This window comes from Rhinatrema bivittatum, chromosome 13 (genome assembly GCF_901001135.1).
Source record: "Rhinatrema bivittatum chromosome 13, aRhiBiv1.1, whole genome shotgun sequence".
Taxonomy (NCBI): domain Eukaryota; kingdom Metazoa; phylum Chordata; class Amphibia; order Gymnophiona; family Rhinatrematidae; genus Rhinatrema; species Rhinatrema bivittatum.
Window position 1 is genome coordinate 57,319,800 of NC_042627.1, and position 576,716 is coordinate 57,896,515.

The window sequence follows — 576,716 nt, forward strand, 5'->3', positions numbered from 1 at the left end:
GTGACTGGAAATCAAAAGTTCCCCGGTATGTGTAATCACAAGAGAGGCTCAGATGCTAACCTGCAGTTCGAGGGCTAAAATCAGAACATTTCTGAACATTTTAGCCTTTTTTTCAATACAGTTTCTCATAGTCCAGAAAAAAATCAAGACAGTTAGGAACCCCTACCGGCACTTCAAATTATTCATATGGTCAGACTCCAAGGTGTCCCCCACGCTTTGACCTGCGCCTTATCTTGGGTCGGGGTGGAAGAGGATGACCATCTCATCCCTGGCCTCAGGCAACAGATTGCCTTGAGCCGTCCTAATTACTCCCCTCCTGCTGAGATGTAATTTTGTTTTTCAGCTGTTATCCTTTTTAAATATGTTTATAAAATAAAGTGGTTGTCAAAATAATAAACATGTAATATTTTGGCCTGTTTAAAAAAAAAAATGTACTGTAGCTTTAAATGCAGCCATTTATATTCTGATGAAAGCAAACGAAACGAGAAGAAAATGGCCAAGTCATTTTTTCGCCTTCCGGTTTCTGCCTTTAAGAAACAGGTAAGCTCCGGGCCTCCGGCAAAGAAACGAGTTTTGTAAGAATCCGGAGCGCTAGAAAAGCGATGCACTCCGTTCGCGCAGAGAACCGAGCTCAGCGGAGTAGTCGCAAGTTTGCAAGGCCCGCGGCGTTTCTGTAACAGTAAAAGGACACTTAGGGCGCGCAAGTGAATGGTACTACCCAAGGTTTAAAATCCAGAGGATCCTTCCCGCTCAAATGCACTCTCGGGCCAAACAATTCCCCGGCAGAGCAGAAAAGCGGGACGCCTGGCAGGAGCCCTCCCCCGCGATGAGCGGGAATTAGAGGGGTGGAGTGGTAACGACCGTGGTGGATTCTGGGCCTACGCAGCGAGGGTTTCGGCGGCTATCGAGCTTGCGGCAAGTTGCCTAAAGGAGGAGAACATTTTTATTCGCTATTAAAAGCCATCCCCACAACATTATCGTTCTCCTCATAAGATACCTCTACCCGCTTTCTAGGGCGGGAAATAATAAGAGCGCTGAGCAAGGGGAGGCGGAGCGTGAAAGTTAATTCATATTCCAGAGGGCAGGGTTTGGGAGAAATTAATCGTCTTCTGTCTGAATTATTCTATTTGCTTTTAAAAGCAATTTAAAAAAATAAAAGGTGGCCTGTTCTCTCTCTTTTTTATATATATATAATTCGTTTAGCTTGTGCACATATATGCAACCGAAACGAAAAGCACCGGTTCCTCCGTTATTCTCCCCTCCCCCTTTCGCGCGTCGTTGGGAAGTGTAGTTCAGTTCAAATAATTTGGCGCCAAAGATATTGCTGCCGTTCTCGGTTTTTTTTCTGTGAAGCCATGCCGTCCTCTGAAGTGACCTTCTCTCCCACCAAGCGGCCTAAGGAGAGCCCGAAGAAGGAGCTTGGATCTGTGCTGAAGTTCGTCAAGCTCTCGAAAAATGCTTCCACCCCGACCAGAGGCTCGGCGAAGGCGGCGGGCTATGACCTGTACAGGTAAATCGGGACCGATTCAGCCCACATCTTGCAGACACCCAGGGCGCCGAAACTGCAGCGAGGAGCGATTTAAGGGGAATGTTTCGGGTTTTATCGAGTTGCCCGTTTATTTAAATTTGGGGGGGGGGGGAGGCAAAGGACTCCCACATCTTCCCTTTATAAACAGCCTGCTTCTTATCCCATGGTACTTCCCCTCTTAATTTCTGCCAAGTGTCTTTTATGAAGTGCCTGTAAACTCGACAAAACTAATTTTCGTGTAAATATTGTATATCATGTTCGTGCTTCTTATGTGCTGTATTGCATGTTATTTGTAAACCGATGTGATGTTCCTAACGAATGTGGGTCTAGAAAAACTTTAAATAAATAAAATCCGCTTTGATTTGGCTTTGTTTAAAAAAAAAAAGCAAAATATATTTCTTACATAAAACGAATACTAATTTATTTAACTGTAAAGCTTCTTGGACCTTTTTGGAATAACTGTGAATAAACTAAATCCGCAAAACACATTTTTTTACCGCCTCTTCATAGAAACCGGACGGTAGAAGAGCGGCTAAAGAAACCTCATTAAGATGAAGTGCTGCTATAAATAAATAGGTCATGCATGGGGAAAAATTGTGCATCCCTAGCACTCAAATGTGCCCAGGCTTGAGATGGGCACACGTTTATTTTATCCTTGTTCAGGCCAATGTCGCCCATATTTTGAGTGTAAAGTGTGTGTCCAGAAATGTATTTATTTATTTTTTACATTAAGCCATTCCATTATACCTTTATTTTTAAACACCAAGCAGTAGTTTTAAGTGTTGCAGTGATCCTGAAGTAGCAGGACCCACAGAGAACAGTAATTCTTAATTTCTTATGAGCCCTTGACTGGTAGATTGACTTAACTCCAGCACTGGGACTGGAATTAAATTTCCTGCTTTAAAAAATGTGCTTTGGGTACCCCCTTGATTTTCTGCATGGGGGGTGGAATAGCTAATAGCCTCATCTACATGGAATTTACATGTAACAAGCACTATCGGCTACACATTTGTTTAGGAGCACATTTTGAACATGCTGATCTCCTTATTGCATCAGGTGCTACCGGTAGTCTAGTGCAGGGGTCCCCAACCACCGGTCCGTGGGGTTTTTTTGCTGGTCTACGGCACCGCCAAGCACAGGCAGTTGTGATGCGCGCTCCCGGTCTCTCCCGCTGCCGTTGCCGCTGGGCTATCAGCACGTTCAAGCCCAGTGGGAATGGCAGCGGTGCTAAAAGAAGCTGTGGCACCCGTGGCTGGCCTTTTCTTTTTCCCGCGATCCGGAATAGGAAGTGGTGCGCGGGAAGGAGAAAGAGCCGTGCTGCGTGGAAAAGTAGTAGTGGCGGCTGCAGCAGCGGCCCCCGAGCAATTGAAGCAGCTGGTAATCGAGAAAGGAGTCAGCAGCATGAGCCTCCCGCGGCCGATGGGATTCTTCTTTCTTGGCCTGCGGGGGCTGCTGCAGCTCCCATTTGTGCTCGGGGGGGGAAAGAGGAAGTGAGTGAGAGAGAGAAGCAGCCAGCCAGCCTGTGTGTGATTGACTGGTCAGAGAGCTGATGTGTGTGTATATGAGAGACAATGAAAGTGATTGCTCAGGGAGATGACTGTGTATGTGAGAGTGTGAGACATTAGTCAGGGAGGTGACTGATGTGTGTGTGTGTGAGAGAGAAAAAGCATGGAAGTGAGAAGTCTGGGTATGTGAGAAAGCATGGGCGTAAGAAGCCTGGTGTTGGGGGGGGGGGGGGGTGAAAGAAAGCATGGGAGTGAGAAACCTGGGTGAGTGTGCATGCATGAGAGAGAGAGAGACTGGTTGGTAAAGTGACGGTGTGTGTGAGAGAAAAAGACTGGTGTGTGTGAATGTGAGAGAATGTGATTCAGGGAATAAGAAGCCTGTGCACGTGGAGAGTGAGCATGGAAATGAGAGACTGGTGTGTGTGTAACAGAGAGAAAGTGATTATGGGAATGAGAAGCCTGTACATGTAAGAGAGTGAGCATGGGAGTAAGAAACCTGGGTGTGTGTGAGACAGCATGGGAGGGAGAAGCCTGTATATCTGAAAGAGAACATGGGAGTGGGAAGCTTGTGTGTGTGTATGCATGAGCGAGATCAGGTGACTGGTGTGTGTGTGAGAGAGAAAGAAAGTGATTATGGGAATGAGAAGCCTGTGCATGTGGAGAGAACAAGCATGGGAGTGAGAGACTGGTGAGTGTGTGTGTGTGTGAGAGAGAGGCAGAGAAAGTTATTATGAGAGTGAGAAGCCCATATATGTAAGTAGAACACGGGAGTGGGAAGCCTGTGTGTGTGTGTATGGCATGAGAGAAACTGTTCAGGAAGGTGTGTGTGTGCCAAAGACTGTTTGGGAGATGACTGGTGTGTGAGAGACAGAAACTGGTCATGGGGGCATGACTGGTATGGTGTGTGTGTGTGAGACACATGGGCACTAAGGAAGAGGACCATAAGTATAAAGCTTAGCTTCTGCTGCTTCTGGTGTGTGCCACGGCCTGCAGGGAAGGGGAGTAGGAGAGCTGCTGGAAGGGGTAAGTAAAGGTGGCTTTTTATTATTTATTTATTTATTTATTTATTAATTATTTTTGTTATACGTTACGTTATAGCGTAACGTAATAAATATTTCCAATAAAACTGTGAACTTTAAATACAGTGAATCAATTAAAGGGTGTGAGAAAGTTACAATAAAACAGGGAAAATTAACTTGGAGCTGGAAGAGGGGAGAGGTTAAACAAAGCAATATTTACATTTCATCCGATTAATGTGATAGTATGGCAGAGTAAATAAATAAGCCTATTTGAATGGATGTGACGGTACATAAATATGAAACGGTAGAATAAGTAACCAAGAGAATAAATATGACATAGTAGTGCGTGGTGATGATATGATAAAAACTCAGCAGGTAATATTGAGTGTAAGTTTGTGATAGGTGGATTCTTAATTAGATTTAAGTTTATTTTTCTTGACTGCCATTTTAATTGTGTGATGTCTGCTTTTTTGAAATATTTTATTGGTGTTTGGAGAATGTTTAATAGTTTTTATGAGTTTTTAATTGTTGGATGTTGTTCTGTTCATAGCTGTTTTGAAACATTTATTCTGCTTATTAGTATAGTTTTACAATTATTTCTGTGTGGGGATCTATAGCTGCTTGCTAGTTCTGTTTTCCTAATAAGAGGTGTATTGGTTTTTAGGACCTGATTTAATATTTGTAGTGTTGCCTTTTCATAGATAGGGTTGCTCCTGTTTGAGTGTATTCCATAATACAGGTGTAACTGTGTGCGGATTAGTTTATGTGCATTACTACTGATCCTGGGAGTATGTTAGGTCTGTTCTGTGTCTGTTACCTAGATGAGATATTTTACTAGCATGTAAGCGTTTGTATCGGTCTTATTTGTTGTGTTTTCTCAAGAGGACATGCATTGGTGATAAACTCTTTTCATAAATAGGGCTATTGAGCCTGGAAGTAAAAGGAGTTTGAGTTGCTGTTACTGAGATGACACCAGAACCAGAATATCTTTTTTGTAGGGTGAGTTGTATGGGGAATGTCATAATTCTGCGTTACATCCATTATTGTGGGTCAGAGGGGTTCCCATGGATGCAAACTGTACTTTTACATCTAGCCCTGTGACGATCATGGGTCAATGTGTCATGCATGTGAGAACCTATGGTGAGTTGAGTCACATTCACATTATAAATGTCATAATTAAATGATAAGTGTGCACTAAAATCCAACCCCCACCCTGCCCTGCCGGGCCATGGAAAAATGGTCTTGCTTGAAGCCGGTCCCTGGTGCAAAAAAGGTTGGGGACCACTGGTCTAGTGTGTCCAAAGCGCGTAAATGTCTGCACAAGTCTGGGTGCACTATTGCATAAGCCTCTCAGTTTTTAATTTTCAAAAGCCATGCCTTGCAGATCTGAGCAGCATGGGAACTGCTAGTCCACAATCTTGAAACTGAAGCTATGAGTTGGTGTGCTGAGCCTTCTGCTTTATTCTTCCTCTTTCCTGACTAATAATGTCTAGTATAGTATAAATTATGGGAGATTATGCCAGACATATTAGAATAAGACAAACAAGTTTTCTATTTTCAATCATCTAATTTTTGTTTCACTCTTTCATTTCATCTATGCTCAAGTTGATTTAACAAACTTACATTTTCTGGAATGGTCTAGTGTGCAGGAAAAATTAAACATTTTATGCTTATTCCTGATGTGCATTATAATTCACTTTTATTGCTACTAAACAAGGTACATTCTTTATAGAGATCATGCCATTCATGTAGATCTCATTAAAAAAAAAAAGAATCAGAGCAATTTCTGTATTGTAACTCTGCAAAGGATGAAGCAAGATGTTTTTATGGAACCCCTAAATATACTCTCAAAGGGGCCGATGCAATAATTGTATGCAGAAAGCGGGCACTTGGTGTTGAGCCCCCGTTTTCCTAACGCACGTCCAGCCACTTCTTCTGGGTGCTCGATTCAATATTTAAATGAGGGGTCGCGTTAAAAAGAAGGCGCTAGGGAAAAATGTGCTTCCCTGAATGTACCCAGATCAGTCCAGACTGCTGGGTTTTGCCTCCCTTCTAGCAGATGGAGACAGAAAATCTTAAAAAGCACCCCTTGTAGTGTGGTGTGCTACCTGCGTCCCTTCAGTATTTCTCTGTCTCCAGCAGATGAAGGTGGCAGAACCTGCGGTCCTGGTCTAAAACTCCTATTTCTACCAAATAAAAAAAAAAAAGGAAGGCATTTCTTTCTCCCTTAGCTAATGTTTGATCAAGCAGGACTTTAAAAAAAAAAAAAAAAAGAAGGCAAGGAGTACCGTTTTCCTCCCAGAGGGTAGGCAGGTCCTGGTGGAGAAAAATGTGCATCCCTAGGGCCTCTTCAGCACTGGCCTCCAGGGGGCTGTCAAGCATCGGGTTTTCTCTTGCTACTGGCATAGACACGCACAAGATACATGGTCCAGGCAGTGTATCTTGTTTGTGTGTATTGGTTGTCCAGAATTTTTTTTTTCAGAAGCTGTTTTATTTATTTTTAAACTAAATACTGCTTTAATTGGTTCTTCCTACTTAGTATTGCGATGATACTATTAGAAGGAATCGCAGAAATCCAGGATTTTTTTCTTTTTTTTTCAATGTGCCAAGTGTGGCATACCTTTATGCCAGTCCCGGGCTAGCATAAAATTTGCCGCATTGCAAGGGCGCATTGGCTGTGCAGAAAATTTATTGGATCGCAGGGATTAGCTAATAGTCTCATCTACATTAATTTACATATGAGCGCTCTTAGCTATGTGCTGATTTCGATGCATGTTTTGGACCCTCTAATCCCCATATTGGTTGGGGGTTATGGCCACATGTCCAATTGCATGTTAAGCCATGCGCAGCAGCTAGCGCATGGTATTGCATCAGCCATAAAGATGGAGTGGCTGATCTATTCTTCTGGGCCCATTTGAAGATTCCAGGACTCAAATTTGTTAGTAACACTCCTTTTTATCCAGTTTTGTTCGTCTGAACAGATTCACAATGTAGGGACCAAAATGGCATGTTTGTTTGATTTTACACATCTTCAAAAGATAACTTTAAAAAATGTATTTTTTGAAGGTTTTGAATAAAAACAAATTTGATTTGGTATTTCTGCTTACATATTCAAAGCATTTTGTTGGCAAAGAGTGAATTTTGTCTAATCCCTAATTTCTTATTTTTTATTTTAGTGCATATGATTATGAGATTCGTGCAATGGATAAAGTTGTGGTGAACACTGACATTCAAATTGCTCTTCCCTCCGGGTGCTATGGCCGAGTAGGTAAGATAGCTTGACCAGAGCTTTTCAGCCTCTTTGATTAAGATCATAGGTAGGTCTAGGCTATTCTTTCTTGGCATTTGGCTGTGACTAGTAACCTGTACAATATGAGGGGAGGGTTAGTACCTTGCTAATTAATCTGTTGGGAACATGCTTACATTAACTCTCATGCTTTGGCAATGGTCTTAAACAGTCTATGGAAAAAACAGCTGCAATTGCTTCTTGGCCTTGGCAAATATTAAAAGTACCGTATTTTTCGCTCCATAAGACGCACCTGACCATAAGACGCACCTAGGATTCAGAGGGGGAAAATTTAAAAAAAAAAAAATTGTGCTAAACCGGCTCTGCATCTGGGCGTCTTATGGAGCAAATTAGGGGAGTGCATAGCTTTTTTTTTTCTCCCCATTTTGTTTTCAGGTCTGGGGAGGGCCATTTCGGTCCACTCCCCAGATCAGAAAACTTTTCTTTCTCTGGGAACCCCCAAAACCCCCCCCCCATCCCAACCCTTTAAATTAACAACCTCCACCCCCCTGACCCCCCAAGACCTGCCAAACGTCCCTGGTGGTCCAGCGGGGGTCCAGGAGCGGTCCGGGAACGATCTCCTGGGCGTGAGCCGTCGGCTGCCAGTAAACAAAATGGCGCCGACGGCCCTATGCCCTCACTATGTCACTGAGACCGACCAATAGCAGCGGTCGGTCTCAGTGACATAGTGAGGGCATAGGGCCGTCGGCGCCATTTTGTTTACTGGCAGCCGACGGCCCACACCCAGGAGATCATTCCCGGACCCCCGCTGGACCACCAGGGACGTTTGGCAGGTCTTGGGGGGGTCAGGAGGGTGGGGGGTTGCAGGAAATTAATTTGGCAGGTCTTGGGGGGGGTCGGGGGGGGGGTTTGTTAGATTTTTGTTTGGGTTTTTTTTTTTATATTCGCTCCATAAGACGCACATACATTTTCCCCCCACCTTTGGGGGAAAAAAAGTGCGTCTTATCGAGCGAAAAATACGGTAACTCATCAGATGAAGATGATACCATCCTGGACTTTTGACTGCATGACAAGGTGAAGGAGTGCTTTTGCCAAACCATTTGATCCCACTGGGTAGTTGATTATAATATAACTCTGGCTAAAGCAGAAGATTTAAATATTATTTAAAATCTAGCATGATTAGTCAGTTTTAGTTATAGTTGTACAAACAGTTTGGTTTGCCTATAGTAGAACAAGTTCATTTTTGTTAGTTACCTTTCTAAATTAAAACAGAGGTAGGCAAACTATGGCGCACAGGAGGCTTCCATCCAGTCTGCAGCAATGAAATGGGCCCTGATCTGTGGTGGCTAGAACATAAGAACATAAGAAATTGCCATGCTGGGTCAGACCAAGGGTCCATCAAGCCCAGCATCCTGTTTCCAACAGAGGCCAAACCAGGCCACAAGAACCTGGCAATTACCCAAACACCTAGAAGATCCCATGCTACTGATGCAATTAATAGCAGTGACTATTCCCTAAGTAAACTTGATTAATAGCAGTTAATGGACTTCTCTTCCAAGAACTTATCCAAACCTTTTTTGAACCCAGCTACACTAACTGCACTAACCACATCCTCTGGCAACAAATTCCAGAGATTTATTGTGCGTTGAGTGAAAAAGAATTTTCTCCGATTAGTCTTAAATGTGCTACTTGCTAACTTCATGGAATGCCCCCTAGTCCTTCTATTATTCGAAAGTGTAAATGACCGAGTCACATCTACTCGTTCAAGACCTCTCATGATCTTAAAGACCTCTATGATATCCCCCCTCAGCCGTCTCTTCTCCAAGCTGAACAGCCCTAACCTCTTCAGTCTTTCCTCATAGGGGAGCTGTTCCATCCCCTTTATCATTTTGGTTGCCCTTCTCTGTACCTTCTCCATTGCAACTATATCTTTTTTGAGATACGGCGACCAGAATTGTACACAGTATTCAAGGTGTGGTCTCACCATGGAGCGATATAGAGGCATTATGACATTTTCCGTTTTATTAACCATTCCCTTCCTAATAATTCCTAACATTTTATTTGCTTTTTTGACTGCTGCAGCACACTGAGCTGACGATTTCAATGTATTATCTACTATGACGCCTAGATCTCTTTCTTGGGTGGTAGCTCCTAATATGGAACCTAACATCGTGTAACTACAGCTAGGGTTATTTTTCCCTATATGCAACACCTTGCACTTGTCCACATTAAATTTCATCTGCCATTTGGATGCCCAATCTTCCAGTCTTGCAAGGTCCTCCTGTAATGTATCACAGTCTGCTTGTGATTTAACTACTCTGAATAATTTTGTATCATCTGCAAATTTGATAACGTCACTCATCGTATTCCTTTCCAGATCATTGATATATATATTGAAAAGCACCGGTCCAAGTACAGATCCCTGAGGCACTCCACTGTTTACCCTTTTCCACTGAGAAAATTGACCATTTAGTCCTACTCTCTGTTTCCTGTCTTTTAACCAGTTTGTAATCCACGAAAGGACATCGCCTCCTATCCCATGACTTTTTAGTTTTCGTAGAAGCCTCTCATGAGGGACTTTGTCAAACGCCTTCTGAAAATCCAAATACACTACATCTACCGGTTCACCTTTATCCACATGTTTATTAACCCCTTCAAAAAAATGAAGCAGGTTTGTTAGGCAAGACTTCCCTTGGGTAAATCCATGTTGACTGTGTCCCATTAAATCATGTCTTTCTATATGCTCTACAATTTTGATCTTGAGGATAGTTTCCACTGTTTTTCCCGGCACTGAAGTTAGGCTCACTGGTCTATAGTTACCCGGATCACCCCTGGAGCCTTTTTTAAATATTGGGGTTACATTGGCCACCCTCCAGTCTTCAGGTACAATGGATGATTTTAATGATAGGTTACTAATAGATCAGAAATTTCATTTTTTAGTTCCTTCAGTACCCTAGGATGTATACCATCCGGTCCAGGTGATTTGCTACTCTTTAGTTTGTCAATCTGGCCTACTACATCTTCCAGGTTCACAGTGATTTCGTTCAGTTTGTCTGACTCATCATCCCTGAAAACCATCTCCAGAACTTGTATCTCCCTAACATCCTCATTAGTAAACACGGAAGCAAAGAATTCATTTAGTCTTTCTGCAATGGCCTTATCTTCCCTAAGAGCCCCTTTAACCCCTCGGTCATCTAATGGTCCAACCGACTCCCTCACAGGTTTCTTGTGCCCAGAAGTGACATCCATGGGACAGAAGCCTCTCATTTCACTCCTTGGCTGGAACTCTCTGAAAATCCCTTCCCCACCTCCTCAACCTTGGGCAAGTCACTTCACCCTCCATTGCCTCATGTACAAATTTAGGTTATGAGCTCTTTGAAGGCAGGGAAAAACCTACAGTACCTGAATATAATCCGCTTTGAAGTGCTTGATTTATATTGTGCCTTTCAATCAGCAAGAGCTTCTAATGAGGCTCTTGGGCTCAAATGTTTACTCTCCCCTTTACTAAATAAAATTAAGAGTTTTATAGCTTGAATTAGCATTTCATGGAAATCAGGATTGTAAATTTCCCAATTGCACAGGTACCTAAAATATGGACACAGGTGCCCAGAACCTAAAGTGAGAGGATGTGGTATTTTGTATTGCCTTTTCTCTGCCCAACATCCTCCAGGTAAAGGAGGTGATGAAGCATGTCTGAGCAGCAGTATCCCTCTTGGCGACTGCTGAAGAGACGTACCAAAGCCGAACGAGGTTTGCTCACCTCCCCCCCCCCCCCCCCCCCCCCCCCCCCCCCCCCCCCCCCCCCTCAAGATTGGTGTCAGGAGGCTGGCAGCAGTACAGGGTCGTGCTGAAAACTCCCTTCTGAGCCCTTAAAATGACTTCTCTTTTGTGAATAGGAAGGAATGGACTGCATGTGAGCACACAGTATGCCCTTGTGCTGCCAATGGAAGATTAGAGGATCGCAGAGGGATAGCTGACGTTTTTATGTTTAAATATGTTAATTTCAGAACAGAAGTACATGGGACAAGTGAATATAAACAGCCATATTACAATAGATATGGGGTACAAGGGTTGACTCTTCCACTGTACACAGAAATAACCTTGCACTGCAACAACAATTTCTCCTCCCCCCCCCCCCCTTCAGTATCACAATCAAATAACTATACAACAAAAACGACTTGAAGCTTAGCAATCATTCACAATCAGGCTCTTAGCCTGAGGGGATAGAGATTGTAAGTATACATTCCAAATAAGCAGAAAAGTATTTCTTTTCCTAGTCAAATCAGTTTTTTTTCAACATATTTCTTATTAATACACATTAAATGGATTTGATTTTTCCAGTATGTCAAATTCTGTGGATCTTTCCCCACCCAATACTGCAGGATAGATTTTTTTTTTTTTTTTTGCAAGCAGTAATACCTTCCATAACCAAAGTTGGATGAATCTTTGTCCCAGGGCTATCCCTCGCATATCAAATGACAGTACACTCACATCTAGCGGCAACTGTATGCCTGTAATTTGACCAATATGGTGGACTACAGATTCCCAAAAAGAAACAATTTCTGGACACCCCCAAAACTGGTGTCCCGTAGTGCCAGGCATTTGGTTACAGTTTTCACAAACTGCAGATGTAGCAATGTTGATATGGAAGGCTAGTGTTTGAGAATATTAGTACCTCCTATAAAATTTGTACTGAACCTCCTTAGCAGCATTATAAGTTAGATTTTAAACATTTGAAACAGAGCATATTGAGACTCGCTAAAATCTAAAACCATCTCATTCTTCCAATTGGACAGAATGGGTCCAAAATCAATCGGAGGCTTCAAATAATGGAATGAAGCGATGGGTCTTCTATGTCGAAGATATCTGATAATGTTCTATTTTCCACCACCTGATCATGCACCTTAAGGGATCTAATATAGCTGATAACTTGCAAGTGAGCAAAATATTGATTATTTTCTAGCCCAAATTCGTCAACTAGGGTCTGAAATATTTTAATGCCCCCTTCATCTAAGAACTGTGCAATCGCGCACAGTCCTTTAGTGTCGCATATAGACATCCGGTAGGAATTTTGCATTGCCAAGCAACGATAAAAATTGGGAAATATTACTTTTGAGCTTTGAGGTACAAAAATAGCACCAAGATAGAATCAAAGGAGTGCCCAAAAAGCCCTGTTGCAAATGTTTCGGTATCACCACCAAAGAGTCGTGTAAAAGGTAACCCAAATTCCTGCTCAAACTCGAGGGGAGTATAAAAATTAGTCTCCAGTAACCAGTCCACCACATGGTATAGATTGCATGCCACACTATATAATTTTAAATCCGCCAAACAAAGTCCCCCTTGATCCCACTTACTCATCAGTTTGACCTATGCTACCCGTGGCTTTTTATTTTTTCAGCAATAGCGTCGCATTAACCATTTCAATTGAGACACCTCCTGCTTGAACAGATAACAGGGAATAGTTTGGAACAAGTACAGCCACTTTGGGAAAAGAATAATTTGGAATAAATTAATCTTACCTGTCAGGGAAAGCGGGAAATCCCTCCAGGTCTGCAATAAAGTACTAGTGGAAAGGAGCAACTTCTAAAGTTGACCATGTAGAAGTTTGGTAAATCAGTCGTTAAGGTAATGCCCAGGTAAGAAAAGGAGTCATTAACATATCTCATTGGAAAGTGCCCTCTTCAATCCTGACTGGACTGATCTGCTGGGAGGGCCTCACATTTGTTTTAAATTCAATTTAAACCCCCCTAACATCCCATTGGCCTCTACCTTGCTGAGAGAGGCTGTCAGAGCTACCTGCGGGTCAGTAATGTGGAGAAGAATAGCACCTGCGAAAACGGACAACTTAAACCATACTCTTGAATAGTCTCCAGTAGGAATTCCAGCGATGGCACTATTATTCTGAGCCTTGCACAAAAAAGGTTCCAAAGAGAGAATGAATAGCAGCAGAGAGAATGGGCATCCTTGCCTCGTTCCCCTCCCTAAGCAGAGTTCCTCTGAATTGTAACCATTAACGGACATATAGGGTTCATGGTACATATCATCCGCAAGAAATACCTCAAATCCAAAGGACTCCAAAGCCCTGAACACAAAATTCCAATCTAACCTGTCAAATGCCTTTTCAGCATTTTTAGCCTTGTTAACCTTCATACAGAACCCCACCATGTACCCTTTGCTACGTTAAGAATATCACTCTCAATCTTAATAATGCTATAAACGAACGCTGTATATCAATGCATCTACTAACCTTCTAACACTTTAGCCATCGAATACTTGTTAACCATTATGAAAACAATGTTAATGCCCCTCCTAACCTCTTAACACCTTACCTGTCGAAACTTGTAAACCGTTGTGATGGCGAAACCGAATGACTGTATATAAAACGCGATAAATAAAGAGTATGGAGGGAAGACATTTGTTTGCTGCTAATTATAGAAGCAATAATCTTATGAATATTCACTGTAATGTAACGGCTAGGTAAAAAGCCAACCTGCTCTAACCCAACAAGTTCTGGGAGAAGTTTCGCTAGCCTGTTAGCCATAATGTTTGCTAGTAGTTTAATATCTGTTAATAAGAGAAATAGGATGATAAGTGGGAGAAGGCAAGTCTCGCCTCACCTTTGGTATCACTGTTGTCAAGGTGCTATTTGCTGCAAAAGGAAACCTCTAGTTCAATAAAATGTGACAGCATATTTTCCAAAGGAGCAACCAGTTGGGACCTCAGCACTTTGTAAAATTCAGCTGGAAATCCATCTGGTCCCAGCACTTTGAAGAGCTTAGCCTCCTTAATCTCCCTGGCAATCTCTTGTAACTGAAGGGGTTGGTTCAGCCGCTGCCCCTTTGTCAAACAAGGCAGGCCCGCAGACTGAAGATAGTCCAAGACCTCTGGTTCAGCACCCAGGGATGCTGCATAAAGTTCCTGATAAAACGCCTTAAAAATATTGCTAATATCCTTTTCCAAGTTTACCAGCCATCTGGATTTATCATGCAGCCAATGTTTGCCAATGTTACCAATTTTATTACCATGCCAAAAGAATTTCCCTTTATAATATATCAGTCATTTTTCGCCCTTTGGTGGAGGAGCATATTTAAAGCAACTTGTATTTCAAAAAACCGTCACTTTGTTACTGTACTTGGGCTAAGATCATACTTTTTTTCTTGTTGGTGTAAAAGTTCTTTTCCATGGAGAGAGTTTCCATTGTCAAAGCTTTCCTTCTAGTGGCTACATAGGAAATAATATCCCCTCATAGCACTACCTTAGCCATTTCCCAGAACATTACAGAATATTACAATGTAATGGTAATATGATGCTGTCACATTATCAAAGTAATAATGTAAACCGATGTGATACCCATGGGTGACCGTCTGTATATAAAAATAAATAAATAAAATCTCCTCAGGTCGAAACCCCTCCAAGTCAATTCAGACAGGTGCATGATCCAAGATTATCAAAGGCCCAATATGTGCGACAGCTACTCTGGGAAAACGTATCCCCATCTACCAGAAGATAGTCTAGTCTAAATTGTGTACCATATGTTCTAGAAATATGAGTGAATTCCCTATCCAACAGGTGGAGTATCCGTCAGGCATCCACCAGATACATTGCCTGGCATAAGTATGGGATCTGCTTGTGCAAACCTTGCGAAGGATGGGGGCTATCTAAACTATTATCTAGTACACAATTGAAATTTCCCCCCCCCCCCCCCCCCCCCCAAAAAAAAAAAACTAGTGGAAAGCCAGAAAATGGTAACAAGAGGCACACAAAGTCTACAAAGAAGGTATGATCATAAATGTTGGGTGCATATACATTGCCTGTGACAAACCAGTTTTCCAAATAAGACCCCTTCCACAATTACATAACTACCCTCAGTGTTAGAAATAACCTTAGTTTCTTGGAAAGGGACAGATTTACCAATTAAAATTGCAACTTCCGCTTTCCTCAGGGTTGCTTGTGCACAATATACCTTGCTAACCCATTGTCTACATAGTTTGCTGTGCTCAGCATCAAGGTGGGTCTCCTGTAGCAATGCTTTGTGAGGCGCCCCTCCCTAATCTTTGTAATGCTTGCAGTACTTTAAAACGTTTAACCACAGAGCCTAAACCATACACACATTCCATTTAACACATCTGGTGGAAGTGGTCATTTATCTATCATCACAAATATACAGAGAAAATTGAGAAAAAACATTCCCTTCACACCAGTCTAGGGCTCTCTTGAGCAGTTCATGTCACTTGCCAAAATAACCATCTGGCTAAGCATTGCATATTGCACTAATAGGACAACCAACATAGCATGGGAAGCTAATCCCCACAGTCTACCATATGGCATTTCTTCTCCCCCCCCCCCCCCCCCCCCCCAAAAGAAACATCCGATAGCTTCCGTTCAACCATGAGCTGTAGAGAATTCCTGAGTTATATGCTAGGGCCCTGCTCCCCCAACAAAAGGAAAAAAAAATCAGGTTCAGCAAAGATCACAATAACAAACTCCCATCAGCGTCCCCACCATCTGAGTCTCGGATGCATCATGAAGCAGACCCACAGCCAACTGTGGTCGTTTGCTGGGTCACCAGTTCACCAGAAGCTCAAAGAGAGAACAATCAGTGAAGGCTAGAAAAATCAAAAAGAGACAAATTGCTGCATTCTGTAAGTCATGTTAAGTTCCACCCACCTTCAGCTCTTCCATTCCTTTCAGCTTGGCGTGAAAGAAAGCTTGTGCCTACGCAGCCGAATCAGAGATGCACCTTGTTTTCAAACTGCTTGCAGTCTCGCAGGCTACTGCAGGGTGAATTTTAACTGGTGGAGCACAAGAAAGGAACAGATAGGAACAAAAGTCCACCTTCGTGCCGAGATTTTCAGAGCAGTCCGGAAAAATTAAAATAGTTTTCCCCTCATAGTCCAGAGCCCGCTGTAATCTGCATGCCCACAGGATCTCTTCTTTATACCAGAAATTTAAAATCTTTGCGAGCACTGGCCTAGGGCTTCCCAGTTCAGTAGGCCGTGGGCCCATGCAGTGAGTGCGCTCGATTTGAATTTCTGCTAAGGCGGCCAGGAAATCCAGCACTTGTGGCAACCACTGCTCCAAAATGTTCTTAAGTCTCACTCCGGGTTAGCCTCAGGGAACCTGGTAAAGCGCAAATTGCTGCTATGGGAGTGATTCTCTAAATCTTCTAATTTCGCTTCATGTTTCGCTACTGTTGCACTGGCCGCTGCCAAGTCCCGTTCCAGGGCCTGTATCTTCCATCCTGTCGATGTGCGATTCTGCCTCTGTAAGCCGTTGGATATGGTCTGTCAGCAGCAACTGGAGCTCATCAAAACGGGAATGCAGCTTACCTAATTTGTCATCCACGGCAGCCAGAATTACTGCTGCAAGATCACCAGACACACCCAAGCTCCTCTGCGGTGACAGAGGAGTACTCGCGGTGTTGACCATCATGTTTGGCACCACTGACTTTTTTGCTTGACTCTGCGGAATGATTTTGTTGCCATACACTGGTTTTTGTACACGAAAAAATCACCAACACACACTGCCAACTGCAGGAAGAAGAAAGATCAGAAGAGCAGTGGTCGCTGTCACTGTGAGGGCGATGGGTGAGGATTAGGAGAGCAGGGCCCTAGAGCAGTACAGAATCATGTCTACACTCTCTCACCACATCACGTGACCTTCCCACCTGATGCTTTTACCTAAAATTGTAAGTTTTCCATATTAAGCCATTGTTCTTCCCGAAACCTCGCATGTATGAAGATGAGAAAGCTCTTAATAATTTAAATTGTAAATAGGCCTTGGCTTACTTCAAGAGAAGAACTCGTCTTCAGTCAGTCTTCTGTTTGTCTCTTAAGATCCCAATAGATTAGGTATAACAGTGGCCAAACGTGCATTATCCAACTGACTAGCAGACTGCGTCGCACACTGCTATAAGTTAGCAGGCCTACAAATTAGATATTATCAAGTTAGAACCAGTGGCTCATCTGCGAGCCATTCCTCTTGAACATCTGCAAAGCTACAACTTGGTTGTTAGTACGCACCTTTTCGTCCCATTGCTATCTGGACATACTTTCAAAGAGCCACAGTAAATTTGGACAAGTAGTTTTTGTGTAGCCTGTTCACCCAGCAGTCTGCTCTCTACAGTGGGGGTCCAGATTTTGTTCAGTAAATGCTTCACTTCAACCCTTAGCTTGGGACTCCCCACATGTTATGGTTAAGTCAACCATAGTTATCTTAAATAGTGTAACTAGCCAGGATGAAATAGCCATAGAAATAACCACCAACCTCCCTGGGGAGTTGACTAGCTAGATTTAGCTCTAAAATCGACAAAGGGGGCTTATGAGGCAACATCTGAGTGGGAATTCCTGCACATGCTCAGTAAAGCAAAAGCTCTAGTAGTTATGAGAGAGACAGGTGGATATCACCCACCTTAAGGCTAATTCATCCTGCTATCTACAAGAAAACACCTGTTTATGGTAAGCAAATGTGCTTTATTTGTACAAGGTCTGGAGGAGGGAGAGGACTTTTTTAGGTAATTGTTAGCTTGTTGACCAGAGATATAAGCTTATTCAGTCTTTTCAATAATTATAATTAAAGCACCACATGATTTAAGTACAGTTTATTATGATATTTTATTCATGATGGTTTGACAGATGATATTGTAGAGCTGAGGTTGGATGACCTTGGAGAATTCTCAGTATGAAGTTACATTAAGTATACATCTATTGTGGTGCTCATGATGTGTTTTGAAAACAAAATAAATGTATTTGTTCTGCATTATTGAAATACACAGTGAATATTTGTTTCATTGAAAAGTACTGTGTTTTTTTTTTTTTTTCTCCCTATGTTCTAGCCCCAAGATCTGGTCTGGCTGCTAAACATTTTATAGATGTTGGAGGTACTGTTTCCTTCCTTTTACCTTATTTTTGCTAAGTTAACTAAAGCATACCGTGTTTCCCTATTTCAGTATATTTGCCTAATGATGGTATGATTGGAGTACATCTTTGGGAACAGATTTCATTTAGTACATTTTGGGGACATAAGTTTTAGGTTATACTGTCAACTTGAAAGTAGAAGGGGAACAGTGGTAAACTCCCAAGAAATACAAAGTATTTGACCCCCTAAAAAGTCAGCATATTTGTGTGGATTATAAATGACACACAGATTTTTTTCAGCCAGTATGTTTATGGCAAACCAATATGCTCTTAAAGTACATTTTCAAAGTCATGATTCATTATTTTTTTGTATTTTTTATAAATTAAAAGCTGAAAAATGCTGCTTGCATAAGTATTCAACCCTTCAGACTAGTAGACTTGGTAGAGTTTCCCCCCCCCCCATCAGCTAGAACACTTCGTTGTACCATTCCCTTTCTCCTGGATTCAGACTGTCTGCTGAGAAAGTCTGCTCTTATATTGTCTTTTTCTGCAATATGTGAGTCTGAGATCTGAAGATGTACTTTTGCTCATTCCATGAGTTGAGCTAGTTCCTGTGATACTTGCTGGCTCTTGGTTCCTCCCTGTTGATTGATATAAGCCACTGTTGTCGCATTGTCTGACTTTATTTACATATTTATTTACATAAGTGAGTGTTCCATCACTCACGTATGTAAACAAATAATCCACATTTCATGCATAGTAACTATTAAGAGGTCGGCTCCTTGCCCCTCTCTTGTATATAGTATTTATTTATTTTCGTTCACCCTCTCTTTATTTCCAACTCCCAGTTAAGGCATCCTTGTTATAATGTAACTTTTTACGCTCCTTGAATTAATTATCTCTTGTTGTTTGGTTAAATTGTATTTGCTGCTTAGTTCGATGTAAACCGAGTTGATTTGATTTCTATCAAGAAAGTCTGTATATAAAAGCCTTTAATAAATAAATAAATTATTTGGACCACTCAACCCTGCAAGTGACTGCTGAATGACCAGCTTCCAGTTAGTTGATGTTCCAGAGATACTCCTCTGTACTGCAGCTCCCCTGTGCTTTTAACTCCAGACAGTGAGCTTCCCAACCTTGGAGGCTTGTATTCGTTGTGCATAGTAGCCAGTCCAGTGTTCATAGGAGAACGCCTCTCAGATGATCCACTTGCAACCACTACTGCAGTTGGATGTTGATCTCCACCGGTAACTGAAATAGTATCAAGGAGTTTTGAGATTGTGGACTCTAATGCATAAGCAGTGTGTGCCGAAGAGGGGTCTGTCGTTTCGGACAGTCCATCCTCCGTGACTTCTTCCAGCCATGAAAACCCAACTCTCTCTCCTTGGGCGCAGGCCTGCTCATCTGGTTGCTGCAGTTCCAGTTGTGCACATTGGCTGTTCTTGTTTGAAGAGACTTGGAGCTCTTAATCACCCATGTGTGAGGACTACTATCCTGCTTGTCTTTGGAGAAAGCAGAGTTGCTTACTTGTAACAGGTGTTCTCAAAGGACAGCAAGTTTCTAGAAACTTTGACAAAAGATTTCCATGTCGGGCTCCATCCAATGATGTTACCCATGTGTGAGGACTAACATCCTGCTGTCCTTGGAGACCACCTGTTACAGGTAAGCAACTCTGCTTTCCATGTGGATAGGGAACACTAGTGGTCTCACCTGGGAAGTGCTGCCTGAGAGTAGGAATGGCCATGGTATCTCCATAGGTTCCCTCCATTGCACTAGATGTGTCTGTGTGTGTGTGTGGGGGGGGGGGTCCTTCCAGTGTTGCAGAGTCTGAGGCAGATCTCTCCAAGAAGGAAAAGGGGTGAAGCTTGCTATATCAACAACCATGGCCGTCTTATCTGTATACAGTCTTTGAGATCCATTGCAGTGACTTTCCAGCCTTTTTTCTAGTCGAGCTGCATAAGTAAAGTTGTGGGGGTTTTTTTCTTTTTTTGAAACTTATCTGGGTAAGTTAATTCTATATTTGCATGTATCTATACATACGCACAAACATTGCAGAGTAGATTTACACATTTTATAATCCGTACCTGTGTGATGGGCGCATTTTATAAAATACTAGGATAGAGCTGCGCATGGCTATATACGCACATATGTGGGCTCGTGCACAGCTTTTTAAAAGTTATCCTCCCTAGTTATATCGAACGATGCTTTTTTTTTTTTTTTTTTTTTTTTACTAAAAATTGACCAAATAGAATCTTCAGACTAGTGATTTTGATTTAAATCCTTTCCATCCCGGTTTCAAGTTTATGAAACCTATTTTTTGCTATATTCTATATTTGATTTTATGTACGTACTTTGGCTATCAAAGTGGGTCTTTCCTTGCACTAACTCTTAATCTCGGTTTTAGCTTAATCTAGCATTCTTACAAATCTGATATTGGAAAACAGAAGGAAAATAATTTCTGCATCTGTTTTTTGTTTTGTTTTTTTTTGAGAGAGAGAGCCCGTGACACTTTGTTCTATGTATTTTCTTTTATCCCAGGACAAGCAGGATGCTAGTCCTCCCATATGGGTGACGTCACTGACTGAGCCCTATTGCAGGAAAACTTCTGTCAAAGTTTCTAGAAACTTTTGACTGGCACTGTGAGGGCACTGAGCATGCCCAGTATGCCATGATATTCTCTGCCACAGGGGTCTCACTCTAGTCTTCGTTTTTCTGCGCTGCTGTAAGCATCGCGGAGATAGGAGCCCTGTGAGTTTACTCACAATTCTGACTAAAAGTCAATTATTTTTCACATATTTTCCCCATTTGGGATCTCACTCCCTTTTTGTCACCGGACGGTGACAAATTGATAGCTTTTTCACGTTATAAAACGAGATTTTTCTCACAAAAGTTTTCATTGGCTGTCGATACTGACATGGCTTCGGGTTTCAAAAAATGCCCGATTTGTACTCTGACCATGTCAGTCACAGACCCACATCTAGAATGTGTAGTCTGGTGAGAAGCTTGATATTTCATCATGCCAGCAATGTCAGGTGATGACCCTGAAGGGTAGGAAACTTCGGCAAGAAAAGATGGCACATCTTTTCCAACTTCAACTGCTTTCATCGCCTTCCATCTCAACTAAATCTCCAACAGGAGTTACAAAGAAACTCCTCCTCAAAAAACGTCGACTGGAAGGATCCGGAGATGCAGCATCACCAACCCCGTCGACGTCATTGGGCAAGGTCAGTCACTGATCCGCGGGCCTAAACATAAACATCGACATCGTCGAGCCTCGGCGTCACCATTGCTCCCCCCCCCCCCCCCCCCCCCCCGGGGAACCGAGCGCAAAGCAGCATAAAGATACGGATCTACCCTTTACCGTCTGCACCTACTCCGGTACTGCCTTCACAGTCACCGCTATTTATTTATTTATTTATTTATTTTTGGTTTTTATATACCGGAAGTTCCTGTATAATATACATATCACTCCGGTTCACAGATAACAGAGATAACTATCGAAGCCTTTGTCTGACCCATCACCACCACATGTCAGAAAACAATCTCCTCCAGAGGATTTCACTTTTGCAACATTTCTACAAGAGATGGCAGACTCCATCCCCTTTAAATTGCAAGCAGAGCAGGACACCAGACAGCAGACTTTGGAGGTACTCCAGTTTGTCGACCCTCCAAAGCAAATGGTTGCAATTCCTATCCATGATGTTCTTTTGCAACTGCAACACCGTCTCTGGGAACATCCCTGCTCTGTCCCAGCAGTAAATAAGCGCATGGATAGTACTTACCTTGTACAATCCACGCCTGGATATCAGAAGCCACAACTTCCCCACCACTCGGTAGTTGTGGAATCGGCACAAAAGCGCTCAAAAAGAATACGAACACATTCCTCTAAACCCCCGGGAAAAGAACATAGATTTCTCAATTCCCTGGGACAAAAAGTCTTCCAAGGAGCTATGTTGAACTCCAGGATTTCTGCATATCATCTATACATGACACGGTCTCAGAGGAACCTATGGAAACAAATTCAAGAATTTGTCCCATCTCTTCCTACTGAATACCAAGAACTGCCCAAGCCATCATTCATAAGGCTATGGAAGCCGGAAAGCATGAAGTCTGGGCAGCCTACGACGGATTCGAGACTGCTTCAAGAGTGGCTGCATCTGGCATCAGTGCCAGAAGATGGGCATGGCTCAAGGCCTCAGATCTGAGACCCGAGGTGCAAGACAAGTTGGTGGATCTTCCCTGTCAGGGGGACAACCTCTTCGGCTCTAAAGTCCAAGATGCTGTGTGTCTGTTAAAAGAGCATACAGAAACACTCAGACAGTTGTCTTCTCTTCCGCAGGATCCCCACTACGCACAGTCGGTGTAGGCCTCAAAGAAGGGATGCCACAAGACCTTTTTACAGGCAGCGGAAATATTACCCTCCTTCTCGACCTCGCCCTGCCAGGACACAACACAGACCACAGCCACGACAGCAGAGACAGTCTAGGCCTCAGCCTGCTCCACAAACAAGTACTACCACTGGCTTTTGAAATTTTATCCAGAGAACTCAGCCTTCTCTCAAATCCTCACCCACTCCTCCCAGTGGGAGGCCAGATATCTCAATTCTACAACAATTGGCTAACATTAACAAACGACCAATGGGTCCTCTCCATAATATATCGAGGATACCAGCTAAATTTCCTCTCACTTCCCAAAGATTTTCCACCCACACAATTACATCTAAGCGAAAATCATATCCTTCAGTTACAAGTAGAATTTTCCACCCTTCTGAAAACCAGGGCTGTAGAGCCAGTACCCCGGTCTCAGAGAGGCAGAGGATTCTAGTCCCATTATTTCCTCATTCCAAAGAAAACCGGAGGAATATGTCCCATCTTAGATCTCAGAAATCTCAACAAATTTCTGAAAAAAGAAAAATTCAGAATGGTCTCTCTAGGAACCATGCTCTCACTTCTTCAAGCAGGAGATTGGCTTTGTTCTCTGTATCTACAGGACGCTTACACTCACATCCCCAATCTTTCCTCCTCATCGCAAGTATCTGCGCTTCATGGTGGGCCATTAACATTTCCAATACAGGGTACTGCCATTCGGACTTGCCTCTACTCCCAGAGTATTCACCAAATGTCTGGCAGTAATAGCAGCACACTTAAGCAAGGAAAGTGTCCATGTTTTTCCGTATCTAGACAACTGGCTCATCAAAGTCATTCTCAACAAGGAGCAATAGCTTCCCTCAACAGAACAATTGCTCTACTTCATTCCATGGGCTTTCTCATCAATTATCAAAAGTCCCATCTCACACAGTCACACCTACTTCAATTCATAGCAGCAGAATTGAACACCATGCTCTCAAAGGCCTTTCTACCCGAAGATCGAGCAGAAACGCTGGTCTTATTGGCAAAATCAATTCACTGAAAGACACAAGCAACAGCTCATCAGTTTCTAACCTTACTAGGCCACATGGCCTCCACAGTTCATGTCACTCCTATGGCAAGGCTCGCCAAGAGAGTTACCCAATGGACTCTAAGATCACAATGGATTCAAGCCATTCAACCACTGCATTATCCAATTCAAGTAACCCACCAACTACGGTCCTCTCTACTTTGGGTGAACAAGGACAATTTGCGCAAGGGCCTACCCTTCCAACAACCAGTCCCACAGATAACGTTAACTACAGATGCATCCACCTTGGGTTGGGGAGCACACATAGATACTCTCAAAACCCAGGGTATTTGGACGAAACTCGCAGCAACCTTTCAAATCAATTTTCTGGACCTTCAAGCTATACGTTATGCTCTGCATGCGTTCAAGGACTGCCTTTCACACAAGACTGTTCTGATCCAAACAGACAACACAGTAGCCATGTGGTATATCAACAAACAGGGAGGTACAGGCTCGTATCTCCTTTGTCAAGAAGCTGCACAGATTTGGGGCTGGGCCCTGAACCACTCAATGTTCCTCCGGGCCACTTATCTGGCAGGCATTCACAATGTGGTGGCAGATCGACTCAGTCGTCAATTTCAACCACACAAATGGTCCTTGGATCCCTCAGTAGCGACCAGGATATTTCAGAGTTGGGGACAACTGACAATAGACCTCTTTGCGTCACATCTGAATCACAAAGTGGAAAAATTCTGTTCTCTACACAAACAGAAAAACCAGCCAGCCAAGGACGCCTTTGCTTGCCCTTGGAACTCAGGCCTTCTATATGCGTATCCTCCGATACCGCTCATCACCAAAACTCTAGTGAAGCTACAACAGGGCAAGGGGTCCATGATACTCATAGCCCCGTATTGGCCTCGACAAGTATGGTTTCCCACACTTCTAGACCCCTCAGTCAGGGATCCAATTCGTCTGGGAGTAGCTCCCACTCTCATAACTCAGGATCAGGGCAGGTTGCGCCATCCCAACCTTCAATCCCTATCCCTGACAGCATGGATGTTGAAAGCTTGATTTTACAACCACTCAATCTTTCAACCCATGTATCAAGTGCTTATAGCTTCACGTAAACCTTCCACACAAAAAAATTATTCTTCCAAATGGAAGAGATTCACTTTGTGGTGCAGACAAAAGAATATTGATCCTTTCACTTGCTCCACTACTTCTCTACTAGACTACTTATACCATCTTTCAGAATCTGGTCTCCAAACTTCATCGGTAAGAGTACATTTAAGTGCAATCTCAGCTTATCATAACAAGATGGGAGATGCACCTATATCCTCACAACAGATTGTCAGTAGGTTTATGAGAGGTTTAACTCAAATTAGACCACCAATTCGGCCTCCAGTCACAGAATGGGACCTGAATCTGGTTTTAGCAAGACTAATGCGTTCTCCTTTCGAACCCATAGATTCCTGTGATCTTAAATTTCTCACATGAAAGACTATCTTCCTCATAGCCATTACATCAGCTAGAAGGGTTAGTGAGTTACAAGCACTTGTCACGTACTCACCTTATACAAAATTCCTACATGACAGAGTGGTTCTCCGTACACATCCAAAATTCCTCCCCAAGGTAGTTATGGAATTCCACTTGAACCAATCCATAGTTTTACCCACATTCTTTCCAAGGCCTCATTCTCACCAAGGAGAACGGGCCTTGCATACTTTGGACTGTAAATGTGCACTATCTTTCTACTTAAACCGCACTGCAGTTCACAGGAAATCCAATCAGCTTTTTTGTTTCCTATGATCCAAACAAACCGGGTAAAGCAGTGGGTAAACATACTCTATCCAATTGGCTAGCAGATTGCATACAGTTTTGCTATGAAAAAGCAGGCCTTCCTCTCCAAGGGCGAGTAAAAGCGCATTCAGTAAGAGCAATGTCAACCTCAGTAGCACACTATCGTTCAGTGCCAATCCTTGACATATGTAAAGCAGCAACATGGAGTTCTCTCCATACCTTTGCAGCTCATTACTGTTTGAACAAAGAAGGATGACAAGATTCAGCCTATGGACAATCTGTCTTACAGAACTTGTTTCCAGTTTAATCCCAACTCCTACTACATCCAACCTGCTGTAATCTTCGGCTGATTCATTTTCTACAACAATACATCACTGTTGCTTCACAACAAAATGACTCAGCCTCTAGCTTGCTATTCACCCAAATGTGAGGACTAGCATCCTGCTTGTCCTGGGATAAAGCAAAATTGCTTACCTTGTAATAGGTGTTATCCCAGGACAGCAGGATGTAGTTCTCACGAAACCCACCCCGCGGAGTTGGGTCCCATACCTTTTATTTTATTTTTGCTAAAACTTATTGCTACATACGAGACTAGAGTGAGAACCCTGTGGCAGAGAATATCATAGCATGCTGGGCATGCTCAGTGCCCTCACAGTGCCAGTCAAGTTTCTAGAAACTTTGACAGAAGTTTTCCCGCAATAGGGCTCCGTCAGTGACGTCACCCATATGTGAGGACTACATCCTGCCGTCCTGGGATAACACCTATTACAAGGTTAACAATTTTGCTTTCTGGAGAAGGATTACTAAAAAAAAATTTGTAATCCTTGAAATTAAAAATAGTTCTGAAACTTAGTGCTGTGGAGCTGAATATTTTCAAATGTTAGACATTCAAATGATTTCTGTTTTGTTATATTCAACAGCTGGCGTTATTGATGAAGACTATAGAGGAAATGTTGGAGTTGTACTTTTTAATTTTGGAAAGGAAAATTTTAATGGTAAGAACCTTTTTTGGGGGGGAAGGCAAAAATTGGTTGGCTTCAAATTATGGACCTTGGTTTATGAGCAACTGTATTCGTATCTTGCTTTCAATGAAGTATCAATAGAACTACAGTTTATTTCTTATAATTATATCAATGAATACTGATCAGTTAATGTCTATTAATACTGATCAGGTTGCTATTCATGCTTAATTTCTCTTCAGTAAGAGCAGAACATAAGAGTAGATTTCAACATGCAAAAAGTAATTCCCAAAATTCTGGACATTAAATTCAAAAAGCTGCTGTAGAATGGAGGAATTGCCCTTTTTCATCAAGGGGACCAAAACATAAGTTGTTAGTACCGTGCTGAGTTTTAAAGTGTAGCATAACTAAATTCCAAGATATTTATCTGCTTGTTTTACAAAGAAACTTTTGTTTCCATTGTTTTGATTTTAAAACCATTTTATTTTTAAAGTTAAAAGAGGTGACAGAGTTGCACAACTGATTTGTGAGCGCATCTGTTATCCTGAACTTGAAGAGCTCAAAGTAAGTGAGAGGAACGAAAACATTTTGTAACTTAATAATTATGAAATAAGCAAACAAAATATGACCAGATTTAAGTTTGATCAACATTTGTTTTGAAATATAAATACGCTGTTTACAAATATGCTCTTTTTGGGTTAGATCAGCATTAGTGGACTCACTATTTATATTATATCTTTGCTATGTGAAAATCTTTCTTAATAGGTGGCAATTGACAGGGGTGTGCAAAATGTAGTTTCATTATACTTGTAGTTCTTAATGGCACTGTTTGGAACTTCTAGTTGACTTTTATATTCTATAAATATAAAATTTAACAAAAAACCTTCTTTTAAAATGTTATAATTTTATAATCTTAGGCATTTTAAGTCCCATATGGGAAAGATAAGAGCAAATTTGTTATTGCTGTTAACTAACTCTTGTAATCCTGTTTCTTCAGGATTTGGATGATACTGACCGTGGTGCAGGAGGCTTTGGATCTACAGGTCACAGCTGAAATCTTATGTTAAAATTTAGCAGATTTGTAATAAAAGCTTCATTTTGTTTGTTTTTTTCTGTAAATGAATGAATTAAAATATTTTACTAGATTTGTGTTAAAACGACTTGAACTACAAATTTTTATGGCTGCTGAGGAGGTAACTAATTCAGGGCCTCATTTTCCAAGTGGCTCGCACACGGTAAGGGACGTTTCGCACGCGAAAAGTCCCTTATCGTGTGCAATACCAAAATGGGGGCGGAGTTGGCCCCGGAAGAGGAGGAGTCAGGGCGTCACAGGGGCCGGCTCTGCGAAGACGCTGTGGACGACGAAAAGGTAAGGCCCTTTTTGTGTCAGAGTTCGCGCCCAATAGCTACACCTTCTATGGTGGCGCTATTGGGTGCGAAACCAGCAGCGATCGCACTGCGACGGTACGATCGCTGCCGGCTAGCGCAAGCCCGCCCCCTCAATACCTAAAGTATCACAGGCCTGCGATACTTTAGAAAATGAGGTCCTCAGTTACTTTTCTGTATGCTGAATAGACAAACTACTGGTACTGAATTTATTGGGTATTTACTGTAGTTTTTTTTTATTGCAATACATGGCTATAGGTTATGAGCCAAGCTACCTAATTTTGCACCCTTCATAACTTTACAAAGCTTTCAGCGCAAAACCATACATAATTTAAAAAATAAAAAATTGTTTTTTGTTAAATTTTCTTTTGCCTTTTTTTTTTATTGATTAGGTCAACAAAACAAAAATACCAATTGGAAAGCCATTTTCAAAATAAAGGATTGCTATGGGCTTTCTTTTTGTTATGCGTACTTGCGTACTTATCTCTCTATTAAAATGTTGCATTTTTAAAACTTTATTAGTGGAACAGCAACTGTACAAAATGGATATTTTAAGCTGGATCAGAATCATGTTATGGAGATGAATTTTCTGAAATAGCCATCCCCAGAGTCCTTCTTCTTTCAAAACAGCAATACAGAATAATAATTTATTTAAAAACTTTTCTATACCGCCTATACATTATTTAGGTCTAGGTGGTTTACACAAGTTAACATACATAATAAAGCACTGACATTGAACTGAAAAATATAAAAATAATAAATAGAAGTTAAAAAATGATTAAAAGAAAGACATGCCTAAAATATAACTGAAAGTAAGAAGCCAAAAAGAGCATAATTAAGGTTGAGGTTCAATGAAAATTAACGAAAATCAGATTTAACAGACTTTTTGAATTCCTTTGCATTTGTGAGAAGTCTGATGTAATCGGGTAATGAATTCTACAGGATAGGTAGGGCCTGTCATGGAAAAAGCGCGTTTGCGGGTAAGGTCTAGCCTTACCCGCAAAACGCGGGTACTTAGAATACATTTTTATCAAGGGAACGCAAGTATCGTGGAGGGTTGGTAAAGACGCAACAAAGAACAAAGTCACACTGTTGATGCTCAGAAATGCCCCCCATATTGATTTAAACCTAGAGATTTTGCTTTTAAGTGACTGTTTCTCAACATGTACTGTACCAATTAACTGATTATGCCAGTGGTTAGCTGTGCACAGACTTTCATAAAGTGGCAATAGTGACATTTGCTAAAATACTTTTAAGGGGGGGGTGTGAAAAAAAAATGCTAGAATTGCTATCACCTGATAAGTTTTTACAAACGAGAATTGGATGTTTAAGGGCCTAAAACAGCACTTATAAACAGGGGTGGCCAACCTTTCATGCACCCAATAGCCAAGTGATCAGAATCTACAATATCTCTTGTTTTCAAGAGATGGCAGGGTCCCTTTTGAGGACCAGGGCTGTTGCAAGGGATGGTGAGCAAGATGACTGCCAGGACACCAAGCTGGGGGGTGTCATCTCTTTTGACTTGCTCTGTGAGCCCTCAAGCCCAAAGGGGAAGGGAATGCTAAAAGCAGCCTTTGCCTGGAACACCATTTTATCCAACAACTGCTCTTTTATGGGGGAGGGGAGTTCCCATTGCTGATTTCTCATCCCTGACACACACCACCCTGTTCTAAACCTTGCTTAATCCCATCCTGTCCCTATCAGTCTCTTCCCTCCCCAGCATAACATCCCTCACAACAATTGTGATGGGGGACTTGGCAGCTGCAACATACACCTACTATTACTGCTTAACATTTCTTTAGTTTTACATGACAATAAGCACTGCTGTACAAACATACAAAAAAACAATCCCTGCTCAATAGAGTTTACAATCAACTAATACAAACATACAGGACAAAAGACTTGGCGTATTTCATAAAACAAGACAATAGTTTAAAAAACGAAAAGAAAGTTAATGAGGCTAAGAGCAGACAATCACAATACAATGAGAAGCTTGGGAGGGAGCGCCAACTTGATGGCGTGGATTATAAACTGGTTGACGGATAGACAGCATGTAATGGTAAATGGAACCTACTCTGAAGAGAGAACAGTGTTAAGTGGGGTGCCGTAAAGGTTGGTGTTGGGACCAGTTCTGTTCAGTATCTTTGAGTGACATTGCGAAGGGATAGAGGTAAAGTTTGTCTGTTTGCAGATGATGCTAAGATCTCGAACAGAGTGGACACACTGGAAGGAGTAGAGAGAATGAAATGTAATTTAAGGAAGCTTGAACAGTGGTTGAAGATATGGCAGCTGGGATTCAATACCAAGAAGTGCAAAGTCATGCATCTGGGGTGTAGTAATCCAAAAGAGCTGTATATGATTTGGGGGGGGGAGGGTGTGAAGGCTGTTGTGCACAGAGCAAGCGAGAGACTTGTGGTGATAGTCTAGCGATCTAAAAACAGCGAAGCAATTTGACAAGGTGATACCGAAAGGCAGAAAAATGCTAGGCTGCATAGAGAGGAATAATCAGTAAGAAAAAGAAGGTGATAATCCCTTGTACAGGTCCTTGGTGAGGCCTCACCTGGAGTACTGTGTTCAGTTCTGGAGACCATCTCTCAAAAGGGGCAGACACAGGATAGAGGGAGCCCAGAGAAGGGTGACCAAAATGACTTATGAGGAGAGGTTGCAGGACCTAAATATATATACCCTGGAGGAGAGGAGGTGCAGGGGAGATATGAATCAGACCTTCAGATACCTAAAAGGTTTTAATGATGCACAATCAACAAACCTTTGCCATGGGAAAGAAATCAGAACTAGGGGTCATGAAATAAAACTCCAGGCAGGATGACTCAGCACTAACATCAGGAAATATTTCTTCACAGAGGTTGGTGGATGCCTAGCATGCCCTTGTAGAGGAGGTTGTGAAGACAAAAACAGCGAAAGATTTCAAAGGTGCATGAGATAAACACTGATCATCCCTTAAGGCTAGAGGATGGAAATGAAGAGTGCATGGGGTAACTTGCTGGTGTGGCAGTTACTACTCAACCCATAAGCCTTCATATTGTTAATGCAACTCCATCATTGCTCTCTGCTTCAACAGCAGGAGGGAAAGGGGAATTAGATTCAGACAGCAACCAACAAGGACATTGAATTTTACGGTCTGAGAAAACAAGCATGGAGGTAATATGCTGATGCAGCTGTTCTCACAGGACAAGCAGGATGGTAGTCCTCACATATGGGTGACATCATCAGGATGGAGCCCAATCACAGAAAACTTCTGTCAAAGTTTCCAGAACTTTGACTGGCCCCTACTGGGCACGCCCAGCATGGCACTAACCCTGCAGCCAGCAGGGGTCCCCGTTCAGTCGTCTTTTTTTCCGCGCAGCAGTAGCCTCGCGGTTTAGGAGCTCTGAAGAGATTCCTGACAGGAATTTTCCTCACGGAGTTAATTATTTATTTAACTTTTTTTTGTATACCGAGGTTCTAGTAACATTGTTACTAATCACTTTGGTTTACATATAACATTGAAATGACTTAACACGTGTGTCTTACAGAGAACAGGGAAATGAGGAACTTGGGTATAAATTAAATTAACTAACATTATGAAATACAAAATATTTTTTTTAAATAACAGAAATTTAACAAACTAGAGATTAGGAACAAACATGTAACAAGTGGACGATTGTTGGCATGAGGAGATTATGAATGTTAAGCAGTGGGAGACATAAAAGAAAATTGTCCATGGAGGGAGAGTAATTAATAAAGTCCAACTCAGTCAAAGGCTTGGGTGAAAAGCCAGGTCTTGAGTCTTTTTTTTATTTATTTATTTATTTTTTATTTATTTAACAGTTTTTTATACCGACCTTCATAGTAGATAACCATATCGGATCGGTTTACATTTTAACAAGGGTAAACTAAGGTAACAATTCTGGTTAATAATAGATAACAAAGGAAAAAGGAATAAGTCAAAGTTACAATCAACAAGGAATGTAAAAAACTTGGAGGCTTGAAGGCAAGCTGGAAGGAAGATAAAGGCAGGTAGAATAATGTTATTGGGCATTGTTCGAGCCTAAGGTCTGAAGGGAGAGAGTTCCATTGGTTAGGGCCCGCTGTGGAGAAGGCTCTTTTGTTTGAAGATATTTTGATTGGAGGGGTTTTTAGAGATCCTTTTTGAGCAGATCTCAACGGACGGGAGGATGAGTGCAGCTGCAATGGAATCCTGAGGTCGAGGGGTGAGGTTTTGTAGATAGATTTGTGGATGGTTGAGTTTTATAGATAATTCTATGTTTTATAGGGAGCCAATGGAGATTCTTTAAAGTTGGAGTAATGTGGTCCCTTTTTTTTATCTTTAGTTAGAATCTTAGCAGAGGCGTTTTGTAGCATTTGTAGAGGTTTTAGGGAGATAGCTGGGAGACCAAGTAAGAGAGAATTGCAGTAATCAATTTTAGAGAATATGATTGCTTGCAAGACTGATCTGAAATCATGGGGGTGAAGTAAGGGTCTGTATCTTTTTAAAACTTGGAGTTTGAAGAAGCATTCTTTCACGGTGTTACTGATGAAGCTTTTAAAATTCAGTTTGTTATCCATGATGACTCCTAAGTTTCTGACCCGGAGAGATAGAGAAGGTGGTGCCACTGGATGGATGTTAGAGAGCTGGTAGTTGCCGTCTTGGGTGAAGAGGAGGAATTCAGTTTTGTTGGCATTGAGAATTAGGCAGAGATCAGCAAGAAGATTGGATATGGAAATGAAGCATGTATTCCAGAAATGAAGGCTTTCTTGCAGAGATTTGGTAATTGGAATGAGGATTTGGACATCGTCTGCATATAGGTAATGGGTTAGATTCAGCTTAGATAGTAGATTACAGAGAGGGAGCAGGTAAATGTTGAATAAGGTCGGAGATAAGGAGGATCCTTGAGGGACGCCAAGATTTGAACTGATAGGCTGGGACTCGTTGATCTTAACTTTGTAAAACCTGTCTTGTAGGAAGGATTTAAACCAATTGAAAGCGGTGTTTTTAATTCCAATCTCTGCTAGTCGGTCCAGGAGGATCTTATGGTTTACAGTGTCAAATGCCGCTGAAAGATCGAGGAGGATAAGAAGGCACGGTTGTTTTTTCTCAAGGTTGAAGAGAATGTTGTCGGTTAGAGAAATTAGAAGGGATTCAGTGCTTTGGGATTTGCGGAATCCAAATTGCGTTGTGGCGAGAATGTTGTCGTCTCAGAATTCTTAGAGTTGATGATTTACTATTCTTTCAAGGATTTTAGCTATAAAAGAGAGATTTGCTATTGGCCGAAAGTTAGATAGATTATCCAGAGAGAGATTAGGCTTTTTTAGAAGAGGTTTCAAGATGGCGAGTTTGAGAGGGGTTGGCACAAAGCCCTGAATTAGGGAAGTGTTGATGATTTCAGCGATTGGCTTAGCAATAGCTTTGGCGCTTGCTATGAGCAGATTAGCAGGAATTGAATCAAGAGGGTGGGAAGCAGGTTTAAGTTTCTTCAGTATGTTTTCAATCTCTAGTGAGGATGCTAGTTCGAAGGCTTCCAGGCTTGAGGCATGTGGTGGAGTTGATGCTGGGAGAAGATGTTGGGGGGAAGGATTTTTATGATCCCGAAGAGGATTAAGGAGGTTGGATGTTTTTTCCTTGAAGAAGATTGCAAGTTCCTCGGCTTTGTTTGCAGCTTTTTCATCCGGAATGACGGTTGTGGGCGGTTTGGTGAGGGATGAGACCAGGGAGAGAAGGGCTTTTGGGTCATAAATGAAGTGGTGGATTTTTTGAGAGTAGAAATTTCTTTTTGGCTGGAGTATGGAGATCCTGTATTGGTGCATGCTGGTTTTGAAGGCTGAGATGTTTGCAGTAGTAGGGTTTTTTCGCCAGAAGAGTTCTTTGTTTCTGAGTTCCCGCTTTAAATATCTAAGTTCTGGGGTGTACCATGGCTTTTTCTTCTCTTTATTAGAGTTGATGGTTTTAGAGACTAGAGGGCATGTCAGATCTGCAACTTTATTAGTTATATTGGACCAGGATGCGATGGCTGAGTCAGTGTCCATTGTGTTTATGTGTTTTAGTTCCTCAGATAGATGTGTGATGAGGGTTTCTTGGTTGCATAATTTTCTGAAATGAACTGATGTTTTCTGTGAGGTTATAGGGTTTGGATGGTGGATGGCTAAAGAGGTGTTAATTAACTTGTGATCAGACCAAGGGATTGGCAAGCAGACTGCGGGAGCAGAGAGAGTGAGACCTTGATTGATAAAGATTAGGTCTAGGGTGTGTCCTGCTTTGTGGGTGGGTTCATTTATTAGCTGATGAAAGCCCATGAGGTTGAGAGTGTTGATGAAAATATCACAGTTTGAGGAACAGGGATTAGCATCCATGTGAAGATTGAAATCTCCAAGCAGTATGGCTGGCGTGTCCGTGTTGATGTGTCTAGCGATACATTCTATTAAAGGAGAAGGGTCTGAATCAAGACTGCCTGGAGGAGCGTAGATGAGGCCTAATTGCAGGTGAGGAGATTTGAAGACAGCAAATTCAAGAGAGGGGGAAGAGTTAGTTGTAAGAAGGGATAATCCAAGAATTTTTTTAGATGCTAGTAGCAGACCTCCTCCTCGTTTTTTTGGACTAGGGATGGAAAAGATATCAAATGTTTGGAGAGGAAGTTGGTTGAGCAGGACTGTGTCTTCTGGTTTTAGCCAAGATTCGGTGATGGCACAGAAATCTGGTTGCACTTCGTCAAGATAGTCATAGAGTAGGTGGGGTTTTTTTCGTTAGGGATTGAGTGTTCAATAGGGTTACTGAGAATAAGGTAAGACCAAGGAGTTGGTTTAGAGGAGAGAGCATGATTGGTAAGAGCCTTTTTTGTCGTGATTGTAGATCAAAAGGTGCGACTTGTTTATTTGGTGAGTATCTCCTGCTTTTATATATGATTGGAATAGCATTGAGACTCATGTTTGTTGAAAGAATATGAAGGAAGGGCTAGTTTGGTAGGGGTGCCGAAGCAAGCTATCAGGCAGTTAGATAGGTGGCTCAACAGTAAGACTACTGTTTAGCTTTTATTGGGGCTGTACGGTGGGGAGTACACAGGGCAGGTTCCTTTGTTGCGGGAGAGTCCTGATTTTTTAAGGGCTCTTACCTGGTTAGTTGATAGCGGGAGGCAATACGGTCCGCGAACTGGTCGGCGGGGCTAGGATTCCCTCTTGGGGTGGCGCCGACTAGGAGGTCTCCGTGTGCATCGAGGTAAGTGGATCTGAGGTGGGGAATTAGGAGTTAGCAGAGGAGGCGAAAACTGTTTTACAGGTCTGTAGGCAGTAGGCTCTGCTCGGGGTTTCGTCGGTGCCCAGACTGTACTCGTACCATGTCTATCACAGACCCTCATGGGGTCTGTGTAATGTGTTTAGGGCATGAGCATGATGTCCTGACTTGCACCAAATGTGCCCTCATGACGCCAAAAGGTTGCAAAGCCAGAATGGAGAAGATGGGACGACTCTTCCGTGCTCACACCCCGACGCCGTCCATCGCATCGACGTCAATGGAACCAGTACCATCGAAGTCGCAACAGCATCGACCACCGTCCGGTGACCGTCCGCCATCGATGTCTTCACGGCCATCGACTCCAGTTTCTCCCCCTCAAAATCGAGGGGATCGTAGGGAGAAACATCGGCATTGTAAGTCTCAGACAGTCGAGGGAGCAAAATCATCGCCCGAGCCACCCTCAAAGAAGCCCCGTCCAGAAATGGCACCAACCATTCCTGCGACCGGGACATCGAGGCCACCCTCACCTGATCGGGGTTTGGGAGTCGCGATTCTGCCTGTAAAGGTGGTCCCTCTGACTGTGCCTCCGCCTCCCTCTTCCGTCACGGAGCCGGGGCTGCTTGCTCCAGGTCTCCGGGAAGAACTGGACCAGCTGGTCCAGGAGGCCATCGACAAGGCAATGCAACGGCTCCAGGTTCCTCCGGCACAGACACCGGCCCCGAGAGTGGAACCGGTCACCGACCCAATGACAGCAGCGCTGGCACTGCTGCTATCCCGGATGGAGGCACTCATAACCGCCCTTCCACCGGTGATTCCCGGGGCTCCGGTGCGCTCCCCGTTGACAGCTTCATCGGGAGGAGAAACACCATTCCGCATTCCTCCGTCGGGAGTACTGCCTCAGCCATCGATGCCAAGTCGTCCCTCACCACAGATTCATTCATCAGGGGTGATAACGCACATTGGCGCCATCGATGTCTTCGATACCGGCACCGATGCCTTCCAGGCCATCCACGGTGCCCCTGGCGATTCCTTCGATTTTCTCGGAGCCTCAGCCGGGGCCTTCGGGTATCCAACCCCCTTCTCGTCCTACAGGTCAGTCTGCTGATCCTTATGACACCTGGGGTGATGATACTTCCACAGACACCGATGACTTACCTTTACCTCCCTCTCCTACTGAAAGTAGAAAGCGTTCTCCTCCAGAGGACCTTTCTTTCATTAATTTTCTGAAGGAAATGTCAGTTGGTCCCTTTTCAGCTTCAGACGGAGCAGGATGATAGGCACCAGATGATGGAGCTCCTCCAATTCCTGGATGCCCCTAAAGTGATCACTTCTATTCCCATTCATCAAGTTCTTCTTGACCTCAAAAAGAACTGGGAAAACCCTGGTTCCGTTGCCCCAGTCCATAGAAAAGCTGACACTACCTATATAGTACAATCAGCACTCGGCTTTCAAAAATCTCAGCTCGACCACCACTCAGTGGTGGTGGAATTGGCTCAAAAGAAAGCAAAAAGGACAAAGCCTCACTCATCTACCCCTCCTGTTAAGGAACACAAGTTCCTAGACAAGATTGGTCGACAAGTGTTTCAAGGGGCCATGCTCATCTCCAGATTTGCTGCTTACCAGCTGTATATGACCCAATACAATAGGGTCATTTTCAAGCAGATACAGGACTTCTCTGAAACCCTGCCTGACCAATTCCAATAACAGCTTCAAATCCTTGTCAACAAGGGGTTTGAGGCAGGAAAGCATGAGATAAGAACAACTTATGATATCTTCGACACCTCTACTAGAGTGTCTGCAGCTGCCATTTCGGCAAGACGATGGGCCTGGCTCAAATATTCTGACTTTTGTCCAGAAGTACAAGACAGGCTGTCTGACCTGCCATGTGTAGGAGACAATCTGTTCCGTGAACAGATCCAGCAAATAGTGGCTGAATTAAAGGACCATCATGAAATTCTTAAACAGCTCTCATCGATACCTTCTGACTTCCCCTTAAGACAGACCTTTTAGGAAGGACTCTTAAGAAGTCATTCTTCCGTCCAAGGAAGTACTATCCTCCACCAGCAAGGTCCCGAACTACGAGGCCTTCTCAAAAACCTCAGCCTCGCCAGGCCCGAAGGTAAAAGCCGCAAGCAGACTGCCTGCTTAATTCCTGTGAGGGTCTACAGCTTCGTGGCCCGCTTTTTCTTCCTTTGCCTACCCCGTTGGGAGAAAGACCAGCAGATTGCGACTGCTTCCTGCATCCGGGGCTTGCCGGTGACGTCGGGAGGAGGAGCCGGGTAGGCTTAAAACTCAGCCTATGCCGGCACGGCTTGTCCCAGCTTGGCCCGGATTAGAATGGATTCGAAAGGGGACTATCGATTCCAGCGGCCTTAGAGAACAACTAAAGCTAAGTGACATATTGTTTTGCCTATCTGTTACATCCCTGGCTGGATTCTCTTTGCTATGCCTCATACCAAGAGGAAAGCAAAGATAAGAGAAGTTTCCTCTTACATCTACTCCGAATAAATTAGCACAGCCCAGTATAGTGGAGTGTTTTCAGAGAATATCCACATCCACTCCGGAGGGGGCCGCTAATGGCTCAGGTCAGGAGCGGGACCTGAACCATTTGGCCATTGAAACATCTTTAACCCCCGGGGCCCCAGAGAAGCCAGTCCCTCCTCCAGCGATGTTAGCTGGAACTTCGCCTGTGAAAGATCTTACTGCTAATTTGGGAAGGGCAGTGAATGAGTAAATCTTTAAGTGCAGAAGTATTAAGTTTTGAAAATCAAAAACTGCATACCCCTGTATTGGCAACAGGTGATGATGGGCCCTTTAACCAACATAAGGTGTTGGATCAAGCATTTGGATATGGAGACATTTCGGTTATTGTCCCTCAAAAATTTACCATGGAAGAACTGGGTTTAATGATGTTAAAGATGCAAAAATCTATCAATAATCTTATGGCATCAGTACAAGATGCTTTGAAAAATGATATAAATACACAGGAAAAAATTGTAAACTTGGAGAAAAATGTAAATGTGTTTGAGAAAAAATTGGGGGATGTACAGGAAGTACAAGTAAATCTAATAAAGTCTGTAGAAGAATATCAAGGGAAGATTGAAGCCCTCAAAAATCAAAATAGGAGGATGAACCTCAGGTTTTTTAATTTTCCGAAAACTCATCTTATAACACCTCTTGATTTATTGAATAGTTATTTAAAAAATGTTTTAAAGTATTCGGAAAACTCTCTGCCTACCATCTCAAAAAGTTATTACCTTCAACAAATACAAGAAGGGGAGAAATTGGAAAGTAAAGAAAATCTAAATTTGACAGATTTTATTGAAAGATCTTTTGAGTCAAAAATTAATACTAGAGCTACATTACTAGTTCAATTTTTATCTCCTGTTGAGAGAGAGATGATATTAAGATTACATTTTAAACATCAAAATGAAGATTTTTATGGTTTCCCCATAAGAATCTTCCCTGACGTTGTGCATACAACTCAAATACGAAGGAAAAGGTTTATAGAGATGCGAAGTGAAGTGTTAGAGAGAGGTGCTCAATTTACTGTAAAGTACCCTTGCAGGTGCCATATTAAGCATAGAGAGGCTAGATATGTCTTCAATGATCCAAATCAGCTTAGAGTATATTTGAATACTCATCCTTGATTGCTTATGTATATGTTAAAGGGGGGGAGAAAGTTTGTAATGTGGATTGGCAACAATTGACGATTGTAATTTTTCTTCTGATTCGCTCCTAAATTTTTCTCTTAGCGGTAAATTGTTCTCTAGTTTTACCTATAGATTTCCTGTTTATAGGATAATGATATTATAGATAATATCGAATTGAATATTTTCTTTGTGAAAAGATATGTGGTTAACATTATCCTATGTCTCTTTTGAGTTTATACATTGAAATGTAGTTTAATAATAAAATTAAAAAAAAAAAAAAAAAAAAAGCCGCAAGCAGCTCCCCAGCCGGGGCCTGCTTCAGGTTTTTGACTTTCAATTGGAAAGCAGCAGCCTGATTCCTCTGCCAAGCATACCAGTGGGAGGTTGATTGCCACATGCTGTGAAAGTGGCACAATCGATCACAACCGACCAATGGGTGCTAGCAATCATTGCTCAGGGTTACCACCTAAACTTTCTTGCTCTTCTACCGGACTCACCACCTCTGCAAGCATGGAGAGTATCCGACCATTCTGTCCTTCTGGAGCAAGAGGTTTCCCTTCTTCTCCAGTTAAGAGCAATAGAACCCATCCCTCTCTCGCAGCAAGGCCTAGGGTTCTATTCCCGATACTTTTTGATCCCCAAAAAATCCGGGGGAGTTCATCCAATTCTGGACCTACGTGCTCTCAACAAGTACCTACAGCGAGAAAAGTTCAAGATGGTAACCTTGGGCTCGCTTCTACCTCTTCTGCAAAGAGGAGGCTGGCTCTGCTCTCTGGACCTTCAGGACGCATACACACACATTGCGATAACTCCAGCTCATCGCAAGTACCCCAGGTTTTTAGTAAGCCCAAAGCACTATCAATACCACATGCTTCCATTTGGCCTAGCATCGGCACCATGAGTCTTTACCAAATGTCTTGTGTTTGTCACAGCTTTTCTCAGGAAGGAAGGTGTTCATGTCTACCCCTATCTCGATGACTGGTTAATCGGCTCCAACCCAGCAAGCCGCTCGGTTGTCCCTCATTTTGACCCTACACACTAATTTCTCGTCAATTACGAAAAATCCTGTTTAGTCCCATCTCAAAACTTGTCGTTCATTGGGGCAGACTTGGACACCTTGCAGGCAAAAGCCTTTCTACCTCAACGAGCACTAACTCTTGTGTCTCTCGCTCACCAGTTGCAGTCTCAGCATATAGCAACTGCATGCCAATTCCTTGTCCTTTTAGGACACTGGTGTGCTCAGTCCATGTCACACCAATGGCCTGCCTGGCCATGAGGCTCATGCATTGGACTCTGAGGTCACAATGGATTCAAGCTGTTCAGCCTCTGTCCACATCACCAACTCACTCTGTCTGTCTCTCGCCTGGTGGAAAAATCACAACCACCTCCTCCTGGGACTGCCCTTTCAAGTGCCAGATCCTCAACTCATCCTCACCACCGACGCTTCCAATCTCGGGTGGGGAGCCCACGTGGACAATCTACAGACACAAGGGTCTTGATCTCCAGGGGAAGCCAAACATCAAATAAACTTCCTAGAACTTTGAGCAATGCGATATGCTCTCAGGGCTTTTCAGGAACACCTGTCAAATCACGTCATCCTGATTCAGATGGAAACCAGGTGGCCATGTGGTACATCAACAAGCAGGGAGGCACAGGCTCCTTCCTTCTCTGTCAGGAAGCTGCGCAGATTTGGGTGGAAGCGCTCTCCCACTCGTACCTCAGGGCCACCTACTTGCCGGGAGTGGACAATGTCTTGGCAGACAAACTGAGTCGCGTCTTCCAACCGCACGAGTGGTCTCTCAGCCCCTCGGTAGCGGACTTCATCTTCCAACAATGGGGTTATCCCCAGACAGACCTCTTTGTGTCCCCTCAGAACCACAAAGTTGACAATTTCTGCTCCCTCATTCGGAGCGAGCGCTCTCGGCCCAGAGATGCATTCTCCCTCTCGTGGGCAACCGGTCTGCTCTATGCATTCCCTCCACTTCCTCATCTTTCGAAGACTCTCGTGAAGTTACGTCAGGACAAGGGAACCATGATCCTGATAGCACCTCACTGGCCACGCCAAGTGTGGTTTCCAATACTTCAGGATCTCTCCATCCGCAGGCACATTCCCTTGGGAGCGGACCCGCATCTGATCACTCAAAACAACGGATGCCTACACCATCCCAATCTTCAGGCCTTGTCTCTGATCACTTGGATGTTGAAAGGTTAATCCTTCAACCACTTAACCTTTCAGATTCGGTTTCTCGTGTCCTGATTGCTTCACGGAAGCCTTCCACAAGAAAATCTTATTCCTATAAATGGAAAAGGTACGTATCATGGTGCACCTCGCAGTCCCTTGATCCCTTTTCCTGTCCAATCCCAAGACTTTTGGACTATCTCTGGCATTTGTCAGAGACAGGTTTAAAGACCTCTTCAATCAGAATGCATGTCAGTGCGGTAGCCGCCTTCCATAAAGGTGTCGGGGATGTTCCTATATCAGTACAACCCCTTGTAACATGCTTTTTAAAGGGCTTGTCCCATATCAAGCCACCTTTATGTCCTCCGGCCCCTTCTTGGGACCTTAATCTGGTTCTTGGTCGGCTCATGAAACCACCATTCGAGTCTCTTCACTCCTGTGACCTAAAATATCTCACATGGAAAGTGATTTTCCTTTTAGCTATCACTTCAGCTCGTAGAGTTAGTGAGTTACAGGCCCTAGTTACCTATCTGCCTTACACTAAACTCCTGCAGGACCGGGCAGTACTCCGCACTCACCCTAAGTTTTTACCCAAGGTAGTTTCGGAGTTTCACATTAATCAATCCATCATACTACCTACCTTCTTTCCCAGGCCCCATTCCAATCCAGGGGAACAGGCTCTGCATACCCTTGACTGTAAACGGGCTCTAGCGTTCTACTTAGACCGTACTGTTGCCCACAGGAAGAGCACTCAGTTATTCGTCTCTTTCCATCCCAACAAATTAGGGCAACTGTGGGTAAGCAGACTCTCTCCTCCTGGTTGGCGGAATGCATATCTTTTTGCTACCAGCAAGAAGGCATTGCTTTTCAAGACCATGTTAAAGCACACTCTGTGAGAGCCATGGCGACTTCAGTAGCACACCTACGATCGGTGCCGCTTCTGACATTTGCAGGGCTGCCACCTGGAGTTCTCTCCACACTTTCGCAGCCCACTATTGCTTGGACAAAGCTGGAAGACAAGATTCCATCTTCGGCCAATCTGTCCTACGTAACCTATTTCCAACGTGACGTGCCAACACCCTTCCGCCTGCCCGGTGGGGTTCAGGATGCCCTCTACCAAATTCCACCCCAGTTGTTGTGCCTGTTGCACGCCGGTGGGTACATTTGGTGCATGTTCGGACATCCTCAGCTCGGTACTCACCCATATGTGAGGACTACCATCCTGCTTGTCCTGTGAGAAAGCAAATGTTGCTTACCTGTAACAGGTGTTCTCACAGGACAGCAGGATGTTAGTCTTCACGAAACCCGCCCACCACCCCGCGGTATTGGGTTCATAACGTTTTGTTATTTTCTTTTCAGCACTGCCTGTAGCTTTCAAATAAGACTGTAGGGAAACCCCTGCTGGCTGCAGGGTTAGTGCCATGCTGGGCATGCCCAGTAAGGGCCAGTCAAAGTTCTGGAAACTTTGACAGAAGTTTTCTGTGATTGGGCTCCATCCTGATGATGTCACCCATATGTGAGGACTAACATCCTGCTGTCCTGTGAGAACACCTGTTACAGGTAAGCAACATTTGCTTTACAACCCTTAAGCCTGATACTTTTGATGCAAACAACATTGTTCTCTTCTTCAACGGCAAGAGGTAATAGGGAATTAGACTCAAACAGCAACCAACAAGAACCCTGACTTTGACAGTCTGGGAAACTGATAAGTATAGGGTTGACTTGTACGGTGCCTCCTTTGTGAGACCATATCAAAAGCTTAGCTGAAATCCAAGTAGCTCACATTCGGGTCTATCCAGTAAAGTGCGGCCGCGTTTACCCCGCTCCTAACCCGCATTCTACTCACTTTCTGGCCGCGTTAGCCCTTCCTGCGATCCCGAATCCCCTTTAACCTACTCCTACTGCATCCTAAAATCCCCGGGCAACCCCTTCCGCACGCGGCATGTATATTGCATGCAAACGAGCGAATTAGCTATTCCCTAGCATCCCGTAACCCGCGCCCCGACTATCGCTATCTTTCCCTGCCGTTTTGTCGCGCGTTTAACCTGCTAACTTACCGCCTACCCTTACCCCTGCGGTAGAGGCAGGGGTAAGGGTAGGCGACAAGCTTTCCCCCAGCCCCCGCTCACCTGCCCCGGCCGCGATCATGGGTGCCAGTTTCCGGGGCAGCCCCAGTCCTCACCCCTCCTCCCGAAGCAAAAAAAAAAAGCGGAAAAAAAACGTTGCAGCCCCCTCCGATGTCCGGAGGGGGCTGCAAAAAGTAAGTCGCTTCGCCGCTTTGTACTGCCAGCCCCTTCTTCCCTCCTCCTGGAGCAAGGCTGCTTTTCGCGCCCTGCTTCGGGAGGAGGGAAGAAGAGACACTGACAGTCTGAAGCGGCGAAGCGACTTACTTTTTGCAGGCGTCCATCTTCGCGAGCAGCTGGAGGCAGGGGATGTCGTCCGATGTCCGGAGGGGGCTGCAAAACGTAAGTCGCTTCGTACTGCCAGCCCCTTCTTCCCTCCTCCCGGAGCAAGGCTGCTTTTCGCGCCCTGCTTCGGGAGGAGGGGAGGGGGGACTGGCAGTCCCGACTTCCTGGTATCTGTCATTTCAAATGACATTTGAAATGACAGATACCAGCGTGGCGTGAAGCGTTAGGCCCGCGCACCCAGGATACTGTATAGGCGCTCTATCCAGTAAAATGAGTTGCGCAGGCCTAACGCTTCAAGGACCCTTCTTGGACGCGGTTTACATTTGCATGAAATTATAGTTCAGGATCGAGCGGTAGGTGAGCTGCACTGTGCATGCGGCAACCGCGGGTGCGCCGGGCACTAACGCAGCTCTTCCTACCACTCGGTACTGGATAGACCTGATAGAGTGCTGTTCCTCAATCCAATTCTGTAATCACCCAATCAAAAAAAATCAATCAGATTTGTTTGACAGAACCTTCCCCTAGTGAATCCATGCTGCCTCAGGTCTAGCAGTCCTCCTGACTGTAGATGGTTCACTATCATTTCGTTCTCTAGAGCCTCCAATAATTTTTTCACCACTGAGGAGAGGCTTACTGGCCTGTGGTTTCCAGCTCCCTCTCTGCTACTCTTGTGAAGAGGGACCACCACCATTCTTCAATCGCTAGACACCACTCCTGTTTCCAGCGATCTATTGAACAGGTCATGCAGTGGACCCATCAGTATCTCTCTGAGCTCTCTCCGTATCCTGGGATGAACCTCATCTGTCCCCATGGCCTTGTCCAATTTCAGTTTTCCTAGCTTTTCCCATACATTCTCTTCTGTAAACAGTTTCATCTACCCCATCTCCCATCTACGATCTTGTCAACCAGCAATGGTCCTTCTCCAGGGTCGTCTTTAGTGAACACCAATCTGAAGTACTTGTTTAATATTTCCTCCATTTCTTCATCAATCTCCACACAGTGCTCCTTGTCACCTTTCAATTTTGCTATACCAATTCGGACTTCCTGTCTTCTGAAAAATGTTTATATGGTATAATCTTTCCTTTCCCATTCTATAAACTAGTAGTATTTCTAAAAAGGTAATAGTCTTAGGCAAGTGTCAAATTTTCTCCCCTAGATTTTGGAAGTCAAACCACTCCTGCAGATAGCAGCCCTTTTATTCTATAAATTACAGACACATTTATTTCAATACACTAGTGAGGAGTTTAGAACACTAGCTAGATTAAATATAGATTTCAAAACATGCAACAACAGGAAATATAGAAGAAAATAGAACAATGTCTGGTTGACTGTTAATAATCATGTTCTCGTATATCCAATTTGTCCACAGTTTGGCTTTTCCAGAGAATACTAGTGGGCTGATGTCGAGGTGGGGCTATATGTCCATGACGTCCGCTTTTACTCTGTCTCCATCTGCTGATAGAGGTGCATAACCCACTTGTATGGCTTGACCTGCCTGTCTTAGAGGAAGGAAATTATCAGGTAAATAATAATTTCTGCTTGTAAGTCCTTTGGGGATAGGGAAATACCTACAGTATCTGAATATAATCCATTTTCAAGTGTTGACAAATGGAATATAAATAAAATAGATATATAACACATAAGCAGCTGTTTATATCAAATAAATACAATTACAGAAATGTTAATGTATTTAAGAGCTATATAGTTTTGTATGACATAAATATTTTAGGTCCCTAGATGAATGCAAATAGAATCTACTGTGAATTCAAACGTTTCAAGAATGCTTTTATTGCAATTGCAAGGAGCTATAAACCTATTTTAAACCTTTAATAACCCGAGTAAGAAAATGTTTCCAGTAAAATATCCACTAGATGGCATTAAAAGTTTGCTTTTTTTTCTTAGTGAGTATTTTACTGAATTTCATTCTTCTGTAATTAAAAGTTAATGATTCTTAAAAGGTCTGCTTTGACAGATAGCACGCTTCAGCAGTATTTGAGTGGAAGCATGCAAAAATAACCATTACAATGAAACATTGATGACAACTTAAACAGCATTTGGGTGATTGCACTGTTTTCATGATCTGTTTTGGCATACAAAAGCCTGTAACTTTACTTTGCAACTATGATTGGGGAGTGGAAGCAGAAAATTGTGATGGACTACAACCTTTTTCCTACTCTTAATGAAAGTTTTATAGTTTTTTTTTATTTAGTGGAATGCAGTTACTTACTGTCTGAATTTAATAATGTTTATATGTGTTAACATATCGTTAAGAAACTTCTTGTTTGGCACTGTAAATGTGTAACAGAAATGAAAAATAGTTCATACACATTTAGACAGTAGGCTAGATGAGTGGGACTCTGAAAAAATGACATTGGTAGCATATAATTTCAAGTTTTTTGACCTAACAACCATAGAAATGGGATTATAACTTCTTTAAGAGCCTAGGTAGGTAGTCACTGTACTTTCATTTTGAATTATCATTGTATTTTGGCTTCAAGATGGTTAAATAACTTTTAGTATTAAATAAACTACTTTTGACCCTGCCTATTTCCTGTCCAGTCAACCCTTTCCTTGTAAGAATAACAGTCTCCCTTTATTTGGTGGATTACTCCATGATGTTTTTGGCAGGCCTAATACTTTTGACTTGCATAAATTTGTGACCCAGAGTGCAAGAAAAATGAATGCTGCCTTTAGTACTTATGTAGTTTAAACCTAAAATAAGATAGCTCTTCTCATTATGGCATCATACTTTTTGAATAATCCTTGTTTTAATTCTGCATATTTTCACGTATAGTCCACAACAAAGCCATTGTGTTTTCTATAAATAGCAATGGGAAGATGGCAATTAATGAATACATAGCTTGCTTTGTTGGATTCTAAGACTGGTATATACCGCACTTGTTTTAGATTTCAGAAACGTCCCAAGTTCTTTAGTTCTGGAAATTTTCAGCAGGATAATTTTCTGCGCATATGTATAACAAAGTGGGATTTTAAAACTTCAAATAGAAAGCTGGTTTCTTTTCTATACAGATGATACATGTAATTTATTTTTTTTTTAAAGTGCACAGGTGGAAGACTTTTCTGATGAAATTTTGTATTTTATGGGCTCAGCAGTTTCTTCCTGCTTAATCTTATTGGGCTATAAAGTTATCAGCTTTTATTCTTAACTGCCTGGTGGTTTGTTTGGGGGCAGAGGCAGCATTCCCAGCGTTGCTGCTGCAGTGTGGCACCAGCTGCCCTGAGGCATTTATTTATTTAAAAAAAAAAAAATCACAGCAGTTCTGGGTTCTCTCTGGCTCCAGGAGCACCCAGGCTCCCTTGGCCTTAGCAACAATCAGGCAAGTATTTATTTTAATTTTATTTACCCCATTTACAAATGCACAATTGACAAACCTGTTCCGATGGAAAGAAATCAGTAGAACTAGGGATCACGAAACGAAACTCCAGGGAGGACAACTCAAAACCAATGTCAGGAAATATTCATGAAGAGGATGGTGGATGCCTGGAATGCCTTCCCAGAGGAGGTGGTGAAGATGAAAATAGTGAAAGAATTCAAAGGGGCATGGGATAAACACTGTGAGGTAGATTTTAAAAGAAGTGCGCGCGGCCTACATGTGCGCATACTACCCTGCGCATGCATGTTATAAAATCCGGGGTTGGCGCGCGCAAGGGGGTGCACAATTGTGCACCTAGTGAGCGCTGAGCTGCGCTGCCTTCCATTCCCTCCCCCCCCGACTCTTGTCTTACCCTTTGCGCGTGCCGCCAGCCTGCCGGAATGTGATCATCCAACAGAGCAGCAATGGCCCTGCCCCTTTTGTAAAGCCCCAGGACTTACACGTGTCCCAGGGCTTTACGTGTGTCGCTGGGCCTTTTTAAAATAGGCCCGGCGCGCGCAGGACCAGTTACATGTGTAACCTTTTTAAAATCCGGCCCTGTGGATCCCTTGACTATAGTATAGAAATGAAGAAATGAGTGCATGGGGCTAACTTGCTGGTGTGGTGGTTACTACTCTTAACCAATAAGCCTTCATACTGTTGATGCAACTCCATCATCGTTCTCTGCTTCAACAGCATGAGAAAAATTGGATTCAGACAGCAACTAACGAGGGCCCTGACTTCTATGGTCTTGAGAAAAAAGCATGGGGGTAACTTGGTGATGTGGTGGTTACTACCTTTAAAGCTAATAAGGAGTGGAGACGAGCGGTATACAGTAATAGGTATGAGCCACAATAGTAGATAGTATAGCGCTGGTTACGTTCATGGAACCTTGTCTTCCAGGACTCAGTCGAAAAGACAGCAAAGAATCAGTTTCAACATATTCATTGTTTATTCACAGGTGCTTGAAGAGAACAGTTTTTTGGTCCCAATAAGCCTGATACTTTTGATGCAACGCAACATTGCTCTCTGCTTTAACGGCAAGAGGTAATGGGTAACTGGATTCAAACAGCAACCAACAAGGGCCACACATTTATGGACTGCGAATCTGTTCAGCATGGGGGAAATCTGCACGGTGTGGGAGATGTTACTGTGGACTTGCTGGGCAGACTGGATGGACCATTTGGTCCTTTTTTGCCATCATTTTTAGGAAATGAATCCAGGTCTTCTGTGCACTACCACTGGACCAAGTCCTGTTGGAGTTTTAAAGTTATTTTCCTGGCTTCCTTTATTTATTACAACAGTGACAAAACATTTGACTAGAACTTTCTAGAGATGTGAATTGAAACCGGAATCTGTTCGGATTCCGGTTCCGATTCACATCGTGGGTTGTTTTTTATCGTCCAGCCGAATCGCGGTTTTGTTTATCGGCTGCGCCCGAGCCGATAAACAAAAAACCCACCCTGACCCATTTTACAGGTACCTGGTGGTCCAGTGGGGGTCCCGGGAGCAATCTCCCGCTCCCGGGCTGTCGGCTGCCACTAATAAAAATGGCGCCGATGGCCCTTTGCCCTTACCATGTGACAGGGTATCCATGCCATTGGCCGGCCCCTGTCACATAGAGGGAACACTGGATGGCCGGCGCCATCTTTAAAAATGGCGTGGGCCATCCAGTGCTCCTACCATGTGACAGGGGCCGGCCAATGGCACGGACACCCTGTCACATGGTAAGGACAAAGGGCCATCGGCGCCATTTTGATTAGTGGCAGCTGACAGTCTGAGAGCGGGAGATCGCTCCCGGGACCCCCACTGGACCACCAGGTACCTGTAAAATGTTTTGGGGGGCTCGGGAGGATGGGGGAAGCTAAGGGATTAGTTATAAAGGGTCGGGGTGGGTTTAGGGGTTATTTTTGTGTGCCTTTTTTCAAGAGAACCCCCACGTACAATATCGTGGGGTTTTCCTATCATTTTGGGGGAGCCCCCGATTTCTGACAATTTTGAAAATATCGTACGATATTTTCAATCGTCCGAAGCCCGATTCACATCCCTAGAACTTTCATGCCTCCTGGATTAGAAAGGATGCCAAATTATCTCAGCAGAGTATAAAACTACAAATAGCATTCAAAACTACTAGATCAACTACAGCAAATAAATAGGTATACAAGTTTCTAGGGGGAGAAGGGTTTGAATTATTTTTATAATGTTTTAACTATGTGTAATCCATGTCCGGTGGAAGCACTAGGTGATCGCCTCGGGTGCACAGGTTTGGGGACAACCCAGCAGCCACCTACTGCTTCCATCGAACCTGCTCAGAATTGTGGCAGCTGCAGGACCTAGACAATTGGACCACCTCCTTCCAGCCCTCGAGGACCAGAAGAGAAAATGTGTTGTGGGCCCGCGTGGGCAGGAAGAAGGATGACCAATCATTGTAGCTGGAAGGAGAAGCTGGAAGAAAAGACTGAAAGGGACAATTGCGGCATTGGCTGGGCTGCATGGCAGGAGAGAGAGAGGATTGTCTGCGCCGCACAACTGAAGAGAGAAAGTGATCGGCCGGGCTGCACAGCAGGAGAAAGGCAGGATCGGCCAGGCAGAGGCAGCATCTCTGCTGAATGCGGAAGAGAGTGGAGGCCTCCTGATGCCATGAAAGTCCAAGAAGAAAGCTGCTGGTGCTGCTACTGCCTTGCACCTAGGAGGGAGAGTTAAAAAAAAAAAAAAAAGTATATATGTGTGAGTGCATATGTATATGAGAGCATATGGAGAGATGCCAGTGTGCAGCTGCGGCTGCAGTCTCATTTCCCGTTTCCCTCCTGGCCTGCAAGATACCCTCCTATCAACAGTGGAGCGTGGAAGAGCAGCACTTATTGGCAGCTGCTCCTGCTTTCCCCTCTGCTGGCTCTTCCCTACAACAGAAACTGCACTGGGCTCTGTAGGCTTGTGAGACTTGCTGCCCCCCATGCAGTTCAGTTTACAGAGGGAAGCTGGCAAAGGAGGAAGCAGCACTTGTTAAGCCTGCTTCCAGATTTTTGCTGTTCAAGGATTGGGAGTGGAGTGGAGAAAGGGACAGATTAATGTGCCACTGTGTGGGTGAAGAGAGAGAAGAGAAGGTGATATTGCCAGGGGTTGGGGGAGAAGGGTGGACGGAGAGGGAAAATGATGATGATTCAGGGATGTGGGGAAGAAAGAGGGAAGGTGATAATGTCAGTGAGGTTGTAGGAAGGTGATGCCAGGGGGTGGGAAGAAGGAAGATCGATGATGTCAGTGGGGTGGAGGAATGGAGGGAGAAGGAAGGTGATGATGAGAAGGTGTGAGGGAGAGAAGATGATGATGCCTGCAAGTGAGGGAGCAGGCAAGTGATGCCAGAGGTTGAAGAGAGAGGTGATTGGCCTGGGGAGTAGAGGGAGAGGAAAATTTATTGCCTAGGAGTGAGGGAGAGGGATGGAGGAAGAGGGAAGGAGAAGATGCCAGGGGACAGAGGGTGGAGGCACAGGGAAGATGATGATGCTGCCGAGGCAGAGGGAAGGAGATGTCAGGGGAGAGGGAAGGTGATAATGAAGGGAGGGGGAAGGTGGTGGGAGAGGGGAAGTAGATGATGCCAGGGAGTGGGGGCGAGAGGTAGAAGGAAAGGTGGTGGTGATGATGATTCCAGGGGGTGAGGAGGTGGAGAGAGAAGGTGGTGTTGATGCCGGGGAGTGACAGAGAAGGAAGATGATAATAATATGAGGGAGGGGGAAGAGATGGTGGGGGAGGGAAGATGATGCCAGCAGCAAGGCATGATCATTATCCTGGGGGAAGAGGGAAGGGAGAAAGTGATGATGGGAAAGTGGATGGTGTGCCCCAGTGAATTGACCCCCGTCCCAGGTATGCCCCAAAAGAACCACTTTCCTAAAGGCACACCTAACTAGTCTGGGTTTCAGGATAGTGACTATAAACAGGAGAGATTTTCAAACACTGGGTCTCCCGTGAATACAAAACTAACATGCATATTCATTATGGCTGTTCCTGAAAATCAGCCACCAGGACAGAGTTGAGAACAGGAACTCCATGGCTCAAGTTTGTAAAGGATTTTATAACCTGGGACTCGCATATAATTTCATAGATAGCAAATACATTATTAATATGAAGAGCAGAGATAATAGCCAAAGAATTTTCTTACAATTAGAGCTGTTTCTACTGATCACATAAGTACAAGCTAGATCCCTGCTAATTACTGCAGTTTCAGAAACCAGAACAGTAAGAGAAACAATTTTGTTCCAGATTCTTTTAACATGAGTATTGTGTGGTTACAAAGTCTCAGCCAGGCAGAACATTTGCCTCCCATTGTCCAAGGCTGGGTATCCAAGCAATTTTTTGTTTAACAAACGACTCATTTTCCATCAGGAAAAAAAAATCTGCTTTTGTATACACAAATCAATATACACATTATTAAACAATACTGAAGATCATGTCTAAAGTCCCTCAAAAACATGAAGCACTGAAACACTTTGGAAAGGTGTTTTGTTTTTGTATAGACTCCAGCAATCATTGTGGCTTTCTTAGGGAAACGAGAAGTTGGACTATGCAAGCCAGCAGGATAGTTTTTTTGCTGCCATGCCAAAGCCTCTCTTGAGGCTAGTCATGAAATCTTGCTCTGAGGGAGGAAGTAAGGGGGGGGGAGGTGATTATCTTGATCTACAGAGAAGGGTGGTTCTACTAATGTTACACACATGCTATGTCCTATAAAATATAATGCCAAAAATATGCAGGAAAAAAAGATACTAGGAATACTTATTCCCTATGTATGTAACTATTAATTTTATGCTTTTGTTATTTATTTATTTTTTTCCAAACTTTTCCCATGGACCTAGCAATACAAGATCACTCCTTGCGTGTACCGTGAGGGTTATTGCACAATGTCCTATTGCATAGTTTTCTATTATGATTATTTTTAATTCAATTGCAGTTTTACTAAAGGCCCGTGTGGTGATTTATATTCAAGGAACCCGGGTTTGATTCCTGTACCTGGTTATAGAAGAGGGCTAACAACGGGGAAAATTAAAAGAATAGTTAAAAAAAAAAAAAAAAAACGACTGGAAAAATGAGCTTTGTAGAGGGAATGGACAGATTAGGGCTCGTTAGCTTAGAAAAGTGATGAGTGAGAAGGATATGATTAAGATTTATAAAATCATGAGTGGAGTGGAATGGGTAAATAGATAACTGTTATTTACCCTTTCAAACAGTAGGACTAGGAGACACTCCATAGAAGTAGAAGGTGTCAGACTTAAAACAAATTAGAAGCGTTTTTTCACTCTGCACACAATCAAGCTATGAAATCTGTTGCCAGAGAACATGGTCAGGGCAACTAATATAGTGGGGCTTAAAAGAAGTCTGGACTAGTTCCTGAAGGAAAAGTCTATAAAGCCAGGTAGGCTTGGGGAAAGCTTATCCGTGGGAGTGAGATACAAGAGTTAAAGATCAGCTATTTGGGATCTGACTGGAACTTGTGACCCGGACTGGCCACTGTAGGAAATAGGATGCTGAGCTTGATGGATCTTGGTCTAACCCAGACTACAATGAATGTATAATAAAGGAAAGCAGCTAGATAATGAGTAGCAATAATTTAAAGATAAGAGCCAACGATTACTTAAATAGTGGTGTAAATAATGTTACAGAATGAAAACAAATTCAAAATAATCAGGGAATAAACATTTAGCTACAGAAAGCTGTCAACCTCAAGTGAGAATTTGGGAAGAAATTTAATATGCCAAATGGAAAATGACAAAAAGATGAGAAAGCTAAATCTTGTCAATTTTGTCTATGTAATCATAAGAACTATTTGATTTGCATAACTAATATGCCTGTAAAGTTGGAAGCTGGCACTCAATAGACATAGTTGAGGTGGCTTAAAAACATGCATGATTTAGTTTTAGAATAATTAGACATTTTTTTGCAAATGTGTGTATGTCTGTATGAATTAGACTGTAACAAATTTCCCCCTCAACCAAAAATTGCATAAGGTGTCTTCTGTCAGTTATTTGAATCCAACTACTGAGTTTACTCCATGGATGTCCTGAATGAGAGATGAAAGATTAAGCTCTCCATGCTGTTTCCTTTTTTCAGGGTATGTTAATCCAGTCCTGCTTTTGCCAAGGAAATTAGAACTACAAGCCTATGTATGCCTCTGGGGTAAAACCAGGGCTGATTTGTCCATGGAAAAAACTGAACCAATTATTGGCTTTATCAGTGGTAAGTGATTGGTAGTTTTCAGTTTTCTCAGAGGTTTAACTCCGGGGCCTGATCTATTCAAGCTTTTTGTCAATGGGGAAAAAACTATCTAATCAGGAGCTTACAAGAAATTCTAGCAAAAATGTAGGCATTCACATGGCCGGTCTGTTTCACAAGCTACTCAAGGGATCCAGCTGGCCAGATGTTTGAGCAATGACCACATTGATTCTGAAAACTAGATTATTACAAAGCATTGTGGTTTGTGTCAAATGAATCTGCTTATTTGTTTGGATTTGGGTGACAAGAGAATTAGATCAAGGCCGCACACTTGGCATGATTTATCTGGATTTCAGTGAACCTTCTGCTATGGTCCCACATAGGAGGCTCATGAATAAAATGAACAGCCTGGAAGTGGATTCCAGGGTGATAGAATGGGTTACAAATGGTTGACTGACAGGACGGCAAGTAGTGGTAAATAGAATCTACTCTGAGAGGAGAAGAGTGATAAGTAGTGTGCCTTAAGGATTGGTTCTTGGGCCGGTTCTGCTCAATATATTTGTGAGTGATATTGTGGAGGAGTTAGAAGGAAAACGTTGCCTTTTTGCAAGTTTGCTACTAAGATCTGCAACAGAGTGGACATACCTGGAGGAATAGAGAATGAGAAGCAATCTATGAAAGCTCAAAAAGTGGTTGAAGATTTGGCAGCTCTGATTCAATGGCAAGAAGGGCCGAGTCCTCCATTTGGGATGCGGCAAGCCAAAGAAGCTGTGTGTGATGGGATGAGGTGGGGCTGATGTGCACAGATCCAGAGAGAGAGCAGGGGGGTGATCGTGTCTGATAATCTGAAATGCAAAGCAATGTGATAAGGCAGTGAATAAGGCCAGAGGGATGCTGGACTGAGGAACCCATAGCTAACAGGAAAAAGGAAGTGAAAATGCCCGTTTCAAATCATAGGTGAGGCTTCACCTAGCGTACTGTGTTTATTTGTGGAGACCATATCTCAAAAAGGACAGACCGGATGGAAGCAGTCCAAAGAAACACAACCAAAATGGTATGATCTGCACCAAAAGCTATGACTGAAAAACCTAAATATGTATTGTCTGGAAGAGAAGAAACAGGCAAGATATGATACAGCCTTTTAAATACCTGAAAGGTATTAATGATACACATGAATTTAAACTTTTTCTGATGGGGGGAAAGAAGCTATAGAACTAGGTTTCATGATATGAAACTCCAAGGGGGGGAGAAACTCAAGAACAATATCAGGTGGTGGATGCAGGGAATGCCCTCTCAGAAGAGGTGGTGAAGATGAGAATGGTAACTAGGAGTGTGCAGAGCAAAACTTTCCATTTCGTTTGAATTTTTTTTTTTGTTTCAGAAAATTTCCTGATACCAGCAAAATAAAGAAAATACCTAAGTAAGACAGGGGTCTCTGGAAGCCACTCTGACCCACCTACCACCCTGCTGCCCAGGCTGGCAGACGAAGTTCCCCCAGAAAGGTACTATCTGTAAAAAAAAAAAAAAAAAAAAAAAAATTAAAAAATTCACATCCTGCCCCAACCCATTCCTTTTATTTAAAAATTGCTTCCCTGGCTGTCAGTCCCTCAGACCACCCTCCCCCAGACTTACCAAATTCGCCCTGGTAGTCTAGTGGGGGCCTGGAGTGACTCCTCTTCTCCTGGACCCGGCAGCCATTGTTTTCCAAAATGGTGCTGGCCTGTTGCCCCATCATGTGACAGGTGAGGAGGAGGAATAGCCTAGTCGAGGAGGAGGAATAGCCTAGTGGTTAGAGCACTGGACTATGAACCAGGAGACCAAGGTTCAAGTCCCGCTGTCACTCCTTGTGACCTTGGGCAAGTCACTTTACCCTACATTGCCTCAGGTACAAAAAACTTAGATTGTAAGCCCTCTGGGGATAGAGAAATACCTACAGTACCTGAATGTAAACCGGTGTGATATCTCAATTGAGATGAATGTCGGTATATAAAAATAATAAATAAAAAAATAAAAAAGGTGTTACCCCTGTCACATGATAGGGGTAAATGTTGCTGACATTGTTTGTCGTTTCAAATGAAAGCATATCCCTAACAGTAACAATTCAAAAGGGAGTGGGATAGACATGGAGAATTCCTAATAATTAAAGGATAGAAATCAAGAAACCTGGTAACCTGTGGTAACGTTTCTGGTAGCCTTTCTGAATGGGGGTAACCTGTACAGAGTGGCAGTTAAACCCTAAACAGAAGGCATGAGGTAACTTCATGGAGAGGCAGTTACATCCCTAAACAACTTGCCGGGCAGACTGGCTGGTCCAAATGAGTCTTTATCTGCCATCATTTACTATGTAAATAGGAAAGTACTATGCTGGATGTGAACTAAGGGCCGGATTTTAAAAGCCCTGCGCGCGTAAATCCGGCTGGATTTACGCGCGCAGGGCACTCGCGCGGCGGTGCGCCTATTTTGCATAGGCCGCCGGCGCGCGCACAGCCCCAGGACGCGCGTAAGTCCCGGGGCTTCGTAAAAGGGGTGGGGAGGGGGCGTGTCTGGGGTGTGTCCGGGTCAGGGGGTGGGGCGGGACCGGGGGGGGGGGGCATGGTGCCGCCCCGGGGGCGTGGTCGAGGCCTTCGGACCAGCCCCTGGGTCGGGTGATGGTGCGCCAGCAGCCTGCTGGCGCGCGCAGATTTACGCCTGCTTTCAGCAGGCGTAAATCTGCCAACAAAGGTATGGGGGGTTTAGATAGGGCCGGGGGGGTGGGTTAGGTAAGGGAGGGGAAGGTGAGGGGAGGCGGAAGGAAAGTTCCCTCCGAGGCCGCTCCGATTTCGGAGCGGCCTTGGAGGGAACAGGCAGCGCGTGCCGGGCTCCACGCGCACAGGTTGCACAAATGTGCACCCCCTTGCATGCGCCGACCCCAGATTTTATAAGATACGCGCGGCTACACACGTATCTTATAAAATCCAGCGTACTTTTGTTCGCGCTCGCGTAAATTTATAAAATCTACCCCCAAATGTGTGTAGATGGGTGGGTGTGTGTGGGTGGGGGGGGGGGGGGGGGATACTATATGCTGATATTCCTAAAATAGTAGAATGCAAATGAAGAAGATGACAAAGATTTTACAAGTGGACAGGAATAACTAGATAGAGTGGATGGGTCAGATGATCTTTTCTGCTGTCATCTACTGTGTTACTGTATCAGTGTTATGTCAATTTGTGTGATCTACCATCTACATTTTTCTGCTTAGTACTAAAACAGATTTAAGGTGCGAATTGATATAAGTAAAATGACTATGCTATTGCTATACTGCTACCTACCACTTCTGCAGACAAAAGTGTAAAGCTTCTTTAGCTTTTCAGATTGGAATCCTTGTGAGACGCAGTTTCTGTAAAGAATCCAATTGTCTCTAGAACCAGCTCTTCACTAGAAAATTGTGTAAAATTGTACTCTAGGTATAAAAAGTTAATGATAAACTTCAAATATCTTTTCCTAATTGCCATTTTAAAAAGCAAGTAATTTCAAGTGATCTAAAAAACTACCTATAGAAAGTCCTTTTTTCAGCTGGCTTTAATTAAAGTTTCAGCATAAACAATAGCTTGTTTGTTAGTCCTATGTGGATATGATTATAACAAAAAAATATGTCTATACTATTTGAAGTTTGACTAAATGATTCCATTATTCTAAATAATGCATGAAATAGTACCCATGCAAATGAAATAAACATAGGAACAATAGACCACTATGTTTTCAAAAGGTTTTTCCCATTATGCCATAGTAAAAGCCTTTTGAAAGTAGAACCCACAATCTTTAGCTTTCTTCACTCATCTAGAACATTCCGTTTTTCAGGCTGCCTTGTGGATGGCTTCAACATAATATACAGTAAATACCAATAAAAAGTCAGATTGCTCACTTTACTGGTTCAAAAGTCTAATTTTTAGAGATTCAGCTCAGTACAAATGCATTTGGACTTCCACTAATTCTGTCAAGAACTGACATCTCCAGGTAACTTACATACTATTATCTGGTGATATCTGGAAGGTCAACCATGTTACTCAGAATGTGAACCTGAGCACATGACATAGAAGCCTCAGTGGGGTTCTTTCCATTTTAGCCCTTCTTGGATCATCTTGTTGGCAATTCACAGTGCCACTACAACTGGAAGGTCATGGTTCCCATGTACCATACTCTTTGTACTGGGGTAGTTCCATCTATGCTGAGATCTACCTTTAACAGTTAAGAACATAAGAATTGCCATACTGGGTCAGAGCAAGGGTCCATCAAGCCCAGTATCCTGTTTCCAACAGTGGCTAATCCAAGTCACAACTACCTGGCAAGTACTCAAACATTAAATAGATCCCAAGCTACTATTCCTTACTGATTAATAAAAGTTTATGGACTTCTCCTCTAGGAACTTATCCAAACCTTTTTTAAACCCAGTTTCACTAACTTCCATAACCACATCCTTTGGCAATGAATTCCAGAACTTAACTGTGCATTGAGAGAAAAAGAATTTTCTTCGATTTGTTTTAAATGAGCTACTTGCTATCTTCATGGAGTGTCCCCTAGTCCTCTGAGAGAGTAAATAACTGATTCACATTTATCCGTTCTAGACCTCTAATGATTTTAAAGACCTCTGCTTATCTCACTCGGCCTTTGTATGAATGTGTTTCAGGAAAGATACATCACAATTGTCAACTGTGCTCCTAAATTATAATAATATTAAAGTTGTCATATTTTTCACATCCTTTCCCTCTCGCTGCTGTTGGTTAGCAACCTCAAGCATCCAATGTGCCCAAACTACTCTAAACTAGCCAAATATTTTGTCAAGAGAAGTGTGGCTAGATAGGTAAGGGCTTGTTTTTCTTTTATAAAAATAGTTTCTGAGCTAGGTAAGCATGTCTAGGAAAGTTGGAAAAAATAATATGCAAAATTGGCCATTTTTGTGCGATATTTAGGGCCAAATCCCCCAAAACTATAACTTCAGAGGTATAGCAATTTTTTTTCTAATTTCAAGCAAAATTTCAGTTAATAATGCAGCCCTTGTTTGCATGATTTGCTTAAAATTTCCTAATTACCAAAAAATTTAGCAAAAAATATATTATTGCAGGGAATTGCAAATACAGGCCTAGATGCATTAAGCCATGATATTTTTTTCATGGGAAGGGCACCACTATTGGAAACGGGGGGAAAAGTGCCATGATAGTGGGCCCCTCCCCTGAAAAAAAAAATCACAGCTGTATGGCACTTTGTTTTGTCTCTTGGCCAAACACCATGGGACAAAAGAACATGGCGAGCGGCCCTTTATGGCAGCCCCAACCTCAAAGGAACAGCATCACCTTAAAGGTCCGAGTGCATTAAAAAATTGCCTCCAAAAACAGCAAAGTGGAGCAGAAGTCAGGGCTGAACACCCAGCTTAACCTGGGGCCACCACTTGAGGTGGCTCCAACACCAAAAAGTATTAAAAAAAAATAAATTAAAATTAATAAATTCCTCGCGTGGTGACGGTCAAACCCCCCCCCCCCCCCCAAATCTCCAACCTGTTATTCAAAAATAAACTGTGGCACCCTAGCCCCTTTCCAAGGAATTCACAACTATCACTGGCCTCCCACCCTAGTAGGGACCCCAAAACATTAAAGACCAAATTTTCAAAGATCTATACACGCAGAATCTGGGAGTTACATGCGTGGATTTTTGGAGGTCTGCAGCCACTCGCGTATCTCCCGGTACGCGAATTGGAAGGGCTAAAAAAAAAAAAAGGGTGGGCCAGAGGCGAGGAATGGGCAGGCTGGGACAGCGCCATTAAGGCCCAGTCCTGCTGAAGCGTGCGCTGAATGCAGACCTGCATAACCTGCTGCTGCTACGGACCGCGGGTAAGTATTAAAATAAAAAATCTAGGGTAGACAGCGGGATTTTAGGGGTCGGGGCTTGCTGGGTAAAAGGGAGGCAGGTTAGGTAGGAGGTTTAGGAAGGTCGCTCCTTTACAGGGGCGAATTGGGAGGGAACTGAGAGGGCATTTGCGCGCACATGCATGCACCAATATAAAGTCATGCACACGGGTAACCGATTTTATAGCATGCGTGCGTTGGAGGGGACTGGGAGGGATCTCGGGGAGGCCCAATTGCATCGCTGAGCATAATCTTACAAAATTGGGCCCCCCTGCGCACGCCGCCCTCACATGCGTGCACAGATTTTAAAATCCGGCGCACATGTGCGCGGCCATGGGATTTTATAACATGCGTGTGCCCGCGCGCACGCATGTTATAAAATAGGTGCGTCCATGTGTGCGCGCACCTTTGAAAATCTACCCCTGTGCTATTTCATTACTGCAGCTTAGTAAATGACCCCCTTACTTTATGCCTGAGGCAATGGACAATGTTATAACTTGTCCAACGTCCCAAAGAGTGGTAGCAGGATATGAATACTGGGGCCCTGGTTCACAGTCACCATCTACACCATTAGGCTACTCTTACAGTCCAGTTATTAAGCAGCAAAGACTTTTGTTTAAGGATCTTATGTGTTATACATGTGGATGACAGAAAATGTTATGAAATGTAAATATTACTGATCATGTGTTGGTAACTCAAAAGGAATAAATCTGTTTTCCATCTTACTGTAATAGATTTTTGATTGCCTTTTACCATATTCCTGAATCTACTGTCACCTCCAATTTAGTTGCATGTTACCTCTATAACAGTGCACTTACTTTTTAAATTGCAACTGGATTCTCTGGAGTTCATACAGCTGAATAGGTCTACTAATTTGTTTTAATCCATTTAATTATCTAGCCATAAGGAACTGCCTCAGTAAGATAAAATAAAATATAGAGATGCAAATAATTGATTAGACAAAATGATAGTTTATATGACTTTTTCATTTTAAATAGCAGCCTTATAAAGGTGAATTACAGTGCTTTAATAGCATTAATAATATTCATTATTTAAGCAGTGCATACAAATTTGTATAACGCACATGATTACTACATCTCTACCTCAGAAGAGCGTTCAGTCTGTTTGAACGGAAAGATATTGAATGAGTTGATCATATTTGTACAAAGATGAATGGATTTGGTAATTGAACGTCAGTTTCTGTGTGTGTGCTGCTCTGTCATCTAAGCCCTGTGCTATATTAGTAGTCAAAGTTTATTCATTTTGAGCATGAGTCAAAGCTTAAGAAATTTTCTGGTAGAAAGTTTGTATATTGGCTTTAATGAATACAATGAATTTCATATGTTAAAAATCCATGACTCAGATGCCTTGTGTACTTCAGGAAAAGCAAATAAACCTGCTGTATGCTAGCCTTTAGGCTAGCCTTTGCTTGGAATGACATAAAGAGCACACAGATATGAATCTCTCTAAACTGCCTAATGAGCAGGTTATGAATACAAATACAGTTAGAAACACAAATAAGAAGACCTGCTTTAAAATGTCTGTATGTGAATGCCAGAATTGTGAAAAATGGGATTGGAAAGTTAGCATGTATGTCATTATATGAAAACACAGACATTCTAGGCATTTCAGAGGTTTGATGGAAGAAGTATAACCAGTGGGACACTGTGATACCAGTGTATAAGTGATACACTGCCACTACAGAGCAGATCAAATTGGGAGGAGGGGGAGGGGAGGGAAGAAGGAGATTGGAGCTATATGTAAAGGAAGGCATAATCAAACAGGTTAAAAGTTCTTCAGGAAACAAAATGCATAATGACAGAAATTTGATATGCAATGGGTAAAAGTATAACTGACTTGTGTTTTTTTCTGTCAGTAAGCAGGCTGAATTAGCCATGATATGTGGGGTGATATTATCCAGCAACACCAGGGATGTGCAGAGGGACCGCATACATTACATTCGGTATTCGTATTCGTCGGGGGGGGGGGGGGCAGATACGTAGCATTCGGCAAGGGGAGCCCCCGATTCATTCATGATTTCCATTCTTATTCATTTCCCGGCTAAAATTTAATTAACTATAACTCCCCACCCTCCTGACATCCCCCCCCCCCCCCCAAGACTTGCCAAAACTCCCTGGTGGTCCAGTGGGGGTCCAGGAGCCATCTCCTGCACTCACGCCGTCGGCTGCCGGTATTCAAAATGGCGCCAATAGCCTTTGCCCTTACTATGTCACAGGGGCTACCGGTGCCATTTTGAATACCGGCGCTATCTTGTGCCGGCCATCCATTGCTCCTACCATGTGTCAGGGGCCGACCAATGGGACCCATAGCCCCTGTGACATAGTAAGGGCAAAGGCTATCGGCGCCATTTTGAATACCAGCAGCTGATGGTGTGAGTGCAGTAGATGGCTCCCGGACCCCCGCTGGACCACCAGGGAGTTTTGGCAAGTCTGGGGGGGGGGGCAGGAGGGTGGGGGTTTTGTTTAAATTCACTCTTTTAGACGGTCGAATAATTCGGTGAAGATTCGTTGTATTTGTGGGAATTGCAATACGTTTCGCGACGCAACGAATACAACGAATATGGCCCTATATGTTGCAGATTGCCAATATGTTGCAAACGAATGCACACCCCTAAGCAACACTAAACAGACTCATCTCTCCAAGCTAGTAGAGGTTTAAGCTCTACTGAGCATGTGTGGGAGTTCCCATGTGGGTGTTACCTTGTGAGTCTCCTCAGGCATTTTTTGTCTGAGCTGAAGCACAAACATATACTCTGTCCTTCAAATATTTTTCTCAAACCTCATTTAAAATAGTTTCATTCCTCATTTTCCGTTGCTTTGCTTTTTCAGCAGCACTCAAAACAGCACTTTTCAGTGCTACAAAAAAAAAAAAAAAAAAAAGAAGAATTTAGGTAGTGGATAGATTCTTCTGAAACCCTCCCCTCTGGCCTTCTCAGTTATGTTGGGGAAGAAGAAAAGCACAGTCTGGTTTTAAAAGTTGTACTTGTGGCCAAATTATGTCTATCACTGATGAGCACCAACTATGCTACCAGTGCTTAGGGCCCGACCACGATCAAGCAAACTGCCAGGCCTGCACTCATATGTCCCTGCAATTGCAGCGCTCCAGAGCAGCCAATATTGAAGGGTTGCATCCATTTTTTCGGAACCGCATCAAGTCTTCCTCCCGGAACGTGAATTCCACCACCTCTCAAGATAGACTGGAGCATAGCTCTTCAAACTGCCCATCAGTACATACCAAAGCCTTGGGGTTGAGTACAATGACTGGCCTGTATCAAACTTGAAATGGTCCCACTCAGAAGAGCTGCTGCAAACACGGAAAAAATACAAGAGATGCAATGTGTTGGCACATTGATGCAGGGAGCATCGGCAGGCTCCTTGACACATGGTGCATCTATGCATGAAGTTCTAATGCACCAAACACATGGTGCACTGCCACTAGAGTTGCCAACTGGCTCCAGATTTTCAGGACAGGTTGATCCAGTCCTGGTTTTACCCCATTGCATGCTGGGACTTATTCTGATTTACCTATTGCATTCCCTAATAAAATAAAAACTATAAGTAAAACCAGGACTGGATCAACCCTTCCTGAAAATCTGAAGCCAGTTGACAACCCTAACCACCATGCATGTTGCACTGATGTACCCAACACACTCCAATGCGCTCGATGCTTGGAGTCTCAGTGCACGCGACGCACAATGCTTTGATGCTGCAATACCATTCAATGATACATTCCAGTCCGATGAACTCGATGCAGCCTGGATTCCAATATTCATCCCAGGCTCTATGGGACCTGTTGACACACTCAGGAGCATCCTCTCATCATAGCTCCAAGCATGCTGCAAATGATGTTGAGACATTTCAAGATTAAGAAACAGTCCTCTTCTGCTTCCAAGGGGCATTTTGTAACCTTCTCCAGCTAACTACTCCACCTTTTGGGTACCTTGAGCCTCAAACTCTGCAGGAGGCCTTGCCCACTCAATGCTGTAAGGCATGGGCACAACTAAGACCATCTGGAGATTTTCTTCTTCTGCCTCCGCCAATTATGATGATTCTTTCTGTGGCACAATTGTTGGTCTAAAATCTGCTCCTGGAAATACCAGACTTTGTCTGTTCCATTATGGCTACCTCATACATGAACTTACTCTGGTCTTAGAAGAGGGTGTTCCCCTTCTCATGCCAGCACAAAGGACTCGACAATCTATCAAGCAAGTGATGGAGATAGTGTGTTGTTTTTTCTCTTTGCTGTCCAGAAAGCTTGGGGGATCTCACCAACATTTGCTCACCATTTTTGGTACAGTGCTTTTCCAAGCTACAGCTGCTGCATCCCCACTTCCAGTTGCCAGAGTTTCAGATCCTGAGCTTCAAAGATCCACATCTTTGGTTACAGTGGAGTCTTCTTGCTCAGAACTTGCTGGTCAGTCTTTCTCCTCCAGGATACCCAGAGCTGATGCCTCTGTGCCCAGATTCATCAGTACACTTCTGGCTTAGCATGTCATCATCCAGGCATTCAGATGATCATGAATCCCTTCTGATCCACTTCCAGAACCCCCAGATCATACTTCCTTTCTGGAGGACCTTTCCTATTAAAGATTGATAGAGAAGGGAGGCACACACCAACATTAATGAATGCAAAGACAAACAGGTTATGGGACTGCTACAGATTCTGGACATATCATTGGAGCTAGTAGCCCTTCTGACTCTCATGCCATTTTAGATACCGTAGAAATAAAAGTGTTGGAAATACCCATTTCTGGCATAACAGCAGCCAATAAACTGGAGCTCAAGTACATAATGCAAGTAGTTCAGCTTCCATACCATTTAGTGGAGGTAGAATCAGCCCTTAAAAAGGGAAAGAAGATGAGTCTCATCCTCTCCTCCAGGAAAGGAACACAGACTCCTAGATAATTTCAGAGAAAAGCTGTTTCATGGCTCCATACTAGCAGCCCATATTACTCATCACCAGTATATTCCTGCTTGCACCCAGAAACTGAAGCCATTCGTTCGTACAGAATCTAGCAAACCATGCTCTCCTCAGCATCCAATAGATGCTGAAGAAGCTTTATGACATTTGTTGACCTTAATTTATGAATCCTATGATTCTGTTGCATGGACGTTGGCAGCCTTGATAGGTGCATGTGCTCGCTCTGCACCTCCAGTCTAACTCAAGACTCACCTTGTCTTTGGTACAAGTTCAGCTCAGCTCCTTAGTGGCTTATCATGTGTTTGTGGATAACAAGCCAATCGCAACACATCCTTTCATCGCAAAATTTATGAAAGGCTTATGGCACATGAAGCCTCCAGTACCTTGGGATTTTAATGTAGTCATTATGCATCTTATGAACCTGCCATTTGAACCTTTGGAGTTGGCCTCATTAAAATACCTAACATGGAAAGTGTTGGTTGCAGTCACTATGACAAGAAGAGTTAAAAATAGAAATGAAATATAGAAATGACGGCAGAAAAAGACCAAACGGCCCATCCAGTCTGCCCAGCAAGCTTTCACTCTATTTTTTTTTTCTCATACTTATCTGTTACTCTTGGCCCTTATTAGTAACTTTTTGGTTCTAGTTACCTTCCACCCCCGCCATTGAGTAAAGAGCAGTGCTGGAGCTGCATTTAAGTGAAGTATCTAGCTTAATTGGTTAGGGGTAGTAACTGCTGCAATAAGCAAGCTACTCCCACACTTATTTGTTTACCAGCCTGTGCCATTCAGTCCTTGTTGGTTGTTGTCTGAATATAATTCCTCTTTTCTTTATTCCCCCCTGCCATTGAAGCAGTGAGTTGCGCTAGATATGTATTCCAAGTGAAGTATCAGGCTTAATTGATTCAGGGTAGTAACTGCCGTAACAAGCAAGCTACACCCATAATTATTTGTTTACCCAGACTATGTAATTCAGTCCTTGTTGGTTGTTGCCTGAATATAAATCCTCTTTCCTCCCTGCCATTGAAGCAGAGAGCTATGCTGGATATGCATTGAAAGTGAAGTATCAGACTTATTTGGTTTGGGGTAGTAACTGCCGCAACAAGCAAGCTACTCCCTTTTTTTTTTTTTGTGAATGCATATCCTTTTTACCACATTTCCTCTTGCCGTTGAAGCATAGAGCAATGCTGAAGTCGCAGTGACAGTGAATATGTTTATTGAATAAGGGTATTAATCTCCAGTTAGTAGCTGTCTTTCCCACAAGCTACCCCCATGCCTCTTCTCTTCATTCACATCCTCTAGACTTTATGGATCCACAGTATTTATCCCATGCCCCTTTGAAGTCCTTCACAGTTTTGGTCTTCACCACTTCCTCTGGAAGTGGTGAAGACCAAAACTGTGTACTAGAGCTTCAAGCTCTAGTACACTATCCACCTTACATGCAGTTCTTCAAACTTACCCAAAGTTCCTTCCAAAGGTGGTCTCAGCCTTCTACATTAAACAGTCTACGGTTTGCCAATCTTCCTTCCTCGATTACATGCCCATGTAGTCAAGGAAAGAAGCTTCACACTTTGGACTACAAGAGGGCTCTAGCATATTACAAAAGGAGAACTCTGTCACATCGACAAGCCTCTCAGCTTTTTGTGTCATATGACCTGAACAGGCTGGGGACAGCAGTCTCCAACCATACTTTGTCCAATTGGATAGCAGCGTGCATTGAACATTATTACACTGTAGCTGGACTTAATCCAGTCAAAACTCATCAAGAGAGAGTTATGGCTTCTTCCATAGTCCAAGGTTCCTTTGGAAGATTTCTGCAAGGCTGCCACATGGTCCTCTGTGCACGTTTATGTCCTGCCACTGTCTGAACAATCTTTCAAGAGCTGACAGGAACTATGGGCAGGCAGTGTTGCATAACCTAGTCTCGTAATCGTCTACTCTCCACGGTGGAGTCTAGATTATTTTTCCAGTAATACTCCACTACAACCCTCGGCTAGGGATTACCCTATATATATATTCAGCCAGTATATTGATAGAAAAAACAAGTTTGCTTACCGTATATAATGTTTGCATACCTGCTATTTTATAAACATCAAAAGTACTTGTATTTTTTCAGTTTTGCGTGCTCCTTTACCTGTGCAAAAAAGGGGCATTCTGGGATGGGGTCAAGATATATGCACAGAAGTTGCTAGATTACAAGACATTTTCACAAATACATTAAGCAACTTATTTGTGGAATTTTACGCCTGCTAATCTAAGCGTAATTGATGTTGGGTGGGAGGACTTGGTGAACTGGTGGGCAGTTCAAGGTGAAGGATAGGAGAGTCTTGATGAACTGGAAATGAAATGGGTGAACTGGTGAAGATATTGGTAAACTGATGATTTCAAGTATTTTAAAATATACCGACTTCTGTGTATATTATCTTTTTGCATGTAAAACATACGTGTGTATGTTTATAAAATGAAGTACATACTTTGGGTTAGATTTTAAAATATGCGCACGCGCATCCACATGTGCATGGTTCCCAGAGCACGCACACGGATGTGCCAATTTTATAATAAATGTTTGTGCCAGTGCGCGATTGTTATAAAATTGGGTGGCCGTGCACACGCACGCCAGATTTTACAATTTGCACGCACATGTGCGGGTGGTGCGCACGAGGGGGGGGGTGAATTTTTGCAAAGTATGTGCGGCGATGTAATCAGGCCTTCCCCAGTTCCCTCCCAGTTCTTACGCGTGTGGCTGGGCCCTTTTGAAAATGCACAGGGCCCGGTCATGCGCATAAGTACCGATTTTTTTTTTTTTTTTTTTTAATGTGCACCAGGCTTTTAAAATTCGACTGTTTGATTGCATTGCAAAATATTTGCGCATACTGAAACCTGCATGCATATGTTTGGTGGCGGCTATACACATATTTTCAGAGCTTAATTTGTGGGGGAACAGCCTGGAACTGAGTTCTACCACTTCTTTCAGATCCTAACAAACAGGGAAGCAGGGGTGTTGTATTCCAGATCTTCCCCTCCAGGCAGCCTGCAGGGAAGAGGAGAAGAGGGTGTGAAACTGGAGCACTCAGAGCAGAGAACAGCCATTCTGCTCTCTGCTCCTGTTGCTGGGAAGGGGTTGAACCTGACACAGACCTTGCAGAACAAAGAACAGAAAAAGAGGTTGATTTAGTACAAGTATGAAACTTGTGAGCAATAGTGCCAAGGCTTCAACCCTGGCCCTTATGAAAGGCACTACTGCTCTCAAGTTTCAAATGTGTGCTAAATGAATCCAGACCCTTTTTGTGTCTCTTACCTAGGGCTTCATTTCTGGTAGAATGACCTGGCACACAGGCCGATACAGTAAGACGCGCGGGAGAGCCAGCCAGCGCCCGCTCTCCTGGGCGCGCGATTCAGTAAAGAAACAAATGCAAATTAGGGCCCGCGGTAAAAGGAGGCGCTAGGGACACTAGCGCGTCCCTAGCGCCTCATTTTTGACAGAAGCAACGGCTGTCAGCGGGTTTGACAGCCGACGCTTAATTTTACCGGCATCGGTTGTCGAACCCGCTGACAGCCACGGGTTTGGAAAAGAGACGCCGGCAAAATTGAACATCCATCTTCCAATCTGCGAGCCGTGGACTGATTTTTAATTTTTATTTTTTTATTTTTGGGGGCCACCTTTTTTCCGGGACCCAAGAAAACAGAGTAGAGTTGACAACAATATAAATCCGTTCTAGCTGCCCTGCAGAAACTGCACAGCACGGCTCATTTCTGCCTTCCCAGCCCCTGGAGCGAGCAGAGCAGAGAATGTCGGAGCTGCTTATCCTGAGATGAGAGCATTTTATTTTGTCAGGTGAGAGGGGGGGTCAGAGCCCCCCTAAGCTTTTTTGCGTCAGAAGTTTTGGGATGGCTTTCATGCCAATCACTTTGGGCCTGTTAGAACAAGGGGTTTTCACAGGCACAGAATCCACATTGTAAAAGGCCCATGCTCCCTTTACTGCAGGCTCTTTCTATAAGAAGGTGCTGCGTCTCATTGGTGAAGTGGTCACTAATCACAATTATAGCATGCACGCTAAAGATTTTTAGTGCGCCATTTAGTTATTCAGCTCCTAGGTGATTGTTTTGTTTTCAGCATATTTTCTTTGGATGAATGCACTAAACTTCACCATCAAAATAAACAGTGTTTGATGTGAAATAACAATTGTATATCTATTCTGGGGATGAGTCACTACTTTCAGTTTGGACATTCCTGTCAGAGTCAGTGCACGTTGTTACTATCAATTCGTTGTTTTCTAATTCTTGTCAGGAAAACTACACAATTTCAGTGACAAATTAATGCACTATATAAAAAGGCCCCTGACATTAAAAAAAACCCCAAAAAAACCATTGTTCAGCGACTATCCAGCGCATAGGGAGGGTAATTTTATAATCGCCCACTTAAGGCTGAAGGCTGTATGTAGAAAGAACATGCACACGTCAGCCTGAATTTTGAAAGTGGACTTGCGCCTGTAAATCTGCTTTGAAAGTTAGTGGGTATATGCAGAGCCCAGGGCAGCGTAAGTGCCTACATTTATGCCTGTTAGGGAGCAGGCGTAAATTGGAATGCCTCTTTCAAATATGCCTAAAAGTATGTGTGAAATCACTACTGTGAATACTTTTATGCACATAACCGCTGGGATAATTTGCAAAAAAACCTATTTGCATGCATAAAACCATGTTTTACAAGTGTAAATGCTTTAGAAACTCAGGCCCCACATATAACTTACTGGCAGATGCTAAACAGACACATAGCATGTTACGGACCTCATAAGTCAATAGCCTGCTATGTACTAAAGGCCCTGAGCAAACATTAAATTTAAAGCATGTGGGTTTTGTACATTGGCCCTAAAGTGTGTTGCATAATTCCTTAAATTAGTATTTCATATCACAACACATTAATAGCTAAACTCTTCACAAATATAATGGAGAGTTTTTAAAAGCCATTTGCCCAGGAAAAAGTGCTGTCTGAAAACTTCCTTCCCGCTATGTGGGTGAAAAGTATGTGCATTATTCCACAATGTTCCTACTTCTACCTGCACAGAGGAGGAGGCGATGCTGGGGGCAGGTTTAGGTCAGAAAGGAAAGTAACGTGCGTAAAATTGTATTTGCAAATCTACATGCACGATTTTTCTAAGAAACAAGTACCCACAGAAAACGTAGGCGCAAGTGAATACACGTCCTTTTCCCTAGGCCATGTACTCTGCCTTTGAGAACTGGTGCAAAGCCCGTGACAAAAGTACTCACGCACTTCATATCAATGTAGGCAGTTTGAAAACCGCCCCCATAAATCACTGTTTAACTGCTACTGTAAGAGCCATTCTAATTTGTTCAGATTAGATGCAGATATTTAATGTAACCAAAACCATTTTCTTTATATCATCATGTAAAAGGATCCAGCACAGATATTCTATGTATTTAAAAAATATATTTCCCATACTCTTCAAAGTATTTAATATTTGACTGGATATTTGTTCCATAGGGAAGCAGCACTTACAGGGTAATTTTCAATAGTGTGCATAAGCCAGGCCCCATAAGTGGGTGTGGCTGAAGTTATGCCTGTATTTTGTGAAGCATGCGCAAGAACCACACGGTTTATAAAACACCAAATATGTCTGTCCTAAAAGTACACGTGTATATATCTGTACTCGCACATATTTTTCAGACAGGGATCTGCATAGTTTATAAACTTACTAGCCGTTAAGCCCGTAACAACGGGCTACATTTAAAAAAATATTTTCGGTCCATTTCCTTCTCTCTCCCCCCCCTCCCACATCTCCCCTCTATTCTCCCTCCCGCTCACCTTCCTCCCTCCCTCCCCCTCACTCTCTCCTCCCCTCCCCTCAGCTCACTCTCTCCTCCCTCCCCTCACTCACTCACTCCCCCTCTCTCATTCCCCTCCCCTTTCAGCTCATCCACAACCGATAACGGGGGCTGTCCCTCGCGCGCACCGCTGCTACTGCTCCTCCCGCTCCTGCTTGTCGTCGCGGCCGCTGCTGCTCCTGCTCCTAGCGACCCAGCGCCATTTTTTTTTGGGCACTCTGGCCGACGCGCTCGCCCGCGCATGCGCGGTACAGCTGCTCTCTACTGCGCATTTGCGGCACGTTGGTCAGGGCTCCCTTATCTAGTAGATTTTATAAAAGTATGCATGTCCATATTTCACACATTAAATAATTGTAACATGTGCATGTAATTATCCTCACTTTATGCATGGAGGCAGGTACTGTGCACACCTCGCCTATGAAAAGACCTGTGTGCGTACTTCCAAGCAGCAGTTTGACGAAACTGTCGCCAGTTGATCCAGACCTTAGTCAGATCACCCATACCCTCCACCACTTGTTCCAGACCCCCACCCAACAACTGCAGCTGAGAGAGAAATTGGATTTAATTGCTATGACCTGATTAGCATACATTTGATAATGTATGCATGTACTCAGTTTATAAAATACGCACATGTGCAGGTGCTTCCAAACCCTGGCCCAGACTACCCTCCTTCTCCTACAGGCCTCATGTTCCAGGTGCTAGCACCAGGATGCACCTTCTCCCCACGTTCCTGAAAATTCACTTTCCATGCACAGAGGCTGCTTTTGTGGACATAGGATCGTTTTACATGCACAACCCGTATGGAAATCTCTGAAAATTCATCCCTTTTCTAGTTACATCCTCACCCAGTGATGGGCAATCAGTTTCTTATTACAGGGCTCTTGCCAGCTCAGCTTTGCTCAGTGGAATGCTCTCTGTTTTCATAAAATAGACCCTTGGAGTTTTTTCCAATTTCGCCTGCTTCTGTCATCCAGATAATTGATTTAGAAGGTGATAAGCAATAAAAAAAAAAAGAGTGCCTAAATGGAGGTGCTTAGTTTCAGTGGAACTTAAGATCCCAAGATTTCAGCTGAAAATTCACTTAAATTTAGGAGCCAAAATTTAGACCTGCTCTTCATTTCCCTAGATTTAGGTGCCTTTATAACCATCCACATTTTAGGGTCCTAGTGAAAGTAGGATCCTAAGTTTAGGCACTCAACCCCAGTAACTATTCAAAAGAGCCTATTTAGAAGCCTAACTCTTAAACTTAGGCACCCAGAGCCTCTGAAAATGGACCTTTTAGCATCTAATATATACCAAGTACCAGAATGCCTCTTTGCGCCTTTGTCAATATTAGAAAAAAAGTGCTGTCACAAAGGAACACACTGGATAAGAAGAAGGCATGCAATGAGAAAACAAGTGAAAGAAAACAGTATCTGTAGTTTTAACCTGAAAGGGGCCAAACTCTGAAAGTTCTGAAGCTCCCCAGTGAGAGTATCACAGAGATGAGAGCCCTCTACGGCGAGGGCCTTGCCAAATTAAAGTGAGTGTGAACAGAAGATCCTCCTCTACTGATCCCGAATGCAGTAGGGGGTATGGAGCACCAGATGTTTCATTACAAAGCATTTCATTTTAATGAATGGTTTTAAATATGCGACATATGACCTTGAAATGGATACTCTGAATGAATGAGCAGGGATCAATGTGGGATATGGAGTATGGATATAATTGAAACATTTAGCTCGTTCTCTCTGTAGAAGCTACAGTAACATGGGATACCAATGAACTGCACTTATTTCTGGGGAGGACCAGCCATTATGGCTCCACCATCAGTTCAGTCTTGAGAGATCTTACCAAGTAGAATATCTAATTCGTCACATTTATACGAGCAGTTAACTTATTTGACAGAACTGAGACCCTCCTAGCTCAGCTGCCATGATGGCTTATTTTGATTCTGTCTTATCCAGTAAACGTATGGGTGATGCAAGTTTAGTAGGCATTAGAACTGTTCCAGAATAATAGAAATGAGATAAACTGCACAGTCAAATATATTCTCTTAAACAAACAGAAAGGCCACAGATAGTCTGGAAAAAAAAACCATTCACAACCTGAATGAGAAGATTTAGCTGTTATCTGGGGATGAGAGTAATCATTTTCAGGGGCTTACTGGGCTTTTATTATTTTTTTTTACATACAGACCATAACACACTCAGTACTATGTCTGGAAATCTGTAGGCAAAAAATGGCAGTTCATATTGAAAAGCGAGATTCCCAATATCAATAAAATGTGTCCAAACATCATGCAAAAGACAGCAGGCAATAAAACATGTAAGAAGCTCAGCAATCAGCGGCAGAGACTGCATGACCAACCTGGCCGTTCAGCACTAGCATTGGCACAAGAAGTAACTAAAAATTCTCTCTTCTGTGGCAATGTTTTATGACTTCTCTTTTACCAACATTTCATCACCTTCTCCACAAACTCTGGGTCAAGTTCTTGTGGTGTGTTTTCAGTGGATATCACTTCTTTCTCTTCAAATAGCAATAAAAATACAGTCATCAATCAATATACACATAATACTCTATCCCATAAACTTCAGGGGTTCTTCCCACTCTATCTCCAGGTCCAGTTGAAAACCTTAGGCTTGACCTACTGGAGCTTTGAAGACTCTTCCCCCTTTACTTCCAGTCCCTGATCTCTCTCTGCTGTCCTACCAGCAATTGCCAATTCTTTTCCCTCCTGACCCCTCTCCAGTAGAACAATCTCTCTTTGTCGAGCAATCACTGCCCTCTCTTACTTTCTGTCTTCAAACTAATATCTCCTCCAAAATTTAGCCTCTGTCTGTCTTTCTCCCTGTCATGACAGAATGCAACTATTAGTGCAATTGTTTTTAGGTATCTAGGATAAAGGTGCCATGAAAAAGAGGGTGGTGATGATCCATTTAGCACTGCTATATAAAACCAGTACCAAGTCTAATCTTAAACTAATTTATGGTAGAAATGAATCATCTACATCTGACTCACAGCACTATAAATAAAAGGTGCAAATGGTACTTCAGACATTTTGTTTTTGTAACAGCTCTGTAATACACTGTATGCTCACAGACCATAGAATTGAACAAAAGGTCAATCCCAAGTGTCTGAATTCAACCCGGGAATATGGTGTGGAGTCCTTTAAAGTATATGTTTGCAGTTCTGTTAATGAACACACATTAGCTTGTGTTAGGATTTATGCATAATCTATGCTGCAGCAATGAGATGAGATGCAATGCAGGGAGCCCCCCCCCCCCCCCCCCCCCAGTTATGGGGCACTCTTTTTGAGCTTGGTACCTGTACAGGAGGTTCTTGGGTGGGGAGACCCCCCCTTAAGTCCATGTTTAACCATGTTTGAAAAATAAATGTTTTGCGCATGCAGTTACAACAAATGTCCACTGGATGGAGTTTTGTATGAGTGAGTATTGTTTTAAATGTGATGATGAAGTTTGGGAGAATGGGATGTGCCGCCTTAAATAACTGGGCTCTGTGATTGGCTACTAAAGGGAAACAAGAGCTATAAAAGTGTGTAATTTTGGCAGGAGTTTGCCATTTCTAGAAATGGGTGGGGGTATTGGGACCTCCAGGAATGTGATATTTAGAAGTAGCCAGCCTGTGGGCTGGTGGGCAGAGGGCCTCGCCCCTGGGGAGTAAAACCTTGTTAGGGGTTCTTCCCCTCACGGGGAGAAGGTCCAAGGCCAGAGGCCATTGACTGGAGTGGGGTTTCTTCTCCCCCTGAGGAACTTCCCAACATGTGCTGAGCAGGAGAGGGGTGAATCCAGCGGAGTCCTTGGAGTGCAGTGGTCTGGGGAGCCTGCCCTGGGAGGAAGGTAGTGTGCAAGCAGAAGGGGAAAGGGCGAAGGTCAGAGGAGGCCTAGGTAAAGCTATGAGAATGGGAGAGAGCATGTGGTCCCCTTTGCACGTAAAGTTTGGTAGTGGGTATACATCTGGGCACCCATAGCTCTACCTTTTATTTGTTTATAATATTGGTCATCATACATGAAAAAATTCTCTTTTAATGTAATCGTGGCTAATTTTACCACCAAATCACTAATGGTGTCTGAAAATTCATTAGCCATCAATTTTTGTTTAACAATGGACAAAGTTGCAGCCAGTGCTATGAAAATCAATACAACTGACCAATGAGTATTACATTTCATGATTTTTTTTTATTATTATAAAAGTAAAATAAGCATTTATAAAGCAATGTTTCTTTCTTAAGCAGTTCACGATAAAATATATTTACAAACAGTAAAATGAGGACACAATGAAAAATAAAGGCTGCCAGTTACATGACTTCCGCACTGTTATGCAGACCACCGTACTATCAAAACTCGACTACTGCAACTCCCTCCTCATAGGCCTCCCGGCCTCCACTATCAAACCCCTTCAAATCCTACAAAATACGATGGCTAGAATCCTAACAAACACTAGAAAAACTGATCATATCACTCCCATACTACAAGATCTCCACTGGCTCCCCATTACCTTCCGTTCCCAATACAAAACACTCACCATCCTTCATAACATGTTACACAAAAACAACTTTCCCTGGCTTGAAGATATGCCACACTTCCGTCAAGCCAACCGCCCCACCAGAAACTCCCTTTCAGGCACCCTCCACACCCCCTCACTCAAAATTGCTCACCTCACGACCACCAGAGAAAGAGCCTTCTCCATTGCTGGCCCCACCCTCTGGAACTCCCCGCCGAACTCCGTTTAGAACCATCCCTGAGCCAATTCAAAAAGGGAATCAAAACTTGGCTTTTTAAACAGGCCTACCCCAACTCCTCTCAATCCTAATCAGTGGCCTCTTCCGAACCACTTCAGCTCCCTTCCCTGCCCCATCCCCAGCGCCCCACTACCTCCCCTCCTACCCTGCCCCTTCCCCCCCCCTGGTAACGTTTTCCTCTGAATCACCCCAGCTCTCATTGCCCCCACATCCATCCCCACACCCCCTCCCCCCCCCCCACCTCAGCTCTATCTCCTTCCCCGCTCCCTCCCTCCCAGCTCCCTTTACCCCCTGCCATCATTTGTACATAAGTTCATATATCTACCTAATATTGATTATAAGTTCATATGTTTATTTAATTTTAATATGGATAACCTAAAATCCATTTAGTTCAACCAAATTTTATTTTGCTCGTTGACCTTCTATAAAAATGTACTTTCATTTATCTATCTATCCTATCATCGTTCATTGTAATTTCCTTTCACCGTTACCTGTAAACCGACATGATGTGTCCTACAAATGCCGGTATATAAAAAGCTATAAATAAACAAACAAACAAACAAACAAACTAAAATATACATTCTTATATTTCAGCATGATTACTATTCCTTTGCCCATTCTGAAAGTTTCTCGTTGCACTGTACCTAAAGAGGATTCTACTTTATTTGTGTGTACCTGGGTTGGTACAGAGAAGGGCTACCAAAATGATAATTTTTTTTTTTTATTTTTTTTTTTTTTAATTTAACTTTTTTATATACCAACATTCAAGACGGTGGTCCCATCATGCTGGTTCACAAGAAACAGGGGTGTAATTATAATAAACTTTACCATTTAAACAATAGTGCAGAAGAGCAGTTACAAATAACAAGGAAAACAATAACTTGGAATGAGAAGGGAAATGAAGATCAGATAGTTATATATAAGCATAAATAACATTGTAAGAGGTGGCTATTAATGCTAATGCTAGCGGAGCGTGTTGAAAGAAGGAAGTTAGATGGAATTGGAGTTAGGAAAGGCCTGATAAGGGGAATGGAACAGGTCCCCTATGAGGAAAGACTAAAGAGGTTAGGACTTTTCAGCTTGGAGAAGAGACGGCTAAGGGGGGATATGATAGAGATGTTTAAAATTATGAGAGGTCTAGAATGGGTAGATGTGAATCGGTTATTTACTCTTTCGGATAGTAGAAAGACTAGGGGGCACTCCATGAAGTTAGCATGGGGCACATTTAAAACTAATCGGAGAAAGTTCTTTTTTACTCAACGCACAATTAAACTCTGGAATTTGTTGCCAGAGGATGTGATTAGTGCAGTTAGTATAGCGGTGTTTAAAAAAGGATTGGATAAGTTCTTGGAGGAGAAGTCCATTACCTGCTATTAAGTTCACTTAGAGAATAGCCACTGCCATTAGCAATGGTTACATGGAATAGACTTAGTTTTTGGGTACTTGCCAGGTTCTTATGGCCTGGATTGGCCACTGTTGGAAACAGGATGCTGGGCTTGATGGACCCTTGGTCTGACTCAGTATGGCATTTTCTTATGTTCTTATGTAGGATTTAAGGCTCATGGTCGCATGGCCTCCATGTTGCTATTATGACTAGACTAAAGTAAGTGGGTCTGGGAGATAAAATAGGAGAAATGTCCACTGGCAGTTAGTAATGAAGTCTTATGGTGCCAGATCCCAGACGGAGTTAGAAGCTCAAAGCAGCAGGAGAAAATTGTCAGGTAAAAAAAGAAAGAAGATATTATGGGAAGGAAAAGTTCAATCTTTAGAACCCTGTTAGACAAAGAGACTACAGTTCTAGCAATGCAGATAGATATGGAATTCTCTCCCAGTTGACATCTGTTTACAAGAGGTACTATATGGCTTTTAGGAAAGATATTATGGTTATTCCAGTAATATTATTCTGAATAATTGATCTATTAGTTGTAAAGTTTTTAATTGTAGGGTTGTAGGGGATAATTATATTCTTTTATTTCCTATTTGATCCCATGTTTTTGGCGAGGTTTTGGTTGTATTCTATATTTACGTAAAAATTATGTTTTTTTTATAATTGTTGTAAAATGCCTCAGGCTGGGTTTTTTTTAGTATTAGAGGTGATACATAAGGATAAATAAATAAGTAATAAGTACGAAATAAAAGTACACTAGCGATAAAGGAAATGTTTAAAATTATTAAGGCTAAAAGAACATCTTTAACAGACAGGAAAGTCCAAGAGACCAAACTTTTTTTAAATATCTAAGGAAAAAATGCTGCTCACCAATCCAAAACTCCTGCTATCCAGTGCTTCTTGTGACATCCTTCCCAATCTCATTCCATTCTTCATAAGGTTTCAATTTTCCTACAGCTCTCATTAGAGGCTGGAAAGCCTGTAATTATTCCATTCACAGGGGAACCCTTCTTTACCCTACACATACTCACTTTCATTATTTTCCCTCTGCTGTGAGACAGACACATGGAATGAGATCAAGATCAGTGTTCCCTTTGACACCACACTCTTCAGATGGGAATGACAGACATCCAGTACCCCGGGACTCAGCCTGTGTGCTTAACTTACAGTGTTTTATAAAAGGACTTCTTTATGTTAGCGTCTCCATTTCTGGTCTCGTGGTATCCCAAATAACGTTCTGGGGGTTCATACCTAGTCATCACTGCATTTCTTCATAACCGTTTCTGTTTCTATCAAGGAAGAAAAAGCTTTTTTTCTAGGCTATTCTCTAGCAAAGACATTTCCTGCTGCTCAGTAAGGCAGAAGCAGCTCTGGTCTTGTTTCATTTCCATGCGATAAAAAATGTATTTATTTATTGGTTTTCTATACTGACGTTCAAAATTAAATATCACATCAGTGTACAAATTAATTATAAGTACCCTGTTAAAAAGCATTTTAAAAACATTCAATTAAAGGAAATACTGTTCAATTATAAATGCCATAAAAGCATTTAAAAACAGCAATAAAAGAGTACAATATTTGTTAATAATAAAAGATCAACATTTCTTAAATATTAAAATCTAAAAGAAACTAAAATTAGCTGTAAAACTAAGAATTTTAAAAATAAATTTAAAAGACTATGCTTAAGGAAAAGCTTGTTGAAATAGCCAAGTTTTAAATTCTTTTTTAAAGGCTTTCATGTTCGGCTCAAGTCGCAGATCTTGTGGAAGGGAATTCCATAATAGTGGTCCAGCAATGGAAAGTGCTCTCTCACGAACTGGGGTAGAAAAAAAACAAAACACATAACACACAGATTTCACTCTAAACAAAATACACTGAAAGAACCCTCTTTTATTTAATAATGACCATCATACAAAAGATGCAAAAGCAAACCGCATTCAAGCTTGTAAACTGCTTAAAGCATCTATGTTATATTTGTCAAAAGAAACAATTTTGTAAATAAGCAAATAGAATGTCCAAAAATCCTTTAACACAGGCGACATCAGCAAATGTCCATCAATTTATTATATTGAAAAAAAAAAAGTATTCTGAAATATGAAAATATCACAAGAACTTATCTTAATCGTTAATAATGCCTGAAGATGTTCTCCGAAGTAGCAAAACGTCCCCACACTGGCCAAGTGTTTTGAAGTTCAAGCCTCCGTGTCAGGATAAATAATGGATCTCCAGCTCAGCTTTGCTTACAGCGCTGTTTCATTTCCCTCACCTTCCATGAGCGAAGCATTCTTGTAGCCATATTGATCTTGGACAGAGCTGCAAAGGCCCTAGGGCACCAGGTCACCCAGATGCTTAGATGTGAGTACCTGGTGCCTACCTGGGAGGACAACCTACTGCTGGTATGTCAAGGCCAGAAGGGGCACAGCTACTGCAGCCACCGCAACTAGGCCGATGGCAGTAGTACCCTACCGTAACTCAGGCCAAGGGGAGCCATGGGCTGGAGGGGGGGGGGGCATGTAAACTGAAATGAAGGGTGAGATGAACTAGGTTGAGATAGGCAGAAAGAAGGGGGGATCAGATGGGAAGCTTGGAGGAGATAAGCAGCTGGGTGGATGACACTGGAAGAAGAGAGAAAACTTGAGTGGGGAATAAGTTGAGGAAGGGAGAGCAAATGGAGGAGGGAAGAAATGGAGAGGGGAAGGGGAGGGGAAGAGCAGCTGAAGGGAGGAGATCTAGATGGAGGGAAGAAGTGGAAAAGTTGGAAGATTGAGAGAATCAGAAGCAGGAAAAATAAAAAGCAAAATATGCAACAATAAAAGAGAGCATAAAAGGCAGAGAGAAAGAGACCTATAAAAAAATTGAGGAAAAAGATTTCCTTGGCTCTGTTTTTGTTTTTTTGTCCAGTTCTCATGTTAACCTTTTTCTTTCAGCTTAATCAGAACCATTGCTGGAATCCTGGTGACATGAGCCTTCATTCTCAACTACCTGAGAATTTCCCCCCTGGTTTAATATACAATTGTTCCTAATCTGTTCATTGCCATGATGGTCCTGAGGCTGGGTGCTACGCACCAGAGCTCCTTCCAGAACCTTGCAGCATGGGTTCTAAGTCTTGCCAACAAATGTTGCCCTTATTGATGACTATGACTCCCCTCCCCCCAGCCATCTCAGGGTAAAAATGACCCACTCCAGGAATCAAACCAGGGACCTTCCACATAGAAGTTCACAGCACTTACAACTGAGCCATCAGAGGGCCCAACTATTCTAAATATTTTTCCTCCTCTGGTCCTGGAGATATCTGTAATTTTTCAGACTTGCATATCATTTACTGGACTGGCATAAGAATTATCCACTGTTGCTGTACATGAACTCTCTTCTTCAGATTTAATAGCTGAAAGGCTGGTCTGGTGGCCCACGGTCAGCTCTGCACACAGTCATGCAGAGAATCAGAATTCGACACCTGGGTTAACTTCTGCTCCTTGGACAGCGTTCACAGAACCTAGGGATTGGGAGTCTGTCATTGCACAAAGGCACCAACTTGTGTCCAGACTTAGGGTCCATGTTAACCAAATTTTAGAAGGAGACATGAATTGTGTTCTTTGACTGAAAACTGTCTCACCAATGGATGGGCTGAGTTGTGATTGGGGTATAGGTGTAAAACAGAGGGGGGAAAAAATCCCCAGCAGTTGCGAATGAAAACTCATAGTGCCATAGCCAACTGAGGCTGGTTTCAATTGACCTGGAAGCCCAAAAGACTGGAAAGAAACTGCCCACCAAAAGACAATACATATGTAGCCTGGAAAGCTTAGGTACAGAAACCTCACTGAATAAGAACATAAGAAATTGCCATGCTGGGTCAGACCAAGGGTCCATCAAGCCCAGCATCCTGTTTCCAACAGAGGCCAAAACCAGATCAAAAGAACCTGGCAATTACCCAAACACTAAGAAGAACCCATGCTACTGATGCAATTAATAGCAGTGGCTATTCCCTAAGTATAATTGCTTAATAGTCATTAATGGACTTCTCCTCCAAGAACTTATCCAAACCTTTTTTGAACCCAGCTACACTAACTGCACTAACCACCTCCTCTGGCAACAAATTCAAGAGCTTTATTGTGCGTTGAGTGAAAAAGAATTTTCTCCGATTAGTCTTAAATGTGTTACTTGCAAACTTCATGGAATGCCCCCTAGTCCTTCTATTATTTGAAAGTGTAAATAACCGAGTCACATCTACTCGTTCAAGACCTCTCATGATCTTAAAGACCTCTATCATATCCCCCCTCAGCCGTCTCTTCTCCAAGCTGAACAGCCCTAACCTCTTCAGCCTTTCCTCATAGGGGAGCTGTTCCATCCCCTTTATCATTTTGGTTGCCCTTCTCTGTACCTTCTCCATCGCAACTATATCTTTTTTGAGATGCGGCGACCAGAATTGTACACAGTATTCAAGGTGCGGTCTCACCATGGTGCGATACAGATGCATTATGACATTTTCCGTTCTATTAACCATTCCCTTCCTAATAATTCCTAACATTCTATTTGTTTTTTTTGACAGCTGCAGCACACTGAGCCGACGATTTTAAAGTATTATCCACTATGATGCCTAGATCTTTTTCTTGGGTGGTAGCTCCTAATATGGAACCTAACATCATGTAACTACAGCAAGGGTTATTTTTCCCTATATGCAACACCTTGCACTTGTCCACATTAAATTTCATCTGCCATTTGGATGCCCAATCTTCCAGTCTTGCAAGGTCCTCCTGTAATGTATCACAATCCGCTTGTGATTTAACTACTCTGAATAATTTTGTATCATCCGCAAATTTGATAACCTCACTCGTCGTATTCCTTTCCAGATCATTTATATATATATTGAAAAGCACCAGTCCAAGTACAGATCCCTGAGGCACTCCACTGTTTACCCTTTTCCACTGAGAAAATTGACCATTTAATCCTACTCTCTGTTTCCTGTCTTTTAACCAGTTTGTAATCCACGAAAGGATATCACCTCCTATCCCATGACTTTTTAGTTTTCGTAGAAGCCTCTCATGAGGGACTTTGTCAAACGCCTTCTGAAAATCCAAATATACTACATCTACCGGTTCACCTTTATCCACATGTTTATTAACCCCTTCAAAAAAATGAAGCAGATTTGTTAGGCAAGACTTCCCTTGAGTAAATCCATGTTGACTGTGTCCCATTAAATCATGCCTTTCTATATGCTCTACGATTTTGATCTTGAGAATAGTTTCCACTATTTTTCCCGGCACTGAAGTCAGGCTCACTGGTCTATAGTTACCCAGATCGCCCCTGGAGCCTTTTTTAAATATTGGGGTTACATTGGCCACCCTCCAGTCTTCAGGTTCAATGGATGATTTTTAATTAAAAGTATCCCAACCTGCACTGCCACATATTCAACAGCTAATACAATTGTAAACTCTTCAATCAAAGGTAGGTGAAGATGGTTGTGGACTGATTGAGAGGCTGAGAAACTTCATCATAGCAATAAGTCACAGGGAGTGTTTGTTTTTTGGGTTAAAACTTCACCTTACCTACAGGTAGGTGCTGTAAGGTTCCTATTTCTCAGGCTATATAGTCCTTTCCCCAAAATATGTTTCAAAATGTATGAACTCATAAATAAATATATAAAAATTAGTATCCCACAATGCATTTATATAGAAAAAGGATCTTAATGTGAGTTGCAATCATTGCACACCAGAAGCATATATGCAGCCATCTTTGAGGTAGACATAGTCAAGTCTTGGAAATGATTTCCGTACACATTACATAACTCTTCAAAGGGGAAAAAGGAGCAGGCAATACCATTGCTACTACTCCAGAAATGGGAAAACTGAAAGGCGACACAAGTGGAAAATAACTTGAGTAAGGTTACATAAAAAGACTGCTAGGTTTAGACCTGAACACAGGATTTTTGCATTGCACCAAACCACTTTGCCTCTATTGATACATACTGTATACATAATGTATGCCAGTAAAATGGTTAGATCATATCTGTACATGAACACAGAGGTAATCCTTACTACAATGTATAGATAGCTGTGTATGTAAGCTGTATATATGGTACATAAGATAATGCAATACATCGGACAATATTTAAAAGAGTGAAAATACAATAAACCAAATCCATTCATGTTTTTACTGCACATATACAAGACTTAGGCAAATACAATTTTTATTGTTACATTTACAATGAAAGTTGTACTTCAAACTAGCTGTCAATAAAGAGATATCCGTCTATTAACACAGTCTGCCAGATGTACCAGATTATTTGCTTACATACAGTAAGGATATGTGTTATTGGTCATTTTGTCACAACAAAATCAGGTTTTTTACAGAAAAAATGATTACAGTCCACTGAAAATAAATATTCTGTTGCAATATCCAAAATGAAATGGATACCATTGATTACACAATACATTGATTATACACTGTCTTTGTCAAGTTATTGTAAAACTGTTCATGAAAATCAGAAATACTGTAGACAATGAATTGATCTTTGATTTGCCAATGTAGCCAGCACAAGCTGAATCTACTATTCTGCTGGCAATATAAAATATATTGTTTGTTTTTAAACTATGGAGCAAATTTCAAAGTTGCAGACTCCACAAGTGCTCTAAAACAGGTACATTATGCAAATTTTCAAAGAGAAACCATATGTGCAGTTGAAAATTGGCATGTGCAAAGTGCATGTTTTAAAATCAGCCACTTACTTTGCAACTGTGGAGGTGGTGGAGGTGAGGAGAGAGCAAAATAACATGCATATTGTTGAAAATCAAATGCAAGTGCTCTCTTTTCCTCCCCCTGATCTAAGCACACCCTGAAGAAGGCCTCTTCCTCCCCTGCTAAACGTGTGCACACTATGGAAGCCATGTATACGTTTGGACCCAATGGAGGAGAACTGTTTTTGGTCAGGCCATTTTACCAAGGTAAATGCCTTTGAAAAGTATCCTCTATATGATCTAGACACTTTTTTTCTGTCTCTTCAGATATAAAATGAAGTCAGAAACTTCTCCAAGAGTGATACATTTCTCTGCACTGTTTTAAGTTGATGAAGACTGTCGGGACAATTCTCAGATCAATCACCAAGTTAAAAAGTTAAAGTGCTATATAAATATATGGAGACAAACTACGTTTCATCTGAATTTATATGCAAGTTAATATTTTCTTGTTCTTATGCAAATAAGACGACAGTACCATGCAAACTGAAAAATAAATGTCTTTGCATAAATAGGGATGTCCAGTTTACAACATGGAAAACAATGACGTTTGTTTATTTCATTGTGTTTCTCATCTGAAAAGACAGGAAAAACCCCCAACAAATTTGTATTTTGCTTTGGATTTGCATTTTAGTATGCTATAAAGATTTACCACATGCTTGTTCAATTTAGCATGCCCTGAAATATAGCAACAAGATAGAAAACAAATTATGGGAATGAATCAAAAAATAAAATAAAAGGTTTTCCCATGCACACCCCTGCACATAAAATACGTCAAAGAAAAATCCCAATACTAGTTGGAAAAAAAGAAAAAGCAAAGTAGTGTTTCCCATTGCACAGATATGGCAAGACCACCTGTAGTGGTACATGAAAATATGTAGTGCAACATTTAGGCTGTGCGATTAAGTCCCAGATTTAATACATGAGAAATACGAAGTGGAAAGATGCATGCCACCTTCATTTTCTTCCTTTTTATACAGCACAGGATATTAGTTAACTTAGATGTGATCAACTAAAGTAAGGCCTTTCCTAATGGAGCCAAATGCTCTCTGTATACCACAGGTAGGCTTGTCAGAGTTATTCTTTTCTTCTAACATTTATGCTCTTCTATTTACCAAATGCTATTTTTCTCAGTTTGAAGAGAGTGGCATATTTTATTACACTGGCATGTTCACATTCTGCATTCCAGTAACAGAATGGAAAGCACCAACTTTAATATTGGATTATGCGCTTCAAATCAGCCTTTAATTACCTCACAATGCATGTTTAGAGAGACAAAAAAGAATGGAATATTTATAGCATGCCAAGGGGTTTTCACAGAGGTTTCTGATTAAGCACACATTTTCAGAACAATGATTTCACTTCAGATAAAGCAGCTTTTGGGTTTTAAGGCTGCTGATTGGCTAAGTTATGTAGGTCAGGGTCACTTGCTGGATCAAAACCAAATTAGTCTGACATGCATCTACTGCTTTTGAGTTTAGACACGAATTCTAGAGCAGTCACATATCATGCATGTACTATAATAATTTTAGACTCTGTCCTGAGCCACTGAAAAAAGAAATTCTGAAAATAGTTTTTGATGTTATAGTTATAATTATTTTCTCTCCATGTCAAGTTTCCCTTTTCCTTTAATAATAAATATGCCATGGAAGATGTTCAGCAATTCATTGTTGGAGGCACATATATTTTAATTTACACTTTGAGCCAAAAAATTAAGAGAAAGGCACATAGTAAACTGAAACACTGTTTTATTGTGACATTTATGACACTGAACCCTTGATATGAACAATTCTGGGTACTCTTGATACTTGATACATAATGTCATGGCATATGGTGGCACTGATTATGATCTGACTTTTGACAACATTTAATGGTCTTTATTGACCTCAGTGCAATTTAAGTCACAGAAATTTCATCATTGGGTTTGTGGATACAGTTATGAAGTAGTTGGTCTTTATAAGCACCATTACAAACCCTCAAATTAGGGTTTTCATTTAGTTTACAAATGCTTCAATGATAAAAAAAATAGCATGATTACAGTATACACACACTTAATTTACATGTATTATAGGCATAACTGAGATAAGCTACTGAGCTAACTTTGGTTGGTTGAAAATTAATGAAATATTTAGACTGAGTAATTGCAACTTGGCTTCTAAATTGTGTAAATATCACAGTGCATTCATAAAACTAGGTTGAACGAGTTACTAGCACCAAAAAGATATTATAAATGGCTGACCTAGTATGTTTTAGTTGGCAAAGCAAAGTTTAAGGATTGAAAAAAAAAAAAGAGACGAGTCCATCTAGTGAGAGCGCATTCCTGAACCTCTGCTGAAATGAAGAATGTCTCAGCATCAATGGCCAACTTCCAATGGAAAAAAGTCCTGGGTTCCAAGATTCAACATGTCAAGGTAGCTCAGCTACATGTATTCGAAGCCTGAGAAAGTGGTTATTGAGCTGGGGGTTTCTTCCGGTACCTTGCTTATGTAATAATAGAAAGTGCTTATTCATGAGAGCCTGTACCTATGATATGGAGAATCTGAGTGGGGGGAAACATTCAGTCCTACCTAGCTATCTTTGGTTTGAAATATTTGTTTCTCCGCTGGTGGATTAATGAAGTGAAATCTGGATTCTCATTTTCAGGATATCGCCCAGCTCTGCACTGAGGTAGTCTTTGTCGTGCTTATCTTCCAGCTGGCTAAGTTCCTTCTGTTTATAGAGTGGGATGCTGCTGATTTGTAAAGAGTAGGTCCCAGGCACTATTGGTTTCTTCTTTGTCAGGTGCAGGTAACTAATTCCTTCCTTCTGGTTAATTCTGAAGAAACCATCTTCATTTCCAGAGTCAATTAAATATCGGTTATGGTTTGTTAGTGCAGTAAGAGCTGGAGTGAGTTCCAGAATGCGATCTTTGTTGTTTAAGCTGGAAATGTTGAACATGAAGACAACAGTTTTTTCAATATCCCAGCTATCGAGACTGACCTCATGTTCCATTTCAGGCTGCTCCTAAAATACATAAATAAATAACATAGGTATTATAAATGAAAATACATTCTAAATCAAAAGAAATTAAGAAATAATACCATTAGAACATGCAAAAGCTCATCTTAACCAAAATTTAATCCAACAAAAGCAGAATACTGCTCTAATGTTTATGGATGTTTTAATTAATGATCACAAAAAGTACAGGAATCAATGTTTCATGTTTTCTCTGTCTCCATTTACTGTTCTTCCAATCTGTTACTCAAATTTTACCTGTCTGTCAATCACAGAATACCTGTTGCAGGAGCAGTTTTCTGATTGAATCCCCATGAGAAAAAGAATAGATAAGCTGAAGGAGTAACCAGAATGGAAGAATGAGGCAATTTCTTAAAGAAAATAAATTGCAGTAATAGGCTTATTCTTGGAGCTCATCGGTCTATACTTTAGCTTGGCACAGATATAACATATAAATAACGGCAGTGAAAAGGTGAAGCATAATTACAGGTACGGGACAATATTCCACTTAACTATAAATGAAAGAGAAATGGGGATTTCTCTCCCCTTCCCCCCCGACTACACATAGATGTCTTGGCTTTAAAAGCAATTTAATTCCTCAATGATCCACCCTCATGTTTTTCTCTACAATGCAAAGCCTTCAATCCTCACTCAGTATCTAAGAAGCAGGATGACTATTGTAGGTTTCTTACAAGGAAGAATTAATGAGATAACTCGTAAATCTTCAGAAGCTGAATGCTTCTACCAGACACAAAAGCCAGATGTATTAAAGGCTTTTCCCCATTATTGTCTCTTTCTGAATGTATTGTTCAGTTTTGAACTCAAGCAAAGCTCCAGAACAAGTCTTCTATTCATCTTGTCTTCCTTGTTCTAATAGTTACCTCAGCATCATTTAAAGCTGTGTCATTTGTGCTACGGCGCTTCCGTCCTCTCTTGGGATAACCATTGATTTTACATTCATAGCAACCTTCTGGTGAGAGCGCATTGTCATCATCCTCTCCACTGACTGGCAGTTGATCCTCTCTGCTTAGCCCTGTTCCTGACACACAATGCCTATTCAGAGAATTAAGAAATTAAAATAGTCACCTGATTAAAACAACCATAGCCAATGACAAAAAAAAACTACAATCTTTTTTCATCTCTTTCAAGTTGTGAAATTTGCAACTGGGGACCGTTCTTCAAAAACCCAGAACCAGAGCATACATTCAGGATGGGTGATTTGGGTTTGGATTAGACAGGGAAGGTGGGGTGTTTGACTCAACTCAGATTACTTCAGCACCCTGCTCTGATGCATCCCAAACTGAATTTTAATCTGCATAACTCAGCTTGCCAACATTCAAAGCAGTGGCAGTTCAATCCATCTCACAGTTTTTGATGGAAATTGCAGAGTTCAGATATAGATATTTTTTTATTTGGATACTCACTTGATATCTTACTGCTAGCAACTGGGTGAATTTGAGTCAGGTCAAACTTTGTGATTGGGTATACTTAAGAAAACATGTACATTAAATCAGATATGTGAAACCTGTCCAATTCAACCTCAGTTTTAAAAATTCAGAATCACAATACCACCAACTTGGAATTCTGAACAGAAATCTGAGCCAGAGTAAAACCCATTTGAGATACAATTAAACCTGGACACAGCTATCCCAATCCTCCCTAATAATAATATTATGGCACATATACCCTACAGGAAGTGTTCCTTTACTGTACATTGCTTGAACATATGAAGTTCTGAAGCAGATTGATATCTTTATACAATTAGAAAATATGCATTTGTTTTGAACGTAGACATTCTTACCCTTGTCCTATTCTGAGATAACCAGGTGGGCATCCACATGCATAGCCACCTTCAGTATTTGAACAACCATAGCTGCACGAGTGCTGAGAGGAACCGCATTCATTGACATCTTGGCAAGATCCAGAAAACTGTTCATACTGAAATCCTGTAGGACATGAGCACTTGAAACTTCCTAGAGTATTGTGACAGGAAGCTCCTCCACAAACATGGGCGTTAAGACATTCATTTTCATCTGCAGACAAATGCATGAATATATTAATAGGATTTCTTTCCTTTCTCTCTTAGTCAATATCACTTTTGTATGGTTTTTCTTGCGTAAAACCTTGATAAATTTCGCCTTATACTGTTTTGTAACACAGTATGATAAGGGTCCATTTTCAAAGCATCTAACTAGCTACATAAGAACTTGGCCAGTCACATTAAAATTTACCCTAATGAGACTAAATTTACCCCACTTAAGTTTCACTAGGTGCTTAACTTTAGCCGCTTAAGTTCTGGATGGTTCAGGTAGTGGGGTTAGGTCGGGGGCAGCTACGATTTTCAGAGCTTAGCTTCTTAACCTGGTTGGCCAAATCTAGGCACTGTAATAGCAAGCTTAAATCTGGCTGGGCAATGCTCACCAACCCTTTTCCCTCCACTAACACCCCTCCCATCCACTCAAATTTGAAGTTAAGAAATGGGGTGAAGAGTCCTCCCATCTCCCACTATCTTCTCAAAGTTGAAAATAAGTGCAAGGCTGAGCGTCCTTCCAATTCTCCCTTTCCACCTGCCTGAAGATGAAAATATGTGCAGGACTGAGATTCTCTGTGATCCCCCCTCCATTTTACCCAAAATTTAAAATGTGTGTGGTTAAGAGCCCTTACAATATTGCACGGAGTTGAAAATAAGTGCGGGGGGGGGGGGGGGGGGGGAGTCAATAGTCCTTCCGATTTCCAGCCATCCCCCCAACTAAACTCACCTGAAGTTAAAAATAAGTGCTGGCTAACATCTCCTCCTTCTCCATCCATCAGTTCCTTAAAAAAATAATCCCCCACCTGATCCCCTTCTTCCACCCACTAAAAGCTCCCCAAAAGCTCCCCAAGTCATGCGCTGACAAACAAGGCACCGGCTGATGGAAGTGGGCAGAGTACTTGGAATGATTCTACTCAGTGGCATTGAAGATGAACTGGAGTGCCTAGAAAGCTTTAAATAAATTCATGGATTTGAATTTTGGATTTAATAAGTCACCTTTCCAAATGAAAGCTCAAGGGAAGTTGCAAATTCATGGACTAACCCACTCTACCCCGAAATCACTCCTGGAGAGTGGGTGAATGGCAGAATCTGTTGCTGGCAGAGCTTAAACTAGGGAAAGCTCATAGCGGAAGACCAGCAACACGGGGGCAGGTTCCAGGTCCAGGAAAATGTATCTCAGCTGCAGATCCTGAAATCACAACACCTGAGAACAAGGAAGTGTTCCCGGCAATAAGGTGGCTACCCAAACCCACTTTGTCTTCAAACCTGAACTTCTTGTTCCTCTATCAAAAGACCTTGTGTCCTTGGCCTGCAGATTTCCCCCCTGCCTTGAGGATCCTGTGAACATAATATTGAACTCCCAGACCAGGCCTCGGCTTGCTCGGTGTTGCAATGCCTCCAACTTGAACCGTTACTATACAGCTTTGAATTTTGTGTGAATCTGAGCCCAGTGACTGCATATTCAGGACCCAGGAATGCAACCCTGTGAGTAAATCCAGGTGGGAACCTGGCAATTATCAGCATACTAAGAAAGTTCATACAGAGAGACAAGACTATCTGAATGCAATACAAGCCAGTCAAACTGCAATCCCTATTTACCTTTAATCAAAGTGAACACATTTTATCCAGCCAATCGCTCTCTCTTTTTTTTTTTTTATCAACAGCTCTTAAATAATCTTCAAGTTCTCATGCAAGTAAAATGAGTAAGTGAAAAAAAAATGTCTAGACTGCCAGAACACTTGGTATGCATAATTAAAAGCAGAAACGTCCTAAAGCTATGCAATGATAACAAGAACAGACATTTTTATATGCTCGTTAAAACTAGCAGGGCCAGACAGAGTTAAGAGACCTTACAACATGTTCTTGAAGGCTGGGGGTCAAGACAGATTTCTCTGTACCCATCCTTCCAAAACCAGTCAACCAAATAATCAAACCAGGAATCCAAACAGCCCTGACCCGTGTCAGGATCTATCATGGGTTTTTTAAAAAAATGTTTTCACTAGAACACAATAACGTTGACAGGCATTGCTAGAATGGGAAACCCTTACCAGACTTTAGAAAGTAACCATTTCACACAAAATTAGAAAGTACCTGCATTATTTCCCTAAACCATGGCGTTTTATGCAGGAAAGGATTCTTTTTAGGATCACAGCTACAGCTAGAATTTTTATTTTGTTTTCCCATGCATCTAACAACAGGTGTTAATGCGCCTCCAGAAATCAACAGTTTTCCCGAACTCTTCCAAAACTCTTGGGTGTTATACGAACTCAGGGATAAGGTATCATCCCTCCAAGGATTTTCTCCTAGCCTATGTCCATGGGAAGACTCATATCAAACAGACTGAACCATGTCTCAAAATATGTTTCATGAATTAATTTAATTTCCTCTGAGTTTTTGGCTAAAAACCGGCAAATACCGATTTTGCAGATCTCTTTTTACTGTGTTTTAAATGAGGTTTATCGAAGTGCCGCATGGTAGTCTGGACCCTAACAGATATTATTCAGGCTCTTTGAATAGGCTGTGAGCACATTTTCCTAAATGTATGCTTCGCTTTTTTTTTTTTTTTTTTAATATTACATCTTTTTGTGAATACACTTATTTTGCCTTAAACTCCAGTAATTAAAACATTTTCCTTTAGACAGAGAAATAAAAATCACTTGCCGACACACTGGTTCCACTGGTAGTGCTGCAGATATCCTTGTGGGCAGCCACATCTGTATCCTCCCATTATGTTCTGGCAGCCGTGCTGGCAGCGATGGTTCCCATCACATTCATCCACATCTGTAAACAAGGCACAGTGCAGGCTTTAGCAGCAATTTCATCTCAGCAGTGCTATTAGGATAAGCAGTATTAAGCTTGTCGGGGCAATATTTCTGTTTCTAATCCCAATAGCAAGTAGAGTTGATGTCAAAACCTAAACTGGATATAAAGTCAATGCGGGGATCAAAACTGGGGCTTTAGCCAAAGCTACTGAAACATTTTAAAAAGTAAAAAATTTAAAATGTGAAAGTATAAGATTGGATATTTAGCAACAATTTACGTAACAAAAGAATGGTTGCTTACTGGCCTCATTATATTCAGCAATAGACGTTAAATGGTTATAAAATCAAAATATATTGAAAAGGGATCAGAGACTGTAGTTAAAAATGTTTAGCATTAGGGCTGTCCCAGTGGTTTATTAGCAGTGCTGCATAACTGCCATACAGAAACCATAGGATTGGCTCCCAGGCCAGGTCGACTTTGCTCTTCCTCTGCTGCCTGGGGCCAGAGTTTTGCACTTTATACCAAGTGTTTCAAAATATGGCACGAAGGAGATGTGCTACTACTGTTTTTTCTGACCAACAAGCCCAGATGGGCAGCATGGATAGGAAGGGGCAAGCTGTCAGACCATTGCCACAGCTGCTTCTAACTTGACTTGGCCCTTGGTCTCAGGCCTGGCGCTACCAGGTGAGCAAACTGTATAATTGCACAGAGCGGCACATCCGGGAGGGAGGTGGTTGCGGTGAAAGAGGCCCACCAAAAGAGGCAGTGAGTGGCCCGTGTGGCTGCCAGTGGAAGAAGAAAGAGGCCCGCACTCCAGCTGTAGAAGAGGGAGTTCATTCTGCAGCTCCTCCTCATGTGCCATCTGGCCCGAGGTACTCAACACTCATGGTGCTAGCACTTCCTGTATGCTCATCTCGTGTGTTGTGAGATGAACATACAGGAAGTGTTAACACCGCAAGTGTCAAATACAGCAGGGTTATCCGGCACAGGAGGAGGAGCCGCAGAAAGGTCTTCTACAGCTCTGAAATGAATCTTGCCTCCTCCAAGGAACAAGGGACCAGGTGGCAGCAGCAGAGGAATAAGAGACCCTGTGGACCCTGCCTTATTGCTTGCATAGGTTGTGTTTGTGTGTGTGTGTGAATAACAGCCTGCTTGGGGTGAGTGGATGTGAATGGGAGCTTGCCTGGGGGGATGGGTATGATAGGTGGGAATGGAAAGTTGCTTGGGGGGATGGGTGTGTGTGTGTGAGAATGGGAACCTGCCTAGAAGGGATGTGTGTATGTTTGAATGGGAGCCTGCCTGGAGGGGATGGGTGTATGTGTGAATGGGAACCTGTGTGGGATGCTTAGGTGCATGGGCGGAATCGGGCATCCCCCGGTGGGCCGGTCGCTCTAGTCATGTGGTCTGCCAAGCACGGCTATGACAGAGCCACGCTCAGCAGACCACGTGGTATCTCCGGGGCCGGCTGGGGCGGCGAATCTCCGGGCCGGTCGTCAGCGGGAATCCGCCCCTGCTTAGCTGTGAATGAGACCCTGCCTAGGGGTGATGTGAGTGTAAATGGGAGCTTGCTTAGGGGGATGGGTGAGTATGTGTGGAGGTGTGTGTGAATGGGAGCCTGTCTGAGGGATGTGTGTGTGTGTGAATGAGAGCTTGCCTGGGGGAATGAGTGTACATGTGTATGTATGAATGAGAGGTTGCTTGAGGGGAAATGTGTGTGTGTGTGTGAGAATTGGAGCCTGCCTAGAAGGGATTGGTCTATGGGTGAATGGAAGCTTGCCTGGAGGGGATGGATATATGTGTGAATACAGTCTGATGAGGGGGGGGGGAGAATGGGAGCCTACCTGGGGGCATGGGATATGTGTGTTAATGGGAGCCTGCCTATAAGGGATGGGTCTGTGTATGTGTGAATGGAAACCTGCCTTGGGAGTGTGTGTGAAAAAAAGGTTTGTGCCCCCCCCACTAATCCACGACAAGCTCAGAGTGACTGAAAATCAAAAGTTTTCAGGTATGGGAATTTTGCCCTTCTTGTTTTAATTATTGGGTGTTTGATTTGTCTGCTATTTTGAAATATTTTATTGCTGTCTAGAAATTTTAAAACTTTATGAGTTCTTAATTATTAGATGCTATTCTAATTATCATCTGTTTGGAAGCATTCTTTTTTATTCGTATCATTTACCATGATTGATTAATCTTTCTTGATTTTATTGTCTGGTTTATGAGGAATGGTGATGTTTCTGTTTCTCCACTGCATGCAGAGACTGACTTGTTGCAGTTTCCAGTTCAGTTTCTGTCTACTTATTTCTTTGGTGTCTTTATTCTGTATTAGGTGAGGGTCTGTCTGTGTTCTGCATGTGTAAGCGAGGTGAGGTACTCTGCTAGCAGGTAGTTGTTATGTAGGAATTTAGAGCAGACTGGTTTGTTCTGCTTTCCTAGTAGGAGGTGTTTTCGGGCCTGGTGTGATATTTGCCTTTTCATAGATAGGGTTGTTCCTGTTTGCATGCTTGCAGTTAGTACTGTTTTTGGTATGGGAGTTTTACTATATTGTCATTCAGTTTACTCAAGGCTGTCTATGGGCCAAACTCACACTTAACATGCGTTCCAATAGGCTTAATGCTATATGGGTTCCACACAGGTTTTTTTTTCCAGTGTTTTCTGGTGGCATCCAGCTACAGGGCCCAGCCGGCACCAATTTTATGTACTGGTATGTGAGAAAGGAGCACCTCGGGATCATTCCTGCACAATTTAGAAATTTTGGACCTGTGGATGTGGTAAAATAGGTTCAGGGGTGTGCATCAATTTTGGCAGTTTGGATTGCTGGAAGGAGCAGGGCTTTTTTTTCCCAGCAGTGAAAGGGGGCCTGGGGACAGAGCACGAGGCTGACAGTTTCTATTGTGTGTTGGTTACTGAGAATAACAACAAAAATGTAACAGAAAAAAAAAACCAAAACAGGACGGGGAGGGAGCGGCGGGCAGCACAGCAATCTTTTTTGCACAGGGCTGCAAAAATGCTAGCAAGAGCCCTACGTGGTCTCCTGCAACGATTCTGTAGGAACAGGGAATTCCATGGCAGGAGCTGGATTGTGCAGCTGCAGAATCACGGGGCACTTTAGGGAGGGAGGGAGGTGTTGCAGGTTTTAATAAAAAGATAAATGTGTTCCGCAGCATTTGCAGGAGAGAACAACGGTGACTTTGATTATCAGGTCACAGCTTTCAGGCAAGGAGCTTGTGACAGCAGATTTAGGAATGATCTTTTTTTAAGGCATTTCTCCTCGGTGCAGAGTGAGGAGCCTCGTTCTTTTTAACTATCTGTATAGGAATTATTAGGATCCGGGACGGTTTTCTCCAATTTTGTACACAGTGACAGGGAGAATCTCCCCTTTCCCTCTTCCTCTCACTGTAGTTACGTGTGCCCAATGGCCCCTCTATCCTTAGAGTGAAATTTGAGCATATATTTTGTAGTATACTAAAAAGATAATTAACGGAGTAAGGTGTTGGAGGTTGGGGGACTGCAAAAGTGAATAGAACAAGGATTTAGTTTTCTTTTAAAAAATCGACCTCTGTGTTTACAGCCATAACAGAAATAATGCATGAGATCTAAAAATCAGTGGTTAGAGAAATGGTTTTACAGAAACATTTCCTTTGAGGCACTTGAAAAAGAAAAACATATTTGCTGCATTTACTTTTTATGAGTTTAAAGACTTCAGGTAAAGAAGTCAGTAAAGGTAAGACATCAGAAATTGCTGGGGGATGCAGTCTAATCTATTTCAGGCTAATTTTAAAATGAGCGCACATGCTCGCTGCAATTTTAAACCGCGCAAGTAAGTATGTGCCTAAGCTTAAGAGACCGCGCGAGAAAACGTACTTCGCATATCTTTCCTAGCACTTTTCCAGCTTTTACGAGAGTGCGTAGGCGGATTTTAAAAACCTGCTCGCGTGAGGGACAACCCAGTTTTTCCAATTAGCTCACCAGTTTGCCCAGTTAATATTGAGGTCTTTAAGACCCCTCTTGTTCCTCATCCTACACTCCCCCCCAGTTGTCCCAAACCTCTCGCCTTGTCCTAAAACTTGAGATCTCCAGACGTGCTTCTCATCTGGAGCAGCAGTAGAGTTACATGGCTAACAAGCCGACGCGTGCTGCGGTCTCTGGGTTTTAAAATAGGGGGTTACACACGTAACTGTTGGCTCTGCCCAAGAACACCCATGCACCACCCATTCCCCGCCCCTTTTCCGCCCTCTTATTGTTGACGTGTGCACAGATATATACGCGTGTAATTCGTGGCTTTTCAAACTCCGAGTTGTGCGCGTATGTGGGGCAGGAGCAATGCTCTTAAAATCGATTTCTTTCATTTCAGCCCAGCAAATTCCACTGCATAGAAACTATGTGTAAGGCTTAAAGGAATCCATATTTTTATCAAGCACTGCAGCAACACTTCAGCAAAACAAACCACTGTACCTTCACAGCTAGCTCCAGCCTGATCAAGAGCAAAGCCACGCTGGCATTCGCAGTTAAAGCTCCCTGGTGTGTTCTGACAGATGCCTCTGGCACCGCACAGATTGCCCTCAGCAGAACATTCATTGTTATCTAAAAGAAAAAGTTAATTGCATTTGTTTTATTTTGATGGGTAACTGTTAATGAATCACGATGGGCTATACTGAGCAAGACAAGAGCATGACAATTATTACAAGAACTTGAAATGAAATCCTCTCTCAGATGGAAAAGTGAGCATGGTACAAGCCGAACCCCTTAGCACATGGTTGGCTGAAACAGCTACTTTTGTGATGTTGTGAAGGTGCAAGACCTTTTGTAAACCATCTATACATCAGCATCATTTTACCACTAATTGTACCACCACAGTAGTCTATGGGTACACTGTCACGCAAAACTGACGTCAGCCAATCAGCCCCAACCACGCCCATAGAAGTGAATGGGTGTAGCTATGCCTTCTCCACCCCTAACTCCACCCATTCTGCTACCACCCTATAGAAGTGAATGGAGTGGTCCTTCCCATGCCCTGTCCCAAACCAAATCCCTATGATGTCACTAGTATGACATCACCAGAAGTCCAACCCTCACCACACCCCCAAAAAATACGCCCCCCTAGAATGTCATCAGAAAAGGCCCTGTCACCTTTTAATGATGGCAGAATTAATAGACTCTGGCCATTTTTGAAGATCTCACCAGAAGTACAGCATAAACACAACCCATACCCAAAAATGCACCCCCCTAGAACATCATCAGAAATGTCCCTGCAACTTTTAATGATGAAGAGCCGGAAGAAGGTTTTTTTTTCTAGCCCCTCTATTTTAAAAGTTACTAGCTGTGATGTGGCAGGAAGTTTTCTCTAATTTTGTACACAGTGACAGGGACAATCTCCCCCTTCCCTCTTCCCCTCACTGTAGTTACGTGTACCCAATGGCCCCTATCCTTAGAGTGAAGTTTGAGCATATATTTTGTAGTATACTAAAAGGATAATTAACGGAGTAAGGTGTTGGAGGATGGGGGACTACAAAAGTGAATAAAACAAGGATTTAGTTTTCTTTTAAAAAACAGACCTCTGTGTTTACAGCCATACACAACAACCATGCACAAGCAGCCCTTAAATACATTTATTATGAACCAGGCGCTGTAGGAAGTTTTGGTGGAATAAATCCTCTTTTTCAGGCTGCTAAAGCATGTAATGAAACAGTGACCAGAAAACAAGTAACTGAATGGGTTATAGATCAAGATGCTTATTCGTTACACAGACCTGCTGGGCTACACCCATTCACTTCTATGGAAGTGGGCAGGGCTTATACTGGAAGTGAACACTGATTGGCTGACATCAGGTTTTTTTTTTGTAATTAAAGATTTTTATTAAGCAAACAGTGAATCAAGGCTGACATCAGTTTTGAGTGACAGTGTACCCATAGACTACTCACCACTGAACTCTGATAGCAGAGTTTCAGGTCAGCACGAAAGCACAATTCATATTCCATTTTAAAAAATGTTCCTCTTTGCTCACCAATGCATGCTGAATGATGCTGTGTAAAACCAGGCGGGCATTTGCATGTGAAGCTTCCAATGGTGTTGACGCAGATGAATTGGCAGTTGTGTTGTTTTGTTGAACATTCATCTATGTCTAAAACAAAAACAAAACACAGAATTTTAATTTCTCCTAGAAATTCACATTTAACAGCCAGTTATTTCAAATTGATTAGGGAGAAAATGTAGATTCGGCAGATAGATCTCTAATAATCAGTTTCTCTTCAAGCAAGTTTGCTAGTATTCCTGCAGTTTATTCTCATTTCTCATTTGCACATGAAATACATGAGATAGAATCTTTTCCTAATGGCAAATAGAATCCAAGATCAAGGATGATGATTAAGCAAAAAAGGAAATCCCTGCTGACAGTTACAACATCAACAAGTGAGTTGTTATCAGTAACTCATGACAGCATTATTTATTGCTTTTGGTGGCTAAAAAAATATGTTACCCAGGGCTTTAAAAGTTGCCCAACCGGTCTGAGGGTAAAAGTATGTGTATGGCTTGACAATGAGCATACTTTTACCCCAGACTGCAGATGCAGTCCCCAGAACGGGGAACTGAACCATATGTGCAGTCTTTGAATATCCACATTAAAATCTGGTTAACTTAACCCATCATGTCACAGCTTCACATGGACCTCAACCTTTTTTAAGCTTCAAAAGTGATTTTGTTTGCTGGTGTTGGCTGCCTTATTGGTTCTGTAACAAATGTGCAATGAAGTTCTGTTGATCAAAATATATATCGGAACAGAAATGAGGAAGATTCTGTGGTATCTTGAAAAATAAACTTTCCCATTACGAGAACAAATCCCGCAGAAGAAAAGAGAAAAACTGAACAAATCAGATGGCCATATTGACCTATTTGCTCTAAACTGAGAAGTGTTTCAAAACTTCCCATAGGCCTTTATTTTACAAAATTAGGAAGTGTGAAGAAAAAAAGATTCAGAAGACCGAGACCTCCAAGGGAGAGTGGAGGAATTTTGCAGACTACATGTCAAAAGGATTAGTAAAACTGAAAACTGTTTTCCTACTTTAACTATCAATCTGTTAAATAATTTTAGTAGCATCTCATGACTATAATCCTTATGACCCCCAAGAAGCTGCTTTTTTTCCTTAAATGATCATTGTATATAATGAGCCCAATGGCTCCATCTGGTAAACTTGTTACAAATGACATTATAGCCACCATATAGCTACATATGGCTATTTATATAATCCAATATTTGTGCAGTTTTAAGGCTTGGTAAACATCTGAAGAACTGCCTAGTGCATAGAATTTGGAATTCAGGAAGACAAGGAAAAACCCCAAAAGATCCTTAGCTGCAGGAAAGCAAAGGCAATACCTGAGATCGCTTAGGAATAGCAGGACTGCAAGAGGAAGGGAATATGGGCAGATTACATCGGCCTTGTAGTCTTCACCTGCAGCTGTCATATTTTAAAGCATTGTTTACTTGCCTCAAGGTTCTTTGAATGGTCAAGTGAGACATCAAATATGAGTAAATAAATAAGTCACTCAACTCAATAGGCTGCCTTTTTACTTTTTAAAAAACCATATTCAGTGCTCGCTCTTTACCTTTGAAGTCACGTTTTTTGCATTTTACCTTTGCAGCTTCTTCTGTCTTCCTGCAAAATGTATCCTTTTGGACATGAACACAAGTAACTGCCCTCTGTATTTTTGCAGATGAAATTGCAAGGCTTGGGAGACTCGCTGCACTCATCAAGATCTATAATTAAAGAACAGCCTGATGAGATCGTTCCTTTTTCTACTGTTTGGCAATTTACAAATGATACTTCAAAAGAAAGTCCTTGGCAAGTTGCTTCACCAACATTCAAAAGGAATTGCCTAATGTCAAAAAAAGAAAATGATGTTTTCCAACAAATAGATTTCAGGTGCTAACTTCGTGATTACCTTCAATACCTGTTTTAATAAGATACTTACAAGGTAAGAGGAATAGACAACCTACCCACACAAGACGTGCCCATTATATCTGGAGTATAGCCAGGATTGCATCTGCACCGATATGATCCCCTCTCATTGATGCATTCTCCATTACGGCAAATGCCATGCAAAACCTCACATTCGTTGATATCTGCCAATACATAAACATGAATAAATAGAAAGAACATTCTGAATTAACCACATAACCAGTCCTTTTTTTTTTTTTTTATTAACAGACATAATAAAAATGCCACTCATAGATAACAGAACTCACAGACCCAGAATGGTTTCATTTTTGGCACTCAACCCACACTTCTTTGCATTCCCAAAAGCAGATTTGTTTACATTTTGCCGGCAAGAGAAATGGATTCTGAAGCAGAATCTGCTGGATGGCTTTTTAAGCTGCAAATCGTTCTCAAATGCTTTTAGGCAAACTCTTTCTGAGCCACAGTGCTCCTGCCAGAAGAAAGCAAACAAATCCTCTGCCATGAAAGCACAAGGAGAGGGTGGAAAGAGAAAATGATGATTCAGTATCCTTGAGGCACAACCAATGTCTTCCTTCAGAAAAAAGGAGTCACAACATGGAACGGGAAATGCCTGCACAAGCCAAATCTAAATGGACTTTGATAGGCTGCTTAGCATTAAACTCTAGAGGCTCGGGTTACGCTTTTTGGGGTAGATTTTAAAAGGTGCGAACAAATCTACTCCCGATTTTATAACATGCGCGAGCTGCCACGCGCATGTTATAAAATAAAGGGTCAGCGTGCGCAAAGCTGCGCAAAATCGGCAGCCTGCGCGCACAGAGCCACGCAGCCATCCTCCGTTTCCTCCGAGGCTGCTCCGAAATCAGAGCGGCCTCGGAGGGAACTTTCCTTCTGACCCCCCCCCCCCACCTTCCCCCCTTCCCCTATCTAACCCACCCCCCCCCCCAGACCTAACTAATTCCACCCCCTACCTTTATTTTACAAATTACACCTGCCCGAGGCAGGCGTAATTTGTAAAATAAGAGAGAGGGCCCCCTATGAGGGGATGTGTGTGTGCGAGAGAGTGAGGGAGCCTGTATGAGGGTGTGTGTATGTGGAAGGGACACTCTTACAGTGAATTTCTAGTGAAATTCTGCTCAAAATATTTAAAATTCTGCAACTTTAAGTAATAACTTAAAGACTGTCATGTAAATTGTGTTATTTTGACCAATATAAAGTTTGCAGAATTTTCAGTTTTTGTGTGCAGAATTTTAAATTTTTTTGCGCAGAATTCCCCCCAGAAGTAAAATATATTGATTATTGCACAATATATTTTTCTTTTCACAGACGATTTTTACAAGTTATCAAAACTGTCTTTTGTGTGAGCTCTTTTTTACTTTTTCTTCTATGCACTCTGTTTTTTTCCCCTTCCCTTTCTTCCTATCAGCTGTACCAGCTCTGGGTTTATTCACTGTTTTTTTTTTTTATTTTTTATGTTATCTTTATTTAGGGCGTGTTTATCAAAAAGCAATAATATGCCATTTTGTGTTAATGCTCGTTGTTAGCCGGTAGGAACCATTGAGATGAATGGGGCCTAGCAACTAACATCGTGCATTAATGCACGTTAGCATATTTTGATAAATAAGCTCCTTAGTAAGCTCCATTTTCTTCTTAGAAACCTTTTGTCAAATGCATTACCTTCTCCACCAGTTGTGAATCCTTGTCCATGAGGGCACAATTTTTTAAATGGCACAGTGCCTGGGAGTGGGCAGATCTCACAGTTTGCGCCCCAGCCTCTTCCACTATCACAGCAACATTCGGATTTGGTGACGGGATTAGTATTGCTGGATCCAATCTGGCACATTGTTTGTAATACTTCAGCAAAGCAGTATCCCTGTCTATTATCTGAAAGAGACATATTATGGAAGAAATACATTTGGAGTTGTACTGACTTCAAAAAACACAGACTTTTCTTCCCATTCTTTGTGCATGGGAAAAAGCTTAATTTACCAGGCCCTGAATAACAAAAAGGCAAACAAGTGGATACTAGAAACCAAGAACAGTATGAAAGAGTGGCAACAGACGAGAGGATAAAATGATCACTAAAGGGAATTTACAGTTAGATATAAAGGGGGAAAAAGCCCTAGATAAAACTTGGGAACAAATCTTTTGTTTCAAGAAGTACAATCCACTTTCTGAAAATAACAGAAATAACAAATAGCTCTACTTTGTTTTGGGAACCAGAGAGCATAGATAAGTAGTGATCACAGCGGACAAGGTATAATTATGTTTGCTGATAGACATTTGCAAAGTTGTATCAGAAAAATGAGATTTTTTTTTGTGTTCAAGTTGTTTGCCTAGCGCAGCCATAGAATTGATACTACTAACATAATAGCTGGGACTCCATTAATTACAAGAGACTCTCCAGAAGTCACAGACTCAGGTACAAAATTAGATTGTAAGCCCTGTGGGGATAGGGAAATACCTACAGTACCTGAATGTAATCTGCTTTGATGTACACTCTGAAGTGCCGAAAAGCAGAATATATTAAAAAAAAAATCTAAATCTAATGATAAAGTTATAAATATAAAGACACTTTTAGCAAGGTCTAATCCCTATCTACCGCTGCTGGCAGTCAGCTGCGTGCTGCTATATATACCAATGCAATGATAGAGATAATGCAGCAGTAACAAGGATCTAAATTAGCAAATTTTACTTAAGGTGTACTGCATTTTGAAGTCCAGGATTATTTTCTATAGGAACTCAATCCTCTCAGGGCCAGCAATTTTGCCTATCATGATCCTTTATGCCAATTCAATCACCTTATCATGTAAGCCTGGCCATTAAGCAGGATGTAATTATGCTCTCAGGTGCCACTGTTTGCAGCAAGCTTTCCATGGGTTGCTGCACACATTCCATGAGCCGTTACTTGCTCTTTTGATCACACACTCCTCCTCCTTTCCTGTCATTTTCACTTTCATGGTACCTTCTTCAAGCCCTGACTAGAATAGCACTATAATGCAATACATACACAGGCTGATGCAATATCAGTTCACATAAAATGGCCGCTCATGACCGAGTACCCGCTCTCTTAATGCGTGCTCAGCCACCTCTCCTGGGCATGCGATGCATTATTTAAATGAGGGGGTTATGCTAAAAAGGATGTGCTAGGGATCAATTGTGCATCCTTAGCGCGTCCATGGCATTGGGCGCCCAGGAGGAGTGGCTGTGTGCAGGTTAGGAAAACAGATGCTCAATTAATGGGCGTCCGTTCTCCCGACCTGACAGCCGGCAAGACTTTTTTTTTCCATGCTGCTTCCTGTGGTTCCCCCTACTTAGCTATTTTTTGGAAACACATTTTGGATGCGCTAATCCCCTTATTGCATCAGGTGTTAGCCTAGCACATCTAAAACGCATGTCCTAGAGCTCATTAGCCTTAGCGCACAATATAGCATCAGCCTGAGAGCGATGATCGTTTTTCTAAATAAAACAGGTAGGGGTTGGATCCAGGGGCAGCCTCCACCTTCCACTTTTTGCCAATGGGGAAGATGAAGCAAGTTAAAAAAGGTATCAGGTTGGCGAGCTGGCATGATTTCACCACTGAATACTTACCAAGGCATTCATTCTGAGTAGGACTAGCCGTAAATCCCTCATTGCATTCACATTTGTAGCTTCCTTTTGTGTTGATACAACGTCCATTTTCACAGATACCAGGTTTCTTTTGACATTCATTTACATCTGTTTCACACAAATAACAGAGCATGCAGGTGAGAGTTGGTGCAATTATTTAAAACTGACATTTATATGGATAAGAGGTTATCCTCAATATAGTATATGGCAAAATTTGCATTGTCTATATATTTACTTTGTTTTTTTAAAGACATATGGGGCTTGATTTTCAAAGACATTTTATCAGGGCTTAATTTCCATGTAGACAAAAAGGAAGTGAAACTATGGAATGGGGGTGGGAGGGGCAGGGGTCAAGGCTAAGTGTGAAGAGTGTGTCTCTCTCACACTCTGTTGTTGTGGGGGAGCCACAACTTATTTACAGTCAGCTCTGCTCTATCAGGTCAGGATAAAGGTGGAAGAGCAGCCATTCAATCTGCCTGAAACTGAGCCCCGTGTAACCAACTTTTCCACAGACCTGGACTGGACACTTGAGGGGGGAGGGGAGGGAACCCCTCCTCCTCATTTGCATAAATGTGCTCCCAATGCCTTTGAACCTGCTAGGTTCTCTCCTAGGTTCAAACCTGCTAGGTTCTCTCCAGTTCCTGCTCTGTTACATACACACATTATCTCTCCTTTTCTCTCTCACACACAAATATACAAGTACATGCTCTCTCTCTCCTTTAGACCAGGCCTCCTCATATAAAATCCACTTGCACTCGGCGATAAGTCAGAGACGGAGTACAAGTTCGATGCAGCATTGCCCTATGTCTTCACTGCCTGCCTTAGTGTTTCCTCCCCTTCCCGCCATGCAAATGTTCCTCCATGGGATTCCCCGCTCCATTAATCTCACTGAAAGTCAGGCACATGAACTCTCAGTCTGAGCCTCCTGCCATTGGCTGCATGGCACCGAGCCTGATTGGCTGAAGCATCTGCCCCAGGGGAGTGAAATGATTGGCAGGAATGCTGAGTGACTGGTGTCTTCCTCCTACAGGCAATTTGTCAGGGTGGGCTGGAGTGTGCCGATCATCCCCTCTCCTTCTGAGCTGGACACGGAGCCGTGTAGCAGATCAAAAATCACAGCGGCCGGTTACAAAAGCAACCGGACACTGTACATTGAATCTAAAAACTGGTCTGTCCGGTCAAGAACTGGGCATTTAGTTACCCTAGTAGCAGAGATTAAAAAAAAGGCTGAATTAACAAAAGTTCAAACTTGTAAGCAGCTGTGTCCCAGTGCTGAAGCCGTAATTATCGGCACTGCCTCTCACAAGTTTCAGACTTGTGCTAATACAACTTCTTTTTGTGCCTGTTCTTTGCTCTGCTATGTCTGCATCAGGATCCTTACCCTCCCCTCCCCTTTCCTGCAGGAGGGGGACTGGATTAGGGAGCAGAGTGGCTGTTCTCTGCTCTGTCTCCTCCAGGCTTACCCCCATCCCTCTCTCCTTCTCTTCCCTGCAGGCTGGAGCAGGACACCCCCCCTGGCTGAGAAGAAGTGGTGGAACTCCGTCTCAGGCTCTTCCCCCACCAATTAAGCCTTTGCCATTTATGTACATAAAACCTGATTTAATGCTCATAAATGGCTGCACTACAATAGTCTAGGGCTCAGTTCACGTAAAATTATGAATGTAACCTGGTTTTGCCCATATTTTTATGCAAACTGGCAAGAAGCACTTCAGGGGGCAGAGTCAAGGTGGGGACAGGCGTGACAGCACATAAATGTGAATTTTGATAGGCGCACAAGCTGGGCCGGCGCGCGCCGAATGGATTTTAAAAGCCGCCCACGTATGCGCCTGCTTGCTGCTATGCGCACAAATGAAAATTCAAAAAAAGGGGCAGGGAGTTGGGCGTAATCTGGGCAGGGCATGGGTGTTCCTGAATTTCAAATAGAAATTTGCATGAAAATATTTAGACGCAGTGGTGCGTCCCGGGTTCCCCTGCCGTGTAACTTTATTTCTGCTATGGATGACGTGTAACTTATAAAACAAAAAAATCTAGGTAGGTCAGCAGGATTTAAAGGTCAGGGCTAACAGGGGAGAAGGAAAGCTATTAAAGTGGGAGTGTTTGGAAGTCCTGCCCCTTACCTGTGTGAACTGGGAATGAACTGGGAAAACTGGTAATGGCATTGGTGCATGTGTCTATTAAAATCCCCTCACTTACATGGTAGAAGTGGAATTTGTGTGCATAGGCATGCGTCCACTTAAAATTGTGCGTACATGTCCGCGCGGTCAGGCTATTTCATAACATGCACACATATATACGCGTATGTTATAAAATGGCTGCCTTCCCGGGTGCGGGCTGACAAATGTGCACACGTGCGCCTGCCTGCTTGTTTAAAAGTTACCATCATGCTGTTTTATTTTGAAAAGTATCTGCATAAGTTCACCCACACAAGTTACACCCTCAGTATAGCAGGCGTAACTTTGTGCAGGTGGGTTTCTGCATGTACTCAGGTATTTACATGCAAATGTTCATATGCACATAAATTGGCTTAAAAAATTCAGGGTAAAGACTGCAGGGAACAATGTTTGCAGACCATGCAGAGTTATAAAATTGCCCTTATTTTGTGCAGCTTGATCACTTCAGTGCGGTGATTTGTGATAGTGGCAGATGGTATGGGAAGGGTTTAAGAGAGTGTGTGAAATGGTAAGAACCACCTTCTTGAAGAGATGTTATAATTAGGGATTTGCTGTTTGAAATGAAATAGGAAATGTTAACATTTCCTGTTTTGTTTCATTTTGAAAACAAAGATGCGGCCACCGCCCATGTTAAAAAAAAAAAACAACCCACCGGGTCTAAGTCCTTCCATCTGCCTACTAAACATGTTTATATAAAGGCTTTCCTCTAGCTCCCAGGACCCCTCTGAACTCCTCCCACTTCTCCAACCCAGTCCTTACCTTATCAGGGTCTTCTAGGGTGGGAGTGATCCCCAGTTGCTCCTGCTTCACAACACTATTTTCAAATGGCCATTGGTCAACCCAATGAGGGCACTATTCTGTTGTACCCATAGACCTTAGTCTATGAGGGCTGTTTGATAATTACCCTTCCTTATTGTATCAACTATGTTACATAGTATGACTCAGAGTGTGTGAGAACCCCTGTATTTGGAGTCCTAATGGTAGTGTCCTACAAAATATTGTGACCATGCTCTAGAGGAGGTATGCCAATCTAGATTTGGATTTTGTATGTACAGCTGCAGTCAAGGGAGCTGAGAGACATTCTGCAGGAGGTTCTTGGGAGGGGTCCACCTAGGAGATGTTTCCAGTCAGAGAGGATAATGGAGCAGTGAGTACCAAGGGGCTCCTTCTAACATACTTTAAGGGAATTTGATTCCTACTACAAAATAGTCCATAAGTGGGAAGAACCCTAAAGGGAAGATGTCGAATCTCAAGGGAAGCCAAGATTCGGCAGCATGCCTTCAACTTCTTGTGCCTTTCCAAAAGAGGACAATTTGAGAAGAATCCCATGGATTTCTCATTAGCACTTGTGAACATTATGTCCCAATGCTCAGCACAGCTGTCTGAAAACTGTGTATACTTAAACGCGGAACAGCTTGTAAATATGTTCACCTGTAAATTATAATTAGACCAGTTTTGGACATAGCTTTTAGAGTTGTCTGCAGTCATTTGCAGTAAGTTCCTCACTAATAAACCTAGTGCTGCCACAGACATAATTTGAGCAACCTTAACTTTGAGTACCTTTTACCTTTGGTCTACTATACCAATTGATTAACCACTACAAAAGAACCTTTTGATCAAGCAGAATATCCCCCCTGAGTACTGGCTACATATTTATTTATTTTGATAATAGTGATTTGCATTTACTTACAGTTCTGTACTTTAATAAGTGTAAATGGTTCAAAGGATCTCGTCTTGTACTTTTGAGTGGTGCCTTCTGAGCATCCTCTTGGACACAGGATGGCTCAGTTGCACATCACAGCGTTAAATGTTTTAAAATCTTCATGAGGCAGCAATCAATTAAAAAATCATTATATCTGCCTGGGCAAATAAACCACTGGATACATGAAAACATTCAAGAAGATGATACCAATGGTGGTAGTGGTAATCAATTGTGCTTCTGTGTTAAAATGTTTTACAGCCTTAAATTTGGTTGAAAGAGTCTTTCAGTCTGAAGTATCAAGTAACTATCCTTGAAAGCAAAAAGGTCACTAGCCATCATGTTAGCATCTTAAGCCTTCCATCGAATGAACATAATCAAGCTTTATAAAAGGTGTAGGAACCAGTACAACCACAGAGATTAACCTGACAACAGTGATTAAAGATCACACAATTCAATAGGAATGTGCATTTGTGTGGAATGAAGCAGGATATTTTTTTAACTTTTTAAAATGAAACGAAAGAGAGAAACAAAATTTTGTTGATTTCTGTTCAGGTCATTAAAAAAAAAAAAAAAATAGGCAGCCAGTCTGCCATAAAAAACTTTTAAACAAGCATTCTATGGCACACCTCCAGATCTTCTCATCAAATTTTCCTTATGAGGAAGAAGCAGTCTATGATCGCTCCTGTCCTTTAGTACTGGAACTGGAGCCGGTAGACCGAAGCAGAGCCACTACTAGTTTTTGCCATACAAAATAGTGCAGGCCTGGACATGAGCCTGGCCAGCACAGTTTTGTACAGTAAAAATTAACAAATGGTGCCGGCCTCAGTTTGCTGGCGCCATTTTTAGTTGTAGCAGTGGTGAGGCAGAAGTGATCGGGGATCATTTCTGCCCTATGAAGCAATTTTCGGTAAGAGGGTCAGCAGGTATAGAGGATAAATGGGAGCAGTTTTGCTTTTTGTTGTACTTTAAATTTTTTTTTTTCATTTTTTAACTTTGATTTGTTGCTTTTTCATTTGAAAGAAACTAAAAGAGATGGAATAAACAAGTGAAATGGACCCCCCCCCCCAACAAAATAAAACAAAAGAATGTCTGTGCACACCCCTACAATTCAGCCTTTTCAGCAAAGCATATTACAATATTCACTCACCTGTGCATCCTTCACCATCTGGTGTACGCTGGTATCCTGGTTCACATATGCACATATAAGTCCCAATAAGATTTTTGCAGACCATCTGCTTGGAGGCGCAGTCATCTATTCCCTCCTCACACTCATCCTGATCTGAAATGACAATCCAAATAAGCTAATTAGCAATGAAAAATTGCACTGCTGTTAGCAAATGCCTTTTTACAAAAGAATAAATATATTTGCATGGATATATGTGAGCATACTATTTTCAGATGTGTTTACTAGCAAAAGCAGTGACTGTTTCTAATCAAATAGTTAATTTACCTTTTAACTATCTATCCTTCCTCCACCTATCATTGTAACTTATCTAACAACTTTCTCGCCCTCAACACTACTAAAACAGAACTTATCCTAATATCACCCCCCAACATATCCCCCACCCTCCTTATGACCCCCACACAAACACACAACAATGGCCCTGCCACTGACCACACCTTCCCCACCCATGTACGAAGCCTCGGCATACTCATTGACTGTCATCTTAACTACAAGAAATTCATTAATAACACCCTTAAAGACTGCTTCTACAAACTGCACACCCTAAAAAGACTCAAACCTCTCTTACATTTCAGCGACTTCCGCACCATATTACAAGCCCTCATATTATCGAAAATAGATTACTGCAACTCCTTGCTACTAGGTTTGCCTAAAAACACCATCCAACCTTTACAACTACTCCAAAATGCAGCTGCCAGGATTCTCACCAACACTCACAAATATGATCACATAACCCCTGTACTCAAACATCTACATTGGTTACCGTCGCATCTAGAATTACCTTCAAAGCCCTCACCCTAATACACAAATCCCTTCATAACAACAACATGCACTGGTTCAAAGAACACTTCTCCTTTCACAACAGTAGTAGACCCACCAGAAAACAATATCTAGCCACACTACACACCCCCTCACCTAAGCTTACTAAACTCCGCACCACTAACGAAAGAGCCCTCTCCCTAGCAGGACCGATAATTTGGAATAAACTACCCACTTCCCTCCGCCAAGAAACCTGCCCAAAAATATTCAGGCAAAACCTGAAGACTTGGTTCTTTAGACACTCATACACCTAACATTCACACATTCACTAGCCCCCCCCCCCTCCCTAACTCCTAACCTCCCTCCTCCCTTCTCCCTTCTCCCCCCCCCACCCCTTTTTCCTTCCCACCCCCTAACCACCCCTTTCCACCTTGCCTAACAATTAGCTTTCTACTATGCTTCCCGGAAAGCAAATTTATCAAGACAGCTTACTGTAAATAAGAACATTTTTACTCACAAACGTGTATATATTCCTCGACAACCATTGTATATACAAATTTATACCTCCTACAAATGTTGATATCAATCATATCTAGCAGAATCTCCCTGCCCCCCTTCTGACTAACCACTATCATGTATCCCACTTAGTTAATTATTACTTGTATAACTTCCATATTACTCGTATGTTATTGTTTTTGTTATTATTGTTATTTCTACTATTCCTATTATAATCATGTGGCAAATGTAAAGCCTGTTGCTAAGTTCTGTTCTCTGTAAACCGATGAGATGTTCCCAACGTTCGTCGGTATATAAAAGATATTAAATAAATAAATAAATAAATAAATAACTTCCTTTCTCAGTTGTCTGTAAACCGACATGATTTTTTTACAAATGCCGGTATATAAAAAGTTATAAATAAATAAATTAACTTCACTTAAGCAAATGTCAGGTTTTGAGTGAAATACATTTCTACACTTGAAAATCCACCAACCTGCAAGTACATTGGCAATCTTACCTTTGCACATCCTTTGGTCTTCTCTAAGAACATAGCCAGCAGGACACTTGCATTCATAGGATCCGTAAGTGTTTACACATCGGAACGCGCAAAGCAGAGGATTCTGAGCACATTCATTTACATCTGTATTTTAAAAAAATGGTTATAAATACTCATAAAGAAAAGTTGGAAAAATGGTTATAAATACTCATAAAGAAAAGTTGGAAACTACTAATTTTCTTTAGTTCACCAGCACCATTTTCTTGTACGGCAGATTTTTACAATGGTGTTGGCCTCAGGTCAGCTGGTGCCAATGTCTATACCTACACCGATAGGCAGAAGTGACTAGGGATCACTCTTGCCCTGAGAAAACTGAAGAATAGGGTAAAAGCCTGGGGAAGAGGTTTTAGGACTGGAAGAGTGCCAGATCACATTTTGGTTTTGTTGTGGGGCAAGATTTGTTTTTAAGACGAAACAAAATTTCATTCATTTTTGTATTGTTTCATTTTAAAAACGAAATGAAACAGGTTATGTCACTGAAATTTCCGGTTTCATTTCTAATGAAAGCACATCTTTACTGGATCATTTTGAAAACTGCCATATGAAAAAAAACCAAACCCTAATACTCCTGAATTATACTGGGTTCTATGCCATAAATGGAGAAATGGAGGCAGACTTTACAAATTTGCACATCATGTTTGGGATGTTCTGTGAAGGATAATCTTTAGTTAGTAATCCCATGAAACTCTAATAAAACTCCATTCTACTTCCAGCCCTAGATGGACTAAGCTTGTGGCAACTACCAAATTGAAGGAGAGCCCAAGAACGGTCAGGGGAGAACTGTTGCCCTCATCTGAAAATTAGGAAAATGTCTGCCAGCTTGAAAAGCAATTAGGAAGCGGTCTTCCTAATGATAGGCTGGAAAAATTCCTAGACTTTCAGTAGGTTTATTTTGATCTATTGCACAAATCAGATGAAAATGAAAAGTTACCACATTCTGGACTCTCACCTTCACATGTCATCATTGGTCCTGGCTCAAAGCCCTCCTCACAGGTGCATTCAAAACTTCCAACAACATTTTTGCATGTTCCGTTTCCACAAGGGTTCCCTACAGCACATTCATCAGTATCTGTAAAGAAAGATAACTCAGTTTAGTACAGACAGGTTGCATTGGGTGTACTTTTTGAATAAAATCTTATGAGGAGATCATGAGACTGAAAAGAGAGTCCTTATAGGCTCCTATGGCTTCCTAATGCTAAATGCCTTTAACCACTTTTAAGGATGGGTTATTCTCTTTCACTAATGCATCAGCTGCCTTCCTATGCAGTGCCCCTAAATGGTGTCCAGAAACAGATTCCTCAACTTCCATGGGACTTCAGTCACATCTGTGTACACAAATATAAATAACAGACAAGTTACAGTCCTATGAATGTGCTCTTTTTTCAGGTGTGCAAACTATACTGCTTTTAGTATAATTAATTTTAAGTTCTAAATGAGCTATGAACCTAGACCAGGCCTAACTCAAGCCACTTAGATTGCTCCAGAAGATTCTCACCATCTGTGTAACTCCTAATTATTCTGAATGTCTTAATGGGTTTCCAGAATTGGAGTCCACCCCACAGATGAACTGCTGCTGGTGCACATAACACAGGAACCAGCTCTGAATATACCCAAGTGAAAGATTTGTTAACATATCTCCCTGTGCCAACATTTTAAAGAGGAAGCCTGTAATTTCTATCTAGCCTAGATATATACCAGCACAATCTTTGCTTTTAAACCTACTTCTCAATCTTTGACTAGATTATGGAGCTAGGTAACGTATGAAATGGCACTAAATAATACACAGACTTGCACTAGTAGGCAGGTTGAATGGACCAAGTGGTCTTTATCTGATGATATCTACTGTATTTCTATAATCACCATCTCTGACTTGAACAAATCTTTCTTCGTTTATACAGATCTTTGATCAATCTCAGTATGCATGACCAACCTCCCAGAAATAGCAAACTTCTGTGGACTCTGCTTACATTTAAAATGTTAATTTCATGAGCCTTTGAAAAGAAAGCAGTTCTTTATCACGACGTACCTATACATTCGACTCCATAAAGAATGTAACCAAAGGGACATTCACATCGATATGAACCATCTGTGTTGATACACTGTCCATTTTTACACTTTTCTTTGTCATCGCATTCATTCACATCTTGTAGAAAGAAAGAAAAAAAATGTGATGAAAAGCACAAAATATTTTTATTATAGCTACAGTATCTGGGAAGACAAATGCAAACCTAGCATATAAATGAGATGAATATTCAGCATTTCATCTGTTTCCATTTAATTAAAATAATTGAATATGGACTTTCAGCAAGTAATGTGAAATTCTAAATTGCTTACCAATTCGTTCATCACCAGTGCCAATAAGAATACCGATTCCAAATGGACAAATCTGCCGGAATGCCTCTGCAAATAAAACATGAGTATGTGAAATCATGCTACATTTTGCAAAATGTCAGCCATAGTTCAAGGTACACCAGGCTTGCATTATTCTTTTCAGCTGAGTAGGTTAGCAGTGGAACAGGAGTTAACTATTTATTTAGGTCATCTATTAACCATCTCCCTGACCTTTTAGTAAAAGCTGCTCAAAGCAATAATGAAAAAGCACTTTAAATTACTTTTCATCTTCTTTCTCTAGTCTTTAATAGCTGATATTATTCTATTCTGTCGGGCTCTCAAGATACAAATTCAATATTTGTGGCTAATGCAGGATCTGACGTGCTAAACATTTTTCCCATAGGCACAAAATGGGGCAACTCTCTAGTACATAAGGTCTCAAGTGATTTAATGCTTGATTTCTGCAAACTGAAGCAGCACATTGTGCAAACCACAAAAAAATTTCTAAGACATTTTTAAAAGCACACCACAATAAAATACAAATTTGACACCAAAAATAGTCATATTTGAGAATGATCTTTCTGGGACAAAGTTATGTATTAATGGTCTTGGAATCTACTTTGGGACCTGCTGAAGTTAATATTCAAAGCTGGCCATTTAAGTAATTTGGTCGCATATAACTTATCCAGCAACGATACAAGGTATATTCAAATGCACAGCTATGTCGCTGAATATAAGCATATAAGTTATAACCGGCTAAGGTTAGACCTGCTCTATGGCAAGTCTAGCTTAACTGGTTAACTTATGCAGTTAAGACTGAATATCAGTAGTTAGCTACATAACTTATACGGTTAACTCATTCTCCCCTGATCTGCCCACTCCACGACCATGAGTTAGGAGGCTAACATTTTAGCCACATAAGTTGCAGTCGCTGAACATAGGTGCATATTCAGCAGCCACCACTTAATTTACACTTATCCGGCTAAATAGCGCTGAATGCAGTTTGAATATTGACCTCGCTATGTATGAACATAGTATGAGTTTTTTCATTGTACATATATAAAGGTAACTTAGCCTCTTCTGGTTTAGAGATAAGATTTCAAGTGATCACAGAATCTGTAGTTTGCTGTGGGGGATTTTCTCCCTTTTATTTAGAATAAGCAATAAAATATTGTCATTTTCTGAACTGAATGAATGAACAAGCCGATCGTGCATTGATAAAATTGTTTTAGCAATTAACCAGGTAACTATATTTTTGCACTCTTGCATTTGTTCATGTTCAGCATGTTAGTTGTGCCTTCTGTTGATAAAACAGGGCATATCTGTTCCTCATGAATTAATCTGGTACTATCTGTAACTGCTTTGTCCACAGTGAATTCTACGTACTTATTTGATTTATTTTACGTATATTCCGCTTTTTCAGGCACTTCAAAGCAACTTGATTTTTTTTGTTGTTGTTTTCATTTGGATCTCACATCATGCGCATTTATAAAATACTCGACTGAAGTTCATAAATAATGAATGTAGACTGGAAAACAAAGTGTTCGGCAGTGTTTGCTTTTGTTTAAACAGAAAACATTTTTTTTATGCTGGGCCCTTTTTCTTCCTGTGAGGTGTCCTTGTTAATGACTTCCATGTGTCACTTACCATGCATACGCGTCTAGCGTACAGTGAGTTCTTTCAGAGCAATACAGAATTACCACAATTACAATTTTATAACACGTGATGAGCAGGGCTTTTCTTTCCCCTCTTTTGTTAGTGGCACAAGTGTCTCATTTTCGGTTTAACTCATCAGAAAAATGCCATGCGAAAGTTTAATTTTTCAGGGCGATGCTATTAAACAGTTGATATATACATGAACACGATAATACTTAGAGAGCTGGAGCGTGGATTGTAAAGTGTGACGTACCCTCTCCTTCCACGGGACAGGGCGTACAGGGTTCACCCCAGGCCTGTCCTTGTAAAGCACAGCAACACTCCTGTTTTGAATGGTTTCTGGCTTTGGGGGTTGAGCACTGTCCATCTTCAAACTTTGAAAAGCAGAAACTTACCCTTAAATCTACAGAAATAAAAGCAGTACATTTATGCATTCGTCACCAGACAGTATAAAAATATGATTTTAGCAACTATTTGCTTCACCTAAAATGCATTTTTATAACAAATCATCAAAACTGGATTCATGTATTTCAGTCCCAAAATATTCATCAAGGGGCCAATGGTCTGAAATGCATTAATTAACATTGGCTATTAATACACATAAACAGGGTCTTTTACAATTTACATGTGTATTTATGGCTGATGTAAATGACATGCAAATTATGCATGTGTTACCACAATCGGTAAAGTATAGGCATGAATGTATATATGTTAATACAGTTATATAATAACTTAACTACACCTCCCCAAAGTATAATTACATTTTTGCCATTAATGTATCTGTATTACATTTTGTATGTTTAGATATGAGTACATTTTTGCTATTCTAATAAGTAAATAGCTATTTTGCATACATTTGCATGATTCTCATTTCCTCATTGGATATTGCATTAACACTAATGCAAGCTGTTAACAATGCTGAGAACATGCATTAACCACTTGCAATAGATAATGTAGGTATTTAACATATGTTAACGCTTGTGTTAACTTTCATGTGCTTTATTACATTGGTCCCTTAATTATCAGTAAACAACTGAACATAATTAACATACTCTAGATAATGTTTTATTTTGTATCTGAGCATAAATGTAATTTAGCAATTGACATAGAAATTGTAAAATGCGTTTCATCTAATGAGTATGCAAGTTACTCAGCGACAGAAGCTCAGCCTCAGGAAGTATATGGCAGGACTATTCCTTGCTAAACTGAAAGTCAGGGGACTGAGGCAGACTTCAGATCTCTGGGAGTGAGTGATTCTGAGAAATGAAGAATAGAGGAGAAATTAGATCTAACAATATTAAAGGCCACACTATGACGGAATAGTGGTATTGCTTCCAGGGTAGTTAGTTTTTAAATTAAGCATCAGAAATCAATATAAGATTTTTCTACACTACAAACGTTCTAAAGCACCAAGTCATACAAGGATAGATATTCAACGATAAACAGCTAAGTAACCCCTAGATCCCTGAGCCGCAATGTCTTATCGCAGGAGGGGGTTATCGCCTCAATAGTAGAGCCCCTCTCCTGAAAAAGCACGCCAACATGACCGTACCCCAGTGACTGAGGCAAGGTCTGTGAGTCTTTTGGATGGGGGGGAGTTTCGATGTTGGAATTGGGGGGTGGAGGATTTTGATGATGGTCTGGGGTAAGGGGTCTTGACAATGGTCTTGGTGGGTGGGAGGAGGGGGCCATTGCCATGTGCCTAAATTGTTCTATTTTTTTACTTTTTCAGGGAATTGGGGATACCTCGACTGTGGCCCCGGTTTGAGATGGAGTCAGCACTGACCCTGCTCAACCTCCCCCCTTTTTCCGCATCTTTTTTTTTCTGTCACTTTAAATATGCAGGTCCTGGGCCTCCCACCGCATATCTAATGAATTTCAATGAGGTGTTATTCTATTGCGGTTGACCACCTTCTTGGTCTACCTCGATAAAATATTAACATCAAACTGACTATGCAAGATCTCCTTTGCATGGATTTGCATTATTCATGTATGCAAATCACATGAAAAGAAGGTCGCTGTAATAGGAGAGGGTATCTGGGCAGAGAGATGCAAAATATTGCGTATATCTTGCAATGTACGTGATATAACACACCTTAGAGCCCTAACATGGCTTGAATTACCCTGTAGGTTAGCCGGATAAAGCTAATTAGTTGGTTAAGTAATTAGCCAGCTAAGTGGTGGCCACTGAATGAAACTGGATATTCAGCCACTGCCATTTAGCCGGAAAAGTCCCTATTTATCCAGCTAAGTAGTGCTGAATATCAGCCTCACAGCTAAAAGAACATAAGCCTCAGAGATGGTGCACCCAAGCCCAGGAAAGAAGAAAGCTGTTGCTACTAAGGTGGTGCCTGCCAGTCAATGAGCAGCATGAAGGTAAGTCTCAAAGAAGACAGCCTTCCAGCCCTTGGGCCAGTGAAGATTCCTTCAGCCACTTGGGCTTGCCATTTGGCGTGATAGTGAGAGGCATGGGGAGTTCGGGATATCAAGCTTTGTCAAGGGAGAAAATGGGGAAAGGTCAAATGAGAAAAAAAAAAGATAAACCTGAATCTGATGCCTTTGGGACTCAGTTTGATGCTAAACTGGCTTCATGAGTGAAGACTGTATACCACTGTTTCCAGGTTTGGACTACAGCAGTGTAGTTAGTACTGTAGAAGGTGGTACTGTAGAAGGTTAGTACTGTAGAAGGTGGATGTGCAAAGCCTGAACCTTTTGGTTCAGGCTTCGTTTTCGGCCCACCGTGGGAAGTAGCGTATTTCCTGCTGTTTGGGCCTTTGAAATTCGGGTTAGTGCGTACTAACTCCCGTTTGTGCGTCCTAACATTTTAATGTTAGTGCACACTAACGGGAGTTAGCACGCACTAACCCGAAAACAAATTTTTCCCGAAATTTCGGGAAAAATTCGTTTGGGATTCGTTGTCCAAGAAACAGGATGAATTAGGCAATTTTGTTGAAATTGCCTAATTCATCCTGAACGAATGCACATCCCTAGTATATAACAGGATGAAGAACCTAGGTGCTCTTAAATGATGATACTTTGTAAACCACAGACCATATAATGTATTCAGGCTTTTTTACTGAGCCATTTGATACATAAGCAAAATCTAAATTAATGTGATGTAAAATAAACTTAAGTTTCAGGAAGGAATTATCTCTCTTCTGCCTTAAGTAGTGCATATGATGCTTTTACAGTGCATTGTCTTCTAATGTAAGACTGTATTCACTCACCAGTGAACAGAAAAAACAATTATTGAGATAAAATCTTGCTATTATTCAGTACCAAGCTGGGACTTTAGTTTTGTGATAGCTCTGAGAGTAGAATATCTCTTCTTCAGTCTCTTACTGTACCACCTTCTACAGTACTAACCAGATCTAATGTTATTTATCTTTTTGAAATCTCATAAATTAAAAAGTTCAAGGTGGTACGGTTACAATTATTCTAGTAAATAGAGTTTAAAAAATTTAAACCAAAGGGATCTGGCCTAGTAGCAACATTGCATGCTGCCATCCAGGAAACCTGGGCAAAATTCCAGGCCTAACTCATGTTCCATGGGCTGAGAGGAACTCAGAATGTTGCAGGTGTAGTAATCACACTCTTCAGAAGGGAAGGCATCCTAGCTATTACACAATAGTCACTTTTATTGGTCAGGCTCACGGACCATGTACGTAATACCACGTTCTGAAAGAAGTTGTGATCTGTATGATCTGTGACCCCCCTGCCCAAAGAACTGTCAGTGTGACTATGCAAGAAAAGGGGGGCAAAACCAGATATAAAAATAGTTAAAAAAAAAAGAAATTATCTAAATGCATAAATGTGATAGCCCAAAGTAAAAAATAAAGCTACTTGCCTTGGCACCGCCTGCCAGTAGAGGACAGCACAAACCCTTCTGGGCAAAGGCATATGAAGCTTCCTGGAGTATTACTGCATGTACCCAAAGCACAAATTTCTGGATCACCTACACATTCATCAATATCTGTAAGAAGTAAATAAAGATAGATTGATTGATAAATTAATCATTCTTTCATTGCAACTAGGTAATAGCAGGATGCAAGTTAATGCAAGTACATTTTAAAAACGGTATACTTTGCAACTGACACCACTAAAATAGAACTCAGAGTCTTGAGGATAGAATGTGCAGTACAGAACCTACATGAGATCTCTATCACTGGGAAAGATAATGCAATAATATGTGATTATAAAAGCACAAGGCAGGCAGTGACACTCATGCATATGCAGGAGCTAGCCAGTATTTTTTGAGGTGACCCTATGTAGGGTCAATTTCAAGCCTATGGTTGAGCCTTCACTCCAAATTTGACCCTAATCAGTCTACTAAGAGGAAAATTACTTTGCTTTTAAAAAAAACCGGATGGACTGAATCATCACATAAGTGCTTTTCCAATGTGTATTAAAAAAAACCAAAACATTAAAGCAAAAAAAAAAAAAGTCTAATGAAATTTGCATTAAACAAAACCTAAAAATGTAAAATAAGACGGCTGTACTGCTCCGCTCTGAAAGACTTCTGCTACAGAGTTACCTTGTTTTTTGCAACACTGCATGAAGCCCTGCAATTTTAACACAATTATTGCATTTCCCTTCTGACATATAAAAGTATGTTTATAATGTTAACATCTAAAGAAAAAAAAAGATAAACTATGCCATCATGTCCCAGCATTAAACTCTGGCAGCTGAATGTTTCCAAGTCATGTTCTCTCCATGGGCAAGTAAAGCTTCCTCGCATCTTGAATCTGATCTCACACTTACTCTCTTCTGTGGTCTGCTTTGTGATCCTGACCTATCTTTTTATTGTTATTATTCCTATGTCACCTAACTGGGGAACTGCCCACCACTTCTGCAGTATTGCCTGTCTCCCCGGCATCCTTGACCCTCGACAGCAAATCTTCAGAATCCGCTATAGGGTCTTTCCTGGCCATACCTCATAACTCTCTGCCTCCTCTCTATGCCCCAACTTTGCCATTATCAGTAGAAGAAACTTTACTGGAGCACCCTCTCCCTATGGGTGAATAATTCTCTTTCTCTCTTTAGTTCCCAACTGAAAACTCTTTTTCTTTGTTTCCGTAATCTACGTACAAACTGGCATTCAAGATCTTACTTAACCCTTTTATGCCAATTCTCTCCATTCTATCTTTTTCCTGACATTTATTATTTCCTATAGCTGCAGCTTATACAGCAAATGTAAAGTGTTTTTACTTTTTAATTAATTTCTATAACATAACACAATATTAGAACTTGTAAACCTGGTTTATCGCTCAATGGGTTTCATTCAGAAAAGGACCTTTTCCCATTCTGAGCTAATGGAAAAAATCTTTATTGACTATGGTTCTGTGTCCCCTGAGTAAAAAGTCCATTTGGTTTCTTTAACTTATAAATATGATAGCTAATAAGCATGAATGTGTAAAATATGTTTTGTAAAGAAAGTAAAATAGATTTGTGAATCTAATGAAGTGATGTAGACTACAAGACAGCAATCATGGGAACACAATTGCGACTGCAAAAAAACCCACTTTCAAAGCGTTGCTGCAGAATGCAATCTAAGGTAAGAGACTAATGTATCTATATCTTGTACTGCACCACATATTTACATTTATTTATGCACATTGTGTACCTTCACATTTATCATTAATCAGACTGTATCCAGGAGGACAGATACATCTGAACGAACCATCCAGATTCTGACATGTTCCTGGAGCACATTTACCAGGCTCCACTATACATTCGTTGATATCTAAAAGGAAAAGCAACAGTAGCAGCACATTAATAATTCATTTTTTCCCCCAATCTAGGGCTGAATTTAATGACAAAAACATCCCCTCATTGTCAATGAGGAAAAAACACTGTTTTTTTCTCACCCTAGCATGATATTACCCTATTATAGAGTATATCAAGCTAGGGTGAGAAAACATAGTACAAAATTTCATCTCTGTGAGACTTTCCTCACTCCAAATGATGTCAAATCTTCACCAAGGTGTACTGTGCTGTTCGTACGTCTCACTCTACATGAGAAACTGGCCCCTAAAACGGAAACCACCACTAACACCTCACCTCGATCTATTAGGCGGCCCTCCTATAGAGATTGAAATACTTAATTACTATGAGGGCCTTGTATATAGTACTTTTGTAACACATTAGCATACATTTTACATTAAAACCATCTCAAGTTAATTTATAGATAACGGTAATGCTAATGCAAGCTATGATCAATAATGCAGGTGTTTAACATGAATTAATGCTTACCATAGCTAAAAAGATAATGGGCCAATGCTAACAGCTCTGTTTCCACTTACCAGCACAACTCCTCCCATCAGGAGCAACCTCATAGCCCTCATTGCACAGACACTGAAAAGATCCATCTGTGTTTATACAACGGCCATTCCTGCAAAGTAGCCCATTGCCAGTGGCACATTCATCCACATCTGAAAACAAAGAACCTCAATTAGCTATTTGGCAGGTGTCAATTGGGTAGAAAATAGTGTTTCAGTAATTTAAGAATATACAATAGCATAGTTACTATTTATTTATTTATTACATTTATTGACTGTCTTACCAATGTTAGCACAAACCATTCACCATCATTCTGCAAAATTCATAAGGACAGGGATATATTTGACTGAATTAGTTTGGATTTAATCTGGATGTAACCATCCATCAAGGGAATTGCTTCTGACCTTGAACAATGGAGCCCTTTTCGGGAAAAGAATCAAAATTTAATCTACATCATAATTCAAAATATTTCAATGTCTGCAATAGAATATTTTTACAATGGATTATTTTTCAATAGATTTTACAGTGAAGTAGGTCAATGTTTCTTGAATCTTCTGGAACAGAAATCACAACTTGACCTTTTACTTCATTAACATAAGAAAATTATTGGGCCAAACTATTTTAAGATGGGTTTCCCATCTGAACTCAAACTTTTAAGAGTCTCAGGGCCTCATTTTCTAAAGTTTCACAGGCCTGCGATACTTTAGAAGATGAGGGGAGGGGGGCCGAAACGGGGGGGCGGGCCTGTGCTAGCCGGCAGCGATCGCACCGTCACGATGCGATTGCTGCCGGTTTCGCACCCAATAGCGCCACCATAGGAGGTGTAGCTATTGGGAGCGAAATAGGCAGCGAAAAGGCACTTACCTTTTCGCTGTGTGCGCCGTCGTCACAGAGTCGGCCCCGGTGATACCCCGACTCCTCCTCTTCCGGGGCCGACTCCGCCCCCATTTTGGTATCGCACGCGAAACGTCCCTTACCGTGTGCGATACATTTGGAAAATATGGCCCTCAGTGAGCCCACACCTATTCAATTGTGAATACTAAGCTAGGTCAGGCCTGGTTAGTACCTAGATGGGAAATTACCTGGGAAAACCAATTGCTGTGGGCTGCAGAAGGCAACAGTAAACCATTGTGGCTTACTACCCAGAATGCTATGGTTACATAATGCAATGATCATCAAAGTCTGTGAGAAAAGAAGACAAGATGATCAGCCTAGTTGGTAGTTTTACTGTGCTTTATAATGTAGTCTCAGCAGCAGCTCAGTTTTGTTTTTGGTTTTTTTTTTCATTGTAATTACTTATTTTTATGTATTTATTTTTATTGCTATTTTAATTATTTCTTTTCATTTTATTTTTACTATTTGGATTTTTTTCTTTACATTTATAGAAATTTAAATTTACATACTTCAAGATAATCTTGAGAGGAAAAACAGAAGTTACATTGTGAAAATGAACAAAATACCATAACCTTTCTTTAGCAATAAACAATGTAGCTACAGTCCAACATATAGGGAATGACATCACAATTCCAAGAAGATAAAATTAACAAAAAGGAAATCCCAACTGGGCATTATAGTCAACAATTTTGGATTATTTATGTTAATTTATAAACCGCTTTTATTGATTTATATTCTGTTTACTGATTATATGGCATATAGGTTTGTTAAATAAATAAAAATAAACAAAAGGTACCTAGCACAACTATGAGGGAAGATGATTTAATTTATGGCTTCATGCAGAAGACTATAGAAAAAATCAATAGATAAAATATTACAATAATTCAAACTACATTTCATACATTCATTTTCAAAGGCTTGGACACTTTAATCTGGATACACATGGAATTACCACTCCTCTATCAGCCATATCTGGCTAAGTGGATTTTCAGCCAACAGAAAGTATGTGCACATTTTCAAAATGCACAGCCCTTTGACTGCATAGAAAAGAAGCCTTCCAGGGGGCTCTTTGCAGGCCTGCATGGAAACTACCTTTGCACACTTTATTTTCAAAAACGTACACAAGCAGTGGGCATGCAACTGTAGTGTACCTAGGTACTTTTAGCCACATAAGTCAACATTCAAATAGAATGACAAGGGTGTCTTGTGTCTGAAAATCAGCTGGATCAGCGAGCTAAAAGTTTATGCACTACATTTCCAATTCAGCTCCCTATTCAGTATTTATCTGTAGTATTATTATGTATTTATATTTCACCTTTTGGTACTTAAAAGTAGATTACATTCCGGTAATGTAGGTATTGATTTATGTTTGGGATTTGCTACTTATGTAAAAAAAAATAAAAATAATAATCTCTTTATGCATGTTCCCTGTATGAAGTATTACAAGAGGGTTTGGCTCTTTTAAAGGTAAAGATCAAGCTCGTAAAATATAATTTAAAATTCTGAGCTGCCTTCAAACTAAAGGGCCTGTCTGGTGTCCAGAAACTACTAGTCACAGCCATTACCCAGCTGGATGGCTGTGGTCTCTCTTTCTGGTTCTTGCTGTACTCACGTGCTCAGTGCTAGCAGAAGCAGGAAGACCTGAGCTGGCTACACTAGTGAGCAACACTGGCTAGAGTCCAGCAGAACCCCTTTAGCTTTTGCAAATAATATTTTATAACCCAGGCCTCAATTCTGAGAAACTCAGAAGTGTGGAAACAGTTATGCACGGAAGTAAATCTCCATGGGATGGAGCCAGATATGCGCCCCCACCCCACGCTGGCCTGAATACAGATTTACAGCTTTTATAGCAAGAGAAAAAAAATGCCATGGGCTGAATAGCTTTAGATGTTCGCCATTTACACAGTGCAGGAACTTGGTTGAACACATGCTGTAGTTTGAAAATTTAAGGGGAGCAACTTGTGGTAGAAAATCTTTAAATACATGATGGACCATCCCTAAGATGAGATGAAAAGAAATGTGAGCTCAGATGTAGTCATTAGCTGAATGATATGTCATTTTCCTACAGAATATTATACATCCAGAAGATAACACCAAACCTCAAAGATACAGTACAAAAGGATTTTGCCATTTTGGATATTTTTCTAGGATCATTAAAGGCTTCTTCTTATGTTAACCTAGCATTTCCAAGGGGGAATGACGGAATTTAAAAAAAAAGAAAAGAAAATTGATTAGTAGGAATAGGTAAGCAAAGCACCATAAGAAAAGGGAAGAAAATAAAATAATTTTGGTCTCAGGATTAGCTCATGATATACTAGGAACTCTTGTTGTTCTTCATTAGTCATTCTGAGTCTAAGCATTTATCATCAACCAACTGAGAGGATTTCACTTTAATTACAGCAATTATTCTTAAATGTATGTAAACTCAAAATAAAACTTTTATCTTCTTAATAAGCTTAAATTATTTTAAGGAAAAAGTCTTTTTATAAAACATAAAAGCAGGTTTACAAACATAAAAAATACCTCTCTGTATATCTGATATTAGTTTATGAAGAACTTCTTTTCTCTCATCTCAGGCACTGCATTTATGAGAAGGTTTCTTTAGCTAAAAAAGCTAAACCGAGGTACCCAGGCTTTACAGATTTATTTGGGTTCAAAATAGGGATGTACAGAAGAAAAAAAAAAGTTTTTTGTTCAGTTCATTCATTTTGTCAGGACCTCAATTCATTTTGTTACAAAACAAACAAAAAAAAAATGGCGCTGTCCCGTCCAGGCAAGCTCCGCCCAGATCTTGCCCCTGCCTCCCCCAGCCCGCCCATTTTTGCAAACCTGGCTCTTCCGTGCATACTGGGAGATACGTGTGTGGGCGCGGCGCTTTGGAAATGTGCGCGACGCGTGTGCAGCCCGGCCACACACGTGTCTCCCAACATCGGCACGTACCAGCTTTTGGAAATTCAGCTGTTAATTTGAGGGTTTTTTTTTTTTAATGTTTACCATTAAAGTCAAAGGGGGAAACACTGCAGCCTGTTTTGAGCCCCAGAATTGGGGTTTTCTCATCAATTCTCATGAAACTCGTGGGAAGAAACCATAAGAAGGGAGAAAGAACTATGCCTGATGGGCAGAAAGTTGTCAGCAGTCCGCCACACACCTTAGTGGAACCATTGCTTTCCAGAACTATTTTATTTAGTCATTCATTCAATTTGATATACCACCTGATACAAAAAAAATCTTTAAGCCATTTACAGTAATAAAAGCAACATACATACATCTTAATTTAGAGTTTTTGGCTCTTTCTGCTTAATTAAAGTTAACATCCTAAAATAGGAGTTCAACATTGCATTTATTCTTTGCTTCAGCATTGCTGAAAAAAGTTTTAGTAGTTGGAAAGATATTTTGTCACGAAGCTTGTACAACAGCACTAGCTCTCCAGCCCTGACTATACTGGATGACTCATTTACAAACTGCCATCTTATGGTCAAAATTAACTATTAGAAAAAAACTATAAAATAAGGAAGGGTCACCTCTAACTGGATAAGCTATTAACAAGTCTTGCCTGATTGAAAATTGTCCTAAATGTAGCAATCCCATTTATTCAATTAACTCATAAATATCATCATGACCTTCCTAAACCCTGCCTCCTGTGCAGCTATCTGAGCTATTTCTTTATAATGTTTCATATGATAATCACTCACCGATGCAGTCATTGTTATGGGAAAGGATGAATCCATTAAAGCATCGGCAGTTATATGACCCAATGGTATTCCTACAGGTCCCATTTCCACATGGATCTCGTTCACATTCGTTAATGTCTGAAATGAGAAAAACGAGGAATTAATTTCAATTACAAACAAACAGAGAAGAAGAAGACTGGAGAAAATGAGGATCTAAACTTCAACACTTGTTCAAAAATATATATGATATGATATGATAGATAAAAATATTTATTTACAAGTTTCTCTATAAAAAGATATATTCTATCTTTTTCTATTCTAAAATATAATATTGCATGTATACATAAAACAGATAAAGCTTTGATTTCAAACAAATGCATATTAATGTTCCATGCATGCAACCTATTCATGGTATATAAAAGAGCAAATGGGTTCATTCTGCTTGTTAGATCAGAGATTTGCTCATTGTAGGGAATGGGATGCTTCTTCTGAAAGGCTAATGATATGAATGCTCCTTAATGGATAAAGGGAGTGAGGATGCAATTGTAAAAAGCAGGGCTTAGCAAAAGCTTAATTATTCTCTGAACTAGGCTGGTATTGTAGATATAGCTTTAGGAATTTGCAAGTATTTGCTGGCATGCCTTTGTCCAACATCTTGCATCAAAGACAGCTAGACATCAACCTTACTTACAGAGAAGGGCAACCAAAATGATAAGGGGAATGGAACAACTCCCCTATGAGGAAAGACTAAAGAGGTTAGGACTTTTCAGCTTGGAGAAGAGACGACTGAGGGGGGATATGATAGAGGTGTTTAAAATCATGAGAGGTCTAGAACGGGTAGATGTGAATCGGTTATTTACTCTTTCGGATAGTAGAAAGACTAGGGGGCACTCCATGAAGTTAGCATGGGGCACATTTAAAACTAATCGGAGAAAGTTCTTTTTTACTCAATGCACAATTAAACTCTGGAATTTGTTGCCAGAGGATGTGGTTCGTGCAGTTAGTATAGCTGTGTTTAAAAAAGGATTGGATAAGTTCTTGGAGGAGAAGTCCATTACCTGCTATTAAGTTCACTTAGAGAATAGCCACTGCCATTAGCAATGGTTACATGGAATGGACTTGGTTTTTGGGTACTTGCCAGGTTCTTGTGGCCTGGATTGGCCACTGTTGGAAACAGGATGCTGGGCTTGATGGACCCTTGGTCTGACCCAGTATGGCATTTTCTTCTGTTCTGTTCTTACTGTATTGTTGATCTATTTGACTGTATTGATTTTTCTTATGCTTTGATTACCTTACTGTGTCTTAATTATGAAGTGATTTATAAATTTGGGATCAGATTACTATTTGCTCTTGGCTTTTTTTTGATTGGCTTATTGCTTACTAGGGATGTGAATCGTGTCCTCGATCGTCTTAACGATCGATTTCGGCTGGGAGGGGGAGGGAATCGTATTGTTGCCGTTTGGGGGGGTAAAATATCGTGAAAAATCGTGAAAAATCTAAAAATCTAAAAATCGCAAAACCGGCACATTAAAACCCCCTAAAACCCACCCCCGACCCTTTAAATTAAATCCCCCACCCTCCCGAACCCCCCCAAATGACTTAAATAACCTGCGGGTCCAGCGGCGGTCCAGAACGGCAGCGGTCCGGAACGGGCTCCTGCTCCTGAATCTTGTTGTGTTCAGCCGGCGCCATTTTCCAAAATGGCGCCGAAAAATGGCGGCGGCCATAGACGAACACGATTGGACGGCAGGAGGTCCTTCCGGACCCCCGCTGGACTTTTGGCAAGTCTCGTGGGGGTCAGGAGGCCCCCCACAAGCTGGCCAAAAGTTCCTGGAGGTCCAGCGAGGGTCAGGGAGCGATTTCCCGCCGCGAATCGTTTTCGTACGGAAAATGGCGCCGGCAGGAGATCGACTGCAGGAGGTCGTTCAGCGAGGGTTCCGGCGCCTCGCTGAACAACCTCCTGCAGTCGATCTCCTGCCGGCGCCATTTTCCGTACGAAAACGATTCGCGGCGGGAAATCGCTCCCTGACCCCCGCTGGACCTCCAGGAACTTTTGGCCAGCTTGTGGGGGGCCTCCTGACCCCCACGAGACTTGCCAAAAGTCCAGCGGGGGTCCGGAAGGACCTCCTGCCGTCCAATCGTGTTCGTCTATGGCCGCCGCCATTTTCGGCGCCATTTTGGAAAATGGCGCCGGCTGAAGACAACAAGATTCAGGAGCAGGAGCCCGTTCCGGACCGCTGCCGTTCCGGACCGCCGCTGGACCCGCAGGTTATTTAAGTCATTTGGGGGGGGGGTTCGGGAGGGTGGGGGATTTAATTTAAAGGGTCGGGGGTGGGTTTTAGGGGGTTTTAGTGTGCCGGCTCACGATTCTAACGATTTATAACAATAAATAGTTAGAATCTCTATTGTATTGTGTTCCATAACGGTTTAAGACGATATTAAAATTATCGGACGATAATTTTAATCGTCCTAAAACGATTCACATCCCTATTGCTTACTACTTTACACATATTATAATGTTATTTTTTCTGCATTTTATACATTTTGTGGGGTATTTTAGGATTGCCCGATTTGCTTACTGTATAACTATGTTGCTTATTATTGTGTTATGCCTTACATGTTCTTGCTGTGATTTTATATTTAGTGTTTTATATTAAGTATTTATTTTATGCTTGGTTATACGTATTGATTTATAGTGTGCATACTGTGTTTATTTATTTATTTATTTTTTTGTCTTGTGGTCTCTAGGTCTATGTCTCTTCTCCCTGTTCCATGTATTTCCGCGTTTCGCTCTATGTAAACCGATATGATGTATCTATGAATACCGGTATGTAAAAGCTGTTAAATAAAAATAAATAAATGTCAATGGTGTATCTCCATGCAACTGTACTCTTCCTTGGGCAGTTTTCTGGAAAGGCAGACTATAACTTTTCAAATTAAATTAAACCACAAATACTGGCTAACAAAACAAGTCATTCATTCAATTTGTAATGGAAGTCCATAAACTTGGCTAAAACTATCTGCAATTGCATACAAACCTGCTATTATTAATCTGAATTGCACACAGTCACATACACCACACGCATATGTATACAATCAACTTAAAACCTGTATTAAAAAATGGAATCAAATTATATTTTCTTATAATGACAGCTTTTAGGATTTGCTACTGATGGTATCTTAAACAAAAAATATCCTAATTCACACTAGTTTGCAAGACTTGTGTTGGTAGTTGAATAGGGAATGATACTTGCCCATGCACATAGTCTGGTCAGCACTGGCCTTGAAGCCATTGTGGCAAATGCAGTAGAATCCACCAACTGTGTCAACACACTGCCCATGGCTACATAAATTGGGAGATTCTTGGCATTCATTCCGATCTGTATGTGAAAAAATAAGCATATTATTATATAAATTAGATAGTGGAAAGCTTCGAATCTTAATAGTGCAGTTAGCAAAGATAAATACATAAGCTTCCGATCAAGGTAACATTAGTGCTGCCGAATAAAAGGCCTCGTTTACTAGGCCTTCTTCCCCATCAACAGAGAATGGGAAAAAGGCCTTAGTAAATCAGGCCCAAAGTTATGTAAATTCTGCAATGCTGAATAAGCCAAGAATTAATTTTATAATAGTGTCGTTTAAGCAATAATATCAGGTAGTAAAGACAAGAACTAGAAAAACAGTCCATGGCAAAGACTCTTTCAGGAATTTAGCTCAATATAAGGGATAAATTATTTGATTTTTGGTGCTATAATGAGGCATAAGACAGTAGATTTTAACTGTGGCACATATAACACCTTGACACCACTTTGATGTTTGAATTTACTCCTTTAAGTAGCCGGTTTCTTTTTGTATAGCAGGCATTAGGCAATCCCAGCCCCACCACGGAGTCTGAGGACTGTTTTCTGGCAGCACTGCCTTCGGCCATCCCTGATGGTCACCTCCCCCCTCCCCCCATTCCAGGGTCTCTAGCTGCTTAAGATTCCAAGCAAGGTCAGGTTCTCTCAGGCCAGTATCACCAGGAAAAAAAAAAAAAGCTTGCTAAAGAGAGAAAACTGCAGAAAGACAAAAATGTAAAAAGCCAGAAAACTGCAGGGCAGGGTTACCAGATGGCTCCAGGTTGCTCGGGAGCGCAGTGAGAGAAAGCAGCCAATCACTGCCTGTCGGGCCGGCCTGTTCTGCCTCCACCCCACCCCCGCCACATATCCGTCTTGCAGGAGGCGTGGCCAAACTGGAAACTGACGCGCTATTAAGCGCAGCGCCTCCTGCCAATGATGGGGGCCCATGGAAGAGCTGGGAACACGGCTGTCAGGAGGGGGAGGAGAAGTTTGGAAACACCGGGAATCTGGGAAGCGGCGGCAAGATTCACATTTTATTGGACTTTTTTTTTTTTTTTTTAAACATTTTGGTGGGGTAGGGGGTAGGGAGAGGGAAACTGTACATGGGGTAGTGGGGGAGGGAGAGAAAGAGAGAGACCAATACAGAATGGTGGTGAAAGGGCAGGGAGACCTGCATGTTATGGGATGGTGGGCGGCAGGCGGAGGCAGACTGTACATGTGGTGGGGGGCAGGGAGTGGGAGGGGGAGAAAGGAAGGAAACCTACATGGGGTAGTATGTGTGTGTATATGTGTATGTGAAGGGGCAATCAACTTTACATGGAGTAGGGGCTAAGGAGAGGGATACGAGATGGGGATATGAAGCAGGTGAGAGGGACAGAGGAATACGACCCTGCATGGGGAGAAGGGGGAAGCCAGCCCTGGTTACCCCCCCATTGCATGCACTGAGGAGGAAACCCGGGCTGGTTCAGCCTGCCCCCGATGACTCACATCTACCTGGTGACCCCACACTAGAGATTCCTGGCAACTGCAAAAACAGTTTTCTAGCATCCTTGGCTTCAGCTCAGATGGAAAAAATGAACTGCCCTACAAACGTTTTTCATTAGATATGGATCGTTACAGGGTTTTGTTTTGTTTTTTAATAGGTCAATTTACAAACATGCGCTAGTCAAAAAATTCAGTTTGATGTTGTTTAGTTCCCTCAATAAACAAAACTGAATGTGCCCGCCTGAAAGATGTCTTATTAGTAATTATTTTATCATAAATTTGTTTGCTTGGAGATCTCTTTCTTGCACACAGAAAGGAAACAAACACTGTTTGTTTCTGTGCATTTCCCAGCCAGAGTTGCTTTCTTTAGGATGCAAAGTACATAATATGCCTACCAGCTATTTTTATTTCCACTAGAGTTATTTGACTTTTTTTTTTTTTTTATTATTCATTTTATCAAATCAGGAAAAAAACAGAGGGAAGTAAACTGTGTGCCAGTTTGTACTAGGCTATTGTGGCCCATATCTGATATATTCCTAGGTTTTCCTGTTCTGTTTGAATTCATGGGTTACAATAACAATTCTATTAAGAACACGTTAAACATTTGTAAACACATCTTGCCTCCCCCTCTATTGATTTTTCTCTTCCAGTCCAACTTTCTTTTTCTCACTAGAACACAGAACAATGACAAATTGTGTGCGCGGAAAACAGCATTTAGAGCGCTCGTGAAGTTTAGAAGGTAGGAAGTTGAGTAGAACTTTGCACCTTCTTCAGAAAAGTGTGGAATTGCTATGAAATATATGATACATACGAACGTTTAAAACAGCATAATTCTACGAATAGTTAGCCTAATGTACAAGTCGATAGCCTGATAAAAATAGCATTGGGAGCTGGAGTGAACGTAATCATGAATTTCTCCTCAATTTGTACCTCTGGCAATACTCTTCAGACAGTAACTTTAATACTGCGTGTTTGCTGGCTCGCGTCCAAAGACGCATCCATTTTATAACATACACGCATATATGTGCTCGTTATAAAATAGCCTGGGTGCGTGTATATTTGCGCACAATTTTAAATGGACAAATCCCGCGTCTACTGCAAAAGTAGGGGATGGGCACCAAAGCCATAGGTAGCTTTCCTAAATCATTCCCAGTTCACCCAGTTTAGGGATAGGTCTTATGAACCCCTCTAATTTTATAGCCATCCTTTCACCCTGTTATAACCCTGACCCTTAAAACTCTGCTGCCTGGCCTACATTTTTTTTATTTTTCTACTTGCACGCCATCCATAGCAGAAGTAAGTTTACCCGGCAGGGGACCCTGGTGCGCACCTGTGTGCGTAAGTATTTCCGTGCACACCTCTTGGCCTTCCCCTGCCCCGCCCCTGTTTGCAAACCCTTTCCTTGTGCGTGCAGCGGGATATACACGTGTCCTTGGGCGGCTTATAAAATCTGCTTGGTGCGCTGGCCCAACTTGTGTGTGTGTGTGTGTGTATCTCCCGGCTCTGGCGCACGCAGGCCTTTTAAAATTTGCCTGTTAGGGTTTCTATTGGCCGTGAATGAGGCATCACGATCTCCCTCGCCCCCCCCCTCCCCTCCCCCAGCTGTCAAAATTAGCACAGAGTAGAAGGGATATTCAAACAAATTCTCTTTTATTTTTGGGGGGTTTTATTTTGCTTTTTGTTTCATTTTATGTTAGTTTAATTTAGTTTCACTTAGTTTCAAGGAAATAAACATGAAGGGGGTCAGTTTTCAGAGGGTTTAGAATCTTAATGTTGGGAATTAGGCCCCTAAATTGGCCCTTTTGAAAATGCAGTAGGGCCGAGTGCCTGGGAATAGCGCTTCCAGCGCGGCTGACTGAGAAGCGCCGGGCTGGGAGCGCAGCAGCAGCTTCTCGCGGTCCTGGCTGAAGACTGACGTTTCCCGGGTACTGGGAAGGCGGGAGGGGGAGGGAGGCAGGCAGTGGAGGGCTCATTCTACAACATTTCTGGTTTACCGGGAGCTGGTCAAGGACCCCTTCCACGTTAGGAATTTGGACGGGAAGGGATGTCCAGCCCATCAGGGCCCATGATTTAGAGCTTGGGTTGGTTGGGGGGGGAGATTGGCAGTAATTGGGGCACTGGGCCCGTTAGATTCTTTCTTTTTTTGGTTACGCAGCAGTGCCACTTAACAGGCTTCATATTCTTTGCAGGTCAGGTAACTTTACACCTCGCCAGTGATATTTACAAGATAGTGGTTTATCCAGCTAAAGGAAGCAGGGTCAGATTTCAGATTATGAAGCCTACGGGCAAATGACTGGGGCTGGTTGGTTTCACCCTCGGAAATCAGAGAGAGCGGGGGGGGGGGGGGGTTACCAGTTTTCCTGCATCTTCAGAATTTGGTGCCCTAGGCACTCGTGTATGTGGCCTGACCCTAAATCCGGCCCTGAAAGGTAGCCAGATAACGTTAATCAGGGACATTCAGCAGGGCATTAATCCCTCTGAGTATCCAGGATTTCTTATCCAGCTAAATTTAGCCAGATAAGTTATCAGTTCTACTTTTTTTTAAATCTTGGCCTCTTGTGCTCCTAAATTCAGCTGAAAATAGGCTCCTAAAACTTAGGTCCCTAAATTTAGGGGGTTCAACTATTTCTGAGCATCGGTCTCAAAGTGGATTTGAAAAAAACCCAAAACAAAACAGAACCCCCACCCCCATCCCCTCACATCTAGCTGTGATGCAGTTTTAAAAAAAATAACCCCCAGGCCTTCCCCATTCTCCCCAAGCCTCTTCCCTTCCCCATCCTTGGGGATCATAGGAAGGGGCAGGAGTGATCGCTGGTCATTCCTGCTTTGCCAGGTCCGGGTTTCCAAATGGCACTGGCTGATCCCGAGGCTGGCGCCATTCTGTTGCATGACTGTATAATGTACAGCTGGACAATCAAATGGTGCGGCTTTTCCAACTGGAATCCAGCAGGGCAGGAGCAACTGGGGATCGGCTTCTGGCTCATTTGGTTTGGTACAACCTTATGACTTCACAGATGGGGTAAGTTACTGCCTTAGCTGGATGAGTAGTTGGGCAGGGCTTGAGGTGGGGGAGGGGACTTATAAAAAAAAAAAGCCAGGAGAGGGGCATGAGGCAGCTCTTATATTTGCTTTCAAAATGAAGGTCAACAAAACACCCCACAAATTTTGGCAGTGAATGGTTTTGGTTCATTTTCAAATGAAATGAATCAAAACGCAAGGTTTTTTTTGTCAAGTTTTCTCATTTCATTCGAAAACAAATATGCACACACCCCTACTGTGTGTTGCTGGAGACAGGTTCTGAATGAGCAGGAAATTCAAGTGTGGAACACAGCTAGCCCGGAAAAAAACAAAAAAGATAATAAAAGTCTGCTTACCAACGCACTGGCCTGTGGATGTGAACCTATAGCCAGGCTTACAGTCACAGCGATAGCTGCCAGCCGTGTTGATACAGTCTGCATTCCTCTGGCACACCAGGCCATTCTGACACTCATCGATATCTGCAAAGCAATTAAAAAAAAAAAATCATAAACCCAAACTAAATTTAAAATCCGTTTTTATTTTCGGAAAGTAAACTGTTTCTACACCATCTTGATACTTCAGGCGCCATGAGGAGGAAGTGTCCGGCGCTGTGAAGAGGTGAATGCTGTTGGGACACAGTGGCTTGATGAAATGTCCTTTGTGGTGCTAAAAAATTTTTGGATGTGTTATTATTTGAGAGCAAAGAGACAGACCACTCCCTGAAGTAGGAAGCTTGGTGACTTCCAAAACGTAGACTACGCTGGAGATGGTCTTCATCTTTTGGAAATTCGTCACAACATTTGGAGGGGTGTCCATGACAGTCATTTGAGACAAGTTTTCATGTTTTCTCACTTATTTCACAAAAATATAAAATTAAGGTGGTAGGAGGCACAGACTGATGATTAAATTATAAAACAGGCAATGAAAAAACATTGCAGTAAATACTGCAGCATCAAGCCTGGAAATATGATGGTCATGCCTTTGCCACTCTTTAATATATATATATATATATATATATATATATATATATATATATATATATACCAACAAATTTCCCAACAAATTCTTGTCAGGGTATAAAGCACTGTTGTAACATATAATAAAATATTTCAAAGAATATGGCTATTTTTAATACTATAAAAATTTATTTATGATTTCGACCAAATCACCAATAATATGCAAATGTATGTTTTACAAACTATGAGATACAATTTACTAAAAACCTCACCACAAACCTTAATATTTATTGACCCTCCATCCTGTTCTAGTATCACCCTCAAGCTGACCCTAATCAATTAAATAATCCCCCCTCTCTCATTGACGTTAAAGCAGATCAATGGAAAAGATACACCACTTAGTACTCCAACTATCTTCAATGTTGTATCTTCAATCACATTCCTTAATAAACAGTTTAATCGACTACTAGTGGTGTATGTCCTTTAGATGTCTTTACATCCCATCCCGACAAGGTCCTCGTTTCGCCAAGGTTGGCTTCTTCAGGGGAATACTTTAATTATGGCCAAAACGTCAATGGAAACACATGACTTTCATCATTTATATCTGCACTCTAAGCGGAGTGGATACAGGAAAATACACATCCCATTCACTCTGGCTCAATGGCTCCTATGTTTTATGTGTGAATTCTCCCGAATGTGAATGTGAACCTCTATATCGCCTCTTCGTTCCCTCCACACATGCTTCTAATCATGAACGCTCCGTTCCCGGTTTCAAATGTATCACCACATCTTATGTGAGGATAAAGCCGCTGTCTTCAAAATGGAGTCACCACTCCCTCAGTCTTAACAAACTTTCAACCAGTGCAGCGTTCAACCACACCGGAATCTGTTTCTTATCCTCTCAAGCTAGTTCAAACGGCTACTCCTCGGTCACTTTACCACTCTTCAATGACCATGCATACCCTCCAGGAACTCTATAGAGTTCCTGGAGGGTATGCATGGTCATTGAAGAGTGAGGAAAACATATGTGAGGTAAAGTGACCGAGGAGTAGCCGTTTGAACTAGCTTGAGAGGATAAGAAACAGATTCCGGTGTGGTTGAACGCTGCACTGGTTGAAAGTTTGTTAAGACTGAGGGAGTGGTGACTCCATTTTGAAGACAGCGGCTTTATCCTCACATAAGATGTGGTGATACATTTGAAACCGGGAACGGAGCGTTCATGATTAGAAGCATGTGTGGAGGGAACGAAGAGGCGATATAGAGGTTCACATTCACATTCGGGAGAATTCACACATAAAACATAGGAGCCATTGAGCCAGAGTGAATGGGATGTGTATTTTCCTGTATCCACTCCGCTTAGAGTGCAGATATAAATGATGAAAGTCATGTGTTTCCATTGACGTTTTGGCCATAATTAAAGTATTCCCCTGAAGAAGCCAACCTTGGCGAAACGAGGACCTTGTCGGGATGGGATGTAAAGACATCTAAAGGACATACACCACTAGTAGTCGATTAAACTGTTTATTAAGGAATGTGATTGAAGATACAACATTGAAGATAGTTGGAGTACTAAGTGGTGTATCTTTTCCATTGATCTGCTTTAACGTCAATGAGAGAGGGGGGATTATTTAATTGATTAGGGTCAGCTTGAGGGTGATACTAGAACAGGATGGAGGGTCAATAAATATTAAGGTTTGTGGTGAGGTTTTTAGTAAATTGTATCTCATAGTTTGTAAAACATACATTTGCATATTATTGGTGATTTGGTCGAAATCATAAATAAATTTTTATAGTATTAAAAATAGCCATATTCTTTGAAATATTTTATTATATGTTACAACAGTGCTTTATACCCTGACAAGAATTTGTTGGGAAATTTGTTGGTATATAAGCCTTAGCACTAGGGGAGACATTATTGCCAAATAATTTTTTGGTTATATATATATATATATATATATATATATATATATATATATATATTATTTTCCTAATGGCATTCCTGCCAGAAAGTGACTGTGAATGGTTCCTTTTCCTTCTGCAACTTTATCTTGTATTTACAGCTTGGAAAAATAGCCCCAGCTTATTTAGAACACAAAATGTTCAAGCTTTGGATTTCTGGTTTGCACAAGCATTCAGCTGTTAAATATAACTGCAGCATTTAGTAATCCTGACTGGGGAAACACTGTGGGTGCTTTCATCAGCAGTTTCATGGTCCAGCTCCTCATTTAAACACAAAAATTAAGTTATTAGTGCATGACCTTTATCTTTTTTTTGTAGATAGCATTACTTAACTCATTCTGTGTATGTGCAGAAATACCTTGAGCCTTCTTAATTCTGTTCCTGCTACAGATACTCAGCTGCAGTGCCAACCAGTGGGCATGTAAAAGCAGGCCTTCCCATGCAGTGCTTGCACAGCTGCCGCTTGGCTGTCTAAGCAAATCGATGGAAGAGGCACGTTTCCAATGAGCAGTTTTTTAGTAGTCAAATGAGGTTCATGTTTAATGTTATGAAAAGAAAGAGCATTCATCTAAATTTGGGAAAGCACCTCAGTTTCATGAGAAAATGTCAATTTTAGAAAGCCTTAGCCTTCTTTCCTTCTTATCTATTTTTTAGAGGTCTTGGTATGCCTTTTCGAGCTAAAATAGCTCAAGAAACCATACCAAGGTGAATGGCACTTTTCACCTCAGCATATTCTACCAACGGCAGTCCAAGGCAAATCAGGATTAAGACGCACCAAACCCGGTGCTGAGACCTTTTTGGATGAAGGTGATTGCAGTAATTGCTCAATGTACTGGCTCTTCCATTGTCTGGATGGGCAAGCTGCTTCTATCTGGTTTAAGAGGAGCCCTTCCTTCTTACAAGTTGTCCTTGGATAAATTTGGCCACACTGCCGTATTACTGGCATGCCGCACTATTTTAGCTGACTGGATAACACCAGATACGCCTCCCAACTTGCAGGCCTGGTATGGGAGGCTTGCATTTTCAATGCAAATGGAACGGATGGTTGCCCTAAGCAGTGAAAAGGAAAGGGATTTGATATACCAGTCTTGTTGGTCAACTTGCTATGACCTATTACCTTCGGATCTTCAATCTACTTTAAATGCTGCTGGATATCATTCCTTTTGGAAGTGACTGGAATTCTGACCCAACTGGTTTGTTATGTGACTACCCTCCCCCACTGTGGGGGAGGGTAGTCGATGTCTTTTAGCTTTAAATGGTGAGCAATACTAGTCATGAAAGGGGTTGTGTGTAGTGTGTACAACGTGTGTGGTTGTCTGGGTTGTGATTGGGTGGTGGGCTATAATTGGAGTTTTCTTTGTTTCTTTTGGTCTCATGGACTTAAAAAAAAAAAAGGTACAAGGGGAGCTGTTCAATTTTACCTTGTTTTAGTAATGTATATAACTGCTATTATCTGATTAGTTTTATAATGTGCTTCTTTATCCCATAGTTTAGTTCTTTAATGTACTTTTACCTGTACCTGAGGTGTTCTTTAATAAAAATGATTTTGACAAAAAAAAAAATAAATCTGTCATTTAAACCATGTTTTTCAGCTTCATTTAAGTGAAATTCATCATTTATGTTAACTTGTTTTTTGCCATATGCCTTTTGTGGATAACTTGGTCCAGATTCCATGAGAAAGGTTTACACAGAAATAATACCATCAGAATTGATTCTAATTAACACAATAGGGGCAGCTTCGGCAGAGAAAGCAAAGGCTATAAATGAGATTGAAAAGCGAACAAACCCCTTCCCAGATTCTAAAGTCTGGGGATGAGAACGTCACTGCTAATGTCGCAAATTTCTTTGGATTACTAGAGTATTGTAGTTTCCAGAGCTGCCCATCTGTCAGACTTTACTGTTCAAAGGCACTAACTTCACTAACAAAAAGAACAATGTTTTGGTTTTTTTATACCAGATTGGACAATAAATGTAAATAATTAATATTCCCAGCTTCTGACTAGTACTACTATGGATTCTCAAAAATTTGTTTCCACCTTGCAATAATTTTCAGAAAATATGTATAATTTTAACTATGTACTGTAACCTTTTCTAACAAAGACAGACAACTGAGACAAAAATCTAGTCCGTAGGTTTGTCATCTTTAATTCCAGTGATCCAGATTTACAAATGACTTACTCCAAAATACAATATCTTTACTGCATCATTCATCTGGCATGCTTACACTACTCGTGTTTGCCTTACCAAAAACATGTTTTATTTCGAGTCAGTTGAGATGCTAGTCCCAAATGTTCCATCGTCCAATTTTATTTACCCTCCATCTAAACCCACTACCCTTATAGAACAATGCACTGTCTTTATATATGGGGTGTGTACCGTTAAAACCTGGCTGATGTCACGCAGTGACATCTGGTGCTAAAAAGGGTAAAACATGCAGAGGTTGCATGACTTGTCTTCCTGGCTTTTGCTTCCAGGTTTTGTCTATGGCTGTTCTTATGTCTTTTTGTGGTCTTTTTTGTGCTCCCTGATGCAAAAACCAGTGGAAACGATATGTTTTTCTATGGAAGGAGCAAATCGTGTACTCTACTCCTAGGCTTAAGGCCTATCTTCTTCAGGAACAGTCCTTAGGAGGAATCATGGCGACCACACCAAAATCTCATTATTTATCTCAGCCTCATAATTGAGTAAATGACTGTCACTGATGAAGCGTTTGTTGAGAAGTTTGTTGTACTGGCAAGGATATTTTGGTTTTGCTATTGATTTGTTTTTTATTTTTTTACTGTGGAAGCCTGTGGAAACAGCTGAACCCATTGAAGACACCATATTTTTGTGTTTCAATACATTTGACATTATTGAATCCAACAATCAAGCTGTGGACTGAACTGCGTTTCAGGGTTTGGGTTCACCTGAATTGGAGATTACCAGTGAACAGTTAGAAGAAGCCAATTACTTGGGAGGGGGGAGGAGAGGGGGAGAAGGGGGTGCTTGTCTATTCATCTAGGGAGGAAAAACCTTTCCTCGTCCAATAAAGAAAAATCAATGAGCTCAGTACACTGTATCATCTGCTCGACCATTTTCAAAATATCCAAGTCACCAGTGAAAAGTTTAGACTCCTCAGGAACTGATTTTATTGTGGGATTTCACAATATTTTCTTATTATGGAAGACCACTTAACCCTTGTAGTTCCCAGACCAGCTAAAAATTGTGAAAGCTAAAATCCATGTGTCACAAATGCTGTATTCTCACTAACGCAGATCTTTATACTACTTTCTACATGAGCTGGCAATGACCAATCCAAATAACAAAAGGTGGGTACATTGCCTACATTTTCTGGACAGACTTAGTTTCTTCTATCTGATCAACTAGCATAAAGGTATCCCTAAGGAAGCATCTTTGATACCAATATATTTGGATTCTTTGCAGTTTATGTTACCCTTTACTGAACCAACATAAGAGTTAAAGATGTTCAAGATTATGTAGGTCCCTTGATTAGATGCAACAGGAGTTATGTGATCTTGAAAGATCCTGTATAATAAGATCTCAGGATCATTTTCTGTTCATCTACAAAAAACTATCATATCCTGCAAAGAATCCAGGTTTTTCCCAAGACCAATACAGCTATTAGAACTACCCACTTCCCAATATATTTGGAGCTATGGTAGAGATCTGCTAGAAGTTTGAATTATCATTCAATTCATATTTCTTTATAAAGGGGGAGGGGGATTCAGAAAAGAAATGCCTTACCTTCACAGATCAATAACTTCTCATTATAGACAAAACCCATTGGACATTCACATCTGAAGCTGCCCACCATATTAATGCAGATTCCATTCTCACATATTCCTGGGATTTCCCGGCATTCATCAATATCTAAAACAATTTAAGCACATTTGTGTAAGTATATTGATGGGCTATGGCCCTGAAGCCCGCTGTCAGTGGGCATTATACTCTGTGAAGTGCCATTTTGAAAGCAGTAAAGGTGCCAGCAGGAGGGCATCTCGATTCCTTTCTTCTGGTACAGACTGGGGTTCCTGTGCAAAAAAATAGAAGCAAATCCCCCACATATATATACAGTCAAAAAGTGGAGGTGTCATGTCTCGATTATTATCGGGTTGGTTTGAAGCTGCATTATCTAAACTGTGGGCTCTTATATTGCTATAATCATCTACCTACATATCCATCATTTAGTAATATTTCATAAAACATCTAAAAAAAAAAAATATAAGGATTTAAAAGTGGACGTCATCCAGAGGGGGGATTGCTCATTCTGGAGAGGTAGGAGAGGAGCCAGGAGACCATTTTGTCGTCATCATGGATGGGGGACTGGCGAGAGCCTTGAATGTCTTGGAGGGAGGGGAGGACGTCTAGACATTAGAAGGTCAATGTTTTCAGTGTTGGGGGTGGGAGGAGGCATGGATCCCCTATACTAAATGGCCCTTGCACTTTGGAGTGGTTGCAAAAGAAATCCAAGGATGCAAAGTGTGCCCACCTTTAAAGGGCCAATCTCTGTGTTGTGTCCGTCGGTCTCAGACGGCTTCGACCTTTGTGCCTCACCTTTCTCTCTGCTCTCCCCGCTAGCCTTGGGAAGATGTCTACCACTGTGTCTGCAAGCTGCGTTCTCTGGTGTCCCTGGAACAGCTAAGGCAAAGCCTCACGCCATGTTTCTCCTAAGGGCCTCCCAGGGTGCGCGTGCGCGCACGCCACCCACGTCTTTATTCAGGTCATGGCGGGAACCTTCGTTTGCTAGCTAATCGAGTTAGCAAGGATCGTGAATGGATGGAAAGCCTCCGGTCTGAGCTACTCTGCCGCTTCCTTGCTGCCGCGGGAAGCTCTCTCTGCCCTTCAGGGTATTTCTCTAACCTGGGTACCCGCTCCTCGGGGGCCCTTTGCTTTCTTTCAGGTGCCTATCTGGGATCAGGTACCCGCTCCTCGAGGGCCTGCTCTCCCTGACTTGGTGCCTGTATTCAACTACTTCTGCCTGCTGGGATCTCCACCTATACAGCTACCATCTTAGTGAGTAATCTAACGTTGTCAGTCTGTCTCATCTACAGCTCTACTGCACTGAGAACCTGCATCCAGATCTCTCTATACCATCTCTGTGAGACGGGTCTCCTCTGCCGAGGGTCCCTGGACTGCTACCTCTGGATCACCTCACTACTGCCACCTCTGGTGGTATACCTCAGCTGTATAATAAAAGACGAATCTCTGTGGTTTGCATGTCTCGAGTCTAGCCTAGTACTGTGGTTCCTCACGGGGCTCCTCCCCATGGGTGTGGTCATCTCCACAGTACCCAAGAATCCACTCAAACACCTCAAAACCATAACACTCTTGTTTAGTGTGACCCAGTTAATGTGTGCGCTCTCTTCAGATCATTATCTTTATGGTTACCATTAAGGGCGATTTTAGAGCGCGCACTAAAAAAAAAACTTTAAGCAGACTCCTTAGCGATGCTATAGTAAGAAAAATATTTTTTTCCTACAGTAGACTTGCTTGTGTCCTTCAGTTTCCTATCATACCTCTCAGTGATCATCACCTTAAACAGTGACAGTAAATTACTTCTGTTTCAAATCTTTTTACCTCGTGTACATTTATTGGATATAGGACAAGGGTTCAAATACTTGTGATGCAAATATTTCCCCATTTGTAGTATTAACTTAACAGAGAAATAATTTTTCTTTGTTTGCATGATAGCGCCATACACTGAGAGGCTACTATGAAAAGCCAAATCAATTCAAAATTCATGTTTAATTAGACAATTAAAAATTCTCATCTAATCAAACTTGGACACAACTTGGTCCCAGATTATCTTCATTACTATAATATCTGTAAGCAAAACTTGTACTCCCTTGATATCAAGGCCCTGTCCATATTTTACAGCTAGGAGGAATTAAAACATTTGCACAAGAGAGATTTACAACTGATTCATGCAAAAGGAAAGAAATCAGCTACATTAAACTCTTTGTGAAACATTAAACCTGAAAAAAATAAGATCTTTCCCTCAATCTTAAATCAAGGAGCAATGCAAGACTTACACAACACAGTTGTAATTACTCACCAGTTGGAAGTCCTGTATAAATGTCAATGACAAAACCAGGCCTTGAATATCCACAAAGAGTTGAAAATTCATCTATGATTAAATTAAAATAAGTTAAATAAGTAATATTATAATATTCATAATATACATGTTCAGGAACCTGTTACACATGTTGCCTGTCAAATTTGTCTTTAGGTTTTGGAAATCTTTTTATTCGTTCTGCAGGAGTTGGCTATACATCAGTTTCTTTGACTGCATGATCAGAGAATTGGGATCAGGGAAGAATGCTAGATGTAGTGTACTTGGATTAGAATCTGTTGTATGAGAAGCAACAAAATGTAAATGGGAAATGGAGTTCACTCTGAGGAGAGGGATGTTATTAGCGATGTGCTGCTGTGATCGGTCTTTGGACTAGTTCTTTTGAACATTTTTATAAGCAATGTTGCAGAAGGACTATTGGGAGAGGTTTGTCCTTTCATGGATGATACCAAAATCTGCAACAGGGTAGACACTCAAGAAGGTGTGGTAAACATGAGGAAGGATCTTGCCAAGCTTGAAGAATGGTCTAGAGTCTGGCAGTTTAAAAAATGCATAGTTATGCATTTGGGGGCGGATTTTAAAAAGCATTTACATGCGTAAATCTGGGTTTTACGCATGTAAATGCACTTTACTCGAGTAAGTGGGCTTTTGAAAATTGCTACAATATATGCCATTGAATCATCCATAGGATTTATTCGCATAAGTGCACTTTACGTGAGTAAATGGCTTTTGAAAATTGCTACAATAGTAGTTACATTTATGCGCGTAACTCCTTTGAAAATTACCCCCTTGGGCTGCAAAACTCCAGGGGAGTGGTACAGTATGAGGATGAAATTATTTGTAAAAAACAAGAATGAGATCTGGGAGGTGATCATATCTGATGACCTTAAGGTGGCCAAACAGGTAGATAAGGTGATGGCAAAAGCCAGAAAAATGCTTGTGTATACAGGGAGAGAAATAATCTGTAGATAAAAGGAGGTGATATTGCCCCTGTATAAGTTTCTGGTGAGATCTCATTTGGAATACTGTGTACAATTCTGTAGACCGCACCTTCAAAAGAATATAAACCGGTTGACGTCAGTCCAGAGGATGGCTATTAAAATGGTCAGTGGTCTTAGTTATCAAGCATATGGGGACAGACAGACATCTAAACATGTATACCCTAGAGGAAAAGAGGAAGATAAGATACAGACATTTAAATACTTCCAAGGTATCACAGGAAATGGACCATTTTCACTTGAAAGAAGGCTCTGGAACAATGGGTCATGGGATGAGGGTAATAGAAGGTAGACTCAGGAATAATCTAAGGAAATATTTATTAATAGAAAGGATGGTGTATGCATGGAATAGTTTCCCACTGGAGGTGGTGGACACAAAGACAGAATCTGAATTCAAGAAAGCATGGGACAAGAATAGGGATCTCTGATGGAGTAGTAAGGATTTTAGAGCTTAGTAGTTGGTGTGGATGGGCAGACTAGAGAGGCCATATGGTCATTTTCTGCAGTCATGTTTCTATGTTTCCAATATTTTATGATTAGTTAAATTTACAGGTCAGACCAAGGAAGGGACCTTAGATGTCCCCAAAGCTTGCATCTTAAAACAGCCTTTAGCTTAATGAAGACACATATGTTGAAAGATCAGATGGAATTGTATGATAAAATATGGGGGGCATTTTGGAAGATATTCAATGAGTGCAGGGGTCTCCCTTGTAGGGGTATATTAATGTACTTACGTGTTTGTTCTCACATGCATTTTTTCTTATGTTTATGGCTGCATGGTCTATTTGGCAAGATTAAATAAAAAGTTTTTAAAAATGTCATCTCTACTGAACTATTTAGTGACTTTTCTTTTAACAAATGTTATTTCTGGCAGATTAACATGTACTTCTTTTTATTAAGTTCTATGAGTCATCTGCACTTTCTGTGATAATGCTAAGAATGCCTCAGTCCAACAGTTTCATATTTCTAACAAGATATAGGGGATCAATTTTCAAAGTCATCTAGTTTCCTAACCTCATAGTAAGGCATCCAGTTCATAGGCTTTGGAAATTTACTGGGGCTGAGCAGCAAAATGTAGTTACTTCATTTCAATAATTGGCTAAATATAGTCACTCAAATTCTGAGCAGTCCTAGAGATGGTGTTAGGTCAAGGGAAGAAATTTAGCTGATTACTGATTATTTTCAGCAATTGCTGGTTAACTTGACCAAACCTAGGTGCAGGGTCAGCTGACTAAAAGTATAGCCAGCTAGGGATAAGTTTGCACTCGCTTTCTACTTTGACTGCCTTGGATGCATGTTAGAGCTTGGATAGCAGGATCAAACCTCTGGAATGCCCTGCTGGTAGGGCTCTGCCAGGAAAAAGATTACCTGCAATTCCGTAAAAGGTTTAAAGCGCACCTTTTCCAGGCAGGCATATGAACCTTACCTCTTGCTTACCCACTTCACAGTATGGGGTCTGCAGCGGCGGCTGATAATCACCTTTAAGGTGAATTTTAAAAGAGATGTGAACGCGCATATAGCACATGCGCGTGTCCATCCTATTTTATAAACCTCACACATACGCACTCAAGTACTGGACTGAGAATAAATTGTCGCACGCATAAAAGGGGCAGGATGAGGTGGGAACAGCAGCTATGTAAATAGGTTGCTATTTTATAAGCTGTGCAAGCAGCATGCGCACGGCTGTTAACTGCACCCATTTACTTCTGCTCTTTATCAGGGGTAAGTCCAAGTAGCACTCTTTATAGCCAAATACTGACTGGTTGAAGGGTTTGAATAATCTGGGGAGGGGGAGTGCAGGCTGAATAACCAGGGGGGGCCTACATCACCCAGAGATAAACAGGGCAAACTGGTGCCCGAATTGGTTAAACTGGTTATTTCCTGCATGTGCACGTTATAAAATTACCTCACTTGCACATGCAAAAGCCGATATTTCCTAAGGAAAATCTTCGATTAGCAGATACTCGTGCAAGTACTTAAAATTAGGAGCACACGTACACGCAAAGAGTCACATTTTGTATCATGTGCGCGCTCTTGTGCGAATGATATAAAATACTAGCGCGTGTGCACTCACGTCCACATATGGGTGCATATGGGTCCTCGCATGCTGGTTTTAAAGTTATCCCCCCTGGTTATAGCTTAATTGGAAAGAGGTATTCCTCACTAGGCTGTTCGCTTTTTTGTCTGCTATAAAGTCCGTGTTTTGTTTATCTGTTAACTCTGCTGTAACTCCAGGTTTTATGAATTATGATCTATTTTATTTATTTTTATTTAACATTTTTCTATACCGGCATTCGTAGGACACATCATGTCGGTTTAAAAGTAACTAAGAAAGGAAATTACAATGAACGGGGAAGGGGGCTAACTGGATAATATATAAAAGTACAGGTGAAGAGAGTCAACGAGCAGAGTCTGCCAAGAGTTTGGTTTCTTGTACTGGCAGAATATACATGCCAACAAATAAATAAAATAAATGACTGGATTAGGCACAAAGGGGCCTATTTTCAGCCACTGTCTGACTAGCAAAGCTAGCTGGGTAAACTGATCCATCTAAATTTGCTGGGATGTTCAGCAGTGCATGGGCCTGATTGTCTTAAAAGGCAGCCAGATAAGTTTATCTACTGCATGAACAGAGTTAGCCAGGTAACTCATCCAGCTAACTGAACTCTGCCCCGAAATGCCCTTGGAACACCTCCAAGTGATTCAGTTGGATAACTTGGAGGCGGTCAGCTATGTCCGGCTAAGTCTGAACTTAAGCCGGACAAATGGCTCTGAATGTGGACTTTGTACTTTTATGAGCATAATCCCTGCTCAGTTTTACAATAAGTCACTGAAGTGCATAAATTCATGTTTTATGGGTGGAAATGGCTCTGAAAATTACCCCCCTTAAGAAGGACAAGTTAAATAAAGATAAACAGAAAGGGAAATAATGATGTAAGTAATGGTCAAGCACATAAAAAACCCCTGAGGCTTACAGTAGGCAAGAAACAGAATATGAGCAGCAATGTGGTCTTGCTATAAAAAGACAGCACTATACTGAGGAATATTAAATGGATTATTGCAGGTCAGGCAGGTGAAGTAAATCGTCTCCCACTCTACTCAACATTGCTAAAATCTTTGTTGGAGAGTAAATGAAAGAAACAGAGAGAGACCTAGATAATAGGATCTGCAAGGACAGATGGAAAAAGAAGGGCTTGTCTAACCTGGAAAAGGGATGACTTGATAGCAGCCTTCCATTACATAAAAGGGGGATAACAATGAGAAAAAAAAAATAAAGAGTTCTCCCTCTCCATGAAAGGGAGACCAAGAAGCGATGGGCTTCAGTTACATCAAGATAGCTGTAGGTTAGGCAGAAGGAAAAAACATGTAAATGTGGGGATGGTCATCACTGAAACCTGTTACCTAAGCAGGGAAGTGGGGTGGACTCTAGGTCATTAGAGCTTTTTGAGAATAGGTTACACAACCATTTGTCTGATCCAATATAAATATTGTGCATCCTGCCTTGGATGCAGGGAAATGGACCAGTCATCCTCTTCAGGTCCCCCTCCAGTCATATGATTCTCAGGGCCAATCGTACTAATCAGTTTTCCCCGTTTTTATGTCTATGGGAAAACTGTTTCGTACATCTGACCCTATCTTTCTATGATACACCTGAGCCCTACCCTTCCAATGAAAGGATAAAGGCATCTAAAATGGTGTGGGGTCTGTATCGGAAGACGCATGAGGAGAGGCGGAAGGACCTGCATATGTACACCCTGGAGGAGGGGAGGTGCAGGGGAGATAGGATACAGACCTTCAGATACCTGAAAGGCTTTAATGATGCACAAACATCAAATCTTTTTCATTGGAAAGACAACTGTAGAACTAGGGGTCATGATATGAAACTCCTAGGAGGTCAACTGAGAACCAACCAAAGAAAATGTTTCTTCACAGAGAGGGTGGTGGATGCTTGGAATGCCCTCCGGTAAGAGGTGGTGAAGATGAGATTGTTAATGCAGTTCAAAAGGGCATGGGATAAGCACCGCGGATCCCTAGAGGCCAGAGGATGGAAATAAAAAATAGGGTAACCCGTGTTTACTTTGGATGCAGTGTTTCTGCTTGGGGATGGCTTGCACGGAGTGGCAGTTACTACCCTTAATAAAAGGCATGGGGGTAACCTGCACGGAGCAGGTGGAGGGCTTAGGGGTGGCCTGCATGGCACGGCAGTTGCTGCTCTTTATGGATGGCATGGGGGTAACCTGCACGGAGCAGCAGTTACTAGCACAAGCAGCTGGCTGGGCAGACTGAATGGTCCATCGGTCTTTTTCTGCCAACGTCTACTATGCTACTATGAGGCAGTGTACAATTCTTATTCTAAGCCAGGGGACCAGCTGTTCTCTACTGACTTCATAAACTCAAGTCATTTTAAGCCCCTTGGGGAAGTAAAGAGTTTGTGAAGAACAGGTTTTCCTGCCAGTTGAAGGAGGCAGCTTGGGTGGCAGAGTTTCTACCTTCTGGCGGGAGAGTTTAAAAAATAAAAGATCAAAAGACCCTTTGGAGGGAGTGGAGGGGGAATATGGTATAATAGAGAATTTGGTCCATTGGTGGTTGTATATTGATTATTTGATGGTTATACTTTTTGGACTAACTCTTAATACAAATTTTCGATTAAAAAAAAAAAATTTCAGTAAATCGTAAGAAAGCTGGGACTCTGGGAGGAAGGGCAGTAAGAGAGCAGCCATTTTTAAGAAGGCACATTTGCCCTGTGCCCCATCTGCGAATGTGTCCAACAAAACAGAACACATAACCAGAGGCTTGCAACTTGCTTGGGGGGGGGGGGGGGGGTCTGGAAGCCCTTTCTTAAACCGTTGCATAAAAGGGAAAAAGAGCGTGCTACTGAGTGGGAAACTGATAACAGCGAAAGCCCCTTGAGCGGAAACATGCAGTGGATGATTTCAGAATCTGAAGAGTCTGTTTAAACATACGCACCAGTGCTGGGTACGGGGCACTGCTCACAAGGTTTATTCCAGGCTCGCCCAATGTTGTAGGAACAGCAGCACATTTTCTTCGTCATATTGAAGAGCAGTTCTCCATCACAAGTTTGGTTGTCTGCATAATAATTTCTGTAGCACAAACTCCTTCTCATATCTGTAGTGACAAAGACAAATAAATGCGGTGCCTGTGAAACAGATGCACATACATTATCATATTTGATTTATTTGCCCCTTGTTACTGGGATACAAAGTTGCAGCGCTGCAAGACCTAGCATGGGAAAGGAATAAAAGCGCTCGCTCCATTTTTGTGCCTCTTGGCGTCGCACAGCCCCGTGCACGAGCACTGCCGGTAATGGGGTTGGCAGGCTGGCTCCTTTCCTTCCCCCTTTTACCCCCACCCCCCTCACCGGTGCCATAGGGAAGGAGGGGGTGAAGGTTCCTACCGACTGCCCCTTGTCCGTGAGTTTGGTCTTGCGGGTTAGGTTAGCCACTCCCTATAACCCTCCTTTCTGCAATATTCACTTCTGAGTTTGTCCCTGCAGGCCAGGTGGGCTCCCATGAGGGGTGGTACTCACAGCTGCCTTGATCACCCCTCAGGATTGACCAGCCATGGGGTGACATCAAGGGAGATATGAAAGTGAGGGGAAGCCTCCTGCTGTTCCCTTTTGCCCCTCTTCCTACCCATTGCACCCTCCTATTTGACCACGTACATTATAGTTCCATGTGTGTTGAGTACAGCAGATTGCAGTAGCATGATGTCATTATAAATCTGATTGCGTGTAATACTTTAATAATTAAATGATGTCATAATAACGAGGAATATGGGTCGCAATATGTATTGAATGTCATGGCAGGGTGCTGATGCTTGAGGGTAAAGCAAGGCCAGATTAAGGCCAACTGATGCCCCAAGCACAGCCCAACAATGGTGCCCCCCCCCCACTCGGCCCTTCCATTGCTTAACTGACAAAATATTAAGACTCAATAAGTGCTGAAGGTGAAATTAGAGATTAAAAATTCACCAGACCCCACAACTATATTAAATATAAACATTTTTAATATGTGATATTTAACACCTAATAGCAGCAAGCAATATAAGCAAATTATTTGCTTATAATTAGGGGGGGCGCAACAGAAAAAAATGCAAATTTTCAACACTCTGAGGTGCCCCCCGTTTCCTTGGTGCCTTATGCACGTGCTTATTTTGCTTAATGGTTAATCTAGGGCTGGAGTTATGGGATGGTGGATCGTGTTACCGTGCAACGATTGGTGCCTCGCCTGTATTGTTGCTCGGGTAGCCCCAAGTGAGGACCAGGTCTGGTGGTCTGGGTCTTTGCTAGGATGGAGCCTCTGGTTATGGGACTGGTAGCCTCACATTTGGCAGCCAGTGGTCCCCGAGTGTCTGTTGATTGGGGCCTTGCTATTCATGGCAGATCCTGGCAGGCTTCATGCGATAAACGAAACGTCAATGCCTGCTGGCATTCTCACCCTCCCAATTGTAAAGAAAGTTGCCGGGAGAGAAGGGAGTTGAGGCAAAGTAGAATAGCAAGTCTCGAGCACCCAGTTACATTCCTCTGTCACAGGATATCTAATAAAGTCGTGGCCAGATTATCCAGTTTTCAAAGACTGTTGACCTACATAGGAGTGAGACAGGGCTCAGTCTCCAGCAACTATGGCAAGTGGTTCATGATTCACTAAAGCCTAATAAAGCTGAAATAGTACATGCCCTAAGGAGTGGTAGTAAACCAAGGATACTGTATTGCCTAGTACTGTGGCTGGGATTTCCCTGCCTGCCCACTCTCACGTGTGCGGCATTTGTGTGCCACAGACAAAATGGGGGGAGGATGGTGAAAAAAAAAGCATTCAAGACAGCATTTAGATACTTACCCATACAATTGTTTCCACCGTTGATCTGCATGTAGTCAGGAGGACAGATGCAGGTATAATTTCCAACTGTGTTATAACAAGTGCCGGGACCACAGATGCCGGGCGTTTCACATTCATTAACATCTATTTAAAACAAAAAAAAGGGAAGCATTTAGAACACTGGGTCATTGGTGACTGGACATTTTACTTTGTAAAGCATTTAATCGAAATCTGAAATAACCAAGGCCCTTTATAAACATGAGATCTGTTTCATCATTTATCAAGGGGTTTTCTTCCGTTCTCTGTTGATAGGAGCTTTGACTATCACATACCATCGCATACTCGGGTGTCTTCGTTCAGATAGTAACCAGTTGGACACCGACACTGGAAGCTGCCAAAGGTATTAATGCATTTTCCTCCTTGGCAAAGTCCTGGTAGCTCCTGACATTCATCAATATCTATTAAAAGGTAAGATTGACAATTATGTAAGTGCACCAGGGCAAAATTTGCAAGCATATGCCAAATGTAAATATAATAAAGCTAAGGATTACCTTCCAAAATGACTGTAATAGGATTTGGACGGAAGCCTTCTCCTCCAGGACACAGAATCTTATATTCAGCTTAAAAGATAAAACAGGTATATATAAGGTATATATATTATATATATTATATATATATAAAATTCCCATATTCATAACATAGTAAATAACTAAACATTTAAGACATCTGTTTATGATCCTTAAAATAGATATCTCTGTAAAAATGTAAATTAAACTCAGATGTATAAGCACTTTAGTATTTAAATTAAGGAGATTATGTACAAATGGTTAGCATGCACCTGGAATATCAGGCAATATACCAAGGTCTTAGCACGCATCAGAAGACGTTAGCACATAAAGGGGCAGATTTTAGAAACAGCGCGCATGGGGTACATTTGTGCACGCTACCTGGCGCCCACAAATGTACACCTGATTTTATAACATGCGCGGTATAAGAACATGCCGCGCGCATGTTATAAAAATCCGGGGTCGGCGCGCGCAAGGGGGTGCACACTTGTACAACTTGCGCGCGCCAAGCCCTAGGGGAGCCCCGATGGCTTTCCCCGTTCCCTCCGCTCCCCCCACCTTCCCCCTCCCTTCCCCTATCTAACCCACCCCCCAGCCCTACCTAAATCCCCCCCTACCTTTTTTTTAGCGATTTATGCCTGCCTCTGGCAGGCGTAACTTGCGCGCGCCGACCAGTTGCCGGCGCATCATCCCTGGCACAGCCACTGTGCCAGAGGCCTCGGTCCCGCCCCGGACCGGCACCACGCCCCCGCCCCCCTTCCCACCCCCTTTTCAAAGCCCCGGGACATATGCGCGTCCCGGGGCTTGCGTGCGCCGCCGAGCCTATGCAAAATAGGCTCGGCGCATGCAGGAGGGGTTTTAAAGGGTTACGCGCGTAACCCTTTAAAAATCCGCCCCCAAAATACTAACATTTGTACATACCTGCTTATAAATGAAGGAATGATGCAAGCAAACTAGGCTTTTGAGAGTGTGCATGTGTGCCCACTAAAGCCTAAAATTTAACGCATACCTTGGACCAGGTGTTAAATATTAGTACACCTGCACGGATGGTATAAGAACATGCAACCCTGGGAGATGCCAAGCCCTCAGGGCCTCCCCCTAAAACACAGCCACCTTCCCACCTTCCCACCCCCTTCCTGCTAAAATGATCAAGGGAATTTGGGCCCTGAGCCTTCCTCCCACCTCACTCCTCTAGAAGTGTGAGGTGGCCAAAGTGTCTGATTAACCCCAACACAAAGTACAAGGGCCAAGTGGCTTGATCACTTCCTCAACCTCCTATTCCTCCAAGATCGAGGGGCTTCTGTGCCCTGATTACCCAGGCTACCTCCTTCCCCCTGCCAGATGACCCCCCCCCCCCTTTACCTACCTCTTCAGACAAGGCTAAAAGGTGGATGCTCCGTGCTGCTGATTTACAAAATGGTGCCAGTTGATGTTCATGCAGCAAAATAGCAGAAGATGTTAGCTGGTACCATTTTGGAAGTCTGCGGATGCAGGCAGGAATAAATTGTGCTTTCTCCTGGCCCCTTCTACCATTTGGCCCTCATCAGAAGGGATAGGTAGAGGGAGCACCTGCAGAGAAGGGAGGGGAGCCAGAGGAATCAAAGCAGAGAGAACTCCTGATCTTGGAAGTGATGAGTGGGGGATTTATCAAGCCACTTGACCCCTCATACTTTGTGTTGGGGGAGTTGGGATGGGCGGGTGATTAGGCCACTTAGCCACCTCCTCATATGTGTGTTGGGGGGTGAAGGAGGTGGTTTAGTGGGCCATTCAGCCATCTCAATCTTTGTGTAGGAGGGAGAAGTGAGTGAGTCACTCAGGCAACGTGTGTTGTGTGTCAGGTAGTGGGGGGTTGATCAGGCAACTCGGTCATTTCATACTTTGTGTCAGGGGGAGGACGATTAGGTCACTCAAACACCTCATACTTTCTGTTGGGGGTGGACAGGCCACTCAGCCATCTCTGTCATGTGCATAAAGGTGCACAGCAAAGGAGCCGGAAGTTTTGTGCAAAATTTGATTTGATTTAATTTATCTACACTTGGACAAGGACTATTTTGTGCACTGGCTTCATTTTTTTTTTTTAATTGTACGCCAGTAGATTTTTTTTTCCCTTTTGAGAAAGTTTTCTAAAAGTTGTATTGAACTCTCTGGAGCTACTATTCCATGTATTTCTAAAATTGGTCAATACAGTGATGTAACTCAGAGGAAATTTTGGAAGTAGAAGTGCTCTACTTTATGGCTTTCAATGTCCTCAAGTCAGCTTCCCTGACAACCCCCTCTGAAGTAACATTGTCAGTATGCTATATTAATGCCAGGTATATTCAGAAGAAAACTGCTGTTGTTGCAGATCTTGTACTTGATGAACAGCTGGATTTATTCTGCAGCACTGAAACTTGGCTGTTTGATTCCGAAAGAGTGCTAATTAATCAACTTTGTCTTGGTGCTGATGCACTAGTTTCAAAACACCGTACTGATAAGTGAGGTGGTAGTTTATTCATGGCTTTTAAGACTGAATTGGCACTGGTTCAGCTTGCCATTGATATTAACTATTGTTACGAGTTATTGTACTTATCCGCATCTACTTGGGCATATGTTTGCTGTACGCCCCTCCTAGGCTTCTGCTTTCTGATTATTCTCCTCTCATTGATGCCATTTTTCAGTTATATTCTAGTGGGAAAAATGTTGTTTTATTAGGTGATTTTCATTTGCATGTGGAAACCTTCTGCTCAGTGTGCAGCAGCAGCCAAGAAAACAAATAAAATGCTAGGGTTTATTAGGAAAGGAACTGAGAATAAAACAGAGAATATCATAATGCCTCTGTATTGCTTCATGGTGTGAAAATTGAAAATTGTGTTCAGTTCTGGTCACCACATCTCAAGAAAGATATAGCAGAATTAGAAAAGGTACAGGAAGGGCAACCAAAATGATAAAGAGGGTGGAATAATTCCCCTATGAGGAAAGACTAAAGAGATTAGAACTCTTCAGCTTGGAGAAGAGACGGCTAGGGGAGATAGAGGTCTATAAAATAATGAGTGGCGTGGAATGAGTAAACGTTAATCAGTTGTTTACTCTTTCAAAAAGTACAAAGACCAGGGGACACACAATGAAGTTACTGTGTGATACATTTAAAACTAATAACAGAAAATATTTTTTTACTCAACATATAATTAAGCTCTGGAAATCTTTACCAGAGGATGTGGTGAAAGCTATTAGTGTAGCTGTGTTTTAAAAAGGTTTGGACAAGTTCCTGGAGGAAAAGTCCATTAACAATTATTAAGGTAGAGTTGCAGAAATCCACTGCTTATTCTTGGGATAAGCAGCTGGGAATCTATCTACCCCTTGGGACCCTGCAGGTACCAGTGACCTGGATTGGCCATTGAGCTTGATGGACCTTTGGTCTGACCTGGTATGGCATGTTCTTATAGGTTTTTTTTCTTTTACAATGATGTCTTCACTGAAGTGGTAACAAGTGAGTCACCAGCCTACACAGGAAGGTGGCCAAATCTTTGATTTGGTTTTCTTTAGAGATGACGACATCTTCCCTGGCATCTTCAGTCTTTCTGTACTTCAGGTCCTTTGGATAGATCACTTAATGAGGTTTAAATCCAAAACCTCAACTGTTAAATCTGATTCTGCCTGCAGTGGAGCCGCTATAAGGAAATGAGGACATGTTGATGTGCACTAGCTTCGAACAGTTTGGATCCCAAAGTTAGATGAATTGTGCTGAACTGATGTTGATTCTGCAGTTACAGGATGACGCAATACCCTTTAAGTGGCTTTAAATGAGTTTGTTCTGATAAAATATGTTGTCAGCTGTAGGTCTAATAATGTAGCCTGGTTCAGCTCTGAACTGAGGGTTCTGAAGTCACTGACTTCTGATAACTCTGCTGTTTATCTCTCACTGTTAGAAAGTTACAGACTTATGGCTGACAAAATCCAACTAATTCTACTTTGCTGCTCAGATAAATAAGTCTGGGAATTGATCTTCCGAACTTTTTTTTATTGTAAAAAACAAAACAAAACTTACTAAATCCTTCTACTCTATAGCTAATGGTTTTTCTAGTACTTGTGAACAATTTGCTGGTTTCTTTAATGAGAAACTTCAGAGCTTATGTACTGATTCTGGTTCCTTTTCTACTGTTTTAGATAAGGGAATTAAATGGGAGAAATTTTATCCAATTGGTTGTACTGAAGTTGTCAACAATGGAGTGAATTTTCAAAGGAGTTATGCATATAAAGGTAGCATATATCATTGCAATTTTCAAAAGTCCATTTACAAACATAAAACCTTTTGAAATTTCAGCCCTATGGAGTCAATTTTCACAGCAGTTATGCACGTAAAATTAGCAATTTTCAAAAGTCCATTAATGCATATAAAACTCAGTTTACGAGCGTAAATCCTTTTGAAAATTACCTCCATTGTTTCTAGTATGAATCGTGTCTATTGTCCATTGAATAATTGTTCAATTGCTTTAATGAAGGTCTTATGAAAAGATTGTTGTACCTGTCTGACCAAGTTAATAAATGTTTCTCTGTCTGCTGATTTTTTGCACTTTATTAAAGAAGCTTCTGTTCGACCAGCTTTTAAGAAACTTAATTTGGACCCTTCTGACCCTGCAAATTACCACCCAATATTTTCTCTCCCATTTTTTGGATACATTAATTGAAGCAGTAGTGTTAAAACAAGAGCAAGATTTTGTCAACAAGCATGAAATGTTTGACTTTAGACCTGCACATACTGAAGTGCTTCTTTTCTCATGCTCTGAAGTATTACGTAAAGGATTTGACTCTAGGGGATTTTTTTAAAACTAGTTTCACTTAATATTTTGTCAGCATGTGACACACTTTCCACGATATACTGTTGTCACATTCAGGACCAGTGCAAGAATATTTGGTGCCATAGGTAAACCTTCGGTCATTCACCCTCCTCCAACAGCTAAGCTCCAGCACAGCGCTCCCTTTTACCAGTGGCAGTGAACCCAGCTCAGCACTCCCTTCTTTGGTGGTATAGGCTTTGGGATTTCGCAAGCCCTGAAATTTTGGCACTCTAGGCGACCGCCTAGTTTGCTGAATGGAAGCACTGGTCACTTTTGACTGAATTTGGTATTTGTTTCACAGCATGGTTCAGGTCTTACCTAACTGACAGGACATAACACATTGCATTAGGAAATAATTTATCTTCCTTCCCTTGTACATGGGGGGGGGGGCTACCTTGGGGCTCTGCCTTTTGGGCTCCTCTTTTCAATATATACCTTCTCCCACATTGTAAACTTTTAGCTAATTTGGAAGTGGGCTATTGTCTTTACGCAGACAATATTCAATTTTTAATTACAGTATCATCCACTTTAGATGTTGAATTATCCACTGTTACCCGCAGTTTGCTAGAAATTTAGTCATGGAACGGATTATCTATAAATATGGATAAAACAGAGGTATTCTATTTTAGCTAGACTCCTTCCAGTGGATGCCTTGCATCCTTGTCCGTTGAAGGCCTATCCATTCCTTTTTTTATGCAGGCAAGGAACCTAGAAATTGTCATTGATTCTTCTCTCTCTCTCTTTGCCCACATATTAGTACTGTGGTAATGGGAGCCTTTTTTAAGCTACGATTGTTACACAAGTTGAAGCCAATTTTATCTGACAGCAATTTTCAGATTGTTTTGCAGAGTTTGGTCTTGCAAGGACTTGATTACTGTAACTCAGTTTATCTTGATTTGCCTGCATCTTCTTTGAAGTCATTGCAGGCTGTCCAAAATGTCGCAGCCTGTCTTCTGACCAGTGCTTGTTTGAAAGATCACTTCACACCAGTCTTGGCTGCACTGCACTGGCTTTCCATACATCTTCGATGAAGTTTAAAATCTGGAGCTTAATCCATAAAACACTAAACTGTGACAACCCATCATGTTTTAAATGCATTACTGATGAGCTGTCATGTGACTTGAGGTCAGCAGATCATTATTTATTGGATGTTCCATAAATGTATACTGCTCGTCTGAGTGAAACACATGAAAAACATTTTTATATTGCTGGACCACAGAGAAACATCACAAATAATTTCTCTTTGAAAATTTACATGAAGTATGCAAGTCAAGAAACATGCACACAGTTTGTAGCTGTGCGTGCAATTTGAAAATTTCCTCCTAAATGTATATATCTTATATCATATAAGTGTCATCTCTCTATAGACTAATGGAACCTGAATTTTCTCATACTGTTTTATGTCATAAACACATTGTTACTGACAGCAGTAAAAGCAAATTATGACTTCACAGTCTTCCACCAAGACTGCTGCATCAGGAGGTGGCTTAATGCTTATATCTAAAAAAAAGCCTGCAACTAACACTTCGCCCATTTAACATTCCTCCACCATTTGAAATTGCTTTATTTGATTCACCAAAACTTCAAATATGCCTCATTTACTGTCCTCCAGGAGCACTCAATAAAAACTGCTCACCTCTAATTGAATATATTATGAACAACATCTCCCTCAACAAACCCATAATCATACTTGGTGACTTCAACATACATTTCAACTTAGCAACTCACTCAAAAACCTGCCAAACTATCATTGATGCACTATCAACTCTATATCTAGAACAAATAATCCAATCTCCAACTCATAAAGCAGGCCACACAATTGACCTCATTTTTGTCAACACTGAAATCTGGAAATCATTCTCTACCCACACCACAGAGATACCCTGGTCCGACCACCATCTAATCCAAACTAACTTACATACCAACCTCAACATTAAACTTCCTCAAATCACCTCAAACAAAATATCCTACCGTCCACCATTCAACATAGAACTTTTACAAAAACTCTTCAATCCGAATTAAACAACATCAATCTATCTAACTCCGAAAACGCTACCTCATCATGGCTAAACATCACAAAACAAGTTGCAGACAACATCAATCCCATTATTACAAAGACTAAACAACAACCCAAACACAACAACCAATGGTATAACGAAAATATCAGAACTGCCAAACGCATACTCAGAAAAAAAGAAAGAGAATGGAGAAAAACCAAAAATACTACCACACTAAATAATTATCGGTACAACTTAGCTCAATATAAAAATATCATCAACAATGCGAAAAAGGAATTCTTCTCCAACAAAATCTCCAAATTTCATCATAACCCCAGAATGTTATTCGCAATAGTTCAGAAACTTACCAAAACCACCCAAGAGTCTTCATGCACCAAACATGGAAGCTATGACTTTGCTGATTTCTTCAACAACAAAATATCTCATCTAATCCAATTCAACATAACCAACAACAACCAGAACACCAAACTTAACAACAAGATAACCTCATCATGGTCAAATTTTGACACTGCCTCCACCATTGAAATTCAATCTATAATAAATAAAATGAACCCCGCCAGCCATCCATTAGACAACATCCCAATAACAACCCTCAAATCAATTGAACCTACCATATCAAAAACCATCACCAAAATTGTCAATTTATCACTGACCGAAGGCAACTACCCCAAATGCCTCAAATCTGCTGTCATCAAACCAATCCTTAAAAAGAACAACCTAGATCCGGAAATCCTTTCCAACTACCGTCCCATATCAAACCTTTCGTTCATAGCCAAAACCATTGAAAAAGTCGTACACACTCAACTAGATGACTATCTGGAGACAAATAGCATCCTACCTCCATCCCAATATGGTTTTAGAAAAAACCTAAACACAGAATCTCTCCTCATCTCCCTAAATGACATTATTATAAGAGGCTTTGACAAAGGTGAAAAATACTTGCTCATTTTCTTGACCTTTCAGCCGCCTTCGACACAGTGAACCACAATATACTATTGGAGCGACTATCCCAAATTGGTTTAACTGGCAATACCTTACGTTGGTTTTCTTCCTATTTATCTGATCGAACATACCAAGTATTAATCAACAACAACCTATCTAAAATAATCAACCTCAACTCCGGAGTCCCTCAAGGATCAGCTTTATCAGCCACCCTTTTCAACATATACCTTCTCCCCATCTGCCAACTACTAAAAGAATATGAAATCACACACTTCCTCTACGCTGATGACATTCAGCTCCTCATTCCCATACAAAATTCGATTGAAGACACCTACAAGAAAAACTCAGAACTACTTATCTCAATCAAACATCTCCTAAATTCCCTGAAACTCATAATCAACTTTGACAAAACTGAAATAATACTCATGGATAAAAAACCCAATCCAACTCCGCCAACCCTGACAATACTTGACAAACAAATGATAACTATACTCCCTACCACCCACACCAGGAACCTTGGAGTTATCATTGATAAAGATCTTTCTTTCAAGAACCACATAGCAAATAAAACTAAAGAAGGATACCACAGACTCCTAACCCTAAGACACTTGAAACCATTTCTCAACCCCTACGATTTCAGAACTGTACTTCAACTTCTTATCTTCTCCACCTTCGACTATTGCAACTCCTTACTAATTGGAATACCTTTTTCATCCATCAAACCACTCCAAATACTACAGAACTCAGCCGCCAGAGTCCTAACTGGAATAAAAAGAAGTGAACACATAACACCAATATTGACCTCACTTCACTGGCTCCCTATTACTGCACGTATTGCTTACAAATTAATGACCATAATCCACAAAATTCTAAACAATGATCATCAAGGTCTTAACACCCTAAACATAATCCCTCAAAATCCTCCAAGAAACCTACGCTCTAATAACTCAGGTTACCTAAACATTCCCCCTATCAAAGATGCGCATCTGGCAACCACAAGAGAAAGAGCCTTTTCAATTGCCTCACCTAAACTTTGGAACACCCTACCTAAATTCCTGAGAACCCAACACAACCTAAAAATATTCAAAAAGGACCTAAAAACACTAATGTTCTGCAAATTCTACACTGATCCTCAGTCGTCTGATCATCCCAACTGAACTCTCAGTTATAAACCTCTTAATACTAGAGATGTGAATCGGAACCGGTATCGGTTCGGATTCCGGTTCCAATTCACATCATGAAATTTTATCTTGCAGTCCGATCGGGTTTATTTATTTATTTATTTTTTATCGGCTGCGCCCAAGCCGATAACCAAAAAATACAGCCGACTCTTTGAACACCTTTAAATACCTGGTGGTCCAGCGAGGGTCCTGGAAGCGCTCGGGCCGTCGGCTGCCAGTAAACAAAATGGTGCCGATGGCCCTTTGCCCTTAGCATGTGACAGGGTATCCGTGCCATTGGCCGGTCCCTGTCACATGGTAGGAGCAATGGACGGCCGGCACCATCTTTAAAATGTTGCGGGCCATCCAGTGCACTTACCATGTGACAGGGGCCGACCAATGGCACTGATAGCCCCGTCACATGGTAAGAGCAAAGGGCCATCGGCGCCATCTTGATTAGTGGCAGCCAACAGCCTGAGCACGGGATAATGCTCCCGGGACCCCCGCTGGACCACCAGGTATTTAAAAATTGTTTTTGGGGGGGGTCCGGAGGGTGGGGGGGGATATTAACAAACTCATTTTAAAGGGTCAGGTTGTGTCCTTTCTTCCCGCCCCCCCCCCTAACGATAAGAAAACCCACTAAATTAATCGTGGGGTTTCCTATCTCTATCGGGGACCCCCCAATATCGGACGATATTTTCAATTGTCAGATAAATGATTCACATCCCTACTTAATACATTCTCTTCACCCTGAACTGCATACCCTCCTCATCCAACCTAATAATGCTCTCAGGACTTGATATGCTTATTTCTGATATTGTTCAAATTGTTGTTTTTTTCTGTTACACAACTGCTAAGAAAATTGTATATTTTTGTAAACCGTTATGATGGCTCTACCGAATGACAGTATATAAAACTCAACAAATAAATAAATCATGGTCTGCTTTTTACATTATGAATATGCCCGAGTCTTCAATAAAATAGCATCTGAAATGGCATTAATATTGACCATAGAACAGTATCAATCTTTAACAGAAGGGAGGAAAAGGAAAATGAATGTCAATCAAAACATTTTGCAGAATTCTATCGGAACAAAATCCTCTTCAAAACATTCCTAACCGTCTGAGATCTAAAAATGATCACCTTGACCTTTTTGTTCATGGATTCACTAATATCCCCCCAGGGTAAATGAGATTCTTATATTGCAAGGCTTCCTATTAATTATTGATTTCTATAGGTTACAGTTTGTTAACTATATGAAAAGAAAAAAATGCATATGCTATATTATATACTTTAAACGTATTTCTTTGCCATAGACAATCAAAAAACAACTGAACTGAAAAAAACAACGCGACCCTTTTTTTTTTTGCAGCTGTGTGGCATCACTTGTACTGAATGACTCAGACACTTACATGAATTCACAGCAGGGCAGAGTTCGCAGGGATTTCCCCAGCCTTTTCCATGGGAGCAGCAACAAGAAGCCTTTGAAACGCCAACTCCAATTTCAACATCGCAGGAGTGTCCTCCATCATCTCCCCGAGACTTTATATCCAGATAACAGTTGCCAGAGCGTGTATCTGATTAAAGCAAAACGTACAAGACATAGTAAACAACAAAGATAAGATTTAGGCATGTTAAGTGGTCTTCAAGCAGGACCGTGCTTGCACGGTGCTACATCACTCTTGGTTGCTTCTCATTAACGGGCCATTACATTTTAACTATGGTAAAACTGAATTAATGACTGCAGTGTGGCTGGTAGAACATGGCCCAGGGCTCCTCAGACTCTTCATGGAAGGAGGTACTGTGCTCTTTGCAGGGTGTGATACTTTATATTACGCCAACATGGGAATTACCCAACGAGGATGTGCAGGTGGTGCCAAGACCACACAAGTGCCTTCTTCAGAGACTGGTCATATCTGAGGAAGGGAATTATGTGACTTCAAAACCTGTGAACTACATCTGATCACCAGTGAAGGAGAATGTTTCCAACCACACCTCTATGTAAAATCTAGGTCATATAGTACATTTATAGTTGCTTTAGAAAACATCTTACCAACACATCCAACTCGAGTCGGGTTCAGTTCAAAATCTGGTGGGCACTCACAGTTGTAACTGCCGGGGATGTTGATACAAATTCCACTGATGCAGGTTGTGGGGTCTGCACATTCATTAATATCTGGAGTGGGGGAGAGAGTTGGAAGCAATAAAATCAGTGAAAAATATATACATATACAATTTTCAGAGAGACAGAGCAAGCTAGCTAGGCAGCTAGATTTAGCCACTTAAAAGTAGGCAGTCCTGGATGTATTCCTAGGGCTGTGAGAGGACTTAGCTAGATAGCACTAAATTGCTAGATCTGAACATCCTAATTTTAGGCTTAAATCTAGCCAGTTAGATTTAAATTGGCTAGTTTTCAGCAAATTTGCAGCCACAACCTGGCTAGGTTGAGTTTGAAAATTAGTCACTCTAATCCTAACCAATCAAAGCCTAGCAGGCTAGGTCTGATTGGCAACTATGTACATTATATGAAATTAAAATATTCTGCATTTTTTTAAAATTTCATCTGAGTTCTATTCCATACATTACTCTAGAGCAGCGCTTCTCAACCGGTGTGTCGCCAAACACCGCCAGGTGTGTCGCGTCTCCCGGTGTCCCACTGCCCCATTGTACTTTCCTTCTCCCTTTTTCCAGCCCCCGCGGTCCAATTGAAAGCTTCCTTTCTTCCTACCCCCACTGCCCAATGGGAAGCCTCCTTCATTTTGCCTTCCCCCGCGCAGGCCAATCGGAAGCCTCCTCCCTGCCACCTGCCAGTGGTAGTAGAAAGAAGGGAGGAAGCCTTTGGCCGGTGAGGCAGGCATGGCACTGTCCGGGAGTGGGGTGGGAGGAATAGCAGTGTAGGACCCCGACGAAGCAAGGCCGCTACGGGAGCCCAGCCCCGTAGCGGTGAAGAGAACCCAACCCCAACGGTGCAAGGCCGTTGGGGTTGGGTTCTCTTTGTGTTTTTTCTGTACTTGGTGAAGGTCAGTTCTGGGTGTGTGACCAAAGTGAGGTGTTTTACTAGCATGTAGGCATTTGTATCAATCTTATTTGATGTGTTTTCTCAATAGGATATGCATTAGTGGTAAATTACTGTCTTTTCATAAGGAAGGCTATTGTGCCTGGTAGTAAAGGGAGTTTGTTTTGCTTTTACTGAGATGTCATCAGAACCAGAATATCTTTTTTTTGTATGGTGAGTTGTACGGGTTATGCCCTAGATCTGCTCTGCACTCATTGCTGAGGGTTGAGGGGAGTCCTGTGGATGCAGAGTGCATGTTTACACTTAGCCCCGTGATGGTCACATGTTCAGTGTGTCACGCATATGAGAACCATTTGTCAGGTGTGTCCCGGCCAAAAAAAGGTTGAGAACCACTGCTCTAGAGATTATTAGGAATTTTGTAAAGCTGATCTTAATTCTCAAATAACTTACCTGTACAGTTGCCACCACTTCTATCCAGTTCATATCCTGAGTCACACTCACACCTGAAGAAACCAGGAAGATTCTTACATGTCCCAAAGACACATATATTAGGAAGAGAGCATTCATCAATATCTGTAAGATGCAAATATATAAGATCAGATTATCTTTCTAGCATCAGAAACCATTGCTATTATTATTATGTAGTCCAGAAAATGTATTGTGAAAATGTAAGTTTGCAACAGATCAGTTTTAACCATGCTTCGAATATCAAGGTGGAAATAGTGTTTAATTAAATAGTTATTATTATTATTATTATTAATAAATCTTCTGGTGTGAAGCACTATCTCATGGAATATATAGCTTTAGAATCCTAATGGTGTACCTTGGCATGCTTTTCCATCAGGAGTGGGTAAGAATCCCATCTCACATTCACAGCGGTATTCTCCGGGACTATTGAGACACTGTCCATTTTCACACAGATTTGGGTTTTCCAGACACTCATCAATATCTATAAAAAGAAAGTTACACTTTGCTGAAAATCCAGTTTCTTTACACAGGAGCTAAACTTGGCAAAGATACCCTGTGTTTCATATACTTCAGTATTGTAACTATGATAACTGAGGATTCTCTCATTTTTTAATGCAAGCTATTAGTTGTTCTTGTTCCAGAGCATACTACTGAGAATATTAACTAAATACAAAAGCAAAAGCTTATTAATTAATTTCACTACCTTTCTTATCTTTTCTGTATTGTAAAGAGGGGGAATGATTGAGCCTGATATTTGGTGAGTGGGTAACTTATCCAGATAAGTTTGCCACCGAATATATCCAGATAAGATTATGGCAACCTTTACACCTAGTTAACAAATATCAGCCCAACTAACTCAGAAATCTGAGGAAATCACAAAGATTAAAAAAAAAACAAAAACCCCAACAACTATTCCCCAGTTGTCTTTTCTTTTTCTTAAATTTTTTTATCTTTTTTGTATAAGATTTGTGGGACCTTCATGAGTACAGTTTGTAATTGACGCAAACTGTATTCCCCATCAATCCAGCTTTACTTTCTTTATTACTTATCAATATTATGAAATGCATAATATCTAAGGAGGTAGATATTCAAAGGTGAACGACTAAGTTAGCCGGATAAGATTTATCCGGCTAACTTACAAGGGAAATTCAACAGCACGACTATCTTGCTTAATATTCCCAAATAAATTGCTAGTGAGCCGGATAAGTCGTATTCAGCTAACATTAGATCTGCTATTGAGCAGATCTAATTTATCCAGTTAACATAACCAGATAAGTTTGAATATCGCTATTTATCTAGCTACCGGGGGGGGGGGGGGGGGGGGTTATTTATCAAAATGTGTTACGGTATTATCCTGGACCTTAGGGCCCTAAGGCGCACAATAACACTCTAATACATGTGATAAATACCACACCGTGAAATACATATGCAAATTTGAAAATTTTATTCAAATGGGAGGAGTTTCAGCAGAATAAATGGAAATTAGGCCTGGTTAACATTGCATGGGATAACATACAAACTGTTGTGGGATTTAATATCGGAAACAACTGCAACTTTTTTCTGGGTGTTATGCCTATAATAGCTGTGTGTTACTGTTGAAATGGGATTTATCACAAATTTGGGAGATGGAGAGAGAGAGAGAGCCTGCCTCTGTGGAGAATCCACTGATTTTTGAACTTTTTATACCACTGTAAAAGGGGGCATTATGAATTTGGGGTGAGGTTTGTGAGATGAGTTGGGTTTTGGGAGGCAGTTTAACATGCACAGACATACGTACAAACAACTCATTACTATCAGTGAAGAATGAATGTGATTTGGAGGGATGAAAGGTGAAAGAAGAGTAGATTTGTACCATGCTTTCTCTACCTAGCTTGATTGCAGCTAGGTATTATAGTGCATCAAACTAGGTAGAGAGAACCTGGTACAAATCTACTCTTCTTTCACCTTTCATCCCTCCAAATCATATTAAATCTTGTGCTGTTCGTATGTATGACTATGCATAAAAAATTGCCCCCCAGAACACACCCCTTCCAACAAACCTCACCCCAAATTACTAGTGTGAGCTCTCTATCTGCTCTCTCTCTCACCAGCAGCACAAAATGCAGTAAAAGCCTGTGCAGGGACTTCTCAGCTTGCGATGTGAAAATATCACAGGTGCAATAAATTTAATGCGCATTGCGAAAAAATAACTATGCAATGCGGTATCAGGAAAATTTGCCTAGCCATGCCCCTTTTTAGCGCAGGTGCTATTTTTGCTATATTTATCACAAAATGATGAATCTAGGCCTATATTAGCCAGATAGTAACTCCTCCCCAGATTGCCCATATCTTACGCACCAATTAGCAAGATAAGTAGTTACCTGGCTAAGTAGTAGCTGTTGAACGGGACCGGATATTCACCCACTGTCACTTAAATCAGATAAATTCCTACTTATCTAAGTAGTGCTTGATATCAGCCTCCCAGTAAATCACAGTCCTACCTGTACTAATTAATCCTTATCAAAAGCCATGCAGGTATCACCCTAATACATGTCAAGCATTAATATAGAATTAATAACTGTCTAAGAGGGAATTTAGAGAAGAAGAATTTGGGGGAAAAAACCAGGATATGGCCATGATTAAAGCCGTTAAAGTTACTGAAATGGGCCAGAGAGACAGCACTGGAAAGAAAAGTCCTCCAGCTACCAACAGAACAGGCACAGAATGGGCCATGGCAATGCAAGCTTCCTAACCTTGCTGTGGAAGGATCACCTCTAGAGGTGAATTGGAATAGATCTCTATAGGGCTATGATGTCATGAGCCTTAATTTGCAACCACCCAGGTGTTTTTCCCCATTTTATACTCCTCCTCCTCCTTCCAATCTAGCCTAGCCATCACAGTGGTAGTTCTTGGTCCAAGGCCTTAGATCCTTGAGTCTGGTACATGGACCGCCTCAGGCTGACTATGAAATGTCAGCATTGTGCAATAGATTAGGCTCCCTTCCCCCAGTGCCTATACATACTGCATCTGTAGCATTTTCACCAGCACCAGCCAGCCTAAGTCGCTCACATGGTGGTGCACAATACTGACATTAAGGAAACTAGTCTGGCCCCTTGAGCTGACATTTTGTGGAATGTAGCTACTAAATACAGTTTTGTTAAGCAATAATAAATTAGCTGGGGATGGTGACTCAAAACTTAGCGTTACTCAACAGATTAATTGCTGAAAGAGTTACATTTGACATACTCATCAAGTATTTATTTATGTGTAATACTTACAGTATTTCCAAACGAAGACTCACCTGTGCAAGCAAAGCCATCCCCAATGTAGCCTTCTTTGCAAAGACATCGGTAAGATCCCATGGTGTTCTTGCATTCTGCATGTGTGTTGCATAAATGTGTTCCATTTGCGCATTCATCAAGATCTAAAGAAAAAGTCCTAAATTGTTACTCAGATGTAAAAAGCCCTTTATCTTGCATGTTAGAATATTTATATTCTACTAAAAGTAGAAAGAAATAAAAACTTCAGGTGGCTTTGATGACTGGTCTACTTGAGGAATCTATAAATTAAACATCTCATATTTCAGTAGGAGGAAAATATAAATAATTTTTTATTTGACATTCTATTTTTATGTCTATAATTAGAAAGTGTATGAAGTGCTGAGCATGTAAGGGGGTGCGTGTGCAAGTGAATGACTTTGTCTTCTCCCCTCATGTTCATGACAGAGATCTACCCCCATCCCTAAAATCTCTGAACGATTAACAATGAAAAGGTTAAGTCATTTTCATCAAGCTTACCTGTGCATTTAACACCATCTCCAACCCAGCCTGGACTGCAGCTGCATTTGAAACTTCCTGCTGTGTTTGTGCACATGGCATTTCTATCACAGTTATGTGCGCCAATCTCACATTCATTAATATCTGTAAAAATACAGAGCTGTTAAAGCAAATGTTTCAAGGTCTTCTAATATAATGCAATGCTAAGATTCCGCAGACATTTCTGCACTAATTACAACAGGGTAATAAGTATCAACCACATCCATTGTATGAACTACTTTAATTATAAGAATTGGTGCTTATTGGCCTTTGCACTGCCATTAAATATAATCATTTAAGAACAAAGATTCCTCAATGTAAACAGGGGAACCATTACACTCTCTCATCCACCACACAATACAGATTAGAACTTGAGCAAATTAATTGCATGGTGCCGCATGTAAATTATTGGTGAGACATCAAAGAATCCCAGGTTTCCTTAAACCAGTGGTTTTCTATTGGGACACATCTGGCAGATAATGCTTACAGGCATGACATACTGAACACCTGACCATCACGGTGCTAAACGTAAACATATACTCTGCATCCACAGGAAACCCCCCCAAACAATGGATGCAAAGCAGAACTAGGATATTTCAAATACAACTCGCTATATAAAAAAGATATTCTGATTCTATCTCAGTAACAAACTCCCTTACTACCAGGAGCACTGTAAAATACAAAACCAGAAAAAAAACAAAACACTCAGCACATGGGCAGCAAACCTTCCATACCATTGCAGCACTAATTTAAAGAATGCAAACAGCAATAGCCCTACCTTTGAAAAGGCAGCAGTGCAGCACCAATGCATGTCCTTTCGAGAATGAGAAAACGCAACAAAGAAGATTGATACAAATCCCTACCTACTCGTAAATCACTCACACAGATCCAACCTTCACCAAATTCAGAATAAAAGACCACAAATTACAAACGTGGAGACAAAAACTGGAATGGAAACCTCAAAAAGCCCCTCTGCATGCACAGCAAAACTGGAGAGCTAGAAACAGAAATATGTAGCCTCCTACACTAAGCAAAGTACAAAGAGAGAAGACATGCACATTCCCCAAACTGACATATTATGGCTCTAATCAAAATACAAAGGATCCAGCTATATGTAGAACTCAATATAGACTTACTTACTTGCAACCGTCATACATAGCCTCAGTAGTATAATACTATTATACTACTGAGGCTATGTATGACGGTTGCAAGTAAGTAAGTCTATATTGAGTTCTACATATAGCTGGATCCTTTGTATTTTGATAGTTTCTGATTTTCAGCTATCCTGAGTTTTTTTCTCAAAATATTATGGCTCTTGCACACCGGCACTCCCCCTCCAAACCTCCAACATCCTTTACTTCTCCCAATTACTCCCTTTCAATCATCCACTTACACTCACATCCCTGCCCAGCATTCCTGACTCCCCCACATCCTCTTCCCTGTGCTCCCTCTCTCCCGCTTTACTCTCCCTACTCCCTTCATCCCATTTCCCTGCCTGCCCAGCTACCTGACCCCCTGTTTCCCATCCCCCTTCCTGCTCAGCAGCCCCACACTCTGTTCCACCTTCTTCTTCCCAGCATCCCCCACCCTCCACAGGGTGAAGAGATCAGCAGCAGCAGCATCACTCCCAGACTCAGCAGGGGGAGATAAGGTATCGGCCCAGAACAGCAGGAGGTGGCAATGTCTCGCTCTGATCCAGGTGAAGGAGTGAAACAGCCTCCCACTGGGCCAGAAAGAAGAGAAGGAAGTGAGAGGAGCCTCCCATCAGGCCCAACGTGAGAGAAGTCAACCAACTCCCACCCGAGCTGATAAGGAGGCAGCCACCTGCTGGGCCTGCGACACACCTCCCAGGACCTCGTGACACACCAGGGTGTCCCGACACACCTGTTGAGAACTGCTGCCTTAAACAACTAATTTCAGTGCAGAATATGAAAGACCAGAATGTGCAAAGCACAAGCACCCAGATAAGATCCAGCAGAAGACCAGAAAACCATAATGAAGTGCACGCAGGCCCTAAAAACACCTGGGGCAGCTGATGTCGTGGTTGGGCACAGGGACTTTCTGCCTTCCTTTCCCCCCCCCCCCCCCCGAGTCACTCCCTCCCTTTTTATAAAGTAGCCCATGTTTAATATTCCAGCAATTGTCACTCCCTGTAATTAAGCATTCACATTTGGAACTAGACTGAGATTGATAGTGCAATATATTTTCTCTTTTCTTGTTATATATTTTCCGATATAGTGGCCAGCATTTTCTCTTAGTGGGCTGGAGGAGGCCTGAGCACTCTTCAGTTTGTTTCTTGGATTTCTTTCATTATTATTATTATAATTAATCTCAATGAGATTTTAGGAATAAATTATCCAGCAAAATTCTACACTGGCAATATTACTCTGATTTAACTCATATGCTACTATAAAAAGATAATATTAACAAGGTCATGGGAACTACTGTTTTGAGGAAATGTTCTCTACTAATTAAATACAAGGTGCTAACTCATTACCTTCTCTCCAAAGGCCTAACCATTGATATTGGTTAACTGCAATTCATTTGTCTGCTTTGCATGTATTTCTACAACTTGAATGCATTCACTACAGTTTTTATTTACGTTTTCTATGTTGCCTTGCTGATCTTGTCAATGAGTGTGATTTGATGGCTCATTGCTTAGTTCAATCCATTCTCACAAGGAAGCTCTGGGTTTAAGAGCAGTCTCAGACTTGTGTGACTCAAGGAAGCATCCCAGGAAAAAAAAAAGAGATTTGAACCATGTGGAATGGAAGAATCTGCCCGTGAGAAGGATACAGTCCTAGAGGAAGTTTTCAGGGTTATCAGCTACCTGAAACTGCAGACAGCTCTAGGTACAGCTATAGGGGAAACAGGTTTGATAAGAAGCAATCAAACAAAAACTGAGCTGCATATTAATCTGAACTCCCAGACTTTAGACTCTCTCTGCTCACTTGTGTCTTCTCCATATGTCTGCCTCTTCCACTCCTATGTGACTTGAGTGTGCACTGGGTAGCAGCATGGGGGTATGGGACTAGTGGACTGAGGGTTAAAGCCAGAACAGGAAAAGGCATTAAAAAAAAGAAAACCCAAAGAAAAGGAAAAAACACTTGTGTCAATAAAACAAAGAGGGTAACACAAAAGCAATCTTAATTACTAGCTCAACATTCAAATATTTATATACTGCCAACACCAGAGGTCCTTGGTGGATTACAACAATACATACATATATCAATTACAACAAGGAACTAAAATACAACAGACTACAATTGCTTTAGGTTAAAGACCCGCTTGAAAAAAATGTCTTTAAAAGGCTCTTAAATGTCTTAGTGCTCAACATTTATTGAAAATGTAATGTCATAGATGACAAAGATTTACAGTAAGTATTGCAAGATTCCGTTAATCATGTGTAATCACTTATAAGATAATTATATCACCATACGCAGGAAACCAGTGTCTGTTTCATATCTTTAGGGAAGCTCATTTTGGCTGGAAGAGAAGGGAAAGGCCATAAAGAATCTCTATAGGTCAATTCTATAGCAACATGTATAAGAAAATAGGCAAACAATCTACAGTATTTTTGGATAATAAAATAAATGTTGGTATGTTAGAGGGGATTTTCTGTCTTTGATTATTTGATTCTTTGAAATACTCATGTGCTTCCTTATAACCTTTGGAGCACAACAAAACATAAAATATAACCATCTCATGCCAAACTTTTCTGCCAAAAATATTTTTTAACCACACCAGTAAACATTAAACGGAAACTTGTATGCAATGTTAGGTTACAGGCATACACAATTTATATCTTCAAGCCAAGTAGCAATAATAGAAATTATGTGACTCACATTAAATATTTGGAGGGTGAAAATGCAGTACATATTAGTTTTCCATTTATTGGGTTCAGCTTTGTAAAGTCAAAAGTCATTCTGTTCTCAATACACACCCTAGCAGACTGTTCCTTCTCTCTCTCTCTCTCATTGTGCGGGAGTGGAGGGGCAAGAAAGTGATTTGAGGTTCTGAGAGAAGGATCAGAGATCCAGCAAGGGAGGTCTCCAGGAAGACGTCAAATGTCTTACAAGCAGCCATACTCTACAGCTGGCAGCTGGGATACATCCTTAACAGTATGGACAGAAATAATTGGGCAGACTGGATGGGCCTCTGTGCCTTTTTCTGTCATCTGTTATGTTGCCATGCATGGTCATTTTCTTCTCTTCTAGCCCCATAGCATTGGCTTCATTTATATCAGTGAACTATTTTCCAATGACATTAGTAGCAACTGTAGTTTATTATAATATAATTTACGGACCTGAAAATCACTACTGATAACTTTTGGCAGAGCCTTAAATGCTATGATCTTACGGCCATCATTAGAAGACACCATACATGTATGTATCAAAGAATTGATAAAAATACCAATAAACTATTTCCTTTCTCCTTAAAAATGTTTAAGATAATTCAAATTATTTTAATATATGCCAATCTGTAATATTCAAAAAACACTTATGTGAAATCAATGGACCAAAAAATATAGATATATCTTTTTGTAATACTTCTAGATAGGCCCTATTCTGGTAGAATTCTATTGTATGTCACCTGGAATTTCTTGCAACTCTCCCATGTAATACAGGCAATGATACTGGGTTGTGTGCTGGAAGCTATACAAATGAAGAGGCTCTATCCTGTTTGAACAATGAATACTGATTTGTGAAAAAAACAATGAATGAGGTCCTGAATTCAGCCACTAGTTGTCACCCTTAAGCAATGACCAAGCCCAGGGACCATGAGCACTACTTTCAGCTGACCAAGAAGCAGAAGACCCAATGCAAGGATCAAATTGAGTACTTTCTGCACGGCTCTACACAGCACTTACCAAATGTACCACCAGACCAGCCTACCAAATAGATTTTAAGGGGAGATCCATTGCCTGTTGTTAACTCCCATTTTCTAGCAGTAAAAGCCCTATCCTTCAGAAATCAGTCTAAATCTTTTTTAAACCCTGTTATATTACTGGCAGTCATCACACCATCTAGTAACAAATTCCACTATCTTAAATGTGTTTATAGTTTGTTACCAAACTATATTACATATATACTATATGCATATATAGTGTGTGTGTGTGTGATTATATATATATATATATATATATCAGAGATACTATATGACCATTCTCTCCTTGTTTCATATCACTCATGATTTTATAAACTCTTATCAAGAGGACAAAATGGCGGAGTGAAGAGAGGACGCGTTTGTTGAGCTCCTGGGCTGGTGTCGTTTTTTGTGCTGTTATTACCTTTGAAGACTATCATGCTGCATACAAAAAGAAAGGGGAAGGTAAGGGAGGGAACCTTGACACCCCCCCCCTTAGACCTACCCCAGTTCAAACGAGAATCCGGGAATTCTTCTCCGCAGTGGGGGTATCTCCAGGAGAGTCGGCTTTGACACAGGAGGAGGTGCAGACTCCGGTGTCTATCGACAAACTATCTCTGAGCCCTGGAGCACCGGATACACCTTCCCACCCTGCCCGAGTCGGTGCACTGGAGTCAGTTGAAGCCTTGTTGCCGGAGATGCAACGTATGGAAGAAACTATCGAGGAGGGCCCAGCTGCAGTCGCAACAGGCCACCCCCAGGGCGAGGGGACCTTAACCGCCCTGAGACAGATGAACATCAGCTTACTGAGCGGAGGGGGCAGTTTTTTGCCAGAAACCACCGCCGAGGGAAGGAGTCAGTCAGACCAGGCTGAGCAGCAGACAGACGCAAACCACAACGGTAAATATAATGGACATTAAACTTTTAAATAAGCCAGAGACCTTTACTCTTGATTCGTTGTGGAATGGGATATCAATACTTGAAAAAGTGATAGTTTCTTTAACAGTAATGATCAAAGGCTTTCAAGACCAATTTAATGTGGTTAACCCTGTGGTTCTAGCGAATGCGATGAAAATTCAAGAGTTAGATGTACAAATGAACCAAATCAAGCAAATACAAATGGGCTTGATACAAGGGGACTCCAGGATAGAGAAAAGAATGGAAATTATGGAAAATAATCTTAGATACAACAATCTAAGATTTATCAATTTTCCTAAATGTAAATTAGTATCTCCCATGGAACAGCTTAAGAAATTTGTTCAAGATTCACTATCTACAGCTTCCTGTGAACTGCCAAAATTCTTGAAAGCCTTTTTTGGCTTGGTTGGACCAGAGAAGTAGTGGAGCGTCAGGGGATAGTGAAAATCGAGGTCAGCGTCCGGAGTCACCATCCCCACTTGAAGATCTCTCAGGTTTTCTTGAAACAACACAAGAAGAACAAATAGAAAAGAGAGGTGTGCTTTTAGTGAAATTTTCAACAGCAGCTGAGAGGGATTTGGTATTAAAGAGTTTCTTTCATAATAGAAATAAGCTATACCTCGGTGGGAAAATATCGATTTTTCCAGATATAATAAGACCGACTCAATTACGAAGAAAGACATTTCTTACTCTATGCCCTAGAGCATGACAAGTAGGGGCAAGAATAATGATAAAATTTCCGTGTAAATGTATTTTGAATTTAGAAAACACTAGATATGTTTTTCTGGAACCAGATCAATTGGAAATTTTCTTGAATTTGAAAAATGAGCTTAGATCTGATCTGCCTACTAGTACCGGATAAATTAAGAAGTCTCCCATTACTCTCTTTTTACTATTGTATGTATTAGGATGAGTAAATATGCATCTGATTTCCATTTTGTTCTCTCCTTATTACATAGTTAAATCAGGCAGAGTTTAATGAGTAAATTTGTATTAAGATATCATTAGATAATTTCCTTTCTGTATTGCTATTTGGATGATTTCTAAAAGTTTATTATATTGTATTTTGGAAATATATATATATATAATCTGTCTGAAATATATGGCATGTATTAATGCTTATGTTTAAATTTAAAAATTCAATAAATAAAAATAAATAAATAAACTCATCATATTCCTTCTTAATCATCTCTTCTTCAAGCTGAGGAAGAGAAGTCTTTTCTCATGAGGGATCCATTCCATACCTACCTTTTATCATTTTTGTTGCTCTTCTCTGTACCTTTTCTAGTTCAGCTATATCTTTTGTGAGATGGGGCAACTTAACTGCACACAAGACTCAAGGTGTGGTCACACCGTGGATTTTTTAAGGAGGCATTATGATATTCTCAGTTTTATCCTTTATTTCTTCTGAATAATTCCTAACAGGCCTGTATCCAGATGCTCTTCCAAGGAAGAGAATTTCTGTGAAAGGTGGATTTCATTTTAATAGGAATTAAGCAATTCTTCTCTAAGCCAAAAACTGAGTGCCATATCAGGATATATACTGGCAAATCCAATATGCAAGGCTTAAGTCGATGTATTTCATTTTCGTAATAAATAAAGTAACATAGCAGATGTTGACAGATAAGGGCCATTAGGGCCACCTAACTTGCCTCATTGCCCCTGTGTATACTATGTGGCCGTTTAATGCTTTCCCCCTTGTGCTGCTTTTGTTAAAACAGAATATCAAATTGAAATAAATAAACTGGTAAAGCAGAGTGGCTGTCATGTTAGTCCATGTGAACATGCAGAAATAAAAGTTAAGAAGCAGAAAAATATAATATGAGGTGATATCTTTTCATTGGACTAACACAATACATTTCTTAACTAGCTTTCGGGAGTTGACACTCCCTTCATCAGCTCTGAACAGAATGAGTAAAAGACAGCATTTACCAGAGAGCACAAGTGAAGGAGAATGGCGTGCCGAGAGTAGGCGGTTTGATGTGTTAGAGTGATCAGATGGTGACAAGCAGTGGAAATATGTGGCTCATAGTGAGTTAAGAAACCCAAGTCTCCATGGACTACTTTCTTGTTAGAGAAGGTCATAATGCCTATAGTTCCCTTATTAGCACTCCATTCCAGACTTATCTGTTGTACAGAGCGTGCTCTGTTATGATCTTTTGTACCCATGTGCGCATTTGTCATCTTTTTCCCCATAGAGTTTTAGCCTAGGCTGATGGACACTGCACGCATGCCCTTTGAATCCCAAAAATGCAGTGTTATTGAGAGCCTCTGGTTATAACTTAGGAAGATGAACACTGCTGAGAAAAAGGAATTCCAAACTGTATATAGTACAGAGAAGGGCAACCAAAATGATAAGGGGAATGGAACAGCTCCCCTATAAGGAAAGGCTAAAGGACTTTTCAGTTTGGAGAAGAGACGGCTGAGGGGGGATATGATAGAGGTGTTTAAAATCATGAGAGGTCTAGAGCGGGTAGATGTGAATTGGATATTTACTCTTTCAGATAATAGAAAGACTAGGGGACACTCCATGAAGTTAGCATGGGGCACATTTAAAACTAATCGGAGAAAGTTCTTTTTCACTCAACGCACAATTAAACTCTGGAATTTGTTGCCAGAGGATGTGGTTAGTGCAGTTAGTGTAGCTGTGTTTAAAAAAGGATTGGATAAGTTCTTGGAGGAGAAGTCCATTACCTGCTATTAATTAAGTTGAATTAGAAAATAGCTACTGCTATTACTAGTAACATGGAATAGACTTAGTTTTTGGGTACTTGCCAGGTTCTTATGGCCTGGATTGGCCACTGTTGGAAACAGGATGCTGGGCTTGGTCTGACCCAGTATGGTGTTATTATTTTAACTGTATATGGTTCTATTTTCTGCCATGTAAAGACAAAGCCAGTGCAAATGTTCTTTTACAGTGTTTGGCACATAAGCAGTGGTTGGATGGAATGGACTTGCACAGCAAAGCTCCCTGATATATAGAATTTACAGTAGGCCAATGTACTTCATGCCACCTGGAATGCAATGCTTTGTGGATCTTTACAGTATTATTTTCACTAAAATAAAAGATGCAAATAGTTCTGAGTTTGTTCAAGTGAAGCAAAACAATTAAAAGATTTCCCTGGTAGTTCCCAAATGCTGCTGTTTTGAAATGTGGAAGCTTTTCTGCTCCAGAAGAATGAAGAGATCTGAACTACATCTACAATTCTACAGAACAGCAAAACTGGGAACCTATTTACTAGAGCATTAATAACATACGTTAATGCATGTTTTAAAACGAGCTTTAGCATTCCCCACCTCCCGTGAATGCTTTTTCTGTTTGGAACTGGGGAAGAGAGAATCAACTCCCAAAAGCTAATAAAAAATATATTTGGTCCAATAAAAGAGCAAACCTTGTTTTGTTTGTTTGTTGAGTTTTGGGAGAAAGTGACTGCATGAATGAATGAATGAATGAATGAGTGAGTGAGTGAGAAAGATTGCGTAATCGAGTGTGAATACTTCCTGTCACCTTCAGGAATTGGAATTACAGAAAACATTTGTTCTCTGTGGAACTTTAAAAGGATCTTCCTGAACACCTCAGGCCCACTGCTAGATGGCTCTGACAACCAAATAACATTGAAAAGTGAAATGCAGCAGCTTCCTTGCAGGAAAATTACATGCTATGAGGAGACGTGTATGCCTGTTGATGAAAGAAAAACTTGTCGTGGATAACGTACTATAGCAAAATTAGGTCAGAAATTGTTATTCTGGGTGAAAATATGAACTACGTAATGCTGGTACACTCGGCAAGTCTGCCAGTATCTTAAATTATAGCTGCCTGAGAATAGCTTTGCTTATTGAGAAATGTATCTGCCTTAAAATCCTGCATGGCTATCAAAAAGAGGCAAAATCAGAAGCTTCAAAGAACATTAAGATCCCTTTCTTCTTTGTTAATGGGTTTTTCTATCAGTGAAAGGCTGTTTTTGGCAGAAAAAAAAAAGGAAAAATTTGGTGTGAAGGCAATGATTTAGAGAATAAATTGAGATTGCTAGTTCCCTTGGAATTGTCATATATATGTTCATTTCTTGGCCTAGTTCCTGGGCCAAGGAATGGCCAACAAAAGCAAAAGGTAGATGGTTGTAAAATAATAAACCATGTCTGCAGGCAGAGAAATGCCAAAGGTAGCTTAATACTATGCAGCAGAAAGCTGGCCACAACAGAGCGTTAAAGCCATTTCTGACAACTCCCACTCCATTGCACAGTCCACCACTTTATCCTCAGAAGTTAATAGGCTACTTTGGTTAATTAAGAGCAGTGGTAATTTTCAGCCAGGTTACTGACCTGGAATCTTTTTTAACTGCCTTCCTATTTGCTCATGGTGGAGGCCATGGCTGGTTATGACCTTTTTTTTTTTTTTTTTTTTTAATAAAATAACCACTGATTATGAAGTATTTTACAAGTAAGGCTGAGGAGATCTCATTGCCAATAGAAAAGGATCCCAGACATAACATGGAATACTATCAGATCAAAAGTATAATCGAGAACTGGAAAAACAGTGCAAAGGATAATTGAGGGCTTGGAGCGAAGAAAGGCTTGACAGGGTCTAAAAGAAGTCAGGCTAAAAAATCAAGATAATAGATAGGAGGATTGTATATTTCAAGCCTGTGAATGGTTTGCTCAAAAGGCCAGCAGTGATTTCTTCAAGCTTGTTCAAAACAAGCAGAAGGAAGGTATAGTCAAATGCAAACTAGAAACGTGACTGCTGAATGAAGCAGACATAGTACAAACAAAAGGACAAGAAAAATAACTAAAAGAATGAGAATTTGGGAAAGTGAGTTTGTTACTAACAACAAGTTAGGTCTTAAAAAAAAAAATTCAGCCACTGGCTAGCAAGGAATCTTAGCTGGATAAATTTATCTGGCTAACTTTGTGGACATAGGGCAACTCTTCAGGTCCCCCACAGAATGCCCCACCCTGCCCCCGAGCCAGCCTGATAACATTTTAGCTGGATAATGGGGCCGGTCAGTATGGAAGAATTTTCATATTCTGCCCTTTAGCTGGACAAATGTTGCTGAAAATCGGCCTCATAAGCAGTTAAAGCATTACTTTCATTTTGCAATGAGAATTTGGGAAGGTGAGTTTGTTACTAACAAGTTAGGTCTTAAAAAAAAAAAAAAAAGTCACATTAGATTATTTACAATTCTTTATTTGTGCATTTTTTTTGGCTGGGGGGGGGGGAGGGGGAAGTGGCACATCAACCTGACCCACCCTAAACCTGCCCCATCCCCACTACTTGCCATTTATTAAAGGGGAGTTGAGAGTTTCCTCTGATTAGACCCCACTTTCCTCCATGTACAACACTACACACCTGCCCTCCCCACAGAACCCTATGCATGTACAGCTCTACACTCTGAATCCAACCCATAGCTGTCACTGTTGTGCAACGGTTGCAGCTTATTGCCTCCCGAGTGTTGTGAATGTTGCCTCCATGTTGTTCCTAGGCTTTGACAGCCTGAACGGAAGATGGGCCCAGAAATCAAACCAAGGTTCCCCGTATGGCCGTTCTGCAAGCAGGTCATCGGTCCAGCTAATTCTCTTGTGCATAATGACATCTATGGATGATCCTCAAATAGGAGACTGCTGCTGATGCTGACAGATTGAATAAGGAGAATAACTGATATATTTTTTACTACCATTATGCACCCACCAACAGCTCCTGAAAGGACTAAGCTTAGACTGAAGCTGTAGTCACTCAGACTAGCCAGAATTGGTTTGCTCTACTCTGCTTATTTAGCTGACAACATGTTTGTAAGGTCATCAAAGATTAAACCATTTGCAGAATTCCTGATGCACACATTTTACATGAGCTGTATAATCTGCATGACACAAAATGTTTCTCTAAACTTTACCCACATTCTTCCTGAGAAGGACAAAATTAACATCTGTGAGGGATGGGAATGTGCTGTAAGACCGTGGGTGGATTCTGAATACTGTTATGTGACTGGTGAAAATAAACATGTTTATTTGCAAAAAAATGGAAACAATCAGTAATGGCCAGAGAGCTAAACTATTTAGACAAAACTATAATGGAATCCAGAGGACATTATTCAGTTGTTTTCAAGAAACAGCAAATCTAAACACTACACAAACACTCGCATTTTTTAAAATATTTTTTTTTTGCAAATAAACGAAGTCTGCAGTTTATAGTAAACTACTTGTTTAATATTTTAACATGAAAGTTCAGTTGTAGATGGTTTGCCAAAATATCTACACTTCTGCAAACTGCAAATTCCTTATTTGGGTTTTGTGTTGCTGCACAGTCAGTGATACATTACTGTATAATTCTTCTTCACTTACAGCTAGTCATGATTTGTACAGATTAACATCTATACATGCAGAAGCATGCTGTAGGACTACCAAAGAAGCATCAGGAATCTAAAACTTATAGTTGTAGATGCGGTTGCCTAAGTTTAGAGCCCTTCTAGCTATGGAAGCTTTCATGACTTTCAACAAGCCTGCATGACAATGATTTTCCAGCTCTGCAAAACCTGACGCATTCTTTTTCATGTAATTTGGAACAGGGACATGAAGAATGTTGAGGGACATGAAGAATGTTGAACTGTTAGTCTACAGGGTAAGATTAAAAATTTCTTGGATTCAGAACTGCTCACGTCAGTAACAAGCAGCTGCTCTAAATGCAAAACTTCTGCTGGATATGTTACTATAACATTTTAGATCTTTCTAAAACAGTTATATCTTTTGAAACTGAACTTACTGTGCAGCAATAGTGCACTGCAAAATGAAAGTAATGCTTTCACGGCTTATGAGGCCTATTTTCAGCACCATTTGTCCAGCTAAAGGGCAGAATTTGAAAATTGTTCAAAACTGACCGGCCCCAAGATAGCTGAATAGCTCATTATCCAGCTAAAACGTTATCAGGCTAGCTCGGGGGCAGGGTGGGGCCTGAAGAGTTGCCCTAAAGTTAGCTGGATAAGCTTATGCCGCTGAATATGTCCACAAAGTTAGCCAGATAAATTTATCCAGCTAAGATTCCTAGCTAGCCAGTGGCTGAATATGGACCTCTATATCTTCAGTAACATACACAGCAGATTTACTTAATACATTTTCAAGCACATACAAAACCCCCTCAGTTTCCAAACACGAGCTAAATGCTCAAACTGACTTGGAAAACTGGGTCAGTATACGTCTAACATATATGCATATGTGTAAAGTTAATATGTTTCAATATGTAGCACAGTCACATGCATGAATGGCATGATGATGTTTATAATTAAAGTTTCTGCATGTGCAATGCCCATATTTTTGCAAAGTTCTATTTATAATAAAATTGCATGCATATTTTAAAACTGCTGAAAACCCACATTGTGTGCACATGGCTGACTTACATGCATAACTGCTTATTTTACATGTCTAAGTCCTAATTATATTTTTGAAAATGTAAGCTCAAAATTTATGGGTATTTTTGACCAGGCAGTTTGCTTCTCCTCCTTTGGGCTTAAAGCACAATCAAACTAGAATCTGATACAATGATCCTTCATTCACAGCAAAACTGGGATCTTTTCACCTATTTTATATCCCTTCCCAACTGACTTTATTTCAGTCGTTGCAGCAACAATCTTCAGTCAGAATTCAAGTATCAAGGTTTCTTCTGGAAACCTGCAATCATAGACCCTAAAATCTGGTATTAGGTGTCACTTTTGTATGATAACCAGTTCCCCTTCTCCCCCACCTTTCGTCACTGGATCTGAGAGTGCTGTCTCCACAGCCCTAGCTTGCAATGCCCCTTACCTCCAAGCACCTCCAGCACAGCAACCTGCACCGTGCTGCATCTAAGGGTCCTGCCTAGAACTTCCTGCACCCCTGAACTCCTTTTAAAGGTCCTGCAGCCAAGTCTTCCTATGGCACCGGCTGATGACATCACTTCCTGACCAGGTATATAAGGAAACACTGTGCAACCAAACAGCGCCTCAGCAACAGGTCCATCCAGTGTTCTCAGTGCTTTGCTGTGTCACCACTTGCCCTGCTGAGTTCCTGCTTCCCTGACCATGTCTGCATGCCCCCTGCTCTTCCTCTATCTTCAAGTTTGACTTACTGCTATTGACCCTTGCCTGCTTGAGCTCTGTTAGCCGTGACCTTTTCTTGTTCTACAACTCTGCTTGAACGACACCTGTCCTGGCCTCTGCGTCAGCTCTGCTTGTGTCAAGTCAACTGCTGCCTATTGGGACCAAGTCTGGGCTCGCTCTGACTGGGTTACACTGATCTGACAGTGGTCCTTGGGATCACTTCCTAAAACCTGAGATATGTGACCCAAAAAGTAGAAGACCTGATTCAGGAATGGCGCCACTGCCACTGAGCCACCAGTCTGGAATAATCCAAAATATTTAATTGGTATGCAAAGTAGCATGAAGAATCAAAACTCTCTTTTACATTTATATAGAAAAAATAAGGGTTCTGGAAAACGCTTAGAAATTGATATGCAGCTATATAAATATAAATAAATATGTTCATACATTAGCCAATTTAATATCTGATGGCTACATAGTATTTCCAAATATTATTGTAAATCTGGGCCATTATGAGCTATGTCGAAACAATTTGATGCATCACATACTTCTAGCTTCAAGTGAAGGAAAACCATCTTTTGGCCAGATACTGATTAAAGGGCCCAGAACAGAGAGATTAATATGAAATCTGAACTGATGTAGATTTTCCCAACTTGCAAAGTAAGGCAAGGAAAATGAGTGGAGGGAAGCTTAGCCAATGTAGAAATAGTTAATTAAAAGGCACTGCTGACTGAGAATCCTCAGCCCTAATACAACCGATTATTCAGCAATTACTTGTGTTTATGAACACTGCTAGCAGCCTGGTGTGGCAGCGTGGACTGTACTAAAGGCTGTACCTAAGGTAAGGAGAGCTCATCCACTGTCTTACATGGGACCAGTATGTATGAATGATTTAATTGTGAGTTACACTAATTAAGGCATTAAGCAGCATATTTAAACACCATTTTCCATAGAGGTTTCTATTTATGATGCCCTGGGAGGGGTGTGTGTGTGTGGGGGGGGGGGGGAAATGTCACACCCTCTTTCTTGTGTATAAACTTTCAGGAGTACTATTGTTTCTACTTCATTATCAAAACATATGCAAACCAGCTCACACATCCCATTTAAAATGGCTAATATCAGGACGATTGATCTAAACATTATTTGACATGAGACACGGTACATAGCAGCATGAGTAAGTGGATAATTGCATAATCCATTATATTGCATAGTAAGAAAGTGTTCTAACTGTAATATTGTATTTCAGTATTCAAGAATTCCTTTAGGTTGGTTGTCTCCCGTTGTTCTTTACAAATTCTAAATCAAATTTTGATCCTCAATCCAAGGCCAACACAAGAAGCCAACTTTGCCTGCAACAAAACCTGCAAGGCATTTTCAAAGCAAGACAGAATACAAGTACACATTCAATCCACCAACTTCTGCAAAATGTTCATGTTTATTATTCCAACTAAAAAACAAAACACAGGCATTGTGGCAGGGAACTAAGCAACCTCAAAGGATGTTTCCTATCTGCTTTTTCCACTAAAAACATACATGATAGAAAAGAAATAGCATCTATAATATGACTAAGCTGCTGAGACATTTTGTATATAGTAGGAGAGGAAAATGGAAGAAAGTAGTTTTTAAGCCTTTCAGTAAAACAAAACAAAAAAAATCCAAAGAAAGGACTATAGGAAAGAATATTATATCACTTTGGGTTGAGTTCATCAGTTAGCGCTATCTATTTGACCTTGTGTTCTCCTGGCTTATGATGTTATCAGAACTCTTATCCATCTTAATCCACCAAATTAGGTAAGAATGTAGACAAAAGTAACATTCATTTCTATAACAAAAACAGAGCTAAGGACAACTACTATTAAAAAGAAAAACACAAAAATACCATCTAATGCCAAGTACAATATTTAGAGTTACATTTCCTAGTTACTGTATGAAAGTGGCTACAAGAAATGTTTTGAAAACACTATGGGCTTGTCAGAGAAAGCAACACATATTGGAAAGGACTTCAGAATTGTCTACGCTGCACAAGCTGGAATCACAGGCATTTTGAATTGACTAGAAAGGACTGGAAAGCTATTAATTAGAAATATTCCTACATATCTTCTCATCCAGCCTACACAATGGACTTCTTATTCATTCACCTATGCATCCAGTTGATCCTTTTTTGCCTGAATATCCTGGATCACAGTGGCAAATGAAGGATCCTTTCGTATTCTCACATGTTCCACTGAGACAGATGTTTGGATTCAGTTCACATTCATTCACATCTGAAAAATATATTGTAAGTTTCATGAGAAATCTTGCAAAGGGAGCATGGAAGGTTCATGAAGACAGGCAATGTGTATATAAACTTCAATCATGATATGGCACATTCCATGATTCTTTAAGAATTTCAGCTTTGCATGGAATGTTATTTGTATGGCACTGCATGCATAGTTTTATCTGCATACATGCATTATAGGGTAATTCATACAGCTGGAATAAGACAGAATAAAACAAAGAAATCTTCATTCTTTTTTCATTTGTACTGCTAAATGTGCATTGCAACACATTTGATTTATTCCCTTATGCTAACTGAGCAACTGAAATCATTTGGTTTTAGTCCCCTCTCCAATGATGTCACCGCTCCTCTGGGTGAAACCCTTGGCTTCCTCCTGTTTTCCAGTACAGTGCAGGTGGAAAAAAAGTATTGGGCTTAACCTTATAAAAGATTTTCAGTATCCAAAGCAAACAAGGATAATCTTGTGCATCATCATCATGGTCCCTCGGTCTCCTGATGCATGCAAAATTCTAAACGTATCTAATCATGGTAGCAGCAGATTTAAAGAAACTATGACTGAAGTCCAACAGGAAGTGTCCTGTCCTTTACCAGGCACGGGGGCTCATCATAACCCATCGCAAACATCAATGTGAAGCTTTAGAAGGAGCACTCTACTGGCACACTCCATCAGCCAGGCAAGACACTACCACCTTATGATATACGGATTTGCAAAACCAATGGCAACTGTGTTGTGTGTCAAATATTCACATTATAAATACCGTCATCTCTTTTGGTACCATTCAGCATTCCACTGTAGGTGTAACTCTTAGTAGCGACTACTATCAATTAAACTTAGATTGGAGCCCTAAACATATTTTGCTAAAAGTCTGTTTATCTGCTGATTTTCTTTTTATGTTCCATAGGGTTGAACAGAGAAGAGTCCAACAAGTTAAAGTAACAAATGTCTTCCAGTCAGCTCTTTTGTGTTCATAGAAAAAAAAAATATTCTCTGGCATTTATACTGAAAATTCAGTTTGCTAAAATGATAGAGAAGGGGCTGCTATCTCAGTTTGTGCCTGCCTTCTCCTTCCCAAATGCTAGCATCAATTCATGTTTAAAACTGCCGGTCATAAACTCTGTTCATAAAAGAAGTTTTGACTAAAGAGGAAATGCCTAAATTGTTTCAAATCATCATTTTTTAAAAATCTAAACAATTTATTGAGAAACTGTTCATGAATCAACTTCAGGAGCAATTTGTGCTGTGTTTTATCGGAGGTTTCATTCTGGTATTTATAGATTAGCTAAAGTTGTAATACCCCGTTTGGACAGATCTGTAATTATTTTCATATGTCTGCTGAGAAGAAATTTACTTCTTTCTTCTGACTGTTAGATCTAAATACTTGCAGCACTAGGTACTTGTATCACAGTCTACTGGCTTTTGAGTATTTTTATTCTGTTGCACATACTTTCTAGGTAGAATATCATGTGTCTGCTTATATTATTATGGGTCTACTCATCATCTTTGCATGGAGAAACAGAATTTAAGCTTACGGTCCCTAACGCCACAGGTAGGGATATCATGGATCTAATTAATGATCTGAGTACACTTGATTTCAAACAGTTTTTCCCATGAAATCTTGGTCTATATGTCTAGCAGTCCACTACCAATACTGCGACTGCTACTACTGCTGTTACTACTTACTTTTAAAAGCTAACAATTATTCAAATAATTCATACTTTGTGGTATTTTATTGACTTACACATCTTAAATTAACTGTTCATTTATTTAATTAACTAGTCATTCTTATTGATGGGGACTAACTTAGCTTACTATAATACACATGGTCATAATTTAAATTTACTTTCATGCTAAATATTATGGGTGCACAAGGGTAAACATTTCATTTTGTCTTTTAATTTCGTTATTGGAGTGTTTTTCCCCACAAGTTTCATTTCATTTATTGTTTAGCTCTTTTTCTTTAGTTTACAAAATGAAACAAACATTTTTTTAAAAAAACACCCCAAAAATACATTAAAAAAGCAGCCTATGCCTAGGTGACGGCCAGGCCCTGGGATCTCACTCAGGCGTAGGCCAAGGCTCCTGCTTTGGGCCTCAGCCTGTTCCCTAGTGGCCCAATTTTAAAAGGGCCACGTGCGTAAATAATGAGGCTTACGCCCCAAAGTGCTGGGCCTCTCCAAAGGGGCGGACCAGGACTGCACCATTAGCAGCTATCTCAGGGATGTGCGCACCAGCAACCAGCCGGTGCGCAAAGATTACTTCTGCTCCAGAGGAGCAGTAAATAACACAATAAAAAAATGAGGGATAGGTAGGGTTAGGGTAGGGGTCGGGGAGGAGAGGAGAAGAGGTAGGAAGGGTAGGGATAGGGGTAGGAAAGTTCCCTCCTAGTTCACTCCAATTAAGGAGTGGACTGGGAGGGAACTGGGGGAGGCCCGATTGCGTCGCCGTGCATAGATTATAACCCCCCCCCCCCGTGCACGCTAATTGCGGGCCGCCCACACGTGTACGCGGATTTTACTACATGTGCGTGCCAGGAACCGCGCACACATGGATGCGCGTGCGTGGTTTTGAAAATCTACTCTTAGGCCCGATGGATGACACTTTTTTTTTTGGTTGTTTTCAATACAAAACGTGAAAACCAACAAAATTTAGTCAGATTTTCAATCATTTCATGTTGAGAATGAAATGAGACAAAATAGAAAAATTTGTTTTATTTCCTATTTCATTTCTCCTGAATGCACAGCCCTGCTATACATTTCTTTAAAGTTATTGGGGGGGGGGGGGTATATATATAAAGTTAAATTACAGATGTTTGAATAGACTTCTAAAGATGAAGCATTTTTTCTTACCTAGGCAAGTTTTCATATCCTCAGAGGCCATGAAGCCTTCAAAACAAAGACATCTGTATTCATAGGGTATGTTTGTGCATTGACCACCATCACAAATATTAGGGTTGTTCTCACACTCATCAATGTCTACAAAGGAACAAAAATGAAATAAAATCAGCACACCAGAACAGAAAATCATTTTTAGGCTTAGCACATTCAAATAAGATACTCAGGAAAATAAATCTTAGAAATTCAGAGGTTGATACTGAAAGATTTGTCTGGGTAAGTCTCGGTTACCCAGACCAATCCTGAAATTTCAATTTGCTGCCCCGCTAACCCACAACATTTTACCCAAGTAAAATCTAGCCAGAAAAAAAAGAGGGATGTAGTGCGGGTGAGTGTGTGTGTGTAGGGGAGGGAAGGATTCCAGGGCATGGCCTAAACGTAGCCGAGCAGTGCCGATATTCAGAGCTATATCCATGCAACTTTAGGTAGGGAAGATCGGTTGAGTAGATCATAGTTCTAAAGTTAACTGGACAACGTTGCCCACCTAGCTTTAGGATGGCATTTCCAGCGATGGACTCACCCAGGAAAATCCCATTGAATATCCTGTCAAAGTTAGCCCAATTAAGTTTACCCTGCTAACTTTCTGCTGCCCGCAGCACTGAAATTTGACCTCTCAGGATTTTTCATTCTTAAAGTCAAATGCCTATGGAGATGAATGGACAATACATCCATTAAATGAATAAATAAGCTTCTTTGAGGTCAACATCATTAAGCAGCATTCAAAAGCCATACATCTTTTGCATGACTCCATGGAAAAAACAACAAAAATAAGGGTTTTAAACTTCTATCCGCAAGGGCTGCAAAACCAGTCTGGTTTTCAGGACACATTTAATGAATATGCCTGAGATATATTTGCATGGATTGCCTCAATTGCAAATATATCTGGCATTAGGGATATCCAGAAAATCAGACTGGTTTGTAGCCATCAATGATTGCAGTTTGACATCTCTGTACTAGGCCATTCAAAAGAATATACATATTGAATATGGTCATGCAAGCGACAATGGCTAAAAGGGCTTTTATATGAACGTGCACACCTATCTGAATAAAAGAATACTTAGGCTATTGTTCATCACTCACAAATAAAACACAAACTTGGCCAGAATATCGGGTTATGGGTAAATTTAGGAACTGAGGGTGCAGTGGGTGCTTGATCATCCCCAAGATTGAGCAAACTCGTTCCCTGTGACAAGGGAGCAGTTAATTTTTGTTGAGTTTGGCCCTTCCAATCATGCTGCAAAGTTGGCTCTTATGATCTGAATCTGTACAGAAGCGTAAGATGGCGCGCAGTGTCCTAAGTTAAAGGGAACTACAGATCCAATGCACGTTCTGGTGAAGCACTGCGATAGCACTTGATTCATTTATAGATTAAGGTGCCATTTCACTGCATTCCTTTTCCAGCATAAAACTGGCAACAGTGCTTGTTACTTTGCAGCCACTGAAACAAAAGTATTTCCATAAGCAGAATCAGAGTTAAGGAGGAAAAATAAAGACCTCTAGGGGCAAATTTGCAAAGACTTAGGGACCGTTTAATGGGTAAAAAAACAATTAACCCATCAAAATTAGCCATATCTTGCTAAATAGACTTTTAGCCAATAAAAAGTATGACTGTATTGTTATGTGTGACTTTCACAATACATGTACTTTTGCATTAAAAAACAGATGTTCCTGTTTTTTAATGCCGATTAAAATTTAAGGCCGATGCAATATTGTGCGCTCAGGATAGTGCACAGGTTAACTCGTGGTTGGACGCATGTCCATAACCCCTTAAGCAATAAAGGGATTAGCACATCCAAAATGCATGCCCAAACCAATGTGTAATTAATAGTGCTCATCATATATAAATGCCATGTTTATGAGGCTATTAGCTAAGCTATTACCCCTTATGTAAAAAACAAATGTGCACCCGACGCACACATTTTTATCTTCAAAAATTAACGCCAGCCCCGGAGCTGGTGTTAAGTCTTGAGCAGCTCCAAAAGTTTCTTCTTTTCTGTAGGTCCTCTGACTTAATATTGGGGCGAGATTGAGTCAGAGGAACCGAAAAAAGGAGTAACTCAAAAAATTAAATAAATAAAAAATGTCTTGCTGGTGGTCAGTTAGGAAAATGGACACTAAAAAAAATTGAGCATCTGCTTTCCTCCTTGGAGTCATCCTCTAGCTCCTGGGGCTCTTTAGTTGAGGAAGTAGCCAAGGGCTCTGCCACTGTGGGTGCAGGGCTGTCCACAATGAGCACCAGTAAGCAGCTTTGGCAGGGTGTTCTGCATTCCCTCCAGCGTCGCATCAGGCATTAGCAATATGTAGGCATTTTTAGTTTACTGGAAGGGCGCAGAAGGGGAGACTGCTCCCAGAAAGGGTGTAGGCAGCACGAGCCACCAGTGGGCACAAAGAGGGTGGCAAAAACATTAACAATTCCTTAACTTAAATGGCATCTATAGTTGGAAGGGCAGATCCCTCGCAGCATAAGGCTTTATGGTTCTATTTGGATACAGTTGTCAGCGCACATTCAGAGTAGAAGGGTTTTGCCTGGCTCACTTATGATGAGTGGTTTAGAAAAAAAATGGCTGACATCCAGAGCATGTCATGGGTTTCTCACAACGTTGAGTTGTGGCTCACCAACATGACCAGAAGAAGCTTGGACACGTCCATCAACAATCATCCATTTCAAGACCAGGGGCGAGCAGGATCCAATATGTCAGAGGCATGCTAGCGATTTAATAAAGGGGGCTGTTCCGTGCAGGAATGCAAATATAAGCACATCTGCAACACCTGTGTGGCAGGTCACCGAGCCACCAAATGCCCTAGGAAGAGTCCTAGTGCAAGAGGCAAGTGAGGCTTTTAATAGAACTCCATCCCTAATGCAGTGGCTTGTATTGGAGAGGAGTTTAAATTTGTACTCAAACCGGCGGGCCACCACTGCGGGCGGGCCACCACTGTGGGCCACACGTGTGTGCGGCCCGCAATTAGAATGCATAGGGGGGATTTTATAAACCTATGCCCGGCGACGCAATCGGGCCTCCTTAATTGTATGACTTCCCATACAAGGGCCTATTGGTCACCGCCCCTTGCAGAAATGTCCTTGTGCAACTCAGTTTGTCCTGAAGTGAGAAAAAAGTTGGCAGATGAACTGGCCTTAGGCAGGATAACTGACCCATTGTCACATCCACCTTTTCCCAACATGATTGTGTCACGCCTCTTTGTAGTTCCAAAGAAAGAGCCAGGTAAATATAGGTTGATCAACAACCTATCTTACCCAGCAGGTGGATCAGTTAATGATTTCATCCCTCAGGAGTCATGCATAGTGCAGTACACATTATTTGATAGTGCTTTCGGACCTGCTCAGGGATTGCAATGAAAGAGCACTCATGGCGAAGGCGGACAAAGTCCATCTTAGACTCCTGCCTGTGCATCCAGATTGCGTCCCTCTGCTTGGCTTTTCATTTGAGGGTGCTTATTACTTTAATATGTGCATGTTGATGGGTTGCTCCATCTCATGTGCTTGCTTCGAGGCCTTCAGCAGCTTCCTGCACTGGGAGTTGTCACGGTGCACGAGCTTGAAGAGTGTAGTTCAATATCTTGACAATTTTCTATTCCTTGATCCCCACAACTTGGGCGTGTGCTCTGAGCTAGTCAAGGGTTTCCAGAATCTGGCATGCACCCTGGGAGACCCTACTCACCACCGGCAAACTGGAGCTGTCAATCACGGTTTTGATGTTTCTCAGCATCAAGCTGGACTACACACAGATGATCTCCAGACTTCCTGCTGACAAACTGCAGAAGCTAGTCGGCAGCGTGGGCCAGAGCCACATGATCACCTTGGCACATGCACAGTTCCTCACAGGGAGTCTGGCATTTGAATGCAGGGTTATACCTATAGGATGGGCATTTCTGCGCAGATTGATGGCATCTATGAAAGTCAGGAAGAGGCATCACAGAATAAAGGACACGCACTTGATATGTAAGGATTTGGCAGTAAGGGAGCTATTCCTGGCCAACTTTAATGGCACTGTAGTCTAACTGCCTCCACCCATATCTAGTTCAGACCTGCAACTGTTCTCTGATGCCTCAGGGGTGTCGGGTTTGGCTTGTACTGCCAGGGATCATGGTGCGTGGAAACATGGTTGATGGATTGGACTCGGTTGGGTGTTACATCAAATATCATCTTCCTGGAGTTGTTCCCAATTGTGGTTTTGCTATATATTTGGGGTGGCTATTTAGCTGACAGAAGAGTGGTATTGTGGTGTGATAACTTTGTTGTAGTTCAAATCATCAAGTCCTCTTTGTGTGCCCCTGTATCCGAACTGTTGAGAGAGATGACCTTGAGTTGTTTGCAATTAAATGTAGTACATTTGCATGGCACGTTCCCAGGCTGTGCAACGAGATTGCTGATCGTCTCCAGAGGCTGGCACTGCACGGAGAGGAGTTGGAAGACCTGTGCCAAAGCACCTTTGGACCATTGGAGTGAGGATGCACTCGATCTGCTGTGCCAGTCCATTCCACCTGGCGAGCCTACACGAGGGGCTACAATGCAGTCATGCAATTTCTGAGTGGCTCAGAGCTGTCACAGGGCCCCATGTTATCCCTCTGGGTAGTGGATTATATGGTCCAGGACCGGCGAGGAGTAGGGTGAAGGCTAACCTGGCAGGCTTTGCTTTCTTTGCAAGAGCGCAGAATTGGCCCAACCCAGTCAGAGACTTTGCTGTGAAAACAGTCCAGGCAGGCTGGGCCTGATCTAAGCAGCGGCCCCTGATGACCACAGACCAATGCTCCACAATCACCTCCTGCAGTTATGGCATGCTTTGCTGGCTATAGTGTCATTCCATGCTGCGCTCACCAATACATTCCTCAGGGCATTCAGAGTGAGTGAGTTGGAGGCAGCAGCAAGCTGTGAGTGTAACAGTTCCGGTTCTCACTTATCAGAGGTCTCGATCTCCAATGGCAGGCTGATGCTCAGAATCAGGAGATCAAAGACAGACCAGGAGGGGCGCAGTGGGGCGGGGGTACCCAAGTGCTCGGTTACGAATGTTGCAAACTACGCCTCCATTAGGCCATCGGGAGGTGGGGGATGCTGCAGTTCTTGGTACATTGATTTACTCCTGCTAAGCAAATACCAATTTAGTGCCATACTTAGGCGTGCACAGTATGTGGCCGGCATGCAAACTGAGCAGTTTGAGATGCACGCTTTTAGGACTGGCGCTGCATCAAGTGCAGCCGCGTCTGGCTTTTCCTGTGCGGCAATTCAATGCATTGGCAGGTGGTGATCCCCAGCTTACCTATCTTACATCAGGCAGTTGGATGAGACCCACTAGTTATTTTGCACACCCTAGCAGGCTAGCCCATCAGCAAGAGTTTGGGCTTGCTCACTAGATTTATTTAATTTGTCATTTCGCTTTAGGGATTCGCTAGCGACAAGGGATGGTATGGATCGCGGGACATTCATTTGTATTTTGGGCAGAGCACCATGCAATGAAGAGAGCCCTGGGACCGCATTTGGCCTAGCCCCAAGCTGTGTGATGATGAGATGGGCAGAAGAAGACTGCATTGGGATCAGCTTGTTCTGCTTCTGCAACACCTGCTGGTCAGATCTGCTCCACCTGAGGTGTTTATCATACACCTGGGGGGGGGGGGGGGGGGCAACGATCTGGGAGATATTCCCAAACAGCAATTAATTGACATCATCAGGAATGACATTGCTCTCAATGTGGCACTTATGCCCTGCATGAGGGTGTTGTGGTCAGACATCATCTCATCACCGGTTCCAGCAGGCTTGGTTTTGGCAGCGGTGGATGGGCAAGTTAAATAAGCAGATAGGAAACTTCATTGAGCGTAGAGGGGGATCTTCACATCTTACATAAATGGGTCTGTGTGGAATGCTGAGACCTGTTCCGCAAAGCCAGCATACACCTGTCTGATATGGCCCAGGAACTCTTTTTTAATGCTTTGCAACTGGCCATTCACAATTTGAGGCAGAGGCCGTAGCAGTATGGGGAGGGTCCTGGGGAAGCCTTTCAACTACGTAGGCCCTTTGGCGTGGATACCCAAGCCGGGAAGGTGTTCTTTCCTATTGAAGACAATGTGCTGTATGACTGTACCTATGACTGGTGGAGTACCTATTCCGCTAGGAATTGTCTGCCATCAGGGCCAGGTGGCCCCGGGTTATGGCAGACCAGATGCCCTGCCCAAGTGGGCAGTCACCTTGTCCATGGCAGGTTGACCGTATGCCCTTGAGGAGCAAGTGCCTCACCCGTGGACAAGGCTTTGCTTGACAGTGGTGAGCCCCGGAGTCCAGAGTCAAGGCACTGCCTGCCTATGGACAAATGGCTAGAACTCTCTGTTATGGCTCTGATTCCTGGGACATCCTTGTATTGTAGTTCTTGCAATAAAGTTGTGGCCTGTTTTCTACTAATTCCTTGTCTGGCTCACTTGTTGTGTTAAGGTGTCCTGAGTGCACGTGGTCTTCACCCCCTTGCCTTGTTATGAGTTGTTGTGGCTGCCCAGGTTAAAATCCCAATTAAAATTTAAAAAAAACAGCACGTATGTGTACATGCTGAATTTTAAGCACACAATGCACAATGTATATGGATACCTAATGTTTGACAATCACCTGGGTACACTTGTACATTGCCAGTCTATTAGAAAATTTAACACTTAAAATGAAAAGGATAAGCCTGTTAACGGAAAGACATTGAAATGCCTTCACTAGGTTGACCAATCAGACAGGTGCAAGTAGATTGCAGTGACCTGCTCCACTTGACCTGGACGTAAAGTTGCAGAGAGGGGAGTTTAGAGGAAAATGGATGTCTCTTTTTTTGGGAGGGTGGTTGATGCATGGAGTGGCCTATGGGTGGAGGCAGTGACATCCAAAACCATGACAGAGTTTGAAAATGCTCCCAGACACAGAGAACGATGTTTATTACTTAGTGTGTGTGTGTGTGTGTGTGTGTGTGTGAGGGGGGGGGTAGGGGTTGGGAGGGAAGGGTAACAGGTAGAATAAATGATGGTGAGCCAAGCTTCAGACAGTTATAGAGGGCAGTGATGAGAACAAGGTTGCATGATTGCCCAAAGGATTGGGTAGTTGATATGGCGTTTAGCTGATGTTAGTTTGGGCAACTGGAATTTGTGTGTTCATCTACCCAAGGTGGTAAATAACAGAGAGAAAAAGCCTCAACTATCTGGGCAGACTAGATGTTACCGAGGTATCTGGTACTCATTTCTCCCAAGATCCATGCATTTCACGCCTACATATGCATTTCCCAATAGATGCACTCTGAGGGAGAAAATGTTTGCAGAAAACTGAGGAAAGCCTTGGGAAATAGAAGGAATGTCGAATTTCATGTTACATTGTTTTTGCTTTTTTGTTCCACTTCAGGGGGAGATTTGATCTCACCAGCCAGATTCCAGAAACTGAAAACAATGTTGCAAACTTTGGAATCCTTAATTCCAGATGTGCTACTGTTGCCAACTGTATTTGGAATTGGATATAGTGGCACAGTGAATAGGCAAGAAGAACAGTGTTGTAATGAATGATTAAAAGCAAACTATATATTTATCCCATTCAGTTTTCCTGTATCTGGCAGAGTAGAGTTATCAACATCTTCTGACTCTAGTTCAGATGTTTTAAAGCTTTCTTGCCATGTCCTATCGTCATGTCAGCTGTGGAAAGGGGTATATCATTATATTTGGGCTAATTTTCAGCTGCCATCTAGCCAGGTGGGTTGTCCAGGCCAGCCCAGGCCTAATTGGCTGAAGCATTATCAGATACGTTTTTGCCAGCTAGCACCCTTCCCCTTCCCCAAACTGGAACCCTGGTGTCTCCTAGACATTAGCCTCCCTGATCTCACATAGAAAGTGTCCCCCCCCCCAGACCTAAACTCCAACCTCACATTGAAAGCCACCCCCTCCGTTGACCCAATCCCAATCTCTCTCTCTCTTTTTACCCCACTCCCCCCACCCTTGAAGGCAGGAGAAAGTAGGTTTACCCCCTCTCTGCTCCATTGTGAAGAGGAGACCGGTTTGGGGGGGGGGCAGTTGTATGTGAGATCAGGGTCTGAGTCTGGGGCACAGTGCACTTTCTATGTGACATTAGACTTTGGGTATTGGAGGTGATCGTGAAGCACATTCCATGCATGGATTTGCACCCACGTCACAGGATGACGCATGCAAACTTTGTGCATGCATTTGGAAAACCAAATATTTGTACACAGCTATTTCCCCTAACTAATTGCACCTCCTGGACCAGCCCATGTTTTGAGCAGCTAAATATAGCAACATAGTGAAAACCATTTTCAGCCGAGCTGATTTAGCTAATCCTTCTGAAAATTGTCCTCATTACACAGCCATGCTTCCAGAATTGATTAAGCTAATGATTGAAAAACACACAAAATGGGCAATTCTATACTTTTTAAGCAGTGATGTTACATTAAAAAAAATACATTCTTCCACTTTTCTTTTAACTGTCAGGCTGGCTTTCAATTCTACCACTCTAGAAGGGCCATGGCATGTGACCGAGTCTGTTCTATGATCTTCTGGAACAATTTCAGGGGCATAGACATTTTGGTGGTCACCAGAATGACTTTAGTCAGTAGAATAATATGGAAAAGATGTTTCCAAAAGTTCTTTCAAATTCCCTTTTCGGGCACCACCGTATCTCTATATCTGTGTTCTCTTAATTGCAAAGGTTAGGGTCTGGCAGGGAAACATTTTAACTATGTTTAAATATGTGGGATATGTGTATTATGCCCATTGAACCACTACAGATTGATTCAGGAGCCTATTCAACTTCTGTTGCAGGTATTAAGAAATGCACCTCACCTGTGCAAGTTCGCTGATCAGGCATGAGTGCGTATCCTTGTTTGCAGCTGCATTCATAACTTCCCTCTGAGTTTGTGCAGACAGTGTCACAGCCACCATTACCCACCTGGCATTCATCGATATCTAGAACAAAGGGAAAAAAAAAACATGTTTAGCACTGATTCAGCAGCTCGGGTTCTACCCTATATTCATGAAAGCACAAGAATTCCTGCTGGTCTGCCACTTTTTTTGCAAACACTACCACCCTCAACAAAAGTACCTGGATGCTACGGTAATAATGCTGTAAGTAGTCTTGGCTATTTCTTGGAAAGGCAGGTAAAATATCCAAAATATGATTATATAATTATTGTAAAAGTGCATAAAGTTTCTCACTCTTTTGTGATAAACTTGAAAAGTTCATACACAAAAAGTTGTGCATGATGATAGTTGCACATAAAGGGTTCAAGGAAGCAGCCTGGAGCACCATCTGGAGTGGATGCTGAGGCTTGACCTCATTGGTACTGGTGGCTTATTCAGATTAACCCAAAGGTTTCAGCTCAGTCATGGGAATGGAGGGGGTGCTGGGTGTGAACTTGTATATTCATCTACCCAAGATGGTAGAGTATAGAGCAACACAAAATATGTCTTGGACAAGAAGTGATATTTTACAAATGCTGATGCTGAAAGCAGTGTGACAGAAATAACTGGGTAGTATGACTAAATACCGATAATTGGAGTTAGTCACATAAGTTAACTTCTAAGTTTAGATACCCCATAAAACAGGTCCAAACTTATCTGGTGAAGTGCGCACATATATGCATATATTCGGTGGCTTTGCCATGCCACTGAATCTAAATCATAACCGGATTTTACTTAACCAGCCAGTGCTGAATATTGGGCCACCCACAAGCTTTTTAAAAAATATTTCAGTGTCCTGTGTGGCTGCCAAAAGACCTACAGGAGTGACCTCAGCCAAATAGTCTGGATTTCAAATGTATTCCAAACATTTTTTTAATATATATTAATTGGGTCCATTCCCTCGGGATAGCATGCGTTTGCTAAGGTCAGTTTGCTTCGGTCTTTAGAAAACCTGTATTAGGTCAGTTATGGAGATGTATGAACAATTTTAAGACCAACTTCAACTAGGAGGATTTTAACCTGATCCAGGTTCAAAAGGAAGTTTTGAATTTTGCCCGAATCCACTAAAGAAAATGATCAGATTTTTTGTTGGCAGATTTATGGGAAAAGTCAAAAAGAAATTTGAAAACTATGAAGCAGATTTGAAAAACATGAAGTGGATCCCCTGCCATTTCTCAAAATCCACTAGGGATTTTTGAAAATCCAATGCAAACATTTCAAATCCATTTCAGATTTCTTCCAAAAGTTCGACCAGCCAGTTCAACAAACCTTCCGGAGTTTTCCAGGTTTGCCAAATTGTTCAACAAGCCTATTTTGAAGAAAATATAACCCAAAAAGCTCTGTTTATCTGAGAGAAACACATCTTCAGTGTGGTTTCCGTTTAAATATGTGCTATAACAGATGCTTATTAATTTGTGCAAACTTGTAACCAACATTCAGCTCAGGTACTTACCAACACAAAATAGTTTATCAGGGGTATTCTTATACCCAGGGTTGCAGGCACATTGATACCTCCCAATCAGGTTTACACAGTGGCCATTTTTGCACAGGTTGGTGCTCAGCTCACACTCATTAATATCTGTAGGAAAAATGTAAAACAGCAGAAACCATTTAAGCTTGTATACCATATAAATATACACACATACACAAGATAAATGTACAAGCAATACATATAATGCATTTCACGATGAAAACCTCTCAGTGTTCTGTTAATAGAGGGCAATAATGATACTGCCCATCAAGCTTGCTGTACTTTGTGCCCCACAGGAACGCAGATTCATTTTCACATGGTAACTCCTTGCTGAGTTTCTCCTTGAAAATGCCAGTGGCGTTTGTACCTGCGTGCTTGGCACCTGCATTCAAGCAGGTGCAAAGCATGTGCCGGAAAGCATCCACAGAGATTTCAAAATTAAATCTCTGCAGGTGCTTTCTCTTCCCTGGACCTGGCCATGCCCACTTTTTAGACAGGTAAAAGGACGTGCTCTATTCACAGAGCATGGATCTGTGCCCACGTTTATATTTGCCGGTGGAGGGATATCGTTACAGGTGGAACTGGGTGGGTCCATCCAATCACAGCATCAACGGCTACAACGGCATGGACCAACGGGAGAATTAGAGGTGGTGTCAGCATCCCTGCCTTATTGTCCAACACCAGAGAGGAGGAGGAGGCGATGCAAACTGAACATCTGCATTACATGGGCGGAAAAGAAATTAGAGGAGGCAACAGCCCAGGCAGTGGTAGCGGTGCCATGGGCTGAAGAGCAGATACAGTATGCTCAGTGAATCAGACTCGTCTGTTTTAAAATCAGAAGTCTAGAGAGGCTGTCACTAAACTTAAGGGGGGAGGAGTTCAGTTTGAGAGAGATACTGCTGAGAACAGAGAGAGTGGAAGAGAGAGAGAGAGACTGCCAAGGATATGGTTGGGGTTGACTGGAGAGAGACTGATGGAGCTTCAGGGGAGTTAAAAAGACTGCTGTTGTTCAGCTACTGAGGAAAAGATGGTGGGGGTTGAGGGATACAGACTGCTGAGAGACAGATGAGAAGAGGGGCATTCAGAATGAGAGAGAGATTGCTGGGTCAGGCTCAATGGGGGAGGAGAGGAGAGAGAGAGAGAGAGAGAGAGAGAGGGAGAGAGAGAGAGAGGGAGAGAGAGAGAGAGAGCGCATCTGAGAAATTTCAGCCCCCTCCCCCCACCCTTGTAGTGCCCACCCACATTGTGCACATTAACTTTAGGCTCTGCCAAAAACTAAGGAAACAGGTTACTTGCCTCTTCCACGCCAATCCTTACCTTCACATACACCATGACTAACCTTCTTGTTTGAATTTTATATTATTTTACACTATCGTTACATGTTTGAATTAATAACCTGTCCTTTCTCTTCTCTCTCTGCCAAGTTCTAATCTCCCTGTTATTTGTAACTGCCTTTTTCCGCACCATTGTTTTAGTTTTGTTTACGATGCACACTTGTTTTAATGTGAACCAGCATGATGGGACTGCGTTCTCGAATGCCGGTATATAAAAACCCTAAATAAATAAATAAATAAATAAATAAACTTGCGTAAATTGCTCTAATCACAGTCCCTACAGATATAACCGCAAATAATTTCATCATACCTGTACATGCTGATCCATCCGGAGCCACATCATGACCTGGAGGACACTCGCACCGAAAACTTCCCTCTGTATTTAAACAAATGCCACCTCGACAGAGAAGAGGATTTCTTTCACACTCATCAATATCTGGAAAACAAAATAAAGGCATGTAAAGCAATTTCTTTGTTAAAGTTTTGCTATTTTGCAAAGCCTACGATGAGAGGAACCAGATGACATAGCAAGCTCAATTTTTACTTATAATTTCTTTTGATGTATTTTAGACTACTGAATAATGTATTAGCCTATTATTGTTTTTATTACTGATTTTATTTATATTATTTTGGTTCTATGTAAACTGTTGTGATGGAACCTTCTAAACGACGGTATATAAAATGTTTTAAATAAATAAACATATCCTTCCCATGTTTAAAATAGCTCTGCCTTACGCTTAGAAGAGGGAACATAGCATAAAGCTGTGGTCAAATCAGCCCAATATAAATATCGATAAGCAGTTTGCTTCAATCTAGAAAAACTGAATCAGGAGTGTTCTAGTATTCTGCATTTTTAAACTGAGCAAATTGGATGGGCCATATTAGAGAAACAACAGTTTCATTCAACACATGACTGTAAAACACCTGAAGAATGATAAGACTGGTTATCTTGACTAGGAAAAGCAAATTGTGCCTCATATTAAAAAATGAATACAAAAGGCATAACAGGACAGGAATAGAGTGAAAATAGTGCAACTACAGCTCAGTGATGGTTTTATGTACTGCACTTTGCAGATGTGCTGTAACTAAAAAGAGCCCATATTCAAAATCATTTAACTGGCTAAATCAGAAGTTAGCCGCTACATGAAGATATGGGCACATATCCAGCTAAATTCTAGCCAGCTAATAAGTTAGGAGGCTAGAATTTAGCTGGATACGTTAGGGGCATTTCGGGGATGTAACTGGGAGCAATTGAGTCAGCCGGTAAGTTAACTGGCTAACACTGATTTTCAGAGTTAGCCGGATGACTTAGCCAGCTAAGTCTGGTTGGGCCAAAGATCTGCCCTACAGTTATCCGGCTAACTGCAATAGTAGGGCTACACTATTGAATAGACCTCCAAAGTTAGCAAAATAAGTTTATCCAATTAACTTTGCAATCCAGACTGTTTGAATATGGACCTCAAAATGTATATTGATTTAAAGAACACATATTAAGGTAACTGTTTTATGTGTGCCAAAAAGAACTCACCCATGCAGTTTTTCATCATCATAAATCCACTTTCATATCCTTCAAAGCAGGCACATTCAAAATCTCCAGGAGTATTAACACAAGTGCCCTCGCCACAGACGTCAGGAGATATACGACATTCATCGATATCTGGATAGAAATAAAAATACAAAGTAACACAAGTTGACCATCCTAGCTCTTCTATGATGTATTTTAAATGTAATAAAATGTATGCTATATAGCTCACCTGTACAGTTTCTTTCTTCAGAATCAAGTGCAAATCCATTGTCACATCTGCATTTGAAACTGCCAATGGTATTTCTGCATTTTCCATGTGTGCACAGACTGGGAATCATTTTACACTCATTAATGTCTAAAAACAGAAATAAAAAAAAAAGAGTTATCTTTGGTATCAACTCAGTTTAATAAATCCCAGAGTCACTTAGGCTCCACTTTATGGTGATTAAATGAATGGGCAAACCTAGAGTCAGGGTTTAATCAAAGGTAGACAGAGATTTTGTGTTGATTAGGCCTTTCACCTTTGGTTATAGAGAGATGCAATGCATTGTTTTCAGCCACTGGTTAGGATAGAGGCTTGCAACTCTACATAACGGTGTGTTTCATGGGCTGAGGAGCACAAGGAAAGGTGAACAGGGGTAAAAGGTTGGGCTTGACGAACATAAAAAGGGATGAGATGGCACAAGGCTGAAACCTCCGACTTAAGAATTTACATGAATGATGCACGAACGGATAGAGGCCAGGGCTGAAGCCTTGATGATTGGCGCTACTGCTCAAATGAATCAGACTTGTGCAACCTCAACCCCCTTTTCATGTCTGTTATCATGGTTCCAATACACGTGCATGTATTTTTCTGTGCTACAAGAAGAAACTGATAGCTAAGTCAACAGTTAACAAACCAAGCACAAGAAAATATCAGCAGATGAAACAGAAAAATGACTCACAGATATGGAAGTATAGCAATTTACTGCCTATATCGAAAGAAATTATCCAAATACAGGTAAGTTATGAGGCAACATTATAAACTTTAACGTTGCTCAAATCCTCAAGTCCCAATGTGTTGGTAATTGTGGTAGAGTGTGCAAGCAAAGGTTTACACTGAAGACCTGAATCCTCTTAATGTAACTATATTGATGACTGAATTTGTATTTCAATAAGGTGGAATATTCCTTCACATGGAAGCTTGTAATAAAATTCATTCTGAAGTAGACAATTCCATTTACAGGGAGAATATTTATTTTAGTCCTATTGGGGTTTTTCCTCTCTTATAACTCTCCCTGTTGCCTTTACTTTTAGTTTCTCCTAGGAAGAAGAGAAAAAAATGCGACTCAAGTCTCTCTCTAGAAATGATCTTTTCTGACAGTCATACTGTAAATTATACAGGTCCAACTCCAGTTACCAGTTGGGCAGACCAATTCAGCCATGTCCTACCTTCACTGTTTCCTATTGTTTGTCTTTACAAACAGATTCCACCCAACTAGACTCGATATTTCATTTGAACTTTATCCACAAAATTGTTAATCTACATACTTAAGGCTTCTGAATATTGATTCAAATGTTTTCTCATATAGCTATATTTACTAAACACATTTTTCATGTTTTACGCATGTTTCCCTGTCAAAATCTTAGAGTAATATGATTCATTATCTCTTGCAACTACAATTACATTTACAAAATAACTTATTTCTTCTATGCATACCTTTCATTTTAAAAACGTGTTACATTAAAATGAATGCAGGAGTGCCACATACTTGCTCAGTTTCGACCAAATTTGAGGGAAGCGTAACAACCTTCTAAACATCTGGCAAAGAAATGTGAATTAGCAGAAAAATGAATGGAAGGCTAATTTTGGAGCAGCTAATTTAAATATGGCCACCTGTGCACTTCTAAGTGATCTCATGTCTCCTTGTGCATTAGGGAATGTGACTCCCTGCTGGTGTAATAGCAAGGATGAAGCTAGCGCCTGAGAGCACGGAGATCAAACTGAGTAGAAACAGGAGGGTATGGTAGCCCAGCTCTTACCACGAACGACATTTAGATGAAAAGTGGCGTCAAACTAAAAAGGGAAAGAAATTTAGATATTTCTCTTGAAGGCACACTCTGCTTTAAGGGTAGCGCGGAGCCTTTTTTTTTTTTTTTTTTTCGCCTTCGTTACCTTTAAAAAATGGTTTTCCATTTACAGGCTCTCTGCTAGCAAAGCCAGGTCCCCTTGGGCAGAGAGTTTCATATTCCTCGCTCCCTTTTGAAGGGCATTCTTCACATTCGGGTCCCCACGCTGCGCCGACGGAACAGCAGCAGCTATCCATGCGATGACGTCCCGCGATCGGCGAGGAGCACTCCTCATCTTCGTGCTTCAGGTAACACGTTTCCAGGCGAATATCTGCGGCAAAAGAAATCAAAACGACAGCGCGGAGAGTTACTGCGTTCTTCACGCTGCATCACCAGGCACAATCCAACACAAGTGTACGTATGTGAAAGACAGACAGAAGGAGGGAGGGAGGGGGAGGAGATCTGGAATGGCTTCTTACTACATTACTTCCGAGCTCTTTAAGTGTCTATTATAAGCAGGGCACCTTTTTTTTTCTCTCCTTCAAACAACACACTGCAGATCCCCAGCATACCAGTTTTGGTTAAGGAGCTTTTGACCCTCTGACAATCGTACGTGCCAATTTCCAGCACTAATTTATGGCTACCCCGATAGATCCCTCTTAGTAGATCATCATTAGGACCAGAGATACATGCTTATACGTAAAATGTTCTTGCTGGCTTCTCAAAAGTTCCTAGAATACATTGAGAACTTGCAGTGCTAGCCAGCCAGGGCCAGTGTTTGGTATCGGATACTGGCTGGACTACAATTCTGTTCTACAGGAAACCAGACCAAATTATTCAACGGAGTAAACATTTTAAAAAAGTGATTACAGGCGGCAAGAACACTATAGAGGGGCATTTTTAAGGGTCACTGTGAAATAAACAGCTCTTCATTATACTGCATGGGGAGGGGAAATTCTCAAAGTAAATAGTGAATTACAGGATGGAGTTAACAAGAGGATGGATATGAGCAACCTGGCTACAGTGTGATTTTCCCTTCAGGTCAGCAAAGGGAGAGCTGCTCCTTCAGCAGAGCTAAGGATTGAAAGCCAAAAGGTTGTAGGCTCGAATCTCAAGGTCCCTAGCTGGAAAAATAGGCCACGGTACGGTGGAGTGCACAGTAAATGCAGAACCTGCACACCCAGCCGAACTGCCTAAAGCGCACATGGGCCTCCGCGGCACACCTGATTTTCCCCAAGGTTAAAAAGAGATGCTCCCTGGGGTATGCTGAGGCTGGGGATGTTTAAAAGCACCCATGCAAATAGCAGGTCCACATTAGGATGGACTTTTAGCTTCTCTTTGAAAATTAGCCACAAAGCACATGTGGGAAAAATACCTACATGCTTTGAAATCACACAGGCTGTGTGTAAACTGCCCCCCTCAGAGTGCACCTTGCATCTAAATTTTATCTCAGATGCTGTACGTAAAGCCTTGCCATTTTTCCATACACTGCCACAAATGAGAAAATAATTATGAAATAATTTTAAATCATACCAAGACACGTGCGTCCAGAGATATCGAGGCTCATTCCACTGGGGCACTGACAAACAAAGGATCCTATGGTGTTGACACATAGTCCATTTGTGCACACGCCAGGAAATACATCACATTCATTAACATCTGTTTCCCAAAAAAAAAAAAAAAAGAGTTCAATATAAATGGGATCTTAGCATATCCAAAAAGTTTTACTGTTAATGTTGAAGAGGCAGATCACAAAAACCAGAATACACTATGAAATACTGAATATAGGGAAGCAAACTATTACACTGCAAGCTAACCTAGAGCCGACTCCCACTGCTGTCTAGCATTTGAGCACAAAGTTGCAGCAGATGTACCAGTGCACCTTGCAGTAAATATTATGCACTATATCGCACAGTCTTGTGTCATAGAAATGGCAGTGGACAGATTTAAATTCATGCAACAGAAGACCGCAAAATGTCTAAGTCCATTTGTGTGCACAGTTTTGAAGTAACATCTTTTGGCTGAGGATCTCCATTTCCTTCAACTTCTGGAAAGAAAAACAAAAAACCATGCAAGGAAAATAAGGTATAAAAACACCTTAGAACTGATGCCCACTTCTTAAACACAGCGAGGCCAATATTTAAAAAAAAATCCAGAAAATGGATAACTTATCAGGCTGAAGTTAACCAGATAAGTTATCCAGGATATTCAGCGACATAAACTCCCACTAAACAAGGATGAATAAAGCTATCTGGCTAAATCTTGCCAGATAATTTTAAACCTAACCAGCTATGTTTGAATATAGGCAGGCAATTAGGTTTAAAATGATCCGGCTAAAGGTAGCCAGATAAGTTTAAGCCTATGTGGCTATATTCAAAGAATATAGCTGTATAAGCATCAAGCAAAGTAAAAAAACAAACAAACAAAAAAAAACACCAAAAAAACACTAGTTCAGGTTAGTGGGCCCATGCCCCCCAGTCCCTCTAGCCCCCAAAAATCTTTCAAAAACACGGCAGGCGGAAAGGCCAATGATGTGGGCCAGCTTTTCCACTTATCAATCGTTGATAACGTTGGAAAATGTTAGCATTCCCCCTGCCACTCCCCTCACCCCCTCCTCTTCCACACTCCACCCCTCCAAAACTCCCAGGCCAACCCCAACCCTCCTGCTCCTGTCAGCACTTTCAAAATGGCCTGGGCCTCTGAGAGGGCAGCGCGAGCCGCACACTGCTCCCAGAAGCAGCGAGCGTCGCCACCTCAGCAGTGCTGGCAGCATAAGTTAACCCGGCCTTGCTGTAGGAGCCTTACAGCAGCGCAAGACGACTCCCGTACTGCGGCCCTTACCGCCCAGGCCATTTTGAGGGTGCTGGCTGAAGTGGTAGGGTTAGGGTTGGCGGGGGGGAGGGAGCATTGAGGAGAGAGTGGGAAGGGGAACTCTAAGATTTCCATAGTTACCGGGAGGGAGCTGGTCTGCCTCCTCGTGCCTTTCTGCCTGCCAACATTTTGAAAGATTTTGGGGGACTAGATGGGGTGTAGACCATTGAGGGGATGGAGGACATGGGTGTGCCAGCCCTGACTTTTTTTTTTTTTCTAAACTTTGCTAGATGCTTATATTCTTAATGCTATCTGGTAACACAATCCCAGGTAACTTTAACCCTGCTCATGGCCACATTTAGAGTTAGCAGAATAACTTATTAGGCTAACTCCAAAAACACTCCTGAAATGCCCCTAAGAGTTCCAGCTAAATATTTTGCAGATAACAACTTATTCGAATTAATTTTATTTGGAAAATTGCAGATGATATTCAAAAAGTCAGCATTTAATCACATAACTCACAAACTGTCCGGATAAATGCCTTTGAATATTGACCTCTGCATTTTCAGCAAAGGTTCCACAGTGTTTTCTGCACAATATTTTGCTTTAAAAATATTTTCTGTGCATTTTTTCCCTTCCTGATTGAAGAAAATTAAAACACTGGGCAAAAGATGTACTATTTCTAAATTATGCAAACAAACATGGATACTAGGGATGTGTAGCCTCGAAAAATTTGTTTCGGTTTATTGGTTCATTTTATGGTTATATCAATTTGTTTCATTAGATTTGGAACGAAAAAAAATATTAATTAATTCCATTCATTTTTCATTTTACTTTGAAGTCAATAGCGGAAGGACCCATTTATTTTATTTTATTTTATTTTATTTATTTGTATTTATTTATTTCATAAAAAGACATTTATGAATCACTTAAAGCATTGTACAATCAATAACAGAATACTTATCAGCTAAAATAAACTAACAGAACAGAACAAAAATCTGCATCCAATTAAAAACTACATACATTGTTCAAGTACTTGAAATAATTAAAATCTGAGAGTGCATCTGCGATGAACCTCGCCTAACAACCTAGCTTAGCTCCTTCAATATTACCTTCTATTTACTGCTACTGCTCAACCTTCAGTGTAAGAGGAAAACAGGCCAGGAGCCAGGCGGAGGCTTGGTCCCTTCATCGAGGGCCACACCGGAAGCCTGGGCCCAGCCGAGGTCAGGTCCCATCACCAAGGCCCAAGTCAGGATCTAGCCAAAGGCCCAACGGTGGGACCCATCCTGCTTGCCGAGGCCCAGATCGAGATCCAAAGCATATGCCCAGGGCCAGCTGAGGCCACATCCTATTGCCAAAGCCTGAGGGTCCAATGCAGGACCTGGCCAGGTCCCAGTTGCCAAGGCCCGGGTATGGGGCTAAGTCTAGTTCAGATGCTGGGGCATAGGTCTGCAAGGTGAAGGCCTACGCCCAGGTCTGATGATGGGCCCTGGCCGAGGTCGGATCCTAAAGCCTAGGCCTAAAGCCTAGGCCATGCTCCGGCTAAAGCCAAGTCCTGGTCACTGAGGACCAGACTTGGGCCTGGGCCTAGGCCTAGAGGTCCAGGAAAAGGCCTTCTAACATCATCTTTTCTTGATCTGATGACTAAAAATGACATCTTATGTCTGGAGGACACACCACAGTGATGTTACTGCAGTGCCTTCCTTCAAGGTGGATGGTACCAGCTTGTTGTACAGCTGTACAATAAAACAGCATTATGCACCTTGGAGGAAAGCACTGCAGTAACAGTGGAGAAAGTATTTATTTAAAATCTTTTATACCTGCTTATGATGACCCAGTCGATCTAAGTGGATTACAAACAATATCAAGAAACATACAATAAACATACAATACCTACAAAAAAACATAAAAGAAACACAAAAAACAGAAAATAAAAAAAAATATCTTTTGTAGCTGCTCGATCAAGAAAAGAAGATGTCAAAAGACCTGCTCCTGGGCCCAGACAATGGGACCCAGCATTGGTCTGGTGCTGGGCCCGGGTCTAGTCCTGGGCTCAGCAATGTGACCTGGCCTTAGTTAGATCCTGTGTCGGACCCAGTCCTAGGCCCTGGACTAAGCCTAGGTCTTGGTGATGGAACCCTACTTCAGGCCAGACCCTGGCATCAGGCCTACGCCCTAGTCCCAGGCCTCAGCGACCGGGACCCAGCTTTGGCTGGGTTTCGGCATTGAACCCTTGCCTAGGCATTGGGTATCAGCGACTAGGACCCAGCTCCTCCTAGACTCTGGCACTGGGCTTAGACCTGGGCTTCAGCGACAGGATTTGGCCTCATTCAGACCTCGGCATCAGACCCAGGACTAGACCTCAGGCCTAGGCAACCAGAACATGCCCTCAGCTTGGCCATAGCGATGGGCCTAGGTCCAGACCAGGGCATCAGCAAAGGAATTTGCCCTCTGCCTTGCCTGCATTGGATCTGGGCCTAGGACTAGGTCTCAGCATCCAAGACTCTACACCTTGGGCTAGGCTCCAGTGACGGGCATGGGCATAGTATAGGGTCCAGGCCCCGGGTCAGGACTAGGCCGAGGCCTAGACCCGTGAGAAGTCCGTGTTTTATTTGGTTCTTTTAAGCAAAAGAATACACTAAAACTTTCATGTATATTCGTCCAAGGCCTATTTTCAACTTTTATCATTCATACAAACTGAAAGTGGCCTCATTCATTGCATTTTTTGCATTCATTGAGAATGAATGCACATCCCTAATGGATACTTAAGTCTGACAAATGTAAAAATGAGTGCAAAAAAACGTGATAAAAGTTGATTTTCCCATGGTAAGACTGATAAATGTTATGGCTCAGGCCTGGGGCAAGGGTATTAGGTGTCTTTGCTGTCAAGGCTGGGTTGTTGAGCCCCATAGCCTGCCCTATTCTAGGTAATGCTATTGCTGAGGCTGGTGTGACTTGTTTGGGTTTGGCTCCTTCATGCCCCGCATCCCAAACTCACTAATTTAATAAATAGCAATTCACTGTACGTTTTAGGTGTAGGACAGCAGTCTTCATGCTCTCTGGGCACATCCAGTGCAGCTCTCTGATACTGTTTCAGGTGCAGTGTGACCAGGTCCCTTGACCCACTGTCCCGGCTCATCTCTAGAAGAGCTGAAGACCAGGTGCTCAGCTTCCCTCCCGCCCATCCTCCTCCTCACATGCATAAAAGGTCTGATTTCATGAGCAAACTAAACGGAGGCCAAAGCCTTCATGAGTTCCTCACTAGTGTCCCCATCCTTAGGGCCATCCCAGTCGGCCCTGTGGTTAGACATGGACATATATTGTAATTTATTATTTGATAAATCACTACTCAAACATCATTTGGAAGTTTGGTTACAATATATATCAGAGCAAATGATAGCGGTCAATCCAGCCCACTGAACCCAGTGTGGCTCTTCTATACCAAGTGTCAAGTGATAAGTCCTGTGCATTGGCATACAGAAGATCACAGATTCCAGTCACATGTCAGCTGGCAGAGAGAAAGAGCCTCCAGGGCTGACAGAACTCTCTCAGCAGGGGCCCCAGAACAATCAATTGCATCCCTGGCTACGGCATATCAAGGATACTGAGAGGACCTGACACCAGGTGACATGCCCTCTGGGGCAGTGATAACTTGCAATCCCTTGGGTTGGGATCAAAAGGAACAGAAGGATTCCAGTTCAGGGATTGCATCCTGGCTCAGCCATGCATGTCTTGGGATGTTCCATATGAGACTTGTGGTGTCCCCATTGTATGCAGACCTCTCAAAAGACAGGGACAGGCTCAAGGGCTTATGCATCAACCTCATCTCCAGGAAGACTCATGAAAGGTGGTGGAAGTGTGGCCAATGGACAAGCCAGCAAACTGGTCCTATGGTCTCTCAAACCCAGACTGCAAGGGTCACCCTTGCAATTGTCACTTTCGCACAGTGGACCTTGCATTGGCAAGACATCTGCTCAGGCTGAAGCTGGCATTAACTAGGGTAATGCAAAGCTCACCTATAAATTTAGGTGGTTGCGTTTACTTGGTTTATATGGCTTAGAACCTGAGAGCATAGGTCTTTTCAGCTCTATTGCTGACTCCACAAGAGTCATGCATGTCACCTTTTCACACAGTGTGAGTGGTCATTAGCTTGCTGGGAGACAGACTAGCCTAGACTCTGGCTGTTCTTCTACAGACTTATTATTTACATGAAAACTTAACAACCAAGAGCCTGCTTACCTCAGCAGTGCTGGCAACAAAAATATGCAGTAGTCTTCAAACAAGTAGCTTTAGCAAATCTCCTGTTTTTTTTCTTCACATCTGGAGCCTCTTGCTTCCCTTTGAGCCTTGGTGTTTTATTCCTCTTCCCAGGAAAAATGCCCTGCAACCAGGATTTCCTTATGGCTGTCTTAAGATGGAGCAGTCTAAATGCCTGGTCTTGGCTTTTTAAGGAGAGAGTCTAATATATATTCCTTTATACCTGAATCAAGAATCAATGCACTAAACACTGATAGTTGAATTTCATTCAAATAAGTTTGTTATTAATTTATCTTCTTGTAAGTGTTTTCTGTTCTCAAGCACTGATATCAAGAACATATGTAGCAGCTTCCTTGTCTTGAGACTTTGACAGTAGACAGCCCAACAGCATAGGACCAGTATTGCTAAGACATCCCCTGGGTAACATGAGGGAATCTCCTTCGGCTCATATTTGTCTCGATCTGGTGTTGAACACTGTCATCAGTACTGACCGGTTACAACATTCAACCTTTCAGTAGATGGTAGTTTTCTGCAACCTAGTACCAAGCAGTCCAGTACCTCCATGGAAGGGAGGTTCAACCATAAGGCTGAGGCTACCTTGTGCTAAACTTAACGTTGGTTGCCTCAGAACGTCTTGATGATTGTGGCCCAACTTGGTGTGGTTAGTCCAGCCCCAGTGAGATAACAGCTTAGTTGACCCAGTATGGCTATGGCCCATTGGTCATGCTGCAGCCCAGACCTTAATGAGTTTACCATTGTGGTAATGCCAGAGTATGGATGGCTTGATCAGTGTAGGACAGAGAGTTTCAGCACGTATCTTTAACCATTATTTCGTTGAGTAACCAGCTCTGGTATTCTTGTGTGATGGTCCTGAGACAGTGGATCAAGCTGAGAATAGGTGGATCATATTTAGGGGAGGCCCAGAATTATGGGGCTAGGGTTAGCAGCAATGCCTAGTCTACTTGGTTTCATCTGCTAAAACAATCTTATTATCTTATGTATAGAGTTAGAATGCTTAGCTTCTACATAGTTTGGGTCCTGATGGGTTCTCTGACAAATTTTAGAAGCTATTGGGGCTAAAAATATATCTTCTGCTAGGTAGGATGTTTGAAGAGAACTTTGAAGGCTTTTGGCATTGAGGATTTGTTCATTCAGGAGAGCCAGGTTCTGTATTATGAACAGACTGCGACAGTATTGACAAATAGTGTGCAGTCGCAGGTTACTGACCTCCAACGAGGCATATGCCATGGGTGCCCCTTATTGCTACTTTTGTTTATCTTATCTTTGGAACCATTGTTACAGAGGCTTAGAGATAATTATAAGATTGTGGGTGTCCTGGTGGGTGTGGAAGGAGGCAATGCTATTAAACTAGTGGCAGTTGTGGATGACATACTGGTGTATATAGAGGAACTGGTGGGTTCTTTAACAGTGATGTTAGAGGAGATGACCCTTTATGGGGACCTACCAGGCTTAAAATTAAATCTGGACAGTCTGTAGCACTACCAATACAAGACAAGGTTAAGCAATTATGGGGAGCTGGATTTCCAATGTGATGGGCTGACTGTTCTTTTAAATACCTGGGAATAATACTGCATATAGAACCTGCATTGATGTATAGAATTAACTTCCAAGAGATGTTTAGGATTATAAACACTTTATTACAAGCATGGGTGGATCTCCCACTCTCCTTGCTTGGCAAGGTTAATTTATTTCAAATGATGATATTCCCCAAATGGTTATGTTTATTTCAAACAGTCCCCATGTGTCTTCTGAAATGGGACTTGCAGAAAATTGAGGGACTGAATTGGACTTACCTATGGAAGGGGAAGAAATCTAGATTTGCACTGACAAAATTGTATGGGAGGTGAGAGGTAGAGAAATGGTTCTAGCAAATTTGAGGCAGTATAATTTGGCCTGTTGCTTGAAAAAGTAAACAATTGGTTGTTGGATACGAACCATTAGACCCCTATAAGGTTGGAAAAGGCTTCTCTCTCGCCGTTACATCTACGTTATGTAATTCACAAGACACCTGCAGTACTGCCGGCCTCTCTTAGGGCTAGCCCCCTGATAATAACTGTGTGGAAAGCATGAAAATATGTATGTGCTACATTACAGCTGCAGAGCAGGATATCATTTTTATCTTTTCGGGCAAATGGAGACTTCACGCCGTGTTATCATGGGGGATATGTTTTCATTGGGAAAACAAGGGGCTTAGGATTTTGGGGCAGTTTTTAATGCTCAGGGGAGACCCTGTTCTTTTCAGGAATTGCAACAAGAATTTGAGTTAGATTATAATTACTTTTTTGCTTATCTACAAGCGAGACACTATATTCAATCCCTGGAAGTAAAGGATATGAGTCAAGAACATTGAGACTGGATAGAGGAGCTATTTGATTTTAAGAAAGCCTCTAGACACACGGCCTCTTTTTTGCATAGATTCCTGGTGGGGACATGTAGCCCTCCAAACTATGATAATCTGGTACAGAAGTGGAACCAGGTATTAAATGTGACTCTTGATGCATCCTATTACAGTATTTGTTTCAAGCGAATTTGGTTTCTTGCAATGAGACTCTATGCGAGACTCAGTACAAATTTTTGAGGAGATTTTATTTTCCTCAGTAGATGGACCATAAAGTTAAGCTTTCATTGACTGCCCAATGTATTAAATGTCATCTAGTAACAGGAACTCTGGGACACCAGTTTTGGGCCTCTTCTGAGATCCAGAAGTTCTGGAAGAAGCTAATACTGTACACATTAAGGAGGTGACAGATGTGCCACTGCCTGTTGAGGCTACTGAGCTCCTTTTTTAGGATTTTCAGAACCTTTTTCTTTGGGATAGGTACACCAAACTGAGTTCGTAAGGCCCTTTTGCTGGCCAAAAAGATAGTCTTGTAGTGTTGGTTGTTGGATCGCCCCCCAACTATAACCCAATGGAGAAATTTGTTACACCAAACCTGTGTATTCGAGGAGTATATTGAAAAGGCTGATGTGTCCAGGAAGAAGAAGGAGTTCCTTTTAGTTTGGGATATGTATATACAATTGTTACCACATAAAGCTCCTAGCTTGCTTCTAAATGATATTTGACAATCTGTTGTTGAGGGATTTTGCTTAATTATTTATTTGTTCATATATGTATTTCTTTTATTTCCATTTCATGTGTGTTGCTCATCACATTGCAATGGAAGGCTTGTCCATGATTCAGGGCTACCTGGAAGTTTGGGATGGGTTTTGATATGTAATGACCCTTTGGGATTCATTACAAAACTGGCCCTAGTCTTAAATCCCTTTGAGCTAGGATAGAGATTGGTAGCAGAGGGAGGGGTGCACCATTTTGGAACAGCTCTTCCACTGAGGTTGCTGGAATGGCCAGCCCCCCCCCCCCCCCCTAATGGCATATAAGCATCTAGAAGCATAGCTTTTGAGTTAGAGAGTGGAGAAAGTATAAGTGTTCACCTTAGTTAGAGCTTGTTTTCCTGCTCTGGGCTCTAGGCCTTACAGCTTAGAATAACATCAAGTGTAGAAACGGGACCAATAACCTTCTGCATGTTGGTTCCAACATTTGAGGTTTCCTTCCTGTGCAAGCCCTGATATTCCTGGCTGGAGGATTTCAGGGAGTCCAATAACTAGCTTAGAACAGAAGGTAGGGAAGATTCTGCTGCTCTCCATCCCACAAACCATGGGCTAGATCAGGGATGACCCGCTGCAGGAGGGGGAGTTTATTGTTACCCTTCCTACTCTGAAGACATCTGGGAGAACTGCTGAGGACCTTTGCTAGGAAAGGCCGTGTTTTGTCATCTGAAGAAAAAAACTGAGTAAGACCTATTGTCACATTCTGAGGACAACCAATTGGAGTCATCACTCTGGGAAGAAGAGGCACTATTTGGGAGACTGTGCAAAGCCTAAGACATTAGGAGGAAAGCATTCAAAAGCCATTTAGACAATTAACTTAAAGTTATCCATCTAAAAGGCGAATTTTGATATATTCAGCCTCTTCTCCGGCTAAAAATCTAGCCAGATAAAACAAGAGTCATTCTGGGGGCATAACTGGGAGGAGATACTTAACAGGCTAACAGCTGGATAAGTAGCAATATTCAAACTTATCCAGCTAAGGTATCCAGCTAACTTTAGACCTATCTGGGTATATTCAGCAGCTCGGCCGTACCACTGAATATCCCGGCTAAGTTACACAGATACAGCTTATCCGGATAACTTTCTTGACCAGTTATGTCTGAATACTGACCTCTATATTTTTCCCAACAGTAACTTGGAAGGGGTTGTTTTTCCACCCATTTAGGATACTCCTGTCCACCGGGGAAACCTTATTTTGCCAATTCCTGGAGAGTGAGAGTTTTCCCTGGCCCATTACTGAGAGACACTCGCACAGATAAAGATAAGACTGGAGACCTGTATTTTCCAACTGTTAATGCCCAGAACAGATATGAACTGTGTCATTTTGCCAATTAAGAGCTTCTGCAATAAAGAATTATTTTGGAGTCTTAATCTGAGCCTCCGGAATATTTTGTTGCCATCTCACATCCTTTAAAGGTGAAATGAACTGATACCTCCCCAGGACAGTGAATTTAAGAGTCACCCCTGACACCTTGGTTCTTGAAGGATTGATTCCTCCCGCGCCCCCCATCCTCTGGGAAAGAACCTTGTCCCAGGGATCTACTGAACTGTGAGAGAGTGGGGAAAAGGCCTGGATAGTGGCCCTAGGACCCTCATGTGCCCCGGTCTTCTAAGGCAACCACCAAGCAGAGGGTGACACTAGTTCTGCAGTTGTAGTAAATTTTGAAGATAATCCAATTAGTGTTTTAAACCAATACAGCCCACAAAATGAACAACATATAGGGTTACAAAAGTTTCTGAGCTATTTATGCACCAAAGATACTTTTTATTGTGATACAAAGAGGAACTAATTTTACATTTCCTATTTTGTTTCGTTTTGTTTCAGAAATTAATGGAAAGAAAAATGAACTAAATTTCACTTGTATTTGCTTCATTTACAAAACCTCCCCCCCCTCCTCCTGCCAACCAAATGCACTGAAAACATTTTAAAGAGCTCACGCCCACCCCAGACTTACCACCCTCCTTTGGATCCTGCTCCCCAACATCTTACCCCATTTGTAGGGGTCTAAAGGAACTAGGGGTGTGTAGGGGTAAAAATGTTGTTTCGTTATTCATTTCACTATGGTGGGCGGGGGGGGGGGGGGTCCCCAAGAATTTTTTTTCATTTCATGTTTATTTAGTTTCTTTAGTTAAAAAGAAAAACAAAAAACCCCACAAAAAAACCCCCCAAAAATGGAAAAAAATTAAACGGGGCCTTCCAAACCATCCTGTGCCCACCAATCAACCCTCCCACCTGGAAAAATGCCAGGGCCAGGATCCTCCCTGGCCCCCACTTACCTGGTCAAGAAGGGATCCACAGACTAGGCCTAGGCCACGATAGCTTTCCACAACCTTGGCCTAGGCCCTACACAAGGCCCACAATTGGAGGCCTGGTCCTAACACCTGGACCATGGCCTAGGCAAGGGCCCAGAATGCCAGGGCCCAGCTTGGAGGCCCAGTCCCAATGCCTGGGCCATGGCCTAGGCCTAGGCCTGCAACAGGGCCTGGCCCAGCCACCAGTTGATTCCTGGGCCTTGGCCCAAGCCCATGCCCGATGCCAAGGCTGAGGTCCCAAAACCTGGGCCTCGACGTAGGCCAGGGCCCAGGCACTGGGACCCAGATTTTGGGCTGGGCCCCAGCTATGCCCAGTCGTCAGGACCAGGTCTCTGGGCTGGGCACTGGTGTTGGGGCTCTGGCCTAGGTTGAGGCTCAGGTGTTGGGAGCATGTCAGGCCCTAATGTCGGATTCCCCAACAGAGAAGGTTAAGTGGGGATTGGGAAATTTCCTGCCCCTGGCAAAATCTGTCAGGCCTAGGCTTTTGATGAGGCCCTGACATTGGGCCTGGGCCTAGGCCTAGGCTGAGATCCTGCAGCTGCTGAGTTGGGCCGCAGCCTACGTGAAACCCCGGCACCAGCCTCATGCTCGGGAGTAGGCCACGGCCCCTTCTTTAGGTCTCAGCCTATTCCCTAGGCAAGGTGCCCTGGTCTTGGGCCTAGGCCTAAGCCTGATGGATGACTTTGTTTTGTTTTTTTTAGATTTTTAAAATGAAATGAGATTCCAACAAAATGTTGTCAGAATTGTAATTGTTTTGTTTTGAAATCCACCTGAAACAAAACAGGAAATTTTGTCTCTTTTCCCCTTTTGTTTCTGCTGAATGTCCATCCATAAAAAGAAGCCAGAAGCGACTCCTAGTCACTCCTGCGCCACTGCTGCCGTATGCCAAAACGACACTTGCTGACCTGAGGGATCACTCCTGCCCCCTTTGGACCCCCATCCAATAGGGTACGATGCGGGTGGAGAGAGATCCGGAGGGCATTAGTGGGTGGGGAGGGGGGCATGGAAGGGACTTTTTTTTTTGTTGTAAACTTTATGGCCTATGTGGCTGGCAGAGGGCAGGGCTGATGGCCAAAATGAAAAAACTACATGAAAAGAACCAATCGCCCCCTCCCTCAAATGAAAACTATTCCTGGGAATAAAGAGCAAATAATTGCTAGGCTCAGTAAAATTAAGAATTCAATTGAAATAGGAACTCAAGGTACAGCAGCCCCCTATTTTTAATTCTTTCTTTTTTTTTCCCCCATTTTTCCTTTTTGTCCTTTTGTTCCTTTATTTCTTCCTCCTTGCTTGGCTCTTCACTGAAATCAGACGAGTTCTAGGCAAGAGAGTGCCGAGGGGCTCCTCTCTTTGCATCTGGGAAGAATTTGTTTCTAGGTCAAGATTTATCAAGAGTTTTCTCCCGTTCCGTGCCTTGGGGGGGAAATACTTTATAAGTCAAGTCATTAAACTGATCCTGCCAATCAGTCTGACACCACACCTCAATCTGGGACGCAGTGGGATGGAGAAGGTTTTAACCAGCTGCAGTGAACTTCTATCCACAGAGGTAAATAAAAAGAATTGTCACTTTGCTCCAATTCATGCTAAACCTCACACAGTGTAACAAAACTCCTAATTTTTTTTTTTTTTTTTTTAAACCTTGTGCAGATTTGGCCTGAATGTCCAGCAGAGGCACATAGCTCATTTTGAAAGAATAGTTATAGCTTACAGATTTTCAAATTCCTTCCATGTGTCATTTGCAAGACATGCTCAGAGCTTGTGCATACTGGCTATTCCCTATATAAGGGTCTATTTACTAAACCGCGTTAGCCATAAACCAGGCCCTAATGCTCATTAAGGGCCTGCGTTAGTTAACGCACATGGCAACAAAACTGCACACTGGTTGGTGTTACTGTTAAACTGGAGATAACATAGCCTGATGCATAAAAATTAGCATTCAAATTCATGCTAAGCAACTCAAGAACGATGAATCTGAGTTAGTGCCAGCAGCGTGAATTACTTCAATTTAAATTAACATACTGGGATCAGTGTGCCCCAAACACCTCTATGCTCCTGTCCCCTGAGTAGCAGCCCACACAAACTGTCCCCCTAACACCCCTAAAGAACCCCATCCCTCCCATGAGGAAAATCACCCCTCATGAGTAAGTTCCCCCCCCCCCTTCCCATAATCTCATCTCCCCGCCCCCCCCCCCCAAGCAAATTCCCATGAGGCAAAGCCCCATCCCTTCCAAGGCTTACCCTTCTGAAGTCATCTGAAGAACACTAAGGCAGGAGGCCATGGGTCTCCCTCCTTTCTCATAGGCACCAAATTCAAAATGGCACCAGCTGAAGTCATGCTGTGCTATGCCCAATAAGATGTGGAGCACTGTACAGCATGAAGTCAGCCAGCTCCATTCTGAAACTGGTTCCAGAAAGGTAGGAAGGAGCTACCCTTCCTCCTGCCTCAGTCTTCTTGAGATGTCATTGGAAAAGGCGAGCCTTAGTGAGGGTGGCAGGGTGCTGGCTCACTGGGATGGAGGGGGCATTGCCTCAGGGAGGTGTTACTTTAAGGGTTACCTCAGGGGGGGCTGCTATAGTGAGGACAGGATTAGCACAGAGGGTTGCATGGAGGTTGGGCCCGATGTAAGCAGGGCGGGGTGTGGATTGAGGGCCCAGAGGTCCCACTGAATTGCAGAAAGACAGAATAGAAATAAATAAAAATATGTTGGTGTTCGGGGAGTGGGAAAATGGAAGCCCTCATCAAAATTTACAATTGGGCTCATGTGGCTGATGCAAAGTCTTAACTACACCTCAAAGAGATGTAATTCACTTTTGCATTAACAGCAGCATTAGCTAATGCAAAAACCTGCTTTTAATAGCCAATTTACTAGAGGCATTGCTACTTTTAGTAGATGTTGATGCCTGTGTTTAAACAGTTGCGCTAAATTGTGCTTATTCATCTATTCTGCATGTACATTGGACAGAGCTGTGAGGTTGCACTGTTAGTACTACTGAATATGTAGAAGTTGGAAGTAATAATGTTTCATTGCATTAACTTATCAACTGCTCTATGTACTCTGCGTCTGGGGAAAATAATTTGCCTAGCAAATTAGGCCTCATGTGACCATTCAGTTTTCTCAATAATTTTAAATATGTGAGCTCCAAAGAGGAGAATCTGTGGAGGTGTAGAACAGCAAGCTCAAACAGTAAAATTGCTGACCAAAAAAAAAAATAAATCTGTCAGATGATAGGGCAGCCACACTTACTGTACCTTCACATACTGTGCCTCGGACTCTTGCATATCCTCTTGAACAGACTGGGTCTGAAACAGAGTACACATTGGTTTAAGGCATGCATACTTAAAACATCAGCAGGTCAATATTCAAAACTAAACATTTACATGGATAGCTTGGAATCAGATAACTTGGATAACCTGGAGTTACATGGAGAGCTTGGGAGTTATCCATCAAAATGGATTTGAATATAAACCTCTAGGTTTAGTTTTATATAACACAGAAAGGAGTCCTATTCAATAAGGAGGCACCAGACAAGACAATCATCAGTCAAATAAAATGCTTTATCTGGCTAAAATCCCCTGCTTAGATAATGGATTGGTCAATTCCCGATGGGTGACTCACGATCTGCATCCCAAAGATTTTTTCCATGCTCCATTTTGTAACGGTGTGGGGGGGAGGGGGGAGGGAGGAATTCCTAGCACTCAATTATGTTTTCTATTTTTGGAAAACATGAAACTGCAAAAATGATTTTCTGAGACTATGCAGTGCGCTGGAAGATAGCAAGGGAAACAAAGCAGTAAGTGGACACGTAGGAGGAGACTGCTAAAGCAAAGTATTGCATTCTCCTGACCTGGTTCACAAGGGATGCATGGGCTGCCCCACGCTGCGCCTAACGATGAACAGCAATGAGATCTTAAGGTTGCCCCGTTTATGTTGATTTCACACCTTCCATTTACAATATTCTGCCAGCAGGTGCCTTTGATGGTTTCTGTTGGAAAAATATCAAGACTCAGCATGTCGCCATAACAAAAAATAAGGTACTGTGTGCAAAAGTGCCAAAATTATTTCATTCAATAACTTCAAAATTACGTGTTAAACAGATATACTCTGAGGGGTAGATTTTAAAAAAGAACGCTCGCGCGTCCATGTGCGCGCTACCCGGCGCGCACATGGATGCGCGATTTTATAACATGCGCACGCCAGTGCGCATGTTATAATATCGCAGGCGGCGCGCGCAAGGGGGGTAGACATAGGCAAAAATCGTACAGCGACGTATTGTCCAGCTTCCCCAGTTCCCTCCCAGTCCATTCCAATTAAGGAGCGGACTGAGAGGGAACTTCCCTACCCTAACCCTCCCTTCCCCTTCCCCCTATCCTACCCGTCCCCTATCCCTACCCTAGGTACCCCTATTTTTTTTTTTTTATTACCTTTTGCTCCTCCAAAGGAACTGAATCAAGTTGCGCAGGCCGGCACCCTGCCGGCACGCGATCCCCCGGCACAGCGGCAAATGGCTGCTGCACTAGCCTCACCCCACACCCTGGACCACCCCTTGGCTCTTGTGTGCGTAACAGGGGTTACGTGCGCGGCCGGGCCCCTTTTAAAATGCACGCGGCGTGGGCAAGGCCCACCCCTCACGTGTAACCCCTGTTTATTGCTCGCGCGGGCCATTAAAAATCGAGCCTTGAGTGAATTACACAATTATCTCAAACTGAATCAACTACATTTACAATAAGTGATTAGAATTTGAAGTAATAATAGGGCTGAGCTTTCGTTTCATTTAGTTTGGAAAACAAAATAAAAGAAAAACAAAATTTTGTTTGGTTTTCTTTGTGTGTTAAAATAAGGCAATAGCAACCAGCCCCAGGGGGCCCCCTGCCACAAAAGTCACAATTCTGAAATGTAAAACAGTTCCACCAATCCCTCCCTATTCATCCAGGCCCACTTAGCAGCTGACAATTGTGTCTTCACAGGGAAGTACCAATCCACAGATGCTCTAATCAAAATGGCACTAGTGGGCTTTGAGGCCGGTATCATTTCATTGTACAAAAGTTACCTCTGTGCAAAGGTAGGGATCTACCTCCAAACAACAAAATTGCACAGACCTCAAGGAGGACTAATAAGATCCTCACAATATGCTGGCACTATGTTGTCTACAGAATTTTTCACCTATAGTATCTGTCAATCGTGAAATGACACAACTCAGTACAAATCACTACATGTTAATAGGTTTTTTAAACCAAATTGTTTACTCATGCACAGAAAAAAAAGCACTAAAATGTTGGCAAACCACTTCTATTTTCTAACAGATCACATAATTTTGCCGAATTGTTTTCAGCAATTCTTTATTACCACACACATTTTTGTGCATCGATTACTTTTTGATGTGTGATTTGTTTCACCTTTTTTTCTTTTGCTTGTACAAATTTAACATCAGAAAAATTGTCTCATCGGAGAGACAACAGATTTATAAACATTGCTGTTCTGAATTTGAGGATATAAACTCGCCAGGCTTATATTTTGTTCACTTTTGTTGACAATCAGTTCGCTGGCGTCTTCATGATTCTTTCTGTGCATGAGCAGCTCTTTCCATTTCTAGTTTGTAGACATAAATCATGGAATTTAGCCATATTGTTTTGGGCAGTTCTTTTTCCACTATTACCACACACATTTTTCTGTATTGATTATGTTCTGGTGTGTGATTTGTGTCCCCCTTATTTTATTTTTTTTGTATGTACACTATAAACAATATCATTAAAAAATCATTTGGACAGTTGTGTAAAGGGATATGAAGGATGAAAGGGAATGGAGAACGAGAACAAGAAGTCCTGGCAATGTTCTTTCGTTGTATTATGGGAATATGGTTGAATCATCATTTTGGAATGGACATGGGGAGAGGTCAGCAGCATTGTGATTTCACATGGGAAGAGGAAACTGGCAAAATGCTTTTTGTGGTTGGAATGATATAATAATGGTGAGAATAGTAATCTTAACATTATAATGTCATTTTTATTCTTCTAGTGGGGTGTTCTATTTAATAATAGTAGTAGTTACATGCTACTAATTATTGAATCCCAAATTTCAGCCAGCTTTTCTGACATTGCCATCTGGATGTCCCACCCTCATCTTAAACTTAACATGACCAAGTCTGAACTTTTCATCTTTGCTCCTAAGCCACTTTCCTCTCCCCTTTCCCACTCTTTATTGTCAAGAATAATACTGTCTTCTTCCCAATTCTATCAACCCACAATCTTGGAGTCATGTTTGCTTCCTATCTTTTCTTCTCACCATACATCCAAAAAACACCACTAAAACATATCATTTCCATCTCTATAACATCACTAAAAATCTGTCCCTTCCTTTTTGAATACACTGCCAAAACTTTTATCTGCTCTCTCATCACCTCCCTCTTAGACCACTGCAACCTTTTCCTCCCAGGTCTCATTGGTACAGTCTATCCATAATTCAGCTGCCTGACTTCTCTTCCTCCATTGCTTTACATCTATACAATCCCTCTTCTCAAGTCATTACATTGGCTCCCTAGCTGCTTCCTCATACAGGTCAAACTTCTCCTACTCAGCTACAATCGTCTTCAAAAACTCTGCTCTTTTTGCTTCCTATATTTCTCCTCATGACCTCCATTCACTGGGCAAGCTGCTTTTATCTGTGCTTTTCTTCTCACCGGCCAGATGTTGACTCGGTGTTTTCCACCTGGAAGTCTTTAACTGATGCATCAAACCCTCTCTCTGGCCATCTCAAGTCCCACTTTAAAGCATAGCTTTTTAGGTTGCTTTTAAACCTAAAATCCTGGCCTTTCCACCAAAACTTTGTCAATTTTATCTATGTTTCCTGAAATAAGTACATTTCCTGAAATCTCCCCAACATCTTAGTTGTATTCCTTGACTAAATTGCAAAGCTCCACAGAGTAGGGGCCGTTTCTTTGGTGATTCTGCAAAGTGCAGTGTACATCGAGTGGCACAATAAAAATAAGCAGTAGCAGTACTAGTCTGATCTGCAATCAAATACCTATGCAAATGGTTCCCGTTGTATCCAAAGTGCTTCCAGTGGGACATTCACATATGAAAGAGCTTGGATTGTTCTTGCATGCGCCATTAATACAGGGGTTGGACTCACATTCATCAATATCTAAGGCAAAGGAAATGTAACATATGAGAACAAACAATTCTGCACTTGAAGTTAATGCCATTTAAAATAGAAATATTATATAAGAATAAATCCATTTCCAGAAGCATTTTTTAAAAATAATCTCTAATTTGGAATTTTACACTACAGTCATAGTAATCATGCGAAATTCACAGTTTCATAGAAATTAAAAATACAGTATAATTTGGTGGTCTCACTCTTTCATAAATATTTGCAAAACCAACTAAAAATTGCACATTTTTTCAATTTGCAATACAGTCTCTTTCCAGTTCTTCTTAGCTGTGAGAAGCCCCCTGCTTCCTCCTGCAGGCAGTAAAACTCAGTATTCCACTTTGCTGTGAACAGTATTTGAGAAAATATGTTCCAGCAGTGGCTGAACATGGAAATAGATGTCCTAAAGACATCTGTAATGAATCATGCTCATCTGCTAATGTGCATTTAGCCATATTTTAAGCTCAAAGGGAACCTCCAATATCTAGGAATTTAAATCCTTGTTTGGATTTAAAGACAGGTATATAATGTGTTCTAATGTGTCCTAACTATGATCAGATCCAGAATTTGTCTTGTTGAAACCAAGCTATTTCTGCCAATGAAAGATACTCCCCCCTCCCCTTGCTATACAAGCAACCAAAATTATTTGCTTTTTTTTCAGTTCTGGCCTCTAGAGATCATTACAAATTGATTCAGTGCTTCTTGAAATCTGATATTCCAATAGATACTGAAGGAATTAACTTGCTATCAGTATAGTGAAGAGCCATTCCTCATATAAAGTAGGCTTCACTTGCATGTGGTCATCGTGCTAGCATTAAAACCATTAAGTAAAACAATGTAGAAGATTTAATGAAATGAAATGAGGCTTTTTTTTGGTATTATCAAATGCAAATGATCTACCTACATGAGGTTGATTCCCTTGTTTGTTCAACAGCTATCAAGTATAGCTGTCAAACAACAAAGAGTGAGGTGTGCTTTAAACTCTTTGCTACCCCAGGTCTTACCTTCACAGGTTTTCAGATCAGGCTTGAATACATATCCTTTGGGACAGGTGCAGGTAAAGCTTCCGGGGGTATTTCTACACTGACCGTTGTCACAAAGTAGTCTGTTCAATGAGCATTCATCAATATCTGCAATAAGTTAACAAGAAATAGATTTATGTTTCAGTCTGAACATTAAACTGTTGGTCTTTACAGCAGCATTTTATTAAAAAAAAATTGGGGGGCATATCAAATATTGTAGCAAACTTTATTTACATCATACAGGAATGTGCAGTCTGGAGAGCAGAATAAATCGCCTCACTCTCCCTTCCTCATTCACTTATTTATTTTTCATGTTTATTTATTTATTTATGAATGAACTTTTATTTACCGACATTCGAGAAACACATCATGCCGGTTTACAATGAACTGAAAGAATGAACGTTACAATGCAACAGGGAAGGGGAGAGGGGGGCAGGCTAGAAAAAAGGGAAGAGACGGTGCAATCGCTGCCGGTTTCACACCCAATAGCGCTACCATAGGAGGTGTAGCTATTGGGAGCGAAAGCGGACGCAAAAAGGCACTTACCTTTTCGCTGTCCGCAGCGTCGGCGCAGAGTCAGCCCCAGTGACACCCCAACTCCTCCTCTTCCAGGGCCAACTCCGCCCCCGACTCCGCCCCCATCCTGGTATCGCACGCGATAAGGGGACTTTTCGCGTGCGAAAGGTCCCTTATCGTGTGCGAGCGGCTTGGAAAATGAGGCCCTAAGTTTGTACCTCAGGCAATGGAGGGTAAAGTGACTTGCCCAGGGTCTGGTCTCCTGGTTCATAGCCCACTGCTCTAACCACTAGGCTATTCCTCCTCTAACACTTATGTGTTCAGCCGATGCTTCCAGTTGGAGGGGTATGCATTGAACAGAGGACAAGGCGATACACAAGCCTTCATCCAATGCGGCCCCTGAACCATATTTTTGCAATATGCTGTTTTTTGTTGTTTTTTTTTTAAAACAGCAGTACTAACTAGATCCTTCAAAATATCAGCTTGCATGATTCTCCTGTTCTCTTTTGTTATTTCTTGATTGTCTTACTTTGATAGATTTTACAATTGTTCTGAAAATCAAGTAAGCGGCTTTTTATTATAGGCATGCACTATCCTGCTTCTCCCCCCCCCCCCCCCCCCCCCCCCCCCACCCACACGCACACACACCCACCCCAGATAGGTTTTCCCAAGTCCATTCTCGGTGCTAGATGTCAGTGTGATGCATGCAGGAAGTTCAGATGAAAGCCTGCACAGAAGCTCCTTTGCTTCATTTAGATCCATAATCGTAGGACTGGTTAAGCAAGAAGAGAGAAATGTGCGAAGCTTAGGAGCCTTAACTGTATGGAACTGAATCGGAGGCAAATTATTTTGGGGCTTTAAGCTCAAATCTACTTGTATCCCCTGGCCTTCTTTGGGTGAAATGTAATTTTTGGACCCGGTCTTATTCTCTTTGTTTATAAAAGGTTTAACCACTAATATCTCTTCATAACAAACAAAAATCAAAACAAAGAACAGGTAATATTAAAAATGTTGTTTCTTTTAGTTGCCTTATGAATTACATAAAAACAATCTTTAGTGGCCCTGCTGTTTTAAAATGGTAGCAGTAGCCTAAGACCATAAGAGAGGGAAATATTCAGTGGCTGAGTGGCTTGGCTAGTTAGCCAGATAAACGTGTCCTACTAACTAGCAGGGTATATTCAGTGGCGTATATGTTTATGAGGCTAAGTTTAGGACAGGTCAGTGGCACAACCAGAGTTAGCCACATAAGTTAAGCGGCTAACTCCAAATATTGGAATTAGCTGCTTACCTTATGCGGCTATGACTCCGCTCCTCCCCAAAACGCCTCCTCACCACCCATGGAACGCCCCCGATTTACGCGCCTAAATTCTAGCCGCATAACTAGTTATCTGCCTAGAATTAAGGGGAAGACGACTTTTAATGTGCTGGTTTTCCCTTTACATGGATAACTTTTCAGTTATCCGTCTAAATGGCTTTTAAATATCAACCTGAAGTAGTGCCATGCTGGGTCAGCCCAAACGTCCACTGAGCCCAGCATTCTGTGGCCAATCCAGGTCTCACGTACCCAGCAGGTCCCAAGGAGTAAGAGCTATTCCTTGCTGCTCACGCCCAGGGATAAGCGGCGGATTTCCCCGAGCCTCCCTAATAATTATTTACTTTTCATCCAGGAACTTGTCCAAACTCCTTTTAAACCCTGCTATGGTAGAAACCTTGACCACATCCTTTGGCAACAAAATTCCTCTGCTTAGTTGTGGGACGAGTGAAACAATACTTTCCTTAAATATGTTTCAATCCGCCACCTGCTAGTTTCATGGAGTGCCCCCTACTAGTACTAATTTTATTTGAAAGGGTAAATAAACTTTACCCTTTTCACCTGTTCCACCCCACTCATGGTTTTATAAACCTCTATCCTAAGCCCTTCTCAGTCATCTCTTTTCCAAGCCAAAGGGCCATAATCTGTTTAGCCTTTCTTCATAAGGGAGCCGTTCCATACCCATCACTTTTGTCATCAGACTGTGTATTTTTTTCTAGTTCAGCTATACCTGTCTAAAGAAAGGGTGACCAGAGCTGCTCAAGGTGCAGTCATACAAAGGCGTTACAATGTTCTCCATCCCTTTCCGAAAGTTCTTAGTATTCTGTTTGTTTTTCTGACCAGGGCCACCCACTGAGCAGAGGGTTCAACTTGTCGTTCACAAGGACTCCCGGATCCTTTTCACTGGAGGTGACTCCTAATATGCGTACCCATTGATTAAGATTACCTTTACCTATGCGCTTTGCACTTGTCCACATTAAATTTCAGCTGCCATTTTTTAATTTCAATTTATATATTGTTTCTACCATAAAAACAACTCGAGGTGATTTACAATTTTACAAAAAAAACCATAAAAATATAAACATGACATCTTTTAGATTCCCAGTTCCCAGGCCTTGCAAGGTCCTTCTGCAGTTCCTCACTGACTGCTTGTGTTTTAAGGTACGGCAATTTAAATATTTTTGTGTCTTGTGCAGTTTTGGCCAAATCACTTATTGCTCTCTTTTCCAGATTGTGAATAAAGAAGTTAAACTACATCGGCCCCAGTACAGATCCCTGAGGTGCACCACTATTCACCGCTCTCCATTGGAAAAACTGATTATTTAGCCCCACTCACTGTTTCCTATCTTTTAACCAAGTCGCAGAAAGACATCCCTTGACTTTTAATTTTCTAAGGAGTCTCTCATGAGGGACTTTGTCCAATGCCTTCTGAAAATCCTACCAACTCATCTTAATCAACAAACTTATTTGTACCTTCAAAGAATCCTTAGGAGGCACGACTTCCTTTTGCTGCATCCACGCTGGCGCTTTTGCTATAAGCTATGTATCCAAATGACCACTAATTTTATTCTTGACAATAGCTTCCACTAAAAATGTGCAGCCAAACTTTTTTTGTTTCAGCACTTTTTTTTTTGGGGGGGGGGGGGTAGGATTTCATTTTACTATGTATTTTGGTTCAGTTAATTTGTCAAACTGAAAAAAATAAAAATAAAATAAATCAAAATGAAGCCTCCCCTGGGATCGGTCTGGGCCTCTCCAAACCCCCTCCAGTCCCCGAAGAAATCAGCTGAGGCCCAGGCCTACCTGATGGGAAGAGCTGAGCCCAGTTGGGTCCTCGGACTTCCCTGGCTCCCACTTACCCCTTCCACTGCGGGCCAGCACAAGGAAAGGGACGGAAGCTATTCCCACTTGCTCCTACCCCACTGATATCCTTTTAAAAATAGCACCAACTAGCCCTGAGAATGGTGCAAGCATGACATCAAAATGACACCACAGCCTCAAGGCTGGCTGACTGCATTTTCTTATATGAAGATATATTTGTATGGCCATACAAGAAAATGGCACTAGCCGAGCAGCCAACCCTGAGACCAACATGATTTTGATGTCGCACTTAGCACTAGTCTCAGGGCTGGCCAGCACAGTTTTTAAAAGAATTTCAGCAGGGCATGAATTGGAGATTACATCCATCCTTTGCTTATGCCTGGACTCCTATGGAAGAGGACTGGGAAGGCCCCCCCCCCCCCACCCTGGCAGATATTTGGGGGATCCAAAAGGAAGGAGTTAGGGTTCCAGAGAGGCCAAAGCTGGGCACAGTTCTGCCCATCTGGGTAAGACCAGGCCCTAGATGATATTTTTATTGGGGGGGGGGGGGGGTGAAGGAGGGGAGTTACAGGGGATGGGAGAGACCCCAGACAGTCTATAGTCACTTGGGTCATCTCTGCATTACATTTGCCATCCTTCAGTCCTCAAGCCCAAAGGCAGATTTGAATGATAGGTTACAAAGAACAGTTTAGGCATGGGTATCTCCCAAAAAACCTTAATAGTAAGGACTGAAGCAAAGAATTCATTTAGTTTTTCTGCTATGGTATTATCCTCCCCGAGTGTCCCTTTTATCCCTGGCCATCTAAAGGACCGACTGACTATTTCACAGATATCTTGTTAATGTAGTTGAAAAAGGTTTTATTAGCTTTGGCCTATTTGGCAAATCGGTGCTCAAATTCTCTATTGGCCTGCTTTATTAATGTTTTACATCTAATTTGGCAGTGCTTATGTGCCTTCCTAATTTCCCTATTAGATTCTGCTTTCCATTTTTAAAATCTGCCTTTTTGGCTTTGCAAGCCTCTTTCGCAACACCATTTATCCATTCTGGCAGATGATTGTTCTTTTTTTGATCTTTTTACATCTGTGGAATACATTTTATCTTGGCTTCCAAGATGGTGTTTTTAAACAGTTTTAAAAGCCTCACGTTTGCTTTTAACCCTTGTAACTGTTCCTTTCAGTTTCCTTCTAATACGTTTCTTCATTTTATCATGCTCTCTCTTATTATATGTTATTATAGTAGTTTATTCTTTTTGTTCCAGTGATTATCTCAAATTTGATTCCATTATGATCAGTATTGCCACATGGCTCCACCACCATTACCCCTTACACCAGATCCTGCATTCTGGTGAGAACTAGACCTAAAGTACCTACCCTCTCGTTGAGATTTCTCAAATTATTATTAAATTTTTATATGTTTGTGCCAACTTTATGTTTAGCTCAAATCATCCTTCAATTTTATGCCATTTTTAGACCACAAGAGAAATTTGAATGCCCCTCCTTTGATGTATTCCAAGCTTGAAAGCAAGGCAAATGGCTGTATTAAGACTGTCAGCTGTAGGAAGGGGGGTTCCGTTGACATCACAAACCATGAGTGAATGGATAACCAATGTCACAAGAACCACAAAGTGGACGCCTGCTTATATTTCATTTCTCGTAATACATGGAGTCATTCCCTCTAATGTCCGCTGCTCATTATCCACCCAGCAACTGCTTGCTGTTGCTACCACAGTTCCCTGTCAGCTCTCTCTTCCTCTGCCTCCACAAACAGTGCACAGTTTTTCCCAACAGTGTTTCTTTAAAAAAAAAAAAAAATGCAGAAGACTGAAACCCTCAATCCCACAAGTGGATCAATTCCAATGCGAGAGAAATCTTATTATTTATGGATGTCACTCTCTTATTACTCATGGGTGTGACATCACTTTTCTCTTATTACTCACAGATGTCACATTACATCTGTGAGTAATATGACCACAAATCACTGCCACTTATTAAAAAAATCAACCCCTCTGTCTAAAGAAATTAATAGTTTGCCATGTATTATAATATTAACACACTAATGTAAAAGTAAACACCCCATGAATTAAAACCACAGGAGGGTAATTTTAATTTAATAGTAGCTAGACACTTATATTTTGTTTACTTTTGGAAAGATTTCTTTTTTTTTTCTGTAACTATTTTCTTCCTTGCTCTTAAGCTGCCTAAATATACTCAACCATTTCTTCTTTTTAAAAAGAATCCATTTAATAGCGCACAACTAATTACCATAACGCTACATTTCAGACATTGAATAGAAAGCACCAGCCCTTGCTTAGGTTGTGCACCCATCAGTATTTCTTAATCATATATCAGTTTTTGCTTGTTGCTAATCTAATTCCAGTCCTGGTCCTCTAACTCCTGTCTTAACAACTGGAGAGAAGGGACCCAAATATCTCCTCTCTTCTAGTGGGTGGGGAGAAGGATTCATTTAAGCTCAGGTACCCTGCTTTCTCCTGGCAGGCAAGGCAATGATTCCCTTGGGCTAAGGTTAGGCCTTCTAACTCCTGGAGAGCAGGAAAAATCTTCACTAATGCCCAGGTACCCCTCTCTCTCTCCTGATGAGTAAGCCAAAGGATTCCCCTTCTGGCGAGCCAGAAAAAATAATTCTCTCAAATCTAGGGACCTTCCTTTCTCCTGGCGAGTGGTAAAAAGGATTTTCTCAGGCATACACGCCCTCTTCTCTTCTGGCAGGTAGGCAGGAAGAAGGATCCTTTTAAGAACTCGCATTCCTCTTTCCCGATGAGAAGGAAGGCGATTGTTTCAGGGCACCTTCTGTTGACTTGATATGTGGTTACACACACACATCTCGCCTGGTGGGTAGAGAGAAAGATTCCCTCGAGCACACATACCCCTTTTCCCTCCTGGGTGGTGGAGAACAGGAGGATCTCCAGAGTGAGGAAAGTCCACTGGAAAATCCCAATTAAGTGCTTCACAAGCCATTAACATCATTTGTTTGGATGATCAAAATTACTCATGGAAATGATGAATCATTAGCCATAATGTAGGCGGATCGTGTTTCTGAAACCACTTCATTTGCATCACCCGTTTTTAATTTCTGGACAACATTACGAAAATTGTCCAGTTAATAAACATTTCACAAATGTTTTCTTGCTATGGACACTTCTACAAATGTGCATTTGTCATAAACATATCAAATCTGTAAAATATACAAAGTGTGACAACGCGCGTAAGTTATAAAATCGTCGATTCCACGTGCATGCGCCGGCAACCGCACACACATGGACGCCCACGCGTGAGTCAAAATCTACCTTTTAGTAAATAAACCCCTTAGTCTGTATTTCAGGAATGTGGCATGTAGTGCAAGCAGGTTAAGTAGTTAAATAGAAGTAGGATGACTAAGACAGAAAGCATGGATTTCAGATTTACATTAGAAACAGAGAAAAAAGCAGAGTTGTAGCATATCAAGTATTAGGCACTAATTGGAAAAATTATAACTTTCTTACCAATGCAATGTTTCCCAGATGTATCCACTTCATATCCTGAGTTACATATGCATTTGTAGGTTCCTCGCAGGTTCTCACAAATTCCATTTGGGCAGATGTCAGGATCCAATGCACATTCATTTATATCTGTAAACAGATTTTTTATTTTGTCTAATTTTTACCCATTCATTAAAACTCACTGCAAAAATCTAAATTCTCTTCTACTGGCTGCATTTCTATTTTCAGTTTTAAAGCAAAAGGTAAAATGTATTACCTTTCTATGAAATAACTAAGTAACTTACATTAAAATACTGAAAATATGAAAATGACCTACACAGAAGTAAGATGGATGGATAAAAAATGCATACATTATATTTCTCTACTGTATCTTTATAATTCAGAAGTACAAGCACTAATATAATCAGAGGTAAAAGAAATAGAGAGTCACTACTGGCTTTAAATATAATGCATGTCCATTAGTTACTAATCACCAAAAATAATTTCTTCATGCTTACTGGACTCATTGGAACATATCTGTAAATTAATTTTTATTTATTCATTCATAAAAATTTCTAAACCACCTTTCCAGCAATGCCCAAGGCAGCTACATTCTATTCTAATGTTTATGATATGGTTTTGTTGATTTTATTATTATTATTTTATATTTTATTTCATTTTCTGCATGCAAGCACAATGTGGGTGATTACCATATCTTTCAATGTCAACATAAGAACATAAGAAATTGCCATGCTGGGTCAGACCAAGGGTCCATCAAGCCCAGCTTCCAGTTTCCAACAGAAGCCAAACCAGGCCACAAGAACCTGGCAATTACCCAAACACTAAGAAGATCCCATGCTACTGATGCAATTAATAGCAGTGGCTATTCCCTAAGTAAACTTGATTAATAGCCGTTAATGGACTTCTCCTCCAAGAACTTATCCAAACCTTTTTTGAACCCAGCTACACTAACTGCACTAACCACATCCTCTGGCAACAGATTCCAGAGCTTTATTGTGCGTTGAGTTACTTAAAATATAGCCCAACATCTCTCCTGGAACTTCTTTTCTAGTCTCTGTTTTTCTTGCACAAACATATTTCATTAAATATTTTGACACATTGTTTCTCTGCATTAAGACTAACGGTAGGGTGCATTCTTACCACTTCCTGCTGATGTCATGCCTGGTCCGCTACTGCAAAGAGCCTGATATTCCTCTGGGGTGGGGAAGGAAGAAACAGCTGAATGTTACTTTTGTTAGCACTGTTGAAGACTTTCAGTTCTCATGCAGTTCTAATACATGTCAGATTCAGATTCCATTTGGGAATGAGAGAATTTTTTCCTCGTGGAAGAATATATACAGAAGAATGTAGAATCCATTCAGTGTTATTAATTAGCTGCTGGAAGCCAACTTTTGTTCTTCTGTAAGTTCTCCCTTTCAGTAACCAGGTGCAAGGAGCACATGAGAATGTTTATGGCCCCCTGACTGCATGCTATACATCAAAATGTGAAATGAGATTTGCATGGGATGACTTTAGAAGCTGAGTATAATCTTCCTTTCTTTCTCCAGATACTAGATCTTGATCCCTGCCTGTATACAGAGGTTGCATATTGCTATGCACTAGTAGGCCTATATATAACTTCACAATTAGGGCCTGATTCACTAATCATTTGCCCCATAGACACAGAATGGGAGAAAAGACTTAGTGAATCAGGCCCTTAAATTTGGTAATTGCTCAGTTATTGCTAATTGTGTACACCTTGGGAACTTTTTTTTGTTGATTTTTTTCTTATTACTGATTAGTGTGATGGATTCTGTCCACATTTTGAGGACTTAATTTCAATACACACACTGGGGCAGATTTTAAAAGCTAGGCGCGGGCGTAGATTTGTGCGCACAACACGGCGCGCACAAATCTACGCCCAATTTTATAACATGCGCGCGCAACTGCGCGCGCATGTTATAAAATCCAGGGTCGGCGCATGCAAGGGGGTGCACACTTGTGCACGCCGAGCCCTAGGGGAGCCCCAAAGGCTTTCCCTGTTCCTTCTGGGGCCGCTCCGAAATCGGAGCAGCCTCAGAGGGAACTTTCCTTCAGCCCCCCCCCCAACCTTCCCCTATCTAACCCACCCCCCCCAGCCCTATCTAAAACCCCACCATACCTTTGTTTTTCAAGTTGTGCCTGCCTCTGGGCAGGCATAGGTTGTGCGCACTGGTCAAGTGCCGGCGTGCGATCCCCCGGCCTAGAGGCCCTTTCGAGGCCTCTGGTCACGCCCTGCCCCTTTTTTCAAGCCCCGGGACATGTGCGCATTACCGGGCCTATGCAAAATAGGCTCGGCGCGCGCAGGAGCCGGTTTTCGCAGTTACGCGTGTAATATACATGCGTAACCCTTTTAAAATCCGCTCCATTGCCTTCTGACTTGGCTGACATATTTTTCCCTTTCTTAATTTTGGTAGTGTATTAGTATTTTTGTACAAGAGTGTTCTCTTGCTTATATTTGCAGCCATTTATAGTGAGAGAAAAAAGCAGGCTACCTGTCAAGTGTGTAGTTTGTTGGCCAAAATTTGCTTGCTTTGTTTTGTTTTTTTTGCTAAGACAAACTCCATGGACATAGATGCTGACAGACATTCTATCATATTCCATTTCAAAAAAGGAAGTTCAAAAACCCTACATTAATAATCTCAGATTGCAGAAAAACTCAGGCACTCTAATTACACGACTTACATAATAACAGAACTGGGAAAAATATAAAATTGATGAATGATGAACAAACAAGTTCAAAGATCTTTAAGTAAACCCTATGAGGTATAATAAATCCAGTATAACATGAATGTATTACATGTGTCTGTATATTTAGACTAAATAATTATATTTTACATTGAAGTAGACTCACTTTCACTTTGCATCTCCTAGAAACAAATTTTGTGTAAAAGTAATGATTTTTAGCACTGCTTGATAAGTCCAGTAAAATATTTTACTACTATGGATACATTGATAGTAGCTGGCTATAATTTTTCAGGCCACTGATTTACAACATTTTTTTGCATTTTCCATGATAGAGCATTTTTATTAGAGGTGGTCTGCACATGCAGATGTTTGTAAACTATCTCAAGCATTGCTATCAAACCTATAGTCATCTCTGTGACTAAGATTTATTTATGCATTAAGCTCCAAAGAAAGGATCTTAACCCCAAAAGTGACCCCAAAGGCTTAGCTACATCATTGTCTTTGGTTAATTCTTATGCTGATGCAGTACAAGCTAAGGAGCCAACTCCCATCCCAGGTATGGGGGAAGACCACAACTGTGGAGGTGCTCTGCCTTTGGGGAGGGGCACAGAGGCTGGTAGGAGGGCCATTGAGCTCAATTTAAGCTGGGAGTGGTCCTCCCATCAGCCTCTTCTTTTGGTGGTTTTCCCCACCCAGCCCACCCATCTCGGGACCCGATATTGTGGTCTTGGTGCTGTGTTTTGGGTTGCCAATCAATCGCGGCATAGGGGGAGGTGGAGGTCGACCACATCCTAGGGGTGCACGGGAAATGCTATTTTAAGTTGTTCAGGCAAAGAATACCAAGTGGGCACTACTGCTGCTTATGCTGTGCTCGGCCTATGCAGTCTATAAGCTGGTCAGGCAGTGAATTCCAAGACGCTACTCCTGCCACTGAGTTGCATGGGTGGGCGAGAGTATAAGCACTTTGCCAATTAGGTTTTTTGGCTTTCATGGCTGGGAATGATTCGATCACCTCCCCGATATATCTCTACAATCCCTCTACTATCCCTCTACAATCTCATGTCTCCTCCCGTCCGCTGAGATTAGCACAGAGACCACAAAACGACATTAAGTAAAAGAGCTCTTTCCACGGCTGGTCCCAAACAGTGGAACTCGCTCCCACCTGACCTCAGGCTGGAACAATGCCCAATCACGTTAAAAAAAAGACTCAAGACATGGTTATTCTGTCAAGCCTTCTCTTAACAATACTCAGCTTCCACAGCTCCCTCGGACCGCCCTTACCCAGAGCAACCCCTTAAGTACCTGTTAACTTATTTTATATAGCTATAATTGCACCTGCCTTCTACCCCTCTCGCAGTCATCCTTCCTCATTCTAGTTGGCTTAGGCGACACTGGATCACTTCCCTCACCTTGTCACTCCTTGTTCTACCATGTTATTTTGTTTCCAAGTTATTTTCTTCCTTGTTCACTGTAAGACATATCTCATGTCAATTGTTTGATGGTTGAAATGTAAACCGAAGTGATTAGTAACTCTGTTACCAGAACCTCGGTATAAAAAAGCTTTAAATAAATAAATAAATAAATAAATAACTAAATATCTGCTGTATCTTGCTCTTGCTACGGACCAGGACATTGGAGGGGGCAAGGCTTCGGCGGTTCTCTATCCCCAGTGCCAGAATATTGCTTTAAGCATGATGCAAAAGGAGCTTTCATGAACTGCAACTCAAGTGAGGGTGTTGTCACCCTATAGGGCTTGCATAATGTTCTCGGGTTTAATCAATGATTGATTTTAGTATTGTAACTTGACCTATGCTGTGGCCATATTCATCTAATAAAAGATCTTCATTTGCGAATAATGTTGTGCCAAAGAGGTTCATGCATGGCAATAAATGAACTGTAATTCAAAGGGAGTCGCTGGGGGAGAGGGGTGGGAGTGGATTTAGAGAGATTTATGGGAGTGAAGGAGGAGGTGAGTTTGGCACCTGACATAGTTGTGACAGCCCACAGAGAATCCAGTTACACTTTTACTCACTAACATAACATCATGAAAAATCGGTGTAATGCACTCTTGACGGAACCACAAACTAGTCATGCAGCTTTGTGGATTTCTTGCATTTACGTACCCGAATTTAGAGCAGGGCAGGGTTGGCAAGGCTCTCCAAAAGCAAACTCTGTATTGGCACAACAGCACTCGGATTTGGTAACAGCTCCCAGCAAGGGTTTAACACACTGGCCTCGCTTGTAACCACCATAGCATGTGCTTCGCATATGGGTATCTACACAAGAAAAACATTCCTTCAGATTTTATCGGGGCCGGAATAAGAAGATCAGTATGTAAAAAAATAAAACATACTTCAGAAAGTACAGCTTCGCTGTATTCATGCTTACTAACTTTTATTACTGGGGAACGTATTTAAATTGAGCAAGAAAAGTAGTCATTGTAAATTAGTACAGATTTCAAACTAATTTCTATGGAAAATGTTGAAGGCCCAAGCATAGAAAATAGGGATGGGCACACAAAACATGTTTGGTTTGTTCATTCAATTTGCCTTCTTTTTGTACTTTTCCTGGTTCATTTCATTTGTTTCAGTAGTTTATGCATAATCGATGCTGTTTTGTATGCATAAAATTGGTTTTTTATGAGCTGAGTTTTCAAAACCCGGTTTTTATGCGTGTTAATTGGCTCTTGAAAATTGGCCAGAGGTTTGGCGTTCTAGGGATGAGATTGGGGAGGGAAAGCATTTAGGTATGTTATATAAATGAACACATGCACATTTATGCCTGCTCTCTAGCAGGTGTAATATGTGTGCAGACACCGCACAAGGGTATCTGCTCATTTTCAAAGTAGACTTAGGCCCAAAAGTCCGCTTTAAAAATTTGGGCTAAAGTCTCATATACTATCTATGTGCAGATTTTAGCCCTGAACAGGCTGTTAGAAAATTTCCCTCTATGTGCATAATTTATACTGGCATGCATATAATCAAGTTTTATGCACATTAAAACGTTGCTCACATAAATTACCAAAATGAATGAAAACGAATGCACATCCTCAAAAGGCAATAATAATTAACTTCTTTTTGAGTCTTTATGCATTGCATTTGATTTTTTTGAACCATTACATCAATGCACCAGCAAGTCAGCTTTGTTGAATTGCACAGTCAAAGGCATCTCGAATTATGATACATTCTATAGCACAGTGCTCCTGGGGAGCCAACGTTGTGGCTTACATACTGGACTGTGCTAGAAAATGTTTGCTAAAAAGTTAGCATGCATTTCCAAGTGTGTGTGTGTGTTAAAAAGCAGATTTGCTACCTGTGTACTACCATAATAATGTGCACAGGATGCATTATTATTATACTTGATATACCTATTAAATATAGGAAAAACATGTGCTAATCATAACCCACATATACTAGGCATAGCACACACAGGGAGCTTTTCAATCCTATCTACAGTACAGCATTTGTGCGTGTAAGTGGATGTGCGGAGATCTGTGCTAGTATTTTATAAACCGTGTGGCGGAAGCTGAACAGTTTATAAAATATCACGCAGTTCTGCTCCAGAAGTATGCACATATATTTCAGTATGCACAAATATTTCCAATGCAAGAAAATGCATACTTTTTCTACCTATTTTATTAACATACACGTGTATATTCTTTGTGTAAAAAATATAACATGTATGTGTAATAACCCCAATTTATAGGCGGAGGCATGTATTTTATAAAGTATGCACATATACCATACACTTGCAAACATATTTGAAATCACCAGTTCACAGATCTCTCTACTAGTTCACTCAGTCCATCTCTAATTCACCCAGGCCCTCTAGTAGTTCACCGTGAACCTACCCAAATATTGCAGCCAGCAGACAAGTTCAATTTCACATACACTAGTCAATTAGCCGGTGTAAATGTGTACAAATAAGTTGGATAATGTACACGTGCATATCTCTTACTAAATAATAACTGCTGAATGTGCTTCTGAACCCTGCCCCAGAATGCCCTCAGCCAGCCTCTTTTTTCTGCTGCTAAAATGTACGTGCGATATGGAAAATATACGCATACTCTTGGCGTATATAAACTCGCATATACGTGTGTACATGCTACTAACGCATGTATATGCTATTTTTACATGTGAAACCCCCTTTGAAAGTTTACTGTTTAGTTCATAGGTCCATTCCCATGCCCTACCTGTCCCAATGTGAAAGAACCAGTTAGCCCAGGGAACACTTCCTCCCCCTTCCGATTCCCCACCTTCCAATAAAGAACTCCAACCCCCTTTCCTCCCCTCCCTCTCAGAAGTTTCCCTTCCCCAGTGACCCCCTCCAAACACCCCCATGCAAGCCCTTAGGAGGAGAATCTATGACCTCTTATATTGGCTTTCAGTGATGACCTGGTGCCACCAAGCAGTGCCATAAACTTTGAACCATGGGAGGGGGGAAAGACCCAAAACACAATGTAAACTGCCAGCAGGCTGAGCTGGCACAGCAGCCCCAGACAGAAGCTAACTTTTACCCGTTAAAAGCACATGTTAAATTTAACTCCTGGTACTGGGGGTTTAGTAACCACTGTAAAAAGTTAATGACTAATGAGGTCATTAGCAATATATTTAAATTTTTAGCATATGCAAATATGGTAACATTTAAAGTGCCCTTGTATGGCTCAGTAATTAATGAACAGGCCAACAGTGATTAGCGTACATGTTAATTTTAATGCACATAGCCTCCATTGTTATTTTTTTAAGTTTGGCAGTGCATACCGGGGCCAGATTTGTCTCCTTCATAGTCCTTGCTTAATTAACCCAACAAGAAAGGTTCACATTCCCAAGCAGCTTTCTGACTTGTCCCAGCAAGGGGTCAGAGGCCAATCAATACTGCGAGATTCAGAGCTAGAGATGTCCAAACTTAAAAAAAAAATGTTTGCCAACCAGTTCAAAGTAGCAAGAAGTTCATAGATGATCAAATTAATTTGTCAAACTTTTTAAAAAATAGACTATTTTGCTCTGACATGCTTATTTTGTTTTGACCTGATGAAGGGAGTATACCTCTTGAAAGTTAGTTCAGAAATGTATTAGGTTAGGCTAATAAAAAGTATTTTTTTTTGTTTGCTTTATTTCTGTAAAAAAAAACAAAACAAAAAACCCCCAAATGAAATCAGCAAATCATCATTGGAGTCCAAACAGATTTGCATGATTCATGGGGTCCAAAGTGGGCACATTCAATGAAGATTTCCAGGAATCAGAACATTCATGGTAAATCTGCATCGAGTTTGGTCAGATTTTCCCAACTGGATCTGGGGAAAACCCTGTAATTCAGTTGATCTCTAACTAGGTTGAAATTTGCCTGGTTCCAATCTGATCTCAATTTTTTTTGCAGAACTCCATTCAATGTGCATCCAAACTCCACAAATAATTGCAATGCTCAAATCAATGTTGCTTCAATATGATGGGCTATAAAATCAAAACCCTTTAAAAATGAAAGCATTATTTTTGTTAGACTTTTCAATTAAGATGCTTTCTCCCCCAAAAGGCACGGAAGTGCTGCACAATGCACAGAGCTTATTTAGGGGCTGATTCCTTAGTAAATTGGCCCTTTTAGAAAATAAATGTGGCCCACGGCAATTAATGCAGGCAGTAATCCTCGTTAACAGTAGCATGGATTATCACACTTTAGTGAATCAGCCCTAAAATGTAAATTTCTGCAGAGCTTTGCATGGTATCCATGCCCCATCAACTGGCCAAGCATCCTTATACTGATTAATACAAAGAAAAAAAACAATGATTAAAATTTGTCAAAAGCTTCTTTATTTGTTGATTTTCTCACAATGAGTTTGTCTTACCTACACACACACGGCCATCTAGTCCAACTGCCAAGCCAGGGAAACATTCACATCTAAAAGATCCTTCTGTGTTCACGCAATGGCCGTTCATGCAGATTCCAGAAGTCTCACACTCATCTATGTCTGTTGCAAGACAAAAAAAACCAATGCACTTAATTGTGATAGACATGTAATTGTCTACTTGCTAAATCTCATCTGCCCTCAATGAAACTCATGACTATCAAGCAAAACAAAAGTTATTTCTGTTATAGAGTAAAATAAATGATAATAAAAATAAATACACACACATATATATGACATTTACAAGAACAATAAAAGTGAATATTCCTAGAAGATTTATTTAAGAAACATATAAGGGGCTTTCTATCATGAAAAGCCTGATGCAAGGTTTATATTAATGATTTCTGAGGCAGCAAAAAGAAAGGTCTCCCCAGAAGACAAGTCTGCTCAGCTACCCTGAGAGATAATGACACGAGTAACAAGACCCAGCGATGCACCAAATACAACATCCGCCCAACTATCGGGCCGATACAGTAAAAGTCGCGGCCACTCTCCTGTGCGCGCGATTTAGTATCGGCCCGCATGCAAATGAGGGTCCGCGGTAAAAAGAGGCACTAGGGACACTAGCGCATCCCTAGCGCCTTTTTTTTTGACAGGAGCGGCAGCTGTCAGCGGGTTTGACAGCCGACACTCAATTTTGCCGGCGTCTGTTCTCAAACCCGCTGACAGCCAGTTCGGAAACTGGTCGCCGGCAAAATTGAGCGTCCAGTTTTCAACCTGCGAGCCGTGGGCTGATTTAACATTTTTTTTTTAATTTTTAATTATTTTTAACTTTCGGGACCTCCGACTTAGTATTTGATGCTTCTGCTGAGAAATCTTTTATCATCTAATTTTGCCATTAGAGCAAGCAGAAGTGTTGCACATGGTAGATCAAACCCGGATAATTTAACTGGAAAGTGGTAGAAAAGGGGCCTCTGACGCAGCAGACGCAGCAGAAAAGGGGCCTCTGACGCAGAAAAGGGGCCTCTGACGCAGCAGACGCAGCAGAAGGAAAAGTTAAGCCACAGTGTGTCCCGGAACTGATTAAGAATATACCTAAGTCTTTGGGATGAAGGAAAATGAAAAGTGTGTTTACAGTTTCAAAAAAAAAGAAAAAAGAAAAAGAAATGCAGAATGGCAGACTTGTAATCCACGTCAAACTTGGCAGAAGAATGTGTACAGTATATTCCTTTCAGCAGATGAAATTAGGAGCCGCTATGCTTTTTATTTTACCCTTTGGAGGGGGCGGGGGGGGGGGGGACCATCACCATGCGTGTAATGGCATTTTTTTTTTTTTAAATTTTGGAAATCGGGGCCACCGGAGGGTCAGGGCTGATCCCTACTCTACAGTTACTTTTTCCCAGCAACCTTTTAAGCGGCCGGCCCTTTAAGGCAACATCAGTCCCTTGAGGTTGGGGCCTCCGTCGCGAAGGGCCGCTAGCCGTGTTCTTTCCTCCCCCGGTGTTTGCCCGCGAGACAAAAGAATGCGATGTAGAACTGAAAAAACAACGCGGCTTAGAGGCCCTAGGTGTCCGTGAGTAATCTCCCCCCCTCCCCCCCCCCCAAGCAGTCTCCTCCCACTTTTTCACCACGAGTATCACTGTGCACACTACGAGTGCATGGTGCAATTTTACCTGTCGGGGGTCAACAATCAGCGTGCAATTTTATCCAGATAAACAGAGTTTACTCACGGAAATCACTTTGATTATTGTTCCCCTGATATATAGCAAGATGCTGATTTAAAAACAACACACAAGAGTCTCAGGTGCTACTGAAGATAAACTCTTGTAAGTGTTGCCAGGGAAAGATTAGGGAATAACAAATTAGTTCAGCAGAATACTGCGAATGGCCTGTAACCCACAGAATTATTGAGAAAATACGGTGCCACCAAGAAGCGTTTTGAGATTTAAAGAAATACAGTCCTTTTTCTGCTTTAAAAATACACAAAAATGTGCATTTTTAAAGGCACAGGGTGACTATCAAAGCGATCGTTATGCTGCAGGTTGACTGTAGCCGTTCTCTGGAGCAAACACGGGTGCGCCCCCCACTGCAATGCTTACAGGTCGAGGAAGAGAAGTGAGGCGTGAACAACCCTGTGATTAAATCTTGTGTACACTGAACCCGGGTGGTGCACGCTGCCCAGTTTTTCAAAGGAAAACTCCACAGGGATTTTCCCTTCAAAAATGGTCTTGCGATCCCCATGGGACTGCAAGCCCCAGGCCCTGCTTCATTATTACCCTCATGGACACTTTGGGAGTCATTTTCAAAAGGATTTACGTGATTAATGCAATGGCTGTATTTTACTGTTTGTTACTGTTCAAATAGGACAAATTTGTCGATGTGCTGCAGTTCTCATGGATACTGTATAAACTGTGACAGCTTGTTGTGCTTTCTGCTGAATAAAAAAGTAATTAAAAAAAAAACAACTGGGTTTTATGCATGTAAATGAGGCTTTAAGTGTGTAAATGGGCTTTTGAAAATTGCTACGATACAGGCTTCTTTTACGAAAGTAAACCCTTTTCAAAATCAACTTCTTTGTGCTTATCCCTCCTCTGCCAAGTTTTAAGCATCGAGATGTGGACTGTGGAAAGATGGGGCAGGTTTCTCCTTTAACGGAAGCCTGGAAGTCCCGGCGAGGGCCACACGAAGGCGGTTCCCCCCTTTGGATCCGCAGGTCGCTTCTGGAAACACTGCACAAGGCCCCTCAATAAATGAAAGCCATGGCAACGCCACTGTCCAAACAAATCCACTCTGCGTGATTTTAAAGGATATCACCGTATCAAATTGATTCCCCACCAGCCACCTCGGCAGAATAACATTCCAGAGTCAGGGGATCACCTTAATGGGATTCATTGTCTGCCTGACGTGAGTTGCTGCTTTAAGAAACCTCCGTCCTAAGCCCCATGGTCCCACGGGTGGTTTTGTTTCCATTCCTCCCACAAACCAACCCGGAGGGGGGGGGGGGGGGTGAGGGATGGAGGGAACAATGTTAGCCCAGCCCTGACGGTTTTCCACAGGGTGGAGGGTGGGGGGGGGTGACCAACTGGGAGGAGAGTCAGGCACGAAACCAAGGCGTTCATCAAAATCAAAGCCTCTGTTTTGTTTTGGGGGCTCTTTTTTTGCCGTTTAGAAACAGGGCTACAGTATGATTAAAACAGCTATATGTACATTTATATTCTTTAAATTCCAACGGCATAAACAAACATCTCGTGCTTCTTCACTGGAGCTTAGAGACATAAAGACCCGCATTGTAAAACCATAAGTAACCGTATACAATTTGGCTCAGAGTTTGTTTATTCCTTGTTTTATGTGTTGGTAAATTCTTGTGAAACCTGCTGAAACACAAAATTTGTACATAAAAGCTCTCTCTCTCTCTTTCAGTGAAATTATTATGGACTAGAAGGGCACATCGATTTCTATATTGTCCTCTGACTGAGATTAACACCCAGGGAACACAGCAGAGAAAAACCATTCATTCCTAATGCACAAAAAGGTGCACAGATGAAAGAATATTTTGCCTATCTTAATCTAAACTCCGTTTAAAAAAAAAACACCCACCCCAAAACATTTCCTATTAAGGACAGGTAATAGGCCTTTTCCCCCGCCCCCTTCCTCTTTCTGAATTAATGTTATTGTGTTCTGTTTGTACCCAGGTAAGAGTTGCAGTGGAATACATTATACCTGTGCAATAGCGCCCGTTGGATGCCAGCTGGAAACCAGGTTTACAAATGCATTTGAAGCTGCCGTCCTCATTGATGCACATGCCGTTCAGGCACATGTTTCTGATGCCGCATTCATCCATATCTGAAAATACATTAGAGAAAGCAGCCGCAGTGATTATAGCTGTCAGAATGAACTGCCTGTGAAACATGACTTCAGTGTGCTCTACTCTAGAAGTCAATGTCCATCAGACACGCCTGTTCTCCATCTTCTATCGCACCTACAGATCCCTTCTCAAGCCATTTGTCTATTTTTCCACAGGCTTTAGCCCTGGTCGGCCCTTAGACCTGTCCTAAAGTTAGCCGGCTACAGTCTAACTGGCTAACTTAAGATAGCCATCTCTATTCAATAGTGCGGCTGCACTTCCAAAGTTAGCCAGTTAAGTTTATCCAACTAACTTTGCTATCCGGGCAGTGACTGAATATGGACCTCAAAAATACCTGGAAATTTTCAGGTATTTTTGTGCAAGGCCATTTCTGGGGGGGTTCCATTTTTTTCCATTTTCCATGGTCTTATTTGTCCAATTCTGTGCATTTGTTTTAAGTGAATGAACATCCCTATTGCTTAGATATTTTATTGCAGCTCAGAAATCTATTAACTGCAGTACTGTGGGTTGTGTGATTATGCTGTCTCTAACAAATAAGTATCCAAAGGAGCTTTTTAAATGTTACTTTTATTTGTCACCTAGTCAAAGTAGATAAATGATAACCCTGACAGCCAAACTGGATGAATATTAGTAGTAAGTCATAGATACTAATATAAAAGTAGCACCATGTATAGTACAGAAAATAATCTGGATTCTCTCCTCATGCAAACTTCCAGGTACTGATAAGATTATCTCAAAAGAATCAAATGCAGTACTCTCTCTCTCTCTCTCTCCCCCTGCCCCCCCCCCCCCCCCCAGTGGTTGCAGGTAGGAAATGCAATAATTGTGGTATTACCACAAAGTGCAAAACAGGTAATGCATTTTGTGGTAATACCTATGCAAAGTGCTAAGATAGCCTATTTATTGCAATTTATTGCCACTCTACATTCAAAAAGAAACTTAAAACCTGGCTCTTTAAACAAGCTTTTACAGGACCATAAGCTCTTTTTTCCCCTACAGCCAGCAAGAGTTCCTCACCATCGCATTCCCCAGGTTCTATACTTCTACTTGACTCTGTATTCAATCTCTTGCTGCAGGACTCATGTGACATTTACTGTTTTGCTTTTATGTTTTTGTTATTACTGCTCAATGAGACTTGTTAGCCAATATGTTTACATTTCAATGTTAATTTTGATCTAGTTTACCCTGTTCCAAGTTCCATAACCTTGTTCTATGTAATGCCTCTAGGCAAAAATTTATGTTCTGTTTCAATGTAAACCAATGTGATCTGTATTTCATACAGGAACACCGGTATAAAAAAATCTAAAAATAAATAAAATAAATAAATGTGCGCTATTACCATAAAACATGCCCCACTTCCTATTGCATGCGATACTTTGATGAATCTAGCCCTAAGTCTAATCAAGCCAAAGAGATGTTCTAAAGTTAGCATCTGTAGTTACTGTAATAAGGACCACCCCACGTATATTGTTGATGTCATCTCCAACAATGAGTTATTTTGTATGGCACTTGCATATTTCAGAGGTAATTTTCAAAGGAGTTACATGCATAAAAGCAGCAATTTTCAAAAGCCCATTTACATGTGCAAAATCCAGCTTTACATGTATAAATCATTTTGAAAATCACCTCCTTCAACATTTGGATTGCATTAATTAAAAAGTATAAAGTTTCTAAGCAGTGCTTAGTCTTCAGTCTTGACTGTGTGTTCTTAGTTTCCAGCAACTCTGTCACCATTAGCAGTAGACACGGCATCCCAAAAGCAAGCGCAGAGACATGGGCTCTCCAGATCCCAGTGCAGAATGTGTTTACTGTTTTCTTAAACTAGGATACATATTTTTCTTTCCTACCCTGTGAATCATTTTTAACCACAACCTTGCAAACAAGCACAGCTTCCTACATCTTTTGTACCAATGCCCCAGTGCCACACATGCTGATTTCCGCACAGCATGACTTAAACCACTTTGCAAGATAAACCACAAAAACAACTTATGATGACTCTACAAGAGCTGTGGCATTGCCTCACAATACCACACAATAACAACCCACACAGATAAAAATGTTTTAAATGTTTTACATCATCAGTACTGAAGAATACATTTGGGGGTTTTTTTAGGAAGGGCTATGTGCAGTGTATAATTTTTTTTTTTTTGTTACAGGTACTCTGTTTTTTCCTTTGTTCTGTTATATTTCCAACACCAGTTGTTTGGTGTCATAAATAATGAGATAGAATTAACAAAACAAATGAGGGGGTAGCTGGGGTCAGGTCCAGGGGGGCCTGGCCCAACCTCACATTACTGCCCAGGGTAAGCACATTTCTAGAGCGAAGGAGAGGGGAGACATGCTCCTCTCAGGGTAAAATCATGCCATTGGCTATTTTTTATGTTATTTATTTTAGTTATGATTATTTATTTGCTTTTGTATTATTATTTGTTTTAATAGTGTACCTTGACCTGAATGACTTGGCATTGGACAAGTAAGAAATATTAGTAAACAAATAAATAAATTGGCTAGTAAGCATGGGGTTGCTCAGAAATAGGAGATGATGTGGCTCTAAAGAGCATGACAACATTTTGTGCCAACAAGCAAAAGTAAAAGAAACAGAGGTTGAAACAGTTACCAGTACCAAAAATAAAGAGAATTACAAAACCCCTTGAGCTAAATGAATATATGAAGGCCATGTGTGTTCTGCTGTTGCCTGTATGTTCCGGGAAGAGAGCAAGCATGTGTGTGGCTGTGAGTATGTGTGAGTAAGTGAGAGTGTATGTGTATGTGTTGGAGAGTGTGTGCATGTGAGAAAGTGAGAGAGAGAGAGGTTTCTATGCCCCCTTCCTCCACTAATCTATGACAATCTCATAATGACTGTAAATCAAAAGTTCCTAAGAATGGACAACAGAGGATTTGTTTTATTTTATTTGTTTTTATTATTGGTGTTATTTGTTGTGTCTGTTTTGAAATATTTTATTGGTGTTTGGGGAATTTTAAAAAATATTTATATAATATTTATATTAGCTGTTTTGAAATATTTATTCTTTCCATGAGCATGGTTTTAGTATTATGATATTCTATTTCTTAAGTTTGTTTGATGTTTTATGTGAAATGATGACATTTCTATTTTTCCATTGTTGTACTGTATTCAGAGTCTGGCTTGTTGAAGTTGCAACTTGACTTTGTCTGCATGTTTCTATTTATAATTTCTGGTTTCTTCATTCTATATTGGGTGAGGGTTTGTCCTTGTTCTGCATGCGTGACCATGATGAAGTATTCTGCTAGTGTGTAGTTTCTGTGTACAGATCTGCAGCAGCATGGCATGTTTTATTTTCCTGATAGGAGGTATACTGATGTTTTAAAACCTTTTCATAGATAAGGTCGTTATTGTTTGAGTGATAGCAATTAACGCTGTTTTGTTTTGGAAGGTTTACTATATTATAATTGTAATTACTATATTTACTATATTATAATTGTAATTCTAGTTTAGTCTGAGAGCTGAAATTTATTTTCAGTATCAAACTAAAGACAGCACAATTTTTAAATCACTACAATACTGTAACTCAATACTGTAACTCAAAGGCTGTATGTAAGTGACCATGTACTGTGCTGTGTTTCGATTCCTCAGCCAGCTATGGGGTAGATTTTAAAAGCTGCAGGAGTGCGTCCATGTGCGCGCGCTACCCGGTGCACACACATGGACTTGTGATTTTATAACATGCGCACACAAGGGCGCGCATGTTATAAAATCGGGGGTCGGCACGCGCAAGGGGGTGCACGATTGTGCACCTTGCATGTGCCGAGCCGAGTTGCCTTCCCACGTTCCCTCCCAGGCCACTCCGAAATCAGAGTAGCCTGAGAGGGAACTTCCCTTCCACCTAGCCTGACTTTCCTACCCCTTCCCCTAACCTTTCCCCTTCTAGCCCTACTCTAACCCCCCCTGATTTTTATCTTACCTTTTGTGCCTGCCTCTGGGCAGGCGCAAGTTGCGCGCCAGCAGCCTGCCGGCACGCGATCCTTCGACACAGCAGCAATGGCCGCTGTGGTCGGAGGCCTCTGGCCCTGCCCCTGACTACCCTGCCCCTTTAGTAAAGCCCCAGGACTTACACGTGTCTCGGGGCTTTATGCACGTCGCCAGGCCTTTTTAAAATAGGCCCGGCTTACGTAAGTCCCCCCTACACGCGTAAATCCTCTGGATTTACGTGCGTAGGGCTTTTAAAATCCGGCCCTATGAGTATACTTTAAGAAGAGATCAGTGAAGGGTGTGGTTGACTGATACCCTCATAATATTTCCATATCATTGGGACAAATGACCAATGCACCCATAATACACATGTGCATGCACAATTTATGGAATGCATGCATTTGTGCAGATTGTGCGCCATCATTCTTATGGTGTTTCAGATTCATGAGTGCATCACTCATCATTGATAACCCTGTTGGTTCAGTTGATCTACTGGTAGATTGTCCTGGGGATGCTAGAATAGAAGGAACAGAAGGACAGGGACAGTGGTGGCACATTTATGCAAATTTATAAAAATGAGGGGAGGGTCATGTGTGTGTCCCCTCCTCCCGGTCCTCAAGTGTCCAGTCCTGGAAGGTGGGGCAAAGGAGAAGGAAAGGACCTATGGGCCGCATGCTCCAGATCTTTGAAGTACCTAGCAATGCCCCTGATTTCAGCTGAAAATAGGTACCTAAAACTGAGGCATGTAAATTTAGGTCTACCATTCCCTTCCCTAACTTCAGGAGCCTAAGCCTGGAAATCGGCACAGGGAGAGTAACTTTCAAAGGGATTTGTGCAGGTCAAGTAAATGGTTACCTGCAGAACTGGTCCTTTAGAAAACTGAACAAGTGATACGTGTGTAAAATTATGCACAGACAGTATAATGGACTGTTATGCACAAAGGGGAGGGGGCATTCCAAGAGGGTAGAGTTTGGGCAGGATTGAGAATTCCGTGCATACTTTTTGATTTTAAAAACCATGCATGTAAATCCTGTTCGCCAAACCACGTGCACCAAATATCAGGTGTAATTGTGTGTGCAGAGTTTTGCTGTGGATAATTTTCCAAGCAAACTTACACGCACAAGTTCTCTTTGCATACTGAGATAAGTTAGGCATATAACAGCACACAGATTTATGTGGACCTGCAGTGGCCGGCTTCGTTCTCTGACCCGTCTTCTAGCCCCACCAACTTTTTAGATGCCTAAATTGAGGGGCTCAGTGAAAATCTTCAGTTTCCCAGATCTCGGAGCCTGACTCCTGAAGTTTGGTGCTTCAGTCTTTTGTATATCGGCCCCATGAACATCTAATTACATACTAATTGTGTTAAACTCTCTTATATTATATGTGCCTTGTGAATATTTTACAAGCTTAGATACAGAGTCTTTTCTATTTTTTTAAAAATAAAGTGAGATCCAGATCATTTATAATGTAAAAAGAGAATGCAGTCTATCCTAACTAGGAATTTTGGCATGGAGTCTTTGAGCTGAGTCACTGCAACAGTGTTCTTGCCAAAAATGTTTCTAAGAACTATGCTCGAAATTCTTGTAGCGCCTGAAAAGATCATTAGAAGTGCCCCCAAAAAATTTGGAAAGGATACTAAGGTCTGTGAGGTAGAAACTCATGAGTTATGTCTGAAACATCTCTCTCTCTCTCTTTTTCTTGCTTGGAATAGGTTAGCAAGATGCAATGTCTGCTTTTCCTCCAGACTCATGAATGGTGCATCTATTGTTTCTACAGTTAGGGCATCCACACAGCATTACTTCTTGAAAGCTGGATGCTCAGTGTCACCAAAAGAAAAGGCATCCTTTGGCTGACTGGCGACGAAAAATGATTGGAAATGAATTCTAACAGGAGTAGCTAGACTTTCAGTTTCTGAGAGAAAGAAAATATCTTTTTAATCTAAACTTTTATTTTTCTTCTTGCACAAAAACCAGAGACAATTATCCACATAATAGTCACCTTCACAATTTTTCCCATCAGCTGCCACATGGAAGCCTGCGTTGCAAACGCAGTGGAAACTGCCATCTGTGTTCACACATCTCCCATTGTTACATATTCGTCCATTCTGTAAGCATTCATCAATATCTAGAGTCAAGAGAAAATGTTAACTGTTTTCCTCTGTATTCACCTTTTGTTCTTTTCTTAATCATGCAGAAACAAAGTGGTTTTTGAAACACCTGGACACCTACTTTACGGAACACTTTGAAGATTAAAACGGCGTCTTTTCAGAAGAAAGCATTCTGGTTTTCTATAAGAAAGCCATGACCGAATGTGTACCCGGTTTCTAGTTTAGCCTGAGAGCTGAAATAAAAATCAGATTCTCAATGGCGTGTGGTAATGTATAGTGGCAAGAATATGTCCTAAGGGGCAAAACCTATTAAAGAGTTGTGTTAGGCCACACACAGACAGTTTAGATAGGATCCTTTGCAATAGATTGTATCTGCTGTGCTGAAGTGGAATGTCTGCAGGCCTTACCAATGAAAACATCTTGGATTTCTTGGCCACTCAGGCAGTTCCTCTACGTGTATGAACCTTTCACCTCACCAGAGCATCAGCCAGGTTTTTTGGTTTTTTGTTTTTTTTTGCCAAGGATGATTAATTCACCTACCATCCATTTTTTTTTAGATGTTTAAGCTATAGCAATTTGAATGCACATGAGCATTTACTACATCTGTAGATGCTGAACAAGAGTATGAAAAAAAATTGGAAGAGTAAAGAGGATTTTTTAAATAGTGATTGAGCTTGTGAGAATGGATATTACCATGAGCATTTTATCCATCTCGCATGCCCCTAAGAGGGGTAGGGAGGGTGAGGCTTATCCCCCTCCAAAGATTTGATGAGAAGATGCAAGGAGAGGGGGAAGCAGGGACTCTCACTCTTTGCTGCAATCAAGAAACGAGGTTCTGTCCAGTCAGCCCCTCTTCTTCAGTGCAATGCTGAACCACATGATCAGCTGAGCAGAAGCGTCTCCTCAGACAAAGCAGGTATCCCTTGGGGCATTCCTAGGTAAAGGCCCGATTTTGAAAGGGCCACCCACGTAAAAACAGGGGGGGGGAGGGGGGGGTTACGCGCGTGGCCCGGTCTTGCGTGCGCCGCTCACACTTTAGAACGGGCCCTGTTAAGCGCACAAGTGCCGGGCCCTGCAAAAGGGGGGGGCTGGGCAGGGAGGGGCAGGCCGGGCGGGACAAGGGGGGGGGCGACCTCGGTCAGTGCCATTAGCCTCGGGGAGGAGAGGGAAAGAAGTAGGAAGGGTAGGGTTAGGGATAGAAAAGTTCCCTCCCAGTCCGCTCCAGTTAAGGGAGGGAACTGGGGGAGGCCCAATTGCATCGCCGCATGTATTTTTCTAAACCCCCCCCCCCTCCCCGCGTGCAGAGTGGGCCACCTGACCGCACATGCGAGCGCGACAGGGATTTTTTTTAAAAATCCATCTTTTAGTGCCTACTATGTCTAATGAGAAATCCAGCCCTGGTTATGAGATCGCTGCCCTCAACTAGAAGGTCTTGTCTTCATTATGGCTCATCTCTTATCACAGAGATGGCCACTTAATGAAAACTATTATAGTGCAAGCTACATTTCACCCAAGATAAATTAAGTTACGGGGTTCCAGATTCTGCACTGGTCATAGATAACAGTCTACAAAATGTAATCTTGAATGTATCTTCATGTGAGGCTGTTTTGGATTCACTGCACTACAGAATGGGAAAATGTTCCAATATTGGAAGGCTCTAATACAGTACTGCCACCTGAGAGTGACAGGGTGGTCCATCCTCCAAAGGGTGGGTCAGTGGAATAGTATTGTAAAGGATGACGCCACGAGTCACTGGGGGCAGAATCAGAGTCTGGTGATGTAGAGAGACATCTTGAAGAGACCAACCAAGGGGCTGGACTCTGCTCTGGGGCTTTCAGATCCACAGGAGAGTGTGATCTCCCTGTAAGACTGGCAACGTGTGGAAAGGAGGAGAAATCTGACCCAGAAAGCAGGGAGAGAACGGCCACTAGTGAGTAATTCAGAGTGACAAAAAGGGGATATTCCCATGTCTCCTATGGGCCTGCTGAGATAAAGGCCTTGTTGGGAAGACATTGGGATCCTAGTGTTGGAGAGCAACTTAAGAAGCATAAGGAACTGTGTTCACCTTTTCCTGTGATTTTTTTGGATTGAAGAAACTGTATTCTGTTTTGAGTTTTTGTACTCTGAACCATCTTAGATTTTTGAAACTACTGAGACTTTTAATTTTGATCAATAAAATATCTTTGGGGGTAGATTTTAAAAAAGGACGCACTATTTTATAACCAGTGCGCGCATGTTATAAAATCGCGGGTGGCGCACGCAAGGGGAGGCAGACATAGGCCATAATCACACGGCAATTATGTTAATATTATTGTGAAAGAGAACAATCCTAAACAATTAAAGTGGTATCACAGATAAGTCAAATCATGCATAGAGAGACTGAAATTTCCAGACACCTTATTTTCAAAAGTCCTATGTCCATGCTGGGCTTAGAGGAAACCTCTGTTGAAAATTCAGTCCCCTGGATAATTACAGGGTCTTCCACACACATACAGTAAGTGGACAGACAGACAGACAGACTGTAAAAATCAAATTTACCTCTACATTCAGTCCTAGTGGATGTGCTCTGAAATCCAGAATAACACTGGCAAATGTAGGATCCTTGGGTATTTACACAATCTGCATGAAGGCATGGATTCTTCTCACATTCATCTACATCTGTGAAATATATATGATAATAATAAGGAATGGTTTGGTTTGTACAGTATTCAACTCTTATTAGTTTGCTCCACATAAGCAAAACATTTAGACATTATGAACCTGATCTTCAAAAATAAAATAAAAGAAAAACTTAGCCCGATAAGTTGGATTTATCCAGCTAACTGGTGCCACTGAATATCCTGCTATGGTGAGTGGGCGCCCCTTAGCTAGGTAAGGGCCTCATTTTCCAGAGGGATTGCACGCGAAAAGTCCCTTATCGTGTGCAATACCAAAATGGGGGCGGAGTCAGCCCCAATAGCGCCACCTTCTATGGTGGCGCTATTGGGTGCGAAACCGGCAGCGATCACACCGCGACGGTGCGATCGCTGCCGGCTAGCACAGGCCCGCCCCCCGTTTTGGCCCCCCGCCCCTCATTCCCTAAAGTATCGCAGGCCTGCGATACTTTAGAAAATGAGGCCCTAAGTGACTTATCTAGCTAAATGTTCAGCCGGATAACTCAGGTGAGGGGAATGGATGGATCAGGGAGGAGTCGAGTTAGCTGGCTTAAGTTATCTAGCTAACTTGATATGCAGAATTTCCAGATAACTTATCCAACTGACTCTGGTCAGGCCACAGAGCTGCCCTAAAGTTAGCCAGATAAACTTGTACACTTAGGGGCGGATTTTCAGAGCCCTGCTCGCCTAAATCCGCCCAAAACCGGGCGGATTTAGGCGAGCAGGGCCCTGCGCGCCGGTGAGCCTATTTTACATAGGCCTACCGGCGCGCGCAGAGCCCCGGGACTCGCGTAAGTCCCGGGGTTCTCTGAGGGGGCGTGTCGGGGGCGGGCCCGGTCGTCGCGGCGTTTCGGGGGCGTGTCGGCAGCGTTTTAGGGGCGGGGTACGGGGGGCGTGGCTACGGCCTGGGGCGTCCGGGGGCATGGCCGCGCCCTCCGTACCCGCCCCCAGGTCGCGGCCCGGCGCGCAGGAGGCCCGCTCGGCGGCGCAGGGATTTACTTCTCCCTCCGGGAGGCGTAAATCCCCGGAGAAAGGTAAGGGGGGGTGTAGACAGGGCCGGGCGGGGTGGGTTAGGTAGAGGAAGGGAGGGGAAGGTGAGGGTGGAGGGCGTTAGAGGATTCCCTCCAAGGCCGCTCCGAAATCGGAGCGGCCTTGGAGGGAACTGGGGGTAGGCTGCGCGGCTCGGCGCGCGCCGGCTATACAAAATCGATAGCCTTGCGCGCGCCGATCCAGGTTTTTAGCAGATACGCGCGGCTCCGCGCGTATCTACTAAAATCCAGCGTACTTTTGTTTGCGCCTGGAGCGCAACAAAAGTAGGCCTATTCGCGGAGTCTGAAAATCCGCCCCTTAACTTTAAGATAGCCAAGCATATTCAGCAGTGCTGCTGCACCACCGGATATCCTGGATAGTTACAGCGGCTCAATATGGACCCCCTTCAAGTCTTCTGTCTGCTTTAGGAGGCTCACAAGATGTATGACCTCTACCAGCTCCTGAACTGAGAAGCCAGCACTCCAAGCTCACTGGGTCATGTGACTGAATGAACCTAACATGCTTTAATGTAGTCATGGTACTACCTAGATGGGGCTGCTGTGGGTTTTGGGAGCTGCCAGGCACACAAGCTTGATCACTGTATCACAGACCCAGGAGGGCCTCACTCACATTGCTGATGAAACTTTTATACCATATTCAGTTTCAGCTTGGTAAGACTTTTCCATGCATTCACTGCCCTTCAAAGATTATATCAATTGTTTATGATTTGAGTAGAACTGGCATAATTCTGTCTAGTCTTTCTGCAGGATTAAAAAAAAAAATTCTGTATCAATAAATAGTTTGTGTCTACATCAAATGACTAGTCTTTAGCATTTTAGTAAAGTCATAGCTTTCATCTTGCTTAATCAAGATGAATGGCTCAAAATGTATTACCAGCATCTTGGGTACTTTCCACTGTTGGCAGGTTTTAACATTCTGTTCTCTTTCTATGTGCTTACAAATTGTACTATTTATAAGGAATGCAACTAGCTGAATACTTGTTAACCTTTATGGGTAACTATTTATAGGTTTAAGAAAGCACAAATCAATGCAAAAATAAGATGAAAACTGAAGATGCCTTCAGCTCATTTAAACAAATGTAAAACAATTTCAGTTGCTATTCCTTTGGAGATTTAAAATAAAAATAAACACAATATTGTAATTAATCTTGTTTTTCTTTTTCTCAAATGCAGAATAATGATTTTAAGAATAAATATATTATTGGGGCAATTTTCAAAACTGCCTGGATTAGTGCAAGGTCCAATGGTATTTGCATTTGCAGGCTTTGCACCAGATATCAAAGGGGAAATTATCAGCATACCTTCCCTTTGAAAACTGCCTTAGGAAAAATGTACCTGCAGAAGTTTGCAAATGTACTTTTCTACAGGAACTTTTCAGAGGAAAACGTTACACACGGCTTTGAAACTGCAAAACTATGCACGTAGTTACCTTCCTTGACATAACCCCACCCCTGATCCAAGCCTCTTCACCAGGGGTGGCCAACTTTTGTCCTCAAGAGCCACAAATGGGTTGGGTTTTCAAGATCTCCACAATGAATATGCATGACATAGATTTGCATGCACTGCCTCCATTGTATGCAAAACCATCTCATGCACATTCGTAATGAGGATCCTGAAAACCTGGCCTGTTTCTGGCTCTTGAGGACTGGACTTGGCCACCCCTGCTCTACACAATATAGATAGGACTATGTATGTTGTTCCCCAATGCGTGTAGTTTTATCTGATTCGAGGGTGAGCAATTTTCAGATAGCCGATTCACCCAGGTAAACAGCTTTTAAAATTTGCTCTTGGCTACACAACTAAACTACAATGTGCTCTTGCCACCTCAACAAGCAAGGAATCATTTTCTCTGGGGAGAGACAGTAAGGACTGTGGTATATGGAATATAAAAAAAATAATGCATGAAAGGATAAGAGATAAGGCACTAGAAAAAAAAAACTCATACCAATGCATTCTCCTCTGACATCCAGCTTGAATCCTTTGTTGCACTCGCAGCGATAGCTCCCAGGGGTTGGAATACAGCGACCATTAAGGCAGAGATTTCGAAACAAGAGGCAATAATCAGTCGATTGAGGGTCTGTTAAATTAACTGGCAACACCACTACAATTAAAAAAAAAAGAGCCCAAATAAGTGAGAATCATTTGCCATGCTGTGTTTGCATATGTAATCTAGAAATGGAAACGTAAACTTGCTGTCATAAAGCTGATTGATTATGCAAAGTCTTCTTTGGCCAAATCCTAAGTTAAAAGAGGGGGAAAACAGGTCTGTACTTACCAGGCCCCAGTGGAACACGTGATGGAAAAGCATCTGGTACGCGTGGAGGATAGATCCAAGGAACAAACTCAGGGGGGACCCCAGGAAGAACACCAGGATGGACACCTGGAGGAACGCCAGGTAGCACAGAATGCTCAGGTCTCCCTGGACCTAAACTTACACATAGCTTACGGTACTCATCTGAAAAAAATAAAAAAAGAATACAACGTAAGTTCTTAAAAGATTGAGCAATAAGCATAGATCAGAAATCATCAGTTCCTTTCACTACTCTGCCCCCCGGGTCCCTTTATGCCCAACTTCACTTGGCCATGGTTGAGTAAGGTTAACTTAAAAAAAAAAAAAAAGAAAAGCAATAAATAAATAAATAAACCCCTAAAACCCAGCCCCAAGTAGGAAAGCAGAAGTTTCAGAGGCCCAAGGAGTTTCCAAAAGACAGCACTGACATGAAAACCCTAAATATTGTCTCTGGAAACCTACGTTGTGTGCAAATCTATCTCATGCTTATTCATAGTGGACATCCTGAAAACCTGGCCTGCTTGTGGTACTCAGATACTGGAGTTCGCCATCACTGCATTAGAAGTGATGGCCATAAGATTAGTAAAAAAAAAAAAAAAAGTGTATGAAGAACTTTGTTGCAATCTTTTGTTTTGCAAGAGGTTGCAATGGTGCAGTCCTATGATCACGTGACCGTTCCTTTATGCAATGCACTTATTCGGTTGCTTCCTGAATGTCATCCAAACAAGTCATCCAACAGGCAGCCTGCCAGATAGCACTCTATGACATACATTCCTTCAAATCTTTAAATGTTTTCACATGCAAAACAACCATACCAGTTCCTCGGATGGGACACATTTCAGGAGCACTGGTTGTTCCAGAAGACCAGCACCGTCCATTGTCGCAGCAGCACTGCATTTTGGGTGTGAGCTGTGGAAGCTGGTTGTTACATCGACCGTTCACCAGCGAAGTAAAACAATATCCTGGGCGTACATCTGATAAAGAAAGAAAGGCTTAGCATGTGCAAATGGAGCTCTGAAGTGTTCAGGTTATTTTTATTTCGGTGCCCTAATAAACCTCTGGTATGAGTTTTTCCACAATTAATACTTTTTCCTATAAATCTCAATTCCCAAAGTCACGAAGCACTTAATATGAATTACTGGCCGAACTGTGAGGTTCTAGCAGTTGGAACACTGGACTGTTGTTAGTCTGAACTCCTGGGTCAAATCCTACTTATACCACAGACTTCTTATGTCACGCTAAGCAAACATTTCCTGCACCAATTTAAACAACTGTAATTCAGTAAAAATAATATGCTCTGCATGTGCATTCTTGTACACACTTTAAAATCTGCCATGCAGTGCGCAAACAATGAAATCAATGGCTCAGACACATAACCCAGGAATGGCTGCAAGTGTAACTCCTCTGTACACATTAGGAGCCATTTTGGGCCTGGAGAAAAATGGAATCTTTGAAGCCTGAGCTAGCTTTTAAAGAACCAGTAAGAAAGAAAAGCCTCTAATCGTGAAAGCTTGCAAATGAACATGAGAACATGCAAAATTTTCCTCTTTAAATGCCTGTTAGCTTAACAAAGGCATGGCCTCAGCCCAACTATCAAGCTGGTTTTCAGCTTACAAACGGTATCCTTGGCTAGGTAACGTGGTATGCCTCGTCTGCTTTTCTTAATCTTTTCATATTTGATAATTGTTTATAAAGTTGTGCCAAATACATTGTAATTCAGGAGGCCATAGTCAAGTTTGTATTAGGCTCCAGCTCTTCTATCCTCCTGTCCACTGGCTTTAGACTAACATGCACGAAACCGCACCTACAGCTGCTCTATGCCTAAAATATGAAACGTGTTACATCGAATGCTCTGCCTGGAAACTTGTTACCTCATCTTCCAGAAAACAAGGCAAAGCTTGGCTATTTAACCAGGTCTTCCCCTAGATTCCACAACAGAAATGTATCCTCTAACTAACACCTGCCTGCCAGAATTCTTCCTGATTGCAAATTCCACAAAGTTTGCCCACCTCCGGCTATCTAAGTGATTCTTAATATTTCCTATACCACCGGTGTTTAGTTTACTTAGCAATATGCATGCAATTTATATTCAGTGCAACCATTTCCTTATTCCTTGCTAATGCACCCTACTTCTTATCTATTTACTTGTAATCTACCTCATATCTGTGGATCATATCTGTATGTATCCATTAATCATGCACTCAAAGCTTTGTTACTGTGTAATCCGCCTTGAGCCTACATTTAGGAAAAACCAGAATATGAACTGCTTACAACTAAATAAATAAATATCTACCATTAGAGAGGTCAAAGACCACTGACCAGTCCAAGCAACAAAGCAGCGATCTGGAATGTCTTAGTCTTACTACTTGTATGCAATGACTTCTAAAGTGTAGCTGAGTTTTTACTTTTTTTTTTGTTTTTAAAGAAAACAAACATTGAAAATGTCTTCTTTTTAAAACTAGATCTTTTGCACCTTCCAATACCTACAGTACATAAGAATTACCCAAAGATGGTGTTCTACACAAACCTTTAACAACACATCTATTTATTTATTTATTTAGATTTCACTCATTGCTAGCTCAAGGTAAGTTACGTTCAGTTACATAGGTCCTTCAGATGCTTTTCGCATCAGAAGATGGGATGCTGACCATCCCACAGCTGAGTGGTAGAGATGGGTACCACGCTGTGGAAGGACCCCAAGTGGGGTCCTTCTGCTCCATAGGTTGGCTACAGCTGTAGATGCAGCAGAAGCAGCATACAGACATACAGACTACATGCAAAGAGATACAGGGAGGAGAGGATATAAAATGGGGGGGGGAGAACCCCAGGTAGCTGTGAATGAAGGCTCCTGGTGCCAGCTTCCACCTCCGATACGGACTGAGATGGAGGAACAAAGGAGCAGGAACTGGAGGAAACAGCCAGGTCAAAATAAATAAATATGCAATACTATATTTGTCTCAAAATTCTTATGTTCACCAATGAAAGGGTTCTCAACTTGCTAAGAATTTATTTTTGACCACCAAAACTTTTCTTCCTGCCCTGCACATCCTCCCGTTTACATTTAAATATTTAATTCGGAGTTTCTCATATTGCCAAATACATCACTTTACAACTCACCTATGCATCTTGAGCCATCTGCTACTGCATAATAATTAGGAGGACACTTGCAAAAATAACTTCCAACTGTATTGGAACACTCTCCTGCTTCACAGACGCCAGGGATGGTTTTGCATTCATCAATATCTAGATTAAAATAGAACATCCCATTAGTCTGTTTTGCAGTTTGGAAAACTCATGAACATTACATCAGAGTAATGGAGGAAAATGTTGTTTGGACATCTCATTGATCACAATGCGTGAATCTCGTAAAACTAGGTTTGTGGATAAATTTCACAGATTTCCATAAAAGTCGCACACCTCAAATTTATCTGGCAGCCTAAAACCATTTACAGATCAGTTCTGAAATGAACTGCTATAAAAATTGGCCCTGAGGCTCAGGTCGCAGCAGATCTCCCCTTCCCCTTTTGTCTGGTCCGGATAGGCCAGGGCCCACCACAGAAGTGGTGCACTCAGAGTTGGGAAGAAGGGAAGCTTATTGTGGCAATGGGGGTTGTGCCCTCCAGCTCTGGCACTAGCAAGGGTTCACAGAGGTGCCAAGGCAGCTACACCAAAAAAAAAAAAATCATGCAAGCAGATTTCTACTGATTCAACACAGATTTTGCCATAACCATGGCATTTAAGTTAGGCAGGATTTTAGATGCAGATCTAAATAAAGTCCGCTTCAATTTCTACAGAAGCAAAACGGACAGCAATCTATCCTCATTTCCATGATGAACGAATCCATGCACACCACATGCAAATTTTCTCTCATGCATATTCATTGTGGATATCCTGAAAACCCAACTGGCTAGGGGGTCCTCAGGACAGGGTTGGATCCACTGATTTAGAGGCACAAAATAAAAGTAAAATCCTTAAAAAATAGAATAGTACTGAAGAAAGGTTCTTTTCAACTTGCTAATAATTTTGTAAACGTTGCAATAGGTTTGCCAATATTTTCAGATATTTTATATCTTCTAACCAGGAAAACTTAGCGAATCTTGATGCATTTTGTCAAATTTTATACTTTTAAAAGCTCTATGCAGCAGGGTTTTAACAGGGGAAAAGGAAGCTGTTTAACTAGCGGGGGTTAGGAAATCCTATCTCTTACCCAGGTGAACTGGGAACGAATTGTGAAAATGGCCAATTGCGTAGGCGTGCGTGGCTTTTAAAATCCTCCCATTTACGTTGCAGAAGCAGCATTTGCACGATTCCACTCATAGTTGTGTGCACACGTGCGTGTACTCAGCCTATTTCATACCATGCGTGTATTTACACACGTATGCTATAAATGGCCGCGTCCTTGGGAACAAGACGGCCAACGCACGTATGTGTGTGCCCGCGTGGCTGTTTCAAAGTTACTGTCCCTGCAAATTATAACTCAGGTACTCTGGTTATTTCTCTGCCCATGAGGACTTACAATCTTAGTTGTACTGCGGTAATGGAGGGTGAAATGACTTGCAAAATGTCACAAGGAGCAACTGTGAGTGGAACAGGATTCGAACCCTAGCAATTTAATAAATTGAGCAGACTTAGATGGACCTTATGGTCCTTATTTCCCATCATATTATATGTTTTTATGATGTAAAACTAAAATAAGTAGCAATAGTACTACCAGTAGTCATTGTAGTCTTGAACCTAGCAAAGGGCATATATTATGCTCCTCCGCAACACTTTCTTTTCCCCACTCCCTCACTGTGTCCCCCCTGCCTCCTGCCCTCCCCTCTCACCTCCCTCCACCCACCCTCCACCACCTTCCATCCTCTAAGCAGCTTCCTCTTACAGTTACCAACTCACCATCCCCTCCGTTACCCACAGCTCACTTGTACAGTTTCACCCCCCCTCCTCTCCCACTTACTACACCCTTCCCCCCGCCTCTTGTACAATTACTCATAATATTCCCCATACTCCGTGTACAGCACCCCTCCCTCCCTCCACCACCCTACCCTCTTCCCCCCCTCCCTATTATTGCCCCTGCTTCCCCCTGCCACCCATCGCCTCCCTCAGCCCCTCCTCCTCCACCTCCCCCCCCCGCTTCACCCTCCACCCCCCACCCCTCGCACCACCTCCCCTTGTACTTAATTAATTTTGTCTAACTTTGTATAATATTATCTAATTTTGTCTAACATGGTTTATCATACATAATCGCGTTTTTAACTGTGACGCATGTTGGCACCACAGTAAAGTTAACTTACCTTTTAACTATCTATCTTTCCTCCACCTATCATTGTAATTTCCTTTCTCAGTTACATGTAAACCGACATGATGTTCTTTTTTACGAATGCCGGTATATAAAAGTTATAAAATAAAATAAATAATTATACATCCTGATTGTTTCACCCCACACCTTTTCCACTTGGTCCTTACCATTATTTCCCTGTACTTCAATGCCATCCACTGTTTAGAAACCCTAAGTTATTTTAAGTTTAGCTAATTATAAAGTAAGCTGGTATTTTCTTACAATACCAAGTAAACTGCAAATAAAAACATTCACTTTCATTCTATTTTCGACTATTAATGGTTTATTAGTATATATTTTATGAGTTTTCCTTATGTAGAGATCCTCCTAGATCTCTAATAGAACCAGATTTCTATCAGAAGGAATGTCCCATAGGTAAGAGAAGAAATGGAGACGTAGTCATTATCGGTGTGCAACTACTTCCCCATGTGGAGTTTAGTATAGTGTGCGCCTATGAGTATATAAACCCTTCCCGCCATTTAGGGTGTGGAATTTTAGCTGATTCCTTCCAGGCTGTTCCCGGGGCTTGTTCACTTTCAAGGAGGAAGGCTTCTGGAGCCTCAGGATTGAGACCCTGGGTTCAGAAAAGGAAGACAGGAGTATGTCTGGAAACCTGTTAATGTTTTGTGATTCCTGAACTAAGTTTTTCTACCCTCCTTATCTCTTACTTTGGTTTCCCATTTTGGAAATATTTATGCTTTAGCATTACTGAGTACTCCCCAGGAGGATCAGTGCATGTAAGCCAAAGGAGTGGCGTTCCTCAGCCAGAGAACACAGGTGAACTGTAAGGAGTTCTGAAGAGGAGTGGGTTCTCATCCATTCCCGGAGGAAGAAGATAAGGCGAGCTGCCTGGACCTAGGAGTAGATTCACTATCATCTCAAGGAGTATAAAGATGCTCATCAAGTACTACGAGTAAGAAGAAAGAAATTAGAACTTCAGGAGAAGGAGAAGTGAGTGATATTTTTCTGTACAGATTTTAAATTTAATAATAAGAAGTATCCCCCTATTAATTGGGAGTACCCTAACATTGATTGGAGAGGAGAGGAAACTGGATTTATCAAATGGAATTAAATTGAACAATAGAAATAAATTTACTAAAAAGAAGAAAAGTCACAAATCTACTTAAACACTTTAATTTGTGACATCACATGTTGAAACAACTACATCTGTAAAGAACGTCCATCAATTTCACCATTCTTCAGTAAAGTTATGTTGGAAACCATCCAATGCTTCCAGCGTGATCATTGTTGCTGTAATCATTGGAGCTGTGTACTTTTAATTGGGATTTGATTTAAAGCAATGCACAGGGCCTAGAAGAGAATTCTTCCCTTTGCTCAGGGAGTCATAGACACTCAGATAAATGAACGACATGGAAGGCTTAACTTTAAGAGATGTTGGTTCCTGTGGCCTTTATCCAGGACCATCATTCCAGACATTTAACGTATATTTTGGCCACAAGTTTATTGTTATAGCAATGGAAAAATTTCCTAATTTTAAAATATTTCTATAGCATTTAGAAAGATAGTCAACATGTTTGGATTTATACTACAAAGCCACTACAATATATTATTGTTCTATTCCAAACTGAATGCTAACATCATCAGAAATAGGATCCTCAATTCCAACCAAATGAAATCTCTATGGTCTTCTGGGGTTCTGCAGATGTAGAGCAAAATGAATGTCAAAAGCCAAAATGTAAATGATAATGGATAGAGGCAGCGCTACAGTATTTGCACTGTACGGTTTGGATTTAACAGCAGCCCAGACTCCCAGCTTCCTATATAGGCCCGTAATCAGGGGTGGGTAAGAGGGACAGTTTCCCAAAACGCAAATCCTCTTGGGGGCAAAACATGACTGAAATGCAAGCATGAGTCCTACCAGGTAGAGTCCTACCATCTAGACTGAGGTAGAGAAGAAATGAGGAATGAGGATCAGAGATCAGAGTGGAGGAGGTGGGGGGGAGAAGACTGGAGGATCAGGATGGGAGTGATAGGGGCCTGTCACAGGCACTAGAAGTAAAACGGAGTTCCTTTTGTCTTACTGCGCATTAGGTTCTGTGTTCATTTGAGAGATTTTAAGGTCCATCTTTAAGAAATAAATTTTTGGTCTGAGTACTTAACCCTTAACTAACAGCTTAAAAAAGAAACAACCCAATTTTAATGGCTCAAATTCAGGTATCTTCTGACTCAGATTCAACACTGTTTCCTTTAAGGTCCCTGTCACCACTGTTTATGGAATATCAAACCAGTCTGAAAGCAACATCCCTTTCTCTTTATTTTTGGGTTGAATCTAAACAAGTAAAGTCAGAAAAATCACTGAGGCTTACGGTGCAATATCCAAATATGTATCAACAAAGTCACACCAAAAACTATTTAAATCATACCCATCTACAACAAACTTTCGGTTTAAGGAGGAAAAAGACTTCAGATGCCAAGACTGTGAACCCTCACAGTCTCAGTGACACAGGGCAAAATTGTGAGTCTTCAAAACCTCCTCTAAACTAAACTAAACAGTATTCTACCATTTATGTTACCATTGAGGCTTACACAAACAATGTCATTGCTACAACCACAGATCTTATAAAAAGATAAGTTATGCGATTCATGGATATTTGTGTTTTAAGTATGCTAAAGCTAGCAAAACATAGTAAAAAGATGAAAAACATGCTTTGTAAGTCACAAGGAACAGCAAGGTCCCCAATTTTCTTTTGCCATGGATTTGCCCTGAATCATCTCTAGCCCACTCCTAAGGGTTTGGAGACAAAGCTCAAATTTGAGCTAATACTCCAGACAACATCAGCAAAATTCACAAAGCTTTCTGCAATGCCACACATCTCTTGTTTTTTCCTCCTCACCAAATTAAATAATGTAAAATGCATAAAGGGTGCTGGAAAATTTTTCCATATACACATTTAGGATTTGTATAGTTTTGCAGTATATTTTATTAATTTATACAGCATCTAAAAATGTCCCCATAGAAAATGAATACAGTACTCCAAGAAACAGCATAGTCTGGAAAACTGAACGTTATTCAAGATGCATATCCTACTTTTCTGATCAAAAAGGCTACCCAGAGTAGTTTATAGGAGCAGGGTTTACATTTTAGTATATCATTACAAAATTAACATACATAAAATAAAACAATAAATATCATAATATAACAATAAACAACAGTTCAAAAAATCATGGACAATAGAAATTGGCCATTGCACATCTGTAACAAGCATCAACCCTCTCCCAAAAAGCAGATTAATGCCTCCAGCTAGGGATGAGCATTCATTTGAAAAGAAACAGGAAATTTTAACAAAATGTCCCGCTCCGTTTCAATTCAGTTTTAAAACAAACTAACAAAAAAACCCAGACAAAATTTCATTCAATTTTGTTCAGTTCGTGTTAAAAATGATAAACCAATGCTGCCGCCAAAAAGAAAGTGAAACCTCACCAATCCCTCTCACCATATTTTCCTGTCTTCGTGGGTCAGGAATGATCCCTGGTCACTCTTGTCCTACTGGTTGTACACTTTGAAATGTGGCAGGCAGATCAAGGCCGGCACCATTTTCAATTTCTTCCATACAAAATGGTGCTGGCCTCAATTTACCGGTACCATTTCTAGGCGTACCACTGGTATAGCTTAAACAACCAAAGATTGCACCTACCCCATGAAAAAAAAGGAAACCATGGTTAGTTTGACGGTTGGGGGGGGGGAACAAGGAGGTCTGGTATTTTTTTGTTTTGCTTTGTTCTTCCTTTCATTTTTTTTTAAATTTTTAAATTTCAATTTTTGTCTGGTATTTTTTCATTTTAGTTAAGTAAAAAACAAATAAATGAAACAAAATCTAAAACAATTTTTTTTTTTAAAGTCTGGGTACACCCCTACCTCTGGCTATAAAATATGTAAACATTCTCAAAAGAGTGTTAGCATAGCCAGAGCTTTCAATTTGAATCTGACATTCTGCAGAGATGCATGTTTCAAACCGACTTACCTTCACATTTTTGTGTTACTTCATTAAATTTGTGTCCAGCTGGGCATTTGCACTCAAACGATCCAACAGTATTAATGCAGTTTCCTCCTTGACACATCCCGGGGATAGCTTGGCATTCATCCACATCTGTTATATAAAAAGGTTTTCAAAAGTCCTATTTAATTCATTATCTAGAAACAATCATAGTCATTTATCTAGCATACGGAAAGCAAAGCTTTTGTGCATGCAATCTGTTTTAACACAAAATTTGCTTGCCCGCATTACGAACTAATTGAAAAGGTTTTTTTTCTTTTATCAAGACAGTTATTTCCTTCGAATCATAAAGTAATAGGCGTTCAGACATCGCGATGAGAAATTAGTTTTAGTAGCATAGTAAATGATGTCAAACAAAGTCCAACTGACCCATATAGTCTGCCCCGTTGTCTCTCTTTCTCTCTGGTTTTCTACCACTTGAGTAGTATGCAAGTTTCCATACTAAAACCAACACCATCTCAACTCTTGCCCGCTTCACCCTGTCTTTTACCCAACCTAGTAACCCTGTTCCTGCCATTGCCCTCTATTCCTGTCCCAAGCATACTCCATGTTAGGGGTATAACAATGGCTGCTCTGTGCCATCTTGGAAGTCTGATGCTACTGTGTTGCTGTTTTAGGTTGTAACCATGGCCACTCTGAGTCACTCTACTCCAGCCTTTTTGGAAGCTTAATGTAAGTGTACCCATGGGATGTAACCATAGCTGCTCTGTGGCACTTACTCTAAATCTTCTTGGAAAGCCTAATGCTCTTGGGGGTTGTAACCATGATCACCCCCATACAAGTTTCCCCTGCCTTATAGAAAGTTTATTGCAGTTGACCACTCACTGCCCATTTGCTTGTATTTTCCCCTCATTGGCTCGCTAAAGTTTCATCTGACTGAGCAAATACTCAAAACCATGCCTTCATTTCTTCTACCTGTTACAAACATATAGTCATGCTTTCCATGCCTCCCACTCTAAGGGTACATTTTAAAAGACAGCGCGCGCGAACAAAAGTACGCTGGATTTTATAAGATACGCGCGCAGCCGCGCGAATCTTATAAAATCCCGGGTCGGCGCACGCAAGGGGGTGCACATTTGTGCAACTTGCGCGTGCCGAGTCCTGCACGCGCTGCCCGTTCCCTCCGAGGCCTCTCCGAAATCGTAGCGGCCTCGGAGGGAACTTTCCTTCCACCCCCCCGCACCTTCTCCTCCCTTCCCCTACCTAACCCACCCTCCCAGCCCTATCTAAACCCCCCCTACCTTTATCTGAAAAGTTACTACTGCCTCCGAGCAATAGTAACTTACGCGCACCAGCGTGGCAGGCCCCGACACAGGCCGCTGTGTCGGGGCACTCGGCCACGCCCCCGGACCGCCCACATGCCCACGAACACGCCCCCGATACGAAACCACGCCCCCTGGCCATGCCCCCAACCGCCCCTTTTTGCAAGCCCAGGACTTACGCGCGCCGCCGAGCCTATGCAAAATAGCCTCGGCGTGCGCAGGGGGTTTTTAAAAGGGTTACGCACATACCTTGTGCACGTAACCCTTTTAAAATCCAGCCCTCTAAGTCTATGGGTGATTTAAGTCTAACACCCACGTCTGAGATGGGAGACATGCAGTCATTTTCAGCAGTAACTAGGACACAATCCTAAGACTATTTATTTCACAGGATAACGATAGCATTCCTGTCTAGAGAAGTAAGCAACAAAATAAACAGTGCAAAGTGTAGCCTATTCCCTTCATTAAATTTGTCATAACACTTTATCCAAGAAACAAATAATTAAAGCTAAAACCAACTGTTATAATTTATGGTCTTACTATTTTTTTTTTAATTTTAACGGAGATCCTTTTTGGCCAAAAAACAGTGTTGAACAATTTAAAGAGTATTTTAATATTACATCTGCTTGATTATAATTCTATCATCATAATCAAATCCTCTAGAGCTTTCTGCATGAAGTTTCTCATAAAAGATCACATTGAGGGCCAGATGTAAAAAAGGGTTTTTCCCATTTTGTGTTTATAAGAAAAAAAATGCTTAGTACATCTGGCCCTTAATTAATTATCACACTGTCATTGTTCATTTTACATTAAGCTGTACTTCATACTTTTTTTTTGCCAAAACTACAGGGTGGAGGAAAAATTTGTTCCCTTGTGCAGCTGAATGGAAATTGGAAAAATAAATTACAAATTAGTGTGCAAGTTCCCTAAAGATCCTTTACAGTCTGCATCTCAACATCTATCCCAGTGTCTCTAACATGCAAAGGAGAGCAAAATCTACCTTTTGTTTCTGTGAGCATGCTATACATTCGTCAGACATGTGCGTACCGCCAAAATGAATCAAACGAATGGAGCAATGAATGCACATGCCTAAAAACTAACAGATCTCATGCAATCTATTTTGAAGAGAGTAGCGTTTTAGATTTCAGTTCTCATCTTCCTTCACGGGTTTTGTATTAGGAATAGGGATGTGCACTTAAATCTTTTTTTGTTCCTCATTTTTTGAGGGTCATGGTTTTTCATTTTGTTTGCAGCTTAATTTTATTTTGTTTTTATTTTAAATGAAATAAACCAAATGAAACAAAAAGAAAAACAAGAAAAAAAAGCAAAGAAAATGCAAGTGTTGGGTTCCCTTCCCCACCCCCAAAAAAAACAGTGCCAGTCCTGAAAATAAAAAAATCTGAAGCCCCCTCCCCAAAGAACACCCTCTTACCACATCCACATAAAAGTCTAAATGGAGCAGAAGTGATCCCCAGGGATTCCTGCTCTACCTGGTTCCTTCTTAATGATGCTCCAGGGGACTTTAGGTTTTGTATTTTGGTGCATTGGTGCTGATTTTTTTTGGCAGGGGCAGGAAGACCTCAGTTCCAGTGTTTTGTTTTATTTTTCGTTTCAACACAGTGTTAATGACTGGCCCCAGTGGGGCAGGAGCAGCTGGGGAATTGCTCCTGCCCATTTGGATTTCTACAGATCCTCAGAAGGGGTAAGGGGGGCTCCTGGGGTGGGGGGGGAGAGGGAAAGGTCTGAGAAGGACTTCAAATTTTAAAATTTTGCAATACCAGTGATGGTTTTTTTTCAGTAAGGAGGCAGGGGCAAGGAGCTTGTGACTTCTTGAAAAACAAATGAAATACTATTCATTTTTCTTTCATTTCATTTTTAAAATGAAATAAAATGAAGCAGGAAATTTTAACAATTCCCATTATATTTAATTTCATCCCTAATTAAGTATCACCACTCATAAAAAGGATCTTGAAGTCACGGTTGACAATTTGGAGTTGGGTGTGATCCCACAGAACTGGAGTAGGCAAGGTGTGTGTCCCTCGTCATAAAAGTAGTAACAGAGAGGAGGCTAGAAACTGCAGACTGGTTATCCTTATCTTAGTGGTGGGGAACGGAACGGGGAGGGGTAGATTCAGGAGCAATGTTTGGAGGCATTTTCTCATGGAGAGTATGGTGGATGCCGAGAATGCCCTACCAGGAGAGGTGTTGATCACAAGAACAGTGAAAGACTTCAAAAAAGCATGGGATAAACACAGAGAATTCCTATTGGCAAGAGAATAGTAATGAGGACACTGGGCGACAGCTGCAGCCCAGAGCAGCAGTGATATGGCTGCACTGTGCTTCCTGGATGGTAAGGAGTAACTTGCATGGAACAGCAGTTGCAAGCCTAATGATGAAACAATGGGATTGAGGGTTGAAGATGAGGGTTATTTTGGTCTTTATCTGCGGTCATTTACTATCAGGCCGATACAGTACAGTGTGCTCCGACGGAGCGCACTGTTAACCTGCCCTTGGACGCGCGTTTTCCCTTATCCCTTATTCAGTAAGGGGCGGAAAACGCGCGTCCAACCCGTGGCACCTAATAGCACCCTCAATATGCAAATGCATGTTGATGGCCCTATTAGGTATGCGCACGGGATACAGAAAGTAAAATGTGCAGCCAAGCCTCACATTTTACTCTAAGAAATTAGCACCTACCCAAAGGTAGGCGCTAGTTTCTGCCAGCATCGGGAAAGTGCACAGAAAAGCAGTAAAAACTGCTTTTCTGTGCACCCTCTGACTTAATATCATAGCGAAGATCAGCAAGTACGATTCATTTCTAGATACTAAAACAATGCGATTAAATAAACGATGATAATAAGTCCAAAAGGGAAGTCAGAGTGTATGTTTAGTCTCTTCCAAACCATATGTAGAGACTATTCCGGGCAGGAATGGAGAAGGAATGAACTAGAGAGGGGTGGTGTTTCTTGTGCGTGTGAAACAGTATCAGTTAGTGATCAGGGAATGATCTTCCTGATTTCATGGGAGGATCGTCTGGTTGAGGAAAGGCTTGTTTGAAGAGCCATGTTTTGAGGTTTCTTTTGAAAGTTAGTGGGCATGTTTCTAGCCGGAGATCTGGGGGAAGAGAGTTCCATTGAGAGGGACCACCAGTAGATAGGGCACGTTTCCTTAAGGCGGTCTTGATTGGGGCGGCATAGAGAGATCCTTTGTAGGCCAATCTGACCAGTCTGGAGGATTTTTGGAAACGGAGAGGGAAGTTAAGATCAAGAGGTGTTAAATTGTGCGTCGCTTTAAAAATCATCATGAGGACTTTGAAGAGAATTCTAAATTTGATTGGTAGCCAATGTAAGTCGTGCAGTATAGGCGTGATGTGCTCTCGTCTGTTGGTGTTGGTCAGGATCCTCGCGGCGGAGTTCTGTACCATCTGCAGAGGTCTGATTAATCCTAGCTGCAGTGAAGTGGATAAATGAGCATTTAAGTGCCAGTACCTGTCAGCTGTACTGGCAGATATTCACGTCCCACTGAAGTACAGGGATTGCTTTTGTGAGTTCAGAAGGGGTGAGGGTAGTGTGCTGTTTTTGTAAAAAAAGAGGAAGAGGCAAATCAGGCGATGGCAGCCATATTTGTTTTTAGTACTTCATCGGAGATTAAAGGATATTGGATACAGTGTACATTGGCCATCTTAATTTTTAACACTTCAGCGAGAAGATGGATCGGGCCTTGGTGGCCACCTTTGTTTTTAACAGGTGAGTGGGGACGAGAATCGGTTGGCAGCGTGCAGTCACTGCTGAAGTGTTCAAAATAAAAGGGCTACTGCACACTGCCAACCGATTCGCGTCCCCACTCAATTGTTCAAAACAAAGGTGGCTACCATGGCCCGATCCATCTTCCCGCTGAAGTGTTAAAAACAGCGCACCACCCTCACCCCCTTCTGAACACACAAAAGCAATCCCTGTACTGCAGTGGGAAGTGAATATCTGGCTGTGTTCTACTGACTATTCGGGCAACGTTATCTGGATAACTTTCCTGCTCAATGAATATCGAGATCGGTTGTACCCGTGGAGGTCCCTTTGAGAATTACTCTCAATAATCCAGGGAGTGGGTGGCAAATGACCTCCCCCCCTTGTTCACCCCCTCCATTCTTTTCCAGTTGTCTAATCAATGTTGCACTTTCCTGTGTGGTAGAATGTTTCTGTTGACTATGCCAGTTTCTTTGTCTCTGTGCTTCATGTCAGCCTATTCCTTTATTGGTGTCATCTGTGCTTTTCCTCTCCGTAGGGCACTGTTTAGTGTTTTCAGATTAATTCTGGCAATGGCTTGGAATTCTTTGTGTTCTCTAGCTAGATTACATCTTTCATTTTCCAGTGCTCTTGCATTGTTGAATCTATCCATCCTGTTGGTCTTTTGTATAGCTAATTTATGTGTGTAGCTGATGTCTGCTGTTCCGAACAATGTTTTATGTCTATATTGAGGCCAATACTCAAAGAGATTTGTCCAGTTAAGTTTGGGATTTAGCGGGACAAATGCCAAGTTTTAATTTCCCTTCCCTTGCAGTGGATAAGCTTTTGCTGGGTAAGTTGGCAGAGGGGTGTTCTAGAGGTGGGACTTAAATTTAACCAGCTAACATTCAGTGCAACCCAGCTAAGTGTAGCTGGGTAAGTCTGGTCGTGATGGAGAGCAAGTTTAAACTGGAGTAAGCCTACCCATATCAGTTCAAACCTAACCAGCTATATTCAACATACAGCTGTATAAGTTAAGGCAGCTGCTAGCCCGTGAGGTCTTTTTTAATTTCCTTCTCCCACCACTCAAAATTAAAATTAGTCAGGGTCACAGGTTGTAATCCTCTCCGCCCATCCCACTCAAGTATTCAAAATAAAAATGGTCATTGCTGAAGTGTTCAAAATAAAAAAATATGCAGCAAGTTTTCAGGAAAGACTGTGCAGATATTTTAGCAGGTGTAATTTACGTGCATTTTTGCAGACTTATGCAGGCTGTGTGGAAAATGACCTCAAAGAGCATGCGCATAAATTGCCAGGAAGATACATAAGTGGACGGTGCTTTCATTTTTTACTGAAACTTTGGTGGCCATTTATACTAGGCCTGCTGGCCAAAGATTAATTTTTAAAATATAGTGAAACGGGTTATATAAAAGTGTATTTTTCCTGTTCATTTTCTGGGCTTTTCTTATGAGAATTTGATCTCAGTTTGCAGGATGCATTTAGGTAATATGCATGACGTGTTTAACTGATGGTCTCTGTAATGGAGAGCCCTTTCACCAGATGGCTGCCGGCACCTTAAGTTCAATGTTCCAAGTGGAAGGTGAAGTCATCTGATGCAGCCCCTTCTACTGGGGTTTTTAACAAAAAGGGATTTTTAAGTGTAACTTTGAATACATAGAGCAGTCCCAGCAGGCTTCTAATGTCGTACATTTCCTTCTGGAACTGGCAGCTGACTGACTGATAGGGCGTTGTCTTTTCTTCTAATTCCATACCTTTGAGAGCCATATGATTCAAAAGAGAAGACAAAATATTGATCAACACATTAAGCATCCCAGAATTTCTACCCAGTTCTTCTATTGGAAAATATGCATCTGAATAAAGCAGCCCCAAAGACAGAGACTTCAAGCTTATATTCCAGAAGAGTTTAGGGCATGGCTGCGCTTGTTAATTTTCTCCTGTTTCCTGCCAGACATCCAGACAACGAAAGAATTTATACAGCTGCAAGCTGGAATAAAAGCCAAATCCAGGCGTTTTCTATCACGAGGCGTGATCAGAAATAAGTCAGAGCAACATCTGAGCACATTGTAGGACTGTGACTTTTACATGTTAAGTTGTCTGAAATGCTTCATAAAATAGTCTCTTAAGCCAGATAAGCAGAATTTAGGAGATAAGTGATAGAAGTTAATCCATTATCAGCAAACTCCAGTTAAGAAAAGAAAAATGTTTAAAGCGTTATTATGCCATTTATCTTTTACAAATTGTGTTCAGTATCAATTTACAATACTCCTTGAAATAAAACAAGCACCTATGGAGTCATGCTGTATGGCTGAGGCCATGTTACAAGCAGTTGTTGGCAGTAAGAAATTCATTAAGATTTTGGCTTGCTTTGCATGGCCTTAGTAACTAGTGCACTTAAAGTCCACACAGTGAAACATGATGTAATATATCTGACACTGTTTTTCCATTCTTCTCACATCCCGCAGGTTGCACAAAGTAACATAACTCAAATAAGCTAAATTAATTTACAGTTTCATCAGTTCCTTGGGCAGTGTTTAGGGGGGAGTGTGGAGGTCAGTGCCCTCTCTTTCCCCACAAACACAGAGGGAACAGGGTTGACCAGCAAGGGCAAGGAGGAGGCGATGTCTGGGTCCCAGGCCAGCGCAGGCCCAAATGGAGGATGAGGAGGCCACGCTCTCACTGTCCCCACACTGGCCAGAAGACACAGAAGAGTCGGGCGGCAGGGGTTGAAAGGAGGAGTAGTCTGGTGTCGGGCCCCGCGTGGACCGGCAGGAGAAGGCTGCACAAAGTAGGAAACGGCAGCAGATGGGATCCTTAGAGCCTGGTGGGGTCCAGCTGGGAGGAGAGGGGGAAAGGAGAGCATCCCGGGGTGAGGGGGGCAGAGATAGGAAGGACCGCTTTGATTGGTCTTAGGATTATTTGGCGTTACGTAAATAATGTTTAAAAAAATAAGCGTGTGTGAGAGAAAGAGAGAGTGAGAGAGAGAGAGAGTGAGTGCTAGGGGAAAGCACGCACGTTTCCCTCAGCCCATGCCAATCCGAATGGCAGGAGGAGAGAAAGTTTGCACCCCCTTCCTGTCCCACCTGCCAATCTAACTTACCTCTCCCTTTTGCTCTCAAAATTAGACTTTCAAAGTATGCCTACGATCAAGCTGTGTGTGAACCACTCTTGCTGCAGGCTTACCTTGACAAGCGCCAGTTCGAATATTTGGAATGAAACCTCGACGGCATGGATGAGGCTGCGCGGGACACATTTCACATGGGTGGCCCCATGCTCTCCCTACGGTGGCACAGCAAAGGGTTTTTGTGCAGATTATTCCGCTCAGCTGCCCCTGGCACATCTGGTTGCTTACTACTGTGAAGCATGGGCCTGTCCTGTAATCTGAATTAAAGAAATTAAGTCAGATGTTTGTGATGACAAAATAAACTTACATGATACCAGACATGATACCATAACATTGGTACCTAATATTACTGAAAAAAACACACATTCAAATTGCTTTACCTCTGATCTGTATGACCTTATTAACAAAATGATTTTCCCATTCTGTAGCCAGAACAATATTTTTTAGAAAATGGGGCCTAGGATGTTTATTTCACATATGTTCCATTAGGGAAACAAGGCAGATCACAGCATTAAAAAAAAAAAAGTGCCTGGGAAACCTCTAAGGAGTGAAGAACTGGTCTGAAATTCAAGCTACAGAATTCATGGGTTGTTAATAATGTCACATCTGGGTGGCTTAGTGATAGACAACTGCAGTGGCGGCCAAGGAAATCTGAAATTCAATCTGAAATTCCTTGAGACTGCACACTGCAGGTGATTTGCATAACACCATGAGAGAAAACAGCAGCGCATTGGTGAAATAACTGGAGGCTATTCATTTGCTGTTAATGAATTGTACACATTTGATCAAGGAAACAAAAGCATTCCGAACCATCAGCTTCCTTGTTCTGCAACAATTCACATATACGGTAATTCCATTTTATAGGAACTGCTGTTTGTAGTTCAGCATGTTCATAACCAAATGTTTGATCATTTCAACTTGCTATTGATATGATTATGAAATGTCCACCTCAAACAGCAATATTTAGGAATAAATAAGATTAAAAAATGCAAATTTCAGACTGATCTATACCTCTCATAGGTGCCTATGTATCAGAGTTTTTCCTATCTTGTGTGTCTGGAGAAAATGCTTAGTACATATTGACCCCTTAGTAAACCCCTCCGGGAATGTAAGACTTGATGAGAGACAGGGGACCGGCTCCTACTGGAATGCACTGGAGGATGAAATATTTTATAAGGGGGAAACAAAAACTAACATTTTTTCATGAAAAAAAGAGATTCTTCATAGGTTATGACCCCTTTCATTGGACCAACACAAGAATTCTTTAATGATAATTCTGCACAGCTTTGTCTAGTTTGTTTTAAACTAGCGGCTTACTTGTGAAAAAAAACAAAGCGGAGCTTTCAAGAACATATCAGTCTCTTCAGATGTCAAAATCACTTCGCTTATGTTTCAGGTATCACGCTGTCAGATTTGTCAAGTTTTTGTTTTAAAAAGTACAGGTGGGTTAATTTTAAAACTTTTTAAAGTGGGTAAACATAAAAAAAAATAAAAAAGACGTGCTGAAAAACGGATCTACCCCGTGCGGGTTAATTAATGTATGCACAAACAAGGAGCAGAGTTACAGACTTATGGACTAGCTTCAACGCAGGTACAAGATACCCATGTTCCCCCTGCCGGCCTGAAATTTTAAAGGAAAAACGCTGGTTGTCTCCCTTTGAACATTAACTTGCGAGTTCACGGGTGCAATGTAAATTAGCCGGTCGGCCACCCACACGAGCAGCATCAAAATTCCTCCCCCCCCCCCCCCCCCCCAAAAGGTCCCAACGTCAGGAATAAATTGCCACCATCTTTTCCGATAACGGAGTCCAGAGCCACATTCCTGGCACAGCCCAACAGAACCAAGATTTCTGTTTTCCAGTCCACGTCAGTTCTATTGGTGGCAGTGGAACCGCACTAATGACCCGAGATTCCATACACTTCTCTAATTCTACATCTTGGTCCTTAATTTGCTCTTTGGAGAATTATACAGAAGATAGAAACAGGGATTACAAGATCCATAGTAGATTATTACCCAGCTTTGTGGCTAGGGATGGGAAGGGAGGGGCTGCGGGATGTGAACTTGTTAAGCTCTTCTCTTCAAGATGATGGAGCAGAAAGGAGAAAGACAAAACTATCTTGGACGATAAATGATATCTGGCTGGCAGCTGGGATGTATCCTTAGCTGTGAAGCACAGAAATAACTGGGCAGATTGGACACACCAGTAAGTCTCTAACTCTGTTGTCATTACTATATTCCTATGAGAAATATAAGTCAAATAAATATCTAAAATAAACAAATACTGTGGAAGAGGAGATCTAAATTTTTTAACATGACAAATGAAAACCATGTGCAAAAAAAAAACAAACCAAAACATTTAGGCAACTAGTTAACCCACATTTTAAGTTTCAAAAGATCAACAGCTGGCATGTCTATAAATATTTAGGGGTAGATATTCAAAGCTGGCTATGTATTTTATTTATTTATTTAAAAGTTTTTATATACCGCTTCTTCAATGGAAGTAGACTGAAGCGGTTTACATGGAGTACATTCATAATAAAACACAAAAATCACAATAAAAAGTAAAATAAAACAAATCATAAAAATAATATATCATAACAGACTTAATAAAAGAGCCAATAATGCCTCAAATTAAGACTAAGTAAGGTCAGTCTGCTACTGACTGCTTAAATGTGATAGAAAATAAATAAGTTTTTAACTTTTTCTTAAACTCCTAGAAATCTGTTAGTAGCCTGAGGGAATCAGGAATGGAATTCCAAAGAATGGGGCCAAGCAACCGAAAAGGCGCACCTTCTAGTAAGGTGGAGCCTGGCCATCGTCTGAGGGACCTCGAGGAGACATTCATAGAGCGAAGGTGTAAATAAGCTAAGCCGGTTAGAACTTATCCAGCTAAGTTACGACGTATATTCAGCAGCTTCACTGTGCTGCTGCTGGGCCAGTGCATGCTGAGCGGATTTTAGAAGGCACCCAGGTGTGCACAGATCTCCCACTATGCGCAGAAATGGAAAGTTTTGGAAAAAAAAGAGGCGGGGCGTGGTCATGGTCTGGGCGGGGGCATAGGCGTTCCTGGATTTCAACTTCTAATCTGCATGTAAACAAGTAACTTTACTTCTGCCGTGGAGGACGTTTAAGTAATAAAATAAAGATAAATCGATGATCAGCAGGGTTCTAAAGGTTGGGGCTAACTGTGGAAATAGGAGGCCATTAAACTGGGGGTTTGGAAGTCCTATCCCTTACCTGGGTGAACTGAGAACGTACTGGGAAAACTGGAAATGGTGTCGGCATATGTGATCTACTAAAATCCCACCCCCCCTCCCTTTTGCAGTAGAAGTGGCATTTGTGCGCCTAGGCTGGCGCCCACTTAAAACTGTGCGCACGGTCGGTCTATTCTCTAATGTGTACATATGTTATAAAATGGCCACGTCCCTGAGTGCGGGCCGATGATTGTGCGCACATCTGCGCCCGGGCGCCTGTTTAAAAGTTACCGTGTTAGCTGGATAAGTCTACCCAGCTAAGTTTAGATCTGCTCTATGGGGCACCTAAGCTTACACATATAACTTATCTGGCTACCTTCAAATATTGGTAGATGGCCATATAAGTTGTACTGCTAACTTGCTCTGGCCTCGATCCACCCAGTACACGCCTACTTTTATTGCGTGTAACTTTTAACTGTATAAGGGACTTATACAGCTAAGCGGCAGCTGCTGAACACAGGCGCATGTTCAGCACCCATTACTTAGCCGCATGTCCTGTTTATCTGGCTAAATAGCGCTGGGCACACTTTGAATGTCGTACCCAGTATGCACAGGTGCTATGAAACTTTTGAAAATTTCCAGAGGGCCAACAAAATAAGAAGCATTTTAATGAAGGGCATTGATTTGTTGTGGCTTTCTAATATGGGACTCCCATTAACACCCCCACTGGTGTATCTTGATTAAGTACCAGCATTTTTACATTTTGCCTAGAGAATTTTTAATTAAGTACTAAACGGTTAAGAAAGAAAATGATCTAAGTGATACGACTTTTCAGAAACACATTCTCACATGACAACTGCCGGCAGAGATAATCTACTTTCCACATCGTTCCAGGATCCCATGTTTGTTGTGGAAAACTAATTGGTCTTAATTTCAGTTCTAGAGATTTTCCTGTTTGGCCTTTAGTTTAGTCTTGGCATCCTTCTTGTTATTTTATTTCTCGTTTTCTTCTATGGCAGTCAGCACCGGAACAACAAATCCGAAGTCCAAAACTCTTGAGGTACAAACAATCCCCTCTGCTGCTCTAGCTACTTCCCCTGTTTTCTTGTTACAAACTTTGGCAAAAGCTGTCTTCGTCCGGTAGCGATTAAAGCGGTTCCTATAAATCCTGAAACAAAGCAAAAACTGCCAATCCCAAACTGGTGTTACCAAAAAAATACAAATACTAGGGATGACTAAACATAATATATCATCTTTGAAACTATATAAATATTTAATAAAGAAAAAACCCCAAAAATCAAAATGACAAAAATAATATACAGGTGTGAAAAAGGCTCAATTATTCTAAAGAGTGATTCTGACAGAATCATCCCTCAATAAATTATAATCATTCTGAGCCAAAAAAAAGTACTCCAAAACCTTGAAAACTTGCTCAAAATAATAAAGACTGTTTGTGAAATATTAATTCAGATATGTTAAAAAAATTTCAAACAAAACTAATTAAAAAAACTAAAATCATTCCTCCCTTAAATCCTAAAGGTATATTAGTTTTGCCAGCATAATTTAATATTTCCCATTTTAGAATAGTCTTAATGTGAATGGCAAAGGACAAATTAAATATTATTCCAATTCTGCCAGTACATTGCATATAACATCATCATGGAGTCCATATAATATAACAGTGTGATGAACTTAATATAACCGCGTTATAAACGCCAACAAAGGACCTCAGTTTCGCCACACCAGTGGCTCTCTCAAGGAGATTTTAAAACAGTCCTTTGAAAGTACCGAAAACGCTGGGAAGGCTGCGATATGTTGCTATGTAATTACACCAAAGACACTTATCTGGCAGTGAGATATTCTCTCATAGTAAAAATACACTAACTTGTTCTCCTGCTGACACTCAAATGCATTATTCTGCAAGTCAATGAAAAATATAAAGCGGTTATAACTAAAATTTGAAGAATCAGCTGTCAAATGCAGCCACTACAGAGGCAGAACAGCAACAGTATAGGCCCTGTTCAATCTGTCCCCCCCCCCCCTTCAAGTCTTCATTCATACTGTACTGCATAAGTTGCAGGCCTATTAAGTCTGTAATAATGTATGTCATTGTGTGTCCTTGTAAGAAATTGCACATTAGACACACAAAACGACAGATTAATATATATTATAGAACATAGAAGCTGCATTAAGACTAAAAAGCAAGGCCCTCCCCTTTGGTTTCTCATTGGCTTACAATGAATCATTGAGCTGAAGATCTCAATACTTTGTAAGCTATTCTCCTTCTTTGAAAAGGGAATATTTCCCAACATCTGTATCGGTATGAACAGCGGGATATAAATATCAAAGGCACAGCTTACAACCATCAGGGCTGAATCAAGAGATTGAATGGCAAGTGTTTTCATAAACATAGGTGGTTCAACCTGTCTTAATCACATAAGAGAGAATGCAACATGCAATTTCTGTAGATATTTCATCTCATATATTTTTTCTTTTTTTTAAAAAGAGAGTACTTTTTTTTTTAAGGAGTGTGTTCCTTTAAAAAGCAGGAGGAGAGACTAAGTTGATTGATAGACACTATATAAAGGTTAAATTGAGGCTTGGTGTATTTTTTAAGAGCAGATTCAATGAAGCACTTTTTGTATTTTCTTACTTTGATAGGAAATTTAGAAATTTATATAGGCATGTAGGTTTCTTCCCATATTTATAACAGCTTTATATTTTTCATCAACTTGTAGAATAATACATTTATGAGTGTTGGCAATAGCATACGCTAAGTCATTCTTACCAGGAAGGTCTCTATGAATGTCTCACTGCAAGATAAGTAAGTACCTTTGGTGCAATTACATAGCAGCATTTCATAGCCTTCCCAGCATTTTTTCAGTTCTTTTGAAAAACTGTTATAAAATCTCCTTGAAAAATCCACTGGTGTGGCAAAACAGAAGTCCTTGGTTAGGGTCCCTAGCATGGTTATATTGAAGTTTTAAATGTTGTGGAAATCATCTCGCTATTATATTGGAATTCTATGATGTTGCAATATGTAATGTACTGGCAAGATTGGAATAATATTTAATTTGTCCTTTGCCATTCACATTAAAACTATTCTAAAATGGGAAATATTAAGTCATAATAAATTACCTGTTACATGTTCACAAGACTAATATACCTTAGGATTTAAGAGAGGAATGATTTTAGTTTCTTTATTGTTTGAGTTTTTTTGACACATCTGAATGATTATTTCACACACAGGCTTATTTTTTTTTGTGCAAATTTTGAAAGTTTTTGGAGTGTTTTTTCTGGCTCAAAATGATTATAATTTATTGAGTGGAAAATTCTATTTGAATCACTCTTTAAAATGAGTGACCCTTTTTTCATATTTTGTGTAATGGTTTTTTTCTTTATAAAATATTTATATTGTTTCAAAGAAATTATTGTGTGCTTAATCATCCCTAGCATTTCTATTTCTTTTAAATCCTGAATACATTCTTTACAGGTCAGTTGTCAGTGGCTGTTTCACTACCTGCAGGCTCAATGAAATATTGTGCTTCTGCTATTCACACCACTAGTTACTACCTGGGTACACTGCAAAATATGGAAGCAGAAAATGACAATTTCCATCATACTATTTGATAACAAGTATTATATCATGCAATTATGTATATTTTCATTTTCAAGGTCAAAACTACAGCACAAAGAAAACTATTTTATGATCTCCTAGTATCCCTATCTTATTGTAAATAATGCTACATTTGTGTATCAGCACCTATGCTTGACTGCACATTTTTCCAGTAATATACAACAGCATGTGTCATATACTGCAAAATAACTCACAGTTATATATTAAGGACACAATGAAATTCCTAATTTAAGCAAGTAGAATCAAGCAGTCATTCCCAGTGGACTTGGCATTTACTGATAGTCAATGCCCTGTTATGGGAAGTCGAAGGCTTGAGATAAAGTCACACTGGGGATGACAGTTGTTGTGGGATAAAATGTTTGTGTTATTTCTGATTTTTCATAACACTACATTTTAGTAAAAGCAAATCTGAATATTCCAAATGATTTGTGAAACAAGATATTTCTTCTAGGGAGTTCATGTTCCAATCAATCAGGTTGGCTGGAACCAAAAGGAACATCCTGTTTATATTTTCTTATATTTTATTGCTTAGAAATTTAAGCCTTGTTTGGCGCACGTCTAATTTTACTTGACTTTTAACATGCTACTGTTTGTAAGTAATATTTCACTTGGGTCAACATTTGCATAATTTTCAGTTGATGCACGTTATTTGGTTATTCCTCTGACTTATTTACTGCCAATCCCCAAGCGTTTCATGATAATCTAGCTGCTGCAGCTTTACACTTGGAAACACCACAGTGCAGCAGGTAAAAGTAAGTTAAATCCGGACACTACTCGCCATACTCAGCACCATAAAGGCAACGGATAGCCACAATCATAAACCAAATGTGCACTTTATATGGAAAGGATGATACTGCACTGTTCTAAGGTCATATGAGTATTTTAGATACATTTCAGTAACATGGGTAGACAGGACTCTCATGACATTCCTCCCCATCTACCCAACTTAAAAAAAAAAAAAAACCACGCCACGCGGGTTTAACAAAAGGCCAGTTTATTGTTTTAAACATTGCACAACACAAGCCTAACTGTCTCCCATGCTACACACTCACACACCTTATCCCCATGGCCTCGGGGCAGCCTACCACCAAGTCCCGCTGGTACGCTACTTACAGCCCCACGAAGACCTCAGAGAGTTCTCCAGTGGTCTTCCGCCACGTGCCTGGTACTCTCTGTCGCATCCCAACAGGAGCGTCCCCGCAGCCCGGGCAGTGTCCTCACTGTCTGTGCGCTGCTTTGTGTAGCAGCTCCCCCCCCCCCCCCCATGCACCACCATGCCATCCACATAGAACGAAAAAACGTAATAGTTTACACATTCAAAATAACTTAGGCTCGAGTTTACTGCCACCGACTGTGACAAGTAAACAAGTACAACTGCAACATCATCATAAGAAATCCCAAAAAGGAAGGAAGGGTGGGAGAAACTGCCAAGAATGCCACCAGAGGGAGAGACTGTGCGAGGCATGATCTGGGCCTAAAAAAAAAAAGTGAGCAGGGAAAGCTCAGCCCACGACAAATAACTTCCACGGGGGGGGGGGGGGGGGGGGCGATCTGATCCAGGGCTTGCAGGGCCCCGCTTGATTCAAACCCCACACAAGGACCCAGGAGCCAGGAAACAAGAGAGTGGGGGGGGGGGGGGAAGGAAGGAGCAGACCAGCAAAATACCGTCAACCTCAACCACGTGCATCAGGGGCCCCCCCTCACAGCCTTCACAGCAGAGGGACTATCGGGGGGGGGGGGGTGGAATTGCCTGCCCTGTCGCCGTGTTGACTGCAGCAGAGTGGGACTTCATAGTCCCCCACGGCCTTAAGAAATGGAAATAAAAAGAGGAGAGAAGGGGAGAAGGAAGAGGAACGTAGAAGGGAAAAATGTCAAAGGGGAAGGGCAAATGAAAAAATCAGGGAAGCCTTGGAACTAGAGCTTTATGAGCAGAATGAAGATTGTGCAGTTGATTTTGAAAGGCGTCTCTGTGGGTGAGGCTGTTTTACTCACAAAAATGGCCTTTTACAAAATTGGTCGCCCAATAAGCAGGAAAACTTACGAATGTCCTGCCTGTTCACACGTAAGTTTACCCGGACTGAGCAGAGGAGTCATGGGGACGAAGTTGGGGGGGGGGGAGGGGTTTGGACTTGCATGCCCACTTTTAGATTATAAAAAGTATGGGCCTAAATTTTCCCCAAAATATTCCACACACAGGTGTGGGGGGTGAATTTGGTGGGATCATTTTCAAAGTAAAATTATGCACGTGAGTCCACTTTGAAAACTGGTGTAACTTGCGTGTATTTTTGCCACCCAATTTATTTATTTATTTATTTAGGTGTTTTATATACGTCGTTCTGAAAGAAGATCACAACAGTTTACAAAATTAACATTAATATTCACAGTCAGTATTCACATAGGGGTACATTTTAAAAAACAGCGCGCGCGCGTACTTTTGTTCAAACACCAGGCGCAAACAAAAGTACGCAGTATTTTATAAGATACGCGCGTATCTTATAAAATACCTTATAATTATTGCAAAAGTTACGCCTGCACCAGTGGGCTGCTGGTGCGCCATCTCCCGACCCGGGGGCTGTTCCGAAGGCCTCGACCGCGCCCCCGGAATGCCCCCTGGCCAGCACCACGCCCCTCGACACACCCCCCAGGACGCCCCAAAGTCGCACCACCCACCCGACACGCTCCCAAAGCGAAGCCCCGGGACTTACGCGCTTCCCGGGGCTTGTACGCACCGCCGAGCCTATGCAAAATAGGCTCGGCGCGCGTAACCCTTTTAAAATCTACCCGATACTGTGTCAACATTTATATTCTAGGTCAACACAACAGCTAATAAATAATCTAGTTCACAGTCATACTTTTCTAGATCAACCCAACTGCAAATATAAGTTCTAATTCTACTAACAATTTTCTTTGCATCGTTCATTGCTTATTGTTCACTTCACTAACATCATCTCCAGTACAGACGTTGATGTTATCGGCATATTGGTGTTTTACTTTAAATCATATGCATTTCTAAAGAGCCATGTTTTCAGTTCACGCTTGCAACTCTTTCTCTCTGTAATCTGATGTAATGACTCTGGCAGGGAGTTCCACAACTTGGGTCCCGCTATGGAAAACATATGGTCTCCTATTTGCATTAGGTATGTGTTCCAAGTAGAAGGAACCATTAGAATTCCTTTGTTTTATGATCTTAGGGCTCTCTGTAGTGTGTAATGTTGAAGAACGTGCATTTTCTGTGCACAAAATTCCTTGCTGAACACACCTTTCTGCATCGGCCTGTTTAAGCTTAACTCACAAATATTAAGAGAGCCGGTTTACAAGCTTAAATGGCTGTCTCACATAAATAGCTTTGAAAATTGTCCTCACAAGGGATTTTCAATATCAAACAGCTCAAGTTATTCATAATACAATTTTAACAAGACATAAAGACTAAAGTACAAAGATGAAAAATCATCATGGAGTTAGAATTTCACCATAGAGAAACTGGGCCCTGAATTTTCAAAAGAGGTTCCCCGAGACAGTATAGGAGGAAATGCTGAGTGCATCAGGCCCTCGAAGTGAACCATTCATCTGGGCAGGTTGCACTAAACATGGAAATTCTGAAGTGCCTGCTTTCTCCAGGCTCCGGAGAGGAGCAGAGAGAAGACGAGCTCTGTGAGCTGTCGCCCTGTCTTCCCCCCCGCCAAAAAAAAAAATCCAAAATATCCCAAACGAACAATCCTAGATTCAGTATGTTAAGGAAAACTAAAGCAGAGTCCGATATTGCAACTGATCAAGTTCACTATGACATTTGGGGCACGGCTCACTTATTACATCTGCAGTTCAGATCAGTCAAATGCATAAATCGTCTATCCCAGTATGCTAATGAAACGTGAGTACAGAACACAATGATTCTAACGTGTCCCATAAATAACCTTCAGTTTGTGAAGAAAGGAAGAGCATCTTCCGTCAGCTAGGGAAGCCTTGAACTCATCTTTAGAGACACGCTGTCAGGGTTGGTACAACCAGAATGGTTGATGTTTGCTAACAGCCCTCATATACTGCACCAGAGAGAGGAAACTGAACGCGAGTGTCTGCTATGCATAATTTTATTTTTTGCTTCTGTACCATGGAGGTACTCAAAAAGAAAACAGGATATTCAAGCGGTAGCATATTCCTTTCTTCTCAAACTACGCCCAGAAAGGAAATTTAATTGGTATGTTAATTTATTCATGCACAAGCTTTTCTATGACATACCAAATGCCGTTGTTTGTGATACATACACAAAGCCACGAGTCAGGACGCTGGTTTGCCACTCTGCAACAGTTTTGCTTATAGGCTTTGACTCTCAGTGGAACTCGGCAAGAGAGAGCCCCAACCTACTGCTTCAGATTTGCATATATTGGGCTGCAGCACCATGGGGGCCGATGAAAGTCAACAAGCAAGGCCTTGTCCTTTATGAATGACTAAATCAACTTTCATGAGTAAGCAAATGCTGCAGTCAATTAACAGAAAAATGCTGCCATCCATATAAAGGGTAAGATTTCTTTTGCAGCGTATGCCGGAGTCAGAATGAGACTGCAATGAATACATTACAATGTACAGCTGTGTGCAGTTTTGAAACTTTACTAAACACTGTAATTTATAGTTTTAATTCTTCACAACCAGAGCACAGATCTTGTAAGTGGGACTGGAAAGTCCTATAGCTAACCCTCTCAGGATGCTATTTTATTAAATAAAAAAATAAATAAGAACCGACAGGAAACCAATCTGGTTGTTGGCACTCTCTAGTTCTGTAATAAGTACATACTTAGGGAATAAATAATATTCAGAATTACATGTCATTTCTCTTTTTTTTTTTTCAATGGTGGCTGCTGAATGTGAAGTTCCCCTCCTTCCTGTTCTCTTGGATACCGTATATTTACACTTGTGTATTCTCCTGGCGTTTCTAAGATGGCAGCAGCGAAAGATTTTGGAATTTGACTATGGCAAGGATTCAAATTCGGCTGCAAGCCTAGACATTAAGAGAGCGAGAACAGGACAACCTACAAAGACGTTGCAAAGAGAAGCCCAAGTCAGTCTGAGTTCAAACAGCTCTAATTCCAGCTGCTCTTCGAAATACATGCTACACAAAATGAAACAGCAAAGGGAAATATTAGTGACAAAATATACCTGCCAGTCTCCTCCTACTGGAAACGCTCAGCTAAATTTGTTATGGCAAGATAAATCCCACCTTCTGACCCTTCCAGTAATAAACGCTTCCTGCATGAATTTGATTAGCATCAGAAATGCAGAAGCATGAACAAGACTTCTGGTAACATTTTCCACTTTGAATGCCGCATTTTTTTTTCTCACAATAAAACAGCTTCCCATGCATGGGATACAAATATGATGAGGGTAACCTTCATACAAATAAGCGCAGCAGCATATATGTACTTAACTACTTATGTGGCCGTAAGCAGATCTATGCAAGTCTTTTATAGCCCGTGCATATATACATGCATTTTATAAAATACGAATATATCTCTACCCAGCAAAATATGCATGTAGATAGGCCTCAGGCGAATAAATGCAATGCATTGACTGCGTGTACTTTTCCTACCTTTTTAAAAAATATACACATGTATAATTTACGTGCAAAAATAAAGTAGGACTTACACATGTACATATATCGGGATTTACACGTATATTTTAAAACATGCACACATCAAGGTAGTTACTAGTTTTACTAATTTGTCCACCAGTTTGCCCAGTCCTTCCCCAGGTCATCCAGACCCTCCTGGTTCATCAGCCTCAATTCCACACACTTCACTCAGCCTTTAGGACACAATAAGCATGTTAATATCACTCACAGAAGATAATTAGCAGGTGTAGGTTTACCCAGGTTAGCAAATCTACGTGCATAAATGCTGGACCTACCTCATAACACTCCTAGACTGCTCCTTTTTACATGCATGGATGTGGGTACAAAAACAAAAATACGAGCAAATGTTTTTTTACTTATATGGAATACACAAGCACAGGCTACTAGATAACATAAATTAAATGTTTACCTGTGTAACTTTTGAAAATTCACACCTATGTATTTATTTTTTTATTCAATTTTTATACCACATTTCTGATCCAAATGGGGTCCCCCATGCGGTGCACAGTTTAGGACCGTTAAGCCATCATATAAAAATACATGAAAGTCCCGTGAGCACAGGTCACAGATTAGTAAAAATACTCTAGGCTCTGCCTGTATCACAAAGTCCTGATGTCATTTTACAACTAAAAATGCAAGTTAGAAAAAAAACAAACAAACAACATTTTCAACTGTATCCATTGTCGGTGTATTATTGTATCATGACAATGGAGAAACAAAAAAAAAATAATCACAAAAGAGTTACCTTCTTACATCACAATCTCATGACATAGTAGATGATGGCAAAAATAAATAAATATTTAAAATTAGCCCATCCAGCCCGTCCAGTTTCACCCCAGTACAAGGATATATCCCAGCTGCCAGCAATGTGACAGTTTGTAGGACATCACGCCTTATCTAAGATCGCTTTTGATTTCTTCTTCATTGGTTTTCTACCAACCTGGGCAGATAAACATGAAGATCCCAGACTTAATCCAGCACTCACCCCGCCCCCCCCCCCCCCCTCCCAAACTTGTGTTTTACCTCAAGAGCTACCAAAACTAATGACATTGCTGCCTAAACATCCAGTTTCTTGGGTCTCCAATGTCTCCGCTAGACAATACTCCGTTTCCATCAATCTACTGGCACTGATTCAAGTTGGTTTTTGGGGAGTCGCAGTCCGTTTGTACCAACTTGACAATTTAATTTATTTCAGCTTGTAAACTGCTGCTCTAAATCATATGCTCAAAGCAGGTGAACAAAATAGACAGTAAGTAACAATCAACAACACAGAAAATATCAAATTAGAAAACGATCCCCAAACAGGTCAGATTTCAGTATAAAACTATATATCAGGCTATTTATCAGATGGATCATAATAAGCATATTAAAAAAAAGTTAGCCCCCAACAAACTAGCCCAAGATAAATTGGAAATGGGCTTCAGTCTCATTAGGTTGTATCCCCTTTATCTGCCCTTTCTTGTGTCCTTATCACCTCTCCCCCACCCCCCCCCCCCCCTCTGATTTAGAGGGAGTGTAGGGTGGGTTGTCTGCAATACTGCTACCTCCCAACCCTGCTCCTACCTTCAGACAAGGACCACACCCCACTTCAGTATCAGAGAAAGACCACAGATCCCGGCCAATCCCTGGCCTCCTCACCACTAGGGATCCCCTCTGTTCTTACCCCAGGCTTTCCTGAATTCCATTACCATCTTTCAGTTAAATTTTAAAAGCATAACACACGCCGAAATTAGGGGTTGCATGAATATATTGAACTGGCGCGCGCCAAGTGGCTTTTAAAAGCCACCTGGATATGCGCGAACTTGCCTGCTGTGCGCACAAATGGAAAGTTAAAAAAAAAAAAGGGGGGGGGGGCCAGGGCATGGGTGAGGTCTGGGCGGAGCATGGGCGCTCTGGGATTTAAACTTGAGATTTGCACATAAATACATACGCGCACAGGCTCGCTGCCGCGTAACTTTGCTTCTCCTATGGATAACGTGTAAATAGTAAAACAAAGAAATCTAGGCCGATCAGCAGGATTTTAAAGGTCGGGGCTAACAAGGTGGAAGGGAGGCTATTGAACCAAGGGGTTTGGAAGTCCTGTCTCTTAACTGAGTGAACTGGGAACAAACTGGGAAAACAGCCAACGGCGTCAATGCGCACAGCTTTTAAACCCACCCCACCCACCCCCACTTACATGGTAAAAACGGCATGTGTGTGCACAGGCACGCGCCCACTTAAAACTGCGTGCACATGCTCAGGCTATTTTATAACATATGCGCATATACACGTGTATGTTATTAAATAGCTTTGTCCTGGGCACGGGCCGATGAATGCGCACACCAGTTTAAAAGTCACTGTCTTTTTCTCTGCCATCTCCATTAGGATTGTGGATGTTTGAACTGTAAGCTGGTCATAGGCAGCCTAGAAATGTTTTAAAGTAATTAATTGAAAATAAATAGGATGCCATGCCACATATCCACTATCCTTTCCATGAAGAAAGATTTTCTGATGTTGCTCCTGAGTCCAGCACTGTAGAGCTTCCTACTGTGACCTCTTGTTCTACAGCATTCCTTCCTGTGAACAAGGTTTGCTTTTTGTGCCAGATTTACATTATCGATGCATTCGAATGCCTCTTTTATATTCCGCCCCTTCCCTCTTTCTTCTCTCCTCTAGAGTATTCATATTTAGGTCCTTAATTCTCATCTCGTGTGTCTTCTGGTGCACATTTTGGTGGACTTTCTCTGCACTGCAACACACACACTTTCAGAGATATGATCTCCAGAATGGGAAACAATATTCTAGGCGAGGCATCATCACTGCGGCCTCTCCCTATTGCCCCATGCAGGGCATGGGGCAATTCAGCCAGAGAGGCATCCCCCCAAGATTGAAAAGGAGGGGGTTCCCCCTAAGCACTTGAAGACCAGGGGAGGGTGACACCGTACTTCCTGTCCCGGCACTAATACGTCTGCTGCACGAGTCATTGAAGTTCCTGGCTGCCAATGCTCTTGGCAGCCCCTCAATGCGTAGGGACCTGGGCGGTTGCTCCAATTTGTCCTCCCCTCTCTAAGGTCAGCTTTGGCTCCCTAGAATCCCTCTGGTTGTGATCACTGCCTAATCGCACTGTTTTGCTACCTCGAGATCACCAGACACAATCACCTGATGCCTCTCTCCTGGTCGGTGCATATCAGCATCTAAACCCCTACCGTGTACGGATCCCCTTGGATTTCTACATGCTAAACGTATGACTGCACTTTTTTTTTGCACTGCATCTTAAGTGCCAAGCGCTTGAACTTTCTTAGATCACTTCTCATTCAGTTTATTCCCTCAGAAGGGACCACTCTGTTGCAGATCTTAGTGTCATCTGCAAAATGACGAACCTTTCCTTCTAAGCCCCCTACAGTAATGCTCATAAAGATATTGAGCAGAGCTGGCCCCAGACAAATCCCAGCAACACTGTTTCTTTCCCTGGACTGAATGCCATTAACGACTCCTGTCTGTTGCCTACCCCTCAACTAGTTTCTAATCCAGTCCACCACCGCGGGGCACCCCCGGCCTTCTATGCAGTACAGTATCAAAACATTTCCTGAAATCCAAGTATACCACCATCCAGCTCGCAACCTGATCTAATTCCCTAATCTCCAGTCAAGGCAATTCATTAGATGTGTTTGACGCTATCTCCCCCTAGTAAATCCATGCTGCCCCGGAAGCTTGCAAAGTGCTGAATTCTACTTGTTTCACTCATCTTTCCTTCATGGGAGTCCCCGTTAATTTTCCTGCCACTGAGATGCAGTTAAGCAGCCTGAGGTTTCCATCCTCCCCTCTAATAGCACATTTATGAAGAGGGACAAGATCCTCGGGGACCACTCCCATCTTCGAAAGTCCCTGAACAGGTCCTTTAGCTGACCCAGCAGAACCTCTTTGACCTCCTTTTCTATCCTAGGGCTATCCAGCCCCATAGCTTTGCCCGATGTGTAAGTTTGCTTCATATTTCTTCAGTTATCATTGGTTTTGGCTCTGCTGTAAACAGGAAAGTAGCAATACCTCTTACCTATATGCAGGCTATACCATGCGCGCAAGCACACATAGCCTTTGTCTAACTCACACAACCATTCTCTCAAACACACACATACTCATTTGTCCTCTCTCTCATACATATCATAACCTTTGAGCCTCACTCTCTCTCTCACACACAAAGACATATGTACTTGTACCTGCCCTGGCATTCATTTTCTCCCAGCCTGGCTCCAATCATATTTCCACCCTTTCAGGCTGTCATTATCCCTCTACCAGTCTGACTGTTTTCATCCTGCTACATTCAGTTTCTCTGCGATCCTTGTTTTGTCCCCCCTGGAATTCATCCCATTATTCCTTCCTCCCTATCCTGCCAACCCCCGTCACTCCCTATGACCTTATTCTCAACTCTTCTCTATCAGGCCAGTCTGAACATTGTGCCTCTCAGAGGACTTTCAGGTGAGGCTGAGCTGTATAAGCTGCAGTTATCATGTGGTGCTGGCTTTTTTTTTGGCCAAGTTATGCATGGTGCTCTAGAATGGTAAACATGGAGGCACCGGGAGCCTCAGGTATACCCAAACTGGTCAGGTTTGGTGCTCTGACAGCGCTCATTTTCTTATTCAGCAAAATCACTTGCATGAAGAGGATGAGGCATGGAAGGCCTCATTTCCAGCATATGAAATTGTCTTTTTTGAATTACATTTACAGCACAAATTGCAAGTCTATAGTATTTTACTCCTGAATGGACCATGTTTCTAGCCTTAAATTTCCACTTAGGGACGGATTCATTAAGCGGTGAATTTTAAGAGCCTGGCGTGCACCAAAACTGGAAGATACGCGAGTATGTCCGGCCGGGTGTGCACCCAGCGGATTTTTAAAAGCTGCCGTGTACGCGCGTATATCCCAAAAAAAGGGGGCGCGACAAAGGCGAGACATGGGCATTCCGGGACTTTAACATGGAATGTACGCGTAAGTATGAACGCACACAAGCGTGCGCCGGGGTCCCCTGCCGCGTACCTTTACTACTCCTGTGCACGCTGTGTGAGTAATAAACTAAAAAAATCTAGGCTAGGCAGCGGGGTTTTAAGGGTCGGGGGTAACTGAGGGAAAGAGAGACTATAACTAGGGGGGCATCTGGAAGTTCTATCCCTTAACTGGGCAAACCGGGAACGAACTGCGACAATTCCCGCTGGCATCGGCGCGGCCCCTTATAAAATTCCCATCACTTATGCGGTAGAGGCGGCATTTGCGCGCGTCCATGTAAAATTTTGCACACATGCACGCATGTTCATCCTGTTTTATACCATGCGCGCATATAAACGCGTATGTTGTAAAATAGCCGTGTTCTTTGGTGCGAGCCGGCATACGTGCATACATGCTCACCCACGCTCTGGTATAAAGTTATCGTCTAAGCCTTTCCCCCCCCCCTCTCCCCATAAGGCTTAGTAAATCAGACCTCTAATGATAACTGGCTGCTTTAAATAACACGGTTTGCTTCTCCTTTCCCCAAACTAATTTCAGTTCTGGTATAAAATTCAGTTGAACGCTTGGTACTTGAGATCATAAAACTGTTATCAAACCTTCTCTTCAAGTCTGGTAACTAACAGTGCAAGCGGTGTCATCCTGCTCTCCACTTTTTTAGGCTTTAAAAATCAATGTAATTTAAAACGAGTTGATTTATTTTCAGTTCTTCCAAAAATGATGATAACCTTTGTAGCAAAACGACTCATATCTGAGCAGCTTCTGGCCAGTTTCCTAAATTCAAAAAGCCAAAAAAAAGTGCATGGAGAGCAAAAATTATGTCACTTTATCCACTAACCTCTAATTATTTTTAATTTATGTGTTTATAAAAAAAAATAAAAAAAAAATTAAGAGAGTAAACCATAACTTTGTACTGCAGATGTCAAGCAAGGACACATCATCTGATTTTGCAAACCGTTGTGATCTTCTTTTGGAACGACAGTATATAAAACATCTAAATAAATAAAAATAAATCTATTTCTCGTAGGCAACCTGTGCCAAAGCTGAAAGGGGATGAGACATCCTCTCAGAAAAGATTGTGTATCTGCTCTGAAGTTTGAAGGGATATGGGCCAACTGTGCCATGAGGGAGAGAAAGCACACGCTAGTTTGGAAGAGCAATGTAGTTAGACACCTTATGAATTTAGATCCAAATGAGGTAAAAAAAAATTAAAAAACAAAAACTGTTGCCCGCTCTGTGTTTGTAGTGTAGACCATCAGCATTCATATGAACTACTCTGAGAAAGAAGGGTTTTGCAAATTACATATTCAGGAGGCAACAGCGGGCAGGATTTCCGCAATAATACTGTTGTAACTGAAAGAGTGATCAAAGAAGCAAAACTGGAGCGTAGCAACAGAGACTGAAATAATGAGACTCAATAACAGGGAGAGATTTTATTTATTATATTCTGCCTTTCAGCATTTCAAAGCAGATTACATTCAGGTACTGTAAGCATTTTCCTATCCCCAGAGGAGTTACAGTCTAAGAGACTGATTGTTGCGACTGTCACTGCCCGACGTCTTCACTCCGCCCTCTTTACCTCTGTGGCGACTCCCTCCAGGTCTGAAAGACGGCTGGCTGCCGCAGCATCTCCCTGCCATCTCTCTCCGGCGTCCCCGGGCCGGCTCAACGCTGCAGATCTGCCATGTTGCCTGAAGCCTAGGGCGCGCACACACGTGCACTCCTAGTGAAGCAGCAAGGGCGCGAACCTCAGGGGCATCCCCCTAAGATGACGTCATCCGCTTCCGATATTTAAAGGTCTCTGATATCGCCACTAGTTGAGTTAGCAAGGACTGGACTGGACTGGACTGGGCTAAGGTTCAGATTGACTCGAATGCGTTCCTGTCTAAGCTACTCTGCCTCCTCGGACTTACCAGAGGTACCCTCTCCTCGGGGGCTTCGCTCTCTCTCTTTGCCTTTCAGGTTACAGACAGGAACCGGTACTCGCTCCTCGAGGGCCCTCGTTCCTGACTATCTGCTGATTCTCTTCTGCCTGCAAGTCATCATTATCTACATCATTGTGAGTTACCATCGCTCTCGCAAAGCTTTCCCTGGAACCAGGTACTCGCTCCTCGAGGGCCTATTCTTTCCAGCTCCTGTGCTCCCTGAGACCAATATGTGAGTGTTGTCATCTAATTCTGTTCATGAACTCTGCATACCCTGCCTACTCATTGTCTACAGTTTCTCAACAGCTCAGCCTTCCAGGGACTTCCAGGGACTTCAGCCCTACCGGGCACTTCAGCTCACTACTGCCACCTCTGGTGGTTTCAAGACCTGTTTAATAAAAGAACTAGTGTGTGTCTGTCTCCATACTCTGAGCCTGACCGGTGGTCCCTCTCGGGATCTTCCCCGGGGGCGTGGTCATCTGCCACCGGCCCAAGGATCCACTTACTACTATCTCCGGCAGTCTATAACAACAGATTGCTAAGTCCGCCTACGGAATACATCAGATTGACACTGCTATCTGATTGCTCCTCCCAGCAGCATAGCGGATCATGACACTGATGCAATAATCTGAGCGTTAAAAAATTGTGTGCTGGTTTCCGGCACAATTTTTTTTCTTTAACGACAGATGCAGTAAGATGGAGGGGGTTTGGGGTGAGGTTGAAGGCTCAGCCCTGCAGGACGATCATTTGGCGCTTGGGGAGAGAGGCAAAGGGCCCATAATAGGGCACAAGGCCTGTGAACTTGTTTTGTTTTTTTTTAAAACTCTGCAGCTTGACACTTTTGAATATAGTTGGTTCTTTCGAATATAGCCAGTTAAGAATAAAGTCATCCAGGAACACGTTCCTGAAAAACTTTATACCTATCCTCAGGCACGATTAGAAGTAGCTGACTAACTTATCCAGCTAATTCCAAGAATCGGAATAATAATATTTGGCTAACAACTCCACCCTTAAAATCCTCCTATGTGTCCCTTTCTTATTTGGCTAAATCTTAGCCATATAATGACTTATCTGGATAACTTTTAGCAAGATAAGAAATGGGAATATTCAAAACTTGTAAACGCTGAGAAGAGGAGATGGCGTTTGTAAACGCCGACAAGAGGAGACGGCGGTAAGTTCCGAGAAATTATAACCGGACTCCCGAAAAAACTTTCATAAAGTTGTGTAGAAGCCATACCAGCAACCGGAGCATACTTTGCACAGTCCCTGAAGCAGCAGCCCGCGAAACATGGACACGTTGGACTCATCTCCGGATTTTGGACATTGAAAGCGCGATAGCGTCTCACCAGGCAAAACTTCAGATCCTGGACTTTGAAGCGCGACAGCGCTTCCTTAAGGGAAGTACCGTTTTTTTAATTGAAAATTAACAAAAAAACTTAAAAAATTTCTCAGTATATGGTTATGGACCGATGATTAAATAAAAACCCGCAAGCGGTAAAAATTACAAGTCTGAAATACTTGCAAACCGCGGGAAATATGAGGGTCCAATATAAGTAATTAACAGTTTTTCACTGAAAATTGTAAAAATTGGCTGATACATCATGATTGTTTACAAGTGTACCTTTGTTTCGTTGTATATAAGACAGACAGATTGTGTGTGGTTTTCAATATTCAAATCTTACCATTTAGATGGATTACTTGTGAGTTATCCATCTAAATGGCTTTGAATATTAACTTCTAAAGTTTTTCTTCCATTCTGTGTCTATAGGAAACATGCTTAATAAACAGGACCCCAAGATGGGTACAGAATAATCCCCAACTGCTGAGCCAATAAATGCAATTGCTAGCACTGCACAAAAAGGAAGCTTGAATATGAGTGCAGTGGTAAATCACGCTCAAAGGAAAGAAAAGTTAACACAAGAAGATCTGCTTGTGGCACAGACCAGTTATTTGTCTGTGGTTACTCTAGAAATTATTTTAAGGCTCCTATCCTGTCCATAAATAATTTCTGCAAGGTTGTTTTTACATGGACTTCACCACCTTAGCCATAAACTGCTCCTGGCAGCGGGCATCAGATTTATTTTCCATACCCATATCCTTGTACGCCTGCTCAGCATCTTGGTTTCTGGAAGAGCTGATCTGTTCCATGCTGCTGCTGCCAGGCACATTTGATTTAATGCTTCCAGGTAGCCTGCTCAAGGAAGGAGCTTTCAAATAGCAGGAAACCTTTCCACTCCTGGAGCTAGAGGCAGCGAACAGGGTACAGAGAGGAGGTCAAACCTTACTTGCACGGCGCATTGCCGAGCTGTTGAGCGAAGCAGGTTTTAACTGCATTAGAAAACATATTTAGAATAAAGTCAGATGCGAATGAATTATTGCTAATTGAGATTTGAATGAACCAGGCATTGACCAGGGGATTTGTCCCAATTTCCTTCCTGGAGATCAGGAAGGAAATATATTTATATTTATAGGGAGTAGAGCTGAAAGCTCACAGGGGTGATTTTATTTATTTATTTATTTATTTATTTATTTAAATCTCTCTCTCATATACGGGGCACTTTTCACAACTACCCACATTGGTGCCCATGGGCTTTGCAGCAGTCCCCATACAGATTTGCACCTGCGTTTTTTGCGGGGACTTTTTCTATGCAAAACGGCGCGAGTGGTTTTGAAAATGCAGAACTGAGTGTACTGTTGCCTCCTCTGAGCTAACCCCAGCACTGAGCCTAACCTGCTTTTGCCCTGGGACTTTTACCCGGGGATAGGGTGGGCAATATTCAGGCAGCCCATTTACCCAGGCAAATGACTTTCGGAAACTTTCCTCATAAAAGTTCAAAATAAGCGTAGCTTCAAGTAGGGTGAGCTAAAAAATATGTAAATACGATATGGCTTTGCAGATCCTCATCCTGCGACTTTATCTAATTACATTTCCAGTCAAGCATAAAATGGTAAATTTTCTGATCTGGATTGAAAAATTAAGATACTCCTGTACTGAAGCGTGTCTTTTAGCGCACACTTTTAAAGGTGAATTTTAAAAGCCTGGCACTTGCCAAAATCAGGAGATGCGCATGCATGTGGTTACTCTTGCCCGTTCTATTTTAAAATATTTTAAGATATGCACACATATCTCCCGATGCAAGCACATCTCACTCACAATCAAAACGCGGCTTAGCGTAGGCAGGGCACGGGGGTTCTGGGGTGGGCCAAGCGAGGTGCATGCAAATAGTTGTGCGACTGGGTGCACGCCCAGGCCTAATGTCATATAAATTTACTTCAACTATGGAGGAGGTGTAGGTGTAAAAAAACAAAAAAGGAAAAGTCATTCCTGAGGGGTTTAAAGGGTCTGGGGTAACTGGGGGCAGGGAGGTTTGGAGGACCTAGCTCTACCCTGGGCAAGCTGGTGGACGGACTGGCGAAACTTGTCTTGCTTTGGACTCACGCCAGTTATAAAATTCCCTGACTTACGTGGCTGGAACCCGATTTGCGTGGTTGGGGGCCTACTTTCAAAATTAGGCACACACATACGCACACCAAGGCTACTTTCTATAATATATGCGCGTATGTGCACTTATGTTATAAAATCGCTACATCCCTGGGTATATGGCGAGCACATGTGCCAATGTGCACCCATGTGGCCCTTTGAAAATTACCATCATAGGTTTTTCTTCATTATTTTTCTACCCATGCAAACGAGCCTATCACAAAATTAACACGCAAAAGTTTTGATATGCAAAAAAACCAGAGAACTACACTTTATGGAGTAAAGTGTGAAAAAAAATTAAATCTATTTTACACTTCATTGAGGTGCTTTTATTTTTTATTTTGCAAAAACTATTATCTGAGACAAATCGTGCGCTTAGTTTTACTAAGCGCTAATAATTAATGAACCACTTTGCATGATTTAGCATCACAGCAACTCATTAACCTAATTTAAATAAAATATCATGTGCATAAAAATACAAAATAGTTCTCTTTACAAAGCCAGAAAATTTGCAAATTCTGCTTTGCGTGCTAAAACAGAAAATAATGTGCATGCTACTGCAAATAACACCCACTATTTGTTTTTTTGCTCAAGACTCCCACTTTGTGAAACATAACTCGCAATAGTACTTCAGCCTCAAAACCTTAAACCAGTGATAGGCTCAGTTGTATTTTAGAAAGTTTAAATATTGAAAGTGATGTTACTGGGGCTGCAAAGCTAAGCAAAAGTTTTAAAATGATAGCAGAATTGGACTGACTTGCAGCACATATGTTCAGGGTAACACACAGACTCTGCATTTTTCCAAAATCGAGTCCTTCGCTCTCTTGTTCCCAATTACGTGTGGCCGCAATCCAAATGCAGAAAATTGTTAAAATTGTTTCCACATTTTAGCTTTTCCCATGATGTAGAAACAGTAAAGCTAAAAGTTAAATGCAGAGCAAGCTCTCAACTGTAAATAATCATTGGGCCGATAACATTTGATTTTTCTCTCAGTGTGTCTTGAAAGCTGTTCCATCTACGACCTTAATGCTGTTTGATCTGAGAACAAAATTCTGACCTTGCTGGTTTTCATCCCAATAGCACAGACAGGAACAAATTAGGTGATAGCCTTACTGTCACGTCACAAGCAGAACAATTTCATTTCTAAATGGTCTGGAAGTTCTACTTAAAAAAAACCAAGTTGGATGCAACGTATTACTTTTTTTTTTAAAGAGAAATTTTCAGATATGTGCAAGTGCCACATTAAACAATAATCTTCTACAGATCATTTAACTATTAAACACAAAGACAAATGCAATTTCATACAAGCACGCTGTTTGTTTTCATATTTGCTTAATGAGAATCAAAGTAAAGCAGTTTGCAGGGTTAAACACATTTATACAAACTTCTTTAAAACAGGTGGGCCTAGGATTGGCTCAGTGGCTCAGCGGCTCAGCAGCTGTGCTGTTCACTGCCATGCAGAAGACCCAGTTTCGATTCCCTGGCCTGGCTTTCTCTTCCCTTGGGCCAACAGCAGGCAGAGGCAGAGCCAGCCCTTGCTCAATAGTGACTCCTGCTGCCTGGAAGTAGGGTGCATGCAGACTGAAGCAAACTGAGGTTTGTGGCTCCTGACCAAAGACCATGGCTGAGCGCAATGGCTTGGTGAAGAAAGCTTATGAAAATTGGGGGAAACAGCCTGGATAGTTGAAAATGAAGATTTATGGTGCCCTAGCCCAACAGAAGCCAGTTGTGATTGAGCTGGAAGCCCAAAGGAGCAGTGGGGTCAAAGATATAATAAAAATACAGAAAAATAAAAACAGGTCTAATGAAAAAGTGTCAACTGGCTCAATAACCCTTTTATAAAGAAAAATCCTAAACAATCAGAAAATATGTTTCAGAGGTTCAGAAAATCCAAAATGTATTTCATCGGGTCGATGGATCTGCTTTGGATTTTCCAAAGATCTGAAGCAGATTTCTGTTGGATCTGCTTTGCATTTCCCCACGAGCTGGGGCCAGAATCTGTCTGGTTCACGTTAGACTCTTGTTTGTGCATCTCTTAGAACTAGCACTCTAAGAAAATGTTCAATCTCACTGCATTCCTAGGAGTTATCCCCCTTTATTAATTAGCTCCTGCCTTTTCATCGGTAGCTCAGGCAAGTTGCATTCAGGTGCAGTAGGTATTTCACTATTATTATTATTATTATTATACTGCCTTCCTAATTAAAATCATAGTGGTTTCACGGTCCCTAGAAGGCACACCTGAGTGTGAAGTGACTCACCCAAGATCACCAGGAGCATCAGCAGGATTTGAACCCTGGCTCTCAGTCTGCTACTCTAACCTCTAGGCTCCTCCATAACAACAAGCCAAGTGGAGGTAGGGATGAATTAGATGCCCTCCTTCAGTTCTAAGTTCCAGCCAATTGATATTCTTCATTGCCACTACATTGTGTATGTGACAGCAAATGAAAAAGCAGCTAACGTCTGGGTGATGAATCACAAGCCCTTAAACACAGGACCTGGGTTTTCTAAGTGGTGTTATTACTGATTCTACAAGCACAGAGAACAGAGAAATGAGAGAAATGTACCTGTTTTACCATAAAAAGTTCTTGGGTCTTTCTAGGGGTGCACATTCATTTCAAATGACATAAGAGATATCAATGCTATTTCTGATGTCATTTTGTGTCATTTCCAAAATGTATTTATTTATTTAGAACTTTTTATATACCAACAGCCGTTTACACATCGTATCGGTTTACAAGTAACTCAACTTTCCGGCAATGCCTTTACAGGGAACAATAACTATGTATACAAGAACTTGCAACTAATGTAGAAATGGGGTAACTATTTACAGGTACGATGGTAATTTACAGCAGCAATATTTAATGAAATGTCTTTCCCTCTCTTATGTTTCATTTCCATGCATGCTATTTGTTGCTAGGGAGGGGTATAATTTTATAGATCCCTGCATAGCAGATTTTACCGAGGATTTTCAAAGCAAACTTAAGCGCATGGGTTTGCTCTGAAAATCTTCCGTAATTGGCCAGGTACACGTGGGAGTGTCCGCGCACAAAAGTTGTATCTGCTCCAAGCAGAGATGTAATTGTGCATGGCAAGCTACATCTCTGGGGGTGTCATATCCCCACCCCCAACTCCACACTCCAAAATACCTACTTCCACTGCATGCAACAGCGCGCGTGAAAGTGGCTTACGTGCATACGTGGGCACAACTGGTCCCCACTTGTTTTTCAAAGAAGCCCATGCGTGAAACAGGAGTTATGGGCACAGCCACATAAGTTGCTTTGAAAATCAAGACCTAAAAGATTAAGCACCCTTCAGAAACTACTTCATTTAACTGCCACCAATGCTATCATTGGGAAGGTTCCTGTAAAATGAGCTGCGTTTCTAAAATGATTGCACACAGAACTTGATCACAGAGTCTCAGCTTCTTAATGATTTATCCTGCATTGAGGATCAGATGCATGTGGATCTATGGATTGTAGTCTAGATGCTTTTAATTATTTTATTTCTTTTGTGGGGATGCTTTCACTTAGTTAAATGAAAAGTACTTTGGACTGCCTCCAATGGATGAGTGCAACAGCCTCCCAGAGAAGATGATTTATGTTTATTAAATGTTCATTTATCTCGGATATCCCACTTTTAAAACAATTTAAGAAAGCGTAAAAAAAAAAACCAGGAACAGAATTCCAGAAATCACGGGACAATCGCGGGGGATCTTTAATTGCAAGGAAGTGAAAAGGTAAAGCTGGAGATCAAGTGGTGGAGCCTCTGATATAGCAACAGAAAAGGAAAAATCGGGCAAATTTGGTGCGCCTTATGGTTTTTAACTGCAGCCATATTTTATGTTTTTATGTTCACTTTTCTAGTTCCCTCGGGAAATGTGACCTCCAGTACCAAGGATTTTCCCTTTCTTTCTGCACATATGTGCATAGCCTTCTTCTTATACTCCCCACTGCTTTACCACACTTTTTGACAACCTTGAGGTCATAAAATTAGATCTTTCTGGCTCATGTTTGTTGGTCATCAGTACGTCACTCTCATTATGTAATGCTTCCCCGCATTTCTGCACCCCAAAATGCCCGACTCCATGACTTTCAATTAAACCTGAGCCTGGGCTGTACAATTAATATCCCTTGAAGTGGGAAAGAATGGACAGTAAGAGAGTTTATGGGTATTAACTTCTGAATTTCTGTTCCTATCACGTGCCTCATGCACTTCAGTGACAATCAGGTAGGAGGCATGGGAACCAAAACCATGACCCACTGCCCAGGAGGAAAGGATGCTAACAAATTTGGTTATATTGCTTTTATAAAGTGTTGTTTGAAATTTGCATTTTTTTTTTTACGTGCGTCACTGATGTGTATTTCTGTGCTGTACAATAACTTTTCCTTGTTGCTACCCCCTGCATAAACAATCCTGCATAATCTTAGAACATTGTTTAACATTTCTTGCATATTTACGTAGCATCTGCGATAATTTGATTTATTCCTAGTTACTCATGCATTAAACAACCGTGCACAGTACTCCATTTCAAAATGTACCGCAGAACAGTATTGCCATACTTGACCCAATATGCTAATCGTCAAATCTTGCAGGTAGGGATGCTGATCAATGTTCCCTGTAAGCTGTTTGGGTGTACATACATGCACAGGTCATGCGACAGGCTCATATGGGAAATCATAGCACACACAAGAAAAGGAAAACAGAATGGTGATCCAAAGAACACTGTGTACAACTCTGAATACGATGTTGCATATGAGTAGCTTTTTATGCATGCAGCCCACAAAATAAAATACAGGGAAGATTGGGGCTGACATTATGATTTCCTTATGGGTGCGCACATCAACCTAAACCCTTCCCCCTAATATTCCAGCTGTTTCCCTCCCCATAGCAAGCCTTCCATCTCCTTTTCCTATTTCCAGGGCAGCAATAAAAGGCAGCACATGCCTAGAAGACATGAAGGATGTGTTGCATTCCCTGCTCCATCTGCAGTACCTGCTTCTACTCTTAAGAGGATGCACCCAAGTGGAACTCTAAGAAATGGGCATCCCTGTCCTACATTCCTGTTTTACCTCCCACCCTCCCTTCCTATCCCATCTCAATCTTCCCCTTTTATACCCTTCCACCTCGGTTCCTCTCAACATCTCTCATGCCTTCCATTTCTCTTACTAACTACATCTCATCCCTCCATCTTTCTGTTTCCATCTCCCCTCATATCTCTGTTCGTCTACCTCTCTTACCCTCTTATCTGTTTCCTTGTCTTCTTCGCTCTACCTTCTTCCCTTCCACCCTCCCATGCCCCCAATAGGGAATGGGAGCTCTTCCAATTCTGCTGTCTCTAAGTGTTCAAGATCCACAGTTCAGTCCATAGGTAATGTAAGTAATTGCTCACAGCACCAAATTTTGAAGGCACCACGCCACCATCCAGTACTGCTGCCTGTATAGGGCTGAAAATAAACAGATGGTACCCGCAGAAGCAACAACAGGAAGACGAGTCATCAGGGGGGGCCTGTGAGCTGGCGTTTGCTCACAGGCCCAGCAGCAGCCCTGACACTTGAACGAGTTTCCTTGGTAACAGGAAGCCTAAGTGAGAGAAGGGATGAGGTGACTGCTGAGAGTGAGTTGGCACTGGCTCATGGGCCTCGTGCTGACTTTTCTTCCTATTGCTGCTGCTGCAGTTGTCACCTGAAGTTTCACTTTATCTTTATTGAGATGTGGTGACCAGAACTGCACACAATACTCAAGATGTGGCCACACTATGGATCAATACAAAGGTATTGTGATATTCTCTGTTTTATTTTCCATTCCTTTCCAAATCATTTCTAACTAGGATGGTGCACACACTTTTTTTTTGTTTGCTTCATTTATTTGAAATGGAAAAAAAAGCATCCAAAATGAAAAAGAAAACAAAACAAAAAAAGTCATGTCTCCCCCATTGCAAAAAATAAAAAAAAAAATCCCACAAACCCCTCCTAGGTCCTCCTTCAATCTTCACAAGATAGGTGTGAATGGTAAAACAATTGTAAATGGCGCAGATAGACTGATGCCGGTGCCATTAACTATTTCTTCCATACAATAAAATGGCACTGGTGTGGAATACATTTTATCTGAGCTTCAAATATGGTATTTTTAAAAACAATGTTCATGCCTCATGCAAACTTTTAACCTTTGTAACCACTTTTATTTTTTTTCTAATTACCCCATTTTATGATAATCTTCCTTTTTAAAGATAAATGTTCATGCAGTAGTTTTACTTAATGTTCACCTTCCAATGATTATGTCAAATTTGATTGCATTATGATCACTATTGCTGAGCGGACCTACCACATGTCCCCTTTGCATCAGTTCTGGGAACATCTGCTCCATGAAGCAGTCACTTATGGCATCCAAAAACTTTACCTTCCTACCATATCCTGATGAGACATTTACTCAATGAATAATAGGAGTAACTGAAATCTCCTATTATTCATTGAGTAATAATTACTCAATTTCCTATTACTCAATCTCCTATTATTATTGCTTTGCCAATTTTGTCTTTCTAATTTCTATTAGCATTTCACTATCGGATTCTTCATCCTGGCTAGGCAGACATTAGTAAATGTCCAATGCTATACTCTTCCCTATCATGCATGGAATTTCTATCCATGATTTATTTTTTTTTTTTTTTTTGAGTATAGTACATTTTGTTTCCTGCAAGACTTTTATCCTGTTTGAGTCAATGCCATCCTTGACATATAGTGTCACCCTTCCTCTAATTTGATCTGCCCTGTCATGTTGATATAATTTGTATCTTGATATCACAAAGTCCCGTTGGTTTTTCTCCTTCTACCAGGTCTCTGACATGCCTATTATGTCTATATCCTCGTTCAATGCCATGCATTCCAACTCTCCAATCTTATTCTTTAGACTTCTGGCATTGACATACAGACAATTCAGAGTATGAGTTTTATGTTTATTTTCATGATTATTAGAACCTGCTTATTGTTAATTGATTCAAGTAATTTGGAATCTGCTCTTTATTTAATTCCACCTTCAGCCTTTACTACAACCTCTTAATCAAAATACTCTAATTCTCCTGTTATGCCACTATCTTAGAGGATACCTCTTTCCAAACCATGAGGGTAAATGTGAATTGGTTATTTACTCTTTTGGATAATAGAAGGACTAGAGGGCACTCCATGAAGTTAGCATGTGGCACATCTAAAACAAATCGGAGAAAGTTCTTTTTCACTCAAAGCACAATTAAACTCTGGAATTCGTTGCCAGGGGATGTGGTTAGCGCAGTTAGGGGTAGATTTTAAAATGTGCGCACGGGTGTACATGTGCACAAGCTACCTGGCATGCACACATGTACACCCGATTTTATAACTTCTCCTGACATGCCCAAACTCCACCCCCTTTTTCTGAACTTTTGACTTGTGCGCGTAGCAGGAGCTACGCGTGTACATGGGCACCTTTTAAAATACGTGCAGTACGTGCTTGCCCCACTTGTGCGCATATCGCCCAGCTTTGGCGCACGTAGGACTTTTTAAAATTCACCTATAAGCTTCTTCTGGGAATAAGGAAATATAGTCACTTTTAGTTTTGAATATGCATTAAGAAGCTCTGCTACTTTCATTAAAATCAAGCATTTTTTGTATGCTTCAGTTAATAGTTTCCTCTGCGGAGTACACAATCCCTCCAGCTGTTAAAGCTGAGATTTTAATTTTTATTAAACGGCATTATTTCAGATATTTGACTATGTAGAACATCTGGAACTCATGGAAACATAATTGTTTCAGAACAGCAGAATCTACCAACGTCATGGCAATGGGCACAAACAAAGACCATGGGACTAGTTTTACAGAGCAATAGTAAAATATAAATAACTAATTGTCAACAAGAGATTCATTTCTGCATCTTTCAAAACAGTTGTCCTGCAAATATCATTTTGTGGTATAACAATACAAGAAAGTAAACACTGCAGGGGAGAGAATTAGAACATAAAAGGTATTATTAACCACAGTAAGTCGTTACCATCCCTAGTATGTGCTGATATTTCACTTCAAATGCAATCGTGAGATTCTAGATGGTACAGCCTTAGTGGCAGGATGAATTTCAGGCAGGGCAAGTACCAAGTGCCTTTCTCTCCAACCTTTCAAAGTGGTCCAGCCAGGCTCAGGGGTGCAGGAGGTGAACAAGTTCTTTATCTGAGGGGGGCTCTTGCCCTCCTCTTTCCCCCGCTCTGATCTCCTTTGACCTCTTCTCCTGGAGGGTAGGTGGTCTCCCACTTCATCCCTGTGCACTAACAAGCAAGCCCCTTGTTTACCATTTGGAAACCAGCAAAAGAAGTCAAGAGAAAAAGAAAACCGATCATGCTCGGCTTAGCATGATCGCACTATATGGCCCTCTTAGTTAAGTAATATGCTCACATGAAATTAACACCAGGTCCTAGAGTATTAAATAGTGTCCAGTTAGCGGGCACTCACTAAACGCATACCATACTATTCAGCGTAAGCTTACTAATCCAGCATTGACATGTGATGTACCATCACTTGCATGTATGGACTCGTAAACTTTAGCATGGTCACACTAACATATGCTAGGATGCCTTTAATGTGCATGGTAAAGCCTTTTTGAAGGCCTTCTTGCAAAGCTTGCTATTTTTTAGCATGTACCATTAAGCTTTAACCCGTACGCCCTATGGCATCACTTCATATTTATTTCCTGCCTTATCTTCTTTCCAGCTTGTTGCAAGCTTCCAAGTTCTCTTCCCTGTTGATTGTAACTTTGACTCATTCCTACTTACTGTTTATCTTTCATTTACTTGAATAGTTACCCCAGTTTTTTATTCTTGTTAATTGTAAACCGATCCAATATGGTTATTTACTATGAAGGTCGGTATATAAAACTGTTAAATAAATAAATAAATAAATGTACGAGGGCAAGCCTGCACGTGAAAGTTTATTGCATAGGCTCCAAATGCATTCATCAAAAATGCCCAGCCTAAAGCTCTTACCTGAAAAATATATGTTCTTCATTATGGGAGTATAATACTGGGGGTCAATTGCAGCATTACAAGGTAATCATCTACCTTCTTGTTTTTCATGAAAAACCTTAGCTTCCAAGGGTTCAAAAATCTAAATATTCAAAGAGTGATTCCTAGCACAAAACACCTTTTCCCCAAGGTTCTTCCAAAATACAAATATTTAAACAATGGGGAAAAAAAGGATATTGCCACAACTAATCCCTTAGTCCCAATAACGGCGCTCTATTGAGGCAGCAACATGCCATGAGAGACGCCCTTGTGTGCAGAAGTTTTTCTAACCGCATTTTCATAGGGGTTGATGAAAGGATTGCTGGAAAAGGAGAAATCGATGAACTGCTTTTTTCCCCCTGTGGAAGGAGATATTCTTCAAACCATTCAGTACTGCTGGAAAGTTGGGAATCTTCGTGATTGATAGTTAGACAATAATTTCCCTACATTCTGGTTTCTGGGTTTCAAATGTTATACAAAATGACTTGGAATATTGTTTTGTTGGGTTTAAATATTTTATTCAATAAACTTTAAATTAAAAAAAAAACAACCCACCAGGAGGCTGACAACCTAACCGCCGCCCTTTTTTCATCCCACAGTGTTCATCCCACAGTGTTCACTTTTACCTACATTGAGCAAGGAGAATAATCAGACACCTGTTTAACCCTGTAAAACATTACAAAAATGACCCTTTTTTTTGGGGGTAATTTTCAAGGCCACTTGCATGCAGGAACCCAGTTATATGCAAACAAATGGCTTTTCCGAAATGGAGCTAGGCTCAGTGCACATAAAAATACATACATAATCCAGTTTAATGTATAATTTTATGCACATTGAGGAGAGGCATTCCGGGAAGGAGGAGTTGCGGGGGAAAGGGGGTCGGAATCGGCACTTATGCACATACTTTTCAATTTTAAATCATATGCCTCTAAGTGTACACGTGGAAGTTGCATACAAGCTGCTGCACATGCAGTGCATTACATACACGCAGATTTCGCTGCCATGCAGGCAGTCTGAAAATTGCCCTCCGTTAAGCTTTTTTCTCCTGAATTGTTTGTAGACTTGAATTTCAGCCTGGTTTGAGCAGAATGGGAAATGCAGATTTCCTGTGGATCTGGGGAAATTCTGGGATAGACCCCTGGAAATTTGAGACAGATCTGATTTAAGGAAACCCACAGTGGATTCTCTCAGATCCCACTTTGGAATTTCTAAGGATCTACCACAGATTTTGCCTCACAGTGGGCTTTTCCTCTCCAAGAGGCTTTGCATTGCTCAGACTGAATAAGACTAGAGAAAGGGTAATTAAGGAGTAATATGGGCAGGTTCATAATGACTTTATTTTATTTATTTATTCAAAAACTTATATTCTGCCATTCTGGTTCTCTAAGACCTTGTCTTAATAACAAGATATAGTTGGTTTCTAATAGTTTATCTATCTGTATACATCACTGAAATAAAAATAATACACTTCAAGAACAATGTTACACCTTCATTTACTCAGGAGCCAAGTGTCTGTTTTTTGGGGGTTTTTTTAAAAAGAGAATCATGCGTCCCTACTTTTTCAAAGAGTGGTTTAGTACACAAGCTTCACATGTACTGCAATACTGAAAGCTAAAAATAAAACTTGAGTCCTTCACTTAAAAGGTTGCCATTTGCCACTTGAAAAACCACTTGGGTGCAGCCTAAACACTTTCTTTCTCTCTTATACATTGCTTTTTTTTCTCCCTGGCTATTGTTTCACGTCAATGGTATTAATCTGCACAGGAATTTGTATCAATGGATAATGCTACATTACAGTCCTCTCTTGACTTTCCTTTCCCTCGCATAAGCTGGAAATATATTCCTCCCGAATTTCAAATCATTTACTCAAATGGAACGCATCAAGACTCATTTGCAGAATGACTGTAGGCCATGCAGAAAAGAATTGCACATAATGGGCTACAGGATGGGCCTGGGTAGGCAGCTCATTATTTTATTGAAAATAAAGTTGCAGTCATGATTTATCCCATAATACCATCTGGTGGGATGACTCTTATCAGTTTAGGTTAAAGGGAGGGGAGGCGTGACAGGACATACGGTCTTGGCTGCCCATATTAATGTATAAAGGGGCACATTTTCAATAGGGTGCCCGACAGCGAAGGTGCTTGCACACTTCTAAGCCCATACAACAGCGTTTCCCAACCGGCGTGTCACGGCTGCAGAGCCCATCATGCAACCCCGTCTTTAAAAAAAAAAAAAAAGACAAAGACAATGCCAGAAACGAGCCAAGGCATGCATAAGCACTACCACTGAGGTCCATACGCAGAAGAAAGCAGACTCACTGCCGCCGATTGTCCTTGCACTGCCGGCAGGAGGGAGGGTGTAGGACAGATGAGCGAGAACTGTAAGAGGGAAAATATATATATATATCTACCACTGTAAGAGGGGTACTTTCATCTCAAGGGTGGGTCTTGGGGGTTACATTGGTCTGCCTAGGGCACTACAGATCCTTGCATCAGCCCTGCTGCTGGTGGCCACTGGAGAAGGCCAAGAGCGGGGCAGCACACAGCAGAGCTCACAACCTGCACAAAAGTAAGTGAATGCTACTAAAGAGAAAGGGGGCAGGGTAAGGAAACTGTTTTAAGTCTCTGCAGTGTATTTGTGTGGCATGAAACCCTTCCCTCCACCAAACCCAATCTACAGAGCTCTTCTGTTGCCCCATCACAGCCTTCTCCTTGCTCTCCCGTTCCATCCACGGAGGAATGGACTGGGGCAGTGGAACCGAGGGCCACAGTTTAAGCAAACAATAAATATAAAGTAAAAATGAGTTCAATTTTGGTTTTTAATTATTAATAATGTGCTGGGGCCAGGGCGGTATGTGTGTTGTGTAGAGGGGGAAGGATAAGGAGTGGGGTCTGGTGTGCCACAAATTTTTTTTTGTTTAAGTAAGTGTGCCTTGGGCTGAAAAAAGACTGGGAAATGTTGCCATACAAGACTATTCGGGAAGAGCAGGGCAAAATGGTTTTTTTTGTTGTTTCGCTTCATTTTAGTGCACGCTGTTTCAAAACAGCGCACACTGAAAGATGAATTTTCAAAAGGGTTCCACATATAAAAATAGCATATATGAGCATAAATAGCATGTACACGCATATATGCTATTCTATAATCATCAAGAGTACGCATGGATTTCCAGTTTTGCGTGCACATTTCACCGGGGGGCGGGGGGTAATCTAGGTGCACTCTGGGGTGGGGCTCAGAAGCTGCTATTTAGTAAGAGATTTGCACTGCTGCCTTAGCAAACTTCTTCGTGACTCACGCAAGTGAAATCAGACTCTTCTGTTGGCTGCAGTTTTTGGATGGGAGGTCAGGATGAACTGGTGGGGATTCAGGGTGAAGTGCTAGAGGGTCTAATTGAACTGGTGAAGGACTGGATGAGCTGGTAGAGGTATCAGTATATTGGTGATTCCAAGTACACACAAAAGTATTTTCTAATTGATATTGGCTTACACTTTATAAAATATCTGCCTCCGCATAGAAATCAAAATGGGTACAGAAAGTATGTGTTTTCTTGCATTGGAAGTATTCACATATACTGAAAAACATAGGCCCATGCCCTGCCCAGACTATGTCCCATTTTGACTCGGAGCAAGATGTGCGCACTGCAGGAGATGCGTGTGTATCTTGGAGGTTTTTAAAATATGGTGGGTCCACGTGAGCTTGAGTTCTTCGCACATTCCCTAATTGATGTGCACTCTGGGCTTTTAAAAATTCACCTCTTTGTGCATTCTATTTCATTTTAGCACACTATTTCAAAATTTAGTGCATGCTATTTCATTATTTGATGTGCACTATTTTGTAATAGTGCGCACTAAAACAAAATGGAATCAGCTTAATGAAAATGCAGTTACTACCCTTAAAAGAAACACAGGAGTAACCTGTACAGAGCTTGCTGGACAGAGCTTGGGGGCAGTCACCTACATTGGGTTTAACCATCAGGTTCTTATACAGCTAAAAGTATCCACGTACACTTACACATCAAGACAAATACAAGTTAAGAATGTTAGCACAATGCATACAGTGTACATACATTTTGGGAAATTAAACGTACCCATGTAGTTTCCAAGCATGCCTCTGAAACACTCCCAGAATGCATCTTTTCCACACCGTCATTAATACACATATAGGGATATGCACTACATTTTTTATTTTGTTTTTCTTTTTTTTTTGTTTGTTTTGTGTTATTTTTATTTATTTAAAATGACGAAAAAAAAAACAAAAAATGGTTCCAGGGCTCTGCTCCATCCCCCACCCATAAAAGTGTAAAATAAATCCTGGGCCCCTTTCTGCCTCTATTCCATCCCTTTAAACCTCTTCAGCCTCTCTTCCCAGTATCTTGCACCTTCCGCTGGCTCCAAATGTAGCAGGAACAACTGGGGATCCTTCCTGCCCCACTTGGAGATGACAGAGGGGAAGGGGAATCAGAGGGGCTTGAAAGGGATGGGGAGAGGTGAAGAGGGCTCAAGATTGTTTTCTTTACGCTTCATTTTCAAAAACTATCAACATTTGTTTTATTTTAGTTGTTTTCAAAATGAAAGGAAATAAAACAGAAAATGTCATTGTTTTATCATCAACAAACACATAGTCCTAGAAAATAAGTGCATGCTTTCAGGTGACTAAAAATCCATTCACCCAAATATGGCTGCCTTGGATACTTTTTATAGGTGAAAATAGAGAACTCAAATGCTATAGGTGCTGATCAAGGGAAGGGGATTAAGAAAACAGAGCAGAGCAAATGGAGTTGATGCTACCCAGGAGGCTGACAGTGCTGAGTGGATGGGACACAGTCGCACTTAACCTTCTCAGAAACGACTTCTCCCATGAATGGGAAGACGCAAGCACCCAGGAAACAGAAAGCAACATTACCGTCTGCCACTGGAATGCTGGAGGCTAAGGTGAAGATCAGCGCTTATTTATAGCACAGACGTGGATAACAGAAAAGGAATGTCTGACCCAAGTTGCCCTGCAATCTTAAAATCTACCTTTTCCCTGCTTTGCAAGTAAAATTAACTGAATGGCATAGTTTTCCATGCTCACTGTATTCCACTGGAGAATAGGACCTGATTTATTAAGGCTTTTTTTTTTCTCATTGTGTGTTATGGGTAAAAGGTTTGGTAAAACAAACCTGTAATCAGTAGAACTATGTATTCACTCATCTGTGGGTTCAACAGCTGATGAGCTCTCAGGGAAATGCGCAGTAATGCACCACTTGTGTTGTCAGAAAATACAAATAAATATGAGACTCCAAGAAAGGTCAGCACGTTAAGATGTGTAAAAGAAAATAAAAATCTCATCCAAAGCTATAACCAAAATCATAACTTATTCTCAGACAAGGCTTATGGATCATCCTGCTTTTGTAATTACAAATGATCCTGTTGGAGGACAAATAACATTCTTGGTCCATAATTCAGGAAATAGATAAACTTGGAACATCCTGCTGGTAAATAACAGAATTTCTTCCTGAAACATAATTAAAAACATTTTTGCATTCTCTTAGTTCTCTAGAAAATTGGCAACCGTTTTTAATCTGGCTACCATACTTACACAACTCTATTCAAACACAAAGCTCTCTTTGTAATGGTCTCCGACTCTGTACACATATCACCAACTTCTCATGCATCCCAATCGCCAGTCTACCTTTAACATTACTGAGCACCTGTCGAACCTAGCCAGTCTATAAATTACATTGCTTCCTTTCTTGGCTCCCTAAAGAATACAGTACATATCTGTCCACTTTTTCTTTCCAGGGGTGGCTTCACTTCTAGCCACACTTATCACTGGCACATCATGAAGGCAGCTCCGTATTTCAATTGTCAGCCCTCCTGAACACTTCCGCCGGGACACAGATTACCCTACGGCTCCTGTTTGTGCTTCTTTCAAGAGGTTCTCTCTCTTTGTGTGTGACATGGCTACTGTCTGCAACAATTGTTCCTGTTGAAAGATCTGGACCTAAATGTGGAAGGCTGTTGAGATAAATCACGGCTCTGAGGTATGTGTATAATATAGAGACTTGCCTTTGATAACAGAAAATCAAGAGATCTTTTCATATGCAGCCCCTGCTTCACCGGCTAAGTAGGACTTAAGGGCTCATTTGAGAGTGCTGGGACCATGTTGAGACTCATGCTCCCAAGTTCTTTTCTTGACCTCAGGGAGGGGAAAGGAATGTAAAATCTTTCAAGGCCCCTAGGCTTTCAGGAGGTCTTCTGTCATCATCCCGTACGAACAACACTACCAGACAGTCTGGGAGTATTCAAAAATACTGTACATCTTTAACTGGAATAACTGATGCAGATGAATAAAATCAGACTGCATATAAATAAATAAAATATTGAACAATAGTGCAATCCATAAAGTAAAAATGAAAGACAGTACACAATCCCAAAACAGTCACTGCAGTCTTCACAAGGTAGAGGTTTCCTTCCTCCACTACACACTAACCCCGAGATGGGACTCTCCCTGGGCTCTACTGGGAAATGGGTTTGGTTTGGTGCATACAAGAATAAACCTCACTCATAAGCCAGGGCATGTCTCTCAAATGTACCTACTAATACTCAGCTCAGTATTTGTAACGTGCCAAAGAGAACCTCATTCTGGAGCTCATAGGAAGAAATATGTATAGGCAACATAGAGTGCACTTGGATGCTCTTTTAAATATAATTGGGACTATTTCTGTATCTTTCTTCCACATTTTTTTGGCCTTTCATTGCATCGCTTGGTACTTAAGGATCTTCTCTCTCACCACACAATCCACAGAATGGTTGCTAGGTACTGACACATCTTACCTACAATGCATTCTTGTATTTTTCTCATTTATCATAATGCCCAGTTTTCTAGCATTGAGCTTTTTATTGATTGGAATAGGAATGATCCAAGTGATTACAAGTTATTTGTCCTCTCTAATTCTTAATCTCAGTGTTTTTCTGGTACAGAGATGTTACAGTATTTACACAGTTTCCCGTGGATGAGCCATGCTATCATGTTGTGCCACTCTGTAATCAAGCTTTCTGCTATCCGAACGTTATACTCAATGATGAGATGTGTAACCTCTTCCAGTTCTGTTTTACAGGATCTGCAGTTTGTCTGTTTTACCAATTTTTTCTATGCTGGCTCTGGAACTATCATGTCGGTAGTCCACTATCTTTTGCCTCAATTGTCAATCTCTCTTCTGTAAGCCTAAGTTCCCCACTCCTTAGCCATTGCTATGTCTGGTTTTGATCTACATAGGGTTGCTGAAGTAACTCTTTGTATTTTTCATGGTATTTGTGTTTCTGCCAATTGTTTTTCCTTATTTGCTGGTCTGATTCTTGAAAGAGTTTTTTCTCTTGTTATGCAAATGCTGTTGCTTCTTTCTTCTCTTCTGCTGGTGGATTCTCACTCATTACATTTATTTGCCAGAAAGATTGCCTGAGTTTAAGAACTGAGAGTGATAGTGGTCACTCACTTTGATGCTTCAGCACTTTTGGGCATTTGGTTCTGTTGATTCCATTAAGTATGCCTGGAGTCCTATGACAGTAGCTCTGTATGTGTAATCTAATTTTATAAGACCCATACCATCTTCGGTGCTAGGATATAGTCTTCTCATAAACTGGTTCTTATAGATTACCTGGTGGGCATGGAGGAGTTTACTTGTTCTTACATCCACTTTCAAGATCTTTATAGTGCCAGTCTATGTTTCTAAAGCTGTATGAGATTGTGAGGAATGCAAACTGATTAATGGCTTGTATTTTATTCCATTCTGTTAAAGCACTTTTCAATATCAATTTCAGTCTACTGCACTACACTTTCAATCTTTTCTCTAAGTGATTTATGCCACATTATTGCACTTTCCTCTACTATTAGATATTGATATGCAACTTCCTACTCAACTTCTCTTATATAGAAGTCTTAGAGAAATGTTTTCAGGTTTTATTTCAATTTAATCAGTAGCTCTAGGATTAAGGATAAAGTCATAATCCATAGAGTTAATGAGAATACTCTGGATCTAGTGCCAGACAAAACAAGAGCAGTGATATACTCCGTTCAGGGTTTACTCTGTATTTTTCAAGGCAATCTATTATCCAAGAGCATAGTATGATGTCAAAAGCTTTCTTATAATCAATCCATGCTATGCTGAGGTTTCAACTTTTCTTGTAGCTGGCCATAATGGCTTTATTCTGCATTGACTGGTCTCTCGTTCCATATGCTCCTCTTTTTTACCCTTCTGTTCTTCCATCATGATGTTCTTAGAGACAATATGATTATATATTTTATCCATATCTATTACAGTGAACAGCTTATTGATTATAGGTAGGTATATTATTGACCAGTAATTTCTGGGGCCCTTGCTTGGGTCTTCCTTTGAAAGGAGAAATGTTCTGACTGTTATTAGCTATTAGCTCTGCCTGTCCGATCAATTGATTTTTGCAATTTGCCACATCTTGATGAAAACATGTTAAGTACATTTTCAAAAAGACATACAATAGATAACTTATCCAGCTAACTGAACTATTGAGTTATCCATCTAAATGGCTTTGAATATTGACCTTTCTGTGTCTAAGTTAGGCACCTGTTTTCAGCCAAACTTAGGACTTAAGTTTTCACATAAATTTAAGTGCTTAAAAATTGTCCTGCTATTTATTTGCCTAGATTTAGGCTCCTAAGTTAGGGGCCGAGCTCTGAAAATCAGTGCTAAACTCCTCACGTCTTCCACACCCTAATTCTGCCTCTGTAGCCACTCACTTATTAGGATCCTAAATTTAGGAGCCTAATTTCAGGCTCTCAGCTCTAATCCATTTTCAAAAGGACCAATTTAGGGGCGTAACTCCAAAAATTAGGAGCCTAAACATTTTGAAAATTGACTTCATTGGTTTCAGCAGTTAAAATTAAAAGTGCAAACCAGTCTTCGACAACAAGGAACTGCATTACTGCAGATGAAAAAGTGCAGACATAAATACGCAAGTAGATGGGAACAGTATCACAAAAATGTAACGACACCTCTCAAAAGTATATAGTTAAGCTTTTTGAATTAATGAGTTTGTGAAGCATTTTATCTATGTATTTTTTCACTGTGCTATTTTGCATAGTTTGCATCCCATTACCACATTAGCATAGATTTTGCATTAAACACTGTTGCCAGCTAGTTTATGTGCATAAACGGTGTCATGCATTAGCCACCATGGGATAGAATCTCAAAAGTATTTAATGCACTTTAGTCCACTGGCACATAAATATGTTATAGTTATTTCATTAAAACCAGTGGGTTCTAAAGCTTAAATATTGCATGTATGGAGAAACATGAGATATTCATCCTGCAGTAATATATTGTCACTTCAAATCCTTAAAAAAAACTCTTTATCTCCTTCTCGGCTGAGTTATGAAGAATGTATCAATCTATGACATGTAGTTTTTTTTATAAAGAGGGATTGAAAACTGGGTAAGCAAAGTTACATGTTGATGTGCAATCAAACATTATATAGTACATAGAAAAGAAAAACCTGCAGGGTTATTTGCTTTCATTCAAAATGCCTTTCACAATAAGAAGTCTGGCATATGACCAGAGCAAAAGTACAGAAAGAGTTAACAATCAAATGAATCAATGCACTTAGCATATGGGAGGAGGAGATAAGGTGAACCCGCAGAATCCAAATGACCCTTGTATAAAATCAATATACCATATCTGACTACATACACTGAAATGTTTCTTTCTTAAAATGAAAATTCATAAACAATAGGCTGCAACCTGTAGAATATACATGAAGGAACATATTAGGTCTGACCCAGCATGGCAATTTCTTATGTTCTTAAGAACATAAGGACATAAGAAATTGCCATCAAGCCCAGCATCCTGTTTCCAACAGAGGCCAAACCAGGCCACAAGAACCTGGCAATCACCCAAACACTAAGAAGATCCCATGCTACTGATGCAATTAATAGCAGTGGCTATTCCCTAAGTAAACTTGATTAATAGTCGTTAATGGACTTCTCCTCCAAGAACTTATCCAAACCTTTTTTGAACCCAGCTACACTAACTGCACTAACCACATCCTCTGGCAACAAATTCCAGAGCTTTATTGTGCATTGAGTGAAAAAGAAATTTCTCCGATTAGTCTTAAATGTGCTACTTGCTAACTTCATGGAATGCCCCTAGTCCTTCTATTATTCGAAAGTGTAAATAACTGATTCACATCTACTCGTTCAAGATCTCTCATGATCTTAAAGACCTCTATCATATCCCCCCTTAGCCCTCTCTTCTCCAAGCTTAAGTGAGCACTTTAAATGGAATCCCCTGTAACATAGAAAGGAAATCTGTTCCAAGCTTGAATTAAACAGGCATCAGCAACCCAAGAGGAGGGGGCATCATAAAATTTCAAAAAGCTGTTTGCCAAGCAGATTAAACTATTTTTTTTCAGTTTCTGGTGCCAGATCAGCCACGTTGCATTCTGAGCCTCTGTTGAACTAGAAACTTAATCAAACAGCAGAATATTTTAGAATCTTTTGGAAGCTGTGAAAAGGGGGCACTTGAATTGTAGCACACCCTCTGAAACATAAAATCTCTTACCGAAAGAATATGTTATTCATTGCTGTGTACATGAGGTCAATTATTACTCACTTTCTTTGGCGATCTACCAAGTGCCTCCACCCTGTGAAACAGAGCCCACTGTAGTCATCTGTAATACAGTTAGAGCAGCTTAACCCAGAAGGATTTTAGCAACCAAAGTCTGGGCCTGACCCACCATCATTTTTTCTTATTTTTTTTTTTTTTTTTAATAAAGAGGAAAAAAAGAAAGAATGTTTTTAAGTAACTTGGTAACTAATTTATATTGAATATAAATAGTAAAGAGTGTGGGAATATTTAATTGCCTTGAAATTTAAACAATCCTGTTATTTAATGACAAGTTAATATAAACAGTCTGAATCTAACACCTCTCCCGACTGCACGCCTGGAGTTTAGGCTCAGCTAATTCAACCTTTCAAAATCTTTCCAGCCAGCCACTACCATAAGACACGGCTAGGGGAAGGGTTGCAGTCACGCTAGAAACTCGCTCTCATTCAGAACCGATGTTAGATTGAAAGCCTCCCAACTATAACAGAGCCTTTCCCACAGTAGCCCCCTCGCACAGCATGTGACGGGGCTGCAAAACTGCTTGCAATAATGAATTTCCCAGCACTGCAAACGAAGTCCATTTATGCAGTAGGAATTCCTGGGCTGATCACTTGTTCTTCATTTGATGCCCATGACTGTTCCTAATTTGGACAAAAAGCCCTTATGGAGACTCTGTGCTTGACTATATATAGAGTTACCGTCTAACTCTATGTCATGGAGGACGGGCTGAGCCAGACCTGACCTTCTGCCCAGTGGCGTAGCCACGGGTGGGCAGGTGCCCACCCAACTTAGACCCAGGCCCAACCAACTGGCACCGGAACTGCAAGGCTATCGCGGGATCCCATCCCCGCGACAGCGAACAAGAGAACCCACGCCTCGCGCGCCATCACAGCACACGTGGGGAAGCGCTGCTGCGGCCGTATGGCCAACCGGTCTTCCTGTTCGGGGGGGAGCGGAAGCGCCGCGCGCAACTTCCGCTTCCTCCCCCAGAGCAGGAAGATCAGCTGCCTCTCCTGCTGCCACCGGCCTCCTGCTATCTTCGGACCAAACGGCCCGCCGAATTTCCTGTTTGGGGGAGCGGAAGCGCCGCGCACAGCTTCCGCTTTCTCCCCCAGAGCTGGAAGATCAGCTGCCTCTCCTGCTGCCACCGGCCTCCTGCTATCTTCGGGCGTTGGGCCGTACTGCCCGCCGATCTTCCTGCTTGGGGGGGGGGGGGGGGGGAGGAAGCGGACGTTGTGCGCTGCGCTTCCGCTCCCCCCCCCCCCCCGACAGGAAGTTCGGCGGGCTGTACGGCCCGACGTCCGAAGATAGCAGGAGTCCGGTGGCAGCAGGAGAGGCAGCTGATCTTCCAGCTCTGGGGGAGAAAGCGGAAGCTGTGCACGTGCTTGAATGTGTATGTGTGGATGAGAATGGGAGTGTGTGTGGGTGAAAACTGGAGCCTGGGTGTGTATGTGGGTGAGAATGGAAGCTTGAATATGTGGGTAAATGGGAGCTCGAATGTGTGTATGTGTGGTTGAGAATGGGAGCCTGGGTTTGTGGATGGGTGAGAATGGGAGCTTGAATGTGTGTATATATGGGTGAGAATGAGAGCCTGGGTTTGTGTGGGTGGGTGAGAATGGAAGCTTGAATATGTGGATAAGAATGGGTGCTTGAATGTGTGTATGTGTGGGTGAGAATAGTACCTTAAATGTGTATATGTATGGATGAGAATGGGAGCTTAAATATGTGTGGGTGAGACTGGGAGCATGGGTTTGTGGGTGAGAATAGGAGTCTGGGTATATGTGTGTGGGTGAGAATGGGTGCCTGGATGTGCGTCTGTGTGTGCATAAGAATATAAGCCTGGGGAGGGGTGAGAAAGTGAGAACTTGAATGTGAGCTTGTGGGGGAATTAGGAAATGAGCTATAAGGGAAAAAATGGGAAAAAGAGACCAGGACCAACTGATTAGAAAAATACAAAGATCAGACAACAAAGGTAAAAATATATATCTATATTTTGAGATGTTAGCAATTTAAATATAAGCAACACAACCGCTCTCTCAAAATTTATGGACAGGTAGGAGCCGTGTATAAAATCGTAATAATAAGAAGGCTAAAATACCACAAATCACCGTGAATTATGTTTGTATCATTAAGTAAACCTCATACTTAGGTGTAGATGTGAATGCTATGCTGCATAATTTGGCATTATTTATCAGTAAAAAAACAACTAGTAGACCTGCATGCCTACAGCCCACCCATGTTAACCTTGTGCCCACCCAAAAAATCAATTCTGGCTACGCCACTGCTTCTGCCCACTCCATTAATAGAGCTGAAGTTCCAGCTATTAAGAAACTCTACTTGATTTCCCCCCCCCCCCCCCCATTTTCCTTTATAGACTTCCTTTCTACAAATATAAAGGGGCCCAAAGTGGTTTACACCAATAAATAGAACAAATCAGCATAAAATACATCAATATCATCTGAAAAACATAGTTTAAATCATAGCTCATACCCGATCTCCACTCCACTCTCATTAGGGGTAAAGGGCAGAGCTACAAAGTATAATAAATTATCTCAACATACAGAAAAATAACATTACCTAGCAAAATCACACTCCTCCCCAAAGTTTGCTTCCCTACTGACATGAAGCTCCATGGCCTCCTTAATTGTTGAGTCCATTTTTTTTTTTAATATATTTGCCCTTTTTTTGGGGGGGGGGGGGGGGGGGTTGTGTTCTTTCACCTTAATTGTGTAATTATTATAAGGCAACCAAGAATGAATCAGAGACCTTTCTTCCTAACTAAAGCAACCCAGATCTTTAATAATGCCTCTCTATCCATGATTTTGCAACCAAGCTTACAAAGAATTCCCACTTTTTGCAAGGATTCAGTGACACGCATATTCTGCACCACAATTATCCATGTAAAAGCTTTAGACATCTTCTTGTACTACAGTGGATGCTATTTTACCATTGCACTCTAACATCTAAACAAAGGATCCCATATACAATTAATCCATGTATCACCCTGAAGAAGACAAGAACAGCCTTTAAATGAATTTGCATGAGATAAATATGTATATAATGGAAATCTATATGCATACAAAATCTCTCTCAAGTATATTCATTATGGATATCCTAAAAACATGACTGGCTCGGTGTCTCCTGAGTATTGGACTGAGAATCATTGCTTTAAAGCAGGGTCAACGTCTCAATAGAAAAGCAAACACAGCTCAGCATATATGACATACATTTTCACAAAAGAGTTGGGGAAACTGATCATGCACAGAGACACTTTTCAACCAATCTAAAAAAACATTTTTTTCCTTTAACACACTGAAAATTTGTTTGCGTTTTGTCAAAACACAACCACTTGACACATCAAGTAAAGTACAGCGGGGGCAGATCTCCAGACAAGGCCAAACAAGAGGGCAGCCCAACCCCTTGCTAGCCCAAAAACTTTCAGAAGGGTTTCGAGTACGGTATGGTCCTGGGGAGGTGTAGTTTAACTTCATGTGGCCTCTCTTAAGATGCTGCTTTAACTATATTCCACACCGACATGTAACATTTAGATGTAGAAATCAATTCTACATTCTCCAGCAGAATATCATTTGCATATGGCTCTCCCCCCTGTCATTTCCTGGTCTTGGGCAGTCATTTTCAGTTGTAAAGTATAAGATATCGAAGCGATTATTATTGGCTCTTCAAATGAGAACTGTACACACAAGGAAGATAACACACTATAATACAATGCATTGTGATTCAGGGTCCGTTATTCTATAGGAACAATTTTGGTACAATCAAAAAGTGAAAAATATTTATCAGCAATACAATTTGAATTTTTTTTTTTAACTTTCACATTTCTCTGCTATATTAAATTTGCATAGTTGAATTATGGTGTACAAAGATGGTTTCTGACAGGGCAGAGTGCTCCACAAGGGCCTGTAGCAGATGGATATTTTATTGAGAAGTGCCCTTGTCAGCTGCTGTAAAAGCTCAACACAAGGTTTATTACACGGGGGTACAGCCAGACACGTACATTTTCCCAGCTGGCTTAATAGTCAGCTTGAATGGTGCATTCACCATGTCAGAAGCAACCGATTCATACGAACGCGAAGAATACAGCGCCAAGAGGAAAATATACACCTCTTCCACAACTTTTATCTTTCAACAGCTTTATTTTCAAGGTTAGATACTTTCCAGAAGAAACCTCGTTTAACTTTCGACAAACAAGTTTGATGCGCCACAGAACAGCGTGACAATTTTTATGTTTTATTTTACATGCCGGCCATCGTTTCCGCCTCCCCCCCCCCCATGGGCTAATAAAATTTGTCAGTCCACCGGTGCAATGGCCCCTAAACAAAATACGCCAAATTCAACCCCTGCATTTCAAATTCGTTTTCAAGAAAGGTAAATGAGGAATGCACAAGCACAAGCAAGAGCAGAGCTGCCAATGAACTTTAGCGCAGACTTATAACCTTTGAACTGCAAGCCCCAAACATTCTGGAAGCGAGGCACTGACTTTCTCAGGGTCATAAACGGGTATGGAAAGGGTTAGTTTTCTTCCCATGTTTTGTAATGTTGGTGGTTTCCCTGGTTTCTTCACTCACCTAGCTCAGGGGTCCCCGAACTTGGTCCTGAAGTGCCGCATCCTAGTTGGCTTTTCAGACCCTGATCTAGCTGTTTGAGCTGCGTAGGCTGCAAAAATACACTTGGTTTATGGGACAATGTGAACATTTTTTTTTTTTACTTTGGGGGAGGTTCTCTCTCTCTTTTTTTTTTTGTAATGCTTGTATGTTTCATGTGTGTCTCTGAATTCCCCTGGGTGTCTGGGGGTGAGCTTACCTAATGATGTGACAACAGTATAAAACCAATTGGCACAGCCAGTCTTATCCACGTTTAGCTTTTTTCTCTCTGGTTTTCCAACCCTTTGGTGGGACGATGAGCATATAAAATTTCCATCAACAGAAACCTGGGGGTAACCTGCACAGAGCGGCAGTTACTACCATATGAAGCTTGCTGGGCACACTGGATGGACCTTTTGATCCTTTTCTGCCATCGTTACTGTGTCGCTATGTATGTTACATTGTCTAAATCCCACAGCAGCTCCCCACTCCCACCCTCATCCCCTGTCAGTTTGGTTTAGGTGTGAAAACCAGAGGAGAAGGAGGGGCATGGGGGGGGGGGGATCTAACAGGGAAAGGAAGCAGCCACTACATAAATAGCCCCGTTCCTATCAACAGAGGAGGAGGGGCTGTTATCCCCATACATGACAACATGGGGAAAGCACAGGCCAAATGTTAGTGAACTTAACTGCCTCTAGCGTGACATCTTCTGATCTCACACAAATAGAAAGATGCTTCGCTGAGTAATGAACATGCAAAGAGTCCTTACAAGATATCTGTAGAGAGTTAAAGGAGAGACTTCGGGGGGGATCAAAGTCTTCAGTTCTCAATTATTTATGCAGCTGGACAATTCTGTTCTAGACCTGCAAAACTATGGGCCTGATTCATCAAGATCTGTTCCTATGGACACAGTATGGAAAAAAAAAAACCTTAGTGAATCAGTCCCTACATGTAGCTCGCGCGCTAGCACACTTTTTCTGGTTATTTGCTAGGTTAGTTTTGTTTTTCTTTTATAATCCAACTTTTATTTTCATTTTACTTCCTTTTGATCTGTCCAGGTTTGTAAATGATAGGTGCAAGTAATTTGTGCGTAAACTCCTGCTGCTTTATTTTACTTAGGATTAAATATTTAATTAATCTGACTTGTCTCTGATTTATCCCGTGTAAAAACTCATTACCTCTGGAGTTAAATCAGGATTGGCACAAAGACCAAAAAAGTGTAATCATCAACTAAATCTAAATTGCATTCAAGTTGCCTGGTGGGTGTCAGACCCTCCACAGAAGGACTGGCAAAGCCGGAAGAGGCTACTGTTGAGGCAGTATTCACAGCCCCAAGAGGGAGGAAAGTCCTCGTCCTTGCCCAACAGCGACACCTACTGGCCGGGTTCAGCACTAAGGTTGCAGGGATTCCAGAAGACGAGGACTTGTCACAGCAATGACTGGGCTAAGTGAGTTGGGAGGAGGTATAAAATGGGGTAAAAATCCCTGGGTCTCCTTGGCATGAAGGCTCGTGGGTGGCACTGGCGTCATAGCCCAAAAACGGCTACGACTGAGCTGGGAGCCGAAAGGGGAACAGGAGGAAAGCTGCCAGGACTAATAAAGCTCGTCATAGGGTTTAGCTCTGTTCCGTGGCAGAAATCAAAAGAATTAACCCAAGTGCTACACCTGAATTAAGGTTCAGAGCAATTACTGTTTGCTGCTCCTTCTGTGGAAGCTACAAGGGACAGGAGCTGGCTGCTCGGGGAGAGAGCGAGAGAGCGAGATAAAAGCAGACTGTGTCTGCCCTGTGGATGGAGAGCAGCAGGATTCCCTGCCTGCCACAAGCTGATGCCCATCTGGATGAGGTTCTTAATTTGGGAGGAGAATACTCACAGAAGCAGGCGGGAGGGTATATGCTGCGATGTGAAGCAAAAAAAAAAAAAAAAAAGGGTCTAGTCTGGGGAACAAATTATATTAAAAAAATATAAATGCTGACTGCCCACATAACCCCCCTACTGAAGCTTTTCAGTGTTCCACGTGGGGCTCTGGACAGATGGGAGGTGATCATGACAAGATGGCAGCGAGAGGGACAATCATTAGTAAGTGTACAAGTCCCAGAATGCTTAGACATGGGACTTTTTTTTAAAAAAAAGGCAACGTGCTCAAAGTTAGCTAGCAGGTCTGCACCCAGATTTCACGCTCTCCAGCAGTAAGGCACAGCGCCACAAGTCTGGGACCACCATTGCTAAGAGACTCCACGTCCAATACCACTAAATTCAAATGGCAGTTGCTGCCAGCACTGGAAATCTCCCCCACACACACACGCATCTAAAACCCCGAGGATTTAGCCCATTGCCTGTTGACGAAATTCCCACTGTGCAGGATTCACCGTTTCGTGTGGGCCAGAGTCTGATGCGCCTGCAGAAACACACAAGAAGAAAACCTTTTTCGGAGGAACAACAAAAGCTCATGGCACGAAGCTGTAAGGGGGTAGATTCAGGAACATCTTTTACTGAAAAGCGTGGTGGATGCATGTAATGAACTCCCAGCGGAGAGGGTGGAGACAAGAAAAGCAACAGAATTCAAGAAAAGCGTGGGATAAACACGGAGGATCCCTAGTGGTGAAGAAGTGAGAGGGAAGCCAGAATCTGCTGGGGTCCATGGGACTGCACCAGGAATCAAACTGGGCCTTGTGCTTCTTATCAACTGTCATGTTCTGTGTGAGAGAGGAAAGTACAGTAGTTGCACATCTGTCTTTAAGTCACTACCACTGCAAGAAATTACCAAATAACCTAGGCCCGATTCAGGCAGGCGCACTTCATGTACATTAACGCTGAATCAGTCAAGTCAGCCCCACAGCCTTACCTAGTAACAGAGTAATGCCAGAGCTCAAGAAACCATGGGATAAGTGCAAAGGATCTCCAAGGGACAGGAAGGGGTAGTAAAACTAAGCGAGAAGTGTAGATGGTCAGACCGGATGAGCTACACAGTAACACAGTAATGATGGCAAAAAAAAAAAAAAAAAAAAGACCAAAAGGTCCATCCAGACTGCCCGGCAAGTTTCCCATGGTAACTGCTGCTCCATGCAAGTTACCCCCGTGTTTCTGTCAAGAATAGTAACTGCCGCTCCCATGTAGGCCACCCCCAAGCCTTATCTTAAGGGTAGTAAAATTAGCAATCAAAACCAAGCAACTGTCAAAACCCATTACAATTACTAATAGCAACAGTTTTGCAGGGTGAGCAGCCTTTTTGATAATTCAGATGGTGCTGCTTGAATGTGCTTTGCTTTTGGACTTGGCCATAGAAACAGTCCTGCACTTTTTTCCTAATGTCTACATATCAGCACCCCGGACCTATAAAAGTCAGGGCCCAACATTGGCTGTCGTTTGGATCCAATTTTATTTGTTTCTTAAAATTTTATACTCCAGCTTCCGGCAAAAAGATCAAAATGGCGTCCAATCATAATGTAAAGCATCATACCAGGACTGAGGTGCTGTTCCCCAAGTCAACAGTCACCATCTGCGACTACAATCAAGGCTCTCCAGGAAGCCTTTTTTTTTTTACGTTTTGCTGGCTCATAAACCAGTCACATTTCTATGTTTCTAATTGGTCCAGCCAGGCTACCAAAATATTTGAGTGTCTTCCTCTCTAGTTATCTACCAATCTGGGTAGATGAGCACACAAATTCCAATTTCTCAAACCAACACCAGGTCCCCCATATACAAACACTCTCCAGGTCCCTCACTTAATCCTCAATCCTGTTCCTACCACCAGCCTCCACAGTTCCCCTAAGTCTGTTGCTCTGTCATTTCTTCCACCAGCCACTAACCATCATGTTTTGCCTGTCCTAAGCATTTCCAAATTTTGTCATGGCTTTGTTTTCCACTACCTCTGCAAGTAGGTCATTTCTGACATGAACCTCTCAGCAAAGTAGTATCTTGTTTCCTCTAAACTCCCCTTTCTGCAACTTCACAGTCCCCATCCCTGAATTTCCCTGTGATAGCGCTATGCCAGTCACTAGTATAATCCTTGTGTGATTTTTGCTATTTAGGGGCAGTAGGAGGGGTTTTGCTACTTTTGATTCCTCCCATTGTTTTAACCCCACCTTTTGGGGGAGAGGAGCAGGAAAGGATTGGCGAGTGGAAGAGTGAGGAGCTGAAAGCTTCCCTAGGTTTCAATGGAAAATTGGATGGGACAGCAAGAGATTTCCCCAAGATCTCAAAGAAAGGTGGTTGGAGACCTGAAGATTCCCCCTGGATCTCACAGAAGGCAATTCAAGCATTTGGCAAATAGGTATTGAGGAAGAGAGGGGGGTTTTTTTTAGAAAACTTTTTGGATTTTGATTGACCAATGCCTGAGCGATGGGCATACCTCCGGAATCCCAAAGGGCTTGGACAAAGATCTTTTGACCCATTCAACCAATTAGGTGAAGAGAAGGATACCAATAAGTCAAGAGACTTGCATTTTTTAAGAGTTTGAATTACAGTTGAAGGCTGACATTTGAACCCAATTCGGATATTTTTCTTGGGGATACTTTTTCCAGCCCAGTTCATGCCAGAACCGGAACACACGAGTTATCCTACTCTTATTGGTGAGGATATTTTCAATCAGGATGAATGGAAGTGAACAGAATAAGGATGGACAGAGAAACCATTTGTTTTTAAATTTATTGTTGATCATTGGATGTATGTTGATTCTTATTTTTTTCTTCTTGACTTGAATCCTCTTCTTTAAGTTACAGTAAAAACTACATTTTTATTTGATCACCAACTATGAACTCCAGTGTTTTTCTTGAATGTGCCCCGTGTGAACTTACTAAGGGCGGATGGACCCTTTTGTGATTCCTGGTTTCTCCCTGCGGTGCTGATTTTAGCTTCCCTGTTCTTATTCTTTACTATTTGGCATCTCCTAGAACTATTTGATATAGAATGAGAGGTGGTCACAGAGACTGACCGAGAGCATCAGGAGCCCTGGAAGAGAAATCTTCCTCCCCGCCTGGACCTAAACCCAGACTCGTAGCACCCCTAGTAGAGGATAAAGCACCGAAATGGGGGACCTGCTGCATCCCTCTTTTGTTTGGGCTGCTCCATAAGGACAGGGAGAATGACAAGGAGACATAAGGACAGGGAGAATGACAAGGAGACCTTACTTACTCCTAGACTGCCATCCCTAGGGATGTTGGGGGGATGGAATGGGAACAGGATTAAACCCTGAAGGAGCTTAACCTTGCATAACTGGAGACTTCACCGTGGATTGGCCTTTCTGCTTCTTTTCAAATTCCAGAAGGGTAAGTGTACTTGTGAATGAAGTGGAACCCACAGTAAAGTTAGAAATCTGCTGATATGCCAAGACCGACCTAAAGGCTCATCTGTGCATACATGGTGACTTGTGAGAGAGAATATTTTATTAAATAGTCTAAGTGGGGGAAAAAAATGAACCTACTATCTATCATAAATCCTGGCTCTTTATGTTCAACAAGGCACGGCAGGGCTGTGGAAACTGCATGCTACTGTTAACAAAAATGTCACAAATCTAGTCGGTACTAACATGCCGGTGCTAAGTAACAGATGTATTTCTTGGAAGAACATTCCATCAACCTACTATTTGCAGACATCTCTGATTAGCCATATGCTAGGGCCCACTGCTTTCTATGCAGCATGAACTGTGTAACATTCAGTGCAGTTATTCCTCTGTGATTAACACAAAAGGCGCAGGCTAAGGGCAGGGAGTCTTAAAAAAAAAAAAAATCACATTGTACTAGTTATGTTCAAAAAGAGAAGAAAATATTCATAACATCAGGGCATTGTTTGAACTGTTAATGTTTGTACTCACAGATTCTTCAAAGCTGAGTTTCTAAAGTTATATGTCTGCATATGGAATTTATTTTTGAGCCTTTAAGTGACGGCCAGACAATATAAAATAACATTACATACTTTGTGGAAAGACTACAATACACAAAATGACTCTGGTTTGAAAGAAAAAAAAATAAGTTATATTTTTTTAATTGCAGCCAGAGCTCATAATACACACAAAGCACTGTTTTAAAGCAAAACCACTTATAAGCACTCACAAGCAGTTGAGGAAAGCAAGCATGTCCCTCCTCACACCCACGTTCAAAAGCAGGCATGTTCCTCACAGTGCCCTCTACTCTGCCAGTTTCAGAGGCATGCCAAAAATTAGGCACAGGAGCAAATTTCCATGAAAGAGAATCAAATATGCCTCCGATTTGTTTTTCAGATTGAGGGGGGAAAAAACGCAAGCTGAATATCTCCTAATAGTTAGCAGTCTACAAGACCCAGACCTTTTTGTGCTTCTTCTGCATTATTTATATCCTTGAGGTGTCTGAATGTCTCTATCATATGCACCCCCCTCCCCCCTTTGCTAGACTGCACATATTGAAGTCCTTTACTTTCATCTCATATGGCTTTTGGTAAAGACACTGCCCCATTTTGCTAGCCTCTTTCTGGATTAGCTCTAAGCTGTCTAATTCAATGTGATTTACTTGGATTTCAGTAAAGCTTATGATACAGTCCCGCATATGAGGCTCGTGAATAAAACGAGAAGCCTGGGAGTGAGCGCCAAGGTGCTGGAGTGGATTGACAGGAGACAGAGTATAAATGGTACTCTGAAGAGAAAACAGTGTTAAATGCCAAAAGGATCAGTTTTGTTTAATATTTTTATGGAAGGGATAGAAAGTAAAGTTTGTCAGAAGGTGTAGAGAAAATGAAAAGGGATTTAAGAAAGCTTGAAGAGTGGTCAAGGATTTGATAGCTGGGATTCAATGCCAAGAAGTACAGAATCATGCATCTGGGGTGCGGTAATACAGAAAGCTGTAAGTGATGGGGGGTGAAAGACTAATGCGCACAGACAGAGAGGGACCTTGGGGTGATAGTATTTGGCGATCTGAATGCAGCAAGCAATGTGACAAAGCGATAGCTAAAGCCAGAAGGATGCATAGAGAATAACATCCAGCAGGAAAAAGGAGGTGGTGATGCCCTTGTATAGGTCCTTGGTGAGACCTCATCTGGAGTACTGTGTTCAGTTCTGGAGACCATATCTCAAAAAGGATAGAAACAGAATGGAGGCGGTCCAGTGAAGGGAGACCAAAATGGTGTGGGGTCTTTATTGGAAGACTTATGAGGAGAGGTTGAAGGACCTAAATATATAAGCCCTGGAAGAGAGGAGGCTGAAGGGAGATATGATACAGACCTTCAGATACCTGAAGGGTTTTAATGATGCACGAACTTCAAACCTCTTCCGTTGAAAAGGAAACTGTAGAACTAGGGTTCACGAAATGAAACTACAGGGGGGGACAACTCAGAACCAATATCAAGAAATATTTCTTCCACGGATGACTGGAATACCCTTCTGGAAGAGGTGGTGAGGACGAAAACAGTAAACAAATTCAAAAGGGCATGGGGATAAACACTGTGGATCCCTAAAGGCTAGCGGTTGGAAATGAAGAAAAGGGTGCATGGGAGTAACTTGCTTGGATTGGCGGTTACTACCCTTAACAGAAAGCATGGGGATTTCTAGCTTTAACTAGTTAGCCTTGATGCTTTTGTCACTCCCAACAGAAGCTGTGAACGGTGCCTCCAGAGCATTGCCAGCCCTGGTTGGTTTACATAGAAACATAGAAATGACGGCAGAAGACGACCAAATGGCCCATCCAGTCTGCCCAGCAAGCTTCACACATTTTTTCTCTCATACTTATCTGTTTCTCTTAGCTCTTGGTTCTATTTCCCTTCCACCCCCACCATTAACGTAGAGAGCAGTGATGGAGCTGCATCCAAGTGATATCTAGCTTGATTAGTTAGGGGTAGTAGGGGTAGTAAGCACCGCAATAAGCAAGCTACACCCATGCTTGTTTTACCCAGACTATGTTATACAGCCCTTATTGGTTGTTTTTCTTCTCCCCTGCCGTTGAAGCAGGGAGCTATGCGTGAAGTATCAGGTTTTTTTTTTTCTCCCCTGCCATTGAAGCAGAGAGCTATGCTGGATATGCATGAAGAATCAGTTTTTCTTCTCTCCTGCCGTTGAAGCAGAGAGCTATGCTGGAAATGCGTGATATATCAGTCTTCTCCCATGCCGTTGAAGGTGCCAAGAATGGCACCCAGGTCTTCTGCATGGCAGAATTCAGCACTGCCACCAGGATTGCTAATCTCCTGTAAACTTATGAGCTGCTCATAAAAATAAAAAGAATTAGGGACCTGCTCATAAGGACAATAAATGTCTTTATGAGACCTGTAAATTTCTGGGTGGTTGGCAAGGCAACTGTGGCAGGGTTCCTGGTTCCCTCTGATGTTGGACAGAAGCAGTTAATGATGCAGCTTGGGACAGAGGCAGATAAGCCTAGGGGACAGTGGTAGAAAAGGAGGCGCAGGGCTCCTGCTCGGCAAGATTCCTGAGGGGGCCCCTCCAGACATTTAGACATTTTTTTCTGACAGTCGGTAAAAGCTGGATTGTCAGGAAAAAGAACCCCTCAGCTTGTCAACAAGGACTAGGGGACTTTCCATGAAACTAGCAACCAGCAAATTTAAAACGAATCGTAAGAAGTATTTTCTCACACGGCGCACAATCAAACCATGGAATCTGTTGCCAGAGGATGTGGTCAAGGCAACTAACAGTGAGGATTTACAAAGAGGATTGGACAAGTTCCTAAAAGGAAAAGTCCATAAACAGTTATTAGCCAGGTAGACTTGGGAAGGCCAGTGCTTTTCCCTGAGAGCGAGGTACAAGAAATAAATCAAGCATTGGGGATCAGACAGGTACCTGTGACCGGGACCAGCCATTGTCGGAGACTAAATGCTGGGCTCGATGGACCTTGGTCTGACCTAGCGTGGCACTTCGTATGTTCTTAATACTGATTCTCCAAAGCAGGCAAACCTGACTACCACTGATCCACTCGACCAGCCTCTCTATCTCAAGTAGAAGAAATTCACAGGAAAGGTAGCATTTATCAAAAGATTTCCTCCATTCCATGCTTTCTTGAAAAGTCGGTGATAAATCAGGCACAAAAGATTTCTGTGTTTCTGGCATCTAAATTCTGAAAAAAAGCTTCATTATTTTCTTGTCCTTTTTGAGTGCAATTATGGGTGAAGAGGTTCTTATATCAGATGTAAGAACGAAACACTAGCAGAATTACACTGGCTACCTATAGAACACAGAGTACAATATAAAGCACTATGCACAATACATAAATTAATTCATGATGAAAAAGCGGAATGGCTTAACACAGCACCTCGGGTACATGTTCCACAGAGAAATCTGAGATCGGCTAACAAAGCACTCCTAACTGTTCCTTCTGTGAAGACAGCAAGACTTACCCAAGTCAGAGAACGAGCACTGTCCTTAGCAGGACCCATACTATGGAACTCAATGGCTCTCAAGATAAGATTACAGAGAAATTTCAAACTATTCAAAGGAAGTTTAAAAACCTGCTTTTTAAATGAAGCTGGCATCATAACATCAGCACTCAGCATTTAGTTTACCACGTGCTGTGTTATTTGTTATTTTAAGACTCACTGCTAACCTAGATAAAAATATACAGTACAAGAGAGTATTACATGTAAATTATCCATGTTACATGTATTAAAAGGACAAGATATATGACATTCACCAAATAGTCTTTATATTGGAAGTTTATGTAACCGGAACCTTGTTGGCACTTTTTATAACGTATTACCCATTTTCAATTTTTTAACAATACTATATGTGCCTTTTTGTAAACAGTTGTGATGGTGTATAACTTAATGACGGTATAGAAAAGATTTTAAATAAATAAGCAAACAAACTTCACAGCCCCCTCAGCCCATGAAATAAAAAGGCAACATCTCATCTCAAGAGTAAGTTCATCCAGGAACACACAGCAGAAATGATTTCCCACGCGCAGCCTATTCAGGAAGCCGGGAAGCAGACAAGTTATCCGGCTACGTGTTAAGCGGATAAGTTGTTGAGGATAGTCAGCGAATCAAGCCTCCCACTGCCTATACTCAGCAAACGTTGGCCTGGTTACTTTTAAGTCTAATCCGTTATATTTGAATAGAACTGGTTAAGTTTAAAGTTATCCAGGCATGTGTACGCGGATAACTTTAACCTTAACTGACTATATTCAAAATATAGCTAATTAAGGAGATATCCCCCCCCCCCCCCAAAAAAAAAATTCTGGGCCAATACCACCCCCAAAAATCAGTATAAATTATTTTGGACATAGCACCCGAGCCCCTTCTCCCCGAACTTCCCAAAAGAATAAAAACAAACTTACGGGCCACGGCATTTGAGGATCTTCCCTACACCCTCCATCCCTGATGTTCACAAAAAAAGAGAAACCATTCAAACTGGCAGCCCCCTCCCAACCCGAACTCTCCCCTCCCACCGGCAAGCCCTAATGCACTCTTCCCACCCCCAAAAGCTCCATGACCGTTAGAAGCGCCGTACATTCCCGCAGTAGGGACACCAGAACTACAAGTCCATGCAGATAATGAGGTTCAATCAGGTCAGGATCAACCTGAAACTCTGGAGCCAGCCTGCAACCTGGGGTCGATTTTCAGCCACTGGGTGTGTGGCTCGCCTAGTTAAGCCAGATATCTTTATCTGGCTGAACTGGCAGAGTATATTCAGGGGCACAGTTGTGCCGTTGAATATACCCGTCTACTTGAAAGCTGAATCGGTTTATCTGGCTAACTTTAGGACAGGTCTGGGGCCCGACCAGAGTTATCTGGCTAGTACTGAATACTGGCGTTAGCCGAATAATTTATCTGGCTGATGCCACGCCTCCTGGAATGCCTCCCACCCTCCCGCAGAACATCCCCCCCCCCCCCCCACTTATCCGGCTAGAATTTAGTTGGATAAGTTGCTGAATGTGTTGGTTTTGCCATTTAGACGGATAACTTTTAAAGTGCTTTTGGGGGGGAGGAGATTTCAGATGGGGTCGAAGGGTTGCATTAGGAGCTGCAGGTGGGCGAAGAGGACAAAAGGGGCTGCCAGCCCTTATATTTTTTGGAAAATTGGTAGGGGGAGGAGTTTTAGGGAAGCTCCTTGGGCTCTATGGCCTGCAACAATTTATATTCTTTTGGGCATTTAGAGGGTGGGGGGGATGTCAGGCGCTATGCCTGACAGAATTTATATTGATTAGGGGGGTGGGGGGAGGAAGGATTGGGACTATTAGCTCAGAAGGTTTTTTTGGGGGGTTGGTTTTTTTTTTTGCTATTTAACCAGTTACTGGGCTAACGTTAGTTGGTTAAAAGTTATCCAAGTATACGTACCTTGATCATTTACCTAGATGTGCCTAAACTTAACTCTGCCCCTGCAGCACCTCCGGCTTATCCAGATCATTTTTATCCAGGTAATGTCTTACCCATTTAAAATGTATCCAGACAGAAGGGCAGAATAAACTCTGGGTGTTTGTCCGGGTTACAAGGAAAAACCGCTTTGATAATGGGTATCTACGTAATTAGTCTTTCTGAAGTGGGTGAGTAGCCTGGAGTCTCCTTACATTCATTCCAGTGAATCACATATCAAAGAATAAAAGGGACTCAAAAAAAAAAAAAAAAAATATATATATATATATATATAAAAAGGTCCCTGTTCTACAAATATTAAAAAAAAAAAAAAATTCAAAAATTTGTATTAAAAAAAAAAAAAAAAAAAGGCTTATCCCATCATTCTTCTCATGCTACTGAAGAAATAGCAATGCACATGTCCTCTGAGAGGTACAAGCATCCAGTCCTTCTCATTCAGTTTCCCAGAGCACAGTGCTGCTGCGCAGAGATGCACTCTCGGCAGCTCCCCTCGTTTATGAGAAATGCAAGCAGTGTCCCACAGCTGCTGAGCAGAGCTGATGCACCGCTAGCACATCTCTGCTGCTGTGACCAAGTACATAAATGCTTTGCTGCTATGCATCTCAGTAAATTCCCTGAGGAAGACTCTTCCCTTTGAGGCCAAACATGTGCTGGATACTTAGAATCCCTGGAGAGGGGGTTTGCCTTTATACCCCTGGCTCTTTGCTGTGTTCTCCTTCCCGGGGGTGCTGACCACCACTCTATTCCGGCCCATGCACCATATCCAAGCATTCACAGTCCTCCCGTTGCCCAACATTGGAATACGATTGACATCTGCCTTAGGGCTAGATTTTTAAAAAAGGACGCGCCTGTTATAAAATCACGGGCGGTGCACGCAAGGGAGGGGGGTGCTTGACATAGGCCATAATCGCGCGGCGACGCATTGTCCAATTCCCCCAGTTCCCTCCCAGTCTGTTCCAATTAAGGAGCAGACTGAGAGGGAACTTCCCTACTCCCCCTACCCTAACCTCCCTTCCTCTTCTCCAATCCTACCCGCCCCCCCCCCCTATCCCTATCCTAGGTCCCCCCATTGTTGCTGTAGCAAGTTGCTTGCGCCGGCGCCCTGCTGGCACGTGATCCCCCCGGCACAGCGGCAAATGACCGCCGTACCGGGCGACTCTAGCCCCACCCCCCCCAGACCGCCCCTCTGCCGAGGTCCGGCTCTTGTGCGCGTACCAGGGGTGACGCGCGTGGCTGGGCCCCTTTTAAATGCGCACAAGGCCCGGCCACACACAAAACCCCTGTGTTTTACGCGCGCGGGCCACTAAAAATCCGGCCGTTAGGTTTTACATCTCTTGCGCGTTTCGCAAACCTTACTAAAAAGACATTGTGGAGAGGATATCCAAAGCCATTTGTGTGGCCGGAGTCCTCCTTACACAGGTAAACCCAGCTAGGGAAGGCCTTCGGCCGATGTATTTCTTGCCTAGGTAAATCTGTGCAGCTTATGATTTCTTCCACACAAAATATTTAGCTGGTTAGAGGGACCAGTTAGATTTACCCAGCTAAAATCAAGTTTTAACCAAGGTAAATCGTTTGAATATCCACCCCTATAAGAATCACAGCAAGCGAATGAAATTAATATGAAGACCAGATTCTAAATTAAAGCAATCAGATTACAAGATGTAACATAGCCCTAAAGATGAGAAAAAAAAATCCCTCCATAAAGATGAGCACAACTTGCTGACAAAAACAGCAGCAGCCTGGGAGCCCGATTTACTTTTTCCCATTTTGTGTCCATGAGAAAAAATCTTGGAGCATTTCCAGTTAAATACAGGTATATATATATATATATATATATATATATATATATATATATATATATATATATATATATTCAAACGATTTACCTTGGATAAAACTTGATTTTAGCTGGGTAAATATATATATATATATTCAAATGATTTACCTTGGATAAAACTTGATTTTAGCTGGGTAAATATATATATATCCTACCCTGCTGGGGGAAATAGGTTGGTTTGAGTCTTCTCAGGGAATGGTTGTTTCCTTTGCATGGAGCAAACTGCTTTTGTTTACCGGCGAGAATTAACAGACAATTCCTAATGTACCGCATCCTCTCTGGCCACAAGAGAGAGAGGACGACTTGCCTTTCTGTAACTGAGGCAGCTGGGCCCGAATTCAGGTACAGGCAGCTGCCTAGGGTGCTATATTTGAAGGTGCAAAATGTTCAGGCCGAAGAGGAGGCGCTTGAGCTCCCGGCAGAGCCTTGTGCCTGCTCAGCTTCAAAGGGGAGCTGCCGTGACTTTAAAGAGGCGCGGCCCTAGCAATGCTGCCTGTGGGCAACAAAATCTTAAATCTGGCCCGGAGTTTCAGCCTCATCATAGCCACAGCTCATCTTCCGTCAGGTGTTCTCTCTCTCCCCGTTTTCACCCATTCCACTGATGCTGGGAATCCAGCTGTTATATCTAATCTGCACAGCTGCTCCATCGATGGGTTTACTGAACGTGGCCTGCAGAGGTAACCACTACTACTCATACTACTATTTGTCATTTATAAAGTGCGATGAGACAATCACAGCGCTGTACAGGTCACGCTAAGCACTCTGACTTAAAATTGTTGCTTTATCTTCTTCTCCAGAAAATTACAGGTGTACAAATAAAATATGAAAAACTGCAGGGATTTCACACCACTCCCACTTTACCCGTCCGCAGGCGCTAGGGGTCCTAGCGCATGCATGGGAATTTCCTGCAGGAAAAGCTTCAGTGCAGTGTCCTCGCATTCCCTTGCTCACCGCCAGCTGCCCTCATGAAAGCTTTCACCAAGACGGTCAAAGCAAAAGTAACGCCGGTAAAGCAGAACGCGAGAATGTTGCATTACAGTTACTGAAAGCCACGCTGCTGCAGCAGCAGCAGCAGTCAGCACGCCGTCTGCCTTGCCCGTTTAACTTTACCTAGAGACAGCAAACCAAAGCACGTCTGTGCCCGACATGGCACAATGTGAAAGCAAGGCCAGCCATGGTAAACCCCACAGAGCAAAAGGGCAAGAGGAGGCTTTGGGTACTTACCTCTCTCACACTGCGGTCCAGTGAAGCCGTACGTGCAGGCACAGCGATTGGGAGCCACACACCGACCACCATTCAAACAGCCCTGCTCACAAACAGCTGCAGGCGAGAAAAAAAAAAAATAAAATTACTAAACACAGCCAAATCATATCAGGTGATGCGCCACACTTAGCATGCATGCATACAGGGGAAATAAAAAAAGGATGCGACTGTACACAGATACCGTTATAAGGGTGCTCTTTGGAGGGGAATTTTTAAAGCCATTTCAAGGGAAAAACAGTGCAGTATCCCTGCAAACGGGCTCTTAAAAGTTTCGCTTCCCCCAAGTCAGTAAACCCCTGTGCATACTGCATAGGGCCACTGTGCGCGAAGGCTGCTGCGCGGCGACAAGAAGTGTTCCTGGCGACAGGGCTGGGAAACGGTTTGCACTTAGGTGCCTATATATGTGTATTTTCAAAAGCATTGAGCAGTTTTCCTGAAAAAAAAAAAAAAAAAAAACCACACACACCTGCACAAATAAGCAGGTGTGCTGGTAGGTTTCCTAGGAGAATTTTCCAAGGTAAAGTAGATATTGACTTTCCCTTTGAAAACTGGTGTAAAGTCCAGGACAATTAACTTTATTCTATGTGGGCGGTCATAAAAATCACCTCTTTAGTGTTTTGGGTGGTGGGAGGGGAGGGGAAGGTATGGGCAAGGGCTCCCACTCCTGTCCTGTCTTCAGAAGCTCCACAATGACTGGGCAAGAGATGCACGGGCATTCCTTGGAAAGCCAGCACCTGCAACTTTACAAAAACCCACCTCACTTATGCTTTTATTTAAGTAACGGCCCCCAAACATTTTTATTTTCTCCCCTGGTGTAAAATGTTGTCAAATAGGCTTGGCTAAGTGATGCCTTCATGCCCAGTGAGAGATATATATATATATATATATCCTATCTATCCTGTACTTTCATATGTTATTCAGTTCGTATATTATCCAACTATTTCCCAGTTAGCCCCCTATCCTCATTCATTGTAATTTCCTTTCTCAGTTACTTGTGAACCGACATGATGTGTCCTACGAATGCCGGTATATAAAAAGTGGCAAATAAATAAATAAATATATATATAATATTATATATATTGATGAATCCAATGATAGCACTGGGCATGAAGGCATCACTTAGCCAAGCCTATTTGACAACATTTTACACCAGGGGAAAAAATAAAAATGCCATTTTTTATTTAGTAGTTATGTTCATAATTTCAGTATTCTCAGCCCTCTTGGGCAACAGTTTAGGAAGCAATGGCATCTTGGGGGCAATTACTACCTGGGCAGGCTAAACGCCCATCCTCCACCTGAATTTTCAAAGGGAAACAACTCCCCAGGTGCCTTCCCTTTGAAAATTCCAGGTCAAGTTTGTGATGCTGGAACCACCCTTGTGCTCTGCATCTGCTCACCTGTGCAGGGAGGAAAATAGCGCGCATGCTTCTGAAAATGCCACGTACGCATGCTGTTTACCCCCTCGCCCCAACCTAGATGCCCCTTTTTCTTGTGCAGCTAAAAGTATGTGTGCTGTGAGCCCTGCGCGTACTATAGAGCCACTCTGAGGCGGTGGAGTGGGAAATTTGCAGATGGGCCAATTTACCCAAATAAATTGTGCAAAAGACTTTAATCGACCTTTCTATGATGGCTGCATACCATAAACCTATGCAAAACATATTTCAGCCTGGTTGACGGGAATGAGTTGGAAAGAGCCCTAGTTAATTGTTGCTTTAAATGTGGCCTCAGCCTTGCAAACTCTTTGCAGAACATAAATGGACAAACATCTGGAGTCACTTTGCCTGTGGCATTGGGGCTTGGGTGATTTTCATCCCTGTCCTCTGTGCACAGGCCCTAGGCCTGTTTTATGCTTAAAGAGCACAGCGCTGCAGTGCAATCTGCTGGTTAGAGCTGAGGGCTGTGGGCCTGCAGGGCCTTGGTTTGATTCTCCAGTCCCCCTCTCGCTCTGTGCAAGTCATTTTGTCTCCTCGTGTTTAGAAGGTAAACCATTGGGGCCTGCTGACACTGTGGGCCCTTGAATTTGCGCACAATGTGCTGGGTACATTGATAGCACAGTATAATTATTAATAAACCCAAGATCCCTGTTCTCCAGTGGCAGGTCAGGGGGTAGATTCTGTGACAAACTTTGCAAATCTTTGGCACCTTTTTTTTTTTTTTTTAATAGATCTGTATATTTGAAAAAAAGCTAATTTTAAATTGAAAATCTCTTTGACTTTAAAACTCTTGCTGCAAAATAAAATAGTTTTCTAACCTGTTCTGTATGTGTGAAGTTGTTTCTTTTTCCAAATTGGTGCTTTTAGTTTTATAAATGGGGGTTTTTGTTTTTAACTTTTCATTCATTTTCTTTTTGCCATTTTCTCTCTTTTCTCTTCTCTGTCTCCTCCTACCCTAATTTCTCACTTAAGCCTTTTTCTCCCCTTCTCAAAGGGATCTTTCCCTCTGAACTGTCTCTCCTGGTCTCTCATTTTACCCTCCCTTCTCTAATCTTTCTCTCCTCATCTCACTGTTCCATCCTTTCCCTCTCATTTCTTACCTCCACTCCATCTCATTCCTCCCTCAGTCTCTCCCTCTTCATTACTCACTCCTCCTCCATCACTGCACAGCTCCCCTCAACCTTCCATTATTTCATCTACTCCCACTCCTTCAGGCTTCTCCCTAACCCGCTTTCATCTTTCCTTCTCTTCCTCGCTCACTTCTCCATCCCTTCTTCCTTCTGCACCTTCACGAGTTATCCCTTCCCCCTCGTACCACACTCCTTCCCTTCCCCACTATGGCTAAAGCATCGCATCTCTTCCTCTACATGCTGCCTCATGCACCAATCTATCTCCCCCAGAAGTTGCCCCTCTCATACTACAATTCCTCCAACCCTGCAGCCTTCTACCCCTGTCCCTTCAGATGCAGCCTCTTGCACCGCTGGCCCATCCCCCGCACTACTGCCATCGACAGCCTCTGCTTACTGAGCCCAAGAGAAACACTCGGTGTTGACCTTGCAAGCAGCCGGTGGTGCTGCAGTGATTATGGCAACTGGGGGAGAGGGGGCAGCCTGGCGGGGCAGGAGAGGGGTCAGGAGACTGGTGCAGCCAGGAAGACGGGAAGTGGGACAGTGCTACAGCCCAGCAGGGAAGGAGATAGATGGAAAGGGATATACAGTGGCCGTCCACCAAGAAGAGAGGAGTGCGCTGCCTCGGTAGGTATTTGAGAGGCGAGAGGCAGGAAGCAGCAGGAGCAGGGCCCCGGGGTTACCTGCATTTCTGCAGGAAACAAATCCTGTGGCAAGCGGAAAATTTTAATGGCAGTCGCCGCAGAACTGCAAGAAACAAGGGACTCCAGATCCAAACCACGCTGCATCCTAACTTCGAACGCGCGTATCGATGCCGTGCCCTTGTCACAGTCCGATGTGCCACAGCACCACAGGGTACGGGTGAACACTGCACGCAGTTGGGATGCGATTTGTCGAGGGGTTTCCTTCCAGTCTAGGCGCACAAGATCAACCTTTTGCAAATTGCACCCAAGAAGCTCATTTCCTTGTGCAAATCAGTGTGCACTCTCTCAGCAGCTTTTATCAAAAGGACTGAACTTCGCTCCTCTGTGACAGCTCATTTGTGCCACTATACAACAGGCCATTCCCTAACATGAACATGTGGGCACCGATTCTGAATTCACTTGCTATTTCCATATTAGCAAATATGGATACAACAGAGAAGTGTTGCATTTTAATTAACGCTGTGTACATCATGCTGGGTGTCATATTTTGTGAAAAGAGGGGTAGAGAAGTACAAAATGGAATGCAATATCAGTATCTAGCAAAGCGAATGAAAGTAGGGTTGCCAATTCATGCCAGGCTGATCAAACAGACTGAGTCAATCTTGGTTTTACCCCACTGCATGCATGGGACTGTAGTTCTGAGTATCTAAAGGAAATCAATGGAAGCAGCAGAACTGCAGTTCCAAGCATGCAGTTATTTCATTGCCATTCTGACTGTAGTACCTTTCAGTTAATGGCTCTTCAGGAGACTGGACGCATTATCGATATACTTTACTTAAGGCAAACTTCACAGAAAAACAGAGTCTGTGCCCATCTGAAGCATTACCTAGAAAAGACAAGAGACTTACGCTGCCCGCAGTGTGTTCCCGCGTATCCCTTCTGACATATGCACTGTTCATCGCTGCAGGAGCCTCCGTTCATGCACCTGATGTTACAGTGCTGGACTGCAAAGACAGAGAAGAGCAGGCTGTGAGAATTTCACCTTTTGGAGTCTGCAGTCGCACTGTTCCATCGGCACAGAAGAAAAAAGCCTATGTTGTGCATTCCTCTGAGCCACAGAGAGAGGTGAAATAAGAAGCATGGACATCCTGGAAGGCACAGTGCAGGCTGAAAGTGAATTTAACGTTCTTGGGCAAATGAGTCTGGAAGCCAGGAGCAAAACTGCAAATAAAATCCATTTAATCACAAGGGAATACACGTACAGCTGGCTGGAAAGCCAGCTAAGAACACATTCTGGAGACAGTTAAATGCTCGCTGTGATGTAACTTAATGAACAGTGTTCCACACAGTGAAAGTAAATTACAGATGATGTTAACAACCGAACAGTTTCTTTTTGGGAGGGGGGCAGGACTCCCCCCACCCACCCCGTACTTTTGAATAAATCAAAATTTACTGTATATAGAAGTACACAAATGCCACTAAAGACATGGTAGAGAGGTTTTGGCCAGGCCGCTCAGTGGGTCAAGGAAGAGGTATACAAGCCCAACGTAGCTCCATGCAATCTTAGAGAAACAGAAGGGACTAGGAAAAAGCAAAGGAAATGATATCATCCATCAAGCAGGGTAGGAACTCAAAACCACAAACTGATTTCAATTAGGGCAAGTCATGCCAAAAACTCATTTCCATTCCCACATGAGCACCCTAGCTATTTAAATACTTTGAACTTTATTGCAGATAGAAAGGTTAACAGTAGCTTATGTACTGGACTTTGCATTCCTCCAAGTTGCACATGGAATGCATTCTTCCTTTTTTGGGAACATTCCTGATTTGATGTGCGCTGTACATATAACGGAACCCCAAATTTTCCTTACATTTATTCTGCTTGTAGTGCAGACATTATCAGGCCCATTATGGTACATTTTGCTCAATGCAATGACATTAGCATGGCCAAGCAGATAAAAAGGTAAACCACACCTTAATACTTCATTTTTTTTTTTTAAACATAATTCTTATCACCATGACCTTTAAAGCATGGTTTCTTTTGGTAACTCTTGATCTTATTGCCCCATTACTGCTATTCATATTTATGCAATTTGATATTTTTTTGTTTTAGATTTATTTTTAATTTGATTTTATCTTTTACTCTAACAGCTAATTTAATTTTCCTCTTTTATGTAGTTTTTAGCCGTTACTATCTTAACAAAACAATGTATTTCTTGTGTTTTTAACTTGTAAACAGTTGTGAAGGCATGTCTGATGTAACGGTATAGAAACGCTAATAAACTAAACTAATGGACCCTAGCACATGGCACATCGCAAGGCCCAGGATCCTCTAAAGGACTATGGAGACAAAAACCAGAAAGTCAACAGTGTGGCGTTTTACGATTCAACTGGGGGGGGGGGGGGGGGGGAGACAATGGATGAAATAACTCTTAAAGGGGTGGGAAGTGATGGGCTCAAGCCCAGAGGAGGAGAAAAAAAGACAGCTATTGCTCTTGCAGAGGACCCTGCTGGCCATACAGTGGCACAGAGGAGACTTCCCTCAGGCCTCCTAGTCAGTGAAGGCAGATGTGGCAGCTAGGAATGCTCTCTGGAGGCCGGGGTATGCAAGTGGATAAAATGGGGATAAAAAGGTCTTTTGGAAAAAAAAAAAAAAAAAGTCAGTTTCCTCCTTCAAATTAGCAATTTAATCTAGCTGACTTCTATGTAGCCTACGTGAAAAGCTATTTTGATGATAATTTTAAAAATCTGGTTGAAGTTTAGAAAATTGTAATAATATTAATGCTTCCTCTTATAAACACCAGCTGATTAATCTATCACTTATCAGTAATTATGCCCAGTGTCAAAGTTCCCTAGAACTAAGGAAACTGCTACGGCAGTTAGGATAATAATTTCTATCTGATCTATAGAAGCAGATGAACCTAACTAAACCTAGAACATCAAAAGCTCAGTGATATTAAGTATTATTTCAAAACAGAGTTACCAGCTAAATTTTACACCTCATTATTCGCATGTCCAAAAGACAAAATGTTTTCTGTCAAGAAGTCTGCCAATGGCTTAAAGATTTAAAGGTGAATTTTAAAAGCCCAGCGCATGCATCGATTAGGGGATGCGTGAACAAGTCAGGCTGGCGTGCGCTCACCGTATTTTAAAAGCCGCCCAGACACAAGCGAATCTCCCGCTGCGGGCACATCTTGCCTGATTTAAAATAAAAGGGTGTGACCTGGGCGGAGCATGGACATTCTAGGACGGGGTCAAGAGATGTACGCGTAAATATTTACGTGCCTGGGCACACGCCCAGGTCCAATGCTGCATGAGTTTACTTCTACTATGGAAGAGCCATAAGTTTAAAAAAAAAGAAAACTAGCCATATCTGAGGGGTTTTAAGGGTTGTGGGCTAACTGGGGAGAGTGAAGGCTATTAAACTAGGGAGATTTGGAGGGGGTTTGCAGCTCTTAACTGGGTGAACTGGTGGAAGAACTAGTGAAACTGGCAATGCCTTGGGTTCACCCCTTTTAAAATCCCTTGACTTATGCAGTAGAAACAGGATTTGTGCCCACGCGTGCACTCGCTTAAAATTAGGCACATGTGCACATGGCCATGCTATTTTATAACATGTGTGCACATAAGCGCGCAAGTTATAAAACGGCCATGTCCCTGGGTGTGCCCCGATGCACACATGCTATAATGTGCCCGCACACCAGTTTGAAAGTTACTGTCATAATGTTTTCATATCACAGTAGGAGAAATATCATGCTAAGCCATTCCCTTGATCTTTGCTTCATCTACTTTACTACAAAGGCAATGGGGGTTAATTCTGCACTGCTCCCGCTGCACTGTACACATGAGAGTCTCAACATGAAAGGTATGGTCAAACCCTTGAAAATGTTTTTTCTCACTGTCCTTATCACTCTCACCTTACCTTTCACCTATATCCTAACTTCTTGATATAATATGTAGCTGCAACATCCTGTGAATCGAAAATCAGTAGCTAGAGCACAATTATGATAATGCATGAGGGTAGAATTTTTTTTTTAATTACAGCAAAACAAACAGAATGAAATAAAACTCCATGCCCACGTTTGATAAACGAGAATGGAAAAACCCATTGTAGTCCTAGTGATTTTTCCCTACATAAATGGAGTGCATATTTTGCATAATCAGAATTGTGCTTCAGTTGGGGACTTTGGATTCACTAAAGCCTAATTGTAACTATCTTGGTGACCCAAGAGGCTGGGCTGTTTTGACATGCACATTTCCCTCCCTGCTCTTTTCGTAGTTCTGTAATCAAGCTACGTTTTTTCAATAATGTCCACCTCTCTTGTTTGGCATTGTGTGACTTGATGGCCATTTTAAAATAATGAAACAGTGGGTTATCAATAGTAATGAATGGAAAGTAACATCTGTTTAATGACTTAAATTAAACAGAAAACAAAGAAACAGCATAGCTGTCTTCCAATGCAACCTTATCTGTGCTTCATTCAACAGAACTTCTCATGAAAAAAATGTCTGATCCATTGCACGGCACATAGTTCCTTGTAGATGTACAGTATATAGGAGGTATAAGTATTCTGAAAACGTAGTAAACAGACTTACTTGATACGGAGCCACAGGAAGGAGCTATTTGACCACTTGGACATGTGCACATATTTGGTCTTGAGCAAAATCCATCCCCACAGGAATGTCTACAAATAGCTAGAAACAGTAAAAGAAAATAATGGTTTAAAAATAAAATAGGTCTACAAAAAAATAAAATATAAATTTAAAAAGGTGGACAATGAAAATGCATTATTTAAGAAAGCTGTCCTCAAAATATGCAATTTAAAAGGGGCTATAAGAACCAGAAGTGAAGGATTAGCTAACTATTAAGCTACATAAACAATTCTGAATTAGGATCCTTCTCCATTTTCTTGGCCTGTACCATTCTTTTTTTGGTGCAAGAATATGATTCATAAGCAATAAAGCACGACAAAGTTTGTGCTGTGATGCAACAACCACATGCCTTGCCAGAGTTGAAGGCCGGACCACTTAGCATTCATCCACTGGGGCAAATTTGACTTTATTCAAAATAAATTTTTCCCCATTCCGTACCTATGGAACAAAATCTTTATCTAACAAGGCCCAATGTTCCTTATATGAGAGTGCACAGTAAAATCAATGATTGTTATAGCCAAATACGAAAGAGTTCTTTTCATAAGCAAAGAATGGAAGATCCTTTATGTAAACATCCCCCCCCAAAAAAAACAAACACAAAACAAGCCACCACAGCCCATAGTATCAAAACAAAGTTGAAGTATTTCAAACTTCAAGTACTCAGAAACCTCAAGCCACTTCTGCACTTCAAAGACTTCAGACTGGTACTTCAAGCAATCATCTTGACAAAACTGGACTACTGCAACTCTCTGCTTCTAGGTCTTCCAGCCATCGTTTTAAAACCACTTCAGATGGTGCAGAATTCTGCAGCTAGGCTCCTCACCAATACTAAAAAGAGGGAACACATCTCCCCCACTCTTCAGAACCTACACCGGCTTCCAATCAAATCCAGGATCTTATTCAAGGTACTCTCGATTATCCATAAAGTTATCCACAACCTCACTGTCCTCAATACCTCCTCTCTTCTAAAACTGCATACCTCCTCTAGACCTATTAAGAGTGCCTACCAAGACACCCTATTCGCTCCCCAAGCTAAAACCTCAATCAGAAAATGCGCCATCTCGACAGCTGGCCCACACCACTAGAACGCGCTACCCCATGAACTTAGACGAGAATCCTGCCCGACTGTCTTCAAAAAGAGACTAAAAACATGGCTATTTAGCCAAGCCTTTCAGGACATTTAACTCATCTTCCATACAACTTTTCTCTCTGCTAGCTATCTCTTCAGCTTAAACTCTCTCACCCACCCCTCCCTCTGCCACTTGCCCCCTCCACTTTCCTCATCCATCTCTTAATTTATTTAACCTTATTCCCATCCCTCTAGGATGAGTATTTCAATTCCTCTTATTTTTGGATGAGCTTATTATCTGAAATGTTTAAATAATTTCCCTTGATCTTATAAGGCTATGTTTAGTCCAGAGTGTTACATTTTTTTCCTGTTAAAATTGTTGAATTTCTAACTTGTTTACTGTACCGCTACAAGGCGAAATTGAAGTTAAATGTAAACCGGTATGATTTGTATCTCTACAAGAATGTTGGTATAGAAAAAATAAAAATAAATAAATAAATAAATCCATGAAAACCATTAGCTAAGACTATGCTCTGAAAGAACACATGGAAATGTGGCTTCCAATGTGTGCAGTTCCAGCACGGACTTCAGTGCAGTTCCATAAGAACATAAGAAAATGCCATACTGGGTCAGACCAAGGGTCCATCAAGCCCAGCATCCTGTTTCCAACAGTGGCCAATCCAGGCCATAAGAACCTGGCAAGTACCCAAAAACTAAGTCTATTCCATGTAACCATTGCTAATGGCAGTGGCTATTCTCTAAGTGAACTTAATAGCAGGTAATGGACTTCTCCTCCAAGAACTTATCCAATCCTTTTTTAAACACAGCTATATTAACTGCACTAACCACATCCTCCGGCAACAAATTCCAGAGTCTAATCGTGCGTTGAGTAAAAAAGAACTTTCTCCGATTAGTTTTAAATGTGCCCCATGCTAACTTCATGGAGTGCCCCCTAGTCTTTCTACTATCCGAAAGAGTAAATAACTGATTCACATCTACCCGTTCTAGACCTCTCATGATTTTAAACACCTCTATCATATCCCCCCTCAGTCGTCTCTTCTCCAAGCTGAAAAGTCCTAACCTCTTTCGTCTTTCCTCATAGGGGAGCTGTTCCATTCCCCTTATCATTTTGGTAGCCCTTCTCTGTACCTTCTCCATCGCAATTATATCTTTTTTGAGATGCGGCAACCAGAATTGTACACAGTATTCAAGGTGTGGTCTCACCATGGAGCGATACAGAGGCATTATGACATTTTCCGTTTTATTCACCATTCCCTTTCTAAAAATTCCCAACATTCTGTTTGCTTTTTTGACTGCCGCAGCACACTGAATCGACGATTTCAATGTGTTATCCACTATGACACCTAGATCTCTTTCTTGGGTTGTAGCACCTAATATGGAACCCAACATTGTGTAATTATAGCATGGGTTATTTTTCCCTATATGCATCACCTTGCACTTATCCACATTAAATTTCATCTGCCATTTGGATGCCCAATTTTCCAGTCTCACAAGGTCTTCCTGCAATTTATCACAATCTGCTTGTGATTTAACTACTCTGAACAATTTTGTGTCATCTGCAAATTTGATTGATTATCTCACTCGTCGTATTTCTTTCCAGATCATTTATAAATATATTGAAAAGTAAGGGTCCCAATACAGATCCCTGAGGCACTCCACTGTCCACTCCGTTCCACTGAGAAAATTGCCCATTTAATCCTACTCTCTGTTTCCTGTCCTTTAGCCAGTTTGCAATCCACGAAAGGACATCGCCACCTATCCCATGACTTTTTACTTTTCCCAGAAGCCTCTCATGAGGAACTTTGTCAAACGCCTTCTGAAAATCCAAGTATACTATATCTACCGGTTCACCTTTATCCACATGTTTATTAACTCCTTCAAAAAAGTGAAGCAGATTTGTGAGGCAAGGCTTGCCCTGGGTAAAGCCATGCTGACTTTGTTCCATTAAACCATGTCTTTCTATATGTTCTGTGATTTTGATGTTTAGAACACTTTCCACTATTTTTCCTGGCACTGAAGTCAGGCTAACCGGTCTGTAGTTTCCCGGATCGCCCCTGGAGCCCTTTTTAAATATTGGGGTTACATTTGCTATCCTCCAGTCTTCAGGTACAATGGATGATTTTAATGATAAGTTACAAATTTTTACTAATAGGTCTGAAATTTCATTTTTTAGTTCCTTCAGAACTCTGGGGTGTATACCATCCGGTCCAGGTGATTTACTACTCTTCAGTTTGTCAATCAGGCCTACCACATCTTCTAGGTTCACCGTGATTTGATTCAGTCCCTCTGAATCATTACCCATGAAAACCTTCTCCATTACGGGTACCTCCCCAACATCCTCTTCAGTAAACACCGAAGCAAAGAAATCATTTAATCTTTCCGCGATGGCCTTATCTTCTCTAAGTGCCCCTTTAACCCCTCGATCATCTAACTGTCCAACTGACTCCCTCACAGGCTTTCTGCTTCGGATATATTTTAAAAAGTTTTTACTGTGAGTTTTTGCCTCTACAGCCAACTTCTTTTCAAATTCTCTCTTAGCCTGTCTTATCAATGTCTTACATTTAACTTGCCAATGTTTATGCTTTATCCTATTTTCTTCTGTTGGATCCTTCTTCCAATTTTTGAATGAAGATCTTTTGGCTAAAATTGCTTCTTTCACCTCCCCTTTTAACCATGCCGGTAATTGTTTTGCCTTCTTTCCACCTTTCTTAATGTGTGGAATATATCTGGACTGTGCTTCTAGAATGGTATTTTTAACAATGACCACGCCTCTTGGACATTTTTTACTTTTGTAGCTGCTCCTTTCAGTTTTTTTCTAACAATTTTTCTCATTTTATCAAAGTTTCCCTTTTGAAAGTTTAGCATGAGAGCCTTGGATTTGCACACTGTTCCTCTTCCAGTCATTAAATCAAATTTGATCATATTTTGATCACTATTGCCAAGCGGCCTCACCACCGTTACCTCTCTCACCAAGTCCTGTGCTCCACTGAGAATTAGATCTAAAATTGCTCCCTCTCTCGTCTGTTCCTGAACCAATTGCTCCATAAAGCTATCATTTATTCCATCCAGGAACGTTATCTCTCTAGCGTGACCCGATGATACATTTACCCAGTCTATATTGGGGTAATTGAAGTCTCCCATTATTACTGCACTACCAATTTGGTTAGCTTCCCTAATTTCTCTTAGCATTTCACTGTCAATCTCACCATCTTGACCAGGTGGACGGTAGTATACCCCTATCACTATATTCTTCCCCGACACACAAGGGATTTCTACCCATAAAGATTCAATTTTGTATTTAGTCTCATGCAGGATGTTTATCCTGTTGGACTCTATGCCATCCCGGACATAAAGTGCCACACCTCCTCCCGAGTGCTCCTCTCTGTCATTGCAATATAATTTGTACCCTGGTATAGCACTGTCCCATTGGTTATCCTCTTTCCACCATGTCTCTGAGATGCCAATTAAGTCTATGTCATCATTTACTGCTATACATTCTAATTCTCCCATCTTACTTCTTAGACTTCTGGCATTATTTATTTATTTATTTATTTTATTTAACAGCTTTTAATATACCGGTGTTCGTGCAAGCACATCACGCCGGTTTACAATAAACTTGAGAAAGGAGGAAATTACAAAAAACAGGGAGTGGGGGATGGAGCAGGAGCGAAAAAGGGGGGGAGAGAGAGGGAGAAAGGTAAAAGGAGGAAAGACAGCAGCTGAGAAAGGTAAAGGAACGTAGCAGTATTTACATGAGAGGTTGATTAACGCGGTTAAACATTGTCGCTTAATTACAGCGGTTAAAGAGGATATATAGATTATATAGAGGATATATATGGAAGCTTAATTACAACAGTTATGGCAGGTTATAAAGATAACTTATTTAGCATTTAACAAATATATATAAAATATTAGCTTACTTACAGCATTAGCATACAAACATTTCAAAGTTTGTTTTTTGTTTGTATTTTCATTCTGCTTTTTAATTGATAGGGATAAGTTAGAATTTTTTAGCTCAGGTGAGTTTTTAGTTACAGGCACTTGGACTACTTTTCTAATTATTGGAACCTCACTGTCGGGATGCCCTAATTCTAATGCATCATTAGTATCCTTTAAAGATACCTCTCTCCGAACCATGCACTGCTGAGCGACTGTCGGCTTTCCCCTTCCATTCCTACAGCTGCATCAAAAGCCAAGTTCCTGCTCTCGCAAAACCACGTAAGAGCCTTTAAAAAGGAGGACATTTTCAAAAAAATAATTACTGTTTCCAAAAGCACAACTTCCCATGGGAAGTAATCACAGGGTTTGTTTGATGAAATATCAAAAATGTGTGGCTGTTCTCCAATATCCCCAACTGGCCCTTCATAGATATGAGCCTGAGTAATAATCTAATACAAGCTGCTGACAATTTCTCAAAGGATTGCGATGGCAATGTTTGATCTAGTCCTTTTGCAGGTGGCATTACTATGGTATTATCACACATGAAATAAACCACCCTACACATAACCGTGATATTAGGGAAGGGTTTACCAGTCTATTCTTGGGACATTATAGCCAAGTAAGACTTCAGGATATCCACAATGCATGAATCAATTTGCATGGACTGTACACCAAGTATATGCAAATTGATCTTGTGCATATTCATTATGGGTAACCTAAAAAAACAAGTGGCTGTGGGATCACCAGGACTGGTTTGGAAAACCTTTAGCAAATGAGAGGCAGTCAACATGTGGCTTTGCTGATTTTGTAGCAGGCCTAGGCTTTTTGTCCTTAGTTTATCTAAGCCAGGGATGGCCAACGCCAGTGCTGAAGAGCCAGAAACAGGCCTGATTTTCAGGATATCCACAACGAATATATTTATTTATTTATTTGCATACAGTGCATGACAATTTATCTCAATGCATATTCGTTGTGGATATCCTGAAAACCAGGCCTGTTTCTGGCTCTTGAGGACCAGTTTTGGCCACCCTAATCTAAGTTTATGGTATGCCTGTTATGTGTCATGAAATACGTCCATTGTTTATTTTATTCATCCCTCTCAACGTATATTTCAAAACTTTGTGAAGTTATGATACTAAAGCAGAACACTACAATGTCAGAGGACCATTTGCTTATTTTGTTAGCCTTCTTCATTCAAATATTTTTCGGGGGGGGGGGGGCAGATTCCTTCACTTTGTTTTTTTTTTTTTGGGGGGGGGGGGGGTCGGGGGAGGGAATCACAAATGCAACAGAATGTAAGAAAAGGAAGGAGGAAAGAAAAGAAGAAAGGAGAAGAGAGAAAGAAAGAAAGAAAGAAATTTGCGTATATAATATTTGATTGTGTTAACTTACGGACAATACACTGATTTCCACCGGGTAAGGTTTTCCATCCAGGGCAACAGTAGGCATTGAATCGTGATCCACACACATTAGGTCTGAAAAAAAAAAATATCCATTTTGTATGAAACTCACCAAGAAACAAAGCTGTAAAATAAGCATGACAACACAAACAATAAGCTATAGATGCAAACCCCCCCCCCCCCCCCCAATAACCATGAATGGAGTTTGCTGCTGCTGTTGGGATTTTGTGGCACCAGCACCAGAGTGGTCTGTGATAGCTACATGTCCTCAACGTCCTGCCATGGAGCTGCACTTCTGAACATTACTGCTTTACTACCCCTGGCATACAATAGATCTAAGGTTCTCAGATAAGGCTGCAGACAGTGATGCCAGATGATCGCCATTGTATGACCCAGGGGTCCCATCTTCAATGTTGTAAGTACTTCAGTGGGGTGCTTTGTTGCTAATTTATAATTTTTACAATTAGTTTTACATTGACCTTTTTATGTTTTCAGTACTATCCCATTATGAAGGCATTTATGGTGATGATGAAACATTGGTGGTGTCGGGATTTAACACCACAGCTGGCGTTACAAGGATGCCAATAGCTTGATGGCTGATAACACTTAGAGCTCATATGGACTGAACTCTCCTGGACTACTTGTGTGACATGAACAAGATAAGTTCTGGTTTTCTTTACTGGACTCTAGATGTTGAATGATTTTGCATTTATTTTTTTAAGACATTTTCTATTTTGGGAAAAGTTTGGCCTTGTACATTTTTAATTTGCAATGGAAAAATTCAACTCAAAAATCTTAAACGATGTGACATGTTAAAAGATTTTATCACTGTGACCTACTTGTGAGATTTTAAGAACTGGTTTTCATGGTTCCATGTGACACATTGAAGGTCCAAAATTGGGTATGATACAGTGTTCATATTATGAGACACCTCACGTTGTATTTCCTTCAGTTCTTCTACATACATTTCTATACATTGGCTCTTCTATGCTAATACATCTCATGAATATTTACTAGGAAAATCTTGAAAACTAGACTTGCTGGAAGGCAGAGAATCTCTCAGAGGTCTTTTATATGCATAAAACATGAGTTTTGTGTAGATAAATCACCTCTAAGATACTCCACGCTACCCCCAGTTAAAATGTGTGCTCAGCAACTCAGGTTTGCGCACATTTTCCAGTCAGAGCACCTTTTTAACTCCTCATGCATTAGCATACCATTAGCTTACTGCTGCATTAGCATACCATTAGCTTACTGCATTGGGAGTTAAAAAAAAAAAAAAAAAAGTTTTAACCTGCGGGTTAAGAAACTGTGCATGGAGCTTCGGCATACACCTCATTATATCAGGCCCATTCTCTGATGCACACAGCTGGCCAGGACTGTGGTTCTCAAACCTGTCCCTGGTTCCCCTCCCCTTCCCACCAACTGGTCTGGTTGGGGGTGGGGGGCAAGGAAAGATGGCAAGTAGGGACGGATTTAGGATTTTGCCACCCATGGACACTTTCAGTGCTTTTACTCCCCCTCCCCAACACCTCCTAGAATGGGCTGTTACTGGGTAGCAGAGGGCTGTTCTCTGCTGAATGAGATTCAGTAGACCTGGAAGGCAGAAAATTGTTGCCAGTCTGCTGCCCCTAAATATTTACTGCCCTAGGGACCTACCTACTGTACCTGAATTGCAATTCATCTTGAGCATAGGTTTGGAAGAGAGAGTAACTAAATCCAAATCAAACTGTTGCAGAGGCCCCTCCAGAACAGGGTGCAGGAGCCTGAATAGCTGCTTGGTATAAATGGAAGGCCAATGCTACAATTCCCCTCCTTCTTATAAGCACTAAATCCACCAAAAAGGAAATCTGCAAGAAGGTATTCTAAATAAAATAAGGAAAAGTCTCCTGCTTGGTATAAACTGTACTGTTCACCGTGTTTATTAATTAACCTTATGGGAACTCGCATTTCTCCTCTTACAAGCACTTTATTTACAGGATGCAAACAACCACATTACAGTCCTGCAGTTGCCTAAACTGCTTAGCAAGCTCAGGAAACTGCATTCTGCCTGTAACACAGAGCCGGCTCTTTATGCAGGAGTGAAATATGTAAAACTCAGTTGAGCCCAGCGCCATCTCCCTGGAGCACAGCCCCGGGATCTGCCTACTCTATTTACCATATATGGCTAGCATGGGATGTTGGGGGGGGACGACGACAATGCAGGGTCCGGAGACAGCTCAGAAGGGATGGAGCTTTCCTTACAGAAGGTTATTTGAGGTGAGTCACATGTTTGAGCGAGGCAGACTGCACAGAAATCTTAAAAAGTGGGAAAAAAAAATATACATATTCTTGCAACACAAGAGCTGCTCATCTGTAAATTATTATCTGTAGATTTGTGTATACAAATTGTAAAATAGCAAGAATACTTTAAAGAGTTTGATTAATAAGAAAAGAACAAAACCAGCAAACATTCTATTTAAAGAAGCAGCTTGCATGTCAAACAAAAACAAGACTGAGGCCCAATACAAGACTGATTACTAGTAGCAAAAAAACCCCCAAAAACAAACAAACGTTTCAAGAGGACCAGCATATTAAAGTCAAAGGATCACAAATAAAAACAAAAACATAAAACGTTCTCGCAAAGGAAAAAAGTTACTCAACTAGTTATAATAAAAGCATAAGGCCAGATAAACAGAGAGAAAGATTACTGATTGTGCAAGACCTGGCCCTCTGGACAATGTGTGAGACTTGATTTTATTTATAGAGGTTTATAATCAGCCTTTTTCAGGCTGACCGACTTGGAGCAGCATTTCTGATTGATTGTAGCATTGCTAGGGCAGCAATAGCCAAAGGTGAGCTGAGGTTAGTTCTATTGGCACTCAGGAGAAACACGTCCTAACCGAAGCAAACAAATTCCCACAGGATGCCGAATCTAACAACTACTAATTCATATGCTTTGCATTTCATGGCTCCTGAACTCCTAGAAGCTCATCAGCTCTTCCCTTGAGTGGAGAGGCAGGCAGGCAGGCTGGTTTTTCAAAGAAAACAGGACAATAACTTAAGCTGCACCCTTTTCTGTTGGCCACAGGAGATCATGGCATTACTTTATGGCAGAGAGTGTGCCAAAGGAAAACTGAACAAAAAAATAATAAAGTTAAATAGGAAAAGTAAGGAGAAAAGTTATGGAAGAAAGGAAACCAGGAAAACTATAGGATCTGATAATGGAGTCATTCATTCATTGCAGACCACCAGGCAGAGCCTTGCAGAAGGAGGGGGGTTAAAAACTGTTCTATTCTGAGTGGAACAGTTATGTGCAGTCAAATGGCAACTGGTTAATTTGTCCATTATGTAAAACTATTATAATGGTTGACCCGCTGGCTCAGTGGCAGTGCTGTGCAATGCCACATGAAGAGACCTAGGTTCAGTCCCTGGGTCAGGCCTTCCACTCCCCAGCTCAGCCAGGACTGAGGATTTTGCAGAGTTCACAGCTCCTGGGGGAGAGAGGTCAGAGCCATTGCCCAATGGCGACCCCTGATGGTCAGAATTAGGGGTTTCAGAAAGTGCTGTGGTGCAAGGCCCCCAGCTGAGGACTGGCACTGTAACGACTGGATATAAAATGGGGGGGGGGGGGGGGGGGGGGAGAACAATTCCTGAGTAGATGTGAATTAGGGCCCATGGTGCCAGTTCCTAGCCCTGGCTCTGATTGGTGCTGAAAGGCCAAAAGGTACAGGAGAAAACTGCTGGGTAAAAAAAAAAAGAAAAAACCTTTATAAAATATTCAGTGACGGATGATCTTCTGTTGAATCCACCTCTGGGTGCACACAGTTTTCTCACAGCTTCCGTCCATATGTTGTCAAAGTCTGTTTATCGTGGTAGGCCCCACAGCATTAATGGGAGTTGCAGTAAACAAGGTATGTTACCATGCATCACAGCTTGATCAACAGACCCCAATATTTATTTGTGAGCAGAAGAAACACGTTTAGCATAGTGCATTCACCCAGGCCCAATGTTATGAGCACTACTCCTACTACTCTAAAGCACTGCAAGACATATGCAGCATTGTACAGAAACACATAAGTCTGGCAGCCCAATAATATATATATGGAGGTTAGGCAGAGCCATGCCTCCCTATGCCTTGTCAACCATAGAAAGCTTAGTCTTATCCTAATCTGTCGTTTCTGCCATATGAACTTAAGACATGCATTTATTTAAATCATCAAAAACACTGACAGAAATCAAACAGGGTATATGCTGGAAAAGGTACAATAGCTTTGGCAACAAGTTCATTTTGAGCAAATTAATACTGTCCGTCCAAAAGATCGGGAAACGTTCTCAAGCTAACATGCTTTGGTTCAACCGATTGGGTGTAGTTCCGTACACAGAGATCTTTAGAATTCCTAAAGACAGAGATACCCAGGTACTTAAAATCAGTTGCCAGCACCTTAAAGTCTGAGAGACTCTCTGGGACCCCCCATCTTTGAATCTAATAGGAACAATTCAGATTTCTCGAAGTTAACTCTGTAGCCTGACAAAGCTTCATACGTTGAAAGTAGAGTGAGAAGAGCTGGGCCAGATTTTCGAGGAAGCCGTCAAGAACACCAAAACATCGTCAGCATGCAGAGATGTTTTATGAACTCGCTCCTCTATTCAGATCCCCTGGATTTCGGGGTGCTGCCCCAGTACCCAGTACCTGAATGTAATCCACTTTGAAGTGCTGAAAAAAGTGCAAAAAGCAGAATATAAATCTAAATAAATAAATGAAAATGTGGTAGGTACTTTTTAAAGAAAAACCATCTGGGCCTGGACATTTTCCTCCTGGCAGGAGTTTTACCACTGTCTGGATTTCAAGCATCGAAATAGGTGCTGCCAGATCATCCTCCTGTACCCCATCAAGGGAGGGCAGTCCCAACTCCTGCAGGAAATGCTTAATATCCGCTAAATCGGTACCATCAGAGCCCATATAAAGAGTAGAAAAAAATATTCCACAAAAGCATTTTCAAATTCCTGGGATTTTGTAGTAGGGGAACCTAATTTTTTCCTTATTTATGCAATACGTGATCTGCAAGCCCTCTTTTTAATCACTCTAGCCAAAAAGGCCCCAGATTTGTCCCCATATTCATAGAAGTTAAGCTTAGCCTTCCCAACCTTACCAACTTCGAGAGATAAGTCCCACCTATACTGCTCCAGGTCTTTAAGAATGCTAGCTGAACAGGTTTGTTTGTGCTGGGTTTCCAAGTCTTGAATTTTGGCTAGAAAAGGAATGATGAATAAAACAGAAAATGTCATAATGCCTCTGTATCACTCCATGGTGAGACCGCACCTTGAATACTGTGTACAATTCTGGTCACTGCATCTCAAAAAAGATATAATTGCGATGGAAAAGGTACAGAGAAGGGCTACCAAAATGATAAGGGGAATGGAACAACTTCCCTATGAGGAAAGACTAAAGAGGTTAGGACTTTTCAGCTTGGAGAAGAGATGACTGAGGGGGGATATGATAGAGGTGTTTAAAATCATGAGAGGTCTAGAACGGGTAGATGTGAATCGGTTATTTACTCTTTCTGATAGTAGAAGGACTAGGGGACACTCCATGAAGTTAGCATGGGGCACATTTAAAACTAATCGGAGAAAGTTCTTTTTTACTCAACGCACAATTAAACTCTGGAATTTGTTGCCAGAGAATGTGGTTCGTGCAGTTAGTATAGCGGTGTTTAAAAAAGGATTGGATAAGTTCTTGGAGGAGAAGTCCATTACCTGCTATTAAGTTCACTTAGAGAATAGCCACTGCCATTAGCAATGGTTACATAGAATAGACTTAGTTTTTGGGTACTTGCCAGGTTCTTATGGCCTGGATTGGCCACTGTTGGAAACAGGATGCTGGGCTTGATGGACCCTTGGTCTGACCCAGTATGGCATTTTCTTAGGTTCTTACGTTCATTCTTTTCCTTTCTTTTTGGAGATAACTAGCAAAACTAATTATTTTCCCCCTAAAAATGCTTTAAAGGCTTCCCATGTAAGAGCCAGCACATGGTCATGTTCGGGATAGTGCATGTAAAAGTCTTCAACTGCTTCTCTGACTAGGTCAGGAAAGCGTTTTGTCCCCCAATACGGAAGTATTGAGATTCAATAAAAGGTTTTAACCATAAGCACAGAATGGGAAAAAATCTTTTTTTGAGTAATTCTCTAAACCTGATATCAGAAGGGAATTTCTAATCAATTAGTTATGCCCAATGAAATGTTCCTAGCCCATAAAAGAACAATAGTTTAGTTTTTAAGTTCTCTCACCCTAACAATATGTGTGAGGAAAAGGAAAGGATATAAGGATACGAATAGCTAAGTGGGATCTAACTCAAAAAGCCTGCCATAAACGATGAGCTAAAATGGCCAAGTCCCCACTGTTACCTTCACTGTAGCCCCTCTGTGCCTGCCTGCACAGACCGCTTTCCCCCAGTCTCATCATTCGTGTAGCGGCCTTGTGGGCTGCTCCCAGGCCCCACTGGAGGCACAGCACTTATACGTCAGTTAGGGGGACCTGGGCTCCCTGCTCCGTCAATGTTGTTCACCGAGGCCAGCACCATGACAGAAACCCACCTCTCAGCTTCTCCTGGGCGTCTAACTGGTACAGGAGCAGATAGCATGTGGCATAGCGTGCTGTGTGCAGAATGCACATGTGCAGACCACCCAGGTGATACACACAAGCAATTGGCTATAGATAGATAGATAGATAGATAAGCACACAGCACTAATATGTAATAAGAGCAGGTATATAGTTATCTATAATTTTCAGCACCAGCCGCTGGCTAAGGCAGTTCTCCCCTTCCCCATGTACCGGAATAGCTGGTTATGTTTTTTGCCAGCTAGGTTTAAGCAAAATTCCAGCCCTAGCTGGCTAGGTTGGGACTGAAAACGTGCTTCGTTTTAGCCAGCTAAAAACACAACCCGCTAGTTCGGCTGCTCTGGCCATTCTGAAAACCACCACCCCCTGAGTGTTAAAAGAAACATGAGCTGGAGGCGGTTATGTATTCATGAAAACAGAATAAAACCCTTTTGCAGGATATTTAGAATGCCCCCTCTATATCACATAATGTAATATTTCCTTACAGTGAGCAGGAAACCATTTACTGCCCTGTCACCAGCAATATCAGGCACTAATCTCAAACAGCATTTAAATCTCGGTATTAAATTATGGTACATTATATTTAGTTAATTTACTTCATAAAATGAAATTCGGTGGCAATTGTTCATCTTAAGTGACAGATCCAATAACCAAATTCAAATATCTCAAACCTCTACTTCTGCAAGGAGAGATTAGTCACAAATATACAGCTAGACCAGTAAGACAGGTTATTTTCCTCTCTTCTTCTTCCTTTCCATGTTTAATCTTCTCTGTTCTCTCCATCACCTTCTCTTTAGTCTCTTCTTCCATTTTCATCCCCAGTTACCAGTTCTCTCACACATTATAACTATTAACTATGAAACCTTTATATAACAGAGGAGGATATTGTACACAGTTACCAAGGTTTAAATCCATTCAGTGGTTTGCAAAAGTATTCTACTCCCTAAAAAGTCAGATTTGCATGGATCTGAAATGACACACAGATTGTTCCAGACAGTATGTTTATTGCAAACCAGTATGCTCTTAAACTAAATTTTCAAACTCACAATTCAAAATGTTGCTTGCATAAAATAGGTGGGCCAGCGTCGCATGGTCAGAGCCCACCCTTGACGGAGTGCCGGCACGCGCGCAGGATCGGCGTCCCGGCGGGGGGGGGGGGGAGGGAGGGAGTGAGAGCACGGCAACACGCTATCGGGCCTCCACCCCCCCCGATAGTGTGTATGGGGAGCGCCGCGGCACAGCCCGATGACGTCAGCGGGCCTTTAAAGGGTTGCAACGGAGGCCAGAAGGCTCCTTTTTTACAACGCGTTGGCAACCCGCCCACACACCCTTTAAGTTAGCAAAGCAGGTTGACAGGTTATAAAGTTATGTAACCAAATCATAATGTTTAGCGGATGATAACTAGTTAATGGAGCAATGTGGAAATTTAAATGTCGCAGCTGATATGGAGGGGGCGGTTACCCGGGCCAGTTGGGCGCATTGGTGCTGGTGACATCACAGGACGGCGTGGTAACCAATCAGCGCCTGGGGTGGCGCGGGATGCGCCGAAGGTCTGGGCCCCCTTGCTGTTGGACAAGGAGGGGGGGGCACATGGAGCAAGGCTGCCTTGCTTGGTCCCGGCGGCGGGTAACAGAAGTGACATCATACCGGCCCAGGTATCAAATGGTTAGGTTTTAATAACCTGTTAAATAAAGCTGCGACCTGATTATATCCAAGTGGCAGTTTGGTGTGGTCTTTTATTGGAGGAGGGATGCATAATCGTGGGCGATGTGCCATAGGGAGGAAGAAGGGAAGGATGAAGGCCACGCGGGTGAAGGTGACGGCTGCGAGCGTTAATGTTCAACCCCTGTGCTGTCGAAGCTTCAAGTTTACACAGATGAAAGATATTGCCTTAACAATTAGCTTATAATTGGCCTCTACATGTGAATCACAAAAGGTCAACTTTTCTCGATAAAAGACTCCCTAATTCCAGTACCATTCGTCAGACTGTGAATCTGACAGAAAGCTGTGAAAATGAAGACCACAGAGCATTCTAAGGAAATTAAAGATAAAGTTACAGACATGCACAAGATAGGAAAAGGCTAAAAAATAATATCCAAGTACTTGGATCTCCCAGTGAGCACTGCTGGAGCAACTATGAGGAAATGGGAGCTGCATCATATCCCCCAGGCACTGCCTAGACAAGGCCGTCCCTCAAAACCCAGTGTCAGAGCAAGAGAGGCCAACAACCACTTTGAAGGAGCTACAGAGTTCAGTGACTGAGACTGGAGTGGAGTGGAGTGGAGGTGCATCAGTCAACCATATCAAGAGCTCTGCATACATCTGGCCTGCATGAGAGGATGGCAAGGAAGAAGCCATTACTGAAGGAAAACCACATCAAAGCAAGTCTGCAGTTTGCCAGAAAGCATCAGAGTGACCCAGCTAAAATGTGGGATAAGGTCTTGAGAGACAAAAATTGAGCTTTTTGGCAAAATTAAGAACATAAGAACATAAGAAAATGCCATACTGGGTCAGACCAAGGGTCCATCAAGCCCAGCATCCTGTTTCCAACAGTGGCCAATCCAGGCCATAAGAACCTGGCAAGTACCCAAAAACTAAGTCTATTCCATGTAACCATTGCTAATGGCAGTGGCTATTCTCTAAGTGAACCTAATAGCAGGTAATGGACTTCTCCTCCAAGAACTTATCCAATCCTTTTTTAAACACAGCTATACTACCTGCACGAACCACATTCTCTGGCAACAAATTCCAGAGTTTAATTGTGCGTTGAGTAAAAAAGAACTTTCTCCGATTAGTTTTAAATGTGCCCCATGCTAACTTCATGGAGTGTCCCCTAGTCCTTCTACTATCTGAAAGAGTAAATAACCGATTCACATCTACCCGTTCTAGACCTCTCATGATTTTAAACACCTCTATCATATCCCCCCTCAGTCGTCTCTTCTCCAAGCTGAAAAGTCCTAATCTCTTTAGTCTTTCCTCATAGGAGAGTTGTTCCATTCCCCTTATCATTTTGGTAGCCCTTCTCTGTACCTTCTCCATCGCAATTATATCTTTTTTGAGATGCGGCGACCAGAATTGTACACAGTATTCAAGGTGCGGTCTCACCATGGAGCGATACAGAGGCATTATGACATTTTCCGTTTTATTCATCATTCCTTTTCTAATAATTCCCAACATTCTGTTTGCTTTTTTGACTGCTGCAGCACACTGAACCGACGATTTCAATGTGTTATCCACTATGACACCTAGATCTCTTTCTTGGGTTGTAGCACCTAATATGGAACCCAACATCGTGTAATTATAGCATGGGTTATTTTTCCCTATATGCATCACCTTGCACTTTTCCACATTAAATTTCATCTGCCATTTGGATGCCCAATTTTCCAGTCTCACAAGGTCTTCCTGCAATTTATCACAATCTGCTTGTGATTTAACTACTCTGCACAATTTTGTGTCATCTGCAAATTTGATTATCTCACTCGTCGTATTTCTTTCCAGATCATTTATAAATATATTGAACAGTAAGGGTCCCAATACAGATCCCTGAGGCACTCCACTGTCCACTCCCTTCCACTGAGAAAATTGCCCATTTAATCCTACTCTCTGTTTCCTGTCTTTTAGCCAGTTTGCAATCCACGAAAGGACATCGCCACCTATCCCATGACTTTTTACTTTTCCTAGAAGCCTCTCATGAGGAACTTTGTCAAACGCCTTCTGAAAATCCAAGTATACTATATCTACCGGTTCACCTTTATCCACATGTTTATTAACTCCTTCAAAAAAGTGAAGCAGATTTGTGAGGCAAGACTTGCCCTGGGTAAAGCCATGCTGACTTTGTTCCATTAAACCATGTTTTTCTATATGTTCTGTGATTTTGATGTTTAGAACACTTTCCACTATTTTTCCTGGCACTGAAGTCAGGCTAACCGGTCTGTAGTTTCCCGGATCGCCCCTGGAGCCCTTTTTAAATATTGGGGTTACATTTGCTATCCTCCAGTCTTCAGGTACAATGGATGATTTTAATGATAAGTTACAAATTTTTACTAATAGGTCTGAAATTTCATTTTTTAGTTCCTTCAGAACTCTGGGGTGTATACCATCCGGTCCAGGTGATTTACTACTCTTCAGTTTGTCAATCAGGCCTACCACATCTTCTAGGTTCAAAATGCTATGTGTAGTGTGTAGTGCTATGTGTAGTGCAAATCTAACACTGTCCATTCCTCAGCAAACACTATCCCAGTAGTAAAGTATGGGGGTGGCAGCATCATGTTGTGGAGATGCTTTTCCTTAGCAGGGACTGGGCATCTTAATAACATTGAAGGACGGATGGATGGTGCAACATACAGGGAGATACTGCAAGAGAAACTGCTTTAGGATGCTATAAAGACTAAAACTTGGGAGAAAGTTCACCTTTTAGCAGGACAATGATCCCAAGCACAAGGCCAAAACAATACAGGAGTGGCTGAACAACCAAAAGGTGAATGTTCTACAATGGCCAAGTCAAAGTCCAGATCTCAATCCCATCGAGAATATGTGGCACCATTTGAAAATTTCAGTCCATAAGTGTCATCCAACCAATCTGAATGATTTGGAACAAATCTGCAAAGAAGAATGGGCAAAAATCACTCCGAGTGTGGAAAGCTGGTAGAAACTTACCCTCAGACTTATGTTTCAAGTATTTTATTAGCATTTCAAATTCAAAACCATACACAATAACAGCCAAATCACCCAGAGGTGTGTTTGTTCTTCACATCACTAAGCGACATAACACAAGTCTTGAAATACTCTTATTATTTCTTATGTCTAATGGAGAACCATCCACCATTCGCCTTCCCTCACCCATCCCACCCTACTTCTTCCCGCTGTTCCAAAAATACCACTCAACAGAATGAAGTGTTGCACCTATAATCACTGTTACATTCTCTCTTGTATTTGCCACTGTGTCAGTATATTGTTCAAAATCAAACATCTGGCCTGAGCAGATAAAGATTGCAAATATATCTCCATCATAGAAAATCATGCCTTCTCTGTGTCCAGTCTACTTTTTCCACATATTTTTCTAACTCATACATCTGATGCACCAAGTTTTTCAGCTGCATCAGTGTTGGAGCTTCTGGTGATACCCAGCATTGCATTATACATTTTTTCGCCAAAAGTAGGACCTTTCTATTCCATAATCTGGTATGCTTATTAAAAAGTATAGTTCTGTAGATCATTCCACAAAAATATTATTAAGTCTAATGGGAGTCATATTCTTATCGTAAATAAATATACATATATATATATATATATATATATATACACACACACACACCTTCTCCCAAAACTTTTATATTGGTATATAAGTCCAAAACTGGTGACCCAAGGTAACTGAACTTTCCCCATATTTTGCACATTTATCTAATTCCACAAAACCCAACCAGAAGGCTTTTTTAGATGACATGTAAAAGTGGTGTAAAAATTTAAACTGAGTTTCTCTCAGATGTATATTTGAAGTAAGTGTACGAATCCTAGAAAAACATTTATCATGTGGATGGATTTATTCCCAGTCCCTGTTTCCATCTCTGCACAATATTGTGATAGCCAAGTACTACCATCTGTTTCCGGAACAATTTGTACCAAAAAGAAATAGTATGACGACTCAGATCCTCCAGATCAAACATATCCGAAAGAAGTTCCCGAGAAGGGTCTTGGAGGTCTGAAAGATTCAGAGACTGAACATAATGTATCAGCTGTAAATAGGTATAGAAGTGTGCTTTAGGAATATTATATTCGTCGTGAAGATGTGGAAACCCTGTTTATTCTGGAAAAGAAAAAGATAAAAGTGTACTTATCTGCATAATACGAAAAAATTTAAAAATTTAAAAATTCATATTTGTATAAGTTACCAATTGGTCACCACTATGTATAAGTTGTTTATCCTGTAAAACAGAGTGAAGGCATCCCGCTATACTTCGGTATAAAAAAGCCTCGAAATAAATAAATAAATAAATATTTGGCCTGTGATTAAATAAAATTCAAACAAAGGTGGTTTTCTGCCGGAAGTGCCTATTATGATGGCCACATGGATGGTTATAAATTAGTAAAAAGAGGCCCTTATCTTAGTTATTGGTTTGAGTTGTGCTCTTTGAAAATTGCACCATCCACCTTTTTTTTTTTTTATTTTTTATAATATAGAGTCCTAATCTTTGGTGTACCATTCGAGAAAAGCTTTGGAATTAATCCCCAGACTGAAATCTTTGTTTCCCAGTATCGGCAAATAGTGGGATACAGTATGTCTTAATTTTAACCGAAGGCAAAGCCACCTCCAAGTCTTCAAAACAGGTATAATTAATATACTTTGCCGGAAATGTATTGTTAAAATTTGGTAGTCTTTATGCATTATATATCATAATTCCAACAGTTTGACTCGTGTTTTCTATTTCCAGAGGAGTATAAAAAGCAATCTCCATGATCCAATCCCCAAGATATCTCATATTACATGCCATATTGTACCATTTAAGATTCGCCAGACCCAGACCTCCCTGATCCCATGGTTTCATCAATGTTCGGAGAGCTATGAGAGGCTTTGAGTTATGCTATACAAATTGCCGCATCTGCTTCTGTGTTCCTCCCATCTCCTGTTTTGTCAAATGGATCAGTATGGTTTGCATTAGATATAGCCACTATGGGAAAATTATTATTTGATAAAGGTTAACTCTGCCTGCTAAAGACTGGATATTCCATACAGTTTCATAATTGGTTCATAGCATGCTTTAGAGCGATCTTATAATTTAAGCTCTGCATTTCAATGGGTTCTCTATGTAACTGTATTCCTAGATACTTAAAGGATTCATGGGCCCAAGATATGGAAAAATCATTTCCAAGCATCTCTTTAACCGAATCTATCATTGATAAGGTCTTTGATTTTTCCAAACTTAATTTTAACCTAGCAAGTTCTCCATGGAAGGAAAATTCAGCCATGAGAGATGGAAATGATGCTGCTAGGTGCATTATGTGTACAGGTATGTCATTGGCCAAGGCCACTATTTTAAAATGTATCAAGCCCCGTGTCTCCACAGATATGCCTCTGATATTGGCATTTTCCCATATACTTTTTAACAATAGTTCCAAAGATATGAGAAACAGAGAAGACAATGACAACCCTGCCATGTTCTCATTTTCAGCTCAAAATATTCAGACTGCGCCCCGTTTACCTGCACAGAGGCCAATGGATTTTTATATAAGACCTCTATGACCTTTTAGAAATAACCTTCTGGACTGATTTCTGTAAGCATAGCAAACATATATGCCCAATCACTAACTAACTTCCAGGATTTTGTTTTGTGGATTAAAAGATATGACATGAACACAATGGTTATGAAAGCATGGATTTTTGACAAGATAAATTCACAAGATGTTTAAATGACAATTTTGTTTGCAAAACAAAAATTTAGAAAGAATGATGTTACATTTGGGACTTATGATTAAATAAAAAACAATGAAGGTGATACACCAGTAGTGCTTATGATGATGGTCCATTAACTGAATGTGTATATCTTTAGAAGGAAGCAATATATATTTGAGCAGTTGGTCCACAATCCATAACACACTTTTGACTTAAGAGATCGTTTCCAATGAAGCCACTATTGTATGAATATTTCTCTTGGAGAATCACCTTTTCACAAAACCCACCTGATCTCATAGGGATTCTGCCAATCTGCCCACCATAATTGTTGCTAGTAATTTCACTTTGAAATTCAACAAGGAGATTTTTCTATAAGAACTTGGGGCCATTGGATTTCTGCCAACTTTTGGAATTACTCTAACAAGAACTACAATCAGGGAGCAAGGAAAGCTCCCTTTATGAATGAGCTCTTCGAACATCGCCCCTAATGACAAAAGAAGTTTTTAGCCAACAACATGAAAACTTCCAACTTATAACCATCAGGTCCTGGGGCTTTAAGAAGCTTTGCCTGATGAATGCTCTTCGGGATCTCTTCTGCCTGGATAGGTAAATGTAGTTTATCTAATTGGGTTTCAGATAACATCTGCAACTTTACCCTGGTTGAATACATATGCAAGCAGCTTTTTCGGTTTTTAATTTTATTTTACAAAAATGCAGAGAAATAATGAATTGTGACTTTGAAAATTTGTTTTATGAGCATACTGGTTTACAATAAACATACTGTCTGGAACAAATCTGTTTAAGTGTCATTTGTAATCCACACAAATCTGCAGAGTTTTTAGAGGGTCAAATACTTTTGTAAGCCACTGTAAATCATTTCAGGATTCCTGCAGCCTTCCACTTAAAACTGCTGTGAGATGAGTCAGGTTCATGTTTTGTGTTTGTCCAGTGGTCAAAGGCAGTGAATGACATATTTTAGTACTGTTTTGGATGTGTACAGAGAAAGAATTTGAATTGAATTTATTAAAATGAACTGCCTTGTTAGAACAACAAGAGCTCGAGGCAGTTTACAAAAAGTGAAAATATGTTAAAAACAGGCAAAATAGGAACAACCTCAAGGCATATACACTTGGGTAATACTGAAATATCAATCTGATGTTCTGAACTAGCTCAGTACTCAAAATTCTGTATGCAGGCCTTAAATGCCTGATTAAACAGAAAGGTTTTCAAAGCCCTTTCAAAAGAGCTGTGGCATTCCATAGTTCCAAAACAAAGATTCAACAAGCAATGCCCTAACCTTCCATAGTTTGAAAAAGGAAGATTTTACTACAGCTTTAATCTGTGGATCTAAGAGGTCAAGGTTAATGATCACTCCCAAATTCTGAACCTGTTTACTGATAGGAATGGTGGTATTCTGAAATTGAAATGTAGTAGGCACATCCTTCAAAGGAAATTTACTAAGAACTGCAAACTCAGCCTTCTTGTTATGCAGTAATAATTTGAATGAAGTAACCAACTATTCACATACTACAAACATAATGCTATCAACAAAGATTTTAGACCAAGATGACAATTTCTGAACAAATATCAGCAAAGTAACATCATTAGAAAAATTTTTGGCAGATCTCAGAGATTTTAGCTCTAAAGAAAGTCATTAACACCGAAACAATGAAGAAAAGAATAAAGAGGATTTGCCGACAAGGCAGAGTCCTGAGGAACTCCGCTTACCACATCATTCCAATCAGAGCAAGCAGGCCCCATTCTTACTTGTTGTAAACTGTTGGATAGGAAAGACACAAACCAATCAAAAACTGTCCCAGAAATACCCAAGGATTTTAAAACGAATCAAAAGGATATCATGCTGCTTTTCAAGGGTGTTGAAAGCAGCAGATACATCTAGAACAGGGGTAGGCAGTTCCGGTCCTCGAGGGCCACAAACTAGTCTGGTTTTCAGGATATCCCTAATGAACATGCATGAGAGAGATTTGCATGCACTCTGCCTCAGTTGTATGCAAATCTATGTCATGCATATTCATTGGGATATCCTAAAACCTCGACAGATTTGTGGCCCTCGAGGACTGGAATTGCCCACCCCTGATCTAGAAGAACAAGAGAGTGTATTCCATACTTCTCTTGAACCCCCCTGACCAGGGTATCAAATGAGGAGAGAAATAAAGTTTCAGTGCTGTGTGATTTATGAAAGCCAAGCTGAAGACAATCTGAAATGGCATGATACTCAATGAAATCAGTTAACTGTGAAAGAAAAACATTTTTTTATTATTTTGGCCAAGTATGGAAGAGAGGCGATTGTTCTGTAATTGGCCAAAGCAGATGGACTAGCAGTTACTTTAAGTAATTCATAAACAGAAGCTTGTTTAAGAATGATTGGTAGCTCACCAGAAGATAAGGACAGATTTGCAATTTCAGCTATAGAGCCACTAACCTCTTAGTTCAGTACTTTAAATCAGGGCTGTAGAACAGGGATTTAGCAGACAAAAGGATGACCCCCCCCAACTTATATAAAATATGAATAATTTCATTTCTAGTTGTGGGTTGAAATGAACCCTATCTGGAGTCTGAACAAATATTAGCAACCAGGTGACAAAGTAACATCATTAGAAATCGTTTTGCAGATCTCAAAGATTTTAGCTCTAAAGAAAGTTGCAAATTCATTACATCTAGCATTTGTAACATCGGTTATAAAGGGATCCAGAGGAGATCGCAGTTAATGATTTTAATATCCAAAAAGATTCATTAGCATTATTCCCAACAGAATGAATCCTTTCAGAATAGTATTGTTTTGTTTTGGTTTTTTTTTTTAACCATGGCTCAATACATAGCAAGTTTTTGATGGAATACAGTTTCAGCCTTGCTAGAGGGATGTTTCCTCCAGTGGCGCTCACTGCGACGCAATTGCTGTTTCAGAATCATTAGTGCACCTGTATACCAGTGTGCAGATTAACACCATCTAATTTTAAAATGTTCTCCTGGTTGCCATCTCATCTAGAATATCTATAATAGCGGAGTTCCAGGCAGTTAGAGCCACTTCAACATTGTCCTTTTGTGTCTTCATTAATCATGGTAATGAGTGCTCTTTAAAGAGCTGAGCTCTGGGGTCAACATATCCATGCTTGGTGACCAGCTATTTTGGTTCTTCAGTCAAACTGGACTTTTGATTGAAAGAACAAGTGATGTTGATTTAAAAAATGGTCAGACCATGGGACCTTCTGCTGTGATGCCTGCACAGAGTTTTCAATTAAAAAAAAAAGTCCAGACTGAAAGAGGCCAGGTCAAGTATATGATCATACTTATGTGTCAGACACTTAATTTGTTGTTCCCACCTCAAACCAGACATTGATATAAAAAAAACGATTCTGCAATAGCTGGCAAAGGGTCCTAGTCAACATGCGCATTACAATCTCCTGGAACGATGGTATGAGCTAAGTTAACCCTTAGTTGTTAAGGTCTCAATCAGTATAGAAAGATTCTGAGTCAGGCATACAGGAGGACAGTAAACCAAACAAAAGTTTCCAATTGTAGACGTAATGAGTAAAATTTCCAATGGCAGAATAGGAGCCAGGATATTTCTCAGCCTACAACCTTGGGGTCATCTTCAACTCCGCTCTCCTTCTCTGAACACATCCAAACACCCTGCTACACTGTGGACAAATAACCATACTCTGCAGAGAATACCATTCCACCCAAGTCATGTGTCAAGGAGTATCCTTCTCTTATTTCACAGTACATGGGCTCTGCCCTTCCCACGTTCCCAGGTTCTATAGTATCACCAAAATATGCCCCTTCTTTTCTAGATACACTACCACAACCCTTATCCTCTGGTCTCATCACCTCCCATTTAGACTATTGCTCATCTCAAGGCTCCCACTGTACAATCAACATTTTATTATACTTCACAACAATATCTTATCTAATCATTTTGCTACACATCTATATTTTATAATATTATAGATATTTATTAATTGATACAGCTGGTTAAAATGCTTATAGTCGTTCTACAATTCCTCCCCTTTCATATCCAAGTTATTTTTCCATGTTTTTTGTAACTTTCTCACATCCAAAATATTGTTATAATATTTGTTAAGTTTCATACTATATTTGTTCTTGTATTGGGAAATGTTCTTTACTTTGTTACTCTCTGCCTTTACTCACATTGTTAATTGTAAACCGGGTTGATGTGATTCCTATCATGAAACTCGGTATAATAAAAATAATAAATAAATAAATAAATCTATGAAAATATCAGCTGCTCAACTTCTCTTCCTCCAGTAATATGACCATATTAAACCCTCTTCTCTTCTCAAGTCACCACACTGGCTCCCTTCCACTTCTGCACACAGAGTGAACTTTACTTACTCATCTACAAGATGCTAATAGCAGCATAGCCCAGGGCCAGGGAAAATACCTGCTGCTGCTTTAAAGGAGAGAGGGTGCCTGGAGTGGTGGCAGGGACCCAGAGGCACAGAGAGGAGCGGTGAAAGGAGGAATGAGGAAAGGCTGTGCAACCGTAGAAATTCACGAGGCTGCTTTTGCTGCCCCTACAGCTCAATACCCTAGGCAGCCATCAGTGTTGTCAAATAGGTCACTCTGACCCTGCTTGCTGAATACTGCAAAAGAGCAGGACAGCTGCCAGTGACACCCAGTTCAAGGATGGTAGATTGAGCTACATTGAAAAGGAGAATGGGGGGTTACTTTTTCAGCATACACCACTCTTCTGTAGGCTGTGCTAAAAAAGAAAGGTGGGATGGAGGAAAGAAAATGAAAAGTCAGGATGAGTGGAGGTGCAGAGGAAAGGGAAGGTGAGAGGGAGAGGGGTGTGACTACTTCAGAGAGGGAGGGAAATAGGTCAGAGAAGGAGAAGAGGGAGAGGAAGAGGAAGAACAAGGAAGTTGGGAGACGGAGGCTGAGTGGAAGGGTAAAAAAAAAAAGCAATGAATGGGCCAGGGATGGAAAAGTAAGGAGGAATCTGGGAAGTGCAGGCTGGTTAGTCTGATTTCTGTGCTGAGTAAATTAATTGAATCATTGTTAAAAAGGGGACTGAGTAGTTTCTGGAAACTAATGAAATAAGGATCTGAGGCAACAAAGCTGGGTCTTTCAGTTAAATCTAATCAATTTCTTGGACTGATTGACCACAAATTATAATTGCGGGGAGGGGGGGGGGGCACTAGATGTGGTGTATTTCGATTTCAGCAAGGCCTTTGCTACAGTTCCACATAGGCAACTTATAAACAAACTAAGCATCCTATGAGCCCTAAAATGACTGACTGGGTTAGAAAGTGGTTGATTGGGAAGCAACAAAAAGGTAGTGGTAAATGGAACTCACGCTGAGGAAAGATGTATCAGTGACCTGCCTGGACTACAGGGGGGCAAACGGGGTGACTGCAATGGGGGTCAAACCACAAAGGGCATCAGCAGGCAACTTTCACATGGGGGGCAGCCCATGGAGCCAAAAAGGATATTGATCACTGTAATACTGCCTCCCCCCACCTTCACCTGATCCAGTGCCGCCGCTGCTCCAATCTCCACTTCCCTGCTCCCCTCAGTGCTGGGACTAGAGTGAGAAACAGGGGTGGGGAAGGGCGAGTCTGCATCACTGTGTCACTATCCCCAACATACAGGCACAAGGCACAGAAGGCTCGCCTGTAAGCAGTCGATTTGATGCTTGCTCTACATCAGAATGTCGGATCCCAACAGCATGCGACTGGAGCAACATGCTGTCACCGAAGACCCAGTAAGCTTACATTGCTGCAGCATCATAAAACATATGGGAACCGACTTAAAGATTTAAACATCCACACCCTGAAGGAAAGGAGAAGATATGATAGAGACATTTAAATATATTAGTAGTATCAATGCACAGGAGGCGGGTCTCTTTCACTGGAAAGGAGATCCTGGATAAGGGTGAAAGGGGGTAATCTAAGGAAACATTTCTTTACAGAACAGGTGGTGGATGCATGGAACAGCCTCCCTATTAAGGCAGTAGAGACAAGGACAGTATTTGAATTCAACAAAACAGGGGACAAGCCCAGAGGATCTCTGAGGGAGAAGAGGAGACTTTAAAACGAAGCAGGAGTTGTGGGCAGGCAGACTGGATGGGCCATATAGTCTTTATCTGCTGTCATGTTCTATTTTTCTATATTTCTATATGTGAGAGGAAAAGAGATGATGGCCCAAGAGGAGAGTACTCCTTCTTCCATCTCAGTTCTAAACCCGCCTTGTTCCTGGCAGCTGTACTGAGTGCCAGATGTTAAGATGTCCCTTCCTTCCACTTCCATTCTTGTTTACAGACATGCTAAGACTATGGTTCCCAACCCTGTTCTAGAGGCACATCTGTCCAGCTGGATTTTCAGGATAACCCTTTTGAATATGCATGAGATACAGTTACATACATTGGAAACCAAAGGATGAGAATCAACCTCATGCATACTCACTGTGGATCTCCTGTAAACCAGGACAGGACCAAGAACCACTTGAAACAGACCAGCAGGTGGAGACTAAGTTTCACTGCTGACACTCAGAGCAGCACTAACACATGTCAGGTGACCTGTTAATGAGTATGCTGCCATCTGCTGGGATGGAGTGGGAGTTCAGGAGAGAAACAACTAGGGGCTAATATAGTAAGAGATGGGGAGACAAAAGGAATAAAAAGGAAAAGCAAGCAAAGGGGAGGGGAAGCCTAGGCTTTTGTTCCTATATCCAATGTTGTAGTAGAAAACAAGAGGTTCCACAAAAAACTGAGAGAGCCTATATTCAGGGCATGCACAGTTAACATGTATACATGGATTCTCCTGCCCCCCCCCCCCCCCAACATCCTGAAAATTTAGTGTGGCTAGGATACCAAACACAAAAGTTATTAGGGGCACCCCACATCCACATGACGATCTTATAAGTCTTCTTCCGTTCAGACGGTTGGCGGATGACAGAATGTTTTTAGTGGAAGAGAAGAGAGGTCAGCAAGTAAATCTGATAAAATCCCAACAGAAGATTGGAACAAACAATCTTCATCACAAAGACTGCACGGGTCCTCTAAGGGCTGACAATGTTTCATTAATCACACTTTTAACTGAACGCTGAAACAGAAACGAATGGGCTGACATCAGCACCAAAACTGAGATGCGAAAGCCAATGTGAGGGAATCAGTGAAGCACGCAGCACTTGTAGGGCCACAGAGTCAAGTCAGGTGAGTTCTTTTATCTATAAAACTCTTCCCACAAGAACAAAATGTCAGAGCTACTTCACAGCAGTGTGTCCAAAGCAGGTAGTTTCCAAGCTGGGTGAACAAATACAAGCAAAATGATGCTATTCCTCGAGTGAATGAAGCCATGGAAACCAGAAAAGTAACACATTACAAAAACGACATCATTCTGGCCAACCAACAACCAGATACAGCTTCACACATGGTGCCAGCCATCATGTCCATAACACTGACATCACAGGGATTAGCTGCCTAGAGATAAAAGCAGACGGCTGCATACCAGAAAAGCCAGGGTTCAAATCCCGCTAACAACTCCTTGTGAGCTTGAGCAAATCACTTCAAATCTCCATTGCCCCGGGCACAAATTCAGGGCCTACTTTGGTGCTCTCTCTAATTTTGTGTCTATGGGAAAAATGCTTAACAAATGACTCCTTAGACTGTAAATCCTCTGGGCACAGGGAAATATCTAAGGTACCTGAATGTAATCTGCTTTTAAGCGTCACAAAAGACAAAATATAGATCACAATTAAATAAAATAAATCAAATCACTACTTTATTCTATTACAGTAATATTCACTCCCAGCCCTGGAGAGCCACAAACAGGTCAGGTTTTCAGGTTATTCCTAAAGAATATGGATAAGATATTTGCATACAGTGGAGGCAGTGTGCATGCAAATCTAATGTATATTCATTAGGGATAACCTGAAAATCTGACCTGTTGCCGGCCCTTGAGAGCTGGGAGTGAATACCACTGCTCTGCCACTTTACTGAGAAGGTGGAAGACTCCTGGAATAATCTACCAACAAAGGTAGTAGAAACCAATACAGCAAGAAAATTCAAGCACGCCTGAAACACAGAGGTCAGTGGTAGGAACAAGGCTATGTACTGCAAACATCCCACTCTTCACTTCCTCAAGAGCAAAGGCAAGGGGAGAGGTGATAAGTATATAACGAAGGGCAAATATAGGAAGCACAATCCCAGTAGTCTATAAAAGGGGAGCTAAGCTGGCTCCAAGCAAGCTACAACATCCACAGACATCAACCAGGTCAGTACCAGCAGTTTGGTAGTGGCTGGGTACTGTCCAGTAAAGAGATAAGATGAAATAAAGGGGCATATAAAGAAAAAATAACCTTTTGGCACAGCAGGCCACAGAACGTCCAGCAAGCTACAATTGCCAGAAACCAACCAGATCAATGTCGGCAGGTTGATGGTAACCAGCGAGGTGATATGAAGAAAGGGGGCAGATGAAGGAAGCATAATCTAGCAAAACTGCAGGCCATAGGATAGCCAGATTGGTACCAGCAGGTCAGTGCTTACAGGCGGATAGGAGCCAGGAACAAGCTCAACAAGGCCATAGGGGGACAGATGTTCAATGGTCTCACTACTGTTATTAGCTGTTTGTTTTACCATAAAGTTTTATAATAATCTAAAGTGGAGGAGAAAAACTGCTGGGTATGGAATTAAGTCTTATGCTCATCTACCCAGAATGACAGAGAACCAATGAGGAATACAATAAAAACTGACTTGGATAAGGAGTATCATCCTTCAAGTGTTCAGGCTTGTATGGCTGGCACCTAGGATGTATCCTTAGCAGTGTGGACATACAATAAAAAGGCAACATGAATACTATGGCCGGTTATATTTTCAAAGCATTAGTTGGAACTTGCACACAAATTTAGGACTTAAAGCATGTAACTCCCAAAGTTATATGTGCTGCAAATTTTCTAAACTGGCACCTAAGGCCCTATGTACTAAACATTTTTCCCATAGACACAAAATAGGGAAAAACATTTTTTCATATATTGTGTCTATGGGGAAAATCTTTAGTTCATAGATCTAAAAATAGGAGAAAACCTTTCATCCATGGACCCCCCTTAGTGTGTCTAAGATGATTATATGCACAAAATTAGCTGCATGGCTAAGAAGCCATGGGGTGGAAGTAGGTTTTCAATGAAGACATATAGAATAATTTAATATGTTATATAATATTAATAGAAGCCAGCAGCCTGCTCAAAGAGGTTTAAATTAAACATAAGAATTCCCAGGCAACCAGTTTACAATTTAAAAACAAACAATCACAACCCGACATAACACAATAAATCTGCATCAATATAAGCAACACAACTTTTTAAATTAATTTCCAGTCATTAGCAGATATGCTGAACTCTTTTACTGTCTTATCCTTGACCGAGTGACTCTGGTTCTTTTCCTTTCCTGATGCTCTGAACCCAGACACTCAAAACTAATCAATGGTGAATAACTGTGTCTTTTTTTTTTATACAGAACAGCAACGACACAGTTTCTAATCTCTTTTGGCATGCTCTTCCAAAAGACTGGCACAGGTATGGAAAATATTCTATTTCTGATGCAGATTTATTTTTTACTTCACACATAGTAGGCACATTTAAAACTGCCTCCTGACTTGATCTCAGTGACTGATTAGATTAGTACCAACTAAGGGTCTGGTTTATTAAGGTTGTGTCCCATTTTGTGTCTTTGGAAAAAATGCTTAATAAATGAGGCCCTGCCAGATAAACTGGTTTTCCATATCTTGCAGCCCAGAAATGCTAATATTAATCAATTGAAGAAATAGATCTGATACTGCATAATCTCCCTTTGGGGAAAGTCTTGTTGTCTTGGATCCTGTAACCCACTGGACTCAAGGTAGACAGTCATCCTTTCCTTTAGGGGCGACACCATTACTTTACCTACCAAGCAGCATAAGAACACAAGACATGCCATACTGGGTCAGACCAAGGGTCCATCAAGCCCAGTATCCTGTTTCCAACAGTGGCCAATCCAAGTCACAAGTACCCAACATTAGATAAATCACAAGCTACTATTGCTTATTAATTACCGTCATAGCAGTTTATGGATTTAACCTCTAGGAACTTATCCAAACATTTTTTTAAACCCAGTAAAATTAACTGCTGAAACCACATCCCCTGGCAATGAATTCCAGAGTTTAACCATGCGCTGAGTAACCTCATCCCTGTTTCCGCTTTTATGAAGAGGGATGACAACCTCCAGTCCTCTGAAACCACACCTTTCTCCTGAACAGAACGTCAATGAAGTTTCCTGGGGGTACCCTCAAATTATTTGCAGAAATCTGTATCTTTTTAGCAGTCTGAAGTAGACTTACCAAGATAGTTCCCTAGTCTGCTTCCTGCCTGTTCCCTTTAGACATATTTAACATAGCTACATCATTATCATTTTAAAACTGCCTCTCCTTGGGTGTCCTTTCTGCAAGCTTAAAATAGGAGGAGGAAGAAAGGTGCACTCTATCTTCAGACTGGTTGGTCAGATAGGACCTAACTTGATTAATGAGTCACATTTTCTTTCATTTTAACGTAACAAACATGAAAGATTCTGGTCCACCTCTCTCCTACATTAACCTCCACAATTGAACTGAAGTTTACTTGGCTAATATGATCCATTCAATGGTGCCACACCGTCTGTAGCTCCTGCACACATTGCTAATGTGTAATAAGTTACTCAGATAATGTCCACCTTCCTAGCCCAGTGATGTCATGTGTAGTTGTGCCACCATCATGTCACTGCGGCATGTCTATTGTTGATAAAGGCAACACATTTATAATACTGATTGCACTGTTGTATCGGGCAAAAAAGTGAGTGTAATTTGGAAGGCTTCTGAGTATATAAATAAGAACTGAAGAATATGTATCTCTATCTAAACCATGAAAAGCTGAAGTGAGCATTATATGTTGCAATGAAGGATAGGGAATCTAAGTTACCACTGATAGAAAAGTTCTGTCTTCACCCCAAAATACATAGACATCTCTCATTCTATTAAAGAACAAATATCAACCCCCCCCAAAAAAAAACAAAACCAGCAAACAATATAACTTTGGGTCAGATATACTAAAGAGTTTTCCCATTGGACTAGATTCATGAAGGCTTTTCTGTGCCTATCAGAAAAGACTTAGATAAATATAATGCAATTTTGGTTTACTTATGCCTTTCTGCAGGCAAGACCCACACCCAATGTGTGTTACAATAATTTAGTAACATGCATACACAACAATAAATCACATACAACATCATAAAACAAATACACAGTACTTCAATATAAAAAAAATGCCCACTGCAATGACCCTTTTCCCACTCTCACTAGGGAGCTGGAACAAATTGCCTAACAAAACTAAAACAGTCACATAAAAACTACACTCCCTCCCAAACCGAGATAATAATACAATCAATCAAACATCACTAATTAAAATCATGAACAATCCCCATCCTAAAATCCAAACTAACCATCCCCAACCCCTCCTTAGTAAACAACAGAAAAACCTAATGGAGAAGGCTAACCCATCCCAGACCCACCCATGTAAACTGACCAAAAACTCAGCACACTAATAAACCACCCATAAAAACAACCCACAACTTCTTCCCAAGCACTCCCAATTGCTCCTTAGGGAAATCCTCAAGTGGCAATCCCCTTTGGGTTACCCATCAGGGAGTGCCCCACCACTGGAGGCAGATTGGTCCTTATGGTCTGCCACAAATGATGTCACAGGAGGAGGTGGAGCCTTCACCTGGCTGGATCTAGGACACCAGTAGGGCAACAAGCCAACTCTTGGGGCATCTCCACTGCATGGGGACCAGATAGAAGAAGAAAAGCCTCACCCCCTCCTGCAGCTCCATCAAGCAGTCCTCTCTCCTCATAGCAGACTAGTTCTTATGGGCTGCTGTGGATGACATCACAGGAGATGGTGGATTCTAGTATTCTCTAATAAAACCAAACTCTAAGTCCCAAAGCCTAATGCTATGCACACACACGCCTAGGTACTTGCAGTATACAGACTTTTTAAACTAAATGCTTATATGCTCAGGATGTAGCTTATTGCACAGAGCTGCCAAACCAGCTACTGCCACTTTGTGAATTGTATCAGCTCAATTAACTACCTGGCTTAAGATTCTGTTCCACAGTCACCCAGTAAACATATGATATATATTGTATAGTGCAATTTATGAATAATAACTTTTGATGATATAGTATATCACATTTACTGCATTATAAAACAAAATTTGAGAAAATGGTTTGTTTGGCATAATTGTTCATACTTTGACCAATGTTAAAAATATATTTTTCAAAATATAATGAATCAAATCTGTATTTCTTAATACATACCAACAAAGATGCTTAGTAACCCAGCAGTGATTAAATTTGAAGTACTAATTTTACGGCATGCACTGTAAACAGAATAAAGGATTTAAGTGCTCATGAAAAACTATCTAGGCTTCCATTTTTTAGGAAAGTGCTATGATAAATCAGAATCTCAAGTACCTTTGCAAACTAAGTCTCAGGCCTCTGGGTAACACAAGAGTAGCAAAGATATGCTGTATAACTTCTTACTATAAAGTCAACCCATTCTCCAGTGTCTTTCTGTATTACAGCAACTACTCAATTCAGCCATAGGCGTTCTGATTCTTAAGTAAATAATATCAAATATTTAAACTAATACATTACGCTATGGAGAAAGCAGTAGTGTCACTCAGTAAAACTGGCAAAACAAAGCTGATACAAGTAAATAAAGAAAAATTCCAATCTAATTGTTTTCCGAAATCATAACATTGACACAGATGCAGTGCATTACTATAGCATTCCATAAAACAGTATCAATAGAAATCTAAGGGTTTTTAATGTTTCAGTTTTTCTTCAGCCTACATCTGAGCAATTACCATTAGAGAAACAATGGATTTCTTTTATCAGAACTATGTGAAATAATGTCTAGACCTGCTGACGATTTATAATTATCTCCACTTCTCATCCACCAATGTATGGATGCATTTTCTTTTAATAGCTCACCAAAGTTAATATTTGCCTACTGCAACAAATCCTTTTCCTCAGTTAAATTTCTTTTTTTTTTTTATTCAATTCGATATTTGACTTAAAATTGTAGGTTCTGTGTCCACAGAGAAAGCTACAGCCATCCCCACCTAGATAATACATATTTTGTGGGGAAGGATATCCCAGTCTGAAAATGGTTTGGGGTGGAGTTGGTAAGAACTGAACGTCTAATCTGAAATACAACTAAAAGTCAAAACTTCCACATCTCTTCTGCAACTCTCTGAAAGGTTTCTCCCCCCCCCCATAGGCAGAGAATAGGAGAAAACCTTTGAGAAATCAGATTGAGAACTCTTCCTTCATGTCAGGAGCAGCGCAACGTGCAGAAAGAGGCTGAACTGCATGCAGAATAGACGACTGGTTTGGTTTCAGTGATCTTGTTTCAGCCGCTTTAGAAACATTACATAGTTTAAACAGCCTGCAGCAACTTTGAAGCCGTAACCAAATCCTGATGAAATGTAAAATAAATAAAATAAAACTGAGTTCAATCTGAGCTTTAAGTTAACTTTGAAAATTTACCAAAACGTTTCACAGTTATACTGTCTTTTAAGTTGCTTTCCCGTGGTAACTACATATCCGATTTCTGAAGTTACTTTTCATAGAGCTGACAGTAGTTTTTTGCCCTTTTTCAGACTATGCTTTTATTGTTGCTTTGGCTTCTCGACTGGTAGAAAAAGAAAAAAGTAACGGTTCCTCCAAGCCTACTCTCTTTTTCAAACAGAGACTCAGCTGTGCCGGGCTGACACTAAACTTGAACTGCTGCTACAATGGATGAAACATAAGAGCATAAACATCCGCGTCTTTTTTCGGAAGGAGCTTACAGTACGTTCTGTATAAATGAATCGTGAGAAGCAGAGAGAGAGAGAGAGAGAGAGATCTGCAAACACTTTCTACAGACCAGGAAAACACGGGGGGGGGGGGGACCCGGCTGCAAGGGAGAGGACACCTCCATGACCCAAGAGCTGGTGCCATAAGCTGCAGCCAGAACAAAAAAATCGCATCTCCGATTGAGGGGGCAAGAAGAATTAAAAAGAAAACCTGCAGGAGGTCATTAAGATGCCACCGATGGGCATTCCTTACAGATGGAATCAACATGCCCTAGACCTCCTTTGTTTATCTGGGTATTTTCGTATTAGTGTCATCTAAGAAAGTTTGCGCTGCTGCTGCTAAACTATTATATAAATTCCTCGAAACGACAGTGCAAAAACTTCCTTTTCCTCCCTCTAGTGTGCACGTCGGGGGCCTAACATGCCAGTTAGGAGCGGAGTATGCGGTGCGCGAGAGGAGGAGGAACACATATGCCACCTCGCAGTACGTGCTTACAAATATATAGAGGGGAAAATGTTCTTTTTATTATTAGCAGCATTTTTGTCTTAAGGGGTTCGAAATTAGGTTTGTAAAAAGTTTGGCATAAATGCGCCGCAACAACCCAGTGAAAAGGGGGGAAGCGAGACCCCGGCTACGAGAGCTCGCGACCGATGCTTCCCCCCCCCAAAAAAAACCCCTCTTCCTCCCGAGCTCGTCTGGCGTCCTCTCCAGAGCCCCCAGCAAGAGGCGCCTTCACGTCTCGCGCATTCCAGCGCCGCGGTTCATTTCGGTTTCCAAAAGTCCCTTCTTGGGGGGGGGGGGGGGGGGAAGAGAGAGAAAAGCAAAGAAATCCCCACCTACCCTTTCAAAAGATCGTGTCCTCCGCCGACTCCGCCGGCAGGTCCCCCCCTTCTCTTGGCGCGGTTGGCTCGCGCCTCCTTCCCAGGCTCCGCGTCCGCGGCGGCGTCGCCCCGGCTCGGGAAGGAGGAGACGACGAGCGCCGAGAGCCCCAGAGCGAACTGCAGCAGCCGCCTCAGCCCCATCCTCGCTCCGCCGGGCTGCTCTCCGCTACCCCCGGCTCTTCTCGCCTTCCCGGAGGGAAACCCGGCAGCGCCCCCCAGGCAGTCTCGTCCGGCAACTTGGGAAAGGCACCAACTGCAACGGGGGGGAAAAAAAAAAACAAACAAAACAAAAAAATCAGAGGGGAAAACAGTTAGGGGCTCCCGCTGACTTTCAGCGCAGGGAATGCCCCGGAGGATGTTTGCTCCGCTTCTGTTAAGTTTTACCTCTCAAACTGCACCCGTGCTACAGCCGGGGCGCATCTGGCTGTGAGCTCTTTAGCGAAAGTGACTTGGGGCGATAACTATTTAAACTGCAGTACAGGGCGAAGTGTGGCTGAGGGGGGGACCCAAGCGGTCTTCAAAGTGAAAATGACTGCACCGTCCCTCCAATAGCATCAACAGTGCCTTAAACCCGCCCAAGGGAAAGGGGGGGAAAAAAAAGCAAAAAAAAAAAAAAAAAAGCTGCCGATACAGTAAGAAGCAGCAGCTGCTCCTCTACTGTACGAGCCCCAGCCGGAAAGTGCGCGCAGAGACCCTGCCCCCGCCGCCTTCACAGCGCGCTCTGCGAACGCCACATCTCACAGGCGCTGAGCTGGGTCCGAGTCAAAAAAAAAGCTCATCCCGGGCACGCGACCAAAAACCCAAACCTCTTCAGAGAAAACCCTCCCCCCCCCTTCTTTACTTTTCTCCCAGCCAACTTCAAATGTCGTCTCTGGGGCGATTTCTCGCGAGAAACGGGGGGGGGGGGGTGGGGAAGCGTGCGGATCTGAGCTGTTCTCTTAAATTACAAGTTTGTGTGTTGTTAATTCTTCTCATATTTGTCCTGGGGTCTGTTTGGAGTGGGGGAAAGCTTAGACGGTGAGGTTATGGAATAACCTCTCCGGGGAGCTTGCTGGAGGTGACCCGCCTCCCTGCCAAGGCTGTGTATGCTGCTGGCAGGTTAGGGGGGGAAGGTGGGCTGTGCACAGCCCTGGGAAATGGGAACGGCTCCAGGTAGAGCGCAGACAGCCACTGCCAAGCCCCATCCGAGAAGCCCCGGCCTGCCAGATGTGGGGAAGGGAGGGACGTCCTGGCCCGCCACAGTATTGAGCAGAGGCATGCCGCACTACTCAACACCCCCCCCCCCCCTATATGAAATCTGACCAGTTTCTTTCATATCAATTTATTACCACACACAATACAACTCAATAGTGGAGTAGGCCACATCTTTATGTATTAATTGAGTTTACTATTATAAAGTAGATGTAGCAGCCAAACGAAGGAGCTATTGTCCTTTATTTTTATTATTCACCTTTGCCCCTTATCCAGCCACAACATGCTGGCTGTCTGGGACAGGGCCAGAGAGATGCTGGGCTGCATGGTGAGAGGCATAACCAGCTCGAGAAGTGAAGGGTGATGTCTCACCTGGGAGTAATGTGTTCAGTTCTAGGGAGTATCACTAAAAGGATAGAGAAGTATAGAAGTAGTCCAGCAAAAGTGTGTGTGTGGGGGGGGGGGGGGGGGGGTCCTGCACCAAAACACATATGAAATGAGATTTGAGGACCTAAATGTGCATGCGCCAGCGGAGAGGAGGGGGGTGGGGGAGAAGGAGGGGAGAATATGATTCAGACTTGTAAATACCTGAAAGGTATTAATAATGAACAGGAAGCAAAAATTTTCCACTGGCCAAGGAGCTGTAGGATTAGAGGTCATGATATGAAACTCCAAGGTGGTAGACTCAGGAACAATGTCAGGACATACTTTGTCTGAGAAAGGATGGTGAAGACAAGAACGGTAACTGCATTAAAACGGGCATGGGATAAACACAGAGAACCCCTAATGGTTAGAGGAAGGAAATGAAGAACAAAGGCAATCCGTGGTGATTTTGGTGTCACACTCTGCATGGGAGTAATCTGCACAAAGTGGCAGTTACAACCCTGAACAGAAGGCACTGGAGTAACTTGCATGGAGTTGAGTTACCCAGTACGCCTCTTGGTCAATGTTACTTTTGTAGCTGCTCCTTTCAGTTTTTTTCTAAAAATTTTTCTCATTTTATCAAAGTTTCCCTTTTGAAAGTTTAGCACGAGAGCCTTGGATTTGCACACTGTTCCTCTTCCAGTCATTAATTCAAATTTGATCATATTATGATCACTATTGCAAAGCGGCCCCACCACCGTTACCTCTCTCACCAAATCCTGTGCTCCACTAACAATTAGATCTAAAATTGCTCCCTCTCTCGTCGGTTGCTGAACCAATTGCTCCATCAAGCTATCATTTATTCCATCCAGGAACGTTATTTCTCTAGTGTGTCCCGATGATACATTTACCCAGCTAATATTGGGGTAATTGAAGTCTCCCATTATTACCGCACTACCCATGTGGTTAGCTTCCCTAATTTCTCTTAGCATTTCACTGTCCATCTTGACCAGGTGGACGGTAGTATATTCCTATTACACTATAGTCTTCCCCGACACACAAGGGATTTCTACCCATAAAGATTCAGTTTTGGATTTAGTCTCATGCAGCATGTTTATCCTGTTGGACTCTATGCCATCCCAGACATAAAGCGCCACACCGCCTCCCAGGTGCTCCTCTCTGTCATTGCGATATAATTTGTACCACGGTATAGTACTGTCCCATTGGTTATCCTCCTTCCACCATGTCTCTGAGATGCTAATTAAATCTATGTCATCATTACAGCTATACATTCTAATTCTCCCATCTTCTTAGACTTCTGGAATTAGCATACAAACATTTCAAAGTTTGTTTTTTGTTTGTATTTTCATTCTGCTTTTTAATTGATAGGGATAAGTTAGAATTTTTTAGCTCAGGTGAGTTTTTAGTTACAGGTACTTGGACTACTTTTCTTATTATTGGAACCTCACTGTCGGGATGCCCTAATTCTAATGCATCATTAGTATCCTTTGACGGTTAAAAGGGGAGGTGAAAGAAGCTATTTTAGCCAAAAGATCTTCATTCAAAAATTGGAAGAAGGATCCAACAGAAGAAAATAGGATAATGCATAAACATTGGCAAGTTAAATGTAAGACATTGATAAGACAGGCTAAGAGAGAATTTGAAAATAAGTTGGCCATAGAGGCAAAAACTCACAGTAAAAACTTTTAAAAATATATCCGAAGCAGAAAGCCTGTGAGGGAGTCAGTTGGACCGTTAGATGATTGAGGGGTTAAAGGGGCACTTAGAAAAGATAAGGCCATCGCAGAAAGATTAAATGATTTCTTCGCTTCAGTGTTTACTGAAGTGGATGTTGGGGAAGTGCCCATACTGGAGAAGGTTTTCATGGGTAATGATTCAGATGGACTGAATCAAATCACGGTGAACCTAGAAGATGTGGTAGACCTGATTAACAAACTGAAGAGTAGTAAATCACCTGGACCGGATGGTATACACCCCAAAGTTCTGAAGGAACTAAAAAATGAAATTTGAGACGTATTAGTAAAAATTTGTAACCTATTATTAAAATCATCCATTGTACCTGAAGACTGGAGGATAGCAAATGTAACCCCAATATTTAAAAAGGGCTCCAGGGGCGATCTGGGAAACTACAGACCGGTTAGCCTAACTTCAGTGCCAGGTAAAATAGTGGAAAGTGTTCTAAACATCAAAATCACAGAACATATAGAAAGGCATGGTTTAATGGAACTACGTCAGCATGGCTTTACCCAGGGCAAGTCTTGCCTCACAAATCTGCTTCACTTTTTTGAAGGAGTTAATAAACATGTGGATAAAGGTGAACCTGTAGATATAGTATACTTGGATTTTCAGAAGGCATTTGACAAAGGTCCTCATGAGAGGCTTCTAGGAAAAGTAAAAAGTCATGGGATAGGTGGCGATGTCCTTTCGTGGATTGCAAACTAGTTAAAAGACAGGAAACAGAGAGTAGGATTAAATGGACAATTTTCTCAGTGGAAGGGAGTGGGCAGTGGAGTGCCACAGGGATCTGTATTGGGACCCTTATTTTTCAATATATTTATAAATGATCTGGAAAGAAATACAACGAGTGAGATAATCAAATTTGCAGATGATACAAAATTGTTCAGAGTAGTAAATCACAAGCAGATTGTGATAAATTGCAGGAAGACCTTGTGAGACTGGAAAATTGGGCATCAAAATAGCAGATGAAATTTAATGTGGATAAGTGCAAGGTGATGCATATAGGGAAAAATAACCCATGCTATAGTTACACAATGTTAGGTTCCATATTAGGTGCTACAACCCAAGAAAGAGATCTAGGCGTCATAGTGGATAACACATTGAAATAGTCGATTCAGTGTGCTGCGGCAGTCAAAAAAGCAAACAATATTGGGAATTATTAGAAAGGGAATGGTAAATAACACGGAAAATGTCATAATGCCTCTGTATCGCTCCATGGTGAGACCGCACCTTGAATACTGTGTACAATTCTGGTCGCCGCAACTCAAAAAAGATATAATTGCAATGGAGAAGGTACAGAGAAGGGCTACCAAAATGATAAGGGGAATGGAACAGCTCCCCTATGAGGAAAGACTAAACGGTTAGGACTTTTCAGCTTGGAGAAGAGACGGCTGAGGGGGGGATATTATAGAGGTGTTTAAAATCATGAGAGGTCTAGAACGGGTAGATGTGAATTGGTTATTTACTCTTTCGGATAATAGAAAGACTAGGGGGCACTCCATGAAGTTAGCATGTAGCACATTTAAAACTAATCAGAGAAAGTTCTTTTTTACTCAACGCACAATTAAACTCTGGAATTTGTTGCCAGAGGATGTGGTTAGTGCAGTTAGTATAGCTGATTTTAAAAAAGGATTGGATAAGTTCTTGGAGGAGAAGTCCATTACCTGCTATTAATTAAGTTGACTTAGAAAATAGCCACTTCTATTACTATCAACAGTAACATGGGATAGACAGTTTTTGGGAACTTTCTAGGTTCTTATGGCCTGGATTGGTCACTATTGGAAACAGGATGCTGGGCTTGATGGACCCTTGGTCTGACCCAGTATGGCATGTTCTTATGTGATCATCTCATTCGTATTCCTTTCCAGATCATTTATAAATACATTAAAAAGCACCAATCCCAGTAAAGATCCCTGAGGCATTCCACTTACCCTCCTTTACTGAGAAAACTGACCATTTATTCCTACTTTTTCCTATCTTTTAACCAGGTTGTACTCCACTATAGTACATTGCCTCCTATCCCATGACTTTAATTTTCTGCACAGTTTCTCATGGGGAACTTTATCAAACACCTTCTGAAAATCCAAATACCTGACTCGCCCTTATCCATATGTTTATTAACCCCTTCAAAAACATGTAGCAGATTGGTGAGACAAGATGTCCTTGTGAAAATGCATGCTGGTTGTGTTCCATTAAACCATGTCTTTCTATATGTTCTGTGATTTTGTTCTTTAGAATAGTTTCCGCGATATTCCCCAGCATTGAAGTCGGACTGACTTGAGCCCTTTTTAAAGATTGAGATTATATTGGCTAGCCTCCAGTCTTCGGGTAAAATGAGCAATTTCAATGATAGATTACAAATTACTAGTAATAGATTTGCAATTTCCTTTTTGAGTTTTCAGAATTCAAGGGTATATACCAAAATGATGTGGCATGGATCAGCTGCCTTATGAGGTAAGGCTAAGGAAGTTAGGGCTGTTCAGTTTGGAGAAGAGACAACTGAAGGGGGATATGACAGAGGTCTATAACATCATGAAATGACTTGAAAAAGTTAATGTAAATCAGTTATTTATTCTCTCAGATAATAGAAGGACTAGGGGACACTCCATGAAGTTAGCAAGTAGCTCATTTAAAACAAATCAAAGAAAACTTTTTTGACTCCACGCATAGTTAAGCTCTGGAATTCATTGCCAAAGGATGTGGTTACAGCAGTTAGTGTAACTAGGTTTAAAAAGGTTTGGATAAGTTACTAGAGGAAAAATCCATAAACAGCTATTAATTAATAAGCAATAGTAGCTTGACATTTATTTAATGTTTGGGTACTTGCCAGGTACTTGTGACTTGGATTGACCACTGTTGGAAACAGGATACTGGGCTTGATGGACCCATGGTCTGACCCAGAATTGCATATCTTATGTTCTTATCTAGTCTAGGTGATTTGCTGCTCTTTAGTTTGTCAGTCTGCTTTATTATATCCCCTTTAACCATGATATATTTTAGTTCTTCTGAATCATCAATACTTGAATACAATTTCCGGCATGGGTACCCCAACATCCTCTTCATTAAACACCAAAGCAAAGAATTAATTTATTCTTTCAGTGATGGCCTAATCTTCTCTAAATGCCCCTTTAACCCCTTGATCATCTAATGAACTAATCAACTCTCTCACAGGCTTTCTGCTTTGGATATATTTTTAAAAGTTTTCATTGTGAGTTTTTGCTTCTACAGCCAGTTTCCTTTCAAATTCTCTTTTAGCCCGTCTTATCAACAATTTACATCAAACTTGCCAGTGCTTATGCTTTTTCCTATTTTCTTCAGATGGATCCTTTTTCCAGTTTTTGAAAGAAGTTCTTTTGGCTAAAATAGCCTCTTTCACCTCATGCCAGCTGTTGTTTGGCCTTCCTTCCACTTTTTTAATGCGTGGAATACATCGATTTTCTGTTGCTCACTCCTAGATATAGCTATAGTTTTCTTTAGTCTATGTGGATACTAATGTTTTATGCATGCCATTAATGATTTCTCCATTTGGCAAACTGACCCTTTAGTCCTACCCTCTGCTTCCTGTCTTAACCAGTTCCCAATCCACAATAGAACACTGCCTTCTATGGCAAGTCATTATTAGAACTGTCTCAATCTACTCCCGAGAACTGACTGTAATTCTCGCATTCTTAACTGTCTCTTATTTTTCTACTTTACTTAATAAAGTTAATTGCTTAGTTACAAGACTGAGACATTTCTTTGGTTACCAGTCGTACAACCCGAGAGGAATAGCCCTCGGGATGTAATCACAGGGAGAAAAGGTCCTCTGGAGGAAAAGTCTACCTGGGGATACCAGTTAACACTTTTTAATTTACCAAGGAGTCTCTCATGGGGGACTTTGTCAAATGCCTTCTCAAAATCAAATATACTGTATCAACTGGCTCACCTTTATCTACACGATTTACACCTTCAAAATAATCTTTTATTTACATATCTCCTCTCAGCTGTCTCTTTTCCAAGCTGAAGAGCCCCAAACTGCGAATCCTCTCATCACAGGGGAGCCATTCCATCCCCTTTACCAGTCACCCTTCACATCTTTATGGCTGTCTACCCTGTTGTAGATTTTGGTATCACTGCCAAAAAGACAAACCTTTCCCACTAATCCTTCTGTAATGTCACTCACAAAAATATTGAAAAGATGGTCCAAGGACCGACCCTTTGTGGCACACCGCTAGTAATATCCCTCTCCTCCATTTAATAGCTACTCTTTGTCACTTTCCACTCAACTAGTGTCTGCCCAGTCAGTCACTTTAGGGCCTGTACCAAAGGAGCTCAGTTTATTTATAAGTCTCCTATGCGGAACTGTGCCAAAGGCCTCACTAAAATCCATGTGCTCTCCCCAAATCCAACTCTCTGGTCATCCAATCAAAGAAATTGATCATTTGTATGAAAAGACCTATCTTTGGTAAAGCCTTGCTGCCTCAGAACTTGAATCATCCACTGGATTTCAGAAACTGCATTATCTTCTGTTGTAGTAGCAATTCCATTTGCTCACCACAGAGGTCAGATTAATGAGCCTGTAGTTTTAAGTCTCCTTCTTACTACTACTTTCATGAATAGGAACTACATCTGCCTGATCCAGTCCTCTATAACTACCCCTGACTCTAAAGAAGGATTGAAAAGGTCAGCTAGCAGAGCTGTCAGAACTTCTCTAAGTTCCCATAACTCCTTTGGATGTATTCTATCCAACCCCATCACTCTATCTACTCTGAGGTACGTATTCAGCGCAACTGAGCCGGATAAGTTCAGACTTATGCAGTTAAGTGGCGGCATCTGAATATCTGGCCATGTTCAGCAGCCGCAACGTAGCAGAGTAACTATTTATCCAGCTAAATGGTAGTCAGGATGAGAATGTTCTGGGGAGGAACTTCTTCTCAAGCTAACAAACAGAGTCATTCATCAAAATGCATTATGGCGTTAAAAGGCCCGCATGCAAAGTATAGGAAGGGGAGGGATCAGGGAGGAGTATGGGCAGGAATTATTAAAATGAGGGGCAATATCACATGGTTTTAATGCCGGAAATAACTAAACCTTTTTTCCTGGTGTTAAGCTGTGTGATATGCCTGAAATGGCTGCAATGCAATTCATTTTTAGAATTTCTTTTCAGCCATTTCTAGGGGGGAGAGAGAGAGAGAATATCTTTGAGGAGGCTGTCATAGAATGCAACTATTTATATGCCTACAGGAGGGTCATCTAACAGCTTGGGTTGAGGTGTTGGTGGTGGCTTAGGGGCCAGTTTATCATGCAGAGTGAGACGTACAAACAGCACAGTACACCTCTGAAGATTTGACTTTATTTGGAGTGAGGAAAGTCTCACAAGGATGAAATTTTGTACTATGTTATCTCACCCTAGTTTGATGCTACCCTGTTATAGAGTCCATCAAGCTAGGGTGAGAGAACTACTATGAAGGCCTTGTAGATAGTTCTCTCTCTCCCCCCCCACCCCCCCCCCCCCCCTCCAAAATAGGAAGTATGATAGGGCATGAAAAGTTTACCATAACACAAGATAATACCTATGCAAAGTGCTGTATTACCGCACCATGCAGTAATTCTAAAATTATCCTAAGCACACACCCCTTTTTCTTAGCACAGGCATTGTCCATGCATTATTATCACATTTTGATGAATCTAGAGGTTAGCTGGTTAAGCAACAATATTCAGCCTCATCTGGCTAAGGTAGACCTGTTATTGAGCAGATCTGAAATTAGCTGGATAAACCTATCCAGCTATATTCAGTAGTGCAGCCACACCACTGAATATCCTAGCTAAGTTAGCTGGATATATTTATTCGGCTAACTTTCCTAACCGGATAACATTTGAATATTTACCTCTTTTAGTCAGCAAGTCACGAACACACTTTTCTGAAAATTGATTGAGATTGACTTCACTTTCAATTCTATGACTGATAGCTCCATGAAGCAGTCATTTATGGCATCTACAAACCTATCCTCTCGAGCATGTTCCAATGAGATATCGACCCAGTCAATACTGGGATAATTGAAATCTCCCATTATTATTATTGTGTTGCTAAATTTATTTGCCTTTCTAATTTCAGCTAGCATTGCACTGTTCGTTTCTTCATCTTTTTTAGGTGGACTGCTAGGCTCTTACCCATGACACAAGGAATTTCTAGTCATAAGGATTCCACAGAGCATTTTGTTTCCTGCAGGATTTTTTTTATCATGCTTGAGACTTTGCCATCCTTTACATATAGTGCCACCCCTCCACCATTTCAAACTGCTCTGTCATGTCAGTAGATTTTATGCCCTGGTATAACAGTGCTCCCATTAGTTATCCTTCTTCCAGCACATTTCAAAATGCCTATAATGCCTTTCCCCACATCTAATGCCATACATTTTTACTCTTACTATTCAGACTTCTGGTATTTAAATGCAGACATTTTAAAGCATACTTTTCTTCATTTATACTTTTATTTCTATTTGCATTCACAATCTACTTATTTACAGATACAGGCAATGGAGAGTTATTCACATCTGTGTGCTCTTCATCTGTCTCCAAGTAGGTGACTTCAGCCTTAACCACAGCCTTTCTACTAGCTTCACTGTTTTGCAAGTATCCTTGGAAGATGCCTCCCTCCAATCTATGCACTTCTGTCAGCTTTCTCCCTCAGTCTAGTTTAAAGCTGCACTCTTTTTAAAATTAATGCCAACATCTGGGTTTCATCCTGGTTAAGGTGGTGCCCATCCCATCGGAATAGGGCACCTTCCCAAAAATGTTCTGCAGGTCCTAACAACTCTAAAGCCCTCTTCCCTGCAACATCGTGTCATGATCCACATATTGAGATTCTGGAGCGCAGGCTGTTTCTAAAGTCTTGCACATGGAATGGGGAGCATTTCTGAAAATGCAGCCATGGCGGTTCTGGATTTCAATTTCCTCCCTAAAATCCCAAATTTAGCCTCCAGAACTTCCCTCCTGAACATTTCTATGTCATTGGTAGATACCCACATGCACCACGACAGCTGGCTCCTCCCCAGCACTTTTTAAACCTCATCTAAGGGGCTATTGAGATCCACTACTTTCACACCAGGCAGGCAAGTTACCAAGTGATCCTCATGCCCACTAACCATCCAGCTATCTAATAACTGAATCACTAACTATAATGACAGTCCTAACTCATCCCTCCTGGAGACATCTTCTATACTAGAGGATAAGGCAGGTCCTGCACGCCAGGTTATAACTAAGAAACACTTCCTGCTGCATCAAGATGATCGTCTTTTTTTAGGTGATCTTGCTCCTCCAAAGCAGCACAAGGGCTGCTTGACTGTAATTAAGATTGCTCTACTTGACCCTGAAGGTTGCCTCTGTATTCCTCTGTCTGCCTCAGATCAGAGGTCAGAGTGGCAGACCTGCCTGCTTCCCAGACACGCTTCGTCCTCATACTTAGTGAGCTCAGCACTTTCTCATGGGCCGGTCCCTTTAGTTCTCCCCCTCTAGAATGTGTTCGCCACCTTCCTGGGCCAAGCTTAGCATACCTTTACCAGTCACTTCTACATCAAGCAGCGTCCAGCCAGCGGCAGCCTTGAGGACTATTGAAAATGAGAACCATGTTCCCTTTTAACTTCTTCACTGCTTCTGTATGGGCTAGAAGGTGGAGAAAGCCAGCGCCAAAAGTAAAAGTTTTCATCCTGGAGATTTGCATGGGATGTGGTAGCCTGCGCACAGAGGGGTATTTATGTTTCCCTTTGTAAGGAAAATGGCCCAGATTGGGGCTGCACCTTTCGAGCTGCAGTCTAATAAATAACGCTCTCTGTTTACTGTCAGCACTGATAACATGAAAAATTCAATTGAAGTGAAAATCTCTGTGAGTAGTGTGGAGACTCTGACGTCAAACTCTCACTGTATATTCAACCAGCTGCTATTTAGCACATTTTTTTTTCTGTTGTGTGAAAAGTAGTTTTATTAGAGTTTAGTGCTTTCCAGCCCTGCAGTTACAATGCTCTTGCCCTTATAGACTTTTATGATCCATAATTAACAGTTTGACCCACATAATTTTGGACTCACATTTTTGATTCAAGAATTCGGAATGTCCTTGGCTCTTGGCTTATCTGATTACATGTAGAACATCAGTAATAAACATGGGCTTATGATGGGTTCAAACAGTTTTTGGTAGAGCATGCAGTATAGTAATAATAATTTCCTAGAAAGGATGGTTTAACCTACAGCATTATGTTTGTGCCTGTTGAAGCCACATACTTCAAAATCCTGAAACAAATATTGCAGTATATTTTCCATTAATGTCTAATGTGTACTAGCCAACAGCTTTTAACTGTTAATGCCCTATACACATCTTAAAAAAATAATAAAAAAAAAAAGTTAGTAAATCCCCTCTTGCAAAAAAAAAAAAAGAAAGAAAGAAAAAATTCTCTAATTCCAATGAGAAATAAAGCAGTTATGGAACATACAAACAATGCTGTAGTCTGAGTAACTGATGATTTTTGCAGGAAAATCTCTCAAGGCATCTCAATATTCTTTCCTTTTTCTTTTTTTTTTAGAACAAGTTATTGACTACATAATCAGCAATATTTTATAGTTGACTCCCTGTTCTAGTTTTGGGATTTTATCCAAAATGTTAATAATTGAGAAATTAAGAGGGTAATTTTCAAGTGTGTATACATGCATCAGTGAATGGGCATTCTATAAACATTGCAGCGGGAGCCACACAGTTCATAAAATACATGTCACCACCCCAAAAGTATGCATGTTTGTTTCAGTACATTTACATTTTTCAATGCAGGGATCTGCATAGTTTATACACCTATAAAAGTACACAAGTATATTTTACACTCTAAATAATCGTAATGTGCACATAATAACCCTCACGTTATGCATGCAGGCAGGTATTTTATAAAATTGGCTGATATATGCACCTATCTCACTTATGAAAATACTTATGCCCATACTTCCAAGCATAAGTTTACCAAGACCTCCACTAGTTGACCCAGCCCCTTCGCCAGTTCACCCAGGCCCTCCCCAAATTTACCCCACCCTCCACCACTTGCCGCAGGCTCCCCGCCCAAGAAACGTAGATATAAGAGAAGTCAGATTTAATATCCGCGACTTGATTAGCAGGTGTGAAAGCATGCGTGCATGTTTGCTGATGCATATGTATGCTTTGCTTATAAAATACATGTATGTGTGTGTACTTTCTGACAGCCCCTGAAATATCCTCTCTGAACATATATATTTTTTCTTGCATCATCGACAGTATGCGTGGACTCCCGTGTTTCTACTTACACATGTAGACGTAGATTTTACATGTGCAACCCCCGCCTAAATCTTTGAATATTCACCCCTAAAAGTTTATTTTTTAAGAAATTTCTTTCAACTGGATATTTTTCTACTTGTGTGGCATCTGACATAATACAATACATACCAGCATTTGTACTATCAAAAGTCATAAGGCATTTTTGCATTGTCTCAACTCTTTTTAACATAAATACAAGTTTGACCATAATCAACACTTACCTCATAAAAGCAGTTATTTTGCAACAAAACGTCTTCTAAACATATTGAAACTACCATGTAGGGAAGAAAAACACTGTTGCAGATTGTTGCAGCTCCTTCTGTGGATTCAAAGTATAAGTGATAAAATGTATTTACATCAATAAGTAAACTTTAAGGATCGCATTTATTAGGGTTCTCTCCAGTGCAAAAACTGCACCAGATTTATCCTGGAAAACATCCCATTATGGTCAGTGGGGAAAACCACTGGCACAAAACCGGTGCATCTTTAAGAAATGGATCCCAGTTATAGACATAAAAGCAGAAATATAGAACTAATCCGCAAAAGCAAACTAAATTACAGCATATCCTCCAGCATCCTCTGCTCGCTTACCACAGCTCATGACTTCCCATAGTTCTTCTGATGTGGTTCTACAAGTACCAGAAGCCCACATGTACAATGAATCAAGGAGGAGCCTCATGGTTAGAGCAGCTGAGTATAAACCAGGAAAGACAGGGTTCAAGTCCTTATGACCTTGGGCAAATCACTTTACCCTCTATTGCCTCAGATATACACAATCTGGGAGCCCTCTAGAGCAGGGCTTCCCAAACCTGTCCTGGGGACCCCATAGCCAGTCGGGGTTTCAGGATTTACACAATGAATATACATGCGATAAATTTGCATATATTGAGTCTCCATGATATGCACATTTATCTCATGCATATTCCTTGTGGATATCCTGAAAACTCGACTGGCTATGGGGTCTCCAGGATAGTTTGGGAAGCCCTGCTCAAGAGACAGGGAAAATATCTACAGCCCCTGAAAGGTAGAAAATAATAACAAAAAAACCCCAAAACATTTCATTCTCTTGTTTTTGTTAATTTCACACTACATCAACTAATAGTGTTTTAGCAAAAGAAATCTGTATTAAAACTATTAAGCTCTTCAGTATCTATTGTTTGATGTTCAGAACTCCCAGTAGTAATCAATTTGTATTGCAAACACCACCGTGGTTATTTTAAAATGTTAGTAAGCTCTTTTAGTACGTGGTGAAATGTTGATCAAAGATGTTCTTCCTCATTCATATCCTGCACATTTAGCATTATGAGATCAGTGAATATAGAATATTTGCATTAAAAAAAATCAGAAAACAAGTCTTAGAGACAGAAACCATAAGTATTTTAAATGGAAAAAAATGATAAATCAGATACTGTCTTCACATGGACATGAAGCTGCATGGCATACAGCGATCCCTTCATAGGACAAATAGTCAAAGCCAACAAATATTGGTAAGGGATGTGCATTCATTTCAAAACAAAATTAAATGTGTCAAATTTTGTTTTCTTCATTTTGTTTCATTGCCAACAAAACAAAATAGTGATGCCAATGAAAAATTGTTTAATTTGCATTTACCCCTTTCATTGTCATTCAAGTCTATAAGAAAGTCTATACATTTTATTCTGTTGTCCATAATACCTACTCTTGTACTGACATGTTTTTTGGGAGGGCAATGTGGATTTCTGGAAAGGGTCAGGCAGAGATAGGGGAAACAGTGTGGTCCGATCATGTTCCTGTAATAAACCGGCAGCTGAATACTCTCTTGCATGGCCAGGCAGGTTAGTCTTTGGATCCAATTCTACTTAGGGATCCTTCCACGGTGGAGAAAATTCATCATGAATTGCAGGAATTTTTTAACCTCAATGAGACACCAAGAATGGCAAAACAGATCATTTGGGAGTCCATGCAAGTTGTTCTTAGAGGTAAATGTATTGCTGTTCGGCTTTATTTATTTATAGTTTTTTATATACCGCCGCTCATCAAAGATATCACGTCGGTGTACAATGAACAGGAACTTACGCCGGAGCGTTATACATTTAACAGGATTAAATAAGCATTATACATTTAACAAAAGTAAGAATATATATATTTGAACATAAAACAAGTAGAATCTTTTAAAACAGAACTATCATTTAGGATTAACTGAGCTGAGTTAAACAGCTTTCATGTAAGGTCTCTAGCCAAAAATTAGAGACTACTCTAAGGATAAAATCAAAACAGTTAGATATATAATATAAGAGGGGGACTTTCATGATGGTCAGGAATAGGTTAATTCACATTCATCAGTAGTTGAAACACCATTTAAGTAGGAAAGCAGCTTAAAGTCTGATGAGATTAAAGCAAAGTTATTATGCTATGGAGAATAAAGTGAATAAGTTGTTAGCCTACAGGTTAAAAAAGGTAGAAATGGATAGATTAGTGGAATTGTTAAAAAAACGAATCTTTGGGGGTTGCTCTCCTCAGGTCAGGCAATTTGTAATACTTTTGCTGATTTTTTATAGCTCATTATATACAACCAAGATAGATTTTGCTCAGCGAGAGTCTGATGCTTTCTTAAGGTGGATATCCATAGGGTCCCTCGGTGAAGGGGAGAGGGTATCTTTGGAGGCCACAATTTCCAGTGTGTGCAATTAAAATCCTGCGCTCAGCGAAGAGTCCTGGAGATGATGGTTTCACCATGTCCTTTCACAAATGCTTTGTATCTATGGCCTAGATTCATCATTTTGTGATAAGTATCGCACACGATAAAAAAAAAAAAGGGGGCACGGTTAGGGTAATTTTCCAGGTACCGTATCACATAGCTATTTTACCACAATGCATGGTAAATTTATTTTGCCTGCAATGTTTTCACGTTGCAAGCTGAGAAGTGCCTGGACAGGCTTTTATCGCAGTTTGGGCTGCTGCTGGCAAGAGAGAGCGAGAGAAAGACTCTCTAGAGGCTCACAAAAAAGTTAACTCTTTATACCACTGAAGAGGGGGCACTAGTAAGCTCAGGGTGAGGTTTGTGGGGGTGAGTTGGGATTTAGGGGGCAGTTTAACATGCACAGTCATACGTACGAACAGCACAATTACCTTCAGTGTAGATTTTATGTGATTTAGAGGGATGGAAGGTGAAAGAAGAGTAGATTGCAACTGGCCCTAATGCAATCTGAAAAATGACTCCTTATATTAGCTTCCAAATTAGTGACTATCTTCAATGATGTGTTATTAGGTGCATCTTTGCTCCGGCTCCATGAAATGTGGAGCAATTGTGGTTCTGCCTAAGGAGGGAAAAGATCCAATAATTTGTTCTTCCTATAGACCTATTTCATAATAAAACAATGATGTAAAGATTTTGACCAAGGTATTAGCAAATAGGCTTAAAAACATCCTGCCCCAATTAATACATCCTGAGCAGACCAGTTTTATAACCAAAAGGCAAGGGATAGAGAACATGAGGAGAACTATTAATCTTATTTATCAAGTTAAGGATAAGCCTCTAGATCCAATTCTTGTATTCCTCGAAGCAGATAAGGCCTTTGACAGTATAGAATAGAACTATCTATTCTATGTATTGACAGACTGTTTGAATTTGGGTTAAGTGTATGTATACTGAGCCAGAGGTGCAAGTCCAAGTAAATGGTCAAGTTTCTATGCCCTTCCCTTTGGGAAGAAGCACAAGACAGGGATGTCCAGTCTCCCCTCTCCTCTTCACTCTAGCTCTGGAACCATTAGCAGCTAACATTAGGGCATACAGGGTTATCAAAGAGTTGAACATAAGATAGTACTGTTTGCAGATGACAATTATATGTTCAGGACCTGCTCACTTCTTTGCAGGCTATCATGTCCACTATTAAGTGCTTTGGTAAGTTTTCTGGCTACAAAATTAATGTTTTGAAGACAGAAATTTAGGAGCTGAACATTAGGAACGAGGTTAGGGTTGGATTGTCTAAATCAGCGGTTCTCAACCGGTGCGTCGCGACACACTAGTGTGTCGCCAAGCACCGGCAGGTGTGTCGCGTGGCTCCCGGTCCCTCCCGCTGCTCGTTCTTCCCTGCTGCCATTGCCGCCGGGCTATCAGCATGTTCAAGCCCAGCGGGAACGGCAGCGGTGCAAAAAAAAAAAAAAGCTGTGGCATCTGCGGCTGGCCTTTTCTTCTTCCCGCGCCTGCATTCCCCCCCCGGACCCGGAACAGGAAGTGGTGCGCGGGAAGAAGAAAGGCCGTGCCGCAAGAGAACCCGCGCCATCACGGCACACATGGGGAAGCGCTGCTGCGGCCGTATGGCCAACCGGTCTTCCTGTTCGGGGGGGGGGGGGAGCGGAAGCGCCGCGTGCAGCTTCCGCTTCCTCCCCCCAATGCAGGAAGATCAGCTGCCTCTCCTGCTGCCACCCGTTCTCCTGCTATCTTCGGGCGTCGGGCCGTATGGTCCGTCGATCTTCCTGCTTGGGGTGGGGGAGCGGAAGCGTCGCGCACAGCTTCCGCTTTCTCCCCCAAAGCAGGAAGATCAGCTGCCTCTCCTGCTGCCACCGGCCTCCTGCTATCTTCGGGCGTCGGGCCGTATGGTCCGCCGATCTTCCTGCTTGGGGGGGGGGGATGGAGGAAGCGGACGTTGTGCGCTGCGCTTCCGCTACCCCCCCCCCCCCCCCCGACAGGAAGTTCGGACGCCCGAAGATAGCAGGAGTCCGGTGGCAGCAGGAGAGGCAGCTGATCTTCCTGCTCTGGGGGAGAAAGCGGAAGGGAAAGGAGAGAGCAGCATGAGCCTCCCGCGATCGATGGAATTCTTCCTTCTTGGCCTGCGGGGGCTGGAGGAGCAGCTACCGTTTGTGCTGGGGGGGAGAGGAAGTGAGTGACAGAAAGAGAGAGAAGCAGCCAGCCAGCCTGTGTGTAAGTGAGAGAATGTGTGTGATTGAGAGCCTGTGTGTAAGTGAGAGAATGTATTTGATCGAGAGTATGTGTGTGATTGAGAGAAACTGGTCAGAGAGCTGATGTATGTGTATATGTGAGAGACAATGAAAGTGACTGCTCAAGGAGATGACTGATGTGTATGTGAGAGTGTGAGACAGTCAGGGATGTGTGTGTGTGAGAGAGAGAAAAAGCATGGAAGTGAGAAATCTGGGTATGTGAGAAAGCATGGGAGTAAGAAGCCTGGTGTTGTGGGGGTGTATGTGAAAGAAAGCATGGGAGTGAGAAGCCTGATTATGTGAGAGAGAGCATGGGAGTGGGAAGCCTGTGTGTGTGCATGTATATGAGAGAGACTGGTTGGTAAGGTGACGGTGTGACTGGTGTGTATGTGAATGTGAGAGAGAGAATGTGATTCAGGGAATGAGAAGCCTGTGCACGTGGAGAGCGAGCATGGAAATGAGAGAGAGACTGTGTGTGTGTGTAACAGAGAAAGTGATTATGGGAATGAGAAGCCTGTGCATGTGAAGAGAGTGAGCATGGGAATGAGAACCTGGGTGTGTGTGAGATACAGCATGGGAGGGAGAAGCCTGTGTATGTAAGACAGAACATGGAAGTGGGAAGCCTGTGTGTGTGTGTATGCATGAGAGAGATCAGGTGATGGGTGTGTGTGAGAGAGAGAGAGAGAGTGATTATGGGAATGAGAAGCCTGTGCAGGTGAAGAGTGGGCATGGGAGTGACAAACCTGTGTGTGTGTGAGACACAGCATGGGAGTGAGAAGCCTGTATATCTGAAAGAGAACATGAGAGTGGGAAGCCTATGTGTGTGTGTATATGCATGAGAGAGATCAGGTGACTGGTGTGTGTTTGCGTGTATGTGAGAGAGAGAAAGAAAGTGATTATGGGAATAAGAAGCCTGTACATGTGAAGAGTGAGCATGGGAGTGAGAAAGCTGGGAGTGTGTGAGATACAGTATGGGAGTGAGAAGCCTGTATATCTGAAAGGGAACATGGGAGTGGGAAGCCTGTGTGTGTATGCATGAGAGAGATCAGGTGACTGGTGTGTGTGTATGTGGGAGAGAAAGAAAGTGATTATGGGAATGAGAAGCCTGTGCATGTGGAGAGAACAAGCATGGGAGTGAGAGACTGGTGAGTGTATGTGAGAAAGAGAAAGTGATTATGAGAGTGAGAAGCCCATATATGTAAGTGGAACATGGGAGTGGGAAGCCTGTGTGTGTGTGTATGGCATGAGAGAAACTGTTCAGGAAGGTGACTGGTGTGTTTGTCAAAGACTGGGAGATGATTGGTGTGTGAGAGACAGAAACTGGTCATGGGGGCATGACTGGTATGGTGTGTGTGTGTGTGAGAGACATGGGCCCTAAGGAAGAGGACCATGAGTATAGAGCTTAGCCACTACTGCTGCTTCTGGTGTGTGCTACAGCCTGCATGGAAGAGGAGTAGGAAAGCTGCTGGAGGGGGTAAGTAAAGGTGGCTTTTTAAGTTTATTTTTCTTGATTGACTGCTATTTTAATTATTTAATATTATGTGATGTGTCTGCTTTTTTTGAAATATTTTATTGGTGTTTGAAGAATTTTTAATAGTTTTTATGAGTTTTTAATTGTTGGATGTTATTCTGTTCATAGTTGTTGTGAAACATTTATTCTGCTTATTAGTATAGTTTTACAATTATTTCTGTGTGGGGATCTATAGCTGCTTGCTAGTTCTGTTTTCCTAATAAGAGGTGTATTGGTTTTTAGGGCCTGATTTAATATTTGTAGTGTTGCCTTTTCATAGATAGGGTTGCTCCTGTTTGAGTGTATTCCATAATACAGGTGTAACTGTGTGTGGATTAGTTTATGTGCATTACTACAGATCCTGGGAGTATGTTAGGTCGGTTCTGTGTCTGTTACAGAGATATTTTACTAGCATGTAAGTGTTTTATCAGTCTTATTTGTTGCGTTTTCTCAAGAGGACATGCATTGGTGGTAAACTGCTATCTTTTCATAAGTAGGGCTATTGAGCCTGAAAGTAGAAGGAGTTTGAGTTGCTGTTACTGAGATGACACCAGAACCAGAATATCTTTTTTGTAGAGTGAGTTGAACGGGGAATGTCATAATTCTGCTTTACATCCATTATTGTGGATCAGGGGGGTTCCCGTGGATGCAAACTGTACAGTTACATCTAGCCCTGTGACGATCATGGGTCAGTGTGTCACGCATGTGAGAACCATCTGTCAGGTGTGTCCCGACAGAAAAAAGGTTGAGAACCACTGGTCTAAATGCTATCCCTTTAGATGGCCGCGCAAGTCCATTAGATATTTGGGGAGGTTTATATCCAGCAATTGGGAGAGATTGTATTCTTTGAATTTTGTGCCTCTTTGCTTGGCATAGTTATCTTGAGGACAAACATTGGATCGAGATTGGGCAGCTGAACAGGGTTGGAAATTATCTCCATGGGTATTCTTCACGGGCTTTAAAAAAAAAATCAACATCCAAATATTGGGCCCATTTTATACACATGGGAAAGGTGGTTGAGGGGAATCAGAGTACATCCATCCTTTCCCCATTGTCTGCCCTATGAGATAATCTGGATTTCCAAATGCTAATTAGAGTAAAACCCTTTTGCAGGTGGAAGACTCTTGGTTTGAACAGAGTTGCTAGATGTATGAAAAATGGGTAGTTTATTCTACTCAACAATTGCAAAGGATGAGAAATGGAGAACAGTTACCAGTGTTCCAATATCTGCAACTTAAGGGTTTTCTGTCTAATGTGTCCATTAGGTAGGAATTCTTGTATTAGGGAATTGACAGTTTTTGAAAATAAAATGCCACAACAATAATGAAGCACAAGATTGAGAGTAGATCTGCTAGAAATCATGGTCATACACATCTGGTCATTCAGTTTTACATTTGCATGAATGCTATTGCAAATACATAGCACCTTAATTCCTTTCATTACACTCACATCGAGCTAAGAATCAGTTAGTGTCTGCGTATGTAATGCATAGTTGGGGTGGGGTGGGGTGGTTTGGCAATGATTTTGTGTGGGTGGCAAGCTGATTGCCAGCAATGTTGTCAGCATAGAATATTTGGAATGTTAAAGGTTTTGCAGTATGAGACCAATTATGTTATGTTAAATGCATGATTCTCTCTCTTTAGTAGCAGATTTCTGCAAGACTTACAATGTAACTTTCTTATTTCTGACATTAAAAATCTTTATATTTTTATTACCTTAAAAGTAACTACTGGTACATTTTGTTCTGTATTTCTAAGGCTCTATGTTCTTTTCTGTCTTTGATTCATTTATTAATGTACATTTACCTAGTATCATTTCAGTAAAGATCCTATATTTAAATCATAAGATGCTGTGAAAAAGTTACATGTAAGATATCGCCATATGTTTGGGGGGTGTATGTGATGCACAGAGCTGCCAGAGGATGAGATGCTGAGACCACCACCATCACCACCACTTCTACTCTCCTCCTCAAGTATTTCTACTGCCCTGCTAAACTAATGGCTAGGGCTTTTCAGCAATTATCAAGCAACACCTTTTAAACTGTTGCAGGTGTCACAAGCAATTAGATAACTAACTGAACCTCATCACGTTTACATTTTATAATTTTGCCGAGCAGCTTTTGAGCTTCATTTTTCACAGTGCTTCTGCTGCCAACGGGTGGTGTTTGACTGGAAGCCCCAGACCCAGCCCGTTAGAACTGGAAGCCATGTCACCATGACTCAAGCAATGCCTGGGCCCCCTAGGAAAGGAGAGTCAGTCCTCCCACAGAAAATTAACTTTGAGATCGAGGATCTGAACTTCTAACTGCCCAGGACCTTCGTGAATGCTCCCAATCTTTCTTTCCCGTTCAGGAACTCTTGTTTTCCTGAAATATGTTTCTTGCTGCATGGCTTCAAAATCCTATTATAATCTAAAAACTAGTAAATGACAGTAAATGTCTCAAAAAGAAAAACTATTCCATACTGATTAGAGGAGGGGGTACAGAAAGACCAAAGCAGAAAGACAAATGAGAATGTAATCAGCTATGTAAGCATTAGTTCCATTATGACAGCTTGAAGAGTGGAACCTTAACCCTTCCTTCACAGTCCAGAACCAGAAAGAATCCTCTTTAGCAACTGATCAGCGCTGCCAGGCTCAAATTTAGACATAGGCAACTGTCACCTATCCAGGTCAAAGAGCAGCCTTGCTTTAGAGCCATGTGCCGGCACAGCTTCCAATGGCTATCACTATAGCCCACTGCCCATGGGTGTCAAAATCTTAAAAGCTGACCCCAGGGAATAAGCAGACTGAGAATCCCATACAAGACCATGGGCATGGGGGAAAGCTGGAGAAGCTGAGTGTTAAAGCCATCAGTCCCGTACTCAGCCCAGCCTTGATGTTTTTGATGCAAATGCAACATCGTTCTCTCCTCTGAAGGAGGGGGGTGGGGGTGGAAGGACAGAGGAATTTGGATTCAGAGACTACCAACACGAGCCATGACTCCCCCCCCCCCCCCCCCCCGACTGGAGTACCGATGCACAGATATTAAAGATCAGTACTTCTTGGGTCCAGCGGCTGGGGACGGCCGCCGGTCCCAAGGCCCACCTACACCCATGAGAGGCACCTGACCGCACCCCTCGGACTATTGGCGGCCCGGCGCCCGTGACATCAACTGTCTGTGACGACTTGGCTTTAAAAGCAGCGACCACATCCACCCTTTACGACTCGACGGCCATCGGATGACCCGGACGGCGAACAGGCCCGCGCATCTGGTGCAGAGCCCATAGGGGTAAGGCCATCACCGTGTCCACCCGCCGGACCCAAGGCCTACCTGTTCCAGATCCAAGGCCAGATCCAAGGCCCATCTCCACCCACGAGGCACCTGTCCGCGCCCCTCGGCAGCCCGGCGTGCCCGAGACATCAACTGCTGGTGACGACTCGGCCTTAAGAGCGGTGACCACTTCCAGGCATCGCGTGCCGAAGAAGCACGACTAAGGGGCCAGCCCCTTAGTGCGCCCCTTTGTGCTCCCCACTCTCCCTTAAGAACCCCGCAGATATTTCCCTTAACTACCTGGTCCACCTACAAATGTATATCTGTATTATGGTTTCTATAATTTCTCTGAACCTTAGCATTGTTTGTTAATTCTATAATTTCAACGATCGCTGTTTTATCTGTTTGAATCGTTTATCCTACCTGCTACATAGTATCCCATTAGTTACTTACCTATTCATACATCAGTTCTCTCTCCTGCACCCACCTTCACTAATTATCTCCCACCCTCATCTTCCTTCTCTGAAATCTCTCCCCCATTTATTGGCCCTCCATCCTCTCCCATTATCACGCCCTGGCTATTCAGCTGCTACTACCCCCTAACAATGTGTTACCTCCCCATTACCACCATCAAGCACTATCCTGGCACCCACCAGCCCATTTCCCCCTATGAACACCATAGAACACTGCTACCCATCATGATCACCACATTCACCCAGATAATTAGCCTTACCACCTTTACAATCCTTCTCTTAAACGCGCAGTCAATTGTAAAAAAATCAGTCCTTCTCAATGACATTCTCATTGATGATAGTCCTGACATCTATGCTATTACCGAGACATGGCTTAAGGATTCTGACTCTGTCATACTAAACCAACTACCAACCGACCTGTATGATATTTATTCTATCCCTAGACCCAGGAAAAGAGGAGGAGGCCTCCTTCTTGCCGCAAAGAAGAACTGCAGACTTACCCCTCAACAGATATCCTCCCCTCACAAACTGGAAATCGGACTATTTAAATCTCCCAACCTGCAAATTTGCTTAATATACGCTCCCCCTGGGTTCCTTGACAATAATCCATCCCCATTGATCGAATACATTACAAAAAATATAGACATAAACTCGCCTGCTATCATTCTTGGGGACTTTAATCTCCATGTGGACTCTATACCTCTATCAACCTCCTGCGATTCCCTCCTAGCTTCACTGAATGCCCTAGGCTTCAAGCAGATCATTTCTAACCCTACACACAAGGCAGGCCACACTCTGGACCTCATATTTACTAACACCTTGATCCAAACCAACCCCCCCTACTTACACTCATATCCCCTGGTCCAATCATTTCCGCATCAAAACTACCTGCTCCTTAAAAAATATGGTCACTCCCTCACAAACTAAGAAAATCATTCACTTCCGTAGATCTTGCAAAACGGAAGACTTCATCGCAGGCCTCTCTAACGAACTTCTCAAGCTAGATCTGACCAACTCTGAGTCAGCTCTATCCTCTTGGTATCATCTTACCAGCACTGTTGCCAATAGTGTCTGCCCCATACAATCTCGAGAAATTAACCCAGCAAATAATAAACAGAAACCTTGGTACACGTCAGAGCTCAAAACTATGAAATACGACCTAAGAAAACTAGAAAAAAAGCTGGCGTAAAGATCCATCTCCTCCCCAACTGGCAAGGTTCAGATCATGCCTATACACCTACCGAGAAGCCATAGACAAAACTAAAAGAGACTTTTACGCCCCAAAAATTCATCAACTCCAATTTAATGCTGAGCCTTATTTGAAATTTAACTAAAACTAATTTAATTAAATCAAATTTAACTAAAACTACCCCCACCCCGAACCGCGACACCGATGATGATGCCAAATGTGAAGACCTTGCATGATATTTCCTCAATAAAATAGAAAAAATGTCTCACTTCTCTTCCACATCCACACCCACTAAAACCCAAGCAACAAACACCACTGCCACCCTTACCCCCGCACTAAAACCCAAGCTACACACACCACAGCTGTTCTCAAGTCATTCGAGGCTTCCACATCTTTAGAAATAGAATCCATTCTCAAAAAAATTAAACCCTCAACACGCCCACAGTCCCTATTAAAACCCTCCTCACCATCCCCAACATCATCGCCAAACCTATATCATCAACAGATCCATCTCAGTTGGTATGGTCCCAAACCGACTTAAGCAAGCTATAATAAAACCCATCCTAAAAAAAACCCTCCCTTGACCCTGCCAATCCTTCCAGCTTTTGCCCCATCTCCAACCTTCCCTTCATTTCCAAAATCCTAGAAAAAATAATTAACCGCCAACTTAGACGAACATCACATCCTCTTCCCTTCTTACTATGGCTTTCGTAAACACCATAGTACCAAAATCTTCCTCATCTCCCTTTCTGACTACATCCTAAAAGCCCTCGACAAAGGCCAATCGTACATCTTGGTCCTCCTGGACATTTCTTCCACTTTTGACACTGTCAATCACTACACCCTTATAGAACGCCTTAAAGAGATTGGCATCTCCGGCAGCTCCCTTCTCTGGTTTCAATCATACCTAAGCAACAAGCAATACAGAGTAAAAATTGGGAATAGTGAATCGAAACCAATTAACCTGACACAAGGCTTCCCGCAAGGTTCCTCCCTGTCCTCCACTCTCTTCAATATATACCTCCTTCCCCTCTGCGGCCTCCCTTCCAAGCTCGATCTTCCGCATATCATATATACGGACGATGTACAGATCCTTATACCCATAACTGATACACTATCTAATGCCTTGAAGACTTGGGAATCGGCCCTTGCAGCTATCAGCTCCTTGCTCTCAGAAATCTTCCTGGCGCTCAATACTGCTAAAACTGAGCTATTAATCATCTCTCTCCACAACACCAACCTAAATCTACCCCTGCCCAACACACCACACTCCTCCATCACATTTTCACAACATGTCCGTAGCCTCAGGGTCACCCTGGACAATCAATTCAACCTAAAAAAGTTCATCAATTCCACCCTAAAAGATGGCTTCTTCAAGCTTCACACGCTAAAAAAACGCAAACCCCTTCTACATCTTAATGACTTTCGTACAATACTCCAATCCACCATCTTGTCCAGAATAGACTATTGTAACGCTATCCTCATTGGCCTTCCCAAAAATGCAATCCAACCCCTGCAGATACTCCAAAATGCTGCAGCCCATATCCTCACCAGTGCCCATAGAAATTATCATATCACCCCTGTCCTCAAAGATCTGCATTGGCTACCAATCACATCCTGGATAACATATAAAGCTCTCACGATCATTCAGAAATCCCTGCACAATCAAAATATGTATTGGTTCAAGAAGCACCTAATATTTCGCACCTCAGTCAGACCCACCAGAAAACAGTATTTGGCAATGCTACATACACCCTCGCCCAAACTCACAAAACTTATGTCCACCAAAGACCACGCTCTCTCCATTGCAGGTCCACTGCTTTGGAATACCATGCCCGCCAGTCTTCACCAGGAAATATCCCAAAGAAATTTAAACAAAATCTTAAGACCTGGCTATTTAAACAGGCCTACACCCATTGATTGCTATACTTCCCCCCCCCCCCCCCCCTCCTCCTGGACAGCAAATACGTTCTCTCCTTAGTGTATAGTTTCTGAACACCCTCCTTTCACCTTAAGTATATTCTTCTCTGCTCCAGAATTGTATATAATTCGCTGTCAATGCGGCCAGTGGTCTACTCTGAACATAAGTATCGTATTCAGGTCATATTGACTTATATGATTGTAAATAATGTTTCAGGTTATCTTTTATTGTTTGAATAATTTCTGCTCCCTTCTATGGTTCACATTATTACCTTGATTGCTCTTAGTCATTATTTCCCAAATCAGTGTTTATTGTAAAACCTGTTGCTATTTTATGTTATATGTAAACCGATTTGATGTTCCCAACGACTGTCAGTATATAAAAATGTTGAATGAAAGAAAGAAAGAAAGAAAAACACGACTGCTTCTATGGCCAAGTCCATAAGAAAAGCATGTCGAGCACCACTGACTGATACATGGGGGTGACCTGCACGGCTTGGCAGTCTTTATCTTTATCTATGAAAGCTGCTTTGATCACGTAGAGGGTGATATGTCTCAGTAGCAGATACTACCATGGGAGGTTTGCCGGGCAGACTGGATGGACCATTGGTCCTTTTCTGCTGTCATATCTATGTTTACAGCGAGTATAGAACCGGATAGAGCAGTGGTATTAACTTCCAGTTCTAGAGGGTCACAAATAGGTCAGATTTGCGAGACAGACACCTCAATTGTAGGCGTCTTATCTCATGCATTACAGTTATCCTGATTAGATGTGCCTCCAGGAGAGAGTTGGGAAACATTGCTTTAAAGATATCCTGAAAAATGTGACTGGCTGGAGGGAAGTGGGCATGCCTAAGGCTTGTTGGTTTGAGCTTCATTTTTCTAGAGGTCTGAACCAGTCTCATAAGTGAGATTTGTGAGAGCATTTTGCTATACAGACATTATACAGCGGTTCCAAGATGACCTTGATAGATAAATGCTAGTACAAAGTATGCGCTCTCTCTCTCTAAATATTTCCGAGTTGCCGCAGAGATTTCTTGATCGGTCCAAAGGGAACGATGGTCCCACAGGGATGAAAGTGGTGGTGGTGATGAAGAAATGCATTATATTATTCTGATCTGTAGCTCTGAGCAGAGATACTCTCTGATTAGACCCTGCTGTGGGTCAGAGATCTGTGTGGGCCAGCTTGCGCCCAGCTGCTCCTCAGCCCACAGCAGGGTCCAGTCTGTGTGTGATTGATCCCTGCTGTAAGTAAGGACACAGCTGAGAGAGCTGGGGTAGAAAATAATATTGTCTGTTATATTCTGCTTTGGGTAATTTTTTTTTTTGTTAATTTTTCTTTTTTAAATGTTTAATTGCTTACTGGCTCTCTATACACATCATGCTTTAACAAACTCTTAGACACACAATGGATTGCTTGAAGTAATTAGGGAATGTGTGCTTGCAAGCAGAATATGCATTTAAATGTTCTTTTCCACTTTCCCATATTAATTGTTTTCATTGGCTTAATAAAACTGTTTTGTTTCCTTTCATTTGTTTAACCAAGAAATGCAGCCAATAGAACTGACATTAGTAACCACTTTTAGACGAATACAAATATTATTTTGTGAGTCTAACCAAGTTTGCAATTCAATTTGTTGGGAACTAAATTTACTCAGCAAAGCAGGCAAAATATAATTGGTAAATTTTAGACCATGATCGGGGCTTGACCTGTAAGAAAATGGAGAGGGATTCATGTGAAGAGAAGTAATTCTGTTTTATAAATGGTTGCATCTATTATGAGACTTGGAGATCATGACTGTTCAAGAAGTTTTAGATGCACTAATCTCCTTGCTGCATCGGACAACGAAACAGGGTCGTACCTAAAGTATTTGGCACCCAAGGTGGATAATTCTTTTGGCAACACCCTCCAGCTTCACTTCTCTGTCCCTCCTCCCAGTAATCTCTGGTTCCCCTTTCCCTCACACAGGCTCCCTCTCTCTCTCTTGCACACACTTTCACACACCCCTGCACACAGCTCCCTCTCTCACACACAAACACACTCTCTCTCACTTTCTACCCCGCTCCCCATCAGAAGCACAGCAGCAGTTTCCTCCTTCATCCACTACGACAGATGGGGATTCTTCATTTTTATTGAGGCGGGGGGGGGGGGGGGCTGGTGCGGCTCTGCTTCCTGTATCTGCGGTGGGAAGGGGGGGCAGTGCTATTGCTCTTCCTCCTGCTTTGGGCCATGACTGCCTGACCTTTCCTTCTACCCGCCCACGCAGACCCACCACTTCCTCTTCCCGGCCACGGGGGAGGGGGAGAAGAAAAGGCTATGCAGTTGCCAGCTCCAGACCCGTGGCACTCTAGGCGGTCGCCCAGTGCTTCCACCGCTTACAGGCAGGAGGGCCTCCCTCTTCTTCTACCGTGAGCAGGATGGGCTCCGCTTGTGGCCATCAACCTCTCGGCTGGCACCCCCCCCCCCCCCCTCCTGACTGTTACTCGAGGCGGACTGTACCCCCCACCCCTCCCCAAAAAAACACATAGCACCCAACTGGGAGTAAAGCCATGTACTAGGCTAGGCGCATTTTATTGCATCAGCCTGTCAATGACCCCCCCCCCCCCCTCCCAGCCACACTAGCCATGGAAAGCCTGAACTCATTAGATATCAGGAAAGGAAGCAGGATCAGGCCTGGCTCGTGCCTGGATGAATCGCCAGGAAGCGCGGGTGCTGTGGCTGCTAACCTCTCCAAGAAAAGAGAGTCATGGTGGCAGAACCCCAGGAGGCAGGTTTGTCAAGGACAAGGCCAAAGCCGTTGGGTGGGGAGGGGGGGGAGGAGGGGCAGATTGGCCTATTGGGGCTTCAGGCATTCCCTGGTAGGCCAGTCTGGCTAATCACATGGGTTAGTGATGGTCACAAGGCTGCAGAGGTGCTGAGACCAACACCAGCCCTGCAGCAGCTTTTCTCAAATAGCAGGATCTGCCCCAAGGCTCTCCCCACTTATTTCTGCCTGATAGTTTTTGCAGGAGCGGCAGCACCATGGGACCTCCTCAGGGGCCCTTCTCCCAGTAGCACTGTGGCAGTAGGAAATGCCACTTCCTCTCTCATCTCTGCCTGTTCCTGTGCAGGGGGAGACCACCAGCAGACTTCCTGTGCCACTGCCTCACTGCCTAGCTGAAGGCTTTCCATTGCATTGCTCTGTGCCACCAGTCCTTCTGCTTACCCCCTAGCATCAGAGCCTTTCAGCCCTCCTCTTTCAACACAAAGGGACACCTTATTTACTTTATTTATTTAAAAAATGTCTAGACCGCTTATGAACCTTCCTAAATGGTTTACAGTTGAAAACATTCATAAATAAATTGAGGTAAAAGACTGAAAACCAGGCTATAACAAAAACATACAGCTAAAGAAATGAAAAACATGAAAACACTGAAACAAAGAAACATAACACACATCCTTGTTTAAAACTCTGCGCTAATGTAAAAATTCAACTCCTTGATCCCATGGGAATTGCTGCAAGCATTCTGGGATGTTATACTATATCTACATTTTTTTTTTACCTCTCATAAACCAAAGGCCTGTTCAAACTACGGTAATACGCTTTCACCAGTTTTCTAAACTTCAGGAGAACGGTTCAGATTTAATAGGTTCAAGTAAGTTATTCCTTCGGCCTGGCCCTTGGACATAAAAAAAGAGGTGCTCTCATACTTCATCCTTTTGTAGAAATGACAGACTCAATGTCATCAGCGTAGAGTCTAAAACAGACATCAAGACCAGCTAAAACCCTACCAATTGGAGCAATATAAATGTTAAAAAGCATTGCTGATAAGGCGGAGGCTTGCAGGACACCAGCACTTAAAGGGTACAAAGAGCATTCATCACCACCCCATACAATCCTCTGAAACAGTCCAGAAAGATAGGACTGAACTTATTTATATACCACATTATGGATTCCAATATGTTTTAAACGTTTCAGCAATAAGACACGGTCAATTGTATCGAATACTGCAGTTAAGTCAAGGGGTATTAAGAAAAACTGCTGTCCATGATCAAACCCTCGGCAAAATAAATAAATAAAGAGAGCAATGATATTTCAATATTGTGAGCTGGTCTAAACCCCTACTGCTGTGAATCTAAAATACCATGCATGCTCCTCTAAGAAATTTCCTAATTGTTTCAATACTATATATATTCTTTAAAGTACCTTTCCTAAGAAAGGCAGATTAGAAATAGGACAGTAGTTATTAAAGTCATTTTTGTACAGATCTGAATTTTTTTTAGGGTAGGTTGCACAGTAGCAACTTTTAGCGATGTCAGACTATATCCTTCCTTGAGAGAAAAGTTAACAAAATGACTTAAAGTCAGCCAACTCCTCTTTAAGTACTTTCAATACTGCATTAGAGCATTATTTCATAGGACAAAAATTAGTTTTCATTTTAGAAAAAAGTCTCAGTCTCAGAAATGTCATTGAATGACTCCCAAAGTACTGAGGAGTCTAAATCCTCAGCGGCATCAGAAACATGAACATCAGCTTTATTGCTAAAAATCTGACCCAACATTTGAGCACTTAAATCAGATCTATGAAATATATCTATTGAGGAAGTAGTTAATGGCTTTATAATACAAGTTCTTTAAAGCGATTTGGAACAGACAATTAGGGATGAAAAATGCTCTCGCTTAATAGTATCAGCTCTGATTCTAAATAATTGTAACTCAGAAGGGAAAGCTTCTTGAACAGCTAAAGAATTAGTCTTGCGCCACTTTCGTTCTAAACATCGTAATTGTTGTTTTGCTTGAATTAACTTAGCACTGAACCAAGGTGCTTTATACCATCTATTAATAACCTTACTTTTCCCTAGGTGCAACCAGGTCAGGTGCTGCTTGAAGGATGGCTGCCATAGTTCCATTGCTTCCTGTAGATTATCAACAGCAACATCAGCTAACAAGGGGAGCCATTTTTCTCTATGCTCACTCACTTCAAAAGGGGTACACGTTTCAATGGTTGTCCTATCTTTCTTCACCAGATGGACAGATTGCACTGCATAAGCATTAAAACAAATTTAAAAATGATCAGACCAGGGCAGCTTGGTACAATCAAAATAGGAATTTTCAATCTAAGTAGAATCAGATTTAATAAAAAGAAAATAGATCAAGGGAATGACCCAAATGATGGGTAGATTGATTAATGATTTGTGATCATCCCATGACTGTCATAGAGATTAGTACAAACTCACAACTACCAGAAAGTGGTTAAATATCTTTATGGAGATTAAAATCACAACGAATAATGGACCCTTTCATATCAGCCTCCAATGGAATTAATTAGTTCAAGAAGGGAGGAAGGATAAGAGTTTAATTAGTGTATTGCCCCTCACCGCCAATCTGAAGTGCCTCCAGAATCCTGCTACAGCCAAAGAAAATGGCTGACTTCCTATAGCTCTGGACTTCCTTTATAGGTCCACCCACCAGGCCTGCCTGTAGCATTGGCTGATAACACATCCTGCATGAGTATATAACAAAAGTCCCTTGCAACCAGCCAGTGCCTCAGCAATAGGTGCTCCTGCTCTGCCGTGTGTGTTCACTTCTGTCTGAGTCTCCTGCCCGCCTCTTCTCCTTGGATTAATCTCATCTGATTTGACCCTAGCCTGGACCTTGACCATCCCTGTCTACCACTTGTCCTGACCTTGACTATACCTGTCTGCTGCCTACCCCGACCATGCCCTGCTCCTTGGCTTCAGGCTGTTCTGTATGGGACCTTTGCCTAAGACTTGCTGGCACCTGGAACCCAAGGGTTCAAACTGCAGGGAATGGGGTTGATATAGGTGAATCCCAGGTCTCATCCCAGTTTGAGCATGTCCATCTGCTGTCGGCATGGGCCTAGAAGGTTTGCCTGTCAGGCTGCGTCAACTATGCCACAGCCAAGGGCTCACATTCTGTGACAGATTGCTGAGGCCATGAGCTCGGTGGACCTGCCCTCAGCCCAGGCAATACCAGGATTGATTCACCAAGTCAGCAACAGCAGGAAGAGTTAAACCAAATAACAGGGTTGATCCAAGGTCTTGCTGTGCACATGGATGCCATGCAAGCTCGACTACCAGCTCCAGTACCCATGCTCCACCTCCCAGGTATGACAGGGACCCCAAAGCCTGTAGAGGGTTCCTGAACCAATGCCTAAAGCACTTTGAGCTGCAAGCTGCCAGATTTCTGTCTGACCAGACCAAGGTGACATATATACGCTCCTTGTTGGCTGGGTTGGCCTGGGCCTGGGCATCACCGCTGTGTGAGAGGAATGGCCCATCCCTTATGAGGAACCTGGAGAAGTTCTTAAGGCAATTTCAGCATATCTTCAATGGTTCAGGACATGCTTCTTCGGCTGTCATTGAATTGCTTTGCCTAAAGCAAGGCTTTAGAATAGCGGGGACTACACTGTCCACTTCCGGACATTGACCTCTGAGTTACTTGGAATGAGGAGAGTTTAGTCACAATCTTTTGGCAAGGTCTCGCTGAGAGAATTAAGGACAAATTGGCCAGTAGGGACCTTCCTGGTCAACATGGTCTGGAGGGTCAACATGGTCTGGAGGGTCTTATTGTCACGGGTCTTATTGCCCTCGCCATATGGATCAATATCAGATTCCAAGAATGGACCAGAGGGGGAAGTAGCCCGATGATATCCAAAGTTAGCACCTCTGTTTCAGCATCCACTGGTAGTCTCTGTTAAAAAGGTTACCTCCACATTCTCTACTGAAGAGCCCATGCAGCTCAGGAGAGCCAGATTGTCCGAAGAGGAAAAACTGAGGCAGCAGCAACTTAACCTCTGCTTGCATTATGCTGGCCAGAGGTACTTTACCACACTATGCCCCTAAAAGTTGAGAAACTCCCAAGCCTAGTGTTGTCTAGAGAGGCAACCCTAGACCATACTTCCACCTCTTCTCAAATGAAAGTACCCATCCGTCTCGTTTCAGAAACCTTTGAGTTCACGACTGAGGCCTTCCTGGCCTCAGCAGCTGCTGGGAACTTCATAGACTGGGCTTTGGTATGGTGACACAATCTTCCTGTTTCCCCCTTGGTGCCTCCAATAAGAGTTTCCTCCATTTATGGAGAGCACCTCCCTGGCCTTCTAACTACAACGATAGCTTCTCTGACTCTGTTGTGTCCGTCGCTGCCCGACGTCTCCGCTCCGCCCACCTCAGCTCGTTGGCGACTCCCTTCGGGGTTGATGGAAGGCTAGCTGCTGTGGCGTCTCCATGCCATCCTCCTCTGGCGTCCCTGGACCGGCTCGATGCTGCCAGCCGCCATGTTGACCAGATGCCTAACTCCATGGATCCGGCTTGTCTACAAGGTGAAGTAATTCCAAGGACCTGACTTATGTCCAAGGTTCCAGTTAACTCCATGGATCCGGCTTGTGTCCAGGGTTCCACTTAACTTCATGGATCCGGCTTGTCTCCAAGGTTCCGGCTAACTCCAAGGATCCGGCTTGACTCCAGAGTTCGGGCAACTACATGGATCCAGCACAACTCAATGCTTTGCAGGCTATACTGGGCCTGGCTCAGCGCATTGTGGAACAACAGTACGCCTTGGAAAAACTTACTTCAGCTTTTCATCAGCTACACACACAGAAGGTTCAAAGTACTGCTTCTAACCATGAAAGTCAGTTACAGGAGGTAACTTTAAAGACTGCTGTACCACTGGCAGCTCCGATCCACTTCTCTGGAGAAATACAGAAGACTCGGGGCTTTTTAAACCAGTGCTGCATGCACTTTACCTTACAACCATCTTTATTTCCTACTGCTCTCTCTTCCAATCTCCTTGACTTACGGACCTGTCACGGTTCAGACTCCTGCCCTGGTGAACTCGGGGGCAGGAGGCAACTTCATTCTCAGAAGTCTAGTGGAATATTTGAGGATCCCCCTCATCAAGTTGAAAAATCCACTACAATTATCCTCCATTCATGGAGAGTCCTTACCGGGAGATGTGTCTTGCCAAACCGAATCAGTTACTCTCCGCACCAGAGCTCTTCATACGGAGTCACTCTCCTTCTTCATACTGGAAAAGGCTATGCACCCTATCATCCTGGGATTACCCTGGTTGCAAGTACACCAACCCCAATTTGACTGGGCATCTCTGGATCTCTCCCAGAATGTCATGGGAAATGCATTGGGGAGATATCGCCTGTTATTGGTATGCCTGCGACTCCAGCGGTACCGGGACTGCCACTCCAGTACACTCCTTTCGGGGATATCTTCTCCAAAGAAGTAGTTGATATTCTTCCTCCACAGGAGCCTTATGACTGTGTCATACGACAGAAGTCCAGAACTGAGTCTCCGAAAAGACAGGTGCACTCTCTCTCAGCATTTGAGAATAAAGCAACATTGGAAGACATTGAAGAAAATCTCCAGAAGGACTTTATCCGATCATCTGAGTTGCCAGCTGGTGCAGACACTTGTGTTGGGGGAAAGGAAGACAATACACTAACCAGTGAATGTTCTTCAATATCTCCAGACGAAGATGATACTACTCCTAGTGAACTGTCCTCAATATCTCAAGACTCATTTATCATCAATACAGAAGATGACCTAGAGTTCAAGATCGAAGAGGTTCTGGATGTTCGTAGAAGAGGCAAGACTTTAGAATACCTTCTAAAATGGGAAGGTTTTGGCCCCGAAGAAAACTCGTGGGAGCCTCAGACCAATATCTTGGATAAAGAAATGCTTCGTCAATTCCATCTCGCGCATCCTTCAAAACTCAAGCCTGGTGCCCGAAGAGGAGATCGCCCTTTGAAGGGGGGTACTGTTGTGTCCATCGCTGCCCGATGTCTCCGCTCCACCCACCTCACCTCGTTGGCGACTCACTTCGGGGGTTGATGGAAGGCTAGCTGCTGCGGCGTCTCCATGCCTTCCTCCTCTGGCATCCCCGGACCGGCTCGACGCTGCCAGCCACCATGTTGACCAGATGCATAAGGGTGCGCACGCACGGCCCGACTGATGTACCAGCATTGGCGTGAACCTCAGGGGCGTCCCCCTGAGATGACGTCACCAGCTCCAGATATTTAAGGTCTCTGTTTTCGCTAACAAGATGAGTTAGCAAGGGATTGGTTTATCTAGCTTCCTCCTGGTCGCTGCGGATGGGATTCGCTCTCCGCAACCCTAGCTACTCTGCCTCCTCGGACTTCACTAGAGGCACCCGCTCCTCGGGGGCCTTGCTCTCTCTTTTTCTTTTCAGGTCACAGTCGGAACCGGTACTTGCTCCTCGAGGGCCCACGTCACGGACTTGCTCCTGAATACCACTTCTGCTAAGAAGTTATCGCTGCTTACAACATTGTGAGTTTCCATCTATCTCTCAGAGCTTTCCCTGGGTCCAAGTACTCGCTCCTCGAGGGCCTAATGCATACCATCTCCTGAGCTGCCTTAAGAGTCGATTGTGTGAGTGTTATCATCAAGGACTTGTTCCTGAACGCCGCATGCTTTGCCTACTCACTTTCTTAGTTTTTCTACAGCTCAGCCACCTTGGGATCGCTGTTCCAGAACCTGAGGGACTACAGCCCAGCCGGGCACTTCCAGCTCACTACTGCCACCTCTGGTGGTTTATTATATTGTCTAATAAAAGAACTAGTGTGTGTCTGTCTCCTACATTAAGCCTGACCAGTGGTCCCTCTCAAGATTTCCCCCGAGGGCGTGGTCACCTGCCACTGGTCCAAGGATCCACCCACAACTATTCTAAATAACTACAGATTGCTAAATACCAGCTTTAAGAGCAGAGCTTTCTGACAGACTCTCCAAGTTGGAGCCTTGCATTAAGAACAACTTGCTTTCTTTGTCCTTGCCAAGGCAGTGAATTTGATTATATTAGACCTACCATGGTTGATCAAACATAATCCCTCCATCAATTGGCAGGTACTTGAGAGCTTTCACTGAGGGCCCCAGTGTCATCTGGACTGCCTCACTATGGTTTATTCATCCATGTTCGTCACACAAACCCCCATGTCAGCCTTACTCGTGTTGCCCCCACAGTATGCTGCCTATGCCAATGTCTTTAGCCAGAAACAAGCAGAGATGCAGCCTCCCCATAGAACATATGACTGCATTGTTGACCTAATACCTGGCAAATTACCCCCTAGAGGTCATGTCTATCCCTGATCGATGCCAGAAACAGAGACCATGTTGGCTTATATCAAGGAAAACCTGGAGTGAGAATTAATTCGGCCATCATCCTCACTGGCAGGGGCAGGTTTCTTCTTTGTTGGGAAGAAGGATGGGTCTCTTTGCTCCTGTATAGATTATCATGGATTGAATGCTATCACACTCAAAAACTGGTACCCACTGCCTTTGATCAACTGCAGGGGGGCAAAGATCTTACAAAACTGGATCTTAGAAGTGCCTACAATCTCATCCGAATACATGCTGGTGATCAGTGGAAGACAGCTTTTAATATTCGAGATGGCCACTGTGAATATTTGGTAAAAGCCTTTTGGTTTGTGCAATGCCCCTGCGGTATTCCGTAACATGGTCAATGAGATCTTCTGGGAACTCCTCCAGTCCTGCATGCTCATAAGAACATAAGAATATGCCATACTGGGTCAGACCAAGGGTCCATCAAGCCCAGCATCCTGTTTCCAACAGTGGCCAATCCAGGCCATAAGAACCTGGCAAATACCCCAAAACTAAGTCTATTCCATGTTACCGTTGCTAATAATAGCAGTGGTTATTAGATAAGTCAACTTAATTAATAGCAGGTAATGGACTTCTCGTCCAAGAACTTATCCAATCCTTTTTTAAACACAGCTATATTAACTGCATTAACCACATCCTCTGGCAACAAATTCCAGAGTTTAATTGTGCGTTGAGTGAAAAAGAACTTTCTCCGATTAGTTTTAAATGTGCCACATGCTAACTTCATGGAGTGCTCCCTAGTCTTTCTATTATCTGAAAGAGTAAAAAACCGATTCACATCTACCCATTCTAGACATCCTTATTTTCTCCCAATTTCTTTTCCAGCATGTAAGGATGATACCGCAGAGGCTCCAAGAACCATCTGTATGCTAAATTAGAAACGTGTACATTTGAGCAAGAGGAATTGTCCTTCTTAGGCTATATAATTTAGTTACGGGCTCTACACATGGATCCAGAGAAGCTTAAGACACTACAAAGATTCTTGGCCTTCACAAATTACATATGACAATTCATATGTAATTACTTCACCTTGGCAGGGCCTCTTACTTCTCTTACTAAGAAGGGAGTGGATACCAACAATTGGCCGGGATCGGCAATTCAGCCTTTGAACCAGCTCAAGGCAGTCTTCCTTGAAGCACCCTGCTTACAGCATCTGGACCCACGAAAACCATTTATCCTGGATGCGTCCGCCATCTGAGTAGGGGCCATTCTCTCCCAGCATAATAAAAATTGGACTCTTATGCCCTGCTTCTTTTTCTTAAAACAAATTCTCACCAGCAGAAAGGAACTACACTATTGGTGATAGGGCCATAAAACTCATCCTAGCAGAATTGGTTAGGATGATCCTCGCACCCGGTCCTCATATACATGGATCACAACAACCTTCAATACCTCCAGCAGGTGCAACACTTAAATCTCATGAAGGTCCGATGGCAGGCTCAGAAACAGCACGGGGCAAACTGTGGAATTCTCATGGGCTGAATCCCAAGAGCAGAGGAGTCTATGGCAGTGGGTTGGATCTGTCCCTACTGTCTTTGTTGAGCCAGCAGCATCAGCACAAGCATGGCTGACAGACATGATGCAGTGGACCAGCCTCTCAGTCTCCCTCCTGCTTCAAAAATAAGGATCAGCATTCTGTTTTTGGTAGGAAGAAAGAAAAAAAGGTAGGGTGCCCATCTGCAGTGCTGCTGCTATTAGTCTGCTTGGGGGAGAGGGGACTGGGAGATGAGTGTGAGACTGCTTGGTAGGAGGGGCATAGGGATAAGTGCTGGAATCAGGAATGTGAGGAGAGGTGTGAGTGTGAGACTGCTGGGGTTTGGGGCAGAGGGCTGTGTATGGAAGCTGAAACTGAGTGGGGGAGGGGCAGAGGGGTGAGTGTGATATTCTCATTCTCATGACCCATCCTGACTCCTGCAGTCTCTCAATCTTAATCCTCATTCTCTGCTTTCTAAGAAAGCTAAATATCATTTTGTGTGGCTTTATTTATTTGCTAAGCAACACAATTTCAAATCACCGCCTGCAAAATCTCACTCATTGGGTTGGAGTACCCTCGGCATCTCTGGTTTGCAGAGGAGAAGCCAACAGGCCTAATGCTACTCATTAGAACTAATTTCCTAATGGAATAGTGGGATCACATCTTCCAGTTCCAGCTATGGAACGAAATTCTTATTTAAATTACCAAAAGCAGCGGTTAGATACCTGGATCTCTTCCCTGTATGCCATCCATGATTCAAATCATCCATAATGCCTGGATGCACCCCATGAAGTGCTCTGCAGACTGCTCCGAGGGTCTGGAATCTGGTGAGAAGTGTGCCTGGGATAACATGTCCTGGCAACCCTTTTCAACAAAAGGGCCTACTCTTCCAACTGGCAGTGCCAATTCCACAATTGCTGTGTTGGAAGAAAAGAGAAACATCCTGGAGGTAGTTATCCTCTTGATCTCTTCTGAGTCATGCCAATTTAGACCGTCATTGTCTCATAAGCAGCAGGCCAGTCCTGGAGGCTCTCCCTCACTAGAGACAGCTCTCGCTCTCCCTCTAGAGGGCTTTCTAGCTCTAGCTAGTGCATATCATAATACTCACATATTCAGCAGTGCAGCAGACTATGGACTGTACCTTTTCTGATTTAGAGCTGGAACGAAATAGGAATTTTAATAAACAACTACAAGGCAGGTTACACAAATTTTATAGGGGGGAAACGGCCAAAATTATATGAAAACCTTCTAAAATACTTAGACATGATAATTCCTGTGAATGTTATTGTACCCCACCCTGAACTATGGAAGGATGGGTAACAAATATTTTAAATATACAATTTCATGCTCACATGATTTCTGGGGGTTGGGCTGGATTGAATTATGATAAAAAAAAATATAGGAATACATTGGCTAGGAATAAGCCCTCACACTGGAGTTTTAAGGATATTGATGTGTGATTAAGTGAAATAACATATTACCCCTTATACTTTTGTGGGGGTGCAGGTAGTAGCAGCACATAGTTTGTTTTTTTTTCCTGATAGCCCCACAGGCCCTACCAATAATAAAAACCGGCCAGATGTCTACTTTAGATCCCAGACAGGGAGCATGGAAATATGACAGGCATTCAATAACTCAGTTTCTCTCTTAGACACGTATATCATGTCCAGCTATAAATACAAATCAGTCAACCGGAAACGTAAGGAGGTAAAAGAAAAGAAACCGAAAGAAGCTAAAGGACACTAATCAATCTTTCAGTTTTTCAAAACAAGCCAGATGGAAATGATTTTAATATGGAGATTGTGTCTGTGGTAACAGATGAGAGAGAAAAGCTGCCAGGCACATCACATGACTCCAATCTAATGCTTTCAAAAGAAGGTCAGGCAATAACACCATTGGCACCAGGAGTAACACCAATTATATCTGCTTTATGGACCTGCCAGGTACTTGCAACATGGATTGGGCACTGTCAGAGACAGGATGCGGGGCTTGGTCTGACCCAGCATGGCAGTTTTTATGTTCTAATCTTCAGAGGCACAGTGGTGCTGCAAAATTGGCAAGAGGAAGGTGGCACCTTATAGACTTAACCAATTTATTGAGGCGTGAGCTTTCGAGGACAGAGCTCTGATGAAGAGAGGACTCTGTCCTCGAAAGCTCATGGCTTCAATAAATTGGTTAGTCTGAGGTGTCACCCGTCTCTCGTCTACCCGTCAAAAAAAGTTGTTCTACCCAGTGTCCTGACTTTTGAAGAAATGCAGAAGCTAGCAAAGTAAATTCCAAAAGAGGTTGGTGGACATACATTTCTAATGGAGAAAGGATACCTAGAGGCTGGCTTGTTTGGTGTCCTAACAATCATGCGCTGTAGTGTCTTCCATGTTGGTTGTTATTTTAAAGGGAGATTGAAATAATGCAGTGTGCTGGCAACAATAATGAAGGATATTCTTCAAATATGAAAAAAATGGCATCATCTAGCTCAAATTTCCTAAACATGAAAAGTTCACAGAGCATAAACATTGCTACTGCCAATGGAAGGAATTACAGTTTTCACTGATAGGTGGACATGGAGTGGAAAGTAAGGTTCAAAATTAAATATTAACAGAAGCAAAAAGATGGAATGAAATATTGGAAAGATTGTTGGATGTTACCTTATTTATTTATTTAGCATTTTTATATACCGATTTTCCAGTAACAGAATTACTAATCAAGTCGGTTTACATTCAAAACAATAACCATGACAAGGAGTTGTCTTACAAGAAACAGGATGATTCGAACTTGGATACAAATAACTGGGAATAACAACATAGAATAAAATAATTAAGGAGCATAATGTAGGCTGTAGTTAAGACAGATGTTAAGAGTAGGACAAGGTTTATAAGATTTGACTGCACAGAGATAAATAGATAACACGTTCTCTTGGAGGGGTTACCAATGAAAGGGTTCATTGGTTAGAGTTCTAATAAGCTACTGAAGTTATGAGAAAGCTTGGTTGAACAACCAGGTCTTTAGTCTTTTTTTAAATGTAGTTGGGCATTGTACTAGTCTGAGGTCTGATGGAAGAGAGTTCCAAAGTTTAGGACCGGCAGTGGAGAAAGCTCTTTTACTTAATGCTGTCTTGATCGGTGGGGCCTGTAGATTATCTCTATATGCTTGTCTCACCGGTCTGGCTGAAGTGCGAGGTTGAAGTGGGATCATGAGTTTGAGTGGGGTGATGTTATTTATTGCTTTGTGGATTGATGAGAGGGCTTTGAAAAGAATTCTGAATTTGATGGGTAGCCAATGTAGGTTCTTTAAGATGGGTGTTATATGGTCACTTTTGTTTGTTTTGGTTAGAATCCTTGCTGTAGCGTTTTGCAACATCTGTAAAGGTTTTGTGGAGTTAGCGGGGAGGCCGAGTAGCAGTGATGTCTTGCTTCATGAGCTTTAGCATCCCAAGGAGATAATAACCTGATAGATGATGCACATAATAGTAATTTTCTTGGAACTCTTGAAGCTATACCATACTGGATCCGACCAAGGGTCCATCAAGCCCAGCATCCTGTGTCCATCAGTGGCCAATCCAAGTCACAAGTACCTGGCAAGTACCCAAACATTAAATAGATTCCAAGCTACTATTCAATTATTGTTAAATAGCAGTTTATGGACTTCTTCAAACCTTTTATAAGCCCAGTTACACTAATTGCCATAACCACATCCTCTGGCAATGAATTCCAGAGCTTAACTATGCATTGAGTGAAAAATAATTTTCTCCAGTTTGTTTAAATGAGCTACTTGCTAACTTCATGGAGCACCATTACCTTAACATTTGACCAAACTAAAACAGTAGGCAAAATGATGCAAGGACAGGCTCATCATCTCTCCTGGGAAAGTCAGAATGAGTTTATTGAACTTTGTAATTAGGGTATGTAGGAGGCCATCCTGGCAGAGAAAGAAAAGGCCGTTTATTATTCTATTATATGTGATACTACTCTGTATTTCTCACCAAGACCACCACATGTTGATATTCATATTAGTAGTTTATAACAAATATAGTAGTACAGTTAACATTACAGCAAGATCTCAAGTTTACCAGCCTTGATTTACAAGAATATTGAGAACAGATAGCTGATATAGTAATAGCCAGTTTGAAGTGTCATAACACTCCTCTTAATGACTGTATAAATCAAGGTTTTGATAATGGTTCTCATATGTCTGGAAAAATAAGAGATGTTCAAGTGTGTATTATATCCAAAAATGAACTAGCTTTGTAATCTCCTTATGCTTTCCCATTCAATCTTGTGGGAGGTAATACTGCAGCGTGTACTGAAATATCAGCAATTTTTGGTTCTGTACAGCAACTTTTATGTTTTCAGTGTTGATCCTGTGAGGTGGAAGATTATAATATATCAGATACACTGCTCACACCACTCTCCGTCAGACAAGCTGGAGTGCATGAGCTAATGCTGTCTGCCCACTCACAAAGCATCTTCCAGATATTCTGCAAGTATTGGAATGTGCTCTTGAATTCATACGAAGTTCAATCACAAAAGAAACACTAAAAAGGTACTTCAGCTCACTTTCATGCCATTTGTTGGCTAGCATCTGGTACAAAGTTCTTTCAAGTATTGAGGACTGAAACAAGATTTTTTACAAGACAGGGTAATCTCTCTTGAATCAGAGGCAGCACTTAAGAACATAAGAAATTGCCATACTGGGTCATATCAGGGGTCCATCAAGCCCAGCATCCTATTTCCAGCTGTGGCCAAATCCAGGCTACAAGTACCTGGCAGGATTCCAAACACTAACTAGATCCCATGCTACTGATGCCAGTAATAGCAGTGGCTATTCCCTAAGTCAACTTGATTAATAGCCGTTAATGGACTTCTCCTTCAAGAACTTATCTAAACCTTTCTTAAACCCAGCTACACTAACTGCACTAACCACATCCTCTGGCAACAAATTCCAGAGCTTTATTGTGCATTGAGTGAAAAAGAATTTTCTCCAATTAGTTTTAAATGTGCTACTTGCTAATTTCATGGAATGCCCCCTAATCCTCCTATTATCTGAAAGAATAAATAAACGATTCACATTTACTCGTTCTAGACTTCTCATGATTTTAAAGACCTTTTTATATCACCCCTCAGCCGTCTCTTCTCCAAGCTGAAAAGTCCTAACCTCTTTAGTCTTTCCTCATAGGGGAGCTGTTCCATCCCCTTAATCATTTTGGTCGCCCTTTGTACCTTCTCCATCGCAACTATATCTTTTTTGAGATGTGGCAACCAGAATGGTACACAGTACTCAAGGTGCGGTCTTCACCATGGAGCGATACAGAAGCATTATGACATTTTCCATTTTATTCACCATTCCCTTCCTAATAATTCCTAAAATTTTGTTTGCTTTTTTTTGACTGCCGCAGCACACTGAGCCAATGATTTCAATGTATATTATCCACTATGACGCCTAGATCTTTTTCCTGGGTGGTAGCTACTAATGTGGATCCTATCCTAACATCCTGCATCATTATTCAGGAGGAGTAAACAGTGTTATTGGTGAATCAGAGTACAGATTCAAAGCAATCAATAACATTTGTTTTATACTTTGTTCACTCCTAAAATATGGTACACTAGAGCCTGAAGAACTAATAAAGATTTCAAATGCCTACAAGTATCATACACAAATCTCAGAATTTTTCTTGTGAAATGATGCATTTGAAAAAAATCTTCAGATTTACTTTTGGAAAAGAGTTTGAACAATCCTTCTTTATTTAATGACATTTTCAAAAGGACTGCAACTAATTTTCAATGAAGAGTGCATAGCCCCTAATCGATTTTTGCACACTAATGATAGTAGCAGAAGCTGATAGAAGTCTACAAAATCATGAAAAGACTTGAACAAGTCAATGTAAATTGGTTATTTACTTTCTCAGATAATAGAAGGACCAAGGGGCACTCCATGAAGTTAGCAAGTAGCTCATTTAAAACAAATCAAAGAAAATTATTTTTCACTCAGCGCATAGTTAAATTCTGGAATTCATTGCCAGGGTATGTGGTTTCAGCAGTTAGTGTTACTGGGTTTAAAAAAGGTTTGGATAAGTTGCTAGAGGTTAAATCCATAAACTACTACAATAATTAATAAGCAATAGTAGATTGTAATCTATCTTAATATTTGAGTACTTGCCAGGTACTTGTGACTTGGATTGGCCACTGTTGGAAACAGGATACTGGGCTTGATGGACCCTTGTTCTGACCCAGTATGGCATTTCTTATGTTCCTATGTTCTTATGTAAGTTTCAGTAAACTAGCATTCATCAAAAATTGCAGGGTGCTCTACTATGGGACAAGAATCGTTTAAGCTACCTTATTTTGTCGATTGAGTGTGAACTTGCAAGATAAATTGACTCATGAATTTTTTTAAAGAAAAAAGCCAGAAAAATAAAGCTTGCAATCATCTTGATCCTTTAGAACAAAAAAAATTAAAAACATTAACTGGATATTACCATTATTAGGACCAATGACCAAAAAGTTACACAATAGCAATGCAGAAGGTAATTTCAGAATTAAAATATGAATGTTTCTTCATGATTCATGAGATTTTGTGTATGTGGGAGGGGATCTACCTTGCAAATTTGTACTGGGCCCAAAGAAATGATGATTGGGTCCTGGTCGCTGGTATCATTACTGGCAATGAGCGTGTAAACTCAATATATACTCCAGATATGAGAAGGCAAGGATGATTTTCATCAGGTTTTAGAATAGCTTATGAAGGGTCAGAGGGGTCCTTCAAGGTGGGTAAGGCCACTTCTACCCTCAAAATGAAAAAGCAAATTAAACTGAAATTTCAGGAGTTAAAATTAGGTACAAACCTAGGTCTCTTTTCTGACCCACCTTTAGATAATATGCAGATCTTTCTGCTGGGGCTGGCTCCCAAAAAAGCAAATGGGAACTTTCAACTTGGGGCAGGGTTTAAGGATTTTTTTGGACCAGGCTTATTCTTCACTCCAGTATACTTTTAGTGCATTAGGCAATGGAGATGGTAGTATTTTATGTTTTACAATGTGATAAAACATGAAATAAACACTATTAAAATTATTATTATGGTAAGAAATTGTGAGAGAGTGGTGCAGATGGCTAGGATCGTCATAGAAACAGCAATCAGGCCTATTCCTCTTTGATCCTGAGTCATTTTTATTGCTGGGCTTTCTAGGTCCAAGGGCAGTATCATTTTCACAGATGTATGTCCATGGGATGTGCAGTATCATGTGCTAATTAATATCTTATAGAAACATAGAAATGACGGCAGAAAAAGACCAATCGGCCCTTCCAGTCTGTCCAGCAAGCTTCGACTCTTATTTTCCAATGCTTATCTGTTTCACCAACCACCAGCTTCAGGGCTCTTGTTGGTAACTGTTGGATTCAAATTTCCTGCCATCTCCTGTCATTGATGCAGAGAGTAATGTTGGAGTTGCATCAAAGGTGAGCATAAGGCTTGTGTTTAAGGGTTGTAACTGCTGCATCAAGCAAACTACCCCGATGCTTGTTCACCCAGACTGCACAGATCAATGCCTTGTTGGATGATGTCTGAATGCAAACCCTGTTTTCCTTACTTCCCCCTACCATTGAAGCAGATAGCAACGCTGTATATGCTTTCAAAGTGATGCATCAGGCTTAATTGGTTTAGGGTATAACCGCCGTAATAAGCAGTTACCCCCATGATTGTTTACCCAGATTGTGAAGTTCAGTCCTTGTTGGTTTTGCCTGAATGTAAATCCTGTTTTCTACTTTTTTCCTCCTGCCGTAGAAGCAGAGAGCAGCACTGTATATGTATTCAAAGTGATGTATCAGGCTTAATTGGTTAGGGTAGTAACTGCCGTAATAAGCAAGCTACCCCCACGTTTATTTATTTACCCGGATTGTGTAGTTCAGTCCTTTTTTGGTTGTTATCTGAATGCAAATCCTCTTTTCCACATTTCCCTTTGCCATTGAAGCAGAGAGCAATGTTGGGGTTGCAATAACCGTGCAAGGGATTTTTTGAGTAAGGGTAGTAATCACCAGGTAGTAAACATTCCAGCAAGCCACCCCCCATGACTCTATTCTTCATTCCCATCCTCTAGCCTTTATCCCACGCCGCTTTGAAATCTTTCACCGTTTTAGTCTTCACCACTTCCTCCGGAAGGGCATTCCAGGCATCCACCACCCTCTCCGTGAAGAAATACTTCCCGACATTGGTCTGCGTCTTCCTCCCTGGAGCTTCAAATCGTGACCCTTAGTTCTATTGATTTTTTTCCCCATTGTAAAAGGTTTGATGTTGACCATGAATCATTAAAACCTTTCAGATATCTGAAAGTCTGTATCATATCTCCACTGCTTCTCCTCTCCTCCAGGGTGTACATATTTAGATTCTTTAATCTCTCCTCATAAGTCATTTTATGAAGACCATCCACCTTTTTTGGTTGCCCTTCTCTGGACCGCCTCCATCCTGTCTCTGTCCCTTTGGAGATACGGTCTCCAGAACTGAACACAGTACTCCAGGTGGGGCCTCACCAAGGCCCTGTACAAGGGGTTCATCACTTCCTTTCTCTTACTAGATATTCCTCTCTCTATGCAACCCAGCATTCTTCTGGCTTTACTATCGCCTTGTCACATTGTTTCTCCGACTTCAGATCGTTAGACACTATCACCCCAAGGTCTCTCTCCTGCTCCGTGCACATCAGCCCTTCTCCCCCCAGCGAATATAGTTCATTCGGATTTCCACTCCCCATATGCATGACTCTGCACTTCTTGGCATTGAATCTCAGCTGCCATATCTTCGACCACTCTTCCAGCTTCCTTAAGTCACGTCTCATTCTCTCCACTCCTTCTGGCGTGTCCACTCTGTTGCAGATCTTAGTATCATCTGCAAAAAGACAAACCTTACCTTCTATCCCGTCCGCAATGTCGCTCAGAAAGATATTGAACAGGACCGGTCCCAACACCGATCCTTGTGGCACTCCGCTTAACACCGCTCTCTCTTCAGAGTAAGTTTATTTATTTATTTATTTTTTGTTTTTTTTATACCGATCTTCCTACATTAGATGCAAATCAAACCGGTTTACAAAGAACAAAAACTTGCCTGACGGCATTACATGGAACAATGAAACATTTAAGCAACTTTAAGTAACAGTCAAAGAGAAGAAAAATTAAGTATACAATTTAATTACATAGTAATCATAAGAACCATAAAAATAAGAATAAATAAAAGGAAAAGTCAAAAGCCTGAGGGACTCTTCAGAGGGATCCTGAATAAATGAGAGAGACTAATAACAGATCAAACCATATAAGAGAGAGAAATAAACAGAGAAGTGTAGTGAGAGATGTAAAGGCGGCTTTAAGTTAACCAGAGGGTTCTGGAAAAGCAAGCTTGAATAACCAAGTTTTAAGTTTTTTCTTAAAGGAGATTGGGCAAGTCTCTTGTTGGAGGTCAGGAGGGAGAGTGTTCCAGTTAGAGGGACCAGCGATAGAAAAGGCCCTTTTTCTTAGAGTAAGTTCCATTTACCATCACACATTGTCTTCTGTCCGTCAACCAGTTTGCAATCCAGGCCACTATCTTGGCACCCATTCCCAAGCTTCTCATTTTATTCACAAGCCTCCTGTGCGGGACCGTATCAAACGCTTTGCTGAAATCCAAGTAGATGACATCGAGCGCTCTTCCTCTATCCAATTCCCTAGTCACCCAATCGAAAAAGGCAATCAGATTTGTCTGACAGGATCTTCCCCTGGTGAATCCATGCTGCCTCTGCTCCAGCAGTTCTTCCGACTGTAGATAGTTCACTATTCTTTCTTTCTGCAGCGACTCCATTACTTTTCCCACCACCGAGATGAGACTAACCAGCCTGTAGTTTCCAGCCTCCTCTCTGCTCCCTCTCTTGTGAAGCGTGACCACCGCTCTTCTCCAATCACTCGGTACCACTCCCGTTTCTAGGGATCTGTTGAACAGGTCATGCAGCGGACCTGCCAGCACATCTCTGAGTTCCCTCAATATACTGGGATGGTCTTGCAAAATTACAGGATTCCACTATTTTTTTTTTTTTTATCATGAAGAAACTATGGCAGGTATGGAGTAGAAAAAACACATGCATGCACAATACTTTTATGAATATTTGGCAGATAACAGGTGGGGGGCTTGCTTATCATCTTACAAGGCATTGCCGTCTAGAGTGGTTTTCTCATTAGTATATATTTTGCTGCATTGTGTGTGAGGTAGTTTCTCCACCTAGTGAACCTCAGAAAAAGGAAGTTTGCAAAACAGTTATGTGGTTTGAGCAAAGGAGGTCTGTGGCGATTAGGATCAGGAAATCAAAGATGGATCAGGAAGCAGAGGGAGCACAAGTAAAACTTTAGGAAGGAGTGGGAACGATTACCTTCCCTGTTGCAAATGTTAGGGCCTCTCTCTGTAGGTCAGGGCACACACAAAAATGGTGCCCTCAAGACAACAGTCTGTGGCAAGGCCAAAGAAATGTACAGCGCATCAGGATGAGGCAACATTTTCAGCACACTCTCTTTTCAGACAGAAACAAGCGAGGGAATGTAGCAGGACAAGCTAAAAAAGATAAGGATATGAAGGTCAGATAGGCTCAAGAACTATGTCAAGCAACACAACAGAGATTAATTGGCGTAACTTGACAGAGGCAAAAGGGGTAAAAGAGCCAGCAGGAGGTGATAGCATTCAAGAAACGGAAGAAAGGCATAATTGATATCCCATTGTTTAGGTCACTTGAGAGTAAAGCTGTAAAGAGGGATAAAATGTTTTCCCCCACCTCAGGTAATAAATAAATAAATAAATACAATTTCAAGAGAAAAAATGGTTGGAAAAATGGGAAATTTTGATAGGCATGTGTTTCAAACTGTTTATATGTAAATATCAAAACGCTCAGGAAATTTGAAAAATATATACTATCTCAATAGTATAACTTCAGAAAAATGCCTCTGTAGTTTAGAATATTCTTGAAAGATACATATTCTTTGGCAATGTCAGGTTATTGCTCTTCTAAGTACTTATGGGGCTCAGAGCGGGACCCAAGCTCTGGGTGCTGGACTAGGTAGAAAGCGCCTTTAGTGCTGGCTGAAGGTTAAACTAGAAGTCTGGAGCTGCACTTCAGTGGACAAAGGCCCAGAACTGCCTCTGACAGGTAGTAGGTGCTGGAGCAGAGCTGGAACGTGCAGCTAACAAGAACTGGAGTGCAGCTAGAGAGTCAGAGCTGAGCTGCAAGTCTGAAACTGGAATCAGCAGGCAGGTTGCAGGGGTGGAACAGTAATTAATACAAATTGGAACTGCAGATCATGAAGCTGAACCAGGGTCTGGAAATAAACCGGAGCTGCAGACCTGGAACTGGGATCAGCAAGCAAGTCACAAGAGGCTGGAAAGTGGAGTCAGAAAGCAGGTAACCAATTGATGCAGTACTAGTTAGGACTAGAACCAGATGACTGAAGCAAAGGACTAGAACTAGCAGATGATGTGAAATGCTAGAAAGCAAAGAGGCTTAGCAGTAAAAATTCTGCTTGTAGGGCGTCTTATAGCAAGAGAAACAGTTAACCTTTGGGATGTTGCGAAAGGTCTCCTGCTTCCCAGAAGCCCCTCTGAACTGAGCCTCAAACAATGCCTGAGGCCTAAGAGGTGTGGCCTTGGTGGCTATCTGAAGCAGTGGTTTTTATTTTCCTGTTGCTTCAGATTCCTGGCTGGCCTGAAGGTTAGGCCCTCCAGCCCAAACTCTGGGCCTAACGCTGGTTCAAGCTCCCTGACAAGCAGGGATTAGTAGAAAATAGACTGCTCTTTTACCTGATGACAAGCAAAGGTCTCTAATCCTCCTGTGAATACCTTAACTGTTTTGTGTATTTTAGAAATGGCTTTAACAATGTTAAACCGATGGATCTCCACATATTTAACAGTTATGACAATATATTGTCATCACCTATGACCCATTTTACATAAGCCCATTGTTTGGCTGTTCATTTTTTGTAATATTGTTTTTGATATCAGTTTTGTATATCAGAATACTTCATAAGTGTTCAAGCAAAAATATTTAATATATTATGTATATACCATTTACTAAGGAGTGAATTTTCAAAGTGATTTTGCACATAAAAATAGCATATATGCATGTAAACAGGATGTATGTATGCATGCACATGTTATTTTACAAACATAGAGAGTGTGTGCGTATTTTCAGTTTTGCTCGTACATTTTACTGGGGGGAAAAAAGGAGTTGTCTAGGGGTTTTCCAAGGCGGGGGTCCAGAAGTATGCACCTAAGTTGCTATTTTGTAAGAGATATATGTGTATACATTTCCGAACTTGCATGTACATTTTTCCACCTGCTAGTTGACTGGCGCAAATGAAATTGGACTTGTCTGTTGTCTGCAGTTTTTGGGTGGGAGGTGTGGATGAAGTGGTGGAGGTTCAAGGTGACGCGCTAGAAAGTCTAGGTGTACTGGAGAAGGACTGGATCAATTGGTGGGAGTACTAACGAGCTAATGATTCCAAGTACTCGCACATTCTTTAAAATATTCCTGCCTCCCTGTTTAATTCTGGGTGTTTATTTACACAGTGTCACTATTATTTCATATGTAAAATACTGTATATGCATTTATCTTTATAAAATGGGTAGAGAAAGAATACTTTTTTTGCAATGGAAATATTTGAGCATACTGAAATACACACACGTATGTGGTATTTTATAAACTGCGCAGTTCTGTTACATTTGCCAGTTCATGGGCTGCCCTCGCGAGCCGGTTCACTTACTTAGCGCTGCCCAGCCATGCCAGCACTGCGGCTCTGAGCGGCCAGGGACGCCGCTGCTATCAACCGCCAGGCCCTCCCCTTAGGTACGCACATGCTGACACAAAGGCCCCATGGTGGAAACGGTGATTGCCAACAATCCCAGAATGTGTCACATGGCCAGGTATTTAAACCCTGGCCACGCAGTACTACAGTGCCTCAGCAACAGGTCGACTATCTTCAGGATAGTGAGAGTTTCTGTTCCAGCCTTCCCTGACCTGCCTTTGTCTCCTCAACCTGCTCTCTGTCCTCTTCCACATTCCCACCCCCCTTAGATAGATTTCTGGTAATTGACCTTAGCCGGACTCTCGACATCCTTGGCTGCCTCCTGCCATTGACCTTAGTCTAGACTCTCAACATCCCTGCCTGCCTTCGACCTCAGCCTGACCCTGGATCTACGTCCTTCTCAGAGACCACCACCAACTAAAACCTGCTGGCCCCTGGAACCCAAAGTGTCAACCTGAAGGGAAAGGGGATTGGTACAGGCACAGTTCCAGCTCAGTCTCTGCACCATCTGTTCTGGCATTTGGCAGTGAGGACCTTCAGGGCCTTCCCTGTAGGTTGTGCTAACCTCACCCCAAAACAAGGGTGCACAATTTTGACAAGTTCCCTCTGCAGTTTATAAATTATCATTAATCTATGAGTGCCCAATGCTGTACCATGGACAAATGTGAAAGTTACACTCCCTAGTACTACTCTTGTACAATTATTTGAGGCTGCTTTTACATGGTTCTCCTGATCACACCCTTGTTGGTTGTAAACATTTTCCATAATAAATGAAATTTTCCTTTGTTCTGCTCGTCTTGTATAGATTGTAAACTCTTCTGAGCAGGGATTCTCTCTCATGTCTAATTTACAACCCTGTGTAATAAGTCTAGTAGCTCTACAGAAATGATACACAGCAAGTGGTAGTTATTTCCCTATTGTTCCATTTACTTTCAGTTTTATTCCTTAATAAAACATTTCCAGGAAATGTATCTCTCTGTTTGAGTTATCTGAAATGCTGGTCACTCTTCTTATTCTAGGCAATTCTAGCTTGGGGTAGGAGAGAACGAGGACCCAGGTTCAACATAACTCTTGGGGCAGGTGTGGACTAAGCAAGTCTAGATTCTGTATGCAACTCAGCCATAATCAGACGATGAGTACTGGGGCTGCCAAAATGACAAACATTCTGTAGCATGAAAAATACTAGTGGAAGCTCAGGCAAGCAAGCAGCTGGAACGGTTTGACAGGCTGGGATTAAGGAATTGTGAAGTCCTACCAGTAATGCATGCAAATAAGCAGCTGAGTCAGTCTATTAGGCTATGCATGCAGTAATAATTAGCAATCTTAACAATAAAGAAGGCATCACATAGCAAGTCTCTCTGGCATGCTACATCTTCCTCAGGTTGGCCAAATCAGTCTTGTACGTCAACAACAATCACGTTGGTGCTGGGTACGTTGAGTAGGGCTATGGAAATGTTAAGTAGAAGAAGAAGTAGTAGTAGTAGTAGTAGTAGTAGGTTGGCCTGGAAGGCTGCCAAGTGAGGAATTAGAAGTGCATGACAATTCATTAAGTACAAACTTGGATAGTTAGATGCTTGAATGCCAGAATTTCTGTTTTACTCTTGTGTGTATTGAATTTAAGACTGTATATTATGGCTGCTGCCATGCCTGCCTTCAGTGTCCTTATTAGCAAGGTGAAGGGAAAAGTGGCTTTGGAGGAGGGGTACAGGAGGAGTGAACAGGGACAGGAAGTACGGGAAGAGCATCTGGGCTGGCCTGCGCCACCCATGTTGAGAGTTTGGGGCTAGTACTGTAGCTTATACTTGCACTAACTGTTGCGTCCGTCGGTCCTCGACGGCTTCGCCTCGTTCGCGTCACCTTATTCACGGCTCCTCCCACTTACCTGGGAAAGATGACTACCGCAGCGTTGTCAAGCCGACCTCTCTACGTCCCCAGAATGGCTATGGTGCAGCCTCCTGCCATTGCTCCTCCCAGGTACCTACTAGAGTGTGTGCGCAACCCATGTCTTTGTACCACCCTTGGCGCGAACCTCGAGGGCATTCCCTCATGCTGACATCACGCCATCCGGGTATATTACCTTCACTAATTTGCTAGCTCGTTGAGTTAGCAAGGACTCGAATCCGTTCCTGTCTACGCTGTACTGCCGCAGGAAGCTCTCTCTCTCTGCCCTTCGGGGTATATGCTAATCTGGGTACCCGCTCCTCGGGGGCCCTCTGCTTTATTTCAGGTGCCTTACAGGGAACAGGTACTCGCTCCTCAAGGGCCTGCTCTCCCTGCCTGTACCTTATAAGAACATAAGAACATAAGAAATTGCCATGCTGGGTCAGACCAAGGGTCCATCAAGCCCAGCATCCTGTTTCCGACAGAGGCCAAACCAGGCCACAAGAACCTGGCAATTACCCAAACATTAAGAAGATCCCATGCTACTAATGCAATTAATAGCAGTGGCTATTCCCTAAGTAAACGATTAATAGCCGTTAATGGACTTCTCCTCCAAGAATTTATCCAAACCTTTTTTGAACCCAGCTACAATAACTGCACTAACCACATCCTCTGGCAACAAATTCCAGAGCTTTATTGTGGAATTGCATACCAACAGCTAACACCTAGTAAGTACTCTCTCAGTCTAATCTCATCCACAGTATCTCCTCGCTGGGAGACCTGCTGCGGAGACTCCCGACGTCATCAAGGAGAGAAGGGCTCCCTCTGCCGAGATTCCTGAGACTACAACCACAGACTGCCTCACTACTGCCACCTCTGGTGGATATCTTCAAGCTGTCTAATAAAGAACCTTCCTGTGTTTTGTGTGTACGAGTCTAGCCCAGTGCTGTGGCTCCTCACGGGGCTCCTCCCTGTGGGCGTGGTCATCTCCCAGCACCCAAGGCTCCACAAAACACACGTTATCATAACTCCAACATTACATTCTATAACTGGATGGATATGGGACTTGTAAAGGATTTCACCTTAAAAAAAACAAAACTTCTCTTAGTTACACTAAATCCATATTTCATGCATTCAAGGACCAATCTCAGCCAGCACCAGCCGATAGTGAGCAAAAGCTAGTGCTTATCTACCCTGTGGGAGCCCATAGTTTATGCAAGTAAAGCTGATTGCACTGCTAGGTGTTCAACAACGTGGCTGAAGTTCCATACAATTCAAATTCTTGATTATGCCATATTGACTTAAGAAATGCTACCTTTACATATGGAAGAAATGATAAAATATTTATAATGGTACAGCGTTGACAGCTGAAAGCTCTTCACAATTCATAGGTGTCCTACAGAAATGCTCAAGGATGCTAGAGATCCGCTGCTGCAAACTTCATTACAAATGAAAAGATGTTTTCAAGGAAAACAAAAAGAGCTGAAAGTGTTGCAGAGATTGGAGGACCTCTGCTGAGCAAAACCAAGGACTACAACTACACTACTACATTTCAATCATCAGGCTGAAAAAAAAAGGAAAGATCTTTTCCCTACTGGGCTACAACACCAAGAGCCTTCGTTTGCAACTACCGACGGAAGAATGCCCCCATTTTTGTTTTTTTTTTTTAAACTCCCCCATCTTCCCTCCACTGAACCACCCTAATCCTTGCTGAAACAGTCCCCACCCAGGGGCCTCACAGTACAACTCCCTCAGGAACCCAGAATGTGCGTACCCTGCGCCTGGCCATTAGGTGTCACCAATGTACAATAGTTGATACTTCCTTCTTATTGGAGACCATGAACACTGCCCGCACCGCAACGTTCCTATCAACCTAAGAGGGAGACATCAGACTCCTCTCTGTACACCTGGCACAGCTCTCACCATTCTCCTGATTTGAACTACATGGGGCCCAATGGTCCTTTGTGAGCTGTCGACCCCATGCAGTTCAAACTACAAGATGAATGGAGCAGCACCAGCTGGCCGAAGGAGCAGGAGCGGCGTTCAAGGACCTGGAAAATATTTTTTTTTGACAGAGCCTCACCATATTCCACCAGCTTATGTCTTCCTCAGTACTTTCTGACCTTAACCATCTTCCTTGACCTTCCTTTTAATTGCTGTGTCGCTAATTGAAAGCTCTTTAGTTGATAAAAGAAACCTATAGAAGAGTTCAATATAACTAATCAATATGTGCATGAATTATACATGCAAAATACAAAAACTGGAGCGGATGTCTATCGGTGAAACTTGTTACGGGAACCGCTTCTTTTTGGTCCTTGCTTGCATAGTAATATTGAGGTTATTTGTTTTTGACTTTATTTTTTAGTTACTGAAATTGTTATCCCTCCCGACGCAGCCTGTTCGGCAAAACATGGGGTCCGTGTCGGGGGACCCTAATGAGAACTGTATTTTGACAAGATGAGCAATGGAGTTGCCGGTTTGTGAAAAACCTTAAACTACTGGACTTACGAATTGAATTGGACCTTGCTTAATTTCTTGCACTTCCTTGGATGTGAGTATATTGAATTATATATGCTACATTATACAAAAATCTCAGTGGGGAAGAAATCATGGCATGAAGAAGAAAAGCTAACCTTCTTGTGTATCCTTTTAAGGAAACAGAAAAACAAGCCCGTGCACTGTCTTCTAGAACACTCGGTGTCACAGCCCCGAAACCGGTCCTCCCAAACTCTGCTTGTCCAGCACTCCCTGCAGCTCATCCCCCTCAAAGCAGCCCTGGCCACGAACTGCTGCCAGGCTTCAAGTCTTTCCAGAATGTGGGAATGGGATTCCCACCCACCCCCTCGGGACCATGCAGTAACACTAGTCCTTATTAAGGAATTTCCTTACTGTGTAACTTTGACAAGCCTCCAACAATGAGAGGATGAAAAGTAGTTTGGCCTCACCTAAAAATGTGTTTTTCCCCCGCTGAACCATTACTGCAGGAGCCTACCAGGACGTAAACTGGATACACGGAGCATTTTGATTTCCAGAGCAGAAACTTAATCAAACCCCTGAGAATCATGTGTGTGTGTGTGGGGGGGGGGGGGTGAGAAATAAAAGTGCTGCAGGAACAGAGGCTCTCCCCCCCCCCCCCCCCCCACCCGAGGTGTGAGAGCAGGATGAAGTCGGTGCCACAACCTGACACTAGAATCCCCACCCCCAAACTCATTTTTAGAGCCATGTATGTTAAGATTTCTGAAGCAGATCAGAGTATGAGACCCCCTCCAGGCAGGGATACTTCTCACTAGGGGGCCTGTTACTTGCTCGGTCTTCTGAGAAAGACTTGTAAAGGTGTCTTCTGTGAATTAGAGGATTACATCAGATATAAGAAACAAAACACAACTAGCTCAGAGACCATTTTTGCGTGTTAATACCCCCAAAAGTAACCTTTCTGAATCTACTGGTAAGTTAGGCCCCTTTAAATAAAGGCTTTTTTTTTTTTTTCATCCATGTGCTGGAGGTGTATGGCGCCTTGTAATTGTTTTGCCAACATATTTTGTTTTTTCAGATCACTTTTCAATCACTATTTCAAATCACTTTTCTACCTTTTGGCACCCTACATCTCTGTGCTTCATTAATGTACATTAGAAGTTACTATTTCCGAGAGAATGAGGAATTGCTGGCAAATGTTACTTATTTGGAAGCACTGCGAAAATATTTATTCCAGGATCTAAGTAGAAAATAAACAATCTTCACCCTTACCCCCCTCCCCCAAAGAGCTTTCAATTAAGAGTCAATACCCAGTGCCAGTAATGACAAACTGGACCTTCTTCTGGACAGCTAGCCCCATAGCCTGTGTAGTTTAGCCTTGTGTTAGACGGATAACCCTGGGGAGGTTTGATCTCATGCCCATTCAAGTCAAATTAAGCTCTCTCTAAAAGAAGCTACTTTGACTGCAGCCAAGTTTTTTGTGTTTTTATTTTGCTGAATATCAGGAAAAGATGAGTAAAAAGTCGACTGAAAATTAGACTTCTGTTAACAGAGCAATCACATTGCAAACATGAGATCTGGATTTCAGCTCTGCAGTTTTAAAACCAGGATTATAAAATTCAAATTAAAATCGACAAGCAGTTAGTCTAAGCATATCATTGGAAGATGATGACAGAGTATCATTTGCTATAAGGGCTTCACATCAAATGCCCAAGAAATATATCAGCCATATATTTAATCAGCTGGTGAAGAGCATGAGTGTTTTCTCTATGCAAGTAATCTGGAAAATGCAATAAAATCAGTGAAAATATATAAAAAGATGGCCCAGTTTTATCTGTAACTTTTTCCAATTAAGTAATAAGTACATACTTCTGAGCAGCTTTTGGCCTCTTTTACTCTCGCTATGGGATTGCCAAGTCCAAGGTTAGCCAGTGATCCAGATGCTAAGGCGTGGGAAATTTCTTTGCAATGAGAAAATACAACTTGGCTTAATGATGATTGCAGATCCGTGAACTAAACAAATCCATCTTAAAATGTAAAAACACATGTGGCTAGGGTTAGTCACTGTAAATTATTACATGCATAAGATGTGTCACATTTGTTTAATATTTTAACTAGCACACAGAAACAAAGCTGCTAACAACTCACGATATTCACAATTTGGGTTGCTATGTTACAATATGAATTCCACATTGAAATGAGAAACATTAGGAAATGCATGAGCCAAAGGGCAAGAGTGAGGTGAAAAGGTAGAAAACAAAAGGAGAAAAGTTGGAAAACAGACCTGCTAAAACCAAAGCAGTTTTTCTGACCAGAGTGTGTGAAACCAGTGCAGGCAATCTTTTCTCCATATAGCGTACTGTGTGATAGTACCAGATCTGGTAGACTGCAATGGGTATAGATAGCCTTGTTGTTAACACAAAGTAACCTGGCCTCTGATAATTCTATAGCACAACCATTCCTGATCTAAGCAATAAAGAGATTAAAATTCATTACTGAGTAATATTTTGTTGGCTCAGTCTTTCAATACTACAGCTTGGCTGATTTAAAATGTCTCTTTTACAGTGGAGGATAACAGTTAATAGTCACAGAATAAATGGATCTACAGTATTACCTTGCATAATATGTTTTCACATATACTAATCTCACTAGGTTGTGTGCTTCTTTACAGTCCTTATGTTTTCTAAATCATTTTTTTCAAAATAAAATGAAAGTCTGCCATCTAATTTCAATGAGTGTTTTACGTGTGTTGTATACATAAATTTGCCAAATCAGCTTGTCTACACTTTTTAGCCCACTTTCCGAAGAGAAAGAAGGCATAGGAGATTGTGCCTTGTGTGCTTCTCCCTGATAATTTGGTGTGAATTGGATATCAAGCTCAAAGGTTGTCAGGATATGTGAGGTGATTGGGCGGGGGGGGGGGGGTAGTGGACGAGGTCTCAGACTGAGGCACATGGGGCACATGGGTTTTCAAATCTACCATATATGCTGATCGTGGACACACGTGTGTCCCATAAAGTAGGCTCCTTCAGTTCTGGGTGGAACCTTTTTTGTTTCTGTATCTATTTCTCATTTTCACATTACATTCTGCTAATAAGAGTCAGCAGTTGGATTTCCATCAGATGCAGATTTATGCCATCAGGTTATTACCAAATGATGTTCATGGTCTTCAATGATTCTCAAAGTATAAGGAATGTGTGTTTTAAAAATGTTTGTGTTAAACCTTGTAATTGCATTATAAATTTGGATTTGTATAGCCACTCAAAGCTCAAGAGGATTTCAACACTTCAGAATTACAGTATTTCAGAAACATAGCTGTAGTCATTAAGGGTTTGGTGGCACAGATGCCAGTGAAAAGTACTTGGACTACCATATTGCATAATAGGGATGTGAATCGTATTTCTGACGATTGAAAATATCGTACGATATTTTCAAAATAGTCAGAAATCGGGGGCTCCCCGAAACAGATAGGAAAACCCCACGATATTGTTCGTGGGGTTCTCTTATCGTTTTGGGGGAGGGTGGGAAAAACGGCACACAAAAATAACCCCTAAACTCACCCCGACCCTTTAAAACTAATCCCTTAGCTTCCCCCACCCTCCCAACCCCCCAAAAAACTTTTCACAGGTACCTGGTGGTCCAGTGGGGGTCCCGGGAGCGATCTCTCTCTCTCGGGCCGTCGGCTGCCACTAATTAAAATGGCGCCGATGGCCCTTTGCCCTTACCATGGGTCAGGGTATCCGTGCCATTGGCCGGTCCCTGTCACATGGAGGGAGCACTGGATGGCCGGCGCCATCTTTAAAAATGGCACGGGCCATCCAGTGCTCTCCATTGGTCTCAGTCGGCTTCGACCTTTGTGCCTCACCTTTCTCTCTGCTCTCCCCACTAGTCTTGGGAAGATGGCTATCGCCGCGTCTGCAAGCTGCTCTCTCCAGCGTCCCTGGAACGGCAATGGCAAAGCCTCACGCCATGTTTCTCCTAAGGGTCTCCTAGGGTGCACGCGCGCATGCCACCCACGTCTTTATCCAAGTCATGGCGGGAACCTTGGGGGCGTCCCCTTCAAGTGACGTCACGCCATCCGGGTATTTAGCCTGCCCTTGTTTGCTAGCTAATCGAACTAGCAAGGATCGTGAATGGATGGAAAGCCTCCGGTCTGAGCTACTCTGCCGCTTCCTTGCTGCCACTGGAAGCTCTCTCTGCCCTTTGGGGTATTTCTCTAACCTGGGTACCTGCTCCTCAGGGGGGTACCCAGGTTAGAGGAGCGAGTACCTGATCCCAGGTGCCTATCTGGGATCAGGTACTCGCTCGAGGGCCTGCTCTCCCTGACTCGGTGCCTGTATTCAACTACTTCTGCCTGCTGGGATCTCCACCTATACAGCTACCATCTTAGTGAGTAATCTAACATTCTCAGTCGGTCTCATCTACAGCCCTGCTGCACTGGGAACCTGCATCCAGATCTCTCTATACCATCTCTGTGAGACAGGTCCCCTCTGCCGAGGGTCCCTGGATTCCTATCTCTGGATCACCTCACTACTGCCACCTCTGGTGGTATACCTCAGCTGTATAATAAAAGACAAAACTCTGTGTTAGCGTGTCTCGAGTCTAGCCTAGTACTGTGGTTCCTCACAGGGCTCCTCCCCATGGGCGTGGTCATCTCCACAGTACCCAAGAATCCACTCAAACACCTCAAAACCATAACACTGGCAATGTTCTATGACAGCATTTTCACTCAAATAACATTATTTCCGTCTTATCCATGTTTAAAATTAGCCGTAAATGTTGCAGCAGTTTTTTTTTATAGCACTTATATAAACTTTAATAATCTCGAGAGTATGCTGTACAGAATTCTCAATGGGGACTAAGAATTGAATGTCATCAGCATAAAGGAAAAATTTTACCCCTAAACCATTAAGCAAGTGACATTCCATAAGTTGGGCTATTTCCTGCAACACTTGCTGGCTCTTGATTCCTCCCTGCCAATTGACGTAAGCCACTTCAATGTCTGGGAAATCAGAGCTGGTAACTCATCGCTATGAAAGAACTGCAACATAGTCCTATACGGCTCCAATCCCAGAGGAATTTCCCCATCCTCCAGGGAGTAAGGATTGGCTTCATCATCTGTGCCATCTGGATCCCTTTCGGGAAGACCCACAGCTGATCTAGGTGTACTCTGTTTACCCACAGCACCAGGCGTGTAGGACTTCACTGCCTGAGACTCTGACCTGGTAAGATTGGCTGGGCAGAGGACTGCACCTAAAGAAACGACTGCAGTCCTTGAAAAACTTCTACTCAAGAAAAGGCAGAGTGATCCATGCCACAACCAGAGGGCATCCGTCCTGTGCCTACTGAACCACTTTCCCCTGCTGACGAACCAGTTAGGGGAGCTCCAAAGTCAGGTGACCCCCTCTGGCAGCTCCTTTCCCATTCCCACATCAGGCTGGGAAGAACCGGGCTTAGTAAAATCAGACAAAGGCAATTCCCCCTGAGCCTCCAAACAGCTCTGACACAAGTTAGAGGGAACACCAGGCATCGGATGCCCGAATATAACAAGCCCCAGAGAGGGCAAGGTGCTTAGTCTTCTTTGCTGTAGGCGCCAGCTTTAACAGGCATCTGAGAAGAGTGCGACCAGCTGTACTCGTGCTGCAAAAAACTAGGTGCCCAAAATTTAGGCATCCAAAAACTGAGCTCCCACGAGGCCGCTCAGATTGTGCACGTAAATAAGCACACGTACGCATGCCCAGACAGATGCCCCTATGCGCTCAACTGAGCGTCCAGTTAGGCGCACAAACTGGATGCATAACTGGACATACAAGCACGAGCGACAGAACTGAAGAGGGCAGCCTTATGCATAGGAAAAACACGCGAAACGCCGCCGTGGCCTACCATGCGGCGAACAAGAAAAGCCTGAGAGCAGGGCCTTGCTAAAAGGCTTCTCAACCCGCCAGGCTGTCCATGTCCCCCTAAGCTCCCCCAGAAGAAGGAACGAATGTTGGATTGGGGCGCTAAGCACGGCAACCGGAGGGGAAGGAATTGGTACAGAAACTCCCCTCCTTCTCTTTTTTTTTTTTTATAATTAGCCCATCCCAGCTGAATACATGATCAGTCTCCGGCTGCGGCAGGAGAGCAAGGACTTTCACTGGCGCATTTGGCTTCCTGCACCCGCTTGCCTTTCAGCCGTATTTTTTTTTTTTTTTACAGCTAAGTCCACGCCGGCTGAAAAAAATAGCTACCTGACCAAGGCACTCATCTGAGGGAGGAATCCAAAGATATCACCTCAGGAATTCTCAGCTGAGGGAGGGACCATAATGTATCATCACAGGAGAGCAGGGTGTAATAAATCTCCTTTTCTCCTTTGAAAACTTTTAAGCAATCCCCAGTAGGGAAATGCACATCCATCATCTGCTACAGACAGAGAATACTGGTGAGCTGATGTCAGTGTAGGGGTATATATACCGTGATGTCAGCTTTGCTCGGTCTCCATCTGCTGGTAGGGGTACATAACACCCATTGGTTTTGGATCCACCTGTCCGTATGCTAAGAAACCAGTATTTTGTAGACTGAACAATCCCAGGCTACACATCTTATTCAAGAATAGGTGTCAAAATTGCAACAAAATCTGTCAATCCTCATTAGCTATCTTTGGACCCATAGATAAGTCAATCATGGATGACAATCAACCTCAACTCTAATGACATGCAGTTTTTCCACACATATTTCTGTGTACCATTAGAATGCATCACCTCCTGATTCCTTCAAGCTAACTGGCATTATACTGTATTGCTTTGTACACCAACACATGAACAAATTCCAAATTATAAGAAGGGTTCAGTGCCTCTCCCCATCATTAACACATAATGAGTACCCAAACAGATTAAGTCTCAGCTTGAGGATTCTCTGTATTTTTTTTTTTTTTGATAATACAAAATCAGAATAGAAAATATCTGTTTACAGTAATGGCACTTATCAGTCAAGATAGAAACGTATTACCAAATCAATCAACGCTATAATTTAGATAAGAACATATGCTACGCTAGCCAAACACAAACAACCTTTAGCCTGTAGACATTGATCTACTGGGAAAGAAATCATGATTCTTTCACTAATATTTCTTGCCTCAAGCTTTGCTTCAAGTAAACTGAAAGATAAGAGAGACCCATTGATCTGACTAGGTTACCTCTGAAACATATGCACCTTCTGTTAAGATTCTGTACACAAAACGTTTAAGCAGAATGAAAGGCATAGAAATGTTTTTATTCAAGTTTCTCCAAAAGGTTGTTTCCCTGCCCCCCCATAGGTTACATATTTCAGCAAAATTGCATTTTTTTTTTAAATAAAAAAGCTTTCTAGAAAATATTATAATATTTTGTTCTTACAAAATAGCACTTTGCCTCAAATGACTAAGAACAAAAGGAAATCAGTCCTTGGGGGGGGGGGGGGGGGGGGGGGATGTTAGATACCAGCCAAAGAGAGTCTGGGAACAAGTTATGGCTGGAATTTTTGGAAAATTGTGAATTATTCAAAATTCAGACAGTTACACAATATTCTGGCCTTGGCAGACTATTTGGTTTAATGTGTTCTAGGTCCAGGGCTGCCCTATTCATTTAAACTTATTAGGTAATCAGAGACTATCCTATACACGAGAGAACTTGGGGCTGAATTAAAGCAAAGACAAAAGTGGCAATGTCCCAGCATATGAGTGCCAGGGCACCCTTCCAAGTTCCCAATGGGATGCAATATGAAACAAGTTGAACACAAGGAAAGCATATATCCAAGTCTTTGTGGGTTCTGCCTTTCTTACCCCTGCCAAATTTTGGATGGACCCGCCCTCTTAAGAACGTCATCAGGGGTCTTCCCCTAGATGGATCTGACTTTTTGACAGGGGTGTCAACACCTCAGGAAGAGACTCTTCTACCAAATTTCAGCTAAATTTGTTCCTAGAGAGAGCCCTTGATATATGTTTACAGATGGGCAACCATTAAAATATGGAGCATGATCCAAGGATATGTGCGCTATTTAACAGTTCTGCTGGCCTACAAATTTTCATTGGATTTAGCATTGATTGCCCAAGAAGACAGAAGCAAAACAGTCATAAATATACAGAAGGGGAGAAAGCAGAGTTGCTTACCTGTAACAGATGCTCTCCTAGGACAGCAGGATGTTAGTTCTTACACATGGATGACATCAATGGATGGAGCCCAGCACAGAAAACATGTGTCAAAGTTTCTGGAACTTCGACTGAGCATGCCCAGCATGCCCTAACCTGACTGGGGAATCGAGAGGGACCCGCGTTCGATGAAATCACAAGAAAACCTGAAAAGGACAGTGAAAAAGTTTCCAAAGGCAATTTCTTAAGGAAATACCAGGAGCTCACTCCACTGCAAGGCGAAAGCTCCGCGGAAAAAAGGGAGACTAACAAAGGACCCCGCGTGGAGGCGTGGTATAGGGCAAGCTGGACGTGCTCAGTATGCAGTCAAAGTTCCAGAAACTTTGACAGACGTTTTCTGTGCTGGGCTCCATTCGATGATGTCACCCATATGTGAGAACTACCACCCGGACTGTCCTAAGAGAAAAAAAGAATCAAATTCTAAATTAAATGTATATGCAGATTGTATTCTAATCAATGTTAAGTTATGTGCAAAAGGAAATTATAATTATACTTTAACACAAAACTGTTGATTCTCTTTCTTGTAGTTATGAAATATTCATGGCTGTAACACAAAAAAAAAAAAAACCAAACACCTTACCCATGGTAGTAAATTTACTTCTAGGGAAAAAGCTGTCAGATCAAAGCATTGTTTCTCCGAATGCACAAATACCCATAAAAACAGCCATGGAGTTATTAGCTTGTAGCCATTCACTCCTATGTGACAGTACAGCACTTCGCTTTTAACAAGCTGTACCAATTATTTAAAAAACTACAGCTTTTAGGCATGACAAGTATAGCTGCAAAAAGTAAGAATGGTTTGAAAAACTGCAACCTTATATAACGATAGTCACAAATTAAACTTCTCAGTAATGTTTTATGTGAACTCTTCACATTTCTTTTTTTTTTTTTTTTTTTAATATGTATGGATTTACCAGTGAACAATGGTGACAATAGAATCCATATAAATATCAAATATTAGCATGTGAAAATTCACTACAGGATAAGGGAAAAAACCAAAGCTCTCATATCCAAACTCTAAATAGAAAACATATTGATATTTCAGTATAACAATGTGTTCTTAAAGAATTAATCAGATTTCTAATGGACAGAAATAAAGTTGTTGCCATATATATAGAGTGCCAAGTACAAGCTCAGTATACCTTAAAATGAATAAATACATAATTGTGCCTAGAATTGATCCTTTTACGTCAGCCAATTTAAATCTCATTAACATGGTATTCCTTGAAACAATTCATTGGACATCAAGGCTCCTCTTGAGCTGTTAGGGAACTTATCATTAAATTAGAAAATAACTAGCATGGAAGGAAAACAGAAGAATTAACACCAAAACATTTAATTGTTAAATTTCAGAACTTAAATTATACTACTTGAAGCCCCAAGAACAATGCATTGATGCTCTATTAAAAAAAAAAGAGAGAGAGACTGGAATGAAAACAGAAGGCATGGGGTAACCTGCAAGGAGCAGCAGTTGCAACCCTAAACAGAAGGCATGGGGTAACCTGCACGGTGCGGCAGTCACAACCCTAAACAGAAGGCATGGAGGTAACCTGCACGGAGCGGCAGTCACAACCCTAAACAGGAGGCATGGAGGTAACCTGCACGGAGCGGCAGTCACAACCCTAAACAGAAGGCATGGAGGTAACCTGCACGGAGCGGCAGTCACAACCCTAAACAGGAGGCATGGAGGTAACCTGCACGGAGCGGCAGTCACAACCCTAAACAGAAGGCATGGAGGTAACCTGCACGGAGCGGCAGTCACAACCCTAATCAGAAGGCATGGAGGTAACCTGCACGGAGCGGCAGTCACAACCCTAAACAGAAGGCATGGCGGTAACCTGCACGGAGCAGCAGTCACAACCCTAAACACCTTGCTGGGCAGACTGGATGAACCATTTTGGTCTTTACCTGCTGTCATTTACTGTTACTATAGTTGCTTAACAAGGTCTCTGAAATGAATTTACAGATGATGGATGAATACTCTATTTGGAAGTAAAAATAAGTATTAACATTAGTTAACACATCAAAAATATATTTTTGGTAGTTGGAAAATGTAAGTTAACCTACACTGCTGCTTTATCTCTATAAAACTATTGCAATGGAACATGCATATTAAGACCAAAGAGTAAAGCAACAGAAAATGAGCAATACACCGTTCATTTAAAACTTATTCCAAAATTATATTTGTAAAAGCTGATTAACACTCAGTTCTTCCCATTAATATCAGATCTTCATGTAAGAGTATTTGATCAAAGCTCCATTTTCTTCCTACAAACCAAGAAAATGTCACTAGAATTAGAACATGTTAAAAACGATGCCAAGCACATGATCTGTGCATGTAGGCTGTATCCTCTACAATTTATTTCCCATTGACAGAAAAGTACCATTGGAGGCTATGCAGAAGTACTTATAAGTAAGCAGAGAGCACGTTGCCAGTGAAAAGTCAAAATGATTTTCCTCTCAGGGTTTTGTTCACTGGTTCCAGGAACTGTTTTCACTTCTTGGCAGCAATACAGAGTCCTCTGCCGAGCACTGGTACTATCAAGGTATCTGTGCTCCAAGGACTGCTGTATGGTCCAGTGGAAGGTCAGAACACAGCAAGTAGCACGGACTAAAGAAGCCAGGAACACGAGCAAAGGATCTAGCTTTTTTTTTTTTTTTATAAACAGATGAATTTTAAGCTATACAGTATTAACAGAAGAACTTGCATGCTCCCCATCTTCCACATCCCCCTAATGAACAAAGGACTTATTAGAACTAGGCAAATTAAATCAAGATTATTAGTTTTACACATGAAAAATATTACATTTTTTTTAGTTGGAAGGAACATCCAATGATGAACATTTCAGTTCTCAAAAGGTTAGAGAATGTTTGCAGCTCTGAGAACGCACCATGGTTAACAAGAACAGAAAACGCGTTCTCAAACAGCTTGTATGTAGCTTTTCAGATAGAAAAGCATTTGTAGTAATGGACACTTGTTGTTCGTAAGAAGGAATGAACGTGAAAAGCAGCACCTGGGTTGGCCCAGTGCCTCAGTAGCAGCCTGCAGCAATGTCAATTCAGGAGACCTGGACTGGGGACGCTATGGAGGCAGGGTTCACAGCCCCAAGCAGAGAAAGGAGCAGGCACTGTGCTACAAGCGACGCCTACTGGTTGACTCACGGGCGCACTTGCATCAGGTAACAGCGGGAACTGTGGTCATACCTCTGACAAAGAATTGTTGCTGTGATGGGTGGGACAGAAAAAGGGAGGGGGGAGGAGAATTTAAAAGTAAGAGAAAAACCCAGGTAACTGCAAAGGAAGGCTCCTGGTGCCATGGTCCCCAGCAGGGACAATTGAACAAGATGAAGCTGCAAGGCCACATGCCTTCTCCTTGCCTCCATAAAGAAGGTAGCTATAAGCAATCAATTCTGTGCTATATTTTTATGACAGTTTTGCCTTTTGCTCTGCATGAGTACCATATAAACTGTCAGCAAACCATTTTGAAGAATACTCTCCAGTCTAATTACATTCAGCTGTCAGTATGTACATGTTGCTGTGCGTATTCCCATAGGACAGGCAGTCAAACTGTTACTTGCTTCCAATGCAAGTGAAAATAACCCTGCTCAGCAGACATTCAGTAGACTCCCTTCCCCAAAGGCTCTGGAGTTACTCAGCGTTTAAAATATAAACACTACTTACTAAATTCATAATATACATTTCAAAAACAGCATACTATTTAATCTTCCCTGCTGAATTAGCTTCATTATATCACTTCTTTGGATACTTTGCCAATTCACCCAGTAATTCTCCCAGGGACCTGGAGTACAGAAACACCCTGCTTGCTTTTAAGTTAAGATCTTTGGAGAAAAATGCTAGGATGCCTTACAGTACCCATTTTACTAGCATAATTGGAATACCATGTATTTTGTGGTAATGATTATTCACTGCCACAAAACAACCAACTGCTGTATGAGCCTCATTTTTTGTCATCAACTTGCCCCTTAAGGCTCTCAAGGCTTTAACCTACATTTAAATTATTCCCTACCATAGGGGAAGTGAGTATAACAAGATAATAAGAGACTCCAGCAAAGATTCTCTCATCACAACCACATCTCCTGGAGTTTTATTAAAAAATCTTATTATATGGAAAAAATTGTTTGCCATGGAAAAAAAAAAAAAAAAGGTGGAGCTGGCAGTCAGTCAGACCACAGAATTGAAGGATGCTCCAACTAATCCAAGATTACAATGTAATGTGGTTTGCATAATCAATTGACTTAAAAATAATGACACTAGAAGGAAGATCATGTATTTAGTATCAGTGTACACTATAAAAGGTAAATGCCAAATTCTTAGCTGGTGTCTGGAAAGCTAACAGAATAGAAGGGGAGTATGGAGCATTTTAGATCATTAGCAAAACCATGTTTGAATAGTTTACTGGATGCATTTTAACTCTCGGATTCAGCAGACACTGACCTACTGTGGATGGTTCAAATGCATTTTGCCAGTAGAAGCCCCCCACTTTGTGTACCTATGTAATAAATACATCAGTCTGCCTGGGTTTCTTTTGGTCATGATATAAATAATCTACAGAAATGAACATTTAAACACCAGTACTAAACAAACTTTTTATTTTAATATCTTAATTTAAAAAACATTGCACATCAAACTAATTTCATATGGTATAAAAATAGATTTTCTTAATAAAAAATACAAATTCAAATTTAAAAAGGAACTCATATATAAAACACATACATACACAGATATACACACTCACACCAACCCACCATGACAGCCTGCTCCAGACAACAAATACCTAGCTAAACATTTCAAGTAATTATTTTTGTTCACACAAGTGTATTGAAAATTTGGGAAGATGATCCCACACTGTATCATTATTTTTATAAATATGGACCTCTGGTGATAAAGGTGACCTTGTAAAATAAATAAATTAAACAATCCATACTGCTGTCTACATTAAGTCATACCTGTCCATACTATTGGTAACAAATCACAATTTTCCACATTCAGGGTCTGCACAGAGAAAAGCATTTCAGCTTGTGATTCCTGCCACAGCTGGCATCATTAGACTATTGTGATTTTCGTCCGCTAAAGAACCATTATAAATTCCTTTTTTCAAATGTCAAAAGCTACGATTCTGTATTTCTTTAAAGCCACTATACAGACAATATTCAACTTTATAAATTTAAAGGAAAGCCAGGGTACGGGCTATCAATTCCACTGTCCTGCTGGGCAGAGATGGCATCCAGTGCTAATTTCTTTAGATGCTCTTTGTAGATTTTTCCTGCATCAGGATACTGAACGGGGTGACTACTTTTCGTCACTTCTGAAATTATATCATCGGTATTCTGCGGAAGATTCAATCCTACAATTTTACTTACACGTTCTTTATTGCTGTGATTGATTTTTCTCTTTCCAGCCTGCACTGGGTCGTTCTGATTAACAAGTTCCCTACCACCGGCATCACCACTTTCCCTTGCCTCTGAACGCAGGATGGTTGCTGAGTAGTGGCCTGGAAGAATCAAAGACTGAGCTTGCGTGTTTTCGCTCTGCACTGGGTTTAAGAGAGGCACAGCACTGCTATCCAGTTTTGCCCTCCCGCATAAACGCCAGGTGTCTGAGCCAGCTTGGTCTTTCACTGGCATTTCCTGAACATCAAACCTCAAGCCCTTTGCAGACGTGACCCTCTGGTATCTTTTTGGTTGGTTGCAATTTAATTCTTCTAAATCAGCTTGCTCACGCTCATTGCAAAATGCTCCAGGAGCCAGTTCTGCTTCAGGTGGCCTGCCAGCATGCGTGGGCTTCAACATCCCTTGGGTCCTATGAGGTAAGGAATTGTGAATGGTAGTAGTATCATTGGTGCTTGTTTGCTGGTTTTGAGTGTTCTTCACCACGCTGGCAGCTTTTTCTTCATCATCTTCATCATGAGAACCAGGTATTACTTCTTTTAGAAAATACGTACACTTTTCTGAAGTACTCTTTTTCCCAATACAGAATGGTACTTCTTCACAAGGAACAAACCTTCCTGTCTCATTCAACTTTAGACTTAAATTGCAAGGTATACTTTTCTGGCTGCTGACTTTTGTGACAACACATTTATCATCTGATCTGCTATCCATATGGCTTGCATGAGTCTGTGATATATTTCGTTTTTCTGATTCTTCTACAGGTGGCTGTTCTAGGAAGGAAAAAGGTAGAAACATTAATGATCAAATCTGAGCAGACTTTTTCTAAAATGTGACCACATCTTTGCAAGCTGTGTACTTTCACATAAAATTTTTTATAAACTTAAAGTATGTAATTTTTTAGCCATTAGACATATTTTTTTGTTTGACTCTGCTGCCCTCTAGCCTTGCTATACCAATCATGGATTCTTTCTAAATTCATTTAGGATGTTAAAACCCATAATGCATGATTCTGAAGAGTTTTAGAGGGCAGGCAGAAGGATGGAGAAGTCTAAAGAAATCAGGGGAAGAAAATATTTGATTTATATTCTGCCTTTCAGACACTTCAAAGCGGGTTACATTCAGTTACAGTATGTATTTAGTGCATGTAGATTATGCCTTAATTAACAAATATCCTAAAACATGGAAAATTATACACAAATTGTCTGCAACAAAAGATAACTAGGAATAAGAGAAGGAGAAACAGTCAAGAAAGAGGTAAGTTGAAATTGAAGAGAGAAATATTTCTACTTTAAGCTTAAACAAATATCCCTTTGCCTTCCTAGTCATTCAAAATAAAACTGTAAGAGGAATCAAGTAAACTTTTTACTTTCAACATACCTGGTTTGTTTTTGCCCTGGGGTCTGTGACAAATAGGACTTTCTAACACTTTGGCCATGGTGACAAGTTTGCTGGCAGCATTCATAATTCTTTTTTCAGCACTGTTGAAAATTCCAAAACAATATAGTTGCAAAATTAGCATTTCTGCCAGGTTTCGCCTATTCTTCATAACATTGCCAGCTTCTCTCTCAGCAGCTGTTTTTAAAAGTCTAGTAGGTACTGCAAGCCTAACAAGCTACACATTTGCCCTTCTGCAATTTCATGCTTATTTAACTTGTAACTCACCCATCAAGACTCCCATCATCTTTCAGGAGTTGCTGAAGGCAAACCAAATAGTATTTGCGCATTTTCCGTGCAGTCTCTTGACGCTCTCTTAGTACCTCAGCTTTTAACATTTCTGCAGCTCTTTTCTTACTCTCATGGATGTAACGGAGCATATCTCCTGCATTATCACGTACAAATAAACCACATCAGTACGGATGAACTACTTGATTCAGTTATAGCAGCCTAAAGCAACACATACAACAGAGGGCTATTTTCTTTTTAAAGTAACATTCAGAAAATTTGGAGGAGAGGGGGATCAGATTTCTACTAAAGAATTTTCCTTTTTCCTCTTTTAAAATGCCTTCATCACTTTATATACATCATCTGTCCTTTAGGTAGCAGTATGTACCTCACATTTTATAGCAGTGTTTCCCAACCAGTGTACCATGGCATCCTGCTGTGCTTTTAAACCCTATTAGGTGTGTCACAGAAAGGTCATCACTGCTTGATGCTCAGACTCAGACTAGCATCTGGGTTCTGCTTTCAGCACCTCACAGCAACAAGTCACCTGTATGCCTCTTCTTCTTACCTACAGCATGCGTTCCAGAGTGTGGCAATTAATGGGCAGCATGCAGGGGCCCATTCTTTGTGGCACACACATTGCACACAGCATGTCCTTGTTTTCCCCTTTCTCATCCTCCTCCGTTGAATCCTTCCAGCCTCTGTCTTATCCCCAGGCTGAAAGGGCCTCTATTCTGGGCAGGAACCCAAAAGACCCACACGCAACACACTTTCCCCAAAAGTCGCCTCATCTGGCTTACGCACATCCAATCGGTAATGTCTGGTAAAAGCGTGAAGAGAAGACCACATCACCACTCGACAAAACCTTGTGGAGAAAGTAGCTGACATTCTGCCCAAGAGGTTGCTTGTGCCCTAGTGGAATGCACTCTCAACACCTCTGGCACCGATCGGCCCTTATAGATGTAAGCCGAAGCCATCGTCTCCTTCAACCATCGTGCAATAGTGCCCTTAGAAGCACTATTTCCCTTCTTTGCTCCACTGAACAGGACAAACAGATGATCAGATCTCCAAAAAGCATTCGTCACCTTAAGATATTGCAAATGAATTCAGAACACATCCAATAAGTGAAGCTCCCTTGCCATCAGAGAATTGGCTACCAAATTCGGAAAGGCTGGTAGCTCGACAACCTGGTTAAGGTGAAAGGAGGACACCACCTTAGGCAAAAAGGAAGGAACCATCCATAAAGAAACCCCTTCCTCCAAAAAACACAGGAAAGGGTCCCTACACTACAATGCTTGCAGCTCAGATATTCCCTTAGCCAAACAAATAAGCCACCGGGAAAACAGCCTTCAGGGTTAAATCCTTTAACGACACCCTCCTCATTAGTTCAAAGGAAGGACCACATGGCACCCGAAAAACCAGATTCAGATTCCATGCTGGACAGATCTTCCGAACAGGAGGATACAGATGCTTTGTGCCCTTTAGGAAATGAACCACATCCAGAAGAGACGCCAATGGTCTTCACTGAATCCTATCTTGAAGGGAACCCAATGCTGCTACCTGGACCAGAAGGGAATTATACGCCAAACCTTAGCCAAACCGTTCTGCAAAAAGTCCAGGATCTGCAAAATATCTACCTTCAAAGGTTGTCCTCTGTTCTGAAAACACCAAGATTCAAACACCCTCCACACTTGGATAAAGCCATTAACGTGGAAGGTCTCCTTGCCTGAAGCAAAGCCGCAATCGCAGGCTCTGAACATCCCTTCAACCAGAGTCGTTACCTCTCAAAAACCAAGCTTCTAGACAGAAGCGATCCTCCCGGTCTTAAAATACAGGCCCCTGATGCAGCAATCCTGAGGGATGGGCCAAGCGAGCAGGACCATGCACCGCTAGACGCAGAAGGTCTGCAAACCACGGTTGGTGTGGCCACTCGGGAGCCACCAGAATCACCCTGCCCAGATGAAGCTCGATGCGTGGCCCCAGTTCCTCCCTCCAGAACAAATGGACCACCTTCTGTGATTGGTACCGCATCCAGATCCTGTATTGGATCCTGGTCCAGACCCTGCATCAGATCCCCCAAGGCACCAACAGGGTCTTTGCTGGATCCACCAGACCCTCCTGCATCTGATCAGGATCATCCGACCCCTCTGACGAATCCTCTTCCACTGCGGTCCTTCTGAGTCCCAACAAGCACAGGATCCCTCCTGTCTCCACAGGCCTCCGATCCCTAGTATTCTTGGCCACCCGGGACTTCCTGGGTAAGGGTCTCTTGGACCCTAAACCCTCCCTGGCTAAATAAGCCTTATGGAGGAGAAGCACAAAATCCGTGGAAATCTCCTCCGGATCTGAGGAGGAAGACTCCTGACCAGCGAATCCCTGAACCACTCCCCTTCCCCTGCCACCAGCAGGGTCCTGTTCAGCAGGAAACAGCATGGGAGGGGAGTCCAGAGGTTCTGAAATAGCAGCCTGACTCCCAGCTGACAAAATGGCCACCAGCTCCTCCGACCCCCCCCCCCCCCCCCCCCAGGCTCTCCAGAGCTGGCCCAGCCATCATTGTGCTTTTGCCAACCCCCAGGGGTCCCGTGGAGGTCCCGGCCCCTGAGGCACATTCATGGCAAAACAAGGCCAAATTGAGTCAAGCCTGCTTCAAACCGCAACCACAACAAAACTTGCCACGCTGCGCGAGAGTTAGCGTGCTGCCACGGTCGGGCCTTCACACGTAGTCGGGCTTAAAAATAGCCCCTGCTGACACAAGCACTCCTCAACCTTGTCCGGTGCTGAAAAAACAACACCCAGCCCCGACCAGCTACTGCGATTTGGCTTGCTCCCTCCTGCCTGCCGCCCCGCAGGAAAATAGAAACTTATCCGCTACCTCGGCCCTGCTCTCAGCTGCTAGTGCTGTACTTCCCAGACAGAAACCAAAGACAAAGGAATAGAAATACTTCCCTATTTCTGGAGGCTGATCGCTGAGGGTGCCAAGGACACAGAGGGAGTAAAGGCCCAGAGGGGGTGAGGGAAACAGGACCCCTGCATATCAACCCCCCTAACAAGAAGGGCCGAGTCAAGACAGGTGTCACCAACCCCCCACTTGCCCTGCTCCACCCGAGGGATGGCCCTTGAAAGCACCTAACACCTCAGGGAGCCGAATCTCCTTATTTGGGTTTTTTCCCCCTAAGTCCAGACTGCAGGTTTGCATCTCTACCATCTGCTGGAGACAGAGAAATACTGAGGGACTGCAGGTCTCGATTATGTAGCAGTGCCTCAAAGTTTTGTTCTTTGCCTCCATCTGCTGGTAGGGAAGTATAAACCCACTTGTCTGGACTGATCTGGGGTACGAACAGGAAGGTATGCCTTTTCCTTAAAATAGAAGGGAGACAGATCTAAGTAGTACTGAATAACAATTTAAATAAACATAAGCCATTTTCAATGTTTCACCTTTTTGAAGGTGCTGCCAGTTCCTTAAGTGGATTTATATTTCTTACTGCAAAATCCTGATCATTAATTGAAAATACAAGAAGTTACAGCCAAAACTAAAGGTGCCTACTTTCTGGGCATTGCATACATCCATGGTCCACATGTGTGTGGATCCAAAGAAAACCCCATCCCTTTCAGAATCCCCATGGCCTCTTTGGCATAGAACAAACAGGAAAATTAGTTCTTACCTGTTAATTTTCGTTCCTGTAGTACCACGGATCAGTCCAGACAGTGGGTTGAGCCTCCTGTCCAGCAGGTGGAGACAGACCAAAACTGAAAGGATATCCTATATCAGGACAGAGCCTACCCTGCAGCCCTTCAGTATAACCATTGTCAAAGCAGAAAAAAACACCAATAACAGGATCAAGCAAGTAACTATAAAACTCAATTGAGTAACTCAACAACTTTTCAAGGAACTCTGTAGAAAGGAACGCTCTTGCATACACTTGGTCACCAAAAACCAAAGCTTCCTGTGTAAAACTTCCGGTGTTCTGGAGAAGAATACAGTACTGACTTCTGAAAATCTGCAATAAAAGAAGTTTCGAGTGGACTGATCCGTGGTACTATAGGAACGAAAATTAACAGGTAAGAACTAATTTTCCTTTCCCTGTACGTACCTGGATCAGTCCAGACCTTGGGATGTACCAAAGCTTCCCTAAACCGAGTGGGACGGAGACAGTCCCGCTCGAAGCAGTTGCCTACCAAAAGAACCGAAGACTGGTGCTTGCACATCCAGACGGTAGTGACGAGCAAAAGTATGCCGGGTCATCCAGGTAGCGGCCCTGCAGATTTCTTGCGGAGAGACCAATTGATTCTCCGCCCAGGAAGTGGCTTGAGAACGCAGCAAATGAGCCTTTAGGCCCTCAGGAACCACCAGACATTGACAAAGATAGGCCGAGGAAATCGCCTCTTAACCACCAAGCAATGGTAGCCTTAGAGGCCGGTTTGCCCCGATTTGGACCACTCCAGAGGACAAAGAGATGATCCGATACCCGAAAGTCGTTGGTAACCTGGAGGTAGCGGAGTAAAACACTTTTAACATCAAGTCAGCGAAGGTCGCCCCCAGGAGTCCCCGCAACCTCTTCTGGAGAGATCGCTGGGAGCTCCACCAACTGGTTGACATGGAAGATGAAAATGACCTTCGGCAAGAAAGAAGACATCGTCTTAAGAGAGACTCCGGAATCGGAGAACCGCAAAAAGGGTTCTCGACAGGACAATTCTTGGATCTCCGAAACTCGCCGAGCGGAACAGATAGAGACGAGAAAGACCGCCTTGAGCGTGAGATCTTTCACCATAGCCCAACGGAGGGGCTCGAACGGAGCAGTACAGAGAGCCCAAAGAACGAGATTAAGACTCCACGATGGGCAAGTGGAGCGAATGGGTGGCCTCAGATGCTTGACGCCTTTCAAGAACCGAATCTTGTCCGGATGAGCCGCCAAGGGATGACAGTCGACTCTATCGAGAAGGACTCCGAGAGCGGACACTTGTACGCGCAACAAACCCGAAGGAAAGACCCTTCTGGAGGAAAGAAAGTATCACCGAAATTGGAGCGGAGCGCACCGAAACATCCAATTCCGCACAGACTGTCTCAAAAACTTTCCAAATGCGTACATAAGTCAGCAAAGTGGACTGCTTGCGAGCCCACATAAGAGTGGAGATAACTTCCTCCTTATAGCCCTTACGCCTCAGACGTCGCTGTTCAAAAGCCAGGCCGCTAGACAAAAGCAATCGGCCTGGTTGAAAAATATGGGCTCCTGCCAAACAGGCGAGGAAGATGGCCGAGCCGAAGAGGCCTGTCCGTTGCCAGGTTGACAAGGTCTGCGAGGCCATTCGAGTGCTACCAGAACCACTGGCCCTTGGTGGAGTTCTATTCTTTGGAGAACTTTTCCCACCAGAGGCCACGGAGGGAACACGTAGAGAAGGACATCTGCGGGCCAGGGGAGAGCTAGAGCATCCATGCCCTCCGAACAGTGTTCCCTCCAGGGGCTGAAGAACCTGTTGGCCTTGCATTGCGCAAGGTCGCCATGAGGTCCAGGTGAGGGGGACCCCACCTGTCGACGATCAGATCCATAGCATCGTCCGAGAATTCCCACTCTCCTGGATTGAGAGACTGGCGACTGAGGAAATCAGCCTGTACATTCTCCTTGCCTGCTATATGGGAGGCCGCCAGGCAATCCAGATGACGCTCCGCCCAAGCAAAGAGACAGCTTGCATTTAGAGCCACCAGGTAACTGCGAGTGCCCCCCTGGCGGTTGATATAAGCAACCATGGTGGAGTTGTCGGATAGGACCCTCACCGTGGATTAAGGGTAGAAACTCCTGTAGCGCCAGACACACCACCAGGCCTTCAGCCGATTGATGTGCCACCGAGCCTGAACCGGAGACCAAATCCCCTGTGTGGTCTGGGACTGCCAGACTGCTCCCCAGCCGGAGAGACTGGCATCCGTGGTCACTACCAGCCACTGTGGAGTCTGAAGTGGCATTCCCCAGAGAAGATGAGGAAGCGAAAGCCACCACTGCAAGGCGGCGATGGTAGAGACCGACAGCGGGAGAACCGTGTGAAACTGCTCCGACACCGCTGCCAACGGGATAGCAAAGCTCTCTGTAATGGACACATATGCGCAAATGCCCAGGGGACTAGGTCGATGGTGGAGGCCATTGAGCCCAGAACTTGGAGGTAGTCCCACGCAGTTGGGAGAGGGAGCAAGAGAAGGTTCCACACCTGATCGATCAGTTTGAGAGCTCGAGTGCGAGGCAGGGACACCTTGCCGATCCGAGTATTGAAGCGGGCCCCCAAACGTTCCAACACTTGGGAAGGCTGGAGATTGCTTTTGGGAAAATTAATTATCCATCCCAGGGAAGAGAGGAGAGCTAGAACCCAATCTACCGCCTGTCGGCAGTGACTCCCAGACTTGGCCCGCACGAGCCAGTCGTCCAGATAGGGGTGGACTAGGACTCCTTCTCGGCGGAGGGCAGCCGCCACCACCATCATGACCTTGGTGAAGGTGTGTGGTGCGGTGGTGAGGCTGAAGGGCAATGCCCAAAACTGAAAATCCCGGTTGAGGATGTGGAAGAAAAGATACTTCTGGTAATCGTGGTGAATCGGAATGTGGAAGAAGGCCTCTGTCAGATCGAGAGAGGCAAGGAACTCGCCGGGATGAACTGCCGCGATGACCGCTCTCAGGGTCTCCATGCGAAAATGTGGAATCTTGAGGGCCCGATTGACCCTCTTGAGGTCCAAGATCGGACGAAAAGCATCGTTCTTCTTGGGTACCACGAAGTAAATAGAATACTGGCCGGCGCCGAGTTCCTGCTGTGGAACTGGGACAATGGCGCCCAGACTCTAGAAAGCGTTTGGTCCACCACCTCTCGCTTGAGACGGCTGCAAGGAGAGACAACGAAGAGGTCCAGCAGATCTCGAGCAAATTTTAAGACGTAACCATCTCGGACAATCTTGAGCACCCACTGGTCCGACGTGATTTTGATCCACTCCTCGAAGAACAGGGAGAGACGACTGCCCCCCAGCTAGGGGACCGAGGAATTGGTCGACCGAATTTCATTGTGAAACGGCTTGGAGGTGGCACGCTGAGAAGCCCCCTCGCGGAAGGACCTGCGCCCACGAAAAGGCTGGGACCAAGATTGAGACCGGGAAGAATAACCTCTAGAGGAGCTACCACGCCCACGAGGCATATATCTCCGTTGACCCCGGAAACGAGAACAGGAGGGCATAAATGACCTAGATTGTTTCGGACAATCCTCAGGCAGCTTATGAACCTTGTTTTCCCCCAAGGAGTTAATAAGCTGCTCAAGGTCCTCTCCAAAAAGCAACTTGCCCTTGAAAGGCAACGTGCCCAAGCGTGCCTGAGCAAATGGGTCCGCTGACCAATTGCGCAACCAGAGGAGCCTTCTGGCGAATACTGCCGAGACGGAGTACTGGACACGGAATACTGGACACGGAGGAGATCATACAGCGCATCTGCCCCATACGCGATGATGCCTTCCAACTGTTCAGCCTGCTCTGCCTCTGCAGACGGGAGGTCCTGGGTGCCAAGCAGTTGTTGAACCCACCTAAGACCTGCCCGCTGCATGACACTGCTGCAGATCGTCGCCCGGTCCCCCAAAGCTAGAACCTTGAAGATGCGTTTTAAATGGGCTTCGAGTTTACGATCTTGTACGTCCTTTAGGGCCGTGGCCCCCACTACTGGAATAGTAGTGTGTTTGGTGACCACAGAGACAGAAGAATCTACCGTGGGAATCCGCAGCATGTCCAAGCAATCCTCCGGGAGGGGGTAGAGCTTGTCCATAGCCTTCCCGACACGCAGTCCCGCTTCGGGAGCTTCCCATTCCCGGAGAAGCAACAATTTCTGCATAGGATGGAAGGAAAAAGCACTTGCCGGAGCCCTGAGTCCCGCCAGGACTGGGTCCATATCTTCAGGCAGCGAAGTCGTCAGCGTATCCGCAGGAGGTCCCTCAAGTCCCAGCTCCTGGAGGACAAAGGGAATGAGGGGTTCCAATTCCTCCTTCTGAAACATGCGGAGGTCTAGAACGGGTAGATATGAATCGGTTATTTACTCTTTCGGATAATAGAAAGACTAGGGGGCACTCCATGAAGCACGTGGCATATTTAAAACTAATCGGAGAAAGTTCTTTTTCACTCAACGCACAATTAAACTCTGGAATTTGTTGCCAGAGCATGTGGTTAGTGCAGTTAGTATAGCTGTGTTTAAAAAAGGATTGGATAAGTTCTTGGAGGAGGTCCATTACCAGCTAAATTAAGTTGACTTAGAAAATAGCCACTGCTATTACTAGCAACAGTAACATGGAATAGACTTAGTTTTTGGGTACTTGCCAGGTTCTTATGGCCTGGATTGGCCACTGTTGGAAACAGGATGCTGGGCTTGATGGACCCTTGGTCTGACCCAGTATGGCATGTTCTTATGGAGGGACCCGGGGGTCATCCCCCTCCGGGGGGGGGGGGAGCACCCCCGCCAAATCTGTGGTGCGATCCGGATCTGGAGAAACCAGAGGCACCAGAGGGTCAGAAATGGGGGGTATCCCTGGGACCCCCCGCACCCTAACGGGCCCCTGTGGCTCCAAGGTCGGGAGAACGGGCGGCGGAGTCGGTCGTGGGATTTTTGCCGGTAGGGGACCTGGGGAAGAGTCCTCCTCCTCCTGCAAGCTGGCCAAATAAGATTTGTGCAGGAGGAGCACAAATTCTGAAGAAAAACGGGTCCTAGCCTTGCCGGAGGGGGGGGGCGGGGGAGGGGGGGTCAGGGACCTCATCCCGAGGCAACACGGGGCTTAAATCAGGGGGAAACTCTGCAAAATTCAGGTCCTCAGCCCCTGGCACAGAGGACACAGTCTCTGATCTAGGCTATGCCATGCACAAGGGGCCAAGCCCCCCTAAGTCCGGCAAGAGCCAGGAGAAGGATGCGTCTCCTGTGAAAAAGAAAATAGGCAGAGTCCAATACAAGCCAAATTAAAAGATATATATATATATATATATATATTTATTTATTTTTTTTTTTTTTAAGATTGATACAATACTAGAAATAAGTTACTAATTGCTTGATCCGAAAAGTAAAGAAAAAAACAGGAAAACAAAGGCTGACTAGCCCAGATCAGGAGCCCGCAGGGTGAGCTGATCCATCTGCTGCAGACAAATACTGAAGGGCTGCAGGGTAGGCTCTGTCCCGATATAGGATATCATTTCAGTTTTGGTCTGTCTCCATCTGCTGGACAGGAGGCTCAACCCACGGTCTGGACTGATCCGGGTACATACAGGGAAACAAAAGTTATTAAATAGGACACACACACACACACACACACACAGATCTCATAAGTCTTCTTTTCCTTCGGAAAGTAAGCTAAACATCACAGCTTTTTTTTTGTTTTTCAGACCCTTAAATTAGCATCATTGCCAGTTTCTTGCATTCTGATAATGTTGAGCTCATATTTAAAATTGCTATTAAACTCTGCCTACCCATCACCGAAACAACCATGGCTTCCTCAAATCTGATGAGGCTCAGAGAAACTGAATCAGACCAGACAAAAATCATCAGATTACAGGCCACCATGCAGCAAGTGGGAAATGAGGCTATTTCATGGTCCTTCATGCATGGCCATTTCTCCTTCCCCTTTAAATATACAGAACATGTATTTGATTTGGCTACTGGAAGTGCTTTTGCTGGTTCCTTGGCCTGATCTCTTCTTATACTGCCTTTCTAACATACAATCAAAGCAGTTAATAATTAAAAAATAACCATTACAAATGATAAAATTCAGCATGTAATTTATACTAAAGGACATATTTAAAAAAAAACTATTAAAATATTAAAATTATAAAAACTTAAAACAGTTCTCATTCTGGAATGTATATTATCCTATCATATTCTAATCATTCTTGTAACTGCTATATCTTGCTAGAGACATTTTTATGCATAGTTGGAACATTTGTAAACATTATCTTAGATAACTTTTAAATTCAAAGTTAAAAAAAAAAATTCAGGGAAAATATTTAAGCCCATCTTTTATAATTAAGAGATATAGATTTAAGGTAAGTCAGTATTTGTGCTCAGGATTAGATTTCTTAGACTCAGAATCAACATTCTAAAGCTCGGATTGATATTATGAAGGAACACTCACCTCTAATTTTGTCCACAGCTCTAATATACTGAGAACGCATTTCTTCTAAGCCTTGTCCATTACAAAACGAACAAAAGTTTCCATAGCCTTCATCTAACTGCAAGCTAGAAGCATAAAAGTGCATAAGTTATCAAAAGAAGGCTAAATACCGAATTCTGTAGAACTATACAACTGCCACCGAGATACCTAGGTGTTTTGTTGCAAGGCATTCTCAGTTCTTCTAGCTTCTTCTTCAAATCAAGGTTTTTCCTCTTCAAAGAATCGACAATTGCCTCATTTTCTGAAAAACAAAAATTCAAGTTGGAAGTTAATGAACATCTTTAAAAAGACAAAAGCATGCACATTGTCAGAGAAATAAAGAAATATATGCAATGCAGCATGTTATACAGAAACATAGTTCAAATTGGGCCAGCTTAGTGGCAGTGCACTGCCATGCAAAGATTTGGGTTTGAGTTCCAGACCCAGCCTTTACTCCCTGTGCCAACTGGGATGGTAGGGGGAACGGGAAAAAAAAAAGAATCTCAGCCATTGCACAACAGTTACATCTAGTTGCTAGATTCAAGGTCCACAGTTCCTAAAGGAACTGCAATCTTTGGCCCCTGGGTGAGGATTGTCACTGCAATGGCTGGACTTGCAAATGAAGGTTCATGGCACAGTTCTTCAGAAAAGCCAAGTTCCAATTGAGCTAGAAGCCCAAAAAGAGAGTGAAAAACGAAACAGCCAAACCAAAAACAGTTGTTCCCATTGCTCGACAGCTCATTATTATTCACAATTGGGAAGCCAGGGTTTAAATTCCATTGACACTTCCTTTGTCTTTGAGCAAGTCACTTCACCCTCACTGACTCAGGTACAAACTTAGGGGTATATTTATTAAGGCATAATGTGTTTAACCTGTCAAGAACAGCATTTGTCATGTGCTATAGCTTAAACGTAGCAATATTACATATCACATCACATCTTTTCACCAAAAAGCACGTGTATTTAAATGAGCTGCTTTGCATGCATAAACTTTGCAAATCCCTGAAAAGCATCTCATTCATACCTAATTTTATGTAAATAAAATAATGTGGCTTGCCTCAAAAAACGCAAGCCACATTATTTTCTGAAAAGTCAGCTACAACTCAGAAGATGTAGCTGACTTTTCAAGGAGGCATCAGGACACTAATGCACTTTCCAATGTCTCTGGGATGCTTTTTAAAAAGGGTCAACAATGGCCCTAAAGCATCCCTCCCGGTTATGTCAAAGATCCCTACCTACTTCCCTGCACCTCTAGAGGTGGACCAGCATTTAAAATGGCGGCAGCCGGCCTGAGCCTTTGGGATGCTCAGCTCCTCACTGGACTACCAGGGACCCAATAAGGGTACAGGGAACCACTTAAGACTACCAGGTATGACTGCAGAAGGGTGGGCTAGAGCAGTGCTTCCCCTCCTGGTGAGATGTGGCTGAGAGCCTATCCTGCAACTCGTCTTCTAAAAAAATCAATGTCCAGGAGGGAAGCACAAAAACCACTCCCATAATCCTTCACCACAGATGTAGGTGCACATGTGCACTGCCGCTGAGGACTATGTGGATGCACATGCACAGCAGGAAGAAGACTCCGCGGCCCGCAGTTGAAGAAGGTTATAGGAAAGAGTTTTGGGCTGCTAGGAGAGAGTGCGGGAGAATGAGAGAGAACTGAAAGGCGGCAAATATATCTACCACTGTAAGAGAAGCACTTTCAACTCAGGGTAGGTTTGGGGGGGGGGGGCAGTGTTACATTGGTCTGCTTAGGGCACTACAGACCCTTGTACCGGCCCTGCTGCTGGTGGCAACTGGAGGAGGCAAATTAATAATGTGCTGGGGCCAATGAGGTACTGTGTAGAAGGGGGAAGGTTGAGGAGCGGGAGTCTGGTGTGCTACAAATTTGTTTTGTTTATATAAACGTGCCTTGGGCTGAAAAAGACTGGGAAACACGGGGCTAGAGTGTGGTGGGTTTGGATTGGGGAGGCTATAGGTGCTGTATTTTGAAACGGGAGGGGTTTGTGTAGGAAGCATTGCTACAATGATTTTACATTCTTTTTTTTTTTTTTTTTACTTTTTTAAAATGCTGGGCTGCCTCTAGAGGCAGCAAGGGGGGTAGGCAGGGGTCTTGCCAGATCCCTGCCAAGCACTCCTTCCCAATGTGTCAAAGACCCTCCTCACCCCAGTTTTTCCAATATTGTGCTTGCCATGCTAGAAGAAGATCTAGTCCTCATAGTGGATAATACGTTCAAATTACTGGCTCAGTGTGCGGCGGCGGACAAAAAAACGCAAATAGAAATTTAGGAACTATTAGGAAGGGAATGGTGAATAAAACCGAGAATGTCATAATGCCTCTATATTGTTCCATAGTGAGACCGCACCTTGAATACTGTGTACAATTCTGGTCGCTGCGTCTCAAAAAAGATATAATTGCGATGGAGAAGGTACAGAGAAGGGCAACCAAAATGATAAAGGGGATGGAACAGCTCCCATATGAGGAAAGGCTGAAGAGGTTAGGGCTGTTCAGCTTAGAGAAGAGACGGCTGAGGGGGGATATGATAGAGGTGTTTAAAATCATGAGAGGACTAAAACGTGTAAATGTGAATCAGTTATTTACTCTCTCAAATAATAAAAGGACTAGGGGGCATGCTATGTAGTTAGTAAGTAGCACATTTAAAACAAATCAGAGAAAATTATTTCATTCAACACACAATCAAGCTCTGGAATTCGTTGCCAGAGGATGTGGTTAGGGCAATTAGTGTAGCTGGGTTTAAAAAAGGTTTGGATAAGTGGTCTTCACTATGAAGTGTATGAGAAAGATCTAAACATTGTACCCTAGAGGAAAGACAGGATAGGGGAAATATGACAGAGTCATTAAAATTCCTCCAATGTATCAATGCATACTAGGCAGGCCTTTTTCAATGGAAAGGAGGCTCTGGAACAAGGGCTCATGGGATGAGGGTGAAGGAGGTAGACTCAGGAGTAATCTAAGGAAAGATTTCTTTACAGAAAGGGTTGTAAATGCATAGAACAGACTACCAAGTAGAGGTGATGGATATGACGACAGTATCTGAATTCAAGAAAGCATGGGACAAACACAAGAGATCTCTGAGAGAGTGGTAGAGATTGTAGAGCTGAGATTTGATATGGATGGACAGATGAATTATGTTTCCAGTTAAATAAGCTTTTAAGCTTTACTCTATCCTGACATGATGCATTTTCTAGACAATAATGAGCATGTTAGATGACCACATAGAAGCTTTATAAATCTCTTCTATGGATGCAGAGTGAAGATTGGTTTAAGCAGCTGCTGTTTTTACCTTACTCTGAAGTTGTTGGCCTTGAGTTTAACCATAGGAAATCTAGATCTCCATGTGGAAAGAGTTTGCTTCACAACTGAAACCCCTGGGTTGAAAGAGATGAAGAGCAGAGACAACTTTCTGCAAGGCTTTGTTCTGTTTAAATAAAACAATACTGCTTTCCTGCAGTCCAAGGTATGAAAAGCCTGCTTACCCTTAGTGTGTTGCCCTTGGAAAAATGTTGGCAAAATAATGAACTGAGTCAAATGAAATTGAGAAACTACTTTAGGTAGGAATTTTGGATGTGTTTTTAATACTTTTGTCTTTGTAGATTTGTGTGTATGAGACATACACGTTTATGGCTTGCAACTCACTGACCCTGAGTGCAGAGGTAAGAACTATCAGAAACAGAATATTCCAAGAAAGAAATGTTAGTTGTGCTGATGCTAGAGGTTCAAAAAGTGGTTTCATGAGCTCACACGATCCCAATGAGCAATGTTCCCTCTAAGGACTGGGGGTTGCTGTGTGTAAACATTTTTATGCTCAGTAACCCAGTCAGAGGTAACATTGGTAGCAGTATGCACACAAACTTTCTCATATACACACACATACTAACATACTTGCATATTGACTCTCATACTCTCTCTCACATATACATGTTCATTCTCACAAACACCTACACATGCTTCATTCACTTCCCAGACTCTTATGCACATATGCACTCACTCAATTCTCCTTCTCTTCTGCACACACACTCATCTCAATAACTGCAAACCCTTCACTGCCAAACACTTTGAAAAGTAACACAAACCCCTGCATAAATAAAGACATCTACAACCTTGCCTTACCATACCAGCACTATCTCAGGTCTCAAAACAGCAGCAGCCTCATCTATGACATGGTAGCGATGCAAATATTATACCATGCCCTAGAACACTAATGCACCACCTACTGATGTTTACAAAACAAGCTGTACTGCTACAAAGCTCTACAGAAAAACTGCACCTCGGTTACACGTGCAGAACACACAGACCCTTACCTAATACAGAGCAAGGGACTACAAATTAGAAACAAACATGAAAACAAAAATAAAATGGACAGCCTGAGAAACCAGTCTCTGAACAGTGGAATACTGAAGAACAAAATTCAAATTTGTAATACACATTCCCAAAGATAACATATGCCAATCACTAAAAATTAAATATAATTTTTTTTTTACCTTTGTTGTCTGATCTTATTTTTCTAATTGGTTGGTCCCAGGCTTTTTTTTTTTTTTTTATGTTCCCTTTCTTGGTCTTTTCCCATTTCCTTGGACTTTTTTTTTTTTTGGCTGGTTCTTCTTTCTCCACTTTTCTTCCCTTCCTCCCTCAAACACACTCAGGCTCTCATTTTCACATGCTGTCTCTCTCTCGCACACACACTCTCTCATACCAGCCTCCTACTCACACATGCTGTCTCACACAGGATCTTGAATGCTCTCTCTCGTACACACAGGCTCCCACTCTCACGGCTCTCACATGCTTTCTCCCTCTCATACATACATACTGGCTCTCTCTCTCACACACACACACACACACAGGCTCTCACTCTCACATGCTGTCTCTCTCACACACACAGGCTCTCACTCTCACATGCTGTCTGTCTCTCTCTCTCTCACACACACACACACACACGCTCTCACTCGCTGTATCTCACACATGCAATCTCTCGACTCACTCACATACACTCTATCCCCAAGGCCTCGGCCTCCCTCTCCCCTCTGGGCCTAGAGATGGGATCTGCGGTAGCCCTGCCACAGACACTGCTCCTTTTCTGCACATGGGCCAATGCTCCTCCTCCTTCCTGCACTTGTGGCTCTAGCAACTTGTTTCTTCCGAGGCCATGCAGGCAGGAAGGAGGAGGAGCACCCAGAGTTTTGGGGCCTCTTCTTTTCTTTGTGCCATGGTGGGATGAGCTCTACCATGGTCCCGACAGTCTTCCTGCTCGGGGAAGTAAAAGCTGTGTACAGTTGTGAGAAAAGTGCACGCCGCACACCCATATAGCTTAGACAGAATAGTACCAATGAGTAGGAAGATACTTCATTGGAGAATGAAGATGATTTTGGCCTTTCATAAATCTAGCAACAGTAGGTAGCTGAGAAACAGATACTACTCCTGAATGCTGGTAATAAGCTACTTCTGCACTCAGGTAAACTCTAATCAAATTAGTCTTTAAAACCCAAAGCAGAGAGATTTAAGAGACAATGAAGCAGGATCAGGATAGGACAATTAAAGGAAGCCTGCTTTACACCTGCACACCAGATGGAAAATCTCTTCCATCTAAAACTATAAGATTTTCTTGAAGCAAGATGATCTTATTTACTTCTACCTGATACCACCCCACAAAAGGCTGGTTAAAACCTATATTCTGATAGGGAGATTCTCCTGGCATGCTCATATGAAAGTTCTAATGGTAGACCAGCTGACTTATCAGAATAACATGACAGATTCTTCCTGAGTGTCTGACAGACTTACCGGTAGTACTTCTGATGTTGGTCTGTCCTTAGAAGGATGAGAATTTTGGGATTTTATGGTAGGATCTGGTGATGGTATCTCTTGTCTCACTTGAAAAAGTGGAATTGAAGATTGGGATTCTTCTTGTATGGCAAACGACTGCAGAATTGGTGATTCTGGCTGAGCAGGTGGAGGAGAGTCAGGGATATTTGTGAGACATTTTTGCATAAAATCTAGCCACAGTGACTCAGAAGCTGTTGTCATGCCAAAATTTACCCCAAGAGCAAATTGGAAATTATCCATGAAGTCAGAAAGAACCCTAGACTAATGTCTAAAGATCTGCAGGCCCCTATCGCTGTGGCTGATGAGAGTCCATGTGTTAATCATCAGGAAAAACACTGAATGAGAATGGGAAGATAGCTAGGAAGAAGTCACTGCTCCCTAAAAAGAATGTTGCTGCTCACCTCAGGTTTGTTAAAGAGTATCTGGATGACCCTCAAGACTTCTGGAATAATGATCTTTGGACAGATGAGTGAAACTTTTTGGTAACAATAACAAATGTCTTGCTGTTAAACATGGTAGTGGAGATATCATGGCGTGGGGCTGCTTTGCTGCATCAGGATCTGATTGCTTACCATCATTGACAGAAGCATGAATTCTGCTTTATATCTGAAAATTCTAGAGGAGCATGTCAGGCCATTCATCCATGAGCTGAAGCTCATTAGAAAGTGGGTCATGCAGCAAGACGACAACCCTAAATATTCAAGTAAATCTACTACAGAATGACCAAAGAAGAAGGGATTTTGTTTTGGATTGGCCAAGTCAAAATCCTGACCTAAACGGCACTGAAATATTGTGGCAAGATCTGAAGCAAGCTGGTTCATGGAAGGAAGCCCTCAAATGTCACATAGTGGAAACAGATCTGGATGGAAGATTGGGTTAAAATTTCTCAAGGTCAATGTCAGGGACAGATTAACAGTTACAAGAAACGTTTAGCTGAAGTTTTTGCTGCTTAAGGAGGTGCCACCCGTTACTGACTGAAGAGTTTACATATATTTTCACATAAGGATACGTATTGTTGAATCTTTTGTTGAATAAATAGTCAAAATATATCCTGTCTGAGTTACTTATTCAGTGGGATTATCTTTCTCACTTAAGGGTTTAGATTAGAATATATTCATTCATGTATTTATTTAAAAGATTTCTATTTCTCCTTCTACAGCATTATTCAAGGTGGATTACTTTCTTCCTAAAAGATAACAGAACAGTTTCTAATATTTAATGGAAGAGCATTCCACAACAAACATATCGCTCTCAACAAAGGCATAATTCTGCGTGCCTTGTAAGAACATAAGAATCACCATACTGGGTCAGTCCAACTATCGTGTCTCAAACAGTAGCCAATCCAGGTCACAAGTACCTGGCATAACTGCACTAAAACCTACAAAAAAGTAAATATTGGACTTTAGCATCTCTTCTTTATGAACCCACCCATATAAAACTAAATGAAACACGCACAGAAGAATATATTTTGCAAGGACTTAAATCATCATTCACTCTCTTCTATGCCCTCCACCTTCCTCCTCCCCATCCCCCAGTTTATTTAAAAATAATTAAATTTTTTTCATGAACACATAAGTTGGTAAAATAAAGCTATACAGTATGCGAGTGGATTTATACCAATATAATGACATCTCAACTGGATACCTAGGATAAAAATTTGCTATTACTTGTGAAGGATGAAATACATGCTCTCTTTTGTAAATTTTAAAGAACATTTTTAGGTGTCCTGTTCTTGTCTTGTTCTCAAGATGATGGTATTAGAGAAATCTGCTGGATATTTTGGGAGACCCAGGCTGGTACTTCAAAATTCTCCTCTTTCCCTATCTGGTTTGTATTTATGTGTTTATTTTTTGAAGTCCCTCTATTTCCCAATAGCAAGGTGTTTTAAAAATGCGGGGGGGAAGGGGGGGGCCAGGCATGGGACCGAGAGTTGATCCTGTGTCCTCCTATTGGGAAAGTTTTCACACAATGCTACCCAGAGCCCCAGATCACCTTCCTTTCTTCATTTCATAAATAAACTGCCAGCGGAATATACAGGAGTAACGAAATGGTTTAGAAACAAAATAAACACGTTATTGAATATGTGACTTTAGGCAATCCATGGAGCTTCCTCTGCCTTTTCTATTAAAAGCACAGAGGGATTCATACAGGGGAGAGGAACATGTTGATGCTGTAGTCTTCAGCTTTTTCCATCTGTAGACTATCAGTCACAGTGGATGGATGGAGCCTCACATGCTTTGAAATGGTCTTGTAACCCTGTCCAAACAGATAAACATCAGCTATTCTTTTTCGCAGATTCTCTGAAATTTCTTTTGATTAGGGCATGATGAGTTGTTTTTTTTGTTTTGTTTTTTTATAGTGAGGACCAAACTCAAAACTTTTTGGACCTTTATATAGGATTCCTAAATTCAATTATGCACATTTACTTTGCAGGGTGGTTTACTCATTACCCATTTATTTAAGCACCTGATTCTAATTAGTCAATTAATTGTGCTAGGGAAACAAGTTCTCTTCACAGATTCCAAATTATTTCACACACAAATTAGTCTTTCTGGGGCCATTTTCAGTTGCTGGGCAGGTAGTAAAGTTACCCAGATAAACGTATCCGGGTTCTTTAGCTGAGATCTAAAAGTTAGCCAGATAAGCTCCAGCTAATGTAGATGGACAACGCTTCCGATACAGCCAGTTTTCAAACAGATAACTTATCTGGCTATGTCAGGGGTGGTCCAACTGGCAGGATTTTTAAATCCAAACTTAGCTAAACTGCTTTAAATAATGACTCCATTGCTCCTACTTTGTACATAATGTCTCAACAAACATGGAATTGTTTAATTTATACCCTTTTTATTGCATAAGACTGGTTTCAATTAAACAAGGGTACCATGGTAAGAGATAACTTGTAATTATTATAATACTTGAGGTTCACAAACTTTCTCAGCACTGATACATTTCTAAAATCTGCAAAAATGAAACCAGTACATAATCAGGACCTCTCTTCCTGGCTTACTCTATTTATGGTGACCAAAATATACAAAAACAGCTAACCTTTAATTTGTTCTCCTCTGGCTTTGTGTTCTCTTACTGTCATCTGGAGATGTCTGCACACTTTCTCTAGCTTTCTTTTCAGTTCTTGGACTTCATTCTTTGATTCCTCAAGTTGCTGGAAATAATGCCTGCAGCAAGAATATTCCTCTGGGTGGAGGTTAATTTCTGTACAATACTGATCTGCAGAATTGTTAATATTACAAGTTAGGGAAAAATAACAGTCCTACTTCAGCTTCTACAGGATACTTTTATAACTATCTATTCAGGTACATTCTGCACATAGTTTAGTTTATTGACTTCTTATACCGCTTTTCAGAAAAAGAAAAAAATCAAAGCAGCAGTTTACAAAACTAAAAACACATAGATATAATAAAATATCATAACATCATAAGAATTTACCCAAATTTTCAAAGCAAATTTGTATCCACACAATTGCATTTAAAATGTGTAGGTAATTATTAGCCTGGTACGTACACAGAATAATGCATACAAAAGGAGGGCATAACCTGTGTGGGTTAATGTCCACATGTTGTAAAATCAAAATATATCCTTAAGTTCCAATTCTGCCCTAACTCCACAGCCATGAAAAGGAAGCAAGTTCTTTACATGTACCGAGCTGCAGGCCATTTTCTAACAGCTATTTAAATATGCATTATACACAGTTTTATACGTGTGGGCTTTTTTTTTTAGGTTTTGAAAATTTAGCCCTTAATGAAAGAAGAGTCACTCTAGAACTATCGTCTACCACCATTTCAAAAGGTGCTAGTTATAAGCAAGAAACTTAACCACCTGCTGTCCACTACCCAACTTTGATAGGGTGGCAATAATATTAAGTGCTTATAATGCAAACACGTAAGCCCAGAATAAAATTCTGAAATTTAGCACGTAAAATGCCACCACAGATGACTCAATATGGGGGTAATTTTGTAACCGCCTACATAATTTAGACAGCAAATACATGCATAAGTTACCCCACTTTTCAAAGGGAAAGTATGCACATATTTTTCCATCATGTAAATTATTCCATCAAAACTACCCGCACACAATTACACCTGCTAAACTGAGCACGGAAATTTTAGGCACATACAAGCATACTTTGCATTTTTAAAACTAAGTGCAAACCCCTCCATATCCCTGCCCCAGGAACAGTCTGGGTAAACTCACACACATACAGGACACATGTGCATACGTTTACTTGCATATCAGGTAGGAAATTTTATAAAAGGTTATTTCTACAGGCAAAACACGATTTTACCTACAGAAGTCTCTTTGCAAATTATCCTCTTCATTATTTAAGGTTATGGCATTATTGTAATCTCCATGAAACCAGGCTTACCCTTTAACATTTTTTGATTTTTGGAAGGATTGCTCTTTATCTTTTTAGAGAATTTCTGTCCTTGGATTCCTCCCTTTAGTGGTCTAAACTACGTTATCCAATTATTTCTTATGATTATTTAATTCCTTTTTGAGCATTTAATTGATGAGAAAAGAAATCCCATGCTTATCCTAAATGTATTCTTCATGGCCTTTGTATATTGATAATATGTAAATCAAATACAATGTCAAGTTAAGATACCATTTTCAGGAGTCTTCCTTAATGGTTTTTCCTTGTGATGTCCTTTCACTTGAAGTCTTTTAAGTTCACCACTTGTTCCCACTTGTTTTTGATCAGGGTAAACGTTGCCATATTTTAAAGATTCAATTATGTTTTCCTCGTTTTGCTGAAATTCATATCAGAAACTGATGACACTCAAACTCCAACATACACTTCACTAAAATCAACCTCTCAAAGCATATATCTTCCATATACTTTTCACTACAATGTTAAACCCCCTTATCCTTCCCAACAGTATTATAAATAATGCACGAGAGCCTAGCATTCTTCACTGGAAAGGTAAACGTGCTAAAACCAGAGACATTAGTACATGGTTGAAAGTGTGAAGGATTCAGGATTTGTCATAAGGAAATATTTCTTATCAGAAAGAGTGAAGGATGCATCAACAGTCTACTAGTGGAAGTGATGAGGCAAAAACAATGCCAGAATTTAATTAAACATGGGAAAGAGTATCCTTGGTTGTGGGGAAATGAAGATAAGCCCAGAGCTCAAGCAGCTTGCTGCACAACAAAAAGAGAAAACAGGGAGACTGGGTGGATCTTGTGGTCTCTCTCTCCCATCATATTCCAAGTTTCTAATACCTTCATCCATCGCCTCCTTCACAACCCTTGGACATCCTCTACGTGATATCGATACATCAACTAGATATTTAATGACCAATTTTTACAACAGGCCTTAAGCAACCAAAAAATGTATGCAGTTTGTACACAAAATTATAGTTGCCTGTGATTGTTGGTCAACACACAGATTCATTCATTGCCAATAGTTATGCTAATAAATATTTATAAATGTGTTCTATTTCTTAAGGAGGCAAATTTTTCAAAAGGATTTACACACTTAAAACTAGGTTTACACACGTAAGTGCACTTAGGGATGGTAACTTTCAAACCAGTGAGTGAGTGCGCATACGTCAGCAGTGCCCAGGGACACGTCCATTTTATAACCTACCGTGTTTCCCCGAAAATAAGACATCCCCCAAAAATAAGACCTAGTAGAGATTTTGCCGAATTCTTAAATATAAGACCTCTCCCGAAAGTAAGGCATCCCTTGTAAACGGGGGCGGATTGACCTATTGGGGGATCGGGCTTCCCCCGGTGGGCCGGTCAATCCTGTGACGTCATTTAAAAAATTTTTATTTTTTTTTTTTAAATAAAGTTTCCAAAGTATTAGGGGCAGACGCGAGCAGCGGTATCCCGAGGGGAGCCGATGCGCCCGGGCGCAAGGAGGCTCATGCGGCCGCTGAGCCTTCTTGCCCGAAGAAAAAGATCGCGTTCAAACGTGTTGATGCTCTTCCTCCTTCCTGCCTGTGCGGCCCGGAAGTAAACGTTGCCGGAGCCGCATGGGCAGGAAGGAGAAAGAGCATCAGCGCGTGCAGAAGAGGAGCAGCCGCGGGCTGCTGCGAATCCCAAGTCGCAGCGGCCCAAGAAGAGGAAGAGGCCCGGTAGCAGGGCCGAGGAAGAGGCCCGAGAAGTTCAGGGCCGCTGCAGAGCCCATCCTGCGGTGACCCGCGAAGAGGAGGCCCAGAGGTGAGAGAGAGGCTGAGGGTCTGTAGAGGGTGTGTGCGTGCGTGTATGAGATGAGTTGAGAGATTGTGTGTGGGAGTGAGGATCTGAATGTTTGCAGAAGCAGCATGTGAGAGCCTCTGTGTGTGTGAGAGAGACAGCGTGTGACTGTGAGAGCCTATGCTTGAGCAAGACAGCATGTGGGAGTGAGAGAGCCTGTGTGTGTGAGAGTCAGACAGCATGTGCCAGTGAGAGACTATGTGTATGAATGATTGTATGAGAGACAGCATGTGACAGTGAGAGCCTGTGTGTGTGTGAGAGAGAGAAATGCATGTGAGAATGAGAACCTGACTGTGTTTGAGGGAAGAAGATGGAGAGAAAAGAAATATGGAAGAAAAAAGGACAATATAAAAAGAATTGGCAAAAAAATAAGGGAAGGTGGGGAAAAAAAAAGCCTGTGACCAACCGATTAGAAAACTAACATCAGCCAGCAAAGGTAAAAAAAAAAATAAATTTACTTTTTAGTGATTGGCACATGTAATCTTTGGGAATGTGCAAGAATAGCACTTTCTCTATGCGGATCTCACAATGTACGAGATCAGCATGGAGAAAGTGGAAGCCCACGGGGCCTGCACAGAGGAGGCAGCAGAATGGGCTTCAGTGTCAGTAGCAGCAATCGGCGCCTCCCCAATAGCCACGCGGCAGCAGTGACAGTGGCAGCAAGATTACTGACATCTGGGGATGGTGGCAGTACCAGTCGGGGGACCCCTTCCAAGCAGTGTGCAGAGGTTCAAAAGCAGCAGAGTCAGCCCAAGCTGACTACCATGAATGCTGCACACTCCTACCTCTCTCTGACAGCACACTGGTGAGGCGTGGCTGACGCAGGGGCAGCCAGCAGCTCTACGGTATTAGACATCCCCTGAAAATAAGGCCTAGTGCATCTTTGGTAGCAAAAATTAATATAAGACACTGTCTTATTTTCGGGGAAACAGGGTATGTGCATGTTATACAATAGCCTGGCCATGCACATGTACCGATTTTTAAGTGGGCGCATGCCTCTGCATGCAAATCCCACTTCTATCATGTAAATCGGGGGATTTTAAAAAGGGCACATGTCAAGGGCCATTGTCCATTTTACCAGTTCATTGCCAGTTTGCCCAGTTAAGAAAGGTCCTCCAAACCCCCCTATTTTTAATAACCTTCACTCCTCCAGTTAGCCCTGACCCTTAAACCTTGCAGATCTGCCTAGTTTTCTTTATTATTTTTGTTTTTTAAACTTACACCTAGCAGAAGTAAAGTTATGCAGCAGGGGACCCCAGCGCACGCGCTAGGGTGCATAGGTATTTATGTGCACACCTCAGGTTTGCACCCAGAGACACCTATACCCCACCTACATCCCTTTTTGAAATCTTTGGAGATGTGCATACTGCAGGAGATACACGCGTATCTGGAGGGCTTTAAAAAAAAAAAAAAAAAAAAAAAAAAAATCGCTCAACACGTGCGAGCCCAACTTATTCGCACATCCCCTAATTAATGTGCACACCAGGCTTTTAAAATTCACCTCTAAGCGCATAAATGAGCTTGTCACAATTGCTACAATATATGCTATGACATATGCTACTTTTACGCACGGAAATCCTTTTGAAAATGTTTCCCTAAGTGTGTAATGTACTGTTTGCTAATGGAGTACTATGCAAAAATCTGTAAGTTTGAAAGTTAATTGCTAGCAGTATGTCAAACCAAGAGTGCACATCAAAGACAAAATACTACCAACATCATTCTAGCCTTTTGAATAAAAAAAAAACTCTTCACACAGGCCAAGAATAAAGAAAATAGTTATAGTTTTGCAAAATACTGCAAGCACCAGGCTTCTTGTTATTTCTTAAGTGGCACAAATTTATTCCATTAACAAACGGTCTTACCTTTTTCCATTCTTGCTTAGCATGGTCTAGAATTTTGTGAACAGCGTCTCTATACGCTTGTAACAGACAAGCTCTTAACTTTTCCCGACAGCGGATGCTCAATTTGCAGGAAGTATTAGGCAGTTTATTAATTGAAGTGCATGAATTAAATGTACCTTTATCCAATTCTTCATGAATTTCCTTCAGGATATACTCAAGTTCAGCAAAAATCTCATTCTCCTGCTGTTCTCTCTCCTTTTGCAGCTTCTTGGTCTCTTGGACCATCCATTCTTCCCGATTTTGCTCCAAGCGTTCCTTTATTTCACTTTCTTTCTGAGAGCGCAACTCGGTTTTTTGCCTTTCAAAGTCATTTTTGGCCAAGGCAAGCACTTCAGCAATTCTGGTTCTGTGATCATCTAAAAAGGCACGGTAATCTCTCTCATTTTGCTCCTGCATTTTATAGATTTCTTCTTGCTTTTCTTTATTCCACTGAGCTCGTGCAGTTGCCAGTTCAACTTTAATCATCGCTGGCAGTTCCTCATTCTTCAGTTCTAGCTCCCTTCTCAGGGAAAGAACCTTCTCTTCGAGTTCTCTCTGTTTCATATTTACCACAGCTTTCTCAGAGCGCTCAAGCATTTTCAAGTGATCTTTCTTCCATTTCTCTTCAGCTGCTGTGATCTATAAAAGAAAAAAAAAAAAGGCAAACCTGTACTCATTTACAAATTAATTCAGGTGTTCTTAGACAGGGTCAACCAAACAATCAACTGTATGATTATGATGTATATATAAGTCCACAAACCACCAAGCACTAGAGAGCACTCTAAATAATATCCACACCAGAAGGGAGTGCTCAATAAAGATTCCACAGTCCCAAGGATTCAAATTATTTGTAAATCCAAAAGTAGTTTTATTTTTTATGGCGGCAACTCCACTGTATAAAAATGTATTTTTTACAACCACAGGTCCCCCGACACGGACCCGTGTTTCGCCAGGGGCTGCATCGGGGGGGACGCACAACGAGTTTTAAATATAATCAAGTTGAAGTTTATACAGGCGTATAGCAGGAGCTCCCTGCTATACGCCTGTATAAACTTCAACTTGATTATATTTAAAACTCGTTGTGCGTCCCCCCCGATGCAGCCCCTGGCGAAACACGGGTCCGTGTCGGGGGACCTGTGGTTGTAAAAAATACATTTTTATACAGTGGAGTTGCCGCCATAAAAAATAAAACTACTTTTGGATTTACAAATAATTTGAATCCTTGGGACTGTGGAATCTTTATTGAGCACTCCCTTTTGGTGTGGATATGATGTATATATAACCATGTTGTATGGTTATATGATGTACATATAACCATGTTATTTATTTATTAACTCGCATGTTATTTATTAACTGTTTAGCAATATATACTAATTTGTTACTTTGATTAATCTGTTCAATGTAAACCGCTAAATGAAGCGATAGTTACTGTTCCTTGTAAACCGGGGTGATATGTATATTATACAGGAACTTCCGGTATATAAATCCTTTAAATAAATAAATAAATAAATATAATAATACTCAATGCAAAAAGAACATCATATATAGTAGCTGTTTTTTTAGATTGTGATACCTCATAGAATATAGAGCCTCTCTATATTTGTCAGAGGGTGCTCTCTTACAAAAAAGTCACATTTCAAGCGTTGACCACAATGTACGAGTCTGGTTTAACGCCATAAAGACTTTCTTTGTGTATAATCACTGGTATCAACAATCACATGATTTTTAAAGGTGCTTTGCAAATTTTTATATTTTAGTGAAAATTAGAATGGATGTAAACAGATCACTTATTACAATGATTACATTGGGAAAAGGAACAAGACATTGGCAACTCTGCTTTATGAAGGAATATTTTGTATCTTGCTGCAGAAATCCTTGAAGAGAGTTTTCAAACACTTGCATTCTAAAATGATGTGGTAAACCTGCAAAATGTTATGACTTTCACAGTTAACCTAATTTTAAACATTATAGGCATTATATAATTCAATCTGAATGGCATATGGAGCAGGCTAAAAACAGATCCACTATGGTCACCAACTTTATGAATTGAAGTACCCGGGAATGAGTGACATACAAAACGGTGTTTAGATTAAAGTTTGGAGCAGAGCATAAAACTTTTTCAGAGGCAGACAATAAATCGAAATAAGCTTATTTTCTATTACCTGTTTGGCTACACCGAGCTTGTGCTCTTTTTCCCAGTTCTCTTGTTCAGACTTTAGGTTTGCTTTGTACTCTGCCAGGCTAGTTAACTCTTCAAGCCATCGAGCACGTGCCTTTTTCACAGCTGTTTCTACCTGCAAAGCAAGATGTTTTAATTATATTACTGTTAATGATGATTTTCTTGAGCAACACATCAAAGTGCTAGTTTGCTGAAAAGCACTCACACAGTATCATGGTATTGACTAATATTGGCTAATATTTGTTTGACGTAAGATTTGCTGTACCTGTTGTCTCAAGAGGAAAGCAAAATTGCTTACCTTGTAATAGGTGTTATCCCAGGACAGCAGGATGTAGTCCTCACATATGGCTGACATCATCAGATGGAGCCTTGGTATAGAAAACTTCTGTCAAAAGTTTCTAGAAACTTTTGGCTGGCACACTGAGCCTACTGAGTATGCCATGATATTCTCAGGCACAGGGGTCTCCCTTCAGTCTCGTTTGTAGCAGTATGCGTGAGCTAAAAAAAAATAAAATAATAAAACGTATCGGACCCAACTCTGCGGGGTGGCGGGTGGATTCTGTGAGGACTACATCCTGCTGTCCTGGGATAACACCTATTACAAGGTAAGCAATTTTGCTTTATCCCAGGACAAGCAGGATGATAGTCCTCACATATGGGTGATTAGCAAGCTAGAGGCTGAGTCATTCTTACATTATACCAACAGCATACAACTTGTGCAACAAGCACAACAACTGGTGTACTGCTGGAAAAAATGAAGCAGCCTGAAATCACAGCAGGATGGATGTAGAAGGAGTTGGTATTATACTGGAAATAAGTTCTTTAAGACAGATTGTCCAAAGGCTGAATCTTGTCGTCCTTCTTTGTCCAAACAATAATGAGCTGCAAAGGTGTGAAGGGAACTCCATGTTGCTGCTTTACATATGTCTAGAATGGGCACTGAACGATAGTGTGCTACTGATGTAGACATAGCCCTTACTGAATGTGCTTTTACTCACCCCTGGAGAGGAATGTTTGCTTTTTCATAACAGAATTCAATACAGTCTGCTAGCCAGTTGGAGAGAGTGTTTTCCTACTGCAACTCCTGGTTTATTTTTGTCAAAAGAAACAAAGAGTTGGGTGGATTTCCTATGGACTGCCATGCTGTTCAGGTAAAAAGCTAGCGCACGTTTACAATCTAAGGTGTGTAAAACTCTTTCCCTCTGGTGAGAGTGAGGTCTTGGAAAGAAAGTAGGCAAGACTATTGACTGATTGATGTGAAAATCTGTTACCACTTTTGGTAGGAATTGGGGTGAGTGCGAAGGACTACTCTGTCATGCAGGAACCTTGTGTAGGGTGAGTATGTGACGAGAGCTTGTAACTCACTGACCCTCCTAGCCGATGTAATGGCTACTAAGAAAAATAACTTTCCATGTAAGAAATTTTTCATCACAGGAATGTAGAGGCTCGAACGGTGACCGCATTAGTCTCGTCAGTACTATATTTAGGTCCCATTCAGTGACCGGTGGTCGAATGGGAGGCTTAAGGTGAAGTAAGCCTCTCATAAACCGACTTACTAGGGGTTACGCTGTTATTGGCGCATCCGCTATGCCCTTGTGGTATGCCGCTATGGCATTTAGGTGTACTCTTACGGAGGATGTCTGGAGACCAGAATCCGAAAGATGGCATAGGTAATCTAATAAAGAAGGAGAGGGGCAAGAGAAAGGGTCAAAACCTTTTTGTGTGCACCACTTGGTAAATCTAATCCTCTTAAAGTGGTAAGATTTACGTGTGGAAGGCTTTCGTGAAGCTATGAGAACTTTAGAGACTTATGTCGAAAGATTAAGTGGTTGCAGAATTAAGCTTTCAACATCCAAGCTGTCAGGGCAAGAGTTGTCAGGTTGGGATGACGCAACTTGCCCTGAGTCTGAGTTACGAGAGTGGGCGCTGTGCCCAGGCGAATTGGCTCTCTGATCGAGAGGTCGAGGAGTATGGGACTATGAGGAACATTGTTCCTCTGTCCTGTTGTAGCTTCATGAGAATTTTGGCTATGTGCGGGATTGGAGAATACACATATAGAAGTCCTGTGTTCCAGGGGTGAGCAAAGGAGTCCCTGGGGAATGCATGCCGATGGTCGTGGAGGGAGCAGAACCTTTCCACTTTGTAGTTCAGTTTGGACGCAAAGAGGTCTATGGTTGGGCGACCCCAGCATTGAAAGATTTTGCTCGCTACACGTGGATCCAGAGAACATTCGTGGGGATGGAAATGTCGACTGAGATCGTCCGCTAGGACGTTTTGTATGCCCGCCAGATAATTTGCTCGGAGATGTATGGCATGCTCTAGAGCCCAAGCCCAAATCTGCACCGCTTCCTGGCAGAGCAGATAAGAGCCTGTGCCTCCCTGTTTGTTTATATACCACATTGCTACTGTGTTGTCCGTTTGTATCAGCACAGTCTTGTTTGAGAGGCAGTCTTTGAAGGCATAAAGGGCATATCGCATCGCTCAAAGTTCTAAGAAGTTTATCTGACACTTCATTTCAAGCGTAGTCCACGTCCCTTGTGTTTTAAGGTTGTTGACACGAGCTCCGCATCCCAAGTTGGAGGCATCTGTGGTCAGGATGACTTGCGGAGTTGACTGTTGGAATGGGAGACCAGCTTTCAATGCTGTTTGATTTGTCCACCAGTGGAGCGATAGACGTAACTGGTGGGTAATTTGAACTGTGTACGACAGTGGTTGGAAAGCTTGTAGCCATTGAGATTTCAAAGTCCATTGAGTTCTTCTCATGGCTAATTTCACCATAGGGGTAACATGTACTGTCGAGGCTATGTGTCCTAGTAGCACTAGAAGTTGATGGGCAGATGCGAACTGGTATTGAGTTCGCCAAACGTGGTAGATTGTTGGCACGGTTGTTTGGAAGAAACGCTTTCGCCACTGTGGTGTCAAGGTCTGCTCCGATGAATGTGAGGAGTTGAGACGGGTCGATGTGGGATTTTTGATAGTTGATTAGAAATCCCAGGGAGTGTAATAGTAGTATTGTGCTTTTTAAGGCAGACAGAGCTCCCTGCCTGGATGGACTTCTGATTAGCCAATCATCTAGGTATGGAAAAACATGAATGCTGTTTTTTCTTAGATGTGCAGCAACCACTACTAGACATTTTGTGAATACTCGAGGAGCAGAGGCAAGTCCAAATGGTAGGTCTCGATACTGGTAATGATTTCTTACCACTACGAATTGTAGATACTTGCGATGTTGTGTGGAAATTGGTATGTGTGCATAAGCGTCTTGAAGATCTAGAGAACAGAGCCAATCTTCCCATTGAAGCAATGGAAGGATGGTTCCCAGAGATACCATCCAAAATTTTTTTCTTTGTGAAGAAATTTGTTGAGATTGCGGAGGTCTAAGATAGGGCGAAGGCCGCCTGTTTTCTTTGGAATTAGGGAATAGAACCCTTTTCCTTGTTGAGACCAGGGAACTGGTTCAATAGCCCTGGCAGTCAAAGTAGAGAGTTCTACTTGGAGTTGAGGTGTGATGACCATGCTTGTCCAAAGTGGAATGGGTGGAGAATGCGGGGGTATTGTTTTGAACTTTAAACGGTATCCCCGATTTAGTATGGCTAATACCCACTGGTCCTTCATAATAAGATTCCACTGGTGTTTGAAATGATGGAGTCAACCTCCTATTTGTAAATAGGGCATAGGGTTGATGGAAAGACCTCTGTTCTCTTGATTGACTTCAAAAACCCGCTGCTGGACCAGTTTGTGGTGGTGGTGGTTGGGTTTTTTGCTGTTTTGGTTGGCGTGCACGTCCCCTTTGAGGTGGACTGTATGAACGCGCTGAAGAAGCAGGTGGATAATATCTTCTAGGTCTATAGAAGGGTCTCCTGGTGTCCCTTCTAGTTGATTTTCTTAGGGAGGATGGCTGATCTGATGGTAGTTTGGAGAGTTGGCAGAGTGTCTCGTGGTGATCGTTTAACTGAGAGACGGTAGCCTGAATCTTTTCTCCGAAGAGATTCTCTCCAGTACAAGGGAGATCTGCCAGTCTTTCCTGGACTTCTTGTCTGAGGTCCTAGGCCTTAAGCCAAGCCCACCTCCTTGCATTAATTGCTGATGCTGATAGACGAGTAGATGTTTCAAAAGAATAATAAGCTGCCCGTACCTCGTGTTTGCCAGATTCAAATCCCTTTGCAATTAGTGTGTTCAAAGCCAGTTGTTGTTGCTGAGGTAGATCATCGGCAATACCTTGAACTTGCTTCCACAAGTTTCTTTTGTATTGTGTCATATAAAGCTGGTATGCCGCAATACGAGATACCAGCATGGATCCCTGAAAAACCTTTCTTCCTAAGGTATCTAAGAACTTCTGTTCTTTTCCTGGTGGGACAGAAGAGTGTGGCTTCTGTTTCCTGGCTTTTTTCTGAGCCGATTCAACGACTACAGAGTGATGAGGCAGTTGGGGCTTTTGGAAACCCGGAGCATATTGCACCAGGTATGTGGCATCTGTTCTTCTATTTACAGCTTGTACTGAACATGGATGTTCCCACATCCTTTGCTGGAGTTCTAACAGGACTTCATAGATTGGTATTGCCATTACCTCCTTTGGTGCATCAAAGAATTGAAGGACTTCTAGGGCCTTGTGTCTTGTGTCCTCCTCCGTCAGTAATTCGAAAGGAATTGTCTCCGCCATTTCTTTAATGAAGTTTGTAAAGGACAAGTCTTCAGGAGGGGACTTTCTTCTCTCTTCTGGTGGAGAAGACTCAGACTGTAATTCTTCTGACTCCGTATCGGTATCCACATCCTTCCAGGGAGTATATACCGAGAATGATAAGGTGATTCAGGATCAGCTGGTTGTAGATGATGCTTTGTCTTAAAAGCAGATTTTGATGGAATCTGCTTTGGCAACATAGGAGGTAATGAAGGCATCGATGGAGAATTGATGGGTCTTGATGGCATCGATGGGAACCGATGCCGGGTATCACCTGATGGACCAGGACGCATTGGCATCGAGGGATCTTTTACTGGCATAGATGGTTTTGCCGGAATTCGATGATGGTGACAGCCCGATGGCCCTGGGATGGATCCGAGTCCCTGTCATCTTCCTCCGATGAACCTGGGATCGGAACGGAAGGAATCACCGGTGGATGCACCGGCATCGATGGAGTCGATGGTTGCATTGGAGGTACCAGTGTCGTCGGTGCCGGTGGAGGAAATATACCGATCAAGGCATCGATTTTGTTCAGCAAAGGCTGAAATATCGACGTATCCGATGTTGATGCCGGGGTCAGTGTCGGTACCGGTGGTACGGAAGGAGGCTGGAAGTTTCAAAAAGCCTCGACAATGGCCTGCTGGACCATGGTAGTCACCTCTTCCCTGGAAACTGGGACTGGGTCCACTATCACTGGGGAAGGTAAGTCTGGCACTGCTGGCACTTCCACGACTGAGCATGGTGGCACAGTCTCTAACACCGAGCCCCGTGGAGAGCGCCTCGGTTCCTCGGGTACGGTAGGGCGTGTTGGTTCCAGTATCTGGACTCGCTTGGGCATCGGCTCAATGTCCTTCGATGTCGATGGTTGTGCCGTTCCATCCGATGGTTCAGTGGAACGATGTTGATGGCGTCTTTTTACCCTGATGCTCCTTCGATGCCGAGGAAGACCTATGGAGGACACCGATGGAGTCGGTGACAGACTGTCACCGGTCCTCTTTTCTCCTCAATGTTTTGCGACCGAGGGAGATATTCTCCTTGGAGACGATGTCGACGATGATGATGGGGTTTTCTTAAACAACTCCTCCATCTTGTCCAATCGAGCACGCCTACCCTTTGGTGTCATCTGGGCACAAGTTGAACAAGCCCAGACATCATGGCCTGATCCCAGGCACAAAACACAAACATTGTGGGGGTCGGAAATCGACACAGTCCGGTTACAATCTGGACATTTCTTGAATCCGGAGGCCATGATAGAAAGTTAGGCCATGTAACGGTCAATGACCGGCAGATACAGTTAGTGAGGGTGACCGGAATCGACCGAAAAATGATTCAAAAATGTACTCACCGATACTATGTCGAAGGAAGACCTGATGACAATTATTTTGTGACTGAAAATATTTTCTTCCCTGAGGAAAAAAGTGAGGGAAAAATTCCCAGAGCTCCTAATCTGCTATGCTTACAGCAAGGCGGAAAAGAGAGACTGAAGGGAGACCCCTGTGGCTGAGAATATCATGGCATGCTGGGCATGCTCAGTAGGCTCAGTGTGCCAGCCAAACGTTTCTAGAAACTTTTGACAGAAATTTTCCGTACCAGGGCTCCATATGATGATGTCACCCACATGTGAGCACTATCATCCTGCTTGTCCTGGGATAAAGAAGCTTCCAAAACCAAGAAGAATAAACTATGTTTAAACATGCTTCCTGTGAAATATTTCATCACTAGCATTTATTTATATCACACTTTTCTAACTGGAAAGTTCAAAGTGTGTTACAGTAAGTCAGGCTTATAATGTGTACATCAGGAATAATATAAATATAGCAGGACAGTGAAATAGATGAGTAAAAAATTAAAATACATGAAATGAGTCTTACAGGACTCTTACATGAAAATCAAGATAAGTATGTAAATATCTGACTTTTCATTCAGTCAGAATACAGAAAGTAATCTCCATGCACATAGACTTGTCAGGATGTACAGTATCACAAACTGGATACGTTAAAGGGGTGACCTGCACAAAAAAATCTTCTTGAAGCATTAAAAGGTGAATGTTCAAAATGTTATGCACATAAAAGTGAGCATATATGCTCAAAAGTAGCCTCAAGTCACACATTCTGTACTTTACAAAAGTCCGAAATGTGAGGGTATTTTCACATTGCGCACATATATATGCATAAAAAAGGGGTGGTCTAAGGACGTTCCTGGGTGGGGTAAACAGTTATGCAAATAAGTTGCTATTTTAAAAGGCACTTGCGCGCATACATTTTCCAACTTACTCACATTTTTACACCTGCTAATTATCTGACGCAAGTGATATTTCATATGTTTATTGTGTAGTACTAACTGTGTGGGAGGGTCTGAGTGAATTGGGGGGAGTTCAAGCTGGAAGATCACAATGACTTAAAAAGAAGGATTGAGCAAACTGGTAGACTAATTGTTTAAAGTAGCAATTTCACTCACATGCATATGTTTTAAAATATACCAATTTACACAATATAAATCCTGACTTATGCGAGTAAGTCCTACTTTATTACTAAGAAGTGGATAAAATGCGCATGTTCGATGCATTGAAATACATGGTTTCAATGCACTGCATGCATTCACGCATAGGCCTACATACACATGTATCTTGTGGGGTGAACATACATGTATTTTGTGATCTGCACGTTATAAAATACTATGGCAAAACTACATACGGCCACATATATGCATATATGCCACCATGCGCAGTTGTTTTAAGTTATCCTCCCTGGGTATCATAATGGAATTACTTAGCGTAAGTCTGACTACTCTGGCCAGAGATGCATTCAGAAGCTAGGCCTTTAATGCACATCATGTGACTGGTAAAGAAGAGGTAAACAGATGTGCAAAATCACAAAAAAAAACAAAAACGAGTTTTTGGAGCACTGTATGCAGTCTCTGAGAACATACTTTCAGATGCACAAATGCAAGTAAAAGGGTGAATAATTGAGGCAGAGTTTTGCAAACCTGAACAATTAGAAGCAAGAAAGCCATGCTGCTCTTCTGGGCTCTTGCTACAAGAAAGAGGGAAGTATGGCATTGCTTTATTATTATAACTATTACCTTAGCTCTGTATGTGTGTAATTCCTTTGAAATATTGCTTTATTCTGAGCATGTAATAAAACGCTGCTGTTCTGGAATATACTTTGTACTGACTCAATGTGAGCGAGTATGTGTGTGCTTTGGGTAGTGGGTCGAGGAAGAGCATGGGGGATACCGCTTTGGGTCTTGAAGTGGCAGATCTTGCTGGGGGACCTGCCCAGAGGATGTCAGCCTTGTGTCTTGCTGCAAACACACAATGAACCTGTAACAGGTACTGACACATAACTGACATTTTGCCCAGATTAATGCAGGTTTTTCCTTAAATAACAATCATAGCAAAATTTCAAAACACAAAATCTTTTATTCTAGTTACATGGTGGCATAAAAATTCTATTAAAAAAAAAAAAAGCATAATGCTACCTATGTAATCATTTTTTAAATAAAATGTGGAACGACGGTATATAAAATGTCTAAATAAATAAATAAATGAGGCAAACAGGTCTAAATTTCCAAGTTCAAAAACAAAATGTAGTTTCGTTTAAGACTGTCATTTAATCATGTTGTTTTTGAAAAATACTGGTTTTTATTAATGTGTTGTGCAAAGTCTAACAATCATATTAGTACTGCATTTTTCAGGGGTAGTGATAATTCAGTTATTACTTAGACTTGGGGGTCATTTTGTAAGGCTTATCGCATGCGATAGCTTGCTAGGGGCGGAGTCGGGATGGACTCCGCGATGTCTTTGCTGGCGGCAATAAGGTAAGACACGTTATCGTCGCCAGTAGCACGCCCAATAGCACCACCTTTCACGGTGGCGCTATTGGGTGTGAAAGCCGGTAGCGATAAAACTGCAGCGGTGCGATGGCTGCCGGCTTTCGCAGGCCCGCCCCCTCCTTCACCCCCCCGCTTTCGCTGGATTCACCATTCTGCGATAAAATGGTGAATCCAGGCCTTAATTTCTTGCCTGTCCAATCCAATAAACAAGTATTCAAAAATGATGGAAATGAATTTGATTCCACAGACATCAGATGTGCTTAGTTGAAATGAATACATTACCAACCTGGCAATGTTCAAATTCTAGCTTCTAGCTTGCTGTCTGATATCCAGACACCCATTTCCAAATGAAAAATTCTTCAGTTTTTCTTTTTTCCCTACAGCTGCTAACTGGTTTGAAATTTTATATCAAAAATTTCAAGCCAGTTAGCAGCAAAACAATACAGAGAAGTATTCTATGTTGTGTTATGTAACTAGGTAATGGAAAAAAATGTTTCGTTTTTAGCGGACTTTAAATTTTAAAAAAATTAATAAATAAATAAATAAATAAAAGGCATGTATATTAAACACCCCAGTACCAACAACAGGCCCAGAGCTGAAAGATTACTAACCAAATGGAAACAAAGCAGAAGCATTTTTTTTTTTTAAACTTCTCGAGCTCATTCTACAAGCCAACTCTTCCAAACTCACGAGTATCACAAATAATGCAATATACTATCTGGAATCTTCAGAATGAGATTTTGTGATTCTGACTTTCAAAATCATGTCAGACATTGAAAATTTCCAGTAAAATGGAATTAAAACAAAGGGAACTTTATGGTTTCAAAAGCACACGCTCATCATCTTTGCATCATTTTTATGTTGGGCCAATAAAGAGAATCACTGAAACAGAACACGATGTGGCAGATAAGGACCCTAAGGCCCAACTAACTCTGCCCAATCTACCTCCTGATGCATGTCATTTATTTATTTATTTATTTTAAACATGCATAGCCCACAATTATCCAACGTTCTAAGCAGGCTGCAGTAATACATTCATTAAAAAACGACTAAACTTCTGCTCAAACCTGACTGGTAGCCCACTTGATCTCTGATTTTCCCTTTCACTTTTTTGCCAACAGGGCTTCTCTGTGCTTATCCCATGAATTCTGTTAACTATTCTGTCTCTACTGCCTCCATTTGGAAGCTGTTCCATGCATCTGCCACCATTTCCATACAGAAATATCTTCAGATGTGCCCAAGTCTACCCCCACTGGAACTTCTTGTTCTGGAACTTCCTTTACATTATCAAAGATTGCCCTCTTGCATGTTATTTACACCTCTGGGGTATCTGAATGTCTTTATTATATCTCTACAGACCTTCGTTTCTAGTTTTTTTATTTTATTTTTACACTGATTTTAATCCTGTGTGTTATAACAAAGTCATTTTTCCACACATTTATTTTTGTTATAACATTGAAATTTCCAGTAAAATAAAATAAAAACTGAAAATGAAGTCCTTACATACCTCCCTTCTCTAATGTATACATATTTAGGTCTTCAAATCTTACGTCATAGTGATTTTGGTGAAGACACTGTGTCATTTTAGTAGCCCTTCTCTGGACCACCTCAATTCTGTGAGTGTCATAAACTGCCAATTATCCAATTTCTAGCAAGACCAATAAATGTATTAGAACTCTGCTCTACCACTTAAAAAAATCTTGATTTTATTAGTGAACCTTTGCCTTTTAGAAGGGTTGAATAGAGAGAACACAGGGTAATAAGATTCATAAAAATACATTCAGAGTAAATGCTATAAGAGTTAAGCATTTACCTGAACAGCAATATTTTCACAATGCTGAGTCTCCAAGGTCATCAAGGCCTCCCGGACAGCTTTCTTCTTCTCTTCTACAGCATCCCGAAGTTTCAAGTTTAGCTGTTCTACAACCTCTCTACTGCTCTCACTTAATATCTCGACTGGGTTCCCCATCCATTCTGTCTGGACTTGACAATCTTCTAGCTGAATTGGGTTTTTTTTCATTTCTTCTGCAATTTTATCTAATCGATGCTGCCAGTTCTTTTCTATTTCCTGGATGGTTTGTTCTGTCACCTGCAAAACAAACAAACAAACAAAAAAAAAGCAGTACAGTTACACAAAGAAAGAATAAACTAAGCCAAGCAGAAAGTTAAACAGGAGAAGGATAAGTAGCCAAAACATATGCCACATAACCAAAATGCTGCTAGCCACTTGTACAGAAGGTGTTACATTATTATCAACTGCTCCTTCTCCAAAAGTGATGAGTTTCTGATTTGGTTTACAGACTCTCTTTGTCCTTGTATGGTTTGTTTGCACTGGAGAAGGCAAACATGCCCAGTCCCCAGAATTTTTACATTTTTTTTTTTTGTTTCAAGCAGGCTTTATTGTAATATTGAAAGACAATATAATAAGAATTTAAACAGGAGCGAAAACACAAATATAAATTACATCATTCAGCAAAGAAAGGTAAAAATATATATATAACATAATATATCAGAATCCCTCACCACCCCAAGAGGGCAGCTCTAGATAACATTGGATACAGTGGAAAAGATCCCACTTCTTTACCAGCAAATTTCAAAAAAGGGATCCCAGATTCTAGGCACATTGTAGCCCGTATCTCACAGAAGATGTGCATTTTCCATAGAAAATACAGACCAACATGCTTGGAACCACTCTTCAAAAGAAGGTTTAACTGATAACTTCCAAAACCTAGCTACTGTACACCTCGCCACAACAAGCAGATGTATCACTAAAGGAATGCCCCCTGACAAGAAGAAGTAATACCTGGTAATAGAAGACCTTAGTAATATCATTCCCGGATCAAATGGCAATTGTATCCCCGTTGCCTCCGAATCCATGAGAGAACTTCCTTCCAAAATACCGAGATCAAGGGGTAAGTCCTCCACTTATGAAAAAAGGATTCATTTCCCCACAATTCCTCCAGCATCTGTCTGAGGCACTCAAATTCATTCTATGCAACTGCACCAGATTTAAGTACCAACACTAAAACATTTTGTAGCCATTCTCTTTAGCAAGCATACACCTAGAGTTCCTCCGAATGACTCTCCATATTATGTGCTCACATTCCTCCTCATCAACCTCCCTTCCTAAATCTTTGATCCAAAGATCCTTACAACTTGCTACTGGGTCAGCTTCTTCACAAATAAGAATCTGATAAATTTTAAAGATCAATCCTCTAATAATTACCTTCCCAAGGAGAAAACTCTCAAAGGGTAAGATCTTTCTACTGAATGTAGATGCAAACTGACCTGCGTTCAAAATTCCCCAAAGTTGTAAATACCTAAATATTGGGATATCAATCCCTCCCAATTTAGCTATAAGTTCTTGGATGGAGAGAAATCTCCCCTCTTTAAATAACTCTCCAGAATATTGAAAGCCATGCCCATACAAGCATTGGAAATTGGTTTGAGTAAAATGTTCTGAGAAACGTGGATTATCCCATAAAGGAGTTAGTGGAGAAAAACGGATAGTTATCCTTCCACTAGAAATGTTCTGCCAAGTATGGTCCTAAAATTGAAAACAGTGGGGGGAAGTCATCTGTTCTGCGATTTATTACATTCCATGTAAAACAGTATAGGCCTGCTGCCCTGAATTGCTTTATTACATAAAACAGTATATTTAGTTTTCGCTGCAATTTCTTACAGGCTTCGAGTAATTTGCTACAGTTCTTTTTGTCAGTTCTGACTGATGGGTGGTAGATGTCCTGCATTATAGCTTTTTATTTATATATTTAAAATTTATAATTTGCTCACTTTTATGCATGCTTTTTTGTAAACTCTTATGGAGTGAATTTCAAAAAAAACTTTACACATAAAGGCTACATAAGTAGCCTTTACTTGTGTATTCCAAATTTTATAAAAAGTCGAAAATGCATGCATATTTTCACTTTCATGCGCACATATTTGCACTGAAGAAAAAGGGCAGTCTAGGGGCAATCCAGAACGGGGCTAACACTTGCGCGTGGAAGTTGCTATTTTAAAAGACCCGCACATATATTTGCCAACTTACTGGCTTATATTTGCATCTGTTAATTATCTGGCGTAAGTGATATTAAACAAGTTTATTGTGTAGTACTGACTGAGTGGGAGGTTTGAGTGAACTAGAGGGAATTCAGGTTGAAGAACCAGAAAGATCTTGTTGACCTTCGTGGACAAATTAGTGGGTGAATTGGTAAACTGGTTAATTTAATTTACGCATGCATGTTTTAAAAGTAGTCAAATTACACAAATAAGTCTTACTTTACTTTATCTGCATAAAATATATGCGTGCATATTTTTTAAATAGGTAGGAAAAGTATGTGTGCTCAATGTATTGATATATGTTGTTTCAATGCATTGCATTGCATATATTTGTGCATATGTCTACAAATGTACATTGTTACAGGATAAAGATATGCACATTTATCATATGCATGGGTTACAAAATGCTTGTGTATATCTGTTTGAGACCATATACATGCTTAAATAGCACTGTTGTGCATTTGTTTGAAAAAGTTATCCTGCGTGTTGGTTAATTATGCAGTCTTGAATTAAAATAAATGCTTTTACTATACAGTCATTTATGAGCATGCATTGAAAAGAATTAACTCCACTGCTAAAGTTACATTGTTATTGTTTGTACATCAATCTTGGCATTGACACAAAGCAAACAAGAAGCCACATCTAAAGTACTAAAATTGTATACATACAAACACACAGGTTTAGTACTTTAGATGTGGCTTCTAGTATGCTTTGTGTCAATGCCAAGATTGATGCACAAACAATAACAATGTAACTTAGGTCATTTACATTGCAGTGGACTTAACTGCTTTGAATGCTTGCGCAAAAATGACTGTGTAGTAAAAGTATTTATTTTATTTATTTCTAGATTGTGTGCACTCAGAATGTTAAAAAACGTCATATACCCAATCTGGAACCATTGTGCTGCTGGGCAGCTAATATTAGTTGAGAATTGTTGGATGAAGGAACAATCGGGCCGATACAGTACAGTACAGAAACGCGCGTCCAAACCCCCCCCCCCCCCAACCTAATAGCGCCCGCTACATGCAAATGCATGTTGATGGCCCTATTAGTTACTCCTGCACGATACAGTAAGTAAAATGTGCAGCCAAGTCGCACATTTTACTTTCAGAAATTAGCGCCTACCCAAAGGTAGGCGTTAATTTCTGCCGGCGCCGGGGAAGTGCACAGAAAAGCAGTTTTTACTGCTTTTCTGTGCACCCTCTGCCTTAATATCATGGCGATATTAAGTCGGAGGTCCCAAAAGTTGAAAATAGTCAAAAAAATTAAAATAGGCCCGCGGCTTGAAAACCGGACACTCAATTTTGCCGGCGTCCGGTTTCCGAACCCGTGGCTGTCAGCGGGTTTGAGAACCAACGCCAGCAAAATTGAGCGTTGGCTGTCAAACCCGCTGACAGCCGTCGCTCCTGTCTAAAAAGAGGCGCTAGGGACGCGCTAGTGTCCCTAGCACCTTTTTTTTTTTTTTTTACCGCGGGCCCTAATTTAAATATTTTGTTTTACTGTATCGCATGCACAGGACACTGGCCTGTGTGTGCGCCAGGAGAGCAGGTGCTTGCCCACTCTCCCGCGAACTTTACTGTATCGGCCTGAATGGAAAATTTCATTTCTAATCACTTGCTTAGCAAATAAGCAAATTCTTGGTTGTGTATATATATATACACACACACACACACACACACACACACACACACACATTATAACACTAAAATCTATCCGTAAGTCTGTATCCGAGTGGTTTGCCCTTGATTACAGTTTTTTGATCTTTTTGGACGTTTAAATTAAGAAGGGTCTGAGTGCAATCGAACCTATGGCCATATGTGACATGTGCATAGGCGCTTGGGAATATAAATAGATGACTGAATCAGCGCTTTGCGCACCTCTGTTTTAGTTCCCGCTGCAGCAGTTGTCAGGGAGGAAGGCAAGGTAAGACGCGCAGAAGTTTTCTTCAAAGTGCTTCAGTTTTGTTGTGGCTATTTATTTTCTTTTCTTATACTTTGATTCTCTTTTGTTTTGTGTCCTTGGATGTCTGCTGACATTAGTTTTGAGTGAAACACTTTGCTAAAGCCTCAGATGACTATATAAAAGCTGAGTCAACTAAATGCTGAGCTCTTGCTGCATCAAACTTAGTGTTGTTCGTGTAGACATTAGGTAATATGAAAAATAAAATTTCTGGGGTTACTAAGTGATATTCTAACTATATAAATTTATTTTAAATATTTCTCATCAGTGTTTATGATTCATTTTTAGATTTATAGGTATCTGAGTCACACATACGAAAGCTGCTTTTGGCAGATGAAGATTTTTTTTTCCTAATAAGCACATCATTGGAAGGATAGTTTTACTTTTCCTTTTGTGTTCATGCATTTTTTTTTTAATTTAGTAGCAGATATAAATCTTTCAAAACATTCTTTTGATTTTAGAAAGACTCTCACCATTCATATCTTCAGGAATTTCAAATCAGTGTAGTGTTTCAACACAGATAATATTTTTCCAAGCTCTACAGGTAAATCTTTACTATATTATACATATATACACATATGCTTCTTTTGCTGAACCACACCAAAATTTCTTATATATGATTACAGATTACAGTCTTATATTGGTCTATGTTAAAACTCCCCCTGAAGAAGCCTTTCGGGTGAAACGAGGATCCTTGTCAGGGTTCTTCAAGTTTGAATTTCAACATTGGGTTTTAGGATTAAAAGCACTGAAATGTAATCAAGTTTATCTAGCTTTTTTTTTTTTTTTTTTTTATGTCAGTTGACTTGTTCAATGAATATATATTAATTCCAATATTGTTGGAGTATGAGTGCAGTATGTGTGCGTCTTTTATGTAAGTTTTCTGTATTTTTGCATTTTCAATATTTTTTGTAATGTTTCTAAGAAGGTTTTTGATTGTATGTATTAAATTCAAATTTTATATAAAGAATAAACACTATTACTGTTAATATTACTGTCAGTCATACACTATTCTAAATATTTTTTCAATAAAGTCAGAGTCTTGTTTTTACAACTATTTTTGTAGCGCTTTTTCCCTTAGGGATCAGTATATTTGTGTATATATAAACTGTGCTTCTCCTTTGTTTTGTGTCCTTTGATGTCTGTTGACATTAGCTTTGAGTGAAGCACTTTGAGAAGGATTTGCTACACACACATGCACACACACACACACGGTTAAGATGAATGGCATCCTACAAACACTATTCAACTTAACCCTGCAGATTCTTTTCTTTTAATTTTTTTTTTTTTTAAACAGCAGAATCACTGGACTCTGCTCCGCTAACAGTCCCTTAGGACAATTAGTGTATCTTAGAAGAACGGAACCCACTTATCCAATTTGTGGGAGTCCAGCTGCATGAAAGATCCTCATTCCTTTCTGAACAAGGGTCTAGCAACACAAAAGAAAGTCGGCCATCTTAAGGCAGCCCAGGGCGGTTAGGTGGACTGGCTTGCCTTACTTTGAGGAAAGGAAATCATCAAGTAAGAAGAAATTTCACCTTCCTCTTCATCGAGGAAGCCAGTCTACACCAGTGGGATGTACCAAAGCTACTCCCCCAAAAGGTCAGGAGGCTGTCTGAGGGGCAAGCAGCAGTGCCCTAGCAAAAGCAGAATCCTCCCGCCCTGCTGCAGCCACTCGGTAACACCTGGCAAACGTTTGCAAAGAAGACAACGTCACCACTCTACAGATCTCTGCTGGAGAAAACAAATGCAATTCTACCCAGGAAACTGTCTAAACCTGGATCACATGCGCTCTGACTTGTCTCGGAAGAGGCTGTTGACACTACTTCCTTAATCTAACAAACCTCCGTGCCCAGAGAAGCTGCCTCCTCCTCCTTCACCCCCTGGTGAAGAACAAAGAGCCTATCCGATTTCTAAAATTCGTTCATAACCTCCAGATAACACAATAAGTGCCGCCACAACTCCAACAGCCACAATGTCCTGTATTCCTGACCACCCATATCCTTATCCAAGGATGGTAACACAACAGACTGGTTTAAGAGAAACTCCAAAACCACTTTCACGCTCTTTTTTTTTCCAATAAACTTTCCACAGACAAAACCAGCAAAATAAGAAAGGATGGGAGAGAGTAGAGGGAAGAAAGCAGGACTAGACAGAGAAGAGGACTATGCAGCAGGGATGAGCCCAAGGCCTCCTTACCCTACTGGATTCTCTTCTGCTGCCTAGAAGAGGGCCAGGGTCACAGCCTTCACCTCACTCCTGTCCTATTTTTGCTCGTCTCCCGAGATTGTTTCTCAGACACTCAGCTGAGGGAGGGAGCTAGTGATTTCACCACAATATGTCAAACCAGCCTATTCAATCCAGGCAGACCAAGATCCACAAGCACGGATGCATGTCCACCACCTGCTGGAGACAGAGAAAAACTGGCTGGCTGGTGCCTGAGCAGAGTTATATGAGAGTGACGTCAGCGAGTCTTTGTTCTCTGTCTCCATCTGCTGGTTGGAGTGCACAACCCACTGGCTTGCCTGGATGAAGAGAAAGTGTGTGTATATATTTAATTTATTTATTTTTAACACTCTGAGCGCACACTGTAGTACATTATGATTCCAATACTACACATTCAGAGGGAGCTAGAATGATCCCCAAATAGAGTTCAGGTTTATTTATTCAGTTAAGAACACAAAAAGACCTTTCTCTGTTCCTCCTCCCAATGTGCTCTGGCCACTGCCACTTGAACTTCGACATGCTGCTTTAGCTCAATTTCTTTTTCCTTCAGCCACTGGTTTCTTGCTGTTACCAGAGCACTTCTGTGTTTTTCTTCCAGATCAGCTGTTAGGGTTTTGAAAGTCACTTCTCTTTCCTCTTTTAACTAAATGAAAATAAAATGTAAACAGATAGTGCAGTTCTTCAAAGCAACACTCCTGATTAAGGGGTAGAGTAATTTGTTTTCAGAGCCACACATATCAATTCTTAATATACGACCAACTGGCTTACCAAGGAAGATGATTTTCTAAAGGATCAAACAGAAAATGTAATTTCTACATGGGTTCTCGTCTTTATAACAAATAAGACTATAAACCAATAAACTTGCTTATAAACAGGGCTTGGTACTAATAGCATAAATGTGTACAATGCAAGATTTACTTTAAGGATCAAGACTCCCCCCCTTCCATTTATTATAATTTGTAATATAAGGGATTGCTATAAAGAGGGACAAGTATATTTAGACTCCGTTTGCCTTATTTATAGGCAGAGAATGAGAAAATAAGTTTTGTTTTTTTTTTTTAATATAGCTCAGACAGGATCATTTCTCTCCTCAGTTGCTTACTTGGGAAATTAGAATAGAGGAGGGCCAGGGTCACAGCCTTCACCTCACTCCTGTCCTATTTTTGCTCGTCTCCCGAGATTGTTTCTCAGACACTCAGCTGAGGGAGGGAGGGTAATTATCAAAAGAGGCCACATAAGGAAGTTGGCAAAAACACGCCCCGCCAATATTCACCTCATTTACTAGTTTGGACATATCACAATGTACTTAATTTAATACCTTCTTAAGGCTTCTCTTTTTCCAGCTGAACCAGCTTCCAAGTTCAAGGTCCTTGTTATTATGTAACTTTTTGCTTCTCTGCTCTTGTCTCTTACCACAAAATTTGCTCCTTAGGTTATGTTACGTTATACTGATCTACCCCTGTTCGATGTAAACAGACCTGATATGGTATTCAACCTTGAAGGTCGGTATAGAAAAAAATGTTAAATAAATAAATAAATAAATTCATTCTGCTTTGGAAATTGGTGGCTGGTGCCTGAGCAAATGATCCCACCAAAATTACCCACACAAAAGTTACTCCTGCCATTTGATGCACAAAACTTCTTTCTGGAAACTTGAGTGCCTACTACCAGATTTTATACAGTATTTGCGCAAATCCAAATTCCTCCCTCAGTCAGATGGGTAAACTTTTGCGCAAACATGACCATGAGTGAAAGTTTAACCACTAACAATCAGCATCCAATTTTTCAATGGGTAACTATTTCTACAATGCCCTCGTATATAGGTGAAATTGTATACTAATTGAATTGCCCGCTAATTGTAAAAACTGATTTAACTTTAAGAGACAGCTTACTCATATAATGATTACTGGCATAAAACACATCTGCTTCTTAATAGATGCCATGCAATTTCCCCACAGCTGTTTACATGGATGCTTATTCAAGTTTAACCGCACATCATGGACAATGTTATAAAAACCACTGCCGCATGTAATGCACTATTTTAAGTGCAGAAATCCTTGGAAAATTATCTCCCCCCCCCCCCCCCCCCCCGACTGCCCCAGTAGCACCAGGAATCCATTCCTTCCTTCCCCCATCTCAGATAGGAGCTAGCGCTAAATTTCAGGACATGTGAAATGAGACTAAAGGCAGCTTATTGTTTTTAATTAATAATCTTGATTTAACTAAGGCAAAAACATGTTCCATCTTTCAATTTGTTTTCTCATATACTGTAGAATACACACTGGTTTCAGAAAAATCTCTCAAAAGAAAAACGAAGCTACCAATTGGTACAGAGCATTATCTGAAAAGTCTATAAAAATAAACAAACATTAAAAAAAATATACAGTTGGAGATACCTGTTCCTCCTTTGCTTTCACTTCTTCCTCGATACTGTCTCTCAGAGTATCTTGCAATGTGTTTTTTTCTCTGCAGACTGCAATATAACATTCCTGCACTGCAGACATCTCTTGATTTAATGCAGCTAGCTCAGCTCTTAAAAAAATTATATACAAAGAATGAGTTATCAAGAGCTTGCTACAAATGACTCCATTAACTTTATTTCTATTTAGCAAAATTGAGAAAAAAAAAGTTTACCAATTTCACCTTTTAAATATGAATGAAACTGTTTCCTGTTCATACCCCAGAACAGTCCAGACTCCTGGATTTTGCCTCCCTGCCAGCAGATGGAGACAGAGAAGAAAAGCTTTACTGACACTGCTACTTAACCTAGAATGCCACCTGCAGTCCCTCAGTATTTCTCTGTCTCCAACCGATGGTAGAGGTGTAAAAACTGCAGTCTGGAGTATATTAAAATAAAAAAAAAAATGAGACTACAGAAGTTTGGAAGCGTCCTCCCAGGAGGTTGTTAGGTCCTGGTGGGGCCATCCCTCCTGGTTGAGGCGAGCGAGCAGGAGTTTGGTGAACCTTGGTGTGCTGCTGCCCTGACAGAGTGCTGAAATCCGGTGGTGCCGATTCCTTCATGCCTCTCTCCCGCTCCTCACTTTGCTGCACTTCCCATGGGTGGCTCTGGAAGACTACTGACAAGGAAGTATTTTCTTTTCCTTTAATTAGAAACCAAAAAAATAAGGTTGAGTAGCTGGAGCCGGGGAATGTGGAGGCAGCCTCTCCTGCGGAGCGGGTGGATTGTAGCCGGTGTATTCACTGTGGAAAGGTGGAGATTGGAACTGGCGGCTATGTAACTGAACGCAGGAGTACCTAATCACTGGCAAAGGAGGGAATGTTCAGTCTGACTTTGGATTTAAAGAAGATGACTGCAGCTCTCAGCGGGCCATGGTTTTGTATGGAAACGTGGTGTTTGGTCATTGCAGCAGTCTGCAAGAGAGAGTTCCTAGCACTGCTAGACCTCACAGAGGCCTATCTACAGATCCCATTTTCAGTTGTGCGCCCTTCCTTGCAGCTTAGCAGTATTGCCGCACACATTCACAAAGATCATAGTGGCTACAGCCCTTCGGAACGGAGGAGTGCTGGCACACCCTTATCTGGACATCTGGCTTATTCAGGCAAAGATGGCAGACCTCTGTCAGCTGACAGAACAACCTACAGAGGTTGAGGACTCGGGGCTGGGTGAGGATCCTAGCAAACAGCCATCTAATGCCATCCCGGACCTTAGAGTGTCTGCGGGGGCTCGATTGCCAAGGTATTCCTCACGAAAGAGAGGATGGTGAAGTTGCAATCAGGTTTGCTGCCTGTTGCGACTCCTGGGTTCTATGGCATCGAGCTACAACTGGTTCCCTGGGTGTTTGCACATATGCGTCCCCTTCAGAGAGTGCCCCTCTCCTGCTGGAACCCATTATCAGAGGAGTTTCAATTTCCTCTTCCCCTCGGGAGGTGGGGGAGTCCAGGTAATGGCTTGGTCGGGTCAATCTGGAACAGGGGATGGAGATGGAAGTCCAAGATTGTGTGCTAGTGACCACCAAAGCCAGCCTACCCTGTTAAGGAGTGGTCTGTCAGACAGACTACTCAAGGCCGATGAGGCATCGTGCTCTATCAATTGGTTAGAAACGAGCGTGGTGTGCTTAACCTGGTTATCCTTTCTGCCATGGTTACAGGATCAGGCAGTGCAATTTCCATTGAACAATTCAATGACAAGTGTCGTATATCATCCGGCAAGGAGGCACCAAACGTCGGATGGTTTCTCAGGAGGCTCAGCAATTGGTTCACTGGGCAGAGCAGCACCTGGCAGTTCTGGCAGCATCTCACATAGCTGGGGTGGACAACATGCAGGTGGATTTTCTCAACACGAAAAAGTTGGACCCCGGAGAATGGGAGCTGTCGGAAGAAGCAACGCTTCTCATTTGGGCCAGGTGGGGACACCTTGCATAGAGTTGATGACATCAAAACACCAAGGCGCCATTTTACATTAACAGGCATGAATATGGAGCAGAAGGTATCGATGCTCTGGTATTTCTGCGAGCACCAGGGATTCTTCTTTATGACTTCCCCCATGGCAGGGGTAGGAAAAGTGCTACAATGCATAGAGACACAATTGGGGCAAAATGATTCTAGTAGCTCCGGAACATTAGCTGTGGTTCGCGGACCTAGTACATTTAGTGGTGTTTGAACCATTAAAGTTCGATCATCTTTCAAGTCTGTTACATCAGAGTCCAATATTTTCGGATTAGGCAGATCACGTCTGTATTACGACTTGACTTTTAGGAGGAGACGCTTGAGATGGAAGGATTATTCCGGAGATATCATCGCCACCTTGCTGCATAACCAGCATTTTTGACCTACGTTAGGGTGTGGAGGATTTTTTGAGGCTTGGTATATCGAGCAAGACATTCAGCCTACTCGAGCTTCAGTTTCCTAATGCTTGATCTTTCTACAAAAAGATCTAGTGAAGGGTCTGGCCTATAAATACCTTCAGATACCGGTGGTAGCTTTAGACTATCTTCGGAGTAAGGTGCAGGAAGAATCCCTGGCCTCCGGGCCTCCCATCCAGATGTGGTTCAGTTTTTTCGAGAGGCAAAACATTTGTGGCTGCCGATGCGGAAGGTGTCCCTCATGAAATCTTAATTTGGTTCTGGGAGTGTTGTGTAGTGCTCTGTTCGAGCCATTGCGGAGGACTACTCTAAAGGATTTAACCCTGAAGGTGAGAGTTTTGGTGGTGATTTGTTCTGCCAGAAGAACTTCAGAGTTTCAGGAATTGTCTTATACAGATCCCTTGTCTTCAGTTTACAAAGAATGGGGTATCATTGCAAACAGTGCCTTCATTTCTGCCGAAGGTGGTTTTGGCTTTTCCTCTTAGTTAAACAGTGGAACTTCCCACCTTTTTCTAATCTGGATGCAAGACGAGTGTTGTTGAGGTGTCTCTTGATGTGAGGCAGGTGTTGTTGTGGCATCTCAAGGTGACTAATAGTTTCGAGAGATCAAATCATCTCTTTGTGCTTTGGCTTGGACCAAGGAATGGGTGCAAAGCATCCAAGGCTACTACTGCGTACTGGCTGTAGCACATGATTGGCTTGGAATCCATTTGCAGATGTTGTCTGGTGCCGGAGGCTATAGGGGCTCACTTGACTTGGGCACAGATGACCCCATGGGCCGGGTGTTAGCTGGTGGTTTTGCCCAGGAAAGCTTTTGGGTGGCTACTTGGAAGTCTTTATACTCTCATCACCAGATATTACTGACTGGATGTCAGAGATCTGGACTCCATCAGTTTTTTGGAGAAAGTGTATTGGGAACGGGGCTATCACATTCCTGCCCAAAATAGGGAAGCTTGGATACATCCCAGGAGTCTGAACTAATCTGGGGTATGAACAGGAAAGGAAAACTGGTTCTTACCTGCTAATGTTCGTTCCTGGAATTCTACAGATCAGTCCAGAACCCCATCTGTTCAGAAAAGCACGCCCATCATGGCAATATGTACTGATGCAGTAATCTGTTTTGGTTAAATGATGTTCTGCTTAATGTTGTTTGAACATGCTTGATAGAGACTCCGCCTTCCTCCTGCTCATTGAGGGTGGGTTAAAGGTCTTAGTTATTTCAGTTATTGTTAAAGTTATTCTCTTGGCTTGGGTACAGATCATACTGAGGGACTGCAGGTGGCACTCTAGATTAAGTATCAGTAAAGCTTTTCTTCTCTGTCTCCATCTGCTGGCAGGAAGGCTAAACTCAGGAGTCTGGACTGATCTGTGGTATTCCAGGAACGAAAATTAGCAGGAAACAACCAATTTTCCTTTAATTGTGTGGGGGTTTTTCAATACATTAAATTGACTGTTAAAAATCAATTCAGAGGTGAAACTGATCTTACTTCAGTTGTGATACTCTCTCTTCACAATTCTGAGCAATCTGCTCTTTTTCAGCCACATATTTTGCAGACAGCTCATCAACTAGATGACTCTTCACATCTTCGTGATGCTGTTGATATGTTCTTTCACATCTAATCCAAGACAACAAAGATTCAAAGCAAAGACAATATTTTATTACAACATAAAAAGCAATGTAAATCAAACCGGTTTTTGTTTTGTTCATCCTCTCCTACAAGGTCTCTCTATTCCTTTCTTCTGTCCAGGCCCTTAGCAGTCATGTGAGCTCTCCAGTATGTCCAGCTTTCTTCCACGTCTTGTTCCATAGACAGGACAAGCAGCAGCATCTTCCAAATGTAACTATTATTTCACACCAGGCTTATAGGACAAAAGCCTAATGTAGGACTACATCCTCTCAGTGTGCTATATAGCTATCTACAGTGGCACTAGTTTCATACAGAATACTTTTATATAAGAAGCAAAATTAAAATAAAAAAAAAAAGAAACCTAACAGTTTTATTTGTTTAAACTCTATATTCCTGCAATCAAATTATCAGCTAGAAATTAGATGCATTATTCTGTTAGTGTGACAACCTTTGCATTAAAAATCTAATTTAAAAATTCTGACATTACAATTCACTTCAAATTCTAAACTTTATAGCATAATTAGAGACCTTCATTTTGGTTTTTATTTTATTCTCGGAATTTATCCAGGCTTATTGTGACAAGAATCCTAAAACAGGAGAACACTTTTCTGGGTAAATATTGGAATTTATTTTGGTGAATTTTATTTTTATTTGGTCTTTATTTTTTTATCTTTTTTCCCCATTTGTCTCTTTTTTTTCTTTATTTCTATCTCTCTTCCCTTCCAGGTTCTAGCCTGACCTTTCTCTGTTTCTTGCACTACTACCAGGGCCAGGCACTTTCTCCTGTTTCCTTTTCCCTCCAGACACCAATTCTTCCTCCCAAGAACTCTCTCCCTTCCAGCACACTCAGCAACAAGGGTGCCCAAAGTTTTCCCAGCCCAGATCATATCAATCGTCCCCTACCCTGCACGCAATCCTCTTTGCTCTGCCACATGGCACAATCATCCTCTTTCTTCACGCATCCCCGTCTTCAACCATTCATCATCTCGTCCCCTTTTTCAAGTGCAGTCATCTTCCCTTTGACAATCATCTTTCCTTCATTCTCCTGGCTCGATAAATCTCTCCCCCACTCCCTGGCACAATAATTTCTCTCCCATCCCCTCTGGCACAAATCATCTTCCCTCCTCCATATTCCTTCAGTGTGCAGTCAGCAGGAGTTGGAGGAACAGCCTTCTTACTTACTGCTGACTCCTCTTCGGGCTTCCTTTTCTGCAGTTAGAACCACATGGAACCAGTGGGTCTCTCAAGACCATAGGGCCCTGCAGTTCCAGTGCAGACGGAAACCTGCAGCGAAGGAGTTAGGAGCAAAAAGTAAGAAAACTGCTCATTGATGATTCCTGCTGGCTGGAAGAGCCTGCAGGGGAACACCATTTCTTCTCTGATGGCTGCAACACTGGCCACCCCTTCTTTTCTGACAGCGGCTGGATAATTTAGGGGGTAGGACAAGAGAAAAGCTCCCTTTGCAGTGGGTGGCAGTAGCACGGCTTTTCTCCGCAGCACAACTGCACTTCTGACATGGCACACTTCTGAATTACCAAAATTAGGGTGAAAAATCGGTTTAAACCAAAATTGAAGGACCCTAAACATAATTTATCTAATATTGCCAGATATATTTCCTCAGAAAAAAATTATGAACCTCTGTGACTAGTCCCATGCAAGTCAAAAGAATGAAGCAACAGAATGTAGTCCAGAAACAGAAAGAAAAGAAAAACAAGGAAATGAGGCAAAGCCATCAGCATTGTTGATAGAAGTCCAAGAAGAATACCAAAAATGGCAAGTCCTTGAATAAACACCATTACCTCTCCATAGCTTCCTGTTTATCCTGATCAAAATCCTGGATCATCTGTCTCATTTCATTGCAGAGTTCTTGGTTTGTGCCTTTCAATTTTTCTTCACTTCCTCTAAGCTCCTGGATACATGACAAATGTTTCTAAGCAAAAAGAAGAAGAAAGTGTTAAGGTTTGCTCTCATTCTGTATCCCTACCCCATTGGATATTACTTTTATTTAAAAAGAATTATAGAAATAATGGGAAAAAAATCCTACTAACCCACAACTCTTTCCCCCAGAAGAAAAACACAGTTGCAAAGCAATAACAAATTTTTGTTCAATTGTATGAAAACCTATAGAAAAACTAATATGTCCCCAACTATATCTTCTTGCTCCCATAATGATAGATTATTAGAATATCTTATAGAAACATAGAAATGACAGCAGAAGAAGACCAAACGGCCCATCCAGACTGCCCAGCAAGCTTTCACACTTTTTTTCCCTCATACTTATCTGTTACTCTTGGCCCTTAATAACCTTTTGGTTCTATTTCCCTTCCACCCCCGCCATTAATGTAGAGAGCAGTGCTGGAACTGCATCTAAGTGAAGTATCTAGCTTAATTGGCTAGGGGTAGTAACCACTGCAATAAGCAAGCTATTCCCATGCTTATTTGTTTACCCAGCCTGTGCAATTCAGTCCTTGTTGGTTGCTGTCTGAATATAAATCCACTTTTCTTCATTCCCCCTGCCATTGAAGCAGAGAGCTACGCTGGATATGCATTGAAAGTAAAATATCAGGCTTAATTGATTCGGGGTAGTAACCGCCATAACAAGCAAGCTACACCCATGCTTATTTGTTTACCCAGACTGTGTAATTCAGTCCTTGTTGTTGTCTGAATATAAATCATCTTTTCTTCATTCCCCCTCTGCCGTTGAAGCAGAGAGCTTTGCTGGATATGCACTGAAAGTGAAGTATCAGGCTTATTTGATTTGGGGTAGTAACCACCGTAACAAGCAAGCTACTCCCCGCTTTTTTATGAATGCAAATCCTTTTTTCCACATTTCCTCTTGCCGTTGAAGCATAGAGCAATGTTGGAGTCGCATTAACCGTGTGTATGTTTATTGAATAAGGGTATTATCTCTAGGTAGTAGCCATAATTCCTGCAAGCCACCCTTTTTATAACAAAATTATATAATAATATCGTATGGGGGGGTACAGGACAGGGACAATTTATTTTTGTTCTAAGAAAAATGTACAGAAATTTTGAGCCATTGAGAATCTGAGATCCCCTATACTACATATGAGTCTAGTAAACTGAAAAGTGTTAACAAAGTATCAAAATATTTATATATCACTAAAAAGCCTCCTAAAATGGAATTACAAACCAAGAATAAATTTCAAAATCATGCCTTTAACCAAGTTGGCTTTTGTTCATGTTTCAGATATGGAACAGGCCTGAAAATAAGGAGTATTGGACAAAATACAAAGCTGGTTGTCTTGTTTGTATAAAAGGCACTGAAACGGCTAATTCAGAGGCTGTCTGTTTAGAAGGCAGCTTGCATGTTTGCCATGTCTATTCCTGGCCAGGACCCAAGAAGGGTAATTTCATTAATCCCCCATTGCGGTAAATGCTGGGTGTTCAGTAGGCCAAATTAAAAGGAGCTATTACAAAGGCAACAAATCTACATGTTAGAAAAGTAAACAAAAGTAAGAGGAAAACGAAACCGATCTGCTTCTCAGAGGAGGTAGTTGATAAAATAAAGGCAAAAAGAACAATGTTAAAGATGTATAAGGGATCCCAATCCTGAGAGAATTCCAAAATGAGCGGGATCTTAACCAAAAGAGGAAGCACACCAAGCCTCAATACTCTCCAAACCTGAATGTAACCTAAAGAGGGGAAGAATTTTTGTGCTCGAAACAAGGTGAAAAACCCAGCAATGGAGAACCTGAGCATTTTAGAGGATCATACCGAAAGACAAAATCAAATACGGACCTACACGAAGAATAGGTTCCTGTCGTAGCACATCCCTTTTTTTATGAGGGGCCTACTCCAGCTGAAGCCCCCTCTTCAGCTGGAATATCACAGATCAATCCAGAACCCCACCCATTCAGTAAAGCTTGCTTATCATGGCAGGATGTAAATGATGCAGAGTGACGTCTTTGGTTAAATAAGGTTCTACTTCGTGTTGTTGGAACGAGTTTTCCATAGAGGTGCCGCCTTCCTCCTGCTCATTGAGGGGGATTGAGAATCTCAGTTATTCTTATAATTATGCTCGGCTTGAGTACAGGTCAGACTGAGGGACTTCAGGTAGTACTCTAGGTTAAGGAGCAATGTCAGTGAAGCTTTTCTTCTCTATCTCCATCTGCTGGCAGGGAGACAAAACCCATGAGTCTGGACTGATCTGGTTTGAACAGGAAACCCAATTTATGTGCGGAAGTTGATATATTTTAAAACATACATGTGTAATTGAAGTTAACAGGTTCTCCCGATTCTTCCACCAATTCGCCCAATCCTTCGCCAGGTCATTGAGACCCTCCTGGTTCTTCAGCCTGGACTACCCCAGTTTACCCAGACCTTTTGGCCAGCCAACAGCACACCATTAACAAGTATGATATCAATTACACAAGATAATTAACAGATGTAAAATTACACAAGTAAGGTTGCCAAAAGTACATATGTGTCTTATAAAATATCAATTTACAAGTGTAGCTATTGCACCTGCTCCAGAACACCCCTAGACTGACCTTTTTCACACATATATGTGCATGTAAAACGTGAAGATCACACATACTTTCAATGTTATAAAATAGCTACTACATGAGTATAAGCCACCTAAACACATAAATCATAATTTTTAGTGTGTAACTGAAAAGTCACCTCATACTTTTTAAAATAAAATAAAATGTGTGTGTAGTTCCAACTCCTATCCCCCGGAATGCCTCTGCAGTTTGTGTAATTGTACACGCATAACAGGGTTCCGAGGATTATTTTATGTCAACTGAGCCCCGCTCTATTCTAGTACTGCCATTTAAGCACATAAAACTGGATTATGTTTCCAAGTTTGAAGTAAATCTTATATATTCTGCTATTATAAATAAATAAATATATTTCCTTTCTATATGCTTTTTATTTTTCCTGTCAAAGTATAATGTGTATTGGTTTTTTACAAAGTATTTAAAGTATGAATTACAAAAAAAAAATGGGTTTTCTGTGTGCAAATAGTTTTGAAAATTAAGTCCTCAATGTTTTGCACTTTTGACAATATTCAACAGTATCCTAAATATTAATTCAGATTTATCAGCATTCAAAACACTTAAATGAAATGCCACATTTATATCATATATTCTCAGGATAGTATACATGTATATCTACACTTAAGATGAACTGAAGACAGACCTCAACTTCTAGTTGCAAACTTTGGTTCTCTCTTTTAAGTTTTTCCATATCCTCCTGAAAAGCATCACCTGGAGTGGATGAGCATGGCCATAAGGGATCCATCTTTCTTCCTATAATATCACTTCTTATCTATGACAAGGATAAGAAAACAAGTGTTGATAGATTCCTTTAGCAGTCTCTGAAGTACAGCATATTGAGCAAAAAAAATGGGAGAGGTCCTGGAGACCAGTGTAGGGAGAAAAAAAAACAAAACAATTTAAGTAGGGCCAACTTGGAAACTTTCAAGCTGTTGACATCACCATCAGCTGCAGATAATTGATACCAGACTTACTGTACCTGGTATCAATTATTCTCCAACTGGGAAGGGAAGACTCTTAGCATGAATTATACAGACTTTCCAAAGCAAAGTCATAACACACGTTGGGGTTTATGACACACAAAAATCAAAATTGTCAAAATGTTCTTAGTTCATTGCGTTTTGTTGTCATATTCTGGCTTCTCATATTTAATTTTTACCACAATATTTAGGACGTCATTTCTTCATTGTTATTTGTTTCTTTTTATACCTTCCTTGCACATTTGATGGTACAAGTACCTGTGATCTACCATATTTATCTAACAAAGTAAACATGGAAAAGTAAACAATATTTTGTCAGGGAAGTAAAATTTCAGTTCTATACAAAGTAGTACCCAAATACTTAACAGGCTACACACAGCAGCACTATGCTCAGAGTTTAGATATTTAAGTTGCTTTCACTGTATCAGGGACACCTCAAAGGAATAAGACAAACTCTCAGAAAATGCATAAACCTACATTTTTAAATTATGCCTTTCAAAGTTTTGAATGCATTTCTCTTTTGGAAAAAGGAGACCCAGATCAGGTCTTCCAATACCCAACTGGCTGGTGCTGGGATGCTGCAAAGGCAGCATTCTCTGCCCCTGGGGGAGGGGTCTGGCAGTCATTGTAAAGGGCAACACCTGGAGGCTGGGTTTAGAACCCATGACATAGGGTACCAGAAGGAGATTCAATACATGGCTCCCAGTCAGGCCGTTGCTGCAATGTTCAAACTAGGAACAGAAGGTGGAAGGGAGGGTCTGGTAAAATAGGAAAAAATAATCCCCAGGTAGTTGTGAACGGTGCCATGATCCCAGCCCTGGATTAGACTGCACTGAAAACCTAAAAGAACAGGAAGAAACTGCTATGCCCCATAAAACAAAACAAAAAAAAAAAAATGATTCTGAAAAAAATATACCTCATAATCTCTTGCTGTTAAGTGTTTTAGTTCTTCTGCCTTTGCTCGATACTCTTTTAGTTCATTTTGTAATCGAGAAATCTGTTGTCTCTTCATTTTATTGCTATTGAGTGCTCGTTCAAGTTCAGTTTTCAGCTCCAGGATGAGATCATCTTTTGAAAGGTTCTTACTGGGATCTCTCTTGTGCATGGAACTGGTTAAAAAAAAAAAAAACAAAACACTCTAGCTTTATAAAGTGAACACTGATCACTTTGCTTTCAGTATCAGTGTCCAATTAAATCCTGACCAAAAAATAAGTTAATAGATATAAGTAAAATTCACTGAGCAGGAAAAGTTTTTCCACTTAATGACTTAAAGCCAGGGTGGCTAACGCCGGTCCTTGAGAGCCACAAGCAGGCCAGGTTTTCAGAATATCCACAATGAATATGCATGAGATACATTTGCATCCATTGAAGGCAGTGCATGTACATCATCTCACACATATTGATTGTAGATATCCTGAAAACCTGGCCTGTTTGTGGCTCTTGAGGAATGGAGCTAGTCACCCCTGACTTAAAGAAACCATCAACAAGAAGAGATAGCTCAGGAGCACACAGGCAAACCAGAAGTATAATACCTTCAATTAAAGTTTGTATTTAGAACTGTACAACCATGAGCACTATGGTTCTGGCTGCTGTAAAACCTGTGCATGTACAGTGCAGTACATGTGTGTATATTATGAAGATGGTAATATGAAAAGTAATAAGCAGAAGCCATGGAGCCACAGTGTTAAACAGAAAGATTGTTTTATGTGTCTGTATATGATGTAATCAAATGTATCTAAAGCTATAGCATCTATGAGATAGGAAAATTAGTGCTTACCTGATAATTTTCATTCTTGTAGTACCACGGATCAGTCCAGACTCCTGGGTTTTGCCTCCATTCCAGCAGATGGAGACAGAGAAAAAAAAAACTTGTAAGGCATCCCCTCTTAACCTGGTGTGCTACCTGCCTCTCCTCAGTATAAACAATATCAAAGCAGAAATAACTTGGAGGATAAAGATGCAGCAAAGAATTCACAAATGTGTATATCAAGCAAAAAACCAGCAAACTATTGAACTGATTAATAAAACCGAACAACATATAGCCTTCTTTTGGTTTCTGCAGTAAAAAAAACTAACAAACGCGGACTCTTACGATAAACCCCTTTAAGGGAGGGCATCTGGACTGATCCATGGTACTACAGGAACGAAAATTATCAGGTAAGCACTAATTTTCCTTTCCCTGTACATACCCAGATCAGTCCAGACTGCTGGGGATATACCAAAGCTTCCCTACACAGGGTGAGACATAGAGAGTCCCGCTTGCAGAACACCTCTGCCAAAACTACCATCATCTGGAGCTTAAACATCCAAATGGTAGTGATGAGCAAAAGTGTGAAGTTTTCCAGGTCGCCGCCCTGCAAATCTCCTGCGGCGACACAGACTGACATTCAGCCCAAGAGGAGGCTTGAGCACGGAGCGAGTGCGCTTTCAAGCCCTCAGGAACCGGTCGGCCTCGACAAATGTAAGCCGACAAGATAGCCTCCTTCAACCATCTGGCTATAGTCGCCTTGGACGCTTGTTGTCCTTTCTTAGCGTCATTCCACAAGACGAACAAATGGTCTGAAACCCGGAAAGAATTTGAGACCTCCAAATAGCATAGGAGAACCCTCCTGACATCTAGCCGGTTCAATTCCCTAGCATGCGGCCCCTCCAAATCAATGCGCAAAAATGCCAGAAGCTCCACAGACTGATTCAGGTGGAATGACAAAACTACCTTCGGTAAAAAAGATGGAAAAGGCTTAAGAGAGATCCCCAATTCCGAAAATCGTAGAAAAGGATCCAGACAAGAAAGAGCTTGAAGTTCAGACACTCTGCGAGCTGAGCAAACAGCCACTAAAAACACCGTTTTTAAGGTGAGGTCCTTTAAGGAAGCTCTCTTAAGAGGCTCAAAAGGAGCTCAAAAGGAGACTCTCAGAATCAAATTCAGGCTCCACAACGGACAGATCGCATGGACTGGAGGATTCAAATGTTTCGCCCCTCGAAGAAAACGTACCACATCAGGATGTGACGCGAGGGAACTGCCATTAGGCTTACCTAGGAGACATCCCAAAGCTGCTACTTGGACCCGAAGGGAATTAAAAGACAATCCTTTAGCTAAGCCCTTCTGTAAAAACGCCAGAATCTGAGGGACTGACGACCGACGGGGAAGAACCCCTTGCTCCTTGCAACACAACTCTAATATCTTCCATACTCTAACATACGTCAATGAGGTAGAAGGTTTATGCACCTGTAGGAGGGTAGTTATAACGTCCTCCAGATAAACTTTCTTCCTCAATCGCCTCCGCTTTAAAGCCAGGCCACTAGACAAAAGCGATCCGCCTGATCGAAAAATATAGGGCCTTGACGTAGCAAGTGGGCAAGATGACCCAGCTGAAGAGGACCGTCTATCGCCAGATTGACTAGGTCTGCAAACCTTGGGCGCTGAGGCCTTCCGGTGCCACTACGATTACCTTCCCTGGGTGAACCTCTATGCAGTGTAAAACTTTGCCGACCAGCAGCCATTGGGGGGGGGGGGGGGGGGGGGGGGGGGAGAGAGTAGGATCTTGTACGGCCACAGAAGCACCAAGGCGTCGACCCCTTCTGCTCCATGTTCCTGTCTGTGACTGAAAAAGCGGAAGGCCTTGGCGTTCCTCTGAGTTGTCATCAGGTCCAGATGGGGACGACCCCACCTGCGAGTGATGAGGGCCATCACCTCCTCGGATACCTCCCACTCCCTGGGATCGATCCGTTGCCGACTCAAGTAATGCACCTGCATGTTGTCCGTGCCTGCGATGTGAGATGATGCCAGATGCTCCTCTGCCCAGACCATGAGCTGTGCTGCCTCTGTGGCTACCGGACGACTTTTGGTGCCACCCTGACAGTTCATGTAGGCCACCGTCGTCGCATTGTTGGACAGCACCCGTACCGCCCGATTGTGCACAATCGGCAGAAACAGTTAAAGTGCCAGCTAGACCACCTTCATCTCCAGGCGATTGATGGACCACTTCGACTCTTCCGTCGACCAGGTTCCTTGGACCGCCTGCGATTGGCAGACCGCTCCCCAACCTGAAAAGCTGGCATCCGTGGTGACCACTATCCACTGAGGAACTTCGAGATCCACTCCACGAGACAGGTGCTCTGGGATCAGCCACCAGCCAAGATGATCTTGCGGATTCTGTGAGCGGCAATGGGATCTGGAACTCCTCCGACTTCGGATCCCTTCGAGAAAGTAATGCTCTCTGTAACGGTCTCATATGAGCAAATGCCCAAGGGACCAACTCTAGAGTGGATGCCATGGAGCCGAGGACCTGCAAGTAGTCCCAAACCGTGGACATCGGGAACGACGACAGGCGGCGGACTTGTTGCGTCAACTTGGAAATCCTGCCCGGTTGGAGAAAAACTTTCCCCACCCGGGTATCGAATCGGGCTCCCAAGAAGTCCAACACCTGAGACGAAAGAAGATTGCTCTTCGCTTGATTGACTACCCATCCCAGCGACTCCAGGAGCCCCACAACTCTGCTGACCACTGCTTCTCACAGCTCCTTCGACTTTGCCTGAATGAGCCAGTCATCAAGATATGGGTGAACGAGCATACCCTCCCTCCGAAGGGCCGCTGCCACTACCACCATCACTTTGGTGAACGTCCGAGGCACTGTTGTGAGACTGAACGGCAGCACACAGAACTGGAAATGGTTGCTGAGGATCTTAGAGCGAAGAAACCTCTGATGATCCTTGTGGATGGCTATGTGCAAATACACTTCGGTCAAATCCAGGGAAGCCAGGAACTCGCCACTGCAGACCGATGCTACGATGGAGCACAGGGTCTCCATCCTGAAATGCGGAATCTTGATGGCCGTGTTCACCTTCTTCAGGTCGAGGATCGGCCGGAATGACCCCTCCTTCTTGGGGACAATGAAGTAGATGGAATAGCACCCCCTTGTGTGTTCCGCCTGGGGAACTGGCACAGTGGCCCCTAGACTCAGGAGCCGATCAAGGGTCTGACGCACGTACTGCCCTTTGGCGAGAGAACCGCAAGGGGACACAAGAAACAGGTCTCGGATGGGCCGAGCAAACTCCAACGCATAACCTTGTTTTATGACATCAAGAACCCATTGGTCGGAAGTTATCTTGACCCACTCCTCATAGCAACTGGACAGCCGTCCCTCCTCTCTAGGAGGGGAGGAACAGGCCGCCCGCATCTCATTGCACTGACTTGGCCCCAAGGGAAGCGGAACCGGTACTGTCCCTAGTGGGCTGCCAGCCGCGAAAGGAATGAGACTGGACCCTGCCTATGGGTTGCCGCTGAATCGCCCCCTGGGCCCTACTCTGCCAAAATCTTCTTTGGCCCCGAAAACGAGCGCGGGCTGTAGGAAACTCTCTGGAGGGCCTCGGCCTATCCTTCAGGAGGTTATGAACTTTGTTCTTGCCCAGTGTCTTGTTCAATTGCTCCAAGTCGTCCCCAAAAAGAATTTTCCCATGAAAAGGCAAAGAGCTCAACTGGGCCTTAAAAGAGACATCAGCGGACCAGTTGCGTAGCCACAGAAGTCTCCTGGCTGAGACTGCCGACGCCAAGGTCCTGGAAGAAGTCCACAGGAGGTCATACAAGGCATCCGCCCCATATGCGACCGCCGCCTCCAGGCGCTCCACCTGAACTGATTCCTGAGGTGGCAGCTCCTGTGAAGTTAACAATTGCTGTACCCAACGTAAACTGGCCCGGAGCATAAAACTACTGCAGACTGCCACCCTAATGCCCAGGGCGGAAACTTCAAAAATCTGCTTGAGGAGGACCTCCAGCTTTCTGTCTTGGAGATCCTTCAAGGCCGCCGCCCCAGCAACCGGGATCGTAGTGCTCTTCATGACAGCCAACACCGAAGCGTCCACCTTGGGAAATGTCAGGAGCTCCAAGACCTCCTTGGGAAATGGATACAACTTTTCCATCACGCACCCCACTCAGAGACCCACATCCGGAACATCCCACTCTCGAGACATCAACTGTTAGAGCAAGGGATGCTGCGGAAAGGTCCTGGAGGGACCCCGCAAACCAGCGAGGACCGGGTCCACTGAACCCTGTGGAACCAATTCCTGAGGAAGGTCCACTCCAAGCTCCGTTAAAACCCATGAAATAACCAGGTCCAATTCCACCTTGTAAAACAGGTGGACCACCTTAGGATCATCGCCTTCCAGAGGAGAAGCTTTGCCAAGATCCTCATCCAGGTCCCCCCAGGGAGAGATGGAGGAGCCAAGGACGCATCTGCTTGGCCCATTCCTCCTGGAGCCCCAGCACCCAGAAGGGAACAGCCCCGAAGCTTCTTTACCTGTAGAGATCCTTGGGGGTCCTGAGACCTAGGGGCTTTACATGGGGGCCCCTCAGGCTGCCCCTGCACTAAGGCTCCCTTTTGGTGTGCCTGGGTGGCCAGAAACGCTTTGTGCATAAGGAATACAAAATCCAGAGAAAAGGCATCAGTGCTGCCCCCCCCCTCCCCCGGCGGCCGAGCATCGTGCTCACCATCCGAGCCTTCTATGGACCGCTCCTGTGGGTCCCCAGGGCTGCCGGGGCCTGGAGAAAGGTCAGGAGGGAATTCCCCTCCCCCTAAAGCTCTTGCCTCCACTGCGGCAAAAGTTTCCAAAATGGCTGCCATTCCCGTGCTCAGCGGGAATGGATCGGCCTGATTGCCCTGACCAGCCTGTCTCTTTCTAGATACTGACAGCAAATCCAAGGTGCCTTCCCCGCCGGGGAGGCACCAAGCACAAAGACCTGTGCGGGAGAGCCGAGAATCAGACTCCCCACATGCGGTACAACGCACCGGTCGCGGCATTACTGTGGCGAGGGAAGGGGGAGGGAATGAGAGAAAATGGCGTGAACACCACCGCTACCCCAGAAATCATGTGCCCAACAGCTAAGCGTTCCCACCGGAAAACACAATGCCAAGAGTCTGTCCGGCTGCTCAGTACCCTTTGCTTCAGCAGGAATCCCAGAAGGCGGCTGCGTGATTTATTTATTTTTTTTTTTTCCAGGTCGGCCGGGACCGAAGATGGGGGGAGGGACCGGATTATCGGGATCCCCCTCAAGAGCCTTACCACAGTGGAGCCCCATGGGATCACAAACCCCAGCTCCAGAATCGCCTGCCACCAGGGGGGATGGCCTCTCTGAGACCTACCTACTTCCCTGGGAGGCTGAATCCTCAGTGCCGCTTGATCTGGAATGCTGCCTTGCTTTCCTTTTTATTTGTTTATTTATTTTTTTAAACAAAAAAAAATGAACTTCACACTCTCTTGGCTGCCACTATCCTCACTGACTTTTTTTTTTTTTAAGATTAGCCTACACCCCAGTAAAAAGTGCAGACCACAGGTTTTGCACCACCTCCATCTGCTGGAGACAGAGAAATACAGAGGAGAGGCAGGTAGCACACCAGGTTAAGAAGGGGTGCCTTACAAGTTTTTCTCTGTCTCCTTCTGCTGGAAGGGAGGCAAAAGCCAGCAGTCTGGACTGATCCGGGTACGTAAAGGGAAAGTACGCTTATATAATTTACAATGTGTCCATAATACTGCACACACTATACAGAAATACTGGGTCAAGCAGGGTGCCTTTGGTGTACTATGATACAGTAAATATACCCAACCAATGATCTGGCAGAGAAGAGGGTTAAATCTGCAAGGAAGATTCTGGGTTTGGTGCAGGAGACCCAGCTGTTCCTGATCAGCAGTACTGGCTAGGGAGGAACAAAAGTCTCAGGTTTATATGCCAGCAGCCAGAGCAGCATAGGAGGGCTGCTGATTCTCTCTTCTGCTCTACTGTGTAATCCCTGGCTTGTTGACTTTACTTTGTTTTTCCATTATTTTCCATCCACTGGCAGACCCCTGATGCAAGGGTTGAAGTCTGCTATTTAAGGCACCCACCACAGTCAGAAAAGGGTGGAGCTTTGACTAGGAACTTTCTTTGTTTCAAGAAAGTTTTCAGAGTCCCATGGTGAAGGTTAAAATACTATACCTAGCCTTATATGGAAAGCCACAACCCAGGGGAAGAAGGGCAGGATTATCTTAAATTTTTTTGGACATTTCCAGAACTGTCTGAGAAGATTAAAACACCCTGTTACAGAAGAGGGAAAAGGACAGGATACTGTAACAACTGTTCTCACAGCACATGTAAAGAATTGAAAGTTATTTTTTTTATTTGCTGATTTTGGCTAGTTCTTAGAAATACACTTTGCTTCAAAAACTGTGCTGCCTCCAGTGCCCAAATGGCAATAATCTGGTTAGCCTATCACATGTGTATAAATCCTGAAAGTCCCTATATTTGTCAATATTGATAGAATTAAGCATATTACTACTACTACTTATTTCTATAGCGCTACACAAGCTTTGCAGTGCTGTACATATTCAAATACATACTTTATTCAGTATGCACCATATTAATAAACATTAAACTAACTACAGCAACCTATTCTTTGCATAATACAAATACCTGTGAAATTGTGATTTTTTCCAGTTAACTTTTTTAATACCCAAATCCACATATGATTCAGACATGTCAACCTCTGTTTCTCTCCCTGCTTCATTCAAGAACACTCCAAGTTTAGCAGCAGATTCATACAACGTTATTTGCTCTTTCAGCTCTGTTAACTCTAACTAAAAAATATAAAAAAGAGAAATATGTATTAGAAGTTATACAGACAAGGTCAATCAAGTAGTCCAACATCATACACTTCAAGCTCATATGGTATACAATTGCAACAGTTTAATCTCAGATTTGTATTCTATAATATTAATTCAATGTGGGGGTAATTTTCAAAAGGAGTTACATGCGTAAATGTAGCTACTATTGTAGCAATTTTCAAAAGCCATTTACTCAAGTAAAGTGCACTTATGTGAGTAAATCCTATAGACAAGTCAATGGCATATATTGTAGCAATTTTCAAAAACCCACTTACTCAAGTAAAGTGAATTTACTCCAGTAAACCTGGTTTTTACTCGAGTAAATGCTTTTTAAAATCAGGCCCTGTGTGTTCTTTTACCTGAATACATTTAGTGAAAGAACAATACTTAGGCTCCCCCAATAGGCATTGTAAGCACATGTACATGTGCCATTACTCTAAATAGATACTCTAATAATACTACCATATCTAAGATGACAACTTCGTCAAGGTTTAGCAAACTAGTCGGGATCTATTCAGATACTGCAGCATAAAACGTACACAGGCAACATTTATTTCAATGAACTATATCTGACACCAGTACACTATGCTTCGGTATAATGAACGGTCTTAGCAAGATATAAAGATATTTCCACTTCAGTAACTTCAGAATTCTTGAAGGGAGATTTTAATTAAAATGTTTTGTAAAATATATGTCTTCTGTAGCAAATTTCTTATGTACTGGAAATTCTTAAATATAGTTTTACATAAAATCAAGTTAGTTGACATAAAATTAACCTGTAAAGCCTTGTTCATGTCATCATTTATCATCTTTGAAGACTGGGCTTGCTGAAGCTGGATCCGTAAGTGAGTAGTCTCCTGTATTGAACCTACAGAAAGAAGAGTAGTGACATTATAGGAGTGCTAAGTGACACCTACTGGAATTGTTTATCATTCTGTGAAATGAAAATGTGTTGCGAAAAGGTAGAAGGTGCTCTAAATGGTGTTCCAAATGTTATTTCTAAGATAACTATAAAAACTATAAAGTACCTTCCATTCATACACAACACTTGATTCACCCAAAATTGGGACTTAGAAAGTTTTAAAACCAATATATATTTTAGTGAGTCTGGTGAAGAACAGTATCCTATTTTTAAACCTGTAGAAAGCAGAGCTGCTTACCTGTAAAAGGTGTTCTCCCAGGACAGCAGGATGTTAGTCCTCACATATGGGCGACATCACTGGATGGAGCCCGGCATGGAAAACTTTATTTCAAAGTTTCTGGAACTTTGACTGTGCAAACTGAGCACGTCCAGCATGCCCTATACCACGTGTCCACACGGAGTCCCTCTCCAGTCTCGTAACATAGAATTCCGAAAAAATAAACTAAACTAGGAGAAAACCCAGCTCCATGAGGTGGCAAGCAGGTTTCCTGAGGACTAACATCCTGCTGTCCTAGGAGAACACCTGTTACAGGTAAGCAACTCTGTTTTCTCCTAGGACAAGCAGGATGGTTGGGTGAATACCTAGCTACAGGCATTCAAAATTAAAGAAACCCTTCATCTAAGCAAAGTCAATATGCCAGTAAAGTTAAAATGTTTCAGGTCCAGTGCAATAAGATAAATAAATAGAAAATCGCTTATTTATTTTTTTGCCTTGCTTCCTTATTCTATACTTGAACTTCCAACCCTATCAGGACATATGCCCATCCCATTCACTACCATTTATGACACAGAAGTCCAAAAGAGAGAAAATCTGACTTTCAATTGTAATTACAACATTTTACCCCCTGATTAGGTCCCACCTTCTTCTCTGTGTAATCCAGTCATTGCACCAATAGTCCTTAAAAGGGGATACTAACAATTCCTTTTGGAATCCAGTATATCTGCACCCTGACTCCCACCCACAGACGTCATCCTTCCCTAAGGATGACTCTCTCCACCCCAGAGCTCTGAATGCTGCCATTCTAAATATACAGCTGGTTACATTCCAACTCTTCACTGGGCCGATGAGGAAGCAGTCTTAACTCTGTCCTTAGCTTTTCCTTGACCTGTCTGCTGCTTTTGACACTGTTGATCACCACAGAGTCACTGATACTTTGTCCTCGTTTGCATTTCGGGACTCTGTCCTGTCTTCGTTCTCGTCTTCCCTCTCCAATCACACTTTTAGAGTTTCTTCTGGTGGCTCCTCTTCTACTGCCATTTCACTATCAGCTAATGTGCCTTAAGAGTCCATCCTGGGCCCTCTTCTCATTATATACCAATTCCCTTGGAGCTCTGATTTCCTCTCATGGCTTTCAATACCGTTTTTATGCTGATGACTCCCAGATCTACCTTTCTACACCAGAAATTCAGTGCCAGATCTAGACCTGCTTGACTGACATTGCTACCTGGATGTCCTGCTGCCACCTTAAACTCAACACGGCCAAGACGGAGCGCCTTATCTTTCCCCCCAAGCCCACCTCCCTCTCTTCCTCCTTTCTCTGTGTCTGTGGATAACACTGTCATCATCCTGGTCCCATCAGCCAGTAACCTTGGAGTCCTCTGACTCCACTCTGTCCTTCTCTACGCATATCCAAAACACTGCTAAAATGTGTTGTTTCTTTCTTTATAACATTGCCAAAATCCATCCTTTCCTTTCCGAACACACTACCTGAATCCTAATACTGGATAGAAAGAACAACACTCCTCAACCACCACCACTCAACTTAATAAACCAAAAGGTGGCTTTCACTCCAATCAATCTTGCACGCAACCTTGGAGTCATAATTGACAAAGAACTCTCCTTCAAAAACCACATCACTGCAAAAATCAAAGATGGATATCACAAACTCCTAAACATTATGTCAATTAAAACCTTTCCTCTCCCCCAACGACTTCAGATCAGTCCTTCAATTACTCATCTTCTCCAACCTGGACTACTGTAACTCCCTTTTATTCAACTTACCTCTTAATACCATTCGCCCACTCCAGATCCTGCAAAACGTAACTGCAAGAATACTCATAGGATCGAAGAAAGATATGATCACATTACTCCTACACTTATATCTCTACAATGGCTCCCAATAAAATTTAGGATCGAATACAAAATACTTTCCCTACTGCATAAAATAATATATGAAAAACAAACAAACTGGTTAAGTTCATCCATAAAACCGCATGCTCCAAACAGAAACCTCAGATCAGCTAACAAAGGACTATTAAAGATCCCACCTTCTCGATCTAAACAACTCACCTCAACTCAAAAGAGAGCAATTTCACTTGGAAGCCCCAAACTCTGGAATACCCTCCCAATTGAACTAATAATGCAAGAAAACTTAAAAACTTTCAAAAAAGACCTAAAAACATGGATGTTTACTAAAGTCTACCAACTCACCCACTGACTCTAAAACACCGCTCCTCTCCTATATCACTAGCCAAACTGAAGGACCCATGAAAGTTATGATTATTACTCAGTTATATAACATGTTTTGATTAATATACAAACCAAGTTCATAAATGATATCTTCTATGTTAGTAACCTTTTGAACCATTTTGAAACACTATTAAACACTAACTTTGTAAACCATTGTGAAGGCGAAACTGAACAACGGTATACAAAACTCGATAAATAAATAATACACTCTCTCATCTCCTCCCGCTTAGACTGTTATAACCTGCTCTTCACAGGTCTCCCAGCAAGCCATCTCTCTCCACTGTAATCTGTCCTAAATTCAGCTGCACGACTTATTTTTTCCAAAGTCTCTATTGCTCACATAATGCCTCTTCTGAAGTCATTGCATTGGCTCCCTATCAGCTCCCGCATACAGTTCAAGCTCCTCTTTCTCATCTACCAATGTCCTCATTCTGCATCTCACTACCTCTCCTCTCTTATTTCTCTCTACACTCCACTCATCGGATAAGTCACTCCTATCTGTTCCCTTCTCCTCTACTGCCAATTCTAGACTCCGTGCTTTCCACCTGGCTGAGCTATGTGCCTGGAATAGTCTTCCTGAACTGGTGCGTCATGCTCCCTCTCTTGCCATGTTTAAATCCCATCTAAAGACCCACCTTTTTGAAACTGCTTTTAAATCTTATGTCCTATTGTCTGCTTTTAGTCTTGTTAAATAACTTTCTTTTCTTTTTAAACATTGTCTTGCTTTATACCCCAAGTCTCCTCTTGTATGTTTGTCTTATTAGATTGTAAGTTCTACTGAGCAGGGACTGTCTTTTTGTAAGTTTGTACATCACTGTGTATGTCATGTAGCACTATAGAAATGTTAAGAAGAAGTAGTAGTAATAATAATAATACATAGCTCCTGATTGGGCTCAGCAGGATGTAGCACTTGACAAATAGGATACAGACAGAGCAATTCATATTAGAAGAACTACCTTTCCATACATTGATGACATGAACAGAGCAATTGTAGTCTTTTACCTGTCTGTAGAAGATTAGCACATTGTTTCTGACTTTCCTCTAGGCTCTTTGTTAACCTGTTGATAATATCTGTTTTTTCCAGTTTGATTTCATCCTGCTTTCTCTCAAGTTGTTTCACATGATCTTCCAGGTGACAGCACAGTTCTTTCTAAAGGAAGATAACAATCTGGTCAGAAGTGACAGGATCCAGGAATTTATTTATTTATTTATTATTTTGTTATACCTAGTTTCATGACTAGAATCACATCAACCCAGTTTACAATTAACAATGTGTGTAAGGTAGAGAGTAACATAGTAAACAAAATTCCCAATTCAAACTTCAAATACAGAAAACAATATTATGGATGTGAGAAAGTTACAATAAAACAGGGAAAATTAAATAGGATCTGGAAAGGGGGAGAAATTGAACAAAGAAATATTTACATTTCGGTCAAGGAATTTAAAAATTCCTTGTGGACGAAATGCACTTGCCATGTACTTCTATCTTCCCCAATAATTTGTTTTCTGGTGGAGGTAGGAGGGATTATATGGTGACACATTTAATACTCATATTCCACATCCTCCAGATAAAACACCCTGTTAAAAACAGATTATATACAGAATAGTAAAAACCATATACCGTATTTTTTGCTCCATAAGATGCACCTGACGATAAAACGCACCTAGGATTCAGAGGGGGAAAACTAAAAAAAAATAAAAATTTGTGCTAAACCAGCTCTGTCCCCGGGCGTCTGTGTGTCTTATGGAGCAAATTAGGGGAGTGCATAACATTTTTTTTCTCCCCATTTTGTTTTCGTGTCTGGGGAGGGCCATTTCGGTCCATTCCCCAGATCAGAAAACTTTTGTCTTTCTAATTCTGTGGGAACCCCCCCAAAAAAAAAAAAAACCCCATCCCAACCCTTTAAATTAATTAACAACCCCCCACCCTCCTGACCGCCCCAAGACCTGCCAAATTAATTAAATACAACCCCCACCCTCCTGACCCCTCCCCAAGATCTTCCAAATTAATTTACTACAAACCCCCAACACTCCTGACCCCCCCCCCCAAGACCTGCCAAAAGTCCCTGGTGGTCCAGCGGGAGTCCGGGAGCGATCTCCTGGACTTGGGCCGTCGGCTGCCAGCAATCAAAATGGCGCCGACGGCCCTTTGCCCTCACTATGTCACTGGGGTCGACCAATGGCAGCGGTAGCCCCTGTGACAGAGTAAGGGCAAAGGGCCGTCGGCTGCCAGTAATCAAAATGGCGCCGACGGCCCTTTGCCCTCACAGGTGCTTCCGCTGGCATTGGTCGACCCCAGTGACATAGTAAGGGCAAAGGGCCGTCGGCGCCATTTTGATTGCTGGCAGCCGACGGCCCAAGTCCAGAAGATCGCTCCCGGACAGCTCCTGGACCCTCGCTGGACCACCAGGGACTTATGGCAGGTCTTGGGGGGGGGGGGGTCAGGAGGGTGGGGGGTTGTAGTAAATTAATTTGGAAGGTCTGGGGGTGGGGGGTCAGAAGAGGGCAGGGGTTTTGTTAGATTTTTAACTTTTTTTTATATTCACTCCATAAGATGCACAGACATTTTCCCCCCACTTTTGGGGGAAAAAAGTGCATCTTATGGAGCGAAAAATACGGTATACACATCAGTATAGTCTCTAATATAGCAGTGTATAAATTAAACACTTTGGCCCCAAAGTGTAGCATGTAGCTACATTTACAGACCTAGAAATAATAGACCAAAATCATAAAATAAATAGAAACAAACTAGCACAAAAAAAAATTAAAAAATGTTTAGTTACTATAGAATCCCAATACTACAATCTCACACAAAGCCAAATAATTTTCTTCCCCGACTCATGCACACCTCCTACCTCTGTGCAGCTTTCTCTCTCATCCTCCTCCACTCACATACAACCCTCTCTCTTTCTTTTCCTTCTTCACTCTCCACCCTAATCCCGTGAAGCCTCCTCTCCCCTTTGCACCTCCTTCTCCTCCTCTTTCCCCATCTCTGCTGCAACCCTCTCATTTCCCAGAAGTGTTGCTGCTGCCTCCCAGGCCACAAATGCAGCCAAAGATGCATTCCCCCCCCCCCCCCCACCCCACCCTACCAGAACCCCGAGGCATTACTACTGCCTCCCATGCCCCAATTAGGGTGGATTGAGGCTGCCGCAGCTGGATCTGCCACACTGCTTCCTGTTCTCAGCTGCCATAGAGTGCTCCCTGCCGCTTTCTCCTGTCAGCTGGGCAAGAATTCTTCAGCCTTCCTCCATCCACTGGTCATCAGTCAAAACCAACTTACTAGTGGTCAGCAGCCAAGTACATTTTCTAAAGCCTGACAGTATGTGAAAAATATAATCTTTGAGTAGCGACAACCCTAAACATCACTGTGACCATGGACTGGAGGGTATATAGAGCTCCACCAGAGAAGAAACATAAGTCTATTTCTCTCTTACAAGATGACACATCCGCAGGCCTCTGCCAGTCAGAGGGAAAATTATTGCCAATATTCATCAACATTATGGGTCAAGTAGAGGACTAGTATAAAACAGAAGAATAAGGAACTTGCTAGTACAATACAAGACACTGAATTGCAAACACTGATATTCCTCGATTTAAAGCCCGTGATAGAGAAGGCGGGTCAGACACAGATACCCATAGTTGTGCCATGATTATAAGAGTGATTCACTGCTTCAAGCTCCATGACTAAAAGTTATAAGAATGTATTTAAACGTCTCTGCTATGTGACCTTGCATCTGATAGACTGAATAACCGTGAGATGATTATGGCAACTACCAATTAATATCAGGTCAATGTAGGAGATGGGAGTAGCTAAATTGCTACTTGTTACTATATATGAAAATTTAAAAAATAATATGTAAATTTGTGATTTATCCCCATATGTGAAACACAAAGAAAATAATTTACAGGAAAATTAGTTCTTACCTGTTAATTTTCGTTCCTGTAGTACCAGGGATCAGTCCAGACTGAGGGTTGAGCCTCCTTTCCAGCAGGTGGAGACAGACTAAAACTGAAAGGATATCCTATATGAGGACAGAGCCTATCCTATAACCCTTCAGTATAACCAATGTCAAAGCAGAAAATAACAAAACCAGAATAGGATCAAGCAAGTAACCATAAAGCTCAATTGAGCAACTGTAGAACAATGTAAGAAATATGGTAGGACTAACCGCTCTTGCATATACTTGGTGCTTGGGCAACCAAGGCTTCTGGTGTATTTGCTCAGTATTCTTGCACAAAAATGATGTATGGAAATCTACGAATCTGCAAGAGAAACAAGCTTCGAGAGGACAGAAGAAAGACAAACAGGGAAGGGCGTCTGGACTGATCAGTGATACTACAGGAACGAAAATTAACAGGTAAGAACTAATTTTCCTTTCCCTGTACGTACCCGGATCAGTCCAGACCGTGGGATGTACCAAAGCTTCCCTAAACCGGGTGGGACAGAGACAGTCCCGCTCGAAGCACTTGTAGTCCAAAAGAACCAGGAACCGGAGCTTGCACATCCAGGCGGTAGTGACGAGCAAAAGTATGCAAGGACGTCCAAGAGGCGGCCCTGTAAATCTCCTGTGGAGAGACCGATTGACTCTCCGCCCCGGAAGTAGCTGAAGAACGCAGTGAATGAGCCTTTAGGCCCTCGGGAACCGCCCGACCGTGACAAAGATAGGCAGAGGAGAGCGCTTCCTTCAACCACCCGCAATAGTGGTCTTAGAAGCCGGCTTACACCAATTGGGCCCACTCCAGAGGACAAAAGATGGTCCGAGACCCGAAGGCCATTGGAAACCTGGAGATAGCAAAGTAGAATCCGTTTGGCATCAGGTTTACGCAGGGGAAAACGCTGGGAGTTCTACCGACTGGTTGGCATGGAAGTTAGAAACAACCTACGGTAAGAAGGAAGGGCCTGTCATGAGGGATACCCGGGAATCGGAAAATCACAAAAAAGGTTCCCGACAAGACTACGCTTGGATCTCCGAGATCAGACGATCAGAAGAGATAGAGACTAGAAAGACAGTCTTAAGTGTAAGATCATTGAAGGTAGCGCGATGGAGAGGATCGAACAGAGCCGCACAGAGGGCCCGAAGTACCAGATGAAAACTCCACGACGGGCAAGCGGGCCGAGAAGGTGGACGTAGAAGCTTGACGCCCTTCAAGCACCAAATCACATCCGGGTGGTCCGCTAAGTGATGACCTTCTACCCGACCCAGGAGAGAGCCGAAAGGGAAGACCTGTATGCGTAGAGAATGAAAGGAAAGACCCTTGGAGAGACCTTTTGGAGAAAGAGAGGACGAACGAGATCGGGGCGGAGTGCGCTGAGATACCCGACTCCGCACAAACAGATTCAAACTCGTTCCATAAGCACACGTACGCCAGGGAAGTCGACTGTTTCCGGGCCCTCAGCAAGGTGGGGATGACCTCCTCCTTATCACCCTTGCGCCTTGGGCGACGCCGTTCAAAAGCCAGCCGCTAGACAAAAGCGATTGGCCTGGTCGAAAAATACAGGTCCCTGACAAAGGAGCTGAGGAAGATGGCCTAGCCGCAGATGTCCGTCCGTCGCTAGGTTAAGAAAATCCGCGAACCACAGCCTGCACGGCCACTCGGGTGCTACCAGAACCACGGGACCCCTGTGGAGTTCTATTCTTCTAAGAACTTTCCTGACTAGGGGCCACGGAAGGAACCCATACCGCAGGACATCCGTTGGCCAAGGGAAAGCCAGAGCATCCACGCACTCCGAGCCGTGTTCCCTCCAGTGGCTAAAGAACCGATTCACCTTGGCATTGCGAAGGGTCGCCATGAAGGCCAGGTTGGGGGGGGCCCACCTGTCGACGATGAGATCCATGGCTGCGTCAGAGAGTTCCCACTCCCCGGGATCGAGCGACTGACTGAGAAAATCGGCCTGAACATTCTCCTTGCCCGCTATGTGGGAGGCCGCCAGGCACTGTAGATGTCGCTCTGCCCAGGTGAAGAGACAGCTGGTTTCCAGGGCCACCAGCAGACTGTGGGCGCCTCCTTGGCGATTGATGTAAGCCACGGTGGTGGAGATGTCTGACAAGACCCGCACCGCCTTGCCGCGGATGAGGGGGAGAAACTCCAGAAGAGCTAGGAACACCGCCCAAGTCTCCAACCAAATGATGTGCCAGCGAGACTGAGCTGCTGGCCTGATCTCCTGGGTGGACTGGGAGAGGCAGACTGCACACCAGCCCGAGAGACTGGCATCCATGGTTACTAACGTCCGCTGTGGGACTTGGAGAGGCATTCCCTGTAGCAGATGAGGAAGGGAAAGCCACCACTGCAAGTCGGCAACAGTAGAGCCCAAAAACGGGAGGACTATGTGAAAATGTTCCGCCACTGGCTGCCAACGGGACAGCAAAGTTGTCTGTAACGGTCGCATATGAGTAAAAGCCCATGGGACTAGATCGATGGTAAATGCCATGGAGCCCAGACCTGCAGGTGGTCCCAAGCCATTGGAGAAGGCAGCGAGATGAGATTCTGAATCTGGTCGATCAACTTAAGAGCCCGCACGCGAAGCAAGAAGACCTTGCCCACCCGGGAGTCGAAGTGGGCTCCCAGGAACTCTAACTCCTGGGAGGGCTGAAGGTTGCTCTTGGAGAAATTCACTATCCACCCTAGAGACACGAGAAGAGTAAACACGAGATCTACCGCCTGCCTGCAAGGAGCCTCCACCTTGGCCCTGACGATCCAGATGTCCAGGGAGGGGTGGACAAGGATTCCTTCCCAGCGGAGAGCTGCTGCCACCACCACCATGACCTTGGTGAAGGTGCGAGATGCCGTCGCGGGACCGAAGGGAAGCGCCCGGAACTGAAGACCCAGTTGAGGATGTGAAAGTGAAGGAACTTTGGTAGTCGCGATGAATCTGAATATGGAAATACGCCTCTGACAGAACGAGTGAGGTGAGGAACTCTCTGGGGCGAACTGCCACGAGGACCGCTCGCAGAGTTTCCATGCAGAGTGCAGAATCTTGAGAGCTCGGTTGATTCCCTTGAGGTCGAAGATCAGCCGAAAGACCCGTCCTTCTGGGGAACGACGAAGTAAATAAAATACTGGCCTGTGGCAAGATCGCTCTTTGGAACCGGGACCACCGTGCCCAGACACAGGGGCCTGGCGAGAGTTTGCTCCACCATTTCCCACTTGAACCACCCACACGGGGAAAACAGAAAAAGATCCCGAAGATCTCGAGCAAAGTCGAAGGCGTATTCGTCTCTGAAAATGTCTAGGACCCACTGGTCCAACATGATTTTGACCCATTCTATGAAGAACAGGGAAAAGCGACCACCTAGGAATGTGACCAAGGAACGAGTCAAGTGAACTTCATTGTGTGGCAGGCTTAAGGGTGGAGCACGTGGGCTGGCCCTCGCAAAAGGGACGGCGCCCATGGGAAGGCTGCGACCAAGACTGCGATCAAGAAGGAAAAAACCCCTGAGGAGCCACCCCGCCCACGTGGGGTATACAGTCTCTGGCCCCGAGAACGTGGACGAGAGGGTGTAAGGAACGGGATGGTTTCAGACGGTCCTCCAGAAGCTTATGGACCTTTCTTTCCCCTAAGGAATCCATAAGTTTCTCAAGGTCCTTGCCAAACAGCAGCTTACCTTCGAACGGCAACATGCCCAACCGGGCGTTGGAGGACGGAGCGGCCGACCAATGGCGCAGCCAGAGGAGCCGATTGGCGGACATCGCCGAGGCAATTGCCTTTGCCTAGAAGCGGAGAAGGTCATATGCTCAGCCTCTGCGTATGGGAGGTCCCGGGTGCAGAGCAACTGTTGACCCCACCTGAGACCTGCCCGCAGCATGAGGCTGCTGCAAATAGGCGCACACACCCCCAGTGCCAGGACATCAAATGCGCTTCCATGAGCCTCGAGCATGCGGTCCTGGGCGTCTGTAAAAGCAGTGGAACCCTCCTGCGTCATGACCGCAGAGTAGTGCACGGAGGGATTATTGGTTTTTGTTTTTTTTTAAATCTAAGCATACCTCCGGGAGGAGGTAAGCTCGTCCATGGCACGGCCATCCCTGAGTCCCGCCTCGGGAGCCTCCCATTCCTGCAGGCGCAACAACTTGTGCATGGGCTGAAAGGGGAAGGCGCTTGCTGGATCCCCGATTTCCGCCAGGACCGGGTCCATATCCTCGGGCAAAGAGGCTGTAAGGGTGTCCGTAAGACCCTGAAGTCGTCCCCCTCCAGGAGTGGAAGGGAATCCTCTGCAACTGGATTGGCGGGGGGATCCGGGGATACTGGATCTGCCGGGAGGTCGGGGGCACCCCCGGGACCACCAGTGCCCCAAGGGACCCCGGGGGCTCCGCAGCCGGTCTAACCGTGAACGGCGCAGAGCGGGGAATTTTCGCTGGTGGGGGGGTCAAGGGGGGGGCCTTCCTCCTCCTCCTCCTGCAGGCTAGCTAAATAAGGATCATGCAGGAGGACAAATTCTGTGAAAAAACGAGCCCTAAATGTCCTGGGTGGGGGAGGGGGAGACGAGAGGGTGTCAAAGAACCTATCCTGGGGGGTCATGGGGCTCAAATCGGGGGGTGGCTGTTAAAAAAAAAAAAATCGGCCCCCCCCCAGCCCCAGGGAGCTCCGAAAACGGAGCCATTAACAAATTCAAAATGGCCGTCGTTTCCGGGCTTTCCCGACCCGGGAACGGCCTGGCCAAGTTCTGGGGACTCGATCCCCGGACTAAATTTGCCTGCCCTGCCGAGGAGGGACCTTCCCCACCCGGTAGGAAGGCAGAGCAGAGGCCCCCTCGCAAAAAACGCGAAGGGGGCTGACACAGAAGAGGCAGGCTGCCTGCCGCGACAAGGAGAGAGCTGCTCTGAAGAAAAAAACAGCTGAAAAAAAAAGTTTGATTGACAGCCTGCAGGCCCGGAGTGAAGCAGGGGGGAAACCTGCTGATTCCTGCCTGTCTGGCTGCTGGTTCAAGCCCTGAGAGAACCAAAAATATAGAATATGGTTCTGCTGCTGTAGGTAAGTAATAAAAGTACTGGAAATACTTTTAAACTTAACCGGATTCCTTTGGCACTATGTAATAATTTATTTATTTATTTTTACAGACCGAGCACAGCAGCGGAAAACTACGACCCCTCGGCAGCCAGAGGAGGGGGGAGACGAGAACTGGACTACCAGACTCGGTCCCCACACCTGGAAGCAATAACAGACACAGGCTATGCACTGCACAAGAGGCAAAGCCCCCCTGAGTCTGGCAAGAGCCAGGAGACTGAGCCGTCTCCTGAAGAAAAATTCAAAATCTACAAACTTCCTGACTAACTTTTACTTTTATTTTGACAGGAAGACAAAAAAACACAATATCCCTAAGGAATAAGTACTTGCTTGATCCTGGAAGAATGAAGAAAAGAAGGCTGACTAGCCTAGAACAGGATACCGAAGGGAGACCTGCTGCACCTGCTGGAGACAGACAAATACTGAAGGGTTATAGGATAGGCTCTGTCCTCATATAGGATATCCTTTCAGTTTTAGTCTGTCTCCACCTGCTGGAAAGGAGGCTCAACCCACAGTCTTGACTGATCTGGGTACGTACAGGGAATCTCTGCTTTTGCTACCTTGTCTTTCTCTTTGTAAATATTGCTCTAACTAAAGGAGTCTCTAATAACAATAACAAAACTTTTTGTAAGATGACCATTTCCTAGTGATCTCTTAGGGGAGATGCCTCAGACAGAACTATCACCATATTATTTAATAACTAAAATTGTTTTTAACCTTTTTCGTGCTTTAATATAAAAACAGCAGATCTGTTTTTATAGCGTACTCATGATAATAAGGCAGAGGGAACAGTCTCTGTTAACCGCCAGAGAAATATCTTTCCTTAATGCTGTGCATCTGGAGGGTTCTCTGCAATACCATTGGTTGTAAGATAAAAACACGCTACTGTTGACCATACAAAGGAAGAAATCAAAATCTTTTGTATAACTTGAGAAGTAAAGATAGATTTGGGGGGGGGGGGGGCTTGCATATGGTTTCCTCCAAGAAGGAAATGGGTGCCCTCGTGTAGCAATGGCCTATAATAGACCAGTCAGTATGGGAGCCAAAACAGTATAAAAGTTATTGGATGAAGGTTTTTCATTTAACATACACTTTTTTGACAATATCTTAAAATATTACACACACACACACACACACACACACACACACACACACACACCTGTTCCTGCAGTGCAGAGTTTGCAGCATCCAGTTTCTGCTGCAGGGCTAGAACTTGTTCTTCATTCTTCTGTTGCAGCATGGTAACCACAGCCTCGTGTTGCTCCCTCGCTCGCTGAAGGGAATCAGAACGTCGCAGCTCCAACAGCTGCTGCTGCATGCCCTCCATGGCTACCTCAGCAACTTTTAATTTCTTCAGCGTCTACAAAAAAAAAAACACACAAGGAGAAATTACTACATCCCTGATAATTTTGTTTTCCTTAGTGTAGACAGATGGACTCAGGACCAGTGGGTTATGCACCTCTACCAGCAGATGGAGACGGAGCAAACTGACCTCACATTATCCGAATCCTCCTGAATGACCTTAATCCCCAGCTCATCCAGCACCTGGGGAATTAGTGGGCCCAGCTCATCCCTACAGAACAGATGGACCACCCAAGGATCGTCATCATCCGTGATCGGAACCTCATCCGGATCCTGCATTGAATCAACCAAGGTACTAACAAGGTCCATGTCCAGATCCACCGGCCCTCCTGTATCTGATCCGGATCATCCATCTCATCTGGTGTGTCTTCCTCTACCATGGACAGACTGAGACCCAAGGACCGCAGGATCCCTCTGGACTCTGCATGCCTCCGATCTAGGCTTCTCAGCCTTCCAGGACTTCCTGGGCAAATGCCTCTTGGTCCCTGCTCCCTTCCTGGCCAAACAGGCCTTATGGAGCAGAGGGATGAAATCCGCTGAAAAAGCTTCTGGATCTGATGAAGAAGCATCTGTCTGGGTCCACGTCCCCCTGCGCTTCCTCTCGTCCCCTGCCACCAGCAGGGTCTTGTTCCATGGGAAACAGCGTGGAGGGGAGTCCAGAGGCTCTGAAATAGCAGCCTGTAATCACCAAATGGCCGCCCGCTCCTCTGACACCCCCCCCCCCCCCCCCCGGGCATCCAGAACAGGTGCAGCCGACTTCGTGTTGCGCCACCCCTTGGAGGTCCCGCAGAAGTCCAAGTCCTAGTCGCCCCCCCCCCCCCCCCCCCGGGAGACGCATTCTCTGCAAACGCAGTTTAACCAACATGAGCCCATCTTAAACTGCAACTGCGACAAACTTTGCCACACTGGAGGGAGGTGGCATGCCGGCACAATCAGACCTAAAAATAGCCCCGCCGACACGAGGAGAAAGCAGTGCTGTCTGGTGCTAAAACAGCCCCTGGGCCTGACCCAGGAACAAATTCGGCCCCCCCCCCCCCCTTGCATCGTTACCTGTCTCTCAGCAGAAAACAAATCCAGCCGCTCAAACTGCCTCAGCTCTGCTCCTCTTCTTATTGTGTTCGGCTTTTTTTTTTTTTCCCATCAAACTTAAAAAACAAAGTCACACACACAGGGCCAGGGAAAGGAAGAAAACTCAAATACTTCCCTGCTTCCGAAGGAGGCCAAGCATTGAGGGTGCCAGGGACCCAGAGGGGGTGAGAGAACCAGGACCCCTGGCTTTCACCCCCTCCAGATGACAAGGGCTGAATCAGAAGAGGGATCTCCAACGCCCTGCTCTACCTGAAGGATGGCCCACGAAGGAACCTAACACTTCAGGGAGATGAAATCTCCTTATAATTTTCTCTTTCTTTTTGAAACTCTAGACTGCAAGTTTGCACTTCTACCATTTGCTGGAGACAGAGAAATACTGAGGGACTGCAGGTGACGCACTCGGTTATGTAGCAGTGCCTCAAAGTTTTGTTCTCTGCCTCCATCTGCTGATAGGGATGCATAAACCTGATCTGGGGTTCAAACAGGCAACTAGTGTATCATTACAAGTAAAAGTAATTGTTTTATAGAAGATAGTTCCTCTGTCTTGGCACATGTCCTCAGCATGTATGCAATATTAAATATTAGTCATTGGGGCTAGACATCTAACTTCCTTTATAATTGTGTTAGAAAAAGACAGGGAAATGAACATCTCTTAAAAGGAGAGAGAAGGTTGGGTATCTATTCCAGGACGTTGTGAATGAAGCTCCCAATTCTGATTCAGCTGGGAGTGCTAAGCAACAGGAGGAATTACGGGCCCAAAAGCAATACAAAATTATAGTTTTTAAATTAAAAAAAAAAAAACCCCACAACCACCAATCCAGTGAGAGTATAAGAAGGAAAAAAAAAATTTTAAACATACAATTTTCTATGCATTTTATGTGCTGTACAACTTTAAAATGTTGGATGTACCAGAGTATGACATTTGACCTATTTGATGATGTCAGCTGTTTGTTCATTGAGGGGTACAGGTGGGGAGATTATTGTAAAATTTATTCTTGTACATCTATTGCTTGTATTGCTGTTACAATGTTAATAAAACATTTAAACATAAAATATTTTAAAGAAAAACAGATGGGGACAAAGTTGCACAGCTTTGAATCATCATCTCTCCCAAACAGACAAGTCCAGGTCATGAGGCTCTTGAACGTGACAACGAAACTGTACCATTTCCATCACTCAGGAAAACCATTATTACAATACCTGTTCTTCATTTGCTGTGAAAGTCTGGACTGTGGTCTCCAATGCTTTTATTTGGCCTTCCAGCTGCACTTCTCTCTCTTTTCCATTTTGCAGGAGCTTTTGGGACTCCTGGAGGCTCAAAACCAAGCCATCCTTTTCATCTTATAAAAAAGGAGACAAAGGTACATTAGTGCAGTACAATAAACTTCATGAGCATTTGTCCCAGAATTCATAAGCAAGATCTCTCCAATCACCTACTAAGTTACATAGCAACAGAGCAAACCTTGTTCACCACTTCTGAGCTATAAAGATAGAAAGCATGGGATTCAAGCATTTTAATTTTGAAAAGTAAATAACAAAAAAAGACAACAGCACTTGTCCTGTAAAATGCCTATAAAATGATGTGCAAGGAAATTTAAGATTAGTGATATTTTACAGAGGCCTCTCTCAGCTTGTTCCTAGGTTTTGGATGGTTTCTAAATGGGCCAAAGTTAAAGCCTCCTTAGGAACCTCAGCCAACAGAGTAAAAAATCTGGAAAGTTTGGAGTTTTATTAAAGTTAAAAAAAATAAAATAAAATAGTTGGCTCTGCTTGTAGTAGCAGATTTTGGGTTTTTTGTTGGTTTTTTTTACAATGTGGAAGCTTCCCTTCTCTTCCAAGTCACTCCTCTATCTTTTCTTATATAAAGGCAAAGATTAACCAAAGACAAACTTAAAGGATCTTAAAAAAAAAAAAAAAAGGGGAGGGTGTTCTTGAATGTGTGTGATTGAGGAGCTCGAAAATACCCCAAAATTTAGGATAAATCCCATTAGTGGTTTATTTACATGGAACCAGAGTTTGCCCTTCAACATCATTGGACAATTTTCCAGCACAGTGCTACTAACCAAAGTATTACAGTTCTCTAAATATCCTAATCCTGGGATTGCTGCTATCCACTACGCATTCCACCTAACGCAGCCATCGCAGTGGTAATCCTCCACTAAAGGAGTATTAGCAGCAGCTCCCTCAAGAACCCAACACAAATGCATCCTGAGGGCAGTCAGAAGGTGACAATGAAGAATTGCTACAGCTTGTTCCCTCTGGAGTCTGTGAACACTGCCACAGCCCTAGAATTAAAAAAGCAACAGCAGAATTCAGAAATTGAACCTGGATCTCTTCACAGCAACCCACAACAGACAACTTTACAAAATTTCTTTCATTCCCTGTTCAGTTCCTCATCCTGCCAGCAAATAACCCCAGTATCACGAAACACTGTCTCTTTCAAAAATTATAACGAAAGGATGTGAAAGAACTCTTTGCAGCTCCTTTTTTCCATCCAAATAAAAAGAGGGAGATCACTTTTAAGTTTAGTTTTCTTTGGTAAGTTAGAGGATAATTTTGTAACTGCCTGCATTGGTGTAAAGTTGGCAGGTACTTTTTACCCACAATTTCTACACCAATTTTCTAAGAGAAAGTATGCAAATTTATTTATTTGTCACCTGGTGACAAACTCTAAGCAACTTACAGAACTTCCCTTCAAAAATTATCCCAACAAAACTACCAGCAATCAATTACATCTGCTAAATATTTGCGCATAATTATTTTGGGAAAAATTCTCTCTTATGCTTTTGAAAATGGAAAAAGTATGCAAGTAAGTACAAACCCAGAAATGCCTCTGCTCACCGTGGATAAATTTCTGTGCATACAGGCCATACATGCGATTGTTTATCCGCAGGTCAGCCTAGCCTTTAAATGTGTTAAACTGGCCCCCGAGTATCTCTTACTCCCACTAGAGAACTTTGATCCTCCAAATCGACCCTCCTAGCCTCCCACTCCCACCCACAAGACTGTGCATTCAGCTGCTATACCCTAAACTATGGAAAAAGTTACTACTACCCAATCACTTCAGATCAAGTCACCTTGCCTTCAGGAAGTTAGTTAAGGCTTGGCTGTTCTGCCAGGCTGTTTCCTTGATTCCATGGCAGAGGATTTCCCTTCAGACAATGACTACCAGAACTCTCAACCACAAGGTCACTTATCAGCCCACACAAGGCTTTCTTAGTCAATGACTCTTCTCTATCTATACTTAGTACTTGCCTTATGCACCCATCTACAATTTATCACACGTTCTGCTACATCTTATATAACCACTTATAATTTAACTCTTATTTCTACACATATCTGTTTATAAGCCCTCCTTCATGGTCCATGCTCCTGTGTTGATTATAAATTGTGTTGTGACTGTAAGGAAAAAAGTAGGCATTTATAAATAAATGCCCAGGTCTGCGAGTAATGCAGTTTTACCCCTCTAGAATGGCTTTGAAAATTACTTTCCCTATGCACTAAGTTTTGAAAATTTATATAAAATGTAATACTAACAAATCATGGATAAGTATTTAATTGTACCTCTGACCATTGCAAGCTGGTGATTCAGGTATCTATTTTCTCGACCACTTTCCTCCAGCTTTGCATGAATTTCTTCCAGTTTTCTCCCTCTGGCTTTGTAAAGCACGTGAATCTGAGCAATCTGAATATTGTCTGCTGAGCCTGGAAAACATTTCAATTATTGCTCCTGACTTTGAAAGGTAGTGAAACAGATACAATGTTAACACACTAGATCCTCTTGTGAAGGAAGTAAAATACTCAGTCAATTTTTAATGGATTTCTATTTTTTTAGAAGGCAATAACCTTCCCTTTACAGCCATCCTGGAATTCTTAGCACAGCCCTCACACCCTTCCTGGAATTTCCTTATGCTCAGTATAAAAACAAATGCTAAAGTATACGAATTCTACTATACACTGATTGTAATCCACCTTGAGACCAGCTTGGTTAAGGTTAAATTGTTCTTACCGGATCATTTTTTTTTCCTTGAGTCCTGCTAGACTTGGGATTTCTCTGTTCCTCAGCTACTGGAGATAGAGGACACCTCCCCATCATGATCTCATTCTTGACATTAAAAAGGAAGTGGGCTACTGGCAAAGGGCCTATGACTATTGTCAAAGCAACCACACATGGACTTCCAACGTCAACCCATTTGTTTTGTCAATTCCCCCCCCCCCCCTCCCTTTTTTTTTTTTTTTTGGAGGTTATTCCCCTTCTCAAGGGAGGGTGAAAAGGGGACAAAAAAAAAAAAAAAAGAGATGGAGAGGGATAGAAAGTAACGTTACCTCTGGCATCTATGCTTGTGGCTCTTGTGTTCCTGAGTGGGGTCTGAACTGATCTAGAGGACTCCAAGCATGAAAATCAACAAGTAAGAACAATTTTACCTTCCTTTTCCTCCTGCTCGATCAATCCTTACACTTGGGAGATATAAAAATGACTCCTTAGGGTGGGTGGAAAAAAGACAGGGCTTAAGAACTCCAGATCCAAAGGTAGTTTTTTCCTTCGCCTATATGTCCAGTCTATAGTTTTTGAAATATGAGTGAATGGATGACTAGGTGGCATCCCTGCAGATATCTCCAGGGGAAATTAATGATGCTTCTGCTCAGGATGATGCCTGCGCTCTTGTGAAGTGTGCATGGAGTGTCACTGGTGCTTGCCTCACATTGAGTATGTAGGCCGAAAGGAACACTTCTTTGATCCACCTAGCTATTGTGGCCTTGGAGGTTGCCTCTCCCTTTTGCGGACCACAGAACAGCACAAATAACTTATCAGATTTCCTGAAAGGATTTGTCACCTTTAGGCATCTTACCTTTGAAGGAACCCACTGGATATGATTGTAGAGGGCCACTGTTACCTGCTGCTGGTTTGCCCTTAGCCTCTTGGCTATGAGTGAAACTGCTGGCTCCGCTGTTTTAACCTTATGTTGTTACTTGAAATGCTTCAGTCTAAATCTTCATGTCTTGGCAGGCATCTATTCTCCAGGAGTCTTTGAGGCTTAATGTCACCCAAATCCCTTACTTATTTTCCAAAATCTTCTCCAAAATAGTAGCCCCTCTAAAGAGAAGCTAACAAAGACACAACTTGCCTGCTAAGTCTGCCACCCAATTACGGAGCTACAGGAGTGTTCTTGTTGCCACTCCAGAGATTAGTCTAATCAAATCATACATTGTATCTGCCAAAAAGGCTACTGCCGACTCCAGAAGTGCAGTTTCCTGACTCTTGGACAGCTGCTGAATCCAATATAAAGCTGCCCAGGCTACATAGCCTCCACAAATCAAGATCTGAATTGCTATGGCCCCCATGGCAAAGGCCTGTTTTAGGACTGCTTCAATCTTCCTGCCCTGAGGATCCTTAAGGGGTTACCTCCCTCTAATGGAAAAGAAAATTATTCCTTACCTGCTAATTTTCATTCCTGTAGTACCACGGATCAGTCCAGACAGTGGGTTATGTCCCCCTTCCAGCAGATGGAGACAGAGCAAAACTTGAGAGGTGCCCCCATATAAGCAGGTGCATCCTCTGCGTCCCTCCAATATTCAGAATATCAAAGCAGAAATTAAACAGATTGGATGGATCAAGAGATCTCATAATAAATGAAACAATCATAAACACGGCATAACATGCTAAATTGGAAAACCATAAAACTTGCAAGGAAAACCATGCAGAAATTGTATACACAAACAGCTAAGAGAAAATCCCAACCCAGAATTATCAAGGAGGGCGTCTGGACTGATCCGTAGTACTACAGGAACGAAAATTAGCAGGTAAGATATAATTTTCTTTTCCCTGTATGTACCCGGATCAGTCCAGACAGTGGGATGTACCAAAGCTTCCCTACATAGGGTGGGCCCCGGATAGCCCTGCTCGAATGACGTGTGCGCCAAAGGAGCCAAATCCCGGTGACGGAAGATGCAACTGATAACACTGGGCAACAATGAAAGTGTTACTCACCTAAAAAGGTCCTACTCTGTAGTATCTTGATGTGCTGAGCACGAATATGACCATGAAAAGTTTTTATTGGCTCTCATTTTGAAGATATTTAATATAGTTCACTTTCTATGTTTAGTCATGTAAATTTATCCAGTAGGACAGTAAATAAGCCTAGAATGATGTAATATTGCATCATATTGCATAATACCATCATGCACACATCATCCAGAGTTTATTACATCATTTTCTGATGCAACGCAGTTCTACTGCCATGCTGCTGCTGAGTAAGCTGACATCAGCAGTGTACTATATGAAGCCCAGTCAGAAAGGGTGAGCATTTGAAATATTCATGCTGGCTGACTACTGCTGGACACTTCGCAGAGATGCTCCCAAACAGGTGTACAAGAGACAAGCAAAGAAATCTAAGACGTAGTCTATGACTTCATTTTTCAAATGGTATTAACTGTAGGTCTCCTACTATTGGCATACAATTCAAGATGTAATTATATTATTGCATATTACAAAAAAACTAGAGCCAATTTTGCATTTTCACAGTCACATTCATGTTTAGCACATGGAAATTTATAAGAATTGACTAATTTCATTTCCGTAACATGACTTTTGTGAAAATTTGTTGCCCAGTGTAATGCCGCAAAAATGTGTGTAGGGATTTCCAAGTAGCTGCCCGACAAATCTCCTGCGGAGACACCGCCTGGCTCTCGGCCGAGGAGGCAGCCTGAGCCAGGAGAGAATGGACCCGGATCCCCGCCGGAGGCTGTCGCCCAGTTCCCAAGTACACTGAAGAGATCGCTTCCTTCAACCAGCGAGCAATGGAGGTCTTGGAAGCCTTGTTGCCCTTCTTGGGACCACTCCAGAGGACAAAGAGATGGTCTGTAACTCAGAAGTCATTAGTCACCTCCAAATAGCGCATAAGGACACACTTGACATCAAGGCTGCGGAGCTCCCTGGAGTCCACCGATTGATTAACATGAAACGCCGAGATCACCTTTGGTAAAAAGGATGGAACTGTAGTCAAGAACACCCCAGAGTCCATGAGGTGGAGGTGGAGGTGGAGCTAGGGCTCCCTAACGAGAGAGCCTGAAGTTCAGAGATCCTGCGGGCTGAAGCAATGGAGACCAGGAAAACCGTTTTGCGTGTCAAATCTTTAAGGATAACCCTGGTCAGTGGTTCGAAGGGAGGGCCGGCCAGGGCCCGGGAGTACGAGATTGAGACTCCAGGAAGGACACAGAGCATGGAGCGGAGGCTTCACGTGCTTGACTCCCCTCAAGAAATGAACTATGTCAGGATGCGATGACAGAGGAGCCCCGTCCAGATGTTGGAGGAGTGAGCCAAGGGCTGCCACCTGGACTCGCAGAGAATTGTTAGGCGAGACCTTTCTCCAGGCCCCGCTGAAGGAAAGAAAGAATCTGGGCTATGGAAGCCAGATGTGGAGATATGTCGATGGACTAACACCAGACCTCAAAGACCTTCCAGACTCGGACATAGGATAGGGAAGTAGAAGTCTTCCTGGCCTTGAGCAGAGTAGAAATAACATCCTCTGGATAACCTCGTCGTCTCAGCCTACGTCTCTCAAAAGCCAGGCCGCAAGACAGAAGCGATCTGCCCTGTCTAAAAATACTGGACCCTGACGTAGTAGATTCGGTAGATGTCCCAAGCATAGGGGACCGTGCACTTTGAGGTTGACCAGGTCTGCAACCCACGGTCTTCGCGGCCATTCGAGGCTACCAGGATCACGGATCCCTGGTGGCTTTCTATTCTCCGAATTACCTTTCCCACCAGGGGCCAGGGCGGGAACACATAGAGCAGAAGATGTCGTGGCCATGGAAGTACTAGGGCATCCACTCCTTTTGTGCCGTGCTCCCTTCTCCGACTGAAGAAACGTGGAGCCTTCGCGTTCTGCTGAGTCGCCACTAAGCCTCAGTATGTGAGGGATGCTCTGTCATGGCATAAGCTTCAGTGTTAAGGTCAAGCAGGAAGAACTACCAGATGCAGAGCTGCCTAAAAAGAGGTATAACTAGCAGAAAAAAAGAGGCAATAATGCCTCTGTACAGATCATTGCTGAAACCTCACCTAGCCCATTGTGCTCAGTTCTGATGCCATACTTCCAAAAGGATATAGGCAGGCTAGAGTTGGTCCAGAGAGAGGCAACCAAAATGGTACAGAGTCTCCATCAAAAGCCATACAAGGTGAGATTTAAGGACTTAAATATGTATTCCCCAGAGGAGAGGAGAATAACAGGCTTTTAAAAATTATGGGATAAACACAGAGGATCCTTACTTGCAAAAAGTAAAGGGATAGTAGAAGCATGACCTAGGGGCATCATAAGCCAAGCAATGGTTATGACCCTAATATAGCAGAGAAAGGACTACAATGGGCTTCCAGAAAGACACCAGAATACCCTGCATGGAGCAGAAGTTATGCCCCTAGCGGCCTGAGCTTTCAAGATAGCATTGGGGTAACTTGCATGGAGCCATGGTTGCAATCCTAACAGCAGTAGGATGGCTACATTGGTTTTCCAAGGCAGTCCTGGGGTATCCTGCATAGTGTGACAAAAACCAAAATTCAAGGAATATGGGGAGGCCCGATTATTTTGAACAATTACTTTTCTAGTTTCAGTGGCTGTGTGGATTATTAGAAACTGTTGGTCTTGTAAGACTCATAGAGGAAGATGAAAAGGCCTGAAGTAGCCTACCAATGGAGATGGTAGAGGCCAATACTTAATGGATTCCGAGTACACTTAGGACAGATATGGAGGGTGATGGTGGGAAAAGATTTCAGAGTTCAGGTAAAAGATGAGAAGGGGGCTGGAGAAGTTGGTGGTAGCTTGCCTATGGGAATTTATAATCTCCTCTACCCCAAGTGGAAGAAACTGAACTGGGTAAACTGGACTGACCAATTTGGTCATTTACAAAGTTAAAAAAAAAATGGGTGCCACAATGGTGCTTGCCCCTGTAAACCAGAGAGCAAGGCTGAGGATATAGCTCAGTGGAGGCCCCCCTTCCAGCCCTCTTTAACTGGTGTGCCACAACAAAGTCCGTGCTATGCCACACCAATGGCAGCTCCAGCTCAATGAATGTCCCCTGTTTCAAGCATGCCTGCTGGCCCCAACCCACATTTTATCACTTACTTTCACCTGTGTCCAAAAAGTCTCTCTGCAGCTCTTCAAACCTTTCATCTCTGCTCGTTTCCTGGGTAACTGGCACTTTATGCTTCACGGTGGCTTGATATGGATTATATTTAACTTGATAAGGTTCACCAGGTTGGCTACTTGCGACTTCTGAAACAATGAATCGCTGCAAGGAATAATGAAGAGAAAGGTAACAAAGATAAAATGTAAAAAAGGACCTGAACAAAAAAAAAAAACAACCACACAAAAATACAAAATTTTCCAAAATGGAAAATAAATTAAAACTTTTATTTCATGTTAATAGTTTGGAAGATACTTTCCCCTGTCCTAATTAAAAAAAAATCTTTTGAATTCACATTACTATTTGTCAGGTTGTTAAACTACTGGCAACATCTGACTAGTAAGGTTTCAAGAAACACAAATTATGCTTAAAAACTGTGAGAGACTTGCCTGAGCTGGTGGCTCAATGTCTCAGTGAATGTGCTATGTGCTACCACGCAAAGGACCTGGGCTCGAGTGCTACGTTAGGTGTACTGTTCCCCAGGTTGATAATGACTGGGGATGCTGCAGTTATTGCACATTGCTGACACCTGGTGGCCAGACTCAGGGCCCAATATCGCAAAGTTCCATAGGGGTGTGCGGCCCTCGGCCGAGATTTCACTGCAGTGACCAAGCTAAGCATGTTTAGAAGGGGGATATAAAATAAGGGCTGCTGCAAATGAAAGCTCACGATGTCACAGCCTAACAAAGACTAATTCTGGAAGCCCAAAGGAGCAGGAGGATAAGGTCATATCAAAAGAACAAAAATAACTGGATGCCAAAAATTCTACTATAATTTCAGAAAGACATAAGAACATAAGACTTTAGACAAATAAAAAAAAATGCATCACATTAATGAGCATTAGAAACCAAACTCTTTATGTAACTTCACATATACTGCTGGTGTCTGGGTGTAGCCAATTTACTGTATAAGAATAGGACAAAATTGGTTTAATATATACTACAGAACAGAAGGGAAGAATGCAGCATATAGTGAAAAAAGTAGAGTTAATTCTATTTACTTAATATAATAAGAAAATTGATTTACAGGACAGAAACATTATGTAGATTTTACTTATTTCGTATAGATTGACCTTGTCCTTAGACTTACATTTAAAAGTGTTTGCAGTTATGGAACAATTTTTAACTAGCCTGCAGACCCACAGCATATTATATTCGTAGACCTCAAGCATATTTTCAAAAGGAAACCCTGTAGAAGGTTTCCCTTTAAAAATCAAAATGGTCATAGGAATAGAGGGCCATTCTCAGCATGCATTGTTTGAACACAGAGACCACTTATTTAGTATATGTTGAAATTAACATAACTGTATAAAGAAATCTACATTTCTATCAGTTACAGCAAGAAGTCCATCTTTTACCAATTGTAATTCTGTCCATACTATATGCCAGAAAGCACCTCATTGAAAAGCAAAAAGCAAACAGCATGTTTTGATATTCCAAATACCTGATAATGTTCCCTCTGAGAATCTGGAAATGTGGATTTTTCACCCTGCATGCTGTTAACTTCTTTCTTGTGATTATTTTTATATGGTTGAAAATCTTCTGGAAGATGGTACATACTGTTAGGTTGATAGTGAGCCATGGAAGGATAACCCTCTCCATTGTGATATGTTGTTCCATCAGAGCCCTCGTTCATCTGCCTTCTTGGGTAACTGTATTTAATGTCAAACATACTGCCGTCTTCATTTTTACTTGGGTGGCCACTCCATTCATTAGTGCAATTATCCCCATCCAGCTGATGCACAAGATTATCCCCTTGTGTACCAGGGTTTTCGTACATATACTGCTCATGATACTGGTTCTCTGTATATTCATCATCATAGCCCTATCAGAGAGTACAGAGCAATGTGATTTAAGCCCTGGTGACAATTATCAATACTACATTTAATATTAAAGACACCCAAATCCAATTAACTGAGCCACTATTACATCAATATGCAACTTTAATTTTGTTTATTTAACATTTACATTCCGCAAATTACTTTAGTAGTTCAAGTCAGATTACATCATGATGCTTACTCTTTGTGGATTAGTTATAACTGGATCTGTCCACCTAGTCTCCTGTTCCCAGGATTGTGCTCTACAAGAAAACAACATTTATGAAAAGCTTCATATAATCCAAGAGCCTTAAAGACTGTGATGTGTTATTCGTTTATTTAAATATATTTATTATTCACCTATAACATAACAGTGCTAAGCGGAGTACAAACATTAAAATAACCATAAAATACACATTCTGATAAATATATAATACAATCAAAATCATGTAAATAAGTTAGGTAATAAGATACAAACATTTAAAAGCAGCAATCCACTAGTCCAAATTTTTCATTCCACATTAAGTGTCTCCATATATACTTTAAATATAGTAAAAGAATGAGGAAATCTATATTTATTGATAGGTACAACAACATAAAATTCTCTCAATGCCTACCATTTTTCCCCCAACTGTGCTTAGGCCCAAAGAAAGACACTATAGTGCGACAAAGCAACCCAGTTAAAACAAAGAAACAAACTGAAGATGGGTTACAAAATATCAAAAAAAAGACTTCTTTTTTTTAAAGATCTCTTTACTTTACAATATTTAGACTCAAGTGAATATGGCTTCATGCAACACAAAGGAGAACAATTTGTGTTAAACATTTTTCCACCCATCATCAGCTGCTACTTTAGGGCAGGAGTTAAATACAGTGTCTAGTCAGCAAGGCCTAACATACAGAAAGCTTGATAAAGTGGGCTTAATGTAGGAGTCAAAAAGGTTACAGATAACTCATGAAAAAAAAAAAAAATCTTTTGCATATAATGCACATACAAAATTTCAGATATCTGTGTTACTTCCTTTATTACCAGGTACTAATGTTAAAGAAAGGGTGAAAGCTCTATGTCATCAGATTCACGTCTGCTGTGTCTTTTCATTTGAAGTCATGGGGCAATTTTCCAACTTCCTGCCATTGGGCAAAGTGTACCTACAGACCTCAAACCTAATTTTCAAAAGGTGAAAAATACATGCATATTTGATCCTCGGGAGCCACAAGCAGGCCTGGTTTTCAGGATATCCACAATGAATATGCATGAGATAGACTTCCATATAATGGAGGCATGGCAGATGAATCTCTCTCATGTATATTTATTGTGGATATCCTGAAAACCAGACCCATTTGTGGTTCTTGAGGATATCCCTGCCCTAAGGAATGCCTCTCCTAAAAAGTACTGAAAATTACATGCCTTGTGAAAAAGATTAAGAAATTCTGGGAGATGAAATATACTCCAGCTGTTAAACAAAAAAGTATTTTAAAAAATACTGTTTTCATTGAAGTACCTTTGGTAATCAAAGAAGAATGAGAAAAAAATATTACAAATAAGACACAGAGTAGTATTCCAAAAAACTTCTGTGGGTAAAGCAGCATTTTGTGTGTAGAAAATGGAATTTGCTTACCGTAAAAGGAAAATTGGTTCTTACGTGCTAATTTTCGTTCCTATAGTACCACGGATCAGTCCAGACAGCGGGTTGTGTCCCCTGTCCAGTAGATGGAACCAGAGAAAAAAAAAATAACTGAAAGGCATACCATATATGGGCATAGCTCACCCTGCGCTCCTCAGTATAAACATTAACAAAGCAGAAAAAGAAATCAAATAAGGTCAAGCAAGCAACAATTCAACAGTAATAATATAAAACCAATTTGGAACAGTGTTATACATAGCTCTTAACAATTGTGAAAGTAACATCCGGTGCCTTATGAATCCTTTATATAATACTTCTGTAGGATTAAAAAGGCATTTACCAGCGCTGCAAAAGGAAAAAGACTACGAGCGGACTGAAAAAGTAGACCGGGAGGGAGTCTGGACTGATCCGTGGTACTACAGGAACGAAAATTAGCAGGTAAGAACCAATTTTGCTTTCCCTGTACTTACCCGGATCAGTCCAGACAGCGGGATGTACTAAAGCTTCCCTAGTTAGGGTGGGACCGTCCCGCTCAGAGTACCTGTCTGCTGAAGGAACCAAAAATAGGTGCCTGAACATCGAGACGATAATGCCGAGCAAACGTATGTAAGGATTTCCAAGTGGCCAGTCTGCAAATTCTTGGGGGGAAACCAGTTGGCTCTCCGCCCAAGAAGTAGCTTGCAAGCCCAACAAATGGGCCTTTAGACCCTCCAGAACCAGCCGGCCCCGGCAGAGATACGCAGCTGCAATAGCTTCCTTTAGCCAGCGGGCTATAGTAGCTTTAGAGGCCTTCTGCCCCTTATGAGGGCCGCTCCATAAAACAAAGAGATGATCGGAAACTCTGAAATCATTAGTGACCTGTAAGTAGTGTAAGAGAACACGCTTAACATCCAAACAGCGTAAATCACCACTAGCCGAGCTAGCAATATCCTCCTGAGAAAAGGCAGGGAGCTCCACTGACTGATTGACATGAAAGGAGGAGACTACCTTTGGCAGGAAAGAGGGAACAGTCTTTAAAGAGACCCCCGAATCAGAGAACCTCAAGAAGGGTTCTCTACAGGATAAAGCTTGCAGTTCAGAAACCCTCCGGGCCGAACAAATAGCCACCAGGAACACTGTCTTAAGCATGGACTGAAGGAGAGGTTCAAAAGGTGCCTAGCAGAGAACTCGAAGAACCAGGTTAAGACTCCAAGACGGGCATGTATGCCAGACGGGCGGATTCAAATGCTTAGCCCCCTTAAGAAAACGCACCACATCCAGATGGGCTGCCACCGCGTAACCGTCTAATTTCCCCAAAAGAGAGCCAAGAGCTGAAACTTGAACACGCAAGGAGTTGAAAGACAAGCCCTTGGAGAGACCATTCTGGAGAAAGGAGAGAACTAAAGAGACCGAGGCCCTGCGTGTCGAAACCCCAAGTTCCACACACATGTTAACAAACACTCTCCAAACCCGAACATATACCAGCGTCGTAGAGGTTTTACGAGCCCGCAACAGCATGGAGATGACTTCCTCCTTATAGCATCTCTTTCTTAGATGCCTCCGTTCAAAAGCCAGGCCGCTAGACAAAAGCGATCTGCCTGCTCGCAAAATACGGGACCTTGTCGGAGGAGATTGTGGAGGTGACAAAGTCGAAGAGGACTGTCCGACGCGAGATTCATGAGGTCCGCGAACCACGGTCTTGCGCGATGAGAATTACTGGCCCGTTGTGAACCACTATCCTTCGGAGTACCTTTCCCACCAGAGACCATGGGGGAAATACATAGAGGAGGACATCGCTGGGCCAGGGCAGGACCAGAGCATCCATGCCCTCTGAACTGTGTTCCCTTCTGCGACAGAAGAATCCGTGAACTTTTGCATTTCTCAAGGTGGCCATCAAGTCCAGGTGGGGAACCCTCCCACTTGTGTTCAACTAGGTCCCTCACCTCTTCTGACAATTCCCAATCTCCAGGGTCAGATATTGATGACTGAGGAAGTCGGCCTGAACATTCTCCTTCCCCGCAATGTGTGAGTCTGCCAGGCATTCCAAGTGACGCTCCGCCCAAACGAACAGCTTGCTGGCCTCCAGGGCCACCAGGCGACTCCTGGTGCCCCCCTGGCGATTGATCTAAGCCAACATCGTTGCATTGTCTGAGAGGATTCTCACCGTCTTGTGGCGAAGCAAGGGAAGGAAGAACTTGAGAGCCAGACGGACCGCCCGGGCCTCCAGAGGGTTGATGTGCCAATTGGACTGGACTGTGGACCACCGGCCCTGAGTTGATAGAGACTGACACTCCGCCCCCCCCCAGCCGGAGAGGCTGGCATCCGTCGTCACAATCATCCAGTGGGGAGACTCCAGGGGCATTCCCTTTGAGAGGTGGTCGAGAGACAGCCACCACCGTATGTTGACGACGGTAGATTGAGGAAGTGGTAGAATTGCCCAAAAATCCTCCGAAACCGGTTTCCAACGGGCAAGCAAAGCTTTCTGCAAGGGTCGTATATGCGCAAACGCCCAGGGAACCAAATCTATGGTGGAGGCCATGGAGCCCAGTACTTGAAGGTAATCCAAGGCCGTGGGCTGCGAGCGAGATACAAGAAGCTGTACCTGATTCATGAGCTTGAGCACCCTGGCTTTGGGTAAAGAGACCTTGGATTCGAAGGTGTCTAAACGAGCTCCCAGAAATTCCAGAACTTGAGAGGGTTTGAGGTTGCTCTTGGAGTAGTTGACTATCCATCTGAGGGAGGTAAGCAGCGATATGACATGGCTCACTGCCGTCACACAAAGCTCCTTTGACTTTGCCCGGATAAACCAGTCGTCCAGGTAGGGATGGACTAGGACTCCTTCTTGCCGAAGAAAAGCCGCTACTACCACCATCACCTTGGTGAACGTGCGAAAAGCGGTGGCCAATCCGAACGGGAGAGCCTGAAACTGCAGGTGCCGGCCCAGAATTTCAAAGCGAAGGAACCTTTGGTGCTTCTTGCGAATAGGGAAGTGCAGGTAAGCCTCCGTGAGGTCGAGAGGAGCAAGAAACTCGCCGGAGCGAACCGCCGCTATGACCGCCCGCAGGGTTTCCATTCAAAAATGGGGAACCTTGAGAGCCCGATTGACCCACTTGAGGTCTAGGATCGGTCAGAAGGAGTCGTCCTTCTTGGGCACGTCGAAGTAAATGGAATACTGGCCGGATCCTTGTTCGTTTGGAGGAACAAGAACTATGGCCGCTAGCTCCAGGAGTCTGTCGAGGGTTCGACACACCACAGGCCTTTTCCGAGTGCCGCAAGTTACATAGCCAGAGTGCTCAGTTACATAGCCAAAGGAGTCGCCTAGCGGAGACCATGGCTCTTGCCTGCACCCGAAGGAGATCATAAAGGGCATCAGAACCATACGCAATCGCCCCTTCGAGCCGTTCTGCTTGTTCGGCCTTTGCAGCCAGGAGGTCCTGGGTGCTGAGTAATTGTTGAACCCACCTAAGGCTCGCCCGCTGAATGAGACTGCTACACACCGTTGCGCGGACCCCTAAGGGCAGCACCTCGAAAATTCGCTTGAGGTATAGCTCCAACCTGCGGCCTTGAAGATCTTTTTTTTTTTTTTTAATTTTTTATTTATTGAATTTTCAAAATATAGAAAGAACAAATGTTCTTAACATTAACTGACATCAATATTACAGAAAAATTCTTGAAACAGAAAAATGAAAACTTTCTCTTCAAATACAAATATTTCCGTCATTATTTATAAGACATGAGAGACCAAAATTTTCACACCGAGCAGTGTCAAGGAAATTACCATATTACCAAACAAATATTGTCGAATAGTTAACTCATGCTAATACTTTTACTTAGCCTTTCCCCGTGTATATATTAGGAGTGAGTATCAAGATACATCCTTAATTGTTCCGGTTTCACAAAGACATATTTGGCATCTTGAAATATAACAATACATTTACATGGAAAACGTAGAATGTATTTTGCACCTCTTGAAACTACTTCTTCTCTCATGTTAATAAATTTCTTCCTCTTTATCTGTGATGATTTTACAATGTCTGGAAAGATTCTTAACTGATAACCATATAAATTAACTTTTTGATTACAATAATAAAGTCTCAATACCATCTCTCTCTCAGACGCTGAAGTAAATTGTACAAGCAGAGTTGCTCTCTCTTCAACTGTCATTTCATGTGATTTCTCTAGAATTGAGGATAAATTTATTGAAACTTCGGGTTGTAATCCTTGTACCTGATCTTGATTTTCATTCTCATTTTTTTTATATTATGGAATGTAGTAAATCTTTACTATAGCAGGTAGTGATTGCTCTGGGATTTTCAGAATATTGGGACTCGCAGCCAGCTCCAAGGCGTCCTCTGGCAGAGGATACAGATTATCCATGGCTTTACTGACCTTTAATCCGAGATCTGGGGTATCCCATTCCCGAAACAAGTCTGTTGCTGAAAAATGAAAGGGAAAAGCAGTAGCGGGACCTCTCAGGCCCAACAAGACAGGGTCCATCTTCCCAAGCTTGGACTCCTCGGGAGGGCTCAATACCCAGCTCAGAGAGGATAGCAGAAATAAGAGGTGCCAACTCGTCTTTACGAAAAAGGCAAACCCTCTCAGAGCCTAACAACCCTCTGGGAAGCAGACCATAAGCAAAGCTAGTACTTCTACTTTTTTTTTTTTTTTTTAAAGAAATTTAAAGAGACAAACCCTGAAAATTAGGAAGTACATAGAAAATCTCTAACTAAAAATCAATCAAACCCAAAATAAAGACTCTGACCAGACTGTTAGTTTTGCACCTCCACCATCTGCTAGAGACAGAGAAATACTGGCGGACTGTAGGTGGCACTCTCCTATATAAGGTGGAGCTTTGTTTTTAAAACATCTATCTCTATCTGCTAGAGGGGGGGGGGGGGGCAAAACCCAGAAGTCTGGACTGATCCGGGTACGTACAGGGAATGAGGAATCTTAGCCGGGGGAGGGCCCTGAACAGCTGGCCAAAAAAGACCTGTGTAGAAGAAACACTAACTCTGTGGAAAAACCATGGTAAGGCTTGTCAGGTACCTGTGGGGGAGGGGCCCCATGAGAATCAAAATTTGTAACAGGGGGGCCCATGTCAGGTGGAGAGTGTAATCGGGCTCCCCCCATAGACTCTGAAACTGCTTCGAGGTCCGGGCACAAAGTGGTCGCCGTTTCCGCAATTTTCTGAGGGAGGGCCGGCCCGGACGCACGCTTAGTGACCTGACCCCGAGTTGTCGACTAAGAAGCAGTCCCGGAGGATCCTTCCCCTCCCATGAAGGATCCTTCCCCTCCCATGAAGGATCCTTCCCCTCCCATGAAGGATCCTTCCTCTCCCATAAAGGATCCTTCCCCTCCCATGAAGGATCCTTCCCCTCCCATGAAGGATCCTTCCTCTCCTATGAAGGATCCTTCATGGGAGGATCCTTCATAGGAGAGGCTCTGCTCTGTCTGCTTACCCGGAGGGTAAGCAGACAGAGCAGAGCCCTTCATGGGAGAACCGCGAAGCAGGCTCCCCGGCAGGCGAGGCAGAGAGGTGACCTCGGCATCGGGCGGCAAGAAGCAGCTGAGCTGAAAAAAATAGTGAAGCGCAGGAGCCGGCAAAACAGCTGTGAGGCGCTTAAATCCCTGCCGGTCAGCGTAACAGCCGCATAAATAGACTTTTTACCTCTGCTTCAGATTAAAACAAAGAGAAACATTGTCTCCTTTAATCCCCTTTGTGTTTTTTTTGTTTTTTTAAATTTTGTTGAACTTTTACCACCACAGAGGAATGGCAACGTCTCTGCAAGGGGACCTGGGGAAAGAAAAATTCAGGGAAGACAAAATCCGTAAGGGGGCGTGACTGGACCACCAGTATCACCCCTGTGCAGGGAAATTGTTATGGCTACCGGGAATTGAAGTCCTAGGCTGAATAATCAAGAGGAAATCCCCCCTAGGACTCCTTAAGAGCTATGAGACAGAACGGTCTCCTGTAAATTTAAAAACTCTGTTCCAACTTTTTTTTATATATTTTAATACTTGCTTGACCCAATGTAGGAGAAGAAAACACTGAAATATCTCTGAGGAGAGGAACCGCAGGTTCGTCTGACTGCATCTGCTGGAACCAGAAAAATACTGAGGAGCGCAGGGTGAGCTATGCCCATATATGGTATGCCTTTCAGTTATTTTTTTTCTCTGGTTCCATCTGGACAGGGGACACAACCCGCTGTCTGGACTGATCCGGGTACGTACAGGGAACAGTGTTTTCCTTACATAGAGTGAATTAGCAATCTTGTTTTGGGTGCGATGATTCCATCCGGCAGCATGCGGCTCAGAATCTTCTGAAAGTTGCAGAACTTTGATGCTCTCCTTCATGGATGGCAGTTCCCATGTGATTACCTCAGTTTACAGTCCTCAGTTGTTATTAAAGATTATGGACTTTATCTGCTTGAACTATGTAGAGGCTGCCAGGGAGGTGGGCACGTACACATGGCTAATTCACTCTGCTTTCTACAGAAAACACCGTTTATGGTAAGAAAACTTGCTGTCGATAAGCCAAGTGAATTAGCTATGCTGTTTTGGGGAGACCCATGCTAAGGGTTAAGACTATAAGAACATAAGAAACTGCCATACTGGGTCAGACCAAGGGCCCATCAAGTCCACCATCCTGTTTCCAACAGTGGCCAATCCAGGCTACAAGTACCTGGCAAGTAACCAAACACTAAGTAGATCCCATACTACTGATGCCAGTAATAGGAGTGGCTATTCCCTAAGTCAACTTCATTAATACCAGTTAATGGACTTCTCCTCCAATATTGATCATGATGTTTTAATGTAATTTTGCTTTTGTTTTTTTAGTTTTCTCTCATTTGTGTTTTATTTTTATTTTATTTCTATAAAATTTACGTTATTTTAATTTTCTTTGAAAATATTGTTAACCGCTTTGGTCATCTCTTGTACTTGGTGAAATGGTATATAAATGTATTAAATAAATAAATAAATAAATCTTATCCAAACCTTTTTTAAACCCAGCTACACTAACTGCACTAACCACATCCGCTGGCAACAAATTCCAGAGTTTAATTGTGCGTTGAGTGAAAAAGAACTTTCTCTGATTAGTTTTAAATGTGCTACTTGCTAACTTCATGGAGTGCCCCCTAGTCCTTCTATCATCTGAAAGAGTAAATAACCAATTCATATTTACCCGTTCTAGAACTCGCATGATTTTAAAGACATCAAAGCTGTGCTATTCATCTGGTTCAATGCAAAACTAAAGTTTAGTTTAAATTAGGTACTATTGCCTAACGTGATGGATCGTGAGGATGACAATTAGCAGTATCTCAGCTATTTCAATTTGTAAAGCTAAGAAGCAAGAAAAGGTGATCATTAGCCCAGAAATAAAAAGACCCAAGAATCACACAACTCCACTATACACCCATCAACCAAACGCACACTTTCTCAAAGAACAAAAGTTTAGTTTGCTCAACATGAGACTAGGAGCAAGAGTAATAGAAAGAGGAGCTGGAGCAGGGGGAAGGGAGGAGAAATAACTGGGAGATAATTAGCAGGCAATAAATGAGAGTTCATGGTGTCTCTGATCCACTAGTCCTGCAAGTGAGATTGGGACAAGTTCTATACAGGCTGGAACCCTATGAATAAAAAGCCAAAGAGTGTGTGGGGGCAGGAGGGAGAGAAGGCGATTTCAGATCTTTTGTTTCCATGCTCACTTTACCGTATGTTGAAATTCCTTACCGTTCTGATATCTCATTTACACTGCAGTCAGAATAGTTCAGATCTGGAGATGAGAGATCTTGACTGTCATCAAGCATGTCATGGGGAAGATCAGTCAACAACTGCTGCAGCTAAGGAAAATACAGAATAGGAGACATAAGAACAGTGTTTTTAAACAAAATACCTTTAAAAAGGATGCATATATTTTATGAGGTCAGTGTAGTAAAATGGTTAGCCATCCATTAGGAGAAGGCTTGGGGCTAGCATGCATGGAATGGCAGTTGCTACTACCCAAAAAACTTGCTGGTCAGACTAGATGGACCATTTTGGTCTTTATTTGCCATCTTTCACTTTGTTACTATAATCTGAATATAGATTCTGATATAATTGCAGTATCCATTTTAATCCTAACACATCAACAATGCAAGCCTCCAAAGGGTTACTTGTCTTTTATATTACAAACTTGTATGCTTGCTTCTTTGGTGTATAGAACATGTTGTAAAGCAGAAATCCAGAAGGCAAGTTTTGTATGCCAATGTATTCTTCTTTAATGTTATTCTACTTCCTAGCAACAGACCACAAAACTACATTATGTATACTTTGATCTGCACCAAATCCAGTTTTAAATAAATTCAACTAAAATTTTAAGTTCTGAAATTTAACAACAAACAGAATATTAAAAGGCCAGAAAACATTACATTTTTCTAATATTTCTGAGGCATATTTATAATTCAACAAAAATAAAATATTCCAGTTATTAGTAGCCAGTACTGGGAGACAGGGCATCCCCATGATTGTCTAGAATCAGTTGTTGAGAAGCTTGAGACTAGCAACATGAGTTAATGCACTTGATCTCTGGTGAAAATGCAAAACAAAGAAAGGTACAAAGAGCAATGCTGCACCAGTGATCAGCCGGTGTCATAGATGCAGTTGTGAAAGCAATTATGAAGACAAAACAACATTTCACCTGCCAATAAAGAAGGACACATGAAAAATCAATGCTAGCAAAGAAAAGCCAAAAAAAAAAAAAAAGAGAAGCTTTGTGTGTCAAAACTACCACCAATTTAAGAACAAAGCAAGTTGTGCAACTTTCATTGGTTTCAATCCAGTAGCTTTCAGTTTTTCAGGTTACAAGGAAAAATCATACATTCAGTACTGAACGGTACTGAGATACTGAACATTCCATGGCGGTTCATTCCAAATTACTGCAACTGTTTTATTTGGAAAGGCTCAGACACTAAAAACAAGCATCAAGTATTGTATATGCAGGAGACATACAGTCATCAATCAACCATGACTACATGATATGAAGCTGACCACTGAAAAAGCACACAGACAAAATGGCAGTATAATCTTTTGCACAATCCAACTTGCTTATGGGGACATCAGTGATATTGATATACTAAATGTAAAAACTGAAGAAATTTCACTCATCTCAACCTACAAACCACTCAATACAAAATCTGAATGTTCAAAACCAACAAAATTCAAATTGCCAACAGTGACTAACAGCCACAGTAATAAATGGTGGAAACCTGGGTGGATTCAAACAAAGTCCAATTCATGACCTGAAGCTCTTTTAGGAGTGGATATTGAAAATGAGGCTATAATCCTGACTTCAATTTTATCAGCAACACCACGGCATTAAATTGTAAAATAGATATGGAATCCAATCCCAACACCATCCAAATTCATCTAATTGTAAATCCAAAGGCAGTATTATTCTGCTGTCATATACCCCAGATCTGGAGACAAACAAGCACTGTAGTGCTTTTGAAAACAGTAAGAACTCCTTGGATGTTTTCAGACAATTTCCTTGCTTTGCCATCTCTATAAAACTTTATGAAGTGCCTTGCCCTGAATAAGTTCTCATCCATTTTTTTTTGGGGGGGGGAAATGACACTCATCCACTAACAAGCTAGGTTTCAGATGGGCAAGTCAACTTACAGGCCAGGTATTAATCTTACCCAGTCTATTGAAAAATGTCAAAGCACTGTCATCACCGTCATCGACCTTTCAGCAGCATATGATACAGTTAAACAGAGAATACTGCTCTGGTAGATCTGTGACAAAACACTACCAGTTAGTCCACAGGATCTGAATAATTATCGATGTTAGCCTTGAAGGCTAAACACAGTTGTTAGTGCCTACAAATGAATGGTCTACCACAAGGAAGTGTATTGACCCCAATCCTTTAACATCCACATGAATGGCCAACCAGTTTATCTGAACAAATACAGATTTACGCCGATGACCTATCAATAGCAGCACAAGCAGGAGACTTCACTCCAATCAAGCAATTTTCATAGTTGTGCTACCATTCTGACTACTATAGTTATTGATCAGCTTCAACCAAATCTAAGTAAGATGCAGGTCAGCCTGTTCCATCTGCGCAATTGTGAGGCAAATAAAAAACTATACAGCAACTAGAATGACATACATTTGATTCACTGTGCAAATGCAACGTACATAAGTGTGAACTTGGATTCCACACACTTTACTTCAAGATTCAAATAGAAAAACAAAAATGAATATTTAAAAGTCAGCAAAATGAGAAATTACTGCTTACCTGATAATTTCCTTTTCTTTAATGAGGACAGGTTAATCCACACCAGAGGGACATGCATCTCTACTAGCAGATGGAGACGGAGCAAAGCTGACATCACAGTATATATACCCCCCCCCCCCCCCCTGCACTGGCATCAGCCCGCCAGTTTGCTCTGCAAAAGCAAACTGTGGACAACTAAAGAATACATGATCATAACCATTAAGACAACCATTCAACCACTCAGTTAACAGGAAAACATTAAGGTCAGACAAGGAGTGTAATATTACTAATCTAGGGACTGGATCTGACACTTACCTGTAATCCCTGGAAATGCAGCCACTCAGGAGGACAAGAGCACCACCATCCGGCAGCCAAGGGCAGGAAGGTGGATTAACCTGTCCTCATTAAAGAAAAGGAAATTATCGGGTAAGTAAACCGTTGTGATGGTCTATAAACATTTTTAAATAAATAAGTGGTAATTTCTCTTTTCTTAGCATTCAGACAGGTTAATCCACACCAGTGGGATGTACCAAAGCTGCTCCCAAACAGGGTGGGAGGCTGCCCGCGGTCCGAACAACATCACACATACGAAGGCTGCGTCTTCCTGGGCTTGCACATCCAGGCGATAAAGCCTGGAAGTTTTATAAGAAAAAAATAAAACATCTCGTAGCTTACCAAATCTCAACAGGGGCTAATCTCTGCCCATGACACTGCCTGAGCCCTAGTGGAATGAGCACTAAGCTGAATAGGAAACAGCTGCTCAGCATCCACATACATGGCCGTAATAAACTTCTTAATCCAACCCGTGACACCGGCTCATCCTGTTTACTCCTACCGTGGAGTATAAACAGCCGGTCCGTTTTCCTGAGAGGTTTAGAAACCTCCAATACCTCAAGATATGTCGCTTGACACCCAAGGTCCATAACAGCCGATATTCATCCACCTCTTTCTCCCTGCCTAGAGACGGCAGGGACTGATTGATTCTAGTGAAAATTTGAGACCCCCTTTGGCCAAAAGGACAGAACTGTTTGCAACTGGACTGCTCCCGGAGACACTCAGAGAGATGATTCCCGGCAAGACAGAGCCTGCAGTATGGAAACTCTATGCGCAAAAACATTGTCCTCTAGTAAGTAACCTCAGGAAAAGGCTAAGCAATGGTCAAAGGTGGGACCCGCTAGAATTCCAAAACCAGATTAAGATGCCCGAAAACTTCAGATCTCACCTGGGACTGAAGAAGCGAGGAACCTTCACATAAGAACATAAGAAATTGCCATGCTGGGTCAGACCAAGGGTCCATCAAGCCCAGCATCCTGTTTCCAACAGAGGCCATTGTGTGAGGTTACCAGAAAGCCTAGAAACAAGAGGTCTCAGCGGCCAACTATGAGCTAGTACGCTTCACTGTACCATTTCCTTTCTCCTGGATTCAGACACCGTCTCTGAGAAAGTCAGCTCTTACATTGTCTTTTCCTACAAAGTGCGAGGCCGAGATCTCCTGAAGATGTACTTCCATCCATTCCATGAGTTGGGCTATTTCCTGTGACATTTGCTGGCTCTTGGTTTCTCCCTATCAATTGATGTAAGCCACTGCCATCACATTATCTGACAATATTCGGACCGCTCAATCCTGCAAGTGATTGATGAATTGCAAGCACGGACTTCCAGCCGATTGAAGCTCCAGAGGTACTCCTCTGTATTCCAGTGCCCCTGCGCTTTCAACTCCTGACAGTAAGCCTCCCAACCCTGGAGGCTTGTATTTCTCATATGTAGTAGCCAGTCTGGTGTTCATAGGAGAATGACCCTCATCAGATGATCTGCCTGCAACCACCACTGCAGTCGGATCTGATCTCCACCGGTAATATCAAGGACTCTAATGGATAAGCAGCATGCACTGAAGAGGATGCCAATGCGCCCTTGCTTACGTAACCACCTCTAGGATGGCTGCCATCAACCCACGCACCTGTAGATAAGACTACACCATCAGGCGTATTGTTTCCATCAATAGTCGCACCTGCACCATCAGTTCTGAATGCGGACCCCAAGGGCACTTGTCTTGCTTTGTGTTGAAATGAACACCTAGAAACTCCAGTGTCTGGGATGGCTGCAGATTGCTCTTGGACAAGTTCCATCACCCAACCTAGGTCCTACAGCAAGGAGGCCTGAAAATTCTCTTTCATAGCTCTTGATCCAAATTAGCCAATCATTGAAGTTTGGGTGGATCAGAATGCCATCCTCTCTCAACACTGCTGCTATCAACAATAGACCTTAGAGAAGATTCTGGGTGCAGTGTCTAAACCGAAAGTTAGCTCTCAAAAAGTAATAATGTTGCCCCAAAACACTGAAATGCAGAAAACCGTTGATGCTTCAGCCAGATGGGAATACGCACATACTCCTCTGACTACCCAAAGACTTAATAAATCCCCACTGCTTATCAGTGAGAGTAAGATTTCCATATGGGAACGAGTACCGGTTGACTCTTGAGATCCAGGATGGGTCGAAGAAATATCAGTCAAAAATATCTTGAGACATGGGCCCTGGTATCACAGTCCGCAGGCTGAGGAGCCTGAACTGCAGAGAACTGCGGGGAGATGCCACAAAAACATCCAAGGCACAATGAGAAACTCCAGAACATAGACATATCACCTCCAGACCCCACTGGTCTGACGTGATCTTAATCCACCTCCATTAAAAAGGAGTGACAGGTAACCCCTTACCTCCTGTTCCTGGGAGTGAGTCGGCACACCCTCATTGTGGGGTTCGGGCACTGCTACTCGAGCCTGCACCCCATCTGGGCTGCACAGGATGGAAGACTGAAACCTACCCAAAGGTCAAGCCCTATGAAAAGTTGCTCCTCTGTAGGGTAGAAATATTTGAAATCCCCAGCATTACACATCATGCCAAATGAGTAAGGCACCTGCTTTTAATCCTCTGTATCTGAGAAACCTGGGGCTCACCCCCCCTTACTGGCCATTTCTTTTTTTTTTTCCGCTCACTCCCAGACCAGAATGATCCTTAAAAGGCCACTTCGTATGAGTAGGCTTTGTATTGTCTCAGCACCCATTCGTCAGCCATAGCTGACCCTCAACACTGCTTAGCTTCTGAGAGCATACTAGAACTGGCTCATCCAGGATGGAGAGGCCATAGGTCACTGCCCTGAATTCAAACCAGACTCATCGACTTCCTGACAGAGAGCAAGGAAGAGTAATCCAGCAGGGAGCAGCAAGAGGCCATCTGTAATTCATTGACACCGCCTCGAGGCCTGCTTAAAGAGATCCTCAATTCTCCTATCCTGCGCCTCCTTCAAGCTGTTCACCCTGCCACAGGGATAGTTGGCTGCTTGGCGACTGCACACACCAGTGCATCCACTTTCAGAAAGTGCAACCGATCTCTCTCTCTGTCGGATCCAGGGGGATACAGCGCTACCAAGGTTCGTCCCCCTGTAAAAATAGCAGCTGAAGAGCCCCACTGAAGATCAATCAGTTCTTGAATATCATCCATAATGCTTCATGTAAGGAATCTAAATGGGATAGCTTGTTTGGCTTCAGCACCCGGCACCCCCAGCATCTTCAGCACCTGAGCAATCCAAGCCAGCAACCCACCTCCATGAAAGAAAAGCAACAATGTGCTATACTGTCCCAATCCCCAGAGGAATTTCCCATCCTCCAGGGAGTAAAGGGCTGCTTTCACCATCCGTGCCACCTGGGTCCCTATCAGAGTGACCTGTAGAAGTTGTAGTAACACTCCGATACTTACCTGTGGCATCAGGTGTGTGGGGATTCTCAGACTGCGATCCGGAACTCTTAGGCCTACCATGTCGGCAACTCAGCAAAAAAAACTTACATGCGGGACCTAGCCAAATGGCTGCTCATCCCGCCAAGCTGTTTCACGGCAGACTTGCATGTAGAAAAGCGCGCAAACGCCACCACAGCCCAAACCAAAACCAGGGGGCATCAGTCCTGCGTCCACTGAGAAGCCTTCCCCCGCTGACGATACAGTTAGGGGAGCCCCAAAACCAGGCGACACTTCTGACAGGTCCCCCTCCAGACCTATTTCTGCATCAAGCTGGGAAGGGCAGGCTCAGTAAAAACAGCCTCCAAGGGGGGGGGGGGGGGGTGTGTGTGTCCCCACTAGCAGCATGTTCCCAAAGCATCTGACCATTATATGCCCAGCTGTGTGCCCACACAAGTGAACATGAACAGGGCAGCCAAAAATGAGGCCTGTCCACTAGGTGTTCAAAAATTATAGGCACACAACACGCGGTCCAGGTAGGTGCCCACCCAAGCGCCACACTTAAGTGCACTCCTGGGCATACAAGCGCAAGCTGACGGACTGTGTTTTGTGGCAGACCAGTGCACAAAAAAACACGCGAATGCCGCCACAGCCTAACATGCAGCATCTAAGCAAAGCCTGAGAGCGGGGCCTAGCCAAAAGGCTACTCAACCTGCCAGGCTGCTACGACTCCCCAAGCTCCCTCAGAGGCAGAAATGGATGTTGGATCAGCGCACCAAGGCTCGGAGACCAGAAGGAAAATGGAAACACTCACTTTTACTTTTTTTTTTTTTAATACACGCCTTTCCTGAACTCAGCCCATCCCGGCCGAGTATAGAGCCGGTCTCTGGCTGCGGGGGAGAGGGCAAAGGCCTTCACTGTCACGCTTGGCTTCCTGCACCCACTAACCTTTCAGCTGTTTCTCTCTCTACAGCTAAGTCCACGCCGGAAAACCAGCTACCAGACTAAAGCACTCATCTGTGGGAGGGATCAGCAGATACCACCTCAGGAAAACTTGACTGAGGGAGGGATTATAATGTATCACAACAGGAGAGCTGGGAAAATGTCCTTCTTCTTTTCTATATTCTATTTTTAAGTAATCTCCTGTAGGGAGATGCACATCCACCATATGCTGGAAATGGAGAATACTTGCAGGCTGATGCCAGTGCAGGGATATATATACTATGACGTCAGCTTTGCTCCATCTCCATCTGCTGGCAGAGGTGCATAACCCACTGGAGTGGATTAACCTGTCTGCATGCTAAAAAAACAAATAATGGGGAACGCACCCACCTACAACCAGAACAACTGTGTTTACTCTAATTACTCCAGTACTTAATATGCTTGCCCTCTACAGGAATGTTCTGCCTACGCAATAAAAATTCAACCGATGCTGACAGATAGCTGCAGAATTATCACAAATTAAGAACATAAGAAACTGCCATACTGGGTCAGACCAAGGGTCCATCAAGCCCAGCATCCTGTTTCCAACAGTGGCCAATCCAGGCCATAAGAACCTGGCAAGTACCCAAAAACTAAGTCTATTCCATGTTACCGTTGCTAGTAATAACGGTGGTTATTATCTAAATCAACTTAATTAATAGCAGGTAATGGACTTCTCTTCCAAGAACTTATTGAATCCTTTTTTAAACACAGCTATACTAACTGCACTAACCACATCCTCTGGCAACAAATTCCAGAGTTTAATTGTGGTTGAGTGAAGAAGAACTTTCTCTGAAAGAGTAAATAACCGATTCACATCTACCCATTCTAAACCTCTCATGATTTTAAACACCTCTATCATATCCCCCCTCAACCGTCTCTTCCTTACTGGAATAGCGCTGCCAGAAAGCTGAAGTGTCATGGCCAGCCATCAGAAAGGAAGCAAACAAATAGAACACTGGATACCTTCTCTAAAGTCACACTACAACCAAAGAAAATCCCCAAGAATGCACAGGAACCTCCTTATGACAATAGAGGTAATGGATCAGCTAGAAGACCCTAAATTGCCTCCATTTCCAAGTTAACACATCAAGAATAGACATGGCAAAATGGAGATACTATCAGAGCTGAGACCATGATGAGAAATAAACCATATAATCTGTCCACTACTCTAGGATGGACCAAGCACATTGCAGGATCTCGCTGAGGCCAACCCATGAGCACTAAAACATTCTTGCCAGTGGAATGGATTAGTACTTTGTGGATGGATATGAGAAGGCAGCAGGTTTCCAGAGGGGGTGAAAAAAAATGTCTTCACTACAATCTTGGCTTTTAGAAACATATGAAAACAGTTTAAAAATACTCTATACATTGAACTCCATGCAGTTCAAAAGACAATCTACAAAAACGATGAAAACAGCAAACTATTGCAAAAAGCAGGATTAACTTGTTTTTCCATCTGAGTCATCTTCAGTCACAGAAAATTACTCTTGAAAAAGAAAATGAATCCTTTGTACTTACTTTAATTAAAGATTGTTGTATGTATTGTACATTTCCTTCCAAGTCTTCACTGAAGTTTTTGTATAAGTCCAAAAATTTCTGGGCCTCGAGAGGCACGTCAATGCAGTGCATGTTGCTTCCTTACAATAATACTAGAGAGCAAGAGATCTCCACAATGAACAAATCGGCACTTCTCATTTTTTTTTAGACTACTTTCATTATCCTATACAAAACAATTTAGCTTTCACTCATTTTTAATTAAGCTGGAATATCAACTGAGAATAGAAAATCTGCTGGATCAGCACAGAACCTTACGTTCAATCAGACAAATGTCTAGTAAGCTACTGAATGTCACTCATGAAGTCCTAGCTGAAAAGTAAAAATCATATCTTCTATTTATCTTAGCTAAAGATTGACAAATAAGTATCACTAAGTTTAAGAAAATACTCCTAGCACACTCTTGTACATCTCAAAAGATGTCTAGTAAATTAAAACATCAAAATAGTTCAACGTTAAAAGAGAAAAACAAACTATACAATGATTAAAAGTTGAATAGGCATTGTAAGTTAAAGAGAGCACTAGAGGAACAAAAAATGGAAGAAAAAGAAAGCCAGATGAAGCATGCCCCTGAAAGTAGCTGCAAGCTCCATTAAAGCCCAGGGAGAGAATGTGTGGAATTTACCGAACAGCAAGTTAAACATTACCACACCTGAATCACAACTGCCAACTAAAATGTGACAGGTCTGACACGAGAAACGTCAAAGAGCTCAAGAGCCAATCACTGCTTCAGTATCTATTATTCATAGTTACCATTTATAAACACGAAGGGAACACCCTGAGAAACTGTAGCCAAAAAAATATGGATCTAGCTCCTTTTGATGTAAGAAGCAGTTTAGATTTTTCTCAGGAGCTAGAGAATAAACAAATGAAATAAATAGATGCCATGCTACAATACAAATCTTAGTGCTTTCCGGATATATTCCTCCATCTATACTATTATAGTACAAGTGAACAAAAATCAAAATAAGCTAATGTGAAATGCATAGTGGGAGCGATTGTCTGTCAATGGGTTAGTTTCTCTGTCCTTGTTCTATGATTCCCACAGTACCACTTCTGACTTTCGTAAAGCTATTTATAAATCTTGTTTACAATCCCACATGCACTTTACTCACATATATCTGGACATAATACACGGGTGTTTACGGTGGCACCAAGATTTTGTTTCTCATGCACCACTGACATACATTTCATTTATTAAAATTTATTGATCGCCTAACACAGAATAGGCCTAGGTGATGAATAAAAATACATACATAATAAAAACACACTTCAGACAAAAATTTTTAGTTTCACAGAAACTGGGGGAAAAATACTACCAAATAATGGTGTCTATGTCCCTAGATCAAGTTATTTATCATTCGTCAGTTGACATTAACGAAAGCTCATAGCCATTACTCTACTCACATTCAGGCCTATTCAGTAAAGTCCGCGGGAGAGCGGACGAATGCCCGCTCTCCCGGCGCGCGCACCGGCCCCTCACCGGTGCGCGCGATGCAGTATTCAAATTAGGTGGCGCGGTAGAAACGGGGAAAAGGAGGCGCTAGGGACACTAGCACGTCCCTAGCACCTCCTTTTTGACAGGAGCGGCGGCTGTCAGCGGGTTTGACAGCAGACGCTCAATTTTGCCGGCGTCGGTTCTCGAGCCCGCTGACAGCCACGGGCTCAGAAACCAGACGCTGGCAAAATTGAGCGTCCGGTTTTCAGCCCGACAGCTGCGGGCCGAATTCAAATTTTATTTTATTTATTTATTTATTACTTTTTTTACTCTTCGGGACCTCCAACTTAATATCGCTATGATATTAAGTCGGAGGGTGCACAGAAAAGCAGTTTTTACTGCTTTTCTGTGCACTTTCCTGGTGCCGGAAGAAATTAGCGCCGACCCAAAGGTCGGCGCTAATTTCTGAAAGTAAAATGTGCGGCTTGGCTGCACATTTTACTTTCTGTATCCCGCGCGCATACCTAATAGGGCCTTCAACATGCATTTGCATGTTGAGGGCGCTATTAGGTGCCGCGGGTTGGACGCGCGTTTTCCTCCCCTTACTGAATAAGGGGTAAGGGAAAACGTGCGTCCAATAGCAGGCTAACAGTGCGCTCCGGAGTGCACTGTACTGTATCGGCCTGATTATTCTCATTTTTCTAATAACCATATTCTTACATTCTTTTCACTGAAAACTGAATTACACATACTTCAGGCTGTTACATATTAGAAGCACGGCGGAGTAAAAACCTCTTTAAATTCTAATTTAAATCTTTTAACATCATCCAAAGACCTCAACTCCACAGGAATGAGATTCCACTGAGTAGGAGCTGCTATGGAAAAAGAGGTCTCCCTTGTACTAAACAACTTAGCATGTCGAACTGAAGGGATCTCTAAAAGCTTCAATTGAGATCTCAAACATCTTACAGGTTTATAAATCCATAATAATGCATTAAGCCAATATGAAGAATCTGAAGCAAGAAGCTTATAGACTATCATGCCAATTTTAAACACAATACGCTCGGTAACTGGCAGCCAATTAAGCCTACATAAAGTAGGAGAAATCCGCTCGAAACGCTTAGAATGAGAAACTAATCTAGCGGCTGAATTCAATAAAAGCTGTATTGAATAAATCAAACTTTTAGGTAAACCAATATAAAGACTATTGCAATAGTCAATACGCGGAAATATGATCGCCTGTACCAAGGTCAAGAAATCACTGTCATAAAGCAAGTGTCGTAAACTTGTTAACAACTGGAGTTTAAAGAAACCAATTTTAATGAGAGACCTAATCTGAAGTTTGAATGAAAAGGTAGAAATAACCAACACACCAAGACTCCTTATAGGTTTAACCAAAGAGAATGAAATTTTATCTATAGACGCTGTATTGTGAGACGGTATCGAATGTGGTCGATGAATAAGAAGAATAGCGGTCTTACTTGTATTCAACAAGAGTTTATTTTGTCTCAACCATTTTTTAATGATGTCCATACATAAAAGTAAAGAATCAACTGTTTCTTGCCACAAATGTTGAACTTTTATGTAAAACTGAATATCATCAGCATAGATCTTAAAACCATCTGTGATAATAGTCAACAATTTGGCAATGGGGGCAAGAATGTCTGGACAAAAGCAAGAATGATGTAAAAGACACAAGCAGTACAATGGGCTATGTATCACCCATATTGAGACTTTAAAGCTTCCCTGGTATTAAGCGCATCACTTAGAAATAAAAATAGAAAAACAAAATATAAATACAATTTATAAATACAAATATAAAAAAGCACCAGCTAATCCAAACATGTCTCATAGTTCCTTTAATTCTAGGCAGGATCATCACACCTTTTACTGTAATATGCTTGTTCCAAAAAAAAGAAAAAAAAAAAGTCACAATTGCTATCAACTGCAAACTGATAATCAGCAAACAGACAACTGAGCACAAATGATCTGTTGGAACATTCCTAATATGAACACTGCTAAAAATAAAATGCCGCAGAGATGCGCAAGTGAAAAAGAGCAATCTGCTTGGTAAGTTGTACAAAACAGTGAGAAATAGTTCTGTAAAAAATTACTTTATGAATTATTGATCTGAGCTAACAAAAGGTCTCGGTACAATAGAAAACCAGCATTACGAACAGCAACAGATGACCTTGTAGTCAACCAGCTAATCAAAGCATAACTAGAGCACCTGTGAAACCACAATAGTTACAGTGCAGTGGTTCTCAACCCAGTCAGGTTTTCAGGATGTCCACAATGAATATGCTTGAGAGAGATTTGCAGGCATTTATAAATTTCAATCCTAGGTAGTGGCCTGCATAGGTAGATTTAAGCCACATTATGTTTATGGCAGTGCATTGCACCAAAGTACTGCCTAATAATAAAACATTTTTAAAAGATCAAGGTAGGATTATCTATTAAACTGCCCAAAGTGCAGTGCTTAGCCGTTAGTGCTACGGCAGCAGCTCATCCGTATCATAACTGGTGCTTTAGTATGAGAGAGGCCGATGGGTGTCAGGAATTTCTTTAAATGAATAGTCAGGTTAATTTTAAAATGAGCACGCGTGCGCCCATACACGCAGAGAATCGGTGCACAAGCGGAGATACGCCTACCACATGTAACTATGGTCCTAATTTTAAGAGGTTACTCGAGCAAACCTACTTCACGTATCTTCCCTAGGAATTTGACAGCTTTAAACGCACGTTGGTAAGCGGACTTTAAAACATGCTTACAGGAGGGAAACTGGTGGACTATAGAGGTCTTTCAGATCCCTCTGGCTCTTCATCTTGCACGCCTCCCCTGTTGTCTCAGACCGACCCCCCCCCCCCCCCCCGTCCTATAAGCCCTACTACGTGAGATCAGACTCTCATCAGGAACGGCAGTAAAGTTACATGACTAACAAACTGCCACACGCTGCAGCCTTCGGTTTTAAAATAGGAAGTTACACGCATTGCGCCCTTCCCCCCAGAACACCCATGCACTGCCCCTTTTCCATCCACTTATTTTCGGCACGCACACAGGTATATACACGTGTAAATTATTGCAAGTAAATACAATTTATCTTACAAGATGATCACAAGAAAGATGGTAATATAATCAAGAGAACCCCCAAAACAGATCATGTTTCAAATTAGAATTCTGCATCAGGATGTATTCATCATAATCGTGTACAGTTCAAATGATCGGGATACCCTAGCTCGTATTCTCGAGGCTTCCGTCTCTCTCTGAGGTCCTAGAGAGAGACGGAAACCTCAAGAAAATGAACTAATTGAACACTTGAAGATATATAATAATGCACTAATAGGATATCCCGATCATTTGAAATGTACATGATTACAAAAAATACCCCTAATGCAGAATTCTTATTTGAAACATGGACAGTGATTATGTCACCATCTTTCTATGAATTACTTCTTGCAATCACCTTGTAAGATACGTTGTTTTTGCTTGCAATAATGAAAAAAAAAAAGTTTTCAAAAAATATACAGTGAATAGTCACATTTATAGACTAGCCCTATCAGGCAAACAAAGGCCATTTAAATTTGAGCCAGTGGTGCCTATTATGAGGGTCTTTATGTTACATTAAGGGGGTAATTTTCAAAAGGAGTTACGTGCATAAATGTAACTACCATTGTAGCAATTTTCGAAAGCCATTTATCTGAGTACAATGCACTTACGCAAGTAAATTCTATGGACAATTCAATGGCATATACTGGAGCAATTTTCAAAAGCCCACTTAAGTAAAGTGCATTTTCTCGAGTAAATGCTTTTTAAAATCATGCCCTACATGTGTATGTGAGCTTCCGGTGTTTGTTTTCAGTAATTTCCCCTATACTACCTGTACTCAGAGCTTAATATAATAAGAAAAAACATTTAAAAGTGGGATACAAAACTTAACATTGTTCCAATAGCTTGACTACACATAACAATGAAAGTAGTTCCCAAGTAAGAACATAAGAAATTGCCATGCTGGGTCCAGACCCAAGGTCCATCAAGCCCAGCATCCTGTTTCCAACAGAGGCCAAACCAGGCCGCAAGAACCTGGCAATTACCCAAACTACATCCTATAATATTAACTAATTCAGACTCTTCTGGCAAATAAATCCCTTCTAATTATATTTAATAATCAAATATAGACACTGATTTGAAAAGCAAGTTTAAACATTTTGCTACATTTGATAACTATAATTTAACATGTGATACAAAAGTAAACTGCTCAAGAAACTGTATTTCAAGGTTTCATTTGTAGCAAGGACACCAGCACTAGCTGATGTGATGCCTTACTCTCTTCAATATTTCACAGAATCAGTGGTGGACAGTAAATCAGGTAGCTGCACCCGATAAAGCAGGGCTGCACTGTACATTCAGAAATCTTAACCTTTACTCTTTTACTATGAAAGAATATGTCTGGCAAAGAAAACACTTATTTCTACTGTCTGTCTGTGTGAAAGTTGTGACAAGAGAGCTAGGATTTCTCTTGGGATCACTGGCAATCTGCTTGGGGCAGAGAGAAGAGATGAAGTTACCAACTGTATTGCCTTACTGTAGATTTAATTATGTCAATGGAATGGAGATGTGCATAATCTTATGCACATCGTATTTCCTAAATTGGCTCCCCAACATAGCAGATGTCCCATCTTCTCAATCCAGAAAATTCTCTGCCACCGTTTTTCATTTGGTGTAGAAGGGGAAAAAAAACCCCAAACATTACACATTTTCCTGCCAAATTTCATAAACAATCCCAAAAATAAACTATAAAACTGCAGCCTTTTTGTAATCTAACCAAGAAGGCCAGAAGAGCAGCTGGTAGGAGTAATCTGATCCTGAAAGAAAGAAAACGCCAGCTCCTATCAAGGTCACAGACAAACATGTCTCCTTTGTTCTGAAAATGAGAACCAAGGTAAAGCTTCAGAAGGTGTGTTTTGTTTTTCTAATATTTTTTAAGCGCCATTGAACAAAAGAAGAATTAAAAAGTCACAGCCTGCTCAGTCATCGTTTAACTATTTTGTGCTCCCTCTGAGCCACTCTTTGTCACTTTCTATAAAAAAAAAAAACTTACCACAATTAGTATTAAAACGTGTTTGATGGGGAAAGGGGGCACAGATACTGGCTATGTCAGACTGCTAACACCTTTGCAATCTGCTTTTGTAAATATAATGGAAGATGAGAGTAATGAGGAGAAAGATATTCTTGCTTACAAACCTCTCCACTCCAACTGCATTCCGGTCACATGAACCACATTGATTTAGGCAGTCGTAACCCATAGAAGTCTTGTCCCTTCTAGTTTCTGGTTATATAAAGTCAGAGTGAAAAGGATGACCCTGAATTTCACCAGACAGGCCTTTACTTGAAGAAATGGAAAACGGTTTGCCCCTCTCCTACTCTGCCTCCGGTTGTTCCCAGATATTAGCTTTACTCGCCATCACCACTGTGAAATTGATAGCACAAGCAACTATCAGAATTTAGTGAAAAATGGCTTTTTATATGACCTTTGCAGTAGTGCTGTACTACTTATATTCACAATAATGGTTGACCAAACTATTTAAAAAAAAATGTTGACTGCCTTATCATTTTGAATGCATAGACACAAATCTGCTTCTAGAATGAAATTCATCAAAATGGGTGTCAGAATAAAAGAAATGCATTTTTTCATACCCCTTCTTTATTCCAGACAGCATACTGAGGCAACAAAAGTACCCACACCAGCTCTAAGAGGTGGCTTTCTATTTCTGTGTTAGAGCAACTTTCAAGCTTAACAATAAAAATGGCATAATCCTCCTCAAAACCATGTCGCATCCAGCAGGGATCACCACAGTAAATTGACGGTACACCTATCAGGTTTTCAGGATTGCTGCAATGAATATGCAAAAGATAGACTTGCATACAAAGGGTCTCCAATCTATGCAAATCTCTCTCATGAATATTCATTAGGGATATCTTGGAAAAACAGCTTAGTTAGGTGTGCCTCTAGGGACAGGCTTGAGCACATCACCCCCACAGCATGCCCAAGCCCTGCTGGCCGTTTCAGAGAGAAGCCTTGAACTCAAGTCTCCTGCGCTGCAATGCATAGTGCCATGGTCCAAATCGATAGACCAAAACAGAAGAGGGATTATTTTAAACAAAGACATTTTCAGATTCTAAACTCTTACCTCTTGCTCTCTAGCATAGTCCTCTTTATCATATTCTTCTTCGTCTTCATGCTGAGTTTGTAGAGCTCCGCTGTCGAAATCAAGTGACATTGTGCGTTTTATGCTTAGGGTCTTTTCAAACTTTTGAAACCTAATAAAATTGATCAACGAGAAAACAAAGTTTTATTTGGTAGCTTCGTCCAGACAAACTGTGTGTCAAATTCTCCTAAGCATGTACACGGGAAATAAAAAGTGGAAATGATTAATATTGCATTTTAACAATTTAAATGGGAGGACAAAAAATAAGGGAATAGCAAAAAGAGGCAGAGAGTTAGATCTAATGAAGAAAATAATGTGCATGAAATAGAAGCAGAGATCTCACAGATGGTAACATTTAATAGCTGTTATTAACCACAGACAGTGCCCAATTATTTCATTAAGAAAAGGGGTATCTGATACTTTGGCAAGTTGACTAATTTCTCACTATTATTCCCTCAAATGTTAGAAAAAAGATTGATCTAAGCCCAGCATCCTGCCTCCAATGTAGCAAGTAGCAAGTTTTTAAAAGAAACAGATTGTCTGGCCACTGTTATACCCTTCCAGTTTCTAGCAATTATGGTTTAATAATGCATTGAACCAAAGATAATAACCAAATTTTATATGACATCAGTCATAATAACCTTATCTTCCATATGCTCCTAAAGACTAGCATGATAAGTTGAAATGCTTCAGTATCGCAAAACAAAATAAAAATTTATAACAACTTTTCCTTCTGCAAGGTACAATATTATATTTTACATGGTAGTGAATAATCCAAGGAGGTATGAAATAGTCCAGAAATGGAAGGGATCAGACTAAGGAGTCATGTAAGGAAGCATTTCTTCATAGAAATATTGGTCAATATTAGGGACAGCCTCCCATTAGAAGTGGTATGGACAAAAAGGGAAATCTTCTCCTTATTCATTGGCCACGTTATCTTATCTATACTTTTAAGCCATACATGCAGTAGTGATTTCACAAAAAATAAAAAAAAATACAAGGTATCAAGCTGGTGCCAGCAGCAGCTTCCAGCTTCCTCTAGAGCTGCAATTTGCCACAGTTCAAAATAATGCCAGGTCACCAACCTGGAATAACTTGGGAGAAAATCTGCACTGGGTACAGGGCTTCCCAAATCTGTCCTGGGGACCTTACAGCCAGTTGGGTTTTCAGGATATCCACAATGAATATGCATGAGATAAATCTGCATATACTGAGTCTCCATGGTTTGCAAATGTGTCTCATACATATTCATTGTAGCTATCCTGAAAACCCGACTGGCTGTAAGGTCCCCAGGACAGGTTTGGGAAGCCCTGGTATAGGATTTTACTTTGCATAGAAAGATAAAAGCAGAATGCCACATGATAAGGCTGAACATGTCTGCTCATTAAGTACCCCAATTTGTCCCATACTTTCTTGAAATCTAATGGAAAAGAAGAAGACAGTAAAAACTGCTTAAACTGGAGGTTTGTCAGTATAGTCCACATTCATAAATCCTCAATAACACATGGTTTCTCATAAACTAAGCTTGCTTCAAATATCAGCATCATGTAGTGTATTTTTCCAATGGGCCTCTTCTATATAGTAGGGATGAGCATTCGTTTTTTGACGAATTAGGAAATTGTACGATATTTCCTAATTCGTCATGTATTGGTAAAACCAATAAACAATTACATTTTCCACAAATTTTCGTAAAAATCGTTTTTCGGTTTAGCGCGCACTAACTCCCATTGCTGCATGCTAAACCGAAAATGATTTGCCACGAAAAAAAAAATACCGACCCGCGGGAGATACGAAATTTCCCGCGGTTTTACGAAAACGAAACCGGCATCAGATTCACATCTCTACTATATAGATAATGCAATTTCCCCTTCCTGGTATATTCTCTATGATATTACAGAGGTATATAGCTAGAAGTAGCCATCTACAATAATCTAATTTCAGAAACTGTGATAGGATCCTATAGGATTATGCTGAGGGGAAAAAAATAAATGGAATAAATACTAGTACTAAATATATTATCAGTAAATTTCAACTATTAACAACTAATACTACAATCACAGTGCAGTTTTCCCAACTGGACTCTATGTATTAATGGGAGATTTGTATAACAGTTATACAGAAAGAGTCCCTGGGGTATTTACATGGACATTTGAATGAAGTCAAATGTCCATGTAAATACCAAAAAAATAAAGTCCATCTGCTCACTAACCTAAAATTAACACACTACCTCTATGCAGATGATGTTCAGATATTGATCCCCATAATAGAATCCCTGCCAAAAACGCTTGACTACTGGGAAAATTGCCTGAAGTCCATAAAAAGCCTCCTCTCCAGCCTGAACCTGGTCCTCAACGCATCCAAGACAGAAATCCTTCTTATCTCTCCTGAGCACTCGACCAACACCGATATTACAGCTCCTGACACACAGATCTCTCAAACAAGAGATTTAGGAGTCATACTAGACAATCATCTGAACTTAAAGAAATCAATTAATAATATCACCAGGGACTGTTTCTATAAGCTTCAAGTTCTAAAAAGAATCAAACCCCTTCTCCACTTCCAGGACTTCAGAACCGTCCTTCAATCTACATTATTCTCGAAAACTGACTATTGTAATGCTTTACTCCTGGGCCTCCCCATCTCAGCAACAAAACCTCTACAAATGCTCCAGAACGCAGCAGCCAGAATCTTAACCAACAACAACCGACGTGCTCACATCACCCCCATCCTCCGAAACCTACACTGGCTGCCAATAAAATACAGAATTCTACATAAAGCCCTCACCATAATCCACAAAACCATCCACAAACAGCTCACACTAGACCTTCAGACCCCTTTCAAACACCACTCTTCAGAAAGACCCATCAGAGAAGCATATAAAGGAACCCTTCTAGTCCCACCTACTAAATCCACCCGTCTAACATCCACCAAAGAACGTTCCTTCTCCACAGCAGGCCCAGTCCTTTGGAACAAATTACCGACAGACCTAAGACTGGAACCCTGCCTTCTTACCTTTCGTAGAAAACTTAAGACATGGCTTTTCCTCCAAGCCTTCCCCTAACTCAAAATGTCTCAGACTCAGCCCAAGGAATTAGATGTTTACTAATCTAATAACCAGTCTTACATTATTTATATGTACTTAATTCCTCTCTGTCTACTTCTAGCTACTATAGCCCCCAAGTTCAATCCCCTTGTTATATGTAACTTTGCTTGTTTCAGCCTTCTTGTTTGGTTACACTTGTTAATCCCCTAGTTCCATGTAAACCGGCCTGATATGAATCCCATTCATGAAGTCCGGTATAGAAATATATTAAAATAAATAAATAAATAAGTGTGGAGAGATGGACTGTCTTCAGTTATGACAATCAAGAATTAAGGTAAGCCCTAGGTTTTTAATAGCAATATAAAAATGTAAGAAACCAATAGTGAAACCAATGATTATATCTACCGCTGAATGAAGTGAAACAATACAGCGGATTTTTGATGAAGGTCTCAATAAATTGAAATATCACACTCTGTGCAGAGGTGTGATCCTGGTTGGTGGATTGTTAGAGAGATGATATATCCATGCCAGAAATAATATTCAAAAAGTGATGTTTCAGAGGAAATGAAACAGATCTCAGTGAACCTGGAAGATGTATTAAGGCAAACTTACAAAATAGAGTAGCAAATCACCTAGACCAAATGGTATATATATCCCAGAGTGCTAACAGAACTGAGAAATGAAATTGCAAACTTGCTATTGGAAATTTCTAAACTATCAGTAACTGTCTATGGCAACCCTCCAGTTTTTTTAGGTACCAATGTAATGCTGATTTTTAAAAAGGGATCAAGGGGTGATCCAGGAAACTACAGGCCAGCAAGTCTAATGTCTGTGCCAGACCAAATGGTAGAAATTATCATAAAGAACAAAACTGTTGAACATATAGATAGACATAGTTTAATGGGACAAAGCCAACATGGATTTAGCCAAGGGAAGTCTTGCGTCACAAATTTGCTATAATTTTTTGAGGTTGTAAATAAACATGAGGATAAAGGTGAGCCAGTTGATATACTGTATCTGGATTTCCAAAAAGCATTTGACAAAGTCCCTCTTGAGAGACTTCTTAGAAAGTTAAAAAGTCATGGGATGGGGGCAGTGTCCTATTGTGGATTGTCAATTATTAAAAGATAGAAAACAGAGAGTAGGGCTAAATGGTAAATGTTCCCAATGAAGAAAGGTGGCATGCTCCAGGGATCTGTTCTTGCTTTTTAATATATTTATAAATGACCTGGAGGCTTCCGGTTAAGATGGCGGCACGAGCTGAACGCTGTTAAGATCAGCGCATAATTTCAAATTTTTCTCTACAAACTTGAATTATACCACCCAAACATGGAGCCTCTACCCTCACCTATCCAACAGGAAATTATACGCTTCTTGTCCACACCTCGAGGAGCCCACTGGGCAGAGCGGTGGGGGAGAGCCTCTCGTGCTCTTGGAGGAGGCATCGCTGAGCCCTGATCTGAGGAGGCCACCAGCACAGAGAGGGAACGGAGAGGATGTCGAGGATGACCCGGGAAATGTTTTTACTTCCGGGGTTGCTCCCGAGGCTGATGGGATTTCTGATCTGGAGATGCCACGAACTTTAACTCCACCGGACAAAATCCTCAATTTGGATCCTGCGGAGAGTGAGGAGGAAGGCGCAAGAGGAACATCGAGGTTGGGACAGCAAACCGGAGGGATCACCATCGAACCCGGACTATGCGGTGTAGCAGGTACAGGAGAGAACGGTGCAGATGGCGGAACTGGTGGTGACCCGTCCCGTCCCCCTGTGGTGACCCTAGATCAGGGGTGGGCAAGTCCGGTCCTTGAGGGCTGCAAACCAGTCGGGTTTTCAGGATACCCCTAATGAATATGCATGAAATAGATTTGCATACAACTGAGGCAGTGTGTATGCAGGTCTCTCTCATGCATATTCATTAAGGATATCCTGAAAACCCGACTGGTTTGCAGCCCTCGAGGACCGGAATTGCCCATCCCTGCCCTAGATGGACTCTGGGACCTGGTGGTAGGGTTTAAATCAGAATTGAAAATTGCCTGCCAAAAGTTAGACGAAGCTAACATTAAACATCTTCAAGATTTGTCTGAAATGAAAGAGAAACTAAGTGAGACAAATAGTAGGGTCTCTCTGCTGGAAAAGAAAGATGAAAAGATTCAAGAATTTAAAGCCGTAGTAGCCAAGGACCAAGAAACGTTGGCAAGATGTATAGAGACTCTTGAAAATAATGCTAAGAGTCTAAATCTGCGCTTATTAAATTTTCCACGAATAGTAGGAAAAACTCCATATATTACATTTAAAACATTTTTCTCTGAGGTTTTGGGCTTTACAGATGTGTATATGCCAGTTGTGAATACCTGTTACTTTTTACCTATTTCTAGAAGAGTAAATAGAGATTCCAACATACTGTTCCAAGGAGACTTGACAAATTTTCTAGAGGATTCAGAATTGGTAGTAATTGATAAAGGAACACTGTGGATCTCTCTAATTACAAATTTTGATGTAAATAAGATAATGAAAGTATACTTTAGGAAATATCCCATAAAGTATCATGATTCGAATGTCAAAATATTTCCGGACCTAGCATTAGTGACCCAGCAAAGACGAAACAATTTTCTAGTTCTTCGTCAAGATGTAATTGCACTTGGCTACACTTTTTTGTTACATTTTCCCTGCAAAGGTTTAGTTAAAAGGAGGGATGAATGTAATATTTTCTTTATGCCAGAGCAACTAGCAGGATTTATAGAATAAAAAAAACACCCTACATCATCCCCAGAGATAATTATAAAAGAAAAGTAGGTCTCTTGTGTCCGCCATATCTTAAGTTTTTTTCTAATTGATTTTACTTTGTAAAACTCCCATATTCTAGCCCGAGATTGGAATCATTGATGTTAAATTAGGATATAACACATAATATTATTTTGTGGAAATTTTTCTGTAAATTTAAAAACTAGTCTATGTGGGATATCCGCTGTGTCTGTTATGAACTGGTTTTGATTTGTAAAATCTTGAAAAGTTATAAAGAATTTAAAAAAAAAAAATGACCTGGAAATGGAAACAACAATTGAGATGATCAAATTTTCTGATGACACAAAAGTATTCAAAGTTGATAAATTACAAGAGGATTGTGAGAAATTGCAAGAGGACCTTGTAAAAGTGGGAAACTGGGCATGCAAATGGAAAATGAAATGTAATGTGGACAAGTGCGAAGAGACGCACTTAGGGAAAAATAACCCTAATTATGGCTATACAATGTAATGTTCCACATTAGGAGGCACCACTCAGGAAAAGGATCTAGGTGTCATTATTGAAAATACATTTAATTCTTCTGCTCAGTGTGCAGCAGCAGCCAAGAAAGCAAATAGAATGCTAGGGATTATTAGGAAAGGAATGGAGAATAAAACAGAGACTATCATAATGCCTCTGTATCTCTCCATGGTGCAATGTCATCTTGACTGCTGTGTGCAGTTCTGGTCATCACATCTCAAAACAAATTTAGCAAAATTAGAGAAGGTACAGAGAAGAGTGACCAAAATGATAAAGGGGATGGAATAATTTCCCTTATGAAGAAAGGCTAAGAAGTTAGGACTCTACAACTTGGAGAAGAGACGCCTGAGAGGAGATATGATAGTGGTCTATAAAATAATAAGTGGAATAATAGTTTAAAAAAACCCCATAAGTTTCAACAATAAGTCTCTTAAATATACCTGATATTTTAAATTGGATAAGCATCCCCATAAAACTTTGACAACTCAACATTAAGATACAGACAGCACTCCAGTAGTGGGATGGAGGCTATCCAGTCTTTTGCACCGAATGTCATATGTATGATTATGTACCTGCTGGTGAGACGTTGTGTATGCACACCTGTTGCAAAGAGCTCCTGGCTTTCAGAGAGCTAGTCTGATCGCCACAGGCCAAAGTGACAGACCTGGAGGAGCTGATGTAAAGAGGTAGAGACCTTCAGTAACAGTAGAGTGGTCCCAGCTCCCATTTGGCCTCTCCTGAGCTGCTTTAGAAAAGCAAGATCACTAGGAAGGACAGCATTGCCTTTGTGTGGCAGGATTTGCCCTCTGGGTGTTAGCTTATTCTTTCATACCAAGAATGTCTCTCCAGGGGCACATGCCCAGACTGCCTGTGTAGTTGGCAATTTGATCATTAGGAAAGTAGATAAATGAGTGGATGGAGATCACTTTGTTGGTTGCCTGCCTGGTGCCAAGATAGCAAACTTCATGCATCATCTAAATAGGATTTTAGAGAATATAGTGGAAGTGCCAGCTGTTGTGGTACATATGGATACCAATGACCATAGGAAGGTGCAGGAGGGAGGTTCTGAAAGTCTAATTTAGGTTTTTAGGTAACACATTTTAAAACTTAGAGCACCCAGGGTTACATTTTCAGAAATGCTCCCCATTCAATGGGAGGATGAGCTCTGGAGTCTCAACCTATGGATAAGACAATGGTGCAGGGAAGAGGGTTTTACAATGTTAGAAACTGGGGAACAGTTTGGGGATGGGGAGCCTATTCCAATAGGATGGAATTCGGCTGCTGGCACTAACATTTATATAATAAAGGAGATCGTGCAGCTTTTAAACAAAATCATGGGAGAAACGTATGGCACTCGATGGAAAAAAAATCATACCTCTATATCAATCCATAGTGTGACCATACCTCAAGTACTGTAAGCAGTTCTGGTCACCTCATTTCAAAAAGGGTAAAGCAGAACTAGAAATGGTACAGGAAAGGGTAACAAAATGATAAATGGGATGGAGCGGCTCCTTTGTGAAGAAAGGCTGAACAGGTTAGGGCTTTTCAGCTGGGAGAAGTGACAGAGTATATGAAAAAGGATGTAAAATCATAAGTGGGTTGAAAACACTAAGGAACACACCATAAAACTAACACATAGCAGTTTTAAAACAAATCAAAGTATTTTTTTCATTCAATGCATAATCAAGTTGTGGAATTTGTTGGCAAAGGACTTGGTCAAAGCATCTAGCGTAGCTGGGTTTAAAGAGTCTGGGCAAGTTCCTGGAAGAAAAAAAATCCATAAACTATAATTAGCCACGTAGTGGAAAGCCACCACTTATCACAATGAATGAGCAACAAGAAATGAATCTACTCTTTTTGGGATCTGACAGGTACCTGTGGCTTAGCTTGGCAACTGTCAGAGATAGGATGCTGGGCTCCATGGCATATCTTAAGTTTCTCATAATAAGAACATATCACCCATCAGTGAATATGACTATGTACCACTTTTTTAATTCAACCTGAATGTTTTTTGTGTTTTGCATAAAAATGCACTACAAAATGCTAAGTCCCTACTTTTGAAATTTTTAAGGTAGCTAAACCACAATTTCTCAGACAGCAATCTTAATAGCAAAAATCTGAACTACATACTGACAATGTCACAATTAGCACTGCATACAAAATATAAATTAATCAGATCATATTCCAAATGAGGTCATTTGTTCTTGACACAGCCGCTCCAAGCAAAAGTACAGCCTTTTAACAAGATAACGTGCTCGGACCATGGGGCTCGATTTTACAGCATGGTCTGAATGACATCAGAAACCACTTAATTTTCATGTTTTCGTCATCTGCTGATACAATTAAAGCTACAAGTACCCATTCATATACTATCTGGCTACATAAGTTAACAGCAACACTCCACCAACACGACTACCTTGAAAGCTGTTTAAAAAGCACTTCCAAAGGGATGCAAAGCATTCAAATAATGGTCTGCATGCTCTAAAGAAGAAAACGGTGTTTATGTTCTCCATACCTGCAGGGCCAGTGGACTCAGCACGGACCCAGCTCCTGCCAGAGGCGATGAGGACCTGCTTCTCGTTGCTTTGGCTTCCTAACCCACTCGAGGTAACCAGCAGCTCACGCAGACAGATTTAAAGAAAACCCCTCCGTAGTTTACCGTGAGGCCGACCACCCCCTGCATTAGTTTGGCTTCCGGTACGAGTCCGTCATCGCAGCCTCTTTCCTCAGAAAAACCAGGACCTTCCAGGAAAATAATAAAAAACCACTCACCGAGGACCGTATATAACCCGGCTTCTCACACCACATTAAATTAAAACATAAACACAGCTCCCTCGGAACTCCCATCAGGAAACTCAAACCAGCTCACGCCTGCCTTTCCCTTCCCTCTTAACAGTCAAAAGACTGCAGCTCCTCATTCGGCCACCGTAGCAGGAGTGACACATCGATCCTCCAATCGCTTGTCAGAATGCTTTTCTCTGCCGGCGCACCCAACCTTGCAAACAGTGTTCCACTGGGAGTGGCGGATCCACATCTGTACAGCTGGGGGTCTGAGAAGAGGAGGAACTTGTTTGCCCCTGGTTAGGTTGTAGTGCTGCCCGCCGTTGTTCGAAAGCTGGCGCGAGAGGCAGCGGGAAGCTCGGTTCTCCTCGATTGGCGGAGGAGCTTAGTGCGTCTGTGTTCGCGCTAGGACGCACTGTGCTCCCTGGAGTAGGTGCCTGATAGGTAGGGTCCAGGGCGCAGACCCTCGAGTTTGTAACCGTGTTTTATTTACCCTCAGATTTTCTTATATGCCTTGTGGTTTTTTTATGATTTGCTATTGAAACAGCCAGGAGCCAAATAACGATGTATTTTTACCATACCTTACGCCTAACGGGTCCATTGTAAACTGGGCTTTATCATCGGCAGACTGAAACCTTAATCAGATTGTAGTTATCCAAAGCTCTTAAAAATAAATTAATTTTCATTGGAAATCACATACTGTAATTCTTCCATTTTAGTGTTGCAGAGGGAGAAAAAAACCCACTACGTGCACGTCCCTGTTCTTGTCTCCTGTCCTTGCCCATAGATGCCAGCTCTGTGGGTGCACAGGATGCTTGAGCACCCTAACATTGAGCAAACTCACTGTGTCCAAGGAAGGGTAACTTTGTGTTGTTTAGTACCCCCAATCATTTTGAAAAGTTGGCTCCTGTGTCCTCTGCTAGCCTCCAAACCAGCTTTGAACGCTTCTCATACTTCCCAGGCTTTTGCCCCTTCTTTTGTCATTCCCCAGGATTCAATCCTTCCTCATTAAGAACATGCCATGCTGGGTCAGACCAAAGGTCCATCAACCCCAGCATCCTGTTTCCAACAGTGGCCAATCCAGGCCATAAGAACCTGGCAAGTACCCAAAAACTAAGTCTATTCCGTGTTACCATTGCTAGTAAGAGCAGTGCCTTTTTTTTAAGTCTACTTAATTAATAGCAGGTAATGGACTTCTCTAAGAACTTATCCAATCCTTTTTTAAACACAGCTATACTAACTGCATTAACCACATCCTCTGGCAACAAATTCCAGAGTTTAATTGTGCGTTGAGTGAAGAAGAACTTTCTCCGATTAGTTTTAAATGTGCCACATGCTAACTTCATGGAATGCCCCCTAGTCTTTCTATTATCTGAAAGTGTAAATAACAGATTCACATCTACCCGTTCTAGACCTCTCATGATCTTAAAGACCTCTATCATATCCCCCCCCTCAGCCGTCTCTTCTCCAAGCTGAACAGCCCTAACCTCTTCAGCCTTTCCTCATAGGGGAGCTGTTCCATTCCCTTTATCATTTTGGTCGCCCTTCTCTGTACCTTCTTCATCGCAGTTATATCTTTTTTGAGATGCGGCATTTGCCCACTCCTTGTCATTCCCCCTCCTCCAGCATTTGCCCCTCTTCATTCCCCCTCCCGCAGCATTTGCCCCCTCCTTGTCATTATTAAGCATTCACTCCATTCTCATGACTCCTCAAACTCCCCTAAGAGCCATTCTTCACAGTACCCCCCAGGTTCTACCTCCTTCCACACCTCCCTCACTTTGCCTGATTGGTGTTAGAGGTGGCTCCCTCATGTCTCCCCTTTTCCTTTCCTTTAGAATCTAGCGCAATGGTTTTCAAACATTTTTCCAATCCTATTACATCCTTTAAACCAATCTTTAAAAAATTCATTTCTGCTGCCTGAATTCTGCTAACATCTTTACTAAGCATAACCATGTTAGAGGTCCATTGAAAAACAGTGTAATAAGTTTATACAGTTTTAAGATAAAAGAATGTTTGGTCTGAGGAATTTGGAGGGCAAGACTCAATACATGGTTATGACAGATGTTTCCTCTACCAGCATCTCTCATTAGATATATTGCAGATATATTAGATATTTCTCCATTGCGCTACCTTAGTGGTGTCTATCTCCTATTGTCATGTCTACTGTGTTGCAAATTTTCATATCTTATTATCCACAAACATTGCACCTTCTCATCTAATCTTTTTCCAACATCAGTTATGAAGAGAGTAAAAAGGACTGGACATAGGATGGAGTTCTGTGGCACTCACCCCCTCCACTCACACCGATACCCCCACACACTACCTGCTCTCTCCAACACAAAGACATGTGCAACCCACACTATAATAAATCTATTGAGATATAGGTGTTCTAGGATAGTCATTTAGTGCACTTTGGAGAGACTGGGATGATGTTTCATAATACAGAATGACTAAGTTTTAAGGACAGGTTATTGTGTGTCAAAGGTCATTTCACCAGAGTGGACCCCATTGGCCACTACTGCCTAAATGCGGTACCAGTTTCTCACCTAGTTTGTTTGTTTTTCCAACTAGTAGACTGGAAGACTAGCTTATCATTATTCCCTGTGGAACAATAGGAATCAACCTCTATGTACCTACACAACCAAACTATCCACTGCAGATCTGCAGTTCTCTATGGCTCAGGAGCTGCACAGACTTCAAGGCCTTAAAAATTGGCCCCTTTTACAATGTATAGGAGCCAATAGTATAGATTTAGACAGCATTAATAGTTATATTTAAAGGTTAAAATGAAAAATGACTTTAAATATGAATTTTCAAAACTTGCTTCTCTGTTAGTGTGACTTGAAGGTCAAATATCACCAATTGCAGATTTTACTTCCGATGGGTTCTTTTAAGCATGAGAAATGCCATATTGCGTCAAGTGATCTGTTGAGCCCAGCATCCTGTTTCCAACAGCAGTCAATACGGGTCATTTAGAAGAAGTATCCTACAGATCCTAGTGGGAAGATCCATTCCTTATTCAATCCCAACTCTCAGAAGCATCATGAAAGCTGCTTTGCAGCCTACATTTTCTATGGCATTTTGTGTTTCTTGTAGGTCACATTTGCCTTATACAACTCACCAATTCATAGCTTTACCCAGAAACACTAATTACAGGATTGGCTGTAGATTTACCAAACTTATTGCGACCAGTCAGTTTTCAATTTTTTGTTTTTATAAAGCTAACTGATATGTTAAATGTTACTCATGAACAAACATCTTAATACATAGCTTACTACATCATTTTAGAAATCTATAATAAAATATACAGCATGCTGAGGAGTAACGTTCTACTTTTTTCATTTTTATTTCAAATGCATCTTTAGTTACATTCAGCTACATAACTATTTTGAAAACAAATTGTATGGATCAAAGAAATATAAACATGTATCCTATTAAAAAAAATACTGATACTTTGGCTGGAGTATCAAAATCATATATAATGCGCAAAAATATTGGAATATAATATTTCATGTTTTGTAATTGCTGTGTAAAAATTATACTTAATATACACATTATTTAAAAGTTAGTAAATGTTGCATAATCTCAAAAACTGCTGCTGTACATTCTTAAGTATCAAAAACATTTTTCTTAATAAACCAACAATGAGTTAAATTCTCTACCTGGTGCTAGTGGTAAGTAATTTGCCATATTGTTTGCTATTAAAGTGCCCTTAAAAGCAAAATAAAACGAACAGTGCATACTAAATTAATTGCATTGTACAGCTATTCAAAATAGATTTTGTTATGGCAAGTTGGCCTAGACTTTCTCAAATCTAGGTCAAGGCTGGCCTTTGGGTAAGGTGAGCTGGTCACCTGGGTGCCATGAAACAAGGGGCACCTTGGGCACTGCCAGCATTGCCCATTCGGCTAGCAGCAGTGTTGATCATAGTTGCCCAGAATATGAGAAGGCTTGAGGAGTCAGCTAGGCTCCAGAAAGCCTGGTAGGTTGGGTCACCTTCCATGGCCCCTCTTTTCCCCTTGCCATGTATATGGCTGGCAGGAGGTTCAATTCTTAATAGTGCATCATATTCCTCTACTGCACAAGGCCAGACTTCAGGTTAGAAGTGTGAAATCCCATAATCTCACAACACAAACTCTGAGACTGGCCTACTGCAGTAGAGGAATCTGATGCACTATTAAGAATCGAACCTCCTGCCAGCCATATACAAGCCTGGGGGGGGGGGGGGGGGCAGGGAACCACAAAGAAGAATTGGTGATACCCCTGAGGAGAGGAGAAAATTGAAATTACTGGGAAGCAGGTACAGAGCTGGAGAACTACCGGTATTTCGCATGAGGTGGTGGGGGCAGGGAAAGGGATTCCGTATATGGGGTGATGGTAGGGGAGAAAAAAAAACATGGAATGTGGGGGGAGGGGTAGGAAGCTGGAGATTGTAAATTGGATGCTGGAGGGCATTAAATGGGAAGGAGGATCCAGGATAGTTGGATAGGATCCAGGATGGGAAGAGAGGACTGGGACTGGTGGAACAGAAAGGGAGAGAGGACTACATTTGGGTAGAAGGAAGAAAGAGTTTACAGGAAATCAGGGCTGGGGCAAACCAAATCTAGAGAGGAAGGGGACAGAGGACATGGGGATGAAGAAGCTAGAGAAAGGATTAGGGCTAGGAGGATGAGGGATGGAAGACACAAGATAGCAAAAAAAAGGGACAACAGCCAGAAGAACAACAGGGAAGAAACTTAATTGGAGAGGGGAATGAGAGGCAGAAGACAGTAAGTGTCTGACTTATTCTGTTTTCCTAGTAGTAAGTGTATTGTTGTTCTAGGACCCAATGTAATATTTGCAGTGCTGCCTTTCATACATAAGATTTTTGCTGTTTGAGTCCTGGAAGTTAGTGTTGTTTTGGTATGGCAAGTTTATATAGGAGGCCGATGTAGTAAGCTGGGTGTTAAAACTGTGCACTGAAATTAAGTGCACAGTTTGTTAATACACACGTTAAAAAAATTGAACTCCCAATGCAGTAAGCTAATAGTGTATTAATGCATTAGAAGTTAAAAAAAAATACTACCCTAAAAGTGTGTTAAAAATGCTTCCTTATAGGTAAATTATTACTAATATATACTTTAATGTTGAATCATCTGTATAAATATACAAATCTGTTTTGTGTAGATTATTGAAAATGCATAAATAAAAAAAAAAAAAAAAAAATGCTTCCTCTGCACTCAGGCAGGCCAATCCCCACAAGTGGGTTATGCACCTCTGCCAGCAGATGGAGACGGAATAAAAGTTGATGTCATGACTATATAGCCCTGCCCCAACATCAGCCCGCCAGTATTCTCCATCTCCAGGTGGACATGCATTTCCCTACTGGGGACTGCTTGTAAAAAAAAAAAAAAAAAAGTGGACAGATTTTGGAGAAAACGAGAGCTGAACAGCACCACTTGCCTCCTGAGGTGATACCGGTGGGTCCCTCCCTCAGTTGAATGCTTTGGGTCCGGTAGCCTTTTTTCAGGTAGCTCAAGCTAGTCTGTGTGTCTCTCTCAGGAGCCTGAGGGAATGGTTTTGGGTGGCAGTGCAGAAGTGGAACTGAGAGCCGCCTTCTTAGCTGATGTGAGCTGTGACCTTGTGTGCACTGCCGCCAGATGTGTTGCATCCTTGATAGTGGCTACGAAATTAGTCGGCAGACACCATTTCTAAGTACAATCTCACTAATTTGCTCTGTAAGGGCTTCTCTTTTATTTGGCAGTGAATTGGAAAAGATAGCAAGTAAGTGGAAGGAAGCCTCGGTCCCTCATTTGCCAGAAGATAAAAAGCTGACTTCATGTCCTTTTTGGACACGTGACCGCTCTTGAGAATACAGGCAATTTCGTCCTTATAGGAGGGCTTCCTGTCAAAGAACTCATCCCTTCAGTAGGTCTCAGACTTTGCTCAAGAAGGCCTCAGAAGGATGTGGGCTTCGGGAGTGGAGCCTCTAGATCTTCCCAATGAAGTTTCCGGGCACATCTGCTGGTGCCTATCTCGCTTTTATCATAGGTGGGTCCAGGTCACGTCTGACCAATGGGTCCTGGAAGTGATTTGGGATGGCTAGAATTCCTTCACATTCCTCTGGATGCCTTTATGATTTCTCCATGCAACTTCCCTCAGAAGAGGGTGGCAGTGGAGACTACCTTAAGGAGGCTATTGGACTTGAAGACCATAATTCCTGTTTCCGAACTGCAGGAAAATGAGGTCTAGAACGGGTAAATGTGAATTGGTTATTTACTCTTTCGGATAATAGAAGGACTAGGGGGCAATCCATGAAGTTAGCAAGTAGCACGTTTAAAATGAATCGGAAAAAATGCTTTTTCACTCAGCGCACAATAAAGCTCTGGAATTTGTGGCCAGAGGATGTGGTTAGTGCAGTTAGTGTAGCTGGGTTTAAAAAAGGTTTGGATAAGTTCTTGGAGAAGAAGTCCATTAACGGCTATTAATCAAGTTTTCTTAGGGAATAGCCACTGCTATTTATTTATTTATTTTTTTATTTATTTATCTATTAATTGCATCAGTAGCATGGGATCTTCTTAGTGTTTGGGTAATTGCCAGGTTCTTGTGGCCTGGTTTTGGCCTCTGTTGGAAACAGGATGCTGGGCTTGATGGACCCTCGGTCTGACCCAGCATGGCAATTTCTTATGTTCTTATGATTGTTGTCTCCTGTTGAGATTTGCCGAGTGGCGACATGGTCGTCCACACACACCTTTTCCAAGCATTACCACTTGGATGTTCAGGCTCGGGAGGATGCCATGATCGAGTGGCCAGTGTTGACTGGACTGTGGGCAGCCTCTCACCCTGTTCGGGAGTAGCTTTGGTACATCCCACTTGTGGGAATTGGCCTACCTGGGTGCAGAGGTAGGAGAAATTATTATATACCTGATAATTTCCTTTCCTGTAAGGAAGGCAGGCCAATCCCCAACCCACCCTCGGCTGCTGATTTTTGCTTTTGGTTTGCCCTTTAGGTGCGCACAATGCAGAGTGTTCTTCTTGCTATTCATTTCGAGGACTGGTAGATGACTTAACCAGCCCTTCAGTTTAGTAATTGTTCATTGTTTGGTCTGAGCTCAATGTTGCCTATTAGTTGGAAGCACAAGTGGTTGATTGTTGTTAATTATTTTCAAGTATAATTAGTTTGTCCACAGTTTGGCTTTTCCAGAGAATACTAGCGGGCTGATGTCGGGGCAGGGCTATATGGCCATGACATCAGCTTTTTCTCCATCTCTATCTGCTGATAGAAGTGCATGACCCACTTGTGGGGATTGGCCTGCCTTCCTTAGAGGATAGGAAATTATCAGGAAAGTAGTAATTTCTCCTTAGCATACATAAAAACATGATTTATGCATATAAACCATGTCTTCTGTGCAGAAAACGTGGTTTATCTACGCAGATCATTTTCTGTGTGTAAAATCTGATTTATGTGCACAAACATTTTTTTCTGCTTGTTAATCCCACGTAACTTGAATTAGAGCACAACTTTGTTCCCCTAACTATTGAGGCCGATGTAATAAGACCCGCAGTGAAATCGGTACTCGTCTACATATATTTTTTTAGTGTGCGTGGCAAAAGCAAGCGCCTCTGCAAGATATAATAAAGGATAGGTATGCAAATGAATGCATGCAGAAAATCCATGCTAAAGTTAAATGTGCAAAAATGTGTACAAATATGCGCACTCAAGGCCCTATGTAATAAGCCACACAGAAACCCACATTAATGTGAAAGCCTTCCCCTTTCATAAAACAGTGAATAAGTTAGTGGTCCGGGAGTGTAACTGAAGGTGGGTAAAGCAATGTCTAACCCTTTCATGTTCTGTCTCCAACCGCATGATAGCTTACTGGCGGAAACCAGCAAGTACGGGAAATACAGCAAAGTGTACCATAGAAACCGGAAAAAGTGAAGGTAATCCATGATTACCCCAGAGCACAGACACACAGCCACACTAATGCCAGCAATAGAAACGCACTTTAACTTAACTTCTGCCCTCACCCAAGCGCTAAAAAACCCACAATCAAAAACTGCACTAACTGATACCCAGCTCCCTGCATAGCCCATGAAAAGTTAATTGCCTCCTTTACATGCCATCGGTATGCACTCGCACAAAACCAGCTGTGGGTTTCTGCGTGGGGTTTTTCCCCACACTGAACCTGTTATTACATACACACGTTAAGACCAGCATGGGAAAAATGTTTGCAGTCACGCGCAAGCATGCACAAAAACCCACAACAGCTTTAGCGCAGCTTATTACATTGGCTCCTATGTTTTATGCACACAAAAATGCTTTCAACACAGAAAACATTTTTTGTATGCATAAAAGGAAAATTAGTTTCTTACCTGATAATTTTCGTTCCTGTAGTACCAAGGATCAGTCCAGGACACCTGGGTTGTGACTCCGCACCAGTAGATGGAGACAGACTAAAACTTGTGGGCGGAGCATATATGCCCCTGTGCCAGTCACAGCCCCTCAGTCATACGTAATGTCAAAGTAGACAAAAGCCAAAAAGGCAACCATAACTAACCATACAAACTTGGTAGGGAAACGAAAGAAATCCAACACCCCTACCGAAACCAGACTCCCAAACCGGGAGAGCAACTCAAGAAGGGTCAGCGTAGACTCCCAAACCGGGAGAGCAACTCAAGAAGGGTCAGCGTAGTGAAAGAAACAATAAAGAGCGGACTCTCCATTACTATAGCGCAGCACTGTGGGCGGGATCCTGGACTGATCCTTGGTACTACAGGAACGAAAATTATCAGGTAAGAAACTAATTTTCCTTTCCCTGTACGTACCAGGATCAGTCCAGGACACCTGGGATGTACCAGAGCCAACTTACCGAGGGTGGGAAGCAGAGAGTCCCGCTCGGAGTACCCTCTCTCCAAAACCCCCAGCTTCAGTAGCCTGAACATCCAACCGGTAATGTTTAAAGAAGGTATGCAACGACTTCCAGGTAGCCGCCCTGCAAATCTCTTGAGGCGACACCTGAGAAGATTCCGCCCAAGACGCAGCGTGAGACCGCGTCGAATGAGCCCGAAGACCCACTGGCGGCGATTTTCCATGCAGAAGATACGCAGAACCAATGGCTTCCTTGAGCCAACGGGCAATTGTCGTGCGGGACACCGCAGCACCTTTCTTTGGACCCGAAGTCAACACAAACAGATGATCCGTCACCCGATACGGATTAGTAACCTCTAGATAGCGAAGAAGGGACCTCCGCAAATCTAGTTTTCCCAAGT

General features: G+C 42.1%; 3 protein-coding genes across 9 annotated transcripts; 1 reads left to right on the forward strand and 2 right to left on the reverse strand.

Annotated features, from left to right (window-relative positions):
• Nucleotides 1-455: 455 nt before the first annotated feature.
• Nucleotides 456-27,447, forward strand: DUT (deoxyuridine triphosphatase). 5 transcript variants are annotated; one of them, XM_029575675.1, is made up of 7 exons: nt 456-540; nt 1,354-1,510; nt 7,229-7,320; nt 18,134-18,178; nt 26,252-26,326; nt 26,784-26,854; nt 27,288-27,447. In XM_029575675.1, the coding sequence occupies exons 2-7, from the start codon at nt 1,356-1,358 to the stop codon at nt 27,342-27,344; spliced, it is 495 nt and encodes a 164-aa protein (XP_029431535.1). In that variant the 5' UTR covers nt 456-540; nt 1,354-1,355; the 3' UTR covers nt 27,345-27,447. The 5 variants fall into 5 exon arrangements, with proteins under 5 accessions (XP_029431535.1, XP_029431534.1, XP_029431536.1 ...); XM_029575674.1 differs by having other exon boundaries at nt 462-540; nt 1,392-1,510; XM_029575676.1 differs by lacking the exon at nt 456-540 and adding an exon at nt 556-711.
• Nucleotides 27,448-81,630: 54,183 nt separating this feature from the next.
• Nucleotides 81,631-373,842, reverse strand: FBN1 (fibrillin 1). The gene is made up of 66 exons (XM_029574409.1): nt 373,682-373,842; nt 373,257-373,550; nt 344,514-344,596; nt 338,036-338,134; nt 334,348-334,443; nt 330,197-330,292; nt 268,852-269,049; nt 260,640-260,765; nt 254,439-254,564; nt 252,137-252,295; nt 251,307-251,486; nt 250,977-251,132; nt 247,867-247,986; nt 245,220-245,345; nt 239,128-239,250; nt 235,408-235,530; nt 231,692-231,844; nt 228,003-228,056; nt 226,866-226,991; nt 219,699-219,824; nt 218,566-218,685; nt 215,393-215,530; nt 214,797-214,847; nt 200,567-200,692; nt 199,140-199,364; nt 197,214-197,339; nt 196,988-197,116; nt 195,770-195,895; nt 194,108-194,233; nt 192,538-192,660; nt 183,682-183,807; nt 180,695-180,820; nt 164,692-164,814; nt 164,196-164,318; nt 161,271-161,396; nt 160,898-161,020; nt 159,485-159,607; nt 158,844-159,008; nt 148,483-148,551; nt 148,264-148,389; nt 147,953-148,075; nt 146,064-146,222; nt 140,080-140,151; nt 137,769-137,894; nt 131,466-131,588; nt 126,523-126,648; nt 123,290-123,406; nt 118,727-118,855; nt 118,048-118,167; nt 116,272-116,397; nt 112,678-112,827; nt 110,772-110,837; nt 110,464-110,580; nt 109,387-109,506; nt 108,399-108,521; nt 106,589-106,720; nt 101,551-101,676; nt 99,637-99,843; nt 98,001-98,126; nt 97,638-97,760; nt 96,015-96,131; nt 94,466-94,594; nt 89,912-90,031; nt 87,020-87,251; nt 86,100-86,271; nt 81,631-85,227 (listed from the first exon to the last, which is right to left on the reverse strand). Exons 2-66 carry the CDS (start codon nt 373,436-373,438, stop codon nt 84,835-84,837), a joined length of 8,646 nt encoding a protein of 2,881 aa, XP_029430269.1. The 5' UTR covers nt 373,439-373,550; nt 373,682-373,842; the 3' UTR covers nt 81,631-84,834.
• Nucleotides 373,843-440,696: 66,854 nt separating this feature from the next.
• CEP152 (centrosomal protein 152) lies at nt 440,697-567,615 on the reverse strand. Of its 3 annotated transcripts, none has more exons than XM_029575131.1 (28): nt 567,456-567,615; nt 558,361-558,490; nt 541,943-542,052; nt 532,810-532,870; nt 532,235-532,615; nt 530,731-530,896; nt 525,179-525,319; nt 522,815-522,954; nt 520,323-520,523; nt 511,162-511,309; nt 507,544-507,635; nt 506,577-506,740; nt 499,053-499,245; nt 497,800-497,928; nt 494,433-494,563; nt 492,493-492,621; nt 488,579-488,714; nt 486,646-486,825; nt 479,752-480,027; nt 469,410-469,541; nt 467,230-467,886; nt 463,767-463,911; nt 462,191-462,370; nt 453,478-453,571; nt 453,292-453,395; nt 443,174-443,330; nt 442,889-442,989; nt 440,697-442,281 (listed from the first exon to the last, which is right to left on the reverse strand). In XM_029575131.1, exons 2-28 carry the CDS (start codon nt 558,448-558,450, stop codon nt 441,281-441,283), a joined length of 5,439 nt encoding a protein of 1,812 aa, XP_029430991.1. In that variant the 5' UTR covers nt 558,451-558,490; nt 567,456-567,615; the 3' UTR covers nt 440,697-441,280. The 3 variants fall into 3 exon arrangements, with proteins under 3 accessions (XP_029430991.1, XP_029430990.1, XP_029430989.1); XM_029575130.1 differs by having other exon boundaries at nt 567,199-567,615; XM_029575129.1 differs by lacking the exons at nt 558,361-558,490; nt 567,456-567,615 and adding an exon at nt 550,698-551,258.
• Between the last annotated feature and the right edge of the window lie 9,101 nt (nt 567,616-576,716).

What these genes read in the sequence shown, in the direction of transcription:
- FBN1 (XM_029574409.1), bottom strand. Translation starts at nt 373,438, where the DNA reads ATGGGGCTGAGGCGGCTGCTGCAGTTCGCTCTGGGGCTCTCGGCGCTC. An exon ending in TGATCTGAAAACCTGTGAAG is followed by an intron (nt 218,686 to 219,698) that starts GTAAGACCTGGG and finishes CCTTTGCCTTAG; the next exon opens with ATATTGATGAATGTGAGTCC. An exon ending in GGATATGAAAACTTGCCTAG is followed by an intron (nt 180,821 to 183,681) that starts GTAAGAAAAAAT and finishes TATATTTTTCAG; the next exon opens with ATGTGAATGAATGTGAACTG.
- DUT (XM_029575674.1), top strand. Translation starts at nt 493, where the DNA reads ATGGCCAAGTCATTTTTTCGCCTTCCGGTTTCTGCCTTTAAGAAACAG. An exon ending in TTTCTGCCTTTAAGAAACAG is followed by an intron (nt 541 to 1,391) that starts GTAAGCTCCGGG and finishes TCTCCCACCAAG; the next exon opens with CGGCCTAAGGAGAGCCCGAA. An exon ending in TGGAAAGGAAAATTTTAATG is followed by an intron (nt 26,327 to 26,783) that starts GTAAGAACCTTT and finishes TTATTTTTAAAG; the next exon opens with TTAAAAGAGGTGACAGAGTT.
- CEP152 (XM_029575129.1), bottom strand. Translation starts at nt 550,808, where the DNA reads ATGCACTGCATTGACGTGCCTCTCGAGGCCCAGAAATTTTTGGACTTA. An exon ending in GTAAATGAGATATCAGAACG is followed by an intron (nt 532,871 to 541,942) that starts GTAAGGAATTTC and finishes GTTTTCTTGTAG; the next exon opens with AGCACAATCCTGGGAACAGG. An exon ending in CTCAGAGGGAACATTATCAG is followed by an intron (nt 530,897 to 532,234) that starts GTATTTGGAATA and finishes TATTCCTTGCAG; the next exon opens with CGATTCATTGTTTCAGAAGT.